Source organism: Diaporthe amygdali (assembly GCF_026229845.1).
Source record: "Diaporthe amygdali strain CAA958 chromosome Unknown NODE_32_length_550834_cov_65_698784, whole genome shotgun sequence".
Lineage (NCBI taxonomy): Eukaryota > Fungi > Ascomycota > Sordariomycetes > Diaporthales > Diaporthaceae > Diaporthe > Diaporthe amygdali.
Genome location: NW_026517052.1, coordinates 1 through 537,920, shown reverse-complemented (window position 1 = coordinate 537,920; position 537,920 = coordinate 1). Strand labels below are relative to the sequence as shown.

At 55.0% G+C, this 537,920-nt stretch overlaps 153 protein-coding genes across 153 annotated transcripts in view; 74 read left to right on the top strand and 79 right to left on the bottom strand.

Annotated features, from left to right (window-relative positions):
* J7T55_009648 (uncharacterized protein) overlaps positions 1 to 62 on the bottom strand; it is a gene marked incomplete at both ends in the record, with an annotated part of 1,790 nt that extends 1,728 nt beyond the window's left edge. The window contains one exon of the mRNA XM_053132728.1: positions 1 to 62. This exon is cut by the window's left edge and continues 97 nt beyond it. Coding sequence (XP_052989479.1) covers positions 1 to 62 — 62 coding nt within the window.
* A 510-nt stretch (positions 63 to 572) lies between these two features.
* On the top strand, positions 573 to 1,055 carry J7T55_009647 (uncharacterized protein; the record flags this gene model as incomplete). Its single annotated transcript, XM_053132726.1, has 3 exons — positions 573 to 624; positions 691 to 764; positions 831 to 1,055. 3 exons carry the CDS (start codon positions 573 to 575, stop codon positions 1,053 to 1,055), a joined length of 351 nt encoding a protein of 116 aa, XP_052989478.1.
* A 789-nt stretch (positions 1,056 to 1,844) lies between these two features.
* J7T55_009646 (uncharacterized protein) lies at positions 1,845 to 2,660 on the bottom strand (the record flags this gene model as incomplete). The annotated part of the gene is made up of 1 exon (XM_053132725.1): positions 1,845 to 2,660. One exon carries the CDS (start codon positions 2,658 to 2,660, stop codon positions 1,845 to 1,847), a length of 816 nt encoding a protein of 271 aa, XP_052989477.1.
* A 751-nt stretch (positions 2,661 to 3,411) lies between these two features.
* Positions 3,412 to 5,143, top strand: J7T55_009645 (uncharacterized protein; the record flags this gene model as incomplete). The annotated part of the gene is made up of 2 exons (XM_053132724.1): positions 3,412 to 3,922; positions 4,134 to 5,143. 2 exons carry the CDS (start codon positions 3,412 to 3,414, stop codon positions 5,141 to 5,143), a joined length of 1,521 nt encoding a protein of 506 aa, XP_052989476.1.
* Positions 5,144 to 7,516: 2,373 nt separating this feature from the next.
* Positions 7,517 to 9,457, bottom strand: J7T55_009644 (uncharacterized protein; the record flags this gene model as incomplete). The annotated part of the gene is made up of 1 exon (XM_053132723.1): positions 7,517 to 9,457. One exon carries the CDS (start codon positions 9,455 to 9,457, stop codon positions 7,517 to 7,519), a length of 1,941 nt encoding a protein of 646 aa, XP_052989475.1.
* A 6,123-nt stretch (positions 9,458 to 15,580) lies between these two features.
* Positions 15,581 to 16,909, top strand: J7T55_009643 (uncharacterized protein; the record flags this gene model as incomplete). The annotated part of the gene is made up of 3 exons (XM_053132722.1): positions 15,581 to 15,623; positions 15,929 to 15,969; positions 16,289 to 16,909. The coding sequence occupies 3 exons, from the start codon at positions 15,581 to 15,583 to the stop codon at positions 16,907 to 16,909; spliced, it is 705 nt and encodes a 234-aa protein (XP_052989474.1).
* A 2,536-nt stretch (positions 16,910 to 19,445) lies between these two features.
* Positions 19,446 to 20,357, bottom strand: J7T55_009642 (uncharacterized protein; the record flags this gene model as incomplete). The annotated part of the gene is made up of 1 exon (XM_053132721.1): positions 19,446 to 20,357. One exon carries the CDS (start codon positions 20,355 to 20,357, stop codon positions 19,446 to 19,448), a length of 912 nt encoding a protein of 303 aa, XP_052989473.1.
* A 292-nt stretch (positions 20,358 to 20,649) lies between these two features.
* On the top strand, positions 20,650 to 21,462 carry J7T55_009641 (60s ribosomal protein l23a; the record flags this gene model as incomplete). Its single annotated transcript, XM_053132720.1, has 4 exons — positions 20,650 to 20,668; positions 20,881 to 20,936; positions 21,022 to 21,314; positions 21,375 to 21,462. The coding sequence occupies 4 exons, from the start codon at positions 20,650 to 20,652 to the stop codon at positions 21,460 to 21,462; spliced, it is 456 nt and encodes a 151-aa protein (XP_052989472.1).
* Positions 21,463 to 21,858: 396 nt separating this feature from the next.
* J7T55_009640 (uncharacterized protein) lies at positions 21,859 to 22,210 on the bottom strand (the record flags this gene model as incomplete). Its single annotated transcript, XM_053132719.1, has 2 exons — positions 21,859 to 22,025; positions 22,099 to 22,210. The coding sequence occupies 2 exons, from the start codon at positions 22,208 to 22,210 to the stop codon at positions 21,859 to 21,861; spliced, it is 279 nt and encodes a 92-aa protein (XP_052989471.1).
* A 1,271-nt stretch (positions 22,211 to 23,481) lies between these two features.
* On the bottom strand, positions 23,482 to 25,303 carry J7T55_009639 (uncharacterized protein; the record flags this gene model as incomplete). The annotated part of the gene is made up of 7 exons (XM_053132718.1): positions 23,482 to 23,693; positions 23,890 to 24,156; positions 24,239 to 24,492; positions 24,556 to 24,646; positions 24,699 to 24,735; positions 24,859 to 24,975; positions 25,049 to 25,303. The coding sequence occupies 7 exons, from the start codon at positions 25,301 to 25,303 to the stop codon at positions 23,482 to 23,484; spliced, it is 1,233 nt and encodes a 410-aa protein (XP_052989470.1).
* Positions 25,304 to 27,186: 1,883 nt separating this feature from the next.
* J7T55_009638 (uncharacterized protein) lies at positions 27,187 to 27,845 on the bottom strand (the record flags this gene model as incomplete). The annotated part of the gene is made up of 2 exons (XM_053132717.1): positions 27,187 to 27,303; positions 27,375 to 27,845. 2 exons carry the CDS (start codon positions 27,843 to 27,845, stop codon positions 27,187 to 27,189), a joined length of 588 nt encoding a protein of 195 aa, XP_052989469.1.
* Positions 27,846 to 29,539: 1,694 nt separating this feature from the next.
* On the top strand, positions 29,540 to 30,436 carry J7T55_009637 (uncharacterized protein; the record flags this gene model as incomplete). Its single annotated transcript, XM_053132715.1, has 1 exon — positions 29,540 to 30,436. The coding sequence occupies one exon, from the start codon at positions 29,540 to 29,542 to the stop codon at positions 30,434 to 30,436; it is 897 nt and encodes a 298-aa protein (XP_052989468.1).
* Positions 30,437 to 31,435: 999 nt separating this feature from the next.
* Positions 31,436 to 34,197, top strand: J7T55_009636 (uncharacterized protein; the record flags this gene model as incomplete). Its single annotated transcript, XM_053132714.1, has 2 exons — positions 31,436 to 31,586; positions 31,688 to 34,197. The coding sequence occupies 2 exons, from the start codon at positions 31,436 to 31,438 to the stop codon at positions 34,195 to 34,197; spliced, it is 2,661 nt and encodes an 886-aa protein (XP_052989467.1).
* A 939-nt stretch (positions 34,198 to 35,136) lies between these two features.
* On the top strand, positions 35,137 to 36,613 carry J7T55_009635 (uncharacterized protein; the record flags this gene model as incomplete). Its single annotated transcript, XM_053132713.1, has 3 exons — positions 35,137 to 35,347; positions 35,443 to 35,461; positions 35,536 to 36,613. The coding sequence occupies 3 exons, from the start codon at positions 35,137 to 35,139 to the stop codon at positions 36,611 to 36,613; spliced, it is 1,308 nt and encodes a 435-aa protein (XP_052989466.1).
* Positions 36,614 to 41,402: 4,789 nt separating this feature from the next.
* J7T55_009634 (uncharacterized protein) lies at positions 41,403 to 43,170 on the top strand (the record flags this gene model as incomplete). Its single annotated transcript, XM_053132712.1, has 3 exons — positions 41,403 to 42,047; positions 42,117 to 42,149; positions 42,328 to 43,170. 3 exons carry the CDS (start codon positions 41,403 to 41,405, stop codon positions 43,168 to 43,170), a joined length of 1,521 nt encoding a protein of 506 aa, XP_052989465.1.
* Positions 43,171 to 45,740: 2,570 nt separating this feature from the next.
* J7T55_009633 (uncharacterized protein) lies at positions 45,741 to 47,528 on the top strand (the record flags this gene model as incomplete). The annotated part of the gene is made up of 4 exons (XM_053132711.1): positions 45,741 to 45,914; positions 45,973 to 46,047; positions 46,126 to 47,187; positions 47,241 to 47,528. The coding sequence occupies 4 exons, from the start codon at positions 45,741 to 45,743 to the stop codon at positions 47,526 to 47,528; spliced, it is 1,599 nt and encodes a 532-aa protein (XP_052989464.1).
* Positions 47,529 to 51,137: 3,609 nt separating this feature from the next.
* Positions 51,138 to 52,532, top strand: J7T55_009632 (ph domain-containing protein; the record flags this gene model as incomplete). The annotated part of the gene is made up of 2 exons (XM_053132710.1): positions 51,138 to 51,694; positions 51,824 to 52,532. 2 exons carry the CDS (start codon positions 51,138 to 51,140, stop codon positions 52,530 to 52,532), a joined length of 1,266 nt encoding a protein of 421 aa, XP_052989463.1.
* A 616-nt stretch (positions 52,533 to 53,148) lies between these two features.
* On the bottom strand, positions 53,149 to 54,006 carry J7T55_009631 (uncharacterized protein; the record flags this gene model as incomplete). The annotated part of the gene is made up of 1 exon (XM_053132709.1): positions 53,149 to 54,006. The coding sequence occupies one exon, from the start codon at positions 54,004 to 54,006 to the stop codon at positions 53,149 to 53,151; it is 858 nt and encodes a 285-aa protein (XP_052989462.1).
* Positions 54,007 to 54,385: 379 nt separating this feature from the next.
* J7T55_009630 (binding zinc ion binding protein) lies at positions 54,386 to 55,505 on the top strand (the record flags this gene model as incomplete). Its single annotated transcript, XM_053132708.1, has 2 exons — positions 54,386 to 54,395; positions 54,454 to 55,505. The coding sequence occupies 2 exons, from the start codon at positions 54,386 to 54,388 to the stop codon at positions 55,503 to 55,505; spliced, it is 1,062 nt and encodes a 353-aa protein (XP_052989461.1).
* Positions 55,506 to 55,696: 191 nt separating this feature from the next.
* On the bottom strand, positions 55,697 to 57,109 carry J7T55_009629 (uncharacterized protein; the record flags this gene model as incomplete). Its single annotated transcript, XM_053132707.1, has 2 exons — positions 55,697 to 56,644; positions 56,822 to 57,109. The coding sequence occupies 2 exons, from the start codon at positions 57,107 to 57,109 to the stop codon at positions 55,697 to 55,699; spliced, it is 1,236 nt and encodes a 411-aa protein (XP_052989460.1).
* A 1,533-nt stretch (positions 57,110 to 58,642) lies between these two features.
* J7T55_009628 (uncharacterized protein) lies at positions 58,643 to 60,317 on the bottom strand (the record flags this gene model as incomplete). The annotated part of the gene is made up of 4 exons (XM_053132706.1): positions 58,643 to 59,064; positions 59,507 to 60,025; positions 60,109 to 60,237; positions 60,299 to 60,317. 4 exons carry the CDS (start codon positions 60,315 to 60,317, stop codon positions 58,643 to 58,645), a joined length of 1,089 nt encoding a protein of 362 aa, XP_052989459.1.
* A 1,343-nt stretch (positions 60,318 to 61,660) lies between these two features.
* On the bottom strand, positions 61,661 to 65,811 carry J7T55_009627 (negative regulator of the pho system; the record flags this gene model as incomplete). Its single annotated transcript, XM_053132704.1, has 4 exons — positions 61,661 to 62,593; positions 62,663 to 62,923; positions 63,158 to 63,248; positions 63,758 to 65,811. The coding sequence occupies 4 exons, from the start codon at positions 65,809 to 65,811 to the stop codon at positions 61,661 to 61,663; spliced, it is 3,339 nt and encodes a 1,112-aa protein (XP_052989458.1).
* Positions 65,812 to 68,945: 3,134 nt separating this feature from the next.
* On the top strand, positions 68,946 to 72,555 carry J7T55_009626 (tat pathway signal sequence; the record flags this gene model as incomplete). Its single annotated transcript, XM_053132703.1, has 4 exons — positions 68,946 to 70,966; positions 71,021 to 71,135; positions 71,198 to 72,062; positions 72,113 to 72,555. The coding sequence occupies 4 exons, from the start codon at positions 68,946 to 68,948 to the stop codon at positions 72,553 to 72,555; spliced, it is 3,444 nt and encodes a 1,147-aa protein (XP_052989457.1).
* Positions 72,556 to 74,841: 2,286 nt separating this feature from the next.
* J7T55_009625 (uncharacterized protein) lies at positions 74,842 to 76,593 on the bottom strand (the record flags this gene model as incomplete). Its single annotated transcript, XM_053132702.1, has 3 exons — positions 74,842 to 75,794; positions 75,844 to 76,159; positions 76,216 to 76,593. The coding sequence occupies 3 exons, from the start codon at positions 76,591 to 76,593 to the stop codon at positions 74,842 to 74,844; spliced, it is 1,647 nt and encodes a 548-aa protein (XP_052989456.1).
* Positions 76,594 to 86,223: 9,630 nt separating this feature from the next.
* On the top strand, positions 86,224 to 86,904 carry J7T55_009624 (uncharacterized protein; the record flags this gene model as incomplete). The annotated part of the gene is made up of 1 exon (XM_053132701.1): positions 86,224 to 86,904. One exon carries the CDS (start codon positions 86,224 to 86,226, stop codon positions 86,902 to 86,904), a length of 681 nt encoding a protein of 226 aa, XP_052989455.1.
* A 2,778-nt stretch (positions 86,905 to 89,682) lies between these two features.
* Positions 89,683 to 90,981, bottom strand: J7T55_009623 (uncharacterized protein; the record flags this gene model as incomplete). The annotated part of the gene is made up of 4 exons (XM_053132700.1): positions 89,683 to 90,548; positions 90,675 to 90,790; positions 90,858 to 90,917; positions 90,968 to 90,981. The coding sequence occupies 4 exons, from the start codon at positions 90,979 to 90,981 to the stop codon at positions 89,683 to 89,685; spliced, it is 1,056 nt and encodes a 351-aa protein (XP_052989454.1).
* Positions 90,982 to 91,572: 591 nt separating this feature from the next.
* Positions 91,573 to 92,763, top strand: J7T55_009622 (uncharacterized protein; the record flags this gene model as incomplete). Its single annotated transcript, XM_053132699.1, has 2 exons — positions 91,573 to 92,192; positions 92,259 to 92,763. 2 exons carry the CDS (start codon positions 91,573 to 91,575, stop codon positions 92,761 to 92,763), a joined length of 1,125 nt encoding a protein of 374 aa, XP_052989453.1.
* Positions 92,764 to 93,819: 1,056 nt separating this feature from the next.
* Positions 93,820 to 94,994, bottom strand: J7T55_009621 (uncharacterized protein; the record flags this gene model as incomplete). The annotated part of the gene is made up of 2 exons (XM_053132698.1): positions 93,820 to 94,419; positions 94,494 to 94,994. 2 exons carry the CDS (start codon positions 94,992 to 94,994, stop codon positions 93,820 to 93,822), a joined length of 1,101 nt encoding a protein of 366 aa, XP_052989452.1.
* A 4,541-nt stretch (positions 94,995 to 99,535) lies between these two features.
* On the bottom strand, positions 99,536 to 103,709 carry J7T55_009620 (leptomycin b resistance protein pmd1; the record flags this gene model as incomplete). Its single annotated transcript, XM_053132697.1, has 2 exons — positions 99,536 to 101,766; positions 101,849 to 103,709. 2 exons carry the CDS (start codon positions 103,707 to 103,709, stop codon positions 99,536 to 99,538), a joined length of 4,092 nt encoding a protein of 1,363 aa, XP_052989451.1.
* A 3,010-nt stretch (positions 103,710 to 106,719) lies between these two features.
* J7T55_009619 (uncharacterized protein) lies at positions 106,720 to 108,090 on the top strand (the record flags this gene model as incomplete). Its single annotated transcript, XM_053132696.1, has 4 exons — positions 106,720 to 106,818; positions 106,921 to 107,139; positions 107,232 to 107,934; positions 107,987 to 108,090. 4 exons carry the CDS (start codon positions 106,720 to 106,722, stop codon positions 108,088 to 108,090), a joined length of 1,125 nt encoding a protein of 374 aa, XP_052989450.1.
* Positions 108,091 to 108,409: 319 nt separating this feature from the next.
* J7T55_009618 (uncharacterized protein) lies at positions 108,410 to 111,051 on the bottom strand (the record flags this gene model as incomplete). The annotated part of the gene is made up of 5 exons (XM_053132695.1): positions 108,410 to 108,586; positions 108,641 to 110,256; positions 110,315 to 110,375; positions 110,429 to 110,572; positions 110,920 to 111,051. The coding sequence occupies 5 exons, from the start codon at positions 111,049 to 111,051 to the stop codon at positions 108,410 to 108,412; spliced, it is 2,130 nt and encodes a 709-aa protein (XP_052989449.1).
* A 598-nt stretch (positions 111,052 to 111,649) lies between these two features.
* On the top strand, positions 111,650 to 113,833 carry J7T55_009617 (uncharacterized protein; the record flags this gene model as incomplete). The annotated part of the gene is made up of 1 exon (XM_053132693.1): positions 111,650 to 113,833. The coding sequence occupies one exon, from the start codon at positions 111,650 to 111,652 to the stop codon at positions 113,831 to 113,833; it is 2,184 nt and encodes a 727-aa protein (XP_052989448.1).
* A 752-nt stretch (positions 113,834 to 114,585) lies between these two features.
* Positions 114,586 to 116,269, bottom strand: J7T55_009616 (uncharacterized protein; the record flags this gene model as incomplete). The annotated part of the gene is made up of 7 exons (XM_053132692.1): positions 114,586 to 114,714; positions 114,770 to 115,264; positions 115,323 to 115,658; positions 115,726 to 115,805; positions 115,863 to 115,935; positions 116,043 to 116,090; positions 116,252 to 116,269. 7 exons carry the CDS (start codon positions 116,267 to 116,269, stop codon positions 114,586 to 114,588), a joined length of 1,179 nt encoding a protein of 392 aa, XP_052989447.1.
* Positions 116,270 to 118,704: 2,435 nt separating this feature from the next.
* J7T55_009614 (uncharacterized protein) lies at positions 118,705 to 119,546 on the top strand (the record flags this gene model as incomplete). The annotated part of the gene is made up of 4 exons (XM_053132691.1): positions 118,705 to 118,946; positions 119,124 to 119,245; positions 119,381 to 119,453; positions 119,513 to 119,546. The coding sequence occupies 4 exons, from the start codon at positions 118,705 to 118,707 to the stop codon at positions 119,544 to 119,546; spliced, it is 471 nt and encodes a 156-aa protein (XP_052989446.1).
* A 4,994-nt stretch (positions 119,547 to 124,540) lies between these two features.
* On the bottom strand, positions 124,541 to 127,892 carry J7T55_009613 (glycosyl hydrolase family 35; the record flags this gene model as incomplete). The annotated part of the gene is made up of 6 exons (XM_053132690.1): positions 124,541 to 126,274; positions 126,401 to 126,527; positions 126,583 to 126,696; positions 126,782 to 126,914; positions 126,979 to 127,430; positions 127,534 to 127,892. 6 exons carry the CDS (start codon positions 127,890 to 127,892, stop codon positions 124,541 to 124,543), a joined length of 2,919 nt encoding a protein of 972 aa, XP_052989445.1.
* A 2,620-nt stretch (positions 127,893 to 130,512) lies between these two features.
* Positions 130,513 to 131,614, bottom strand: J7T55_009612 (uncharacterized protein; the record flags this gene model as incomplete). Its single annotated transcript, XM_053132689.1, has 4 exons — positions 130,513 to 131,276; positions 131,337 to 131,384; positions 131,460 to 131,526; positions 131,588 to 131,614. 4 exons carry the CDS (start codon positions 131,612 to 131,614, stop codon positions 130,513 to 130,515), a joined length of 906 nt encoding a protein of 301 aa, XP_052989444.1.
* A 4,001-nt stretch (positions 131,615 to 135,615) lies between these two features.
* On the top strand, positions 135,616 to 138,490 carry J7T55_009611 (uncharacterized protein; the record flags this gene model as incomplete). Its single annotated transcript, XM_053132688.1, has 3 exons — positions 135,616 to 136,003; positions 136,080 to 137,668; positions 137,720 to 138,490. 3 exons carry the CDS (start codon positions 135,616 to 135,618, stop codon positions 138,488 to 138,490), a joined length of 2,748 nt encoding a protein of 915 aa, XP_052989443.1.
* Positions 138,491 to 140,137: 1,647 nt separating this feature from the next.
* Positions 140,138 to 142,427, top strand: J7T55_009610 (cetoacetateligase; the record flags this gene model as incomplete). The annotated part of the gene is made up of 3 exons (XM_053132687.1): positions 140,138 to 141,723; positions 141,810 to 141,874; positions 141,991 to 142,427. 3 exons carry the CDS (start codon positions 140,138 to 140,140, stop codon positions 142,425 to 142,427), a joined length of 2,088 nt encoding a protein of 695 aa, XP_052989442.1.
* A 334-nt stretch (positions 142,428 to 142,761) lies between these two features.
* J7T55_009609 (sodium hydrogen exchanger 3) lies at positions 142,762 to 144,854 on the bottom strand (the record flags this gene model as incomplete). Its single annotated transcript, XM_053132686.1, has 2 exons — positions 142,762 to 144,569; positions 144,638 to 144,854. 2 exons carry the CDS (start codon positions 144,852 to 144,854, stop codon positions 142,762 to 142,764), a joined length of 2,025 nt encoding a protein of 674 aa, XP_052989441.1.
* A 1,768-nt stretch (positions 144,855 to 146,622) lies between these two features.
* On the top strand, positions 146,623 to 148,778 carry J7T55_009608 (sucrose transporter; the record flags this gene model as incomplete). Its single annotated transcript, XM_053132685.1, has 2 exons — positions 146,623 to 147,304; positions 147,376 to 148,778. The coding sequence occupies 2 exons, from the start codon at positions 146,623 to 146,625 to the stop codon at positions 148,776 to 148,778; spliced, it is 2,085 nt and encodes a 694-aa protein (XP_052989440.1).
* Positions 148,779 to 150,475: 1,697 nt separating this feature from the next.
* On the top strand, positions 150,476 to 151,585 carry J7T55_009607 (uncharacterized protein; the record flags this gene model as incomplete). The annotated part of the gene is made up of 4 exons (XM_053132682.1): positions 150,476 to 150,537; positions 150,707 to 150,753; positions 150,849 to 151,297; positions 151,358 to 151,585. The coding sequence occupies 4 exons, from the start codon at positions 150,476 to 150,478 to the stop codon at positions 151,583 to 151,585; spliced, it is 786 nt and encodes a 261-aa protein (XP_052989439.1).
* Positions 151,586 to 151,898: 313 nt separating this feature from the next.
* J7T55_009606 (uncharacterized protein) lies at positions 151,899 to 153,448 on the bottom strand (the record flags this gene model as incomplete). Its single annotated transcript, XM_053132681.1, has 3 exons — positions 151,899 to 152,091; positions 152,185 to 152,380; positions 152,668 to 153,448. 3 exons carry the CDS (start codon positions 153,446 to 153,448, stop codon positions 151,899 to 151,901), a joined length of 1,170 nt encoding a protein of 389 aa, XP_052989438.1.
* Positions 153,449 to 154,759: 1,311 nt separating this feature from the next.
* J7T55_009605 (uncharacterized protein) lies at positions 154,760 to 156,242 on the bottom strand (the record flags this gene model as incomplete). The annotated part of the gene is made up of 2 exons (XM_053132680.1): positions 154,760 to 156,175; positions 156,234 to 156,242. The coding sequence occupies 2 exons, from the start codon at positions 156,240 to 156,242 to the stop codon at positions 154,760 to 154,762; spliced, it is 1,425 nt and encodes a 474-aa protein (XP_052989437.1).
* An 8,073-nt stretch (positions 156,243 to 164,315) lies between these two features.
* On the top strand, positions 164,316 to 166,922 carry J7T55_009604 (uncharacterized protein; the record flags this gene model as incomplete). The annotated part of the gene is made up of 4 exons (XM_053132679.1): positions 164,316 to 165,260; positions 165,369 to 166,365; positions 166,423 to 166,811; positions 166,875 to 166,922. 4 exons carry the CDS (start codon positions 164,316 to 164,318, stop codon positions 166,920 to 166,922), a joined length of 2,379 nt encoding a protein of 792 aa, XP_052989436.1.
* Positions 166,923 to 168,443: 1,521 nt separating this feature from the next.
* On the top strand, positions 168,444 to 170,210 carry J7T55_009603 (trna-dihydrouridine synthase 1; the record flags this gene model as incomplete). The annotated part of the gene is made up of 1 exon (XM_053132678.1): positions 168,444 to 170,210. One exon carries the CDS (start codon positions 168,444 to 168,446, stop codon positions 170,208 to 170,210), a length of 1,767 nt encoding a protein of 588 aa, XP_052989435.1.
* An 806-nt stretch (positions 170,211 to 171,016) lies between these two features.
* On the bottom strand, positions 171,017 to 173,025 carry J7T55_009602 (uncharacterized protein; the record flags this gene model as incomplete). The annotated part of the gene is made up of 6 exons (XM_053132677.1): positions 171,017 to 171,276; positions 171,371 to 171,560; positions 171,646 to 172,474; positions 172,591 to 172,652; positions 172,790 to 172,861; positions 172,939 to 173,025. 6 exons carry the CDS (start codon positions 173,023 to 173,025, stop codon positions 171,017 to 171,019), a joined length of 1,500 nt encoding a protein of 499 aa, XP_052989434.1.
* A 1,763-nt stretch (positions 173,026 to 174,788) lies between these two features.
* On the bottom strand, positions 174,789 to 176,538 carry J7T55_009601 (uncharacterized protein; the record flags this gene model as incomplete). The annotated part of the gene is made up of 4 exons (XM_053132676.1): positions 174,789 to 174,816; positions 174,899 to 175,273; positions 175,331 to 175,584; positions 175,675 to 176,538. The coding sequence occupies 4 exons, from the start codon at positions 176,536 to 176,538 to the stop codon at positions 174,789 to 174,791; spliced, it is 1,521 nt and encodes a 506-aa protein (XP_052989433.1).
* Positions 176,539 to 179,365: 2,827 nt separating this feature from the next.
* On the bottom strand, positions 179,366 to 180,515 carry J7T55_009600 (uncharacterized protein; the record flags this gene model as incomplete). Its single annotated transcript, XM_053132675.1, has 4 exons — positions 179,366 to 180,128; positions 180,191 to 180,261; positions 180,327 to 180,350; positions 180,417 to 180,515. The coding sequence occupies 4 exons, from the start codon at positions 180,513 to 180,515 to the stop codon at positions 179,366 to 179,368; spliced, it is 957 nt and encodes a 318-aa protein (XP_052989432.1).
* A 488-nt stretch (positions 180,516 to 181,003) lies between these two features.
* J7T55_009599 (uncharacterized protein) lies at positions 181,004 to 181,326 on the top strand (the record flags this gene model as incomplete). Its single annotated transcript, XM_053132674.1, has 2 exons — positions 181,004 to 181,087; positions 181,147 to 181,326. The coding sequence occupies 2 exons, from the start codon at positions 181,004 to 181,006 to the stop codon at positions 181,324 to 181,326; spliced, it is 264 nt and encodes an 87-aa protein (XP_052989431.1).
* Positions 181,327 to 181,759: 433 nt separating this feature from the next.
* J7T55_009598 (coiled-coil domain-containing protein 55) lies at positions 181,760 to 182,992 on the bottom strand (the record flags this gene model as incomplete). The annotated part of the gene is made up of 1 exon (XM_053132673.1): positions 181,760 to 182,992. The coding sequence occupies one exon, from the start codon at positions 182,990 to 182,992 to the stop codon at positions 181,760 to 181,762; it is 1,233 nt and encodes a 410-aa protein (XP_052989430.1).
* A 629-nt stretch (positions 182,993 to 183,621) lies between these two features.
* On the bottom strand, positions 183,622 to 186,840 carry J7T55_009597 (uncharacterized protein; the record flags this gene model as incomplete). Its single annotated transcript, XM_053132671.1, has 4 exons — positions 183,622 to 183,880; positions 183,951 to 184,365; positions 184,424 to 184,543; positions 185,010 to 186,840. 4 exons carry the CDS (start codon positions 186,838 to 186,840, stop codon positions 183,622 to 183,624), a joined length of 2,625 nt encoding a protein of 874 aa, XP_052989429.1.
* A 611-nt stretch (positions 186,841 to 187,451) lies between these two features.
* J7T55_009596 (uncharacterized protein) lies at positions 187,452 to 189,801 on the bottom strand (the record flags this gene model as incomplete). Its single annotated transcript, XM_053132670.1, has 4 exons — positions 187,452 to 188,818; positions 188,925 to 189,066; positions 189,146 to 189,507; positions 189,558 to 189,801. The coding sequence occupies 4 exons, from the start codon at positions 189,799 to 189,801 to the stop codon at positions 187,452 to 187,454; spliced, it is 2,115 nt and encodes a 704-aa protein (XP_052989428.1).
* A 1,664-nt stretch (positions 189,802 to 191,465) lies between these two features.
* J7T55_009595 (uncharacterized protein) lies at positions 191,466 to 192,972 on the top strand (the record flags this gene model as incomplete). Its single annotated transcript, XM_053132669.1, has 3 exons — positions 191,466 to 191,559; positions 191,624 to 192,676; positions 192,746 to 192,972. The coding sequence occupies 3 exons, from the start codon at positions 191,466 to 191,468 to the stop codon at positions 192,970 to 192,972; spliced, it is 1,374 nt and encodes a 457-aa protein (XP_052989427.1).
* Positions 192,973 to 193,380: 408 nt separating this feature from the next.
* Positions 193,381 to 194,957, bottom strand: J7T55_009594 (uncharacterized protein; the record flags this gene model as incomplete). Its single annotated transcript, XM_053132668.1, has 3 exons — positions 193,381 to 193,571; positions 193,736 to 194,704; positions 194,768 to 194,957. The coding sequence occupies 3 exons, from the start codon at positions 194,955 to 194,957 to the stop codon at positions 193,381 to 193,383; spliced, it is 1,350 nt and encodes a 449-aa protein (XP_052989426.1).
* Positions 194,958 to 197,207: 2,250 nt separating this feature from the next.
* Positions 197,208 to 198,612, bottom strand: J7T55_009593 (uncharacterized protein; the record flags this gene model as incomplete). Its single annotated transcript, XM_053132667.1, has 3 exons — positions 197,208 to 197,536; positions 197,624 to 198,497; positions 198,577 to 198,612. 3 exons carry the CDS (start codon positions 198,610 to 198,612, stop codon positions 197,208 to 197,210), a joined length of 1,239 nt encoding a protein of 412 aa, XP_052989425.1.
* A 2,987-nt stretch (positions 198,613 to 201,599) lies between these two features.
* On the bottom strand, positions 201,600 to 205,689 carry J7T55_009592 (uncharacterized protein; the record flags this gene model as incomplete). Its single annotated transcript, XM_053132666.1, has 5 exons — positions 201,600 to 201,871; positions 201,924 to 204,897; positions 205,002 to 205,043; positions 205,297 to 205,378; positions 205,463 to 205,689. The coding sequence occupies 5 exons, from the start codon at positions 205,687 to 205,689 to the stop codon at positions 201,600 to 201,602; spliced, it is 3,597 nt and encodes a 1,198-aa protein (XP_052989424.1).
* Positions 205,690 to 211,139: 5,450 nt separating this feature from the next.
* J7T55_009591 (uncharacterized protein) lies at positions 211,140 to 213,215 on the top strand (the record flags this gene model as incomplete). The annotated part of the gene is made up of 1 exon (XM_053132665.1): positions 211,140 to 213,215. One exon carries the CDS (start codon positions 211,140 to 211,142, stop codon positions 213,213 to 213,215), a length of 2,076 nt encoding a protein of 691 aa, XP_052989423.1.
* Positions 213,216 to 213,839: 624 nt separating this feature from the next.
* On the bottom strand, positions 213,840 to 216,449 carry J7T55_009590 (uncharacterized protein; the record flags this gene model as incomplete). Its single annotated transcript, XM_053132664.1, has 6 exons — positions 213,840 to 215,167; positions 215,222 to 215,364; positions 215,421 to 215,926; positions 216,015 to 216,176; positions 216,241 to 216,358; positions 216,427 to 216,449. The coding sequence occupies 6 exons, from the start codon at positions 216,447 to 216,449 to the stop codon at positions 213,840 to 213,842; spliced, it is 2,280 nt and encodes a 759-aa protein (XP_052989422.1).
* Positions 216,450 to 217,272: 823 nt separating this feature from the next.
* On the top strand, positions 217,273 to 219,201 carry J7T55_009589 (uncharacterized protein; the record flags this gene model as incomplete). Its single annotated transcript, XM_053132663.1, has 1 exon — positions 217,273 to 219,201. The coding sequence occupies one exon, from the start codon at positions 217,273 to 217,275 to the stop codon at positions 219,199 to 219,201; it is 1,929 nt and encodes a 642-aa protein (XP_052989421.1).
* Positions 219,202 to 223,118: 3,917 nt separating this feature from the next.
* Positions 223,119 to 224,537, top strand: J7T55_009588 (uncharacterized protein; the record flags this gene model as incomplete). The annotated part of the gene is made up of 4 exons (XM_053132662.1): positions 223,119 to 223,527; positions 223,590 to 224,155; positions 224,221 to 224,354; positions 224,435 to 224,537. The coding sequence occupies 4 exons, from the start codon at positions 223,119 to 223,121 to the stop codon at positions 224,535 to 224,537; spliced, it is 1,212 nt and encodes a 403-aa protein (XP_052989420.1).
* Positions 224,538 to 225,899: 1,362 nt separating this feature from the next.
* J7T55_009587 (uncharacterized protein) lies at positions 225,900 to 227,326 on the top strand (the record flags this gene model as incomplete). The annotated part of the gene is made up of 3 exons (XM_053132660.1): positions 225,900 to 226,108; positions 226,200 to 227,005; positions 227,091 to 227,326. The coding sequence occupies 3 exons, from the start codon at positions 225,900 to 225,902 to the stop codon at positions 227,324 to 227,326; spliced, it is 1,251 nt and encodes a 416-aa protein (XP_052989419.1).
* Positions 227,327 to 228,305: 979 nt separating this feature from the next.
* On the bottom strand, positions 228,306 to 230,717 carry J7T55_009586 (uncharacterized protein; the record flags this gene model as incomplete). The annotated part of the gene is made up of 1 exon (XM_053132659.1): positions 228,306 to 230,717. One exon carries the CDS (start codon positions 230,715 to 230,717, stop codon positions 228,306 to 228,308), a length of 2,412 nt encoding a protein of 803 aa, XP_052989418.1.
* Positions 230,718 to 238,034: 7,317 nt separating this feature from the next.
* On the top strand, positions 238,035 to 241,801 carry J7T55_009585 (uncharacterized protein; the record flags this gene model as incomplete). The annotated part of the gene is made up of 2 exons (XM_053132658.1): positions 238,035 to 239,543; positions 239,870 to 241,801. The coding sequence occupies 2 exons, from the start codon at positions 238,035 to 238,037 to the stop codon at positions 241,799 to 241,801; spliced, it is 3,441 nt and encodes a 1,146-aa protein (XP_052989417.1).
* Positions 241,802 to 243,043: 1,242 nt separating this feature from the next.
* J7T55_009584 (uncharacterized protein) lies at positions 243,044 to 244,105 on the top strand (the record flags this gene model as incomplete). Its single annotated transcript, XM_053132657.1, has 2 exons — positions 243,044 to 243,262; positions 243,410 to 244,105. 2 exons carry the CDS (start codon positions 243,044 to 243,046, stop codon positions 244,103 to 244,105), a joined length of 915 nt encoding a protein of 304 aa, XP_052989416.1.
* A 320-nt stretch (positions 244,106 to 244,425) lies between these two features.
* J7T55_009583 (rrna-processing protein efg1) lies at positions 244,426 to 245,501 on the bottom strand (the record flags this gene model as incomplete). The annotated part of the gene is made up of 3 exons (XM_053132656.1): positions 244,426 to 244,961; positions 245,023 to 245,238; positions 245,294 to 245,501. 3 exons carry the CDS (start codon positions 245,499 to 245,501, stop codon positions 244,426 to 244,428), a joined length of 960 nt encoding a protein of 319 aa, XP_052989415.1.
* Positions 245,502 to 246,172: 671 nt separating this feature from the next.
* Positions 246,173 to 247,129, bottom strand: J7T55_009582 (rrna-processing protein efg1; the record flags this gene model as incomplete). Its single annotated transcript, XM_053132655.1, has 2 exons — positions 246,173 to 246,741; positions 246,808 to 247,129. 2 exons carry the CDS (start codon positions 247,127 to 247,129, stop codon positions 246,173 to 246,175), a joined length of 891 nt encoding a protein of 296 aa, XP_052989414.1.
* Positions 247,130 to 247,669: 540 nt separating this feature from the next.
* On the top strand, positions 247,670 to 251,059 carry J7T55_009581 (uncharacterized protein; the record flags this gene model as incomplete). The annotated part of the gene is made up of 5 exons (XM_053132654.1): positions 247,670 to 248,249; positions 248,302 to 248,620; positions 248,717 to 248,934; positions 248,992 to 249,543; positions 249,747 to 251,059. 5 exons carry the CDS (start codon positions 247,670 to 247,672, stop codon positions 251,057 to 251,059), a joined length of 2,982 nt encoding a protein of 993 aa, XP_052989413.1.
* Positions 251,060 to 252,459: 1,400 nt separating this feature from the next.
* On the bottom strand, positions 252,460 to 255,361 carry J7T55_009580 (uncharacterized protein; the record flags this gene model as incomplete). The annotated part of the gene is made up of 3 exons (XM_053132653.1): positions 252,460 to 252,673; positions 252,894 to 255,248; positions 255,336 to 255,361. The coding sequence occupies 3 exons, from the start codon at positions 255,359 to 255,361 to the stop codon at positions 252,460 to 252,462; spliced, it is 2,595 nt and encodes an 864-aa protein (XP_052989412.1).
* Positions 255,362 to 262,018: 6,657 nt separating this feature from the next.
* Positions 262,019 to 264,008, bottom strand: J7T55_009579 (uncharacterized protein; the record flags this gene model as incomplete). The annotated part of the gene is made up of 3 exons (XM_053132652.1): positions 262,019 to 262,435; positions 262,494 to 263,755; positions 263,813 to 264,008. 3 exons carry the CDS (start codon positions 264,006 to 264,008, stop codon positions 262,019 to 262,021), a joined length of 1,875 nt encoding a protein of 624 aa, XP_052989411.1.
* A 3,811-nt stretch (positions 264,009 to 267,819) lies between these two features.
* Positions 267,820 to 268,826, top strand: J7T55_009578 (uncharacterized protein; the record flags this gene model as incomplete). Its single annotated transcript, XM_053132651.1, has 3 exons — positions 267,820 to 267,844; positions 268,156 to 268,500; positions 268,621 to 268,826. 3 exons carry the CDS (start codon positions 267,820 to 267,822, stop codon positions 268,824 to 268,826), a joined length of 576 nt encoding a protein of 191 aa, XP_052989410.1.
* A 3,129-nt stretch (positions 268,827 to 271,955) lies between these two features.
* Positions 271,956 to 272,777, bottom strand: J7T55_009577 (uncharacterized protein; the record flags this gene model as incomplete). Its single annotated transcript, XM_053132649.1, has 1 exon — positions 271,956 to 272,777. One exon carries the CDS (start codon positions 272,775 to 272,777, stop codon positions 271,956 to 271,958), a length of 822 nt encoding a protein of 273 aa, XP_052989409.1.
* A 1,452-nt stretch (positions 272,778 to 274,229) lies between these two features.
* Positions 274,230 to 276,636, top strand: J7T55_009576 (uncharacterized protein; the record flags this gene model as incomplete). The annotated part of the gene is made up of 3 exons (XM_053132648.1): positions 274,230 to 274,269; positions 274,362 to 274,440; positions 274,512 to 276,636. 3 exons carry the CDS (start codon positions 274,230 to 274,232, stop codon positions 276,634 to 276,636), a joined length of 2,244 nt encoding a protein of 747 aa, XP_052989408.1.
* Positions 276,637 to 277,055: 419 nt separating this feature from the next.
* On the bottom strand, positions 277,056 to 279,174 carry J7T55_009575 (1-phosphatidylinositol-bisphosphate phosphodiesterase delta 1; the record flags this gene model as incomplete). The annotated part of the gene is made up of 2 exons (XM_053132647.1): positions 277,056 to 277,638; positions 277,700 to 279,174. The coding sequence occupies 2 exons, from the start codon at positions 279,172 to 279,174 to the stop codon at positions 277,056 to 277,058; spliced, it is 2,058 nt and encodes a 685-aa protein (XP_052989407.1).
* A 948-nt stretch (positions 279,175 to 280,122) lies between these two features.
* Positions 280,123 to 280,896, bottom strand: J7T55_009574 (uncharacterized protein; the record flags this gene model as incomplete). Its single annotated transcript, XM_053132646.1, has 1 exon — positions 280,123 to 280,896. The coding sequence occupies one exon, from the start codon at positions 280,894 to 280,896 to the stop codon at positions 280,123 to 280,125; it is 774 nt and encodes a 257-aa protein (XP_052989406.1).
* Positions 280,897 to 281,684: 788 nt separating this feature from the next.
* On the top strand, positions 281,685 to 283,252 carry J7T55_009573 (3-isopropylmalate dehydrogenase; the record flags this gene model as incomplete). The annotated part of the gene is made up of 5 exons (XM_053132645.1): positions 281,685 to 281,735; positions 281,860 to 281,880; positions 282,007 to 282,078; positions 282,210 to 282,936; positions 283,017 to 283,252. The coding sequence occupies 5 exons, from the start codon at positions 281,685 to 281,687 to the stop codon at positions 283,250 to 283,252; spliced, it is 1,107 nt and encodes a 368-aa protein (XP_052989405.1).
* Positions 283,253 to 285,524: 2,272 nt separating this feature from the next.
* J7T55_009572 (uncharacterized protein) lies at positions 285,525 to 285,936 on the bottom strand (the record flags this gene model as incomplete). Its single annotated transcript, XM_053132644.1, has 2 exons — positions 285,525 to 285,669; positions 285,794 to 285,936. The coding sequence occupies 2 exons, from the start codon at positions 285,934 to 285,936 to the stop codon at positions 285,525 to 285,527; spliced, it is 288 nt and encodes a 95-aa protein (XP_052989404.1).
* Positions 285,937 to 286,189: 253 nt separating this feature from the next.
* J7T55_009571 (uncharacterized protein) lies at positions 286,190 to 288,110 on the top strand (the record flags this gene model as incomplete). Its single annotated transcript, XM_053132643.1, has 2 exons — positions 286,190 to 286,506; positions 286,562 to 288,110. 2 exons carry the CDS (start codon positions 286,190 to 286,192, stop codon positions 288,108 to 288,110), a joined length of 1,866 nt encoding a protein of 621 aa, XP_052989403.1.
* Positions 288,111 to 288,491: 381 nt separating this feature from the next.
* Positions 288,492 to 289,701, bottom strand: J7T55_009570 (uncharacterized protein; the record flags this gene model as incomplete). The annotated part of the gene is made up of 3 exons (XM_053132642.1): positions 288,492 to 288,559; positions 288,639 to 288,752; positions 288,831 to 289,701. 3 exons carry the CDS (start codon positions 289,699 to 289,701, stop codon positions 288,492 to 288,494), a joined length of 1,053 nt encoding a protein of 350 aa, XP_052989402.1.
* A 1,284-nt stretch (positions 289,702 to 290,985) lies between these two features.
* On the top strand, positions 290,986 to 292,875 carry J7T55_009569 (uncharacterized protein; the record flags this gene model as incomplete). The annotated part of the gene is made up of 3 exons (XM_053132641.1): positions 290,986 to 291,270; positions 291,335 to 291,983; positions 292,115 to 292,875. 3 exons carry the CDS (start codon positions 290,986 to 290,988, stop codon positions 292,873 to 292,875), a joined length of 1,695 nt encoding a protein of 564 aa, XP_052989401.1.
* Positions 292,876 to 293,819: 944 nt separating this feature from the next.
* J7T55_009568 (uncharacterized protein) lies at positions 293,820 to 298,060 on the top strand (the record flags this gene model as incomplete). Its single annotated transcript, XM_053132640.1, has 4 exons — positions 293,820 to 294,226; positions 294,344 to 294,810; positions 294,940 to 295,665; positions 295,818 to 298,060. 4 exons carry the CDS (start codon positions 293,820 to 293,822, stop codon positions 298,058 to 298,060), a joined length of 3,843 nt encoding a protein of 1,280 aa, XP_052989400.1.
* Positions 298,061 to 298,439: 379 nt separating this feature from the next.
* On the bottom strand, positions 298,440 to 299,616 carry J7T55_009567 (uncharacterized protein; the record flags this gene model as incomplete). The annotated part of the gene is made up of 5 exons (XM_053132638.1): positions 298,440 to 298,732; positions 298,784 to 298,994; positions 299,117 to 299,246; positions 299,434 to 299,474; positions 299,590 to 299,616. 5 exons carry the CDS (start codon positions 299,614 to 299,616, stop codon positions 298,440 to 298,442), a joined length of 702 nt encoding a protein of 233 aa, XP_052989399.1.
* A 517-nt stretch (positions 299,617 to 300,133) lies between these two features.
* J7T55_009566 (uncharacterized protein) lies at positions 300,134 to 301,841 on the bottom strand (the record flags this gene model as incomplete). The annotated part of the gene is made up of 7 exons (XM_053132637.1): positions 300,134 to 300,567; positions 300,658 to 300,724; positions 300,776 to 300,943; positions 300,995 to 301,091; positions 301,156 to 301,308; positions 301,368 to 301,545; positions 301,703 to 301,841. 7 exons carry the CDS (start codon positions 301,839 to 301,841, stop codon positions 300,134 to 300,136), a joined length of 1,236 nt encoding a protein of 411 aa, XP_052989398.1.
* A 3,516-nt stretch (positions 301,842 to 305,357) lies between these two features.
* J7T55_009565 (protocatechuatedioxygenase beta subunit) lies at positions 305,358 to 306,505 on the bottom strand (the record flags this gene model as incomplete). The annotated part of the gene is made up of 3 exons (XM_053132636.1): positions 305,358 to 305,703; positions 305,800 to 305,867; positions 305,942 to 306,505. The coding sequence occupies 3 exons, from the start codon at positions 306,503 to 306,505 to the stop codon at positions 305,358 to 305,360; spliced, it is 978 nt and encodes a 325-aa protein (XP_052989397.1).
* Positions 306,506 to 308,252: 1,747 nt separating this feature from the next.
* J7T55_009564 (uncharacterized protein) lies at positions 308,253 to 308,933 on the bottom strand (the record flags this gene model as incomplete). Its single annotated transcript, XM_053132635.1, has 4 exons — positions 308,253 to 308,289; positions 308,341 to 308,460; positions 308,533 to 308,796; positions 308,872 to 308,933. 4 exons carry the CDS (start codon positions 308,931 to 308,933, stop codon positions 308,253 to 308,255), a joined length of 483 nt encoding a protein of 160 aa, XP_052989396.1.
* Positions 308,934 to 309,298: 365 nt separating this feature from the next.
* J7T55_009563 (uncharacterized protein) lies at positions 309,299 to 310,918 on the top strand (the record flags this gene model as incomplete). Its single annotated transcript, XM_053132634.1, has 2 exons — positions 309,299 to 309,380; positions 309,438 to 310,918. 2 exons carry the CDS (start codon positions 309,299 to 309,301, stop codon positions 310,916 to 310,918), a joined length of 1,563 nt encoding a protein of 520 aa, XP_052989395.1.
* A 715-nt stretch (positions 310,919 to 311,633) lies between these two features.
* On the bottom strand, positions 311,634 to 313,529 carry J7T55_009562 (zip zinc transporter; the record flags this gene model as incomplete). The annotated part of the gene is made up of 3 exons (XM_053132633.1): positions 311,634 to 313,100; positions 313,199 to 313,329; positions 313,466 to 313,529. The coding sequence occupies 3 exons, from the start codon at positions 313,527 to 313,529 to the stop codon at positions 311,634 to 311,636; spliced, it is 1,662 nt and encodes a 553-aa protein (XP_052989394.1).
* Positions 313,530 to 315,459: 1,930 nt separating this feature from the next.
* Positions 315,460 to 316,497, top strand: J7T55_009561 (mitochondrial nuclease; the record flags this gene model as incomplete). The annotated part of the gene is made up of 1 exon (XM_053132632.1): positions 315,460 to 316,497. The coding sequence occupies one exon, from the start codon at positions 315,460 to 315,462 to the stop codon at positions 316,495 to 316,497; it is 1,038 nt and encodes a 345-aa protein (XP_052989393.1).
* Positions 316,498 to 317,847: 1,350 nt separating this feature from the next.
* Positions 317,848 to 320,096, bottom strand: J7T55_009560 (uncharacterized protein; the record flags this gene model as incomplete). Its single annotated transcript, XM_053132631.1, has 3 exons — positions 317,848 to 319,539; positions 319,590 to 319,705; positions 320,006 to 320,096. 3 exons carry the CDS (start codon positions 320,094 to 320,096, stop codon positions 317,848 to 317,850), a joined length of 1,899 nt encoding a protein of 632 aa, XP_052989392.1.
* A 1,457-nt stretch (positions 320,097 to 321,553) lies between these two features.
* On the top strand, positions 321,554 to 323,417 carry J7T55_009559 (sterol o-acyltransferase 2; the record flags this gene model as incomplete). The annotated part of the gene is made up of 5 exons (XM_053132630.1): positions 321,554 to 321,830; positions 321,897 to 321,937; positions 322,009 to 322,837; positions 322,910 to 323,101; positions 323,200 to 323,417. 5 exons carry the CDS (start codon positions 321,554 to 321,556, stop codon positions 323,415 to 323,417), a joined length of 1,557 nt encoding a protein of 518 aa, XP_052989391.1.
* Positions 323,418 to 324,156: 739 nt separating this feature from the next.
* J7T55_009558 (uncharacterized protein) lies at positions 324,157 to 325,170 on the bottom strand (the record flags this gene model as incomplete). Its single annotated transcript, XM_053132629.1, has 1 exon — positions 324,157 to 325,170. One exon carries the CDS (start codon positions 325,168 to 325,170, stop codon positions 324,157 to 324,159), a length of 1,014 nt encoding a protein of 337 aa, XP_052989390.1.
* A 767-nt stretch (positions 325,171 to 325,937) lies between these two features.
* J7T55_009557 (uncharacterized protein) lies at positions 325,938 to 326,785 on the top strand (the record flags this gene model as incomplete). Its single annotated transcript, XM_053132627.1, has 3 exons — positions 325,938 to 326,113; positions 326,182 to 326,310; positions 326,380 to 326,785. 3 exons carry the CDS (start codon positions 325,938 to 325,940, stop codon positions 326,783 to 326,785), a joined length of 711 nt encoding a protein of 236 aa, XP_052989389.1.
* A 32-nt stretch (positions 326,786 to 326,817) lies between these two features.
* J7T55_009556 (uncharacterized protein) lies at positions 326,818 to 327,302 on the bottom strand (the record flags this gene model as incomplete). Its single annotated transcript, XM_053132626.1, has 2 exons — positions 326,818 to 326,938; positions 327,010 to 327,302. 2 exons carry the CDS (start codon positions 327,300 to 327,302, stop codon positions 326,818 to 326,820), a joined length of 414 nt encoding a protein of 137 aa, XP_052989388.1.
* A 389-nt stretch (positions 327,303 to 327,691) lies between these two features.
* J7T55_009555 (uncharacterized protein) lies at positions 327,692 to 329,761 on the top strand (the record flags this gene model as incomplete). The annotated part of the gene is made up of 1 exon (XM_053132625.1): positions 327,692 to 329,761. The coding sequence occupies one exon, from the start codon at positions 327,692 to 327,694 to the stop codon at positions 329,759 to 329,761; it is 2,070 nt and encodes a 689-aa protein (XP_052989387.1).
* A 1,208-nt stretch (positions 329,762 to 330,969) lies between these two features.
* On the top strand, positions 330,970 to 332,059 carry J7T55_009554 (uncharacterized protein; the record flags this gene model as incomplete). Its single annotated transcript, XM_053132624.1, has 3 exons — positions 330,970 to 330,993; positions 331,060 to 331,089; positions 331,157 to 332,059. 3 exons carry the CDS (start codon positions 330,970 to 330,972, stop codon positions 332,057 to 332,059), a joined length of 957 nt encoding a protein of 318 aa, XP_052989386.1.
* Positions 332,060 to 335,196: 3,137 nt separating this feature from the next.
* On the top strand, positions 335,197 to 337,910 carry J7T55_009553 (cellobiose dehydrogenase; the record flags this gene model as incomplete). The annotated part of the gene is made up of 4 exons (XM_053132623.1): positions 335,197 to 335,245; positions 335,303 to 335,481; positions 335,540 to 337,728; positions 337,886 to 337,910. 4 exons carry the CDS (start codon positions 335,197 to 335,199, stop codon positions 337,908 to 337,910), a joined length of 2,442 nt encoding a protein of 813 aa, XP_052989385.1.
* A 1,145-nt stretch (positions 337,911 to 339,055) lies between these two features.
* J7T55_009552 (translocation protein sec63) lies at positions 339,056 to 341,311 on the bottom strand (the record flags this gene model as incomplete). The annotated part of the gene is made up of 3 exons (XM_053132622.1): positions 339,056 to 339,219; positions 339,289 to 340,897; positions 340,964 to 341,311. The coding sequence occupies 3 exons, from the start codon at positions 341,309 to 341,311 to the stop codon at positions 339,056 to 339,058; spliced, it is 2,121 nt and encodes a 706-aa protein (XP_052989384.1).
* A 1,015-nt stretch (positions 341,312 to 342,326) lies between these two features.
* On the bottom strand, positions 342,327 to 344,806 carry J7T55_009551 (small glutamine-rich tetratricopeptide repeat-containing protein A; the record flags this gene model as incomplete). Its single annotated transcript, XM_053132621.1, has 4 exons — positions 342,327 to 342,601; positions 342,650 to 342,867; positions 342,925 to 344,086; positions 344,152 to 344,806. The coding sequence occupies 4 exons, from the start codon at positions 344,804 to 344,806 to the stop codon at positions 342,327 to 342,329; spliced, it is 2,310 nt and encodes a 769-aa protein (XP_052989383.1).
* Positions 344,807 to 346,931: 2,125 nt separating this feature from the next.
* On the bottom strand, positions 346,932 to 347,985 carry J7T55_009550 (uncharacterized protein; the record flags this gene model as incomplete). The annotated part of the gene is made up of 4 exons (XM_053132620.1): positions 346,932 to 347,362; positions 347,452 to 347,545; positions 347,658 to 347,846; positions 347,983 to 347,985. The coding sequence occupies 4 exons, from the start codon at positions 347,983 to 347,985 to the stop codon at positions 346,932 to 346,934; spliced, it is 717 nt and encodes a 238-aa protein (XP_052989382.1).
* Positions 347,986 to 349,986: 2,001 nt separating this feature from the next.
* J7T55_009549 (spindle pole body interacting protein) lies at positions 349,987 to 352,681 on the top strand (the record flags this gene model as incomplete). Its single annotated transcript, XM_053132619.1, has 3 exons — positions 349,987 to 350,862; positions 350,919 to 352,196; positions 352,271 to 352,681. 3 exons carry the CDS (start codon positions 349,987 to 349,989, stop codon positions 352,679 to 352,681), a joined length of 2,565 nt encoding a protein of 854 aa, XP_052989381.1.
* Positions 352,682 to 353,103: 422 nt separating this feature from the next.
* J7T55_009548 (uncharacterized protein) lies at positions 353,104 to 353,979 on the bottom strand (the record flags this gene model as incomplete). Its single annotated transcript, XM_053132618.1, has 1 exon — positions 353,104 to 353,979. The coding sequence occupies one exon, from the start codon at positions 353,977 to 353,979 to the stop codon at positions 353,104 to 353,106; it is 876 nt and encodes a 291-aa protein (XP_052989380.1).
* Positions 353,980 to 354,594: 615 nt separating this feature from the next.
* J7T55_009547 (uncharacterized protein) lies at positions 354,595 to 355,063 on the bottom strand (the record flags this gene model as incomplete). The annotated part of the gene is made up of 2 exons (XM_053132616.1): positions 354,595 to 354,897; positions 354,980 to 355,063. 2 exons carry the CDS (start codon positions 355,061 to 355,063, stop codon positions 354,595 to 354,597), a joined length of 387 nt encoding a protein of 128 aa, XP_052989379.1.
* A 1,579-nt stretch (positions 355,064 to 356,642) lies between these two features.
* Positions 356,643 to 357,589, bottom strand: J7T55_009546 (uncharacterized protein; the record flags this gene model as incomplete). Its single annotated transcript, XM_053132615.1, has 2 exons — positions 356,643 to 356,818; positions 356,875 to 357,589. The coding sequence occupies 2 exons, from the start codon at positions 357,587 to 357,589 to the stop codon at positions 356,643 to 356,645; spliced, it is 891 nt and encodes a 296-aa protein (XP_052989378.1).
* Positions 357,590 to 358,772: 1,183 nt separating this feature from the next.
* Positions 358,773 to 360,878, top strand: J7T55_009545 (uncharacterized protein; the record flags this gene model as incomplete). Its single annotated transcript, XM_053132614.1, has 2 exons — positions 358,773 to 359,553; positions 359,611 to 360,878. The coding sequence occupies 2 exons, from the start codon at positions 358,773 to 358,775 to the stop codon at positions 360,876 to 360,878; spliced, it is 2,049 nt and encodes a 682-aa protein (XP_052989377.1).
* A 1,102-nt stretch (positions 360,879 to 361,980) lies between these two features.
* J7T55_009544 (uncharacterized protein) lies at positions 361,981 to 364,352 on the bottom strand (the record flags this gene model as incomplete). The annotated part of the gene is made up of 2 exons (XM_053132613.1): positions 361,981 to 364,044; positions 364,113 to 364,352. 2 exons carry the CDS (start codon positions 364,350 to 364,352, stop codon positions 361,981 to 361,983), a joined length of 2,304 nt encoding a protein of 767 aa, XP_052989376.1.
* Positions 364,353 to 365,849: 1,497 nt separating this feature from the next.
* J7T55_009543 (uncharacterized protein) lies at positions 365,850 to 366,506 on the top strand (the record flags this gene model as incomplete). The annotated part of the gene is made up of 3 exons (XM_053132612.1): positions 365,850 to 365,908; positions 365,961 to 366,234; positions 366,294 to 366,506. 3 exons carry the CDS (start codon positions 365,850 to 365,852, stop codon positions 366,504 to 366,506), a joined length of 546 nt encoding a protein of 181 aa, XP_052989375.1.
* Positions 366,507 to 367,474: 968 nt separating this feature from the next.
* Positions 367,475 to 372,261, top strand: J7T55_009542 (uncharacterized protein; the record flags this gene model as incomplete). The annotated part of the gene is made up of 3 exons (XM_053132611.1): positions 367,475 to 367,613; positions 367,718 to 371,802; positions 371,860 to 372,261. 3 exons carry the CDS (start codon positions 367,475 to 367,477, stop codon positions 372,259 to 372,261), a joined length of 4,626 nt encoding a protein of 1,541 aa, XP_052989374.1.
* Positions 372,262 to 372,926: 665 nt separating this feature from the next.
* On the bottom strand, positions 372,927 to 373,508 carry J7T55_009541 (mediator of rna polymerase ii transcription subunit 10; the record flags this gene model as incomplete). Its single annotated transcript, XM_053132610.1, has 2 exons — positions 372,927 to 373,408; positions 373,469 to 373,508. The coding sequence occupies 2 exons, from the start codon at positions 373,506 to 373,508 to the stop codon at positions 372,927 to 372,929; spliced, it is 522 nt and encodes a 173-aa protein (XP_052989373.1).
* A 755-nt stretch (positions 373,509 to 374,263) lies between these two features.
* Positions 374,264 to 377,239, top strand: J7T55_009540 (uncharacterized protein; the record flags this gene model as incomplete). The annotated part of the gene is made up of 4 exons (XM_053132609.1): positions 374,264 to 375,442; positions 375,522 to 375,811; positions 375,996 to 376,226; positions 376,279 to 377,239. 4 exons carry the CDS (start codon positions 374,264 to 374,266, stop codon positions 377,237 to 377,239), a joined length of 2,661 nt encoding a protein of 886 aa, XP_052989372.1.
* A 427-nt stretch (positions 377,240 to 377,666) lies between these two features.
* J7T55_009539 (uncharacterized protein) lies at positions 377,667 to 379,120 on the bottom strand (the record flags this gene model as incomplete). The annotated part of the gene is made up of 2 exons (XM_053132608.1): positions 377,667 to 378,993; positions 379,056 to 379,120. The coding sequence occupies 2 exons, from the start codon at positions 379,118 to 379,120 to the stop codon at positions 377,667 to 377,669; spliced, it is 1,392 nt and encodes a 463-aa protein (XP_052989371.1).
* Positions 379,121 to 380,404: 1,284 nt separating this feature from the next.
* Positions 380,405 to 382,579, bottom strand: J7T55_009538 (uncharacterized protein; the record flags this gene model as incomplete). Its single annotated transcript, XM_053132607.1, has 2 exons — positions 380,405 to 382,483; positions 382,538 to 382,579. 2 exons carry the CDS (start codon positions 382,577 to 382,579, stop codon positions 380,405 to 380,407), a joined length of 2,121 nt encoding a protein of 706 aa, XP_052989370.1.
* Positions 382,580 to 384,371: 1,792 nt separating this feature from the next.
* Positions 384,372 to 385,388, top strand: J7T55_009537 (uncharacterized protein; the record flags this gene model as incomplete). Its single annotated transcript, XM_053132605.1, has 4 exons — positions 384,372 to 384,480; positions 384,547 to 384,753; positions 384,858 to 385,002; positions 385,082 to 385,388. 4 exons carry the CDS (start codon positions 384,372 to 384,374, stop codon positions 385,386 to 385,388), a joined length of 768 nt encoding a protein of 255 aa, XP_052989369.1.
* Positions 385,389 to 391,208: 5,820 nt separating this feature from the next.
* J7T55_009536 (uncharacterized protein) lies at positions 391,209 to 392,666 on the top strand (the record flags this gene model as incomplete). The annotated part of the gene is made up of 3 exons (XM_053132604.1): positions 391,209 to 391,394; positions 391,522 to 392,257; positions 392,347 to 392,666. 3 exons carry the CDS (start codon positions 391,209 to 391,211, stop codon positions 392,664 to 392,666), a joined length of 1,242 nt encoding a protein of 413 aa, XP_052989368.1.
* A 6,508-nt stretch (positions 392,667 to 399,174) lies between these two features.
* Positions 399,175 to 400,245, top strand: J7T55_009535 (uncharacterized protein; the record flags this gene model as incomplete). The annotated part of the gene is made up of 1 exon (XM_053132603.1): positions 399,175 to 400,245. The coding sequence occupies one exon, from the start codon at positions 399,175 to 399,177 to the stop codon at positions 400,243 to 400,245; it is 1,071 nt and encodes a 356-aa protein (XP_052989367.1).
* Positions 400,246 to 404,798: 4,553 nt separating this feature from the next.
* J7T55_009534 (ph-response transcription factor) lies at positions 404,799 to 406,707 on the top strand (the record flags this gene model as incomplete). The annotated part of the gene is made up of 3 exons (XM_053132602.1): positions 404,799 to 404,999; positions 405,227 to 405,452; positions 405,515 to 406,707. The coding sequence occupies 3 exons, from the start codon at positions 404,799 to 404,801 to the stop codon at positions 406,705 to 406,707; spliced, it is 1,620 nt and encodes a 539-aa protein (XP_052989366.1).
* Positions 406,708 to 407,284: 577 nt separating this feature from the next.
* J7T55_009533 (uncharacterized protein) lies at positions 407,285 to 409,560 on the bottom strand (the record flags this gene model as incomplete). The annotated part of the gene is made up of 6 exons (XM_053132601.1): positions 407,285 to 407,323; positions 407,380 to 408,713; positions 408,769 to 408,938; positions 408,990 to 409,168; positions 409,223 to 409,420; positions 409,477 to 409,560. The coding sequence occupies 6 exons, from the start codon at positions 409,558 to 409,560 to the stop codon at positions 407,285 to 407,287; spliced, it is 2,004 nt and encodes a 667-aa protein (XP_052989365.1).
* Positions 409,561 to 410,152: 592 nt separating this feature from the next.
* J7T55_009532 (uncharacterized protein) lies at positions 410,153 to 411,362 on the top strand (the record flags this gene model as incomplete). Its single annotated transcript, XM_053132600.1, has 4 exons — positions 410,153 to 410,512; positions 410,569 to 410,633; positions 410,683 to 410,906; positions 410,965 to 411,362. 4 exons carry the CDS (start codon positions 410,153 to 410,155, stop codon positions 411,360 to 411,362), a joined length of 1,047 nt encoding a protein of 348 aa, XP_052989364.1.
* Positions 411,363 to 412,855: 1,493 nt separating this feature from the next.
* Positions 412,856 to 413,275, top strand: J7T55_009531 (uncharacterized protein; the record flags this gene model as incomplete). Its single annotated transcript, XM_053132599.1, has 1 exon — positions 412,856 to 413,275. The coding sequence occupies one exon, from the start codon at positions 412,856 to 412,858 to the stop codon at positions 413,273 to 413,275; it is 420 nt and encodes a 139-aa protein (XP_052989363.1).
* Positions 413,276 to 413,670: 395 nt separating this feature from the next.
* On the bottom strand, positions 413,671 to 414,396 carry J7T55_009530 (uncharacterized protein; the record flags this gene model as incomplete). The annotated part of the gene is made up of 3 exons (XM_053132598.1): positions 413,671 to 414,122; positions 414,253 to 414,281; positions 414,347 to 414,396. The coding sequence occupies 3 exons, from the start codon at positions 414,394 to 414,396 to the stop codon at positions 413,671 to 413,673; spliced, it is 531 nt and encodes a 176-aa protein (XP_052989362.1).
* Positions 414,397 to 414,817: 421 nt separating this feature from the next.
* Positions 414,818 to 417,258, top strand: J7T55_009529 (uncharacterized protein; the record flags this gene model as incomplete). The annotated part of the gene is made up of 5 exons (XM_053132597.1): positions 414,818 to 415,891; positions 415,944 to 416,338; positions 416,390 to 416,601; positions 416,653 to 417,179; positions 417,238 to 417,258. The coding sequence occupies 5 exons, from the start codon at positions 414,818 to 414,820 to the stop codon at positions 417,256 to 417,258; spliced, it is 2,229 nt and encodes a 742-aa protein (XP_052989361.1).
* Positions 417,259 to 417,415: 157 nt separating this feature from the next.
* Positions 417,416 to 419,573, bottom strand: J7T55_009528 (uncharacterized protein; the record flags this gene model as incomplete). Its single annotated transcript, XM_053132596.1, has 6 exons — positions 417,416 to 417,800; positions 417,852 to 417,991; positions 418,057 to 418,177; positions 418,268 to 418,619; positions 418,679 to 419,114; positions 419,199 to 419,573. The coding sequence occupies 6 exons, from the start codon at positions 419,571 to 419,573 to the stop codon at positions 417,416 to 417,418; spliced, it is 1,809 nt and encodes a 602-aa protein (XP_052989360.1).
* A 1,921-nt stretch (positions 419,574 to 421,494) lies between these two features.
* J7T55_009527 (uncharacterized protein) lies at positions 421,495 to 423,442 on the top strand (the record flags this gene model as incomplete). Its single annotated transcript, XM_053132594.1, has 4 exons — positions 421,495 to 422,443; positions 422,499 to 422,808; positions 422,867 to 423,250; positions 423,307 to 423,442. 4 exons carry the CDS (start codon positions 421,495 to 421,497, stop codon positions 423,440 to 423,442), a joined length of 1,779 nt encoding a protein of 592 aa, XP_052989359.1.
* Positions 423,443 to 423,945: 503 nt separating this feature from the next.
* J7T55_009526 (mitochondrial import inner membrane translocase subunit TIM14) lies at positions 423,946 to 424,386 on the bottom strand (the record flags this gene model as incomplete). Its single annotated transcript, XM_053132593.1, has 3 exons — positions 423,946 to 424,087; positions 424,153 to 424,280; positions 424,336 to 424,386. 3 exons carry the CDS (start codon positions 424,384 to 424,386, stop codon positions 423,946 to 423,948), a joined length of 321 nt encoding a protein of 106 aa, XP_052989358.1.
* A 296-nt stretch (positions 424,387 to 424,682) lies between these two features.
* J7T55_009525 (ribosome biosis protein rlp24) lies at positions 424,683 to 425,553 on the top strand (the record flags this gene model as incomplete). The annotated part of the gene is made up of 4 exons (XM_053132592.1): positions 424,683 to 424,687; positions 424,757 to 424,780; positions 424,851 to 424,917; positions 424,984 to 425,553. The coding sequence occupies 4 exons, from the start codon at positions 424,683 to 424,685 to the stop codon at positions 425,551 to 425,553; spliced, it is 666 nt and encodes a 221-aa protein (XP_052989357.1).
* A 918-nt stretch (positions 425,554 to 426,471) lies between these two features.
* J7T55_009524 (uncharacterized protein) lies at positions 426,472 to 427,023 on the bottom strand (the record flags this gene model as incomplete). The annotated part of the gene is made up of 2 exons (XM_053132591.1): positions 426,472 to 426,849; positions 426,928 to 427,023. The coding sequence occupies 2 exons, from the start codon at positions 427,021 to 427,023 to the stop codon at positions 426,472 to 426,474; spliced, it is 474 nt and encodes a 157-aa protein (XP_052989356.1).
* Positions 427,024 to 432,689: 5,666 nt separating this feature from the next.
* On the top strand, positions 432,690 to 434,241 carry J7T55_009523 (uncharacterized protein; the record flags this gene model as incomplete). The annotated part of the gene is made up of 3 exons (XM_053132590.1): positions 432,690 to 432,704; positions 432,798 to 433,348; positions 433,488 to 434,241. 3 exons carry the CDS (start codon positions 432,690 to 432,692, stop codon positions 434,239 to 434,241), a joined length of 1,320 nt encoding a protein of 439 aa, XP_052989355.1.
* Positions 434,242 to 435,439: 1,198 nt separating this feature from the next.
* Positions 435,440 to 436,534, top strand: J7T55_009522 (uncharacterized protein; the record flags this gene model as incomplete). The annotated part of the gene is made up of 2 exons (XM_053132589.1): positions 435,440 to 435,799; positions 435,860 to 436,534. The coding sequence occupies 2 exons, from the start codon at positions 435,440 to 435,442 to the stop codon at positions 436,532 to 436,534; spliced, it is 1,035 nt and encodes a 344-aa protein (XP_052989354.1).
* Positions 436,535 to 437,119: 585 nt separating this feature from the next.
* Positions 437,120 to 439,504, top strand: J7T55_009521 (uncharacterized protein; the record flags this gene model as incomplete). Its single annotated transcript, XM_053132588.1, has 1 exon — positions 437,120 to 439,504. The coding sequence occupies one exon, from the start codon at positions 437,120 to 437,122 to the stop codon at positions 439,502 to 439,504; it is 2,385 nt and encodes a 794-aa protein (XP_052989353.1).
* Positions 439,505 to 440,164: 660 nt separating this feature from the next.
* On the top strand, positions 440,165 to 440,684 carry J7T55_009520 (uncharacterized protein; the record flags this gene model as incomplete). The annotated part of the gene is made up of 2 exons (XM_053132587.1): positions 440,165 to 440,342; positions 440,419 to 440,684. The coding sequence occupies 2 exons, from the start codon at positions 440,165 to 440,167 to the stop codon at positions 440,682 to 440,684; spliced, it is 444 nt and encodes a 147-aa protein (XP_052989352.1).
* A 2,154-nt stretch (positions 440,685 to 442,838) lies between these two features.
* On the top strand, positions 442,839 to 446,270 carry J7T55_009519 (uncharacterized protein; the record flags this gene model as incomplete). The annotated part of the gene is made up of 2 exons (XM_053132586.1): positions 442,839 to 442,930; positions 443,030 to 446,270. 2 exons carry the CDS (start codon positions 442,839 to 442,841, stop codon positions 446,268 to 446,270), a joined length of 3,333 nt encoding a protein of 1,110 aa, XP_052989351.1.
* A 652-nt stretch (positions 446,271 to 446,922) lies between these two features.
* J7T55_009518 (dolichyl-phosphate mannosyltransferase polypeptide 2) lies at positions 446,923 to 447,351 on the bottom strand (the record flags this gene model as incomplete). Its single annotated transcript, XM_053132585.1, has 3 exons — positions 446,923 to 447,111; positions 447,202 to 447,282; positions 447,349 to 447,351. 3 exons carry the CDS (start codon positions 447,349 to 447,351, stop codon positions 446,923 to 446,925), a joined length of 273 nt encoding a protein of 90 aa, XP_052989350.1.
* A 560-nt stretch (positions 447,352 to 447,911) lies between these two features.
* Positions 447,912 to 450,667, top strand: J7T55_009517 (uncharacterized protein; the record flags this gene model as incomplete). The annotated part of the gene is made up of 3 exons (XM_053132583.1): positions 447,912 to 450,178; positions 450,244 to 450,379; positions 450,455 to 450,667. The coding sequence occupies 3 exons, from the start codon at positions 447,912 to 447,914 to the stop codon at positions 450,665 to 450,667; spliced, it is 2,616 nt and encodes an 871-aa protein (XP_052989349.1).
* A 1,087-nt stretch (positions 450,668 to 451,754) lies between these two features.
* On the bottom strand, positions 451,755 to 453,608 carry J7T55_009516 (wd tetratricopeptide repeat domain-containing protein; the record flags this gene model as incomplete). Its single annotated transcript, XM_053132582.1, has 1 exon — positions 451,755 to 453,608. The coding sequence occupies one exon, from the start codon at positions 453,606 to 453,608 to the stop codon at positions 451,755 to 451,757; it is 1,854 nt and encodes a 617-aa protein (XP_052989348.1).
* Positions 453,609 to 457,408: 3,800 nt separating this feature from the next.
* Positions 457,409 to 458,532, bottom strand: J7T55_009515 (uncharacterized protein; the record flags this gene model as incomplete). The annotated part of the gene is made up of 3 exons (XM_053132581.1): positions 457,409 to 458,172; positions 458,241 to 458,376; positions 458,458 to 458,532. The coding sequence occupies 3 exons, from the start codon at positions 458,530 to 458,532 to the stop codon at positions 457,409 to 457,411; spliced, it is 975 nt and encodes a 324-aa protein (XP_052989347.1).
* A 2,847-nt stretch (positions 458,533 to 461,379) lies between these two features.
* Positions 461,380 to 462,180, top strand: J7T55_009514 (6-phosphogluconolactonase; the record flags this gene model as incomplete). The annotated part of the gene is made up of 1 exon (XM_053132580.1): positions 461,380 to 462,180. One exon carries the CDS (start codon positions 461,380 to 461,382, stop codon positions 462,178 to 462,180), a length of 801 nt encoding a protein of 266 aa, XP_052989346.1.
* A 1,686-nt stretch (positions 462,181 to 463,866) lies between these two features.
* Positions 463,867 to 466,056, bottom strand: J7T55_009513 (uncharacterized protein; the record flags this gene model as incomplete). Its single annotated transcript, XM_053132579.1, has 5 exons — positions 463,867 to 464,216; positions 464,347 to 464,993; positions 465,115 to 465,450; positions 465,514 to 465,572; positions 465,733 to 466,056. 5 exons carry the CDS (start codon positions 466,054 to 466,056, stop codon positions 463,867 to 463,869), a joined length of 1,716 nt encoding a protein of 571 aa, XP_052989345.1.
* Positions 466,057 to 468,550: 2,494 nt separating this feature from the next.
* J7T55_009512 (uncharacterized protein) lies at positions 468,551 to 470,566 on the top strand (the record flags this gene model as incomplete). The annotated part of the gene is made up of 1 exon (XM_053132578.1): positions 468,551 to 470,566. The coding sequence occupies one exon, from the start codon at positions 468,551 to 468,553 to the stop codon at positions 470,564 to 470,566; it is 2,016 nt and encodes a 671-aa protein (XP_052989344.1).
* A 1,019-nt stretch (positions 470,567 to 471,585) lies between these two features.
* Positions 471,586 to 472,597, bottom strand: J7T55_009511 (uncharacterized protein; the record flags this gene model as incomplete). Its single annotated transcript, XM_053132577.1, has 3 exons — positions 471,586 to 472,380; positions 472,446 to 472,472; positions 472,535 to 472,597. The coding sequence occupies 3 exons, from the start codon at positions 472,595 to 472,597 to the stop codon at positions 471,586 to 471,588; spliced, it is 885 nt and encodes a 294-aa protein (XP_052989343.1).
* Positions 472,598 to 475,641: 3,044 nt separating this feature from the next.
* On the top strand, positions 475,642 to 476,778 carry J7T55_009509 (uncharacterized protein; the record flags this gene model as incomplete). The annotated part of the gene is made up of 1 exon (XM_053132576.1): positions 475,642 to 476,778. One exon carries the CDS (start codon positions 475,642 to 475,644, stop codon positions 476,776 to 476,778), a length of 1,137 nt encoding a protein of 378 aa, XP_052989342.1.
* A 116-nt stretch (positions 476,779 to 476,894) lies between these two features.
* On the bottom strand, positions 476,895 to 478,586 carry J7T55_009508 (uncharacterized protein; the record flags this gene model as incomplete). Its single annotated transcript, XM_053132575.1, has 6 exons — positions 476,895 to 477,041; positions 477,091 to 477,701; positions 477,758 to 477,982; positions 478,040 to 478,156; positions 478,208 to 478,379; positions 478,473 to 478,586. The coding sequence occupies 6 exons, from the start codon at positions 478,584 to 478,586 to the stop codon at positions 476,895 to 476,897; spliced, it is 1,386 nt and encodes a 461-aa protein (XP_052989341.1).
* Positions 478,587 to 479,634: 1,048 nt separating this feature from the next.
* Positions 479,635 to 481,372, top strand: J7T55_009507 (uncharacterized protein; the record flags this gene model as incomplete). The annotated part of the gene is made up of 2 exons (XM_053132572.1): positions 479,635 to 479,771; positions 479,842 to 481,372. The coding sequence occupies 2 exons, from the start codon at positions 479,635 to 479,637 to the stop codon at positions 481,370 to 481,372; spliced, it is 1,668 nt and encodes a 555-aa protein (XP_052989340.1).
* A 280-nt stretch (positions 481,373 to 481,652) lies between these two features.
* On the bottom strand, positions 481,653 to 482,090 carry J7T55_009506 (uncharacterized protein; the record flags this gene model as incomplete). The annotated part of the gene is made up of 1 exon (XM_053132571.1): positions 481,653 to 482,090. One exon carries the CDS (start codon positions 482,088 to 482,090, stop codon positions 481,653 to 481,655), a length of 438 nt encoding a protein of 145 aa, XP_052989339.1.
* A 1,249-nt stretch (positions 482,091 to 483,339) lies between these two features.
* Positions 483,340 to 487,403, bottom strand: J7T55_009505 (uncharacterized protein; the record flags this gene model as incomplete). The annotated part of the gene is made up of 7 exons (XM_053132570.1): positions 483,340 to 483,863; positions 483,937 to 484,546; positions 484,682 to 485,251; positions 485,327 to 485,338; positions 485,996 to 486,733; positions 486,793 to 486,909; positions 486,981 to 487,403. The coding sequence occupies 7 exons, from the start codon at positions 487,401 to 487,403 to the stop codon at positions 483,340 to 483,342; spliced, it is 2,994 nt and encodes a 997-aa protein (XP_052989338.1).
* A 1,951-nt stretch (positions 487,404 to 489,354) lies between these two features.
* Positions 489,355 to 490,384, top strand: J7T55_009504 (uncharacterized protein; the record flags this gene model as incomplete). The annotated part of the gene is made up of 3 exons (XM_053132569.1): positions 489,355 to 489,549; positions 489,674 to 489,949; positions 490,016 to 490,384. The coding sequence occupies 3 exons, from the start codon at positions 489,355 to 489,357 to the stop codon at positions 490,382 to 490,384; spliced, it is 840 nt and encodes a 279-aa protein (XP_052989337.1).
* Positions 490,385 to 491,303: 919 nt separating this feature from the next.
* J7T55_009503 (uncharacterized protein) lies at positions 491,304 to 494,036 on the top strand (the record flags this gene model as incomplete). The annotated part of the gene is made up of 7 exons (XM_053132568.1): positions 491,304 to 491,431; positions 491,568 to 491,659; positions 491,726 to 492,802; positions 493,295 to 493,423; positions 493,485 to 493,640; positions 493,702 to 493,738; positions 493,949 to 494,036. The coding sequence occupies 7 exons, from the start codon at positions 491,304 to 491,306 to the stop codon at positions 494,034 to 494,036; spliced, it is 1,707 nt and encodes a 568-aa protein (XP_052989336.1).
* Positions 494,037 to 494,709: 673 nt separating this feature from the next.
* J7T55_009502 (EAP30/Vps36 family protein) lies at positions 494,710 to 495,546 on the bottom strand (the record flags this gene model as incomplete). The annotated part of the gene is made up of 2 exons (XM_053132567.1): positions 494,710 to 495,037; positions 495,101 to 495,546. 2 exons carry the CDS (start codon positions 495,544 to 495,546, stop codon positions 494,710 to 494,712), a joined length of 774 nt encoding a protein of 257 aa, XP_052989335.1.
* Positions 495,547 to 496,032: 486 nt separating this feature from the next.
* J7T55_009501 (40s ribosomal protein s16) lies at positions 496,033 to 496,855 on the top strand (the record flags this gene model as incomplete). The annotated part of the gene is made up of 4 exons (XM_053132566.1): positions 496,033 to 496,083; positions 496,177 to 496,266; positions 496,431 to 496,525; positions 496,660 to 496,855. 4 exons carry the CDS (start codon positions 496,033 to 496,035, stop codon positions 496,853 to 496,855), a joined length of 432 nt encoding a protein of 143 aa, XP_052989334.1.
* A 1,206-nt stretch (positions 496,856 to 498,061) lies between these two features.
* J7T55_009500 (ar2 protein) lies at positions 498,062 to 499,660 on the bottom strand (the record flags this gene model as incomplete). The annotated part of the gene is made up of 1 exon (XM_053132565.1): positions 498,062 to 499,660. One exon carries the CDS (start codon positions 499,658 to 499,660, stop codon positions 498,062 to 498,064), a length of 1,599 nt encoding a protein of 532 aa, XP_052989333.1.
* Positions 499,661 to 504,814: 5,154 nt separating this feature from the next.
* Positions 504,815 to 506,308, bottom strand: J7T55_009499 (uncharacterized protein; the record flags this gene model as incomplete). The annotated part of the gene is made up of 5 exons (XM_053132564.1): positions 504,815 to 504,840; positions 504,910 to 505,224; positions 505,407 to 505,587; positions 505,712 to 505,932; positions 506,044 to 506,308. The coding sequence occupies 5 exons, from the start codon at positions 506,306 to 506,308 to the stop codon at positions 504,815 to 504,817; spliced, it is 1,008 nt and encodes a 335-aa protein (XP_052989332.1).
* A 17,479-nt stretch (positions 506,309 to 523,787) lies between these two features.
* J7T55_009498 (uncharacterized protein) lies at positions 523,788 to 525,964 on the bottom strand (the record flags this gene model as incomplete). Its single annotated transcript, XM_053132563.1, has 10 exons — positions 523,788 to 523,832; positions 523,905 to 523,984; positions 524,084 to 524,280; positions 524,348 to 524,475; positions 524,527 to 524,586; positions 524,647 to 524,797; positions 524,849 to 525,008; positions 525,080 to 525,547; positions 525,632 to 525,813; positions 525,912 to 525,964. 10 exons carry the CDS (start codon positions 525,962 to 525,964, stop codon positions 523,788 to 523,790), a joined length of 1,524 nt encoding a protein of 507 aa, XP_052989331.1.
* A 792-nt stretch (positions 525,965 to 526,756) lies between these two features.
* Positions 526,757 to 530,982, bottom strand: J7T55_009497 (uncharacterized protein; the record flags this gene model as incomplete). Its single annotated transcript, XM_053132561.1, has 3 exons — positions 526,757 to 528,472; positions 528,521 to 529,973; positions 530,027 to 530,982. 3 exons carry the CDS (start codon positions 530,980 to 530,982, stop codon positions 526,757 to 526,759), a joined length of 4,125 nt encoding a protein of 1,374 aa, XP_052989330.1.
* Positions 530,983 to 533,093: 2,111 nt separating this feature from the next.
* Positions 533,094 to 534,115, top strand: J7T55_009496 (uncharacterized protein; the record flags this gene model as incomplete). Its single annotated transcript, XM_053132560.1, has 3 exons — positions 533,094 to 533,230; positions 533,298 to 533,944; positions 534,009 to 534,115. The coding sequence occupies 3 exons, from the start codon at positions 533,094 to 533,096 to the stop codon at positions 534,113 to 534,115; spliced, it is 891 nt and encodes a 296-aa protein (XP_052989329.1).
* A 958-nt stretch (positions 534,116 to 535,073) lies between these two features.
* Positions 535,074 to 535,725, bottom strand: J7T55_009495 (mitochondrial 54s ribosomal protein 23; the record flags this gene model as incomplete). The annotated part of the gene is made up of 2 exons (XM_053132559.1): positions 535,074 to 535,604; positions 535,705 to 535,725. The coding sequence occupies 2 exons, from the start codon at positions 535,723 to 535,725 to the stop codon at positions 535,074 to 535,076; spliced, it is 552 nt and encodes a 183-aa protein (XP_052989328.1).
* Positions 535,726 to 536,304: 579 nt separating this feature from the next.
* On the top strand, positions 536,305 to 537,578 carry J7T55_009494 (uncharacterized protein; the record flags this gene model as incomplete). Its single annotated transcript, XM_053132558.1, has 4 exons — positions 536,305 to 536,427; positions 536,477 to 536,606; positions 536,756 to 536,833; positions 537,028 to 537,578. 4 exons carry the CDS (start codon positions 536,305 to 536,307, stop codon positions 537,576 to 537,578), a joined length of 882 nt encoding a protein of 293 aa, XP_052989327.1.
* Between the last annotated feature and the right edge of the window lie 342 nt (positions 537,579 to 537,920).

Genomic DNA, 537,920 nt, shown 5'->3' with positions numbered 1-537,920 from the left:
TGCTCACCTGACCTCGTTCCCTGCGCGTCCTCCACGTACTGAGTGTCCTCCCTGTCCTCCATGCTGTAATCTAATCTATGGGGGTCGCCTCCTGCTCCTCCCTGTCCTCCTCCGCCTTCAAGCCGCTGCAGATCTGCTTACGCCCCAAGTGCTCCTCTGCCTTATCTGATTCATGCAGCTATACTACAGTGGAACTACTGGTTACTCAACCAATTTTGGTTGTTACGCGGTCTTCCGGAACATGGCAGACGTGGTGCTAGGTTTCGCATTACACGTAGGGTGGGAGGAGCTCCTCCCAGCCGGCCACGAACGGTTAGGCTTGGCATCGCATGTGGGTCCCAGCGTGAATCGCTTTGTAGATAGAGCTCCTCTGCCCTATCCATAATGACTATACTGACTGTTTCTGTGTTGATACTTAAAATGAATAGGATGAGGGGAAGACCAATGTATTTTTGACAAGCAAACCAAGTTACTCACATTGCACCGTTCTAACCTGCCTCCTATCTCTACCACATACCACATACCACATACCACATACCACCTCCACACATTCTTCCTTGTCAGACGCCAAAATGTCGCGCCAGCTTATTTCGAGCGAGAAGTTCCCACCCAAGCCGCACAACTGTGAGTGATTGCAAGAAAGCACAAATTTCATATGCCTCGGACATAGATAACTGATCAGCTTCAAAGGCCCTGCGGTCAAAGTGCCCGGTCTTGTGTTCCTCGCCGGCCAAACAGCGACGGGTGAGATTAAGCAAGCAACAGTGAGTTCTGTCATTATTTCAAACCTTTATTACTATTTGCTGATGATTGTCCGCCACTTCCCTCAGAGGACCGTCTTGCAAAATCTGAAGGAGGTTCTGGAGCTCTCGGGGTCATCTCTCGAACAGGTGGTCAAGTACAATGTCTACCTTGCAGACATGAAGGATTTCGCAGCTATGAACGAGGTCTACATTGACTTCCTCCCAAAGCCTATGCCATCACGCTCGTGCCTCCAAGCACTTCCTCCTGGTGACGGCACAGTCATCGAGATTGAGTGCATAGCACAGGTTTAAATTGCCAGAACTGCTTGCAAGTACAATGTGTGTTCTCTCTTCTTGAGAACTAGGTAAATAGATGGATTGGACCTTTAGCAAGAAGAAAGACTACATATCTTGTTCATAGGAATTTGATCCGCTATTCACAATTTGAAATGTGCGAGACACTATCATGATACCCATGAAATATATTTTCTCTCACTATCCTGGCCCCTTGTATCATTGTCTCATGCCTCAATTTCATATACCCATCTCATATACCCATCCTCCAAGTCGAAATCAAGAGAAGCTGGCCCAGTGACACTAGGCAAGGCAGCCCAAAAAGAGCCAAGGGACAGGGTACTCGGCCACACGAGGTACTCGACTGCTGAAGCAAGTCAGAGGTACATGGTCAGCTCAGCCCGCAAGTACACTTCTGGATGCGGTAGAGCTGATTGTCAATCAGGGACGCCTCACTTGTGCGTCCACCGCTCAGTCATTCACCGTCTGATGAGCCTGTCTGCAATACGGGGACGCTTGCCAGTTCAGGTAAGATACTCCTGCCTTGCTCGGAGCATACTAGGTTTGAAGGCTGGGCTTCTAATCACTCAATCGCCATTCGTCCCTTTCATTTCAACTGCTTGGAGCACCTGGGCAAGGGATTATTTCGCGTATTAGTGGCACTCTAGACACACTTTACATTGTGGTGGAGAATAGATACTAAGTACTTGTACAATTTTATGTAATTCTATTGCTTGGATGAGCTACAACGCTAACAAGGCAGGGAATAACGACCCCCGCGCAGTACTATCGAGGTAATTCAATTTGTCATGACCGAGCAACATCAAGCTCGGCCGTGTACCAGTTCTGTATCGCCTTCGTGTCACCTGTCATGGCGACGGTGTCATACTTTTGCCGTGCCTCCTTCGCCGCTGCACCGTTGTTCACCATGCGTCCAGCCCACTTGCCGTGTTTCCGCGCCGCCGCCACTATCTTGTCAATGGCAGCGACGAACTCTGGCTCGTCTCCGCGTGCAGGTGTGTAGCCAAGCAGGGACTGGGCGAGATCGTTGGGGCCAATGAAGACAAGGTCCACGCCAGGAACGGCGCAGATAGCCTCGACGTTCTCGACACCAGCGCGCGTCTCGATCTGAATCATGGTTATGATCGTCTCATTAGCCGATTTCATGTATTCCGGCGTCGTGAGGCCGTGGCCAATGGCGGGGAAGGCTGAGCCTTGTCCGCGCACGCCCTGCGGTGGGAACTTGGAGGACTGCACGATCTGGTTGGCCTCCTCGGCGTTGTTGATTTGAGGGACCATTATGCCGTGGGCTCCAGTGTCCAGGGCCCTCTTAATAATGTCGTGTGCAGGCCCGCGAATACGGATGATAGGCGATACTCCAAGGGCCGCGATCGCCGAGACGGAGTTGTGCATGGCTTCATCACCAATGTGACCATGCTCACAATCAATTATGACACCATCAAATCCACAGAGAGAGACAATCTGGGCCTGGCGGACTGAAGGAATGGCCATGAACGTCATCAGCGGGTACTTGCCAGCTCGGAGGCCATCAAGTAACTTGAGTCGAGAGTTCTGGATAGTAGTGGTTTGAGCGGTCGGCCAGACCGTTGTTTGTGCCGCCATGTTTCCACAGTTTGTAGGGGTACGATAAAGATTGGATGTGATGAAGTTATTGCAGCAAGGAATGTGATAGAGGTGAGTGTTGGAGTACGTATCAAAGTGTTCTTGTTTTCACCCCCTTTTTCGAAATGGTACGAGGCTGATTGGCAGATATCTCAAGGGATTGTAAATTGTGTTCCGGCTATTTAACTTGGTCTATTAGAGCTTAAACATTGCCTCTTGTCAAGTGTCCTCCATTCTACTGTCAAAAGCGCGCGTCTTGTGGCCCACGCATGGTCTCTGGGAGGAGCATTCAGGAGGAGCGCCGTCGTTTTTACGCGAGGCGAACACGTCCGCCAAAGCTGAGTGAGGAGGACAGGGTTGGCGGCTGCATGTGTCGGGAGGAGCTCCTCCCATATCTTGGGGGCCCACATGCGATTGACTAAACCAATGCTCGTGCCAAGATTTCAAGCGGGCTGCGGAAGATACCCCAGATTTGCTTGACAGATTAGAAGATAACGCCGAAAGCACACACCCCCAAATCCACAACAGCAATACGCTTATCGGCAAACAGCCTCGGGCAGCCCCAGGTTCCTGAGAGCCCGACCCTGGGCAGTATAGACCATGTTGCAGTTAAGACCATGAGAGCTCCTCACGCCATGAACCAGACAATCGCTGAGGAATTCTGTGACAAAGTTTCTTCCGTAGTTCTTCAGGGAAGCACGCAGAGTGTTCTTCTTCACATTTCTATTCACGGTGTCAATTTCTGAGTGCCATGGATGCGGACAAGAAGCTGCCCATCAGCGACGTTGGCGACGGCCAGTCGTGTGCTGAAGGCCAAATCGACGTCCGGGACACTGCATTCGCAGCTGGACGCAAGCCAGAGTCACTCGAAAACCTCGAGGATCATGAAATCGCCAGTCTCAACAAGAAGCTCGTCCGCAAGATCGACTTGCTCATCTTGCCGCCCATCGGTATATTGTATATTCTCAATTACATCGACCGTCAGAACCTCTCGGCGGCCAAGCTGCAAGGCATCACCGAGGACCTCAACATGACCACCGAGCAATTTGCGACGGCAATTTCAATCCTCTTTGTCGGCTACCTACCTTTCCAAATTCCGAGCAACCTCATCATCACAAAGATCTCTCGACCGGGCATGTACATTTGTGTTGCCGTCATCATTTGGGGTGCTATCTCGGCTGCTACGTCGGCGGTACACACTTATGGACAATTACTTGCTGTTCGGGCTATTCTTGGAATGGTCGAAGCGGTCTTCTTCCCTGGTGAGTGAAATCGATTTTCATCTCTGTCATCCTTCGTTATTTCTTTCTATAGCCTTGGTGTGTCCTATGTTGGTTGCCGCGAAGCTCGTCTTGGATAATTATGGATCTTGGGCGAGGCTGCGCCCGAAGGCTGGGTGTTTATGGTCCCTGCTCCACTTGTTTTGTGAAGAACAATACCTTCTAGCATTATTCGGTTTCTAATCCCACTTAGGTGCAATCTACTATTTGTCTGCCTGGTACACAAAGAAAGAGCTTGGAAAGCGACTCGCAGGTCTCTACATTGCACAGCAAGTCGGCAACGCTTTCGGTGGCCTTTTCGCCGCGGCTATCCTCCAACTCGACGGAGCCCACGGTATAGCAGGCTGGAAATGGCTCTTTATCATCGAAGGCAGTGCTACAGTCGGCATTGGTGCTATCTGCGCCTGCATCATGCCCGAGTTCCCTCACAACAGCCGTGTGCTCTCGCAGACCCAGCGTGACCTTGCAGTATGGCGGATTGAGTCTGAGGCTGGAGCAGCCGAGGGCAACGAGGACGAGGGTACGATGAGCGGATTCGTAAAAGCCCTCTCTGACCCTAAGCTGCTGCTCCTTATTTTCTGCAACCTGCTGTCTCAAGGACAGGGCTCTATTGCGAATTACTTTCCAACTCTCGTTGCTGCCCTCGGCTATTCCGGAACCATCAGCTTGCTCCTCACCGCGCCTCCTTACATTCTCGCTGGCTTTGTCTACTACGGGATCACGTTCTACTCCGACCGCAAGAATACGGTGTACCCGATAATTATCGCGTGCATCACAATTGCAACAGGCATGTACATCATCCCAATGGCTACCGAGAACGTTGGGGCGCGGTACTTCTCCATGATGATCTTGCCATTCGCATCTGTGGGCCCTCAGATTCTTCTGTACAAGACGATGAATCTTCACCTTGCAAGACCCGTCTCCAAGCGCGCGGCAGCTTCTGCCCTGATCAACGCCATTGGTGGCACATCGAACATCTGGACTTCATACTTGTATTATGCGCCACCACATTTTTACGCTGCTTTCGGTGCCCTCATGGGTTGTGCCGTGTTATTTGCAGTCACCATTACCGTCTACCGATGGCTGGTGCTTCGCGAGAACAGACGACTGGACTCGGGCGACCCGGCTGAGATTGCCAAAGCTATCAAGGGTGGTGTGACGCAGGAAATGGTCTCTCTCGGTTGGCGATACGAGATGTATTAAATTTGGTGGGAAAGAGAACAGTGTAACTACTGAGCTTCATCATCTTGTACAAATCAAGCCTGAATGCTTTCAATCGAACTCTAGCGTATTTCTGGTTGTTGCAATGTACATTTGCAATATCACTGTGCTGCATGTATCAACAAGAATTCAATCATCCAGTTGCAAAGGGTGGTCTACCTGTTGTAACAGTCTAGAAATGTTTGCGAGACACAGGAGCCTAGTTTTCGTTTTTCTTGTCCGTGAACAAGCTTCCCAGACAATTCAAGACAGCTCGAATCCGGCAATATAGCCGATCAGGCTGGCAAATGTAGTCTCCACGTGTCATTATCTTATGACCAGCACTTCTTACAAAGCAATATTCCACGCTGGCGATTCTCCCAGCCTGGGCGTGCGTGGACAATTCGGAGTCCTGAAAATTTGGAATATTTCGAATATTGATTGCATTGTTAACCACTGCTCTATATCTATTGTAAAGCTTTGTTCCATATTGACAATCCCATTATGTTTAGGACTTGATCAATCCATCCTGCTGGGCTAGTCATTGAAAGTGGGCCCTGACCAGCCAATCCATGATGATTTAGTAATTTATCTCTTGTTCAATATCTATGACTTTTGAGTGATTTTATAGTGAAGTTCTTATCATGAAACCATACGAGTGTGTGTAGATGCGCACACACTCTGAAGTTCTACGTGAGTGAAGTCTACGCCAGAGCAGCTCGTCATTATATTGAATTTGTTCTAATTGGCAGTAAACTCAAGCCAGTTATACATTGAGCCTTTGCACATTTTTGTCTTAGGAGCAGTATATTCGAACGACAATAGAAGATGAGTGTATAATATCACTGCAGCTGTTATGAACTACTCTACTGGGACTAGATCGGACTTTCGATCATTTCATGATAGTAAAGTGTTGTACGGGAGAGACGAGGGGAGGGGGGGCAAATCTCACCGTATCGGAAACATATCGCTTCGGGTCTACCTGGGTATAATTAATGAAAGATGCTATCAGATGCAATTCAAACGAATGTCCAAGTCACTGTTAGTATACTGTGTCGTAATTGTCTTGAGGCACTAAATCTTAGAACTTGGGTCATACTGCAGATACGATTGATTGGCAGCAGTTTGGATGCTCTTTGAGTGTTCTCATGCAAAAGGGTCTTGTGAAGCGACACCACACCGAGGCGCCAGCCAATGCTGCGACTTCGTTCATGGACAATCCCCCAAAAGTCGATGCCAAAGTAAACGTCGATGGCAACGACCTCAATCCCGCCACAAAGGCCCCCACCCCAGCCTGAAACCGTCAATACTACGGTACAACAAGGACGCCAACTCATCACCTGACCTCACTCACCCCCGACCAGAGCAAACAGAAAAACTCAAGACCTGGGGCATCGAGCCAATCCTCGCCAACCCGGCATCGGCATGTCCAGCCTGACCGTTGCGTCCGCCAGATGGGGATGTAATGGCACAGTGGCACAGCAGACCTGGGCGCAGTCAGTCAGTCAGTCCTGCATGGTACGCAGAGTTCAACGGACACGTCGTGTCCAGTGCAGCAGCACACTTGTGGAACTCACGCGCCCCCCAGCCCACCTCCAGACATGCTTGTAGACGTGTTACGGCATTCCTGGGTGGGACGATCAGCACAGTTCGGTCAGCCAGATGAGGGAACGCCATGGTGGATCCTGATGGGCGATTGAAGACATGTTGTAGCGTTACACATATACCGTCACAGTGGAGATGATAGCAAAGGTGTACACCGCGCTACGAGTCGGCAATGCCACGTCTTGCAAACTCGAGGCAGCAACAGGTCAGCCATCAACCAGCCTTTGTGCGAGTCTCGTGCAGTCACGTGCGAAGAATGTCATGATGGTTTTGAGTGGGTAACTTCTGGTATTGTGTGAGTGATGGTGTGGAGATATCTAATACACAGAAAGCGAGTTGGGCAAGATCGTTTTGCCTCTTCTACTCCAGTCTCCCATATAGTATGCTTGCTGGTGTTTTGAGCCGGTCTCTCTCCCGTGATTTCCAAGGTGCCTCGAGTTCGCCGCTGCGCCGCCTTTCCCATAACTGACTTGTTTTTGTGGTGTTTTCCAACCAAAACAGATGTAAAAAGAGATAAAATACCAAAACTCCCAATGCTGAGCAATATTTGAATCCTCAACCCCATACGCGATGCAGTTTACGACGAGCCTTTCCTCCCCAAGAAACGAACTAGAAATGCAACTCCCAGAGCGGCAAACACGAGGCGCGAACCCTTCGGAGATGTAAAAGAGAGAGAGAGAGAGACCCAGCAGCACACTAATCCAACCGTTAAGATGGTGGAAAGATGAGAAAAAGAGACAGTGATAACCCAACTACAAGTGGTGAAGCCGGCTACGCCGGGCTAGCACCAACCCACTCGAGGCGCTTCTCAGAGCGCCAGTTCCAATTGAAGTCTCGCCCTTTGTTCTTGCTCCAAGGACATTCTTTGACCCGTTCCCGGGGCTGATGTTTGTTGTTCATCCCGTGGCTGTGATGGTTGGCGAGCGTGAAATTATTGTGCGTGAAATTGTTGTGATGTGTTGAACCATCAACACCGAAGACCCCTTGGCCAAAGAAGTTTCCGGCCTGGTGACCAGTCTTCAAGGTGAAGTCTGGCTTGGGCATGGATTCGCGAGTGCCCGTGTATGCGCGGCGCTTCTCTCCAAGCTTGGCCCACTTGTCCATAGATCCTTGCTTCTGCTGAGGAGGCGATTGACGATGTAGGTCGTGAGACTTGACCGGACTGACATCTTGGAACAAGAAACTGTCTGGCAGGTCTCCATCCATGTCGATGGCGTCTTCAATAGAGACTCGAGGCTTAGCGTTGATGACGGACGACTTGACGTTCGGCGACAAGCCCTGCCGGGGCGTGTCGTCGTCGTCCTTGCTGTCTTCACTCCAAGTCCTGGAATTCATCCTCTTGAGAGCTCGAAGCTGGCGAGCCCGCTCCTCCTCTTGGTGCTCTTCCTCCTCTTCCTCCCAGAGGTCGCTCCAGCTCTTGGACACGGCACCCTTGTCGCCAAAGACCATGGACATAGCTGGCACATTGCGAGGCTTGGACATGGTGATTGGCAGGGAGCCAGCCATCGGCGACACCTTTGCAGCTGGCTTCAACATCTGTCTGTTGATGTTGAGAGACTGCATGGAAGTGGGAAAGCTCGAGTCCATGATGGAGGAAATGGATGGGGTCTGGGTGGAGAACCAATCGGTCGTAGCCGCAGACTTGGAGAACAAGTCTTCGGTGTAGCTCTCGTCGTCCGGGATGGCGCTCAACTGGCGGATAGGTAGCAAAGAACTGGTCGTGTGTAGTGCCTTGGCCCAAGGGAATGCACCAGTGTCTGCCATGGGACTCTGGATCGACGGCGTGCGCAGCGGCTCCCGGTTTGCCGACGCAATGTTGGCATGGGAGGAGCAGAACTCATCATCATCCTCCTCGAGGGTGGTGAAGCTCACGACACGGTTCAGCGCGCGGCGAGCTCCGACCAGTGACCTCTTGCTTGGATCCATGTTCATACACTCGACAATGACCTCGTAGGTATCCTGAGACATCGCGGGAAAGACGTCAAAAAGGGACTGCTTGTCACGGGAAAAATCCAGGAACAATGGGTCGGACTCAGTCGGGGTGGTGAAGGGGTTGCGGGAGAAGAGGATGTTGAGCAGGCAGACACCGATGGCCCAGATGTCAGCCTGGGCAGGAGAGTACCCAGCACCGGCTGAGTCGTACTGCTCCGGTGACATGTACCGATCGCTGCCCACACCAGTCTCGTACGTCCACTTATCGGTGGTGGCCAGCCCGAAGTCGCCCAGCTTCATTGATCCGTCCTTGGCGAGGAAGATGTTCTCTGGCTTGATGTCCCGGTGGTAGACACCCTTCGAGTGGATGTAGGCAACAGCGTCGACAAGCTCCAACATGAAGCGCCGGACATGTTCGGTCTCAAGGGGTCCTTGATCAACACGGATGGCCTCATAAAGATCACCTTGCTGGCAGAACTCGAGGACCAGGTACATGTGGGCATCTGTCTCGAAGGAGTGGACCAAGTTGACAATGTTGGGGTGGCCGCCGAGGTGCTGGTGGAGAGTGAGCTCCTCCGACTTGTCATCGATTGCGAACTCTAGGCCGGCATCATCGGCAGCCGCCTTCTTCGTCAGGCACTTGATAGCCACGACGTCCCCAGTGACAAGGTCTCTAGCTTTAAAAACCATGCCGAAGGATCCATGGTTGAGTGGTGAGATGGTTTCATATCGACCACCCAGGACAACGCCGCCGGTAAACTCGTCTCGCAAGCATTCCATTGCCGTCAAAAAAAGAGTATCAGAAAATTAGAAGAGATGTAAATTGCAAATTAACAAGGCCGCGTGGTGACAAAAATCTCCGGAATGCTTTTGTCGAGAGCCCTAGGCCAGTCTATGTCGATGAAGAATGATGATGTTGCCTAGCGTTTTTGGATCCACAATGAATAGTTTACCAGTTGTGTACAGCGTAACAGAGTCGAATGGGATTTGCGGCGGAAGGTGCGGTTGCCTGAAGGCGGAAAGTCGTAGGTAGGAAGGTGCAAAGGTGGCAGAAGGCGATGTACAGAACGCGAGGTGGAAAACAAAAGCAACTCCAGATTCGTTCAACTTCGGAGGCTCATCGATGGGTATTTCGGTTGGTCAAAACAAATGGAAAAACAGATAGCTTGAATGGTGCTGATTGTGTCGGTCGACAGTGCCCAGTTGAGCAGAGGCAACAAAAGGAAGGTCGTCAAATGTGCATTGAAAAGATGTATTGTTGGATAAAGAGCGACGTGGTTTGGGTAAAGTCCGTTCAGCGGTGGGGGGTAGTTTGGGCGAGTGAGTCGAGGGATGACAGTGCTGTGTCCTTAAAGATACAGCAAGGTCGTCCCGACGGCGATGAGGTGGTTTCCACGGAGGGAGGTCGTGGAGGGCGGCGGCAAGGGGTGGTGAAGATGACGAGGTCCAGACACGAGGTGTGAGTAATCGTTGAGGCACGGCACTGCCGTCAAGGAAAGCGGACCTCGGGTGCTGGGAGGACCCTGGGATTGAGTGGGTAACGGTTGAGAGAGTTGTTGGCACTTATCCAAGCACCGGTGCCAAAGAAGTCGTTATCATCCGGGGGTGGGTTTTGTACGGAACAGGCAGGCGAAGAGATGACTCTTCAAACCTTCCTCGTTCAACAGCAAACGTCCCGCTATGCTCTCCCGAAAGACGTGCGGATCACGTAGGTCGATTCGCGAGCAACGTTTGAGATGACGTGGTCCGCGGTGGAGAGGTGACCAGATTATCGCCTGGGGGTGTGGTGCACTGCGGAAACAGGCACGAGAGCGTTGGTCGAGTGTCTTCGGAGCTGATGCACAGGCAGTTGCGGTAGGCAACACAGAGCGGGCGTGCAAATGACTTCGAGACAGGTCAAGGTCGGGTCGGTGGTCGTCGAGGTCGGTGGTCCGAGGCCGAGTGTGAGAGCTGATTGCTGAACGAGTCACAGAGGGCACTTGGCGGATGAGACCGACGTCACAGTGTTCCTTGATCAGGGGGGTCGGATGGCTTGATCGATCGAGGTGATGTTTCGATGGCTATCGACTGGAACAATTGGCTTGCAAGGAGGTTGACTGGACTTTGACTTGACGTGGGAAGAGGGGGCTGTGGACGGGAAAGACGAAGGGCTGGTAGAGGGGGAATGGCGATGTGAAGTAGGGAGAGATAGGATAGAGAGAGGAGGTTGGGTGAGTCGAAACGAAGATGGCGGTGGAGGGATCAAGTGACGGGAAGAAGAAGGTAGAAGAAGATTGGTCGACCTAAGTGCTGGGTGCGCAAGTGTGAGTGTGAGTGCGAGTGAGCGAGCCGTGAGCTGCGCAGCGGAACGCCTGGGGGAGGTGTGAGGACAAGAACGAGAACGACAAGGACAAGGAACAGGGACGGGGCCAGGGCCAGGCGCCAAGGAGCAGGAAGTGTATGTATCTATGCAGCAAGAGGGAAGCCAGTGCCAGTGCCAGAGCCCAGAGGAAGAAGGGAGCGTGGGTGGGTTGGAGGGGTGTGTGTGTTGGGGGGGTGTGGGTGTGTGGGTGTACCGGTATCCAGGCGAGACGGAGGGCGTGCGCGTGTGTGTGTGGACGTTCGCCTAGCAATAGAAACCGAAGGAAACGGATGGCTCACTCCAGCAGCTTCTGGGGTGATGAAAGGAAAAGAGTCAGACCTGGAGGTGAGATTAGCAATCTCGTCTGGGGTCCGTCCTGGTAGACGGCGGCAGGGGTGGCTGCAAGCGTCAGGCCTAGGACTTATCGCGTGGTCACAGTGCCCACAGTGCGCCATGCATCCCATCTGCCGCTGTGGGCAGATCGGGCTGTGTTGCTCGGCCACGTCCTGGCCCAGTCTGCCAGTCACTGGCAATGCACAACAGCGACAACACTCCAGCAGGCGGGCTAGTCCAGCCAGTCATCCATAGTGGTTTGGCCAGTCTGCCCGTGTCTGCCAGCCTGGATGTTGACTTGGTCGATGGCACAGTGTCCCTGGGCAAGCTTGGAACACCGCCCAAGACATCGCTACTGTGCCGTGGGAGATCTGCACTGGGTGTGACCGGGCCCAGAGATGACGAGCGAGCTCGCCTTTCTTCTGTCTGGCTGGCTGGCTGGCTGTCTCTCTCTGGCTGTCTCTGGCAGGGGAGCCTGGGGGAGGGCGGTAAATTGAACTGCCATCACCATCGACAGGCGGAATAGCACGTCAGGAGCCCACGCTTGGACTGTGTGAATCCGGTAGATGAGGACCATGCAAGTACCTGGCCGCATGCGCATCGCCCTGTGGCGAGCGTTGGTATTCTTGGAAAAGCGGGCTATCAGGAAACAAGGAATGGGCCTGGGATGCTGGGACGCTGGGGGGCCGTGGGGACAGATCGGGCTAGCTCCCCTCGACGTCCAACTCCGTCCGGGCTGGCCCCTCTAGCCTCGTTGGGAGTCACACCCTTTGAGCCTGTTGACCTTGGCCTGCCTTGTTCGGGGTTGGTCAGGAGGACGCCGCAGTAGGCAGATGCACCGTGTACAAGTTGCAGCTGTCCTGCATTGGCCCTGCGTCTGCTATCGCTTTCACCGCCAGTTACCTGCTGCCCGCGTACTGCTGAGGCCACCAGAAACGGCATCGAGACCACGGCTTGGAGTATCGTCCGGACCAGATTGCGCGAGGCTGGGCCTATCTATGCTCAACCCTCGCGGCATGGCCTCCAGGTATCGCGTGCGCCCCCCGTTCTTGTCCCTGCAGATCAAGGACAGCAAAGAAGCCACGTTATCCGGATCCTCTTTGGCTTGCTCTGGCTCTCGGCTGTCTGGGGGCCTAGGGGACCAAAGATGAGAGGGAGCAATGGGGAGCTCACATCCCCCACCACTTATGCCCCCATGCAATTCCGTTTCACTTCGGTCGGCACGCCCCCCTTATTGGTTGAAGCTCAGGTACTCCTTTTCCACTGCATGCGTTCCAACCGCTTGAACATGACCACTAAGGCGGGAGCTGCTCTGTCAGCCGTCTCAGATAGAGATTGCCGATAGCAACAAGGTTGGAATTCCGTGATGATACGATTTGAGACCGCCGAACTGTCTTTCCATGCGTGTGTGTGCATGGCGGATGGATGGAATGACCATTGACCAGAGACAACAAGGCAGCACGAGTTGGCCAGGCGTTGCAACAACAAACACAGAGGGTAGTTCGCAGTACGTCACCGGCAGTCCGAGAATAATAATAACAGGTGGCTGAATTCAATCTCCATCAATGCACTTCCAGGCGCAGGAACCGCAGAAATCAATCAAACCCGGCCACGTCCCATCGTGACCTATTATGGACCCCACATCAACTCGTAACTCATCGTCAATCTCGTCATGCCAGGGCTAGCGGCAATAATGCGGACTGGGATGGAGCTCCGAAACGCTGGTCCAGGACGACCGCCCCGAAGGCGACGCTCTCAAAACGGGCACCGAGCTGGGCCTGAAGCCCCCGTTCGCTTCCAGGGGCCCAGTTAAGCTCCCGAGAGGCGCGCTTGATGATGAACTCTCCCACCCAGCGCAGAACGTCGAGCCATTCTTCGCGGCCTCGAGGTCACCAGACCCGTCAGTCCGACGAAGCTATGGCGCCACTGCGGAGCTTCACTTTGCAACACTCTGTCCTCTGCTACGTCCAAGGGATGGTGGACGGGCGGGAATTGTGTCCATTGAGCGTGATGCAGTCTTTAATCGATTCCTTTGTCTTCTGGTCGATTGCGCCGTCGTGCCGTCGATGAATCCCGGGCCGCCACATTTGCAAGAGTGAGACTGGCCCAGCGTCTAGACCCCATCCTTCAGGCCGTGTGACAGGCGCCGGAGCCGCTATCGGACGGACGCCTAGGCTCTCGCGTGCAGCTTGGCCCCATGCCATGGCAGCTTGGTTACCTCAGCTCCTGACAGGCAGGAGGCTATAGCGGCGAGCTATCAGAGCGCACCCCCCCACCAATTCACGGTCGTAACCTTTGGGTCGTAGGGGGCAAAGGAATGCAACGGCGTTATCGGTATCGCAAAAACGGATTCGTGGCATTTATCGCGATACATGCGATCTGCCTGCGCTGCGTTACTGCGTTTCAGCCGCCTGCATGTTTGAGCCTTTCTTTATGTTCTTCCGTGATTGCCAGACCACTACCGCGGCCGCTCTTGGGCTGCTCAGGAGGTCAGCCCGGCGGAGAGGTGGCAGAATATCGCAACGTGCAGGAGCTCTGCTAGACGCGTCGGGGGGAGGGAACGGCTTCATTGGCCCTTGGAAGCAGCTGCTGGGTCCTACAATGGGCCGTCTCGGGGCGTGACGAGCGAGGCAAGTCACAGCTGGCCTTGGCTGAGATTGCAACGGGTTTGACGTTCTGGCGGTCAGGGTTTGTGGTCAGGAACCCAACCCGCATTTGTTTACTACTGCTTAATTCCAGCCCATACTTTTATTATGAGACGTATACGCTGATGTATGTGACTGATCATTGGTTGTCTCGGCCGCAGGTTGACCAAGGGCGCAGGATTGAAGCGCATCGCCTGTCACACCGTACCTTGCAACCTGGGCAAATCTCGCGGGTCTGGCCACGCCCATGACGATTTCTGATGCTGTGTTTCGTACACGTTACGATGCCGAAAAGGCTTGTTGACTCGCCACGCGCTTGTCACTGTCGTGATCGTACTGTACGGCGGACAAACTTGAGTTCCGATTTGAAGTGCTGTCTAGTGCTGTACGATGTACGCTTGGATGTCTTGCCAAAGCATCGAGGTGCCTGGGTTGGCCGGGATTGGCTGACTCTGCAGCAAGCCGGAAGGCTGGTCAGGCTGGTGTTGAACCGTTACCGTGGCAGTGGCAGTGGCAGTGGCCGGGTGCCCGTTCGGTGGTGGGCAGATCTCTGCGTTGCTATCTCGCCATCTCGCCCTCGCTTCGTCTTGCTCTGCTTCAATGTAACTGCCGTGCAACCTGAAGCGGTTGGCTGGACGTGGGACTGCACGAAGCCGGCCTAGCTCCATCGATGGTTAATGCATAGACCCTTTCGCGTAAATAATACTGTACCTAGTCTTGCTCGAGTCGGTCAGTAGGGCAGAACGGTACCAAACTTCTTGACCGTTGATTGACCGTCTGTCTCCCTAGCTTGCCTACTCTGCCTGCTCGAGGTGATGATGGTGGTGGTGGTGCTGCTGTTATTGTCCAGATGCAGTCCGAGCCTGGCGATACCGTAGCGATTGAGCGTCTATACTGTGGAGACACATCTCAGGAGACGGTCAACTACAAACAGCAGTCCCCATCAGTCCCATCGGAAAATTGTCATCATCTGTGCTGTTGACGAAGAGGTTGCATATCCGTGCTCCATTTCTTTCCCTGCCCCCTACTGTACCAGCCCGCCAAGGCGTGATAGTGGGGTTGGTAGATACAGTAGATCGGCACTACCATCCCAAGCTTCCCAGGGGATGGGGTTCTGGGCTGCACTGGCCTCCTGCTGCCCTTACCGCTCGTTGGGGGCCGGCCACTTCCAGTCCGAGAAAACTGCTGTGCTGTACTTGGGAGCTCCCCTTACCCATGATGGCGCCAGGTGCTGGTGCGGCCTACAACGGCAAGGTCTCATCCTAGACACGCCCACGACACCATCACAGTCTGCAAACGTCGCGTCTGCCGCTGCACAACGACGGAAAATTTTTTTCTCTTCAAGCAACCTAGATAGCCTAGGCAATTCTACTCCCATATTTGAGCCTCCTAAGGCCTCTCTAACCAGGGAGCTTGCCTTCTCACCGCTCAGCTTACGCCCTCTCGTCGACCATTTTTTTCGGCCGACAGGCTGCTCACCTGCTGTGTTGCATCCCGTCGACACCTTAAAGGCTTTTTCCACCGCGGAAAGCGCCAGGCCAGAGCATCGACTCGTTAGCGCATCTAAAGCATTGAAACGATACCATGGCGGAACTAGCCTCCGTCAAGGTCGTCTTGCTAGACATCGGTAAGGAACAAAGAAAGAAGGAAAAAAATCAGACGAGGCACCAGCTCCTGCAGGTTCCAACGCCGGCTCCCAGTCCGGCAGTCAGGGAACTTGCATCCTACTCCCGACACCAGAAACCCGCACATCTTTACTCTTCTCGAGCTTCCTGCGGGCTCATGACTTGCTAGATGCAGTATCCCACCTCCCCTCGACCACTTTTCTCATCCAAGCTCCGTCGCCAGTCGTCAGCATCAGCGATGCGTGCCCAAATCCAGATGCAGCAGTGCATTAGCCGGGACAAATGAGCTGATGAGCATCTTTGACAGAGGGTACCGTCTGCCCAATCTCATTCGTAAAGGCTGTTCTGGTGGGCACATTGATCTTCCCTTTCTCGTCCCCAGTCGACTCCGTTTTCCTGCTCCATCTGCATGCACGCGACCTGCCCCCAAAAAACCAGGCCTATGGGATGTCACCCATCCTTTCCGTTCCCGCCTTGACGTTGGAGCAAGTGTCCCTCTTTGGACCGTTGATGGGCGGGTGCTAGTTGGCGTCACATCTTGGAGACGACAGTGCTCGTGCTCAGCAAGTGCTCCATCATCCTCTTTGTTCGCCCCGGCGACGATCTCCAGCTTGGAAGAGTGGCAGCAACGGGCGATCGTCTCACTGACGAGACCACCACTACCTAGTTCCCTTATGCCCTAGAGGCCATCCCTGAAACTTTGAAGTCGAAGTGGGACGACCCAGAATTCGTTCCCTACAGAGATGCCTTTCCAACAGAGCACAAGGCCTCGCCCGAGGCGTTCCAGGCTCATGTGCAGGACCTGATGGCTCGCGACATCAAAGTCTCGTATCTCAAGGCCCTGCAGGGATATTTGTGGGAGAGTGGCTACAAGACTGGCCAACTGAAGGCACCGCTCTTTGACGACGTCCCGCTCAAGCTCAGGGAATGGAAGCAAAGGGGCCTAGAGATCATGATCTACTCCAGCGGGTCTGTGCCAGCCCAGAAACTGCTGTTCAGATATACCAACTCTGAGCCGGCTGACCTGAACCCCCTCATCTCCGATTACTTTGACACGGTCAATGCTGGACTGAAGACGGAAGGGTCAAGTTATGCGAAGATTGCGGCCGCTCATGACCGCTACCCTCCCGGCAGCTGGCTGTTTTTGAGCGACAATGTCAAGGAGGTTGAGGCGGCAAAGGCCGCTGGCATGGGGAGCTTCGTCGTCCAAAGACCAGGGAACTCTGACCTGCCGGCGGATGTTGAGAAGCACCACAGGGTCATCAGCAGCTTCGATGCGATTTCTTGACTGGGAGCTTAGCCTGAATGAAATCTACCGAGCTTGATGGCTCCGATCGTCCTTCAGTATCCGGGACGAGGCGACTTCAACAAAGCCTTCCCTTGCAATGGATGGCACCAACTGTGTCTTTGACAAATGATGAAGGCTGTAGATAATGTCATCAGCTCTACCCTCCCTCTCCGGAATCGAAGATCTTTCCCCAAATACACACCAGTGGCATAACGTATCACTGCCTCCTGAACGCTGTCCCCCCAATACGGTGGGAAAATATGATGTCGTCACTGCACTGCAGCTCTGACAACACATATTCAGATTCTGTCTGCAAGCGCTGTGATGGGACAGTATTAGATCAGGCTTGATGTCTATACCACTAGTAAGTGTTGTGATACCCATGAAGCCAACCCCTGGAGTCTCAGCGGTACGCTGTGACTAAGCAATCGTCAACTATACGGCGTACAAGTATGTACGCCGAGCACTTGAACCTCGGTTGCCAACCATACTCGAACAACACCGATATCCCCAAACCCGTAACCCAAACTGTCAGCATCGTGCCACCGAAACGTGGCCCAGACAGACCTCAATAAATCCGCAAACGGGCGCAGAGATCGCCGACGTGTTCCAAGGCAATATCCGGGGTAAGACAAGGTGAGGTCCCTACGTTTCCAATTCTCCCCCAGCTCCCAGTTCCGGTTTCGATCGCCCGGTCACCTGGACCACCATTACTCGCCGGGCACGTCCCTGATTCGCCAATGCCCCTCATTCTCAACCGCCCCATGGGGGTCGTTCAAAGGTCAGAGCTCCCGGGCGGACCAGGGGGGATGGGATGCGTGCTCATCGTCCCATCATCGTGCGCGGATGAGGCTATCATCGCCTGACTAGGAGACGGGAGCGCTGCACTCCTCGATCACGGGCCTCAATCCCCATAATCAGTGTCGGCGACCGGCGACGGCGCTGGCTAATAGCGGGAACTGGGACCGGCGCTACATAGCACTCGGCCTCGCGCACGCGGTTCGAAAGCTGGAAGCGGACTCTGGTGGCTGCAGGAAGATCGATGCTAGAGGTGCCGGCGTGAGGAGCGGTGTCTCGTCCAGCCCATGGGGCTGCATATCTCTCCCTGCCTCTTGCAGCAGTCTGGAAAGTGTGGCTGTCTCAACTATTGACTTTTCAGACGAAAAGGTCGCGGTCAAAGGGGAATGGCAGCACCAGTTTGAGCATTGCTCTCTAGTTCTATCCTACCCAAGCGGCGTCCGTCCGCTCCGCAAGCAGCGGGAAGTATCCGCCCTGACGGTCCGCCCTGACGTCCTAACCAACCACGCTGGTGTCAGCCCGTCCCTCTGGGCGCATTCCTCCTGATGGCCTCGAGGAAACGTTTGCTAGTTAGTTCATATCGGCCACTTCCAGCTTACAGTCTCCTTGCTGCGCTCTATACTCCAAGTCGATCCTGGTGACTGCATTGTAAGCATCGCCAAATTGCTCATCAAACATCGCACATGCGCTTCACGGACTGACACCTGACGACGGATTAGACTGGCCAAGCATAGCAACTATGGCATTTCCACCCACCAGACGACCTCGCCCCACGAGTTCAGCCCAGTCCCTGGTGACGATTCCTGATGGCTTGCCGGGAACGGTAGCCTACGCGATGTCCGAAAGTTAACGTCTTCTTCACCGTGTCAACGAGGAAACGGCTGACGAGCACTTGATCGATTGCTTCGCCGGGCACCCCAGACGTGTGCCCAATTTCCATTCTGAGTGGTTGGACGTCACATCTGGAATTAGACTTCAAGTCTGTGCTGCAGTCGAGCACGTTATTTTGCCCGTCTCTGCAAAGCCCCAATGACAAGAGCTTGGTGGTCACGTCCCAGGTCTCTGGGACTGGGGGATCCAGGACTCAGTTCTCTTGGAGGCCGGCTACCCCTTTCCCTTTCCCTCGATGACATCTCATCGTACTGTGCGGACTGTACAAGACAGTGCAAAGACGGTATGAAACATTTTGGGCTTGGCCATCCGATGTGACAACTGATCTTGCTGACCGCCACAAGCAAATAACGACAAATCTTGCCAGAGTCCATTTCTCGTCTGAATGCGAAGAAGCCATGGCAGTCATGGCAGCCATGCCCGCTTCGTAAAGAAAGAAGTCTAGTCAAAGCCATGCAACATCACCCGCTGCTGGAATTGGCTCCTGCTTGACAAGTGGGCGTTCCCATCATTCAGAAGTCGAGAATGGTCAATTCCGCCGGCCTGCACGTTGCGAGGACGAGAGGGCGGAAACGCTCTGGCGGCTAGGGCGAAAGCTTCGTAGCCAAGCTTCCCGGACTGTTGGACGCGGAGAGCAAATTATGACCGAAGGTCTATTTGGGAAGGTTTGTCTCGTAATAACTTACGGCGGAGGTCTGGCCAGGGTCCGTGACGTTCCTTCAGCTCCATTCCAGGATGGTAGCGCGAACTCCATTTCATCTTATCAAGACGTAGAGGTTGTTCTACAGCTGACGCGGCTTGCAAGATATCAGAGAAACTGTGAATGCGTAGAGATGATTCCTTCCGTTCATTCCGATGATTGCTTGAGAACGATAGCGAAGTTGTTGCGTGAAGCACCCGAGCGAAGCTCTTTCTTGGTGAAGGCTGCGCCTGTCCGCAGGAGTGGGGGGCTGTCGACATGCCGCGTCCAAAGGTAGTAGACAAGTTTCTGGGTAGTCTTGGATTCCGTCACCTGGTAGCCAAGAGATGACATGATGGCATTGAGTTTGTCCCCATCCAGGTAGCGTGAGTTCGAGACGCAAGGTGCAGGCAGGACGAGAAAAAGACTTGGGAAGTGCGGTTTCAGCCCTGCATTCGTCCCGTCTCTGAAGCGTGACGGCGGGTGAAGGAAGTCGAGAGTGCGGAGAAGCATGTCACCTCTGCCACCGGCCTCAGGGACAAAATTGAGCACCAATGACAGACTGATGATATCGAATCGTTCAGAATCGTTCTTGGGTAAAGGCCGCTCCATGAAGTCCTGTTGTAGGATTCCCTCTGCCTGGCTGTTCAAGTCAATGCGGACAATGTCAAAGAAGCCACTGAGAGAGCACGCATTCGTCGTGCTCAGTGCACCCACTTCCAGCATGCGTAGACGACGTGGTGACTTGGAATTTGCCAGGGCCTGGAGCTCGGGTTCGATGGGCTTCAGCCAGTCCAGCAAGATCTTGGAGCTGTCTCCCCCACGGTCATTCCTTTGGCCTTGAAGGCTTGCCTGCTGGTACTTCTCAATACCGCCGAGCGAAGCAATTTCAGAGGCTATGGAAGCTGCTGTAGCTTCATCACCGTTCTGAGTCGCTTGCTTCCTCCTCTTCTCCAGGGTGTGGATTTGGTTGATGAGCGTCCTGGTTGCCTTCCGTGAGATGGACTTGGGCTTCTGGACAGTTGGCGGCCGGCCAGCAGCCAAGTTGAGTTTTGGCCTTTTCTTCTTATTGATGCCCATTATTGTTTTCGAGACGCTTGCAAAGAAATCAGAAAACGCCTTCCTGTATTGAATGAGACGAAGTGTTGCGGTGAAGTTCTGATGGTTAAGAGTAGAGCCGTAGTGACGAACAAGGATGGCCGCTAGGTGACCAGCCGGCCGCCAGCTGGCGCGCACCTCGGCCCACCATTTGCGTCGGCCAAACTCAAGTCCAAAACTTTTCCCAGACCTTCTCCCAACCTTGACAATCAACGACCCTTCAGATCCCCACGACCCCGAATTCAACGACGCATCCCTCCGCAGAGAATTCGAAATGGCTCCCTCTAAGACAGGTTCGACACCCTGAGATCGATTTTCTCATTCGCTCGAGATGATGTTGCCGGCGCTTCCACCCTGAGGGCGAGGTCTCCGCCGACCGCAGACGCACGACAACCTCGGATCGCACGACCCCTCCCTCAGGCGACGATGCATTCCAGCAGCAGCAGATTTTGCGAGTTCTTTCACCTCGGAAAGGGCGATTGCTGATGCCTCATTCTATTAACAGGCACCTCCAAGGGCAAGACCCAGGCCAAGAACGCCGCTAAGGCCGCCTTGAAGGGCGTAAGTAATCGACTGGCATCTCCGCTGGCAGCGCAGAGGTCAATCATATGGGGAGACACATGCTGATCAACCATCTGTATTTCAGGTTCACGCCCACAAGAAGCTCAAGGTCAGGACTTCGACTACCTTCCGCCAGCCGAAGACCCTGTCTCTGCCCCGGACTCCCAAGTTCCCCCGCAAGGCTATCCACCACGCTCCTCGTCTCGATGAGCACAAGATCATCGTCCACCCTCTCAACACCGAGAGCGCCATGAAGAAGATTGAGGAGAACAACACCCTCGTCTTCATCGTCGACGTCAAGGCCAACAAGGCTCAGATCAAGGATGCCCTGAAGAAGCTCTACGATATTGACACCGTCAAGATCAACACCCTCATCCGGTAAGATTACATCGGCCTTCGCACTCCAGGATAGAATGTAGCACTAACATGCGGTTACAGTCCTGACGGCCAGAAGAAGGCTTACGCCCGTCTGACCCCCGACGTTGATGCTCTCGACATCGCTGCCACCAAGCTGGCCCTTGTCTAATTGACTTCTGGGAAGTGGGCTATTGCAATGATTTGGGAGGGTCTACAGATACCAAAATAAAAAAACGGAGGGGATTATGGCATCTACCGGCGTCAAAGGGTTCTGAAGGGTATACCAATTGAATGAATTGACACGTCCATGTCCTCTCATGATAGTGCGCCTCTACATGCATGCTGCCAGAATGCCTGGCCCATCTAGAGAGATTCTCTACGTGCTCCGCCGTATCTTCTATAAACACAAGGCTCTTGTGGCAACACATGACCTGGATTCAAATTAAGCATCCGTCCGTGGTTCCCCAGCCGTCTCTGTGAGGTTTTCCTTGCACACCCGATATTGTATAGTGTTATTGTGTATTATCGTGGTGACTCAACGGATCTCGTTCTGTCGGTGATGTTTCTAGCCCTGGCGCATACTCTGCAGGTGCCTCACGGCCAGCATGCTGACGTCCATGAATCGATCCACGCAGTTCGTCAGGCATGCCTCCTCGCCCTTGTCCAGCTTGCCGTTCTTGAAGGCCCCAGTGACACACTTCTTGAAGCACGTTTCCGTCAGATCATGTGATTCTGCCCGCGAAGAATCAATTAGCTCGAGAGAACAATTTGCACCGGGATTGGGGCAGGAAGAGCGGTCGCATACGGGCCTGGATCCGGGTTCGCTGCTGCTCGTTCTGGATGAACTGGCGGAGATCCTGCTTGTCCTTGTCGGTGAGCCTGTCGAGATCGGCTTGGTCGATCGTGGAGGAGTCCATGGCTGCTTCGATGGTTGGTGTTGCTGCTGTGGCTTGGTTTTGCTATGTATGGGGGTCAAGGCGCTGTCGCGAAGCTTGGGGTTGGCGAAAATGAGTGACGCTCAGAATCTTTACCTCAGCTTGCGCTATCTAATCGGGTGCTTCCCGCTTAGAAAGCTTGGCCCCCCGGGACTTCACTCACCTAGACTCAGGATCGACCTCTACATTGAACCGCAAACTAAGCACATATCATATGCAAAAGTCCACTGGTTCAATGACAGTTAAGTACACTCGATGGTTTCTTCGTTGAGAGCCTCATCAATTGAGTCTATTGGCCCCGCTGGGAATTTCAGACCAAGACCGCTTCTGCAACAGAGCCCTGCGGTCATGGCCAGTGCCTTGGACCCTCTTCGTCACACTAAATTCATAGCCTGTCGGATCTTGTCTCTGGGAAAAATGTTTCGATCTCATCATCGATGACTGGATTACCCGACTTATGTGTGCTTCTCATTGAAACCACACAAAATATGGCCTGACTTTTTGGGCACGGCTCTGACCGCATCTGGGCGATACCCTCCAGATCCTGGCAGCGTATGGAAACGGTCGTCTTATACGGTAGGACAATAGTGAATTTGAGTCAAGCAAGGTTTTCCTATGTTGACTCTACGTCGCGGAATTCGGACGCTCAATACGCCCCGGTGCTTGACCAAGCATGCTAGGGAAATGCACGCAAGGTCCTCTTGCCCCCGGACCGGAATTATACTCTGAGCGGGACTCGGCCGCCTTGATATCCACCTCTTCTGTCTTGGTCTTAATTCAATTTTTCACGGGTTACTCTTGTTGTCGTGACATGCAGGTCGACTTAAACTCATCGTTAGACTGCGTGTCGGCTGTCCTAAGAAGGCACCAAAGCTGCTGTTTTGATATGACCAGACAGTTTCTCCATTCCCATGGCTTTTTCTTCTTAGAGAGCGAGCTATAGACACCCCTCTGTCATATAATCAAGGCTCATGGATCTTTCCCGTTCCAGATGAATTGAACAGGCTCTTTGAGCTATCCTCCCAGTAATTGTGCGGACTTTGCCTTCCCTCCTCTTCTTTTTAGCCGTTCTATCGCAGCTTCCGTTGATAAGATTCTTGCAATGGTGAAACAGGTTTCGAAATCACTTTTTCAGTACCCTTAATGAGTCAGATAGGCTAATGAAGTAGATACATTGAGACTGCAGCATTGTGGCTGCCCATTACCCAACTCACTTGATATAGTGTTTTCTCTTGCTTTGTCAACAAGCACGTCTATATCTGATACCTGAACTCGGGCGAACGATCTGTATACTTCTCTGGAATTACACCGACTCCTTCGATTGTAGCTTGATCCTTACCCGCCTGACGTCTGAGATAGATCCACCGCACCACCCACCATCCAAGCCATGCAAATGCCAGGCATCCCAAAGACCACGCATGACCCAGCGTAAATTTAGGGGCGGCATTGGTCTGGTAGATCTGCCCTGAAACAACGCCACCGATGTTCGTCAAGGTTAATAAGATGCCCAAGCTCGCAGCTCGTTTTCCGTCAGGAGCGCAGTTACCAGACAACCATGCACTATATTGAATGACTCAAGCTGTCAGCTAAATGTTGTTTATATCTTCTTATGCAACTAAGCGTGTGCTTGAGGGGTATTTCGTACATATTTCCTCCGGTACACAGAAAACAAGCTGTGGCGATGAGATAAGTGGCAAAGTACTGGACGGCAGGTGACACTTCACACAGAAGAATCGCATAGCCTGCAATGCCAAAAGGTGCGCAGATGATCATCGGGAGGAAACGCTTGTTGTACTTGTCTGAACGCACTGCACCCACGGCGTAGACCAGCGCACCCCAAAGGTTGACGGGGATGACTAGATACTGGGCTTGTACCAGAGAGTAGCGGAAACCTTGTCTGATGATGATGGGGAGGAACGTGCCAAAACCTGATTTGCATCGGTCAGCTCTAGTTTCCTGCCTGCTGTGCTTCCAGCGTCGAATCGTTTAGGACGTAGCCACACTACTCACCGTACAGAATAGTTACCACCGCGATCTGTATCACACCATGCACCCAACTCTTTATATCTTTAGCAGCTTCCATGATGTCTTTTTTCCCGTAGTGACCCGATCCTCCACTATAGGACGCCATTTCCTCGGCGCGTTTTCTCATGAGCAGCTTTTCCTCGGCATTCAAGAAATAGGCTGTCTCAGAGTCCCTCGGTACGAGGAAGACACAACATGCAGCCCAAGCGACTGTAATTATGCCTTCGATAATGTAGAGCCTTAGGTCTGAGGTCAGTCCTGAACTGGAGCATGGCTGGCTCTAAATGGCAGAGTAAACAAACCATCGCCACCCTGGCATATTGGCCACACCATTCATACCCAGCATGGCCCAGGCCAGCAAGCCCCCGAAGGCTCCTGAAAGAGCTGACGCGACTGTGAATTCGTCAGACTTCCCCTCACAGATGTGTCGTGCATGTTGGCTTACTAAAGAGGAACGCTATGCGGACAGCCAGCTCCTCGCGCTTGTACCAATTACAAAGAAACAAGGTCATAGCAGGGAAAAGGCAACCTTCGAAAAACCCCAAGAATATACGACACACCACAAGGGAGCCAAACGACTGAACAAAACCTGTAGAGAGGCATACTATTCCCCAGCAGAAGGTGATAGTGGGAATGACTCGGTTGAATTGGAGCTGCTTGACCAAGATGGAGGTAGGAAATTCTGCGAGGATGTAGAAAATGTAGAACACCGAAACTGCGGTCTATTGCGTTGTTAACATGCGGCATTCCGATACAATAAAATCGACCCGGGTGTATAATAAGGTGTATACATACATTCAATTCGGAACCCTTGAGGCGGATGTCCGCCGACATGCCCTGAGTCGCAGCAAATCCAATGTTGCCGCGGTCCAAATAGCTAATGAGCATCAATAACATCATGACAGGCGCGATGAAACAGTCAAGCTTGCGGATAAGTGCTTTCTCGCTCCGCCGTTCCTGGTCTGTTACGTCCTGATCACTATACTCATTGTGGACCGTTTCTGGGACTCGAAGACCAACGGCTTTTTCATCTGCGAGTCGTTCGGCCATGGTGGTTTCCGAATTGCGGTCAGTGCAGTGGTGGGAAAGATAATGAGATGTCACAAGGGAAAGAAGAGCAACCCCACCGTACGACGTCGAGAAACTTGGAACATCAATTGCTCCTACAACTTCAGGCTACCTTTGCCGACGGCTGAGGGCACCTGGGCACCTGGGCACTGCTGACTGTATACATTAGTATTGAAGATCTCCAGAGATCACTGTGATACAGGACCCCTCCTAACCAATGAGCTTCCAGTTCCCTAGTATTGGACACCGACGGGAGCTGGCTACCCCGCTTGCTGTTGTCTAAAACAACTGTGTTGTTATCCGGACACATGTATCTCCGAAGCAGGCCTAGGTATCGAGGTGTTTATGTGTATTAAAGAAAGAATCGACACCTAAAGAGGCAAGCATAGACCGCGTCGCTGGAGAGTCTGGAAAAGAAGCAATTAGAATATGGCAATGGTGGTGGTAGTTTCATGGCTGAGACATCATGACGGTGGAAATTTAATGTGACTATGCGCAGGCAAGTTGCCTATGAGCGAGGATTTGAAAGCAGTACCTTCTCTGGTTCAGAAATCCACAATAAGAGGGGGTATTATTGGGTTGACTTATTCGCTGCCGGTGATGTAATTACGAATATCTAACATCCCATTCATCTCACCGTAGCTTTGGAGCAGATCAATAACCTTTATTAAACTTTGCATTTATGGATGCCTTCATTGCTTGTACGGCGGATATATCTGGCCCACAGAATCTCCTTTCTCTCTACCACGTGCTATGCTGGGAACTCCTCACACACTACATTGCTGCTGTTGTTTTTGGTAACACTTCAGGCCTGTTGTTGGCCACGATGAAGCCCACGCGATATGAAAAATTTCAGAGGTCTTTCTTGAGCCGTCGTGCACATGACTACGCCTCTTGAAACAGGTTTTAAGCCGACGGCTTCAGAACATGGATCGATCTATACGGATCCATTGTAAGGACTCTCGCATCGTGGCTTCTCGGGGCCATCCAAGCTGCCTTTGAAAGACATTGCATAGTCCTTTTATTTTATTTTGAATTCCCATTCCTGTTCTTTTGCGGCGTTTTACAGAGTCCACGCGTTCAACACAGACGACCACAACTTGGGAATGTTCAATTTTGTATCCGCACGGCCATGGAAATCATCCGCTTCTCCCTTCACGTTCCCCGGCGAAGTTGCAGAGAGCCGGGACCTCGTGGTGGATGTCACGCGTCTCTCGCCTCCTCGTCATCGACAACGACGATTACTAAATGCGGCATTGAAGAAAATTCCAGAGAGGGACGGCACTATCGCCAGGAGGCTGAGAGTACTACAGAGGCGCTCCTATACCCACGCCTCCTACCCCTGAATGAAACAGAGTAAGGTATGTGGCGTCCTCGATGACGGTATCGCAACGTGCATGAGGTCTGCGTTCCCACATGGCGGCTGGATGAGAGACCTGGAACTTTAAAAATTTGCTTGTTGATTCAATGATTCCGCGAGCCAAGGGCGTGTCAGCTTGAGACACGGCGGCTTGGGCACAGTGAAGCGGCCCGGGCAAAAGAAATGATCTGACACGGCTGCACGGCAGAAACAAGAAGGCAGACCGTGGCGTGAGGGCCCTGGCATCTCGGCGTGACACGGCATGAACAGAGTCTGGTGAAGAGAATCATTCCCAGGGAAGACCGTGATCCCCTGTGAATCAAACATGTTTGTCTACTTATGTACTCATTGTTTTCATTATTATCCCACCCATGTTTGTCACTCCCAAATATGACACTCCTCCCAATACAGTTGGAGCTTCTGCTTAGCACAAGGCTCAGAACGAAGGCCAGCGAACCCACGAGAGCTGCCTAGGCCCCTCCTAACTGCGCACTCGCTTGCTGTCTTAGACAAAAGTGCGGGTCACGTTGACCGCCTCACACGTCGGGTTGATCGGCTCCCCCGTGGTGGCCCAAGCAAGGGCATTGTAGTAGTAGCCGGTGTATGTGTAGCACGCATACCACTTAGCAGAGTCAGCCAGGTGCCCTCACACACACATGGGAGGTTTTGGGGAAAATGAATCTTGTAACTCACCTGGTACAAAGGTTTCTGTGCTGTCGCGTTAGGGTACTGGCCAGCCACGAAGGTGCTCTCGTCGTATGACCCGGAGTAGATGAAGAGCTTGTTGTCGGCGTCGAACCCGACGTAGTCGTAGCTTACGGACGGCGTGAACCAGGGAACGGCGAGGTTGCTGTAAAGTGTCTGCGAGAACGACAGCCCGGAGCTCAGGTTGAACCCGGAGCCCTGGAGGATCCAGACGAGGGGCCCGGTGCCACTGGACGTGACGTTCAGCGTGAATGTGTTGTAATTGACCGGGGTGCCGTCCGTGCCGTCCAGGCAGAGCTGCTCTATGGCGGCGCCGGCGTGGCAGGCGCCGAGATATTGGCCGTTAATGTCGTCGTTGTCGCTCTCGAGCTTCAGCGTGAAGGGGGCAGAGGTGTTGAAATCCTGCGCCGACACGGCTGAGAGCGTGAAGGCGAGGAGGGCGGAGAGGATCAACTTCATGGTGATACGATGACGTCAAATTTCGACGATGTAAGCTGATTGAGGAGGAGGAGGACGTGGGGATGGAGAGCACAATGGGCAGAAGGGGGCAATGATTAGAGATTAATAGTAGATATGTTCTGGTGATCTGACGATGATCGACACTGCACTGAGTGGAGCGAGATTGAGAAAAGCCCTTAGCGGAGAGGAGAGGGCGGACGTTGCATTTATATGTAGACCGCCTGCGTGCAGGAATCCAGGACGATACCACACAACGTCCAGGAGAGGAAAGAGGAAGTGACGAACCTACAGGTACGATACCTACAATACGAAGCATTGCATACCTTCCGCTCCTCACATGACGAGTTGGGCGTGCGTCGTTAACCGACTCGGGCCTGTTGATTCCATGGCCAGAGGTAAGCTACCGCCAACAAAGATCGTTGACGATGAAGTCGGACAGCCCGTCTCAGACAGGTTGTTGAAAATTTTAGCGAGCCAGGCTGGCTCGCTGCTTGGTGGCGGAGACAGCACTTGTCGTCAAGCGCTCGTCCCGGGCGCGGTTAGTCTACACGACTGCATGCTCCCGTCGGTTCATGACAGAGGTCTGAGGTATGAGGTCTGAGGTCAGACCGGCTGTCTCGGTTTCGATCCCGCAGAAAAGGATGGATACGCCACGGAATAGACTGCCGGTCGGGCTTCGGTACGAGCCCGGGCACGCACACCTGTAGTTCAAAATCGCCATGTGTCAGGCAGACTGCAGAGTGCGGTCAACGCATTAGGATACGAAATGCTGTTTTAGTCCTTGACCAGCTTCTGGGTGCCGGTGAAAAAAGTAGAGCAGAAAAACTCGCGGAGGGATCGGCGAGTCTCGTGACGATCTTCAACAGGGGAAGGAAAAACGGGAGGGGTAATCACTGCTCTTGTCGCTGTGTGGTTGTTTATGGCCACATCCTTAAGTGCAGAGCACACCGCATTGGTGCGTTAAGCCAAGAGGCTTTTGACGTTCGTATTCGACTGTCAGGTGCCGTCTAGCTTGGGTTTTCTGAGCTCCCTTTCTCACTCTGGTCGGCGCTAGCATTGCAGTCGAACGAGCAGGCACCTGCCGGCAATGGAACTGCAAAAAGTACTCAGTCAGCAGTTGTGCATACTAGAGCACTTGAGAGTGGTCGTTGAAAGCCGGTAGATGTGGTGTTTCCCTTTTTGGCAATGTCAACATGACGGTGCATCCCACCCATGAGCACAGAGTGCCTAGTGAGTCGCTAGTCTCAACTCCATTCTGAATGAAGTTCAGACTGTCAGGGGATTGTAAGACTGGGTTCAGCGATGGACGCTTGGATCTCGGAGCGTTGCATACATCACTGGGCTAGGAGCCGAACTTGAGTCTATCTTCTAGACAAAATGCCAGGGCAACCGAATGAGAATCTTGCTCAGAAACCACCGCCTGCAGAGACTGCCTGACGCAGTCACAGCAGATGAAGCCACACTCAGAGTGTCGGCTGTAGTAATAATGTAGTGCGACCAGTGCCGCGCGGGGAAAGCTGGGATTAGAGCCGATATCAGATCGAGCTTCCGACTGGAAGGGAGGCGATTATCAGGACTTCACATGTCGTCCGTCTCGACCTGCCCCTGCTAAACCCTGCTGAAATGGTTCACGCCACTGACAGCGTTTCCCTCAGCTTTGCTTTCAGCCTTACTTCGATCTGCCAAAGCCCAACATGACCGACCCGCCTCCACTTCAGGCCACCTTTGTGGGGGTGAGCACGATCCTCTTCTCGGCCGGCCAGGACGCGATCCTCATCGACGGCTTCTTCACGAGGCCGTCGTACCTGCCCGTGTTCCTGGGCAAGATCCAGCCTGACGAGAAGATAGTCGCGGAAAGCCTCACGCGCCTGGGGGTCGCCGAGGCGGAGATGGAGACAGAGACGAGCCCGAAGTCAGACTCGCGGACGCTGCACGCAGTCCTGGTGGCCCATACACACTTCGACCACGCGCTCGACGCGCCGCTCGTGTGTAAGCGGACGGGGGCGAGGCTGGTGGGCTCCGAGTCGCTGCACAACCTCGGCAGGGGCCAGGGCGTGCCCGAGGGGCAGATAGTGCTCGCCAGGGACGGGGCGGTGCTGGACTACGGGGCGCTGCGGGTGAGGGTGTGGGAGGGGATCCACTCGCCCGGGGACGTGGCGCCGGGGGACATCGAGGGCCCGCTCGCGATGCCGACGCCGTTCAAGGCGCTCAAGACTGGGAGATGCTACAGCTTTCTGGTAGAGCACCGAGGACGCCGAGCATTTGTGCACCCGAGCGCCAACTACGTGAAGGACAAATTCGGCGGGGTAGGAGAGGTGGACTGGTTGTTCCTGGGGGTCGGGGTGTTGGGCAAGCAGTCGGCCGACTTCAGGGACGAGTACTGGAAGGAGGTTGTTGAGGTGCTGGGCCCGAAGCATGTGGTGCCAATCCATTGGGACAACTTCTGGAAGCCCCTGAGCACGCCGTTGTTGCCGCTCCCATGGTTCCTGGACAGGTTCTCTGTCGCAGAAGAGTGGCTTGGCGAAAAGTGCAAGGCTGCGGGCATCACGATCCATATGATGCAGGCTTGGGACGTCATGGACTGTACATAGTCAGCCCCCATGAGATGGGCCCCAATCATGAGTGGAGTATCGTCCTCGTTGGGAAAGAGCCTGAGCTGGAAGATGGACCAGCCAGCACTGAATGGCTGCTCTAACTAAGAGCGACAAAGTAATATCCGAAGACAAAAGGGAAGCTGGTGTGATAATAAGCTTCGGCCGAGTGAGTCGGCCAAAATTGGGACGGAAGACGGGAGACAGGGGTCGTGGGGAGTAGGCAGGATGCTGTTGGAGGAGCAACCAGTAGCAGTGCCGGGCAATGGTAAGTATGCCCAGGTACAAAGGTACCTGGTGCCTAGGTAGGTGCAAGGGTAGGTGTGACGGGCTGTAGTGGTGAGCTGGCCCCGGCTGGTCCCACTCTCCCAGCCTCATGTTTACTCTAGTCTGCCGACAGATGATGCGCCCTCTGCCAGTTCCTGCAGAAATCTCTGAGAATTATCTATACTTTCTTTCTGTTCTTGCTTGTCCAGCAAGACACTTGACCGGGCGACACCATTGCACGCAACACCTGATGCAGGGAACACGCCGTTGCTAAACCGCCGTAGCCCAGAGCTTGTTCCTAGCACCCCGCCGTTAGCTGCCCTGAGCTCACCACTTACACGGCCGAACAGCTTAGTCTACAGCTGCTGATGAGTTGTCTGGCCGACCACCACTACCACTACCGCTACCACTGCCACCACCAGAGCAGAATCCCATCCCGCCTGGACACCCTTCCATGCCAACTTTTCACTTTCCAATGACGAGACTGCATTCTTTGCGTTGATTGTTTCTTTCTTTCCATTCCACGCCTATCGCTTCCCTATCGCTTCTAACCTCCTTCCATTCCAACCTTATCTGGAAATCTCGAGGCGTGCATAGAGCACACACATCACTACCGCTTGCTCTGTTCCTCCACGTGGTCTCGATTCCGTCCTCACCCACGATTGAGATTGTCTCAGCAATCTCCGGCCGCTTTGCTACGCGGTCAGGCAGGCCGGTCGGCGGTCCGCCACCATGGCGCCGCTGAACGAAATGTCGGCGCCCGGCACCGCCTCCTACAACTCCGATACCATGGAGGTCGGTGACGGGACCTGGGATTTCACAAAGAACGACTTTCTCCTCCCAAACCTCGTCGGTCTCAACTTCGAGACCATGCAATACAATGGTGAGTATCGAGCGTCCCAAAACCTGCAAGTGCATCTGCAATCGCAAGTGTGAACCTTGAGAGCCAATCGCTGACACCGTCCTCCTTCCGCACCTTGATAGGCATGGGCAATCGTTTCTCGACACTCGCACAGTACCACACCCTCATCAAGGCCCACGGCATAATAGGAGCCATCGTCTTTCTCTTCATCGTCCCCATAGCCATCCTTTACGCCCGCTTCTACACCAAACGCCCAGGCTACGCGATTCGATATCACGCCTACCTCCAGATCCTTGCCGTTCTCCTGACCACCGTCGTCTTCATCCTCGGCTACTTCTCAGTCGGTCCCGAGAGGAGCCTGACAAACCCCCACCATGGCATCGGCGTCGCCATATACACCCTGATTCTCCTGCAGATCATTGGGGGACGCCTCATCAAGAACATTAGGGGCCGATCGCTGAGGGTCATGTTGCACCAGTGGTTCGGCCGGACCATTGCCTTGCTAGGCATCGCCCAGGTGCCCCTTGGCCTGACACTTTACGGCTCTCCCAAGTTCACCTTTATCCTCTTTGCAGTATGGATGGCTTTCCTGCTGCTCCTGTACTTTATCCTCGAGTACCGGGCCTACGACCGACCAGATTATGTTGTCCGCGACGGGAGGTCCGAAATTGTTCGCACAGAGCGCAAGTCTAGCGGGGGAGGTTGGCTAGGCCCGCTCGCAGCCGGCGGGGCTGCGTGGGCTCTGCTGCGTGGCCGGAAGAGGGAGCGGTCTCGAAGTAGGAGCCGCTCGCGCGCGTCCCGCGCCCACAGCCGGAGCCGAAGCCGTGCCCCAGAGGTCATCCCATCTCGACGGGCCAGCTATATCGAGGATGAGAAGTACACGGATCGGTACAGCGAGAGACCGAGGAAAAGCACCGAAGAGCACGGTGGGGGCTTCATGAACAAGTTCCTCGGCGTCGGCGCTGGATTAGGAGCCGGTGCGCTCATCGGCCGCATGATGGGCAAGAGAAAGCGTGGGGTGGAGGATGACGAGTACTCAGCTGTGGCGACAGACACGCCCAGCAGGAGACGTCATTCGAGATCTGACAGGAGGCATGGCGGCACGGTGTACAGTGATGAGAGTGAGGAGTATCACAGACATGGGCACAGGTCACCTTTACTGCCCGGTCCGGGAGGTCCTTCGGCAATGGCAGCAGCCGTGAGCGCAGCCGAGGCTCGGCCAGGCGCTCGGAGGTCATCGAGACCCATCACCCCGCCACCTTCTCATCGTCGGGGTGACCCAAGAATGGAAAGCGTGGTGGACTCGGACTACTCATCATATGTCAGCCCATCCAGACGTGAACGGGTGGGGAGCCATTCAGGCAGAGGTGCGGCAGAGAAAGGTCTCCTGGCAGGACTAGGTCTCGGCTGGTTCGCTAAGAAGATGAGAGACCGGAGAGAGCAGAAAGAGGAGGATCGTATGAGGATCGAGGAAGACGAGAGGCGCGCAGGGCACTACAGTCCAAGGTATACGGGAGATGGGTACTCGCCGCGCAGGGATTCGCATCGTGCGTCCATCCGGCCAGCTGGGCCACCCAGGAGGACGACGTCACCATCCCGATTGACAGAAGAATCGTCGCTTATCGAGCCGCGACCACTTTCGGGATACGAGTCGCATCCACCCCTGGAGCCTTTGCCCACAGGAGGCTATCGACCACCTCCAACAGCCTCAGGGCCTGCACCTCCACCGGTTGGGCAGTATGCTAATCTGGTATCAGCGCCCGCCCCAGGCGTCGTACCAGTGCCGATGGAAGGTGGGGCGCATTCTGCAACGCACTCTCGTCAGAGCATTGTCGACATGCCCCTTATGCCCTCTGACCCACATGGTGTCTTACACACAGCCAGATCGTCGGAAAGCGAGTCGTACCTGTCTCGGAGAGACAGGCGGTCCGAGAGTCGCCGCAGGGCAGGCGAAGATGCGGCAGCGGCAGCGGCCGCATCGGCTGGAATCCTCGCAGCAGAGCAGGAGGCCCAGCGCCGAGTGGAGTCAGACCGTGAAACGTCGAAAGACAGGACACCGCCAGTGAGCGTCAAGGTCAAAGTGCACGATGACAAGGACCGGAACGTGACGCTGCGCCGCCTCACCGAGCAAGAGCGTCAAGCGGCGCATCGGGCACGGAGACAACGCACAGAATCCATGAGCAGTCTTTCTGGGAGCGAGGCACCAGGGGGTTCTTCCCGCACAAGGTACAGGCGCGACACGTCCCGGCGCCGGGCGGCAGAGGAAGGGGCAGAGAGCGCGGCGGAGTCGTCACTGTCACCGCTGCCGCAGCCGACGCCTGCGTTCGCGGGCGGTAAGAGACCCAAGGACTCAGCGTACTACTCGGGCCAGCCCCTGGGGCAGGTCGGACCAGCAGGCACGACGCCAGCGGCGGGCGCGACGGTCTCAAGCCTGGGAAGCATCCAGAGCCCCGGTAGCCACGGGACCTGGAGTGGTATGAGTCCAGTTGGCCCGTCTGTGGCTGGTGGCCCGCCGCCGGCGGGGCCTAGTGAGGCGAGCGCGACTGCTTCGGCGGCTGACAGGAGAAGGAGGCGGCGGCTGGAGCGGCAGAATGCACGACCGGGGGCGAGCGGTACGGTGGACTTTACATGAGTTGAAGTACACCTTGCAACCCGGCCCAGGTCTCCCCCATTTCTCGTCTTTTGAGGCTCTGTTGTGCTCTTATCTGCATATGACAGTGCATGTGGCAGGTGGAAACGGTCCTGTCTGGCGTTCGAGGTCGCTTAAAGCGTAAGGCGATAAGGCGCAGGATGAAGAAACGATCTGATATGATCTCGTTCGGGTTGGGCCTTATTGGGTTGTTTTCTGTTCATAGTCTTCTCTCATGTCATCTTGGGGGAGTGTAAAAATGCTCGCAGATGTGGCGACAATGGTGAATAAATGTGAGGAAGGAAGAAAGCACATGATGGAATATGTGCATGTCACGAAGACAAAGATGTAATGACAGTAATACGAAGACGCGCACGACGCTACACTTTACTGCCTCTGCTAAACGAGTGCATAACGGGTAACGGATGGATGTTGGGGACTCGATGGTGAAGTTGCAGAATATAGCCTGCCGAGCCGAGAGCCGAGCAACCCTGCAGACCCCAGCACTTGGGCCCAGCAACGTGGCGTGGCGGACTGTTTGGTCCTGGCCAGGGTTGGCGTGGTCTGTCGCCTGCAGGGGCCGGTTCAATGTCGTCGTCGAGAAAGTTTCTACAGTACTCAAATCTCAGCATGTGAGGCGGGTTTCTAACCTCGACAGCAACCACTCACGCCTGTCTGTCCAGGTCTCACTTTCGTTTTCTCGCTTGGTCTCATCCGTAGTGATGCGCATCTTTTCCATTTCTCCTTGTCCCCGAGAATAGTTGTTTAATGCACACAAATCCGGGGCTATGACACGATCCTTGACGGGCCCCACACAAAGCGCGTCGATGAGGATCGGATCGAATTGTTGAGCCCCCATTCCGAATCCAAGCAAAATCCAAGTCTTCTATTGCGACTGCTGCAACCATCCCGCTGCAACTCTGCTCGTCTCTGACCTGAGCCATGGCAGCGATAGCTCATGGCCAGTACCCTCAGCGACGGCCCAATGGGCTGTGGCGTGGGTCCTCAGCCATGATCATGGGCCTCACGGGCACTCTATCCCAGGGTTTTCTCAACGGCCTCAATGATGTCCAAACCACCGGGCTGGACAATTTTGTCAAAATACTGGAGAGCCGTGAGGACCCCTTCCAGAGGCAAAGAGGTCTCATCACAGGTAAGCCAGTTCCGTTCACCCATCCCTCATCATCGTATCTTTCACCCCTACATTATCGTCCCATTCATCAACACTTTACTCACTCCACCTCACAGTCAGCAACCACATCTCAGTGTAAGTGAGATAGTCCTACCCTCACCTGAGCTTTAGCTTGGTTAAGCTTCACAACGTCTCACACGGCTGGACAGAATCGACGACCCAGTAATATGGGGCGTCCTCCCCCTCCGGATGGCATTCCAGCCCTGGAACCTCCGCTGGAGTCTCGGCGCCCACGACATCTGCTTCTCCAACAAGCTGCTGAGTACCTTCTTCACCCTCGGCCAGGTCCTCCCCACCCACCGTACCCTTCACTCCCAGCACGCCGGCCTGTTCCAGCCCACCATGACACAGGCCGTCCGACTGTTGTCCGCATACCCCTTCAAGACCACCGGCGAGCACACAGTCCTTGCGCCCGAGCAGCCAAAGACCGTCACCAGGGAGTCACTACTGCAGGACCTGCGCGACCCATTCTCCGAGGGCAGCCTCACTTTCAGCACCAACGGCCGCGACGTGCACACCGCGCCGTCGGCCTTCCTGTCCAATCGCCACGCCTGGGTGCATATCTTCCCCGAAGGCCTGGTGCACCAGCACGCACAGAGGCAGATGCGCTACTTCAAGTGGGGCGTCGCCCGCCTCATCCTCGAGGCTGAACCCATGCCCGACATGGTGCCCATGTTCATTGACGGCACCTCCGACATCATGAACGAGAATAGGACCTGGCCCAGGCCCCTCCCGCGCCCGTGGAAGAAGGTTCACGTAGCCTTCGGCGACAAGGTGGACATGGAGGCCACGTTCGGCGACCTGAGGAGGCGGTGGAAGGCGCTGGTTAAGAAGTCGATGGACGTCCGGGAAGCAGAGATCGCCGCCGCCGACAGACAGATCGAGGCCGCCGCGGGGCCCGCCAAGACGACGACAGCGTCGCCCGACTCGGGAAGGACGGGAATCGTCGCCGCAACGACGAAGAGGCCGCCGCCCGACGTGCGGCGGCCCGACGTCCTCCGCGTGGGCGAGCTCCCTGACGAGCTCAAGCGCAGCAGGGAGGCGGAGCAGATCCGGGCCGAGGTGGCGCTGCGCGTGCGCAACGAGGTGTTGAAGCTGCGCAAGAGCCTGGGCTACCCGGACGAGGACCCGGCGTGGAAGCTCGGGCTGGCTGAGACGTGGGCCAGGGACCCCCAAGACACGAAGAAGAGCCCTGTGGACGGGAGTGCTGAGAAGCCTAGCACGTAGACATTAGACATACGAAAACGCGCACACCCCCGTCTGAGACGTTCCAGGACGGAGACGGCAGAGCTTGCTTTGCCTTGGGCAGCTATGTTATTGTATACTTGGATCATTCTCCACCGGAACGGCATGAATTATTGGTTGGTTGTGCAGGAGATAGACTTTGTTTGAACATGGCATCTTGACATCGATGACTTGAGACATACATGTTGTCTTCGATCAAGCAGTATTTTACCACGTTCCTGTCAACCCAGAAAACAAGTTGAGTGTCACTGCATGTCCTGAACTGACCAGTCTGTTGTCCTTTGTGTGGTTAATGTTTGACACCTAAGCTACAATGTACAACTCCATGTAGGTGAGCTACATCTCCTCATACGCCTCCAAGTCATCGATGCAGTCTTGAGACTTGAGACTGGGTGTCTGATACCATGTCTGTGGCTTCCACCGCATATTTTCCGGGCGCCACAGCGGTTACATATTGGATCCTGAGTGGACGGCCTCGGATTGCCCGCCATTGTGCATAGGGCTCTGAATGGATTATGTCGTGGCTTACTTTCAGTCTTTCCTTCACGATACAGCTTGATCTCCTATTGGGCTTGGATATACAGAGAATATCAAGCACACGGGCAATCACCTAGTAGTAGGGAAGGGCCAGTTGGATCAAACATGGAATAATTATGGGAATGTTTTGACGGCAGCCCAGACCAATTCGTGGCACTTGGTACCAATATAGGCCAGGTTAACGGCCTGATTCATGGGATTCGAGGTAGTCCTACCATGTTCCATCAACCTATTGAGGATTCTTCAAGGATTTTTGAATCAACGCAACAGTCTCGACACGGGGCCTTTCATTAGGGAGCTTGAAGACCTCCAAGAGCGCGGCTCAAGGAATTGTAGGCTTGTGCTCTTCGACTCGTGATGGTTTCCTTGAACGCCGTTGAAGATGGTTTAACACCCTTGCACTTACACCCCAACTGCATAGCATAATGAACAAGCTGAAGCCGAGTCACAGAGGAACAACAATAGGATCATCAGACACCGTGTGTTCTGTGCGATAAGTCGACGTTGGACGACACCTCACATGGCAAGGATTCACACTAATGCTATCCGGCACTATTGGTGTGATCATGCAGCACCTTCACTCTAACGCAAGACATGCTTTCCTTTTGCTCCGGGAGTCAGCACCTCCTCCGTCAGCCCTGACCTGTTGGCGGTTGATCACCTCCCAAGACATGCATCTCGTGTTGCACGACACGAGGCCGCAAAAGACAGCTTCGTCAAACTTCAGCACTTGCCAAAGAAGCACCTGCAGAATTGACAGAACACAAAAAAATAAAAATTGTGGCGGTAGAAACGTAACGGCCCCCGGAGGGGCGGACCCCGAGAGTTTTGGCTTGCTTCTTCTTGCTGCAGCAACGGTTGAGCGTCGGCCACGCAACTGCCACGATGCCATTCCGACCCTGGTGCGCCCCGTGTAATATGAGACTATCAGGGCACATGACAAAGAAGCAGGCTCAACGTATGGGATTCTTGCGTCCGATCCTGCCCCACGAGGCTTGCGACCCGCATTCGCATAGACACTCACCGGTATGGAGCCGTCTCCGATATTGCTGCAGGAGGATTTGCCGTATCGTGCAGTCAAAGTGCCAGGAGGCACATGTGGGCCTCAGGTTGCTAGAGGGATTTCATGAGATAGAGGGAGGTCGACCACGAATGCACATTGGCGCAGAAATATTGACATAGTTCAGACCTGTGCCCTGTTGATGCTGTCTGGACGCCGGGATCCTCGACCGCGCAAGATTATTGCTGCTCAAATTAACAATGACATGGCAGGCTTCACGTGACACCAAGGCAGGAACACGCGGAGTAGTTTTCCTTACCGAAGGGCGATCTTTCTCATCCTAGGGCAGGCTGGCCCATGAAGAAATGCCCAATAACGCGATACTATGCTGTCGACCATTTACTGTGCTTGGGTTAGACTCGCTTAGAGGGGCTGACGCGCCTATGTTGCAAGGTGACACCATATGCACACGCGTGCCCTCCGATCTCGTGAGGCTTCACCGGTCAGGGAAGCAGAGAGCTGAGATGCAAGATCTGTAGGGGCCATACCATACCGCCTAGATCACACACGAGTCTGGTTTCTCGACCCAGGGAACAGATCTGACCTGTCATATACTGACCGTCAAGATGCCACCAGCGAGTGTTTCACCTACCAGCCGACCCATCGCCTCGTGTGATCAGTATCAGCCAGCACTGCGTTTTGCACATGGGTGGCTGAAGAGGCGTCACATCGTGCCGTACATCGTGGAGTTCCCAGGTCTGGAACTCTCGGGGTTCTGTGATGCCCGATGCGGTGCTCTGCCACTACCGCTTGAAGCGCGAGATATCCACTCTGCGATGGGCTTTGCAACCACGTCTGCCGACGGAGAGGCCCGTCCCCGAATGCCACGTGCTGCTCCGTCTCGCCCTTCCCTACGGCCGAGGCAAAGGGCGAGTCCATCTTAATGCGGCGGAAGGATCAACAAGGCCTCCCCACACGGGAAATGTGACTTGACTCGTCTTGACTCGGAACTGGGAGGTGATCTACAGCTGAGTTGATCGAAGCGGTCGTCTGCGTCGGCGGGAGTGCATGACACAGGTGCTGGTTTGGGAAAACAAAAAGGAAGAGATAAAGGGAAGAAGCCGCCGTTGGTCTCGTTTGCTTGCAGCGCCACATGCCTTATTGGGATTGCATCTTAAATCATGGTGAATAGACTATCGATTGATCCTGGATGCGAGCAATCGACGGGGCGAATGGTAGTATCTGAAAGAAGCAGGTGAGTGCTGCGTAGACTTCAAGTGCATACGTAGATAGGCCGCCGTGGTGATCTGGAGGGTAGCACACTTAGCAATATTCACATATATTTATATATATATTTGTGTACATCGTAGTCTACACAAGTATTGATTAGTATGTAAATGGATAGCTGTCGTACACCAGTAAAACGGTAGTCTGCATCTATGGTGCAGAGGGAAAATAGGGAGGGCCCCAAGCGGGTTGACGGTTCCAGATGTCTGACCCCAGATCCTGGATCTTGCAGTGGCAGAAGTGGGCGCCCCCTGCAGGGCAAATTTGTCGCGACCGTAGCCTTCTACAGGCACGGAATGTTTCCACGAACCCCTGTGCGCGCCGTAGTGGCACTCTGCCCCATCCTCACGCAGCTTTGGGGGGTACCGGAGACCTGGACCCTGCTCGTGCCACCTGATCTGATGGCCGGACAGGCAAGGACAGACAGATAGACGACACTCTTACAGTAAGATCGGTGTCGGTGCTGCTGCGATTTATGCAGCAGGTAGGCACATCTGTGAGTATTGTCCTTACCACACCGCACATACAGGTGCATTCCAGACTAGGCATTTAGCGGAGCATTCGTTAAGATTTGCCCTGATCCGCAGCAGCCGAGGCTGGCTCGGTGTTCCCATCCAGCTCCAATATCGGGATCGACACATGCACTGGATGCACTCTGGTCCGTCTTCAGCCTCGTCCTGCGCCCCCATGCCACCCTCCCTCTCTGATGATACACTCACTATACATGCCATGGTCAACTGGTATCTGCGTACCTCTTCACACCCCCTTACGTGACCCATTGCAACGCTGTGGTCAACGAGGCCGAGAATATTTCGTCCGTGTTCCGACCCCATTTGACTCCCGGACCGGACAGCAACGTCCATTGGCAGCTCGGGCTGGAATTGGAGTTGACGACCCACGAGAGAAGACAAGCCGGCTGTTATTAGCTATTACAAATCCTCCACCCTATTCTCGCCGTCTTGTTCCCGGAAACCCATCACCTGCCTGGACACAGGCACAGGCAGACAGGCACAAAGGGTATCAACACTCGGTCAAGAGGAGAGAGTCCATACGCGGTTTTAGTTCCATCCACCATCTCTCCTCACTGGCTAATTGGATGCATGGTTCTCTGGTACTCTCACTCAAACCACCAACCAGCCTAGTACATACACATTACCCAAGCCTCACTTCACGTGCCCACCCTCTCAGCCCCTGGCACTCTCGGCACATCATTTCACAGGATCGCTGAGTCCAGGAGCCGTACAGTGGGGAGACGAAAAAGAGGGGCCTCGGTTTGTCGCCAACGACGAACAGGTTCCCTATTAGGGCATCTGTTTCGCAGCCCTGCCGCAGGTCTTGTACCTGCGCCGCAATACATACAACACTCAAGAACGGTTTGGCTCGAGAAATTTACACTATGGTCTATTGTGGCAAGGCCTCTTTAGGATGTACCTCTTGTCGCAAGCGACGGATAAAGGTATGTCTACTTCTCATATCGTCTAACCTGGGCACATCTCGACCTGCTGTCGTCTCATACCCGCGAGACAAGCTCTGGACTCCTCGCCATCCAATATGAAAACCTCCAGAAGCCACGGAAGGTATTCCGCGAAAGCACCAGAATCAACAGCCCCTCTTCGATCACACATGCAGTTTTCTCTTTCATCCTCCGTGAATATGGTCAAGACCGTCGCCAACGTCAATGCTCGATGCGGTTCTCGCTCATGCCACGAAAGCAACGCCTAACTTAATCACGGCCTGCGTGCTCTGGCTGGTTGCGAAAGTTCCCATCATGTAGCAGGACCCTCCTTAAGACTCATCAGAGTTCCGGTCCATACCGTCTGGAAAAGCGGTCACGGAGTACCCACTTACTGACTTCGAGGCTTGTAGTGCGACAGACGCCAGCCTGAATGCACACAATGCATCCGGGTCTCCAAAGGATGTCCAGGATACCGAGACCAGCTTTCGCTGATGTTTCGGGATGAGACGGTGAAGGTTGAGAAGAGGGTACGCGCATCCTGGGGGGCCGAGGAAGGAAACCCATCGTCGTCGGCCTCGTCGTCGTCGGAGGTCGCCTCACGCCCCGGGCCGGCCAAGACCAAGAGATCTGCCTCCATAGCGTCGTCAGCAACTTCCGGGTCAATAAATGTACCAACTCCGCCGTCTTCCTTCGCCTCTACATCCCCGACCTCGCTCGACTCGCCGCACGCCAGAAGTGGGAGCTCCTCGCCGCTCGTTGCAACAAGTAGCCCTACGACGGCACTCTCGTATGGCGAGGGCCGGGAGTTGTCGAAACTTCCTCTGGCCATGACTACCGACCCAGCCGAGCTTGGTCTCTCGTTCTACGTCAAGCACTACATAATAGGTTACCCAGATGAAGTCAGGAGGGCCGAAGATCTCAGCAGTCAACAGTGGTTTCGAGGCCCTTGTTCCCAAGCCACCATGGCCGCCCTCGGCCTCGCTGGGATGGGGAACTTGCACAATGACAAGCAACTACAACATCTATCGCGAGTCAAGTATGGCGAGGCTTTGATATTTACAAATGAGGCCCTGCGTGACTCTTTAAAGAACCTAGACACAGCCATCAGAACGACCATCATGCTTGCTTTGTACCAGGTAAATAGCATCGTTTGGCATCTCCCACAGGACTCTGGTGTATGAAACACCTGCTGACAACAGCTGCAGTGTGTCCATAACACACACGAGTCACATGAGAACGTGAGAGTTCATCTCTTGGGTTGCCTGGCCCTGATCAGGTCACACATACCAATCCGTGGCGCGCCTGCGATGGGAATAAGGGGCGTGCTACAATTATGCTACTCCTTGGTCGGTGCCCCCTCGAGACAGGAATTGATATGAATCTCGACCCGGTCCGCGGCACTGACTCTCTTCATAGCTTGTACCATGCATTACAAGCGGCATGAGTATTCCAGACAACTTTTTCGACTGGATCCGGGAGAGCAGAGCCTCAGACCTGCTACCTCAAGACGAGAAGCCAGGGGCCGACCTCATCCCCATGATCGCACGGTTTGCGCAGCTCAACGCCACACTGCGCACCAGAGTATTCACCGACGGGGACGAGTCCACAGCACACATCCTACAGCAGCTTCTGGCAGTGGACGCGGACATGGACGAGTGGGAGTCGTCACAGGCGGGGAAATGGCGGTACGAGGTCCTCAGCTCGCCGGACCTGCCGCGCGAGGCCGTCTTCCGCGGCACGTACCACCGCTACTCGGACGTGTGGGCGTCGCGCATCTGGAGCCACTTCCGCTGGGCGCGGCTGCTGACCAACCAGCGCATCCTCGAGCTGGCAGAGAGCCACCCCCGGACCGCCGCGGGCGCCGTGCCGCCGGGCCCGCGGCAGGAGCGCATCCGCGAGACGGTGCGGCGGCTCGCCGTCGACGTGCTCACCTCGGTGCCCACGCACTACCGGCACCCGCGGCTGACGTGGAAGGATCTTGACCTGGTGCAGACGCACGGCGGGGCCGGCGCCGGCGTCGTTGGGATACCGCACCTCACGTTTAACCTCCGCGTCGCCGCTTGTGCGCCCGGCGTGCCGTACGAGGTTTGGCGGTGGGCGCTGGACGTCCTGGACACGGTGTGGTCCGACCTGGGGATGCTGCACGCCAAGAGCCTCGCGGACGAGCTCAGGAAACACCGGGACAAGCTGGACAGGGCCGATGCGGGAAGGAAGCTGAAGGTCGAGGAGGCCGAGAATGCCCAGGGAGAGTGCCTGTGAGGGGTTCCTGCCCCCCCCCCCTTTCCCGGGGACTGGCTTCCGCCCAGTCTGTGTATTTGTGCGTTCGTGTGTACGGAATCTTGGTTGAGAAGAGGGCTCAGGCGTCTACAAGGCTCTCAGTTATTCCGTGTGGATCTGTATTTATAGCCACGGTTTCCCGGGTAAGGGCCGGTCACACTTCAATGCGGTTTGTTTTGTTTTTTGAGCGGAGGGTACAAAATCGGCGCTTGCTCTTGTTATGGTGGCTGGCTAACTCCAGGACGACTTCTCTGCGCACGTATCGCAAAGATTGTCGTTATGAAGTATGAGCCAGGGTGACACCGAAAGGTAATGAAGGATACCCCTATAATATGTCGGCACAACCTTCCGGTAGTAACGGACTTGGTCTCGGCTGTCTAAGAGGTCGACAATTGCGAGGTGCAGCATGTTGAGGACTTTTAAACCCGATGGCTACGATGTGTTTGCTACTTGACCGACAGCCGCCTGTCTAGGTAAACATCGGAAGGCCGCAGCAGCCAAAGAAGGTCCGTGGTGAAGTAGTCATTGACCGATCTGTTAATTTTGAGAAATTGAAAATTTGGTGACGAGAGACGCATGTTCATACGTATCATAAATGAAGCGATAGTGGTATAAGGTGAGGTCTTTGGAGACAAGTAGACTAATCACTCCCACCCCCAATTCGTCCGAAAACATGATCCTTGACAGCAGACATCAAGGGATTTTCACTACATCAAGTAATCAAGTTCACGCCGGCGTGCGGGCCAGCCCGCAGCCATTGGCCAATCTGAGAGCTGAATTGACATGCCGCCGCCGTGATGGGCTGCTGGACATGTCGCATCTGCTCCGGCCGGTAGACTCGACACCGGATCAACAAGGTCAAGGCGACACGACATTGGACTGAGGGAACTTCTGAGGTCGCCTTCACATCACGGTGTTACTTGTCGAAGTACAGTCGTGTAAAATTTGGGCGCACGTTTATTGTGTGGCTGCGTGCCACGTCGAAGACCCTCGGACATTGTTGCTGGTCTCTGCCGGATCAGTATTCTGCAATGGACGGGTCCCAGCATGGGCCAGTCAGTTTGTCTGCAAGATTACGTCCAAGTCCAACTGAGAGGACAGGGCAGTACCGGAGTCGATATCGGAATGGAACCTCGCTTGTACAAGGTGGAGCTGCCGGTGCCGACGGCGGGTGGTGCATGCCAGGTGCCAGGTCGAGGAGCTCCCAGGCTCACATGAGCCTCCTAGAAAGTCGTGGATGAACCAACCATTCTCGTGAGTGCCAATATAGGACGTCAGAAAGACACAGCTGTGGTTTTCGATAGAGAGTTGGTAAGGGTTTGGGTTTAATCGATGCAGGGCAGAGGCAGATGGGCGTTGGAGTCCTGCAGCTTGTCTCTTGCCACAAGCGGCAAACGCGCCCGATATAGGTTTCACACTGTGGAGCCTCTATGTGAGGAGCGATCGAGTGTTGACTGTCGGGATCTCGGTATTCGAGAGCCACGGCTGTTGACGTAGAGGGCGCTCCAGCAAGTCCAGATGGGGAAGTAAAATAGTGGACGGGCTGGCTGGGCTTACTGTATGATACTGTCAGGACAGTCAAGTTAAGCCTGCACAGGCAGGCAGTCAGTCAGTCAGTCTCATCACTCAATTTGAATTCACTCAGCTGGCGGGTGGAAAACGTGTACTGACTGTGCTGTCGTAGAATTTAGAGTTCAGTCGTCTCATTTGGAGGAGGCCAAGATCTTCAGGTCCGTGCTGGCTGGCAGCTTCCAGGCCCGCGGGCCATCTGTTTGGGGGGGAGGTATCTCTGGCCATTCTTGCCACCAACGTATACTCGAGATGCTATCATCCCCGGATTGGAGCTGCTCTGTGAGGGGCAAACCCTGTCGACAGAGAATTGTGTGCCTGCTCTTGCTGTGTGCAGCTGCTGGGAAGTTCGAGTTCTGGGCGCTTGGGTCGTCGGATCGTCAACCTCCTCCCCGTGATTGAATAGCATTGATTTTTTTGCACCCAACTCCTCACCTCGACAAAACCATCAACGCCACTACACAACCCACATCACCACGCTGGTCACCACCTCTTCCACCCTCAAAAGGCATCCAACAGGCTCGCTCTCCGTCATCCAAACTTCTTCTCACGACCCAGATTCCCCCTTGGAACCCGACTCTGGACCCCTCCACCTCCACCCGTGTCCACCATCTCCAACCCTAATCGGCCCAAATTGTTTTGTCATCATTTCCGAAGCTAGATCAAAGGTCCAGCGCCAGCGACGAATTCACTGTTGCCGTTGCGACTGGCACTCAGCAAGCCATCAAAACACCTCCTCCTCCCCCCTCTACTCTCATAGACAGGTATGTCTACAGACCTTTGACTTCCTGCCCACCGCGCAGACCGGCCCTAAGCTAAACTCCACCTGTCCGCCCCAGTTTCTGCAGCACGGTTTCTCCCTGCCTACGCCGACATCCAGGTTTTTAGCGGCGCAGTACACACCAAGAACCAAGGGATCTCTACACACTTCTCCCAAGCGACGCATATATCCTCCTTCACACAGTCGTACCAACCAGAGCATCATGGCAACAAACGGCAACACAAACCACCAGGAGCAATGGCGGGAGTCCGGTGGCGCCCCTTCCGACGCCCCCTCCACTTCTAACGCTGACAGCACCCCATCGAAGGATGAAGTTGGCTGGTACTTTGTCCAACAATACTACACCACCCTGAGCAAGAACCCCGACAAGCTTCACGTGAGTGCCAGCACAGAGATGCCGACATCCTGATGCCATAGTGCTAACTGTCGCGCAGCTCTTCTACAACAAGCGATCCCAGTTTGTCCAAGGTCTGGAGGCTGAGCTCTCTCCCGTCGCAGTTGGCCGACAGGTAAGTACCAGCCGTTCCTGGCTTGTTATTGCTGGAATCAAGGAGGCGACGGCACACTAACTTTATTTGCTTTACCAGGCTATCTCGGAGCGCATCAAGGAGCTTGACTTCCACGACTGCAAGGTCCGAGTCTCCAACGTTGACTCCCAAGCCTCATACGACAACATCGTCATTCAGGTCATCGGTGAGATCTGCAACAAGTCGGGCGAGCCGAAGAAGTTCGTCCAGACCTTTGTGCTCGCTCAGCAACCCGCCGGATATTTCCTGCTCAACGACATCCTTCGATATGTGAACGAGGGAGAGGAGGAGGCCACCGAAGGTGCTGTCTCTGAGTCCGCCCCCGCCGTCGAGATGGAGGCTCCCCAGGAGCCCGCTGCTGTCGCCGCTGCTGCTGCTCCAACGACCGAAGCCGCACCAGAGCCCGAGAAGGCTCAGGAAGAAGAGCCTGTCCAGGCCAGTTCCACCACCCTCGACCCGGAGGTTGTTGACAAGAAGCTTGAAGAAGCCAGCTCCACGGCCAAGGATACTCCTTCTACCACCGCGGCCGAGACCCCCGTCGAGGCTGCTCCGGCCGTCGAGGAGGCTCCTAGCAAGGCTGAGGAAGCCGAGAAGAGCGCAGACCCGGAGAAGGCTGCGCAAGAGATTGCCGAAGAGGAGGCCAAGAAGCCAGAGCTTCCCAAGGACCCAAGCCCCACCCCAGCCCCGTCGCGAGCCCCGGCTCCGGAGCCAGAGAAGCCCAAGGGACCTCCCAAGCCGATGTCCTGGGCCAGCCGTGCTGCCGCCGCCGTCGGAGTCCCCGTCAAGCCCGTCGTCCCGCTCCCCAAGGCAGCACCTGCAGCGGCAGCTCCCGCCCAGCAGCGCTCTGCTGCTCCTGCTCAGCCGAAGCCCACTGCTGCTGCCCCTGCCCAAACTAGCGAGACCGCCGCTCAGTCTGCCGACAAGGATGCTAGCGAGTGGCGGACCGCTGGCGCCGACTCCAAGAGACAGAGCCGACAGCAATCTACCTCTACCCCTCCCGCTGAGAAGGAAGGCACGCTGGCGTACGTCAAGTTTGTGACAGAGAAGGTGAAGGAGGACGACCTGAGGACCGCTCTTGGCAGTTACGGCGAGATGGTCTACTTCGATATTAACCGCTCCAAGGTATGTAATACTGAGTCCGCAACGCTAATCGAAGCCTTCTGACCGTCTTCAAGAACTGTGCTTTCGTCGAGTACTCGTCCGCAGGTGGCTATCAAGCTGCCATTGGCGCCAGCCCGATCACCGTGAACGGCGAGAACATTGTTGTCGAGCCACGTCGTCCCAAGGCCGGTGCCTACGGTGGCGCCAACTACAACCAGAACCGAGGTAGTATTTCCGGACGCGGACGCGGCTTTGACGGCCAGCGATCTGGAAGCCAGGGAGGCGGACGTGGTGGCTACGCTTCCCGGGGCCGAGGCGGCGCTCCCCGAGGGCGTGGTGGCCCTCAAGCCACCAACGCGTGAAGCATTTAGACCGGCAGACGCCGTGAACCCATCGATGCCAGCATGGCGTAAGTGGGGAAGCGGCGCCAGGCCTTGTCGACAATTTCATAGAGTATTCTAGGGAGTCTTGGGAGTTCCTTTCTCGGTCGGACGGTGTACCGGTGGTTCGTGACGTCTTGCTTGCTGAACCGGCGCATTGCGATATCTGCATCCCAAGAAAAAAGTTTCTACGTGGTTTTTTTCTTGTACAGTTGACCGGGCCACAAGCGACAGGGGAATCTGGCGGACGTGGAGGAAGCAATCGCGGCTCAGATTCCTCATTCCACATTTTGCATGATCATCAGGGTGAATGGCTGTATATGTAACAAGGTGGGGACAAATATACATGATCAATGATGGGGTTGTTGAAGGCGGTAACAGGCAGGCAGGCAGGAAGGAAGGAAGGAAGGAAAATGAAGGGCGAAGCATGGCGATGGAGGCAGGAGGTGAGACTGTAATGATAAAACCGTGAGGACGTGTATACCATTTGACGGAGGAACAGACAGAGAGTCATAGCAAGCCATCAATGCCTTGGACTTGACCCCTTGAGCGGCACAATTCACGTATGGCATGTGGTCTTTCTCGAATGAAGTCTTGACCCACAGTGTGTCGGATGCTCACCGGCTCATTACGAGTGATGCATCTCGACTCAGTCTGACTCTGCGTTCCGAGCCAGGCTAAATAGTCACGTACGGGGTGTTTAGTTTTGGGCGATCCTCTTTCCTTGATCTTCACGGAGTTGTGGCAGAAATGGGCGTCTCGGATGGCAGCTCGAGAGCAATGGCAGGCATCGTTGGTCCGCTGAGAAAAACAAGTCTGAAGTTCAGGCTTACTTGCATCAAGTTACATCTGGGGGTATCGAAGACACAAAGATCTACACATTCCCAAGAATACAAGCTTAGATGCCAAGGGCATCTATTGACTCGGCGAAGGTTCTGTGATCTACGATCCATGAGCTTGATATTCTTGACAGATGAACTGTGCCTGATAATGGTGTAGGAAAGCTGGATATCTTGGTACAGCGTCAGCCCACCTCGCCAGCGGCTCAACCTGCAATAGCGCATCCAATCCTTTGACAGCCTTACCTCCCGCTGTTGTGCCGCGAGAGGCTATTATCGGCTAACGAAGAATATATTGGAAACATTTCGACATAATCGGTGCAGCGTCCGTTCACCGCTCCACTTCGAGAACACCCTCCCTGCAGAAATGCAAGTACAGTGAGCAGTTCGACGCAGCCTGAATTAGAATTAGACCAGCAGGCGGCACGGAAAAATTAGGGTACGCATGTCTCATCGACGATGTCCGTGGATCCATTTTGTTGGAACGCGTATCGTATTACGGGGCAAGGCACGGCTCAGGGCGGATCGGGCAGCCAATGCGGGCACGATAAGCCCGTCCTCCACCTTGCTCGTTCATCTTCCAGACCCGCGCCCGCCAGCTGACCATAAACTCCTTCCTAAAAAGTGTTAAAACGCCGACTCAGCGAGGTAACATGAATTTTCCAAGGAGATGTTGATTCCCATGACGATTGGACTCGCTGATCGGGCCGGCTGTAATAAAATCTGACAACCTCGCACCCTGCCTCGAAGAGCATTAGCCGGGCGGGACCCCTTGAGCGGTGCAACCCTCTGGCCGTTGTCGAAGAAACGTGGAAGAGATTATAGGCAAGCAGCCGATGGGTTCCCTGCGCGTGCTTCTTTTTTTCTTTTCTATTCCAGGCCGGGAAAAAGAAGCATTTGCCAAGGGGTCACGTCGGCGCGGCGCGGCTCACAGCTGTGCGGGCCTCGCAACCTGTTGCCCGGTTTAGCTCTAGTACAGGAGGTAGTCTCTGCATGGTTTTGGATACAGTAAGCAGGAGGCTGCCGGTCTCCTTCTTCCAGATGACTTCCAGAAGCATACGAGAATTGTTCTTTCGCCACCATGCTGACGATCTCGGGAGGGCAAGCCACCCTCGTTGAAATTGCTCGTGTGCCCAGCCAGTCAGGCAGCGGGCTTACACGGCAGTGCCCCATGAAGCACGGCTGGTCGATCAGTGATCGTCGCGGCCGCGCGAGCGTGTGAGACCTGGGATTTCTGATGATCGTTCACAATTGGTGGAGGGGAGGGGGCCACGGGGAAGGGAAGAAGCAGGACCAAAAGACGAGACAGAAGCCGGTTGGCCGCTCCGGGACAAGATCACGCAATCCCCAAACCCCGTCCCCAATACCGCGGCGCTGATATAGCTTGCGAAAGGCAGAGGGCAGCGCCGACAGGCTCCCCGCGACATTTGCCCGCCGTTAACCACCTACCGTTCCTGGCTAGGCTGCAGGTGGTCAGGAGGAGGGGGGGGCCACCAATATGGACGGGTGCTAGGCCAGAGAAGGAGGGTCGCGTCTCCATGGACCTTTATGTCTGCTGCGCTGTTGCTTCTGGTTCGTGTCGCGGCCGCTGTGATTCGGCTCTGGTCCCCGTGGGTAATTCCGTCCTTGCCGGCTTGCTCATCTCGAGGTCCAATTCTGGTCTGCTAATCAGCTTGGAGCCTCGAGACCTTGGAGTCTTGTCCCGCCCCGGGTTAATGCTCGACTTGCTGGTGCCAGAGACAGGCTATCTCGCGATAATGAAACGTAGATCATAATATAATATAGAAGAAAAGAAGAAACACCGGCCTATTGGGGTTTCTGCAGATGGTCTGCAATTTGTAATCGGGGAGGTGCCGCCCCGGGTACTCCCCCAATGTAACGTGTTAGTGAGACTATTCCCAGGTTCCTGTTTCCCAGCGGAACAGATGGACCTTGGCCCAATAGGCTAACAGTTCCAGAACTATGCACACAAGCAGCGCCCGAAAGAAAAGATCCTAGACTCAGAAAGGTGCCCTGGCAGCTAAGTAACGACAGGGGTTACAACGGACATGGGCCCGGGATTGTCACTCGCCCGCCTCCAGGCCGTCCATCCATGCATGGCATGCTTCCACACACTTTCACGCTCTCACTCACTCACACACCTCTTGAGCCCTTCTTTTCTTCCCAGTCTCCGCCTCTTCCACGTCGCCTCCCAACTCTGCCTCTTGTCTTGTCTTGTCCTGCCCTCTACTGCACCTCGCATATTCTTGGCTTCCAGCCGTTCCCCTGGAGCTAGTCGGTGACTTTCTCCCACGATCTCTTGTCCTTGTTGCAGCCAAATCTCGTGGGACTTGACCCGCATCACTTGGCTCTCGTCCATGCCATTGCCATTGCAGATTGCATTTGATTCTCATTTCTGACATATACTTTCGGAACATTCCTGGTCTTGAAGGCAGGTATCACCATAGCGCAACCCTGGCTCACTAAACAAAACATTTTGAAAGTTGGGAGACCCCAAGGCAGAAGGGGGCTCGTTCTGAGAATTATACACGTGGAGTGGCAACTTGCGGGAACAAAGGAAAGGGTAGCCTCCCCGGGTCTGATCCTCTCGAGTCAGAGGCGAACATGTAGGGTTGGAAACCGAAGAGAAGGAGTAGGAAGACCAGCCAGGCGAGCGCCATTTTGACGTTTTCGCGGCCAAGACGGAGGGAGGGAAGCGGAAGCGGCTCTGCGTCCACGTTACGGACCCAACACAGGCGACATCAACCCGGCAATGGACCCAAGTGGTCCAGACGAGGATGTCTCAGCCACATTCTTCAACCATGCGGTGGATTTGGCACCCATCGACAACCGCCCGGCAAAGGTCCGGCGGCTGTCGATGGAGGAGGACTATCTGTACGAGCAGGTCATGACCTTTGCCCAGCCGCCCAGCCCGCCGGCATATCACGTCGCCACGCATGGCACGTACGAAGGGCCGTCGCGCAAGGGCAGGGAGACCATTCTGGACGCGGGGCATTCGGCCGAGGACGAGGACGTGCTGCCGCGGTACTACTGCGACGTGCACATGGAGAACGTTTTCCAGATGAAGATGGAGATCGAGGACGCCGTCAAGAGGGCCGAGTACAGGAATTGGCGAACCATGTTCGTCGTTCTGCACGGCACGGCGCTGCACATCTACGGCTCCAAGGACAGGGGCTGGAGCTGGAGCAAGAGCAGGATGCATGGCCCGGACGTCCAGCCGGACAACCCTCCGTGGCTGAGGAAGGGCTCTCTGGAGCGCAGTTACAGCTTGCAACACGCCGACGTGGGGATTGCGGCTGATTATCACAAGTACGTTGCGTCCGACCCATTTGGCTCCAACGGACAGTAATCTGCCGGTTGGGCTGCCCAATCAGTAGTTGGCTACATTGGCCAACGTGGTAGTCCCCTGATACCAGTGAACTAACGCGTGGAACCCAGACGGCGCTATGTCATCCGTATAAGGGCAGAGACTGACCAGTTCCTCATCTCCTGCGTGGAGCTCGAGACATTTGTCAAATGGCTCGAGTGTCTCTTCGCCGCCATAGACGTGGCCGCCCCGATCGACGAGAGAGACTTCCCAAGAGACCAGAGCATACCCCGAATCCAGCGATTACGATGGCTGCGCGGACAATACTCGGCGCAGGCAACCAGCAATGGCGGCACGTTCCAACAACTGACCGAGTCACTAGTCTCGATGCCGGGGTCTGACTTCGATTCTGCCATGCCGGTAGACCCGCCCACCGACGTCGAGATGTCACCAGACGGCCCCGGGATAGACCTCACCAACGGCGCAGCAGCCATAGCCCCCTGGGACAACGCCGCCGCGCCAAACCCCCGGCAGAGTCTTGTCCCTGTGCGGCGCCTGTCGACGTCATCGTACCACAACGAGAACGTCGAGCCCGAGACGGGCAAGTGGCGGCCCCGGCACATCTGGACGTCGACGCACGACATGGTCTACGCCAAGCTCTGCTACGCCGTGCTGCTCTTCAAGAGCCCGCGCAAGTCCAACTTTGTCATCTTCAAGGGCCAGAGGTGGCACATCGACTGGTCCACGGGCCAAATGTCCAGGGTCCAGCCGCCGTCGTACGGCGAGCCCGAGTTCTGGGGCCCGTGGCAGGTCATTCATGCGGAGAACCCGCGCCTATAATACTTGCTTGCTTGCGCATTCATGCCATGGTGGCCCATGCATACTCGACCGACCAACCTCCTCCTCCGCGAGTGAGGTTATTATTTTGTCATGGTGAGAGCGAAAACGTTTGCATCTGTTGCACTTCCTGCATTGAGAGGCCATCTTTGGCCAGGCGTTCAGAAACGACCAGATGCGTTGTTATTATACCACAATATACCTCCTGTCTTGCATTTGGGGAAAATAGGGACGGCATCGGAGAGAAGAGAGAGAGAAGGGGGAAGGGAGGGTGGAGGGAGAAAGTATCATACGTTTTGAAGCGAGCATTATAGCCACACCTCAGGAAGCTTCACTCACCCAGCATTGCTGCTTCTAATAAGGAATGTTGACGTTCTGTATATAGGCTTGGTAGTCTGAAATTGGTATCATATTGCATCCTGCTATTCCTGGTGTTTTTCCACAATACGAGAAACGCCTCCCAACGCCTGGTATCTCCGTCGTAATCGTGACGCTCGTTAGAAGATGGAACTCCACAAGCAACCTGCCACGCCATGCCAATTCACGAGCCTAAGGGTCCGTGCAGTACAAACGAAACCGGCTGCCCTGCGATCATGATCGTTGCATGGGTCATAGTGCCTCACACATCCATCATCTCGGCCTCCACAGCTCGAGACTCCCTAGCTAGCTCCTCGGCCGGCACCTCGTCCAGCAGCGCCGCAGCGCCATCCACATCGGCCAGCGCCCGCTCCAGCGCGCTGAGTAGCTCATCCACCTCGGCCCGCTGCCTCTGGACCTCGCCCCAAAGGGCGACGTTCGCGGCCTGCGTGTTCTGCAGCTTGGCGTTCATCTGGCTCTGCTGGCTCGCGAGGTGCGGCGCGAGGTGCGCGGCGAGGATGGCGTCCGCAGGCAGCATGTGCGGCGGCGTAGGCTTGTTGGCGCTGTCCTTGTCGTTGTCCCCGTCGTCTCCTCCCGCCCCGGCCTTCTCCTTCCCCTTCCCCTTCCCCTTGCCCTTCCTCTTCGCCGCCGAGGCGTGCGCCCGCCGCCGCCGCTCCGCGTCCGACACCAGACCCTCCAGCTCGTTCAGCTTGGGCACCACGTTGTACCGCGCCTGCACGCGGCCGAACTCCTGGTTGCACAGGTCTGCGAACCGGTCGACCATGGCGCGCTGGACCTGGCCCAGCACGCTCGGGGCCTGCGCCGCGATCGTCGGGTAGCAGGACGCGAAGTTGTCGGGCGAGATCTTGGTCAGGGTGTGGTTCAGCGCCAGGTCGAACATCTCTTGGAAGCGCTGGGCGCGCGGCCCCGGCGTCACGGCTGTGTGGCGGGCTGGTAGGGGCGGTGAGGCCGGGGCGCCCGGTTCTGCGCCATCTGAGGATGATTGTGGTGGCGGTTGAGAGGATGGCTGCTGGGGCTGTGTGTTTTCGCTGTTCTCGTCGGCCGGTGTAGAGGTGTTCTCCTCGGCAGGAGGTTGTGACGCCTGGTCTTCCGTGGCCATGGTGTATGCAAGTGGTTGACTCTAGGCAATGGACCCTCTGCTATTACATTGCCATTGGGATGTGACCTACTGCAAGTCGCAAGATACAGTCTGGTGCGGCCTGCTTTCCGACATGCAAGAATTGAAGTGAGAGGAAATGCGATATAGAGACAGAGCGACGCGTTGACGCGTTCCATACTAAAACCGGCATTACGTAATATGCGAGTGCATGCACAGCGTCCAGGTCCTCCTGCGAAAGCCTCGAGTACCATTCTGGAGCTCCAGCTAGAATAAAGTCCAAGCACATCAATTGGTGGCGCTCATTCCACTACTCAAAAAAGAACCCATTGAATCCTTCTGGAGATTCGTTGTGCTTCTTCTCGGTGATCGCCCAGCCATCATGTCGCACAGTACGTCCACTCCCACCACCCCAGTGTCTATGTCCAACACTCTGATCTAACAACGCAGGCAAAAGGAACACTTCTCGGCCCGTCTTCACCGCGCATGAGCGGGCGATGGCCAAATCGGCCTGGAGCTCCTCATCCGCCCGCTTGAACAGGGACTCGTTCCTCCCATTCGGCTCATGCTCGCTATGCCTCGAGTCCGCCGTCGACCCCGTGGCCTGTTCCGACGGTGACATATTCTGCCGCGAATGCGCGCTGAACAACATTCTCGCACAGAAAAAGGAGATCAAGAGACTGGAGAAGGCTCGGGAACTCGAGGACAGAGAGGCTGCGGAGTCAAAGGCACGGCAGGACGAGGAGGCGCAAGCAAGAGCCGTCAAGGAGTTTGAACTGACCCAAGCCGGGTTCGACGTCGCTGGAAGCAAGGCCGGAAGTGGCTCAGAAGCCGGCTCGTCCAGAGAGACGAAGAGCGGAGAGAAGCGCAAGTTCTCGCTAGACGAGGACGAAGTGCTGCGCAACGCCGAGAATGACCGGGCGAAGGCGCGGAAAGCCATCGAGGATGAAAAGAGCGCCAAACCGTCACTCCCATCGTTCTGGGTCCCTTCAGTAACACCGACTTCAAATTCAAAAGATAAGCTACATGAAGTCAAGAAGAAGGCGAAGACAACACCCACATGCCCGTCGTCTCAGGAGAAGAGTCCCCACCCCTACTCTCTGCACACGCTCGTGACAATCAATTTCACTGAGGAAGAGTCCAAAGAGTCCAAGACCAAGACAAGGATCTGCCCGTCGTGCAAGAAGGGGCTCACGAACTCGTCGAAAGCGATGCTCGCCAAGCCATGTGGACATGTGCTTTGCAAGGCATGCGCGAATCAGTTTATGAAGCCGTCAGGCCATGATCCGCATGCTGACCCGGCAGATGCGAAGCATGCAAATGCGGTCAGGTGTTATGTTTGTGATGAAGATGTCACGGAAAAGCCGGCCAAGAAGGGGGGTGACAAGAAGGAGAAGGACAGAATACGGCCGGGAGTGGTTGAGCTCAAGAGTGACGGAACCGGGTTCTCGGCTGGTGGCACGAATGAGGTCAAGAGGAGCGGAAATGCCTTTCAATGTTAAAAAATGACAGGATCTTGTCCCTGATGAACCGGCTGTCGAGTGATTTACCGAACAAGACTTTGTAAGACTTGGCTGGCGGCATGGAGACAACTTGAACGTGGTCCTAGCATCTGTACCACCCGGTCTCAAAGCCCTGAATCGATTACTCGAGCTTTGTTTTGCTGAAAATAATTCTCAACAGCCTAGCGGAGCTATTTCGTCACAATCAATTTCTGCGTCCGCTCCAACAAGCCCGTTACAAGAGGTCCATCTTTGATCCTTGCAAACCTCTCGGCAATCTGGATATCTCCCAGCTTCTTCAGATCTTCCCTGGACCGCCGCCGAATCAGCGCCTGAGCGGTAGGCGACGCGCGAATCCTGGCAAGTATAAAGAAATATAGCTGAACAATCAACTTGTGCACAATCTCCTTCGATAACATCGTCGTCCCGTGGTTAAAGAAAGCCTTGAGCAACTCCCCACTGATACCGTCGTACAGCGCCGGCACGCCCTCGGTCCTTCCTATGTGCAGGACGGTACCAAAAATGGTGTCCTCGGCCAACCTGTGGATACGGCCCTTGAGCGCTTGGGCTCTGGTTTCCACCTTGCCGACATTCTGCTCAACCACGAGCGTATCCTCCTCTCCCGACCGGGTAGAGACCTCCTTCTCCTCCTCGAGCTCCGGCTTCGGGCTCTCCGGCGCAGAAACCTGCACTCTGGCCTTTGCAATCTGGAACGGATATGTCGCCGCAGTCGCGATGGCCTTGCTCAGCGCAGCGACCAGGAACGTGGCGCCGTTGGACTCGCCCTCACGGCCCCTATCGGCCAGCGCCTTCTTGAGCGCGTGCTGCAGGTAGAAGGTAATGCTGGGATTCAGCGTCAGCACGAGGGTGGCGCTGTATCCGGCCCAGAGCCCCAGGATCCCCCTCTCCGCCCGGATAACGTGCAGGATCTCCGCGAACGACAGGTTACGAGAGGCCTGGCTAGCGGCTTCGTCGTCTTCGGCGATCAGTGACGCGGTCTGCTTCCGCGTCACTACGTTGCCGATCGGTGTCGTGAACAGCCTCGCGCACGCGCCTGCCGCCGCGCCCACCGCCAGCTCCTCCCAGGCCAGTAGGCGCCTGCTGTTTCCTTGTGACCTCTTTGTGCGGAACCAGTTGTACTACAGCGTTCAGAATGAGCTATCAAAGTGTCGAGGAAGAAAGTTCATGTGAAAGTGATACTATCTGCCCCTGACATGTCTCATGAGTCGCGGCTTAAGAGATCTTCAAAGGTCACCTTACTTCGACATAGGCTTCAAAGGTGGCAGATGAACATCCTCGGGTGGATGAGAACTTACAAAAAGAAAGAAGAGAAAACTATCCGCCACACCCTTGAACACGTCAGACCCCAGTCCCGCGTAGAAGGCGCCCAGCCCGCCCTCGCGCTCGTAGATCCGAGATACTGCGTCCAAGATACCCGCGTACTGCTCCGAGGGCGAGATGGTGCCGTCCTTGCGCAGCTGTCGCTGGACCTTGAGCCGGGTGTTGACGAGGTCCAGCGGGTATGTGGCGGTTGTGGAGATTGCGGTGCCGGTCGCGCCGGAGATGGCGTGGCCGATGGCCGGCAGGAACTGGTCTGCTGGCATCTTGGGGCTCTTGTGTCTCAAGGAGCGTGTGTGTGTTCAATGTGTGGCCTGAGGATATTGTCAAGTCGGATCAGTGGAGCCACAGCCACGGGAAGAGCCCGGGTCAGTGAGGAAGAGGAACAGAAAGGTTACAATAAGTGTAGGGTTACTCCGCGCCTTTGAATATATAATCTGTCCAGGCGCATGCGCATGAACACCCTTGACTTTATTTCCAATTATATATGTGCAGATGGTTCTGTCAAGAAAAAGGTACCCAGGTGGACGGGCAGGTGCTCGAACGAGCACATGCAACGCGTTAGCCGTCCTATTGCCGACGTCATCCCCCGTAACTAGCCCACTGCCCCGGATTTGCACGACCACCACAGGACCACCCCTGCTTTACCCCACAGTCTCGAGAGGCTCGGGGTGCCGAATCCACTGGCTCGGGAGCCCACTGGCACCCTTGGCCCAAGAGACGGGCCCCCCTTCTGTCCTGGAGAAGCTCAGCTAGTTCGGATGCTCATGAATCTCGAATTTGAGAGCTGATCGCGACGGAGGTCTCTCGGCAATTGCGACGAGAACTCCTCCTCCCCAATCTGACGAGCTTGTGCCACGCAGGAATAAGGTTTGTCAGGGGGAGTCAGATGGAGCACGTCTAGGCCAATTCTGACAGCTGCCATATTTTTGTCATTTCGGGTCGAACCCGTATTTCATGCCATGCTGCTTCTAGCTTTGACGTAAGCTCGGGCTCCCTCCAGTATCATTCAAACATGTCCTCCAGCCCGAGGGGAGCATCCGTCTCCCCAGCTCGTCACAATGTCCTGTCGTGGGCAATAACAAGACAAAATCGAAACCTCCAACGCCTTGCGAAGTCTTTGTGTTATAGACAATATTTCTGTCTCCACCAGTTGGCAAGACCACTCATTCCAACTCCAACCGAAAATGCAATGATTATGTGCAAAGCCCAACCGTATCCTCCCTTTCCTAGAGCCCCGTCGAATCAAAGTGCCCGGCAGACAACAGATATAAAAGTATCTCTCACGTGCCTGGTGGAGAAACATACCGCAGTAGAGCACAAGTCACACCCCGAGGCTCCCGTGCCAAGCTGCCTCCACGCGAAGTGTGATGCCTTTCTCGTGCTTGTCAAGGCTCCTAGGGTGTTTTCATACATGGAGAAGTCTGAGCTCTTGCTTCTCCAACATTTCATCCTGCTGGTCCTGTGTCGCTGAACCCATGTGGAAAGCCGACAGTTATCGTCGCGTAAGTCGCAAGGGACTCGTCATCGGCAGTCTTGACGACATTAGCGCTGGGGCAGTGACGCAACATATGCTGTCTCGCGTTGTCCCTGCGTGTATACTTCTTGCCGCAGCCGGTGCACATGAATGGCCTCTTCCCTAGATGTTCGCCATCTAGATGGCGCTGTAAATGTTTTTCTTTCCTAAAGGCCTCTTGGCAGAAGTCGCAAGTGAAGTGCTCCACGGTCTTTCGGGGAGACCCAGCGACCTTACCGCCCCTTAGCCCTGGACCGTGCTCCTCCGGAGATTCCTCAGCCTTCTAAGCCGGACCACCGACGGACACTTGTCTCTGGGCCTGCATCGGCGCGAAGGTTGCACTGCCTGGCATATTTGGGACATCGTCCTCTTCCTCACCAGGAGCATCCTCTTGGTCCAAAACAGGCATAACAGGGACAGGCGGGCGATGGCCAGCGTGACCAGGCGGTAGGCGTTGAGCTCCGTAGCCACTGACTTTGAAAATATTCTTGCGCCCATTATCCGTGGCGGCTGCCAGCTGTTGTTGTAGCCGGTTCATTTGATATTCGCGCCGAATATTATTGAACACCGGTTGGGGCACAACAGGTTGCGGATTCCACTTGGCGAGAGCAGCCATGACAGCGGCCGTCTCTTCGTCACTGTCGACAGGGCCAGCGTTGGGATCATCATCTTCCTCAATCGGGGCGTTGGCATCGAGAGCAGCCTCTGGGGACGATTGTCAGCATCGAATCTTGTGGGGCAACATTCCTGGGGAAGGGCACTTACTCTGTTGACGAGCTTGATTCTTTTTCTGATATGCTGCCAAGAGCATGTCGTATGGCAAAGACCGCCCGGCAACAGCTCTTTTCGCTCCCATGCTGTGTGATTTGCATGTAAGAGATCTAGCACAAGGCTGTCCGTTTGGCAGAATCACACCACATTGACGCTCAACATCGACCGGACCTAAACAAAAGTACGTCTGGTCAGTGACTCTCTCGGGCTTGTGACGCTTATGTGAAACGGTCCTGTCGGGAGTACCATGGACGGATATGTTGGATCCATCGTTCAAGATATTGAAAGGGGAAGGGACATCATTGCCAACAGTAAGGGTAGGCTCTGCTAGCCACCCCTCTGCAGGCGAGGATGGATGCATGGTCCGCAGACTCACCTTTGGGTTTCGTCTTGGGCTTCGGCTCATCCTTCTTTTTCTTTTGTTTCGGGCCCTTGTCTGCCTCACCCTCAGCCTTCCTTTTCTTGCCCGAAGGGCCGCCTTCTCCCGTCTTCTTGCCGGCGACCTTCTTCGTTGTTTTTCCAGGAACTTTCTCTCCGTCGTCGTCATCATCGCCGCTGTCGCCGTCTGCTCCAAGCGTGATGCCTTCTTCTTCTGCCCGGCGCTCGCGCTCCTCTCTCAGCGCAGCCTCTTTTGCGCGCTCCCTGGCTTCTCGTGCGGCCTTTTTCCGGTTCGCCTTCTCCTTTTTGATCTTCAGACAGCCGTTGATGTGTTCAACAGCAGTGGTCATAAGAATGCTTTTCTTGCACCACTTGCACGATGTCAGGGCAGGGGCATCAACCATGGGATAGCCCTTGATGAAGGTCTCCCGAGGGAGTTCATCGAGTTCGTGGAACGGTTCGCTCGGTGATGGCACGGGGTTGGCCGCCGCGTTGGCGCTCGACTTGCTCTTCTTGTCTGTATGCAGACCGCAGTTAGAGAATGCGTAATGGACCGGATGATGCCTCTCATCAATCGCGGCGCCTGTGGGGTATGCTTACCTTCAAGGACATTTCCATCCTGGCTGCCGGCCTCCTTCAGCTTGGGAATCTTTTCTTTCAGCTTGAACCCTCCTAGCTTGCCCTTGCCTGTGTTCTTCTTGGATGCGACCTTGATCGTGGCCTCATCGTCTGTTCAAGTGACACGGATTAGTCGTGTCGTTGGATTCGCGACGCGGCCGCGTTGGCTCACCTTTTCGATCCTCAGCCATGGCGACTGTCTGGGGCTGCCCCCTTTACGCTCGACGAGCGCGTATCCCAGCTTCCGCCAGCGTCGCGTGCTGAATTTCGATAGACAGGGGCGGGTTTTGCCACAGCTCCGACGTCCAACGGATGCGTGGTTCGATGGCGTCTTCGAGGGATCTCCGGCTTGGACGACGTCTGCTGCCTTTGGTAACGGATATGCCTGAATCGGGGGTTCCTCAGGATGCAAGTTCAAACGAAAGGTTACCAATATCGGACTCGCAGGTTCCAAAAAGGAAGGGCCTGGACTGGCCGAAGTGGACAGCGATGAAATGTCGCGAGTCGTCCTTTCAACGATGAATCGCATGTGGTCGCGATGTTCCAAGAGTGGTTAGGATGATGTAGGTGGACCTGGGGAGAAGACCCATGCATCGGAGCCTGGACCGAGGCCCCACTACTGGGATAGCCGCATACGCACCGGTAACCGCGCATCTTATGCAACAAAAAGGAGTATTCCATTCGAAAGTATATCAGAGTGTGCTATGTAAGCCACCTTCCGTTACGGCCAAATACTACATATAAATACTAAGTCCCGTCGGAAATTCTGGGCCACTTCCTGAGTAACTGATCAGGCACTTGCTTGTTGATTCATCCAGTTGACCTGGAAGTTTCTCATTGATTTTTTGAAACTGCGCCAAACACTATGCCCTTCTTGCCCTCCACCCGCCAGGACACTCCTCCACATTCCTGCCCAAGAAATGCGTCCATGCCTGCGCTCGATAAAACACCAGGCCATCTCTCTCGGACACCCGCATCAACTGCTAGCGATTTGTCGAGCACAATCGACCAGGCATTGTGTAGGCGTCGAAGTTTGAGGGCGTGGCTTTATGGATTTTGGAAGGCCACATGGTGCACGAATGAACCAGAATCTTGCTCCGTATGCCTTTGAGGCTGATGAGGCTATTAGATGCTGAAAATTGGAGCAAAACCAGGACAGGAGTGTGAGGCAGCTGTTGCCGCCCACCGGAAGTGATCCTGCTAGAGAGCTGCGCTGCAACGGTCACTTCAGCACTTTCAAGCGCCGGATGACTCGATAATGATTACAGGGCTCAACTCGACCCTGAACCTGCGCTTATTCCCGGTTCTGAGGCCAGCACCTCAGCGATTGTGGTATTTGAACCCTTCGGACAGCTGCCACAATGACATAAATGAAAGTCTTGGTTTCGGCGGCGAGGATCGTCAAACCCTTCACCTGTTTATGGTTCGTCACGAAGGGCAAAGACCAGATCGCTGCTGATCACTTGCAACTTGCCTCCGTAGACGCCGTAAGATTTGGGTGAACTTCAAGGATATCACGATGACTTGACCCATCCTAGTAATTTTCATAGCCTTGCGATGGAACGCCCTGCGATGGCACCTGCGTATAGGCCCTAGCTTGCGCCTGTGCCTGCATCGCCCGCTGTTGTTGTTGCTGGTGCTGCTGGACGATTAGGTCGCTGAACCAGTGGTGCTGGAGGGCGTCCGCGGCACTGATCCGGAGCTCTGGCCGTAGCTGGAGCATCTTCTGCAGCAGGTCGATGCCCGCTGCGTCGATCATTGGCAGGATCTGGCGGAGATCCTGAGTAGCGTACATCTGGAAGTTTGGCTTGTATTCAGGGAACTGAGTAATTCCGGGCCATGTTCGCTCCGTCGGGGTGCCCATGATCCTGAAAATCCTGGTGATCTGATCCTCGTTGGTCGTGCCTGGGAACAAGGGTCGGCCTGTGTACATCTCTGCCATGATGCACCCAGCAGACCAGATGTCGATGCTGGTGTTGTATGTTCTGCTTCCCAAGAGAACATCGGGAGCTCGGTACCACAGCGTGACGACCTCGTTGCTGAAGGTGTTGACCGGGATTCCGAACGCTCTTGCCAGACCGAAGTCGCCCAGCTTCAGCTGTCCTTTGCTGTTGATCAGAAGGTTCTGGGGCTTGAGATCCCTGTGAAGGACCCTGTTCTTGTGGCAGAAGTCGATGCCCTTCAGCAGCTGGTACATGAAGGACTTGATGAGCATAGGCTGAAGGGCTCCCCTGTCGCCCTTGGTATCCATGTACTTCTTCAAATCGCCGTCCATATAGTCGAATACCAACATAAGCTTGTTCTCCGTGTGGATCACGTCATGTAGCCCAACAATGTTCTCGTGTTTGAGCTCCTTCATAAGCGAGATCTCGCGGATAGCCGTACTGGGTGTTCCTTCCTCGGAATCAAGGTGGATCTCCTTAAGTGCAACGAACTCGCCGGTTTGTCGGTTGCGCCCTTTGAAGACCTGTGGAAGACCATGTCAGGACATCACCTAGAAGTCGGTCGTGGCTGGCCGTCTTGTTGATGGACTTACAGTAGCATATGTTCCCTCTCCAAGCTTCTCCAACTGTTGGAAGGACGAGAGATGGCGTTTGCCGTCCATATTAGCTGTCGTTGATGACGCTCGGTCGATAGCGAGATGGGTTGCTGGCTCGGGCTGGCGTCGAGAGGTGTATCTTGGGTCGAACAGGACGCTGCCGACTGTCTCTGTCCTACGCGTGCGAGTCGGAAATACAGTCACAGGGTGCGAGCTGTCTGACGCCGTGATTGCAGCGTGGAGCGGAATCGGCAGGATCTGCTTGACCAATAGCCGATGTGACCGTTGAGATTTTGTGAGCTGTATTGATTGCAAGGTGTGTAGAAGAAACAGTGACTGAGATAGAAGGATGTGGCGGCTGTCGAAGAAGCGGGAGGGAGCTTGCTGAAGTGCGGCCTGAAGTGAGGTACATAGGCTAAGTGGGCTGAGGCTGTTGTACTCTCTCTGATACTATTCTTGGGCAGGCATCCCGGCCCAGCCCATCCCGCCCACCAGTTCCAAGCCCACCCATTTCGGGGGCCTGGCCAGCAAAGCTCTGGCCCACTTGCCGATCCCCTGCACTCCAAACAAATGTCCAACATACCTGTATTGTACCAGGTTATGAGAATCACGGTATCTCTACCTTTCACCTTTTCTGGTGAGCACGTGTTAGTGTGGCAAATATCCATACAAGTTTGTCCATGGTGACACTGGATTTTAACAACCATGACGAAATACCGCTGACGCAGGCTCCTCTCTCAAATGTCGACAAGTACTTGCCTCGAAGGCAAACCGTAGAGGGGACCAAGTGGGCGTGAGAAAGAAGTGCCCAAGAGGGTTGTCAGCTACGTCGGTGCCCGACATCATTTGCGAGAACATTTCAACATCAGGCATCACAGAAGACACAGAGGACAAACACAATCGTTGCAAATGGACTTGATCTCAGTCAATTCTGGGTATCGCATATGATGATGCCGAAGTGCCCCTTTTCCCTATGAGTCCCGAACGCCATTTCCCCAATTGCAGCCATTTTCAAGGGCTTTCCCGAGTATGCAGGATCCACTCGATGCTGAATGCTCACCAGTTACGCTCAGAGAAGGCGAAGGTGCTCACTCTTTCTTCTGATTCTCGTCGTCCTCCTTGTCGCTGGCGTACTTGGTACCCTCCTCCTTCTCCCGCATCCACCGCTCCATGAACGTGCCAGGGCCGCTTCTAGCGGGACTAGGCAGACTGGCCCGGTAGCTCTTAGCGTTGGAGGGATCGGGTCCGCTTCGTCCATTGACACTACCAACGAAGAAGGGGTGAGCGTCCTCAGACTTTGCGATCTTCTCCATCAGCTCCTGGTTCTTGACCGGCGCCATGGTGATGGGCTTGCCTCCATAGGAGCCGATGGACATCTTGTGGATGCTTCCCTGCGGCATGAGGGGCACCTTGGGAGGGACGTTGGTGGTCTTCTTGATAGCCATGCCGATGGGAGGCGAGGCCTGGATGGGAGCATTGGGCTTGAACTGGGCCTCGCGCTCATCCACTTCGTCACCGGACTCCTCGTCCGCCTTCTCGTCCTTCTCGGGCTCCTCTTCGGCCGGCTCAGGGAGATGCTTCTCTGGGGAACCGCGAGCCGAGATCGCCTTCCTGAGGGCCTCGTCGTCTTCACCAGCCTCCAGATTGAACATGTCATCCTCCTCATCCTCAGTGGGCTCGGCCCGCTTGGCAGAGACAGCCTTGGCAGAGCTGCCCTCAGGAGCACCGAGCTCCTTGTTGGTGGTTGGGGTGAACTTGCGTCCAGAACCTAGGGGTTCAGATGAGTCGCGCTGAGCAGAGACAGAGCCGGTGGCCTTGGATTCCTGTGAGTCAGTTGCCCGAAGTTTCTTCTTAAAATCCTTCTTTGAAATTATCATCAAGGGATCTTCGTCGTCCGAGGACTCGTCATCCGGGGCCTGAACGCTCTCAACCATGGTCTCAGGCTCCGCGGGACCAACGGCGTCCTCCACCTCGCTCTGGCCTCGTCCTCCGCCATCCTCGGCCTTGATATGCATGGGAAGCTGCTTTGGAGCCATGGTGTCACGCTCCTCTGCTTTCAACGATGGAGCTGTAGCTGTCTTTGTGCTGGTCTTATCTGCATGAGAAGCTGAATCTTCAGATCCAGGGTTTACGACGGTCCACGTTGTCGGGTCATCCAAGGGCGCTTTTGAGAGTGCGCGCAAAGCTTGAGACGAAGAGACCTTTCTCGGTGGGGGATCGTCCTCACCGTCAATGTCGCCTAATGTCGTGAGAGGGAGTGAGGCATCCGCGAGGGCTGCTGAGCTTTCTGAGCTGGCACTGACAGCCTCTGCGAGGGCTGCGGTGGATGCCTGAGGCGATGAAGACGGTAAGACCTCCTGACCTTGCACTTCGAATCGCACGCGACGAGTTTCTCGTGGGCTGTCGGCCACCCTAGATGAGCTAGCGGAGGAGCGTCGCAGAGCGCTTTTACGAATCCTTGTGCTGCTGGAGTCGCTTGCTACTGAGTCGATGGATGCGTCAGTCGCGCGACGCAGTGGGCTTGGCCTGGGGCGGTGATGAGGGCTGTCCGAAGTTTGAGTGCCTGCTGAGGTCGGGGCGGGTGCTGAAAGCTCAGTTTCTTCTGGGGTCTGAGAAACGTCTGAGGTCTGGGTGCCTTCTGAGGTCTGGGTGTTCCTGACGGCGAGCCTGTCGTCGATGTTGGGCGGTGGGCCCGCGCCTGGTGAGGTAGGTGGGGAGTGGATTGGGCGATCAGTGCTGTCAAGAAGTGGGAGGTATGTGGGGGTAAAAAGGCCTTGGAATTCCAATTCGCGCTCGTGAGAGCTTCGAAGAGGGTCCTTGGGCGTCCCCGAGGTGTGTGGAAGAATTGGTGGTGGGGAGCCTTTGTTGCGCCAGGGAGAATCGTGACTTTCTGTGGGTGTTTCTAAAGGCAATGTGTGGCGATGGTGGCTCGCAGGAGGGAACAGGTAAGGGTAGTTGACCAGAGACTCGGCGACGGCCTGGGAGACTCGGTAGGCAGCATCTTCCGGAACATTCTGGAGCAGGTCCCCCGAGAACCGATTGAACTCGGCAGCCATCTCGAGCCTGTATGCAGCAACGCGACCGTCCAGCTCGGCAAGCTTGGCCTGCGCGTCTGCGATGAGTTTTGCAGTATCGTCAAGCTCCATTGTGACGTGACAGCGGCGCACGCAGTGTCTTTTGAATTGGCGCCGGAAGTTGACAGCATTGACGCGCAGGTGCTCTGTAGATCACACCGGAGACTGTAAGGGCTGCCGGCTAGAGGTATATGGTGGTGGCCATGTTCGGCGGTGGTGGTGGTGGTAAGTGGTTGTCACACGGCGTCTCGGTCTGATAAGGTGAGAGGCTGGTGAAAAGTGAGGTTTTGAGCAAGGCTTAGCTCCTGGGGGTGACGGCGTCACAACGCAACTCAACGGGACTCTGCAAGTAATTTACCAGGGGGGTGTGGTCAAGCTCCGGGGCCTGGGCCTGGGCCTGACTACCTTGGAAGTGGGGAGTGCGCCGGAAACCCAATGGCACGCCACCCACCACCTCCTCCCACCACCACCACAACCCACAGCGTGCCACAGCAAGCCCAAGGAGCACAAGGAGCACAAGGGAGCCCGAGGAGAGACAACCCAAACCAAGCCCCAGCACAAGCCCAGCACAAGCTCAGCACGAGGCCAATGTGGGGGAGGCTCAAAGCTCAGAGGGCGCCTCTTGTCTCACTCACCCTTGGGCCGCTTGCAGCATGAACTAACCCCCATGGTGCTAATCTCTGGACGAGGACAAAGAAGACATCCTTGACCTGGACATGCACCTCATCTCACCCATCTCACTCGTTATCTCATCTCATCTCCTAGCACGGGCGCTCTCTGTTTTCTTATTATGTCATCTGGGCTCACGAGAACCACCTCGAGCTTAATAAAGCTGAGCCAGCGATACGGCCCAGGACACCCCGCCCCCAACTTGATTGATCATGGGCATGATACGAACCCTGGAAAAACGGAGCATCATCGGAGGCTCGGGCGATAAGGAGGCTGCTTCCGAGTCAGGAGTCAGCAATCCTCCGGCGCCGACCCTTCTGCCAGCACGTGCCCCGGGAGGCCATGGGATGAACCAAGCTGATACTGGTCATTTGACCTCGCCTGTGTCGCCGCATTCAATGCGCATTGCCCTTACACCTTACACCGACTTTCCTCATCTCGTTAGGCCCTTGCTGTCAAGCATCGTCACTTCCAGCCCCAATCAGCCAGTCTTCTGACCAGGCAGGAACTGCCGGATATGGGCGAGCAAGTGCAGCCGTGCCTAAGCGCCCGCTGCCAAGGCTGTAAGGGCGGCCCTTCTTGGATGTCGACTCAGCACCTCCTGCTTGTGGCTGATGTCCTCGACGGGCCAGTGACCACCCTGAAGGGAAACACAAGGCAGCAAGCAAGTAGTGAATAAGCTGTGTAAGGAGGTCTATCACCCTTGAGGGTATCTCCTTCAGTTGTGCACAAATTCCAAGTGGAATGCGACGGAGATGACAGCATTGCAGGATGCAGCAGCAATACTTGCTTTCCACCCCGGCCTACCTGTTAGACCAGATGTCTATTTTCCTCTGGGGCGTGTTAGCCTGGGTTTAGATGTCCTTTTTCTCCAACGCGGACGAGTCAAATCTTTCTCAAGGCATATCAGGTCAGATGTCCATTTTCTTGTTGGACTAGATGTCCATTTTCCTATTAGACTAGAAGTCCATTCTCTTCCGAGGCAACGGAATTCCTCCCATTAGGCATCAGAAGTTTCCCAGTTCAACAATCCAATAATTCTCTTGGGGCGGTCGATGTTGCGTTCCATGCGTGCAGAATGCCTGCGAATATCGCAGGAACTTTGTGCTTCAGGTCTGGAATAATGACCCGGTGTGTTGCTGCTTGTCAGAGAGCCGAGGGCAATCGGGCGTGCCATGAAGCCTTAGATGTCAAGTCACTAGACAAAGAGATATGCTGGCAATTGAGCCTCAAATGATGGCATGTTTTGGCAGGGTTTGATCGATATGTGACCATGCTTGTCGTACCTCCTATGGAATACCTCCTATGGAACAACCTCCTGTGGGATAATCCTCCTATGGGATAACCTCTGTGGGATAATTCCCTCCAGTTCGTTGTCTTTGAGCATCGTCTCCTACCTGCTAAAGATATGAAAAAAGCCACCACTGAGGCGAAGCAGAAGCAGATTTACTAGAGCAGTGGTCATATATAGATTACAAGAGCTACTGACTTGACAGGTGCCCATATGAAATATAGCTATTAATGCTTGTCTCTCAAGATCCACGCTCAGAAGCACTTGGATTCTCCACCTCTGCGCCTATATGATCTATCCAGACGAGGTCGGTCAGTAGGTAGCTTGTGCCAGGAGCAGTTTGTTTGCTTCGACAGCCTTGAAAGTCTTAGGCCTTACATCCCATTCGTGCCCTCGTCCTTACTTTGCTGCTGGTGCCTTTGACCTCGTACTCACCATCCTCTCCGTACACAGGTTTCTACGATAAGAGCCACACTTTCTACTTTTCGCAAGCTAGAAGTACCCTTCTTCTAAGTAGCCCCATTCCTCCTACTGACAACCCCCTTCCTCCTGTTGACAACCTCCTTCCTCCTGTGGACATCACCCTCCTCTCTACCAACCTTTCATCACCATTTTCACAACATATTCCTTGATATTACGCACAGCTTGAAGACAAGAGATTCTACCTGAGCTGTGGTATGATCACCAGGCTTTACATCTTGACTGTTTTCTTTCCTTCATTGCCTCTGAGGATGCACCTATCTCCCTACCTTGCGCCAAGCCATCTCACTCTACCTCTCGCACCTCACACCTCACACTCCAACTGATCAAAGCCTGGGCTCTACAAGTTGAGTACAAATTCTTCTCACACGTATCATCTGCCCATCGTTTCATCAAATTACAGTCCTCCCGGCCTTTTTTGATTTTGCGCCAAGTTTTAGGGATCCTTCACCGCAAACAGTGAGCTTCTACCAAGTGGTGATACCCAAGCCTTTCCCTTTCACAATAACTTTTCGTCCCAGTTTCAGATCCACTCCGAAGCTTTCCAAACGCTTGCCCCTTGCTCAAAGACTGACATCTTCCTCGAAAAGTCCTAAAGCCAGCTTTTGCACTTCCCCATACCAAAAACCTGCTTTCCAATTTCTGTTGCGTTCTGCCTCCTTCCTCAAAGCCTCCGTTCTTTCCAAAACCTTCATCTCTTGCTCCCATCGTCAGCTTCTCTCCAAGCCTACAGCAAAGCAAGATTTAATTTCGGACTTAGTACGCCATGAGATCCGAAGAGCCACCGTCTCTTCGAGGCACGCCGCCGGCGACTGATACTCGGCCAAAGTCTGTTCCTGCGGACACCCTCGCCACTGCGGCTGCTGAGATACCCAAAATCAAAATTCGCCTTACAATGAACGACCTTTTGACTACCACAGGCTCTAGTGCAATTCCAGGTCCTAACTCTCAAGCCAACGAACAGCAGCCGATCACAGCAAATGAAGGTTCAACTGACATTGCTGGATCAAGCGGCGAGTACACCACTGACACGACTGATGCACAAGTTGCGAAAGTTTCGACCCTGGTCAATGTAAAAGCTGAGCCAGACTTCGAAGCAACCATCTCTCAGACCATTCCTGCCGTTTCTTCGGACTCGTTTGTCAGGCAGCCTATGGACACTCCAGCCAAGAAGGAGGAAAAGACAGTCATTGATACACCTTGGTCTGATCTCCCAACAGCGCCACAACAAATCACCTTGGACAATGTGAGAAAGGCTTCAGAGACTACGGATTTGGCCAAATTGAAGTCTTGCATCGAGAGAGCCCGCCAGGTACTGGGCTTGATTCGACAGCCTTTGGCTGATTCAAAGCAGAAGGAGCAGCTGGATTGGCTCAACCGCATAGACAAGCTCAGGGCAGAGCAAAAGCTTCGCACAGTTGTGGCAGTGGCAGGTGCGACAGGTGCTGGGAAAAGCTCACTTATCAATGCTTTGCTCGACGAGGAGAAGCTTCTTCCAACTTCTGGCTTCAGGGCATGTACTGCCGTGATAACGGAAATATCCTACAACGACTCACAGGATCCCGAGAAAGCGTACAGAGCTGAAGTCGAATTCATATCTCAAGATGATTGGGATTCGGAGTTGGAGCTTCTCTATGGCGACCTCGTGGAGGACAAGAAACTCTCTGCCGCATACCTGGATACGAACGCAGAAGCCGGCATTGCCTACGCCAAAATCAGAGCCGTGTATCCAGAATTGACGCATGAACTCATCTTGAAGAGCAAGGTCGATGAGCTGGCTAAGAGGAATGCGGTGACTAACGTCTTGGGAAAAACAAAAGAGATAATTTGCAGCAATGCTCGCGACCTTTACATATCGCTTCAAAAATACCTTGACAGCAAGGACAAGAACACCAAGGGCGGCCCTCGTAAGGAGAAAGACATGGCTTTCTGGCCATTGATCAAAGTCGTGAGGGTATTCACGCGGGCCGCAGCACTCGAAACAGGAGTATGCATTGTTGATTTACCGGGAATACACGACGCAAACGCCGCCAGGTCCGCCGTTGCCAAAAAGTACATGGCTGAGTGCTCCGCTGTGTGGGTAGCTGCCCCCATCAAGAGGGCTGTCGATGACGAGGCTGCTCGAAAGCTTTTGGGAATGAGTAGTCGTCTACAGATGAAATTAGATGGCATATATTCCAGTGTCACTTTCATCTGCACTATGACAGACTCGGTGCAGCTGTCAGAGAGCGTGGAGGCTTTCGACGGGGATGGCCAAATCCAAGCCGCTTTGGCGAGAGAAGATGATCTCGAGAAGATGATCCACGCTAAGAAGGACTCCATCGAGAAACTGGAAGGGCAGCTCAATGCAAGCGACGAAGCATGGCAGGGGCTCGAAAAGGAGTTCAAGTCCTGGAAAGCTCTTCAGCGAAATCAAAAGAAGGGCCGGCAGGTATATGCGCCTCGGGTTCCTGCAAAGCGCAAGCGTACTACGAAACCTGCGACGCGCGGGCGCCGGCGAGGCGTTGTGGTGGAGGATGATTCTGACGAAGACGACACTCCGGACCAGGAGCCCCTCACAGCCGACGAGATCTCATCAAAAGTCACTGAACTCAAGGCAAAGCTTGCATCCAAAGGTGCCGAGTACGATGATATGTGTGAGAGGCTTGAAACCATGAAAAATGATCTCAAGGCTCTTGAACACGAGAAGAAGGATAATTCTGTGGAGGCAGTGCGTCTGTGCATACAGAAACGGAATTCACACGTGAAAAAGTGTGTCAGAGTTGACTTTTCCAACGGAATCAGAGAGTACGTTTCCTTTCCTCAGTCCACAAGTTCGAGCTATAGCTGACGTATGAATAGGATCGATGAAGCCGACGCTCAGGCCGATGATGAGAACTTTGATCCCTCCATCAAGCAGCGCGACTATGAAGAAGTCGGCCGTTCGTTGCCCGTTTTCTGTGTCTCGAGCAAGGCGGTATGTCCATTCCTCGACACTACCATTAAAAACTGACCTCTCGTGTACTAACTTTAGAGCAGTATCAACAACTTCGTCTACAAACGAAACGCGAGACCCGCGTTGAGGGCTTTCGAGACCTAAAGGACAGCGAGGTCCCGTCTCTACAACAGCATGCCATGAAACTACCCGAGCAAGGCCGAATTCATGTCTACCGAACGTTCCTCAACGAATTCTATGGACTTTTGGGCTCTCTTACAATTTGGGTGAACAGTAGCTTGCTTGAGCGCAATGCCCCGGTGATGAGCAAGCAAGATCAGAGCTATGAAGAGAAGTATCTTCACATGGCTGCCGAAAACCTTAAGAAAGACGTGGATGTCCTCATTTGGGCCAAGAAAGGCGAGCTTGACGATATCATACAGAGCAACTTTCTCTCCAGGTCAAATGCTGCCATCGTCAACGCAGCAAAAGAAGTGACCGATGTGGTGTCAAGGTGGACGGCAAAGAAGGACGACGGTGGTTGGGGCATTGTTTTCCAAACTTATAAGGCGATCTGCCGCCGTGATGGAGACAAGACCAAGTCCGAAAAGTCCCGTGACTTCAACGAAGATATCCTCGAGCCGTACTTGAAGAAGATTGTAGCTGGTTGGGAGCAGGCATTCGACCACTCGGTCCCGGGAACCCTCGACAATATGGTGGCGGAATTCGCAAAGAAGCTGATAGAGTTCCACAGAACTATGTCGAACCGCCCGGAGCTCGAAAAATGCAAACCGGCATCAATACGCATGCTAGGACAGAAAATTTCCCATTACGAGGCGGCCATGGAGAATGAAGTCACCAGCCTAAAGGTAGAAATCCAGAAGAAGCAACGCGCGGCTCATCGTGCCTTCCAGCCCGAGATGCAAAAGGAAATGCTTAAGGCATATAGGTTGGCTTATCAAGAACGAGGTGAAATATATTCTTTTAGACGCGATTGGTGCTTTACTGATAGATTCCAGGCACGGGATGCTTTTTGCGCATGAAAGAACACATGTCTACTCATGTCCGCAAGAATAAGAACGCAATTTATCGCAAGGCAACCAAGCGGGTCATGGACGAATTGAAGAAGATCTTCGTGGCGAGCGCCAAGGATCTGAAGAAGGCAGCTCACGACATCGTCGACAAATTTGAGTCAGACTTTCGCTTCATCATCTCCAGCTCCGAAATAGTCGAAGCTGAGGAGGTGGCCCGGGAGCACATCTGCAGTGTCTTGCACAAGGTTGATACGCAGTTCGAGGCCGTCTTGTGCAGTGAGCCGATGGAAGTCGATTCTATACAGCCTATTGAGTCAGTGCCTCAGCAGTCCTCCATCGAGAGTGAGACTGGTGTCGGCGTTGCCATGAACGAGGCAGCCGATGCTGGTTCGACGATTGAGGCTGGAGCTATGGGTACTGCGCTGTGATTCTTGCCGATCTACTAGGGAGTTCAGGGTTTCGTTCTTTTATTTTTCGTACGGTGATCACTCTTGGCTCTGGTGTTTGGCGTGAGCGGCTCATTCTGATGCCGTGAGATATGCATCCCGGAGAAAACAGAACTGGTTGGGTATTCAGGAGTGACGATTGAGACTGGGCGCATGGCCTTACACTCGAAAAACTCATGTCCTGGGCTCAAATTCGGACATTCGGTGGGTCTGTGATGGTAATGGGACCTTTGAGTTAGACTCAGCACAGCAAGAAATCGATGACTTTTTGGCACACATACCCTCATGGCGACCAGTGAAACCTGTCTTAGGTCAAACATCGTAAGAGCAGATATTGTGCTCCGTGTTGAAACGCGCTGCCTGAATTGAGGCCGTTAACTGGTGTCAAAACAGTAAATCGTATTTGTATATGCACTTGCCTGTTGTACAGCCCAATGATGTCTTCGTGCATCCATGTGGTGATTCATTTGCCTGCGCGCTCTAGCACCGCCTCGAACATGTCTTCATCTTGATCTTCCTGAACTCTAAGGCCCAGAGTCAATCAACTTATTTTTTTAATTGGTACTTCTGCCGATAGCTCGCTCATCTAATCCACCGAGCGAGGCTTGTTCTTTTCAAAATGGCATTGATGATCGGACACATACTACCCTACCCACGGCAAACATAATGCGGGATCCATAAACTTTCCAAAATCTCAGTACTTGACAACACTCGACCAGCAAGTATGGTGGTTATATGCGCCCTTCCACTTGATTGCGTCCTTCTTGTGGGTGTCAGCCTTGATGGACTACTCGAATTCAGACTTTAGAGATTGGAGCAATGGCTCAAAGTAAGTTATGACCGGACTGCCGGCCTGCCCGTGAGAGTTGGTTTGTTGTCCGGGGTGGACTTGGAGCACTGCGTGATGAACTCTGGTAAAGAACAGCCCCCTGTGGGATAACCTCCTGGTTTTATGGACTAACCCTCTATGAGATTACTTTCTACGGGATACGCTCCTATCTCCAACGAAAAGCTGCTGGGTCAAGTACTCGGTAAATCGGTGTTGAGATATGTATTATGAGGGTTCTCAGATTTGATATTTCTTCACATCAGGTAGCTCCCGATTGAGGGTCAAGGGACTTGCAGTCCTACCAGGACAAGTTTTGCATTGATAAGTGTGCGCCCAAGTGTTGATCGAGACGTAAGAAGAATTTCCTTCCGAATAAATTTCTCATTTCAGGCTCTAAGGTGAAGTAACAGTGAAAATCTCCATTATCAAATCCGGTGGGATCATTGCGCTGACGAACTGCTGCTTGAGGACCCACTACCTGAGGATAGGAATCCCTTATTTGTGACAGGTTCCTGCTCAAGCTCGTCGACTTCCAAATGGGCATCAATACCAGCCTTACTTGATTCAACTCGTGGGGTTCAATTCAGCCTCGCACCGCTTACGTGCTGGACCTGCCCGAGTGACTGCCTGACTGAAAATGATCCAAAGGGCAAAAAAGAAAGGTCAACGACCCTCCTCACGCCCTGCCACCCCTATAAGGTGCTACAGCGCGTCCCTCCTTTCGGTATTTCCTTTTTAGGAGCCTCGGGATATTTGTTGCAGTGTCTTTTCCTCACCTGCCTGTGTGTTTATTGGCGTTGCGGTGGGCACTGTGTCTGAACGTGTGGCTTATGTGTGTGGACTTACTGGGGATTGCAAGTTGCTCGCTTTGCCACCATGCCAGCTCGCCTGTCGTTGTGGAATGTGGTTTTCACTGGGATATAGCATTGGGACGAAGGTGAACCGACGCGTGAAATATGGTTGAATGTAGGGTACAGTACCTCATCCGTGTCGGCCGCCATTTCCCCCCAGCTTCTCACCGTCCACCTTTCTCGTCGGAGCTCTTGCGCAGCATGCCATGCGACTGCTGCAAGCATGATATAGTTCTCATCTCTGTAACTTACTACCTTGGCCTTGCCATATTGCCGTTAACGGCCATGTCACGCAGATTTGCTTAAAGTCTAAGACTTGATCTCGTGAGGATCAGTCGTCCTGAGCTGATCATGTCAACATCTTAATTTAAAAAGGGACCAAAGGAATCGTTGTAGGTGGGAGAAATGAGATATTGGTTTTTCGTCGCCTATGCTCCATGCAATCGAGATGTCCTCGCATCTGTGATCACATCGGAGGCAGTGCGTGAGACACTGGGTTTTCTAGTAGGCGTGGGTTGCTCCTTTCCTATGCTTTCCCTTCAAGCCACATAAACGCCGCGCTGTGATCAATGCCGTGCTACAAGCTCCTCAAAATGCTCGCCAAATCGCTCCAGCCCTGGGGGTATCATTCTCATCATCATCTCGGTTCATCCTCCTGATCCAAGCAGTCTCCTGCGCAATGGTGTCCCGCTCGATCTGCTCCATCATATCCAGCTCAGCCAGCATGCCGTGCACTTGGCTCCGGCAACCGGAAAGCAGTCTTTCCAGGCTAGAAGGCTGCTGATCCTTGTCCTGATTGTCATCAAATGCGCTGTTCTCAAGCTGTCCCAGCTGCCTACGCCACGAGTCCAGCTTCCTCGCCATCGACGACACCTCGTCCTTCCATGCTGGATCCAGCTCACTGATGAATCCGACCTCGTCGTCCTCCATGAGGGCACCAAGCCCGCCAGCGAGCCTTCGTGCCTCCACAGCTTGTCTCGTCTGGTCGACCCACTTCTCGAATTTCCTCACGACACGTGTGTACCGCCCACTCGGCTCACCAAGGCTCCAGACACCAGATAGGATAGAGTCTAGCGTCTGGATCTTGTCATCCAGCCCCTTGCTACCACTCCAGGCCTTCAGGGCAGCCAGGTTTCTCGTCTCTTCGACCTCGGCCTCCTCCCTGCTGACCTCGGCGTCCCTCCCAGCCAACTCAGCGAACCTCTGCCCCAGCCTTTGCTTCGCGCTCGCGTTCCATGAGGCAGTCACAGAATCTGCGTCGCGATGAAGCAGATGTAGCTGCAGCAGCTCAGTCTGCAGCTTGGCCGTCTCGGAGGAGATGGCAATGTTGGCCGGCAGTTTCGACGGCGAGGGAGGAGCGAGGTAGGTCGACGTCAGCGGCTTGGGCGCAAGGTTGCGGGCGGGGCTGTAGTGCTGTTGGAGGGTGTTGAAGGCGGGCTTGAGGCGGGGCGCATCGCCTGGCGCGGTGGGCTTGACGGACCTGGCCGCATTTGTGGATGAGGCCCTGCTCAGGGCCGACGCGTTGGACGATGGTGCCGATTCTTGGCGCAGATGGCTCGATCGCGCTGCCGTCGTGTTGGCACGGCCTACTGGTCTCTTGCTCGCAGCCGTCGCCGTAGTCGTGGCTGTATTGGTTGTGGAAGTCGAAGTCACCGACCCTGCTGATGGCGGTCGCGGTGGGCGCAGGACAGTCGCGGAGTTTAGGGCGGTCGCGGATGACTTTGCGCGTATATGTGTGGTTGTGCGCGGTGATTGTGTTCTTGCCGGAGAAGTTGTCGCTGCTGCCGTCGTCGGTGGTATCGTCCTCAAGGGAGAGGGCCGGTTTGGGGTGGTGGGCGAGGGCTCTGAAGAAGTTGGCCCCGATTTCGAGGTGGTGGATATCGATTTCGTTGGTGGACGGATCAACCTGCTCGTTGTTATGGGAGCCGGCCTGGTACTCTTCGAAGGTTCTGCTTGATCGACAGAAGTAGCCTGCGTCGTTGGCTTCCTGGTAGCGATGCTATCTGCCCGACCAAATATGCCTGAGGTTGGTCTGCTCTTGGTCCCTGCGGCAGCAGCTGGGATGCTGCTCGCTTTCCCCGCGGTGCCAGCGCGCGTTCGAGTCGCTATTGGAGGGCCGCCGGGGGGCTTTGGAAGCCTGCTAGGGGACGTGTTCCTTGCTGCGCCAAGCGAGGAGGTTGAGGCCGCGGCGGCAGCACCTTTGCTGATGGCGGCGCCGTTGTTGGTGTTGATGACGCTGCCCGTTTCATCCTTCTTCTGGGCCCTGTTGAGGCCGGCAGTAGGCTGCCTCAGGGACCGCGAGCGGTTGAGTGGTGCAGCCGAGGAAGAGGAAGACGACATGTCTCCTTCACAAAAAAGCCAAATGCCAAAGAGGAATGTCCGTGTCCCACCTTAGCAGCGTCCCTTGACCAGGCTCACACGTTTTGTTTTGATTTGATTCGGTCAAGTCGCACAGACGTGGTCGGCTCTGGAACAGCAACCGGGGATCGCCCCCGGGAATGCGCCGGGCTCGATTGGCCAGCCGACAGGGTACAGGGGTCCATCTCTGGTATTAGTCGCCCTCGCCCATCGCCGCATAACCAACCTTCTCACCGATGACGATATACGTGGATCTCGACGATATCTCCCACCTGTCGTCATGTTTGAATGATGCCTGGCTGGCCGGCTGGCTGACTGATAAGCATTTATGCCCGCCTCAAGCCAAACCTGCCTTGTACACGCCTTCCCAAGCTGAGGTTCATCAGTGGTCTTGAGAGTCGCGGGCTTGAACTCCAGCTTCCACAGTGACGATGCAACACATCCCAACGCCTGCTCTAATTTCGTGCTTTAATAGCTACAGGATCCTTCCTGCCTTGAAATCATAATTGCTTATCTTATCCAGCCCAAGTATGAGCCTGAACTTGTAAATAGCCTGCAATGTCAAGCACGATGGCGATATCGCTGACCTGAACTGTGTGAGTCCACTGAGGACCGCTTTCAATGGCGGACATGCATATGAAAGGACTGTTCCTTTGCAACATAAGCTGATACTGCACTTGTTTGAGCCACTCATTAGATTACTGTTTGTGGGGCAGGCTTTGGGCAGATCCTGCCCCGTCCCTTTGCGAAAGGGAAACACTGCTCGGGGTTACGATATTCAGCCGCGAACACTTCATTCGCTTTTGGTGGCGCCAGGATGTAATTGACAGTGAGCAGATGGTGGACTTGTGAAATGGCAGCTCCAAAGCTGGCACATTGTTCTGCATCATCATCTCAACAGCGCGGTCCGCACGACTGCTGTGGATAATCTACACTTCTCTCGGGCGTGCGCTTTGGAAGAAAAGTCGACTAGCCACAGAAGCTTGCTCAAAGCCTCGTCGTAATCCCACCAGAACGGTACGGTATGGCTCTAGGTCTGACGCGACATAGAGCTGACCCTGGTGCCTTCTCAGAGACACGCCGTGTCAGTGGGAACCCCCTTCTGAACATGGCGGCTTTGGAACAGATGACGCGCCACGCTTCCGTTGACAGAAGACAGGCCATGGTAAGTCGCCGGCTTCATCAGGCGATTGCTTGATGGGATTGTTTTTGTGAATGTTGACAAAATTTCGCCTATCCAAGTCGCCTTGCTTTCCCTGCATCCTTTCTGGATACTTTCAGGATCCTAGAGATCTTCTAGTGCAGCCGCTTGAGGATCTTCTGAGCGCCATCCGCTGGTGGGACTGAGTGTGGCGGTAAGCAGTAATTTTGGTAGCGAACCGCTGAGGAGGACCCGCTCACCGCGTTGTATGGACATGCATGGTCTATATCCAGGTCAGTCATTCTTGACCCTTGAAAGGGATAGGCAAGGTACATTTCGAGGAGACAAAGACAGAGAGTATATACAACATCGTTTCCGACGAATGGTCGGGCCAGGCACCAGAAAGCGGATTGTCCAGCTCCAAGTAGACCAGCGGTCTTGGATGTATCCAAAAACGGTCCTGCTTCGATTGAATCGGCTTGCGCAATAATTGATGGATCGTCGATGCTGTGGCTCAATTGGAAGCCCAAGGTTCACCGAGCCATCACCCGGTCGAGGTCGTTCTTCAGGGGGCTTGTTTTATTGGGCTCATAGAATCCACAGACTTATGCCCATATCCAGAAAACAATACGCAAATATGTATAGACTGAATATTTGCGGCTCCAATCTTGCTTCAGAATCCAATCCTTTTCGCCTTTTTTTAAGCTCCTAGGATCTTGTGGGGTGTGTGGCCCGAAACCACATGGCGGTCGATCCCCCAACCAGTTTATCGTCAGCTTGATGTCCCAGCATCGAGAAAACCCCCATCGCTTGGGGATACCTCGACTCCCCTATGCGTATTCATTGTCTTCGCACAAATAGGCTTGCGGCGTGGACTGGTATCATACTCTGCTGAAGCAGTCGAGTCGCGGACACGATGATCAATGGGAGGGCACACAGGGGCAGTGTTGATACTACGGTGTGATCCCCTGGGTCCCTCCCACGCCAGTGCCTGCACTGCTTCTAGTAGGCAGAATTTTCAGCTAGCTTAGCCTACACCTCACCTCCGCTCGGCAGAGATGACTTCACTCTTCAGCCCGGCGTCAGCTCACAAGTGCAAAACAACGTCATGGACCATAGCGACTTTTCTCGTCCTAGAAGCTGTTCGGGCGGACGAATCCAGAGAAATGACTGGCAGTCCACCCAATGCATGATGCTTTATGTGATAGCAACCTTTCGTAAGGCGTGCAAGCAACGTTGTCGACCATGTGGCAAGCTCTTGACGGGTCTGGGCTCCGTTTCAACCATCCGCAATCATGCGGTGTGTGGCTGGGAAAGGCAGCTGGACATCGGAGCCCATTTCGCTCCCACGTGCATGTGAGAACGTTAGCCCTCCTGTGTGATGCATTGCCCCAACAAAGTAGCTTGGTTGCACGGCCCGGGGCCTAATGTCTCCAAGGGTTCGTCAATTGGGACTCAACGTCGATCAGGCCATTTTCATGAGTCTGATAACGGACGAGGCCAGGTGAACCTAGGATAGGCAGGACTTGTTCCGAGCGCGGATCATGCCGCATGATCTGTGCAATCACTTAGCAAACACCGAGGTTCTTGTCACATATCGATTCTTCATGCTTGTGCAGGTGCAGTAGCCAGAACCAGTCGTGCCTCTTCTGTCTGCACAAGATCCATGGCTCGAGCGACCACTAGATCGTGTAGATCACGATGCCGGTCGGTGGAGACGCGAACAGAAAAGCGAGGACGGACTGGAAAAGGTAGCCGTATAGCTGACTGGTTGTGGTGTTCAAGCCTGTCTGGAGCCCGTGCCTCGCTTTGGGTGGAGCTAGGTGACTGCAGCCTGGGAAATCAGTAAACTAGACGGCACCCAGGGCAGAGTGAGGGAGGTGAAGGAAACAACACTTCCAGGACAAGCTACAGCTCGCAGGGATCGTTGAGACTCGCCATAGGTTGGGGGAAAGACAAGGGAAAACACATCTAGATACGGGCTTGACCTAAAGCACCTTACAGGCTTATCCCGCAATATGTGAAGTCGTCCTACATGAGGAATCCACACGGGAAGTTATCTCAAAGGAAGAGATTATGGTCAAGATGCAGGCGAGCCTCTGGAAACCCTGTGAAGCGGAGGTCAACCAAGCTCGTTATGTGCAGGTGGGAGGGACTGAGGTGCCCAATGCCTCCTGGAAACGCCTGGGCCAGCCCCTGGCGTGAACATGCGCAGCGCACGAACTATTGACGCAATTGTCACCCAGCACACATAATAGATACCAAAGGTGTCCTCGTCGTAAATGTTCGTGATTAGCCACGGAAACATCCTGAGCACCCTAAAAGGCCCCAGAGGAACATAGGCTAGCCTTGAGTGCCGCATAATAATGAGCCAGCATTGGACAGCTCTGACCTGAGGGCCAACCTTGTAATAGCTTCGGGGCAAAACTTCTTTCTGAAAGCTTTCTGTTCCGGGCCTTATTATTCTATCTTCTGAGGCTGGAATGCTGATCTCGTTTAGAGGACCAGTGGCTTCACCTTCATCACTAATGGCTGAAATTAGTGAGAAGTCATGCTGTGTGGCTTGATGGCTACACGGAGTGCTCACAACCGCGCCTTGATCTCAAACCACAGGCAGTATGTAGATGAAGCAGATCGTTGCGTTCATCTGATGCATCAGAGCCGGCTAGATTAGCGTCATTGTGTCGATCACGGTCTCGAACCAAACAATGCATAGAAGATCGTCAACTTGTAGCGCCGAAGAATGTTCTCAGAACGATGAACATCGTTTGAGACAGCGATGAGAAGGCTGAAGACCAGCTTGAGTAGCAGTTGCAACCCCAAGTACCCCTTAGACTTCCGGAAGCCGGTTCCAGAAGCAGAAATATACCCGTTCGCCATGTATCCGGTCGATGATAGGCCTAAAAGGATGAGACCTTCCACAGGTCATTGAAGTCTTGATGATGCAGTCGTGAAACTAGCTCGATAGTCTCTCAGAGGGCTCAGCGGCTCAGTTTCTGTCCATAGCTTCGTGCTCGGCCAGGCCTGGCTGGAGTATTTGCCAAGACGGCCTGGAAAGCAACATGGGTAGGAGTGGACAGCCGGGCGAGCATCGTTTTAGCCGAATTATCCTGGGCAATCCACTCTATTGCCGTCGTATTGCAAGAAAATTGTCTAGCGGAGATCGAGCGAGTTTGAAAGAGTAGAAGGTGCACGAGATATGGAGATCCGTGTTGCCTGAGTACTACTCAAAGCCAGCGACCTGGTCTGCTCGCGAGAGTCATCAGCATCTGGACATATGGAAGCTCGCATCCTTGACACTAGCTTTCCCCAGAAAGCCGCGGTCATCGTAAGCCGAAGGTGGGTGATCCGTCTAGGGAGCCAAAACCTTTCAAATCTTGGGCCAACGAGTAAACCAGATCGTGTCTTGGTATTCCGAACCAGGGGAGCGGCCTAGTGGAGACTGAAGCTCGAGGGTTGAAAGTGCCGTTTCGATTTGCCAATGATTCCTTGGGAATTTGGACGACTGGCTTGCGGAAGATCCGAACGTTTCTACATGTAAGATTCAGGAGTCCCCAGATGAACCAGGTTTCCATGCAGTCCTAGCGTTTCCAAAGAGATTGCGGCTTTTGAAAGCTTTCACAAAGATTGGTACGCATTAAGTTTCACCCACGGGCACAGCGTTGGTCGACCTGGCAGCGTGGTACGGTAATGTTTGCCCGGGCTTGGTGACCACATTGGCAACGGTTAACCCCGGCGAACTGCGTCGGCTTATGATTGGGGAAGTGTCGTCTCGGGATTCAGCTGGGACAAGGCTGGGATCCAGGAATCCGGTCGAGTGTTGTGGGTAGACCACGACTCGCAATTCTTGATGGATCTCTTCATGAGTATCGTGTGGGGAGAGGCTGGAGTGATGGTATGTCAACGGCCGTCGACAATGAGGACTGCAGTAAGTAACCTGCCAGCTGGAGAGGCCTCGTGTTGGCAAATAGGATTGGAACTGGCTTGATGAGCTGCATTCTGCAGGCGTGATGCCTCATGCAAGCCATGCAAGCATGCTTGCTCAGTGGCGGCCACAGCGGTCAGTGGATTCGAGGTACTGTCGAGGGGCGTGCCATAGTGCGTGAGTGCCACAGTAGATGGCAGTGGTAGCGAATCTCAGATCGGCCCCCTCCTACCGACCGATGTTGCGTGGGCCTGCGAGACACTGGCGACTGCAACGGTGGCTTTTGCCACCTTCTTGTCACAGTCTCGTCGAAACTGGGTTCCAAGGCTAGTAGCCATCAGATCTGGTCCTGGGCTGAAGCAGAGCCGATCGTGGTCTGAGCAGGGTGCGGGCGTTGCTGTGAGCCCGATCGATGGTGGGTAGGTGAATGCAGTAGACCTACAGCATACACATCCTGGGCTGGTGGCAGGGTGGACGGGAATCGGCCGAAGGTGGGAGGGAGGGCAAGTTGGTGGATGGCCATATGGAGTAATTCGGCCAAGTGTAAGCCGGTGGGTCCCCTCCCCCATGGCACAGCTGCTGTGGCCCAAGCTCAGGCTGGGACCCACCCCCTCCATGGTCTGCAAGCCCATGGTACAGTACGTACTGCGTTGTTGACCTGTCACTCCAGACGTCACGTCTGATTTGATACACGATTGTTCAAAACTTCAGACGGCAGACACACCCATGCGGTTAATCCTCACCTTGTCGCCCACCCTTTCCTAGGTGCAATACCCACCTCTGTCTCGCTCATATGTTATTTGGTTATAGTCATGTCTACCAGCTGTTCTGGCAGAGTATACCGGTACCGCGCGAACAGATCCACTGCATAGATCACCCCCCAGATCTGCACCGCAATGTCCTCTCAGCAAATCGCATCACTATACCTATCAAGACAAGCCCGCATGTCTGGGGCCGAATAACATTTCCTGCACCGGATGCGCTCAGCCTGCCACTTCCCTCTGTCATTTGGCCATCAGACATCTGCGTGTGTCAGCTAGACCGTCTCGAGGACCAGCGCCTGCGGCCACCCTTGCGCTTCCAGGTGCAGACGCAACCACACTGCTGCAACGCTGACAGGCCGGGCTCAGACCCAAAATTCCGGGTAACCTGAACACAACGTCCCTGGCCCTGCGCCTTGTGCGCTTCTATGGGTGACAGCGGTGTTTGCTTCCCAGTGAAGTCTCTGTCCTCCTGCCGCTTCTACCTTCCCTTCACGTCTTTCGCTCTCGACTCTCCACGGGGTTTGCAGTTTTGCCAACAGTGGTTACCGGGATGTCGACACTCATTCCACAGTCAAGGCCTGCCCACGAGTATACGGGAGCCTGCAGGCCGACCGGTCGTCCCGCATCCGCTTGTGTCCCGTGATATGCTCTGCGGTCAGGCCATCCGCGACTCGGAGGGCGAGCTGGAAGCGCTCGAAGTCTGATACGTGCAAGTTTGCCAGTGCGCAGACCGGAATGGGCCGAGGGTTGTCGCCAGCTTGTTCGCCCTGAACACTTGCCCGAAACCTGGTATCTGGGACACATTCATCCGGATGGCCGGCACATGTCATTGCCATCGCCATCGGCGAATAGACGTGACAGAAGGTGACAGCTCCATGCCACTCAGAGAGAGTCAGGTAACCAGCCGACACGTTGATCTTGTGCCCAGCACAAACCATTACATCGGATGGGATCATGAAGTCGCGCGCGCCCTATCTTCAACAGCACTGCATTTATAGCTCGACCTTACCACAATGAATATCTCATGCCAAAGGTGTATCAGCGTGCAGAAGATCTTTATGCCAAAACCTGACATTGGCAAAGGCAACCTCTCGAACGCATGCGCCATCACAGCAGTGCGTGCTGCACATTCATCACTCCCTTGGCTCTTTGTGTCAACCGGTTGTGTTCCGTGTCCGCAGACCCACGGCCGTCGAGCCCCGTGCGGACCTCGTACATGCGGATTCACAAATCAGATTCCGATGGCATCGGTGTTATTGGAGGAGACATTCGAGCCTCTACTGGCCGCTAACGAAGCTTTCTACTGGAAAGAATGGATCCCGGCCCAAGACTGGACTCTTGGCTCGAAACAGAAGCAGGACAGTATAGCAGGGATGCCCTCTGCAGCCGGACTGGCCATACTGGAATTTCCAATGAGGTATTTACGTAGGACAGCACTTCGTGAACAAGCTCAGAGCGGCGAGGGATGCAACTTGACAGCCGAGCCCCTGAGAAAGGTGGTGGGACCCGGACCGTGTGGCTTGCTTGCCTCTCGCCAACGACAGGCATGTCGCTACGACCTCACTGGTGGGTCGAAACCGATATGCTTCAAACGGCTTCGGATACTTAATGCTCTCGAAATTGCGCTGTGGCAGACAAGGAGTACTTCGAAACGTGCCGACGTGATACTAGAACTACCATCAACTACAACATTAGGAAGCAGCGAGAGACCGCAGATGCTCACGCCACGTGGCCGCAGAGCAGAAGAAGTGTTTGTCGATATGTCCCGTTGAACCAGGAGTTGTACTCGCTATAAAAAAAATCACGTGCTGGCCTTGTAAGCTGGTGGGCTAAAGAACAAAAAGTAAAGTGGTCTCCTTGACCAAGCGGGCCAGAATTTGGCCTCGCGCGGAGAGCTGCCCTCAGGATATCTTGGGGTGCTACCTGGAACCGCAGTATTCGATTTTCACTTGGCTTGGATGCAAGTCGCCGAGCTTGCTCAATCTGTCCATCAGAGAAGCGTTGGCCACTTCACACAAGCACATCCTAGTTGCCCGGTACATGGAACGCATGGAAGCTGCAGCTCTCTCTGCATGACATCCTGGTTCAGCCGATGGTACAGCGAGGAACCGGCAGACCCCCGAGGACCAACACTCCACATCAACCAGCTAACATACATACGGACAATTGACAAGAGAAAATGGGTGCAGAACGATGAGCACTGCCTTTGCGTTGTGTATGTTCAATTATATCGGGTGGTATATATCCATACACGGCACTTCATCGACTGCATCACTTATTGTATCTTCACGAATCTTCCTGCGTTCACGAGTACGCGTGGATGGGTGACCGATCGTCTATCGGCCAGCGTGACTGAGTGGTGAAGGGAGAATGTTCCTGAAAGTCCATCCAACCCAAACTTTGTTCTTGGTTGCTTCCTATAGCACACACACGGTAAGTACCGTTCCATGAAGAAACCCTCACCCTTGTATACCCGAGGTGGCCATGTCCTGCAGTCTTAGCAAACATGCATGTCAATCTTTCCCTAAAGTCGAGCCTGCAGGTCGCCAGATATCAAGGCCCTCCCCACTACTGCGCGCCTTTGCCTCGAGGCCGCCGCTTCTCCCCTTCATTCTTTCCAACGACAGCACGCCGATGTCGAACAGCTCCTGCCTAACTGGCCTTGTCTGTATCTCGTTCCACCGGTCGCACCTTACAAAGACCACTCGACCCGAAGCAACAACACGCATTGGCTCGTGATGTCTGCTCAGCTCCACCGCTCCTGCGCCTAACCGTTTGTTCTGTACTACTGTAACCACCGATCGCAGCTCGGGCTTCTCCTCGGTCAGGGCCAGGGCGGTCGTTTACGATCTGACATTTCTTCTGCTCTCCGATCTCCGAGGCTCTGCCTTGAACAGAATCCCATCGGCTGGTCGCTGCAGATTTTGAGACCGATTGTTGGAGCATTCTCGTTCAGGTCTCGTGCGAAAGCCGACAGGAGCGAAACAGAGTAGCACACTCCTGATCCCGCACGCTTCGTGTGCTACGACTGATCCAACAAGTGAGTGCACACGCATGTCTGTCTTCTGCACTCGGCTCCAATTGCTGATCTATCAGCCATTAGCTCCCCCATAAAGCCCCCTTCAAGCCCCTGAGGCCCCATGTCTTCGGTTGCCGGTACTCGGATTACACCACATGATCTCAACATCAGTATGGTGGAAACGATGACCAGCCCTTGGAACCAATGGCCTGCGTCTGGCACGCCTAAGCCAGGCTTCTATTCTGATTTCCAATCAACAAATCCTAGTGACCGACGCCTTGCTCGAATAGCAACTTCACCCAGCTTTTCTCTGGGACATCCACCACCCCAATATCCTCCTCCACCGCTCGTGCCCAGAAGGGAGTCTATGCAAAGCAGCCAGGCGAGCACCCCATCACCTCTGGAGTGGCCTTCGCCGACATTTTTACCGAGCTTCAGTTTCTCCCGTACACCCGGCACAGCACCAAGGGCTCCCCATCATGACGTCCACTGCTCCCCAACGCAGAACAATTCCTCAGGTGGTGAGAGGTCTGATCCGGTCTTTCCTAGAGGCACGAGAATACAAGAAGTGTCACATATTCCGGGAATCAGTGGGAACTATGTTCCAGCGAGTGTCCCCCGACCGATTAATCATAGCGTGCCGGTCAGCCAGGCAGAAAGCCTGCCACCAAACACGAGGCAGGCTTGGCCAACGCAAGGTTCTCAACCGCCGGGTCATTCATCCAGCGAGGCGCAGACCCCTCGGCAGCACTCGAAGAGTAGCATGACGGTGCGTTCGCTGCTGAATGACGACAGAGTGTCTTCAGACCTGAAATTCGACCTGTGTCTACGGCAGCAGCCCGCGAATGCGCGGTCATGTGGATTGGGCGACAGGGATAGACGGGTCGTGGACCCGCCGCCGATTCTACAGCTGAAGATTGATGCTCCCTGGCTTTCAAGACAAGAAATCAGCCGCAAATTGAGACAACCTTCTTATGTTGTCCACTGCTCTATATGGAGCCCGGACGGCGAGGAGGACATGTCAGGGATGCCCGACGACTATACGAGGCAGAAACGATTAATGGGCAACCTCGTCGCATCCCCCTTTGTTGGGTTTGACGAGCGTGGGGAGGAAGGCTGCTTCTTCTGCTTCCCTGACATCTCATGTCGCACCCCTGGGAGGTACAGGCTCAAATTTGTACTTGTCGTCCTGGAGTGGCCCCTGCGACCGAACGCCAAATCGATGATCAGAGCCGAGCTGCTCTCCGACGTCTTCCAAACCTTTAGCGCTAAGGAGTTCCCTGGCATGCTCGAGTCGTCCGCGCTCGCCAAGGCCTTGAAGCATCAAGGGTGCAATATACCCACCAAGAAGGGCAACGATAAGACCAGCAAGAGGGACGAAAGCGACGAGAACTCGGGCGGAGAAGACTCCCCTCGCAAGCGAGCAAGGAACGGCAGCCTGTGAGAACGCTCTGTCCTCTTCTCGCCAGCTTGAGTTGTCACTCATAGGCGGATTTTGTAGGATACGGTGCCGGCTGTGAGTGTGTTCCTGGTGGACATACTCACTGGACCTCGGCTTATTCGTTATACCTTCTGATAATCACTTCTCGAATTTTCTCGATATAATACTGGTTTCCTGGCTACTATCTGGACTGCGGCTCCGATGTGGGAGGCCAACTGAAGCCTACGAGCGCAAAGCCCCTCCCCGGGGGGGATGTGGCTTTCTGCGTGTGGATGGCGATGATTGGATGAACCGCTTGGGTCTGCCTGGGTCTGCTTGGGTCTGCTTGCGCACATGCATAAAAAGGAAGGGAAAAGAAGGCCAATGGCGTTTTCTGCATTCTGGGTACGTTGTGACTGCGAGCAGGGCGTGGTCACACGGTGAGAACGGAACAAGCTTGGTCTTGTTGCAACATTTGTCGGATAGGTCTATCCGTTATGGGCGTTGGGACTGGACTCGGGGTTGGGCGAAGGTCTAGACAATCGCATATACGTCAGGGGCGCTGGACTAGATTTTTCCCACCAGCACAAAACACGCGGGCGTTGCACGATGATGAACAGGGAAGTTTTGGACGATTCACGACCGGAGGTGCTCCACTGGGAGGTCAGCGTGTTGGTTTAGGTTCACCTAGCTATTTGGCTTCAAGGCCGAGGGTCTCTCCAAGGCCCAAAGACAATATAATACGAGGCACAGCAACCCCCTCCTATCGTTGGGTTGAAAACATTTGCCCGACTTCGTGGCCACCGAAGCCCCTTTCGGAAGTGATGGCAGGTATCACCGCAAGTGGTATTCCTTGTGCTACCATCAAGAGCACCATGAAAGCTTGAAAGGCCGGCCAAGCTCGCCCTTGAACAGTAACGCAGGCAAGGCAGAAACGCACAGGTAGGATAGGATAAAACCTTCAAGAGCCATCGACAAGGTTTAGGCTCGCTGGAAGATCTGGACGGAGATGGCCACCGCCAAGACTTATCATGAAGAGACGTCACACTTGACGGGCGATCAGACGAGACTTATTCCTCTTCGCCAGCCAAACGCCAGAACGACGCGAAAATAAATCTGACAGAAGCATCACATCCGAATTTCCCGTGAATGATAACGCGTAGTCCAGAGTCTTGTTTGTTTTGTGTGGTCGATTGTTCCCGGGGCCTGGGAACATCCAGGCCAGCGTGTGATGGGGAGTTTCGTTGAGGGATCAAGGGCCAAGTGTGGTTGTGAAACGGCCCGGCACCTTGCCGAATGACACTCCCCAGGTTCGGCCAGCCCTCTCTACTGCCATCACATGGGAAATATTCTCCGGCAAATCTGACTTTTCAGTGTCACCCCAGCCGCGTCCTTGGTTGGCGCGATATTTGGGTTACCACCCCTGGCCGCCTCGGCCTGGAGCTTCTGTTGATGCTTCTGGCCTGCACGTCACCGCCGGACCGGGTTTCCGCTGGGAGGGGCTGCAGGGAACTTGCAGAGCTTAATCCGCGCGGCTTGGACGAGATCGGACGACACCTGTGAGGGCGGGTTTTATTCCCGCGTCCATGGATGGGAAAAGGGGGGGGGGATACGAGCACGTCGAATCCCAGCCCGTTCCTTGAACTGGACCTTAAGATGGGCGCGGATGGATGTCTTCCCGCACGTGCAAGCTGCGGGTTCACCAATATGTGACCGGTTCCTACGAACGGCATGAAGCTTGGTGATGAGAAACATTTCTCTGTGGTGGAAAAGAACTATAACATGAACCTTTGGGACGAGGGACCCTGAGCTATGAGCTACCACACCATATTGAACCACGGTCGACGCGAACAACCCGCGTGCCACCCGTTCAACCGATCGACAGGCCACACACCACATCCTGGAAGAAACCGGGACTGTGCCTATCCTGCCCCAAGGACCTGTTTCTAGGTTTGTTTTTGTTACGACCCAGTAGCTCAAGCCCGGGGAGGCGGGCTTTGAATGGTTCTCTAGGTTTGCTCTGCCCTGCCCTCGTCCAGTAATCCCCGAGTGAATCAGCCTTACATCAGATGGTTTTCGGCACTGCATCGGTATGTCTGCCTTGTCTGAACTTTGTCAACTATATCGAAGCCGGTTTCCGTAGCTGTACCAGCATTGCCGCCTGTGAGAGGTGACGTGTGGGCGATATCAGCCTCGACTTTGAAGTAGGCGCCCAGAACGGGGAAGTATACGGTTGGTTCACCAGAACCACCTCAGAAAACCTTGACACCCTCTCTGCTCGATGTAGTCTAGTATCAGCAGCAGGAAGTTCCCATGGCCATTCCTCTGCGGAACAGTTTTGAGTCGGAAAATGACGGGTTAGTGACACAGAAGCGGCACCGCCGTGGAGCAGAGCCAGCTGTTACTGTACGGCATAACTAATATGGGAATATTCCAAGGAGTCATCCTCGTAGAAGAACATACGAGACTCAAGGCATATGTTGCAAGAATCCATGAATAGCTGGTTCGAGAGTTGATACTAGATGTACAGAGGTCTTGTACCTACAGCTCCCATGCTCCCAGACATCGGCTGACTGAACTGGCACCCGATCAGTGAAGTACATCCCGTGAGATTATCTTATGATATAGATGATCTGTACGACAGTGTCGATGATGGTTTCCTTTTGACGTTTCATATTTACTCCTGATTACCTGTAGGGGGGTTTGGGGTCCCCGCAATCAGTGTATCTGGACAATCGTCCATCGCACCAAACCTGATGCGCGCTTTTATCCCGTATCATGGAGGATGGCCCTGAGCACCCGCTATGCTTCTTCCTCGTCCTGAATCAACTTGAGATCTTCGCCGTCCGCGAGTCGAAACCACTCCCGGCTCATCATCTCCCGGTCCGTTCTGTCCTTCTCCCCCAGCCCTGTCTTCTCTGCCGCCATCTTCTCGAGCAACCCCAACTCGCGGCACGCCTCCTGTACACCTGATATAGCTGCCTTGAGCAGATACGTCCTTCGTTCAGGCGAGTCTTGCGGCACATCCATGAGGCATGCGAGTTGCCAGAAGCCCTGCGGGTTGTCTAGCTCAAGCGCCGCCACACGGAATAAGGCCCTGGCTTCCTTGTGGCGGTCCTGCCTCTGGAGTATTTTGCCTTGCTCCAGCGCCCAGCTGACCTCCCAGTCCCACCTCGGTGTTCGCGGCTCTGGGAGGCTCACATAATCTGGAATGGCCCCTTTCTTGATGTTGAAGCTTTGAGTATCACTGGTATGCGAAGTTGCGCCAGCTTGAGCCCCATGATCACCTTGTGCGCTGGACTTGGCCTTCAATTCCCACGCCTTTTCTGCTCTGCGAAATAAGTCCAAAGCCTGCTTTTCTTGGCTCTTAACTCCTGATTTTGCAAGAATGATACCCTGAAGAGTAAGCGCGTCGGGATCTGTGCCCTGTCGCAGAATCTTCTGAAAGCGAGCGTTTGCGTCAATGTATATTTTGGAAGAGGCCACCTTCTTCTGCATACCTAAAGGTACGCTGGAGAAGATGCGGACAAGCGATAATGTTGAAGGGTCATATCCCAGCTCCGACGCTGACCGTAGCATATGTGTGCCGAGCCTCCATCGCACGGCAGAGCTATCAGAGATGAGGAGGATTCCGATCCAGTGGAGGAGAGAGACAGGCAGATCGAAATCTAGACTTGGTCAGCCGCGTTCAGCGTATGAGAAAAGCATGCATTCGCGGCATATTTTTCAGGAAGGCCACCATAATGAAAGAAGAAAAAAGAAATGTTACTGAGCCTCATTCGGACCGTGCCTACCTTTCTCGAGTCTGGGTCGCCAGGAGCTCTCATGTTGTGTGGCTGCAGATACGTAGCGCTGAGCGGCGTCCACACACTGCAAGGGAGTAAGGTGCTGGGCACCCAGGCCTTCAATGCTTTGTGTCCAGTCCTTGATTGGTGGTACGTCAGATTGTGAGAAGATCAACCTTGGAGCCTCAGAACCTTTCGCAGATAACCTTGCTGATGCCGTTGATGAAGGAGATGGGCGGGCTGGAGGGCGGGCTGGATGGGAATTTTGTGCGAATTGCCGATTCCTTGGACTATGTACAGACTGAGGCAACAGCATATGTGGCGGATGAATGGGATTCTGATATGAAATCGTAGAACGAAAGTTGAGCAAGAGCAACAATCTCCTGGCCGGTTGGCCGGGAGTGATGAGTGAGCTCATGGGCTCATAGACTCGAATTTCGATGCGACTCGGATGTCTTCGGCGTGTTTATCGTAATTACGTACGCGACCTGTGAAAAGGATAGAGTAGGCAAAATATTTTATTTTCTGCCTCACGCGGACTTTCGGGGGCTTAGGTGTTTATGTCCACCTCAGTCTGTTCAAATCATTGAGATCCTCTCACACATGTATGAGGACTGGTAGTGGTCAGATTTGGCTGGCCGTGGACCAGACCGAGCCAGACGGATAAGGTGGGTCCAACAGGGCAGCTCTTGAGCCAATCACATATGCAGCAGCTCCACTGTTATCGATAAGGACCCTGGTAGAAAAGTTGGATGGATTTCAATCTCATCTCACCTTAACCACCCCCTCTGAAGTGAAGCACATCGACAGACCTGACAAAGGTTCACTACATGCAATCTAGCAAGACTTCAGATCGTACATATTATACATCACCTGGTGGATCAGGAGTTCTCATTTGAAGCACAAGATGGCCCCCAAGAAGGCCACAGCCAAGTCCCCAAAATCGAAATCCACTCCATCACGCCAGTCGAAGCCAGAGGTCGTCGAGCTCTCATCAGATGAGAATTCAAGTTACGACGACATACCGGACCTAGATGCGGAGGCAGCGCAGGATGAAGAGGCTGGGGATGATTCCGAGCCACAACCAGAGGCGGTGACGCCAGCAAGGAAGGGCGGCAAGCGGAAGGCAGCTGAGGAGGACGAGGATGAGAGCCCCAACGCAAAGAAGGCTAAGGTTTCTTCCGTTAAAATCTCCAAGTCCGAGTCGGGGTCGAGCGGCAAGAAGCACACCCACAGGAACGTCAAGGTCGAGATCCCCGTGTCGACGCCGGTGACGAAACCGGCCGGGAAGCACATCGTTTTCAACGACGACGACGGGCCCGCCGAGTTCTTCACGCCGCAGGAAGCCCCGGCACAAAATCTGCTGGACGTGCAACTTTCCAAGGGTGATGCTGAAGGTGATGCCAAGGTGGCCGAGGACGATGAGGAGAGTGACAGTGACGACGAGGCCCCGGAGGCCGTCTCATCGCACACAGCAGCAGCACAGGCTGCGAAGTCCGCCCAAGCGGCCACAAGAGCCGCAGAGAAGTAAGCCGAAAACATGACGGGTGGACGAGACCAGGCGGGCAATGTTTGCTAACTCAGGAGCACCAGACAATCAGAGCTTCAGAGGCGCAAGCGACAAGAGCGTGACGCGCGGCTCAAGCAGCAGGCTGAGACCCGCAAGAAGAAGCAGGGCGTCCCCGATAAGAAAGCAGCAGCAGAGGCAGCGGAGGTCTCTCCAGAGCCAGCACAAAAGACCGATGCGCCGACGCGCAAGCGACTCGACAGGCGTGCCCTCCCCGACATGCTGCCGGACGACTTCCTCGAGGCCGCCTCTGAGGATGAAGAGGACGACGAGGAAGGAGACTCAGACGACGGCAACCGGAAACCGAGGAAGGCAAAGTTCAACACTGTCGCGAAGCAGGTGGCCAAGGCCGAGTCCCGTCGGCCGCAGGACCAACGCGTGGGATCAACCGTGTACCGCGTCGTGAGGAAGCAGGATGACACGAGCCTGGCGCCGAAGCTGGGCAAGTACTCACGGCACGACAAGGAGCTGCTGCTGAGGAGGGGGAGGCCGGTGGCGAGGAAGGGTGGCTTCTTGGTGAAGCGGAGGTAAACCGGAGGTGGGGTAAAGAGAGGCCATCTTCAACCTGTTGGACTTAGGTAGCTTCGCAAAAAAAGCAAAGACATGATCTAGCCCCCAAAACAGTTTTCACTGACGCGCCATGGAGATCGCCTTTCAGGAAGATATGCGGGCCCTGGGTGGCGATGGGCCAGGAGTAAAAGCTGGATTCCTGTGAGAAGATGTAAAAGGCAGGCATGACCTCTCCGGGATTGCCGTGATACATCGACTTAATTGCGCAATTTCGTACCTAAGCAAAGTCTGGGCAGTAAGTACATTTGGAGGGAACTCCAAGGACGGCTACGATGAACTGGTGGACATGACGGAACGCAAATCAACAGCTCCAATATCTCTCACAAGGAGCCTTGACAGCGGGAAACTCCAGTCCGGAATGCCGTGGGGCCTGCAACTCCTAGGAACTAGAGCATTAATCATAAGCAGAACAGAAGGGCGGTAGACAGAAATGAGCCACAAACAGCTTTTGAGAAAACGTGTTGAAAGGAAACAGTCAAAATGTTGTGATCATGTCCAAGTTAGGTATGGCTAAGTCTGATTATCAATAAAGCATAAAGTATACATAACAATGTGACATGTCCCAGAGAACATCAATATGTCCAGAAAGAACCATCCCCAGCAACCCAGCTGGGGACGTGATGAGCAGAGCTCAGGGGTCCATTTTCCAAAACGCCGTCTCGTGACCAAGAGCCATGGTCTCCCCGAAATATATATGTCGGCCCGTCCGGTAAGCCCCATCAGACCGTCTGAAAGTTGCTAACACAAGCCCATACCCAGAGCGCAAGATTTTCTTCTTGCCCCGCGAAGCAGAGAGCCGACCCAGAATTGAAACGCCACCCAAGAAGTCGGTCATCGGCTCCACCGCCGGAGACCGAATCTGAAAGAGAATAAAATATAAACAATAACCGGCGTAGTATGAGGGGTATCAAAGCGCTTGTATATCCAATTGTAGTCGTCGAGTAAATTCCAATGTCGGGCAAATATGCCAAAATAAATGAAGTAAACGGCCGCAGCGGCCGAACTGTAGCTCCGTGATCACAGGAGCCAACTTATTGCCATGATCAAGATGGACGAGGAAAGTACCCATGACGGTCCCCGGACCAAAGCCGAAAACCCGGCGCTGGACACTATAGCCTCGGGCATTGTCGTGTTTGCGAAATTTGGCCCGCATAGGGTGTTGACCTGCTCGGCGGCCGAGTCGTACGTATTGGCAATAGGCTGCCTTCGATTTGCTGTGGCAACCTGATAAATGTCCATCGTGTCTTGGAGACACGAGGCACAAATAGGTACAGTGCCGCCCGGGAGAGTCGAGTTCAAAGGTAGGTAATAGAAATATGTCTCCGTTGGGTTTGTCTGGTTCGTTACTGCGTTCCCAAAACAGTACACGGCTGTTTTTGGATCTTTGAGGCAGGTGGCACTGTATACGACCTGGTAAGAGGTGAGACCCAGGTAGGCTTCCGTGACTGTCGGATTGCCCGCTTGGTAGTCAGCACCACAATTGCTCGAGTCAGTCAAGTTCCTAGCCACTCTTGCTAGGTAGTCGGTGCAGCGAGTAACGTTTGCCTCGCATGCATGATCGAGCACTGTCGATATGCTAACAAGCGACTTCTCAGCCTCAAAGAAGGATTGTGAGCTCTGCGTACCAAATCGTCAGCATAAAGTAGGGAGCTTGAAGGAGCAGTGGCTTGAGCGAGCAAGTGCAGCCTTACCTGAAGCATCATGGACACTGGATAACATGCTTGCAATTCGGGATCAGCAAGCATGCTTTCGAAGAAGGTCGGACAGCTGGTGGAAGTGAAGTTGCTTGATATGCCACCATCGAAGGGGCTCGGCAATGGGCTTGACGAAGTTGTAGATGTGGCAGTTGCTGACGGCGAAATTGTAATCTCAAATGTGGTGGTCACAGAGCCTCCAGCCGTAGCCCTTCGTCGAAGCTCATTCTCTGCTGGTTCCATCATTGTCCACTTTCCTTGGTCCAAGACTGGTATATGCGTGTCCAGCAGAAGAGCTTGTGCCAGATCTGGGGCCCGTGTTGGTTCCGGCAGCTCATCAATGGTAGTACGAGTCGCCAACGCGCTCGAGGCGAGCGACAACACAAGGCACAGTGCCGTGGACCATTGTATCCGTGGTCTGTAGTGAAGAGCTGTGTTTGAAGTCGACGAGTGGGCGAGAGCATCACCGCCAAAGAGAGAAATGTTGAAGGTAGCCATTGTCATATCGTGGCTGCACAACACATTTGATTCAAGTGAAACATAGTCCAGTGACACAGGTGAATCCCAGGTTTCCTCAACGAGTGACTGGTGACCAACGGAGTGGTCACGAAGGGAAGTGGGTGAAGGATCGTCGCCGGAATGCTGATCTTGGTGGTGACAAAGTGGACGATCGTCGCGCGGATTGCCGGATCAGCTCCTTTTTACCTCGTGGCGCGGGTTCGGCCCATGCCCTTTTAACGTAGCCGCAATGTAGCGATAGCACCAGAGTAGGGCCGGGAACAAAGACGGCTAGCAGGGCTGGCCAAGGTAGGAGAAAAGCGAAGGGAGGGAAGGGCTAATCTTAAGAGGCGCGGATGGTAGGGCGAGGTGGCAGTGGGACAGTATTTTATCAAGTTGACCTGCGCGGCGGGCTTGCTCCAAGGCCAGAACAGCTTAGGCGCGGACGGGTAAAATTAAGTCGGTTCCCGTAGAGCGGGAGGCCAAGCCAATGGAATGCGCCAGGGCACAAAGTCTACTTGTAGACAAAGAGAACTATGCCGCAGTGTAATCTGCACACGTAGCTGGCGTGAGAAGGTGCTGAAAAGCTAATAGTAATGACGCCGAGAAGAAGCGAGTGGTTTTCCAGCGAAGGGAAGGGCGAGGCGAGGCGAGGCGAGGTGCGGATAAACCATGCGGGGGCGTGAGAGGGCGCTTGGGAGAAGGGGCTACCCAGGTCTGACTGTGGTCTTGTCTGTGGTCTGAGATCTGACTGAGCAAAGTTTGGAATGGTGGGCAGCAGCAGCGTCGTTATCGACTTTGGACCGTTGAAAGGTCGGGAGAACCTTGACAGTAGGATCTCAGTGAGAGATAATTTTGGAGCGGCGCTGGAGGGTCGGCTACCAAAACGGGACGGCGAGCACACGACGAGGCTCGAAGAGGAAGAGGAAGACTCCTAGCCTGGCCTGGACTAGTAAGAGACACGACAAATACGGTCGGGGTCGGACCTTGCTGTTACGCGACCCAGAGCAAGTCGTATGAAAGTGGTTGACGGCCGGTGGTGGGGATGGGAGATGGGCAATCCAGAGACAAGAGGGAAACAAAACAAAAAAGAGCCAAACAAGCTCGAAGACACGAAGAGACAAGGCAGGGGAGGCAGGCGAGGCAATTAGCAAAATGACAGGAAGGGCCCTGGAAGGGAAGGTGCGTGCAGGACAGGGAAGGTAGGCAAGGTAGGCAAGGTAGGCAAGGTAGGCAAGGTAGGGAAGGTACAGGCTTCGGTTGGAATGGGCAGGCTCGTTTCTGTGATGGTGGGTGGACCTGCCCGTGTTGGAGGGACGAGTTATTGAGTGAGCGAGTGAGCGCGTGTGTATGTACACCTGGGCAGTACCACATGGTGCCCCTGGAAGAGGTGGGGGTTGATGTGACCGCCTGACCCTGGCCCTTGGCCCTGGCACTCGCCCTTCCCACACCCCCGGCCGAGCTTGGCCCTGGATGAACTACCAACAATCCGAGCCTCGAGGCCTGGGCGACCTTGGAAAGGTGGGGCCAGCAGGCCCGCAGGCCAGAGAGAGAGCTGGGATGAGATGGGATGAGAGTGCATCACAGAATTCAATAATTCGGTAAGCCATTCCCCTTCCAGAGCGCTGGTATGGGCCGGTGGGCTGAGATCCACGCAGACCGCCACATACTGTATCTAGGTACGCACTATTGTATTACATTATGTACCTGGGTAGACAGTTGAACAGTTGACCAGTTCCCAAGACGTTGCAGGAAAAAGAAACGGCCTGAGTAACGCCGTCGGCGGATGGGTGAATGGACCATGGATGGATGGCTTGAGCTGATCAGCATCAGCATCGACCGGGCGAACGACCGCCGATCTCTGCAAGAAATATGCACAGAACAAAGACTGTCGATCGTTGCTTCTAGACCTCCAAAGCCACTCCATTCCTCTGCCGAACGCTGGACCGGATGTCTGGGAAGCGAGGAAGCCCACAGCCTCCAATCCAGTGGGTGTGTGGTCTGTCTCTGGTGCGTGTTGGCTGCCCAGGCGGCCCGTCTCAAGGGCCAAGCCCACTCGCTGGCCTTCTCTTGTTTATGACAGGTGCGGTGCAGCCAGCCCATGGATAATTATAATATTAGAATAATCTCACCGCAGGATCCAGGAACCAACCCGTCACCGTCACCCACAAGGTCACCCACAAGCACTGACAGGCCCGGTCGATCGCCAGTTGACACCAACCTCATTTCGGCATGGCGAACAAACTCGGCCCCGTGTCCGGATTTTCCATTCCACTTCTCCACAGGAGAACCCTCCGGATCGACGTGCCGAGATCGTCGACCGAGGCCGGTCCATGCGAGCTTGCGTGAGCCCTGGGCCTGAGCCTGAGCCAGACCCACACGAGCTCATGTCTGGCTGGTCTGCCAGACTTGCAGTTCCTGCTGCTGCTTGCTCAGCCACATGGGTTGGGTGGGAGTGGGGTCCCCAATTACCGGGCCTGGAAATTGCTTTCTCAAGCTCTCCAGCTGTCCGAAGCTTCGCATACCCGTCGAAAAACTGACTCATCACAGCTCTGGTTTCCAGAAGAGTTTTAGACGGTGAAATAACAATGTATGTGGCCCCCTGAGCACTGCAGGCCCAGGTAATAACGGCAGGGAAGGTCGCACAGCAACTGTCTTTCTCCTCTGTGAATCTTCCAAGGCCGTCCACCCGCAGGCGCCCCCGGGCTGAGGATCATTAACAGAGGATCCAGGAAGCTCAGGAACCGCCGCCGCCCATCCTTACACCACCTCGACATTGTGCCACCGGGGCTTATGCAGCCTCAACCGGAAGTGGGCGCTTGTGCCTGGGCCTGTGCCTGGGCCTGAGCCTTTCGCTGTTTCGGTCCATGTTGCTGCTGCTTATTATTATATGGCTTGCCCTGTCAGGATTGCTCCCATCGTGCAAGCCACTTCACGCCGCCCTATTGCAGCCCTGTCTCACTTGAAGGAACACACCACGGCCTCTGGGGACATCCTTCAGATCGATAGTTCTTCCCCGGGTCTGGGCCTTGGGGGCTTTTGACAAAGCTGCTTACGTACCTATGTCTGTGAAGGTTGCAAGTCATGCGATGGGGTCGAGAGGCGTCACCACCACGAGATCAAGCCTCGCTTGTAAGTCTGGCAAACGCGACCCAACTCGTTCCAGAACGGGTGTCCTAATCTCGAGCACGAAGTCCACACGTGGTGGCTTGTGTATGCGAATCACAGGGACATCAGGCCCACGTCTGCCCAGGTGTCACTCGTCTACGAGATATTCTGATTTGCTGCCGAGCCGTCTCCGCAGGCAAGGGAGTCGATAAACACAAAAACCAACCGTGCAGCCGGACCTGCCCACCAGAGCACAATCGAGTGCTCGGGAGGAGCAATTGCCCGTCTTAAACACGAATCTCAGGCCGTCCCCCCAGAGCACCACATGCGCGTCCCGTCTCACTCTGATGCGAGACATTTGTGTACTGTTTCCTCGGAATGGACCGAGGCGCGCTCACATTCCACACGTACAAATCTTCAATAACATGACGCCGATTGCGGACGGTGAATACCTCGTTGGTAGATGGGCACTTTTCTTTTACTTACTTGTCTTCAGGCACTGCTCAAGGTTTCGTAGCAAAGGCTAAGTGCTGTGATAGTTTCACTCAGAAAGCCTCCATGGTATGAACTCCCATGATGCAAAATTTATTCGGACGACGTTTCTCTTCTCTCTTGGGAGATGGATAACCTTTCGTGAGATGACCTGCGGAACAAACTTCTTGCCCTGGGATAACTATATATAGAAGAACCTTGAGTCTTATAAGATAGACTTCAATCGGATAACCTTTCATGGGATGAACTCACAAGCTTAGAATAACTTTCTGCCAAGCTACCTCCCATGAACAACCTTTCGTGGAACGACATACGGGAAAAGCTTTTCTCCGTCTGTGATATGAACAAAGCTTCACGTACTTCTCTTGATGTGTCTTCCACCAAGTATTGGAAGAGACCTGCAATACCAGTCATGGGATAACCTCCTGTAGAGAAACCTCTTATGGGATAACCTCTTATGGGATAATATCCCATGGGACAGCCTCTTGTGGAGAAGTCTCCCTGCGGGACAAGCTCCGAATGGCTTCGGTCTTGTAGAATAACCAATAAACAGAACCATGAAGAATCTCAAAAACGGCTAGGCATCGTCATGACGAAATGCATTAAGCTATTGAATCGGGTCGACTATCTATCATCGATGTCGTCCTCTACCAAAATGAGATGAGAAATGCAATCGCTGCATATCATTCCCCAACGCCAATGTCTATGCAGATCTTTTCTGACCTGTAGCCAACCATGCCATGCAAAAATAGACAATATGCCACCGCTACAAAACCCAGCACAAACTCCCTGTTTTTGATGAGGTATGCATAAAGGCCCTGATGCAGGGCCCTGCAACACACAAACGTAAATCACATCATGCACATCGTCTTCAGAAATGCTGGAAGGCATGTCGGGAGAAGCAAAAACAACAATCCTGAGGGACGTGGATTGCTTAATGCTTAGCTCTTCTCCAAGCTCTGCAGCCGCACCAGCTCGGCGTACCTCCCGTTGGCGCGCATGAGGTCCTGGTGGTTGCCCTCCTCGACGACGACGCCCTTCTCGAACACATAGATGCAATCGGCCTTGGCGATCGTCGACAGCCTGTGGGCGACGGCGATGGTGGTGCGGCCCTTGGCGGCGCGGTCGAGCGCGGCCTGCACGACGTGCTCCGACTCCGAGTCGAGCGCCGACGTGGCCTCGTCGAGCAGCAGGATCTTGGGGTCGCGGATGAGCGCGCGCGCGATGGCCAGGCGCTGCTTCTGACCGCCCGACAGCAGCGTGCCCTTGGACCCGACCAGCGTGTTGAAGCCGTCGGGCAGCGACATGACGAACTCGTAGATGTTGGCCTCGCGGCACACCGCCTCGACCTGCGCGTCCGTGATCGTGTCCGGGTCCGTCGCGCCCAGCAGGATGTTCTCGCGGATCGTGCCCGCGTACAGCGTCGGCTCCTGGCTGACCAGCGCGATGAAGCTCCGGTAGTCGTTGACGTTCAGGGACGAGATCTCGCGCCCGTCGACGAAGATGCCGCCCGCGAGGGGGTTGTAGAAGCGCTCCAGGAGGGCGATGGTGGTGCTCTTGCCACACCCGCTGGGACCCACGAGCGCGATGTACTGACCTGGCTGGACCTGGAGGTTCAGACCCCTGAGGACAGGCACGTCGGACCGGGTGGGATACCTGAAGTGGACGTCACGGAACTCGATGGTGCCCTGAATGCTGTCCTTCTCCGTTCGGGACACCCTGTCGCCATCGTTGGACCAAGTATCGATCTGGGGCTTCCGGTCCGCGAGCTTCTTCAGCTCGCCAGTAGCGTGCTGAGCCTTGCCCATGTCCGGAGCGAATGAGAAGATGGTACCTGCAGATTGCGCACCGAAGATGACCTGTGAGAAGACTAGGAAGAACGTGAAGAGGCCGTACTCGCGCTTAGCGATGAGGGTTCCACCGTACCAGAACCCAAGAGCGAAACACAGGAACATGAACGACTGGCTGGCAGCGTACAGGGATGATGACCTCAGCACCGACTTCGTGCTGACCTTCAGCTGGCTAGCGATACTCTCGCGATACTTGGCAAGCACATCTTCCTCACGGGTCAGCGACGCGACAGTTCGAATGGCCGTGACAGCCTCGGAGGCGTAGCTGGCGGACGAGGCGTAGGCCTGTTTGGATCGAGTCTGGAACCTTGACAGCATCCAAACACGGAGGAAACCGCAGGCAAGCAGAACGGGAACCGTTGAGATACAAACGAGGGCCAGCTTCCAGCCAATGGCGAGTGCGACAACGATGCAGGTGACAAGTGTCGAGACGGTCATGAGGATGGTGCCGAGGGTAGCGCCGCTGAGCCCTGCCATGTGTGTCGTCTCCGTACTAAGGAACGAAGTGAGGGCACCAGCAGTGTTCTCGTCGCGGTCAAAGAACTCGACGTCCTGGCGAAGCATTGTTCGGAAAGCCCTGTCGCGAGCCCTGTGGATCATCCTCTCGGACCCAATGGCAAAAATGACGCCCTGAACCGCGAAACAGATGAGCATGGCCAAGCCCAGCATTAGGTACATCAAGCACCAGAAACTAGCATCCGACCTTATTCCCGGGATGGTTTGGGGTGTGACGGGCACGCTCAAGTCGGTGATGACATTAGCAAAGATGAAAGACATCGTCGGGTTACCACCGCCAGAGAGCGCGGCGAAAATGAGGCCGACAACCATGAGTTTCCACTCTTCCTTGTTGAAGGACGCAATCGTCTTGATGAGTGTCCACACGGAGTATTGTTTGTGCTCTTCGGGCTTGCGTCCTTGGAGAGCAATGCTCGAGAGAGACTTGGATGTAGCCTGACGGTTCAATCTCTGAGCGATGTTTGCATCTTCGGGATCAGCTTCAAAACCTTCACCCTCGACGGCGGTGACGGTCTCTCCATTCGATTCCTTCTTGTGAATACCATTCTCCTGCTCCGAGGATCCGTCTTCATCATCGGTCTCGTCGACCTTTGCGATTTCCTGTGCGGTAACCAGATTATAATATGCACCCTGCCTTGCAAGTAGCTCATTGTGGTTACCCTGCTCGACTATGCGCCCCTGGCTCATAACGACGATGTTATGAGCATCCCTGATAGTGGACAGACGGTGAGCAATGGCAATGGTGGTTCGTCCCTCGGCAGCCTGTTCCAGTGCCGCTTGCACAACACCCTCACTGCGAGAATCCACTGTGTGTAAAAGGTTAGCATTATTCTGAGACGAATCTAAAGGTAGGTGTTCTCAATGTCTATGAATAAATAGACAACTTACAAGCTGATGTTGCCTCATCCAGAAGCAATATCTTGGGGTCTGATACAATAGCTCGTGAGATCGCGATCCTTTGTTTTTGCCCACCCGAAAGCAGGAAGCCACGCTCGCCAACGTTCGTCTGGTATCCCTCCGGCAGGGCGGTGATAAAGTCATGAGCGTACGCCTTAACAGCAGCAGCCTCGATGAGCTCCTTCTGCTTCTCAGGGCTTTCGTGCTCATGCTTGGTGCCGACTAAGCCATGGCGAATATTCTCGTAGATGGTAGTGCCAAACAGCGTCGGCTCTTGGGACACCAAAGCGATCTGTTGACGCAGCCAACGCAGGTTGAGGGTCGATGTGTCGTGGCCATCCAGAAACACCTTTCCCTGGACCGGGGTGTAAAAGCGTTCGATCAGACCTACAATTGTTGATTTACCAGAGCCTGATGCTCCCACGAGGGCAGTCGTCTTGCCAGCGGGTATCTCGAGGGTCACGTCGTCCATGACCACGACATCGGGCCGGGATGGATAAATCATCTTGACGTTCTCGAGCCTGATGCTGCCATCCACCTTCTCGAGCTTCTCTCCCTCGGTGGAGGAGCTGTCCAGAGCGGAAGCACGGTCAATGGTATTGAAAATCTTTGCTGCGGCACCAAGGGCGGTCGTGAAAGCTTGTACATTAGGCGTGACGTTGCCCAAGGCAAATGAGCCAATCATGACGGCCATGGCGATCGTCAGGACTTTCTGCAGGGGAATGACGCCGTCAACCAAAAACCTGGAGCCCATCCAGAAGGCCAGACCATAGCTCCAGTTCATCACGAGCATGAGGAAACCAATCATGATAGCGATGGCGCTCTTGAGCCTAACACCGAAGAATTCGGCTTTGATCAGATGACCGTCATAAAGCTTGGCCAGCCTGTCTTGTGTCCCAAAGGCCACGGCGTTGCGGACGGAGCTGAGAGTCTCTTCAGCCACGGTACCCCCGAGTGCGTATGAGTTGATGTTCTTCTTGCTGTACTTGACGATGAACTGCGCGCCAGCACCCATAATACAAACAATTGCCACAACAACGGAAAAGAGGATCAGTGTCAGTTTCCAGTACATGACGAATCCGATGATGAAGGCCGCGAAGAAGGAAGCCAGGGCGGCAAGGGTCAGGGAGATCTTCTCGCTAATACCGTCCTGGATCAGGTTTGTGTCGGCTGTGATGCGGGTAACGACCTCACCAGACCCAAGATTGTCGAAGAAGCCGATGTTCTGCTTCAGGCAGCTCTCGAGATAGTGCTCACGGATCTTGCCAGCGATGTGCTCACCGGTATAGATGTATACAACGGTGGCTACGTAGGTGGTGACGAACTCGCCGATGCCCAGGTAGACGAAGATGAGGACCAGGTCTGTCATGCCACTCATGAACTCGTCGTAGGTCTTGGTGCCGTTGAAGAAGCCGGCAAAGGTCCCTTGCAAGCTACCGAAGATGACGGTCATGACGGGGAGGATGGCACCGGAGGCGATTGCGCAGATGGAGCCGATGACGAGAAGAATGAGGTCGACTCTTGTTGCGTACCGATACAGCGTGCGCAGGCCGACCTTCACATCTGGGGTCTCGACTTGTCGCCTCAGAATGGCGGCCTGCTCTGGGGCCATGCCCACGTATGGGTCGGCCTTCTTCTCATCCTGGGGTTTGATGACCTTGGAATCCAGCTTCTGGAGGTCGACACGTTCTTCACTGTCGTTCTCTAATGTCTTGTCAGATATCTTTTCCGGGTCTGATTTTGCTGTATTGCCCCTGGTCTCCGTGTCGCTCGCTGGTGTTTGGCTGCGACTGGAGGATTCATCGTTCCCAGCATTGGCATTGGGTTGATTATTGGGAGTTTTCTCAGCCATAATGGCTTGGCGTCGTGCTGAGAACCCAGCACGTAAGCTCCAGAAGCCGCAAAGTTTTTGGGTTGCGTCAAGAAAACCTCAGGTGTGTTTCGTGAGAGTAGTAGTGAAGTTGATGCGCCCGCGACAACTAGTCTGCGCCGCTGTGATTATGGAATATGCTCTACCCTGGGTCCCCTTTTCTTGAGCTAGAAACCAGTTTGGCGTACAGGGAAGGGAAGAATAGAAGTTGAGAATGAAGACGATTGACACTTGAGGCGAAGATGGAGGTTGCGCTCAATGTATTAAGAAGGAGGATGGGTACCAGGTGGGAAGCGGCAGGGAGGCGACTGGGGCGACGAAATATGTACAAGTCTCGCCCGGGAGAGGTAGCTACCGAATTGTAGCTGCACAATTTTGACTCGGGCTGGATTCAAGGACTCTTTTACTGACTTACCTGCTTGCATTGACCTGCACACGAATAAGAGAGCGACTTGGGTGGAGGTGGCAGGCTGGTCGCATCAGACTATTCACCAAACGAGTGCGGAATTCGCACTTGTTCTGTCCGAAATGTAGGCGTGCGGGATCCACCGCCCCCTGTCCCAGTCCCAGTCCCCTGCTCGCTGCCCTTCTAGAATTACTGCGGCACCTTCTGACTCCACTGCCCGACCTGGTTTCTCTCCTTAGTGCACACGTATCTCGCACTCGTATCTTAGTAGTCGAGGCCGATGACTCTTTGCCGGTCCCATCAGTCAGCAGCTGAGGCCTGAGGGAGTAAGAGACTGTCCGCATGTATTCATAATGAATACTTCCTGTGAGATCGCCTCGCAGATCGGTGTATATTTCCCTCCTACAACCTCCTCCTTCTACAGGATAAGCTCATATGGGATGGCATCCCGTGGGTTAGCCCGATTGGGCAATCTACTTCCGAATAGCCTCTGTTGACTGTACCAGTAGAATGACCTCCTTCCCATTGGGTATCGCAGGATGATCTCCCAAGCCGTTGTCCTACTGAATGGCTTCTCACGCAAGTTGTTTCTCCTCCTTCTCTCGTAAGTTGGCCTGGCCACTGGTGTGCAAGTCTGAGATCGCTCGGTCTCCACTTGTCGTCTTCCTTTTCTCGCATTCGCGATGGCGGGGTAGTAACTTTATCCCCTCGTTATCGCAAAATTCAAGGAGGGATCTACGGTGTGGCCGTGAATAGTCGGTGGACGGAATGGGGAGGATTAGTGTCTTGACTGCAGAATACGCTAATCGTCACCCGGGGGACTCAGCGGCAGGACGGCGGCCGTTTCTGGCTCGCCGTTGGCTGTCCATGGTCACGGCTTTCGGATGTCGCGTGGCGGGTCCCGGAAGCCAAACGGATTCAATCTCATCTCCGATGCTGCTGGTACGGATAAGAATATCGACTGCTGCGTGTCAAGATACCGTGGCTGGAATGAATCAGGATGATTACGATCGCTGCCCCCGGCACGATGACTGCGTTATAGTAATCAGATACTCTCCATTGGACACACGGCAATGTTGTGTACGGTCGTCTTCATGTTCGTCGTCGTCGTGGCACCAAGGCTAGCCCTCAGAGTCAGGTCATCATCCCTTTACGCGTACTACAGTACAGTGACTCTGCACTGACCGTGTGTTTGGACAGGCAAAGGTCCCCACGTTGACGCCCGTGAAAAGCCCCACAAGCCTGCAGCATCCTGGCCAGCAGCCCACGCAATAGTACATAGCCTAACGTAATATCTCGAGCCGGGGCAGCAAAAGTCCAATAGGGCATGGGGCGTAGTCGGAATTCGGACGCCCCCTAGCTCGCCCAACTCCGTAGGCCCCAACCTTGAAATTGCCTCCTTAAAACACTGGCGAGTACTTTCTCGGGGTGTCGATAGAGACCGACAATGCTTACGAGCAGCACTAGACATGTTTCAACAATGGACGGTGAATGACTTACTGCCGGGACTGCGCAGGATGGGCTATGCTTACAACTTGGTCGCGGAAGTCCAAGCCTCGACCGACAGTTCGGATATCAGAGACATAAGATGATTCATATGTGCGTACTAAGATGGTAAGACGGGCATCGCCAGCTCCGGTCCTGGGGTTTGCTGTTTGACAGCCACCTTTGAGAGAGGCAGTGTGTTCGCTAGTTACCTGATGACCAGTCCAAGGAGACCACTAGCAATCCAGAAGAGGGCTGTTGAGTTGTGCACTCAGCCGTCGGGAGAGTCGTCGTCGTTGATGAATCTTATTGTCACAAAGCGAAAGTTTGAACATGAGGCTCATGACACAGCTGTCCAACGGGCGCTTCTTAATTGGCACAAGATTCTGCCTGAACTTTGTCAGAACCATCCTTACTTTATCCCTGCACGTGCCGTTTAGGCGTATTGGGACATATGACAACCATGCCTCCGGTGCCAGAACATACGGGACTAATATTCAGAGTGTAGGCACGGAGGTAGATAAATTTTGCTACAGTCTGGAAGACGTTCTCTGTGATTCCAACCTGAGTGTACTCAGTCCCTCTTAGTTCGAAGCGAAAATAGCGTCAAACTATCACCATGTAGTGTCCTAGGTTCTGTGACTTCGCAAGGAGCTGTCCAGGTTCCGCCAAGAGGTGAATGGTTCGGATGGAAATAAGTCGGGTGGCGGAAGGGAATATTTGCGCCTCAGAAAAGAGCTGTCCTTACATAAACGTGCTTGCTATTCACTGGCGAGCTGTGAAAGTGGCGCGCTGCAGCCAAGCAAGGGTCCCCCACATACGTCACACTCACACGCCTGGAGCTTTTTCAGCCTCGTCACTGCTCAGGAGGCGTTCGTCCGGATTCCAGCCTGCGCAGAAGAGCGAAAAGAAACGAAATCTGTCCTTTTCGGTCCAAGTGATTCTTGAATTTAGCCAGGACAGATGGGTCCAGTGTTGTGTCTTTGAATATTCCCCTGTTTTCGACGACAGAACTGTACGAGTGAACTTGGGGGAGTCATTGGATCGAGCATACCTTCAGCTCAACCCTCAATCACGACAACGCGGCTTAAGTATCCCGCCATGAACGCTCCTCTCAGCACCCTCTTGGCGGGCCTCGCCCTACTGGCTGTCTCGGCAGAGGCCAAAGGCAAGCCTCGCGATGCCATTCTGCTCTCTCAGGTAAGTTGTCCAGGTCCAGCTTCCCTGCTCTGCTACACCCACACGCATGTTGGCCAGACAGCACATTTTCACCATGACCAACTACTCACACCTCCCCTCCAGGTCGAATCTCTCACCCTCCGCGCCGACAGGGAGACCACCCACCGCCGCGCCCCCGCCGTCCCGCAGCTCAAGTGCGTGTCCTCCCGCGCCATCTGCTCAAAGTACAAGATCGACACGATGCGCTGCGAGAACAAGGGCTCCGGCTACGACAGCGAGGACATCCAGTGGAGCTGTTCCGCCTCGCTCCCAACCGAGCTAAAGCTCGGTTCCACCGACGTGGTGCGTGCGACCTCTAACCTCCTGGGGGCACAGGCTCCTATCGGGAAGCCTAACCCATGATCCAAGGATCCGTGAACTGACTAAGGAGACAGATCTGCGAAGGGTACTCCTCGCCAGACGACCCGTACGTCCTAAAGGGCAGCTGTGGCGTGGAGTACCGCATGGCCCTGACGCGCGAGGGCGAGGAGAAGTGGCCCGATCTGGGCGGCGGCGGGTCGGACTGGCGAGGAGACGGCAGCGGGGCCGGCCTGACGGGCTACATTTTTTGGGTCATATTCTTTGCCGTCCTGGCGTTCATCATCTACAACGGCTTCATCAACGCCAGGGGCAACAACGGAGACGGGCGCCGACCAATACGGAACAACGGTGGCAACTTCTGGGGAGGAGGGGGAGGAGGGGGAGGAGGAGGTGGCGGCGGCGGTGGCGATTTTGGGAACGACGACCCACCGCCGCCTTACCCGGGCACGAACAACAATAACTACAGGAGCAAGCCCAGGTCCTCGGGAGGAAGCAGTACACAGCGTGGAAGTACTGCACAGCAGGGTTGGCGGCCGGATTTCTGGAGCGCAGCCGGAGGTGCTGCAGCGGGTGCAGCAGCGGCGTACGGCGCGGGAAGGATGGGTAGGAACAACGACACTCGCCGGAATGGAGCGGGTTACGGGGGAAGCAATTATGGAAGCACTTGGGGCAGTGGAGGAGCGGGCCCGTCGAGGTCCGGCTCGTCAGGGTCGAGTAGCGGTTCCGGCGTGAGCAGTTCTCGTCACGAAAGCACGGGTTTCGGCTCGACCAGTCGACGTTAGGTCACTCATGCATGTCGTCAATGAGCTTCACAAGTTGTCATTACCAGAGCTGGGCATCCTGACCGTCGGTGCCTGGATGCGTAATGTCACGGGCTCAAAATCGAGACACAGATCTACAGCGACCATGTTTAAGAGTGCCGACGTGAGGTGACCTTATCAATTAGTCTATGTGCAAATGCATGGCGACATGCAAACCGCGAGGGCCTGAGAGCATCTAGCAGGATCTCGCCGTCCGATATCCATCTACGTACCCTGAACAGTAGGTTTCCGACTCAGAACGCCTCGTCGTTCCTGCTCCGCCTGATTCCTCCTGGATTCCTCCTGGGTATTGTCTCCTTCTGTACAACAGGGCCCCTCAATCCAAACAACGCGCGTTACTCGAGCTGGTCTCAAATGTACAGCGAAACCTCGAATCAGAAAGCCACAGCAAAGTCCGTGGAGTATCCATGCGAACGCCATTCTCTTCTTGCTCAGGTCAGGTAGATAGGCACGATATCTGGCCGGTCATATGGCTTGCTGCAGTTCGGGCATTTTCTCATCCGATTAGTGAGACGTGCCTCCGCACATTCTTTGCAGAAGATGTGGTTGCAGGTCCTGAGCATGGAGTTCTTGGGGTTCAGTTGGCAGATTGAACATAGAGCAATTTGCTTGAACACAGGTTAGTTATTGATCCAGTAAAACATTAAACGGCGTTCACTTACTCTGAGATCGTTAAGCTCGCTCGAGGACTTGCCGAAGGCCTTCTTTTTCCATGTCTCTAGGTCCTTCTCAGCATGCTCCAGTCGCACCTTGAGCCTCTCAGCCTCGGTCTCGTGGCTGTTCGCCTTTTCTTTCTCCGCGACTGCCACCACATCCTTGGCTTTGACCAAATTCTGTAGCTCTGTGATTTGCGACTTAACGCTGTCGGACCGTCGGATGGCATCGGCGCTCGAAATCTTGAGACCACGACTCTCCTCAAGAATGGCCACATTAGACTGCTTCAGATCCGTGAGTTGCTTCTCCAGATTGCTGATCAGTGTGCGCGCCTGTGTATCGTGTTCCTTGAGTGCCGCAATGATTTCGGAGCTCTTGCCGTTCTGCTGCCGAAGGGTCCTGATCTCGTTGTTGCGTATATCCGCATCTTTGCGAGCCGCAAAATATTTTTGATCGGCCTTGCTCTTCTCCTGTATGAGAACCGCCATCCGCTCCTCCACCAAATGCTGGTCCATGACCTTCTTTTTGGAAATGCCCATGGAACGCTTGTATGCCTTCTCCATAGATGGCAGTTCCTGATTGATCGACTGGAAATCCTTCTCCAACTTCAAAAATCTCTCTCGCAGCTCCTCCGCGGTGATCGAATCGAGGTCGGGGCGAGTATCGGACGCGGGCGCATCCGAGCTCGGGCGAAGTCGTTCAAGCTCCATTTCCAGTGCTGCAATCCGGTCCTCCTTGGCGCCAACTAATTCCTTGATATTCTCTAGGGATGTTCGTTCCTGCTCCTGCTGGGCCTGACGGATGCCCTTGTCAGCCAGAAGTTCGTCTCTCTGCGATCGAACACGAGTGAGATCTGTTTCCCTGATCTGAATCTGCTCCTCAAGATCTGCCGTAACGTTCTGTGCCTCGCGTTCTAGCTGACTTCGGAAAGACGTCCTTTCAGCCTGCAATTTCTCAGCCTCAAGGCGAAGCTGCTTGTTGGTGGCCTCCAGATCGTTGACTCGTTTGATGAGATCCTCGTTCTGAGATTTGAAAGCTTTGAAGACGTCCGTTCGCACGAACTCTTCATCCGTAACGCTCTCGCGTTTAATTTTCAATGTTGAGTTCTCATCCTTCAGGGCCTTGATCTCGGAAATTGCTGATTCCAACTGCTCCTTTTGCTTAGCCAACGCAGCGACAGCCTCCTGGTATTTCATGTGCAAGTTTTCGTCATGACCGTTGCTGTCACCATTGTCGTCGCCGTTTTCTGCCGCGGCGGGGGCGCTCCGACTTGTCGAAGAAGCAAGAGCCTGCTGCTCCAGCTTCTGAACTTGTGCACTCTTGGCGCGATCTAATTTCTTCTCGGCTTTGACAACGCGCAGCATGGCCGCATCAAGGTTTGCTGAAAGCTCTTCCTTCTTATGGGCGAGGCTTTCCAACTGCACCTTGTACTCCTTCTGCTCGGCCAAAAGAGACTTGATCTTGGACTCCATTTCAGCAATCTCGGGCTTAACGTCGCCCCGATGTGTGGCCAGCCGATTGAAAAGAGTTTCGAGTATTGACTTGATTGCCTTGCCGTTCTCAGCCAGGTGTTTCTGGAAAAGCTGGCCATCTTGGGAGCCCAATCCGATCGACGGTGACAAATCTGCGAGACATTCCAGTTACGAGGGCCGTGGAGGATGGAGTGAAGTATGTAAGCTTACCGTGAGTTTCGAATTTGTCCGTAAATGTGCCTTCGGCGACCAGCTCAACCTCTTGCAACAGCTTCAATATGTCAGCTAAGCCCAAAACATGCGGGGCTCGAACGCGCATCTTACCTGAAGCCACCACGCATCGATGGTTCTCAAATGTGCGTCATAGTATTCATACTGCTTCCCAAGCTCCTCGAGACGGGCCTCTAGTTGTGTTTTCTCTCTCTTGTACTCGAGCATCTGGCGATATATTGCATCTTTTTGAAATGCCTGAGAACCCAACAGTCAGCATGTATCCCTTCGAAAACGTCGAGCGGATGGGTAGTGTAACGACCATTCAGGATGGAGTGGGAGAGGATGCCAGCGGATGGTTGAAGGGCATTTGAGAACCTGAGCGCTCGGCATGCTGCAGCCAGCAAGCCATGCATTAGCACTGAACGAGTGGGCAATTCCTCACGGTATGTTGAACCCTGAGAGACAGACACCGAGATATCAGAGCCTCCGACCCTGTTTGTGGTGTTGTGCTGTGTGTTTGAAGAGGGTTTGCTTTGACCACGATGATGCGGGGAGGGCGTTGGTGTTGTTGTGATGGATGAACAGAGACCAACATCACTCACCTCAATCCAAGCCTCGTCCTTCATGTCGAGGGCGTCATCACGAGACTTGCTGCTGCCATTGACCTGATGGCGTTTGCTGGGAGGAGCAAGGTCATCGGCAGTGCTGATGGCAGGTCTCTTCCTGTCCTCCATCTTGACGAGGGGAGAAGGGAGAATGGCCGAGGGAGAAGTGGCAACAGGCATGAGAGACGTCGGTGAGCAGGCTGCAGGCTAAAGAAGGGCGCGCTGCTGAAAATCAGGTGTTTAGTGATGATGAAGAAGGCATGGACTCCAGATGGATCCTAGAGCCAGGTATTGCCCTGGGTCGAGCAGTGGTTGTGATGGTCATCAAAGGGAGCGTGGATGAGCAGGTGGTGGTAGTGCAAGGGTGGAAGTTGAGGACATTGATTAAAGATGGAGTTTTCACGAGTCACCAAGCGCCAGTAGTCCCATCTGTTGCAGGTGCAGAGCCGTGTCGGAATGGCGCTAGGGGAAGAGGGGGGCTAGTACCAATCGAGGGCGAGCTTACCGCATCCCACTAAAAGTTACTGTCAGTCTATCACCGCCGTCCACTTGCATTTCTCGATCTCAATCTGCACTGCCGACTTCGAGACTTCCGCGACCTCTGCCGACTTGGCTTCCACGGTGCTCTACCTCTTCGAGTACCTGTCTGACTGCAATGACGAGGCAGCCACCCGGAACAAGCGCACAGAGAAGCCTGCACGACGGAGGCTAAAAACAGGATCGCGGGATGAGTTCGATGCTGAAGAAAGGCGCGGGTGCCTTCAAGCCCAAGGCACCGATCGCGAGGAGACGACCTGCCCCTGCCACGACCGCACCGGCCGTAAATGCTGTTGCTGCTACGGACACACCGACGGGAACGTCACCTGCTCAGGAAACTGGTCCTGATGCCCTTCGCGACGCTGCCAGTTCACCTACTATCGTCGAGTCAAGACTTGAGCCGCCGAGCCAACCCACTTTGTCGAACACATTGTCCGAGATACCCTCACCATCTAGCGAGCCGCCTGCTAGTACGACGCGCACCCGAAGAACTAGGAGCCCTGAAGCCAGACGCGACGCAGCCGCGACGAAGGGTCCTCTTGTAGCCGAGGCCCGGGCTTCTGCTATCCCCACCACCGGCGACAATACGCACCCCGCTGCCAGCGACACGTCCCATCCGGAGCCTTTGACTCGGCCGGGCACGATCTCTTCGGCCACCCCCAGACAGCCGGATGACGACACTGCTCCTACACAAGAGTCGGTGGAAGCCTCAAGGCCCACTACTGCGCAAGGAGACACAGCGACGGCGACGAAGCCCAAGACCACCCCCCGCAAAGGAGGCCCTTCCGCGCTCAAGCCAGCTCGATCCACACCCGCAAAGAAGGCCAAATCTGCCGCCGAGCTCACCGTGCCATCTCCTGTACCCACTCCAGACGTCGGTTTGACACCATCTGCAAGCACATCGGCGGCACCATCCGTTGACAACGGCGAAGGGTCCTCGACGACCTCCACGGCCAAGACCAGAAAACCAGCGGCAAGGCAATCTAGGAAACGAAAAGCAACTGCTGCAACAGCAGAGAGCGAGGCAGATACTGGCACAGAGACCGTGGGTCCGCCCAAAAAGAAGAGAGCGCCACGGAAAAAGAAAGCTGTTACAAATGGCGAGGAAAGTGCAACCCAAGCGAGCGATGCCGAGAACGGCGAAGCTGTGGCACCCAAGAAGAGGGCGCCAAGGAAAAAGAAGATAGCAGGCCCGGTTGGCAACGCTGAGGATGGGGATGGAGAAAATGGACCGACTCCTACCGAGACTGAAGGAGAAGAGACGGAGAGGACCAAAAAGGCCCGACGGCAGCGATCCGTGACGCCCGAGGATGCTGAGCAGCAAAAGGTCGACCATGAGCAGATGGTCATGAGCGAGCTGACCAGAGACCTGAGGATAGGCGCCAAGTTCAGCAAGTACGACGAGCTGCGCGAGAGGATCCGGAAGAAGCGCGCCCACCAGCGGCTCATCAAGCTGGGCAAGCTACCGCCAGGCGAGGAGATGCCGGACGAGACCACATCAGAGTCTGGGACGCCAGCTTCCGACAGCGCCAAGAAGCCCGCGCCGGCGCTGCCACGGCTGATAGTAGAGGAGGCGCCCGGTGACTCGGTCCCACAGCTCGAAATAGTGGATGGGCACATCCGGATCAACGAGGCTTCTATGCAGTATGATAGGCACGCGGCCGCAGACCAGGCGCGTGGCGTGGTGCTCGAGCAGGAGGAAGACGACTTCACAACACCAGTGACGCAGCGGACGTACATGAGGCGGCAGCCGCAAGGCAACTTCTGGACGGACGCCGAGACGATCAAGTTCTACCACGGGCTGCGCATGTTCGGCACGGACTTCAACATGATCTCCAAGATGTTCGGCGGCGCCAAGAACCGCCGGCAAGTCAAGCTCAAGTTCAACCGCGAGGAGAGGGCCAACCCCGTCGCCGTCAACAGGTGCATCATCGGAGAGAAGGACGTCCCGATGGACCTTGAGGCCGTCGATGGCGCCGACGCGCTTGAGGACTCCAAGGCCATCACCGACGAGCTGGCCCGCCTCAAGGCGGAGCAGGAGGCCGAGACGCGGAGGCAGGAGGAGGAGGAGGCCGCCTCGAACCGCAGGAAGAAGGACGAGCTCTTCGGCAGGAAGAAGGGCGACAAGGCCTCCCGCGGACTCGACGAGCAGCAGCAGCACATCGACAACGTCGGCAACGACCCTTTCGGCGGTGCGAACAACCCCGCGGGCGGTGCGGACCTGCACGCTGGCGCCCAGTACGGGGTCGGCACCGACCCAGACGTCATCGACGAGACGGACCTGCCCTCTGCCGCGCCCACTCGGGGCAGGACGCGCGGAGCGGGCAGAGGCCGCAAGGCGACGCAGGTGTTTGCGGGCGGCATCGGTGGCTGAGTGGACAAGCCTCGTTTGGCCTTGGATTCTTTTTCCTTTGTTTCATGGCGTACATGCGTGCATACAACGCGGACTGTTTGATACCCCGCTTTCTCGTCACTTCTCTTTGGTTGGCGTCGATCAAAAAGGCTTGCGTTTGTTTGTTGTTGAGACATGGGGTCGGCGCGGATGGTTGGCACACGTCAATGTTTATTACTATGCAAGAACGGGCTTAGAGCCTCAGGGCGTGGGAAAAGGTGACCGATAGTCATCAAGTATCGTACTTTTACATCTGTATTAAGGCTTGCTAAGCCTTTAGACATAAGGGATTAACTGCCCCGGAATTCAAATGATCTGAGTCTTCCGTTATTTTATTTCCGCCGACTACCAAAAATTCCTTGATCATAGCTTCCCTCATCCGTGCCGCATGTCTGTCGACTGCTTCATGCGTGCGGGACTGTCCCACATGGTGTACTAACGATTCGAGGGCGTTGAGCAAATCATCGAAGACTTGCATTCTGTAGTGGTCACTGCAAACAAGCAGTCGCGTCGGTGGCAACATGTATTGGGGTCGTTCCCATCATCACCAGACTGCTTCTCCCGTCTTCTAGAGAGTTCTGTCTCCCAAACGGCAACTTGGGGGCCCAGTTGCTGATCCTCTCCTACCAGCTCGCAAAGCTTCCAAAGTCATAGGCACCCAGATAACCCCAGCTTATTGCCTCATTCAAAGAGCCGATCCCGGGTCGTGCAGTTCGCCAAACCATTTTGGCCGCTTACTGAGCATTAGGGGGCTCCTCATCGTCAGGCTGGTCAAACAGAAAGTTGGCAGCGAGCTCCTCGTTCTTGTCACAGGCGAAGTAGGCCTGGATGGCCTGGTCGCGGTCGAAGCCCAGGCGGCAAAGCTGTCTCCTGTTAGCACGGACTGTAAAGATAGAGGGAAATACGCAGAATACGCACTCGCTCAATGGCGTCCCGCTCCTCCTCAGTCACGGCAATAGCCTGAGCTCCAGGAGGCAAGGGAGCATCGTCATCACCGTCCTCACCCAACAAGCTGAGGAATTGATCGGGGTGCTGGGAGATCAAGTGGGCGAGCTGGGGGTTGCTAGCGCCCAGTTGTTGCAGGATAGGCTCTAGCATCTGAGGTTGCTGTTGGACAACTTGGCGAAGCTGCTGGAACTGAGGGTTGTGTCGCAAGAAATCCAAGTTGCCGAGTCCTTGCCCGCCAGCGGCAGCGGCGGCGGCAGCAGCGGCGGCTCCCACTCCAGCACCCGCACCAGCCCCGCGAGCACCAGCTCCACCAGGACCACCACGTCCCTGTTGTGCGGCTAGGTCGAACAAATTCACGCTGTCATCACCACCTCCAGCAGCCGGTGCTGCGGCAGGGGCAGAGGGCGCGGCAGGCTGTGCGGGTTGTGCGGGCTGCTGCTCTTGCTGTAGGTTCTCCGGAATTCCCTGATATCACGTCAGCCACATGTATTTACTACTTGGTCGCCGCAATTGTTATGCTCACCGTCAAAAGGTACTCGACAGCGCGATCTGGGTTGTTAAAAGCGGCGCGCATGGCGGCATCGATTTGGGATCGCTCAAAGCCCATCGCCTCCATGTTCGCAATGGCTTCGGCACGCTGACCGCCCAAAGCCAAGGCGTTGGGATCGTTGTAGGAGGCCTCAGAGCTCCGTGCCGCAGGAGTGGGCGTCGCGGGAGCGGCTGCAGCGGGGGCTGAACTCGTGGCGGCCGGGGCGGCCGGTGGCGCTGGTGTGGAAGATTGAGCAGCCGGAGCGGGAGTCGCGGGGACGTTGGAAGAAGAAGAAGAAGCTGCGGCAGCGGGCTTGGGCTCAGCTTTGGGCTGTGGTTTATTAGCGACCCGGCATGGCAAGAGTGTGTGGCAAAAGTTGACGATTGGTGGATTTTACCTTGTTCACAACGCAGACGACAAACCCCTTCTCCTCGATCTTGTAAGACTCAACGGTATCCTCATCCTTCAATATCTTGCCTAGCGCTTGGTCAGCTAGGTCCTTGCGCCAGAGATGCTGAATCAGATTTCACAAACCGGCGTGGATCAACTTCTGCAGCTTGGGCTCCCATCCCTTCTCCTCCGAGATCTTTTGCTTGACAGAAGAGATCTAGACAATTCAAAAGTCAGTTTCGCTCGAGCTCGTCCGTATCGACATGAGGGTAGCCATGGCCGCAGAGGCGGAGGAGGCGACCCGGAGGAAGAGGGCGGGCATACCAGGTCAGAGGGCTCGCATTCGATGACGAACTTCTGCTGCTTCAAGTCCTAATGTGGAGGCAACGGTATTAGCGCAAATTGCCTGCAGAAACTCTGTAATTGGATCGAGACGAGGAGATGGTTGAGGTTGCGGCGTGCCGATTCGCAAGGCAAGGCACAGCAAAGCAAAGCGCAAAGCTAGAGCTCCCAGCGCTTGGGATCTGACGCACCTTGAAAGTGACCTTCATGGTGGGCAAGAGTAGTGCAGGTGTAGACTGCTCTCTCTGGAGGGTGTGCGGTGATGTCTGGTGATGAAAGAAGGCCCAGAAATGCAGGTCGTACTGGGCGGGCGAGAGTTCAAGGTTGGGAAGGGGAGGTGGATGGACGGATGATGTCGAGGTCAAGGTTGAGGTCGAGTTGGGGTCCGTCCAAGTCGACAGCCGTCAGTCACTGATATGCTGTGGGTGGGGCTTGGCTGAGCAATGTGAGTGAGGGAGGCAGCGCCGGCGGCTGGCAGCAAAGGTTAGCCAGTGTGGGGCAGGCTAGCGCGGCTCATGGATGCCTTGAGGTCTGCCTAAGGTATGGGATCTAGGTTACCAGGTATCCGCCACCCTACAAGCTCTACCTGGCCACTGAGGGGAGTACAATTAGACATAGACCAGCTATCAAAACCAAAAGTGTCTGGCCATGCTCTGCTGTTTCCAAAGCTGCTGGTCCCAAGTTTTCGTCCCAATATAGTCTTTTATTCAAGCTTGCCAAAGTCCTACCCCTGCTGTTGCCTTGCCCCGCCTTGGAGAGCAGCTTTTGCCGGTGTTATTAGCAATATTAGCAGGGTCGCATGATATGGGTGTGTACACCAAACGTTCCTATCTTCAATTGTTGATAATTGTTTGTTTTTTGCTCTTCTAGCTTGTCACAGCAGCTGAGCCTCAAGCTCCTGACTGCTTCAATCGCCAGGGATAGTGATCACATCTACTCGTCACACTCCTCTCCCACCCTCTCTCTCCTCTCCCCTTCCACCCACCCACACACACTCTCCCTGTCCTCTCTCCCCCTTCTCTCCCCTGCCTCCTCTGCGCCGCCCAAGCTCCTCCAGACATTGTCTCGTCTGAAAGGTGTATAAACGCCTCGCTAAAAGAAGTTGAAAGGAAATATGGTATCAAGATGTTTTGTATATCCCACCACCTCCCAAGGTTCCCCAGCCAGGCAGACCCTTCAGCCTGCCCCAAAAACCCATATGTACTCTTTTTTGCTTTCCCACTCCCCTGTCGGTGGGCCCAAAACTACACCGGGGCCGTCTAAAGAGCCAGCCCATTGAAACATTATGTTAAGGAAAGTTGTGTCAGTAAGACACGTAATGATAGGTGCCGGAAATTACAGCAGTCAGGGCGGGTGGGTTTACCACCCGACACCTTCAAGAGCTGCCAGCCCCGGTCCGGACGGGCCCTCCCTGCTCTGCGTCTTCCGAGTCTGGTACGTGTGCAGGCTCGTACTTGATCCGGCGTTGAGGATGTAATCAGGGATAGGCGGCGTGACGTTCCTCTCTGGCGCCTCGCCCGCGTCTCCGGAGTCCTCTGACTTGCTTCCATCGCTGGCCATGCTGAAGCTCTTGTTCGCCTCGCCGAAGGTGTCAAACGAGCCCGTTCTCGTCAGCGGGCTTGAGGCCACAGGCAAGCTGTCGCTTCGCATTCGGCTCAAGCTTCGGATAGATTGCCGGTCGGAAATGAGGAAGCCGGCTTGTGGTGCTGCTATTACCACCGTGCCAGGACTCGCCAGGGGTGGCGGAGTTGGTGAGTCCGAGCGGAATAGCGGGTGAATGTGCGACTCGCTAGCCGAAGCCTGTTGAGTAAAGGCACGCTGTGGCGGCTGCGGGGGTTGAGTACGCGTGGATGCTGGGCTGAAGCTGCGGCTGCGTCTCCTGAGGCGAGGAGGCTCGAGATCCAGTGGGGTCCCGGGGCTCGGGCTCCGACTGGTGGTGGGACTGGCCGGAATAGTCTCCAGGAATCGGCCAGGTGTGGCAGGCGACGACGATTCAAGCACCGTCTGTCTGTTCTGTGGGTCCACAGACGAAGTATCCCACGAGTCGAAACTCTCTCCAAGCCCTCGTTCCCCGGAGCCGATGGATGTAATTGATTCAAGGGATGGAGCTCGGCGGCTGCGTTGGCTGCGTTGGCTTCTTTGACTGCGGAGGCTCCGGCTGCTAGACAACAAGCGGGTCTTTGACGAGATCGGGCGCACGACGTTTGTTAACGACGAGGCCACTGACGAGATTGTTCCGGTGGCGGAGAACCCGCCGCTGGACGATGGAGGGCTCTTGGAATCGATGGACACATTTCGGGTGGCGGGCTCGGCCGGGCTCGTGCTGCTATATGGCACGGTCTTCACCCGGGTCGTAGGTGAACGCCGGCCAATTTCCAACATGCTGGGCGAGTCTGAGGGATGGTCCTCTTGCGAGCGATCGTTGACAAAGCGAACTACCAGGAAAAGTAGCTGCGCGACGAAAGATAACACCAGCAGTGCGGCGGCTCCACCGAGGAATCCCAGTGTGTTGTTTCCGAGTACTTTACTGCCGGACAGGCAGATGAGTGTTGCGACTGTCAGAGCAGCTGCGACAACGCAAAGAACGACACAGGAACCAAACCACAACCCGTTGACTGTTCTTGAGGTGTTCTTCTTGTTAGAGATGATGAGAATCCACGACAATAGGGCCAGCACCGCCGACTCTAGTACGGACGATATTATTGCCGTGATTCGGGTTGACGATGTGGGGTTCGAACGAGGCAATGCGAGGATGATCTGGAGGATCAACAAGATCAACGAGGCTGTCACAGCGACAGCCCCAAGCACGGCTGAGGCTAATGGGCGAGACATGCTCATAACGTTGATCTTGGTTCTGAATTCATACGTCAGAAATGACGAATTTTTGTGCGTACCAGGGTCTGAGACAGTCTGGTGGTGCCCGGGCTGTGAGACACACGCGACGGGCCGAGGTGGCGAGTTGGCGAGAACGAGTGTGGTGATCCGTAGATCCTGCCGCAAAATAGGTAAACGAGTGGACGAAGGTCGATCGGCCTCACAGAAGCCAAAACCAAACAAAGCCAGGCGGAGCCCCGAGAACAAGAGCCCAGCTTGTTCTTATTATTCCGTCAGCGAGAGCTGCGCCCCTAAGTTCCAGAATAGGACCAAGATCGTCCCCCTGAAGATCGTCCCCTCGGCGCCGGTGGGTAAGGGTGCGCCGTGGGTGCCGAAGGAAACAGGTCGGAAATGAATTTGGTGGAGCCGGCGAGCCGGGATGCCAAAGGGCAGGCGCGAGACCAACGCACGCCGACCAGGTTCTAGAAACTGACCAGGCAGTTCAGTGGACCTGCTATTGTGGGACGTCGAGATTGGCGATGACGGCACCGAAGCGAAGAAGCGGGAGGATGTTGGCAGGTGTGTGTAATATTTTTCCGGCGTTTGATCAACGTGACGAGATGGTGTGGATATGGCAGCCGAGCCGAGTTCATCACCGGTTTCTCGGACTAACAGTGAATAAAACCTCTCCAGAGCGTAAGAAATAGGTCGAGGTCGACTCCGTTCAAAGATGTTCCCTCAACTGGGTGGGGTGAGGCCACCAAGGAGTGAGTGAGGATCGAATCAAACTCAACAAAGAGACGGGTACTGGTGCAAAGAAGTAGCACAGGCCCAAGATGAAAGATATGTATGGGATGAGTAGGAAACAAGGTTCTCGCCTCAGGGTGAACCGGGTCTCGACAATGGGCCGCGTGAGAGTCCGCGTCTCTGAGGTCGCAGGACCAGACCAAAAGTTCGGGACGGAAGGGGTTTTGGTAGAACCGCACACTATTTGCAAGGAATCCAAAGAGGAGAGGAGCCAAAACAAAGTTGTGAGGAGATGACGAGGGGGTGAGATGGGGACTGTATATGGGTCTTCGCGGGAGCTGGGCTCTGGATGCCGGGTTGGCCCAGTGCAACGGCAGCACCGGGGAAGGACGCGTTCTGTCGCGTGTGGATCAGGGATCCAGCTGAAAATGTCCGTTCTTTGTTGTGCAGCAACGACAAGGGTCCCGGTGGGGCAGCCGAGCCTTCCAGGGCTAGGCAAGTCGGGTGGGCCTGGGTTTCGCGTGGTGGCTGTCGCCAAGCATGTGGGAATTCTCCGTATTGGCCCGTTGCTGCTCGCTCTCATCAGAGTCAGACAGAGACTTGCTTCTCCTTTGCCTGACCAATCTCGCCCTCCTTCGCGTCGAGAATTTATAAAACCCCGCCTGAGGCCCAATATAGATGATGATATAGTGTCCCTGAGCAGGCCTGCGGTGCCGACTCCGTCGACGTTGGTGCTCCAGAATATGGTGGATATCAAAAGTCCTGCGTTGGAAGCGATATTGTTGGTTGCACAATGATCCTCCTGAGGGAGGGGGGCAGCAAAGTACAATAGCAGCGACCGAGTGTGGACGTCCCGGCCCTTGAAAATGGATGGAGGTGGCCGAGAGCCAAAGAGCTTTCACCAGCTTTATTGCTGAGCCTGTCTGTCAATCTTGTCTTCCTTGATTGTTCTTGACGCATGGTGACCCTTGACCTGGGAAGAGGTACCCTGACAAGCCATCGCGTGCGACCCTCGCATGTGGTGCGATATTAGGAGCACAGGAGCAGTGGAACTGTGCATCGCCTGCCAGTGAACGATGGCAACTGAGAAGATTTGAGGAGGCTCCAGGGCAGGCGAGCAGACCGCTCGTCCCCTGCACAACAAGGTACGGTGCTGCAAAGTGGACTGACTTGGATGACCGCGCGGTATGTGACCTTGGAGTTTAGCTTTACGGCAACCTTTTTCTTGTGCAGTTCGCACATTCTGGTTCACCTCGGTGTCTGGGAGACCCATGTGACAGTAGCGTGTTAAGACCCGATGTTATTGACGATGCCGTTGTTTTCAGGTCGCTAAACAGGAGAGGGAAGCTGTTCGCCCCCGGGGTTTAGTAAACAAATGCATTGACGCAAACGACGGCCAGCCCAATCAGCGATGCTGTTGTTGTGTCTTAGCACGGCCGGCAAACCGAAAACGACACTGGTCGAAGCGAATTGCTCTTTGAGACTGCCGTATGCTATGCGAGGCATGTCTCTGTGCATGCGCAGACCGGCGTTGTGGTGACAAGTTACAAGCACGGCATCTTGCTCGAGGCAGATTGCTCGGTTGTCTGGCATCGTGATCTATCTCGATGCATGGCACCTAGCCATATGCAGGTACAGCCGCCCTCTGTGCGTGCCCGCTTCACTTCACCTCACTGTTGTTGGGCCAGTTGGGCTGGGTTGCTGTGGGCGGGAAAAAGTCTTCCAACCTCAATCCATGCTCGAGGTAGCACTCCACCCTGGCTGGCCTTGTTTCAACGCTTCTCGACTAGGAGCGTCAACCAGGTGCGGATCTGTCCCCGGCGGCCAAAGCTCTGGGGCACGCTGGAGAGCACTGACGAGAGCCAGTGGACACAGAGCTTCTGGCAATTTTTGCGTCGTCGGGCGCAATCAGCAGCGCAATTGACTCTGTGTTGTCTGGCCCTGGGGCTCGCAAGCCTTGTCCGGCCAGGAGATTCGTCTGCACAGGCCCGAGATTTCACTATAAGGGCTCGTCCGGCCAGGGGGCCCCAGCATGGTCATTCATGCAAGCCGGACACGCGAGATTTGTTGCAGGCACTCAATTTAGTGATGTTGAACGATCGATGACTAAAGAGAAGGTGACCGATTTGGATTGGTGCCCCCACCTGTCATTTGTCAAGTCGTTGGATCTGTGGGAGTGCTTCGGTAATCTTGACCTCCCCCCACGGGATCCGGGAGACGAGGATCCTTTCTCGTTACAGCCTCTCAGTGCCGTCCGTCGCGTGCACAGGCGGAAAGACAATTACCGCGTCAAAACGTGGTTTCTGGGGCTCGGCATCCTTCAATGGCCCAGGCGAAGTCATGGTAATGTCGGTCGCCGCGGGTCCATGACAATTGTGCCTGAGCCTGCGCCTGAGAGGAGCGAGGGGTTACAACATATTTCGGCCGGGCCTGCCCGAGGAAACATCGTGTAGATACAAGACAGGCGATCTACCACCTCGGGCTGAACCTCAGGAGCTCGAGAAATTGTAGGAGGTAGGGTTATCTGCTCGAGTCCTCAGAGCTGTCATTTCGACGGCTCTTGGCTGGTCACTGGCCGTTCCTTTGTGAAGCGAGTGAACCTTGTCCCTGAGCGTGCCATGAGGCTAAGAAAGTTTCCCCGTTCTAGGCCCAAACGGCTGGCAGGGAACAATCAATTGACAACTGAACCGGTTTATGGTTAAGTCAGTGCTAATATATGTCATTTCCACACCCTGTGGGTGGTTGTGAGGGTTTCGCCAGCCCCTGACACCGGTTTCCCAGGCACACCAGCTCCGTCATCAGGGAACGCAGGCAGGCACACATTGGCACCAGGGACAGCGCTGCGCGACGTGTTGTGCCCATTGGCTGCCTGAGCGGTGCTCTCGCTTGGGAAGACTGCACTGGCCAAGTTGGGCCTGGTGCCGGACTGCCAGTGCTCTTTAGGTTCAACTCCTGCTCTTGCGAGGCGGGGCAGCTTCTGCACTGGGCCGGGATCAAGGACTTGCGGCGATTGGAATGTCGTCAGCAATGGAGCTGCCGGGCCGGAAGGCAGTCGGAACTGACTCTGGATCGTGAGGCGGGCTGGCGGGACGCAACGGCTCCCTCGTGGGACCCAGTTGTGCCAGCACGGTATCCATCCCCAGTGTGCCTGTGAGCGTGCTGGCGTGCCAACCACGGCGTGCACACACAGATTGATTAGAATACGAAGAGCTGTGACTGCTGTGCTGTACAGGCTCCACTCCCGCCTGGCGTGGCCTCGCCGTCTGCACCGTCGTAGAGAATCTGAAGGGTTGGGCAAGAGTACTGCGCTCTACCGAATGGAGATTTGATGTCATAGTGACAAGAGTGGACTGTCAAGGCGGGTGAGGTGAACCTTGATAGATGAGCCAGCCGGATGGCCCCCTCGATCTCAGCGAGTCAGCGAACCGTTTTCGTTCTCGTACCTGCATGACAGGGCGGAGGGAGGGGGGAGGCGGAGAGGTGGAGAGACAAGCTGCAGGTACACCACGATGCGGTACGGTATATGCATGTGTACCGTGGTACCAGAATGCATACATGCACATATCTGCATGTGCTGCGTAATGTATGTGCGCATCTTCTGTGCAGTCCGTTGCACCGCAGGATTGTGGTGAGGCGACATGGAGGGACGAAAGCTGGGGCTGACTCAACAAAGTTGTCGGCTCGATCAAGTAGTGGCAACATCGCCGGTCGCCATCTCAACCGCCTGCCTCTGACACGATCCACAGCCGGTTCTCCGGGTAGACGCTGTAGTGAGCTGCCGTTGAGATGCGGGAATTAAGTCCGGCATATACCGAACGAACAATGCCTTGTTTTTAGCGGTTCGTATACATACATAGTACACTGTCTGTGGGCTCTATACTGTGAGGCCTGACACTGTAAATACATCATAATATCTGAATTGTGTCATTTTACTGGCGGGGCTGGCTGCATGCAGGTCAACTTTTTTTTTTCCTCTTCCCCTCACAATGCACCTTCTGCGGGAATTTTCTTTGCTTGTCTTGATTTCCAGGACCTGTTCTCATCTCAACTTCAGGCTTCGAGTAAAAAGCTGATGACGCGGGGCCTGCTGCAGATGCACTGCACTGCATATGCAGAATCACTGCAGAATGTGTCAAAAGTATGGTTGGGAAAAGGCTCAGTCTTGTCCGGCACCCCGCTCCAATCAACCATGACAGGATTGGCCCACACCATGATTAGCAGTCCAGTATTGAATGATGTACTCGAGCCTATCCGACTTTCCCAAAACTCAATGCTTCAAGCTGGACGGGATGTACCCAGCCAAGTCACGCAGCAGCTGCATTGATTGGCAACCATAACAGCCATCCATGCCCTGCTGGTCTGCTTGCTCTTCTTAGCTGACACTCCTCTCTCTGATACTGGGCACTTGCTGTGTGATAAGCCGTGGATTATCTCGTGGGCAGTCGGGTGAGACGTTCTCCTTCAGGAGACTCTGTGGGATAACCTGCTATGCGATGACCTGCTATGGGACAACCTGTCATGGATTGACTTGTTGGGGAATAATTTCCTATGGGATAACCTCCTTGGAATAACCTGTGGGATAGCCTCATCCCGTGGAATAACCTACTGTGGGATAACCTCCTCCTACTGTGGGATAACCTACTGTGGGATAACCTCCTGTGGATCAACCTACTATGGATTAACCTCCTGTGGATTAACCTCCTGTAGAATAAGCTTCAATAGTAGTAGGATAACCTCCTGTGGGAGTCGCGCCGATTGTCGGTTTCTTACTGATATTCCGACCCCAATGTATGGTACATCGTATAATACTGTGACTGATTGATTGGCTTTCGCACTTTTGCAGCAATTCCAAGTACCAGATTATGTGTATTTTCCAAGCCCCAAAGGCTGTTTGTTATATACAGTGCCTCATGTGTTACTCATACATACTCACTCCTGTCCGCCCACCCGGGCTGCAACGCACTCCAATCCCTCGAGAACCCATAGTCTGTCTGGTACAGACCGTAGTTGACGAGCTTGACTTCATCGAGGCGCGCGCCATCGTCTGTCTGTGCCCAGATGCTGACCGCGATGGTGTTGGACCCCTGGTTGTTGATGATGCCAGGCGGCACGGGGAACACAGTCTGTGGGCCGATATGAGGCTCATATTTGCCGTATTGGTATCCGTTTATCCAGAACATAACCCTCGCGACAGTCCCGGCAGGCGAGGAGAAAGACAAGCCGAGGGGTGCGTCAAGGTCGTCCTCGATGTCCAATGTGAAGTTAGAGATGTAGAAGCGAATACCTGAGGTGCTTAGCCCATCGAACGGCGTCGAGGCATCCCACCCGCCGAGTGAGGGGGGGTATGACGACACAGGCGAGAAGCCTGGCAGATGCCAGCCTAGTCGCTCGCCGTATAGGCCGCCTTCATTCATCGGCCCACGGACGGCATCAATGTTTGCGCTGCCACCAGCGTTGCCCTGGATCTTCCAGAGTGTGAAACCGGTGTCGGTAGTCGTCGTGCCTGGCAGCAGCTGCGCGCCGAGGATGCCTCTTGGATTTTCGACACCCTTGGCGGTCGATGTCTGGTCGTGTCCGTGGTAGTCTACAACGACTGTCAAGACGTTGGTACCGTTGCTCTTCTGGAGCGCGGACAGCGGAAGGTCGAGGACTTGAGTCGTGGTTGTGAGCGAGGCATTGCCCGGGTCGCCGCCGATAAGGATGCCGTTCAGCCAGGCGTTCCAGCCAAAAGCTAGGCCACCACTCGCACTAATGTTTACGGATGTGAAGTTGGACCCTAAGAAGTAGCCACGGTATAGCTTCGCGCCGGGATAATACCCGTAGTCAGATGAGAAGAGGACGGGAAGCGTGTACGGCTTGATGGGGGATTGGGTGGAGGTCTTGTTGCAGATGGCCCAGGCGGAATCATCAAAGTCGGCTTGCGCTTCTGGAAGAGAGTCCGCCGAGGTCCACGAGTCCAGAGAAGGCAGTGATACTGAGCGTGCTTCTGTGCCTGGGATATCTGCAGTATATGTACCATAGGCCGTCTGGCTTGTGCTAAGCTCTTGACCGTTCCAAACGATACTCGTGATAGGGGTTGCACCGACAAAAGCCTCCAACGTCGTTGCCACATCGTTGTCGCCCGATATGTGAAGGGCGCCATCGCTAATCGATGCGCTTCTGACGAGGTATGGTCCTAGGACGAACGCCTTCTGGCCGGGGGAGCGGTATACCTCGGGGATTGTTGATGGTGCCCAGAACGTCCATGCGGTTGGTTGGTCCAGGAGATATACCAGTACGTTGTTAGAGAACTTAACAAAGGTTGCCCCTGAACCTTGGACGTACGTGAAAGTCTGACCGCCTGTTGTGCTGTTGGAAGAGCTGAGAGCAGAGCTCCCGTGCACATCGTAAGTGAGGCCTGGCTCGCCCTTGAAGGCGAATTGGCCAGTCTGTCCCTCCTTGAGGTAGAATACTATAGCGTCGGCGTCTTCAAATGTGGCCCAGGTTGCGACATCAGCCGAGGAATATAGCAGGGTATGGCCACCGAAGGCATAATCTGTGACAAAGATACGGCTCTGTCTGCCAAGCAACGAGAGATTTGGCACAGTGACTGCTCCGGAGCTCGTGTTCAATGTAGCCGAAAACGTCACATTCGCAGTAGATTGTGTACTGCTCTGCTGAGCAACAGTGAAAGTGGCACCAGTGTCTGGATTCCCCAGAACCCAAGTAAAAATAGAGCTTGATGATACCTGTTTCGGATCAGTCCCGTGTCGAGTGCTTAGAGACCAAACTGCACTTACTTGATATCCAGTTCCATTGCCCACCATTTCCGTCTTAAGAAGATCTGGAGAGGAGCTTGCGAAAAGGTTCACCAGCTTCGTCTGGAACAGCTTGTCCCATTGTTGGCGAGTCTCCCGGAGCGGAGCACTGTGGTATTTGGATTAATACGCAGTATACCAATATAGAAAGTGGATATACTGACCTGTAGTCGTAACTAGTATATACGACTGGTGCCGCTGAATGCCCCCAATTCGTGCCACCATATGTCATGTAGAAGTTCTGTAGCGTAACCCTTTGGCCAATGTTATTCTTATAGCTACAAAAGGCTGTTAGCGACATAAATTGCCTTGGACAGGCCTGATTGAGCAGACGTGAGGGTCTACAGGTTGCTTCGAACATACTAGACATCTGGGAAGGCTGGGTCGTGCTCAGAAGTACATGTGTCGTAGAAGGAGCCACTCCCCCAAGCGCTGAACCATCCTCCTTGGAATTCTGGCATATACTCGGGCTGGGTATAGCTGTAATTCTGGAACCCTGACGAAACAGTTAGCCTTAACCCTCTGGTGGTAAAGAAGAAGGCCGTTATCTTTCAGCTTACATTGGTAGTATGTCCGCACGACCTTGAATCCGGTTAAGGGATTTGTGCAAGATTGACCTCCGGGATAACTGTCGAGGCCATAGACATTGACAGCCCCTCCAACATCCTGATAGTCCGTGCTCCATGATTGGCCCCTCATACCCTTCTCATTATGTGTGAAAGGGACGACAATGCCGGCGTCGCGGAAAGCTGTCTTGAGCTGTTCCATGTATATGACCAAGGTATTATCCGCCGAATGGACTGACTCCGTGAGTTCATTCTCGACCTGGTTGAGGATCACGGGACCACCGTTGGTGATTTGGTTGGCCGCGATTATTGACCCAATCTTCTGCAGCCAGGGAGTCCAAGCCTGATGGTAGGCCTCATCGCTTGTCCTTAGGTTACCCATACTGCCGTCAGAGCCCCACAGAGCCAAACCGCCTCCATTTGTCTCAGCATTACAGTAAGGTCTTCTGCATGTTAGTTACATATTATGGGGCTCGGCTTGAAGGTTTCTGGGAGGCTCTTGGAGGTATGGAGATGGTGGCATCGCAGCAGGTGCAGTATCGTACTTACCCGGCACGGGCAATGACCCAGAGGCCTGCTTCCTTTGCGTAATCAAATAGCTGTTGGATATCCTTCCCTGGGCTTTCGAAGTCGAAGACTCCCTTGGAAGGAGAGTGGTAAGACCAGAAGAAGTATATGCTCACGGTGTTGAAACCGTTTGCCTTGAATCGGTGAAAGATGTCCAGCCAGAGCTCCGGCACGGGCAACCGCTGGTAATGGAACTCCGCAGAGTTGATAAATGCTCTTGTACCGTTGACTGAGAGACTGTAGGAGTCCCAGGACACAAGATCCGTCAGACCATCGTCGGTGGAAACAACGCTAGATACCCAACCCAAAAGGGTGGTGATGAAGAGGAGCGGCCGCATCATGCCCACCAGACTCCGCGATCAAAGCGGTTGTTGGCGTAGACGACAGATGGATATGCCTGGACGGTAGGCACTCTGAGCTGGTCGCAACCTCAAGAAGAGGCGCACCATTGTATATAACCATAAAGACATGGCCAAATGGTGCAATCTTTAATTACCATGACAGAGTCTGATGATCAGCATGATGGTTCCTCAGTTACATCGCCTCTCGGAGGAGTTACCGAGGACGCGGTATTCCCAGCAATCAAGAGCCAAGCATGCTCGCTTTTTTGTGGCCCTGGCATGTCTAACATGAGCCCAGCAGCCTTTTCGGGGTTGGGTCAACTAGGCTCCTGGAAGAAAATGGGGAAATAACGATTAAGCGAGCCAAATTACACTCTTGATGGAGGCGTCTCGATGCATTGTTACGCCGAATGCGCGGATGGTCAGGCGTGGAAACGGTCGGTCGCCGCTGGGCCGAGCCGTCGAGGAGGGGACGTTGCAGGGATCCCGAAGCTTCGTCACGGCGCTTATTCAATGCCTATGAAAGTGAGGAATCAAAGCTTATTCACGCAAAGGCGCTCGCCCATCCTGTGGCGTCTGAGGAGTGTTTTGGAATATTTGAAAACTCGTTCCTGAAAGCTACTACCCAATAGAACATTGAAGGTCATTCCGTAGGTTATCCCAAGAGGTTCTTCACCCGCAGAAACTGCACATGAAGCGTCCCTGCAAGAAGTTATCCCACAAAAGGGTATCCCATAGAAGAGTGTCCTGCAGATGAGGATCCCACAGGAGGTTATCTTATACAAAGCTATCCCACATGAGATTATCTCATAAAAAAATCCCCCATAGGAAGTTACCATAAACGAGTTTATCCCAAAACAGATTACCTTGAGGAGGTTATCCCATAGGAGGTTATCCCATAGCAGGTTATCCCGTGTGGGGTTATCCCACAGCAGCTTGTTCCACAGGAGATTGTCCCACAGCGGGTTATCCTATAAGAGGCTATCCAACAGGAGGTCATCTATACGGAAACGGTCTAGGGCCGAAGGGAGCGTTTGTAAATATCCTGCGACAGCTATCTCCGTCGAAGATGCCAACGGGCGGGAGTTGGGGAGGAAGCAGGGCCGGGACAGACACGTCCCAGTTTGCGATAAAGCGGACTCGTCTATGAGTCTTTTTAACTCATGCCTTTTGGGAGCAGGCAGCATTTACGTACTGTTCCTTAATCCAGCATGAGGGCTAGACATTGCCGATGGTGCCATGCACTTGCACAGAACACCCTCCTCAGATCCTAGTGCAGCCAAAGACACATGTAATGCCCGAGTATTGCAAAGTTCGCAAGCGAACAACAACTCGAAAATCAAAGGAATTTTCATACGAGTACTGCACATGTGACACTACTAGTATGGAATGAGCCGTCCTTGAGTCCCATTCGCTGCATGCGACCACACCATCCTTATGCCCGACAACGAACGGCTGGCGAATCGCCTCACTGGAAGTGCTGCTGACCGCGAAACAAGGCCTTTTTAGTCTCCGGGCCTATCACGACACTTCCTGACAGGCCACAAAAGGGTCCTTCTCACTAAAGTCAACACTTGATGGGTATACTTTGTCTCGGCTTGAGAATTAGCAGAGCAAGCGCCGGCGAACATTGGACTCATCGTGACATGTCTGTGCAGGCGAGGACTGGATTCCCGCTCTGCCATATTCTCCAGTTCACACACTCTTGTCGGTGGACACACATACGTAGGAGCTGGTCGGCCATTTCCGTGAGGTTCTGTCATTCTTGTGCAAGTCTTGAGAAGCCCGACCGTAATTCCCGTTCTTATCGAAACAACAGCTTTGCGTGGCCCTGAGTCCTGCCCCTGGCAAGCCTGGATACCAGAAAGACCGGTGCTGCCTGTAGGTCCCGTCCCATTCCTCGGAATGTTCTGTGTTGCAGAAACGCACAAAATCATACAAGTGCCCACCCGCCGAGTCCATGCGCCAAAATGGAAACAACACCCGTTCAACACCTCCAACCCATGTTCAGATACAGAAACTCCACTTTGCCCATGTTGAATCCCCGTCCCCGCCCTGAAATGACAACTGCAAATGCGACAACGATTGTCTGCCTCCAAGTGACCTATCTTGCTCCAATAGTCATGACTCCAAGAATGCAAATAATTGCTGCACACTAGTACAGCCTTTCGTATGTCCCCCCCTCCCCTTCAAACACACTAGATTGAAGCCGACCCGGCGGCTCAATGAAAGCACGCCCACTCTCAGGTGGTGAGTGGAGAAAGACTGAAGCCGTTTCCAGAATTGAAGGAGTCCAAAGAGACAGAGCAACTCCAAGGGTATATAGTCTAAGTCGATAGGAAGAGTGAAGACAGTACGATATGAGGACCTCGGAGATATGTGCTGGCAATTCCAGCCACAAAGCTGTGGGGACAAGGTAGGCGGTCGATCGCGGGAAGTCGAGAAGGAACCTTCCAAGTTCTGAGGATGATCTCAAGGAAGAACCGTACGCAGTCCTTTGCCAACCTGGCAACAGTCGGTCACGGCCTCTTCGTATTCCTGTGTCATATCCCTGCCAACAGTGCCCGAGTGGCGCTGCAATCGGAATCCATGTCGGGACCACAGCCACATATCCCACGGACTATGCTGAGTTCGTCACTGGCGGCGGGTCGCGTACTGCAGGTCCCACCACGGATGTGGAAGGCCCATCGTGTGGCTCTCTCGTCGGGTCTGGGGTGACAAGGTTGCCGATTGACGGTGATTTCTCCGATTTCGCTTGTTCTATGTAGGGTCTGGGAAGGACGCGTGCCATCTCTCCAGCAGCCCCGATGCTTCCTCCACCTGTAGACCTCGAATCTGCGGGCCGCGTGGCAGTGTGATATGCTGTCCTCGAACTTGCATGACCAGCGACTGGTGTGCCTGTAGCTGGCGATATTGCTGGCTTCGGGCTGATGGGAACTGGCGTGCTCGTCGGGTAATTAACGGAATTTGCTCGGGCTTGCGCTTCTTTCTCCGCCTTGGAGGGTCTGCCTCGCTTCCGCACGGTGGGATTCGACTGAAAGACACCGTAGCCATTAGAAGGAGATTTAGACTGAAAAACACCGTATCCCTCCACTGCCGGCTGTTTGGGATCCGAGGAAGGTCGCGGCTGAATAGCGCGCGAGGTTGCGACGGGCTGGTGAAGCTGGGGCAACTGCGGCTGAGTCTGAGCTGGAGGCTGCGGCTGAGGAAGGGGAGGAGGCTGTCGCGGTTGATATTGTATGGGAGTCATTGAAGCCACTCGTTTGGGTACGTGTTCGCTGAAGTCGCTCACAGACTTTCTCTTCAGATTTGGCAGACTGGGTAGTTGTAATTCTCTATCCAGCAGTTGCGATGCCGCGCGCATGCACTGGTGCATGTTTCGACCTGTGGCAGAGATGGTCAGGGTCAAATACCACGACTAGGATTCAAAACCGACCTGCTCACCTCCAGGTAGTTGCATTGCAAACCAGTCAGCTTGCAGGTTGTACGTTTCTGGCGGTCGACGTTATTAGCATTGTCGCACATCAAGAACAAAGCTGAGAGCTAGATCAGGAGGGGCGGACTCACTGATAAACTCGACAAGCTGACCAGTCTCAACCTGGCTGGCCTTGATGTATTCTGCGAGCACAAAGCGCTGCTCAAAACAATATTAGACACGGCGGCAGGGCAGGGGACCGGGACTCAGGAGGGTGTACCTTCTCGTCCTCAGTGAAGGCATCCATCATGCAAAACCTATGTGTGAACACAACGAACGAGCGACATTTCAGGTGAAAGGAGAGACGGTGGGGTTGAGGCCCGCAGTGGGAGAAGGGTGTCGATATCACAGGCAGAAGTGCAAGGCAGCTCCCTCAGAGAAGGCGAAAGACGTTGGCCGGCAGGCGAAGGGGCACAGAGAGAAGAAGGAACCGGCACGACATGTAATTGCCGTAATGCCCCCAAAACGAGGCCGCCGAATAAGAACGAGTGATTGGCGAGGGGCTTGAGAAACGAAGTCGACTAGAGAGAATGCGCCCCCTGGGTCAGTGGGACAGGTAGGCGCGAGCAGGCGAGCAAGCGCGCGTCTGATGAGGGTGCTGTCGGAGGAGAGTTGAGAGGCCTAGAGAAACGGCTGCAGTGACCTGGGCAAATGCAGAAGCATGAGCCGAGATTTGGTTACACAGAGTTGCGGTTGGACCCCTGCTTGCTACCTGCGCCTGGCTGGCCCCAGGTCGTAGAAAAAAAGCTTTCCTAGGTCTTCCTGGCGCTGTGGTCCGTCCGCCTCCGGGAGCAAAGTAGTGCTGTCCTGGTCGGTTCTGTGCCGTACGATGCCGTGCCGTGTCCCGTGGTCCGCGGGGCCGTGGTCTGTGGTCGAGGTCCAGTCGTCGATGTCGAAGATATGGCGGCCGGACAAGGTTAGAGAGACACGGGCGAGGCTGACCTGATATGTCTCTTTTGCTGGGTACCTGGCTCTTATGGCTGGCCGGAAAGGCAAAAGGCAGCAGCAGAAGCAGCGAGGCGTAGGCAATCACCCTGCAATGCAGGGGGGAGACACAGCATGCGCCCTGCCTGAGCACCGTGACTACCCAGGGTAGTAGAGAAAGTCCAGTGCAGATGGAATGAATGTCTACTTGCGAGCCTAGGCCCAGGCCAGTCGGGTGGGATCCAGTCGGTCGCTCGCTCGCTCGCTTGGTTGATGGTTCACTGAAGTGACTCAGTTCCACGGGGTGGTTGGGAGGCCGCTCAGGAGCAGCTGTGATTGATTGATTGATTGCCTGCTCGTAAATCGAAGGAGTGAGAAATATGCCCACGGGCCGTGTGAAATGAGATGTGGGCTGGGGGTGGATGTTCCAATATTTGGTCGGTGCAAGGATCGCGAGTGATTATCCTCGACTTCGACTTCGCCGGTGTGAATCTCGAATGTTGCACAATTTGTCCAACGAAGATATGAGCTGGGGTGTTCATAATTCGAGGACGCCCAATTCCAGTTTGGGCAATTTCCCCAAATCCAGAAGGAAGGAAACGAAACGAGACGAGCCACGACGCTCGGTCCAGCCTTTTCCTTGCTTCGCGTGACGGAGATAAAAAACAGCGGCCAGGGTGTGTCGGTGGTCGAGGCTGAGATCGTCGCCCCAGTTTCCAGTCCCTTCTTCTCTCGTCCCTCCCTCGCCATCCACATCAGCACAATATGCGCCGCCTCTGCCTGTCATCTTTTTCCCCAGAATCTCACTCATGCCATGACACGATATCCACTCGCATCGGAACTGAGATCGAAACCGAAATCGGGACCAGGCATGCAGCTAGCACCCGGCCCTGCTGCAGGAGATCTAATGCGGTATCAGGGCTCGAGATGCTAGACAGGTCTCTCTCTGTGTGTGTCTCTGCTTTGGCTGCACGCACGTCGCATCCGTGCTGGCATCGCATCACTGACTGCAGATTGTTGCGCCCCGCAGGCCAATGGGCTCTGTCCCAGCCCACCCGCGGGGGCACCTGATACCCCCTTCACCAGCACTCACCGTCTGTCTGGCTGGCCTTTGCGGTGCCCCGTGTTAGCTGAAAGTCATCACACATTCAGTGCTCACCAGCGGCACTAAAAGTCTCCAGAATGACGAACCAAGCTGGGCGTCATCTTGGACGTTGCCCTCCCTGGGAATGGCAACTCACGAGATAGGCGTGCGGCCGACGCCTTACAAGCGACTTGCGGTCCAATCAGACTTTCGTCCTCAGACAAGGCCGTCTTTCGTAAGCCAGGCCCGGTGGGACAGGATTTCTCTCTGCCACCGCGCTGCAGCATCTCAGTGGTTGTCCGTCACAGACGGCGCACACCAATGAGAGCCGTCAGGCTGGCCGTCGATGATCATGGCTGCTTGAGCACAAGCCAGCAGTTCTTGTGGTAGGACTGAGCCGCATGCATGGCTCGACTGCGAACAAAGAAGTTGACTCTGCACTCTGCACTCTGCAAATGAACTGCTGCTTGCCTGGGCCCGGTCGATGTGGGAACACACCAGGTTGATATCTTTTATCCTTGATGCTCACCGCTCCGTGCTCCCGACCAAGGTTCTCCACCCTATATCCGACCGGTCAACCTGTCTGCACAATGCGTTGGCATTGTAGCCGGCCACGACAGAAGCTTCCGTTCTACTATCTCATCCGGCGCTTCAGCCGACCTACCGTCTCTGCGTGCAGTTGCGTGTGGCCATCCTCCAGCCGCCACGTCAGTAGACTTGCTTTTCCCCGCCAGGAAGCTGGCAAACACTATCTCTCAGCAGACACTCTCGATGGTAACAAACACGGCACGCTATGTTCTTGCTGCTACCATCACTGGTCACGAGCACCGCTAGTCTGCATCATTGCGCAGACTTCTCCACGATGGATGAATGAACGACTTCACTGAATCATCAGGTCAGTCTCCAAGGTATTTCCATTGTTAAGCCTGTGGCCATGCCTCTGCCACCAGCAGATCCCTCGAGGGCAGGGTGGATGTCTGTCTGCGAAGCAAACAACCCACAGTAATACCATGCACAATCATAACATCATAGTGGCCTGAAAATTGCTATACTACACGTATCTGCTGCTACAGCAAGCCTTCGGACTGAGCTATGTGCGATTGAGAGGGGACGGTCTTGGTCTAATGTGATTCTAGTGTTCCTTTGAATGGAGACACTCAAGGAAGGCCACCAGTCACCTCGCAAGTGCTCCTTGACTGACAGCCAACAAGGTACGAAGGTCTGATATACTAGACCTGGGTCATGCTATTATTATGCTCTGTGTACTCCGGATTTCAAAACAAAAACAGAGCTTCACCACTCTGGTGCCCTATCCATTTGCTGTCGATGACTGATTCTAATTCAGCCAGGTCGGGGTGTTGCGCTGGAGTTGTGTGATTGATAAGCTTTGTCCCTGGCGACAAGGGACACTGCTTGAATCTTCATTTGGTATAAGAACTTGATGTTTGTGTGAAGCTATTCACAACACATTCAATACAAGAATACAAGCATCATGAGGCCATCAACCAAGAGCAAATTGAGATGCGCTCCTGGATTGCGGGCTACCCCAATCTCCTGGTACTGACCCCCCCTCCCCGCTCATCCACGCCCCTCCGCACTTTTTTCCGCGCTATCGGGCAGTCGGGGCGGCACACTTAAGTCCGGCAGGCACTGATTGGGGCCCTGCTGCAACATCGACGAGTGAATGCAGGGATCCGTCAATGCTTTAGGACTGGTGATCTTCTGCGACTTGCGCCAGTAAGAGCCGACCTGAACCTTTCCACCATCCAGACCCGCACTCTTTGCGACCAACAGACCAAAACCCAGGTTGCGATTGTAATCATCCGCCACGGCATACACACAGAGAATTGAATTTCAGAACTCGGAAACAGTCGCAGACAACGGGTTCTGAAGCCAGGACCTGCCATGTCGAAGATACTGGGCCACCAAGTCCGATAGCGAACCCTGCCGTCTCGTCTCTGGTCTCTCTGGTCTCTGCTTAGCCTCGACCATTCCCTTTCCTCTCCCACTTCCCCGTCTGCGGTTCGCCTTTGCAATTCGCCTTCGGCCTCCGGTCCTGCTCCTGCTCCAGCATTCTTTTCTCTGCATCGCACGTACGCGTACACGTCTATGGACCGCGCCAGCATTCACCGACTCGCCCTTGCACCCTCGCGCCCGTCCCCTTGCCACATTAATCCACGTCTGAGTCGCAACCACGTACTGCCACTGTAGGACTCTTAGAGCTCGCCCGAGCAGACAGGATGGACGCGGAGGATCGCAAGGCAGATGCGTCTCCAGCCGTCAAGATGGAGGACGGTCTGAGGGAGAACATGTCGGCTTTCAAGACGAGGCGCAGTGCTTCTACCTCCCCCAACGAGTCGAAGCCCTCGAGATCCTCGAGTCTGTCGCCAGGAGCAAAGGCAGACAACGAGAGCACCTCGACACCCGAAAACGATCCTGCGCCCAAACTCTCGAGAAAACATTCCTCCAAAGCCGTCACTCGTACACCGCCCCTGTTCAGCCACCTTCCAGATGTCACAGAAGAGTCCATGGCGGCCTTTCAGGTCATCCCCGACTGCCTGTACGGGGCGAAACACATGGGGTCGTCAGAACATGATGCGTTGGATTGTGATTGCGCCGAAGAATGGCGTAAGTTCCCCCTCATCAAGCCTGCACTGTCGTCGACCTCATTCATTAGGCCTTTGTTTTTGACCTCTGTGAACAGACAATGGCCAGAACCACGCCTGTGGTGAAGACTCTGACTGCATCAATCGAGCGACCAAGATGGAGTGTGTTGATGGCGACTGCAACTGCGGCTCCGGCTGCCAGAATCAGCGCTTCCAGCGCAAACAATTTGCACGTGTTTCTGTCATCAAGACTGAGAAGAAGGGCTTCGGCCTCAGGGCCGATGTCGACCTGCAGCCCAATGATTTCGTGTTCGAGTACATTGGTGAAGTCATCAACGAGCCTACTTTCCGACGAAGAATGATGCAGTATGATCAAGAAGGTATCAAGCATTTCTATTTCATGTCGCTGACGAGGACTGAATTTGTCGACGCCACCAAAAAGGGCAACCTGGGGCGGTTCTGCAATCACTCCTGCAACCCAAACTGCTACGTGGACAAGTGGGTGGTTGGTGAAAAATTGCGCATGGGCATTTTCACCGGCCGTGCAGTCAAGGCCGGCGAAGAACTGGTCTTCAACTACAACGTGGACCGCTACGGCGCTGACCCGCAGCCCTGCTACTGTGGTGAGCCAAATTGCACAGGGTTCATTGGCGGCAAGACCCAGACAGAGCGTGCCACCAAATTGCCCCTTGCGACCATTGAGGCGCTGGGTATCGACGATGGCGACAGCTGGGATACCACTGTCGCGAAGAAACCCCGCAAAAAGAAGCCCACCGAGGACGAGGAAGAGTACGTCAATAGCGTGCAGCTTCGTGGCCTCGATGAGAGCGGTGTCACTAAGGTCATGGCCGCCCTGATGCAGTGCAAGGAAAAATGGATTGCCGTCAAATTGCTACAGCGCATTCAGAACGCCGACGATGACCGGGTTCGCAACAGGGTTGTGCAGATGCACGGCTACCAGATCCTCAAAACGACGCTCAACGCCTTCAGAGATGACAACAACATTGTTCTACAGATTCTCGACATACTTTACAAGTTTCCACGGTTGACGAGGAATAAGATTGCCGATTCCAACATTGAGGCAGTGGTTGAGAGTCTCACCCCATCGGAACATGAGGAGGTGGCGGCCGAATCGAAGCGCCTACTGGAAGAGTGGAGCAAATTGGAGACGGCTTACCGGATTCCTCGAAGGAAATTTGACCCCGCCGCCCAGCCCGCCAACTCTTTCGAGGAACGCCGAAAGCACGACCACAAGGAAGAGACACAGTCGAAGCCGGTCATCGCGCCTGGAGTAGTAATTCCAAAGGGCCCGAAGAGCAACATCCCACAGCGAAATGCAGCATACTTTGCTCCGCGGCCGCGACGGGTATTCCCAACCGGCAATGCTCTGCCACAAGGTTGGTTTATGGCCAAAGACGCGGAGGGGAAGGTGTATTACTACTCCCAAGGCGGGACCGTGACCTGGCAACGCCCAACTGTGCCGGCCCAGGCGGCCAAGGTGCCTTCGAAGAAGCAACAACACGATCAGGCGGTCATGGATATCATTGAGAACCTCAGCAAGGAGCCTACGCCTAAGCCCTCTGCCTCACTAACCCCACAGCGACAGAGCACTCCCGTCCCAGATGTCAAGAAGGAAAAGTGGCGTTCTCTGCCGGTCGAAAAGCAGATGAAGATCTATGAGAACACGGTACGTCTATCACTTCGCCGCCCTGACCCTGTCAACTGACATGCAGTCAAGCTCTTCCCACACATCAAGCCTGTCGTGGATAGGTTCCGCCACAAGTTACCCAAAGAGGAACTTAAGAGGTTCGCCAAAGACGTCAGCAAGAAGCTGGTGGCTTCAGACTACAAGAACAAACGCGTAGAAGACCCTACCAGTATCACTGAGAAACAGGAGAAGAAGATCCGCAAATTCGTGAAAGAATTCTTCGACCGTGCAGTACAAAAGTACCACGAGCTCGAAAAGCGGAAGAAGGCAGAACGTGCAGCGGGACCGAGCCACGAAAAGACGAAGGAGCCGAATAGCGAAGCCATCGCATCTGTGGAAACGCCAGGCACCACCGAGCCTGCTGGTGACGAACTCCCTGTCCTTAGTGACGCCGAAGACGGCGCAACAGGTTCTCCGGAGCGCAAGCGAAAGCGAGACGAAGATGATCTCCTAGATGCTAGTCTCACTCCTGATGAGCCACCGTCGGTGAAGCGTCTGAAGGACGATGACACGATGGAGGATTCAAGCCCGCCGCCGCCGCCGCCACCCCCAGAGGAGGCGATGGATGTTGACATGACCCCGACTCAGGTAGCAGAACTCTCATGCGAGCAGGAACAAGCTCAACGGCTTGCCGACGAAGCTGAGCAGGATAGGCTCCGCCAGGAACAGGACCTGCAGCGTGAAAATGAGGAAGCAGAGAAGTGGTTTGAGATGGAACAGAAGAGCCAGCAAGTGGCCGCGACTAACGGAGTCTTGTCTGAGGGCGCCAGCGTGAATGGGACATCGCCAACCGCAGAGTGAGGCGATGGCTCCCATGAGGAGGCCATGAAGCGTGAAAATGAGGGGTTGAAGCAACAGGTTTTGGAGCAGTAATGACAGCTGGTGGGTCCACCCGTGGTGAGGGTTGGACAACAAGGAGGATAGCACACGTGCAAACAAAAGAGAGAGAGCTGCCCACTTGCTTTCCCCCCGGTTGGTGCTAGATACGTCTATCCTGAGATATTCAGGGACACCAGTCAAGAGGGGCTGTACGATCGCAATCTCATTTCTTGCAGCAGCATTATTAGGCTCGCTTGGTGTTTATCACGGAAGGGCTGTTCGGATCCGACGCTATTGTATATACGCCGGTGTCATTGTGCAAGAAGAAACGCGGATGGTCAGTGTTCACGGACCAGGGCAGGGCTGGCAGGGCGGCCAAGGTGTGGACAAATTCTCGAGGGTTGAGGGAGCAGCCGCCTGTTCTACGGAGTTATAATGGAAAGTCATGATACCAGCGCATCTGCATTTGGAGACGGCGTGCCTCAAGGGGATTTTGCACTTTTGGAACCGGCGTTTTCGGGGGGTTGTGAAGGTCACCACCCCCCTTTTGGACTCGGGGCGGGATCAACAGCACTGGGCGGGCGCCAGGGTCGCGTGGAAACAGAAGGCCGATCGAGGATGCTGGCGCACAGGCACTGCACACTGCGCGGCACATACAGCCAGGCTTTCGAAGGGTGCATCGGGGAGGCTCTCAAGCAGCTCCGCTCCTGCTAATGACTGCATCAACCTGCTGTACCCCGAGGGGGCCAGCCCAGCTTGCAGTCGGGATGAAGATGAGGGCGAAGGGACTGGGAGGGGGGGTCTGGGAAAGGAGTCTGCGCGACGCCTCCTGGCCTTGCAGGGGGACCCCCCCCTTCCATCTTCCCCGAGGCAATCATGCCTCTTTCAAGCTCTTGGGGAAAGCCCAACAAAATAGATCAATTACAGATCACATTCTACATGTTGATTCCCACCTGCCTTCATGGAGATTATTGGGCAGTATGTCTGACCCTTGACAGCCTTTGAGAGCATTGTGTACGCAGATTGTAGATGCCAGAATTAGTGTGACTGCCCACATTTACTTCCTATACTAGATAGAACATCTGTGTGAAGAGCGTCCGATGGGATAGTCTGCAAGGCATTGCAGAAGCAACAACAATATCTGACGAGGTCTCCCATTGTCCTCTTCTGCAATCTTCAATTACCCACGCGAGCTTAGAGGTCCCAGCTCAATTAGACATGACCTATTTTATGTGAGGTTCTTATTTCATGAGTGTCCTGTCCGGATGGGATAAGAACCCATCCAGCTGCTGCCCACCCTCTTACCAGAGTGGGTTGGTCCCCAACAGCACAACTCGGTCGTATAGCGACATGATCTCCGAATTGCTCCTTCAGTTTTCAGTCTCTTCCGAGGCTCCTTTTTTTATTGCAATGAAAGGGATGTCAGCTACGGTGTGAGACGGGTATCGTCGGCGGCTCGGACAACCTCAATCCCAGAATGTCCACCCCCACCGGGAGGGTCCGGGCTCCACGGACTATCTCTCAACTCACCTCGTCCATTCACCTTTATGAACCCCCATCTTACCTCGCCTGCTATCCTCCTCTTCCACCACCTGGTGCCCTATTCAGTCTAGGTCTCCAGACTCCGGCATGACAGACTCCCCAAACGAATATGTAGATCCGGAGGGGGGTGCTCCCATTCTGTGGAAACACCCCAGCCCCTTCGACACACAGCTCGCCCGGTTCATGCGCCATGTCAGCCGCAAGTATGAGATCAAGCTGGAGACATACCCCATGCTGTACCAGTGGTCGATCGACAACACCGCCGAGTTCTGGGGGGAGGCGTGGGAGTTCTGCGGCGTCACCTGCTCTCACCCGTACGATGCCGTGCTGCCGGGCGGCGGTGGGGCGGCCATGTTCCCCCGGCCGGACTTCTTCTCGGGCGCGCGCCTCAACTTTGCCGAGAACTTGCTCTTCCCGGCCAACGTGGACGTGGACGCCTCCGGGGTTGCCGTCATCACCGCTACGGAGAGATCCGGCGACGTCGTCGAGACCTCGTGGGCGGAGCTGAGGGAAGCCGTTCGCCGCTGCGCCAACGCGCTACGGGCCGCGGGGCTGAAGCAGGGCGATGTCGTGGCGGGCTACGTGTCCAACCATGTTCAGGCATTAGTTGCTATGCTGGCCGCTGCATCAATCGGGGCCGTCTGGTCGGGAATCAGCCCCGACAACGGCGTCTCGGCCGTGCTTGACCGGCTGGCGCAGCTCGGGCCGAAGGTGCTGTTCGCGGACGACGGGATGGTCTACAACGGCAAGGAGTGGTCGAGCACGGCAAAGACGTCGGAGATAGTGTCGGAGCTCACCAAGAAGGGGCTCGAGCTGGTCATAGTTATCAGAAATCTCCCGGACGGGGACCTCGGGCTCGAGGACCTGAGGGGCAAGGTCGCGAGGGTGGAGGAGTACGAGAGCTTCCTCGGCAGCTCATCAGACGATCAACTCCGTTTCGAGCAGCTGCCGCCCTCACACCCTCTGTATATCCTCTTCTCCTCGGGAACGACCGGCTTGCCCAAGGCTATCATTCATACCGCCGCTGGGACACTCATACAGCACAAGAAGGAGCACTTCCTTCACTGCTCCGTTTCGCCGGCGTCCCGGATGCTCTACTACACCACCACGAGCTGGATGATGTGGCACTGGAGTGTCTCCGCCCTGGCGGTTGGTGCCTCCCTCGTCCTGTACTCGGGCTCGCCCTTCAGGCCCCACGGGTACTCCTCAATACCAAAGCTCCTCTCTGAGCTGCGGGTCACACACTTTGGCACAAGCGCCGCATACCTGGTAGCCCTGGAGGCCAACAACGTCCGCCCCGTCGACGACCCATCTCTGGACCTCAGCCACCTCGAGGCCATCTACTCGACCGCGTCGCCCCTGCCCCCCTCGACCTTCAGCTTCGTCTACGAGGCCTTCCCCAAGACGATCAACCTGGGCTCCATCACCGGCGGCACCGACATCATCTCGCTGTTCGGCGCCCCTTGCCCGCTGGTGCCCGTCCGCGTGGGCGAGATCCAGTGCGCCGGGCTGGGGATGGCCATCAAGGTTGTGGACAGCACCTCCGCGGCCGACGATCCCAGGCCTGTGGACCCTCCCGATGCGCCTGGGGATCTGGTCTGCGTGAAGCCGTTCCCGTGCCAGCCGTTGACGTTTTACGGGGAGAATGGTAACGAGAAGTACCGTTCTGCCTAGTAAGTCTTCTCCTGGCTGTTTTCGCACCCAGATACCACTTTGCCTGTCCACATCAAACCTATACTCACAAGCTAACAATTCCCAGCTTTGAACGCTTTCCAGGAATATGGCATCACGGTGATTTTATCCAAATCACCTCAACCGGCGGCCGTGAGTACATCAATCTTCTCAGCACCGTGCCATTTTACTATCATGCCCCTTGTACCACCTAAACCTATCACTCCGTATCCCGTCGCCAAAACTCTAACACACTTCGCCTCCCAAAGTGAAAATGCTCGGAAGGAGCGACGGCGTCCTCAAGCCCGCAGGCGTCCGCTTCGGCTCGGCCGAGATCTACAACATCCTGACCAAGTTCTTCGCGGCCGAGGTCGAGGACTCGGTGTGCGTGGGCCGGCGGCGGCCGGACGTCGACAAGGACGAGACGGTCTGCCTCTTCGTCGTGATGGCGCCGGGCAAGGCCTTCGCGAAGGGCGACACGGACGCGCGGATCCGCGCCGTCATCAAGGCCCAGCTCAGCCCGCGCCACGTCCCCGCCGTCGTCGAGGAGTGCGGCCCCGCGGGTGTCCCCAAGACGGGCAATGGCAAGAAGATCGAGGTCGCTGTCAAGCAGATCCTCTCCGGTATGGAGGTTAAGACGAATGCCAGTGTTGCGAATCCGGAGGCGTTGGAGTGGTTCAGGAGGTGGGCCGAGGAGCACCCTTGATCAACGTACCTCTGTTTCCGTTGGGCGAGGAAAAACAAAGAAATAAAGGGGAGAGGCGTTGGTCACTCACATTGCAAAAACGAGGTGCGGTAAAATCGGAAGCAGGGTCATCGGTGGCTTAGATTCTGTTGATATTCACTGTCTAGATGCTAGATGCCTTGGGGTCTATTATGCCCAAGCATACAGTACATCGCGTCGCACCTACAACCAGGGCATTGCGCGCGCACCTACACATGCCAGTTCCCTCCCAAAACCATCCCAAATTGGACACCTGAACGCCGCAGATGCTCTAATATAACATTTACTCAAGAAGTTTGAAAAGTCTACTCAATGTCTAGCCGCTCGGCCCCGCGCCTCCATTGCCACTCCCTCTTCCTCGGCTGTCGTCGAGCAACAGATGCGGCTTGATGTAGTCCTCATCCAGCTGCCTGAAGAGAGCCGAGGGATCTTCCGAGGTAAGTAGCTGCTTAATAGCGCCTGCTGCTGATTTGGCCCCTTCGGTCAAGGTGGCGGCTCTCTCCCGTGTCCCCGAGAGCACCGGCTGAGAGGCTGCTGAGCTCTCACCAGGTGGAACGCTGGTCGGTGGTACAGGGCTCGCCCGTCGTTTCGGAGCGGCAGGCGGCAGGTCGGAGATATCGACGTCGCTGCCCAAGTCAGAGTCTGTGACGCTGGCAGAGTTACTGCCGAGCAGGTCAGACTGTTCAGGGTCGGGGAAGTTGGCTCTAGAGCCCTTCCGGCTTATACTCGCTGGCCGGTCGAATCCATGCGGGCTTCGGTGGCCTGACGACCAGCTGTGAGGATCACTGCTACCGTTGCGCCTCCCGTTAGAGTTGCCATCCACCCGACCTAAAGACAAGGTCGAATTCGTCCGTCGCGGTATATATCCAATCCCTGTGCCCGAGCGCTTATAGTAGCTGCCTCCACCGATAGCTTCGATATCGAACTCATCATCCGAGTCGATCTCTTCCACCACACCCGTGCGGATATTCAAGATTTCCAGCATTCGAGCCGTTGTGCCTCCGAAGATGATCACCGTCAACACCACCACCACCAAGACTGTTGCCTTCAGTGCAAATCTGTCATTTCCAGTGATGAGCGCCGCCAAAGCCACACCTACGGCACCTCGAAGTCCAGCCCAAAATAGCATTGCCTGATAGTTGTAGGGCAATTCATCTGGCTGGTCCATGATTCCTCGGCGCTGGGCCTTGTAGCGGATGAACCAATTGATGGCTCGTGATAAGGGAAATACCGCAACCCATCTCGCAGCGCACACAGCCAAGACGGTGACAATGGTGAGCAAAGGCTTGTACTCAAGATCCTCTCCGGTGAAAAGTGAGAGGCCTAGGTAAATAAAAATAAAGTTTTCTGACAACTGCGCAAGGACCTGGAACAGGTACTTGGTTGTAAGCTGGGTTCTCCGGGACATGTTGAAGTAGGCATAGTGCTTGAGAGTGATGCCGCAGAAGAGCAAAGAGACGATGCCTGACATCTTGATGGCCTGAGAGAAGAAATAGGTCGAATAGGCGATCAAGACTATCAGACAGCTCTCAATCTTGGGGAATCTCCGGACATATGTGTATTTCAGACACAGCGCAGCACCGATTCCGACAGCAACGCCGATAGCCAAGCTGCCGAAGAAGTCGAACAGGAAAGTGCCGATACCATAAAAGAGGCTTGCCAGCCCGGACATCTCCTTGTCACCGTTCTTTGCCTTTTGAGCGGCCTCGAAGATGACGATCGCAATGGCGTCGTTGAGAATGGCCTCGCCAAATATGATGGTGTATAGCTTGGGATCGACCTTGTAGGAGGTGAAGATGGCGAGAATGGTGACAGGGTCCGTAGCAGATAGTGTTGCGCCGACCGCGATTGCATCCGTCCAACCCATGTTTAGGCCATCGAGGGGGACCCGTGTGTACAGCCATAGAATAACGCCGATGGTGAAGGCGGAGAGGAAGGTGCCGGCGAACGCAAATGTCAGGATCGTACCAATGTTCCGGAAGAAGTTGGCTTGGTGTAGTTCGTAACCTGACGAGAGGATGATGGGGGGCAGCAGCAGGTTGAAGAAGATCTGGTAGTCGAAGCTGACGAGGTTCTGTAGGTTCTCACCACCGGCGACCCGAAGTGTCAACCCAACAACCATGCCTGGCGGGTGTCAGTAACAGCTCTAAGGTGTATGGAAGGCCAGGGAGTGGGGGAGGCCGAGGACGAACCAGCAAAGATGGAGGCGACAGTCTCGTGGATGGCAGTGACCTTCCTCTGCTGGAGGAAGTAGCTGGTGAACAGAGCTACTATGAGCAGCACGATGAGGATGAAGAGGGCCCACGAGGCGTAGATCTCCTTCTGGGATGCGTCCTCGCCGTCCGGGTCGGCATCTTCAGAGGCGCGCCGAGCAATGTCGGCGGCGTGGCCGAGGACGTCGGCCAGCATGGTCGCGATCCAGCCGGCGCCGGCGGGGTCAGATCAGAGAGAGGGGGTGTCGACGGAGTGAGTGGGAATGGGTGTGACCAAGAAGTATCTCATGGGTGGCGGCACAAGGGTGGCGGGCGCCGCATTCGATGCTGTTGTCGTGAGGTTGAAGACGAGGGAGGGGTGGGAGCTGAAGCTTTGGTTAGGCTGAAGCTGTGCGTGGTTGAGGTCGAGCTCTCGCGAAGGGATCGGATACTGCAGGCTAGGCGTTCACCAGGAAGTGCCAAGACGTGTATCGCAGTATCGCAGTATCGCACTTGTTAGTGTCGTGGGGCCCGATGTGATGCGATGGACGCCCAGATGGTCTAGAAGGGTTGGCAGTACATGTATATCAAGCTGCCTATTCTGGGACGGAATTAGGCCAATGCCACTTGTACTTCTGGCCTCTCTCGGTCCTATCCGAAGTTTAGAGGAAGGGAGACCAAGGACAGGCCCAGATCCAGGTTGATTCGTTGGTGCTACGCAGCAGGTTACGTCGATAGTGTCCAAGTGGGGGCTCGGTGACCAGGTTAACAAGGGATACGTAATGCTTCACGTGATGTTATATGGGCCAGTTTTAATAAGATCTGGAGCTTGCTGTTGCTGTTTAACATTGCGCAGTACCGTCAAATACCTGGGTACTTGCTGTACACAGTATTGAAACTGATGGAGAGTCTTCATTCAAGAGGATCGTTCGTGTTCACCTGCGGCTCACAGACATTGCGTTCACAAATGGAGCGACTGTTTTGACTGACTGAGAAGTGCTTCAGCAAGATCTTGCACAGATGATACCAGTCACATTCAACTCGACACCTGACCAAATGATGGTATCACCCATGCATCCTGTCAGCCTGTTTACGATATGCTATTCTGGACTGCAAAGACGGAGTGCCTGTTGTTGAGCACAGACTATTACGTACAAAGTATGCGGTGCAACAACTGAGTGAACATTTGAGGAAGGGTTTGTGGAGACCTGTCGAGATAGGTATGTAGATAGGTAGGGAATGCAGAAGATAGAATCCTGGGGTAAACAGGGACGATTCTGGAATGGACTGCCGACTGCTTAGAGCTCTGGCCGGCCCGTTTTGAGTGGGGAATGGAGGACGGCGGACGGAGTATGGAGCATGGAGCATGGAGTATGGAGTACTTTGGTACACGACGAAAGACACTACCCGGAGTACCTGCAGGCTGGGTGCAGCATCGCGTGGCCGCTCCCAGGTGGGCTGTGACGTCTGCCGCTTGGTGTCAGCCAGCCAGAACACGCCTCACCAGCTTCTAATTATGTCCGTCTGCTGAACGTCTCTCACCTCCCTACTGGCCATCCCATCTGTCGTGCCTGACACCTCGCAGCATTGGACCCTTGAAGTCTCGTGGCATCCTCTGACTTGGCCTGCTTGGTCGCATGATGGCCCGCCATCCCGAACTGAACCTAATCCGCAGCGCAACCTTAACCTCGAGCAGTCAGTTCCGTCTTGCCCTTCTACATTGAACCTCATCTCGTCCTTGGACAACCACCTATACTCCAATCCCCCCTTTCATGGATATCATATAGTACCTACCCTGAACTTGATCTTCCTTCTTCCATTGCCTCGCGGTAGCACATCCAGTTGGCGTGCCGATATTGTCGTCCATTCATTTTCACTCGTTCGGCGGCACAACCGGAAACGCGCATTCGCAAACCGCGAGCACTCCGGTACTCCAGCCACAGTTGAGCCCGACAACCCGGACTGTTCCACACTCCTTGTCACGCATGACTTCGCCATTTGCCGAGTCTTCGACTAAAGGTCGCCCCTCCGCCGAGGTCGACGGTCCTAACACCTCATCCACGAGCAGTCAAGGGCCCACAACCCCCACCCGTAGTAGCTCCTCCCTCGACGGCCCCGACCGCGAAGACAATCCCGGCGGTGTCAACGAACAATCGCCCCTCCTTTCCCCGGAGCCCGACGGGAGCGATCGGGGCAGTGAACGGCATGGCTTTCTTGAGCGACACGCCTCGGCGCAGGAGCCCGACGAGTTTCAGTCTACAAAGAGCCTCTGGTACTTGCTGGTCCTGACCATCAGTATAGGCGGACTGCAGATTGCGTGGTCTGTTGAGCTCTCAAATGGCTCTCCCTACCTGATGTCGCTTGGCCTGAGCAAGTCGCTCATGGCACTGGTCTGGATCGCTGGGCCGCTTTCCGGCACCCTGGTACAACCGTACGTAGGCATGCTGAGCGACAACTGCAGGGTGCCCTGGGGGAAGCGGAAGCCCTTTATGCTCGGCGGGGCTGCCGCCACAATCGTCTCTCTCATGATCCTGTCCTGGACCAAGGATATTGTCGGCGGTTTCTTGAGCCTCTTTGGGGCTGATCCGACGTCTCAGGGCGTCAAGGTAACCACCATAGTAGTTGCGGTGATATGGGTCTACATCCTTGACTTTGCTATCAACACAGGTGGGTGGGAACCTTATGTGCTACTGCTACTGTCGACGACCTGTCAGTGTCACTAATTCGATACTCGTTAGTCCAAGCTGCAATCAGGGCCTTCATCGTGGACTGCTGCCCGGCTCACCAGCAGGAAGCTGCCAACTCAATGGCAAGTAGGTTGACGGGGATTGGAAATATTATTGGCTACATCGCGGGATACGTCAATTTGCCCCAGATCACATGGTGGCTGGGCAACACCCAGTTCAAGGACCTCTGTGCCATAGCGAGCATCGCTCTAGGATCAACAGTGTTGATGAGCTGTTTGCTCATCAAAGAGAGGAATCCGCAGCTCGAAGAACCTAAGACAGCGAACCGCAAGCAAACTGGTGTGTTCTCGTTCTTCATCAGCCTCTTCGCATCCATGAAGAGGCTGCCGCCGCAGATCAAGAAGGTCTGTGTTGTCCAGTTTTGCGCATGGATCGGCTTCTTCCCCATGCTATTCTACACATCGTCCTACATTGGCGAGATATATGTCCAGCCATTTCTCGAAGAAAACCCGAACATGACGCCCGAAGAGATTGACGAGCTGTATGAGAAGGCAACAAGAGTTGGGACGTTTGCGCTGCTGATTTTCTCAATCACCAGCTTGCTCACAAATGTCTTTCTACCTTTCTTCATCGCACCAACATATGACAGCCAGCCCATAGGAGAAGCCCCGGGCGAGGGCCCGGTCACCTCTTTCCGGGATCGCGGTGAAGAGAAGAAGGCTTGGACAGATCGCTTAATTATCCCTGGCTTGACGCTCCGCCGCGCTTGGCTGCTCTCACAGCTGCTCTTCATGGGCAGCATGCTCTGCGCGGTCCTTGTCCGGACAGTACCGGCAGCTACAGTGCTCGTTGGCCTGGTTGGCATCACCTGGGCACTGACGCTCTGGGCACCGTGGGCAATCATCAGTGCAGAGATCAGCCGAAGGGATGCGCTCCTCCGCCAGAAAAGAAGAGCTTTCTCGCCACCGGGAGCCGCGGGCTCATCCTCCAATGCGGCTTCCGGCTTTGACGGTTACACTTCCGACCAAGACCACAAACTAGACGGGTCCGAAGGCGAGCCCGACCAGGCAGGCGTTATACTAGGCATCCACAACATGGCCATTGCTGCGCCGCAGATCATCGCCACGGTCGGCTCGAGCCTCATCTTCAAAATATTCCAGAAGCCTAGAGGGACACCCGGCGACCACTCGATCGCCATCGTGATGGCTATAGGCGGTGTCGCGGTGGGGGCCTCGGCGTGGTTCATTCATCTGATTAAGGACGAGCCAGCCAGTCTACCTGCAGATGACGCGGCATCGGACGCGGAAGAGGGCAGTATGTCTTCGCCGGGTTCACCAAGCGCCGATCGCGCGCCTTACGACAGGGTGCGCAGTACCGAGCAGCTGCCAAGGGCTAGCCTGGAAAGAGCGACGTTGATGAGGAACAAGAGCTTCTCCGGGATGGATTATGCTTAGGTTGCTGGTCAAGGCTGTTTCTCTACCAAGAGCAAGCGCGGTGGCGTGGCTGGAGCGACTGATTTCGGCGTTTTACTTCAAAGTGTATCATCATATGGCCATAGAGTTCACTGAATTTTCTGGGGGTTGGTCGGTGCTCGTAGAAGAAGCCGCTTTTGGATTGTCATACGGTGTTTGGATAGGTTTTCTGTTTCGATTATCAATACTGATACTGCAGAATTAGATGCATTCTATAGTCTCTTCGAAAGACAAAGAATGGACAGAGCAGAGGCGCGCAATTTGTGTACCACAAGAGCAAGTTCTACCCAGTGATACAAAAGCTACACAAGAACACCAAACACTAGTTATACCCGGCTTACAGAAGACAACAACCGCATGCAGCGACGTGTTGATGACAGCACCGCCTAGGTGCTACTGAGTCTCGTGCTTGTCTGTTACACCGCTGCAAGCATCGCCACATTAACGTCTGATTGCTTGGTGTCTATCCATCTAACCATGTGCCATCCACATCTTGCTCCGCTGCCTCACGGGTCGTTGTGTGAAGCGCCTCTTACTCCGCTACACCCGCGCACAGAGTTCGGCCTCTCCACAGGTTGCGGACGGCGTCAATGTTGCGCTACGAGACCATTGCCTGCCAGCCAGCTGCGTCTCCCAGAAAAGCTCCAAGCTGCTGCGCAATACAGATCTACACTGTCGTCATCCCTGGGCTTGCGTGTTTCTATCTATTCTTCGGAAGCTGCGCAGTTTGCGCCGACCCCTGACGGCTACAAACCGGTGTATTTATCCTTTGCACTTCACATCACGTACTGCCCTGGTGTGGATTTTTGTTACACGACTTTCGTTCTGGCCAAATTTGAGGAGCAATTGAGTTTCGTCTTCGAATACAGCTTGTAGAGGTCCTCAAGATTTTGACAAATGCCCACAAGGTTAAAGGAATGCTCAAGATATCTACACAGGCACGGGAGCTCACCGTCTTTCACTTTGCATGTTACCTCATAGAATTTGAGACCCACCAACTGGTTAGCTCAAAAGATGGTAAGCGGAATTACGCGAGACGCATACTTCTGTCATACACCGTCTGGGTTGTGTGCTTGTTCATGGGTGGAAATTACGGGTGCCAGGCGTAAGCACGCCAGCAGGCGTCGAATATAGAATGTTTTCTTGGCTGGAAACTTTGTTTCACATTTAGACATAACACCGTAGAAGAGCTGATTCAGGATAATTGCTTTCCAAGTCCCGGTGCCGAAGTCGTAGCGGGAACGGTACTTCGGCCCCCTGGCCTGAGGCTAAAAGACCACACCCGCCGGTGAGGTCCGACTTACACCAGGGGTGTCCCACTTTGAAGATCCCTATGCAGATCCCTACACAACGGAACGTCCACTCCGCAGGACATTCTGCATTCTGGTTCGGAGCTGGGGTGTCGAATTACGAAGCTCTTGAGGGCCAAATTGAGAAGTGCTGCTTCAGGTTCCGCATCGTCACGTCGCTGACCAGCACGCTTTCCGGGCAGTTATTTTGGGTCATGCCCCCTATTCGATCCGGCGCGGCGGAACGGGCAGCCAGTCCAATCCTAGAACAATCATCTGAGGTGATGTTGACTCGCTGATCATGCTCAAATAAATTGCTGAGCGTCCCTCAAAGCATACGATCTTTCCTTAGACGCTGTTAGACAACATTGATTCTCGCCAACCGTCAAGATGCAACTCACCAGCTTCCTCCTCGCTAGTCTTGTTTCCGTCTCCCAGGCCGCGGTCATCTGGTAAGTTTCTCTTGTGGCATTGTCCGATATAGTATATTTCAATGTACCCCAAGCATGGTATGAATGTATTGGTCTATACGATTAAAGCGTATGGACCTTTATATAGCACAGTTCTCGGATAAGCTGAGATATGCCACAAGACATGATGATATACTGACATTATAGACAGGGACGGCAGATTTAACGACTTTACGAGTGCTAGCGACCTGAACAACTGTGAGCTACCTTCAATAACTCCAATACCCTGACCTGGGCACGTTCAGTGCTGGAACACGACTATACAGATCATTGCTTGTACTAATCTCAAACAGGGTCATGGAGCAACCAGGTCGGGCCATACCAGTACTACATCCACGGCTCCGAAACCGTGGATAAGTACATAGAACTCTCACCCGACTACGTCAACCCGGCCGACACCTCGTCCAAGCAAGGGGCCAAGTTCACGCTCGACAGCACGGCGTACTGGAACGGCCAGACCATGCGGCGCATCGAGCTCATCCCCCAGACCAGCGCAGCCATAAATCAGGGCAAGGTGTGGTATCACTTTACCATCTCGCGCAAGGACACGAACGCGCCCAGTGTGTACAGGGAACACCAGATCAACTTCTTTGAGAGCCACTTCACCGAGCTCAAGTCGGGCTGGATCAGCGGCGAGAGCGGCACCAGCAACCCCAAGCTGCAGTGGATGGTCAGCCAGCAGAGCAAGTGGAGCGTGGACGAGTGGCAGCCTGATGTCTTCTACAACTTTGCCTACGAGATCGTGAGTCGCCAAATTTTCCTGATATAGTGATTGTCTCCTGGACTGACACTGCCGCTATAGGATTTCTCGGCCAATACGGTTGGGCTCTGGCATTCTACCGGGGCGGCTGACCTGACCCAGGTGGTCGCACCAGTGTCGGCTTCGACTTCATCGAACGGGGCTGACTGGCACCTTGGCGTTCTTGAGCTGCCTCGTGATGGATACTCTGACGCCAATGAGGACTTTTACTTCTCTGGCGTCTACATAGAGTCTGGCTCTATCACCAAGACCGTTGCAGGCCCAGCTTAGAAGATGTGAGGAGGCTTTGACGATCTAAGACCCCTGCGGTCGAGACCTCAGGGGATTCGGAACATATTGTACATATCACACTCCCGAATGTATTTAACAAAATAGGGTTTGAGTATTTGAACACTTGCATGACTATCCCAATCCACATTATTGCGATGTCGTAGCCGATCAACTTAGGACATTACCGCACTAATGACTGCCCGTCAAAACATTGAAATAATCCAGCGCCTTGGCAAGCATGAATTACACCCTCTTCGTCACCCCTCTAGGACGCTGTGCCCAGTTGTTCTCGAGGTCAAAGAGTGAGCCCAGCTTAGGCAAGTCGCATCCGTCGACCATCTGGTCGAAGGGGAGTCACAGCTGGGCCGGTAGTAAATGCAGGAATGGTCGACACCTGCACATGGCGCTCTATAGTCTTGGTACACGGGCCTATGGTCGTGAAAACCTCGCCTGGTGTACCGAGGCCGGCCGAATTGGTACCCGAAATGCCATCCCAGCGCATACAGCTACAAGCAAATATCAGCACAGTTGCTCCCCGACATCTTATTCGACCGGGGAGGATGCGGGTGAAACGAGGGTTGGTAAGTAGGGACACTCACTATGAGGTGCCATCGCTGGAGCACCAGGAATCGTCGCAATGGACACTGCTTGTACCCGAGGGCTCGATCAATGTCAACGTAAATGGTGCTGTTATCGACGGCGTGAAGTCGACGCGCGTGAATGGCGGGAAGCCAGTTGTAGGCTCCCAGGTAGCCTCCTCGGAGCTCGAGGGGACGGGCACTGACAGGTGTGTGCCTGAGTGGGGTGGGATAATCTGCGTATTCTCAAGTTAAGAAGTGTATCGAACCCCAGAAATATAATATGACAGCGCTGAGGCAAGCGGGAGCGTGTATCAGTGCCTCTCCCAAGAATACACCGCCCAGGAAGATGTCGTCCACAACTGGGGTCAGGCATACGTACGAAGGTAACAGTACTCGATTCTGGTGCGCTGAATCCAGGTGTGAGCGTCCAAACGGTTGAGGGACGCGGAAAATGCTCAGTAGTCCAGGCCCAGGTAGGGGAAAACTCAGAAAAGGACGAACTGGGGACTGGCTCGGAAGAGGATGGAGGAGGGAGTGGCTCAGAAGATGATGCCGAAGAAAGTGGCTTGGAAGACGTGACAGGTGCTGGTGGTGCTTCAGAGGATGAGGGAGAAATTGAAGCAGACTCGGCGGATGTGGCAGGAGAAGTTAGTGCTGGTTCTGAAGAAGCAGTCGAGTTGATCGGCGGAGCTCCTGACACCGTTGAGGAGGCCGAGGGAGACTGAGAGGCTGATGTGCTTGAGTTGCCTAGCGGCGGGGCCTCTAGAGAGCTCGTTGGGGAACTTGTAGCGGGAGCTGAGGACGGCGGCGTCTGTGGTGAGCCCATCGGGGGATTGGTGAGGGTGGCTGAAGAAGACGATGCCTCCGTCGTCCCTTCTGGATTATCAGGATCCCTGGTGACTGTGACCCAGTCTGTTTCGGATACGGTACTCCTCTTCGCTAAAGCCAATGGGACACCTGGTATGGTAGTTGTCGTATAGACGACGTGAGGGATGTGGGTGACGGTTGTGGTGGTGAATGTCGTGCTTGTAGTGCTGAACAGATCTGTCTTGACAATGTCCCAGGTCGAGTACCCGGGGGTGGTGTAGATATTCGCGACCAATACGATGGTACTGATGGCGTACATCTCCCACGGATAGAGCGATAATGTTTCCCAAACAGTGGTGGTTTGCTTCCTGTCGACAGGATCAAAGTCATCATCATCACCGCCTCTTCCGCCCCATAATCTAGCCAATGCTGCTGGAGCTATCGCTATCGCGGCAAGGAGGAAATTGAGCTTCATGGTGGTTAAAAGGTGCTGGACAGGCTGTGCTATTTGTGAGATGAAATTAGCATCGCGATGAGACGTAAGCTGGGTTACTTCACATTAGTGCTGAAAGGAAAGGAGAGCTCAGACAGAATTTTGGTATTCGAAGGGATGATGCTATTTCTGCCTGCTCTGGAATAAGACGAGGCCAGTTGAAGTAATGAATCTCGACGCAGGGACTACCAGTCAGGTAAAGAGCCAAGATAACAGGACATAAAGGGTTTTGAAGTGCCTTCGGATTGCCTTTTTAATCTCCCAAGCTGGAAGTCCGTTCTTGCTGCTCCATCTGTCTATATTGTTCCTCCCAACCGAAGGCTGAATTCACTTCATCCCGTACATGTGCCGACTGTTGTGAACTTCAGGCCCACGAATTCGGATGATCTGGCTCGTGGTGGGTGTTGTTTGATAGCACACAGCGGGAATATGCAAGTTCCCTTTCCCAGGGCACACAAAAGCCTTCACTTTGAGATCGGGGAACACATCCACCGCAGATTGACATATGCAGGGCCTTATTTTCCGGAGGTGGAGCTTATCCCGGAGTGCCATAATTCTCCGATGACATGAGCAGTCGGGGGCCTCTCTATAAGTATCCTTATCATGCCATATCGATTTCCCACCTTACTTCAGACAGGTCGCGGTTGAAGACCGTCAACAACGAGTTCATGAGGACAGCAAGTGCCACCAGCAATGTCTCGGACTGGAGGCTGTTCTTCCAGATTTACATCAGATCCATCCCTCGAGTCTGACGCGGAAGACCAAGACATACACAAGATAACATTTATCTCCGTATGTGACCATCTTGGTGTGATGAGATGGCTGATCGGTAGTTCCTGTAAGAGGTCTCGTTCGTAGCTTCATGGCGACACCATCTTCCAAATAATATCACTCGTGACTCGCGGCCAATAATTCAGAACTGATCGCAGTGATGACAGGTTGTCCGTTCGCGAAGCCGACGTATGCCATGTACCAGGTCCAACGTATACTCGAGCTGGGAACACTCGTGTAAGGTGATGAACGTTGAACATCAATCATGTAAGTGACAGAAAGACCATTCAGGCTCGTCTTTCGATGACAACATTGGTTTGACCACCAGTCACCAGATTGGTCTGATCGCGACCGCGCTGGATCGATCCCGCTGGCCCGCGGACGGAGATGAGAATCACAGATGTGGCCGTACTTCGGGAGAGTTGTGGCCTACCTAGGGTGGTTCCACATGACCAGAATGAAAGACTGACTGTGCATGTAGACGGGCCAAATAAGTACTGCATAGCTAGCTTCCTGCAGACTCTACACTGGCGTCCCACCCCCTGGATCGTCATCGTCAGCCTCCATGAAGGAGTGAACGCCGGTAATTGCGTTAGGCCTCGGGTACGTTTCGGTAGATGCCGCAGCGTATTGTTGGCTGTATCTTCCAGCCGCCGAGAGAACCCACATTTTCAGCGGCAGGTCAACGAAATCATATGCGATTCGGAGGGCGTACGCAATCCTGTATGGACCCATTATGCCCCGTCCAACGTGTTCGGTCGCCCGAAGTATGTTCCTGGCGAGCTCCTGATTGTCCTCATCGTATGGCCGTTCTTCTTCAACTTCGTAACATTGGTTCAAAGCCTCCTGGAGGATCAGCATTGTTGCCCAGTAGCCGACTTCCACCGACCCAATCCACGGGCTCGAGAACATGAGGACGGTCATGAAAGGGGAAGTTGGGTCCGCAGAAGGCACCTCCACGGGCTGTGTTATTCCGCCCCCAGAGACTGCTCTCTCGTGCCAGACACGGTACTCGGAACGCAGCGAGCCCGCCTGTTCCAAGAGCAGTTTGACTCGAGCGGGATCTGGCGTGATACCGTGTCGCCTCTCTTCTCGAATGCTGTAACCCCAGCTTAATATCAGTGGGATCTTGGCCAGCAAGATATAGTAACCATCCTGGAATCTAACAAAAGGCGGCTTCGGGACACGCGTAGTGTCCCAAATATCCTGAGAACCCTCTTCTTTATTCATGGCGAAGTCAGACAGCCTTGACGAGAGGTTCTGCCACTTGGGTTGGTTGAGAAAGCAGTCCTCGCCGGCAAAGAGACATCGCACGATGATGATGGGGCGGAAACAGCTCAGCGAAGCCCTCTCAAAGGGCGTAGAGAAGGACTTGGGCCCGCGTGCCTGGATGAGCTTGGACACGCCGACGGCGTGCATCATCCAGCTCAGGGGGTTTGAGGTGCCTGCGAACAGCTCGAATAGGCAGCATAACATCGTAGCAGCCAGGGTCTCGGCCGACTTCCAGGCGACGGGGTGGTTGAGAGCTTTTTGGAGGCCGGCCAGGGACCGGCCGTAGACGTCGCGGCTCCTGCTGAGCTGAGCCTGGTCCCCCTTGGCCTTGCCTATCATCTGTAGCAGGTATGCGGACATGGCCGTGTCAAGCGTCTGGAACCTTCCCAGGTAGCTGATGAGCGAGGAGAACCAAGGGGCACTGTACACGATCTCCTCACGTGAGCAGACGTGGAAGAGCTCGCCGATTACACTGTGTATGAAAGGTACAGTTGATACACGCAGTGACTCGGGGATCTGGTTGTTCAGAGATCCAGCACTCCCAGCAGCTTGACCCCAGGCTTGTAATGGTGACTCTTGGGCCGTCGAAGGTACATTGGTGACAATCGAGCTCGAAGCTGAGCTTGAAGAGAAGTCTAGCTGAGTCTCATTGCCCTTGTGCTGGTCCTGGCCTCTTGGACGGATAGCGTGCTTTACAGACACGAACTTGTGACCTTTGCCATACCCTGGGCATTCTGCACGATATTTGATGCAATTCCCACAAGCTATCGACAACGGTCAGCATCGAGAATGTCTCCACGCTGCAGAAAGGGGTATATGGATTGCAGGGACCCTACATGGGCGGTTCTGATCGCATTTCACTCTCCTCTTGACGCAGAGCGCGCACCCCTTGCTGCGAGGCACACCGACCATCGCTGTTGATCTACCGACGAGTGTCTACACCCAGAAGACAACATGTCGTATGTTCCAACTTTTGTTTGTGTTCTTGATTAATCACGGCCCCATCCTGTGTCAGCAAGAGCGGGTAACACGTCACAAGGCTGAAGTGCTGAGCCACCCAAAGGAGATAGCCAGCGCCTTTCCCATTGGGTCTCGCCGTGGAGAGGGCTGAACTAGCTAGTGCTTGACACTCTGCCATGCCCCCCAATTGTGGTTTGAAGGATGCAAATTACGAAGGAATCCAACGGCTCTCATCATTTCCGCTCCCGCAGCATCCGGAAAGTCGAAGAGGTCGGTCTCGAAGCTGGGGTGCAGAACCCGAGCCGGGCCGACACTACGAACACACACAATAAAGCGAGAAGACAGCCCGCCAATTTAGGTTGGATGGCATATAATCATCATATGCAGTACCTGTCCGGACATGTGCATGACGTGCCGTCTTCTTGTGGCCGAAACATGCCTACAGCGTAGATAACCCGTCCCGATGACCTGCAGGCTGAAACGCTCATGTGGATGGAAACAACAGATCAAGATGCGGATGTTTTTTTCGCTTTTCTGATACGATAACGAAATCCTCGTATTCCAACCCGTTGGCCCGGGATAGTGTCCCCCATTCAACAACGGGCGCCTCCAGGGCTGGCTGCGGATTGGACGGCGTCGGAAGCTCGGCCGCACCTCGAGGGGAGTAGCTGCATTCCACATACGCAAGCCGCTCGTTGCATCCTACCATACATGCAGCTTTAGTCGTGGCTAGGGCATCAAGAGGGTTTGGTGTGTGCGTCTACCCGGTAACCAGCCTCCAGGACCGTCGGTCGGTCTGGCCCTCTCTGGTCCCAAGCGTACGGTACGGCGGAGATATGGTGAATACTAAGTGGACTACAGCCAGTTGCGTGGACCTTGCTGAAGCGCTTTGGCAAGAAGCCGTGTCTCGGTATAGAGCGCCGGCAGACTTTTTTTTCTGGCCGCTGCTGGCTGCGCGGTGCTCATCACAGGTGTCACTGCGCCAGGCAGGATAAACACTCGCTGGTAAATGACATTACGACGGCACATCTCCACCGTATGCAGCACCGGCAGACATCCACTGCATGTGTCCTGCGACAGTCACGGATCGACGTCAGCCGCGCATTTCACGCTGGGCGACACAGAGGACAGTACCAATCGGACAGGCCTGGCTGTGCGACCGGCGATGTCGGCGCAACTACCGAGCAACACACGTCGAGACACACAGCCACCGCCCTTTGGTTGCAACGTTTTCATGGGCGTGGTCGCGGTCTCAGATCGGTTGTTGACTCCTGTCAGCCACTCCTGTGGCGGTCAACCACTGGCATCGTCGCGTGTGGTGACACAGATCTCGCGTAGCTCCGCGAAGAAGGAAAGCAGTTGAGAGGAAATGGGGGGAAGGGTGATTGTTCCGGACCTGGCGATCCTCAGGCTGAGTGGTGATCGCCGCCAGGGCCAAAAAAAAAAGGGCTGCACGGGTGCGTAAGCTAGTGAGACGGACCTGAAGATCATCTGAGCGAGAGCCACTGCTGGGACAGCAAAGCTGACGACGAGGGCTGTTAAACCTTCCCTTCTGGCACACGCCTACACGCTTGTCGCTGAGGCGGTAGGACAACGATACCCCCCCTCGACGCTGGTCCAATACACGTGTCGATGGTGCGACGGTGCGGACGTGGGGTGACGACGCCCAAATATGCCCGACTGGCTGCAGGGTGGTGATCTCTCATCCCTCGTCAGACGTCCAAGTCTCAGTCGTGCATCGAGAACTTGCAGACCGGAGGAGGGGTGGCTGGCTGGTTGTGATGGTGGGGTCGAGGCTTAATGGGCAGGTAGGGGGCCCAACTGCGGAAGCGAGCAGTCGTGTAACCCCTCAGGTGCAGCTGGTTGCCCTGGGCCATGTTCCGAGTGTTCGCGTCGGATGGCAGCATTATAGGGCAGAGGGTTCCGTTGGACAGGCACAATTACTCGGCCAAGAACCAGCTGCAACTGTCGTGTCTCTGGGGGTGGGGATGTCCATTTGTATAACAAGGGGACTGACTGTACACAGTAGTGTGAGATTGCAATTGGCCCTTGTTGAGAAGTTGCCTACTTCCACGGGAGTATGTGCAGGATGAAGGGTGAGAAAGTGTAGGCCCGGTAAGCCGTCGCCGACTGTTCGGGATAGGAGGACCCGATAGCGCAGAGACGACTGGGGCTTTTCCTCCGTCCGATGTCCGGCAGAGCACGGCCGAGCCGGCACCCTGCTAAGGCTTCGTGCCAGAGAAGACGTGCAGCTCCTTGGACCCGCTAGACCACCTGGACTTGCAGGCTGCGACCGGATATGCAATGCAGATGAAGCTCTGACCGAGCGTCACGACCAGATGCCGCGGCCTATCAGGCGGCGGCAACATCTTGGAACAAATCTGTGTCCGTGTGTGGCCCTCGACAAGAGTCGGTGACAGATGCAATGTCAAAGAGGCTCGTTGATAGGCCGCCATGTGCCGACATTACAACATGATGTTGCTGTGTCGTCGGCGACCTCGTCAGGAGCAAGGGAGGCTGGCCGCCTCGAGGGATCCGAGGTCGACCCCGCGCTGCGAATTCCCAATCTCGGCTCCTCATTGCTCAATTAATGACACCTCTAGGGTTGCATGCAGGTGATGAGTATGACGCGAAGGAAGTTGGCCGCGGCTCAGTCCAACGGCGCTTCAGCCTGGGCATGAGACGAGATGACAGACAGCAGAGCTGCGGCCGATTTCATTTTCGTCCTCATTTTAAACCTTCCCTTGGGGGTCGGTCTCGGCTCGGGGCACACCCTCTCCGGCCAGAGCCAGACCTTGCTGCTTCCTGAACCTGGGGAAGATTCTGGCTTGGATTAGACTTTGGTCCAACGCCGTGGACGTGGACCACTTGCCCATCTCAGCCAAGTGCTTGAGAGTTGTGTGAGCAGGCTGATATGTGCGGTGTGGAAGCATGCCTCCGTGGTCTTGGGAGGCATCGTTTGAGACTGAAATTTGGGTATCCCAGGCCATATTGGCACTGCTGTATAGCACTATAAATTAAACAATGGCGTTTTAGCAGGCCAGCAGCGATAGCCTTGCCGGTCTGGCTCGCAGCTTGTGCACGGAGGACTGAGATCTCAGATCGACCCGCTCCCCCTTCCCTCAGGTCCCTTAGCCGGGGCGGGAAGCGGAATGATCGGGGGGTTTCGGCTCCATTCCAGGCGAGATTGATGGCGAAGGATACGTTTGAAATGCAATTGTGCCCGCCCTGCTCGCCTTGGTCCTTGGACGGGCCGTGTGCCAGGCAAGCGAGCAACGGGGCCACAGGGACGCTGGAACAATAAAGAGACGGCAATGGCGGTTGTGGTCGCAAAAACAAGCAGCAGCAACCCTGATGGCCGAAAGTTAATTTGATACTGATTGGCATTTCCAGTATCGTGATTGTCATTTCTCCATCCCAACATAGTCTGTTTGAGGTCTTGGTCCTTTCATATGTACAACGTGTCGGCTCGCAATTTCGTGCGATAACAAGCATTCAAGCGTTGTGTGATAAAGCGATGGGAAGCCATGTGCTGTCAGGGCTGTGTGCCTGGTGTGTAGGTGTATGCAGTCAAAGTAGCCTGTCTGGCTGTCTGGGTAGACCCAGATAGGTACTCTACTAATTAATGCCCCCTTCCAAAAGGGCCGTGGGTGATAAAGGCGGGTATACTGTGCCCATTACCACTCTACCTAGTTCTACCATAGTACGCATGTATCTATTGCCTGGCACGCCTGGCTGCCTGTTTGGAAAATCTTACGATGGCGAGGGGGACCCCTGGCTGCTAAATCCAGACCATTTGCCTAGGTAGATTTGGTTTGATTGACTTGACGCGGCGCGCGACGCGGGAGGACTGATGGACTGGGTCTGTGGGGATGAACAGGCGGCGGGTAGACAGTGAACAGTGAACAGTGGACAGTGGGAGGAACTTGGAAGAGGGAGGCAAGACTCCTCTATTGCGAGGCTGCGGGCAATATTCAAAACATGCCGTAAACTGTGGTACCAGCCCGGCGGTGCTCGCATACGATCGATCATCGATGTGTGTGGCCCTCCCAGTCTCTAGCCTGGTCTCCAGTCTCGAAGGGTCCAGTTGTCTATTGTCAGGTGTCGAGTGTCGTCATGTAGCCCCGGACCCAGGCCAGAACTTGGAGGCCAGCCTCGTTTCCTCGTGTGCTCTTGACCTCGAAATAGACCCATCACATCCAGGCTTGTTTTTCTTCTTTTTGATTTTGCTGCTCACCGACTGCCACCTGCCACCTGCACGTCTGGCAAAATAGGGGCGGCTCAACTCAGATGACAGGACAGAGGGCCACTTTACTCCATACCACCAGGCTGTGGGGAATTATTTGCCTGCGATAATGATCAGATTGCTAGATTGCCTACCAATACGAGCCTCCCTGCCCGCACCCTGACGGCGCGGGCCCCCTTTCCATAGCCAGGATCCCTGCACAGATCACCGGAATGCAAACAGGAAGTTGGCAGACGGGCAAGATACCGCCGCTCGTCGAGTTTTGACGTGCGCGCATTGTCACAAGCCCGCAAGCCTCACCACCTCTCATTTGCCACCCCGCCCGCACTGGACTGCTGCGAGGCTCACGACTTGCGGGTCTCCGGAGCGATGATCTGAGGGGTGGAGAGGAGTCATGAGGGTGCAGGTCGCAGGTTGCTTTGGCCCGTCTTGTCACCCCCGTTTGGGGAGCGGTAAGTGGATGAGGCCGAGGGAGAACCGCCCGGAGACGAGGCGCCGCCGAGGTCAGGGTCTCATCAGTACTGTCGATAGCGGCGGGCAGGGACACGAAGGGGGGAGGGACTCATTACGCAGACCATCAATTCAGGCAGGTGAATCTCCGGCTCCGCGTCCGCTGCCGGAAAGCGGTCAGATCGCTGTGCCGTAGACCTAGTGCTAGAGGGTGGTGTGTATGTGTGTGTGTGCGTACGTAGATACTGGCTACTGCTGGTGAGGGTTTTATCGCCAGCGACTGAGAAGGTGGATTGAGGACGATCAAGCGGGGTCACCAGAAGAGAGGCTGTCGCCAACCTCGCCTCGCCTCGCCTCGTTTCGTCTGCCCGGGCGGCCATCCTCTTTCACACTGGGCAGAAAGTGTAGACCACAGTCACAACCCGACGGAACAGAGGCGAGGCCAAGCTCGCAGGCTCGTCAAGGAAGGCTTGAGACCGTGGACGAGCCTGGCCTGGTCACGGCCGCGTCAAACAGAGACAAAAGGGCAGCGAAGCGTGCTGTCTTGTACTCTGCTGGGTTGCGTACGCGGTGGTATGGTGCTCAGTACTAATTACTTGCTGCTGGGTATTGTACTGTGGTAACGGAGGAGTGCATGTCGAGCTTGCAGGGACAGCCTTGCTTAGCGCGGACGGATTCAATGCCACCAGGCAGAGTACCCAATGACAGCGGGCGTTCAATCTCCCATTTGCCCCCCCATGCCCCCATACCCCCATCCCATCCGTCTTGGATCGCATCCATCAACACCCGCGAACTTGTTGTCGCAGGCCGGCGTGTGTGTGTGTGTGTGAGTGTGCGTGGGTGTTAGTGTTGCGGTCCCTTTGGGAAAGGAACCCTTGGTGGGTGTGTTGCCCCTTTTTGGACTGTGTTGCATTCTGGACACACAATGTTGTCTTGTCTGGTCGTGCTGCCCCGTGATGGAGACGAGAGAGAAAGATGGATGTGTTCGTGCGTACGTGCGTCCAGACACGAATTACATAGGCAGATACGTAGATAGATGTGTACCAATTGGCCTCAATTGGGTAGACGACGTAAAATACTGTAGATACAGTATTCGAGTCAACCATCCCTGGGCAGACAAGATCGCGGCAAAGCACAAAAAAAAAGGGACAGACCACGCAATGCAATGCACAACATGCTCCAAGAAACATGCCACGGTCGGCCGGATTCCCACTGTCACAAATTGGGGTTGCTCATCAATTTACAGTTGCTTTAGCTGATTTTGGAGTAGCATCTGCCTCGCAGGCGTGAGCGCTAGGCCCCCCTGGGGCCCCTGGAAGGGGAAAAAAAGACTGGACGATGGGCTTTGGACTGGACGCGAGAAACGGAGGGAAGGAAAAGAGGTGCAGGAGTGCAGAGTGCAGAGTGCAAATGTGGAGCAGGGTCCCTGGGCCCCTGGGCCCCTTCCCAAGTCCAGTCCAGTCCTGGGTTACGGCTGCTGGTAGTAGGTACGGGGTTGCTGTGCTGCTGTGGGCAGGAATCCGTACTGTTACCCCCATCCCAGACGCTCCCAGACTGAGATGACAGAGCATCTCTCGGTTTGGTTGGCTCAACGAAAAGGGTTGCTCTGCGTCGGGCCCCAGTTTGCCCATGCACGCGTTCCTGCTGTTGCCCCTGTTCCTTGCACCTGCTCGTCTTTTCCATGCAGATTTGTTGCTGCTGCTACTGCTTGTAGCTTGTAGCTTTCCTGGGGGGGCGCTCTTTCTCGTTCTGGTCCTGGTCTTGGTCTTCCCTCTCAGGGCGCCTGGCCTTCTTTTCTCCCCTCGCCGACCTCCTTCCACCCATTCCACCTCGTCCTGTACAACACGATACGGCACGACACGACAGGACACTGTCAAGACACCACCCTCGTCCCGTCTTCTTCCTTGTTGTACTCCCTTCTCTTCATCACCGCCTCTTTTGTCTTTAGCCCTTCTCTATCTACTCCTTGTTTTTCTTTTCTTGTGTCTTTCTCCGGTCCAACCTCCGCTCGGCCCATTATTGTTTCTAGAGACCCGAGTCGTCCAAAGCTGTCGCTCCTCCTCACCACCACCCCTTGCTTGGCTCCGACTGGCAACACCAACACAGCATCACGACCGCGAACCACCACGGCCGCCTACAACACAACAAAGCCACAATCGGCTCTACTACCGATTCCAATCCAGCCCGCCTGCTACCTCCAGCTCCTGGCACTGTCCCGGCTGCAATCCAGTACGATTCGCTCAGGAGGCAACTTCCTTTTTGTCTGAGTCGTCTTTGTGTGTTTTACAGCATCGCTTGCATTGTCTTCACCACGCCCGCCGCGAGCCCGTCACGTCCATCTGCCTGGCCCGTTTGTGTCCCGCCTCGCATATCTTCCAACCAAGCGTGCATATCGCTCCAGTGTGCCCCCTCAAACCGCCCGAGCGGAACAACGAAAACTACAGCCAATCCCACAGCCACGACCCGTTTCCTTCGTGTACAGCCTTGTCAAGCCCACGACGCTTCTGATCCCAAAAGCGGCTCCTCATGTCCCTGCTCTAGCAGCCAACCACCACCGGGTACAGCCTGGGACTCTTGATCCGACATTCAATTGTCCAGCCTTACCTGTGTAGAGAGGTCCTCTTCTGATCTCGTAACCTTCCAGCGAGTTCACGGTGACAGTGAGCTTCAGTCGAAGGTCATCTACCTCCTTGTGCCCAATCGGCCGCAGGCGTCCATCACCACCGCTGCCCCCGACTGTCGTTTGCAATTTCCTATCCTCGCGCTATTTGCTTCCCGTTTTACCCATCTTGGGGGACACCTCCACTCTCGGCGTCAACGAATTGGCAAGTCCCCGGCCCTTGAATCGAACACATCAGCCCACTGCTCGCCTCCACGTGTCCCTCGATTTGACGATACGCATGCTCTGTTTAGGCCTGTCAGGAACTTTGAGGCTAACAAACCGGGTTGCAGAAAGTTTGCTTTCGAGCCTGCTTCGGGCGGGAAAAGGTCTCCCCCTGATAGACCTTCTCTACCTTGATCGAAAGCTTTCGATACGAATCTCAGAATCGAATTTTCGACAAGACAATGGCCGCGTTGGTTCAAGCATACCCTCAGCAAACTAGTACCGTTTCAATGCTTCAGACAAGGACCGGATCGAATTCGAGCATGATGCCCCCTCAATCTCAGACGAACCAGCAATACGCCGGTGCTCAACAACAGAGGAACAATTACCACGGAGTGGCTGGAGGTGTCACTGGTCCGGTGGCCTATAGAGGAGCTTCTGCCCCCATCCAACCATACTCCTTCACGGCTACCCCGAGCCTCAGCCCAAACGGACAGTGGCAGCACTATTCGGCCTATCGGGCATCGTCTTCTCCTTCCATCCCGACAATGCAGAGCTTCGATCCAGCTAATGGCACGGCGCGGTCACGGCACGGCGCGAACGCCTCTATGCCCAACTTGCCCAACTCGGCGTTGAACATCGCCTCGGTTGGGTCTCGTGACGACTCCGTGCTGTCTGTCCCGGGCACGAGAAGAGTCAGTCCTGGCCCTCGGCCACAGTCTGCTTTTCTCCCCAACTCCACAAACCAGTTACCGTCGGTGTCAACGACACCCGCAAAAAGCCAACCCGACCGATATCGACGAAACGCGGCTCAACGAGCGCCGGAATCAGGGGCGTCACAGGGCTCAGCAACTCCATCAGGCTCGGGTATGGCAGCTGTGAGCCATCTGTACAGCCAGCCAAGCCCCAACAAGGAACGGCGGCCTAGCCCATCAAGTTTGACCAGGCCGAGCAGTTTCTACGCGAAGGTACCAGGCTCCGTGGATGATATGCAACTCGGAAGACATCAAGAGGATTCCAGAAGGTTTCGCCGGCGCAGCATGCCCGCTTTGGATACTACTGATCTGCCCATGCCCAAATCCCTGCAACCAACGGATCTCAAGCGATCAGAAGACACATCTGCGGACCGCTCAGCAGCCAAAGGTGGCAACGATAAAGATCAAATTAAGACTGCCAGGCTGGTGACCATCAGCAGCCCGGTGGCGGGCGCGAAGAACGGTAGCTCTGATAGTCTCGTCTCGAGCCGGAGCAGTAATTCTCGACCATCTTCGGTGAGTGTCTCCATCTGATCCCACCCCCTGAAACACACGATCCAATCACAGTGCCTATGCAGGGCCAGACCCTTTAAGTTTCCACATGCTGACGACTTATGTATCCAGTCTGCCCACCGTAACAACGTTCCAACCCCAACCGGGAACCCCGCCCAGCTTTCTGAGCCCACAGATCAAACGTCTACCAATCCAGACTCTCCTAGGCTTGTCAACATCCCACCCAGGAGCTCATCTTCCGATGCCGCCAAACGGCTTGCCAATCCATCGCCGCTATCAAAGCCGGTGACGATGGACACTGAGAAGGGGTCCAAGGGATCGAAGGAACCTGCGGCTGCCACCGCCAGGCCCGAGTCTAAGACTGGTTCTGCCGAGCCTTCGTCAAGCACTGGTTATGACAGTCCTGCCGTCAAGCAATTGGCTGCCATTAACCAGAAAGGAGGCAAGTTGAAGAGCAAGACCTCAAGACTTCGCCGGGCCTTGTCTTTTGGAAGTGCTGCCGAGCTCAGGCGAGCTGGGGCTGCGGATGGGAGCAAGGAGAATGGCGGATCCTCGGAGGCGACGACTTCGCAACAGAACCAACCTGCTGGGGAGCTCGATGCAGAGCAGGCCCGTATCGCTGAACTGCAAGAGGCCGCGGGAATTGGCAACAATATCTACGCTGGCTCAAGGCTGTTCTCAGGCTCCACTGATAACCTTTCTATCTCCTCCACGGCCTCCTCGGCCTCGATTATGATCCGAAAGATGGGTCGTGGGATGAAGAAAGGCGGACGCTCCCTGGCTGGCTTGTTCCGGCCGAAGTCCATCGTCGGTGTACCCACTGCGGAGGTCCCAGAAGCGAGCCAGGCTGCCGTGTCCATGGTGACAGTTGAGGCGGAGAGGGAACGCGTCAACGTCAACCCCGACCCAAATCCAAATAACGGTGGCGGCACCGGTTTTCCGCGACTGGAACGGAACTCCATGGATGTTAGCAACGCAGCCGACGGGTTGACGCCGGAGCGAGCTGGAAGTTCGGGAACAGACAACTCCAACTCGCGAAAGAGCATCGTTGGTGGTGACAGGGAGCGAGCTGAGGTGCTGGCGGCAGTACGAAAAGGCATCCTGAAACGTAGGTCTCTCCCCGTGCCCGCCTGTATGGTTGCAACCAATGCTAATGAGAAATTAGACTCCAACGGCTCTTCTAGCCCTTCGCCCCGAGTCGAGAGAGGTCCCCTCTTCGATTTGCCCGCGGTCCCTCACGTCGCTGACTCTCCAAACTCGAGTGCTCCTAGCACCCCCAACGACGAAGCGAACCACAATCGGAGCGGGTCTGTCACAATTGGCAGCGAGGACTATTTCATGACAGCCCTGCGGCTCCGTCATGAGACCCGAAGCGCCCCCGGCACACCGCAAGGTGGGCAGAGTAAACGCAACGCGACGTTCAGCCCTCGGATCGTCTTCCATGACACGTGGCCAAGCCAGGAGTACGACCGTCGCTCCGAGATTGCAACGTGCAACCGCCTCACACCCATGCTGGCGCAGCAGATCAAAGAGGAGCTCAACAACTTTAAGATGGTAGGTTGCGGCCGCTCTAGTAACATCGGGTGTCATGTGACCACGCACTAACGCGAGATGCAGGAGATGGAAGTGCATGAGAGCTCCAAGATCTACACGCATTTCTTCTGACAATGATAGTTTCCGATGGAATGTTTACCTGCTGGTCATTCGTGGCGAGCAGGCACCCAAACTCCATCGTGTATTGGCAATTTTTTTCAACGGCGTTTCGGGACAAGCATCCAAGTAAGGTGTCAAGGCGTTAATCTTGGAACCAAGGTCTGCGACAACCCGCAGACGATTCGACACACAAGGACAGCACACTTAATCTCGAAAGGGCCACATGTCGGCCATATACCGCCCCACCTCTCCGACGGGTTGGTTGCATGAGGGAGGCAAAGCGAGACCGGCAATGGAGGCGAAACCCGTTTGGCTTCAGGTCTACAAAGCCGATGGACGAGGAGGAAGGAAGTTGGGGGGGGGGGCCATCAAGGGCCACGGAGGCATCAGACATATTAATTACTGGGAGGGCCTCTGAGAGGTGACTACTACTGCTTCTTGATTCGGGCCATATTGCATCATCTGTTTTGTTTTGTTTTGTTTTCCCCCTGTCTATCTTTTGCGCGCACATGGACCGAAATGTGGGAGAAGAGCGATTCGTGCGAAAAAGTCACAAGCATTAAAGGAAAGGTTGTGTTAGCAGACGAAGGCAAGCGGGATTTTCGGTTGAGGTCTCATTACATTTCCTACCACTCAGCGGAGCCTAGATAGACCGAAGCAAATCAGGGAGCACCATCTCAAGCCAGGCACTTCTCTCTGTACAGTACGAGACGGTGAGGAATCATTCAAGACATGGCGGCGTGAGATTGAAAGGCCAGCTGGACGACGATAATAACAGTAGATTGATGGCTGACCACCTCGCATACTTGGCAGCATGATGACCAACGAATTTCACATGTAAAGCAGAGTGAGCGAGCTAATCTGAGAGATAGTTTGCCTTGGGATGTTTAACATGCATGACATGAGTTTCAAAGTAATTGAGTGCAGACATGGGGAAACTTTGGGCTTATGCAGGATGTTGTGGTTTGTGATGCAGCAACATGGACGAGGCTGTGGTCGAGGAAACATTGTTTTTCAACCGAGTTACAGAGTCAAGCCTGCTTGGTTCCGAGGTAACAATGTGTGTGGTAGGAAGGGTGTTGGGGGAACATGCATAAGATACGATGTAGACTACATAGTCTATCTACCATTTGTGTGGTTCTCAACGGCTGCTAGGTAGTCTGCGCTTTGAATTTGGTAGCCTACCAGAGTGCCAGAGTCCGAGGGACATCGAGGTACTTGCTTGCTTGACCTTTATCCCTGTCGATCCGAACGGTCCCCGCCGGGCAGGCACTCGCAAGGCTGAAGAGGCGCCGGACTAACAAAAAAAAAAAAGTTGGTCATTTTTTCTGGAACTGTCTTGAGTCGGCTCAGCTTCATACTGACAATCTTTAACGTTATATTTACGAGCACAAGTGCACGCCTTCCAAGTCCACCGCTCTCCTACCCAGTCTGGCGGTCTTCGCTGGGCAACTTGGGCCGCGGGTGCCTGCGTTCCCAAGACCCTTCTTCAGATCCTTTGCGACTGCGTTTGCGACGACAAAGGCGGCGACGATGGCTGAGGCGATAGCTGCCGCCGTAGACCCGGCGGCACGGCCGGCCAAGCTGCATGGCCGCGCATTCTACGATAGTATTGGGAGCCCCAAGTACATCGTGGCCCCGATGGTGGACCAGTCCGAGTTTGCCTGGAGGATGCTGTCGCGATCCTTCCTCCCCGAGTCCGAAAGGCCCAACATCCTCGCCTACTCTCCCATGCTCCACGCCCGCCTCTTCACCGACGGCCAGAAGTACCGCCTCTCTCACTTCCAGCCCACGCGTTCGTCAAAGTCGCACATCACCTCCCAGCCACCGGCAGACGCCACCGCCGGCAGCGACCTCTCCGACGACCAGCCGTACCTCGACGGGAACCCGGCCATCGATCGGCCCCTCTTCGTACAATTCTGCGCCAACGACCCTCAGGCCCTCCTCAGCGCAGCGAAGCTCGTCGCCCCACACTGCGACGCCGTGGACCTCAACCTCGGCTGCCCTCAGGGCATCGCACGCAAGGGCCACTACGGCGCGTTCCTGCAGGAGGACCAGGAGCTCATCCACAACATGGTCAAGACGCTACATGAGAACCTGCCCATACCCGTGACCGCAAAGATACGCATCCTGGAGACCAAAGAGGCGACGCTGGCGTACGCGAAGAACGTCCTGAGCGCGGGGGCCAGCATCCTGACGGTGCACGGCCGGAGGAGGGAGCAGAAGGGCCACTTGACGGGCATCGCGGACTGGGAATATATCAGGTACCTGAGGGAGAACCTGCCGCCCGAGACGGTCATCTTCGCCAACGGCAACGTCCTGCAGCACGGCGACCTCCAGCGGTGCCTGGACGCCACGGGCGCCGACGGCGTCATGTCCGCCGAGGGCAACCTGAGCGACCCGGCCCTGTTCGCGCCGCCGCCAGGGCCGGGGGCGGAGACGAGGGAGTACTGGCGCGGCAGGGACGGGAGCGGCGGGTGGCGGGTCGACGCGATCATGCGGCGGTACCTGGACATCATGCACCAGTACGTGCTGGAGCAGGAGCCGCCGGCGAGGCGGCCGCTGTTCGTGCCCGGGGACGACGAGGCCTGGCTCAGGGAGCAGCGGGAGGCGGGCGACGGCGAGGATGCGCAGGAGCCCGCGAGGAAGAAGCGGAGGAAGGACGGGGGCGGCAAGCCCGGCGCCAAGATCACGTCCATCACCGCCGGGCCCAACTTCGTCGGCATGCAGCCGCACCTGTTCCACCTGCTCCGGCACTTTGTTACGCGCCACCACGACGTGCGGGACGCGCTGGCCAAGTCAAGGCTCGGCGACATCTCGGTCCACGAGGGCATCCTGGCCATGGTCGAGAGGAAGGTCGCCGAGGGACTGCTCGAGTACGAGAGAACAGGCGGCAAGAGCGTCGAGGACGACGGGCGGAATGGCGCCTACGAGAAGGGCTCGCGGGCCGAGGCCGGGGCGGACGGAAAAAACGAGACTGAGGCAGACGCTGAGGTCGTCGACGACCCGGACAGCTCGATAGCCACGGTTAAGAGGTGCAAGCGGCCGTGGTGGATCGCCCAGCCCATCGTGCGGCCCCTGCCGGCCGAGGCCCTGGCGAAGGGCGCGATATCTCTGGGTAAAAAGGACAAGCGCAACCTCGGCGAGGACGCCAGGAAGAAAGCGGACGCGGAGGTGCACACTGCTGCTGCTGCTGCCGCCCCTGCCATCAAGATGGGCGAGAATGGCACTGCCGCCCAGGCGGCAGAGTCCCTGGCGAAGACTACGGACTACCCCGACAGCACTTTGGTTTCTGGATAAGTACATTCGGAATTTGATACCCTGGATCGAGATCGGACGTCGCGAGGCTTCAATCGGCAGGACGTCCAGAAACGGATCGGCCTCCTGCTTCGATACGGAATGTGCCAGCAAAAGACAGTCGGGGACCACAATGCTCAGTGCTGAAACTACAGCCGCACGTGGGCATCCATTGAACCTGCTGCAGCTCACAATCCGAGTCGCTCATGATGCGATCAATACATGGATCGACATTGGGATTGTTTACCGAATAAATGCTGATATGGCCTCTAAACCTGTGAGACGAGGCGAGGGCGGACGAGTCGGGCTGCGATCATGTAAGAAATGGTCCTAGCAGGACAATAATGTTCCAAGTCGACTCCAAGATCCATCTATTCAAGCGCCTATCCTCCTATTGGCGGCAAAAGACGAGACTTGATGAGCTACACCGTTGGCAGCTCAGTGATGGATACATTGGCCGCCTAGAATAAATACATCAGCACAGAGCGGCTAGGTCGGAGACAATCTATGCATCATGTTGATGATGGGTATTATACATCTCAAGAGGCCCCATTTTTGCAACAAGCAACAATACAATGTTCAACGGTCATAACTTCGTGAATCATTCTCTGGTGCTCATGATAGTCATCACCTCGTTCAGCCCAAGTATTTGTATATGAACCTTGAGTGCTCTTAAATATCCGCTGAAGACAGGCATGCTTTTGCTTGCAGTCAAATCAACAATTTTCCCCAAAAAGGAAATCTTTCCTTTTCCTGTTTGCGGGCCGGTGAAGTTGTGAGTGTCCCTGCCTCACCCCGCTTCACTCGGCTCATTCCACCTTCTCGGGCGCGTGCGTCCACGTCCGGACCTTGCTCATGGTCCGCTGGCGCATCGTCTTCATGATGTTCTTCTCCATGTGCTCGATGTTGGCCTCGAGGTCGTCGTCCTCCTTGGCGTAGCGCGCCTCGCGCGACCGGTCCCAGATCCACCATATGATCACGATGAAGAGCGTGATGGGGATCGCCACCGCCCAGTATATCCAGAACGTCGGCGCCACCACGGGCCCGTTGTCGTTGCCGTCCGTGAGGCCTGTTGTTTACTCCACGTGTCAGGGTTTTCCCTCGCTCCCTAGGAATCTACATGGTGGATGGGTGGGGGAGTGAGTGTTTGTTGTCGGACTCACCGTTTTGGAAGTTGAAGAATGTCATGCTGAATATGGAGGCGAGCAGCGTCGCGGGCAGGAAGATGGATCCCAGCAAGGAGATGGTCTTCATCGACGTGCTGTCCCGCTTGCTCGCGTATGCCAGCCGCCGCTGGTCACCTGCCATCTGCAGGTTAAGTTTGGACTCCTTCTGGGCGATAATGTTGTAAAGCTGCCCAAATGGTAGCTGTTAGTCTCCCTTTTCGCAACCTGGGGGCTGAATCTGTCTGATTGCTCAAAGAAAAGGGAGTGCTTACCGCGCTCCGCTGGATAGCCAGCCTCTCAAGCGTAGTGTGGACATAGTGTTCTGTGCCTTTTAACTTGTTGTAATAAAATTCCAGCCTGCTGAGCATGCTCATCTGCTGTTTCTTCAGGCTTCTGAAGCCGTAAATGTCCTCGGCCCCGGATCCAGGCAGCACCTTTGCGGTCCGCTCCTCGGGCAGCGTCTTCAGGAACTTGTCCATGCCGTCCTTCATGGCGTTGATGATCTCCTGGTAGGCCTGAGGCCGCTTCCACAGGACCTGGGAGTGGCACTCGACGAGGTCGCGGTTGATCTGGTCGAGGTCCATGACGTCGGCCTTGACGTAGCCCTCCTCCTCCTGGATCTCGTTGCGCATGCTGACGGCGTGCTCGAGGCGGCGCAGCCAGTCGCGGGCGTCGCGCTGCTTCGAGTCGGTCTTGGGGCTCAGGTCGTGCGACAGGATGACGACGGGCAGCAGGAAGGGGTGCGCCACGTGCGCGGCGCACTCCTTGAGGTGCTCGATGCTCTCGGTCATGTCGCTCGAGTCGGTGCCCTTGACGTAGCCCGTGGTGACCCCCGTGCGGAAGTGGTGCGACAGCATCAGCTCCCACCCGCGCGTCTTGCCCTTCTTGCGCACGTCCGACTTGCGCATGATGATCTGCAGGTACGGGTCCTCGTCGTCCTCGCTGTCGCAGGAGCACCAGAAGAACGGCCCCACCACGGCGGTGCCCTCGATGGCGCGGTACGGCAGGTGGAGCGACCGGACCATGTTCTCGTACTCGGACCCCGTGAAGGATATCACATGTGGCGCAAAGGTCTCGGGGTGTTTGACTTTGAGCTGGAGGCTAGAGGCGGTGGCGCGTGTGAGTGAGTGAGTGAGTGAGGTAAGAGACATATTTGTCTTGGGCAGGGGGTTCTTTGCGCCCGGAAGACTGATATGAGAGGAATGGTGCAGACATACACTATTCTGCAGCCATTGATAAGCTTCACTCCCTCCTTGACCTTGGGCGGCGCGAATGCGCCCTATTCGAGTGAGATAGCATGTCAGCACTGAATTGTGTGAGATGAGAGTTTCGGGACGAGGAAGACAAGAGTGCGCCGTCTCGTGGGCCTTCCCCAATGGAGCAGAAGAATAGACGCTGACGCCATGTCATGTGTACCTTTCGTTTTAAAAAGTTGTCAAACTCATCCATCGTCAATGGGTGTTGCTCGACGGTGTTATAAGATGGGTCCTGAATATGGTCAGCCGAGACTCTCGAGAAAGCCCCCCTGTGAGTGTGCCAAGTTTGTTTGTGAGACAGAGACATACCGAGTAGTTGAAGATCTCCAGGTAGCTCGTGTCCTCGCTGACATTCCTGCACGCCCTGACATGGTTCTTGAAGAAGTAGTCGTCCATCTTGACGAGGTTTAATCATTCCAGGGTGTCCCCGTGAGTTCCTCCCGACGTTGGTGTCTCTATGCGAGCCGTTCCGCCTGCTAGTCCCGCCGCTCTTGATTCTATCTCACATAGGCCGTTGAGTCGAGGGGGCTGTTCATGCATGGTAGATGCTCGAAGTTGACCCTGGCCCCTAGCGTCGCATGCTGTATGTATATGTATGTAGAGTCAAGAAAATGAAGTATGCTAGGCTTGAACCTTTATCCCATCAATTCTTTTGGTATAAAACTAGCTAGAGGGAGGCAAATGCAAAATGGGTAAGGTGAGGGAAAAACAGAAAATGTCGGTCAAGGAAGTCTGCGACCAGAGACCGGCCATGCACGTTCGTTTTCTCACACGGCCAAAGTATCTGCGGCCGTCTGCATGTCAGTCCTGTCCGCACATGAATGTGTGTGTGTGTGAGTGAGAAGGGGAAAGCAAGGAAAAAATTAAGCCGCAAGGCTGCATGTACCGTGCGTGTAACAGGTCTAGATCTGGGAAAAAGAGAGGCAGCCAGACAAGAGTCGTCTGTTCTCCAATTTCCAGCCAGGTGTCAAATCTCCCATTCGCTGGATCCCGTCATCAAACCAAGCCGCGATGTATCGATTCATGAGGAGCCCGAAAATCAATCAATCCCGGTGGCGGGGATCTCCTATTGGGGTCGGAACGGGGGTGGCATCGGGGCATCTACGTATCTGTGCGGGGCTTTGCATCGTCCCCTTACCTTACGAGAGAGAGACAGAGAGAGAGCCTCCAAATCCTCGGGGCACACTCATACCTCCACTCACCCACCCAATGCTGTCCCGTAGCTGGAGAGAAGAGAGAGAGGAGCAACAAAGCTCTCCTCTTGCCCCAGCTAGCTCTTGGGCCTGGCCGGCCGTTGGGCCAATGCCCACACCTCACCCTTGCTGGCCCTTGCTGGTGAGCTGTATAGCTCCCGACAGAGAACGAGCTAGACCGTCCACAGTGGGGCCTACACACCTAGGTACTGGACCCCTGTTCCCCCTAAGGGTGCTTTGGGTGCTCTGATGCTCTGATGCTCTGGTACACTTGAAGTGCTTGCATATTCCCCAATTCGAATAGTATACACAGTGCACACCTAGAATACATGTACAAATCCAAATGCTGCCCATCATCGCAGTCATAAGTCCAGGGTCCAGAATGATCAGGTCGTGGCATGACTGAGGTGACATTGTTCTGCTACGCATTATCACCTGGCATGCTCTCGAGAACCAACTATTCTTCATCGTTTCCTCTCTCTCTCTTTCTCTTCTCACCATCGCCCCTTGTCTTCGTACTGATGCTTGTAGGTCTGTTGCTTCATGGTTCATCATAGGTAGTGATACTTGTAGCCATGCTTCTCTCTCGTCCCCTCTTGTTGTTTGTCCTACCACCCCCCCCCCCCGTCTTGACAGCGTCTTCCAGAACGTGTCCATGCTTGAACCCAAAAGCAACCAGGGCAGGACCTGCTTTTCCGTTTCCAAATTACACGACACTCGATACACCCAGCGGCGCGGTTGCGAACACACACACATCCCGCGCCTTCAAAATTGACATGGACCACCCCAAAGCCATGTGTTTGCCAGCTGCGCCGCACAACGCCGGGTTTTCTTTTGCACAGGCGCGACTATTAGTGAAAATTGACACTCATGACGCAGCCTGCAGTAGCTCGCCATCAATCCGACTTTTCTCGATCGTGGGTCTCGGCATGTTCTGTGCTCGCTACCGACGCATATTCTCGAGTTCTAAAAGTCGCCGAACATATGCCCGTAACTGCATTCACCGTCAGCACGCCTGTCACATCCTTGCACCGACCGCCTGAGAAAGAAAGTGGAAAGGTGGAGGGGAAACTCACTCATCATGACCTCCTTGGCCATAACGCTCAGGGTCCTCGGGGTACCTGTCGAATTGGCTGGCATCGCCCGCGCCCGCTTTGACAGGAGGCGTATATGGTGCATCGATATCCTTCCTCGCGAGCCGGTCCCATGTGACTTCGGCGAACCACGCGTGTTGTTTTACATCCTTGGGCCCACCGTACAGGTTGCCCAGCCTCTTCGTCAGGTCGGCTGTGATAAGTCTCTCTAGCAGATCCTGGGCGTCCGGGTTGATATAGGCCGGGTACTTTACTTTCCCGCGAAGGATGTTCTCGTAGATCTTCATTGGTGAGCCGCTATCCCAAAACGGCGTGTATCCACACAGCATTTCGTATATCAGAATTCCTAATGACCACCTGGATCCACCTGTTAGCACCAATCGACCTTTAAAAGAGAAGAGACGGGCCACGCACCAGTCCACCGACTTGTTGTAGCCTTTGTTGGACACCACTTCAGGCGCGAGGTAGTCAGGGGTACCGCATAGCGTCCACGTCTTGTCCGGAACCCGTTTGGCAAAGCCAAAGTCCGTGATCTTGAGGTGGCCATGCCGGTCAAGCAGCAGGTTCTCTGGTTTCAGATCGCGGTAGATGATATGTTTCTCGTGTAGGTATTCGAGCGCAAGGGTGACTTCGGCGGCATAGAATTTGGCGACAGGGTTGGGGAAGCGCTAATGAGCAGGGTGTCAGCGGAAAAGTATCCCCAGTCCGTTCATTATTCCCTGGGCGTGGGCCCTGGCTAGTTAAAGAGACAGACGTACGCCGGATTTCCTCAGCAACGAGAACAGCTCACCACCCTCGACGAAGTCCATCACCATGTACAGATTCTTCGAGTCCTGGAACGTGCCCCAGAGTGTGATCAGGAATGGATGCTTGACCTCGCCCAGCATCTTCCGCTCGTCGTTCGTGTGTTCGACCTGCTTCATCTTGACAACCTGTGCCTTCTTCAGCACCTTGACGGCGTAGAAGCGCGAGTTGTGCTTCGACTGTACGAGGTGTACCCTGCCGAAACTACCGGTTCCAAGGGTCCGTAGTATGTCGAAGTCGACGAGCGAGTATTTCCCTTTGGTCTGTCTCGACTGCTGCTGCTGTTGCTGCTGCGCCGCCGCGGCCTGTTGCGCCTGCAGTGCTTGGGCCGGGTTTTGCTGTTGTTGAGACATGGCGCCTGATGCTTGCGCGCCGGTTGCAGATTGGCCGTTCGCGGGCGGCTGGGGAAACCGGCCGTGGTTCAGCGACTGCGATTGCCCTTGCCCCGGGAGTGCTTGAGGTGCTTGTTGGGTGCCGTCATGCTGCGGGGGGTTGATGAGGTTGGCGATACTCGGTAGGTTCTGCGGGTCGGTTCCCGGCGACGGGGAATGGGCCGGAGGTGTGACACTGTACGGGGCAGCAAGGTGAGCAGTGGCGGGATTCATGGCCACCTTCGCGCCCTCAGATAACGGCCTGGGCGCCGGTGCGACCTTCTGCTGCGGTTCGGCGGACTGTGCTGACGGCGAGGTAGGAAGGGTAGAGTTGTCGAAGCTTCTTGCCGTGGTGGTGGGGGTGATTGGACTCGTGGGCTGACTGGCTGTGGAAGAAGGATCGGCCTCCCTTGTCCGCTTCTTCTTGAGGAAACCGAGGCTAGGCATGAAGGCGAATGCGATTCGGAAGCACAGGAGGTGCAGACGGCCCCAAGAATGGGCAGGAAAAGGGGTGGGCACGGAGGCACGGCGGGGTGCAGGGACGAGCAGGCTCGGGAAGCGGAAGCAACAGCGTCCCCTGGTCGTGCCCAGGTCGGCCGCAGGTGGGAGGGAGGTGGTGGCTTGTGATGAACCTTGAAAGGCAGGAGGAGGGTGTGGACCCCAGCTGATCTGAGGCTGCTTGGAGCGGCTCGTTGGTTGACTGATTGATGCAAAGCCAAATCACAGACAAGGAATCTCTAGGATGGCTGATTTGAGCCCTTGAAAGTCAGCAATCTGGGCTGTCTGATCTTGTCTTTCTCCCTCCTGCCAGCGCCGGCCACCCGAGTACAGGCTTGGCAGAAAGCGGCAAAGGAAAGTTTGGCAGCGGATGCCAGAAGCAGGGAATGTCTAGGCTGGGCCTTCTGTCTTGCCTGCTTCCTGTCTGAAGCAAGGAGAAGTAGCGATGCTGTGCCAGGGTTGGACAGATGCTGCCAGGTGCACAAGGTTAATCCAATACACAGGCAGAGCTTGCCACTGCTTCAGGTGCTGCAGGCCTGTGCCACAAAGAAAGCGAGCCAGTTTCTAAGGTCCGTACCTGTGTAGGATAATAAAGGTTGGCCGGAACGACTACCCGCAGGTCATTGAGGGTTTTGGAGGTGAGGGTGGATGGGTTTCCGGGTTGCTTGCTTTCCTCTCTCTCCTCAGGCAAGTCTGGCGCTCCTCGAGGCCGGAAGGGATGCAGACAGATTGCCCCTCCCTTGCTGACCAAGGTGGGTTGACCAAGGTAGGTGGATTCGCTGCTGGCCGGCTGGGTTGGCTGGCCGGCGGGTGGGCTTTTGGGCACGAACCTGGCGCGGCTTTCTGTGAGAAGGCTGAGGCCGTGTTGAGGCTGGGTACGGTACGCTGGTGCTGCTGGCGGTTGTGGTGGTGCTGGATCTGGGGGATCGCTGAGGCTGCTCGAGTCAATTGTCGCTAAATCAGGACATCCCAACGGATGCTCGAGTCGAGGCTTGGGCAGTCAGGAGTCAATTCGAAAACGCCGCGCAGGTCTGACCGACGAGACTGGACGAGCTGGTGAGCCAGGGTCCCAGGTGCCGTGGGGATGCTGAGCTCGAGCTGTGGAGAGTGGGAGTGGAGCGCACACGTCTAGGAGGGGTTTGTAGCGCTGCGCATGGGCAGGGGGACCTCAAATCTCGCAAGAGTAGAATTGCGCACAGCAGAAGAGGGTGGGATAGAAAAGCTTGGATTGGTGCAACAGCCGTCGCGAGCTGGATTGGCGCCCACAAACAGGGTGGTTGACACTCAGGGTAGCGACCGATTGACTTCTGGGGTATCGTATAATCCGTGTAGTATAGTTCAGCACGGTGTGGTGCAGTACGATGCTGTGTAGTTATAATATGGCACCGTATAGTATAGTGTAGTATAATGCAGCAGGGTGTTTTGATGATGCTGCAAGGAAGCTGTAGGATCGGGCGAGCCAAATGAACCGGGGGAGCTGTTTTACGGCGCAAGAAGAGGTTGAAGCTGGAGCTGGGGCTGGAGCTGGGAGGGGAGGAGGAAGGAAGGGATGATGAGAGAAGCAAGGGCCAGAGTCAAAGGGTTAGCCGCGGGGCTGCTCAAAGAAGAGCGACGGACGGATGGACGACCTCGACAGCACAACAGGCACAGCTCAACAGAGCTCAGCACAACCCAGGAACTGGACTGGACTGGACTGGACTTTGACTTGACTTGACTTGAACTGGGGCTGGGCCGGGCTGGGCTAGAGACAGGGCTGGAATGGGGGATCTGGACGACGACCACTGTGTCTCTCTGGCCTCTCTGGGCCAACTGGTCACCGTCCCGTCGCGGATCCTAGACATTCTCTTCATCCCTTGTTTGGCAGTGGCGCCAGCGGGCAGTAGTAGGTAAAGCCTGTGTGCCTGAGCCCGACCATGTCACCCCAGCCGCAGCTGTTAGCAACCATGCTCTAACCTCTCGAGCCTCAAGTGGCCAGGAGATCTCGAGCTATCTCTGGCCTCACGGCTCGATGGGGTCAGGAGGCAGCGGTCGATTGGCGGGCAGGGGTCGTTTGATCAACAGGTGTGGACAAAAAGAACTTCCGAGCCCACAAAAGCTAGCAATCGCCGCCGTCTGCCCGTACACGGCGAGACCAGTCGGCGCAGCTGCGGGTTGGCGCGCACGGTGCGATTGTGGGAGTGTGGGAGCTGAAGAGACAGGTTTGAAGCTGTGGACAGGACCAACAGTCCTTCCTGCCCAAGGCCTGTCCCGCCAGCTCGTCCTCATAGGATTGGAATGCAGATGTAATAAAAAAGCAAAAGTCTGGGGATCGCTAAGAATGGGCTCCATAGACCTGTCTCTCACTCCAACTAATCTGAGATCTACCCGTTCTGCCGTCCCGCCGCACCCGAAATGCAAACGCTGCGCTGCCGAGGCCGCTTATCTTATCGCCCGACGAGAGCAACTAGACTACCTCGACTAGCCAGTCCCGAGGTCTGCCGTACCGTGGCTGAGATATGGCACATGCATAATAATGTACAAACGGGCAGCCAGGCCTGCACAGGCTAGGTCATGGCTTCACTCCAGCACATGCTTGTCTGTCTGTTCCAATACACCGGCAACATGGGCCAGCAACAATGGAGTGTTATATACTTTTCGCTTTCAGATACCTCCTGAACTCCCAGGAACCGAGCAAATGACCAAATCTGCCTACTTCTTCTCATGGACACGTACGTAGGTAATGCCAACATCAGTGACTGCAACCCGTCACCTCAACCCCTCTCCAGCTGCCATCCCCTTAGAATCTGCTCTTCCGCAGGCTGTTGGCCCTCCATGCAGTATAACCAACATATGCTCCGCCAGCCACCAGTCCAAATATGATGATCTTCATGAAGAACCATGTCCAGCTGCTCCCCTGCTTCCTCTTCGGCCCGCCACCCTTGCCCTTCCTGCGGTTGCTCCCGGGAGTAGACGACGGGTTCGAAGCATACAGGTTCTTGGCGCTAATCGACACAATGTCGTGGTTGTCGCTCAGCTCGCCCGTCTCAGAACTAAAGCCCAGGTACGCGACATTGGGCAGGGACGGTGGCTCGTTGGTCTCGAAGCACAGCACCCAGTCATCCTCGTTCTTGTACTGCAGTTCCAGCTTCAGCTGCTTGTCCTGGAAGTAGACGAGGCGGAACTTGGTCGGAACGTTGGCGTGTCTAATGCCCCTGGCTGAGCACCCTGCAAACTCCTGGAGCTTTCCGTCCGTGTTCTTGTCATACGAAGTCTTGCCGTCGCCCACCATTGCCATCACGTACGGGAAAACGGTGCCGGGCCTGTTGTTCTTGTACGTGTCGAAGAAGATGCCGAGGCCCTCAAAGTTGTCGACGCTGCCGAACACGGGGCCCATTTGCGCCCGCTGTTTCGTGAGCCACATAGCAAATCCATCGCCGAAGAGCTGGTTCTTGCCGTGAATCTTGAATTCGACCTCGATCTCCCAGTTTGTTGCTGTCAAGGGTACTTTGGACCACAGGTGGCCCATCTGGGAGGGACGGTCGGAGGTCAGGCGGATATACCTAGGCTGGTCGTCAGAAGCAAGTTCAAGCCTTCGCTTGGCAGTATGTGGCGCAATACTCACGCATCGGTCCTCACAACTGCATCACCGCCAAAGTCGTACCAACGACTTTGCATGTCGGAGTCTAGATAGGGCTGAGGGATCGACCAAGTTAGTCCACTGGTTGTCGCGTGATACTGCGGCGTATGGGATCTCGCACCTGTTGCAGAGTATGTGTCCGCAGCTATATGAAGCATTATCAGCATTTAGATTCTAGAATTCCCAGTGCACAAGGGTGGGAGAACCGTACCGCGATGCTCTTGATGGTGTTCCCGTCATCATCTGTCCTGACTGCTCCCCAAGCGAGTGTCGCCAGCCCCAAGGCTGACAAGCACGCGCTGAACCACATGGTAGAAGAAAGGCACTGCCAGAAGAGATGGAAGAGAAACTGGGGAAAGAGAGCACAGAATTGGGTTGTCGCGCAAGGAAATGCGGGCAGTGGCCGCTCGCTTGGTGGTTATGTGGTCGGCTGGTAAAGTCCAGGTCAGACGTGAATCCGACGTTGGTGCGCTCGCTCCTCCAATGTTGCAGCTTGAATCGCTAGCTGGCCTCTTTTTCTGCAGGCATGGGCTATCGAATCTGGGGTCCGGGAACAGCTGCCTGCCGTTTGAGCGGCGCCCAGCTGCCCAGGTGGGAGCGAGAGCTATACCCCTGCAGTAAAGTTAAAGACAGGGGCCCCCAGAGATAGCCGAAGCCGAGACGAACGGCGCCGCACCGCCACAGCTCTAATGGATTTTCTCGAAGGCCGATGCCATCATTGATCTCCTGCGACAGCCTTGCAAATAATCAACACTTTCTCTCTTTGCGCTTTGCCAATTGAAGCCCATAAGACCCACCATGGACTCCAGTACGATCAAGGAGACAGTCATGCGCCAGGTCCAGCTCGAGTCCAACACCTCGAACGCCAGAATGCTCATCGAGGTGCGCCTCTGCCCCACGGAACTCTCAACTTCACCTTGCGCCGCTAACACCACAGGCAGAAAATGAACGAGACCTGCTTCGAGAAGTGCCTCCCAAAGCCTGGATCATCTGTTTCGAGCGGCGAGCAAACATGCTTCACGTCATGCATGGAGGTGAGAAGCGAACTCCCGGGCACCGACCTGATGCTCCCACCAAGGGGCTGGCAGGTTGGATCACACAATTCCACGCACACTTATTGACGGGCGGCCATAGAAATACATGAGTGCATGGAACAGAGTAAATGCTGCGTACATTCAAAGGATACGACAAGAACAGTCGGGATTATAGGAGAGATGCCAGAATCGAATTGGAACCGGTTGGGAGGAGGGGGAAGGGAGGGCGAGGCTCGGAATCATAAGCAGACACGACAGCTCGCAGGGTTTCCAGAAATCCGCGAATCGATTGCTGTAGGCCCCTGAAGGCCTGATGGGAGTGGGTGGCTATATACTAGGTTGGATCGATTCAAAAGCCCAGGAGAGGTATCGTCTCTCGAGAGAATACGGGAGTGTACCATATAAGCACCAAGAGGACTCAGCGCGGCTTGTAAAGTGGCATGCTGCGTGATATAGACATTAAATAAGATCTCAACACTTCAAACTCCTTTCTTTATTTCGGGGTATCATTCTCGTTCATCTATGGTCCGTCCTGCTGGCCATTCTTCTTGGCCTCCTCCGCAGCCCTCTTACGGGCAAGGTATCTCTCTTTGGCACTCGATATATCTGCGTTAGTCTTCCTGGACTTTGTCTCCTGTTCAACCTTCTTCCTCTCCTCTTCTTCCTCCTCGCGGGCCCTCTTGAGTGATTCCTCCAACTGCGCCTCGAGCATGCGGGTCTGCCTGTCGCGCATGGCCTGCTTGCCCCCGGAGGCAAAGTGCCCCTTCGAGTGATCGCGGGATCTTGAGTCTGATGACGAGCGGCCCTGGTCCTTGGGCGCCTCTGTCTTCTTCTTTGCGCCGAGATTGAGACCACCCTGGAGCAGTTGGCGCTTGTCGACGACTTCTCCGTCCTCGTTGACCATAACCGCGCCCCCTTTCTCGTTGATCTCGCGCGCCACGTCTTTCTCTGTCCTGTCCTCCTCATTCCCTTCGTCTTCTACTTTGGGAATCCCACCCGGTACCGCCGATTTAGAAACCATCTTTTCCATGTCCGCTCTGAGTTGATCCTCGCGTTCGAGAAGCTCCTTGTGGAAACCCGTCATACCGCCAAACTTGTTTTTCTTTCTCTCTTCCTCTTCCCTCCTCTTCTCCTCCTCCTGGGCTATCCTGTCTTCCTCCTGCTTCCGCTTGTACGCCTCTGTGACGAACTTCTCCTTGTCTGCGAATTCATCGCCCTCGGCCTCCCTCTCCCTCTGAATCTTTTTGAGCTCTGCGATTGAACGATCCCTTTCTCGTTGCTCGGCCGCCTTGGTTACGTCTGACATGTACCGCGATTTGCGTTGCGCAGTCTCTTTCTTGATCTCAGCCTCGCGCTGCTTCTTCGCGGCTTGGATGACATCGTGTGCAGCATCGTAGTCGTAAACTGAGGGATCGAGAGCCTCGGCCGCTTCAGCATATTTCTTGGAGGTCAGCGCAGAGGAGAGATCGCCAAACTGCCGGCTGGAATCGACTTTCGATTTGAGCTTCGGCGGCTCCTGTGGTATTCTGCCTTTCTTGTGTTTGGATGATGCTGCATCATCTGCGGTACTTGTCGTCGCCGGTGCGAAGCCGTCGAGCTCTGTGATGGTCTCTTCATTCTTTGACGCATTTTGGGCTTCGTCGTCGGAGTCGTCGCCGCCGCCGAACGCTGCCTTTCGCGGAGGAGGGCGGGACTTGGCTGGCCCTGTCTTTTTGCCCAAATTGAGCCCGAAGGATAAACCGGGCTTGCTCATGGCGACTTTGTGGAAATAGTGTAAATTTGAAGACTGAGAGCTTGCAGGTGGAAAAGCGATGCGCACGCCTGCGTTTTGGAGAAGCAATGAGCGCACCAGCCACGATTTCCCCACACACGAGGCCCATGTCAATCCATCCCATGCTTGCCCCCTTGTGCAGCTTGCAGCTGCCCCACACAATCGGGTAGACTATGAGTTGACCAGCACGTATTTTCCTACTGGCTGACCTGCTATGGCATGTCTTCGTGTGGGATAATCTCCCATGAGATGGCCTCCTATGGAATGACCTCCTACGGGATAATCACCTGCGGGATGGTATACTCTCTGGGATGAGTTCCTATCTCAGGGGATGATTTGCTGTAAAACAAATCTCTACATGATAGTGTTGTTTTATATGGTGCGAAATAATCTGTACAATAAACTAAGTATGGGTCTTTGGATCGCTTCCTACACAGTACATACCTAGGTAGCTGTAAGTATTGGGGTGTGTGCAGCCTCCTCCGCTTACACCTGGCATTCGCAATTGTCAATTCTGAGATGACAAGTGAATTTCCGCCGTCCGATTTAATTTCACTAAAACCTGGCTACAGACTTGCACTTTCTTCTTATAATTCATCTCGGAACAGTATTCAAATATACTTTAGCAAGAACTCAGCGACCTGCTTATAACCCCTCTCATACTCCCTCGCGTTCTTCTCGTCAGACAAATTGGCACGAGCTCCCATCCAGCCGTGGAACATGGGACGAGCATATGTCTCGACGTGGCCCTCCTTACCAGGCTTCGAAAGGATCTCCCTCAGCTCAGCAACTGCCTCGGCCGGCTCATCAGGAGAGGCAAGGCAGATGTGAGGGACAGTCAAAGCCGCGCCGTCGGCAGGGTCGAGAGCGCTGTAAGAAGGAGTCCATGTCAGCATCATCCCTCACAAAGAGAAGAGTATATGCCCAAGCAGAGACTCACCCAGGATGCGCCGTCCAACTGGCATTGAACTTCCTGCCCGCGCCCTCGTTGCCGGGACCACACGCCAGCACAGAGATCTTGCCTCCCCAACACAGTCCGCCGACAACCACGTGGGGCTCTACGCTGGGATACTTCTCCCCGATCTCCTTGCGCACCTCCAGGAGCTTCCCGACCGCAATCCCGGCGTTCCCATGGCCGGCCCTGAAGTCGGCGAACAGCTTCTGCTTCTCCGGGGTGTCTGGGGGCATCCACTCGGGCTTGACATAGTATCCCTCGAGGAGGTCCGGGAGGAACACCAGGCAGTCCCCGATGTGCTCCGCCAGGCGGTCGGCGCCCTGGATGGTCTGGTTGGCGAATCCAAAGACATCGTAAATGTCGATGACAGCTCTGGTGGCGTTCGCCGGGCCAGTCACGTCTGTCGAGCTTGTGAGACTTCTGTGTTGCGGGTTTGGGGCGAGGAAGCCATGACTTACAGGTCTTCAACCCGGCGATTGTCTCATACTTTCCCTTCTCGGTATATTCCGCGGAGACAGGGGGTAGTTCCATGCACGCCTTGCAAGACATCTTGAAATTTGTGCTGCTCTTTGTAGATTCTGTGAAAGAGAAGAAAGACAATTTGAGTCAATGAGATTCTTGCAAGTCAACAAAGCTGGCAATTGCTCCAATGCGCCAAATGAGGGTGATACTCGAACTATATCTATGAGACCCAGGGCATAAGCCTAACCGTTGCAACTGCCGAAGAAGGCACCGGTGCGCCGGTGCAGGTCGGACTTTATCACCCGCCTCCTTAAATCCGGGCCCGTCTCCCGATGTTGGCAGAGTATCGGAGCCGAAAACGCCTAGGTTCACGATGGTGGAAGTGTTCATCGAGCAGCGAGTCCGAATACGGGACAGAAACCGACTCTTACATTCCGTTGGCCCAACCGTCGCGACCCAGAGAAGAGATAGGAAAACCCGGACTAATCAACGCCGCCACGCCAATACAATGCTGTGCCGTATATTCCATCGTACATCCTCGCGGTAAGTATGTCTACAATAACGCCTGACCCATGAACATACTCTCCTTGACCTCCGCAACCACATCCCTTCTGTCGTCCTTGCCGACAATCACAATACCCCTGCCGCCGCGCGTGCCCTTCCTGCCCACTCTGCCCAGCCGGTGAATAAAATCAATAGTTGTGTGCGGCACATCATACAAGACCACGTGCCTCACGCCCAGGGTGTCGATACCCCTGGACGCCAAGTCCGTCGCCACAATGACCTTGGTGTTCTGCAGATGCCTCTTGCCCTTCACGGGGCTGGACTTCTCAACGTCGTCTAGCTGCCTCTTGATGGGCACCGGCGACGTGAACGTGGCCAGCATCTCGCTTTGGCGCTGCTCGGGGGTGTCGCGGTGCAGGGCGACGGCGTCGACGCCCTTTGAGACGAGGAAGTCGGCCACCTCCTGCGTCTTCTCCCGCTCGTTGACAAAAACCATGATGCGCTTCACGTCCACCTCACCCGGTACCAAGCCCTCATGCATCGAGGCGCCCTTGCCGATCGACCAGATCGCATCCGCGCATGCGAGATTCTTGTTGTTGCGGTAAGGGTCCTTGCTCGCGTCAATCACGCCCAGTTGCACACGCCTCGGGATGGCGTGGAGATTCGGCGTCGCGATGCGGTTCATCTTGGGAAACGTCTTGGCAAGGTAGTGGTCCAGCCTCTTTGGGATCGTAGCGGAGCACATGATCAGCTGCTTGAGAGACGGCATGGCTCGATCCATAATGCTCGTCGTTACGGAGCTGAAACTCCGGTCGAGCAGGGAGTCGGCCTCGTCGACGACCAGATGCGATACCCGCGACAGGACGTTGGGGTCCGACTCTGCGATAGATGCTAGGAGGTGAGGTGTGGCGACAACCACATCTAACCCCTCGTGCCTGTAGATCCGGCGCTCAATAACCTTGGCGTCGAAGTTGGCTGATATCTTTTCCACCTTGAATTTGACCGAGTGTGACAGCTTCTTGGCCACCGCGCCCACCTGATCAACGAGTTCGGCGGTGGGCACCAATATTATGATGCGCGGCCGGGCTGTAGTAGGATGCGGCTCCATTAAGGACTTGCCCTTGTACCTCGGATCAGCCCGCAGGGCCTTCTCTTCCTCGAATCGCTTGTTGTATGCCGCAATATCCTGGTCCTCCGCCTCAGCGATCTTCATAGCATTGACAGAGGGAAGCAGATAAGCCAGCGTCTTGCCCGACCCCGTCTCAGCGGCCAGCAAGAATTCCTGTCTTGCTTCGCTAACGATAGGCTTTGTCTTCGTACGCCTAGGCGCACCAATGCGTTGACCCAGAAGAGCCGGAATCGCGAGCCTCTGTACCGGCGTGGGCTGTATCTCGGCCTTTTCACTGAACATGTCCTTCAGGACCCCCTCCTTGATCGCCGGCAGCAGGTCAAACTGGTCGAAGCTTTCCACCTCTTTCATCCGGTCTTTCAGATTCATTCTCTGTCCGTAGCTGAAGGATGTCAGCGCCCGCTGCATCCGCAACGCCTTGAATCTGGGCTTGTCTTCTTTGCCGCCTCGTTCTTTGCCATCTTTTTCGTCCTTGTCTCGGTTGCGCGCCTGCGCTATCCGCCGCATGGGGTCGATGTTTGCGACTGTCCTGTTCATGCCCGAGAAGGGGCCATCGACTGCTCTCCGCCGGGGTTTTCTGTCTCCGTCGTCAGTTTTGCGGCGCGTGACGCTGTCGGAAAGCACCATTCGTGAGGGCGTGGAGCGCTTTTGCCTGTAGCTCGAGGCGAATCGGAAGCTGGCCCACGGCTGGGGGAATGCATTTCGAATCGCTGGCCTCCTCGATTCGAGGGCACACCGACAAAGCGGACATAACGTGTCCGATAGAGTCTTCCCAAACATGACTGACAATATTGGCTACGAGCTCTGGGCGCAGCAATCGAAAAGATGGAGGACGAGCTCGAACTAGATCTACTTTCTGGAAATTTTTGGTCAGGGAAGCATCCCTGCTGCAGATCCAACGGCATGGAATCAGGGTTCCCCATGCGGGAGTGTGGACCAGGCTAGGTCAACACCATTAACATCCATCACCATCACATTCAATGCAACAATTTGGGCACCGAGAGGCAGGCCTTTCTTGCATCTCAAAAAGGAAAGGAAAAAACATCGTATTCACCGCTATCATCATACATGCCAAAATGTTCATACTACCATGCTTGACGCCCACAACTGCAGACACGTATGCATCCGAGCGCATGAGAAAACGCAACCGGTCCTTCCAATATGGGGCAGCTCCCTTCCTCACTCCAAAGTATTTGTTAAAAAGTGAGATGTGAATTACCAGACTCATTCTTCTCTTCGCAACAATCGCCATGCATCATCTCTGAGATCTACACCCTTCACATTCAATATCCAAGCGGCTCCAATTGCAACCAGGGCCACGCCGGTTGCGATGAGTCTAAGACGAACAACATCAATGGGAGTGTCTTGTCTGGCTGTCAGGGGGTGGCTTCTTACGTAGTCTTGCGCCTGCCTCCACACAGCCTACTGACGAAACCACCAACCCAATCGACAAAGATCAGCCTGAAAAAGGCCGAGAACCAGTTCCCATTCTTGGCCGCCTCCCATTCATTGTCCGGGATAGGAGCTGGCGTGCCGGACCTATCTCTGGAGGGGGACTGATGGGCAGATCGCTTCTTCAACGAGGAAGGCTGGTTACCCTCAATCGCAGAAGATGTGGCAGCCGGCTCGCTTCGAGAACCAGTCTCATCCTGACTGTCGCTTGGAGCGGGAGTCTCAATATCTTTGTGCCCGTTCTCAGTGGATGACGCGGCTGTCTCAATGTCTTTGTGCCCATTCTCGGTGGACGACGGGGCTGTCTCAACATCCTCATGGCCGCTCTCGGTGGATGATGGCACTGGTTCAATATCCTTGTGCCCATTTTCAGTAGATGACGGACCTTGATCAAGCTCTTCTTGAGGCGCTATGTCCTCAGCTTTGGACACAACGATCTTCGGGCTTGGTGGTACGGGCAAAGTCGGCTCCGGCTCCGCCACTGGAGCTGAGTCTTCAACCGGTATGGCGGTGTTTGGAGCAGGTTCATTCGGACTTCCCGGCTCCTGGAGCTTCGGGGTCGCCGCTCTCTCCGGCGTCAAATAACCGGACTGTCCATTTTCCATGCTCTTATCCTTTTCCTTATCATCTCTCATCACGACAGCCTCATCCTCGACACTAACTGGAGAGATGAGCTCATTGCTGGCTTTGGCCGATGGACTTGGAACCGTCACCACCGGCCGTGAGGTAGGAACTTCCAGAGGAACATCACCCTCGGCGTTTCTCGCCACCTTGATGGCCTCATCGGCAGTTTGGGCTTGCTCGACGATCGGCGCGATTTCTTCGGCTGTTGTAGCCTCATCGGCAGTTTGGGTTTGCTCGACGATCGGCGCGATTTCTTCGGCTGTTGTAGCCTCGGCCTCATCATCTTCAGCTATAGAACCGAGAGACACAACCGAGAGAGAACGCTCGCTCTTAGCCTCTTGGGGTTGTGACAACGGCAGAGACAAGTGCTGTGATCCCTTAGAGGACACTGGACTCGATTCTGGAGAGTGGTGTTCTCCATCGCCCGTGCTTGCACTCTTTGATCGGAAGACAGGAGATGGCGGAACGCCCGCGTTCAACGTTTCATTCGCGTTGAGGCCGGTTTCCACCTTTCTGACAGCAGCCATTATCTCGCTTCTTGACGAAGGGAACTGCTCGAGTGTCGGATCTTCAAAGTCATCCTTGTCTTGGCCACGGATGTTTCCATTCACAATCTCGGCTCGTCCGTCGTCGTCTGGTACTCCAGGGATCTCATCTTCTTCATAAAGACCCGCACACTCGTCTACAATGTGTTAGTGTCCCATCGTGAGGCTATAACCAGACTCCAGGAGAAATCCTCAAAGTCAAGTACTTATCGGGGTAAGCAACAAAGCTTAGCTTATACGTACGGGCAAATAAGGGCGCTGGCTCCGGCTCGTGCTCCGGCTCGTTACTATACCCAGCGACATCAAGGTTCTCGTTCCGAAGGTCCTCTTTGACGTCCGCAATTGTCTCGTGTGCGGGTATGGCTGTCTCGGTGTGCTCTTCGGCCTGACGAGATTATTAGCTCCAAGGTCCGGAGGCTAGGAAGAACAAATCTCACTGGTTGATCAGGTTGAAGGTCGCTTACCAAGTCATTATCGAGATCTTTGGCGGTGTCAGCGACCTCGGCGGCCGTATTAGCAGCCTCTTGAGCCGCAGCAGGGGCAGTCGCATCTATGGCTTCGGGCTCCGGTGTGGGCGGGTCGACCAAGGCAGCTGACTCCGCTACTTCTGCGGCAGTTCTCGCATACTCGGGAGTGCTAGTTCCCGATCGATCGACCTTCTCGGCCTCCTTGAGAGCCTCGAGTCTTGCAACAGGCTGCGGATGTTGGATATGGTTGGCACCGGACTCTTCGGTTTTCTCCGTAGCTTGAACTGGCTCCTCCAACTTAGTCTCTTCCGCAGACGGAGCTTCGATGAAGTTGTTTCTGTTGCCCGCATCGTCGGTCACTGTGTGCCGTTAGCCAAGGGTAAGAAGACAGTGGTGTCGAGTAAAATACCAGTAGGTGCGCTCTCATCAAGAACCCACCAGTCCCCAGGGCCGACACGGAACTTGTATTGAATCTTTGAGTCGGGCTCGACGTCGAACTTCTTGGAGAAGGTAATTTTTCCATCCTCATCGGTGGTATAATCCATCTCCTGAGGCACCCATTGTGGGTTGGAGAAAGAGCCGGCAACGAAGAGTGGAGGCTGGGTTTGAGGTGCTTGGTAAACGATAGTGATAGGAACTTTCTTTTCCGCCATGATGCAGACGCTCAATTGAATGGCAGTGCGGTTCTCGAGGTCATACAACGGGGAGAAGCTCTTGCGTTGATGGCGTGGTTCGTGGTGGTGCTTCAAAGGACAAGGTCGGGCGGAGGGCTAATACCACACAGCATGGGCAACAGGGGGCTGGTTGATAGCTTGGAGTCTGCCAATATTCACTGTCAATCGACCTGAGGGACAATGCAGAGATGAATGACGAGTGTTTTGATGGAAGACAAATGATGGCAGGGCAAGAAAGATGTTTCTGGGAAGTTTTTGCGCGTTGGGAGTGCTAGAATTCTAGGGGAGGGAGGTGGGTGTGGGCAGTGGCTTGATCAGCTTGTTTGGCAGACGCATGAGCTACGCCCCGAGCTTGTTTCCCACCTTGGACTTGGTTTGCGGGGCAGCTTTCTGGGGACTGCATGGGGTCGAAAAGTGGCTTTCGACTTTTGATTTATGGAGCTGCGTGACAAGTACTGCGTGGTACTCGGTACTCAGTAAGCTCGACCCGGGTGTAACTTGCCAGAGAACGCCTGGCGGCTAGAGATGACAATGGAGATGGTTGAAGGATAGAGAGAGCTCGAGCTCGAGCTTGACTACCAATGGAGCTTTTGTTCACACCCACCGGTCCAATGACGGGGGAAACGGTTGAGACCAATGTGGGCTGAGGCCTGCAGTCTGTTGGAATCGAATCCTGCGGCTAGTGCTGCGTGCATGTAATGTGTTCGGCCAGCGGCAGGATTCTTTCGTTGTACCTATTTAGGGATCCAATTTCCAGCCAGCCAGCATAGCAATTGAGCCACTGGAATCTTGGTCGTGCGTAGGCCCTGCTTGTCTGTCACACTCACGCTCATCGACATCGCAAGGTTCCATGTCACAATTACATCGTATGGCGGCGGCTGGCGCTGCGTACGCTGCCGCTACTGGTCAGCCGTTTGCGGGCAACTCAATGGCTAAGATGCAGCTACTCAGATGCACGCCCCCCGCCTCACCAACCCAGGTTTCATGAAGTTGTTGAGACATTGCATTGATGTCACTGTCAGAAATAGCTTGTGAGCTCCCTAGTAGGTGACTATAAAACAAGCGTCGCTCAGTTGGAATTTCGCACAGAAGATAATCTATTGTCAATTGTTGCAAACACGCTTTTATGGACCAGCACCTGAGAATCACATGTTAGAGAGAGGCCCAAGCTCCACGTCCCGTCGTGGTCAGCACATGAGCGTTCGTGCCTTTATTATGGAGCGAACATCACCCTGCTCTAAGAGCGAGGTTCAGAACACAGCTCTTCTGAGGGCATCGTGATTCCCATTCCAGAAATCACTGAACATTTTTCAATGTAACTTTGCAACCAGGTACAGAGGTACCTGAGCAGGTACGCAGATGGGGACGAAATGTGTTGTTCGGTGGAGTCAACATGGCTACGTCACCTCGCGAGCAGGGGTGTCGATAACGATAAGACAGGGGTCTTGTTGACTTTCCCTCCCAGAGACTGGAGTGGACCACTTTTTTTTTCAACCTTGTGCTGTAAGCAAGCCACGCTCCAAATCGACATTCCCTCAGCCTCGTCGCATTCCCCCCACCATTCCAACACGAGTCTCCTGCCCGTCTTGTTGACTCCTGCCCCAGACCCTCAATTCTAATTCCGAGCGCTGCAGACTCTCGAAATGTCGCTTCCGCCTGAAATCATCCAGGTCAAGCGCTTGGTAAAGAAGCGCAAGGCCACCGATGACGACGATGACGGCGTTGTTGATTTCCTTCGTTCGTAATATCCATCGCATCTTCTGCATTGCTGTCAGCTTCATCGTACTGACTGTCGCAAAAGGTGTCGATGGCGACAGGAAGCGTGCACGTGGCAACGACTACATTTACCAGAGAAGGACCGACGGTCCGCCCGATATTGAGAGCAGCACCGGTCGCAAGCCACCCAGTGGTCTCCTACCCGTGATCCACGCGTCCAAGCCCGGCGACGAGAATCATAATGTCAAAAAGTCCAACCATGCACAAGAATCCAAACCCGTCGCAACGCCGAGACCCCTTCCAACATCACAAGACGAAGCACCCGCAGCGCCTTCAACCCAAACAGGGGCACACAGCGTGTCCAAACTTAAGGCCGCTACTGAGCCTCGCAAATTTCATATGTCTCGGGCATCACTTGTCCCCTCACCCCTCTTCAGCCCAGGCGTGACCACGGGAAAGAGATCCCGGTATAAGACCCCGACAACTGTCTTCGTGGAGCGCGGTCACAAGAGGACGAGGACGGAGGATGTACAGATGCACGATGCGGACAACTTCCAGACAGCCAAGAGCCATGGGAATGATGACACGCATGCGAGAAAACAAAAGCTACCCGGCGCCGACCGAAAGGGAGCAGAAGGCAAGCATGCCCAAACGGTAAAGAGACAGGTTCCAGAGTCGCTCCGGAAGGAACAGGATTCCGATATGGACGAGATCACGCGAAGCATGAATGAATTTGTCCTGCAACAGATTGGTGAAAATCTGGCAAAGATTGAGGAACGCGACCGGAAGGTAAAAGCAGCAGCGGCGAAGAGGGCGTCGTCAGTCACGTCACCACAGTCGTCCAAGTTCAGGCCCAAGGCACCCTCGAAGCGTTACGCAGAGCGCCATCCGGAGGTCGCAACTGCGCAAACGAACACTACGTCAGCTATGCCACACCAAGATGAGTACGAGAGCCTCAGTGAAGATGAATATGTCATCGAGACCTACGTACGTGTTGCAGCCGAAAGTTTGGGCAAAGACCTAGCCGCAGAGAAAGTCGGCTTGCTTGTCTTCGACAATGAGCCTGATGTGGATTTCTTTTACGGAGAGGAGGGTGACAGCGACGATGAATGGCCTGAGGACGACGAAGATGAAAATGGTAAGCCCGCGACACGCTCTTGACCTAGCTCGCATCGTAGACGATTCACCTTTACTAACAATCGTGCAGCGGAGGACTACTACGCTGCCGACTATCCCGATGAGGAGGTCGACTCAGAGGACGAGTACAACCGTGCTGCGTACCAGTATCGCACCGGTAATGCGTCTGACCTGGAAGAGTTTGACGAGCGAGAGGATGGCATCATTCTTGACTACGGCGTAGAGAGAGATGGGGAGCCCGACTCTTCCCTTGCGCGCTTCGGTGCTCGACCGCCTGGCGCATTTAGGGGCTCTTGATTGAAAGAGGCGTCGAAGAAGGCTAGGCCACAAATTTTGCTCAACTGCCCTCGGCCAGAAAGGCTACAGCGCTCTTGACATGCAGGGGCCTCCTGCGAACATATCCATTGGTTCAAGTTCGGTTGATTTGTACATACATGTACACTTACAGCTAATTTGCTGACCGGCTCTGACCGCAGAGCCATTATGAATACTTAGAATACCCATGCCGCCGTTGTTTGAATTCGACTTTTAAAACCAATTGTCACCATCCTCCGCGTCAAACTTGGCAGTGCCCCACCCTTCCCATTATGCGCACGAACATACCAGCCTTTCTATAGCAATAGCGAAGTGAAAGGGTTCGAAACAGCCCAGCCGTCTTCGTACCGAACAGGATTTGCAGGCAGATTGCCTACAGGGGGAAACGTATCAGTCCTTCTCCGCAGAAAGCAGCGCGCAAGCGTTCATCAGCTCCGGCAGCGCCTCATCTTCCTCGCCCTTCACCTTCGAGGTCTTGCTCTTGGCGTTGGGCGGGTTTGTGTGCTTGACCCTCTCCTCCTCGTTGTCGGGCGTCCATTGTGGCACGCCCCTTTCCCTTCTCTGCTCAGCGCGGATCTCGCCTGTTTGCACAATGATGTTAGCCATGAATTGCTTTTCTAGGTGCGCGCTATGGGTTGTTCCTCGAGTGAGGAGGGAGCCGCGTGGCTCGGATGTCCGATACTGGCTAAGTCCCTGACTCAAAATTGAGGGTGAGGGGAGGGTATAAGAAAAAAGCAGCACTTACAATATCTCTTGGCGCGCGCGTACACCTCGGCCTGTCTGCCTTGCGGCACGAAGTGCTTGACAAACTCGTCCCAGTGGTAGATGACCTCCTCGGGGTACCGGTCGACCATGCCCCTGGGCCTCGCCTCGCCGTCCGCCTTCGCCTTGCCCCTGCCGCCGCACCCTTTCCTCCTGTCCTCCCTCCCCTCGCGGCACTTGGACGGCTCCGTCAGCTCCCAGGACCGGCCGCCGTGCTCCACGAAGCGCAGGCCGCTCCCGTCGGGCGTCAGCGCCGGCATGACGTCGTTGAGCCGGTAGTAGAAGCCGTTGATGCCCGCCACCTCGCGGTTCTCCTCGATCTCGGGCTTGTAGCCCTCGCGGTACAGCACCGGCAGCAGGTCCACGCGCTTCCGGTTGATCGCCTTCCACCCCCACCCGCAGTCCTCCTTGTGCCACAGGATGAAGAGCTTCACCGATCTGGAGTACCGAAGATTGAAGTGGGGCTTCTTCTGCTGCTTGCCCTTGTGTATTGGGCTGGGGTCGCCGCCGGAAATGCCGCCGCAACGGCGTCCTCTGTCAGGCGCGGCGGTCGAGTATGGTGACTGGCGGGAGGATGGCCTCCGTGATCGAACTGGCTCCAATTGCCTCTTATGTGTTGCTTCCATGCATTTGAGCTGGTCCTGAAGATCTCTCAGGCTAAGCTCGATTTTGAGGTGGCCTTGTGGTGCAATGCTGTGGTGGGCCTCGGGAGTTCTTGGGACAAACCCGGGAGGCGGACTGGCCGTCGACGGACGTGACAGCTCTGGCACACTGGTGAAGCTTCCCTCCCATGAGGCCTCGGAGCCAGTGCTTGGCCTCCTGAAGCTAGGCTGAGCTCTGGGGGCGTCAAACCCATAGCTACGTGGCAAGTCCCCGTCCGCAATGGCGAACAGAGTTTGTATGGACGGAATGCCGTATGGTTTCGGTTCACTGGAAACCGAGTGGGAGTGCCCTGGAGTTGGGTCAGTACAAGACTGCGAGTACACATGAGAGGCGCTTGATGCACTGTACATACCGAATATGTGCTCCTGGAAATTAGGAGTTGAGGGAGAACCAGTAGGAGTGTAGACTCCCGGCTCTTTAAGGCAGACAGCGGCGTCTGCAAGCCCCTCAAGTCGATGACGGTCCTGCTGGATCTGGCTGAGGGAAGGTAACATCCTGTCCGGCTCGTGCCGCAAGAAGGGACTGGCTTGCAGTTGGATCATGGTGGAGAAAATTCAAGAGGAATACTCTGAAAATCACCCAGACAATAGAGACAGATTTTGAGGAACAAGGGATAAGTGGAAACTGAGATGTGACCGGGAACGAGATCTTCAGAGTGTCGCTATCTATATGTATTAAGATCTGGGGAACCGAGCTTCGCGTATCTCCAGTGTTGATCTGGAGATCCTGTCACATCTGATAGATCTGGGATATTCCACCAGGCCGCAGAACAGAGCGATCGCCCAGTGGCTCTGTGAGCTGCAAGATGAGGTGCTCCATCCCTGCGTAACTGGCCGCCATGGGTCCTTGCGTAATGGGCCATGGAGCTGTGCTAAGATGCACTTTACGTCTGAGTGCGAGTACATCTCGCGTAACAGCGGTGGTACATAAAGCCATGGCAAGCGGTTGAGGGACTTCGCGGTGCTGGTTTGTGCACCAGTGTCGCTTATGACATGACCGGAGGAAAATAAACGTCCCCTAAGCTAGTATGGAACCAGCTAATGCTGCCAGACAATCTGCTAGCCCTCAACGGTCTGGAACTGTTTGGCGAATCGAGGCAGAAGTATCTCGTTCATCAAATCTGCAGGCAAGGGGTACACTTCGCCGACGTTGGTCTTGGGGTCATGGTGCGTCGCACCAAATCTTCACGGAGAGTTCCAGTCTGTAGCGATCCTCCTCTGCCGTGTCGTCCTCATGACGAGATTTCAATCTTCGCCTTCTGTAGGGCTTCCCCGATTAGGAAAGGTATAATGTCCCATCTGAATAAATCACCAGGGTTCAAGCCTCCTCGACGAGCACAGGACTGCTCAACTCTATGGTTGAGGGACCACTGGGCACTTGGTTACACAAAGTTTCGCGGCACAGATATTGCTTCGAGAGGCTCGCATCACTGACTGAAGATCAAAGAGCCAGTATTCGGCCCGTGGGAATCTTCGCTGCGCCACACTAGTTCACGCTTCCCATGTCTGATGCTCCTGGCAAGGACAGGAAAGCACAGCTTCATGTCAAGGATACTGGTCTTTGCTCGCCGCGAAACCGGTTGATAAAATACTTCCAGGCCGCTATTTAGCTTGTTGGCTAAGACCAAGGTTAGCTCTCCGTGTCGGGGCCGTGTTCTTTAGAACCCGAACAAAAAGGCAAAAAGGAAGCTCAAGCTAATTTTGGCTGGCATCTGCCAACGCCATGACAGCTCTGACAGCCCCTGACAGCCGCCAGGTTGGCTGTGATTGGCCCGCTAGAACGTCTCTTTTCTCTGAGGTCTGGACCGCGAGATCGTGGGGGTGGGTTCCCAGTTTGACACAACAGCACTCATCTCCTCATATGGCTAGGCCAGTACTGTGTTGGGGTAGTGTCATTGGTTGCCCTCGTCTTCAACAGCGAGTAATCGAGGATCTCTGCCAAATACTTTTGTTGGCGCGACTCCAACATCGCAGGTGATCCGACCCTGAGAATTTCTGCATTTCCGGAGTTGACTACTGTCCAGGTAATTTCTGAAGGAGGGTCAGTGATGCGCATCTCGCCCGCCTTTCCCATTCATTGTAAGTGAGGGTTGTTGTCGCGCGTGAGGCAAACCTTCTTGAACCAGATGTTGCTTATCTCTTGTACCACGGTTCGCACCGGGGGCAGGAAATCGTCTCCTAACAGTGCCGATCGTCTCATGCCCCGAATTTTCTCCCATAATTGATTGCCATGATCGGTCCAATACGCAGATGATGTTACGGGCCGATCTGTCATCCCGAGGCAAATCATCCTCTGGGGCAGATTCCGTGCTTCTGTGGTGCTGCTGAGTTGTCCTGATTGCTTTTCCTTTTTTCCCCCTTGTCTCTCAGACGCAGATCAACAAGCCTAATCTACGGTACGTAGCGAAGAGCGGCCGGCAATTAGAGAAATTCTAGGGTACAAGAGCGCCACTGATGCCTCCGGACAGATTTCCGAGAGACGTACAATTGCTTTATTTAACCGCAAGGGAGCAGGCCATGTGCAATTCCGAAGGCTCACAGCTACTCGTCTGGTGGTCGACAGGTCTGCGGCCTGCGGAAAAAGAGGCCGGTGTCTCAGTGCTTATGGTAACCTGCATGTTGTCCTGGTGATCCTTACAGACATCCTGGCAGAGGCGTTCTCACTGCCCCACATCGCAACGGCAGGCTTGTGGCCAAAACGTCGTGCCGATCTCAAGGTTGATTCCGTCGGCCAAGCACTGAGATGCACAATTTGCGTTGCACAGCCGGCCAGCCCAGCAAGATGCGGGAGCCTCATCTCTCGACGCCGGCCCAAACACCGGGACCGACACAGCGTGCAGTGGTCTCCAGACCAGGCCCAAAGACGTGTCTCAGCATTTGCATGGGACTAGTGAAATGTCGAATGATGCGCCCTGTGCCTGTGCGTATGCTCCTGTAACGAGAAGAAGCAAGTCTGTCCTGGAGCTGCCTGCCAGACACGCCAGAGTGCCTGGTGACGGCTTTCAGACACGGCTTGTCTTCACAATCTTGGGTCCCGTCTTTGCCCCTCGACAACGACCCCCAGTTCCACTCCTGCATCTTTCTGGCTAGTGCTGGTGAAAGATTCATCTCCAGAAAAGCGCCTGGGGTCGTCAGCAGATGAATCAACACACGGCATCCTGTGTGAGGACGAAGGCATGCAATGGTCACTTACCATCCCCTCTCCTCACCTCCCGAGAGAAAGCTGCAGTCGCCATTCACTTCGCAAAGCCACCCGCCCCCGACTCCTTTCCCGTCCTTCCAATCCACGATTGCTGGAGAAGGATCGGCCAGGAAGTTACTACAATCATCAGGGCTTGCAGTAGTTTGCGGAGCTGGTGTGTGAACAGTTCCAAGCGTGCCGACAGGAGGCATGGTAGAGACTTTGCTCGTGGCGTTGGCTGTTGCATCTGGACGTCTCCTGAACACAGATAAGCCACAGGTAAAGGCCCGGAAGTCCTCGACCTCAACGTCTTCCGGCATGCTCCCGGTGAGGACTCGGCCCAGAGCAATGACAGTTGCCGCGTGCGAGCAGAGCAGGACAGCCCGCACGCCTGCCTCGTCACATTGCTTGATGAGTGCGTCCATGGTCAAAGCAACACGGTCGTGTAGCTGGGCAATGGACTCGCCCGTCCTCGAGGGTGCCACAGCCGGTTCGTAGGATCGATCAAAGGCCGGGAACAGCTCCGCAAGTCTGTCACGGCTAGCAGAGGTGGGGTGCTCGAACGATGCAGAGCCATACCACTCAGCTAGGCCGGCCTCGCCTAGAATGGCGGGCTTCGTCGCAGCATCAGAACTGGCAGACTGTGCCCATAACCCGACGAAGGGCTCGACCGTCTGTAGACAGCGGTAGTATGGACTGGAGTATACCCGCTCGACAGGCGGTTCGACGCTCATCAGATGGGCAGCCAGCTCATGGGCCTGCTCAACGCCATGTGATGTCAAGGCTGGGTCCGTGGCGATGCCGGTTGGTGACTTGAGGTAGGACGAGTAGTTCCCGGAACCGTCCACAAGCCAATTGGACCTGAACTGCAGGATCGTTGCAGCGAGGTCAGCCGGGTCCCGCTACGGTTGGAGCAGAAGCATCTGCGTATGACAACCACCGGCTGGCGCTGTTGGAGGCGTATGGAGATATCTCACTTACGCCATGTCGAGTCACGTAGATTACCTCGAGTGACATTTTCGGGCAGAGGTGCCTATGCTATGCGAGTTTGGGAACACTGGCGGTGTGGTGGTTTGCAAGATGGATACGGCCTGGACTTTGAGATCTCAATTCGAGCCAGCAAAAAGGGTGTATCTTGGTGAGTATCACCGTATCCAGAAGAGATGTTCCAAGTTAACGATTGCGAAAGTGTCAGGGAGGAGTGAGGAAGAGGTCGAGTTACCTAGGCTCCGATAACCGAGCCGAGGAAAGTCAGGTAGACTACCGTACCTGTGGGGTAACCAATCGCCCGCATCAACATCATGTGGTGCACCATTGCTGTGGCTGAATGGGGAGTGTTCGCATGCACCCTGCCCTGCTCCTGCCCTGCAGGCATGCGCGGAACAAGCTCCCTTTGGCTTCGACGCCCCCAGGCCTATCCGGAAGGATTCCGCCCATGTATCAAACAACAACAACATATCTCGTGCAGCGAGTGCTGTGCATGCTGCCCGCTCCAGCATCACCTTTGCACCTGCAGGCCGACAGGTTTGGCAATGTTCCAGCCCGTAACATGCTTTTCCCCAGGCAGCCTCTCCCAGACTTTCTGCTATGCCTCCAAGACTCGTCTCCTCGTTCGCCAGGACAGATTCTCACCGAGTTCATCGAGTGTCACGGGCACGACGCCCTCCGAACACGCCGACAAGGGTCACTTCGTCTGTTCATTCTTGCGAGTCTTTGTGATCGATTGAGACATCCTGTGGCTGCAGCTCCGATCGTGCAAGGTGTATTGCTTGACCGGTCACTCCGCCATCGACCAACCGCTACGTGCGAAGCACCCTCGTTTCTGCAGCTCAACACGCCCGGTTTCCTGCTGCCAAGAGAGAAGAGTGGCGCAGGCGGCGGTCTTTGAAGACTTGCCCATCCACGATCCAGATCATGCGCATCAAGACTCTTCTGGTATGAATTAATATCGGGGCCAATGCTCGCCGACATCGTGAGGCCGATGGAGATTCCTGCATGTTCGGGCGGTTTGCATTTGCCACCGGTAAGCTGCCGCAATGGTGCTTCCGGGCTTTCAGACCGAGTCCACGGGCACAAGCACACGGACTCCGCAAAAGAAATTATGCTTCATCGTGGAAATCACAAGTCGGCGCCACTGCAAGTGATCAGTAGTCTGCAGAGCTTACTAAGGCCACCTCAAGTATCACCATGCAAAAGCCACCACAAGACTAACTTACGATTTCAATGCGAGAGGAGTATGTCTGCCAGATGGAAGAGACGAGTCAGGTTATTTTGAACGGTTCTAATCCAGCAGGTATGCTAGAGCGTCTAGCCCAGGTTTCGCACACCCGTTCCGCGACTCCACCCACGATAATCCGGCCTCCACACCCACACAAACGCCCCATATAATAACACAACGCCGCCTCGATTCTTCATCAAGCAATCAAATCAACAGCGCCAGTGGTTTAGCGGTAAAATCCATCGTTGCCATCGATGGGCCCCCGGTTCGACTCCGGGCTGGCGCAGTAACTGATCACGACAGCCTCCAGAGCCTCTTCTGGAGGACGTCGCTTTTTGCGCGGCTTGGCTCAAGGCGAGAGATGTCATGGAGCATCTTCTATGCCACTCAGGTCTGTATTGGCAGAGCTTTTGCGGCTTGCGCGGCCGTTGGAAGTCGATGACTCTAGTTCTATCCATATTGCTGCCCCTGATCTTTACACAAGACCAGATAAATATACGTAGCACCAGGTCCTTAAAGTAATTTCTTATAGACGTAGCAACTTCTTATTGGGCGAGCAGAAGCAAAACCATCACAATTTCACCACCTCGTTGAGATGTGAGGGAACCGTAGAGTATGAGCAATAGAATAACCTTATAGCACACTTGTTGTGTGGCAGCCATTGCTAATATCAGACGCGAATAGAGATTTATGGCTCACCATGGGACGAGTAGAGTGATCAAATCCCTTGAACAAGGTCCCACGAGCGGCAATACTACCTAGGTAGAGGAGTCCATGTTGTGGTGCCAGTTCCAAGTAAAAAATGTAAGCCAGATTCGTCAAAAGAGGCCGGCCAGCAAGACTTTCTTCGCGTCCAGGCCACATGGTCATCACCACCCCATAGCAGTTCAAGACAAAAGAGACATGGCTGCGACGGCAGGATGCGAGACCAAGGCGGCCTGAATCTTAGGTTTTGGGCCAGGGAAGTCAAGATTATGATCGGGAGTTGCGACAAAATCCAGCCGTGCTTTCCAGTAATTAGAAGAAAGATAACCTCACCTCCCCGTGCTATTCTGCCACTCAGTCAGGCGGCGGGTTTCGAGCACGCCACAAGGTACTCACCTGGACGCCGCAAACCAGAGCGGCTCAGTTGCCTCGCTGCTGTTCGAAGCCACCTGCCTTCAGAATCACACCGCAGGTAGCATCATAAGACATGTAGTACGTTTGAGAACTCCACCCTCACGGAGCACGGAGAACTGCGAAATGCGAACTCATAGCAGAAGCCACTGCTCATGTTTTGTATTTGTCAAATGTATAGATGTGTTCGAGCCGCTCACGTCGCAGATCAGGCTGTCTTCCACGCGGTCATCCGGCCCTTTCTCCCCAGTGAGCCCGCGTGCGCCCCTTCCCCCCACCCCAGGTATCAATCATTCCCTCCCAATTCATCGGTCTTCGTAAGGATCATAATCGCTGTCGAAGTGCTGTTCTCGTCTTGTCTACTTCCCGGCAGCCCATTGTGTGATCCGTTGCAAGGCTTCGGCAACATATGCCCCACCCAATCTTCACTGTTTGTTCGGATGCTGTTCTGATAAACCTTCTTTTCATTCGCGTCTGCACAAAAGGCGCCCGTTTCTGAAGTACGTGAGGCACAGCTCTCCTGAGGAAACCAGACCTTGCCTCGAAGCCAGTTCCCGCAGGGCCCTTTATATCTTTTTTTTTGATAGTTGTTTGTACGACACCGCCCTCAGGTAGTTGTCATGGTAGGCTCTTGAGAAACTTCTTCTCTGCGCGCGTCAGCTGTCGAGCTTCAGTCATCCCCGACTTGGCACCACGGGTGCTCCAGAACCTGGTTGATATCGTATCTTTGCTCGACATCACGATCTAGCATGTGGCGGATGAGGTCGATACTCTCATCGCTGATGGTGTACGGCACACGCAGGTCGCGATCCATGATCTCGTCGATACTGTAGAACGGATTTTCCTTATAGATGATGGTGTAGAGCAAGATGCCGAGCGCCCATACGTCCTGCTCCTTGCCATTGTAAGGTTTGCCGGCAAGGACTTCCGGTGCGGCGTAGTCTATTGAAGGTTGGTTAGGTGCGCTTAGAAGCTGTACGAGGCGTAAACATACCTATTGTCCCCACGAACACGTCGAAGGGGCCACTCTTGATGTACGCCGCACTGCCAAAGTCAATGAGCTTGATGTGGCCTTCTCCGTCCAGCACGACGTTCTCGTCCTTGATGTCACGGTGAACAACTTTCGCTTTGATGTGTAGGTGGTGAACCGCCCGCGCGACCTGGACGAAGATGCTTCGGCACTCGTCTTCCTCCATGTTTGTTCGAAGCTCGATGTAGTCAAATAGGTCCATCCCAGGCAGCCCGTGAGGCCCCATTTCAATGTAGTAATTGACTTCATCCTCGAAGAAATCCTCCATCTCAACAATATTGGGATGTCGGAGGCCCTCTTTTCGCAAGTAATTCAGAACATGTATCTCCAAGGGCACGGTGCCAAGCTTCCGGTCCCGGGTCCACGTGTCGACGAGGATCCGCTTCTTTGTGACGTACTTGAGCACTACCTTCTTTCCGCTGTCTTTGTATCTGGCTAGTTTAACCTGGCCATAGGCGCCCTGACCCATCTCTTCAAGTATAGCAAAGTCATCAATGGACTTCTTGTGGGATGACTCTACGGCCTTGGGTGCCGGTGGTTTCTCTTGCTTCCCCTCATCCTCTGCCTTGTCTGGTGCTTTTGTACCGGTGAGCTTTGCGGCGGCGTTTAGTGCAGCCTCTTTGATCGACTTTGTGAACATCGATGCTGGTCTCGACTCTTTCTTGGGCTCATCAGAGTCAGAAAGTTGCAGCTCCGCAGGTGTCGGGGCAGGAGTTTGGCCTGGGCTGGGCTGTCGGAGTGGAGTTGCCGTTCCTGAAAGCAGAGGAGACCCGGCGCCCAAATTTGACCTGGTGGCATGAATGTGCCGGGAGTAGGTGATCCACAAGGCGAACACCATTTCGGTTTGCGTGACGGGGAATTCGTCCTCAGTGATCGCGGATTCCTCGTCGCTTGTTTCCGTCAGAGTTCCCTCGTGCAACATGGTCTGTTTCTCGCTCTTGACAACCCTCATCTGAACATCAACCTTCAGCTCTGTACCATCGCGATGCTTGGCGGGGAGGCCTTCCGGCCGCAGGAAGCTGTTTGTAGCGTCCGCCCGACCTTCCCGCAGCCCGAGAAAGGCATATGCTTTTCGGAAACTATGCTCAGGAACAACGATACCATCAACAAGATGGAGACCGTCTTGCTCAGTCAAGATTCGCAAGACCTTGTCAAAACCTGGCAGGAGAGACTTGATGTCCATGCCGTTTGGTTGCTCATGGCCAAAAAGTGCGCTACAGAAGACCGAGTTGGTACTTTTAACCGTCAGAGACCCTGGGTCCACAACGATGATGCCTGCGATGTGGGGGAAGCTCGAGATGCGCAACTCCGTCTTTCCTGGCACTTGATTTATCGTTGCCGGAATGTTTATCCTGTCACAGTTGCGACAGGTGTAGTACTTCCGTCTTGCGATCTGCGCGTAGTCGATCGCCCCGTATCTAGGGTCAATTCCTTGACGCGGAATACGAGGGACCAGCTTGCCGATATCTAGGCCTGGCTGTAGGCTGTCATCACCCCAAATAGAAAGCAGCTCTCCTGTGAGGTTGGTAACGACGCCTTCCTCGTCCAGCGTGACGTAAGCGACATCTTCGTGGATTTCTTCGAGGACCCATATCAGCCCCATTCTCTTTTCCTTGACCCAGAGACTTGCCGATCCGGTGGCCCCGTTGCGTTTCTGGATAGGCACAACGTCTCCACAGAGAAGCACTCCTCTAGACTTGTTGCTCTTGTGTTTCGAATGGCCCCCACCACTCACCTTGGGAGGGCGCCAGTCGCCACTGTGAAAGGTCTCGGGTCTTTTCACAGGGCTCAGTCGCGGTGTCTGTGATCTTGAGCTTGGCTTGCTCAGTAACCTGGCTGTTATGCCACCACCTCGCGCTCCTAGCAGATTGGACGACACCTTCGGCTTCGGTGCTGGCTGTGCGATCTCAGTCTCCGACTCAGCTCCAGCGTCGCTCTCGAATTCGCCATGTTTTAATTTGTTCTCAAGCCAGCCCCTGCGCTCTTTCTGTACAATCTCCAGTATGCTGGTGGTTTTAAAATCAGACTTTCGAAATCCGTAGACCAAGCAAGCCAGGTCATTTGCGGCAAGTATCGTCCATGGAGGCTTAGCTTCAGTGGTAAATATCGCTTGTGCGGCAGGGACCCATCTGCTGGAATGGCCATGCACCGAAGAGCCCCTCGTGCCGGGTGTATGTAGTGATGGGCCGAAGGACTGGGACGATCTTGGAGAAAGAACAGTGTCAGGATTCCCTGGCTGCCCTGCGGAGAATGGCTGGGCCATGGCATCCATAAGCTTTTGCTGCATCGACGCGTGAACGGTGTCAGTGAATGTTCGCTTTAGGACGCTTGGCCTCCTGGACTCTGGGGGCGAAGTCTTCTGAGTCGTTCCGCTCTCGTTTGTTGGCGTTCGGGATGAGTTTTCAGAAGAGTCTCCGTCCCCCGGTGCTGGCGACAGTGAAGCTTTGCGAGATATCTGACGTACGTCTGAGGCTGTAGTCTTCTCTGTGTCCTCCTGCACACGGGTAGGAAGGCTGGAAGGCTGGCTTTCCGCTGGAGGCACTGCAAGGTCCTCGACAGGCTCTGGGCTTTCGGTCCTGGGGATGAAGTTCTTTTCAAACATATTTTCACCTGACAAGTCTGCCGGTCCTGTGAGAGGGCCTAGAGGGTGAGATGGGTCGTTGACGCCCATCAGCTGTGCCTTTGCCAAAAGTTCCAACATATTTTGTGTTTCAACGTCCCCAGTCACCCGTGCCTGCACGCTGGCCAGAGCTGAGTTGGAGGTGGCGGAACGGCCAATTCGATCCTTCATGAATTCGATAGAACGTCTCAATACATTTTGGCGGTTATGTATAAACTCCTCAGACTGGTGGGCGAAGGAGAAGGAATGGAGGGACTCGCTAGGGAAGCGTTCCAAGTCGTCGATGAAGGCGGGCGACGACGGCCCAGAGGCCAGAGGCTGCAACATAGTCATCGAGGTAGATCGCGAGAGACTCAAAGACGGGCTTCGCGAGGTAGGATTGGAAGGCCCGATTGTGCCGTTTCTACTGGGTTGGGACTGACGTATTCGGCGGAGCCCTGATAGTCCCAGTCCATGGTCGTGGTCTGTCATAATGGGTGATCTAGAGACCTCGACAGATTAGCTGATGAGGAATGGATGCCCCAGAAAAAGTAACGGTAATGACAGTATGTGGGGAGAACTGTGAGGCGAAGTCATAGTGAATGCATGGCGGAGTTGACAGAGACAGAGCACATGGTTATGGGGTGGGTCAGCAAGCGAGTTGCAGGATCCAGATTGTCCCAGTCTTACGAACTGGTACAGAATGAACAGCGTGACAACGCCTTTCTAGGTGCCTACTTGGCCGTGGCAGTAAGCGGTGTTAAGGAGGTTGGGGCGACCTGACCCTTCTACCACTTGACCAAGGCACGCGCACATGTCACTTTGCCGCGAGGCTTGGTGTTTAGGGTCGGGGGAGGAGGCGGAAGCCCCGAGGGGCCCAGGAACTGGGACAGCTTGAGCTCACCTTGCGAGAATGTCATATTCAGAAGCAGCTGGGCCAGCATCGAACGACATGCGTACTCGAGCTTTTTCGGAATTGTCTGGGACCGCGAGGGCCAGATTCGAGAGGCTCCTGTTCTTTTGCATCTGCAAGGGCGGTGAGAGCTGGTCCTTATTTCTGCCTCGATCTTCCCCGCTGAGACCTTGGATGTCGGCGCCTGGGAAGAAGGCCACTGGCGTCAGCGTCCACATCTCACAAGAATGCAGTGTCCCGGCAGCGTCGCATCAATCACTACTGGACCGAACCCACCTTGATCATGCCTCTGCTCTTGTATTCTAGGCATCGTAGGTACGCGGCACAGTCGAAGCTGGAGGAGGGACTCGGAAGTGGCTTCGGTTCGAGGAAAAGGCCGTGGTTGTCGCAATGTCTGTCAAATGGAGCCTCGGCGGATCGACTGAGCAAGACCCGCGAAAGAAGGCCCGGGAGAACAAGTGCTACCAGGGTGAATGCGTCCGCGTAAGTCCTGAGGAAGCTGGCATCTGGGGCCAATTCAAGGCTCGGGGTGACAGTCAAGCGCGAAAAGGGTCGAATTCATAAGAGGCCAGCAGACTGGACACGGGTGGGCTCGTCGTTCAAGATGGGTCGCAAATGCGGGCTTCCGGCTCTGGGAGAAAGGCGTCTGGCGTGTGGTTGGAGGAGGTAGTGACGATTCTTGACTCCTTCACGATGGCAACACCGTAAAACTGAACACTCGCGAAAAGGAAACAAGTCAATGCCAGTCTAATGGGTATCTCGATTGCTGCATTGAGGCAGGCATGCAAGCAAAGGAAGGTCGTTCGGACAATCCTGTAACAAATCTGCTCTATCTCTAGATCGGTCTGGGCTGGGGTGAGGATGGGTGCGAGGGAGTGTTGGCGTGGTGTTGCGGCACTCGGGGCGTTGAACAGCCGATGTCTAGTGTCGAGGCCGTGTACAGATAGGTCTAAGCCGTGGGGGAGGCGCCGGGTTGAAATTCGCGGGAGGCCGTGGAAAAGGGAGAAGACAGGTGATGGGCGAACTGGGGGGGCGGTCACGGCAGTTTGGAGTCGTATGTGAGGTATGAGCGAGGGTTTTGGGGAGGCTCGGTCCTTGGACGAACCTTCGCACCTTGGGAGGATGTAGACTAGAGCCTACCTAGGTAGATGCGTGCGTACACGTACAGTGCAACAAACCTTGGAGCAAATGCAGGTGGGAAACTTTATTTTAAGTCGCCAACAATCAGCCGTGGAATCCTCGGCCGCCAGTACTTTTAGTCTATGAGCAGCTTGTTGAGGAGACACACTAAAAGCTTTGCAGTCCCGCGTCGCCTGGTCGCATACCGTACTGTCCGCCTAGGTAGTGTGTATTGTGGCAGGTAGTCTAGCAGGAGCTCGAGTCCTTACCTGGGCAGGTCCTTTGGAGCTTCTGGAACTTTGCCCTCCGACGAATACAGTATGAGGACGGTGCCGTTACTGGGACGGGGGCCCAGCAGACGGACAGCGAGCCCGTCATCCCCCAGGCCCCCGGGGCCAGCAACTCGGAAACCAGGCAACCCAACGGCTGTCCTTCTTCAGACATCCAGACCGTTTCAGGGAGGGCCTTGGGAGCAGGAGACCACCCATCCGATACTATATCTGTTGGACATGCTCTCCATACTCACGAGGATAATAAAATCAAGAAATGAGGGACAGATCAAGGCTCTCGTCGCCCTTCCTCCTTACTCGCGACCAGAGTTACAACAGCGGTACGCACAGTGCCATTTGCACGTGAAAAAACGAGACAGACCGACAGGTGCAGTGCGTCCGATGTCAGGCAAAGGGCCCCTCGACAGGTGCCAAGACCCTGGACTTGTTTCCCTGCCGCAGCCACTTGACCTTGCAGGACAACGTCGATCTTATCGCCGTCGGTTCCTACCTAGCTCCGTTCTGCTGAAGATCAAGCTGCGCCGGCTGGTCTGAGCAGGCAGCCCGGGCCTATCAGTCATCCAGCACTGTCGCCATTGCTCAGAACGTCCTTCTCGACGTGGAAATTGCTCAGTCACCGCGTCTGTATCTGTCTGGATTTTCCACACCACGTGCGAGCCTGGGCATTTGGGTATTTGACTGCATATGCTCGAAGCATCAAACGCCAATGGCCCGACGGCGAGTGTACTCTTGACGTCCGCTCGCCACACACTCCAGAACTCTGTCAATCAATCAACCACCCTCGTCGTGGCGATTTGTGAGCCGGAGTGCCTGTACATGATCTCCCACGAGCTCATGATCTTCTGTGATCATCCCACGAGCTGCCTCGTGATCGAGGTCGAGTGCTGCATCTCCGGCGCCGGAAAGAGTATGAAGTAAAACAGACGCCTGCTAGGTGCGTGTCCGGTGCTGTCTCTTGCTTGCACAAGCTCAAGAGATAGTAGGAGTGTGTGCTTTGCCGAGATTTAACGATCTAAGACATGCTGTCAAGGGGCCAGACCAATCTAAAGCGTTGCCTTTGTAGCTCAGCACTGGGCGTTGAGCAAAGCGCGTACCTAGATAGTGAGGTCTCGATAGATAAGAACTGAGACAGCATGCTCTATCATGGAGGGGAGCGACGGTCATGAGAGACAATCTCTGCCTGTGCGCAGCTCCCTCTGCAGATCCTGACACCTGGATGCGTAATCCTGTCAGCAGATGCTGCTCTACGGAAGCAATCAAGCCTTACACCAGGCAAGATCTTCGAGGTAAATGCGTATTGGTGCTGACGGCTGACTAGGGGATGTAGAACAGAAGGGGCGTACACGGGTCAGCCACCCTGCGGCCGATGCTGGACATCCGGGGAGGAGATCTGCCGGCGGATGCGGAGGCCATTCTCGTCGCAGCTCGGCTCCGTGTCGGAAGCAGGTCAGAAAATGTCCTATTTATCCTCATAACGTATTCTCGGAAACAGGCACGACTGGCTGTCTTCTCATACAATGACATTATGCTGGCAAGGAGCATCAGTGTTTCTCAGGGCCTCACAGAGGAACAACACGGCATCGATCCCCACGGGCTTAAGAGTAGTATTTATGAAAGCATATTGACAACTACTGTACAGCTTTGTTAAAAATAGGTAGTATTGATGGTTCACTGAGATCATTTAGTATTTCCAGATATTAAAGGAACGAAAGTTCGAAAGAGCCTTTCGATATCCAGGAATTTACAGTATTATTGCCTACGGCCAGTATCCCCCGTCTCATTACCCCACCACACACACAACACTCCTCCAGCAACTGACCCCACCTATGTGTTGAATGGCGGCGGATCGCGGCCCCTCCAAGACCCCACTGTACCCCGCAGTGTGGCAGCGGGCCAGTTTCTCTCTTTGAGCCGGATTCCCCGACGTCCTTGGCCCAGAGCCTCGGGTAGGATGTAGTCTGGCCGTTAGCCAGTCTGCCCCCCAAGGAAGACGCAACCAACGGCCCGAATCGAGCAATGTGCTATGCAGCATAGCTGGGCTTGGCCAGCAGACTACATGGTCTAGTAGCGCCTGGTGCAATTGCATGGAGCAGGCGTTACCACGAGTCAGAGCCTCTGCTACAATCCTATGCGATAGAACTCTTCTGTCATGTTCCCGAGGCTCACGATCAATCATGCCCGGGCACCAAGGGTTGTCAGAGTATGCACGGGCTGATGTGCACAATAGTCCAGAGTGAGGCGAGACATATGCCTGGGAAGGCGGATCGTCCCGGCCACGCTGGCGTTGCTCTACCCAGGAGCTGCCGTCCAGAAAATGCCTCTCCGTCTATGCCCTGACACCCGCTCGGGCTAGATGCAGGGAAGCTCCAGGGCATTGTGCGAGTGTTCGTGCTCGGGCACGCGATCTTTCTGTGCGTCTGCTCGGGGCTCCCCAGCTCACAGGGCCAGCCGAACCGCCCCGCCTATGCAGCGCTGCATGATGCTCGAGTTGGCCATGAATGTCTGCATACACAGCTCTCTTCATGCCGCTGGATCAGATAAGGGAGATACCCTGATCAGGGCTGTACAGGTGGCAGCCGTCTTGGGTTCGCGATATGCAGCGGCCAATGAGACGGCAGCAGAGGGTCTCCCCTTTGTGGTCACGGACGACGTCTTGCAAGGCCACGGTGCCACACGAGGTGATCATCTGCAGCTGCGCATGAGATGCATTCGTGCGGGAAGAGGCATGCAGACCTTTGGGTAGAGTGAGACCGGTGGGCTGGATACGGCGGCAGCAGCCCCTCCCGCAAGGTTGTCCACCCTCTTGTCTGCCCTGCTCCTGGCCTTCTTGCTCCTGCTCCTCGTGCCCGCGTGCTCAAGTCGGGCCAGGCGATCGAAATAGCCGTAGATAGGTGGAGGGTGACTACGCCAACCCGCGCTACTGCACGGGCAGCTCTGGCGTCTCCCGGCCACTGCGAGAATGGGCTAGAGAAAGGAGAGCCCGGACGCTATCGTTACTGGCAACAGACATGATAGAGGAGGCAGTTGGAGGACAGCCTGGGTACCTAGGCACTAGGTAAGCTGGTGTGCTGGTATGCTTCTGGTGTGCCGCTGGTGTGCTGCTGGTGTGCTGGCTGGGCCAGGGAAGCATGCAGGGGTGGACAGACTAAGACACCCAGGAGGATGGGGGCCATCCATGGATGCCATGCAGCCAGCAACTTTGGCGCAGGACCCTTCTTTTTTAAACTTGTCGGGCGTCTCCTGTTAACTTTTCCCACCCTGCCCTCGAGCTGACTCGATTCCACATCTTGATCACTACCTCGTCATCATTGACTTTATCGAATCGTCGTGACCGTCTACTCCAGATCCCAATACAACCAACTGCTTGACAAGAGCCAGACAGAGGCAGACCAGGCCGGGGCAAGCTTCCAGCCGCAGTACAACGAGGTAAGAAGCGGACTGTCAAGTGCTCACTGATGACCCCGGTGTAACCCCACCCTCCTTACACCAGAATGCCATGTCTTATCAGCCCGAAATCCCATGCGTGGAACCCAGACTCGGCCGCGCGATTTGTATATCTATTCCTCGCTGACACCCCTTCAACAGCCTTGCAATTTCTTGCGTCTTTTCTGTCCAAAATTTTCGGGCTTTTCAACTGCCTCGATCTTCCTGCGAGTAACTGGCAGCTTGGGCAAACAAACTCAAGAGGAGAATCAGCACGCACGGGTCCAGCCAGTCGCCTACTTAGTCCCCTCCACCACCCCCGCCTTTTGATCGGCAACGAGCAAGCTGGTCGAGCTCTCTCCAAACTCCTTTGTTCCCAAAGATCAAGGGCAACACTGCCTGCAGAATCAGGTCTTCGCAGCAAGCGACCCGTTTGGTAGCTTCAGCTCTTATCTCTAGAGTCTCCGTCCCACGAGTACCAGACCCACGCCGACTCCGGCTAATCCGCCTGGCAATGGCAGATTAATTCGAGCAACGAGTTCACTCGCCAAGCGCTGTCTGGGCCGCTCTGCATTTTGTCGCCTCACCCCATTTGATCCCATCTTGTCTCTGAATGAGACCACGCAGTGGCGGTGTTGAGCTTACAGTGACCCCACCCCGCGTATCCGGGTCAGCTCTCGGCCCTGGCAGACTGGGCCTCCAGACGAAATAGGAGAAACTCGCCACTTGCTGGTGATTTCTCTGAGGCTCCGCCAATCAAGTCCATAGATTCAAGGGTCTTTTTTCAACCTCGCCAAACCACGTCCCCGGATTGTGTGCGATAGTTCGACGGCAGAATGGGTGAATCACTGGCTGCCGCGGCCATGGCGGTCCAGTCGATCGATGCCGAGGAAATAGACGTATTCACCAACGACCCGGCCGTTTTGGATGCGCCCGCTATTATTGAGCCGGAGTCTGTGCCCAAGAAGAAGGGAAATCGCCAAAGGCTGCTTCGAGGACTTCAGCGCATGTCCTCGTCGCCGTCCCTAGCCCGCCCCGGCCGCGCGCGAGCCTCCACGAGCCCATATCATGGCCCAGGAAGCTTTTCATGTGTGAGCCTGGCGACGAATCCCTCGCCATTCGGCCAGCCGAGCTCTGGATATTTTTCTGCGTCTTCGCATGGCGGGCTATCGACTGCCCCTACGTCTACGCCCGGCACCCCGGCTCATGATTGCCAACGTGACGGTGTTGAGCATGTCCTCGCGACGCGAAGAGTCACAACTCTCGATATGGCTGCCTCCTCGACCCTGACTGTTCCGCTACCAGCGGATTTGAGACCGAAGCGGGCCGTCTTCAATATATGGCAGCATCTCCCCCGTGAGATCAAGATTCAGGTACTGGCTTTCTTACAGCCTAGAGACCTCGTCCTCGCCTCGGCTGTAAACAGGGAGTTCCATGATCTTTGCCATGACGGCCAGCTGTGGACTTCATTTGACGCTTCCGAGTTCTACCAGGACATACCAGCCGAGTCTCTGGCCAAAATTATTGTTGCTGCTGGACCTTTTATTAAGGACCTCAATTTGAGAGGATGTGTCCAGGTGGAGCACTATAAGAGAGCAGAGACTATTGTCAAAGCTTGCAGAAACCTCATCAATGCAACCCTGGAAGGATGCCGGAATCTGCAGCGGACGACCCTTCACAGCTTGGTGAGAAGCAACGACAAATTGGCCCATCTCAATCTCACTGGGCTCACTGCCGTGACGAACACGACTTGCAAGCTCATTGCTCAGTCCTGCCCGTCTCTAGAACTCCTTAACGTCTCTTGGTGCAAACACATGGACGCTGAGGGCATCAAGATAGTGGTGGAAGCCTGTCCTAAGCTGAAGGACTTGCGAGCCGGTGAGGTAAAGGGTTTCGACGACTCGAGTGTTGCATCGGCCATCTTCAAGACGAACAGATTGGAGCGACTGATCCTGAGTGGATGCAACGATCTTGACGATGTGAGCCTTCAAATCATGGTCCATGGAGCCAACCCCCCAATCGACATCTTGACAGATCGACCTATTGTGCCTCCTCGCAAGCTTCGTCACCTCGACCTCAGCCGATGCAAAGCCTTAACCTCGCGTGGTGTGCAGGCGCTCGGCCACTACGTCCCAGACCTTGAGGGACTGTCAGTCGCCCATTGCACCAGTCTTACTGACGCGGCTCTTGAGCCAATCCTGGCTACTACCCCTCGACTGACACACTTGGATCTGGAAGACTGCCGAGGTATCTCCAATCACCTGCTGTCCGAGCATCTGGCCAAGTCTCCCTGTGCGGCAAACCTCGAGCATCTCTGCATCAGCTCCTGCGAGAACCTTGGCGACACCGGCATGCTTCCCGTAGTCCGCAACTGCAAGAGCTTACAGTCGGCGTACCTTGATAACACCCGTGTCTCCGACCTCGTCCTCGCCGAGGCCGCAGCCATGGTCCGCCGGCGCTCAAAGAGAACCAACGACCGTACGCATCGGCCGCAGATTGGCCTCAGCATGGTCGTCTACGACTGCCAGCACGTCACCTGGACTGGAGTAAGGGAGGTCTTATGCCGCAATGCAGAGATTAAGAACCCGCTCAACGAGAATGGCGAGAGGCACCAGACCTACCCGACCGAGATCATCGCCCTCAAGGCATTTTACGGATGGCAGATGACCATCGATGAGCAGACGAAGCGAGTCCTACGTGGTGACCTGGCGGCTGCGAACAGGCTCGAGCGCAAGTGGGCGGAATACATGCAGGCAAACGAAGAGGCGGGCGTCGTGGGTGCCGGTGGCAGGAGGAGGCGGAGACGGGCCAGAGAGGCCCAGATGGCGCATGATGAAGAGGAGGGTGGTGTGGGCGGAGGACCCGGTGGAGGAAGGAGGAGGGCCAGGACGGCGGCTTGCGTCGTGATGTAAGCCGGCTTTCGATGGAATTGGAAGCCCAGAACATTTTATCTCAGCTTCAAGCGGACGCAAGACGCAGGAGATCGTCTTGGCTGTAACCCGTGTGCTAGACTCGGGGATGGCTGGTACATAAACGACATCATTTCCTTATCAATCACAATACGCATCTGGGCGGGGAGTATTTGGAACGGCACAGGATGGGACAGTAGCTTATGGGCATTGCTTTTGGCCATCTCATTATTTTTTTTTCAGACTCACGTGTCAACGTCTCTCATCGAAAGTTCATACGCCACAGGCGCGGAACCCCAAGCTAGACTCCCCAGACTTAAGACTGATTTCGTAGCAATGTTCTTATGTGCATCTATTCATATCACACTCTAATTCTACCGGAAAGTATATGACTAGTTAAGTGAACATAGCTGCCGTGACGCGACGCAAGTGATGTCCTGAAAACCCGGCATGGTGCTCAACGAGCCATGCATTACACCTCCGTTGCCGCTACCGTTTCCCAGGCCGCAAGGGCGGCTGGAAGTCACGGTGGCCGTCTCGCTGAGGGAAATGACATATGAGAAAAGGGGGAAAAAAGAAACGGTAGTGAACCAAGAAACCATCTAAACATCCCTCACTTTCTAGCTTTCAGCCCTCCGTCAAAGCCCCCCCGAACAGGTCCTCGTACTTGCCCCTGGCCTTGCTGGGCCTGCGCAGCGGCTCCAGACCAAAGATGTCCTCGGAGGTGAAGGCCTTGGTGGCGGCGGCGGCGCCGGACTGGTCGGTGACCTCGCCGAAGAGGAAGGCGTTGCGGTCGCGGCTGACGCTGACGCGCGGGCTCTTGCGGCTGCTGTGGGGGTGCTGTGCGGCGGTGGCGCTCGACGGCAGCGACGAGGGCGAGTACGAGGAGGAGGCGGCCGAGGGGCTCTGGTCCGGCTCGAGCATCAAGGCGAAGGATGACTGCGCCATCGTCGACCTCGTCGGCACGGCGGTCGGCCGGAGGAGGGCTGGCGGCGGCGCCGGCTGCGTGGGTGACAGAGGTGACGAGTGCTCCACGCCTTCCATCGTTGCCTCTGTCTTGGGTGTGCCTGGTACCTCGGGGTCGACCATCATCTCGTCGGCTGCGACCATCAGGCTTGGCGAGGCCTCGTTGTTGATGTTGCCCGCTGCTGGGCTGAGATCTTCTGCTACTGCGGGAACGGGCAGGGGGTCATCTACCACTATTTGTGGAGGTGCCCTGTCGTCCTCCCGAGGCTCATCTTGTGGTAGCTCGAGCGATGGGTTTTCCAAATAGACCTTGACGAGCTGTGCCTTAGCCGCAGCCAGTTCAACGCCTTCAAGAGTCTTCTCCCTGTCGCTCTCGAGTTTTGATGCGGACACTTCTTTGAGTCCCGTGATTGCTTCGTCCAACAAAAGAGCCAACTGCTTATTCCTCTGCTCTAGCTCTGCTATCGTCCTTCTCAAATCATCTACCGGTGAGATTAAGGTACCATTCGCCAAATTATTGTGCCTTGGCGTATTCGAACGGGAGCGGCTGTGATCTGCAGTTTTGCTTCTTGCCTCCTGGAAGTCTTGCATGTTCTTCCGGATTTCTCCCATAGCGTCGCGTACGGCTTGGTTGATACCTAGCTTCTCGCCACGCTCTATAACGTTCTTGGCGGCGCCTTGAAATAGGGCTTCCACGCCTCGCTGCTGGATGAAGCGTGCAGGGGATCTGAGAGGGGATCGGGTGCTGCGAGTTCGGTCCCTGAGCGACAAGCCCTGGAATTGCGCCTCGGGTGTTGAGGGGCTTTGCTCAGATATTGGCGTGGGCGTCTTGCCTGTGTACTTCATGATGATAGAAGAGCCTCCAGCAGCGTTGTAATGGTCTTGTAGGTATAGGGCATCGTCGACAAATGTATGAGGGCCGTGGGGTGGCTCAGGGGCGGGATACTTCAGTAGCAGCTGAAGTGCAACTGTATAGTCCGCCTCGAGCACTGGTGTATTTTAGTATGTAATGCATAATGAGATTTGGAGCATTGGTGACTTACATGTCCATCTTATCCTCAAAAGAACGGCAACACATATGAGGTCTATAAGGTCTAGAGTCGGATCGAAGGCAAAGATGGTATCCCAGAGCACGAGGAGTTGCTCGAACGGGAACTCTCTTCCAAACAAAAGCCGGATCCATCGTCTGCACGAATGGAAGATCAGTCCTCAAATTCAGCATCAGAGGTAGATGAGACTCACATTAGAAAGATCTGAGGCAGAATCTCAATATTCTGCAGATGCTTGGCGAGTTCAGGGTCGATTCTCATGAGCGCAACTTCGTGGATCATCCTGCTCTTCTCAACGATTGCACTTTGTTCACCAGACACTGAACTGCCGGCGTCCACGCTGACTTCGTAGAATGGCTTCGTGTGCTTCATGAGGTTGGAGAATAGAGCGAAGGTGTCGTGCTCAATGAAGTAGGAATCCAGCATCTCGACCATGTTGGGGTCTGCTATGGCATCACCGATGTTCTTACGATCGATTGCATCTCCATCCACCACATAGAGGAGAGGGGCCAAGAGCTCATGCATTCCCTGACGGTAGCCGCCCTGGTCTGAGTTCAGCTTGACCCAGATGAACAGAATGTCCAATATAAGCGTTTGCGTGCTCTCTTGGTGGTAGAAGGGCTCGTCTGGTAGACGCTGAACATCTTGCAATATCTCGGCACGGATGGCCTCATCGTGCCGAACGGCAGTCCATGGTGACTATGGCTCGAGTTAGTAAGACCATGACCATTTGTAGGTTATGGGAGGAAAAAGATGGCCTGAAGGGGCCTCTGGAGGGGGCACCTACGTCAGGATCATCTGCAAGGGGGTCCAAAGACAGCTCGTTGAGGAGCTCTGGATGCTTGATGTACTTCAGGTGGTGTTCCCGGAGGGAGCTATATGAGTTTCTGTTTTCAAGCAGGACATGGGACCAGTTGGCGGGATCCACGTCCTGGAAGAGCAGAAAAGCCTAGGCGGCTGTCAGTAACACTGTGTCTCTGATGAGAATATATTGACCAACTCGCTCAGCTCACCTTCCAACAGACGGATCGGCAGCCAGACACGCATGGGCTACCAGGTCCGTTGAACTTGACGGCTCTCTGCAAGTCAGCGAAACTGGAGCACTGTTTAAGCGTCTCGTCCCATCTCGTCCTACAGCGGTCGTTGTTAGCGCCGATGTGGTTGTGGGTTTGGGTTGATCTCGCCCGGTGCAGACGTACTTGGATTCATCCAGGGGTCTCATTGCGATGACGATGTTTGGTCAGGCGGCAGAGGGGGTGTAGATAGTTAAGAAGACGGCTTGCACATGTGGAAAGGGCTCTGGACGGATATGGCAACTTATGAAGTATCAAGTCCCCAAAGCTATCTCGTCGAGAGCCGTGCCATCTGCCAGTGCATGGATTCCAGGTCGAGCGAGTGTTTTCTTCATGACCAGAATTCTCCAGTAATCAAGCAACGCATGGCGTCGACAGCGATGCGGCTGCAGATCGACACACCAGCCGCAGCCAGTGGGACAAATGCTGGCACGGGCTGCAGGTGTCAGGTTTTGGGCCACTGGGTGGGCTGACCAGGCCCAATCAAGGGCCAAGGGCGGAGGGATGCTCTCACTGACCCCGGTCGGTCGGTTCCCCCACCGTAGGCCAGACTCCAGCCAGACTCCAGGAGGCTGTGATCCTGGTTGCGCACCAGCACCGACTCGGCATGGCCCAGCTGCCCAGTCACTGCTGACCCTTTTTCGCGAGCTGCACACCAGTGTTCCTGCGTCCAACATCCACAACCACTCCTTCGCTCGCCTCCTACACGAACCTCTAACCCGCATAAATTGTTGGCGTCCGCTGCCAGGGGGAATATGACTCTTTGTGCTACCCTGCCTCTCTTCTCCCTCGACCCACGGTAGCCTTCTCTTCTTCGGCCCAGCCTGCCCAGCTCCCTCCCTTCCTTGGTGCAACTTCCTCGAGACGCATCGCACCACCCCCTGACGCCGCACTCGACATCAGTCGCCGAGCTTGCAACACCGAAGCTCATGCCTCCACCGACTCCCACTGTACAGGGTGCGACCTTTAATCATGTCTGCCGACCTCTTTGCTGAGTTTGGCAGCTTCAACTCGGGGACTCCGCAACAGTCCACCCAGAAGCCAGCCTTGTCCACACCCGCCGATCCCTTCGCCTTCTTGTCGAGCCCTACGTCGCATACCGCCTCACCCCAATCCTTCCAGCCACCGTCACAACCATGGTCCACGGTACAGAATCGCCAGAGCGCCAACGCCGGCTGGGCGAGCTTCGGCACGTCCAGCCCAGCACAGATAGCAACCCAACCTCCCAAGCCGGAGGCTGCGGACGACGATGAGGGATGGGGTGATTTTGAGGAGGCGCCCTCAGCGACAGCTACGCAACCGCCGGTCTCGATACCTTTCAGCGCTCCGCCCGTCACCACTGCCGGACATGCGACTGCCTCGAACCTGCCGCCGATGAGGGCTCGAATCACTCGGGTCGATACATTTGACCTGATGGCAAACAAACTGGTACCTACAGCGGGCGGGAAGGAGAAGTCTGAGTCGCAGCAAGCTCGCCCATCATTCGGTGCGACAGCCACAAGTTCGTCGAGCTTGTGGTCATCGCCCCAAACAACGTATCAAGCAGCAGAGCCGGCTTCGAAGCCCCCGGTAAACAAGGTCAAGCCGAAAGACAATAACGCGGACGTCCTCTTCGATGCTGACGATTTCGACGGAGAAGCACCGGACGACGACGACGACGATGATTTTGGCGATTTCGAGACTGGCTTTGAGGAGAGCAGAACAACGGTCAAAGTGCCGACCCCTGCCCAACCAGCAATAGCAGATCTCATGTCTCTCGATTTTGGGCCACCTTCTTCCCAGCCAGCACCCGCGCTCAAATCAGGACCTACACACAGTCGGAAAGAACCACCAACACAGCTTCTGTCTACACTGAATATTGGTGGCCCACCGCACTCCCCCACATCGCTGTACCCACAGCCCCCCAAATCTCCGGCTTTCTCGGATAGGAACCCCTTCCCAGGTCTCTCTGTCACTACGCCGGTATCTGGCTCGTTCCCTCCGGAATTGAAGGACGACGTGAAGAAGTCACCAGACCCCATGACTGCGTGGCCAGATGGTGAGTCCGCCACGGAAAAGGATGACTGGGACGCATTCGCCGACTTCCCACCTGATGCTTCTAGTGCCACGCCAGGAGGCGAAGGACCTTCGGCTGTCTCCTCCAGCTGGGACTGGAATGCCGTGGAGCCGTCCCAGGTGAATCGCAAACCGTCTGCGCCAAAAGTCACTCCGCGCAAGTCCTCGGCTTCGGAAAGCATCGGCCCACCGCCGACAAACATCCCTCCCCCGTCCATCCTCCTGTCAATTTTTACTGAGCTGCTGGAAGAAGCGGAGACCAAGCTTTACAAGCCTACCGCCAACCAACCGGCAGTCGTAAAAACGCGGATATATGCGGACCCTGGGACTCTGGCGTTCCTCAGGGGCTACATCGTTCTCGCCACTGTTGCCGCACGTATCCTGGTCGGTCGCAGACTGCGGTGGAATCGTGACAAATTTCTCTCACAGGGCATGTCCATCTCTGCTGCTGGGTCCAAGGGCGGCATGAAACTGGCTGGCGTAGACAAGGCCCAAACCACTCGAGAGAATCGTGAAGCCGCGGATGTAATTGGCCTGTGGCGCGACTACGTGGGAAAACTCAAGACTGCAGTAGCACAGGCCAATATCGGCATGCAAAAACAACCTGTGAAGATGGAGCCGCTCAAGGTTCCTGAGATCAATGATCACATGGCCGTCACCACCGCAAAGATGGTGCCCACGGCGCCGAAAGCGTGTGTTATATGCGGGCTCAAACGAGAGGAGCGAGTCAAGGGCGTGGACACTGAGGTGGAAGATAGCTTTGGCGAGTGGTGGGTCGAGCACTGGGGCCATAGGACGTGCCGAAACTTTTGGCTGGGTAACGAGGAGAAACTACGGTCTCGATGAGCTCAAGTAGTGCTGTGGCTCGAGCCGAGTTGACCCTCTTGAAGAAGGGCTGTCGGCTCATGAGCATAGCATGGCGTTCAGGGGTTGTTGAACAACATATAACACGATTTGCTCTGGCTTATTGTACAATACTTGACCACATCTGTATATAGATAAACATGTGGTGTTTTCACAGGAACTGAATTCAAAAAGATTCGTCCGCTTCTAGTCCTTTGACACAACAGCCCATCTCGAGGTCAAAGTATATAGTTATCATTCCATGTAGCTTTCCGCGCCTGGCTGTCTGAGCGGGGCCGAAGGCTTAATATCAATAGTGTTGTACCTCGGTAGCTACGATGCTACGCCGTTACAAATCCCACGCGTGCTCGCAAGCCTGGGCATCTCGTCTTTGGCTGGGCGCCTTGGTGGCTGCATGAGGCGTGCAGCCGCCATGTGAACGAGCCTGTTCACCCCCACATTGACGCTGGAGAAGATCAACAAAATGGGGGAAGTTGGCAATGGTAGCAAGCTACTAGAGCAATGGGTTGGAATGTGTGCACAGTTTCGCTCTTCACAGGTAACCCTGCCTGGCGACTGCCTCGGTCGCCCTCCTGCGAGGAGGCTGAGAATGATCTACACGGCGCCAAGTACCGGACTGGGGTGATGTAATCCCTTGGCTGGCCGTTTAACATGCAACCGTGCAGATCCGGATGAACGGAGTGTTGTGGGTTGTTATGCTCACTACATAGTCGATCACAGATCTACGACGGCAGTATTACATACTAGAACGAATTCACATTGACAATGAAGCTTCCGAGTAATACATTGGATAGTTACTAAAGCTTTGTCTCACCACACTACAACGCTATAAAGATTCAGTAACGCACTCACTACTGGACATGAACGTACATTACGTTTTCTATAAAGGTCACTAGAAGAGGGAGCGGGGTTCTACAATTGTCTTGTGGATCAAAATATTATGTGAAGCTTATACTGTTGCTGTAGTTGGAGAAGGCCCTGAAGATCTTGAAAGCCTGGAGCGGAAGTCATCGTGTACACCTCGAAGATATAATACAGGCTGTTGCTTTGATTGAGTTCTGAGGGCTAATCCAATGTGATCATTCTCGCCTGAACCCTGGTATTGGGGTTCGTGGCCGTCCAGAGATTTCTCGGAGTCAATGACCTACCAAGGTACTCCAGCACAAAAATCTTGCTGAAATGGAGATTCTGACTTGTTTCTTGAGTCAGCTCTAGCTCAATGCTTCCTCAAGTACATGTATGTGGCTTTCGGTGACTAGAGTATGTTCTGTCAGGTCCAATGTGCATGTTGAGACCTGGTTGAGACTTGAACCTGATAGATTTACCTGAGTCTTAGATTTCAGTCATAACGAATTTACTCCGAGGCGCCCTGGGGCGATTACTCCTTACTCGTGCCCTCCTCATTTTAGAGCGGCTATGTTTCGACGTTACACTCACTGCGAATTTTGGGCGTGAACTGTTGTGGAGAGCCACCGTATGCCTAGGTAGATACTGTCTTCATCCACGCCTATCATGCTCCACACCACACCTTCACCTTACCTGATTGATCAATCTGTAGCAAAAGTAGCCTTCGTGAGGAATGCGTGCACAGAATAGGCATATAACAGGTACTTGGGGGATTGCAAAAACACCTCTAGGAGCACTTGACTACATTCCCTCTACTCACTACGATGGCACAAAGATATCGCAGTATCTTGATAGACCTGTCGTTATTGTTGTTATTATTTTTAGTGTGCCATGTGCTTTGCGTCTCGGTGTGCCCTGATATGACAGTGCTTAACGAGACTCGGGGGGGTCCTGGAAAGTTTGGCCCCCAAGCGGGGCTCATCAGATCAGGGTTCCAAGCTGTGTAAGATGATTGGCGAGGACCCATATGAAGTGCCGGGCAGGCCTGGTTCCTCTTGCCCTCGTCGCTCTCCCATCCAAGCTCCGTGCATATTATCATGCGACCATCAATGCAGCCCTGGATCTTGACGGACGACGCGTCTATCTAAACGCACAGCTTTTCACGACCACTTTGAAGATGCCTGTGCTTGTGCTTGTGCTTGTGCCTGGGCCTATGCCTAGGAGCCGAGGCCTCCGGACTTGGCGTTGACCATGGCACTGTCGTATTAATGTTCGTTGTTCTTGTATGCTCTGGCGAATGCGTTATTGGGCAGATGCTTTGGAGTCTTCAACAAGCCATTTTCGCCATCTCAACTGCTTGGGCGTAGTAGAGAGTCTCCCAGGACAGAGGGGAACCACCGGTCAAGCTTGCCCAGCCTAGCTGGTCGCTTCTCCCTGACGAAAACCATCCAATCGACAGCTTGAGGGTGAGAGGAACTGCCTCGAATAAAGAAGGCACGCAAGATTACAAGAACCGAAGGCGCGCGGTAGTCCACAGCAGCAATGGTCGGTCCCGTCGTTTCCTTGATGGGACACAAAGGTGTAAAACGGTGGTTGGCAGAGTTGAGAACTGTGGATCCCATGAGCCTTTTATACGAGCTGCGGTCCTGTGCAGCAGAGTCAGACAGCCAGTGACGCCGTCAAAGAAGCAACTGCTACGAAGTAACCCTAGCCGGGCACGTAAATCAGTGGCTTGCAGAGAACGTTGGCAGAAGCTTGGAAAGTCTGACAGTCGCATTGCTACGGTCGGAGTATTGAGCTATCGTCGATCAGAGGGTTCGCATCTCGTTGACCCCTTCCCAATCAAGGTGATGGGCCCAGGTCGGGAGCAGCAGCCGACGGACGGTTTTTTTGTGCGCAAAGTCCAAGATACTCGGCATCCCAGGCGATCTGCTGGCACGCTCAAGTAGAGGGTACACTTTTCCTTTGTGCCCCACCGCAACTGCCATCCCACATCCCTACCGTTCCATGCCCATACAGACCACACCACAGTCCGCACCTGCATAACGTGCACGCATAGGTCTGTCTCTTTTTTTGCACTTACCCTGACCTCCCCTCCTCTTTCTCTCCCGTCTTCTTGTCGCGTCGAAGCAATCCTCATCCCAGCCTGCTTTTGTCTCTCTCCTCCTCTCCTCCTCTCTACTTCTCCCTTCCCCCAGCTCAGCTTCCATCACCCTCTCCCGCCACGTTCACCCCGAAATCCACCCCGTCGTCTCTTCTCGTCTCGACGACCGCCGCTCTCCATCACCCCCCTCCCTTCGCCTTAATACGCGATCGCCGTCCCCACCTAAACCTCGGATTCACCCTCCTCTCCTTCGACCGCCGCATTCACCACTGTCCAGGCCTCCACTTTTGCCATCGCCTCGACCCTTGTCGTGCCCGGATCCAGGACCTCTGAGCATCCTCCCAACCTCTGCTCTCCGACCCTTAGTAGCAACAGCAGCGCAGCGGCAGCAAGCAGCAAAGCAGTGTGACAGTGCCTTATCGCTGCTATCTTCCCCGCTCAGTAGGGACCATCGCCGTGTGTTCACTCGCGCCCGCGAAAACCACCACCACCACCCCAAACGATTTTGCCCCGCCGCAAATCCTTACTTGCACGTTACGTACCTTAACGTAGGTCACCCTGCCCCGCCAATCACCATCATAGCTCCAGTCCCTGTCCCTGGAGGGAAGCTTTCTCTGCAAATGCACCCACCCACACTCACTGCCTCCCCAATCTCCTCCAAGCGCACAGATGACCAAGACTCGACTCGAGCTTTCCCTTTGACCACCAACCTTGATTTCTCCCTTGCGCCAGTTCAATCAGGCACTTTCTGTTTCTTCCCAAGCAACCCCCACGACTTTGTTTTCCGAGCGCAAGGCTCAAAAGCTAACACGATCTGCACCACCAGCTCTGAGCCGTGCTAGACTCTCCATCGTGCGACCGCCACTTGAATCCAGTCACCACTGAATTGGTTCGCGCCCAGCCCCACCTACACCACACCACCAAACACATCGACCAAACCAACCCTACCATGTCTGCCAACCAAGACTCCCTCTCTCCCAATGGAGATGACCTTGCTGTCGGCCTGGACCGCGTCAAGCTCGACGACGGCGAGCCGAGACTCGGACCTGACGGAGAACCCGCACCTCGGACCGACGAGGAGTATGCTCAAGCTCAACTAACCCTGCGCGCTATCGTGTCCTCCAAAGAGGCGGGTGTCATCATCGGAAAGGGTGGCAAGAACGTCGCAGAGCTTCGTGACGAGACTGGAGTCAAGGCTGGAGTAAGCAAGGTCGTGCAAGGCGTTCACGACCGTGTCCTCACCATCACTGGTGGATGCGACGCCATCTCTAAGGCATACATGGTTGTCGCCCGCGCACTGTTGGAAGGAGCACCTTCCATGGGCATGGGCGGCGTCCTCTCGGGCAACGGAACGCATCGTATGCAACCCCCTCCTCGTTTCGACTTTGCGCCAGGCGTGACTAACATTCCGGTCGCGCAGCTATCAAGCTCCTGATCTCCCACAACCAGATGGGCACCATCATCGGCCGCCAAGGGCTCAAGATCAAGCACATTCAGGACGTTTCAGGCGTGCGCATGGTCGCACAGAAAGAAATGCTGCCACAGTCGACTGAGAGAATCGTGGAGGTGCAGGGAACACCTGAAGGCATCCAGAGGGCTACCTGGGAGATCTGCAAGTGCCTGGTGGATGATTGGGAACGCGGTGCGGGTACCGTGCTGTACAACCCCGCTGTGCGAACCGCCCCGGCGAGCGCCATCGGCGGCCCAAGTGCCTATGCCAGTGGGCGAGGAGAATATGCTACCCCGTCCCGCGCCATCCGAACCGGCAACGGCGCCGACTTCAGCAATGGCGCGTCACCCCGCAGCTTCAATCGCCCCAACGCTGAGCTCGGTCGAGGTCCACCGACGCATGATGAGAACGGCGAGGAGATCCAGACTCAGAACATCAGCATTCCAGCTGACATGGTTGGCTGTATCATTGGCCGTGCTGGTAGCAAGATCAGCGAGATTCGCAAGACCTCTGGTGCGCGCATCTCAATCGCAAAAGTGAGTGGACTGCAGAACATACGACGCGTGACCCTTTTGTAGGTTGTATAACTAACAGAACAAAGGCACCTCATGATGACACTGGCGAGCGCATGTTCACCATCATGGGAAGCGCCAAGGCCAATGAGACAGCTCTGTTCCTGCTCTACGAGAACTTGGAGGCTGAGAAGGTGCGCCGTAGCCAAGCTCCTCCTCTAGAGTAGGGGCGTCGGCTGGCTGGCGCTCGGGAGGGTCCTTGACGGAGGTTAATGTTGAGGTACTCGTACACTTCACTCCTAGGGATCTCATAATTATGGTCGGGTTTGGCCACCTCACGCTCAAAATGATTGGGGCTTCTCCAGATCTGACTTGCCGCAAGGCTGAAATTTTGGGCGGGGAGTGAGGAGCCAGGGCAAAATGATGTTACGACAATTGGTCTTTTTTTTTCCCACCGAAAAGCATTTGGCTTTTTTTCTTTCAAATTCTTGGAACTGGTTTCACTCCTTACCTATGCTACGTATTGTTTTAGGACGGGGCTGGAGGAGGCTACGACGGCAAACCTGGGTCCTGGCTGAGAGCGGCCGCAGGAGACATTCGCATGAATGGACCAAGACGGACTACTCCCTCCCACAGACCACACACCCCTTGACACCCACTCACCCAGGCCCGATCGCACTGGAGTTATTTCCTAGCATGGCCTACATCACATCCAGAATCGATGTCTCCATGGACCGACGAGAAGCGCCATAATCTCGTTTTTGACGACACGACACGACAGGACGGCCCTCCAGGATTCGACTTGTGTCGAGATGTGCAGTTTTGGCCGTCAGAGCAGATCAGATACCCCTTTCTCCCTAGGACTCGAGCCATTTTTCGGGTCTTTATGTTATTCTTCCCCCGTTTCTCTCGACACATGAACTGTCGCCTCGGCACCTATCATCAAAGAATCCAGGCCTTTGGCCAGGCTCAATCACTATCCCAACGACATAATCTCGCAGCAACCCGAAATTTCCGCTCTTCCCCAGTTTTACTCGCTGCTCTCAAGGCTTTTGACCTTTTTCTACGACAACCGATGAAGCAGTCCCACGACTCGTTACACTGATGGCTCTCACGGAGCGAGGAAAAATGGATGAGAATATCTAGCGCAGATGACAGAACCATAATGACAAGGCTCGCGAACCAAACAGAGGTATTGCCTGTTCAAAGTGATCTGACATGGTGGCGCACCGTGATGAAGCCTCAAAATATAGTGCAGCACAGTACAGTACATGCATATGCCACCTGGAGAGACTGGGCGACATGTTACCTTGCACCCCACGTGGTGTGCCTGGAGCTTGCTGGTCGCGGGCCCGGGAGGACCCTGAGGAGCACCGCGGTGGGGAGAGGCCCCACCTGAGCTCAACGTGCATGCTTATCGATAAGTTAATCTCGGGAACTCGTCTCGTTGTCGCATATGAATGAGCCTTGAATCTCCAAGTCAATTGAAGCCAGCTTGTCAGCTTCGTAAACTCGTCGTGTCTTCTTCTCTTTGCGACCGGGCCAACCCCCCGTCCAGTATCTTTCCTTTCCTTAGCTCTCCAAACCCACGCTCACTATTGCCACCTACACATTTCTAAATCAGCAACATTCGTTCCCTTGGAGGGCTGTTGAGTGGCTGTCTTGCTTGCGCTCGCAGTCCCGTTTCTCGGGCCGAGTATCGAAGTGCTCACTCACCAATTACTATTTCACCAAGTCGCCGAAGAACTTGGCGCATACTGCTGCAAACATGGCCAGGTCCAAGCAAGCGATGCCAGTGCAAAGGGCGACGTCCTCCGAATACATCAGCAAACATGACAGATTTCCCAAGGACACTGCAGACGTGGCTGCCAGGGCCAAAACAGGCATTGCGAAGGTTGTGGCAGCGGCGCCCCGAGAAGACTCGGGCTCCGGGATGTTTCAGTTACTGATCTGTGTAGGAGGCATCTACGCTTCTTTGTGAGTTGTGCGACACCAGGATTGTCTTGATATCGGTTGTTGTAGATGAGAAACGACTCAGTACTGACCTGGCCCTGCTCCCGAATTGTAGTATCAGCTGGGCATGGCTCCAAGAGGGCGTCACAACGACGCCCTACACCAACAACGATGGCTCGACCGAGATGTGGAAGTTCCCCGTCTTCCTCCTAACCGTCCAGTCGATCCTTTCCTCCATCACCGGATCGCTGTACCTCTGGTGGTCCACACCTCGCGGCCAGCCCGTCCCGCCCATCATCCCCACGAACCGTATGCTCCCAGCGCTGATCCTGGTCGCCTTCACGCAGGCGCTGGCCGCGCCCTTCGGCATGGCCTCGCTCGCGCACGTCAACTACATCACCTTCACGCTCGCCAAGTCGTGCAAGCTGCTGCCCGTCATGTTCCTCCACGTCACGCTGTTCCGGCGGCGCTACCCGCTGCAGAAGTACCTGATCGTGGCGGCCGTGACGGCCGGCGTGGCCGTCTTCACGCTGCACTCGGGGAGCAAGAAGCACAAGTCCGGCGGCGCCGGCCCGACGCACAGCGGGCAGACGGCCTGGGGCATGCTGCTGCTCAGCATCAACCTGCTCTTCGACGGGCTCACCAACAGCACCCAGGACTACATCGTCTCCGAGTTCAAGCCCTACCGCGGCCCGCAGATGATGTGCGCCAACAACATGATGAGCTCCGCCCTGTCGGGCGCGTACCTCCTGCTCAGCCCGTACCTCGTCCGCACGGCCCTGGGCGAGTGGTTCGGCATGGCCGACGTGGCCGGCGGCGGCGAGCTGTACGCCGCGCTGGGCTTCCTGGCGCGGCACCCGGGGGCCTGGTGGCATGTGCTGGGCTTTGGCCTCTGCGGCGCCGTCGGGCAGGTCTTCATCTGTAGGTTTTCCGGCTCCCCTTTTTTGATCTGCAAATTACCGCTCCCCGGTCTCCTGCTGACCCATTCTTCTTCCTCACGAAATAGTCTACACCGTCGCCAACTTTGGCTCCGTCACCCTCGTCACCGTGACCGTCACCCGCAAGATGCTCACCATGATCCTGTCTGTCGTGTACTACGGCCACAGCTTGAACCACAAGCAGTGGATGGGCGTCGCGCTCGTGTTTGGGGGCATCGGCTTCGAGGCGTACCTGAAGAGGTCGGCCGAGTCGAAGAAGGCCGCTGAGAGGGCCGCGAAGGCAAGGGAGGAGAAGGCGCAATGAACAATGACACCTGGGGTTTCTGGGAAATGAAACAGGGATCGGTGGCGGCGGCAGCTGTTCAAAGTAGAATTCGTAGAAACCATAGAATTCATCCCACAATACAACACATCCAGAACAATTTACGTTTAATGCATCACTGTGTCTGACGCTTATCACGCCGTTTGGTAAATCACTGGATCGCACACATGAAGTCTTTTGGAATGTTCATAATATTTTTGTGCACACCGTAGTATGACTTTCGTTTCTTAGACTACCCTCAGAGTGTCCTTCACTCTTGGGCTGACCCTCCACAGCTTTCCGAGGTATCTCCTCCATACTTTGCTTCCTCATCATGTGGTTCGTAAGTCTCGCGTCTCGTCCTTCCCTTTCCATCATAAGTAAACCGAGCAGCGCTCAGTCTCATGATATCTTCCCCCTTTTCCCCGTCCTGATCCATCTTATGCTTGGGGAATCATGATTTGAACAAAGCAAGATACAGAACAGGTAGGAAACCAGAATGATGAAAGCTTTTCCTCATCATACGCCCTTCACACCCTTGAAACCGGACAGCCCTACCGCCTATAACAAAAAAACAACCCCTCGAGCGAGCTGTATTGTGATGATAGCTTTGGCCTCCCCAAATGTTGCCCAAAAGCATTCGGTACGTCTTTCAGAAGTGAACTCATGATGGCTCCCTTCTAGATTATACATTTCCATTTAAGAAATAAGGTGACCTTTCTGGCCACTGAGCGATCGGTATCCTCAAAAAGGAAGAGGAACATTCGACAAAGGAAAGTAGATTTGATTCAATGAAAGCTCCTTGGGGATGCTTGGAAAATTCGACTCCGGGGGTTGACAGTAAATTTCATGTGCCCAAACTCCGATTTGATGCGTGCGGTTTGTGACGAGCTATTATCAACGCGTTTTGCAAGTCATGTCGAGCAATATTGCGCATTCGGAAGTCGATGCTTTTTGTATGTGGTCGAACGGATCATCGGGTCTATATGTAATCGTCAATGGACCTGATAATTGGGGCCTCGCCTTTGGTAGGTGGGCTTCTAGGATCCGAGACTTGTCGAGGTCGTCCAAAGTGATTGAACGTATCTCGTGGGAAAGTAGACTCCCGTGGCGAAAATAAGGCGTCCTCTGGCGCTGGGCGTGCGGAGAAAAGTTGCTCGTTGGGGGTTGGAGGCACTTCCACGAAACGCATGCCGGTGAACTCAGCGAAGGAATTGTGAACCGGGTTGTTTGTTATGATCTCAGCTCGCGGTGACATTAGAGCCGCGCTCTCGGGCAGTGTGTTCACTACCTGGACTTCCCGTTCCGCCTTGGCGGGAGGGTCAGCACTTCCGGGTCTCGAAGGTGAACCAAAGTTCAGGGGAGTGAATCCAAGGCTACGGTTCTCGCCGAACCGGTGAGCCCCAAATCCAGGTGATAGTGGGGCCTTCGGAAGTACATCTGGCTGGAACGATCCAAACCCTGGGGACGGTGGGGGTTTCGGGAAATATCCCGAGTGATTCGACGATTTGTTTCCGCACACGGTTTCTTCTCGAATCGCCGGAGGCGTTTGAAACATTTGCGAGGGACTGAAGCGCCCAAATCTACCAGGATCAGCCTCATCCTCCTTCTCCATCCATGAGAAACTCGACGGTGCTGATGACGGACCGGGCGAGATTGTGAGTTGGTCCGGTGTAGAATTCCCGCGGGCGCGCAATGGCGAATTGCCCGGACTTGCGCTCTTTGCTGCGCTATCATCGTCTGGCAGAGGTGCTGTTCTCGGTTCCTTTGGCACATCGATGGCGTCCACGGATAGCGTCAAACGGTGCTTAGATGGGCTCCGACCACTTCTTGGCTTGTAGGCCGAATTCGGTGACAGCTTCCTCTTCGAGACCTCCTTCTGGAAATCCTGTAGGCAGTACATTAACCGCATATTGGGGCTGATCCACTTGCTCTTGGTCTGCGCCGCGTAATAAGCATCGTTCACACTCATTTCCGGGTTCTGGTAGATACCGTAGGCAATGATCAGACTGGCCGAGCGACTGGCTCCCTGTTGACAGTGCACCAAGACCTTCTTGCCGGCAAGTGTCTTTCTCTCGATTGTCTCGCAAAGAAACATCAAATCTGATCCAATGTCCGTGTTGTGGTCCCACGGTATGTGTATGTATTCCGGTTCCTTGGGAGTGAACTGCGCCTTTGGCGTGGTCGGGGTCATGTCGTCAGGTATGAACTCAAATGCAGTCGCAAAACTCGAGCTGGTCACAGCAGTGTCCGGAATTGGCGATGTATCCCCCATGGACTCATCTGTGTCAGTGGCCTTGAAGGTGAAAGGATTGGGAACTTCGCGAGCGACATTAATGATAACGTCGAATTTGGAAGCCTCCTCGGCAGTTGGCTCCATGTAGAGGTAAACTTCGCTTCCATAAATGGCAACGGGCCCATCGGGGTACCCTGGCGACTTCTGGTCCTCGTTGCTCTCCTTCTCATGATAAGGCTCAAAATCAAACGCAGTGCGGTTGGCCATTTGGCTCCTGATAGGCGAGTCCTCCTCCAAAATCGCGTCGTCCACATCGTTGGGTGAGGGTAGTTTACCAGGTCTGAGGAAGGATGAAAGACCAGACTCGTTGCGTTCAAAGACGGTCGGAAACGTCATGCCACCGGCAGGACCAAAAGTAGACGACTTGAGCCCACTCAGCATGTGTGGGGATGATGTAGAATGTTTCAGCGCTCTTCTCTGTGCGAGCGCAGGTATCGAGGGGCTTTGTGGAACTTCGAGGGTCGAGCGGCCAGCCAAGTCATCTGAGTTTGTTTTTAAGCTGAGCTGGCTTGGCTTTCTCTTCATGGCCGGGATTGTAGGCTTTATGAAAGACGGGGAAGATGGCTCAGACATCAGCGACGATGAGGCAGCCGAGGCCGCAAAAGGCGGCTGTATGGAGAGACCCTTCATGTTCCTTGGTCGACGCGGCGCAGGTGAGGTCATGGGGCGTATCAGATGATTCCTAGGTTCGGAAACAGCCAGGGTCGCCATGGACGGCAAGCCCCCAAAGTTGGTCGACGGGAATGCATTCAAGGGGACCAAGTTGACAGGAGAATCCGGCGACGAAGAAGGAGACGGGTCGGAGAGCGACGAGGAATCTGTGCATGACACAGTCGTCGTCGGAGACGAGTCCGCAGACTCAGATGTTTGAGTCGACGTACTGTCCCGATGCTGATGATTCGGTGGGATAGCTGGTGGTTGGAGTAGTTGTGAAGGGTCGGAAGGCAATTGTGGATTGCATTTTGATTCGATCCCCATCATTTTGGGATCGACGACCGTGACGGTGTCCTGATCTTGCATGGCCTGGTCTAGGTCGAACACTGACATGAAGGATGGTATCTGATCCTCGTATAATCGACGAGCCGACGTTGTATACATGGTCGTCTGACAGGCTGCAATGCTTGCTTGGGCAGTAGAGATGGGCGATGCTCGTTGACGAAGTGGGTTGTTTTTGTTTGGTTGCTTCAGGCAGACCTCCTCTTGACCCCTTGGAACAACCCAATACCGTTCGTGTCGCGCAGTCGCGGGTTACCACCGAGTGGTTGTCGCTGTGCAGCCGGGCCGCCTGTTGGAAAGGGCAACAGGCCGGGGGAAATTAGTGAAAGTTGTCGACGGAACAGGTCGGTAAACGGGACAGCGCTGCTGTATCCTGTGTTACACGACACCTGAGAAGCCCTCCTCTTTAGATGAACGAGTTGGCCTTGACCTTCGTTACGACCAGGCTTTCTCCACCGGATTGGTCTTGGAAAGGATGGGGGAGGGGCCCAGGTACCGGATGTCGGGAACCGGTGAAGGCGCAGTAGGGGAGAAGGATTCGTTGAAGTGGGCGTTGTTTGTTTTATTTATGGGATGCGCTGGGAACAATAGGGCTAAGCGGCGGAAAGGAATGGGAAGAAAATGTTGGAGATGCAGAAAAAGATGGAGCAAGAGACAAAGATGTCACCACATGTTTGGATCTATTTAGACCGCAACTCCAAAAGAACAATGATGATGGTAGGTGGTGAAGAGTGTGGTGTCGAAGGAGGAGATGAGACGAGAGACAGGTTGGTGGGCCGGGTCGGGACGAAATATCGTGAGGTCGAAGGCCTGGTAGGCTGTCTTTGTTGTCCTTGATGGCGATTCCCTCTATTCTTGGCCGCTCTTGACTCGACTCGACTCAGCTCAGCTCAACTCGACTCTTCTGCACAGCACCGCGCGGGAAAAGGGAGGCAGTCTGTTTTTGTGTTGCTGGCAGCGCTGAATCGCCGGGAGGATTAATTGGGATGGGGGAAATGGAGAGAAGAGAACGAGGTGACGAGGTCGAAAAGAGGCGTAGAATTGGCTCGACTGGGGGCCCTGGGAGGGGAAGCCAGCGACAACCAGGATGCGGAGGAAAAGGGTAAAAAGAGTCGCAGCAGGGGGGTCACCGGATTCACAGTATACAGTATGAATTCCAAGGTTGCCTGGGGATTGGATTGGGAATGGGACTGGGCACTGGGCAGAGGGCGAGGGAGAGAAAGAGGACCCTTGTTGTGTGCCTTGCTCGGCTTCCAGGCTTGGGTCCAAGGATCTGGCCTAGTCGCTCTGATTGCAGCGGCGGCGTTATTGTCGAGGACTGGACTGGGCTAAAGGCAAAGGCTGAACCGACGGCGAGACCCCAGGGCTCGTACTTGGTGGCATACACGGGCGCCAGATGCTCGAGTCGAGACGGGGAACGAGCGAGAAGAGGAAAGTTGGAAGAGGGTATAGTGCCGGTCGGTCTCAGGCGGGCTCCCAAGTTTAGCTGCCGTTGTGGTGCGTTGCTTGGTGCGGTGCGGTTCGTTCGTTGGTTCGTTCGTCGAGAGCGAGCGAGCAAGCAGAGGCAGAGCGTGGACACACACACGGAGGAGGGGGGTGGGAGGGAGCAACGCAGGCGCCCAAGTCCACTTTCAAGCGCGGAGTCCAGTAGCCCTCCAGCCACTGATGTGCGAGACGGCAGGAGGGGGCAGGGGTCGCTGGGCAGGGCAGGGGCCCAGAGGTGCCCTTTTCTCGGAGAACAATGGGGACGGCCAGGGAAGCTGCGTCTGGTAGCATGGTGGGTCCCTCCCTCCCAGCCAATGACCAGTGCCGCGACTGCAGGCGTTAGCCGCTACGGTGCATCTAAAAATAGGCGGGCGTTTCAGTCAACGAGCCAATGGGGAAGGGGTGACTTTGTCGGCCAAATCCAGCAACATGTACGAAGTACTCATGTATCCTTGTACCCATGTACCAATCCTCCTCTGCGCTGCTGCACACGCGCTCACATATACATACATACGCACACAGTACTCCGAATTAGTCTACGGTCCTCGGGAGTAATGAGCTGTGGTACTTGGTAATTTTAGACTCGCAGTGATCTTCACCTGTCCCAGGACAAGAGAACAAGAAGAGGGAGCAAAAAAAGAAAAGAAAGGGCCCGAACACGCTCTCCACAATCCACCGCCTGCGAGTCAATGGGAATGATTCCCTCCTCGACGGTAGCGAAGGGCCTACTGTGTGTTGTCCTGTCGCCTGTGTTGTGTTGTGTGCTGATCGCCTCCGGGCGAGTTTCAACTTCCGCCCTTGGTTAGCATCGTCACAGCACAGTACTTCACTGTACATACAGTGCCAGTCTACTACTGCACCGCATTCTGCCCCAACACACCCCCCCAGGCATACCAGCCAGTCAGCCACCCAGCCCTGCAAATCCCCAGCTGTCCAGTCCCACTTTGTTGTTGCAACCCGAGCATGCGGCACATGCAGCTTGCATCGCCTCAACCAAAGACGCCAGTGGCCAATGGTCAGCCGAGGGCCGCTGGCTTTGTATCGCAATCCTCCATCTCATCAGCCTGCCAGCCTGCCTGCTAGGCCTACTCTGCTCGGTACGAAAAGGAATGTTGGCCTTGATCAATAGAGCAGAGCAGTTCAAAGGCCCGGCTGTCCCGTGGGAATGGAACCTCGCCGCTCAGCTTGGGCAGCCTGCCCTTCACCGCTCCCGCACTCACCTCGGTCCAGGCCCCATTGTATCCCACGGCTGTGCTCCCCATCTCAGGCTCGTCTAACCTTCAGCCTCATCCTCCGTCGGGCGTCTAACACGGAGAGCGTAACCGAGCAACAGGGGAAACGAAACACGGCGGGCGGCGGGCGGGAAAACAACAGCAGACAAGCTGTGGCCGTGTTTGCCCACTCGGTGTGTCTGGACGAATCGAGCCTGGATGGCCCTGCTGACTGCTGACTTGCCGTCACGGGTGACTCTCTAACAACCGAGATCTTCAGACGACATCTTTTCCTGGACCCACCAACTCCCAAACATTCACCGACAGAGGGATCAAAGCTCGGCTTCGGAGTTGTGCATAGCTTTCCAGCTTGCTCGTTCGTTGTCGTCTGTCGCGCCGTCTTATTACTCCCAGACACGGGCACCCAAACAGCCAGACCCGACGGCAAGAGCCAGCGCCCTCACGGACTCTCAGGGTTATTTCGATCAGCTGTCGCTATATTTGCTCAGTGGGCACTGTGAAATGCTAGTCGATTGCCGAGCACAGTCCGATCATGGGGACATTGCCACTGTCCTGACTGCTTGTTTTCTGATACGACAACTTGAAACGAAGGGGCTTGGAGGGACCACAACGGAAAAGAAACTCCCAATTTGGCACCGCAAAAATCTTGCTGGGGTCTTCAAATCTTTGACTCGCAATTCATGAGCCGAGGTTTTCGCGTCTGATTGATGACGACAGGAAGTTCACAACACCACGAACGCTTGGATTGCCAAATATTTACTTTCTTTTCGAGACCTTATGGCCAGGCTTACTCCTTGCTGCAAGAATGAGGCCGCGCCTCAACCGCGCTTGTTGGACCAATTTTGTTCACGGTGGCGGCTACGGGAACCCCGACATGTGATGAGGCTGAGGTGTCTGCTGCGTACCCAATGACGGGGCTCTGTGGGGACGGAGTAGTATTTGGATATTTTGAGCCTCATCGTTCATGCCAACGACGAGGTCGCGTGCCCGCTCATTTTGAGCTCGCGATAGTTACTCTTCCTTTATCGTATCTAAGAATAGTCGGCATTGAGTCTTGATCACAAGCGGCTCAAAAACGCGGCCTCTGTCCGGATGATTGCCACCTCGTCAGCCAGAAAAGGTCCGACGGTATGGCCAGTAATCATCTGTCGGACGACTCAGGAGTTGAGTTGAAAGCTGGCGGCCAGAGGCTGGGTGGTAGCTTACGCAGTTAGCGCAGGGTTGCTAGAACGCCAAGGTCGCTTGTTTGTTTAGGTGCAGGCTTGGTAGAGCATCGTGACGATGATGCGACAGTAATTGCACCATACTTGTGCTGGGCGTGCCGAGGTGGTTGATGTTTGCTCAACTGGATACATCGCGTGGTCTATGGCCTGACAGAAGCATTTCGCATTCACAGCACTGTATACCGCTCTTGGATTCCCCGAGGCGGAATCTGAAGTGACAGAAAGCCTCCTCGGTCACATTTCTATCCTTCTAGATGCGCCGGACAGAGCTGATCTCCAGACTACCGGGACAACTCTCGGCGCATTTGCATTTTAAGCTCTTACCTGACCCATCCGCACAGCTGATCCGTAAGGTCGACAAACATACGCAATATTACCGGCATGTTGCAGTTTTGAATATGCAGAAGGCTCCACGACGAGACCTCGCGACAACAGGTCGGTCTGATCACACAAGGTTCGTCGATCTCACATGGGCAGGCCCGCGGACTCTTGCATAGAGAGCGCACAGTCCATCCTGCGTCCATACCTGGTTTCTTTGGGGATTGAGATGTTTCGAGCTAAGGCAGCGACGAACCTTAAAGGGACGTCGAAGCAAGATCGGGATTCCGGGGCCCGAGGGGGACAGGAAGAAGGTTGCAGGAAAGCTATATTGACCGTTCTCAACCCTCCCAAGGTTCATCTGAAGTTGCGGGGAGTAGGCTGCACGGCCAGTGTCACTATCGCCGACTCCAGGCTGACACGGCGGGGAAAGGCAAGCGAGCGAAGCTAAGCTGGCGAACACCCCTTGCTGGAACCATTGACGCCGTCCACGAGCCGGCAGTTAGGGCCCGGCACTGGTGCCGCGGAAACGTCGAGTAGGCCCGAGTTCGGCGCCTTGAAATCGGGTCCGGTAGGATGCCCTCGACTGGCCCATGGCTGATAGGAAGGCTTGGGAGAGGGACGCAGGAGCTCGATTGGGCAAGCCATGGTGTGGGTCTCTTCACATGGGAATTTGCCTGGTTCAGTTCACAAGAACTGCCAGGTTCTTGGCCTGGAGAACAAAGGAAACCCAGGGAGAACTAACCCTGAATCTAAACGGTCAGAGCGGAAAGGGAACGACAGCCTGGGCATGAGGGGTGCGGATGTTCCTAATCAAACCAAGCCAAATCAAGCTCGTTGGGTCGTTGAGGCCTGTCCGAGCTGCGCTATGTTCGCTCTGGTCACCGCAATATCTGGTCGCTTTGGATAATCAAATACCAAAGCAGCAGTGACTGTCACTGTCCTGACGTACAGGAGGATCCACAACCTGTCGCGACATGTCGTGCCCACCCACCATGCTCCAGCCGTCCGTCCAGTCAGGGCCGGTGGAGGCAGGCCTTTCAGAGCGGCCACCCTGCCCTGCCGCCTGCCCATCACACCTCATCATGCGCGTAATTTAGCCAGATGACCATCCCCGATGCAACTCAAAAGGGGGAGGTGCCGGGAGGGGGCCCTAGCGTCTACTTCGATGCACAAAGCCGACAAGAGGTCAGCGTCCTAAGCCCGTTGCGGCGACAGAGGCTGCTGGAGGTTCTGGCCGTTGGGGGTCGACAGTTGGCAGCATCCTGCCAACCAGCCAGTCAGGCGCCGTCGATGAAGATCTAATGCTGGGCGGGCACGCTCACGCTCACGCTCACGCTCACGCCACCGTCTGCCGGGTTTCAGGTTCCTCCTCTGATGGGGGGCCACCCGCTCGAATTGCGTCTGAGAGCTCGGAGACTTCTTTTTTGATTTGCGGGACTAAACAAGTGACCCGTGTGATGACCGGCCTTGTTGATGGTTGATCCCAGCTGTTGGTGAAGTTTGATTACAGGGACGGAGGTCAATCTTTTTCCAGCCAAAGTCTTCTCTCACTGAAAATGAAAATTCCCCTTCGAGATTGCGTATGACAAAATGAGAGACGTGCTCGGCTCCGCAACGAGCCAAGACATGCAAATTCGTCTTCCAGAAGACAAAAAGATCAGAAGAATCAGGCCCAATCTACAGACCCATAGCAGAATGCGTATGCGAGGCTCTGGGGCAGTTTTGATGGGGTCCTGCATCTTGCTTGCGACATCGAGACGTGGAACCTTATAATCAGGGTTACCCTTCGCCGATCCGGTGTAGCATCCCAGATCACGACGTCTGTCAGCCTTTTGCCATGGACGGTACAGAGTTTCTGGGTTTGCTATAGGCCTGTGTACTGCACTGTGATTGGGATTGACGGCCCACAGTCAAGTCAGCGCGGGTTACCATCGTCACGTCCCAAAGGAATTGATTGTCCCCGGGCTCGTGGAAGTCTGCAAATTGCAGTCTGGAAATTTCCCGTGGCACGGGCACGCATTGCTCGTGGTCGGATAGGCCCGCAGCCAGTCAGGATGCAGATGGTGGCACACTTGTTCTCCGCTTCCTGTCCGGTCCAGGGCTCTTGCTGGCACCGGTCGGCGGGATCCTGGCCAGATTTGCTCGTGAACAGACTCTGCAGGTTCTGGCGAGGCGTGTGATGAAGCTTCCACCCTGCCGGCGGCGGTGGCGGCAGGGACAGCAGCAGCAGCAGCCGGATGAGCAGGAGGAGGAGCAAGAGCAAGAGCAAGAGTAAAGCACATCGACAGTTTCGTGCAGCTTGCACCGTACATGTGCATTGCGCTCCATCAAGGTCCAAGTCAAGTCCATGTCCCAGGTCGCCGTCGACCGTCTCGGATCGCACAATCTCTTACCTTTTCCTGTTTGTCCCTTCTCGTTGCTCCCTCGTGTACTAGGTGTGTTAATCACCGTGCAAACGTATTCACAATTTCTCCTGCCGACCCATCTGTCGCGCAAAGACCTCCAGCAATCTGCTCCCGTCAAAACCTTGCTGCGAATCTACAGCGTTTCCTAATCTAAAGTGTGGTCTGCGGGGCACATACGCGCACACATACAAGCTTCAGACACACATGCACACCACATACAAACACCCAGTAGTACCCCTACCGTTCCTGCCCAAGGAACTGTCAAATTTAACCCAGATCGTCTCGACGGCGATTGCGACTTCGACCACTGTCTTCCCTCACCCCCTATTCGACCAATTGATCGGACGACCCGAGTCACCAGTAACGGGAGTCGCTGCTGCTGCTGCTTCGAGTGGCTTTCACGAAAGCTTGATGTAGCACCGCATAGTGACTGACAGACTGACATTGACATTGACACTGTCTTAATCCCTCCCCCCCCCCCCCGGCAGGGACATCAGACATCGGACATCAGACTCAGACACAGTCAGACCCAGGCTCAAAGACCCCAGACTCGCCCAACAGCTACGACAGGGTCTCGGGAACTATCGTCGCTCTTCTGGAATTAATCAATGCTACCAGCGAGAATCGAGCCACCGCCGCCAGGGTAGACTGGGGAAGACGCAAGGGACCAGCCGATGGGACCCTGATCATAATAAGGAGACGGGACAGGCATTCTGGAACAAAGAAAAGCAGAGGGCAGTTCGTGTGCAGGCCATGGCTTCCTCGTCAACGACCGTGGAGGTGTTTGAAGACGTTGGGTCCAGCGACAGGACCGACCAGGAGCTCGAGCTTGAGCTCCAACTCGAAACCGAAACTGCGGCCCCAGCCGCACCAAGTGCTGACCTCCACAGCGCCGCCAATCCTGTCGCTCCTGCGCCCGCGCCCGCGCCCGCGCCCGCGCCCGCGCAGCCCAGCGACAGCGACAGCGACAGCGACAGCGACGGCCACGGCCACGGCGACAACGAGGACGAGCACGAGGGCGAGCACGACGAGCAGCCTCACGACAGCCCCCGCCAGGGTGAGCAATCAACCGTAGACACTCACAAGCAGCCACCACCATCCGGGTCTTCTGCAGTGCATGCACACCGCGTCAATCACAATTCGTCCAAATTGCCTGCTTTCCGTCTCAGCGACCGCACCAGGGCCTCGCTGCCTCTTCCCGGTTTGCTACAGCGGGACAGCAAGCAACATCCCCCCTCATCTGCAGGGTTGTTACAGTCCCCACAGCACCAAGACGACCGCCGCAAGACCACAAATCCAGCGCTAGAAGCAGAAAATAGGCCTACTAGCAGTGCTACTGCTGACGATACTACCGATGCACAACATCACCACCACCACCACCACCACAACAACAACCACCTGCATCAACCCGTGCCCGTGTCTGCGTCCGAACCCTATCCTCCTTCTGACCAGCAATCCTCACCCGGCACGCCCCATTCACCCGCGACCTCGAGACAAAAACACAGCCCGGCACGATCACGGGCTAGCACCTACCAGACTGCCTCACCCTCCACCCCTTTCACCCCAACTGCCGCCAAGCGACCCGCTTCATTTCCAGTTGACAAGAGTCCTGGTGACGCCCTCGCTTCTCAATCGCCCACCGACGAATCCCCCTCCTTTTGGACGCCAGCAACGCGACCGCGCTCGCAGTCCATTAACGTCACTCCCATATCCAACAACGCCACCTCCCCGCCCACAAAACAACAGTCACAAGGCGTGCACACACCCGAGACTCCGTCAAAGGAGTGGGCTCACGATCAGCGAGCCCTCTTATCGCCTGCGGTAGTCAACGGCGACAATCTCCATGACAGCCAAGCTGAACGGCGGAGAACATCTACTTCACGACCACCAGTGTCATACAAACCACCGCAATCCTCATCAACCCCCGGTCGCCCTGTCATCCCTCCTATCCGCTCATTTCGCTCGTCAGGCTCGCGCAAGAGCCTCCAGCTCGACATGAATCATTCTTACCACCGCTCCTATGATGGTGGCCACGACTTTAGAGACTCCAACCATAGGGACCAGTCGCTGCGGGCGCTCGAAGGACGCAATAGCGGCGACTGGCCACGAGAGTCGGCCCCAGATGCGGACGATGAAGTCACGGCGACCATCGAAAGCGAGAACACTGCCGACATCTTCATGAGAATCGCACATGAAGACCCCTCATCATCCTCCCGACCAAAGAATGACGGTCGCGACGAGGATGATCGCGGCAGCACAGTGGTGAGTACTCATTTTTTTTCTCTCTCTGTGTTCATTGCCTCGACAATTCCAAGCTCGTGACGCTCCCAGTGTTGAACCTCCGTATCCACAAGTGGCCCAATTGTGGGATGAAGGGCGATGCCCGGGCCCCTGAATGAGGAGTACCTGCATGTTACGAGTCGTTGTGGAGACGGCCATCCTCAACATACCAATCGTGCTGCGGATCCATCCTTACCCATCCCGACGGTCATCACCCTTTATCTTTCTCCTGGGCAACGTGTTGCACAATCGGTTCAACATTCAGTGGCGCATGTCTCGAATTCTGCATGGAGGCTAACCAGTCCCAGTCTCGGGTCGCGCGAAACGGGCGACAACGGCCGCTTTCTACTGTAATCCCTTCATCATTCCAGAACACTACGTCCCCACCTCGGGTTTCACGGCGCCTCTCGGACCAGCAAGACAGGGCGTCCCGCATGAGGCGAACGACGGAGGATCAGTCGGTACAGCGCACCGAGAGGGAAGCGCCCTACCGAGGCAACACCACCGAGAGGCCTTCTCTAAGTCTCGATTCCACCCGAGCTCGGTCTACAGTATCGTCCCTGAGACCGTCGCCGATAACCCCTCGGACATACGGTGGCCTCGACAATACCGTTGAAGGCAGCTCCATATTTGCTCGGCGACCGGCGACTTCTGAGCATTCTCGGACGTCCTCTCACAGGCAGCCCAGCGGTCTCTCCAAATCATTCCAATCCTCTCCTCTTGTCCCAAAGAGTAGCGAGTCTCAACATCCAGGGGCGCCCCACCATGATGCGTCCGAGTCATCAAACTCAACCGCTGCGCCTTCGACAGTCTGGGATGAGCTCGATGAGCTAAAGTCCCGTATTCACCGGCTAGAGTTGACCGGAAAGCTGCCGAGGACATCAGGCGCCGCCATGTCGAGAGCTTCTGAAGAAAGGCCTCCTACGGCGGGGACTGGCGCGACTACGGTGTCTGGCTCGCCAAAGCGCGCCGAGGCGACCGGGGTTGCAAAGACGGAAATTCTGAGCATCACCTCCTCGCACCGGGATTCGCAGCCAATCTTGAAATCAGCCCTCTCCAAGACAAAGCCATTCGTGACTTCTGACGTTTATAGCGCTGTTGAGGCGGCCACTAACGATGCGATGTCACTGTCCCAGATGATGGGCATTGTCGGGCAGCCAGGGCCAATTTCAAGTGGTGCAAGCACTATCGGGGGAAGCGGCCAAGCTACTGTTACAGACAGGCTATTACGGAAGAAGGTAGACAGCATGTGTCGGAATCTTACCGAGTTGTGCCTTGCCTTGACAGAAGAGGGCAGCCAGCGCAAGGCCGCACCCCAGCAATCAAAGCCGGAAACTCGAGAAAAAGCACGGCCAAAGGAGCAGCAACAGCAACAGGAGCAGCTTATTAGTCCACCGCCCATCAAGGTCTTTACTGGTGCACCGCGGCGGGACACTTCTCAACCCGATGAGCCTGTTCCGAGTGTTGAGAATAGCATCAGCCCTCGCGCAACTAGGTTGGAGAAGCGGGCCACTTTCAATTTCACTACGCCATCTGTCCCAAGCCCTAGGTACGCACCGAGTGCTTTGGGTGGGGAAGCCACAACACCTGGACGGAAGTCCTCTCTTGTTGTGGCCCGAACACGCCGGGGTGTCACAGAGGATCCCGATGACCAAGGCAGGAAGACGTCGCTCCTTCGGACCAGGCGGGCGGGCACTGATGAGCCCGAAGAAGGACGCAAGACCTCTTTGCTCCTGCCTCCGCGTCGTGTAACCACGATCGCCCGCGGCAGCAATATTGATGATGAGCCAGAATCCCGGTTCAGAGCGCCATCTAGGGCTATCACGGAAGTTTCCGGCCTGAGGGTCGATGTACCTCCACGAGATCAAGACCTAACGCGAGGCTCTTTTCAGATGCAAGAACCGACATCCGCCAGCTCGGCCTTGCCTCGGCGCCGTTTGATCACATCGAACCTGCCGTCTGCAAGTGTTGCATCATCTCGTTACGCGACCCCTACAACACCCAGCTCCCGTCGGTTTTTGGGTGCTGATCGGTTCGCACAGGATAGGGGGGACAGATTCGACAGGGCAGACAGCAACACTGTCGCAGAAAGACTGGCCGAAGAGCGAGGACAGCGACAGTACTCGCTTGGTCAGTCGAATGGTTCAGTGGTTGGCCGCGACACTAGCATCAACCGCAAACGACACAGTGGGATTCCCAGCATCTCTGGGACTGCCTCCAATTTTGGTGGTTACAGATAATTGCGACAGACGTTGCACATGTACGACGGCTGGCATGATGATTCACGACACAGTAACGTGTTCAACTGTACAAAAGCGTCTTTTACTGCATTGAGAAGCATTTCTGCAAGAAGCCGAGATTCACGCATGCATCGCTGGTGTTTATCGATTTCCATTTCTTATTTGTTGTTCTCGAGGTGGTTTTCAGCATTTCCAGATGGCGCCCACAAGGCGTCGTCGTGTTCATATTAGGGGCTGGGTGTGGGCTTTTCCTTTCGCGGCGAGCGCACGCTCTGCACATATTGCGGTGCTTCGCTGCAGTTGAAGTTACAGAAACACATGACAAAGAAATTTCCTTTGTCAAGAAATGACGTCTGTACGACTGAGGAAGAACCAACGGAGATTCTGCATGAGATGGACTCCCACCAATTGCAGATATTTGCGAGGAGTTTGGGCGCGCAGAGCGCAATATCGATACCCGCCGGCACTAAAAGGAGAGGACGGCCTTTTAGATGTATATACTAGTCTCTTGCTATCTGTATGAGGCAGTTGCTATTAATGTATTATATGCATGCACATCATGACTTTGCCTGACAATGAGTGAGTGAGTTCGGGAAATGTGGGTGTGCCGTCGCCTCGGACTCGTCTTCGCCAGTGAGACCTCGCAACTCCTCTACATCTGCGTAAAATAGAAAACAGAGTAGGAACTTCATAGAAAGTTGTTCTCACCAAGGGACCTATCTTTTAGGGGACAAAGTGGTCGCGGCGCGACCAACCTGCAGGCAGGCAGTCTAGTTTACAGTGCAGCCTGATCAGACACAGTTGAGTCAGGCCGAGACAGCCTATGCTGTTGTTGGTGGCTGAGGCTTGTAGTAAGCATTTTCCGCGGCAGGAAACTCAACTCTTTCAACCTCCTGAAAATGAAAGAAAACAAAAATATGACAGGGGGTAAAAGACAAGTAAATAAAAACGAGCTGTCAGACACAAATTGACACAGCTTCGGATTCAATCTTAACCTTGATGAGCGTGCTTCCGCCTTGGTGGGTCAGTTCCAAGGTCATCATCGATCCAGCAGCCGCAAGGCTGTCGCGACACCCGTTCTGCGCAGTGTGTCGATACTCAAGACAAGCACCACAACATTCATTTTTGTCGCCTGCCAATTCTTCGCAAGGCCACACCAAGCAGCAAAGAAGCTTCTCTCGGGATCCGCCTGCTGCCAAACGGAGGTACTCGACTGAACCAAAAGCCACAATCCTCAAGACCATGGAGGCGGACGAGCTAGCTGCCAAGTTCGAAGACAAGCCCGCTGCGCGGGCCGGCGGCAAGGGGGGTCGGAAAGGGGCTGGCGGTGGCAGGCCCGGTGATGGGGGCAAGCAGAGGGAGAAGCAGGTCTCGATGGCGCTGTCGAGGCTGCTGCGGCACCAGGCCCTCAACGCGGGGATCAAGCTGGACAAGGAGGGGTATGCGCCTTTGGATCGGGTGGTGAGTGATGCTCTCGCGAGACTTGCCTTGAATTTTTTTATATGTTGGGTGATGGGCCATGGCCTCATATCCCTTGATTCATCAGCAGACATCTTGCTGTGGACTTCGGTCCTCGTCCGCACCCCGTGGCTAACAAGCTCACCACAGCTCCAATGGGGCGCCCTCCGCACCCTCAACGTGACCGTGCAAGAGGTCATCCAGGTGTGCGCCGACAACGAGAAGCAGCGCTTCTCCATGAAGCCGGCAGACGCGGACACGTCCAGCCCAGCCGGCGCCGCCGCGGACACCGACCCGGCGCACTGGGTCATCCGCGCCAACCAGGGCCACAGCATCAAGCTGGAGTCGGAGGCGCTGCTGAAGCCCATCACGCTCGAGGCGGGCAACGTGCCGCCCGCCGTCGTGCACGGCACCTACTTTGCCTTCTGGCCGCGCATCATCGAGTCGGGCGGCCTGCGGCGCATGGGCCGCAACCACGTGCACTGCTCCACGGGCCTGCCCGACGACGAGCAGGGCGTCATCTCCGGCATGCGCAGGGACGCCGAGGTCCTGGTATACGTCGATGTGGCGCGCAGCCTTGCGGATGGGGCCATGACGTGGTGGATCAGCGACAATGGCGTCGTGCTCACCGAGGGTGTTGGGGAGGAGGGGGTGGTGCCGGCGAAATACTTCAAGGAGGTCTCTGGGCGAAAGGAGGACGTTGGTACGTTATGGAAGGACGGTGAATGGGTCGCGGATCTGCCTGAGGACTTGAAGAGCCGGCCGCCTCCTGCTAAGGGTGGTAGGGGCAGAGGAGGCGGACGGGGTGGGAAGGGTGGTGGAAGAGGTCGAGGGAAGGGCGCGTGAAGACGTGATGTGGTGGCATTCCGCACGGCACACAAGGCGTGAGGCTATTGGAGAGAAGTTATGTCTCTTTGTCTGCTTTTGCACTGCTCTGCCTGGTTGGCATTCTGTCTATGCTAGCCACCCGGTCTGCAGTTGTGTATGTGACCCTTTCATAATTCATCATGCACACTGTTGCACCTAGTCGTGCGGCCTGATAAGTCGTGATATAAGACCCTCTTGAGGACTTTTACCGCATCCCAAAAAAACGTAGAATCATATTCCAATGATTATTCACCGAGCAATCAGCCACTGGACCACGGCATGCTGGCTTGTCAAGTAGCCTACAGCCCGTCAAACCCACGCTGCGAGCCAGTCACCTTTGAAAGCATCTCATACTTCTCCGTCCTCTCTCTATGCATAACCAGTAGGTGCTCCAGTACCAGCTCGGCGATTTCCTGCCTCGCGCCGTCCTTCCCAGCCACACCAGTGACTTTCCCCAGGTCTTCGGGGAACTCATCGCTGTCTTCGCCAAAGTCCGGATAGCCGTCAAAGATGTAGTTCGCGCGGGGATCCGAGTTGGTGAGGCGGTAGGTCGGCGCTCTCAGTTTCATGCTGTGACAGAGGGTCGTGACACGCTGCGTGGCGGGCAGGCTGTTGTCGTCCACGTCCACGGCGCCGTTCGTCCCCTTGGTCTTGCGCTTCGGGGGCGGCGAGAGGACGCCGTTAGTGCCGTCATTCGGCCGCTTTGCTGATTGGCTCGCCTGGATTGGGAGAGGACGGGGGAAAGGAAGTTGTTGCTTGGGGGAAGTGACATCTTGGAGGTTAGAAGGCATGAGTGACTGCGTGATCAGCCAGTCAATGGCGCACTTCGCGGCATCTGCAAATGCGTCGAGACATCAGGCACCAGTTCTATCATGTCAGGGGACGGAACCGCATACATTGCTTGGCGTCCTTCTTCTTCCCAAAAGGCGGGCAGCCAGTCTCGTCAAAGCCGAAGCCCGCAGCTGGGAATCTCTTGATGGCGGGCTCGTGGGCAAGAGACTCGCTGAGCTCGACCGTGCAAGTCCACTGGGGAGGCCCCTCTGCGCTTCTCTCACTGTGCATCCCCTCCGCGAACGTGATCTTCTTGCCCGTAGGATTAGCCTGTCGATATCCTTGTCAACATTGTTAGCATGTTCTCGCTTTACGGGAGGGTCAATGGATACTGACGACATAGCAGGCTGACATAGTCCACCTGCCCTATTTCTGGGAGCGGTGATTTTGCGCGGAAGCTGTCGAGGAATACCCGCTGGGCGTCGGTCAGATGGGCGGGTGCCTGATTCGTGAGCTCGTAAGCCTCCTGCTCAGCAACCCAGGCCTTGACCTCCTGGTACAAGGGGTTTGGAAAGGGTGGGTCGTTTCCGTTGGGAAGCGTCATGATCCGTTTTGAGGAGCGTTGCCAGAATCTCAAAGATCTAAGTAAGCCTTTGTATCTTAGAAGCAGGTGTCCGACCATGAACACAACATGGTCGGACAAGTAAGGCCTCCCTGGCGAGGAGCTCGTGGTTTATATTTGGCCAACAAGTTGCTCGGGTGAGGCCATGCACAAGGCTGAAAGGGGGTTGGTCGACCGTGGAGGCGTGGTCGGTAGGCCTCCCGCAGGGCGGACTGCGTTGGGCGGGGTACTGGCTGCAAGACAGCGAGACTTGCATTCAAGCTTGCATTCCTCGCATCTGGATTCTGGCTGTTCCACATGTCAACTCTTCCTTCCAATGAGGACCACTGGGTCGAAGAGAGATTCGGGAGAAGGGGCGTTGAGTGAGGTGGTGGGATCCGGGAGCAACTTTTATGTACTTCGCAAGTAGCATTTCCCTTCAGTCGATCTCTTCCTCAGCCACAAGATAGATCAGCACATATCACTAAATTATTTCCATTCAAGGCCATACATAGAATTCTAGTCTGAATGAAATTTTTGACAGTGCTAGGTTTCTACAAGGAAGGAATTGAAGCCTTCTGAGTGACTACTATGTACATTTTCGGGGGGGGGGGGGTATCATGCCGAACTGCTCTTGGTGCAGGAAGCAAACTCGAACGCCGAAAGATGCTGAATTAAGCAAAGAAACCGAGCCCATTGTCGTCGCTGCCAGAAGGCTCCTTTTTATTGAAGATACCCTTGGCGCGTCTTTGCCGGCGATTGCCCTCCGCGCTGGGTACTCCTCCTGAGCTCTTCTTCGACCCTTCTGCCTTGGGTATGGGGGTAGAATCGACGCCAGAACTGGGTTTCGAGGGCTTCGGCTTCGCTGACCTATCTTTCGTTGGCTTTAATTTGGGTTTCTCCAGCTGGTGCTCCTGCGACTTCTCCGGCCGGCGCTCCTGCAGCTGCTCCAGCGCAGCCTGGCCGTTCCTCATTGCCTCCTCGACGACTTTCCACATGGTTGGCCGCTCAGAGTGCAAGGCTCGCATCGCGGCTGGCTGGCCATCTGCCTCCTCATCCTTTGAATTTTCGTGCGCACTGTATAGACTCTCATATTTTTCCAGGAACGGAAAGTATCTGGTGTAGTGGTAGTCAACATCCGCTATGTGCAGATCAGCCTCGATGCGGGCTCTCTCCTCCGGGTCGGTGGCCTCATCGGCCTGTTTCTTCAGCTTCTTGCGCAGTCTTTCCGCCTTTTTCCTCTCTGAAATGGCGTGTGTGTTAGCTTGTGATATTCTTGTTGAGTTTTGGAGCCACAACAGATACGCACCAAAGAACCGGACCCCGTGATACTTGGAGATCATCTCCTGGCGCTTCTTCTTGTGCGATATTTCGTCGATTTGCCTCTTGCACTGTGCAAGCTCTCGCTCGAGTTTTTGTTTGACATCCGCAGGGAGATCATCGCCCTTGGCAAAGCGCCGCTCGATGTTCCTCGCGCGCCTCTTGACCTCGTGCAGGGAAGCGCCTAGCTGGGTCGTGTTGCCATGAGTGGCCGGCTTGTGACTCTGGAAGTGTTGTTTCGTTCTCTTGTTGGGTGCATTGTGTCGCGATGACGCGCCTTCAACGTCGGAATGGGGACGTTTGGAGCCCATGCTGACGGTGTAACAGAATGTGGTGACGGTGGTGGTGGTGTAGTGAAGGAGTCGGTGCGCCCTCAAGGTCGTGAATAGGATCGTCCGGCTCTGGAAAGTTTTCAATGGAGACGGGATTGACTTGGGGACCTCTGGGGTCCTTATCTTATCAGAATGGGGCATGCATCCGCCCTGTCCTCTAATCCCTGCAATGTGGGTAGGGGTTGTTGGAGTCGACCAGTGCTGGAGCTACTAGACTATGTCTCTTTGCTGCAGACGGGCTCACTCTCTAATTGCAGTGTACTTGCATTTGCACACAAACTTGCTGGCCTTGATTCTCCCCAGTCGAATGCCCTCGGGCTGGTTGCCCTTGGAAAGAACAATGCCCAATGAGCCAGCACACGCACACATGGACAGATCTTGAAGACCAAAGTGGGTGCGCGTCCAATCCCAAGCTCACGTGAGCTACAGTACTCACGGCGGAACGCGTCTCGATCTCGCCGCCGTCCATGGTGAAAGAAGAATATTCATCCACGTTTAAGGCCGTTCGAATTCGCAGTGATGGACCGTCCTGAGCCAGGACTGCTGAAGTGGTCGCCCAATGCGAGCCGTGACTCTTTTCTCCATCTCAATCTGCAACACAGGGTCGTCCAGCTCTATGAGCCCACGGGCCACGCGCACCGCGGGCGCTTCGACTATAGGAAGGTCTCAAAACACGATGATGTGCCGCCCTTGACCACTTATGACTGGTCGCCCTCAACACCCGGCTTGGTTGCCGTTGGCACATCCACCGGTATCGTCAACTTGCTGAGGGTCGACGACAGCTCTAATGCATACATGGAACTGGGCCTTAAGGTAGCCCGAACCTGCTTGGCAGTTGCTTTCAACACCACCGGCTTGCTTGCTGTCGGACTGGACAGAGTACGGAATGACCAGTGCCTGCATATATGGGATGTCAATCGCCTTTCCACCATTCACGCCTCCGGGTCGGGGTTTTCTGCCAGCACAGAGCCCTTCAGGGACCCCTGGAAGCGACTCGAGCACAATGCTTCCATCTCCAGCATCAAATTCTTCGAGGACAACCCCCAAACTTTGGTCGTCGGAATCAAGGGCTCTGGCCTACGACTCCATGATCTTCGAGGTTCTGCATCTCTTGCCTCACATTGCAGGACATTTGCTGATTCATAGCACAGAAGGGAATGAGGCGGTTGTTACTTTCCAGACCAAGAACAATAACAACCTCGCTATCGACTACGCAGACCAGAACTATTTTGCTTCCTCGGCTCTGGACTCACCAGGGGTCATGATATGGGATCGAAGAGCACTCAGCCGCAACGTAGCCACTCCGTCATACCTGGATGCCGTGGACACGGACGATATGCCCTTCGGCGGCGCCCTGAAACTCGATAGGGCCGTGGACATGGAGAGTGATCCCCAGGCCAGGGCCGACAGGAATTCTTTCATTCGAAAACTGGCCTACTGCCGCGATCATAGGGGCATGTTAGCTGTATTGTCTCGTTTAGGCCAGTTAAAAGTATTTTCTACCCGACCGTCAGAGTACCTGTCGACAGATGCGGAATCAGACAGTCCCCAGTTGCTACAAGTTAGAAAGTCAAACGAGATGGACAACTTCTATTCGGAAGTCGACCGGAAGAATGAACGCATCGTCTCGTTCGACTGGCTCACCATGCCATCCGCTGCATTGCGGCCGAGACTCCTGGTGCTCCGGGCAAATGGTGCATTCGAGATACTCGAGGTACCGTCTTTTACTAGGACATACCCATACAAGTTAACCCCGTGGCAGGCACCATATAGGGGTATAGCAGGTATACCGAATTTTACCTACCAGCAGATTCAACGCGAGTTGCTAATCAAGGTAACAGAGGGAAGTTCATATCATAGCATCATGAAGTTCGATACTAGTCAAACCATCGATACATTAGGGCCCTTCTTTGTGGAAAATGCGCTTTCCGAAATCCCTATCTTTGGCAAAGAAAAGGCTGATGTTGGTGCCATAGCTGAGGAAGCCCTGAGGACCTACGCTCCGGAAGATGACCTATTGTTGGATGAAGCAGCAAGCAAAGTCCCTCTTCCCGAGGCTTTTGTCCGCTCCAAAACTATTGCAGAGAAGCTACAGTCATTGAGGGCATATATTCAGAGTATTACCAGCTCAAATGAATCTGACTCTGACAAACAATTGAAGAAGCTGAGCGGGATCTCGTTGGATCCGTCGTCGAGTTCCTCCAATCGTTCGCTTCACGAGAGTCTTCTCAAATCTACGGTGGAGCTCACTGGCTTCCCGAAAGCCGCTCAAGTCATTTTGGATCATGTCATGCTCTTGAGAGCGAAGGAGAAATATCTCTTCGACTGTCGTGTCAATCGTGCTGTCGTCGCCGACGACCCTTGGCTTAAGGGCGTTTGGGGCTGGATTGGAGGTAAAATTGCTTGCGCTGTCTCTTGTCGTCTCTACAATCGCTGACTCCCGCCAGGTGCCGAGGAAGCCTGCGATGACAGTGGGATGATGTCTCATCCCTTAGACCTCAGTTTTCTGGGTGTCAATACAATCTGGACGAATAATCTCGGTGGGTCAATTGTCAGCCTGCAAGTGGCAGCAGCGAACATGACTGACACAACGCAGGTGAAAGACCGAGTTCAAGAATCATCGAGGGCGCACCTCATGTTGGCACAACAGTTTGGCAGCGTTGCATAAATGGAATATGCAAACGACGTGGTTTGCACAGCTACGACGGTGTCGATACCAAGAAACCTTATCACCGTCAATTAATGTTGGACATCTGTCTGTGGGGAGCGTCTGCCGTCTCGGAAGACACTGTGGATATAAGTGGTAAGAGCATTGAGAAAGCGTCCTTCTGGTATACCAGGATGACTGCACACGCTCTTTTCAGGGGTGACTCTGAGGGAGCAGTGCGGATTCTCAAGGACGCCAGCAAGGCACATCCCGAGCTTCTTTTTGTCTCTCTTGCTCTTCAACTTGTTAGCAAGGGAAATCGGGATATGGCAGCTGAGCAATTGGATTTCGACGAGGCCGTCGCTGCGAAGACTGACCCCTACCTTCGCGCAATTTCGTCCTACATTGCAACTGGGGACTGGGCGACCATAGCGAACCAGAGATCTCTTCCCCTGCGCGACCGCACATTCGTGGCTGTGCGCAACTTTGGCGATGATCGACTGACTCAATGGCTCGCCGCCGAGGTCGAGGAGGCCATTAGTGAAGGAGACATCGAGGGTATTGTACTGACGGGTATCACGGAGAAGATGGTCGATATTCTGGCCAAGTACGTCGAGAAATTCCACGACATACAGACGGCCACGCTGATAATGTCGTTCTGCGCGCCCCGCTACATCGATGACCACCGGTGCACGGCATGGCGCAATGCGTACCGCGCATACCTGCAGCGCCACAAGGCCTTTTATCAGCGCACCAAGTTCGAGGTTGAGAGCACCAAGCGCAGCAAGCGAGACGGACGCCCTACGATCAAGGCACCCTCGCGGCAGATCGCGCTACGCTGCGTCTATTGCGACGCCGAGACTTCGCTCCTGCGCGCCTCGCCGGCGGCGCCCCTCACCGGTGGACCGGCATCCGGAACGATCCCGGGGCCGTTCCACAACGGCAGGGGCGTTGTTCCCAACCCGTACACTGAGAAGATGGCGACGCCTGGGATTGCTTGTCCCAACTGCAAGAGGCACCTGCCGCGGTGTGTCGTCTGCCTCGAGGTGGTGGGGATCCCTAGGTCGGACACCCCGGCGGCGGCAGTAGAACCGGAGGTGACCAAGTTGGCCTCACGGTTCCCTACCTTCTGTCTCAAGTGCGAGCATGTCCTCCATTTGGATCACGCGAGGCAATGGTTCGCTCGGCACAATGAGTGTCCTGTCCCTGAGTGCCGGTGTCGGTGTAATTTCAGAGCGAACCCGGAGTTGAATTACCGTTGATATTGCTCATGGTCCGAGATGGCACATTCAAGTAGATCCTAATTCAACTTGCCGAATGTAAGCATACTGGTCCGGGGTGTTGGGTGTTGAAGCCAAGTGCTGGCGCTTCAGGTCAAGACACAGTCTCATAAATGTGGATGGCAATAAACTGCAGTGTTGATAACGTTGCGCTAGTTTTTTGGTGGTTTTCTTTTCAGGGCGACACATACACGGGCGGTATGAGTGAAATTGTTTCGCCGCTGCCATGTCTGAAGGTACTTGAGACTGTCTCGCAAGTCGAACTGTAACTAGAAATATCCGTAAAGTCTGCTCCTCTTGCCGCCCAAGAATGACATGATCTCTGATCTCTTTTGACGTCAACGAAGTTATCTTGCCGGCCTCCGCAGTGGGTTCGTCCTTGAATTACGAAAGCTACTCCCAGTAGTGTAAGACGGGTGAACACCTTTGTCTCTCCTGCTAATGTGATTCAAAATGATGTAGCTTTGACATTCGGATGTAGAGAATCACAGTGCTGGGTGAGACATGGAATCCTGGGGGCTTACCCTATGACTAAATCACGATGTACTCGAACACATATGCACTGGTAAAGATTCGTCTGGGTAACACGAATGACCCACAAGTGGACGGAACTATCCGGTATAGATATCATCGCTTCTCGACTCCACGTCGACTTGTGTTTCAAGAGCCAAGAGTCTACGAGAATTCATTCGCTGTGGAGCACCGCTGAGGCTCACCAGCATCCCACCCCCGGCATTACCATAGGACGCGGACTACTGGTGGCGGCGTGATGCCTTGTCAACATAAGACCCTGCAGGAAAGATGAGTGCGTTGCTGACATCTTGCTTGGACGATATTTTGCAAATCTCATAAAGGGATACGACCTTGCCTACGGTACATAAAAAAAAGGGCCGCAAGTCGCCTGCACAAACTCGAAGTCTAATCCTTGAGGCCACCGCTCCAGAATGCTCACTCGAGCATCACCAGCAGCCCGTGCCCAGTACGTCACTGCCAGACATATCGATCGAACCCCGACGCTATGAATAACGTATATTCTAGACGAGCGCCTTGTTTCCACCCAGTGTTCTCGTCGGAGATATCTTTACTAGCGGTACGTGCTGGTCGCGGAAATGTCTGAACTGAGTTCACTTGATAGCAATAATGACAACGCGCAGGCTGAATGTACGTACATTGTATGTTCTTTGCTTACTACGTTTTGGCGTTTCCTAATCCTCATCCTATCTAGGGGGGAAACGGGGTATCTCGATTTTCCCTTTATGACATTTGCCTCCCAGCCCAGCGCGTATAAAATATGTGTAACCGACCACGCCCGGCTGATGCACGCGCACGTATGCGTGCCTTTCAATTACGTCCCAACAGCCGGGCCCCGCCCTCTCTCTGCCTCAGCGGAACGAACGGAACGACTTATGCGCCAGGGGCGACGACGCAGAAGCGGCAGTCATCCCGCCGTCGCTCTGATTCCTGCCGGTGTACCTCATCCTCCCGCCTCGCATGTTCGGCGTGTTGGCACAGAAGGCGCAGATGTAGACGTGAGGGACGTCCTGCGGCGTCGGCATGTCCACGCAGCGGCCGTGCAGCATGTGTTCACACGAGTCACTGCGAAACGAGGCAAGCACGGGCATGTTAGCAGGTTGGAACTTGAATGGTTGCGCGCATGCGGTTGCTCGAGTAATGGTGGGAGATGAAGATCAAGAGAAAAGCAGGAGGGCAAAGCAAGACAAGAAAAAAAATGCAGACGTGAAAGCTTGCCTCTGAATGTGATGGAGAGGGCTGGGCACGAAAAGGAGATGCAGCTGGACGGGGGCATTTAACGTACCACTTGATTAGATGCAGCAGCCCATCGACCTCAGCCTCAGGCCGGTTGCACACACACCGCACTTGTCCCTGGTTCTGATTGTGCGTCGGCGACGGCGTTGCTGAGATAGTCGATGAGCTACTCCGCTGGCCTGGTGTGAACCGCTGCCGATGTCCGCTGCTTCCTCCGCTGCCTGTCGGCGGTGCTTGGGTCGGGATGCTCAGTCGCTTGCCACTATCACCTGCTTGCATTACCTTCCTCAACTCTGCTGCAGCGTCTCCTAGGCTGCCACCAGTAGACGGCCGCGGTGGTGGTGCTTCTTGTTGGTCAACGTCCATCTGGTCCACAAAGCTGGAAGCTAGATCATTTCGAGGGTTTCGGCGGAATGAAGTGGAGAAAGAACTTCGCTCGCTGACAGAGCGCTGTCGCCGATTCTGCGACATGTTGCTTACGGCAGTAGGTGGTCTTGACATCGAGGAACCTGAGCTTCTGGGGGGCTCGGGAAAATTAAAAGACGTGTTGCGACTGGGTATGATTATGGGCTCATCGTCTGATGAAGAGGATATTTCGTCATCATCACCGCCGTCCTTGACCGGGAATCCTGCCCAGGAGTTGCGTTGACTAGTTTGCTGGTTCCTGCTTGGAAGGACAGGCTCGAGAACTGGCTCGAGAACTGGCTCGAGGTCATCCTCGTCATCAGCCACTGTCTCGGTACGTGCGCGCCCGTCCTCGTCGATGACGAACTTGACAGACGCCAATTTGGCACTTCTCTGGCGAGCTCTAACCGTGTTTTCAGGGATCGAAGTGAGGCTGGACAGCCGATGGTGGTGCGACGACTTCACGGGCGATCTTCTCCCGCCGGATCGTACACCTCGCGGTTGCGTCGAGATGTTGGTTTGACTGGCAACTGTAGGCGGCAAGCTAGACTGATGTACAGTCATAGGCGCAGGAGCCAGCGTGGGCAACAGAGGGCGGCCGATACCCAGAGTGCGCTTGCCAGCTCTAGAACTCTCGCTGAAACTACGCGACAAGCCCGGTTTCGCAGCTGAGCCCTTCGCAGGAGAAATGATCGCGGGGACGCGGGCCGCTTGATTGTGCTGACCTTGAGCTCCCGTGCTTTTCGACCGACGAATATCGTTTGCTGGCGCAGGAGCATTTGGCTCATTAGACCCGAAGTTGACGAGCGGTGCTGAGGATGAGGGTCGTTGTGGTGGAGGCTCCATTGACATCGACAAGGACGACTGCTGGCTGAATAGCAGGCCAGGATCAACACCTCCCGGACTAGTGCTGAATGGGTCATCCATAGACATTTGGAAGGAACCGAAAGAGTAATTCTGACCGGGAGAGGCTTGGCCGAGCTTCGGACTTGACATATTCGCGGTCTTCGGCGCAAGAGGGCGCTCACGCCTGGTCGACTGATTTTGCTGGACGGTCTGGACGTTGGACTGCTGCTGCTGCTGCGGCTGCTGCTCAGCTAGGTTGGTTTGCTGGAACACTGAATTGGCCCTCCCCCAATCCAGCGAGTTCACAGGATGATGAGACTGCGATGTCTGAAACATCTCTGCGCTAGCAGCCGAGATGTCTACGTCTATGGCCATCCCGGTTGTGTCCATATCCATCCCCCAGAATGGCCTCGGCCCAGTGATTGGCGGGGCGGTGGCCGGGCCCATGGGGTAGCCAAAGACATCCTCCGGACTCCCTGTCACAAATGCTGTGTTAAGCTGAGGATGCTGGGTTGGGGGCGCATTCGAGAAGTCCGGCTGCGCAAAGTTCTGATGCTGCATGATGTCGGTTTGAAGCTTGGGCGCGATCTTGCGTCCGCCCCGGGAGGACGGAGGAGGGGTGGCAGTCTGGCCCGGCTGGAAAGATGCGTCCCTGCCCGAGGCTCCCGACAAGCTGCTCGTCCGGTACTTCTTGGCCGACCTCTGGCCCTGCTGCTGGGAGGCTGCTGGCGTGGCGCTCGTGTCGGTCGAGGCGTTGTGTGTGAGTGTTAGGGGATCAGGCGAGGAAGGGAGACGCCGCGCAGGGTCGACCGGCGGGAGATTCTGGGGATTATTTGAGAAGTGGTTGGCATGGGTCGCGATCTCGAGGGCCACCCCTTCAGCCGACAGCGGTCGTTTCTTTCCCGTTGATGGGGCCACAGGACTCAGCGGCGCAAATTCCGGATGGAATGCGCTTGAGGACGCTCTCAGGTTTCCAGGCGTGGAATTGAAGACGGAATAATCCTCAGCAAAACGAGGGGTCCAGCCGGTCGCCTCGTCGAAACGACCTGAGTTCTGCTTGGGCGTCTCAAGCAGAGGACTCGAGAAAGCAGCCGTTGTGGCCGAAGTAGGTGTCCGTTGTGGAGTTGGCGGCCGAGCGTTTGGATCACCAAAGCTAGGGGAGAAGTGGTCAGCATCTGCGGGGGTCGCAATGCGTGCCTAGCACGGGAGCGGCGTTGGGCGATAAGATGCGCAACCATACCTGGGTGCCTGATCGTCGCCACTCATAGCAGCTTTGACTCTTGTGTTTAGCTGCCCTGTCCCTTCCGCAGGACATCACCAGATCGTGGTGATAAGACGAGGTGTTCTGTGGTCTTGTGTGCAGGACTTGGTGGTGGCATTCGTTCTGCCTAATGCCCCGATATGCCGACAAACGGCGAGGGTATATGCGGATGGATGCTTTCCGACCCGGCGGTTGAGGTGTGGCTGGTAGCTCGCAGTACCGGTATTGGTGGATGGACGTGGGTGCCAACGTTTCAGACAGAGGATGTGTTGTAGACTTGCGTATCATTCATTGCTCATTAGTGAGATCGTTAAAAGTCGTCGTGAAGGGGGGAGAACCGAGAGGTGGTCATTAGGCGTGGCAGGACATCTAGATGCTTCAGTGAAGCTGGGCCCAGGAGGTCAGGTCAGTTGGTGGAATAAGTCATGGTCTCGGAGGCAGTCATAAAAAAGGGATCAAAAAAGAAAATTGCACAGTAATTGAGATTGAGGGACTAGAATTTTGTCGAGACGGAGAACGCGAGAATAGGTCATACAGTAAGGAAACCGTCGTCATGAGAAAGTCGTTTGTCAGAAGAATCCAAAACCGACCGGTATTGCCCTTCCAACAGGCAGCTCCAGATGCCTACGACCAATCCCGGGGCTGGACGGGCAGGGCAAGCGGGATCGCTAATGGAGTTTTGGCTCAGATTCCGGCAGGTAAATTTTTGGTGGAGTCTGTGAGCCGGATATCTCAAACTGTGCTGTGCCGTGCAGAGCTGTGCGGTTGCTGTGCAGTAGGTGGGTACTCTTGGTCCAGGCCAGCTTCACGCTGATCATAAGCGCCCGTGTCGACGGTTTGTCTCTAGCATGCCAATAAAACTTCGAAGCAGCCCTATCTCCTGGCCTTGAGGCTCTTGACCCGTATGACAATGGTGCACGAGACCTGGCGCAGCGGATGGAAGTGTAACGAGCTGCGTAGGCAGTACGGCGGGTGAGATGGAGAGTGACAACGTTCTGCAAGGTACCTGAGCTGCGCACGATGCACCCTTCCGGGTTGTGGAGGCGGCTAAATCAAACGATCGTGCGGCTGCAGACAAAAAAAGAAAAGGATTAAACAGATGAACACAAAAAAAAAAAACTACGAGCGAACTCGCATAGAGTAACTCCTCACGAGAGATGAGTGTCTAGAGCCAGCAGCCGGTACAGATCCTGAGCAGGGGCAAAGAGACGCAGGCACCACCAGGTAAGGCAGGTCTACTTCAGTTGTCGCAGGCTAGACCAGCATTCGAGCAAGTGGCCGTTCGTCCCTTGACACCGGCGGAATCCTAGGCGGCAATGGAATGGATCTGACGAGCCATGTATTGATTGCATGCCGGACTAAAGCCAGCCACTGCCTGGCATAAAAGGACCGACAAATTGGAGGCCTGGTACTAGCAAGTCTGGACTCGCTACCTTGTCGCAGTAGTCTATAGAATCAATCGTCTTTGGGACTCTCCAACGTCGACAGCTTAGCTACGGTAGCTAACAGCGAGTGGGCCGGTGTCTCGAGCTGTCGTTGCACCGTCCCGTCCTGTGCCTGGCGGGACCCGTTGAAATCCAGGCAGAGCTCGCGTGAGCTGTATGCGTGTGGATCAGCCAGCCTAAAGCGGAGCACTTGATCGCTACCAAGAGCCTACCATGGTAGTCGCAACAGCGGCAATTGCTACCTGTCCAGGACAAACGATTCAGGAGCCTCTGAACAACGCGGGGCCGGTGCAAGCTTGAACTCCTGCCAGTCCAAATCAGCGACCGCGAAAAGCACAGCTTGGTCTTGCAGGCGACAGGGAGTGAGTCAGAATTGAGAACGCTGTACTGTGTAAGCGGTGGTGGGGCTCGCCTATGCCATGGTGTTCCGTCCAACGACGAGGCTGGGCTCTCCACAGCTCTGCCTGCTTGGTATAGCAGCTTGTTTGATCATTTCAGCTGCTGGTCTGCAAGCTGAATGGTGCTGAGAGAGGCTCCATACGGCTACGAAAGAGGCGCGATGGTGATATCCGGTCCGGCGAGCCTCAATCGGTGGTAACCATAGTGTAACCTTGAACCAACAATTGACATGGCAGCACTGCCTCAGCTCCAAGGCTCGCAGACCCTGACTAGAGGCGCTCTTGGGATCTTAAGGTCTCAGCCTACAATAATACTATGGGCCGTAGTTGACGACTTATGCTTCTCAGGTTCCAACGAATCACTGTGGAAAGGACAAGTAGCCGCCGAGGATGCTAATGCCAGGGGCAGGAGCTGGGTCACGGCCAGGATAACTCCGACTCTAGAGCTCCTTGTGAATAAATCGCATGATGCGACAGAAATAGGCGACTTGCTATCGCGTATGGGCTTCCAACATAGAGTCCAACACATCCTGATTAGCTGGCAAGCTCTGCTCAAACTGAGCCAGTAATCCGGATCAGGGGCTCGCATGCAGTGGGCTGGTATGATGTCCAGCAGCAGTTGACGCCGTGCCGTCTCGTCTCGTCCGAGCAGTGTGGCACGGGCCGGTTGAAGCTCGAATGATGGTGGGCGGAGAAGGAAGGCATTGAGTCTGTCAGCTCTGAGATTTGTCTGCATCCTGCGTGCCTGCAGCCTGCAAGCCTCTTCGTAGCTGGGCTGGCTGGACAATGTCGGCGCAGTCCAGTCAGCCAGTAAGCGGCCAAAATGCCTACATAGGGCAGGCGAGACGAAATGAGCGGCTGCATGTTCCTGCGTCACAGTAAGGACGCCAGCGACGCTACGAGATGCACGTCCGGCGGCCGACAGAGGTGCTTTTTGCTCGCGCGACTAGCAGGCTCCGTCTCTCCCTCTGAGCAGCAGATGGAGAGGCCCTCAGGCTCCACTCCCTCGCAGCAGTGCTTAAGTGCTTGCATATGCAGACCAGCGCGATTGGAGGACCATGACGTGTGAGCTGCAGTTGGCTGGAATGGCTCCATCGCGCTCGCTCTCGCCCGGTGGCCCAGGGCGGGCTCGCAACTGGTGCTGGTCGAGATGAAATGGCTTCGGGGTCTCGGAGCAGAGGCTGAGCAGTTCTTAGCGCCAAGTGCAAAGCCATTCATTAATGACCATGGAGTGGACCATGGAGTGGCAGCAGAAGGAGGAGGTTCGAAAGCGTGAACATGAAGTGGGAGAAATAATCTGGCCAAAAGCCGAAGGCCAAAATACAGAGCGGGCGCGTGCCTGGTTGCTGATTGGTCACCAGCTCTTGGGAACGCGCATTGAGTTACCCCTCTGTGCTTTCCTCTGTGCCCTCGCTGCTGTCTAATCCATCAAACAGCATCAACCTCTTTCTTCAACTACTCCGGCAGAAGCCAGTGTGACCTGAGGCGGCTTCTCGATCCCAAATCGCATCGTACCGGACATGCACCTTTTGTGAGTACCGGCTGCGCACAGAATCAGCCAAGGAAAGGAAGGACAGGGAAGATCACAGCCGACCCTCCCCCCTCCCCCCTCCCCCCTCGTCGCTGGAAACTGGCCGCCAGCATGTGCTTCCGAGGATGCACCCTCCATGCCGACGCAACACATTTCCCGAACGAGTTCGTCGAGCAACCTCAAGAGGTGACTCACCCCAAGAACGCGCCAGCTCACCACTAGAACGTGTCTGCTGGGGTCTTGTTTTAAGCCGGATCAGGAACCATCGTCCTTCGCTCTCTGCGGAAACGTCATGAACAAGGCCCCGCATGAATTTGGGAGATGAGATATGAGACGGCCGAGTTGTCTTACTGGGGGCTTCCCGATCCCAGGAATGCCACGTTTCCGACCTCATGTCTGGCAATCAGGAGACGAGTACACCAGCCAGGCGCCAGGCCAGCGCAGCAAGCAAGTAGCAAGCAGTAGTGGCTCGCCCGCCCTTGACCCAGCGCACGCATCGCAAAAGGCAAACGCACAAGCACACCCACACCCACACCCACACAGCAACACGCGCACACACACACACACACACCGAGTAGCAAGTGGCATTTTGTTGGGCAGAGTGTGATTTGACCTCGTGTGCGGCTCGTTTTCGCTGAGGTCGCTCGCTCGCTCCCTCCCCAAGATTTTCGTGATCGGGAATTCCTACCGCCGAACATCCAGCGCGCGCCCTGTTTCCCTCCTGCCGAGCTTCATCCTCAACACCACCCGCAGCGATCAGACCCCCCCGGGCCCAGCTCCTCTTGGGTGCGGCTAGTCCCAACGCCTGTCAAGTTTTAGCACGCCCGCAGAGCTGCGGCGAGCTGTCAGACCCCGAGACATTTCCACCATCGCGTGCAGACGTCACCTCCCGGGCAGATCTGCCCAATCGTCACTGCTCCCATTCTTTCTTGCAAGTTCGCCCTGTGTTCGTCTTGTTCGATCAGCCTCTAGTGAGCTGCGTTGCGATCTATGCCGACGGGCCCTGTCTGCTCATGCACCTCCCGAGATCAGAACCCGGAACATGGGCTCGCTGGTGGGGACATGGGGCTTTTTCTATTTCCCGGATTTCGGTAGATCGACACCGATGCCACATTCATCACCTCGGGGGTCTTGAGCTTGACTGACAGCCCCTTCTGCCCCCTCTGCCCCTCTTCTGACCACGTCTTCTGGTTGCAGCCTCGTCTAGCGGCTGTCAAATGGGCTCCTTGACCCGGCCACTGTGGGTCTTGGGATCACGGAGAATTAGCAAGAATACGATTGGCATTCCGTCTCATCCAGGGTGCCCTTACGTACTCTCATACGTCCCTACAGGGGGCTCCGAAAGACTGGGGTATGCGGACAAGGCACAAGCCTTGCCTGTGCACTTTGGATGGATCGCTCTAGGGCTGAAGATTGGCCCAAGAGGCTCCGTGGAGCAGCCCCTTCCGAGGCACGAACCGGTAATGAGATCTGAGCTGATGTACGGTCGAACATCTTGGTTACGGATCACCCACGCACGGCAGTTTTACAACTGCGCTTCGTAGTGAGATCAGACGGGTGGGAGTGAGAAAGAAGCCAGCTGCCACGGCATTGAGTCAATTCCTATAGTGCTGATTTGTTTGATAAGCCGGAAGGCGAAGCCTGGGGAGCCGGGTCGGGTTTCTCCTTCAGCCTTTCTCGGATCCTCCGACCCCACCTCCTGCCACCGGGCTGGCCTTGCCTCGTTCTCCGCCGAGACAGCCGGAGGGGGGAGGGGGGACGTGCCAGCCTCGCTGGCAAGATCCCATGCTTCAACCCCCCCCATCCCCTCCCTATCCTGTCACCCAAACGCCAAAGATCCGAGATAACCCCAGGCAGGCTCTGGCACACAGGATGAGCCCTGTGGGAGGGATGTTCTAGGTCGCCGGCAGTGGAAGCTAGAAAAGGCTGGTCAGAGTTCCGCCGAACCTTCTTTTGGGTCGCACGCCTGCACTCGTCATCGGGGCACAGGCTCGTCTTCGGTGTCGGTCCGGTATCACATTCACGATGGGTTGGGATCAAAACTTGGCTGGCTGCTGGCGATGATTGTCCGCCTCGGACCGAAGCCCCTCGTGTAGGCGGGGGTTGACGCTCCATTGGCCTTGGGAGCCCTTGCTACACATTCGATAGTAGATAGTCAATATTAACTTGAACTCTCTATGGGTCGTTCTACCGTAGGCACTGCGGAGACGCTGCCATGCGGGCCGTGGCCGATTTGGGCACACCGGTGTCTGGATCAGTAACACGAAGGCGTTGCAAAGTCTTGATCGGCACTTGTTCATTCACTCAAAGTAGTAGTATGTTGCAAACGAATTTTTATCAACTGAGCTCGCCTAACTGATTGAATGTCCATTGGCGCATGATAGACCCTCCCTGCCAGTCCAACCATCAGAGATGGTTGTGGGTATCCTCCTCTTTTTGGGTGATCCAAAGAAAAACAGACCAAACATCGCCGTTTTGCGCCTCGCTTCCTGCCTCCCGTTTCCCTCCTGGGCAGGCAAGACTTGGTTGGGTAACAACTATCTAGTATTAGACTGACTACCTAAGGGGGAAGGAAAGTTGACAGAGAAAATGCGTGAATAAACTGAGAACTGAGAGAATAGTCATGAAAGAGTGAAAGAAGATGAATGAAGAAGATATCAGCATCGGAGAAAAGACGAAGAGGAAGAAAAGAGTGAATGAACGCTGTGAGGCAAGGGATGAGAGGTTTTGTTGCCGTGATATCCTTTCTCCCGTGACCCCCATTTTTCGTCAACCTGAAGCATCATGTCATGCTAAATCATCAACAACCGTAAGAGACAGACTTGAGGACCTCGTGTTTGCGCAAACAATGTTGTGCGGGACAAGGAAAAAGGAGAGAGAACAAGGATGGTATTTCACCCTGATGACTCGAGTGGTGCTTGAGTTGTCCAAAGACATCGAGCAGTAGGTATCCAAGATTGCCTTTGCCGCCGGGTTTTGTTTGTGTGTTGGATAAGAAAATAGAAAACAAGAACCAGAAATCGCAACCCAACCCAACCCGTAATGCCAGTCTATGGTATCCCGTGAATCCCGGTGTCTCCCCATCACTTCGTGAACTATGTGCGATAAAAGAAAAAGATGATTCGATGACTCTAGAAGTGTGTGCGCGTGTGGAAGGGAACGGTCTCATAGCACGTTTCTTTCGTGCAGCTTAATTGTCGCCAGTCTTCCCTCTGATAGTGAGTGACATCAATAAGTGAGGAAAGTGGTTGTCGTGCTTTGAGAAGCGAACCCGTGTTGCTTGATGGTTCAAATCATATTGGTGATGCCATCCATGGGCGAGGCCGAGTTTCGCTGATGGCCAGGGGCGGACACTTGGATCTGCATGTGCGCAGGAACGGGTGGTGGGACCATTGGCTGCTGATACTGATGTTGGTAGCTGTGACGCTGCTCCGCTGGCTGCTGCTGATGGTGTTGTTGTTGATGTTGTTGTTGTTGCTGCTGCTGCTGGTGTTGTTGTTGCGGATGAGAAGTGATTTGCGCATGGTTTGGGGTATTCGAGATTGCCATAGAGACCGCTGTCTGCTGTGGCGTCACCGGCGTATCTTGTTGCATCTTCTGTCCCGGCTCGACTTTGGGCTTAGCCATTGTGGAAGCGGCCAATTTTTGATGGCTGCTCTCTCTGCGGCGTTTGGGAGCATCCTTGATCTTGGGATGGGTGTGGCACTGGGAGAATCAGTAAGTGAACGACGATTAAACTCATTATTTGCATTTGCAGTCTCACCTTGTAAGCGTGTCGGAACCATGTTGTACCCTTCTTCTTGCTGCTGACCAGTGCTATCCAGTCGTTGCAGCTACCGCAGAGACCTTCCCAAACATCAGGGTTGCCGTCCATGCGTCTCGTCTCCTGGGGCTCATTGAAAGGCTGGCCAGTGGCGGCGCTGATTCCGTGAGTGAAGCTCTTGTCGTACCAGAATGCTGAGTTCTTCAGTACTAGCCAACGTCCAGGCTTGCAAATGCCGCACCAGCCCTCGCGCTTGTTGCCGTGGCCGCGCACCCACTTGGGCGTGTACAAATCACCATCAAACCGTAGCTCCTGCTCATGCGGTACCAAATCTGGATCCGACGGGTTCATGTCCTCGGGGGGCGGTGGGATTTGTTCCTCGTGCAGCGACGCGAACAAATCTGGCGGGTCCGAAAGATCCGTGTAGTGGCCGTGGAGCGAGTGAGGGTCAGCATTGCTTTGGAGCATGCGGAAAAGACCGTGAGAGAGCAATGGTGGCGGATTTTCAAAATGGTGCGCATCAGGATGGAAGCCTTGAGAGGGCAGTTGAGAGGGCAACAGCATGCTGTTGCGTTGGAATGCGGCTGGATGAGCTTGGCCCATGAAGAACTGCTGTTGTTGGGTCGCTTGCAGGTTGCCAAAGCTCAAAGGCATCTGGCTGGTCTGAACCGTAGGTGATGAGTGTCTGGACGACATGCGCGGGCCAAACGGTTCTGGACCGTGTTGGTACACGAAGGGCGATGGCCGTCGATTTGGCATTGTTCCGTAGGAACCAGTCGACCAACGCTTATTGCTCCGAGAGTTGTCGACGCTGTATGGCGCGGATCGCATTCCAGGTCGAGGGGATGGCGAGGCGCGGCCTCGGCTCTGTGTCCTCACAAGTTCGGATCGGCTCTGAGGTGTCATGCGCGGCGAGGCCACTGGTGAGAGTTGCGTAGAAGACATCATGGAGTTCCTGTTCGAAGGTGGAGGGTATTCAGAGCTAAATGAGGGAGCATCGGAAAGAGCTGCTGAGAAGTCCTCGTAAGATGTCATGTCTGACAGCCCACCGGACGTGGACATGGTGAACGACGAGCCTGACATACGTCGAGGATTCAAACCGTTATCGAAGTTCATGGCGTCACCTTCTAGAGGCTGTCCGGGGTAGCGCAGGTCGAGGATTGGGACAGCTTCGTCAGTGGTGTAAGCTTGACCGATGCTCATGTCGGTGTCGATGCCATGCATCTCCAAGTTGTCCTCCACGGGCTTTTGCATCCAGTGACCTGCCCTTGCGGTCAGCTTCGGTAAATGGCTGACGACAAAAACGTTTCCTGACTTACCGTTCTCTAAAGTCGTTGGCGGGTAGAACTCCTGGTGTACTGAGATTGGTCTCGATGAGACGGTGTCGCTAGGCGTGTTTTGCTGTTGCTGCTGGTGCATTGGCAGAGTCGACGAGTCCCAAGCTGGTAGGCCGTGATAGCTCTCGTCGACGCAATACGAAAAGCCTTCGTGAATAGTTGCTGGTCGCGGTCGCATGCCTGTTGAGCTTGGTGTAGTCCAAACTCCCTGCGGCGTAGTCGCCATGGCCTCAGTCTTCACTGGCATCTCACTTCCGGTCATGTTCATCATGTGGCTAGACCGTGCAGTGGAAGGAATATCTCTCCGGTAGTTGTTGTTTAGGTGAAAGGCGAATGAGGGTGAGGGTATCTGGTGCCTTCTGTGATGAAAGTTGTGTAAGCTAGAAACTCTCTGGACAACTAATATGAGGCGGCGTACAGTTGTGCCTGACTCGAATCCATGGCTGCAGTGTTCCTTGCAAGGGGACGCCAGTATATAAGTGTCTATTAAGAATGGCCAGCAGCTGGGTGAAATCCCATGTCATGTTAGCATGAATGAACAGACGGAAGAGCCAAACTAAGAGAGGGGATGAGTAGCCGGGGGGTTCCACATTGCCAACGTGTCGGCGATTGTATCATCATATATCCTCAGGCGATCTTTGTAACTTACTTGGTAATATAGGCAGGCCAGGGACAGGGCAAGAGAATAATGTCCGATATGGCCCAAAGGTCCGCGTTGGTGCTTGGATGTCGCCTCTGAAGAGCTGTCAGGGTAAGGGGTGCTGGGTGGTTAAAGTAAGGAACGCGTAGATCTTGGGGATCGGATATCGGTCGAGATCTCGAGTCAAGCAACCTCTGTGTGTGAAACAATGGGAAAAGATTGCAGAGTCTCGCGTCGACGGCCGGTGGCTGTTGGCCAGTGTTATTGCTTGCGGGGTGGACAGGGTTAAAGGAGTGTGTTGAATTGTATAAAGTACAACTCGTTGACGACGTGACGGACGGGCACAGGTAGCGCGCGAGGAAGAGGGCCAGCTCTTGCTATATTATAGAGCAGCGGTTGATAGCGGAGAGGGCGCTATAGGTAGGCTGAGAAAGCAGGAAAAGGAGTGACTGGGCGGCGGGCTGGGAAAAAAGTCCTGGAGGGACAGTGGGCACGAACGGGGGGAAGATGGGCAGAGAAAGGCCAGATGGAGGGGCAGTGCACGAGGACCCCAGCAGTATAAAAGAATGTACCGTAGCATCAAGAGGCATCAACCCTGGATAGTCCAATAGTCTGGTAAGGACAGGTTCGGAACGTCGGTAGGTGGTGAGCCGGAATCCCTGATACAAGCCTGCCCTGTCGTCCGTGAAGTCGAGAGAGGGTGGGCAGTAAGAGATCTGCTTGGCCTCGCTCAAATGAGCAAGTCTGGCAAGGATTCAACTTTAAACAGAGTTGACAGGGTTGCATCTGGACCTCGATGATGTGTGGGAACTGGACTCTAGCGTTGCCTCTCAGTGGGGAGCAGAGAGGGCCGACGAGCCAGGGACGGTCCCCGTAGATTCTTATTTTGGACGTAGGGAGCAAGGGTCCACAGGGTACCTCGTCAAGTCTGCCCACGGACTTTGCAACAAGGTCGCGGCTTGCGAGAAGAGCAAGGGCGAGAGCGACCATGGCACACGAGGGACGTGGGGATATTGAACAAGAGAGGAAAGGGAGGCCAGGCCACCAGACAGCGAATACCCAAGACCAAGGCCGTCACTAACGACCTTACAACCGGTTTTTGGTACCATGGGCGGCACCGTGCAGTGCACACCCGTCGGTTGTCCTGAGGAGGAGATAGGGGCGAACATTGATCGGGAGCAGAGCGGAATGACTGTTTATCCTCTGCATCGAGGGTCTAATTATTCATCCTGTCCGTCCGTCTGTCCATCCGTCTATTCAGCCCTGAGCCCTTGGTAGTGGAGCAGCAAGGCTTGTGGTTGTGGAAGGGGGGGTCGATGGATACCGACGAGGGGGGCGCTTGTCTCACTTCTCATACCCACATCAGATGGAAGTTCGGCAACTACCACTGATCGGTGGGAGAAGATTGTGCAAAGTTGCTTAGACTGGGCTAGACTGGGCTGGGGAGATTGAGCAACGGTCAGGTCGGTGGTTTCAGCCGCAACGAGACGCTGGCGAAGCTGTGGCCCACGGAGAACTCCACGATGCCGTCATACTTGGTGACGTGGTGAGGGTGACGAGCGCCAAATCAACCTCGTAAAAGAAAGCTCGATCTAGACAAAGGCTATTTGGCACAATTTGGCATCAGGGCGACGACGGGCTGCACTGGACAGGCAATGGGGGTATGAGTCTTGAGGACCCAGACCCAACCATCGTGCCCTCGCCGCGAATCGTGAAATCTAGCGGTAGCGTCTGAAGTAAAGGGCAATGGTGGTATCAACAGTACATGTAGATGTTGTGGTAGATTCCCTCGGTAGACATGTGCCAGGCGCCTCGAGCAAGGATGAGTCCTGTTGGCCAGGAATCTTGACTCCGATATGATGGACGGGCGGACCAGTAGATCATGGCCGTCATACGCTGGGCCTCTGATGATTTGATATCAAGCTAAAGAGAAGACGAGGCACCAGGAATTTTGCGATTGGGCGACGCCGAATGACACGGAGGCTGTATTGTCAGCCAGCCCTTTCTGGTTCTGGGGCCTATGGAACCTCTTGGGGGGGGGACAAGGAGCCGCAATTGCACAGCAAAAATAGAGAAGCGCCCAGGCAGATACGTAAGCCCACCCGCCGTCTGTGCTGGTCGGGGCGGGCGGTGTTGGGGAGGATTGCGAGTGGACCGGTAGATCTGGGGAGAAATAGACTTAGCCGTCCGAAGCTGGTAAGCTGGTGCGTCGACCACCTGGGAGGTGACGGGCGGTGGTGAGGCTGGGTTTGAGGTCATGTTGAATCCGGCAAGGTGCCGAGAGACATCAGACAGAAGCGATGATTTGAGGACATGGAGTGGAGGGAATCTGGAACACGGCTTTTTAGCGCAGACTTGACAGCCCGATCCAGGGCAGTAATCGATTCGTCCGAGGCCAGCCTGGCTCTTCGGGTGAGTGTTTCGTTGGGCCTTGTTAGTCGAGTAATGTAATTGCAATATATTCAACAGAAGGAGGCATCGCAATTGCACCGCACCGCACCATCCTCAGAGTGCGAGGGGGGTGAGTCTGCACCAGCCAGGACACACCCGACGAGAGCAGAGCACGGGCTGATCGAGTGTTGGAGAGTAGCTGACGTGACCTGGCATTGCCCGACCTGACATGACTTGACAGGAAACAAGACAGAGAGGGTATATGGGAGGAGGGCGGGTATAGTTGGCGGGCGTGCAGCTGGCGATGTTTTGGCGGAGCGGAACATGTGTCGTTGGAAAGGCACCAGAGGGAGGGCAGGCTAGAGTTTGAGGTTCATTCTGAGTGGATGAGGCGGGCTCGTTGGATTGGCCAGATGCGCCCTGCAGACACGGAAGGAAGCAAGGCAAGGGGTCCTTCCTTCCTCTTGGTGCAGTCTGCTGCAGCTGCTGCAGTCTGCTGGGGTCTGGCTGCCTGGGTGGGCAGGTGGGGCGCCTGGGCATCCGATGGGGACATCTGGGCCAGTCAGATCCCGGGGGCAGGTACCTATGTACCTTTGTACCACCGGCAGACCTACATCGTACAGAGTGCCTGGGTAGGGTAGCACCCACGATCACCACCACGACCACCATCAACTCGACCAACGGACGATGCTGCACACCACACCCATATCACATGTACGTCCGTCCTGGACTGAAGTCTATAGTGAGACGGATGGACCGAACAGATCGCATTTCACCTGTGGTTTGGGGCTCTAAGAGCGTTGTTCTGCCGCCCGGGTTTCGTTCCCAACAAGCCACTCGAAACTCGAAACCAGCTCTGGTCGGGATTTGCCCTGAATAATGAAGGGCTACAAAGTACGTGCGGGCAGCAGAGTACTGTACTCTGCCCACTTAGTCTGCTGCACAGTCCTGACCCAGCATGAGGACAACGCGTACTACTGTGGGTGAGTTGTCTGGTTGTCCACTGTAAGTGTGCAGCACTCAGCCAACATGGACTGAGGTACCCGGGTAAAGACCCGTGGTTTACCCCAAGCGGCGTAGCGTGTCTAGATTAGATGGACGCGAGGGAGGCTCACTGGCTCAGTAGACAGTCTCAGGGGTCGAGCTGTTTCAAGTCCTGTGTCAGAGCCTCGGACCCATGCAAATCAGACGCGGCCCACCACCCACATGCAGTACACGCTGCAGTAGCTTGCCCGCACCTGTTTCTGTCTGCAGCCTCTCCCGACTCGTCCCATTCAGTCTGACTACGTATCAGTCATCAGTCATCAGCAACCCACCATCCACCATCACCCTACTCCGGCAGAACTCAAGTCGCTGTCGCTGTCGCCGCGGCTGGGCGCTCGAGCTTGGTGCTTAGACTCGCTCTTGGACCTGGACTGGGACTGGGACCTGGACTGGGACCTGGACTGGGACTTGGGCAGACTCAAGATTGGCACTGCCAACGCGAGCCACCTTTCTGTCAAAGTGCACTCAATCTCAATCCGAATCCACCTGGAACATCAGCTTCGTCGGCTGTCGCCGCCCAATCGCGACCACCCAGCCTTCATAGCCTTCACAGCCATCACGGGCCATCACAGGTCATCACGGCTCGGCTTGACTTGTACTGCTTCTACCCAACCTTTGTCAACCCTGCCTCCTCCCCCCTGCACACCCTGACAGCACTGCACGTCGTCCGCCCAAATAGACTTCTTTAGGGTCCCAGCCTGACTGACATGTACAGCGGTCCTGCCGCACCTTTGCCCGTCTGGGCCTTCCTCCTTCATCGCCAGTTTGGGCCCTGTCACAGTCTGCAAAAGTGATACGATGACAGCGCCTGGTGAATCAGATCCCCTGGAGATCCAATCGGTACCCGGTAACGGCTTCGGGCCTTCACCTCACCTCTGTCCTCCTCCTACTCCTACTGCTCCTGCGCCCGTGCTGTTCTGAGGCTGTCGGACGGTCGGACTGCGGCAGATCAAATCGTCTCGGGATCTGCCTTGTCTACTGGCTCCTCTTGGCACGTTTGACCTCGCCGAGGCCACCTGAGCGGGTTTGAAAAGTCTCGTGAGGCCGGACACGTACATCACCGCCCTCCAGCGCCATGGCAAGCCTTGATTCCAAGCCCTCGCCCATTCGGAGGGTCTCTTGCTATCCACCATCGCTCTTCTCGGTACGAGTAGCAAGAGCACCGCACAACTCTGTGTCAACCCGTCTGCTCGATCGATCCAGCTACTGAGCAGGCTTACGAGCTTATACAGGGGTGTAAGTGCCATCATCCTGACGTGAAATCAAGCCGGCTAGCTCGTTCATCAATACTGAAGCCTGGATTCGATGCCGCGGACAGACTTTTACTTGTCGAGGCGAGCCAGAACCCAACGTGCCGATCTCTCCAGTCCGTTGCCTCCTGACCCAGGCAAAGACCACAGGCGACATTCCTTAACAGCCATGAATATGAGCACTAGGCCGCCAACACCGTAGAATGGTGGTCGCTGTTTGTGAGCCTGTATGTCACTAGGTGCCGACCTCCCCTCGTGCTCCAGCACAGGCGTGCACATGGGTACCCCTTCTTGTCGGCCCTTCAACCGCCGACAACACAGCAATATTGACATGACTTATAGCCCAATATGGGCAGGGGCCCCCTCGATCAGTCCATTCATGCGCTCTTCGTAACTCCACTGAGGGCTGAAAAGTTTCCAAGGCCTCTGGCCAGTCAAGCGTCAACACCAGCGGGTTCAGTACCGAATCCGAACACCTCACCACCACTGATCCCCGAATTAAGACATGCCGTGGCACTCACCACGAACCATAAAGACCCTTTTGTCGGCGCCTCCATGAGACCCGCTGTGCCTGAGGCTATGGGATGTACCTGCATCCAACGCATTCCAGTTCGTCAGTCGACGGCCGCGAAACCGTGTGCCTCGGATGTGTGGGTGTGGGACCTGTGCTGTACTCGAGCCTCTTTGGGTTGCGAGCTCAGGCCGAGTCCATACCGAAGACGTCAACGTTAGTATCAGGTCCTCTTTATCGTGGGGTCATGTTCCGAGCAATGTTTTCGGCCTGTGTAGCCCAGTAATCAGCTACCGCTTGTCCGGGAAGAGCTTGCGGGCGCCCGCTGACGTCTGCAACGTCCGGGCGTTGGGCGCGCCCCCAACCCGTCATCGCATCTTTCGCAAGCCACCCGCGACCTGGACGGCGCCGTCTCCTATTCTGAAGCAGTCGGGCGAAGTTTCCCGCCCAATAGACTAGCAGCCCAGCAGCCCTAGAAACCAGGATCTCTCTGTGAGACTGGGCCGTTGGCGTTTCGATTTGCTCACCTTACCCAACCAGCCGAGAGCCCAGTGCTTCCATGGCACCTTCGAAGATTTGTTCTTTCTGTGGGTCCGCGGACCATCGACACCCATCCACCTTCCTCCGGAGGGTCCGTAACAGGGGCCGGCGTGTTTCCCTCCAAGGGCTGTCTACCAGAGATTGGCGACCTTTCGCATGACAAACCCGGCTGCATTGGGAAGCTGGCCGGGATCGCTCGTTAGCAGCCGTCGGCGCCGCGGTCTATACTTCGACTCTTATGGAGATCACCGGGTGTCCAATAGTGACGCGATGCGGCCCTACGTTGCTAGCTGGGCACATTTCGCAATTCCCCTTGCCCACCACAACCCCTCCCCCACACCTACAATCAAGGTGAGTGAGGCCGCCGGTTTCTTGTCCGCCAGCCTAGCTCCCAGCCCTGCCGCGCCGTGCAAAGTGGCTCACACCACGGCGTGTCAGGCTACGGCCTTCGCGTGTAAGCCGGAGGACTTCATTGGACAGTCTCGCGCATACTGACGAGTCCTATCGATCCACCGCGTAGAGTGACCCTGGCGCAAATGTGAGCCACGGGCTGCTGCAACGGCAGCATTATCTCACCCTTTTTCTCTGCTCCTGCTCTTGTTGTCTGTCGACTGACTTGCAGCCATCTTTACGTTCTTGTACCTCGTATCCAACCGGAGCCCATCCTGGTTGAGCACTGTTTGCGAAGTGCCGTCCTCTCGTCAAGTCTCCCCCCCGAAACTTTTTCTCTCTCGTCCGCTCATCCACTCGTCCGCTTAGGTTCAAACTCTGGGGTGAAAACAAAAACTTTCCAAAGACCCCCTGAAAGTAAATCCACTGCGCCTCTCCCATGGCGACGTTTTTCCAAGATCGACGGGTTGGATCCCCATTATCGGTAACAACTAACAACCCGCACTATCTTGCTCAGGCGGGTCGTTTGATGTGTGGACACAGCCTCACTTCATCCCGCGCTGTGCGCAAAGTAGCCAGCCCTCCCACCCATCATCCGTTTTTGGTTTTATCCCCCCTCCACTGCCCGCCTTGCAAGGCCAGTCCCGTAGTATTGTAGTAGTGACGCCAATTAAATTGGAACCAGACGAAGGGATCGACCTGCATGCACAAGGTCTACACAGTACATTAATCTCCCGCGGGTTTGCTGTAAATAGAATCGCGCCAGAAAAGGCAAGACGGCGGCAGAAACTTTTTTTCCCTCTCCTGTCTATTCGGGTTGCAACCTACTCTATTTACTTGTCAAAACTTACGCATGCCAGGACCGATGACGGAACTGCCGGGCTCATTGCGTGGACTTTCTGTTTAATCCCCGGCTTTGGGCGCCCTCCCCTCCTTCCCCTGGGGGGTGGCTTGGCTCTTTTGTGTATACAGCAACACCTAGACTCCTAGACTGTCCGAGTATACCCTCCAGCCGTCCGAGGGTGCCGAGCCTCTGTTCCACGGGGTTACCGCGACCCAGACAAGAAGGGAAGGTGGCTTGATAATTAACTCGCGGACACCTAGCTCAACAGGTAAAGTCATCGAGATGATTCAGGAGGAGGCTGAGGCCTGATAGAGACGCGCGCGCGCAGCGTGCGATGACAACCCGCTTCTCTGCTGTTACGGGCTACGGTTGGATATGATACACCGGTACACCGGGCAACGTCCTCTTCCGTCATCGATGACCACTCCAAACCCCCCACCCCTTTGCTGAATGTTCACAACCACGCAAAACCGGACCCGGTCTTGCCCCCTTGATGCCCCTGGGGGACAACCTCGTCACCCCTTATTGATCCTCTTCCACACCTCGGTCTCGGCATCAGCCAGCTTCTCCCCGGCCGTCGCCACCATCTTCTTCGCGGAGCTCCAGATGCCCTCCCCGTCCGCCCCGTCGCCGCCGCCGCCGCCGAGGCTCCCAAAGCTGACCCTCCTGTCCCGCTCTTCTGCCTCCAGCGCGTCCTGCCTGGCCCGCTGGAACCTGTCCATCTCGCCCGCGTGCACGTTCTGCTGGTAGCCCGGCGGGTGCTCCAGTGGTGAGGGGTGGATGGTGGGCGGGGCCGCCGCGAAGGTTGTCGACGTGCCGCGCTGCGCCGCTGGAGCTGCCGCTGACGAGGTGGAGGACCCCATAGGCGGGGGGATGGCCATCTGAGGTGGGTAGGGCACAGCTTGCGGCTGCTGCTGCTGCTGCTGCTGTGGGGCCGCGGTTGTCTCCCCGGCCCTAGGCGGGGGTGGGATTGTGGATGTTGCTGTGACTCTGGGTGGTGGGCCGCCTGCTCCCGGCGGCACTGGAACTGCCCCGGGCTGGGGCGGCGGTGGGCCCTGACTTCCTGGGAGTGGTTGAGTTGGAGTCGGCTGGATTGGTGAGTAATGTCTCTGCGCAGCGCCTGTCGGGGCCGGGATGGCTGGAGAAGCTCCTGGCTGCGCTGCTGGGTATCCTGGGATCGCAGCTGGGGGCACAGCATTCGCGGCTGCTGTGGTGGTCGAAGGGCTCGAGTCAGGAGCTGCGTTCTGGGCCTTCTCTGCTGCCGATGTCTGGGGAGAGGCCGCAGCAGCTTTGGCCGCGTTGATGGGGCTGTGGGCGTAGATGGGAATTGGCGGCATTTTCGCTGGAGGACAAGAGGAGGTAAGTTTCGGCAGCTGACTTGTTTGCTGAACGCTGGGTGATTTGGTGAGCTTGTGAGCTAATAGACTGTCTGTCTGTCTGCCCGTCCTGAGCTGCTTGGTGAAGGTGTTCGTGTGGGTGGCTGTTTGTCGTCTTGCAGCTCTTGAAGCTCCTGCAGCCCTCTTTATCCTGAGCACAAGGATGGATGTTCAATCATAAGGCAGAATGGAAAAACACTGTTGGTCACTGGGACTCTGGAGAAGTAATGCTTGCTGAATGGTGGTGCAGAGTGAATATGTGTTCAGTTCCCCAGGCACCGCATTGTTTCTAATCGCCGCAAGCAGAATACGTCATAGTGTCAGGTGACCCCATCCCAAGTCCGTAGGGAGACTGGAACACCATCAGAATCAGGTTGTCTACTTGCAAAAGAAAGAATTATTGACAGGCGATTGGAATCACTAACGTAACCTGATGAGATCTGGGCCTACTGTGGAACTGACATTGTGGGGAAATGTCCAGCAGGAAGTTTATCTCGCTCGAGGCAGCTTGTGTAACTAGAAGTCTTGGTAGTATCCACATTGCTTTGTGCCATGTCACTTGAACTCTGTCTTTATTTGACTTCTTTGACATGCATCTCTGGCATTACTCATTATAGCCTGGCAAGTCTTGTAGGACTGTTTGCAGAATGTTGGCTCAGGGTCTACAGTATGACCTGGTTTGCTCCCTGCTGCTTGCGCAGTTCCCTTGTGCTTCAATATGACTATCTTCAAGTTCATCCACCTTTAGAGCTCAAGACATAGAGGACAGGATAATGATCGTCTCTGGGACTGAAGTCTACTGACATATAGAATCCTAAGATGTAAAACAAATGTATATAAAGCTCTGACACCATTTAAACCTGGAGCCGGGCTCATCTGCCTCTAGGTGATAGAGACAGAGCGGGCAGATCTGGTTGTGAGCTTCTTGATCCTCAAGCCCCAATCATCAATACATGGAGAAATTCCTCTGAAATCATGGTCCTGACTCCGAAATTTTCATTGATACAAGATAGAGGCGCCTCTATGATTTAAAGGAAATCAGAGTAAAAAAATCATGACTGTGCAAGCTGAGGAAGACTCACCGATACTCACAGGTTGATTTCGCCAGTCGCACGGAAAGCGGCACGGGCCAGCTCTGTGAGTTCAACTGGCGCTAAACCGGAAATGGACGAGGCGCTCTGGCTGAACGGCAGCACTGTCTCTACAAGTGAATCTCGACCGGGGGTCTGTCGTTGTGCGCGATGCTGCAGGCGGCGCAATTGGAGCTCTGGGCCGCGGACCGCCAGGGCAACTGGAGTTTTTCGAGATGTAATCAGCCCTTCGTCTCTCCAACCCCCACAACCTCAGCTTCGTTGTCAACTCCATTCCCATCGCCACCCTCATCGGCATCCAACCAGCCATACACAGTCCACGATGGTTGGAAAAGTCAGCGAGCGCGTCCTCGCGCGGGAGGGTAAGCAACTTTGGGCCTGCGCCGCGATGATGGATCATTGCATGCGGGTAGCCCTTTGAAGGGAACATTACGGCCCAGCTGACACAACGCAGGTCTCGAGCGAACCGACAATGGCATGAAGCAGAGCAGCTGGCCGGATGTCGTCCCCATCAATCAAAAGAACTACTACACGTGAGTTCATCCACACCTCCTCACCCATCCACCCGTCTACGGACACATGCTGATGCCATCTTTCCCTTCAGCGAGTATATGAAGCGTGACACACAAATCCTACCACTGCGACTTCAATTCGATGCGAATCTGGACAGAATTGCGCAAAATGCCAAGGACAGAGATCGCGAGCGCGCGTTGAATCCCAAGGGGGAGGTTCCGCTGGGGTTGCCTGAAGAGGACGAATATGAAGCCCAGGCCGAAGACGGCAGTGTACCCGGCAAGAATGCCTCGGATCCCTCACGAATCATCATCATCCACCCTGGCAGTCAAAATCTCCGGATAGGCTTTGCAAGCGACGCATTACCCAAGACGATACCCATGACGCTGGCAACACGGTTTCCCCAGACCGAGGCCGAGCAGTACGAGGCGCTCCCCCGGCGACAATTCGAGGCCAAGACTACCGACGAGCAGTATGGAGAGGAATGGTCAAAGAAGTACAACAAGATGTGCAGCGACTTGAAGATCGATATGCGCGCGAACAAGCGAAAAGTCCTGCCAAACTCTAAAGAGCTGGTGGTTAATTACAACCGGCGGGCCGACCCCGAGGTCATTCCTGTTCACAATGATCCTTTGCAGGTCGAGTGGACTGATGTCAAGTCATTGGAGGATCCCAATTCCGTGGCATCTTGCTTCATTGGTAACGAAGCCCTAAGGGTCCCTGATGATTCCAACCCAAAGTTCAAGTTATGGTGGCCATTACAACAGGGTTGGCTGAACGAGGACGACTACACCGCGGCAGAGCACTTGTACGACGATTTTGAAACTCTCCTTGATAAGGCGATCCGACAAGAGCTTGGCTTGACAAAAAACAGCTCCTGGAAACACTACAGTTGCGTCTTTATTATCCCCGACTTATACGACAAGAAGTACGTCGAACAGGCACTGCGGTCGTGTATGAACTGGTTCGAATTCTCAAAGACATGTTTCATACAAGAGAGCATGGCAGCAACATTCGGGGCTGGTTACACACAGGCATGTGTCGTTGATGTTGGCGCGCAGAAGACCTCGATCACCTGTGTCGAAGACGGGCTTTGTATCGAGGACTCGCGTGTCAACTTGAAGTATGGCGGATATGATGTGACGGAGACGTTCATCAAGATGATGCTCTACGACAACTTTCCTTATGCAGATATCAACCTCCGAAGGCGTTACGACTTCTTGCTGGCAGAGGAACTGAAGATCAAGCACTGCACCATGACCCAAGCGGATATCTCTGTGCAACTCTTCCAATTTCACCTGCGCGCTCCCAACCAGCCAACCCGCAAGTATCAGTTCAAGACATACGATGAGGTAATCCTGGCACCCATGGGTTTCTACGACCCAGAAATGTTTGACAATTCGACGAAGCTTCGTGGACGAAGGAAACTCATCGACCGCTCCTACAACGCCTATGATGTGGAAGTGCCAGATGATCCTTTCTCGGCAGCACAGCTGGCTATTCTGTCTTTGAACAAGCCTTCAATAAACCAATTACCGAGTGCTGCCCCTCCAGGAGCGGAATTCTCCACGCCGATGAAGGAGAAGCCCAATCCATTCAACCACCTCACTCGCGATGGGACCCCGCAGGCTTCCAACGCCCCTTCACCAGCACCCGAGGGTGCAAGCACGCCCGTTCCTCCTCCGTTTGTGTTCGGCAAGGACAACACCAACGGGAACGGTAGCCCATCGCGGAATGGCGGCACACCAGTGCCCCAGACCAACGGCGCCTCTGCTCAGAACAATGTCTCCCAGCCTCCACCCGGCATATTCGTAGAGCGAGAGGAGAACCCGCTCAAGAAAATGGCCGAGGAGCGGGACGAAGTGCTGCCGGTCGTCCCACTTGACATTGCCATCCTGACCTCGATCCAGAACGCGGGCAAGACGGACGACAAGAAGGTCCGCGACCTCCTGGGCTCGATCATGGTTATCGGCGGCGGCGCCAAGGTCCCGCACTTCACCACCTACCTCGAGGAAAAGCTTCGCGCCCGGCGGCCGGATATCGCCGACAGGATCTTGGTGTCGCGCAGCGCGAGAGACATGGACGAGCAGGTGGTGGTGTGGAAGGGCGGCAGCGTCTTCGGCAAACTGTCGATGAACGACTCGTGGATCACGCCATTCGAGTATGAGAGGCTCGGCCCGAGGGTGCTGCACCACAAGGTCCTCTGGGCTTGGTAGACACTGGGCTTTATGGCCTCATCTCAACATGTGGTGTAGTATTGAGGAATCGGGCACTGCAGAGCGGCACTTTGCGCGCCGTCGATGGGAGTGGAGAGTGTAACGATGTGAAAGCATTTGGAGTTCGGTGTCATTCTGGGAGGATGGTTTTAAGGTAGACGAGGAAACGACGGTAAAGTAAGACACAACATGTTCCTCAAATGGGCTCAGCAAGTCTTTCAGAGAACCACTTCTTGTCAAGTTGCGCTGGTAGTGCGGCCAAGCAGGACAAGACAAAAATACAGATATTGAAAGTTTGACAGCCTTTAAACTCTAGGCCTTGCTAATGTGACAAGAATGCGAGGACCCGTCGATGCCTGACGCCGATCGCTAACGTGAGATAAACTGCTTGAGGGAAAGCACGCAAGATTCGAGGTCACTCAATACACCTTCTTCGTGACTTTCACAAGCAGGACGCCATCCGTCTCCTGGCCGTTTGCATCCAACAGATGCACGAACCGGTAGCCGGTCCTCAGCCGGTCCAGCCTCACGCACGCCCAGGACGCGAGGTCGTCGCGCCGGAAGGACTCGTCGTCCCTGATGATGAAGCGCACGAAGCTCAGCTCCTCCACCACGCCGGGGATGCCCTTGAGCTCGAGGCTCTCGCCCTTGAAGTCGGGCTCGCATGTGCCCTTGATGGTCTTGCTGCGCGCCTTGTACTGGCCCTCCTTTTCCTCGTCGGGCGAGGCGCCCAGCCGCTTGGCGGCCTCCTCGCTGCTCCCGTGGCGCTCGCCGTTCTCCTCGACGTGCAGCTCCAGCTTGACGTAGGGGTTGAAGGACTTCTCGGACGTCTCGTCCAGCGGCAGCGGCAGGTTCTGCCCGGCGAAGAGCTTGACCTCCAGGTCCAGCGTGCGGTGGGTGACGACGGGCTGCGGCTCCTCGGGCTGGCCGGGCTTGGAGCAGCGGTAGCCCTCGGGTTTGAGGACATACCCGCCTGTGCCTGCGAACATCCCCTCGTTTAGCCTGCGAGGCGGAGTCAGTAAATCGCTTGTTCGCACTGCCGAGATGATGGAAATTCACTTACATCATGCCTTCGTCCCAATTTTGCCAGTTCAGCGCCACGATCTGGATACCCTTCCTCCAGAAGCCCGCCGGGTCCAAGTTCGAGGAGCCAATTCTGAGTCCTGATGGGTACGCTCGCATCATATATTTGCGATTGTGTTCAAACAGCTGCTTCGCTTCTTTCTCATGAAGCTCTGCCACCGCCTTCTCAGCCAAGGAGAACACGTGCGTCGGCATGCTCGCCTCGGGCTGCGTGAGGGATTTGAACGACACGCCACGTGTGTAAATGCCCAGATTACTCAGCGGATGGATGATCTTGGAAGGCTTCTTCTTCTTCTTCTTAGCGGCGGCCTCGGGGTCGACGGGACCCGCATCCTCGTCTGATATAGCAGCCGTGTCTGTCCCTGGAGGCGCGTACTTCACCTTGACGAGGATCTTGCGGCGGAAGTCGCCTGGTGGGGGCAGGACGTCGGAGTCCTTGTCTGGAGGCGGGACTAGCAGACCCTCCCAGACCTGTTCCATGATCTGGACCATGATCTCTTGCTGCTGGGCTCCCGCGTGGACCTCAAGTGACACAATGAGAGGGAGATCCGTCACCGCAAAGGCGTGGTCCCTGATCGCCATGCACACATCACGGAACGAGACTTCCTTTGTGAGAGTGTAGCCGTGCAAGACCCGCGGTTCGGTGGCTGCCACTGGTAGGGAGGGCACTTTTTGGAGCGGACCAGATGGTGTTGATTTCTCATCTCCTCCGGCCGCTGGCTTGGCTTCCTTTTCTGCTGGCAGTGACGCCGCGGCACCAGCCTTGTGCTCCGTCTTCTTGTCGACATATTTGTCGAGTTTCTTCCCCAGAGACGTCTTCTCCAACTTTGATAACAATGACTTGGGTAGCTTCTTCTTGGCCTTCTCCACCTTCTCTTTCCGTTTGGCGTAGAGGTCTGCTTTCTTAGGATCGTCGTCCTCAAGGTCGCTGCTTGAGTACTCCGAGTCCGTGTCGTCGCCATCCCAGACATCGATTTCAACGCAACGGCATCCCCTCAGCAGGACATTCTTGAAGGCGTCCGTGCTTGACTCGCTATAGAGTTGGTTTCCAGTGAGATAGGTGTTGTGGCTAGAGCTGATGAAGTAGCTGGATAGGGGGTAGGTGAGATCTTGGTCACTTGTTTTGCATGGCCTGATCATGTTGCTAGCGTCCGAGGTCATGTAGTGCAAGAAGTCGTTGAAGTCTAACTGCTCCTTGGCCGCCAGGTCAGCGGGCAGCCCCTCGTGGCTGGAGTCAGGATCGCCTGCTTGGGTGCAGCGAATGAATGTGGCGGCCTGCGCCGTGTGCCATGATTTGTTCTCGTCGGCATGGCAGTTGAAGACATTGGTGAGGTAGCGTAAGATGGGTCCGCTGACTGTCTTGATGTGACCGTGGTGTTCTTCGCCGCTTATGCCACCGCCGGCCTGGTGCACGGCGTCTTTGGGCGGGGGAGCTTGAGAGGCCTCCTCTGTCATTTTGGATCGTGGAGTTCAAACCGTCCTCTCACAGATGGGGGAATGCGAGAGAGAGCTCTCGAGAAATGACCGCAGAGGCAAGTGTCCACGGGTTGAAAGAGACTCATGTCATTAAAGAACACCTCACCGCTAGAAATAGGCCAGGAGGCTTGGCCGGTCGCTTTGATGAAGTCGAGCCCTGAGAAGTGGGTTCGCTTCGAATGACCGTGTCGTAAGTGACCAGGGAGCTGGTACGAGATGATGAGCTTGCCATACAAAACCCTCTGCGTGTCACTGCTCGTATGCCCGGGTGGGTCTCAGGCCAGCCGGTGACATAGACATGGGCGCACCAGAGAGGACCAGGTGTGTGTCTATTCAGATCGGCTCACGTATCATGGAATCTCGCGGTATTATGCCGGGACAAAGACCACGAGAAACCAGGCAATGCAAGTCCAAGTCAAGGATATGCATGTGGCGTCACTTGAGTGACAAGACGTCAGTCAGACAGACAGAAACATAGACACACACACATGCAGGTGCCAAGGCGTCCAGCTGTGCAGCTGTGTAGCTTGCGCACCGGTTCCACCTGGGCACCCCTGGGGCGGCAGCTGCGAATCGTACATGCAGCCCTGGAGCTACCCCACAGGTGGGAGGGTCCAGGTCCAGCTGGGGGGCCGGTTTCAGGGCCCCTGTCCCGCCAGGCCGGATCGTGTGTTGGTTTCCAAGATTGCCCACTAGGTGGACTTCATCTGCCAGTACTCAGGTCTGCCGTGGAGCTTTCCCCGCACCGTTCCTTGCCTGCGAGGTGCCAAGTTTACTAGACTCCAACTCTTCCAGAACACTTGACTTGACTGCAGCAGCACACCCTCGCAAGCTCATATGCTCCCTCCAGGACTTGAACGCTGATCGATTCTCGACGAGCTGCGCGCGATGTGGTCTAACGTACTGTACATTGGTCGTCGAAATGACCTAGATCAACCCACGGACTTGCTCCATCCTCTTTGCCACCATGTCAAAAAGCCACTCGCCAGTATATTCATCCCACGGCGCAGTAGCTTCATCAGATATCTCCCAGAGTGACGCTTCGTTCATAAACCCATCTAGTGTCTCTTCCACGTGGACCTTGGTGCGCGGCTTCCCATGGACTAGTTCTGCCTTGCCTGTCTCCAGGTCGGCCAAAGCCAGTGGCTTCGACAAGTCGAGCGTATCAGTGTTGCCAAACACGAAGAACAGATGCCGCAGTGCCGTCATCTCGGTAACGAAATATGCCAACATGCCCGCATCCTCGTCCGCGAGAATACGCGAGCTGAAGGCAAGATTCGCGATCTCTCGGCAGAATGCCTTCTTGCCGTCCTGGAGCTTCCCGAGGTACTCGTCGTCCTGGGCTGTCCGGACAGCTGTGACGAAGCTGTCGAAATGCTGGTGCGGCACAAAGAAGATATCCGTCTCTGGTCGGTACGGGCGGCAGGGCACGTTGATGCCTTTGAAGGTGTCCTCCCTGAACGATAGATTGCTTTTGGCGTACTCGCGAGACTCGCGGCACAAGTGCATGATTGTCGGGAAAGCGACGATGACCTCGCGCTCCACCTCCCAGTCTGAGTCGGCGTGATTGCCCTCACCATGTTCATCAAGTCCAAAGTCCTCCGGGTCAAAGAAGTATATGCCCTGCATATCTGCATTAGACAGAGACGCGGCCCAGATTTGGGATCGCATCTCCACAGGCAAGTCTTTGAAGTTGACCATTTCGCAGCTTCCAACTTTTCAGACTTTGTGAGAGGTTCGATTGATGAGATTGGCCAGGGAAAAGTAAGTGGTTTGCTTAGAGATTTGTTCTGAATCGTCGAGGGAAAAAATAACGAGTTGCTCGCGAGACGCGTGATGGGTCAACTTTATCTGTCGCGTCGACTGGGCCTCTGGGAGACAGGGATCGACAGTTCCGACTGCTACTCCACGTTTTATCAATTTGCACATGGGGACGGACATGCACGCAAGCGAGCTCTCTGTAAGGAACGAAGACCCATCACCGTTACGTATCTATTTGTCTCTATTCAGGCTGTTTCACTCTGAATCCGAAATTGAGGCTTCTGAGAATAATGGCAGTCTAATGAATCCGGAGCTGGGGCCCGGCACCGCATTTCAGGTCGGAATCGGAGGGGTTCGGCCTCGGCGGCGCCAATCGTCATACCCGCCCGGCTTACAACGGCCGTTTTGGCGGCCTATCTAGATAGATGAGCGAGAATAAAGGTAAATAGATTTTCAGAATACATCAGTTGTCCCTCAGCTGGTCTTTTCTCAAAGGAACAGAAAGAATCACTTCTTGACCATATTGTCAAGAGAAAAGTGGAAGTGGCCCGACACTGACCTTTTCGGCCCCGATCTCGGAAGGTGGGGCTCCTCTTCAAAGTGCAAAGCACAGAAAGCATCGAGGGGCACACTTTCCTCGTCGATCAACCTCACCAGCAACTCCAACCACTTGATCCTCCCCCCTCCTCTTCGCAACTATCTCACAAACACCTCCCCTCATATTCAATATGGCAACCCATAACATTGTTGTGCTCGGTGGTGACCACTGTGGTCCTGAGGTGAGTGTTCAATGGCTTGCTGCAGTCTGTTCATCGCGGGGTGTTCGGCCTGGCAATAAGCTATTTAAACTCTCGGGTGAGGTCATGAAGATGGGATCATGCTGACAGAACTCTTGAACCACAGGTTGTCGGCGAGGCAGTCAAGGTATGCAATCATACGGAATTTGGGCGGCCTCTGGCTTGCATGCCACCGTCGTCTAGCTTCAACTCGAGCTCCCGCCAAACTGGACTCGATTCAACTAGGTGACCAATCGCACTGACGACTTCACAGGTTCTGAAGACGGTCGAGTCTCTGAGTCCCTCAGCTGGCAAGTTCAACCTCCAAGAGCATTTGTTTGGTGGTGTAAGTGTCTTCCTCGCCCCGGGTACAGCTTGGTGATGCCGTCATGGTCGTCACACCCCAGCGACGGGACAGACCTGCTGGTGTACCGAGCCATGGACTACGGTGAAGTGACACAGCTGACTCACCTTCAGGCCTCCATCAACGCTCACGGCACTCCTCTCACTGAGGAGACCCTCAATGCCGCAAAATCAGCCAACGCTGTCCTCTTGGGCGCCATTGGAGGTCCCGAATGGGGTCCCTCCTCCCCCGTCCGCCCAGAACAGGGTATCCTCCAGCTGCGCAAGGAGCTCGGCACCTATGGCAACCTGCGACCCTGCAGCTTCGCCTCCGACTCTCTGGTTGACAGGTCTCCGCTTAAGGCAGATGTCTGCCGGGGGACCGACTTTGTCGTCGTTCGTGAGCTGACCGGAGGTATCTACTTTGGCGATCGCAAGGAGGACGACGGTTCCGGGTTCGCCATGGACACGGAGCCCTACAGCAAGGCCGAGATCGAGCGGATTGCTCGTCTGTCTGCTCACCTGGCTCTGGCACAGGACCCTCCTGCCAAGGTCTGGAGTCTGGACAAGGCCAACGTCCTGGCCACCAGCCGGCTGTGGAGGAAGACCGTCACGGAGCTGTTCAAGAACGAGTTCCCTCAGCTCCAGCTCGAGCACCAGTTGATCGACTCGGCCGCCATGTTGATGGTGAAGAGCCCGCGTACACTGAACGGTATCGTCATGACGAGCAACCTGTTCGGTGACATCATCAGCGACGAGGCCAGTGTTATCCCCGGCAGCATTGGTCTGCTGCCCAGTGCTAGTCTTGGCGGTCTGCCAGACGGCAAGAGCAAGTGCAACGGAATCTACGAGCCTATTCATGGTAAGAATGCACATTCTCGACACCATGACGAGTGGTTCATCGAATCTTTCAAGACATCCCAAGCTAACACATCATCTTAGGTTCGGCACCCGACATCTCAGGAAAGGGTATTGTCAACCCTGTCGGCACCATCCTGTCGATTGCCATGATGCTCAGGTATTCCCTCGGCCTGCCCAAAGAGGCGAATGCTGTTGAGCAGGCAGTCAAGAACGCCATCGACAATGGCGTTGTGACCAAGGACCTTGGCGGTAGTGCCAGCACCAAGGAAATGGGTGACGCCGTTATTGCGGAGCTGGAGAAAGTCCTGAAGAACTAAGGGACTAAGGAGACCGTCTTCGCAGTCCAAATGGCGTGGAAGTGCCATTTATTCGAGAATAGACAAAAGCCAATGCGTTATTTTCTTGCAAAAGGTCTTGATTTGCCTCGAGGTAGCATGCTATACTGAGTTCGCTTCGCGTTGACCTGGTGGTTCGTGGGGGTATCTGCAGATTTGAACTCGCCAGCTTCATAGGTGAGACATGTTTCGAAAAGCACGAAAAGTCTATGGACAAAGGTTACAAGGTTTGAAAAACTTATGTGTCTGCGTTGCGATGCTGAGCCGGAAACAAGCCTAAATGGCGTTGCAAAGCAAGAGAGAAAAGAAAAGCTCTGAACATGGTATCTTCGGGCATCTCACCACTTGAGACCTGCCGAGATTCTCAGCCACTATACCAAATGGATGAAAAACCATGCCGAGGTGATATGCGTCAAGTCGACCACCAACGTAATGTTCAATTAGCTGAGCAAGACCAAGCAGCAGTGCAGGTGTGGTGATCATCACTATGCTTCTAATGTGACCACAGTGCGGTGGGGTGGAGAGGCGGCCAAGATGTGTACGTCTCATGGGTTCCCACGTGGATGATGCGAAGACCCATCATGCAGAATGCTTACTTTGCAGTAACAGTATTTGGATTGAAGACATCAGTGGGCCATTGTATCTGGAAAACTTACATCTCTACTGAAAACCGAATTTGTCTCGCTCACTCCACTCACATCATGCCGCCTTGTTCTAGAAGGCCAACCGCCTCTCACGATTGTTGTTCAAGTTCTTTCGCGATTGCAGCTGAGAATACCCACTAATAAAGGTCCTCGAATGGACCCAAGGGTTTGCAACCCGTCAACCCTGACTAGACTATGGATTGCATGTCTCTATGAATGATGAGTAAAATCTGTCGTCGAGCCTCACACACCCCATCGGTCTCATCGCTTCCAAGAACATTAGAACGCGGAACCTCGGCTGAAAATTCTCAGTGCCAGATTGCTCACAAACACGAGGCCTTGGTCATCCATGGTCAACTGACCAAGAGGCCCAGGCGCAAACTGGGTACCTGGGACGCGCTCAGTGGAGTTTGTCCACGGGGCGTTCGGCTTGACCTCGGGCCCTCGATCCCCATGCACGGAATCCTGTTCTGTATTTACTTACAGTGGCTAACAATCACAGCATTCTCGGCATATTGCCCCATTCAGATGGCAAGGACGGTGTAGACAGTGTGTTGCGACAATGACCCGGTATGTTCCCTAAGTACGTCCTTTAGAATGTTTTGTTCTGTAATACTAAAGAGTTCGGGATGGCAGATAAGCCCTGAAGGATGCTTGTCCGTGGAAGACCAAGCGACAAATATTTGTTAAGCTTCGAGTAAGCTCCAGTTCCTTGTTCCGCGGACATATTCCGTAAACCTCTGAGAAGTGCTCGATCCCACGGGTCAGTCTAACATATCAAAGCACGCAAACGCCTTTTGACCCATACTGTCGAGGGATTCTGTGGGCACCCACGGCCAAGCATCTTAGTAGGCGACCGGCTGGACTCGGAGGATGCGCCTTTACCCGGTTGCCACAACCTCAGAGGTGATCATGCTTCCCGAACAAGGGCTCAAAGGAGTAACTAGAGTGAGGCATTAGCATTCATCGGTGGTGATGACTGAGTGGGGCAGCAGGATTCGACCAGAAGCGCCATGCTGAGACAGGGGCGACCTCCGGAGTGCGTGGGTTCTGCAGGCAGTCTCGGCTAAACAGTTTGAGTAAGCTGGAATATCGTTGGTGGAGGTGTCAAAAGGCTCGAAGACGTCTCTCCTTCATGTTGCATTAATGGCAGAGTCAAAGTACTTGTTATCCGCAGCAGGGTCTCCGGCTCCGAAACTTGAGGTTTTGTGGTATCGAGCCTTCCGCTCCGAGCAATGAGGAACAGGCATTGTATTGCTGCTGCTCACGATGACTTGGACCAAAAACCTGCCCTCTGTATTCCATGGTACCACGCTCAAAAAACTCGTCCACAGAACGATGGGAATTCCCGGGCGATCGGAACATACACCACACCACGCGGCCGAAAGCACTTGAGCCTGGACTGCAACTCAGTGCTCAATACAAGCCTCGGACGGCAATCTGGACCGCCTTGGCATTGTCAAATTTTTCAAGAGGATAGCGACTTGCGAGTGACTTACATGTGCTGAAACCTAGTAGAACAATGCCATAGATCACAGACCTGGACTGCTGACTGCATGCGTGCCGGGTGAGAAGGGTTCGGAGAGCTTCCCGGCTCCAGCAGGGAGAGCCTAGTCCTCAGAGTCCTCGGCCCATCTGATAAGATTAGATGATCTGATAGCCCGGTCCTTGGCCAATACGTCTTGGCCGCCAAGTCCATCGACGCCGAATTCTTCCTCACACGCCCCCGCTGATCGGAGGACGTGCTCCAGGGTTCTTCGCAATTGCATTACCACATCGATCACTTTCTCGGCCAGAACATGTGCCCATGGTCCACATCGTGCATCCTGCAAAAGAGTCTGCCTAGACTTAGCTGCAGCATGTGGGTTCGATCACATACAGCCCGAGCATGGACTTGCCTTGAAGCAGTCGCCCCACGGAGACCACCGCCCATCGACCGGGTCCCGCACCAGAACCACTCTCTTGGGACTTCTGTTGGACAATCTCTAGTCCAGAGGGGCCTGTTTGCGCGTGGTCTATCATCTTGCCCAACCACAGAGCCTCTCTGGTTGCATGGCTTGAATCCTTCTGTCGGATTTTCTACCTCTAGTTGGAGGTATCTCCTCCCCGAATCGCACCGCAGCTCGGAACTGTGTGTAGTATGGTTGCTTAGCATAGTAAGTTTCGTTGGCAGGTCTGTATAAGAGACCAGTGGTCTTTTCCTTCCTGTCGAGGCGAGTGCTCGACCCTCCTTCCGTATCTTCTCCTTGAATCACACTACCGCTTGTCCGACATCATGAAGTTCCGCGGTGGCATACTTGGATTCAGGTCCAGCGGCAAAACGCCCGTCGTCGAAGAGACTGCTCATAGCACTGGCAAAGATGCCGAAGCTGGCCTCAAGACCACCGCCGCAGCCAACGTGAACAGCCCCGACGCGCCTGTTTCTCCTGACCGTGGCTGGACGCTCGACGAAAAGACCCAAGACCCGGCGGAGCGCGGATCACCCTCCTCGGAAGAAGATGAACCTATCAAGCAACTGCAGTATGGTGTGCAGCTTGCCGAGGCCACACTCAAGGTGTGGACGAGGAAAGACTTGGTCACGGCCTACGCTCTGTAAGTTCCATTCGTACACACATACGCGGACCGACAACAACTAATACGTGCAAAGCATCTGGCTGGTCAACTTTGTATCGGTGTTCACGTCGGGTGTCGCCGGCACTTTTACCGTATACGTAACATCAGACTTTTCGGCTCACTCCCTGACAGCAACAACGACCATTCTCTCCTCTCTAATGGCAGGACTGATCAAACTGCCATATGCCAAGTTCATCGACAACTTCGGCCGGCCACAGGGCTTCTGTCTTGCCGTGGGCTCAATGACGATCGGTCTTGCGATGATGGCTGCATGTCGGAATGTCGAGACGTATTGCGCGGCTCAGGTCTTCTACGCGATGGGCTACAACTGCATCGACTTCACCCTCGTCATCTTTGTCGTCGACACCTCCCAGCTCAAGAACAGGGCTCTGATGATTTCGTACATCGCCACGCCTTGGCTGATTACCACCTGGATCTATGGACCCGCGTCCCAGAAGATGCTGGAGACAATCGGCTTCCGGTGGGGCTTTGGCATCTGGGCTATTATCTTCCCGATCGTGTGCTCGCCGCTCGCCGCCCTCTTCTGGATCAACGCCCGCAAGGCTGAGAAGGCTGGCCTGGTTCAGGTTCCGCCCCACGGCCGTGGGTTTGTCGACAACCTACTCTACTACGGCAAGGAATTTGATTTCATCGGCCTCCTCACGCTGGCCACAGGCCTTGCACTATTCCTGCTTTCCTTTTCTCTGTACGCAAAGCAACCGGACACTTGGCGCTCGCCCTTGATTATTTGTTTCCTGATCTTCGGAGGTCTGCTCGTGATAGCCTTCGTCCTCTGGGAAAAGTACCTCGCACCAGTCACCTTTATCCCATGGACGCTGCTAAAGAATCGGACCGTCATCTTCACCTTCACAATGATGGCAAGTCTGTACTGCGCCTGGTATATTTGGGACTCTTACTTTTATTCGATGAACATTGTCGTCTTCAACCAGAGCATCACAAACGCGACGTATATAAACAACATCTACACCGTTGGCTCAACATTCTGGGCAATCGTGATGGGCATCATCATTCGCTACAACGGACGTCTCAAGTGGCAATCAGTGTACTTTGGCGTCCCGATAACAATCCTCGGAGTGTCTCTCATGATCCACTTCCGCCAGCCCGGCACCAACATCGGCTACATCGTCATGTGCCAGATTTTCGTGGCTCTTGGTGGCGGCACGCTGGTTATGTGCGAACAGTTGACCGTGCAGGCTGTCTCGAAGCACCAGAACATCCCAGCTCTTCTCGCGACAGAGGGTCTGGTCGCCAGTGTAGGTGGCGCCATCGGCCTGTCAATTTCAAGCGCCATGTGGCAGGGCATTTTCCCAAAGAACCTGGCAAAGTACCTGCCGGCAGATGCTCAGGCCAACTTGACTGAGATTTACGGCTCGATTGTCGTGCAGTCTTCGTACCCCCTGGGATCCCCGACCAGGGACGCCATCAACAGGTCCTACGGTGACACGCAGAAGCTTATGTTGATCGCGGCCACTTGCCTATACTCAATCTCCTGGTTTTCGACCTTCTTCTGGGAGAACGTCAATGTGAAGAACATGCCGAAGCTTGAGGGTTTGTTGATCTAGGCCCTGCATCAAATGACCACGATCTACAAACTGATGTGGTGGTTTTGCTCGCGGTTCATCATGTGAGAAGGGGGCCATGTGGTTGTACGGCTGCAGGAAGGGAGGAAAGTACAAACGTAGTAATTGATAATGTTACCTTGATCTGCCTCAAAATCCCCAATCGACAGCTGTGCGCATGCTCATATCTCCCATCGCTCAAGACTCAGACATGTGACTGGGCCTATGACAACAGTCCTTTTGAGTGGAACAACGCGGCGAGGCCCGGAACTTTGAGAAAACTATCTCTCGCTTCATTCGGGATCTGCTGATACGCCTATCGCCAAAATCCAGATGCTCAATGCAGGTCTATATGGAACGCCCTACTCAAATCAAAAGGCTTAACTAAACGACTCGAATCTGGCTCAGCACTACGCTCAGGCTCAACTCCCTTATTCCTAGCTTTTGCATGGCTAGCAAAGAAGAGATCAAGTATTCGCACTTCCTCTGCATCCTCAGGCCTCTCCTCATCAACGACCCGGTCTAATTTACCGTTATCAAATGCAATGCCATGCCAAAGCAAAACACCGAGGGCATGGGCGGCCTCAACCTTCCTCCTGAAATTTCCCAACCCTTGGTTAACTCTCAGCTCGGGTATTTCAGCCTCTAAACATAGCCAGAAAGATTCTCGCAGCTCTTTTGCCTCAGGGTAGTAACTAAAGCGCCCATCTCGATCAAGCTCACCCAACAAGGCCTCAACGCCGTAAAACCCGATACCGAATGGGAGATACTCCGCCTCAGCCCAATCCAGAAAGCCAGTCAAGACTACCTCTCCTAATGACGCAGCTTGTGTGTTCCGGACCATTATGTTAGCCGGGACAACATCTCCATGCGTCAGAACCCATGGGAGGGACTCGATATCGTCCAAGCGCTCCAAGACATTTTCCACGGCTGGCTGAAATCGATGGGGAAGATGGGCCCGCATCTCCTGCACTCGCCAGCTGATGGAACCGCCTATCCGGCCGCTGAGACTCGAGATTGTAGGGTCTGATGCCGAACGTGAGGATTGCCAACCAATGACGATGAAATTGGCGAACTGCCTAATTACATCTTCTCGCTGACATCGCAACTCAGCTAATGGCGGAGAAGACTGCGTCCAAGAGGCTCGCAGCTCGGCCACGGACAGGCCCGGTATCCTCGCCATGGAGTAGACGTGAAGTGATACATGGGAATAGCAGCCATCGTCGATCACGACTGCCTCATCCATAAGCTTATCATACGGCAGCTCCGAAAAGTCGTCGAGTGAACATGATCTGGGAACATCGATAATGCTGAGTAATTTCGTATGCGGTGCAAGGCCCCCGTAAATGCTTTGAGCAGCAGTCGTCAACTTGATGTTGAGTTGGTGGACCGTTGGCCTGAATTGAACAATAATGTCTTGTCCAATACAGAGCGTATAAGAGCAGTAACCCTGAGGATTCGATTCCTGAATGTATTCATTTGGGAACACCCCGCGGGCCAGAGCCCAGCATCTTGACCGAGTGTCTCGGGGCAATCCGCAACGCTCGAAGAATGCGCTCACATCTTTCTCCACAGAAGATTGACATCGGGCCATGTTTACGGAGAGATCATCTGTACAGATTTGTGCAGGAGAGAAAACACACAAAGTCGAATACAGCTGAGATGAACCAAGATGGGGACTGGAAGTGGAGGTCGAGATCAGTCCTTGTGGTCTGCTGCACCAGGTGATCTCATGCAACCCCCACGTTTGGTTGGCACACCCACCATTACGTCCTATCCTGGAGGTTGGAGAGCATCACTCGCGACTCATCCGTCTTACCACATTAGGTGAATCCCGCATCATTCCTTGGCTACGCGGCCAATCAAGTTTTGAAGCACCTCAGTTTGAAAGTTGGCCTCGATTCAGCAGTCACTGCACCTAGGCATTTTGTATGATTATTTTAAAGCCAGTTTTCAAAATTGGAAATGGAATGGTAGAATGCTTGAATGGTAAAATACTCGATTAGTCAGGCCGACAACATTTCCTCCCGTTGAAGAAAAGAGGACGAAGACGATCTCACTTTCGGACAATATGCCAGCTGACATTTGACCACCGTTCCCGCACTATTGAACTTTCCTTCGCACGAACGGAAGCTGAATTATTCTGCGGGATTCAGGAGAAAGCAGTAACCCCACTCTTAAGGCCAATTCATTGCAATCCTCTGGAAGGTGGACTTCTTTTTCCTGATGCAGCTCGAACAACGCAACAATAGCGGCTTGAAGCCAAGGACCCCCTATAGTTGATGCCAAACGTCCTTGACGATTTCAATAATCGACATTCACGTGGAGAGTATGTGTAAGGAACCAGAAAATAGCGGTGGTTGCTCCTGCTTCGAGATAGAACCTTCTCTCAGCCCATAGTTAGTGGCTCTCTGCCCTTCCAACCACACGATTAAGATTGGGGGAATAATGAGACCATGGATCCAAATGTGTCCAAGTAGCTCTGTGGCTCTTCCAACGACTTGTTATGTCTAAACTTTCATTCAAGGAAGAGAACACATCATCGCAACATGTCCGCCTGTTGCGGTGGATAGCAGGGAAATTTCAGGAAGTGAAAACCAGTGAGTCGTGGTTTCGTTGATCAAATCATCAGTGCCTTCTTTCCAATTTGTTTTCTTGGGCTAAGACGACATGTTAGCTCTTGCTGTGGTCGTTCTGGGCTACACAGCAATGTTTTGCGTCGTTTCTCAATTGTTGCTCGTGACAAATACAACCACTAGAGAACAATCAGGACCACGGTATCTTCTGAAGATCCATGTTGCATTAATAGCAGTCCCTATCATCTCTACAATTTCCTAGATATCGTCCATTATTTGCCAACTCAAGCAAGTTTTCCACAATGAGTTCCGGAAGACGCCAGAGCAGTGCGACCGGTGCTCCTCCCCCAGCTAACCAGAAGAAACGACTTATCGTCTGCTGCGATGGCACCTGGATGAACTCGGACAAAGGATGGGAAAAGGGCAAGCCTCAACCTCCATCCAATGTCACTCGTCTGGCCCGGTCCTTCAACCGTGGCTGCTCGGATGGCTCAGTTCAGGTCATCAACTACCAATCTGGCGTTGGAACCGGGAGCACGATGGCGGACGCCTTTTCTGGCGGCGCGTTCGGCAATGGCGTTGCAGAGGTGAGTTTACTTTCCGGCAGCTGATTCTCTTGTTCTCTCTGTCTCGGCTGAAATTAGCACATAGCACATTCGTGAAAGCTACTCATTCATATGCGGCAACTACGTTGATGGCGACGAAATCATCCTTATCGGCTTCTCTCGTGGCGCCTTCACCGCTCGAAGCATCGCTGGCATGATTGGAAGTCTCGGCCTCCTTACCCGCGAAGGCATGGAGTACTTCTTCCCCATTTTCAAAGACATGCAGAATTGGCAGACCAAGAATTACAAGGATCTTTATCCAGGTGTTCCTTTTGACAACAAACCCAGGGGGGAGCACGCGGCGGAAGATTACCGGCACCTGCTTATCGAAAATGGTCTCACACGAGTTTTTGAAGGTGGCGGCACTGGCAAGCTCATCACAATCAAGGCAGTTGCAGTCTTCGATACCGTGGGCAGTCTCGGAGTTCCCTCAATCGCATGGATGAAGAAGCTCGGGATTGATCACACAACCTCTGAGCTTCGGTTCTACGACACAAAATTATCGGATCGCATTGAGAATGCTTTCCATGCATTAGCCCTGGATGAGCCGAGGCCGCCTTTCAGTCCTTCGGTCTGGGAGCGCCCTGCTTCCAACAAGGGTGTCACCAACTTGAAGCAGGTCTGGTTCCCAGGCAATCATGGCAACGTTGGTGGAGGTTGGCCCGACCAGGGTATCGCAAATATGACCATGGCCTGTAAGCAGCTTCCCGTCGTCCCATCTGGCACAAAAGATTCTCCACAGAAAGGGAAATGCCGAGTTATCGACGGCTCCAATGTGTTTTCTTATAGCACTATCTGTTTGACGATTACTGACTGCCTTGCTCAGGGATGATGGATCAGCTCGTCAGTATGGGCGTCGAGTTTGACAACGGTTCTCTCCGTCGGCTTCTACAAGACACGGAGAGATATTACCGCGACCATCCCTCAGCAGCCGCGCTTCCAACCAAAGAACCACCCAAGGCAAAGGGAAAACCCCCGAAAATCATCGCAATGGCCACTAGCGTCGTACCCGATAGCCTCAAGGCAAAAGCCTCACAAGCCACAAAAGTGCTGCCTACAACCTATTTCAAATGGGCTGTTGATCCCATTCTTGAAGGCAATCACCCTGTGCGACCATGGGCCACGGGCGCCATTCTCCGAGCTCATAGTCCAATGTACACACTCGCGGGAACCATCACCCGCTCTCCTGGCATGTACCATAAGCTCAACGCCTACAATGGCAAAGAGTTGCCCGAATATCTAGAGGATACATGCGAGCAGATCCACCCTTCGGCGCGCATCCGCCTTGCTATCAAAGGTCTTGGTTACGACGACAAGAAGCAATGGAATGCGTCCGCCCTCAGCGACTCTGGCTGGGAGCTTGCCAAGAAGACGAACGGGGATTGGGTCTGGGTGTACGAGGGCAAGGAGGACCTACCCAAGAAGGTGCTTGAGGAGTCAGAACTGGGAAATTACGAGAAGAAGATGCTGGAGCTGGCGGGTGGATATCCGCACATTGTGGAGTTTGTTGACAATATGTCATTGGAAGACTTTCAACAGATCACGAGCAGGAAGACCTCTGTGGCGCCGAGATTGATCGAGGCCTGAACGGCTGAAGGACGCAAATTCCTAGGACACTTTTGTTCATGATTACTTAGTTAGATTGCTACCACTTCGGTGAACATTTTACATTGTGTAGACTCTTCTTCGCGCATTGGATACCCGTTCGCTTTACCTATAGAGCTTCCTAGTAAATATACAGATTCTCTACGATGTCTCACTTCTTGCGACTGCGAGTAATTATCACAGACTTCTGGAATAAAGTCTTATAGTACAATCCGTGAGTACTGATGTATCAGGACATGGGAAATGCCTCAACACCATGCGAAAGATATTCGCAATGAGTGACACTATATACTAACTTTTAGGCGGTAGCAAAAGTATATTAACTGTGGGTCTGTCGACAATCGTGAATTAAGCCCCATCCACCATATTTGATTGGCAGCCCTGCACACTCTACCTCATAGCTTAATGCAGTCAGCATGCACTCAAGCGCTGCTCCTGGCGTGTGTCAGCTGGGTTAGGCAAGCAACACATAGCCCGATTGATGCTTGTAGTGAAATATGCAGATGCCACAAAGGAAGATCCGTTTCAAGTGAAATCCTTGCAAGCTTAAAGTCTCGTATTGTTGTATTTTGAGCCTCGGAGTCAAGCAATTGGCCAGTACTCCCCGTCCACTTAATCCCAGAAATGCAACAGTAGGCACTATAGCTGCCTGGCCTTTCAGCTAGAGAAGCAATATTAAGCATATGATTCCCCTAGCATGAAGGTGGCGTCCCTCACCGAATGCGTTTGGATGGTTCCAAGCTGTGCTGGCCAGCTGAAGTCTCGAACGTGGGGGTGGCTTGGGCGCGTGTCACGGAAGGATCCCAACCACCAGCATTGAAATACTGATTCTCGCCCCACTGAGGTAAATCTAGCTCTACATCCATATTCTGACAGCCCGTCACAGCTGGCGCGCAGCATAATTTTCTACTCTCAACACCCTCAAGATGACGGACCGCCAAGGCAATGGTCTTTGTCTCCTCTGCCTCGACGGCGGAGGCGTCCGTGGCCTGTCATCGCTCTACATACTCAAATACCTGATGGAAGCAATTAACCCCGAGCATCCCCCTAGGCCATGCGATGTGTTCGATATGATCGGAGGCACTTCAACTGGAGGACTAATCGCACTGATGCTTGGTCGCCTCGAGATGAGCGTAGATGATTGTATAAAAGTGTACAGTTCCATGTCAACAAATATTTTCCAGAAGACAGGCCATCGTTTCAGTATCAAAGGAAAATCTCGAGGTCGATTTAACCACACTGCCATCGAGATGGCAGTGAAAGACATTTTGCGGCAAAAGGGATTGCCAGATGACACTCTATTATATGATACAGACGTGGCTGCTTGCAAGACGTGAGTAAGACCTGTCTGAAGTTGAGTTTCCAGGAATTATACTGACATGGGATTTGAGGGGCACAGATTTGTATGCGCGACCAGCAAACAGACTGGCAGGACCGTGATTCTTCCCAGCTACCGATCAAAACGTGGTGGAGATCTCCTGGCAGTCACCAAGATTTGGCAGGCTGCACGAGCCACTTCAGCGGCGACCACCTTCTTCGAGCCCATCGAGTTCGGTGACGAAGAGTTCGTGGATGGCGCGACTGGGGCGAACAATCCCATCTCAGAGCTTTGGAGCGAAGCCACCGAATGTTTGGGGAATAAGGATGGGCCTTGCCACTTGGAAGACGAAGTCCGATGCGTGATTTCGATAGGCACAGGCGTCCCTTCCTTGACTCCCTTTGGCGACAACCTGATCCAGCTTGGAAAAAGTCTGATTAAGATATGCACGGATACGGAGGCGAAGGCTGATGATTTCGCACGTCACCATCCTCAGTTACGCAGGCAAGGGCAATACTTTCGATTCAACGTTGATCATGGCTTGGAGGCGGTGGGCTTGGAAGAAACTCAAAAAGTTAAGGAGATCATCAGCGCAACCCGTTTGTATCTTAATTCCACACGGATCGCAGACGCAGTCGAGGATTGTTGCAGGCACCTAGGGCTTAAGCAGCGTCAGTAGTAAGAAGTCCCTAATAGCACTATTATGACCATCGGCTAATGACGATTAGAGCTCGGGGCAAATTATGATACTGCACAGAGCCTCGCTGACGATCGTTGGCTGAGGAACTACATTCGTCAGACTGAACAACTTGACAAAAAGTTCAATGTTTCTCCGTCATCAGAAACCCTAGCTTGGTTCACTAATACGATGCCTTATAAGAAGTGGTTGCTGAATGCAGGATGCATTTATTACCCTTTCTCAGTCGATACTCACACAGGCTATGGCAACTGGCTTGTGAACGCCATGCCTGCCTCTTGGGTGACTTTTCCACCCCCGGAGCTCAATTCCCAAATCATAATGACATACGTCAACTGTCAAGGAATCGTGGACTGCAGCAGCGCGGACGTGATCAGAAGTGTTGTCTCCCAGGTGATGACTTTCACTTATGACTCGAAGACGGAATGGTTTAATGCAATGGCCCAAGTAAGCCGGCGGGAAAGGCGTCTCCTCGCGCGAGACATCAAACAAGCTACCCTGTTGCAACTGCTGGATGTCCTCAACTTCATGGTTGAATTTCACAGATCGTCTGGGTCGGCAGCATTGCTTTGCATAGTGGACAAAGTGCACTGCCTGAAAGGAGACCAAGTTCGAGAGGAATTCGTCCAGCTTCGTGTCAACTTACAGCGTATGGGAACCCATCTCCTTGTCACCGGCGAGCCCAGATTGAGCTCCACGGGGCAGGGATGGGGAGCCAGCGATTTCGCCTGCGTGGATGAGAAAACTGAATACCGAGGTATGTGCAAGCCATTCATTTCAGAGTCTGGAAATCTGAGCCTCATATTATTTTTGACCAACCTCCCTGTCTCACCACCCAATTTTCATCCATCAATCCCTTTTAGAATGTCACTTTGTGAGGGGTGCTTATGCTGACTATCTGCTGTGCAGAGTGCCTTGAGGCTCTGAAGTTCGACAACATGTTCACGCGAAGAAACCATGTCTCTGCGGCCATTACGGGCACAAACAGATGGTTCCTGACACACCAGGAGTTTCTGTCGTGGAGAAAGCTCTCGTCTGGCCTTCTCTGGATTCAGGGCAAGCCAGGTTCAGGAAAATCGGTGCTGGCGAAATCGATACTGGCATCGGAGACGGTGACTGCTCCATCTTCCGACCGACCTCTCGTTGCCAGTTGGTTCTATAGCAAACGCGGTGGTGCAGATGGCATGTCACATTCCTCGATGATGCGGTCCATCGCGTACCAGTTGCTGGATCTCTGTCCACATTTGTTCCCAGCATTCGCGCTGGCATACCGCCAACAAGGGATGTCTTGGGATGCGTTCGCTAGCCTGTTGACGCCCCAAAAAGAAAAAGCTAACCCGAGGATAATCTGTCTCTTGGATGGCCTTGACGAAAGCGAGGGCCGAGATGATGTGATTGGAAAGAGGATCCTACAATCTCTCGCAGATCTATCGGAAAAGCCTGGGTCCCGCCTCAGAGTGCTTGTGTTGAGCCGCCCTTATAGCACCATCCATAACGTTTATGGTACTTACGATATCCTCTTGGAAGCAGAGAACCAAAGTGACATCGAGAAAATAATCGTTGAGGGGGTCAAATCTCTGGCACACGATATGTCGCGATCACACGAAAGCAACTACAGCTCCTTTGCCCTTCGGCGTCGAGCAAAACTCGAGGGCGAGAACCCGAGCGACGTGGCTGCCTTGAGCAACGAGGAAATACATGCCGAGATGGACGCCATCCATGATTACCTAGCCAAGAATGCTCGAGGTGTGACTCTCTGGGTTACCCTTTGCATCAATCAAATTAGTCGCCTCCTAAGCAGAGGGCCTTTCACCTGGGCGTCGATCCGCTACGCGTTGTTGGAACTACCGCTGGAACTGGATCAGATGTACGCGACAATAATTGGAGATTTAAATTCCGAGTGCGAAACAGAACATCGGAAGATGGCCAGGAAGGTGCTTGCCTGGGTGATAACAGCGAGTACCAAGCGTCCTCTTCTCATTCGAGAAATGCTAGATGCGATTTCGATACCAGAAGACACGATTACGACAACCGGAGATTCTGACCCAATCCAATCCAACCGACCCATCTTCACTTCGTGTGAAGTCTTTTGTCGGTCGATCAATGAGATATGCGGGCCACTAATAGAGTTTGTCAACCCCTCAGAGGCAGGGTCGTTTCAATACAATCGACAGAGCAGAGTTACAATGGGCTCGGTTGTTCAGCTTGTCCACCAGACAGCGAAAGACTTTCTGGAGACCGGCCTTGGAACTTCATACAGCTTCGAACCCGGCGAGGCCTCACGGATGGTCAACCACCAAGCAAGCCTTTATCTGAACCTTGCCATTCCACTCAAGTCGGCGGCATATGCCCCATTCCTGACCGACATTACGGACGACTGGAAGCTGTCTGTTCTGAAGACTCTTGAGTACCTCAACGACAAGACCCTGCTCTCATTCGTCCTATCTCACTGTGTCTTCGACAAGCACTACAATATGATAGCAGAATTATCTGATAGGAAGCGATGGCGAATGTCCGCATTCTACCAGCACATGGTCTACGGTGATGTGGAGGGTGAGGGTGTGGTGGATGAAACTGTAGTAGGCCTATTATTCCGATTGGGGTGCAATTTGGGTCTGGACATTGCAGTGGAGAATTTGCTGCACCTCACCTCACTTCGTCCGGGATGGTGGAAGACTCATCTGGATGTAGTCCGGACAGCAACTCGCTTCTCAGCAGAAGGAGTCGCGGATGACCTCAACTACATACTGACTCGGCGGCGAGACGAGCTCAACGGGCCGACAGGAGAGTATGGGATGCTGGGCCCGGTGCGGCATTCGCGTTCAGCCTACAGCCGTGAATACTCCCGTGGATCGTCTGTCATTTCTGATCTTACTTATGCGAGGTCACCAGGGCGTCCAGAGTCAGTGAGAGACTCGCGGCATTCGCTTCCCGGGAACACACAAAGATACAGTCGGAACCATGAAGTGATAGCACTGCCTCGCAACAAGGACTTGGACCAGGTCAGGAGGGCAATTAGCCGTGTCATTCTCTATCTTTCCGGAAACAGTCAGCCGCTGGAGTTGAACCGCGGGAGCGAGACGAGTGCTATATTCCAGCCCCGCCCCTCGCGCATTTCGCAGCTTCACAATCGTTTCACCCGGATTCAATAGACTTGACGAAAGTGGAAGCGGTGTTATATAGTTTGAGACGATTGAAACTCCTTGTACCTATCATCGTAGCAAACCCGAAGTAATTTTCCACGTGTGCGGTGATTTGTGATTGACATCTGGACTATATAGAAATTTGCTACAGACATTTTCAATCGAAAATGTATGATACAAAATCCAATAACTGGTCCTTCGAGCTCGGATTATTTGTTACATGAATGGATGCTTTTTGACTAATAGACATTTCTTACGACAGGCCAAGTCCTGATTCAGCGCAGGCTATCACGAGAAACTCGAGCACTCATAGTAGCACTAGGTTACGTTAGAGAAAACTTGTAGCGAACAGCGCCAGCATTTCTCATCGCGATGATAATCCTCCCAATTAGCCGCTGGCCTCAAAGCACACACAATAGTAATTGTTGGACAGGCAAACGGCGCGTCCTAGCCTCTGGCGGGAACGAGCTTTGGAGGAGCGGGCTGCCGTCAAGGTCCTCTTGGCGCGTTGCGTGAGAACAGACCCGCCGCTCCTCGTGCTCGAGCGGCCTTTGACTTTTTCGTAATGGCGGGCAAGTTTCGCGGTGAAGTGCGACGTCACATCGCGCGAGAGAGAGCGAGAGGCAGACCCGAGTCTCCGGGCCCAGCCCCCGCTTCGCTCGGCCCTGCGGCCCCACATCGCTGCATGGGTGTGGATGGAAGTGTGTGTGCTAGGATGTCAACACCAAGGACGACACCCCTTGGGAATACGAAGAGCGACCTCCTTCCACCCCTCTTCTTCCTTTTCGAAGCCAATTCCTAGCGGTATAAGCTTGTAGCCAGTGTGGTGCCTGAGATGCTGAGGTCTCCATCGACCCAGGTTGTAGCCTGAAGTCGAGAAGCTTCGTTCATCTGACCACTGTTGGGATGAAAACAAGTCCAGGTTCCCAGAGTGACGTGAGATCTGCGGCAGGGATCAGTAAGTGGTGGGTCCCAGCATCGATTGGGCCCGGCGGATCTTGGGGCTCGCTTAGAGGACAAAACCTTGTTCTGCACTCCAGCCAACGTGCCAACCTGCCAACTCACCGTTCCCCTGTCGACAGGCCTTCCCCAGAGTAGATCCACCGCGGCAGCAACGGCACGAGGCCCAGCTCTACCCTGCCTCTTCTCATGCGTCTTCACCGGCGGCATATTCGGCCTGGTGATGTTGCCCAGCCTAGGGCAGACAGGAATACGAGGAGCAGTCACGCGCTTGGGCCGGCCATGATGCCACTCACCTTGCCCACGTCAACTTCCTGGGCTGTCCCCTCCCGCCTACTGTCAGGTACAGGCCCACCAGCGCAACTCTGACAGCTCATCGGCGATGTAGGCCGAGCTTGGTTTCCTCGGCCTGCTGCCCCTACAGCAGACAGCAGATCGACAGCTCCAGCTCCAGCTCCAGCTGCTGGCTTGTACACAGTACCATGGTTCCTTGCTGCTTTCTATTCATAGAATGAGTCAAGGAACTCGAGCGACTCGCCCTTAGCTCGCCCACCGTCTTGGGAGGCTCCAGGCTGGACCATGAAGCTCAGAGTCGGGAAGCCCATTTCTGTCATGGTGTGTTGAATCCTGTTGAGGTACTATTAGTCTGTGCGCTCGTTCGATCTTTCACAGGTTTCTCGTGGCACCGGGATCTCGATGTCTATATCGTTGGTATTAATCAATACTACTGCGTAGTAGAGGTCTAACCAGAGCTCATTCATTACCGCCGAGCGTTTTCCCACGGCGTTGCCCTGCCGCCCCTCCTTTGACCCCTCCTACCTGTTGACCTTTCCACACCGCACCTCTGTGCTGTCAAACAGAAAAAAGAATAAGGTAATTTGCCTTTCCGCCAATGCTTGCATCCCATTAGCTACCTCCCATCCCTTGCCGAAAAAAAAGTCCCAAATTCGCCGCCTTTTTAAAGTCCCAGGGTATACCGCTTCGTGATATCGTGAAGGAATGTGAGAGGCCGTGAACTCATGAATAACCGTCATGGCCGACCTGTATGCTATGCGCCCCTGAAAATCGAAGGAATGTAGAGAATTGTAAAAATTAAAAAGACTTCCACGCCCATGGCCGCGCTTAGACGAGCGCCACAAGACCAACGAAGCCAGCCAACAAGGCCGCGGCCGGGCCGCTCTGCGAGTTCGCACCAGCTGTCACCACCGGTGCAGAGGTGGCCGCCGTTGTTGCTGTCACCACGTTGGAAGTGGTGGCAGTCGTCGGCACCTGGACCGTGGTCGGCTGCAGCGACCTGGTCGAGTAGACTGTGCCATTCTGGGTCACGAGGTACGTGGTATACTGTGAGATGGTCTGCGCAGAACCCACGGTGGTCTCGATGGTCACTTCTTGATGCTTTGTCTCGGTCACGGCGATGACAGCCGTGGTCGTGTGCACCTGGGTCACTGAAATATACTTGGTTCCAGTCTGTGTTACGACGGTGGTGGAACCCTCGATGATAGTCGTGTAAGAGTACTCTGGGTGAGTAGTTGTCACATACACATCCGTAGTCTCGTCTTTTTTGAATGGTCAAGTTAGTTGCGTTTCGTTCTCAAAGGCAAGACCTAGTTCAACGAGTTGCTGGCACCGGCCGGGGGATTGCTTACAAGCAGTAGTCAGAGAAGTAGTATAAGCTGTCTCCTTGATGGTTGTTGGCACTTGTGTGACGATAGTCTGCTGGAATTAGCGGTGGAATTTGATACAGAGTTAGCAGTAGAATCCTACCTGGGTGCTGGTCTTGACAGTTGTGTAGGTACTGCCTCCCTTTGTGACGGTTTCCGTGTAAGGGCAAAGCGAAGTGAGAGTGGTGTAATCAGTAACTTCCGCTGTCTTGGTCTTGTCTGGCAACTGTGTCGTTTCATAGACCTTGGTAGGGACCTGAGTCACGATAGTCTATTTGGAGTCAGCCAATTTCCAAAGCCCGTTGCTTCGCGAAAATCTTACCGAAGTAGAAGTCCATGTGACCTCGTAGGTGCTACCACCCTCCGTCTTGGTCTCTGTGACAGGGCAGTAGGAAGTGATGGTTGTGTAGTCCACGACACTACAAGTTCCGGAGTCAGCTGTGAAATCGCCCTAGATCAAGGACGATCGTAGAGGCTACTTACCCTGTTGTTTCGTAACTGGTGGGTCCTGGTACTGTCTCATAGTAGGTTGTGGGCACAATCGTCTTGACGACCGAGGTAGTCTCATAAGTCTTTGTGTAGGTCGTTCCGGGGCCAGTGACTGTCTCCGTAACAGGGCAAACGGTAGTGTAGGTGCTTCCCAACTGTCAGACAATGCTCCAAATTGACTAAGTCGGGTAGGACACAAGGCTTACATTTCAACATCAGTAGTGGTGGTATATTCGGTTGGACCAGGAACAGTGACCGTGGCGCCGCCGCCGCCGCATTCTCCTCCAGGGCAGCTTGTGATAGTCTGTGTGGAGGTGGTCCAGTATGTGTACTCATGGGTAGTGCCACCAGCAGTAGTTGTTGCTGTGACAGGGCAAACAGTGGCTGCGGCTCCGAGTCAGTATATGGCGTGTCTGAGTAAAACTTCGCTCGAGAATTGGATAGGATTGCCCGAGAATGTGGAGGGATGGTGAGCCCGGCCAGGCCATTGGGCCAAGTAGTAAATAACGAGACAGGCAATGAACAGTTGTGTCACACTTACTCGTAGTGTAAACGACTTCAGTCGTAGAACCACCATGACCCCAGTCACCGCCGCCACCACCACCACCACCCCCTCCGCGGGCAAGTAGTTCTTCGGCGATTGTTGGGGCCACCAAGGCAAGCAGTGTGAAGGCCTTCATGTTTGCGGTTGTTGTGAACAACAGAGCAGGCTGATCCAGTGAACGTATTGTAGTGCGACGAGGCTGTCAACGAAGGGAATCTGGCAACGATGAGCGATTGGGCTGGGTAGTGAAGGTATAAGTAACCTGAGCGAGAGGGTTACAAAATCCTGAGGCAACGAGCAGGCTGATGGACCAAAGGCAGTGTGAGGAGGAGGGGGGAAAAGAGGAGGCTGAAGGACCGGTAACGGGCAACTGGCGACTTATATGGTACTATCATGGGAGGACTGCATGCGCCGTCTCGAGAGAAGGCGTTGATGCGATGACATCGCAGGATCTGGGATCCTGATTTGCCGCAGCGCCTCGGCTGCATGGCCCTACGGCGTTCTCTCGCCATCCCGACAGAACAGGGAATGCACGACTGTGAGTCGAGCACGCGGTGGTACGGCACAGACATCGCAGTGTCGAGCTTCCAAGCTGGCGTGGGCCCCAAAGGAGGTTGGGGTTGGTCGACCGCGGCCACGTCGGCCTGGCAGAGAATAGCTCAAGCCAGATCCTGAGCTCATGCACACTGGCCGATCCTGGGCCGATCTCAGGTAAGCTTGAATTCCATCCTGTCAGTCTCGAGTAGGATCCATGACCAACAGGATCATCCTCCGAGCGCATGGCTCCTGGACCGCTTGAAAGAATGGACCTCTTTCGGTTGCTGCAGTCTGCTGTGAATAATACACATGGCTGGTGCTCAAGTGAAGCTCTCACACCCCGTCAGCCGCCATGCAGCGCGGTGACGAATAGGAGGGTAGCACGCCTGGGTTGCCCAGGTATCCTTGGTTGGAGGGAGGGGTGGACATCCTTGTTTTCGATGGCTTCGAGGCTGAAGCTACTCAGAACCCGAGCGCAGCTATATGACGACAAGCCTGGTGATAGAAGACGACTTAATCTATTTTCTGCCGAACAATCCAGTTATGGTGTCTTACCCGACTCTCACCAAACGCGCTGACATGGATTGTCCCCCCGCCGCTGTCTGTATGGCCCAAGCTCGACTGCTCAGGGAGTCATTGCAGATACGAGAAGCCGCAGGCAGAACGTCTATGGTGGGACCCTTCTTCAACAGCCCGCTAAGGCTATGGCATCGAGCTTGTCTAAGACTACGACCTCGTCCTGTCTTGCAGGCACGTTTCTGCTGGCGCGCTGATCTAACTGCAAGAACAATGTCACTGTGATCTCCGTCCGCAGCGGCGAGATGCTGCGGCGGAAGCGTTGAAATGTCAACATATTAAGTGAGGAATCATGTGTAAACAATGCTGATCCACCGTGGTGCAGGGCCCGTTGCTGTGATTCGCACCTTCGAAACAGCGGAACTAACGCCGACCAACGGATGCGATCTTAGTCTTGGGCCAAGCTGCCGGCTCTTGACAGTTGATAACTTGCAGAGGATTTGCAAAAGCAAGAAGTTGAGTTTTCCCAAGCTCGTGTTGAGCAGGACTAGCTGCAGTTTAGCAAAGCTGCACAGATCCCCCCAGGTACGGATTGTTGAGTTGGGCACCTAGGACCCCAAGAGCTCCAAGTTTTGTTAGAGGATACTTGGGCAGTAACGTCGCTCTATCACCGTCGCACGAGAGCGTTGAAGGCTTGGAAAGACAGCGTAGTCGTTGCCGGCTACACTCGGACAACAATGTCATTTTGCAGCCCGCCGAGCGCTTTGTGTTGTTTCCCGGGGGGCCGTTGTGCCACCACATTGCTCCATTGAGGTGCAGATGCCAAGCCGATGCATGGGTTGTGGAGGCGGGGCTTACAAGTGAGATCCTCGAGGAATCGGGAGACCAGGCGACCAGGCGACCACCTCAGTGAGACCAGATCCGCGACCCAGTCCTCGGTCCTTCCCGGTGTATATAGATTCTCCAGGGCCGTGAAGGTGTCGTCGCACCCCCAAGAATAGCAAGGAAACTGAGCCAAAGGACAAAGCGAGACAAACGGGATCGGTGTGATGTGAGGTGTGGTATCCCACAACGCCAGGCTCCAGCTGCTATCGGTTTGTCTTTGCGAGAAGATACATGGTAGGCTCTGATGTCTGCCTCGTTGCTGAAGGTTGGCTTGGGTAAGGCAAGGCAAAATGTGTCGATCAAATTGGAGACATGATCGACGGGGAAGAAGTTGGCGTCCAGCTGTTGGCCAGGTTCTCAAGCTATACATGCAGGGCGGGTGTTACGGCATATTTTGGGCCGTTTACAAGACGTAAAATCCCCCGAATTCAGAGCTGTTGTGTGTCTGTCATACCGGAAAAGCTGCTGGTCGTGGGTCGGAAAGTCGCGGGGGATGCGTGAACAGCTCACTCGACGCCGCGTGATTCCAAGGTAAACATCGTGGCGGATTACATCCGAAAAACCCTCTCGCCTCGGATGCGGGGAGGCCTTAGTTTGATACGAGGTGTCCATATATTGTGGGCTGGTAGACATCGGTCGCATGTTCGCCTAGAACTGATTTGTTCTCGAGCCTAGTCGTCCAACAATTAGAGCTTTGCAATATGCTTGCTCCACCTCCACTCGGCCATGCCGTCCTCGGTGAAGGACAGCCAAGCGTTGCCCGATGGCCGCGAAGCAACGTTCCACAGCGACCGAACGATACCCCTGTGTGTGTACTACAGAGAGGAATTGCAAGTCAGGCGGGGAGACTTGGGAAGCGAGACACTTCTCAGCGCCTGGTGCGTCTGCTCTGCGGGAAGGTAAGGCGGGCTGACTGTAGCCATGCATCGATCGTCCGATGTGTGAAGAGGTCGCTCGGGAGGCGGGCGACAGGATGGGCCGGCAGACTACCGAATCGAGTAAACAGAGGTGCATACGAGCCCAGGCGCGAGAGAGAGAGAAGACCATGTCCAAAATAGTATGACTGTGTCAGGAACAGGGAAAGAAGGCTCTTGGGGGCCTTCTTGGAAGTGCCGTCAGATTTGGCGTGCCCAGAATGCAGCTGCTGGCTGGCACTGCATGTTTGCCTTGGGTGGCTGGCAAGGCTGTCCCTGTCAGCTCGCCCGCCCCTGCCCCTGCCCCTGTCAGCCCATCTAGGTGCAGCCCCAGATGCACGACAGGGACACCACGAGCCACACCTTATTCCTTCCTGTCCAATTATGGCTCTGGCCGCCACTCCACCAGCCCCGCTGTTTCTGATCTCAGCTCACAGCCCCTCCTCAGCACCTTCCTCGCCATATTCCGTCCCATCAGCTGTCGTCCAACCTCAGCATGCAGGCTTCACCGGTCCAAGTGCACGGCGACCTACCCTCGATGTCGCTGCCAGCCGCGCAGATGCTCGCCGACGCACGAGTATGGTCATCTGCTCTAGCGAACTATCGCCACACGTACGGTCTGGTCTCCCCGTCAACCTCACATCAATGGCCACCATGAATCTTGGCTTGCTGAGTGGCCGTGGTCGCAGAAAGTTCTACTCCACGTCTTCAGGCTGCGAAAATTTGTGCATTTGAAATTTTGCTATCACTGCATGCAATATCTGTCCCGAGTTTCTCTCTACCTCAAACCCTCGCATGTCTCAGATTTTGGAATCCTGAATGTCCCTCCTCATCCTCTGCTGCGTTGATGTATCAACTCCGATCGTGATATACCCTACCACACCATTCTCAATGTTCTCACCATCAAGCGGCACGATCTGGAGGTTGGGATCAAAGCCGTTGGCGATCTCGGCAGCGAAGATACTGTCAATGTCGTTGGTCGTCCGGTTGATCGTTGTGTGGCTTGCGTATGGCTCAAGCGCCATAAGCTGTGCGCTTATTGTCTCGTTGATGAACACCTGGCCTGTGGATACGGTCGTCGACGATGCGACGGTACCGTTGGCTCGGATGGACCAATCTGTGTGCACTTGAACATGGATGTGGATGCTAATCAACCCGTGAATCAGCGACACGTCAAACAAAATGCATCTCAAGTCTGGATGTGGGATCTTCAGGTTTACTCAGGGATTGGGGACTACTAACGTTCGTTCAACATAGAAACCCGGGACTATACCCGTGAACTCGACAATACCATTGCTGTCAGTGGGCCACTAGAGCGCGGAGTTAGCAAAATTGGATGACTGTCGTCGGGGTCAATGCAAGGTAGTGGGACTCTTCGACTTACATGAGCGCGCAGGAAGGTCGTGTCGTCCGTGTGCAGATCATCGCCAATAGTCGCGTTCAACTGCTCCAAGAGCTCCTCGAACGGTGTGTCGGGATTCTGCTTGGTGAACGAGCTGTAGGAACCCGTGGCGTTGCAATACCAAATGTCGACGAGGACGTCGTCAAGTGGCTCACACGTCTCAACGTCCATGACACCAATGTCAAGGAGCAAGGGCACTCCGGGCTGGTCCTCCCGCATGTCCTGTCGCAAGGTCTGCGACTGTGGCCAAATATAAGGGCCAGTGGTAACCTCTTCGGTGAGGATGCATGTTTCGTTTTGGAGGACATCGTAATACGGTGCCTCGGTGGTGATGGAGACTGTGGTGTTTCCGTCCCTTTCAGCAAGATGCTTCTCGTTCCGCTTGGCCCATCGCTTCTTGTTCATCGCAGCGACGGAGGATGCGCATCTCTTGGAAAGATCGAACTTGCGAGCCTGCAGCTCGGGGCTGGTCTCATGGTGAGGGTGAGCCACAGCGAACCCCGAGAGCAGGGCCACGCTGGCGGCGATGGTAGTGAATGTGCGCATGGTGGATATCAGCGAGTGTATAGACTGGTCTTGCCTGGATTTTTAAACGAGTGGCTTCCCGAGACGATGCTGGCATTCAAACTATCATGAATACTTTGGAGAATCCGTCCTCACATTCTTTTATAATCCCCATCACGACAAGATCCAATGCCCCCTTTATCGTCACTTTTCTCCACGACACGGCCTGGAGCTGATCGAAGTACGCGTCAGGACGTCTCATTGCACTGTCACCTTCCCGATAGCCCTGCTGGGCTCGACAAAGATAGGAGAAGTACAGTGGTTTGCCAATAGGGAGCCATGTAATGCAAATGTTTTCTGGATCCATATCAAATTGCCCTATGTGCGTAGTGGGAAAGACCCACAATATCCTATCCCCGGTTCTCAACTGCCCACATCCCGCGTGCGGGAGCCCCAACGCGCCAGGGAGGCTCAAGATCTAACTATCCGCGATTTGACAGGTGAGGCAAGATATCCCGTCGGTGTCCACATATTTTATGGTGGTTATTCGTCCTTTTTCTTCGCAAGCCGGATGTGGCACAGCCCCCCTGAAATCTCTCTCGCCCTCCTTCGAAGGAAACGGGGACCAATTTTTGGACTGGATTGCGCATCGTGTTCCACTGTCGATGGACTGCTTACGGATGTGGTTGAATCCATTGGACGGACCGGAGCCGATACCAAGACTTAAGAGACTGGGATCGCCAACTGCTGACGAGTCCCTCGGGCTGTGTGAATCATGCATGTTTATAACCGTCGTGTCACGGGCATTTTATTCGGGACGAACTGGATCGTCGCCCAGGTTCGGAATCTGTTTATAACTGCCCGTCCCCTGTGGCTACGCAACGCTGGCCGTGTACGATGCACGAACTCGACTCGCTCGCGCACGTCATCGGGCCTCCTGGAAGCCGCCACCCCTGCGAAGATCACGGGTGTCACACAGAGCCGGCAACCTACATAGAACTGCACAGTCCGGGCCGCCATGGGTCGATTCACACTCGGTTGGGATACCGGACGTAGGACGGCAGAAAATGGCGTCGCCTTAATAAGCCTATGCTGGAACACCGGGGGAGATACCTTGGTTGCACTTGATGGATGATTAAGACCTCATAAGCTAGCCCTCAGAATTTGTCTTGATTTTTGCATTTAATAAAGCAGCTACTGATGTAGAGAGGGGGGCAAAGCCATACTACTGACTGGGTAGGACGACTTGCAGGTGGTGCAGGTGGCTCCAGATATAACTATATTTCCAGGTTCGCCTCGAGTTACCCTGCCAGATCCTTGGTTTGGTACGGTTCTCGTGTTATTTGACAAGACGGCTTCTCCGACTTCAGGTTGTCTGCCGTGGGCCCCAAGGCCGTAGTGCTAGAGCAAACACCCCAGGGGCTTGCTTGAGCGTGACTCGACTGATGGGGACGCGTCGGCCGCAGTCATGGAACTTGGAAGACCGGGCGATTTCAGACTGCACAAAGGGACTGCCCGAAAACAAGCCTTGATTGAGCAATGGTGCCAAACCAATAGCGTGTCGCAGATTGATGTGCGAAGAGGTGGGATTCGTAAAGCCTTGGCATTTCAGATCGCTATTCCATGTAGAGATCCTATCCTCAGCAGGTTCACGAGCCAGTTTTTGTCTCCTTTTTCAAACCTGAACGCCTTCGCTAATGCAGAATACAAGCCCTAAGACAGCTGGTCCTCGGTGGGCTTGCTTCGACCGGGGGTTTCACCATGATTAATCTTGCTTAGATATGCTCGCTCACTGCAGCAGCTCCTCGCAGGTCCAGTCCTCGTAGCTACAAAGGTCAGCGAGGAGGGAAAGCCAGTAAGGAGGCGGGGCGACCTACTATCCATCGGGCATGTATCGCCGAACAATCAAGGGAACCTTCTTCTCGCGCAGCTCCTTGATAGCTATCTGCAGAGGATCGGTCTCTCCCTCGAGATCGACGAGAACAGGAGCGTTCATGCTGTGCTAATGTCAACCTTCTCGTCCTTGCAAAATGCGCCGCCCAGGGCCGGTCCACAGCGCACGCCCATACCTGATCTGCAGAGCCCGAGTGCCCAGAATACGAGCCTTCTCGTACTTAGTCATGTAGGGCGTGGTGGTTCGCTGGTCGGTGGGGATCTTCTTGTCCTTGTGCGACCTCAAGTTGTCCTTCGCAGCGGCTGCAGGGTCCCCCGAAGGGACGATGTTGTCGGCATCCTCGTCGGCCGCGCCGTTTGCGCCAGGCTCGGCCTCTTCTTGCGGCTCAGGAGAGTAGTACTCCTCCTGCGGGTCGTCGTCGTCGTAGTAGGGCTCCTCGCTGTGGGAAGAAAAGGACTGGCTTAGTGCTTTGTTCCGCGAAGCGCGCAACAGCGCGACCCAAGTCAAGACTTACCCTCCCCCTGCGCCTCCAACCTCATTGCCGAAGTCGTCTTCACCGCCGCCGTAGTCAGACATGATTCTCGATGTGTACTCGGGGTCTTGGGCGAGTGCCGAGTCGGGGTTGTGTGTGAGTGGATGAGTTGGTGTTGGTCCTTTGTGATGGCTGCGACGGGAGTGAGAAACGGGTGGCTTTGCGACGAAGCAGGCAATCGCAGAAAACTTTAGCTGTAGCGAAAGGCTGAAATTCACAGGGATCCTCTGCGTCCGCCCCACCAATCAAAAGCGAATACTGTCGTTCGAGGGCCCACAACAGCTAGCATCTTATCACCCAAGGCTGCGGAAAAAAAGTTCGAGGAACTGCACTTGACGATCGGCCTTCTCTCAATTCGTCTTGCTCCATCATCTTGTCTCCTGCATGCTGCCCAGCTGCGTCCGTCAAAATGAAGCGCGAGGCGGATGACGAGGCATATGAGGGCCCAGCAAAGAGACAATTGATTGATTTAGGCATCGAAATCAGCACAGGTAAATGAAACCCCTTGATCCCAACCGGCTAACACTTCTTTGCTAACCAAATTGCAGCCGAGGAGAGCGTCTCTCAGATCGGTAACGACGATGCAACTAGTCTTCACACACCATCGGAAGCCCAGACTCCACCGACAGTTGTGAGCGCGACGTCCAGAGCCTCCAAGAGGCGCAACTATCCCTCGGAACAAAAGACAAGCAAATGCACCTGGCCGGGCTGCCCCAAGACCTTCAACCGGCCTGCACGCCTCCTGGCCCATTTCCGCTCTCACACCAATGAGCGTCCCTATAAATGCACGTATGTGGGCTGTGACAAAGACTACACCGAGAGCAAGCACCTGAAGCTGCACCTGCTCTCCCACACCAAGGAGGCCAAATACGTTTGCGAGACGTGCGACAAGGCCTTCGCGACGGGCACCAGGCTTCGCCGCCACCAGGCGGTCCACGAGGGCCAGGAGCGGTTTCGATGCAGGGACTACCCGCCATGCGACCAGTCATTCCGGAAGCACCAGACGCTGCAGCGGCACGTCCTCAAGGAGCACCTGGGCAAGAAGGCGTTCCCGTGCACGCACGAGGGCTGCGGCGCGTCGTACGACACGGCAAACTCGCTGCGGAGCCACCGTGACAGGGACCACGGCGAGATCCGGTTCTGGTGCGGCGAGTGCTGTGAGCAGGCGGCGCAGAACCCGGGCGACGAGACCAAGAAGCCCGTGGGCTTCACGACGCAGTTCCTGCTCGACGCGCACATGCGCCAGGACCACGTCAACTGCATCTTCTGCGACGTCCGGTTCGCCGGCCACTACCTGCTGGAGCAGCACATGGAGATGTACCATTCGGGCCTGTCCGTCGAGGACCGCAAGACTGTCGAGTGCACGTTCCCCGGCTGTGCCAAGAAGTTCACCAAGAAGGCCAACATGAACAGCCACTACCGCACCGCGCACGAGGGCAAGCGCTTCGTCTGCGGCAAGGTCAACACGTTCGACGTGCCCGGGCTCGAGGACTGGAACTGGACCGAGGAGGGCTGCGGCGAGGGCTTCGTCGACAAGGCAAAGATGTCGCAGCACGTCCTCTACGTGCACCTGGGCAGGCCCCGGCCGGCGACCGGCGCGGGCTCGACCCACACGGCCAAGGCCGCGGGCGCCGGGCGGAGCTTCCTTAATGAGATCTCCGGCGTCGCGAACCACGAGCGCCGCCAGATCGTCTGCACCGTGCCCGAGTGCGCTGTCCGCTTCATCCGGTACGCCGACCTCCACAACCACGTCCAGGCCCAGCACCCCGAGCACGCCGACGAGGTCGGGCTGCTGGGGGCTTCCGAGGTTCCGCGTCTGCAGGACGGGGAGGTCATCTGGGGCGGCGACGGTGGTGCTGAGATGGCTGCGCTCGATGAGCCGCAGTTCACAGACTGGGGACTGGTCGATGACGCTGGCCCTGAGGCCGATGCGCAGGAGACGGCCAACTGGGACCGGGAGGAGGCGAACTTGATGCAGCTGATCGATCTGGACGCTGCCGCCATCGACCCCAATCTTCTCCCGGCTTGATGGGTGGGGTGAATGCAGGACGTTGTCGCGGAGGAATGATATTTGCTTTTTGCTTTCTCGATGGATTTGAGCTTATAGAGATACCCATTTTGATTTGACCAAGGCGCAGTACCGGTCCGGAAAACCGATGTTCATCTACACAAGAGGAGAAAAGTACGTCCGATGACCACAGCAGAATAGCTGCGAAAATATCTTGCGAGGTCAATGAGATACTCACTCATGGTGGAAAGAGTAGTAATTGAAATCGAACTCTTTTGAAGGCACCAAAACAATGCTTTGATTCATGTAATGTTGGTGCAAGTCATACGGTGAAGACATACGGCATAACGTCCTAATTCAGCCCTTTCCCCAGCCCAATTTTGGTATCACTTTATGATAGTAGCCGCAATGATGAGTTCGCCTTGACCGATGTGTGTACCCTGCATTTGGACCATCACTGCCAGAGACCAATTGTAAAGAATATTCCATGCCCCGAAACCAGAACGCACCAAAGCACCAAATGATAAGCACGCCATGAACCAGAATCCCACCGCAGTGCCCATTTCCATCTACCTTTTGCACCATGCAAGCGCACTGATGTTCTTCCATGCAGCTGTCTTTAATCAATGCATTGATCTTCCATCGTTAGCCTTCTTTTGTTCTTTGCAATCTCCCCTGTGTTTCAAAAACCATTTTCTTATTTAGATGTATGACATCCGCGAACCAGCACTGCCCATCAGTGATGACCAGCAATGGCATTGCTCACTCCCAAGAGCACCATGCCCAAGAACGCAAACGCAATGCTCAGGTTCCGATTGTGGTTTAGACTCAAGCTCTCGACAAAGAGCTGCAACGCGACGCTCGCCATGATGCCGGCCGTCGCAGCGAACAGGATCGCGTAGGCGGTGTTGTCGATCCCGACCTCCCCACCCGAGCCAAAGAACCTGAATAGCAACCAGGCTATGCCAGCACCTATGGGCTGGCTGAAGCCGCCCAGAAGACTGGACCAAGCTATTGCTTTCAGGCGCGAGCCCAGGGCCATGTACAGGGGCAGGGCCATGGCAAAACCCTCGGCAATGTTGTGCACGAAGAGGGCCATGAAGACATTGAAGCCGAGTTGAGGGTTGGCGTGGTTGGTGGCGTAGGTGATGAAGCCCTCTGGGAACTTGTGCAGCGCGATAGCGATGACCGTCTGCAGGCCGATGGACAGGAACGCATTGGCTGGAACGTGATGGTGATGAGCCGCACCGTCTTGGGCTTCCAAGTCGGTGCTTGCCTCGGACAGCTGATCGTGGTCGTAGTCGTCGTCATCCGGATGTTGATGGTGGTGGCTGTGGTGGTGATGATGATCATGATTCTCGGTCTCGACCGCTGGCTCACGCGACTGGGTACGACTGGCTCGGTGCAATGGACTGAGAGGTGAGGCGGCCCCTGAATCAACCTCGCTGCCCTCCTCAGATACCCTTTCAAACAGTGGTGCTGTAGGTTGGAAGATGCTTGTATTCATCCGTGATGCGGAGCGTGAGTTCTGTCGTGAGATTGCGGACCTCGAGCTGATGTGCTTGAAACACTCCTGTCCGCAGGGATCACTATAGCCAAAGCAAGGGCCATTGACGTCGCATGTTCTCTTGGTGTCCTTGACGAAGGACATGACACGGTCGCGCATATCAATAAAAGATGGACGACGGGCTACGCTGGCCAGGTCTTGTTGGCGCACGCTGTCAGTGACCGCTGACAGACCATTTTGCTGAGGGTCAGCACGAGGTCGCCCGTTAGCCTGCAATTTGTTTGCAGGGGGGAGAAGCGGCGTGGACTCGGAGACGTGTGCATGACCATGGGAATCGCCGTGGGCGTGGGAATGAGAGTGGCCATTTTCGTGCAGCTTGGTGACGGTCGTTATCCGTCTCCCCTGGGACGACAGCCGCGTCCTGGCCCTACCAATCCGTGACGGCTGGCGACTTGCACCGTGGGCATGGTCATGCTTCGCGTGGTCTTCGTCTTCGTCGGCGTCGTCATGGGTGTGATCGCAATCAACCACATGCGAGGGCATAATGCGATGAAGCAGCCTCGACAGGCCCTGTATTCCCAGGAAGCCGGCGACGAAACAACCCATCATGATTAAGCCGGCATCCATGGAGTCGAACTTGTCCTTGCGCAAGTACTCCTCAGACTCAGGTAGCATACTATGCAGGGCCGAGAATATCTGCGCGAGGGGAAGGGTCAGCTAGGCTGGACAGGCCGATAACATTGCTTGAGACGACCATGATAGGCACATGCAGCTCGGTGGGGTGCTTGACATACCATGACGCCAAAACTCAAGCTGAGTGAGCATGCTAAGAATGAATTGCTATCCTGTATGCGGAAGTCTTGCTTGCCCGGCAGGTAGCGAATCACCAAGTCGACGCATATCACACAGGCGCCCATAACGCAGGCTGTTGAGAGAAGCACTGTTAGTCATGACCTGTCTCCATGTTCCAATCTCGTATTGCGTTTCCTGATCACGGCGCCAGACAATGCACAGCGTTGTGCTAGGAGGGCAGTGGTTGAGACAGGAATGTGGTCACTCACCTATGCCGCTCACGATGCACATGATCCACCCGCGGGTGTCATTGCTCACAGCTGCCACCTCCATGATCGGCTGTCAGAGCCCTACGGCCCTCTGGCTGACACCTCCGTCGTGCTAATTAGATCTGGTGCCTGCAGTAGTTGATGGATACGCATGCAGTGGGTGGGTGAGAGGCACAAAGACAAAGGGCCAGTATGGGCGGGTGTGGTGTTTTGATTCCCAACGACTTGGACCGGCTTGGAGAAGAGCGAATGATTATTGACGGTTTGTTTTCCCGTTGGAAATCGGGCAGCAGGGGTGGTGTAGTGCCACTTGCTGTCGAGTTGGATCTTGGAAGGCGCGTTCCTATCTTCTTGTCGTCTTGTCTGTCTCCAGCTTACTGTCCTGTGTCCTGTGTCCTGTGTCCTGTGTCGTTTGGTGTCCAATTTACCCGGATGCGACTGACACAAAGGGCTTGTAGGGGCGGCACAAAGGTGACGCAGATGGATCGGGGAGCTTCCGCAAAGAACCAAAGATACACGGGGCCTGAGGGGAAAGGATACGATATAGCAGGATGGCGCAAAGTGAAGTAGAGATCTTATTGTGGATCAGAAACAGGTCGACGAAGACGGCCTCGGGGGGGGCGGCTGGGTCAGGTACAGAAGGAAGCAGATGTGTATCGTGGGCAGGCCAGCAGGCTAAAGGCCATGGGCCATTCACTGTCCTGGCGATGTCATACTGAGAAAAGCAGAGGGCGTGGGGCGTGCGAGTGCCAGTGCCGGGTGGGCGCGGGTCGGCCGTCACTCTGGGCCCTGCGACCCAAGGTCGCCCCTGACAAATAGCAAGCCGCCTTTTCTCAGCACAGCACTGTCTGCTGCAGGTGCTGAGCGAGAACCTTGATGGCCGTCGCAGCCCACGCAGCCCACGACTGCCAGGTCAGTGCGCGCCCCCAGGAGATCCCTTGCGACAGGGCCCAAGCCAAGTCATGGGCTGGCTGGCTGGCCTACCCCCGCCCTGCCCTTTCCCTCGTGGGCTATGGAACAAGGCGCAACAGCCGCCGCACGAGGCGGACAGCTGACGATATGAGACTACCGTTATCTAATTTCAGTCTTGTTGTCTCGTCGAGTCCTCAGCTGCACAACTGGATTGTAGTCTACATAGACTACATGCACACAGCCTACACTCTACAGTCGCACTCGATGATGGCGGCCACGGTTGACTGCAGACTGCAGACTGCAGCACGGCTGCACGCAAGAGTCAGCCCCGCCCAGACCTGTGTCCCTTTCATCAGGGTTCTCTCTTGGTGACACTGCTTTATGCCCCATCTCCTACTGCCCTCCCTCTTCTGCAGCGAGCATCGGAAAGACAGAAAGACAGAAAGACAAACAGACCGACAGACGTTCTCGGTCGTGGGGTCTTGGGGCCCTTTTGAATACAGTCAGACAGTCACTCGGTCACAGCAACCCTAGGTCAAGCAGTCGGCCAAGCAGGTCGGTCAAGCAGGTCAAGCGACAGTAGTCACCGACCGGCGGCAGCAATCAGATGAGAGGGACGCACTGCTGGGCTCTGCTAGTACACACCTGCCCAGGTGTGAGTCCCCTTCTCACGCGGCAGATTGACCACTATCTGCATGCACTAACCCGGTATGGCAGTAGGCCTTGACTTTCCCCAAGCTGCATCCCTGCCACGACCCCCACGGTCACGACACGGCGCCCGCGACACGACACGACCCGTGCTGGATTCTGCCATGTGCGTAGCACAGCGCGAAAAAAGGTTGACGAAAATTCTCCAGCCCCGTCCCTTTCAACCCGCCTGTCACCGACCCAACCAAAAGCAACACACGCCCTCAGCTCAGCCTGACCCCACGAGGCTACCTAGGCCCCATCGTTCAGCCGCGTGAACGAGGCCTGTTGCTCGCCTCGTCCTCGCCTGACCTAGTCATCTCCCTCCATCGTCTGGGTGCCCGTATAAATCCCATTCAACGCCCGTCGTCCTCAAGCGACGCCAGCCCGCCACCATGTCTAAAGCCACATTCGCAATAATCGCAGCTGTGAGCGCTGGAACTGGCGCCGCCGTCACCGCAGCTATGTTGCGATCAGACAAGAAAGACTCTCCTCCCAGAACCGTCACCACCACAACCACGACCGTATCCACCGCCGCAACACCCGCCAAGCCTCCCGTGCCAGTCTCAGCACAGCAGGTCTTCTCATCACAACCCACTACCCTCGGCGCTCCAGTCAACCCCGCCGGCCTCTTCGAATATGGCTTTCCCGGCCCCATCTCCGACCTCGCCACCCGCTCCGCCCTCATCTCCTCCTACGACCGCCGCCTTCGCAACCCTCACTGGGTCGTCGAGCACATAACCCCGGCCTCCCTCGCCATGCGCGAGGGCGATCGCAAGCACAGCGTCTTCGCCGAGGACGACTCGGTCCCGGACAAGTTCCGCGCCAAGCTCAAGGATTACTTTCGCTCCGGCTTCGACCGCGGCCACCAGGTGCCCGCCGCCGACTGCAAGTGGAGCCAGCGCGCCATGGACGACACCTTCTACCTGTCCAACATGTGCCCCCAGGTCGGTGAGGGCTTCAACCGCGACTACTGGGCCCACTTCGAGGACTTCTGCCGCCGCCTGACCGACCGCTACCCCAGCGTGCGTATCGTCACGGGCCCGCTGTACCTGCCGCGCCGGGACCCGGCCGACGGCAAGTGGTACGTCAAGTACGAGATGATCGGCAACCCGCCCAACGTCGCCGTGCCCACCCACTTCTACAAAGTCATCTTCGCCGAGGACGGCACCCCCTCCGGCAGCGTGGCCCTTGGAGCCTTCGTCCTGCCCAACGCCCCCATCCCCAACCAGAAGCCCATCACCGACTTCGAGGTGCCACTCGAAGCCGTCGAGCGCGCCAGCGGCCTCGAGTTCGCCGCCAAGCTGCCCGCCTCCCGCAGGAAGCGCCTGTGCGCCGAGCAGACCTGTGCCCTCGTCATCCGGGAGTACGCCGAGAGGCAGAAGGCATTTGGCAAGGAGGGGCCCAAGGCTGTCGCGGCCCCAAGGAGCTAATCAAGGAAACACAAACGAACACGGCGTATTTTTTTTATATTCAAGGGCATAGTGTGTCCAGAGGTGTAAGACTAAGGAATGAAGGGAACATGACCCCCCCTGTGGCTGATGACATGGTTGCATTTTCGAGCGAGGCATTCATCATCTCATTTTCATACTCGTGGCGGCATTGCGTGGGCATACATGCATTTTGGGTGCTCGGATCCCGACTTCTGACCTCGGCAACATAATATCTGCCCAGGTCCTCTCATCTTCGACAAATGCTTCAAGCTGGAGGGAAGAAGGCTTCACAGATTGACGTCGCAAGAGCCATGATATTAGCGCAGACATTTTCAAGGAGGCGCCACACGCTTCTCCGTCAGCTAGGAAGCCAGTCACAACCGTAGATAGGCTTAGATAGTCAATGACAGTCTGTGTCAAACCCCATCGTCCGGTCGAATTATGGTCCAGTTCCTCTCCCAAGCCCAACAGAAGGGAGAAGGATCAAGTCACTGAGGGCATATGAATCATTTGAAGTAGTTCTGGAAGAATGGTATCACAAGTGCTCCATTTACTGTACATGATCACATAGCATTCCCGATTGTACACCGGGGCTAACTCGAGCCCCCAGGTGTCCGAGACGCCGCGGAGTGATGACTCGTTCCATGTGCCATGGTGGCTGTACTCATGCTGGTCTTCCGTATCCTGTGCAACCTCATTCTTTGGCCCTACTTCTGGGCTCTACTAGGAGGTGTCAAGACCGCAACTTGCCCATCTGAGCCTGAATGTAAGCGCGTACGAACCGCTCCAGGCATGATATAGCCATTTTGTTGCGGAAGAACCAGTTTCTGCGTGCCTCGTCCTCCAACCAAGGCCCTCCCTCCATCAATTTCCTCTTCTCGGTCGAAATCGTCGCCCATTCTCAAGACGAACTGGCCATAATCCTTTCAAAGGGAACATTCACCGCTCTTTCCTGCTGTCCTTAAGGCAGTAGCTGGGACGGTCTCTTGTCGCATCCATGGAGCTGAAATGGGTGGCCGAAACGCGAGGCTGAGCAAGACCCAAGTGAGTTGAATCATCATGATAGGCATTATCCTTGCATGGACGGTTGAACGCACTCGGTCAACAAGCGCGATGTGAATGACCAAGCAGAACAAATCTGGTTGCCCGACATTCGAAATTGATTCAGAGCCACCGCCCACGGTTGCCACGACGCTCACCGTATGGTAAATTCCGTGTGCTTTCCAGAATTCCTGTCGAGGCAAACAGCCGTTATCTGAGCGACTGTATACGAGGCAGATTAGTCCCCCTGGTGTGCTCTGTTTGCTCGTTCCACGGATGTTGCCGCTGCTTCCTCGTTCTTTTACCTCCTTAGTGCGCACGAGTATAGTTGCCCCTCTTCTGTTCCATCTTCAGACTCTCCTCCTGACTTGGTAATGGTGCTCGTCTTCTAATCGATGCATTTGCGGAATCAAGGCCGGCGCCTGAGTCTCGCTCTATGCTATAGCCATCCATACCGGGAATCGGTGGAGGTACGAATCCAGGAGGGAGTTGCGAGGTAGGTGGAGGAGGAATCAGGCCCGGGGGCAGTAAGCCAGGGGGTGGAGGCGCCATCGCGCTGCCAGGAGGCGGCGGCAGAGGTATTCCGGCCTTTTTCATCATCTCTGCAATCTGCGCAAGATCGGGTGGGTTGTTCGGGTCCATGCCAGGGAGTGGCGGTGGAGGCACGCCGTTCAGGCCAGGGGGAGGTATCGGGAATGGAAGGTTTGGTGGCGGTCCACCGCCAACACCGGGAATAATCGGTGGAGGGGGAACATAAGATCCACTGCCAGGCAATGGCAAACCGGGAATTCCAATGCCAGGGAAAGCGGACGCTGATTTGAGGGGCATCTTCTGGTCTTCCAGCCCGTCCATCTCGTCCTCGGCCTCTTGAGCTTCCTCCTCCTGTCTCTGTCTTCGGTTCTTTGATCCAACGAACGTTCCATGTGCCATAGCCGCCGCTTCACCAACGTGATATTGGTCTTTCAGGTAATCAACATCGCCAGGTCTCGCTCGCGTCCAGAATCGCGTGAGACGGTCGTTAGAGCCCGATGCTAGAATGTGACCCAGAGGGTGCCAATCCAGTGACCAGATAGCCATATCATGCGCAAAAGGAACCTTGTGAGCTGGGTAGATTGTTTGAGCGGGCGCAGTCTCCTTGTCAGGAGCGTCATAGACGGCAACAGAGGTTGATGTCCCCTCTGGAGTATTTGGCTCGTCCAAGAGATAATGGAAAAGGGATCCGTCTCCGCCGCCGGTGCTGAGAAGATTGGGATGGACAGGGTGCCAGGTGAGCGTGGACACATCTTTGTCGTGTCCCCGGATCAGGCAGATGTCTCGCATCATTCGCAAGTCAAAAATACGTGCAGTCTGGTCTCGGCCCGCAGTCGCCAGGCATAAACCGATAACGCGCTCGAACATGACTTTCGTGACTGTGTTCTTGTGACCATGCAGAGTCGTGAGGCAACGACCATTGCGCGGGTCCCACAGCTTGACCAGATGGTCTTTGGAGCCGGAAACGACGAGGCCCTTGTTGGGATGCCAGTCGCAAGTCTTAGCATCCCATCCGTGGCCAGTCAAAGTCGTATCCTCACGGCCAGCAGCGAAGTCAAAAATCTTCAGAGTCGAATCGTCTGAGGCAGTGATGAACTTGGTGTCGGTAGGGGCGATGGCGAGGTCCCTGATAGCGTCATGGTGACCACGAATGCTCTCGACGTTGTTGAAGTTGGGTTGCCAGTACTTGATAACACCATCATGGTCGGCTGAGATCAGCCAGTCGTCGCTGTGGGAGTACTCGAGGGCGCGGATGGCGGAGTCGTGGGCCTGCATGATGGTCTCGAAATTGAAGGCTGTGCCGTTCCACAAGGTGAATTCTCCACTGCTTGAGGCCGTCAAGAGACGGCGACCCTCTGGTGTCCATCGGACCACATTCACGGGGTGCTTAACCTTGTTGAGAGACTGATGAACCCAGCGACCAGGTATGGAATCTGCCGCGTTAGTGGGTCTGGCGGCTGGCGGCAGCATCTGCAGGATCTAGTCAGCGTGGGTTCAAGAAAGATTGAAGGACGACTGACATCAATCAAGTAGCTAGGGCTTGGGCGCTCAACTTCGCCTCGGTATGAGCCCTTGTACTTTGGCTGGCGATGGCGCATCCAGTGGGTGACAGTCGCGCCATAGTCCGTTACGGGCCCTGCGCATGAAGATAATCAGCAACAATTCGATAAGGTAGACGCGGTAAAAACAATACTGGGCCGGTCCTCCTGGAAAAACTCCATGTAGGTCCTCATTGAGGTGGGAGCCATGATCCAGCTTAATTACCGCGAATGGTGGGATGGGCGCATGTGGAAATGGTGGTTGCGAGGCAGTGTTTTGGCACAAAGAGGTTAGATAGCGAGGGGCATTGAGGTGGTTCCCAGGCCAATTCGACGTCGCTTTTGGGCGCTGAACAAACAATTCAAAAGACGCAAACAGGAACTCAACTCAAACTTACGCCTGCCCTTGGCCTTCATGAAGACATCGTAGCCTCCTTCCTCGCCCCCTCTGGCTCCCTTGTCGAAGTCCCTCCGAGGGGCGTAAGCCATACTGGCTCAGAACCCATGCAGTGTCGGACGTAGACAGGATATTCAAACGGCTGAAACGATGCAGTTTCCAACGTAAAAAACGAAATGAGCAGACAGTCAGTTGAAACGATGAGTTGAGAAGGTGAAGTGTGTCGATGTTGATGCTGGGATGTTGAATGAAAGTGGATCGCTAGAGTCTGTACGGCAAGTAGCCTGGCCTAGCTGTGTACAGAGTAGTCTACGAGTACGACGAGCGAGGAAGTGCACGGGCCATCTTTGCAGGTTGTCTCTGTCTGCCTGTCTGCTCACGACGTCGGCCATTTTCGGCCCGATGTCACCCAGTGGGAAGTGGGAGGAGGAGCCTCTTCTTCAGCAGGCTTACGCTGCACCATCCCTGCCCGCTACCGACTGTGTCCATGGATCGACAACTGGAGGCTCTGCTTGCTGCCATGGAGTGGACCACGTCGACTGAGAGCGGATGGACATGGTTGACCGTGGCTGCTCAGGCTGGGGATGAACACGTTACCCCGGAGAGTACAGCAGGTCGCCATCACAATAACAGACAAAGCTTCATCCTGCCACGTAGAAGGACAGTACCGTGGTTGAGGGCATAGACTATATACTATTCGACTTGCTCTGAGCTGTGTTGCTCGTGGCTGCCAGCATCGGGATATGACGGCATTAGACTGCGACTAAAGCCCATGTCCACTGTTAATTCGCCGTTATGTGCAGACTAGTTAGGACCCAGGTAGGCCTATGTACTTGGGTTGAATCTGTCTACAGCCAGCCAACCAGCACACAACCGCTTTGACTTGACAGGCACATGCTGGTGCAATGCAGAAGGCAGATGCAGATGCAGATGATGCAGGCGTAGACGCAGGTTTTAGTGGTCAATCCATCCTTGAATTGTTGAGCTCTGAAGCTGCATTAGCAGGACAACCCCGAGTCTAAATCCACTGGGCTGCTGCTGCTCCGCCTGTCCGCCCGTACTGCCCCCTTCCGATATGATAATACCGCGGGTGGCACCATTCCAAGCCCGAGGTGCTCGAATATCTGCAGCTTGATTGTGTAGATCTCACTTGGCCCAACATTCCCGCTTCCATTTAATCATCTGCACATCACACATTCGCTGAAGACATCAAACCTCTCGACTCTTCTTCTCCAAGGAGTCGCGACCAGATTTGTATACAGTACAGCGCCCCGTATCTTCTCATCTGCCAATTACCCCTTCAGCGCTCAGACCACGAGCCAGCAGATTAATCTCCAGCACATGCGAGGGGGCCACCAACAGCGGTAGCGAGCAGGGTAACAACAAAGGAAATCACTCTCCGTCGCGACTACACTTAAACGCAGTCAGGCCACAATTCGGTGCTGCGTCGTGCCCAATTGACCTCGACTTGCGACCTGTCGCATATATAGCCGTCTTATCTGCCTGTAGTATCGTCAACGGGGCCAATTGAGGCTCTCATGCCATCGCCATGGATGCAGCGATGTCGAGTGGCGTAGAAGCCACCGCCAGAATCGTCCAACGGGCCACCCCCAAACCTCCAACGGCGCCACCAGGGAGCCACACAGACACCAATGGCAGCTCCAACAACTCAAGAGGGGACACCAGGGAGCTTAAGAAGGCCCTTCTCAGGAAGTATCGCCATACGGTAGCCGTGCATAAGGAGACGAGGCCTTCAACCTTGAGCCACGATGCCACTCAGACGCCGAGCTTTATCGGGTTTAGAAACCTCGGGCTCATCGTCCTCAGTAAGTTGGCGTCTCACCGACCAGCCTGCACCCTGCCGTGAACAGCAACACTGACACGTCCAACAGTCGCGGGCAACTTTCGGTTGTTGATCGAGAACATACAGAAGGTTTGTCCCCCAGTCGTCCTACTCATCCCCAGCCGAGATGGATCTGCCGGCAGACGCTGACGCCGACATAGTACGGGGTGCTCATCTGCATCAGGTGTCATGATTTCCGCAGGCAGGACTACCAGGTTGGCCTCGTGCTCTACACCCTGGTGCCCTGCTGCCTCCTGGTCGCGTACCTGATCGAGCTCTTCGCGGCGTACGAGGCACGCACCTCCCGTCTACGGGCCTTCAACCGTGAGAAGAAGGACGGGAGCTCGTCACCGACCCTGGAGGAGCAGGCTCGCTTCCGGACGACCTGGTACATCATCATGGCCCTGCACTTCGCCAACATCTCCGCCGCTCTGGTCGTGACCTCGCTCGTGGTCTACTACTACGTGAACCACCCACTCATTGGAACCCTAGTCGAGATGCATGCCATCATCGTCTGGCTCAAGACGGCCTCCTACGCGCTGACGAATAGGGACTTCAGGCACGCGTACCTGCACCCCCAGACCGGCGAGCTCGAGGCCATCCCCGAGCTGTACAAGTCGTGCACGTATCCAGAGAACATCACTTTTGGTAATCTGTGTTACTTCTGGTGGGCCCCCACGCTCGTTTATCAGCCCGTCTACCCTCGGACGGACAAGATTCGGTGGTTATTTGTGCTTAAGCGTTCGGCAGAGGTGGTAGCCTTGTGTGTTGCGATGTGGTTACTGAGCGCACAGTACGCAGCCCCTACGCTTCAGAACTCACTGAAGGCGCTAGAAGACTGGGATGTGGCTGCAATGTTGGAGAGGACTCTAAAACTGTCGACCATTTCCCTCGTGATATGGCTGGCGGGTTTTTTCGCCTTGTTTCAATCCTTCCTGAATGCGCTGGCAGAAGTCACGAGATTTGGTGATCGATCATTCTATGACGACTGTGAGTTCATCTTTTATCAAGCGAAGAAGAATCCCGTAAAATGAGATCAGGACACTAACTGCCTCTCAAAAGGGTGGAATAGCGACAGCCTGGGAACGTACTGGCGGACCTGGAACAAGCCGGTGACGAGCTACTTCAGGAGGCACGTCTTCCAGCCGCTCATGGGGAGGGGATGGCCGTACAATTTTGCTGCGATAGTGGTCTTTACGATATCGGCCTTTCTGCATGAACTGGCTGTCGGAATCCCCACTCACAATATCATCGGTCAGTCCAAAACAACTACACTCGTCTTCCCTGCCTCTTTCTTCGTCTTTTACTGCCTTATACAATCTTTCGGCCGCTGACTTTTGACCCCATCACAGGCGTTGCCTTCGTGGGAATGCTGTTTCAGCTTCCTCTTATTGCGCTAACCAGGCAATTCGAGAAGGCTGAGTCGCCTACCAAGAAGATGATCGGAAACTGTATATTCTGGGTCACTTTCACGACATTTGGGCAGCCCTTTGCCGCCCTGTGCTATTTCTATGCTTGGCAGATCAAGTACGGGAGCATCAGCGAGAAGTGGAATCATAACAGGGCATAGACCCTACGCGGTTCTGGCTCTTTCACGCCGTCCTGTAAAAAGCGCCCGGATATGTCAACCTGCATTTGAGTTTGACCATATTCTGAACAGCGTGTGCTTTTAGGCTATATGAATTCGAAAAAAAAAACCAATCACAATGTGCAATCGCGCTTTATTCTGTTCTCAAATATCTGTGATAAAGCTTGTAGGACTGCTCTGGATGGTCACAGATTCGAATCGATCCACATAAACTTTTCAAACAACGGCGAAAGCCATACCTGCTACAACCTGAGCGATTAGATGGAAATATTCAGAAAATCTCCGAGGACTGAAGGAGAGCACGTTAAGAGGTCCCTCGTCAGCCGAAAGCGGGCGAGAGCGAAAAACTTCATTAGTCCCTATCAAACGTCCTACTTATCCACCGCCTGCCAATTTACTTACTCCTTGGATCGGCAATGGCAGCAAGTGCATATAACTCCGCTACCTGGTCATCACAACTGTCCCATGTGTCATGCTCGGCGACGGCATCAAATTTGCCTTTTGTTACAATACTCAATTCATAAAGCTCGTGACTAGTATGATTACATATTGACATATGTGCATTGTATACCTGCCCTCCTTCACCGAGAGGAGCAAGCTATTTCCCTCCTCTGCAGATTTGAGCTTGACGCTGTCCATCTTGAACTGAGGTTGCCCGCAGTCAAGCTCTCTAATCAGTTGCTCATCCCAACCGTTGTCACCCACACTCGAGTCTCCCATCTCAGGGCACGAAAGGAATCTTGGTCCCCGTCTTCTTCTTGTAGTCAACGTACTCGTCGCCGAAGAACTTGACCAAGAAGACCTCCTCGTGCCTGATCCTCGTGGAGAAGAACCGCCACAGCACGGCGGCATACGCAAAGAAGCATAAGACGTTGCCCATGGCCAGCTGCGTCCCCAGGCCCCACCAGAAGAAGCCAAAGTAGCTCGGGTGCCGCAGGGTCCCGTAGATGCCGGTGGTGATGAGGATGTGCTCGCGCTTCTGCGTCTGCTGGACAATGTGGTTGAAGCTGGGCCCAGCCTGGACCATGGCCGCGCTGCGGACGACCTGGCCGACGGCGACGAGGGAGATGCCGAGGAGCATGAGCAGGGGGCCGGCGCCGAAGGGCGCCCACGACCGGCCCGGGAAGAAGACGTTGGTGATGAGGCACTCGACGGACGCGGCCGAGTGGGCGATGGCGTAGGCGGGCCAGTTGGCGGTCAGCAGGAACGAGGAGACGTCGGCCTCGCGGGTGTTGTAGGCGGCCGTGGTCCAGAACTCGAGGAAGTGGAACGTCGCCAGCGAGGCCAGGAAGAAGGGCAGGCGCCACAGCGGGCTGGACGTCACGACGACGACGAAGCCGGTGCCGATGACGCCCACGGCCAGCGCGATGCCCAGGCAAAAGGCGCGCAGGGCGATGCCTGCCAGGCTCTTGGGCTGGCCGGGGAAGTAGGGTTTGTCTGGGCTGTATGCCTCAAAGTGTGACTGAGAGGTCGGGCTGAGGATTGGTAGGGTGTCAGTGTCGGGCGGCAGCACTAGAGTCGGGGGTGGAGAGCGTGAGGTGGCCGAGCTGGAAGAGCACGAGGCCTGTGTGTCAAGCAGGGCGATGTGTGCCAGCGATCGGCGCCTGGCACGGCTGGTGCTGTCCCGGCCAGGGGAGCGAGAAGAACTCTTCTCGCCGCCATCCTCGTGTGGTCTTGGGGATCCTTTCGGCGGAGGTGAGAGAGAAATGGTGGATGTGGACGTGGTGTAGGTCATGTTGGGTGGTGGTGAAGACGAGGGTCAGTTCGCGGCCAGGGGCACATGTAATATGTCGCGTGAGTCCCACGAGGAGGGCAAGGGATAGGCAAGGCGAGGAGCGGAAAGCATGCGGATTATGAGACATGAATGTCTTACCTTTGTCGCCCTCTGGAGTCAGGGCTAGCCATACCCTCATCAAAGACTCACAGCCTGTGAGTGAAGGTGATTCAATGAAATAGAGGGCTCCGTGCGGTTGCTAGGTCGGCCTGGTGGACAAAGAGAGCAAACCAAACGGCCGTGTCGTCGGTCCAGCTTCAATCCGATGGCTAGTACAGGCCCTCTCCGCCCTCCGTGCAGCCCTTGCAGCACGTGCCCTATATGCCACCCGATGCTTGGGCACAATCCAATGTGTCAAAGGTGCCAGAATATTGTTCTCCGTACTTTTGCTTGAGATAAATCCAGGGGTGAATATAGACCGCACAGGGGTGAGCACGCGTCAAACCCGTGTGAGTTAAGCAGATCGCGGATGACATCTGGCCGCAACCGGTCCCGAAGCGCCGGGGTGGGCGCGGTACGGCAGGGATGTGGGAGGGCGGGGGTCAGGTAGGCAGCAACTGTATTAATGTACAGTACCTAGGGACCATATATCAACCCAATTAACAAACGTACACCTATTCTTGGAATACGAGGATACAACCTCGATGCGAGTAGTTGTTCTCTAGAAGCGTCCGGCTGACTGACTGACTCTCTTCTACTAAACATACTCAGCTCTATTATCCAGAACCATGGCAGCACCAAAGGTCGACCCGGTGGAGAATCGTCGCCGTATGGAAGCTGGAGAGCTCTACTACTGCTTCACTCCCGAATTGACGGCAGACAGGAAGCGGGCCAGCCTGGCTTACCGCCGATTCAACAAAGCAGAGGATGTCTCCCGGCGAGAGGGGCTTGAGCTTCTCAAAGAGTACATACATCCACCTTTCCACTTCCGAATTCCCTAATGCCTCTTGCATGCTGATTTGGTGGCGACAGCCTTATCGTCGACAAAACCCCCTTGCCGCCCAGGCATCCCAATATGACCGATGAAGAAGATGAAGCCCAGCTCGATGATTATCCTATGGTATTTCCTCCAATAAAAGTGGATTATGGGTACAACGTCAAGTATGTTTTGAACACGGCCTGCTCACACTGGTTAGTTTGTGCTGCGAGTACTTAAATTGTATGCGGCAGGCTGGAAAAGAACGTCATGATCAACTGCAACAGCACCTTCATCGATACTTGCGAGATTTCCTTTGGGGCACGCACCATGACCGGTCCTAACTGCAGCTTCTTCAGTGGAACTCACCCTCTAGATCCGGTCCTGCGGAACGGCACCCGAGGACCGGAGAGCGGCAAACCCATCAGAATCGGCGAGGACTGCTGGTTCGGAGGGAATTGCATCGTTCTCCCCGGGGTGACTATCGGCAATGGAGTGACGGTTGGTGCCGGTAGTGTTGTGACCAAAGATGTCCCGGCGTACCACTGTGTTGCAGGTAACCCGGCAAGGATCATCAGGAAGATCGAGGTCTCTGGTCTAGAGCCTAGCAAGACCGAGGGCACCGAAGTCCTAGTCGGAGAGGAAGCCTCAGTGGTTTAGACTGCAGTACCGAGAGCAAGCGCTCGTAGCCTTCATAGACCTCCGGAGTAGGAGAAAGAAGATACGACCAACACGAAAACGTTGGCCCAGCCCCAGATAAATGGTATCCACGTCGTCATATACCACCCAGCGGCTCTGTAAATGGCACCGACCCTATTTCCCAACATTGATTCGTCAGCATGTAGCCGTGATAGATTGATACACGACAAGAGTAAATCACTGACATCGCACCAGTGACGCTTCCCGCAACCAACGCCTCAACGGCTGCAATGGCCGAGTAAATGATCGGTACCGTCCACAGATACTTCCAATTTGTCTTTTTCTTGCCAATCTGCACGATGAGTGCGATACCGATAGCAGCCCAGTGGAAGCAGGCGTACATCACGAAGGTCCATATCAACGTGAAGCGCCACATGTCGCCGAGATGGTAGAGGACATAGCGGTCCTCAAGGGGCGGCCAGAAGAGAGACGGCCATCGTGGAGTGTGGTAGTCGGCCGGTGGAAACTGCTCGTCCATGTTCGGACCGGGAATGCTGCTTTCGTTTAGCTTTTTGGTGAAGAATTTGAGTATAGGCAGGTCTCTCACGGTCGGTCCGCCATGGGTTGGTGGTGTACAATCAGCTGATGCGTGCCTGTAGTGGTGATGGACAGGGATGGTCTCCTGTGCCGGTCGCGTTGCTGTTGTGGTACAGTAGGTGAGGTCAGAGCTCCCTGGCCGCTGTGCCGAGGTCCAGCAAGGACGCTCCCCAAGACTCAGGCGCAAGCCGGCCGATCAACTTTCCACTTCCACATGCGATGGCACAACCCATTCCTGCCAACACCGACTCTCTTGATTGTACATTGCTGTGCATATCTTGAATCCAACACTCTGATGCTCTAATCAACGCCAGCAAGATCCCGTCCGCGATGCCGGCCGACCGCCTTCTCAACCAGGTCCTTGGCCTATATCAGACCGTCCACGACGACGCCCAAACAGACCGCATCTTTGGCACCACTCTGTCCCTTCTCACCGAGCTGTCAAATCCTCTCAACTTGTCGCTGCTGACTTCCCAATTTCTCACCGCGCCTGCGATATGGTACCAACAACATGGGCCCGATCCACTGCGAACCACTTGTCTGCGCGTCCTAGGCGTGTACAACACCGCGGCCATCCACGTACATCGCAACGAGCTCGAGAATGAAGACAGGAGGCGCGCTGGACTGCCTATCACTGGGGGCGGCCTGAAGAGCGAGGCGTGGGCTAGAGCGGTGGTCAAGGGAGCCGATGAGAAATCGAGCCGGTGGCAGCACTTACTCGTGCTGGCGGGAATACTGATGGGCTTTGAGGGAAACGAGAGGCACGGCTTGTCTAGGAGCATGGTCGGTACACTGGAGCAAGCCGTTGCCACAGCTGCAAATCTTGCGCTGCGAACACTGTCAAGAGAACCTCCGCTGGCTGCTGCGGCCGTCGTACTCGCACTCAATTACGCCTTTCCCCTCATGTCGGATGGCGCAAGGGCATCAGTGGACTGCGATGCGCTGCTTCCTGTGGCAGTACAAGCCCTGGTTGGAGATCACGGGTACCAAGGTGGCATGTTCCTGGACTCCATCGACCATGATGTCGGGCAGGCGGGCCAGAAGCTAGACTGGCCGGAGGCGTCTATGTCCTTCGCAGCCATCCGCCAGCTCTCCTCGAGGCCATTGGTGGAGACCGCAGGACCGCTCTCGAAATTGATAGCCTTCGCTGTTGAGCATGCGAGAGATCATCGCTTGACTCTGCAGGCCCAGGATGAGCTCGTCAATTTTACGGCCAGGCTGCTTGAGCAATGGCGTCGCATCAAGCTGTCTAGCATCGACCAGGCTGACGAAGGTGCATGTCTAAAGGAAAACAGCTTGGAAGTCACCTGGCCGGCTCTATGGCGCCTACTTACTTCTGTTCTCTTTGCGGTCGTAGCCATTCTGCGGGCCGTGACAGCTAGGAGTCTACTCGATCCTCATTTGAGAAACGATGCAATGGCACCTCTTATCGCGGCGAAAACATTACACATATACAGGAATCTGTATTTCGTTTCGTCACGGGGAAACGACAGTTTCCAAGTCTACGCGTTCTGTTATAACACCTGCATCGACATTCTAGCAAGGTACCGGGAGCCGGCCACGGCATTTCTGAGAGACACAATACCGCCAAATACGGGCACCATACCCACGCATGCCTTGGACAAGGTATTGGACCTCTTTTACCTCAATACGGCGGAACACCTGCCACTTAATCTTACACCAGAGGCTTGTGAGGCCCTAATTATCCAGCCGGCGAGCATCTATCTGTCGCATTCGATGCCACTATCCAGGAGAATGGTCGAGCTCTTTGAAGCGGCGCACTCGGCAACTCTTTCTGTCCTGTCATGCCCCCAGAACGGTCCCATAGCTGTGAAAATGGCACCTTTTTACGCAGAGACACTCCTAGTGGCCTTCCCATCCCACATCTCGCCGCGGCAATTCAGGCTGGCTTTCAGTACCCTTATGCAGATATTGTCTCCGCCATTTCCGGTGTCTGCTACAAATCCAGAACTTGCCGAGACGCTGCTGGAAATGGTTCGCTTCAGAATACCCACGGCTGGTCAAAGTTATCTTGCCCCCGCTCCTGGCCAAGACCAGACGGGACAGGAACCGACATCTGAACAAAGCGCCCTGGTACTCACCTTGATAGATGCCCTGCCCTTCCTACCCTTGCCAATCGTGGAGGATTGGATGACAATCGTCGGCACCACTCTGCATGAGATCCCTGACGCCTCAATGAGGGAGTCCACGAAGCAGAGGCTCTGGGAGGTCCTGGGTTCCGGCGAGATGGATGTTGAGAGGGCGGCAATCGGCGTCGCCTGGTGGGGTACAAAGGGAGGCCGTGAATTAGTTCTCTTCGGTCCGACTCAGCAGAGAGGACAAGACAGCTTCTTGATGAGCGGTGCAATTGTTGATGACAAGGGAGCTAGCAGACTATGATATCCGGAGGCAACCGACCGAATGAACTTCGTTGGCAGGAAGCTTTCAAAGACCTGGCTATGTTACATCGAAGTTTATTCATCGGCCAAGTCCCCGAAAGAGCCTCAACCCTCTTAATTAGCTTTCCGGTCCCAAATAGAGGCCTCACATGCCGGGTTGCCATATGTTGGTGGCTCTGCGTCATTGGACAAACCGGGGGGCAAGCGACTCGGTGCAATATCTTAATCGGGTGGCTTCCAGCCAGCTTGGAGCTGAACCGCACCCTATCTCCAATTCAGGTCCAGGTGCGCGGTCGCGTCACAGTCACTCTAGCTCTACATACAAAACCGTCATTCCTAAACAGCAACAAAGGCGCCGTTGACGAAATCAGGTACTGGAGGCGGGGTAAACTGCTAGTAGACGAAATCGTTACACACACGACGCCAACAACGCGCCACTAGCGCTGGTGATGGAGGCCGCTCCAGAGCTGTGACAGAAACTTGGCAAGGCCGTAGCTTGAGCAGGGGTAGCTAGCTCGCCCGGCCTCATCTGAGCTGAGCTGCCCCGCGATGGGAGAGACCCCAAGCCGCTCGCAGAATATGCTCAATGCATCATCTCGATCGGTCATGTTGCGAATGACGCCATGTCTCCTTCCCCCCTTCGTGTGGCTGTTACGAAACATTGTGTCGCGATGAGATGCTCTTAGGTCTTGGGGCCAGGCCAATTGCGTCCCTCCAGCTTGCCAAACGCGATGTGACTTGGAAGAGCTCCAGGGCCACATCAGGTTGACGTCGACTGCCCAGTCCTGTTTTGTCTGATTCTAGACCTGCTTTGTACATGTGTACATGATGGAATGAGCCTGAGATCCAAATCAGGATTCAGACTTGGGAACAATCGGGTGACCGGTCAGCTACCAAATCAAACGGCGGCCTCCTCCTCGTGGCTCTGGTGCCAGACTATTGTCGGCAGGGTAGGTCTAGACATGGACTGGAGCTCCCTCGCCAGCTTTCCCTGGTTTCAGCCGTCACTCGTAGCGCTCTACTTGCTCGGTGACGTAGGGAATTGATATCCATCCTCCCGTGCTCAGTGACATGGAGGAACAAGTCTTTGGCCATCTATATAAGCCCGAACCCCTTCGGCTCAGACCTCGAGGTCTCAAAGCGCCTTGAACTTCAGTTTACATTCAGGTCTTCTACCACTAGCAAAAATACACAAACACAACTCTCATCATGTCTTACAACGACAACGACAACGTGAGGACCTCTTTCACCCTTCATTCGTACATACTTCTGTAGTACGCGTGCTAACCTGTGAAAAAGTCCAACTACGGCGGCAACGACTCGGGCCTCGTAAGAGCTCACCCTCTCCTACTTCTCACCCTCCATTCACATGACATGGTCTGACAAACTGGAGCAGGGCTCTGAGCGCCGAGGACAAGATTCTTACGGCAGCGGCAACAACGACTCCTCCTACGGAGACAGCCAGCGCACCGGTGGCACGTACGGCGGCGACTCCCTCACCTCCGGGGGGAGGAATGACAGCGGCCTCGGCGGTTCCACCGGGTCCGACTCGTACGGAACCGGACGCAACACCGGCTCTGACTCCTACGGCTCAGGTGGAGACGGCCTGGGCAGCTCTGGGCGCACCGGCGGGCTGGGCTCCGACTCGTACGGCTCGGGTGGTAACAACGACACCTTTGGCTCGTCTGGCCGTAACACCGACAGTGGCTTTGGCTCCAGCCGCAGGGACGATGACAACCTAGGCAGCTCCGGTCGCACTGGAGGCATCGGGTCTGACTCTTATGGCTCAGGCGGAGACACCCTTGGCAGCTCCGGCCGTACTGGTGGCCTCGGTTCCGACTCTTACGGTTCGGGCGGTAACACCGACAGCGGTTTCGGCTCCAGCCGCCGGGACGACGACAACCTCGGCAGCTCGGGCCGCACTGGAGGCATCGGGTCTGACTCTTATGGCTCGGGCGGAGATACCCTTGGCAGCTCCGGCCGCACCGGCGGCCTGGGTTCCGACTCTTACGGCTCTGGACGTGATGATACACTCGGCTCATCCGGCCGCAACACCGACAGCGGGTTTGGAGGCAGCTCGGACACCACTGGCCTGGGCTCCTCCGACACATACGGCAGCAGCGGGAACCAGAGCACATCTCACGGGCGCGACAATGACGAGTACGGCAGCGGCGGCAGCAGCGGCAAGAAGGACTCTACATTTGGAAAGATCCTGGAGAAGGCTGGTGATGTCCTGAACAACGAGAAGCTGGAGAACAAGGGACGCGAGAAGCGGGAGGGTGCTTCAAACGATTATTAGATAGTGTTTGCCGCACGGTTGTCTTGACATCAAGCAGGCCGTGAAGCGACGTAATATTTCCTGAATAATTAATGACTCTTATGTAATGTCTGCGATCCGTTTGCTCTAACTTCTTTTATGTCGGGAGGTGAATGCATAAAAATTCTATGCCTCCTTTACTGTCAGCTACCAGTAGACATGTCGGGCAGTTGGTGAGGCGTATGTACGTCATGAGACGTTGATCGGCACGCCAGGTTCCAACTCACTTACTCGGCTTACCCCATTGAGATGGTTACTCTCATTTTAAATAATTCAGGTTAACAGTCGTGTAGATGCATTGGGAAGGAGAATTTTGGCTATAGCTGCTGAAGGGGCGGTGTATCCTAATGCACCAATCTGCTTACTAACAAGATGTATAGGAAAGCATTGGGAACCACATCACAACACATGTAGAGTACCTGTTGATTGTTATAACGGCTTTGATACATGCTCTATTCGCGAATGTTGTTTAGATAAAGTGTTTAGTTACTCAGGACAACATCAAAGGCATAGGCAGAAATAAAGCCGGAGAGGCAACATGCCAGCACCTATAGTGGGGTGGCTGAGGACTAGGAAGACAACATAATACCTGGTTGCATTATTTCTGCTGCAATGGGTTATATGTGAGTCTCTGTAGTAACACTCTCTTAATCCTGTGGCCTATACTATTGCTTAGGTGCCATGTCTGTGGCACCACATATGAGCCACACCACCAAGCTCAGATCATCACACCACAACAACACACTTTCAGCAACCAAAATAGATTCAAAATGAGAATCAAAAGAGTCGACCATGACGCGAGTCGAACGCGCAATCTTCAGAGAGGATGATTTCAACCGAAATCTGACGCCTTAGCCATTAGGCCACACGGCCGATGTTGAAAACAGGGGTTTGTGGGGACATCACATAACTGACTCGGCGACGGGGCTCACTAGCGAAAAGTCTAAGCGAAACGGCTCCGAGATGCGGGCCAGCCGGCACTTACAGCTTCTGGGATGGCCCTGCTACTCAAAAGTAAGTACCGTACTGTATGAAAAGAGATCAGAGAACAGACAATATATATATCACATCACCTATCAGGCTGTCCCATGACAAACAGGGTCTGTTAAAAGGTTATTCCACAGGAAGTTGTTCTACAGGGGGTTGTCCTATAGAAGTCTTTCGCAAGGGACGTTATCCCACAGGAGATGATCCTCAGGTTACCCTGTGAGAAATAATCCCAAAGAACGTGTCCCACAGGAAGTTACTCCACAAAACGTTATCCCACAGGAGGTTATACCACAGGAGGTTATACCATAGGAGGTTATCCCACAGAAGGTTATCCCACAGGACGTTGACCTGAAGGAGAAATATGCGGGTTGGTCAAGTCATACCGGACATTCGACACCTTTTCGAGCCGTAGACAGTCATGCTCCGAATCTGTATTCCCTAATATGGCATCTGTGATGATGCCATCGGGAAGATTCACCTTGGAAGACGAAGGAACAGGTATAATAGGAATGCCAGCGTGCCGGATCCCGGTGGGCGGAGTTCCTCGCATGCAAGCGTCCATCCGGATGACGGGCCGGGCTAACACCTCCTCTAGAGACCACTACGACATGATCTTGCGCGCAGCGTGGTAGCAAAGATTTCTTGCACAGATCATTTGACAGATTTCCGGAAGTGATGAGGTGCTACCGGCGGTACCTGGTCACATACGCAGTCACCAACCGTGCTGCCACCGGCGGTGATCTGATTGGTGGCACTCTTGCATCTCGACCTTCCTTTACTTTTAACGCGGCACGGAATCACAATCGACCACCATTTTGAGACAGTCAACAACAGGCCATCAACGCTGCCGAACATATCGAAGCGCCACGTGCGATCGCCCATTACTAAACACAATCGAGCTTGAAGTCTGCACATGGTTGTTACCCGCGTGGCAAGGCGCAAACGGTCGGCTTGCAGGACGCTTCTTTGGACGACACGTTGTGGCATCCGTGATCCGTCCAAGTGCCGAGCTTTATCCTCCTTGAGTCCATCCAGGGATGATCGACCCGGCCGTCCGTCCTTGGCTCTCGACTTCCACGAACACGGTCCAACGGCGGCGACTTTCCCTGGTCCCTGGGCGATGTGAAATGGGCATCAAGTGATTCGACCAGAAGCGCGCTCAGCACATGACATGTTCCTGATTCATCAAAGTACAACGCTGAAGCTTGGATGACCAATGTGGGCCCTTACCGCGTTTGGCAATATCGCGGACCATATGTCCGCGACAAAAGAAGGTGATGAAGGGGTGACGGGCGGTCTCGGCGGTCGACGACTTCAGCCGGTTGCCAAGCCTCCATCCCTGGCCCTGGCCACCAACCTATCTGCCACAGTAGGCGTATCTCAGTCTATCTCTCTGCATAGTACCTGCGTATGAGCTTCACGACGCCACATCCCCCTGCACCAACCTCATCTATGTCCACGAACCAAAGGTCAGGCCCTCCGCATGCTGGGCACGCGCGTCACAGACCATAATGAGCATTAAAAAAGTAAAATTTGACCAACAGTGGACAGCGGATCCAGGGCCGCCTGCCGGTCTCAACGCATGACAGGTGCGGTGGCTCGACGCGCTTGAGCTGCCACTCATATCAACTCTCGCCTGCCCTCAGCCGTGGCGACAATGAGGGCCCAGAACCACGGAACGAGAGCTTTCAAGCCTCGGCAGGCGGCTGTATGGCTTGTTGCCTCCGTGGGATTTAATATATTTCATGTCCTTTTTCTCCTAGCGCCCTGAGGTTGCCTGTGTCATGCGTTACATCTCATATTGATTTTACGCACAAATTGAGATGCGGACGGGGGCGTCCGTCGTACCAGCCTACCGGGCAAATTCCCATCTCGTAGGCAACCCCCCATCGGTTCATCCGTATGCACCGGATGGGGCCTAGAGGTGCATCTATGAGTGGAATCCATGGTTTACATGCTTCTTGGTCTGGTCAGGGGCCAGATATCCGGGGGTGCTTATCAGAGCAGGGCAATTCATATTAAATCTCCATGCCGGCAGCAAACCACCACAATACGTAGAAGACTCTCTTCAACTCGTGGCGATATTGTCAAAGAGGGCCTGGCGTCCGACTCTTGCATTCACAGGCACCATGGGGATCTTCAGTCGTCTTTCCCTCTTGGCCCTGGCCGCAGTGCCATGTAAGTGATTGTCCCGCAACTGGTGGCTTGCCTTCAGGAAATGCTGATTTCAGACAGTTCTTGAGACAGCATGGGCACAGTCGGCGACTGCGGTTGTATACACGGACCCAGCAACGGGAATAGTCTTCGATACGTGGACGGTCCCTCAGGCGTCCACGAACGGCACATGGACCTTCGGTACCGCCCTCCCTTCTGATGCACTCACGAAGGATGCTACAGAGTTCATTGGTTACCTAGTATGTGCATCCCAGGCGAGACGTTCTGAGTTTGTTTCCTAACGCGAATCGTTCACAGCAATGTGCTTCCCCAAATCCGACCGTCCAAGGATGGTGTGGTGTATCCTTTGGAGGCTCCATGACGAACTCCTTGCTGCTTACCGTGTGGCCCAACAGCGGCCAGATATTGACCTCGTTCCGCTATGCGACAGGCTACGTGATGCCTGATGTCTACACTGGAAATGCTACGTTGACGCAGATATCGTCCACCATCAACTCTACGCACTACACTTTGATCTTCCGCTGCCAGAACTGTCTAGCATGGGATCAAGGTGGTGCGACCGGCAGCGTCTCTACCAGCTCCAAGTTCTGGCTCCTCGGATGGGCGCAGGCCAACCCAGCTCCCGGCAACCCAACGTGCCCCAACCAGATCACGCTCGCACAGCATGACAATGGACAGAGTCTTTTCCCTGCCACCTTGGACACCAACGCTGCCAATCCGTCGTATACCTCCTGGGCTGCTCTAGCCACCAAGACTGTGACTGGCAGCTGTGGAGGCACCACTACTACTGCGACAACCACATCCGTGCCAACGGCGACGACTGTCCCTGGCGTTCCCGTTCCGACGGCAACATACGACTACATCGTTGTTGGAGCCGGAGCCGGCGGCATTCCCATCGCGGACAAGCTCAGCGAATCCGGCAAGAGCGTCCTCCTCATCGAAAAGGGCCCGCCATCCTCAGGCCGGTGGGGTGGTACCATGAAGCCATCGTGGCTCAGCAGCACCAACTTGACGCGCTTCGACGTTCCAGGTCTTTGCAACGAGATCTGGGTCGACTCGGCTGGCATTGCCTGCTCGGACACGGACCAGATGGCCGGCTGCATCCTCGGTGGCGGTACAGCTATCAACGCCGGCCTTTGGTGGAAGCCTAATACGATTGACTGGGACTACAACTTCCCTACTGGTTGGAAGTCAACAGATATGACCGCGGCAACCAACCGAGTCTTCTCGAGGATCCCAGGGACAGACCATCCTTCGATGGACGGGCAACTATACCTGCAGCAGGGCTTCGACGTGATTTCGAGCGGACTGAAGTCGGCAGGGTGGGCTTCTGTCACAGCGAACAACGTGCCGAATCAGAAGAACCGCACCTATGCGCACACACCTTACATGTTCAGCAATGGCGAGCGAGGTGGCCCCATGGCGACATATCTGGTGACCGCCAACGCCAGGAAGAACTTCAAGCTCTGGACAGGGACATCAGTCAAGCGGGTTATCCGTTCCGGCGGTCACATCACCGGCATTGAAGTCGAGCCATTCCTCAGCGGCGGCTATGCTGGTGTCGTCAACATCACGAGCATCACAGGTCGCGTTATCCTGTCCGCAGGCACGTTCGGCAGTGCGAAGCTGCTCATGAGAAGCGGCATCGGCCCTGCCGACCAGCTCGCCGTGGTGCAGGAGTCAGTCGACGGCCCGACCATGGTTGGCAACCAGTCGTGGATCAACCTCCCCGTCGGCTACAACCTCGAGGACCACACCAACACGGACACCGTCGTCGAGCACCCGAACGTGACGTTTTATGACTTCTACGAAGCGTTTGACACGCCGATCGCGAGCGACAAGGACTCGTACCTCAACAAGCGATCAGGCATCCTGGCCCAGGCGGCACCAAACATCGGCCCCATGTTCTGGGACGAGATCGTCGGCGCCGACGGCATCACGCGGCAGCTGCAGTGGACGGCGCGCGTGGAGGGCAGCGACGGCACGCCCAACGGCAAGGCCATGACCATGTCTCAGTACCTGGGCCGGGGCGCGGTGTCGAGGGGCCGGACGACCATCACGTCGGGGCTGAGCATGGTGGTGTCGACGTTGCCGTACCTGAACGACAAGAACGACGTGGCCGCCGTGATCCAGGGCATCAAGAACCTGCAGGCGGCGCTCAAGTCCGTCTCCAACCTGACGTGGACGTACCCGGACCCTAGCACCAGCGTCGAGGACTTTGTCAACAACATGGTCGTGTCGTACAGCAACCGGCGGTCGAACCACTGGATCGGCAGCGCCAAGCTCGGGACTGACGACGGCCGGAACGGCGGCACGGCCGTCGTCGACGTCAACACCAAGGTCTACGGCACCGACAACCTCTTTGTCGTGGACGCGAGTATCTTCCCGGGCCACGTCACCACCAACCCGTCCGCGTACATCGTGACGGCGGCGGAGAAGGCATCGGAGAAGATCATTGCCCTGGCCGCGAACAAGGCACAGGCCAGGTACGCGCAGTGCGGTGGGCAGCAGTGGACGGGCAGCTTTACCTGCGCGGCACCATACACCTGCCAGTGGCAGAATGCTTATTACTCCCAGGTACGTGTCACCTCTCAAAAATCCCTTCCTCGAACTTCAATAGTTGAGCTAACAATTGGACCATAGTGCCTTTGAGACTGAACTGGGGTAAAGCAAGATATCGTGGCCTTTGTTGCGTTCTATCTGTATATATTCATCACCAGAATACATAACTTCGCGTACATACTTTCTAGATACACCCTGAACTCCCAGTTCCCTACATGATTCTCGCTGAACGTGTTTCGTTCTTATGATGGCCCTAAGCCTTCGATTTACTGACGAGATTCGAACCTCTCCTGACCGCGCAGTTCAACCAAGGTATACCATGGAAATCATAGACTTCTGCCAAGGTTACACGTTATTTCTTTCCTTGTTTGGCTCTGTCTGCATATATGTTTAGTAATATGTCAGTGAAAAATATTGGTGACTATTACGGGATGGATCTCAGAGCAGTCATATTACTGTTGTCCTCTAGAATTGGCTGTAGACCTTGTAACTTGCCGTAGCAGCCAATCACATTACACGCTGCCTCAGTTCCCACAGACGAGACCCATCGCGTCCTCATGGAGATCTGACAATGACCATACCATCCTGTGCAGTTTCGGCAGACCGCGGGCCCTCATATTATTTGATCAATGCTATACACTCCTTTTTGGATTTCAGGCGGGCAACACAGGCTCAGGAGCCTGTTGCTCCCAGACCTGTCGGCTCTTTCGCGCCGGACCAGGCCAAAAGGCAGCACCAAAAAAGCTTAGCCTGGGTAGAGCAAGACTTGTGCCATATACATCACCATCATTTGTTCGTAACCATTTGTGTTGTGGTTCTCCCCTGTGAAGAGCTCACTGTGGCGGACAAGATTACGTAGAACTCTGGCACCAGAAGACAAAGACCTCTCGAGCTGCTGTGGAGGCCAACTGAAAATGACACGGTCCACAAATTATACAGTAAGATGACACACAGTGGCAAAGAAATAATTACTATCCAGCCCAAGTTTGGAGTAACGAAGTGTATGCACCGCACTTCTCGCGGAAATACTAAGCAGGTATAGAAGAACATCAATCCCTAAGCCCCCAAACGCCGTCTGCAAAGCATCCTTGCTGAACCATCCTATAAACTCTGGCGTCTTTTCTTGTTGTGACCATTGGGAAGGATATACATTTCAACTACCTAGGATGGTCTTCCTGGGAAGGGAACTGAGGGCAAAGTGCCCAGAATATCGGACTGATGCGAGCCCTCATGTATCTCTAATGCTATGCCTCACTTCTCGTCCTCCGGCTCCGTATCTGTATTAGTCGCGCTTGTGTCGTCCTCCTCTTCCTCCGTACCGCTCTCCTCATCAGAGTCGTCATCTTCAGGCTTCTTCTTCCGAGGTGGCGGTGGTGCGCCGCCCTTGGCCGCGTTCATTATGCCAGCGAGAGAATCTATTCACTTTGTTAGATGTCGTATTTTCAAATGGACACACTGGGTTTCCCCAGATGGGGAAGACTTACCCTCTTCCGGCTCACTGATATCGTCCTCAGCCGCCATGGCCGCAGCCTTGCTCGCCTCTTCCACTACGAGAGTCACCTCCATCTTGGTGTCAAAGCCCACGTAGCTATCACATACCACGTGCATGACGAACGTGTAGTGACCCGCCTGTGGTGGCGCTGCAAACTGTGCCTTGAGAGTGACCATGTTGAACGTGGGCGTCTTTCCGTCCTCCTCGAATACGGGAGCGTCAAATTGCGTGAAAGTGAAGGGAGGCACCGCCATCTTCCCTTGCTTCGAGTCTGAGAGGAAGACATGCCACCGAGGAGAGTGCTCGCGACCAAAGTACGGTGAGAATGCCAGAGATGGCAGAATTGGCTTGTCCTCACCTGCAACAGGCACTGGTTTTCCGTCGGCTCCCTTGATGGTCCTCTTCTTCTTCCCAAGAATAGCATCCAGGTCATCTTCCGCCGGGTCGACATCGATAAGATCAAGCTCATTAACCTCGGGAACATTCTCAGAGCCGGGAGGGATGATGCGGCCCTTCACAACCAGGGTGACAAGAGAAGATGGAATGATGAAGCGCTCGCCGGTGACCTTGAAGAAAGCCTTTGCGACACGTAGATAGGGTAGTTGCTTGGCGACGCCGACTGCAGACTTGTATTGCTCCTCTGTGAGAAGGCCCTTGCCCACCGAAAGTTCTCTTCGCTTCGAATCTGGTTGGTCCATGAACTTTTGCAGGGTTGTAGGCACCTTCGAGTCGCCATCCACGGCCTTGGCGACAGCGGGCGTGAAATAAGGCAGTTGCAGGAGAGGAGAGGCCACAGGCGACAGGGCTTGGATGAGCCGTTGGCTTGCGTGGAAGGAGGCAAGAATTGGGGCAGTGAATCCGAATGCTATCGCGATCGCCGTGTATGACTTGACGAGCGACTCGGCAATGGGCGCAACCTCAAACTTTTGCTTCTCCAAAGTAGCGTCATCCAACTCGATGCGGCCCAGGAAAGCCCACAGCAGTGCCAACGTCTTCCGCCGTACTCCATTGTCAAGGTCCTCCAGCGTCTCCTTCTCCTTGGGTGAGAGGCCGGCCGCAGAGATTTGTCCTTCGCCTGAGGCCAGGATGCGCGATTCAATCTTCGAGAGTCCAGTGTCGGCCTTGTCCCCCTTGAGAACAGTAGTGAATTCCTTTCCAGTGCTCAGCGCAGTGATGACGCCACCAACGTCGACGTCGTTCTTGTACTCCTTGAACAGGCTGTTGGCGCTCTCCATGAGGATACCCTCCTTGGATCGCCGTTGAGTGCCGTACCACCAGGATCCAACGTAGTAAGGAAGCATGACGCCGAACAGTAAGAAGTAGACCAACACGACATACTTGCCGTTGCCTTCCGTCACCATCAGCTTTGGCAGGGCAATACCGATGCTCATGCTCTGCCTTCCGTCCGGGTGGCCATACTGGATATAGTTGTTGCGCACCTCCTCGTCCGTCAGCGCCTGGTATGCCTTGGAGATTTCGACGTAAGCATCGTTCAGTGACTCAATTGTCTCGTTCTTGGCCGGGTCGGGCTTGATCTTGTCGGGGTGGAACTTCAGGGACAGTTTCTTGTAGGTGGACTTGATCATTTTCTCGGTAGCGGACTATAGACGTGGTTAGTTGTCATGGGGGACCCTAAAGGAGCAAATTCATGCCGAGCCAATGCTCACCTCAGAGATTCCCAGAATATCATACGGATTCCAAACTCTCTGCACTGCAGGCGTTTCGACAAAGTGGATGAGGTACAAGGTGTACGCCATTACGGCCCACCCCAAAAGCACAAATACCGTCAGGCCCACGCGCCTGCTTTGCCTCCGATCCTTGGCCCGCTGTGCAGCGACGAGGTCGGCATGTTTGGGCTTGTAGTCTGTTTGGACCCTGGGGAACAGCTTCGAAGGATCATTTATAGATCCCTTGAGGAGAAAATATGTGGCTGGAACAGTTGTGATGGCCGTGACCGTGAACGCAAAGAACGGCCAGAGGGACCCATTTTCGTCGTAACTGTAATCTGAACTCATCGCGACGTCGAGGGCATGTGGTTAAAGAGCTGGTTTTGCGCCGGTGAGGTGAGGACGAAACGAGAGTTCGCGAAAGAGGTCCGGAGCGGCTGGTGGACAGCGGCGGGGGGATGAAAGGAATGGAGTTGTGAACGGCACAAGAAAGACACCACAGACTGGTGAAAGGAACAGACGTAAGATAACAGGTGAAAGGAAAGCGACACGGCGTCTGCGGCCTGATGTGTTGTCGCTGATGAGTGTGGACGAGGTGTAGTAAGAGGGCGGGAGTTCGATGTGAAGCTTGCGAGCGACGAGGAAATGGTGTCCTACAAAAAGAGAGCAGGGATGTTGGCAGTGATGCCGCTTAGAGGCCGCGCTAAAATGCTAAGGCCACCTTGTGCAAAGCGGACCTTTGGCTCAGCTCTGGGGGCAAACAAAGTAGCCCCACCGACTCAAGGAACCCTGACTATATAGTCTAATATGACCCAACTTATAATTTTGATCCAATAAGTAGATATGTATGTTCGAGAATATTCATCGAGAAAGCCATACCCAGACCAAGCTAGGATGGGGATTTTATCCCACCACCACTATTATTTCAACCCATGATTATATTCTAGATTATCAATCACGGAAACCCATGCCTGACCAAGCTAAGGGAAGGTCATCCCAATGTCACGACTCCATGCGCCCGTGGCAGTTTGTCCCACTGTCAAGACTCGATGTGCACACATCAGGTTACCCCGCGGAGCTGCACAAGCGTTTGAACACGATCCGGCATTGCGCCTAGCGAGAACTACCTTGTCTATCTGTATATAGTTTGTCCGTACACACATAGTAAAACAGGTTCATGATTAGATGGGGGCGTTATGGCACAAGGCATGTGTTCGCCTTTATCCATCAGTCCCTCCCACTCCTTTTTCCAACGCCCGGGCACCGTGAGCGATGCGCAAATGGAATTAGCAAGGCCATCTATCCCAGGTTCCGACCCACTGTGCTCAGATTTGTCCGGCAACATGCCTTGGTCTTCGTCTCTCTATCGTCGTGTGAAAATCCCTGTCGTCATAATGCACATGTATGCCATGCCCGCGACTACCACCAGCAATCCCACAACCTGCAGAGGAAGAAGAACGATGGCCGCAAGGAACACGACACCAACCTGGCGCATCTGTTCCAGTCGCTTGTCATGTGCAGCAGCAGAGGCCTCGGCTTCGGCCTGCCACCATGATGCCTTTTCATACCCACTATCCGGCCCTGCCTGCGTGTCGTCCTCGGAGTAGTCTCCATTGCTCAAAGACTCGTTTTCGTCGTCTTCCTCGTCCGATTGTCAGGAGAACTGGAATCCGCCAGGGAAACCACGTGCTCGGCCGCCGCTGCCGCCGTTGGCGAAGTGGAAGCCGCCGCCTCCAGGGAACCCGCCACCCCCGAAGCCTCCGCCGCCACCACCAAAGCCACCTTGCTGGCCCATCATGCTGAAGAGAATGTCCGGGTCGATGCCCATACCGCCGGCGCCGCCACCGCCGCCGAACATATCGGACATGTCCAGGTCGTCACCAGCATCGTACCGAGCTCGCTTTCTGCAGCACTGTTAGCATCAAGTAACCAGCATCGAAGGGTTCCTGTTAATGACTTACTGAGGATCGCTCAAGGTCTCATAGGCTTCGCTGATGTCCTTGAACTTCGCCTCTGCCTCTTCATTGCCTGGGTTCTTGTCTGGGTGGTACTGAATGGCCAGCTTTCGGTAGGCCTTCTTGATTTGGTTGTCGTCAGCATCCTTGGACACACCCAGAATCTTGTAATGATCCTTGCGTTGGCTCTTCTTGAGTTCGATCTCGGCCTTCCGTGCCTCCTTCTGAATGGAAGGGTCTGAGGGATCAGCCTCTGCAAGGGCCTTCCATTCCCGCACCGCGTCCTCCCATTTCTCAGCGCCACCCAAAGCATTTGCTTTGGTCTTACGGGCTTTGGTGTAGCTAGGATCCAGACTCAGAGCCTTGTCACAGTCTGCGATTGCGTCGTCGTACTTCTTGAGCTGCTGGTAACACAGGGCGCGGTTCTGCAGGATTTTGGCGTTGGTCGCCTTGTTCGCAGGGTCCACCTCAAGAGCCATGGTGTACTTGTCAATCGCGGCTTGCCATTGACGACCCTTGTACGCAGCGTTTCCATCCTCTTTCGCCTTGTGCAGATTCCTGACGATCTTGAGCCATTTGATGGCGTCTCGGAAGTCAGGATCGCAGCTGATGGCCATTTGGAGGACTTTGATAGCCTTGTCATTGTCTCCTTGCCCGTACAGCCCACGAGCTCGCAGAACTAGGGCCTCGGGATCTTGGCTGTTGTTCCTCAGCAAGTTAGTAGCAACATTCTGAGCCTCCCCGAGTGAGTTGACACCGCCCATCTTAAGGTAAGCTTCTCCTCGCATCAGCTGCCACTTGCGCGGCTTCCGAGCCCCAGGGCCCAGCAGCCTCTCGGCCATGTCAAGGGCATGGAGTACTAAAGACGGACCCTTGCCCTCTTCTAACCCTTGCTGGGCGGATTGTATATATTGCAGCATCTCCTTTGCCTGCGCCATGTCCTTAGCAGACGGGGGTGGCCGGATGCGCTGGAAGGTAACCATTGCTTCGTCTGGTTGTCCCAAGTTGGTATAGATTCGGGCTAGACGGAGCAAGATCTTGGGGTTGTTGAAGTCCAGGTCAACAGCTCGCTTGCAGTCCTCAAGAGCGGATTCATATCTGCTGTCAGCCATGTACGCGGCAGCCCGATTGCCCAGGTACGTTGGTGAGTCCGGTTGCAGTTCCACGGCTGGATTTTAATTCTTTGTTAGTACACTGAGGCGTCTCAAAATACCCGGAGATGATCCAACGAACCTTTGGAGTACTCCTCAATGGCCCGCCTGTAGTTCCTCTCCTTGAAAAACTTGTTGCCCAAGTTCTTGAAAACTTCAGCCTCATCCGCCGGGGTGGGCGGGGGGCTGTTGGGATCGGTCGTGTGCGGGGGAGGAGCAGGTGCATCCTCTTTCTTGGGAGAAGACGACCCATTGGTAGCAGGAGGAGTCTGCTCGCCGCTCTGCTCGGCTGCAGGCGGTGATTCTTGCCGTGGAGGAGAGGACGGGGTCGGGGCGCTACTAGGAGGATCAATGTCCATCCTGTCGACCGACTCGCGTGCACTCATGGCTGACAGCCTCGAGAGCCTCTTGATCTCCTCTGGTGGGAGATTGAGAGGATGTGTGTTGGTGTCGGCCTTCTTCTTCCGGTTTAAAGAAGAGGACTTGCCCAGGTCGGACGAGGCTCTGGAAAAGTGCCGGGAACTGCTGGGGCGGTGTTTCGCCTCGCCGGAGGGACTGGTAGGCGTCGCCGGCGAAGCGGGTCGGGCGGACCTTTTGGTGGGCGACGACGATGCGGACTTGGAGGGTGACTTTGTGGGCGAGGATGAGTCGGAATGGAAGTAATCTGCGTCCAGGACGTGGTCGTCGTGGTCGTCAGGGTGGGGTTTCTTGGTTGACTTCTTCCCGAAGAACTTCATTGAATGAGCCAAGCAGGAAAGATAAGCCGAGCTCTATGACTTTTTTCTGGCTGACGGCTCCCTAGTTCCTGGTCCTGCGTACTGGGACAGTACTAGTGCAGGTCACAGCGGCGAGGGAAAAAAAAAGTTCTGGATTGGGGTGTCCCGTCCTGTCCTGTCCTGCCGCTGCCGCAAGAGACTATGCCCACAATGCGATTTGCAAGGTCAAGCTGGGTAACCTAGACTTCCGAATGTTGCATAAACAGATATCGGGTGTCCCGACGAAACGTGGGGCTTTCCTTCTTGTTGTCCTCTGGCTGGCCGCCTTGGATGGTGGGCTTGCTGCAGTGGAGTAGCAGCTCCAGTCGTTTATTTTGGATACTGTCGCTCAGGTATGTGCTGTTGCGCGCACAAGTGTGGCAGACAAGACAGCGTTTGCAGCGAGTAGTATTTTCAAGAAGTATGCGTGTATGAGAGTGTGGTTGGAGGGGGAGATTGCAGATTTCGGATTGCACGGCGCTGAACTCTATCGAGGACAAGCAGGGCGCAATCAACTCTGAAGCTGTCTGCCTTCTCTCTTGTCTCTGCTCTAGCTGTGTGGGAACTCGCAATACTAGCCGAGCGTTTATGCAGGTACCTGGGGACTTGGTCGAAGAGGACGGTTCGAGGCGTATCTGTAGGTAGGAAGAGTCGAGGCTCAAAGGCAAGAGTTTTGGCGCAGAGGACGAGGACCGTACAGGAGGAGGCAGAGCATGAATATGAGAGGGTTGTAGGTTTGTGTGAAAGATTTGGACAGGGCTGCCGGGAGATTTATCAGCTTTCTTGCATGTCAACGAACCGAATACAGCTGGCCTTGTGCCTTGCAGTGGAGGAGGGCCAGAAGACGAGACAAGAAGGTCGAGGGCCTCGGGATCGATGAACCAGCCCAGCCCAGTACAGACACAGCACAGTACAGCACAGCAGAGCAGCAGCAGCACACACCAGCAACACAGTCTCGACACGCGCCCCTCTGCCTAACAGCAAGAGCAGGTAGGTACGTTATACGGTATGGTGCTCCGGCCCCTGGCAGAGACAGGCAGCATCCATTGGCCTCTTGACCGCATCCTGCATTCTACGGTTCATATGCCGCCCAATTGAACCAAGTGTGCCCCCTCTGCAGGGCCTCCGCAACCATTCAGGACAGGTCAACACACGTCAATCGCCGGCCGTTCAACCACCTGGATTTCCAGCCGCGCCCAATCGCCGTACATGTCAACAGACACGGACCCGCTATTTGGGGGGAATTTGCCGTTGCTGTAGATATACAAGGGGGCCAGACATGCTCAGACCCGATGCGCCCAGCGCGAGGCCAGAGACAAGCGATCCATCAATCTCCTCTCTCTCTCGCGTGGTGGTCACATCTCCCATCTCCCAAACCCTTGCAAACGGCCGTCCAATATCGCAACCGCGGGCTGGGGAGGCGGGAACAGCCCGTCCGGCACAGGCACCCGAGTCGCAGGGTGGGTGGGGGAGATGGAGGGCCCTGGAGGACCCTGGAACAGAGTGACAGCTGCGTATCCGCATACGACGTACGGGAAATCACCCTAACCGAGGTATCGCCATAAGCGTAACATTGCCTCACGTCACCGGTTGATGGATTCTCGAACCTTCGATGCTGCCGCCGGTCCATGCGAAAACCAGTGGCTGGCTTTCTGCCGGCTCACTTGGGGCCACCCACTGCTCGTAATTTCTACCTGTCAGCAAGGACTAGGCTGGCTCCGACTTGCGGATGCTCCAGGTCGCCGTCCTTATCACACCGTTGATTTATTATTGCTGGCTAAGGTGTAATTAAAAGCTGCGGTGCGATGACGCAACGTCGCCGTTTTCTCCATCCTGCATCAGAGATCATCACTAACGTGGTGCTTGGCAACGTTCAACGCCTTCATGTACACCCTGTGATTATCGCAATTGAGCGACTATTGCCGTCCGAAACGTTATAGATACATCTTCTTAGGCAGATAGCTCATGTCGCGGGTCGTGATAATATGCACCTGCCGCCCGTTCTCAACAGAGGGATCCAGTAGGTCTCCCCTATATGATCGCTACGATGACAGGCGAAAGTTGCCCAAGTCCCCATAAGCCGTGCATCATCAATCATCACACATTATCACTCCTGGGCCTCCTCTTCCTCAGCCGCTCCAGCATTCCCATGTCCTCCACTGGCGATGGAGTTTACAAAGTCCTGGTACCGGAATACTTCTCCCCTCTTCCCAAAGCCTCCTGCCCCTCCACCTTTCACCTTGCCGCCGAACGCTCTCTTTCCAGAGAACCCGCTCAGGACCTGGTCGACTTCCGCGGCCGTCAGTGGCCTTTCTCCTGCCTCCGGTGCGGTATGTAGCAGCGCGTCGCGGAGCTCTGCCAGGTCTATCTGGCCGCTGTCATCATCGTCGAAGGCGGAAAACGCTGAGACAAGCTCGGCGCTGGGAGAAAGGGGTGCAAGGCTGCTAGCCACGTTGTTGAGGAAAGTTGCAAGCGTGATGGTCTGTGGACCGGAAGGGGGAAAGAAGCGGGACACGTCTGTCGCGCTCGACGGGAGGCCTGTGCAGCCGTGTATCCACTCGTCAGTACATCATAATATAGTGTAGCCTTTTCCTTGTGAGCCTTGTGGGTGTTGCTGGTGGACTTACCAAGCTGGTTCAACATATCGGCGACGTCCTCCCTGTTCACGGCGCCGTCACTGTCTCGGTCCAGAATCTGGAAGCCTTCCCTCAAAGTGCGCACCTGTGCAGGTTGCAATTTGGACAAAGCATTGCCATGGCCAGTGATGGATGTAGAAGATGCAGTCGTGACCGGCGCTGGCCGCTGTGCACGCGATGCACGCGGTGATCCAAACATCTCCGGTGATGACTGCTGTGAGGGCGCCTGTCCTCTCGGTGTAAGACTTTCTGTGGTTCCTGTCGGAGTCGACGCGGCGAATCTCGAAGAGCCGTTTAGTTGGCCTGCTTTGGTCGGTGATGCTGACGGTGTTGACTGGCGTAGTGGCGATGGCGACCCAGGAGATTCGGGCCGTCGAAAGGGAGAGCTACGGGGAGAATTGAAGCCTCCGCCCAAAGAGGAAGACTTGAGATGCCCAGCCGGTAGTGCCTAGCCATGCTGTGAGTATACTGTACACACGGGAAAGCCCAAGTGGAGAAGACTCCGTCATGGTCTGCACGCACCATGATGCGGAGCACTGCAGGTAGTGCCGTTGCTGGGTCTGGCGTTGGGTATCGATAACAATCAACAACGTCGGCGTGCGACTCCAGATAGCGATCAGGGAATCAATTGTGGACCAAAACCTGAAAATCCGAGCCCCGTGTTATATTGTCTGGCGATGGCGTCGAAAGAAGTCAATGTGAGCTTGATCGTTCGTTATGCTGTTCGGAAGCAGCATCAGTTGGTGATCACGCCTGGACTCGGAAGCCTAGATGATGGAATCGCCCCAGGCGGCTCAACGCGAAAAAGACAGTCAACAAACTCACCCAGCAACGGCGGGGCTAGCAAGCGCCTCAAGAGCAGGGTATCCCTGTCTGCTGATGGAGATCTCGGGGCAGGGCGTGCAGCGTCTGCAGCGTCTGCAGCGCCCTCCCACACCTCGGCGCAGGATTGGCCCTTCCAAATGCCTCTTCCCTCGGGAGCTGTCTCAAAGAGAACCCGCACGGATCGCTATCCAGACAATGCACTGCCCGACAGGGGCGGTAGGCGTGGAGGCGCTGCCCGGAATGGAAAGGCTTGTTTTGGGGGCCGCTGGATTTATCACCGGAACGGGCAGCTCTTGCAAGACCTACCTGACAGTCATCCCCAACCCCTGTCAGGGGGAAGGACGCCTCGATAGGGGTCCATCAAGCCATCAACGTTCCATCCCCCTGCGAAAGAGAGAAAGAGAGAGAGCGGGGAGAGACAGAGAGCAAGATAAAGAGCGGGTTTTGAAACACAAGGGAAAGCGCCTCCAAATGTGAATGCGCTGAATTGCATCCACATTTAATACCTGTACTGTTGGTTTAAAGACCTGTTTGTGTATGGACTCCTTGGAGTGGGTGAGAGGTACCCAGTGCAGCCAGGTAGGTGTGGTCTCTACCTTGGGTCGCTGTGCTGTGTACAATCAGGAGGAGGAGGTGTGTGGGAATCAGAATCCTCCCAAACCATCTTTTCCTCCCACTTTCCCATCCATCTACTTCTCTCCCGTTATCCGGTTCCTCTAGTAGTCTGCCCTCCTTCTGCTGTAGCAGATCATGTCTCAGTCCGTCCATTCCCTACGCATTGACTCGGCTTGACTTAAAAGGCGAGGCCAGTGCTTGCCCATGCCACGCCGTGCCATACAGCAGTAGTCTACCGACCGGCCTGCACCACCCACCTACCTACCCACCTATCACCACCTCTTTCATCGCAGCCCAATCCGGACCCTGGCTCAACGACTTTGATGTCAACGTCCGGGCCTCATCTTAACTCTAACCAGTGCTCACGGCCTCCATTGTCCAATTGCGTCGGCTCCTCATCCCGTGCGACTCAACTGATCGAAGATCGTCTGAACCCCTCCTGAGGAAGCCATCAACCGACCACAAGACCCCCCCTTTCCTGCCCTTCCTTTCTCGACACCGAATCGCATTCCACGACACATCCGGCAAGCCCCAAATTACCTGGGCAGAATCACAGTATTGCACTTTGGACCGAAACCCGGCGTCCGTGCCGTCCATCTGAAGGGCGTAACGGCGGTACATGACCAGGCCTCTTTTGTCCTCCGAAACACTTTCGGTTACGTTCCGCCAACGTTGTTGCGCAAACCTCCTGCTGTGCGACTCCAACCATATAGCCTTTCCTGTCAAGCCAGCAACACCTCGGGATGCGCATTGCTGGCGCGGTAACCCAAGATCCACTGGCGCCCTCATTCCGAACACATCAGAATACTTTACCCATTCAGCCTGCTGTTTCCGACGCTTCACGGAACCATAAGACGAAACGAAACGACGTCGGCAGTGTAAACCCTCGTGCCAACCGAACTCCACGGCTACGCCGCCAAACTCTGTATTCACAGCCGTTGACACCTTCAACCTAGCTCGGGCACTCACCTCAACATCATCAGGCTACGCCCATGACCGAACGTCCCTACATCAGCCTCGACGGTACTTCGAATACGCGCAACGCCGATTGACCAGGCGCGGGCGGCTGTCACCAAGTCAGGGATCATGGCATCGGCGCAAACAGCACTGCCTTACCAAACGCAGAAGTCAGGCCTCAATAATGGAAGCTCATCGACGGCTGTGCACACGCGAAGAACATCATTATCATCGTTTCCGCCATCGTCGCGTTCCGAGTCGCAGATGTCACATCACTCGAGGCCATCGCGGTCGCCAATCCCCCCAGGGCCTGGCGCCGGAGGCGTGGTTTCAGAGACGGATCGCACCTCGAACCCCAGCTCCAAGTCCAAGACACCATCCACAGGCACCGGTGTGTCGTCTCAGCACTCGTCACTTTCCGGCAACGGCGTCATTCCTATGCCGCGCTACAACTCTGACGCACATCCCAAGCAGAGAATGAAATCCCAATACCCGCGGGGCTCCAGCGAGAACCATGTCGAGTATATATTGGTCGCTTCTTTCGATATAGATAGGGGGCCGATCATGGAGCATCAGTATCCTATGGCTATCACTGGTGACGAACACATGCTGGCAGAGCTGATGTTACCGGATGGCGCCCACATGCGGAACCAGGACTGGACGATATTTTTCCTCCACAAGGACACAAGCCAGGAAGAGGAAGATGAGGAGAGAGAAGCGCGAAGACGGAGAAGGAGAAGGAGAAGAAACAAGGCCGCGGGCATAATTGACGAGGAAACAGACGAGGATGATAATGAAGCTGAGGCAGAAGCAGAGGACGACGACGACGACGACGAATTCGATGATGACGACTCTACCGATAGTGAGCCTGAAGGCGGTGAGGGCCCACCCCTGGTCTACGTACTGAATTTGGTGAACACGAAACAAGACAAATCCGTGAAGAGAGGAGCTATAGTGAAGGCGATGGCCATCTGCACAAGGCATCCTTTCTTGCATATATACAAGGTTCGTCATGCTCTACCCATACAGAAACAGCAGAAACTGACCCATAATCATCGCAGCCGCTATTACTGTTAGCTCTGGAGGAATATTTCAAATCCCCGGTGCCCGAAACTCTGGCCATGCTTTATGACTCTGTTAACGCGATGGACTTGTCGTTGATGCCCAAACTCAGCTTCCTCGAAAGGCAACTACTACAGTCAAGTGAGAACAAGGACCTCTTCGTCGAGAAATTCGAACGTATGGTTCAACAGCGGATCGAGCATGATCGGGAAGGAGACAGCTCAGACCAACCTGTTGACCCTGGCCACGAGCGACCTAAACGGCCGGAGATACAGCGAGCCGGGACCAAAGCTTTCCTCGAGGGGAAGGCCATGTACTCCGTGCCCAGGGATACTCACGAGTTTGAAAGCAAGGTCATGTACAAAGGCATCCCCATTCCGATCAAGGTGCCGGTAGCCGTCATGCCCGAGTCCGTGGGTGACTTCTCTCTGATCAAGTTGATCCAAAACTTCTCTGATCCCCATGGGAAATCACCACAACCATTTCTGCCACATGCGCATCTCACCACGAACGGACCTACCACACATCCAATTATCGTCCTGGCCAATGCCCTTTTGACGCAGAAGAGAATCATTTTCCTTGGCCACAACATGCCGTCAGGCGAAGTTGCCGAGGCCGTGCTGGCGGCCTGTGCCCTTGCCTCGGGTGGTATGCTGAGGGGTTTCACACGCCATGCATTCCCCTATACAGATCTGACGAAAATCGACGACCTTCTTAAGGTTCCTGGCTTTATCGCGGGTGTCACAAATCCAACATTCGAGCACCACCCGGAGTGGTGGGACCTCCTGTGCGATTTGCCAAAGGGTCGCATGACCATCAGCAGCAAGATCGAGCCTGCGGCAGCAACGGAGGGTATGGTGTACTTCCAACAGCAGAATCCTTCCTATGCAGGGCTCGTCAATATTTCCAGCTCCAACTCTTCCTCCAGCACGGACTTGACTGGAGATCAGGCGTTCATGACCGATGTTCTCAAGAGCATAGCCGCCCGCCACGGCGAGAGAGTTGTCAGGGCGAAGTGGAGGGACTGGGTCGTCAAATTTACCCGGGTCGCTGCTGCGTTTGAGGAGAGCGTTTATGGAGCGAGTGCACTGTACATTGGGGGTGACGAAGGCGCAGATGGCGGCGCGGTAATCGCGCCCAGTTCCGGCGCAAATGGCATCCTCAGTGGGCATGGGTACGTCTGGCCGGACGAGCCATCGAAGCACAAGGAGCTGGCGGGAAATGTTACGAGGATCGAGGGGTGGAGGAATACCAGGAGTTATTACAGTTACATCCAGGTGAGTTTCGAGATTGAGGGATGGATCTAGCCTTTCTGGGAGACTTGGGAAACGAAAATGCTGACATCGAATAGGACATGGCCAAGATGTACACCATCAAACCGCTCAAAGGGCTTGACTTACACCACCTCCACGACCGGCTACGGATGCAGCGCATGACACAATCGCAGACTCGCGAGATTTATCTTGGCTTCTCAAAGTACGTTCGCAGCTATGAAGAAATCTGTCTGCTGCTTTCTGTGGCGCCAGAGTCGCATGCAGGCCTGTTCTACCTTGCGTTGGGCCTGTTCCACAAGGAGAGGGATGTTCGAATCAAGGTCGCGGAGTTGCTGGACAGAATCGGCGAGCATGGAGCGGGCCAGCACTGGTGGAAGGGGATGAGCCGATTCGAAAAGCTGGCTTACATGCGAATCAAGAGGGAACTGGAAGTCGAATCGAGGGCAAAGACTGGCGGCGCCAGTCCGGTGGAGCAAAGGTTGAGTTAATGCTTGCTTGCGGATGTTGCCATGATACCCACTGTCGCTTGTGTGGCTCTCGTTACTTGCTTTTGTCATCATCATCACCACACCACCACACCACCACATCACATTACACGATCGATGGGGTCCGAAAAAAGTTGTCAGGTCCGTGGCTAGGACCTTGCGAATTGCATCTACTTGGGAGGCAGTGGCTTTTCTGAGATTTTGCGAGTATCGTATCTAGACCATCTCGGGTGTCTTTCGAACTTTGTCCATATTTCTGATTGTTTATGTATATATACCACGCTCGTTCCCAGCGTTGCATCTCACATAACCTGATTTTATTGCCGCTAGGCATCCAGATATCATGCATTCTCTGACCTGATTCACTGACTTCCCCGGATAACCCATCCCAAATTCCTACGCAAGCCCGAACAACCGACCTATCTCTACGCACCCAAGAACTTAGCCGCATGAGCAACGTGCTCGTCACTGAAGCTCGCCATGAAGAAGTACGAGTGGTCGTAGCCGTCCTGGTACCGCAGCGTCAGGCCGCCGAGGCCGGCGTCCTTGACGGCCTTCTCGAGGTTCTCGGGCAGCAGCTGCTTCTGCTTGTAGAAGTTGTCGCCGGTGCCGACGTCGACGAGCATGTTGAGCGGGGCCTTGGCGTCCCACTTCTTGACGAGCTCGGTGGCGTCGTGCCTCGCCCACTCGGCCTTGCTGTCGGCGCCCAGGTAGCCCGAGAACGCCTTCTGGCCCCAGGGGCACTCGGTCGGGTTCGCGATGGGCGCGAACGCCGACACGGACCTGTACTTGCCCGGGTTCTTGAGGTACAGCGTCAGGGCGCCGTGGCCGCCCATCGAGTGGCCGGCGATGGAGACGCGGGACGCGTCCAGGCGCGGGCCGAACTCGTCGCTGCCGAAGAGCGCGTCGGGGAGCTCCTTGGTCAGGTACGTCTCCATGCGGTAGTTCTTGTCGAAGGGCGCCTGCGTGGCGTCGATGTAGAAGGACGCCGCCTCGCCAAAGTCCCACGAGTCCTTCTCGCCCGGCAGGTCCAGCCCGCGCGGCGACGTGTCAGGGTACAGCACCGCGATGCCGTGCTGGCTGGCGCCGTGCTGGAAGAAGCCCTTCTCGGTGCAGTTGTCCGGCGTGCAGGTCAGGCCCGACAGCCAGATCAGCACGGGCACCTTCTTGTTCTGCTTGACGGCGGCGGGCGGCAGGTAGAGGTTGAGGTTCATGGGCGTGCCGGTGGTGGTGGACTTGTGCGAGAGCTTGAGCAGGGTGCCCCCGAAGGAGGCGATTGTGGCTTTTGTCTCGAATGCCATCTTGGTGCTGTTGTTTGTGGCTGTTGAGGATGATGCAGTGAAGTGTCGTGCGAGCTGTGAGAGTCTAGAGGCAAAAGTTGACGATGTCGGGGAATGCTGGACGTTTAGATATCTCATTAGACTTGGATTGCGATTACGAGATGAGGTTGGCTTGATTATATTGGTATCATGAACGGCCAGACGCTCCAAAACCACTACTTATCTGAGTGGCCCCATGGGTTTTATTTTCCCCTCCCCTCATGTCTCCTCTAGCCAAGCCAAGCAGGACTCCTCTTCGCCGAAGATTACCATTTGGCTCCAAAAATGCGCCTCCACGATGCCGAACAAACTCCATGATGCGCCCCCCAACCCGAGAACCTTGGGCCCCAAAAGACAGCTCCTCTACCCCGCCATTCCATGACAGGACAGTGCACCAGCCCCACCTTTGCTTGTGAAATCGAGACGTCATGCGCGACAAGGGGGAGCTAGCTCTGCCTCTTATCCCTGCGCCCTGTTGCATGTGCTACCCCTGCTCAAAGATAGGTACCCGTGCCGCTACGGGCCAGGTGCCGGCAGAATCCCAAAAGCCTTCCCCATTCCACCGACAAGTCTCGAGTCCATCCAAGCGCGACTGGCTCATGAGGAAGCTCTACCGGCATTGCACTCAAACGACGAGATGAGATGGTCCCATCCGCTCAGCGCAGTCAGGTTGAACTTCTCGGGGGTGTCGTACGAGATCGCGCCGGGCGAGCAACCCGTGGGCGACGTGCAGATTCCGCCGCATGCCATCAGGTAAGGGAAGCAGTGGAAGTCGTCGTCGTCGGGCGCAAACGTCGCCGCGTTGTTGGAGAACTGGCTGGTCATGTTGTGGCAGCTATCGAGCTCGTAGACCTGGTAGGAGCAGTCGCCAGTCGCGTTGGCGCCGTTGCAGATGAGGACCTGAGCCGCGAAGGCAACGTCAGTTAGGCCTGCATTGGTACATCATAGATGCTCTGCCATCAAGAGCCGGAGGTTTACCTACACCACCCATCTGCCGCTTCTCGACCGGCTTGGCCGCCGATATGGCCGCGATGGTGAGGATAATGAGGCAAGCAAAGAACTTCATCCTCACTGTTGGCTAAGAATTTGGTCTTGGAGAGAAGTGCTGATGCTGTTGACTACTGAAATGTAGAATGAAGGAGACGAAGACAGTTTATAACTGCTAGAGTGAGGGCAGAAGAAGATTTGGGTTTCTGTGCGCTGTGTTTGAGACCGCAGTTCTGGAAACCAAGGACAACAACGTCGGTTTTAAACCATGCTCAACCCCAAACTCACGTTTCTTTTTTCACTGCATCACACTGAGTGAATGAGTGACCGAGAGCAGTGACTGTCTGACGATCCCAACTCTACGCAAAACCCCGTCCGTGGGTTCCGCAGTCACCGGACAAGGTGGAACGATTGCCAAATCGGAATGAGCGGGCATCTTCCCAAAGCTTAAAGAAAGACGTAATATACAGCTGTATAGTCTGATCTTTCTAGTACCCACTTGAGTTGTACCTCTCACGGCGACGATCACTTCATATGCTGAATCACCTTATTACGAAGGCTTCAAAAAGCTATGCGACTCATCAACGTTTGAAGAAATACCGATCGTGTGAGAGGCTATCGAGTCAGATTCTACCTAGTAGAAGTACAGGTATGTTTGCATCGCTCCCAGAAAACAACATAATGGTCGCTGTTAGCACTGCAATTACACGGAACCACAACCAGCCACCAGAGGAGCAAACCCGTGGAGACACTGGAGCAGGCAGACGTCATGAAGCAGCGGACGATCATGTCGCTTCCCTATTGAACGTGCCATGCATGCATGCATCCAGATTTGCTGACCGCCCCTGGATTATTACCCATTGGTTCGGCTCCGTGCTCACGGCATGCTAAGTGAAGAGTTCCTGATGGGTGAGCCACTCATGTTACTGTGCGACGGCCGTGAGTGACACCCAGACATTTATGTACAATGTCTGGCTGCAACCCGGAGCGACGTTAGCCTGAGCCTGGGTCTCGGTACGCATTCAGGGACACTGGCGCGGAAGTGGTGCTCGGTCAGATCCACCGAAAATGAATGCTATGTCTTTCTTAGACGACCTCTGCAATTGCCCCCGTCTGTATTGTCAGGGTGGTAGTTTGAGCCGGCCAGTGGGCTGACATCTAGAAATATATGACCTGCTCGCAATCCTGAGCCTGGGCGAGCCAGAACGTAGATCGTATTCTAGGGAGGGGATACATCACGTTGTACACTCGCGCGACTTGTCGGCAGAAAACATAGGCACAAGGGGTAGCCAATTATCTTGAAGGATATCTTGTATACAAACAAGTCTTTCTGAATCTAGGCATGAGCAAGTAGTAGTATAAGGCTTGGAGCCATTCCAGTGTCAACGCGCCGTCTAAGGATGCGTCTATCGCGGGTATCAAATGCCGCCGGCTTGTCTCTCGTCTTCAATTGTTAAGCCTCCTGCGGCAGTGCAAGTCTTGCACATGGAGAACAACGTGCTTGCACAATTCGAACGTTCTCATCGTTTGCTCATCTCCGAAGACCCTTCCTACTCCAGGCTGACTGCCTGGTTCTCCAGCTAGATGACACACTTCAGCAGCGATGTGGCACTGTCTGAGCTGGGGGTCGATGCGCATAATACGGGTTGATCCGCCGCTCATTGCTTCAAGTCAACCCCACTGGCCTTGACAGTTGACGCCGCGATGGGGGCCTCGTGGCCACGAGTCGTGTACGTGAGATTGATGATTTCCTTGAGCATCACTTCCCGAGTCTTGTTGCACAGCTCATCCACGTCCGCCGAAGTAAGACCTGCTGTAGGAATTGGGTCCAGAACTGCCGCTTTTGTTAGTCCTACCCATGCGCGCACATCCGAAGAGGGCCGAACTCACCTTTGCAAGGGATCTTGCCAGACCTGAAGACCATGTCCTTGATGTACAGCAAGTCGCTGTAGTTGGCCGCGACAACGGGCACGATGGGCACTTGGGCCTGGATGGCAAGATGGAAAGCGCCCTTCTTGAAGGGCAGCAGCATGGGCTCCTTGGCATAGCTCCTGGTGCCCTCGGGGAACATGTATACGCTCTGCCTCAAGGTCTTCATCTGCTCTGCCGCGCCACTCATGGCCGCGCGCGCGTCCTTGCTGTTCTTGCGGTCGATAAAGACCGAGCCGCTCAGGGTCATGAACCACCCCAGGAAGGGCAGTTTCTTCAAGCTGGACTTCGCCGTCACGCTGCAGTACTTTGGGAACATGCAGCCCAGCATGAGTACGTCGAGCTCTGTCTGGTGGTTGCCGACGAAAACGGCGGGTCTAGTCTTGTTGAGGTGGCCCTTGGGGTCGATAATTTCGAAGGTGACGCCGGTGGTGGCAGCCATGGTCCACTTGAATAGGCGGCCGGTGGTCCATTGCGCGATCTGGCGGTGGCCGACGCAGCTGAGTGCGATCGATACGATGGCGCCGTAGGCGGCGCTTATGAGCAGGCAGATGTAGGAGGCTAGACAGCGCGCTATAAAGCCAGCTTTGGACGACATGAGCGAGAGTAGGTAGAAGAAGGCCGTCAGAGCGGTATAACCTCCCAGGAAATACCCCAGGTAGGTCGAGAAGGACATGATCGACAGTCGTCTGGGAGGTAGAGTTGGGGGTTGAGGCGACGGGACTGTGTTAAAGAATGGTCAGCAAGCAGAAGATGCTGGGCCACGGGCATTCCTAGTTTTATCTCGGAAGTCGGGGAGCATGTGAGAAGCAGACACAAACATACATAGCTTGGTTCTCAGCTACCTATGACAGTCGGTTCTCGGCGAGGGCATGCGATGCGGTTATAGAGGGAACCCCAAGTTGCGACCATCAACGGGGCGAAGGGACTGGAAGCTGGCGCAACCCAAGAGCAGACGCTCGAGATGGGATTCTTTGGCGGCACGAGGTCTGGCGGCGCTGTCGCAGCAAGTGATCGGAAGGTGGATTGCAGCGTCCAGGATTTAAAAAAGAGGGCGTGCACAGTCTGGGGAAGAAGAAGCTGGAAATTCATATTCGCCAGCCGGCATCAAGTGAGCCTGGGCCTAGAGGGCCGCGGGTGGGCGAGAAAGGCGGTGGGTGGGCAGCGTGACCCCACCAAAATTTGTCCGGCAGGGTGCTGGTCTGCTGGTCCTAAGATGACAGGTTGCCGAGGCGCGCGTGCCTTGCTAAAAGTACCTGCTAGTGCTGCCGGTTTGTTGAGCCACGCCCCTGTAGCCTTCCCGCGTGGCCACTAAACCTTACCGAGGCAGTCCAGTTCTGCCAGTCTGCTGCTAGCGCAGGCCCAACTTCAGGCCAACTGCTGAGCTTCCAGGCCTGGTCGAAACATTATCGTGCTATGCACTCGATGGATGCGCTTTCCAGCCCCAGCCAGCATGGTAAGGGCAAACAGGTCAGATCGTGAGAGAAACTTGAAGTAAATGAATCTATCTTGCGTATTATTCAAGAAAACTAAAGGAACAAGAGCCAGCTTCTCGTGCATAGTGCTCTGGCGTCGCGAGGAGTTGGGACGCATCGGGGCCGGGTCGGCCGCCTCTATAACACGTGATAGGCCAATGCCAGCAGCTGTCTGAACCTTATCTGGACGTCGAGTCGAGTCTGGGTGCCTGCTGCCCGGTTGCGTAACTCGACTGACAACAGGTGGCGCGACGGCAGACCAGTATCCAACATCTCCAGCACGGCGCCCCTTGCTAGATTTGATGGCTGTTCTCATCACGCATCCTTCAAAGATGACCCGTTCGACGTAAGAGCCGCCCACTCTTCGAAGCCTGCGATGCCAACATGGCCAACATGGCCAACCGACGGGGTATGCCGTCACTCCCTGCCGCGCCCTCATCGCGAACCATCCCCGGCTCGCTGCTGCCAGAGCTGCCACCCATCTCTGCCCTGTTCCTCATCGATTTCGACGTCAAAGCCGGATACACGATAATATGGAAGGAGGCTGTTCCGGGCCTGGAGCTGGAAGGCGTCGTCGAGTACAAGAGTCTTCCCTCAGGCTTGCACACCGTACCCGACGACCTGATATATTTTGTCCACGAGGACGGCTACGCAGGACTCAGCGCATTCATCAACGCCCCCACCGATGAGGAGGAGTCCCGCCACGCGCGCATGATCGCTGTCGGCGTGCTGGTGCCCCTGAGCTATGGACGGCTTGGCAGGGCGTGGAGGCACGCCCAGGGACTAAAGGACATGGCCGTCAAGCTTGCCGCCGACCGCAAACAGACGCAAATGCTGGTGGAGTACTGGGAGAAGTGCGGGACGCGGGATACCAGCGGGCAGCCACCAGCACCCTTCACGGACTCGCCCCTGAATTCGCCCGCCCTGAGCTTTGTGAAACGCCCAAGTCCCACCGGAGACCGTCATGCGAGGAACAGGTCGGCGTCAGAGGGAGCTGCATTGCTGCCGCCGGGACACAGGCTTTCACCTTTCCACCCGGCTTGGAGCCTGAACAGGTTGCTGGATACCTTCGGGCCCTTGATCTTCCCCATCCAGAGGGCAGCATTGCTGCGCAAGCGCATATTGATATCGACTCATGCCCCTGTACACGAGGCCTGTAATTTTGGTACGTCTGTGCTCTAGACTCAAGAACCCGACTGTCGATGTGCTGACCATCTTCAAGTATATGACATTTCTATCCTTGCCAACATACCCCATTCTGTATCTGACATTCTTGACCCATCCGCCCCGTCTCAGAGGCTGCGACCGCTGTTCACCATCGGCGTGCACGATATACCATTTCTCGTGGCAGACAGCGCAACCAAACGGCCCGGCCCCGCTCCTGAGCAACAACCGGGTATTTTAGGCGACTCCAGCTCTGGCTGGATCGCATGTACAACCGACAGCATTCTAGCGATGAAGGAGGACCTTTGGGATGTGCTGATCACCATGCCTCCACCGCATACAGTGAATGCCAAGGAGAAAGTCTGGCCGACAGTAGAGCTTCGCAAAGGGGCCGCTATGAAGGCCACTCAGCGTGACTTGAGACGCTTCCGAACCCTGAAGGTAGGGCTCAGGCGCCTCGCAGCGACCTCGACCGCCATTGAGGAGGAGGAAGAGGGTCCAAACAACAGCACCGAACCACAGCGACCGGGTTCTCTGTCTCACAGGCGGTCCCGCATGTCTATTTCTAGTATCAAGACGACCAACTTCATCCCCGACGGCGAGGACGCGCATGTACTCGCCGATGCGTCGGATAAGATTGTCGAGCCGATGACGTGGGCCGCCCTCGCCTACAGCGGCTTCATGTGGTGGGCCAGCGCCGGCGAGCAGCGCCGCTCCGACGAGGCAGAGGAGCAGGCCTACGACAACTCCCTCATAGCAGACCTCCTGCCGGCGCCGTCGATGCACCCGCCGCGGGAGTCATCAGGCCAGCGGAGGCCGAGTGGCAGTTTCAACGTCACCGCGGTCCAGGAAGGAGGAGGCCTGGGTGACTCGGTGACGTCTCTGACGGCGCGAAGGACGCCCACGGCGGACGGGCCATCGTCATTGGGCGCCGAGGACGCCGAGGAGGAGAGGGCCAGGACGGAGCTGGCCATTATCACTTACTTTCACCGGCTGACGAGCGGAATTCTCTCGACACTTGCGGAAGTAGTCGAGGCCACGGAGGAGTACGACGATACGGACATATCGCAGCCGCAAACCGACGACGGTCGAGAAGGGGGCGAGGGCCAGTCAAATCCCTTGCTGCAGGGGGCCACTAGGAGCGACAGCGAGGATGTTTCCAGGCCGCCGGTCCGCGTTGACAGTGATGCCCTGGCCGCCATGGGCTTGGACGTATGGAGCAACGCAGACGCTGAGTTCGTCAGCCAGGTACTCGACAGGTATTTCAGCCGCGAGGCGAGGGTCGAGGGTAAGGGCGTGGAGTTGTGCGGCTTGAGGGTCTGCTAATGCCGTAGGGTGATGGTGCTTTCATATAGTTCTAATCTCGCCACTGTATATTACGGCCAGACACTCAATGCATTCTATACCGAGGATATGACCTACTGAATGTTCCTAAGGTTAGTCGAGATGACGGCGGTGAAAACAGCAGGGAAGCAAGGTTTTGAAGGCTGCGCCACCCGTTCTTGTGTATCTGAGGGCACCCCAACTGATTGTCGGAGACGCTGAAAGTGGTGGTACATGTTGAAGATTCAAAAGTAAGCCAAGCAAACCATCTCGAGGTTGGGCTTGATTATTCACTAGAAGAGTATGACTTGTACCCCTTGCCAAGCAAAATACAGACACAATGTAGACGAAGCAAGCAATATTCCTGCTCATTCATGCAGCTATCTACTCCTAACTATCAGGAATCAGACAGGTGGTCTACCACCATCATTATCTGCCTATTCACAAGTGGGCAACATTCTTGAATAATGTGCCAGTTACTCTTTCCCTTCATTGTACCAGAATTGAAAACTTTTGTGCGTCTTGTTCCATGCCACACCGTCCGCCAGTGGCACGAGCCAAAAGGCTAGGAGCATACCTCAGATCCAAGAGGATGATGTCAATGTGTTGAAATGCGCTTGGCCAACTGACAGAGTTGATCACAAGAGCCAGATCGAAACATACCTCAGAAATTTGGGATGTGTAGAACTTGCCGGCACCATTTTCCAGCAATTCTTTCTTTTTCCCGGACACCGTCCTTTTTTTTGTAATTTCCTCAACAATCATATCAACACACCAATGAGCGTTCCACCATGTTTTCCGTTCCCCTGAATCTAGGCCATTGTCGGTTTCTTGCTTTCACAAGCGCTCGCCTCATTCGTGGTGGCTCCAAAGCACCTCATCGTCAACGCTGAGATGCGTCAAAACCCAGAATCACCAATGCAGTGACTGCAAAGGGTAGTGGTCGCTAATGGAAATACCTTGGTCGAGCCTGAGGTGCTGGTCTGTGTCGTCGGTACATATGGGCAAGCGCCTGTGCCAGAATGGTCCTCTGCAAAACAATATGCTTCTCCTGATGGTAGACAATGTCTTGAGCCAGGCAGCCAGGGTCCGCGTCTCTTCTGCATCAATTGAACTCGCGGATGTCGCCAGGTCCACTACAATCATGCTGCCAGACAGTGTTGTCAAACCATCCTCCCTTCATGCCGTATTTGACCTTGCGAGTAAGGTCCGTTGTGTTGACATAGAGAAAGTTCATTTCCTGAAGCAGCCCCTTGCACCAACTAAAGTCTGGATCGCCTTTGAAAGAGGCCATCTCCACAAAGACGCGCGCATAGTCCCGCATGTTGTAGCCAGCGTCGGCACAGGCTTTGGAGCCATTGAGGTTGTACCACTTGTACCAGTCTACGTTGTGCATAAATTTCGAGCAGCATCGTAAGAGCCTGTGCAGGATGCAGCGGCCGATCCCAAGGCGGCGGCTTGAGTGTTCGACAAAGAAGTGGACTTTTCCGTTGAAACGACCAACGCTGGTGTGAAAGTTGCCCGCCAGTCCTGGCGTCAGCAGTGTGATCAAACCAAAACCCAGAATCTTGACGGAAGATGGCTGATTCAATGGCGCTGCTGTGCCATCTACATGAGGGCTTGTCTGCCCCGATTGTTTGTAGGGGCCGCGGGTACGAACAGGCTTGGACTCTTTTCTGCGGGAGGTGGAGTCTTTTGGCGCTGCCCCTTTCACTGCGACAATAAATGGTGTTCCAGTTGCTTCACAATCCGAGAACATGCGTTGGATGTCTCGAAGAGTCAAAGGTTGGGCATCCAACGCCTGATGGCCGTGCTCCACTTCCCAATTGTATATGTCGAGGATCTGAGGTAGATCATCCCGCTCGACAGGTCGGAGGAAGCAGAGAATGCGAGGCTCTCGTTGGTCCTGACGCTGGGGCTCACCAAATGCAGTGGTTGTCTGGTCAGGTGGCTGTTCGGTTCCAAGAGACGAGCGTCCGAGATGGCTGGGAGGATCCTGCTGCGTGGGTGGGATAGTGACACGCTTATATTTGCCATCCAGGTAACGCTCACTCCGCTTTGCTTCCATCTCTTCCCGATGCGCCATACGCTTTCGCAACTTTTCGGCTTCCATGATCACTTTGACTTCAGCCGTGCCCGACATGCGGCGAGCTAGCTCTTCTGGAGTGCTAGAGTCCTGCGAATTGACTGTAGTCTGCGGGTAGTCAACAGGCGACACCAGAGCGCCGGTCTGTGGGTCGATATCACACTCCCAGTGTGTCTCAACCTCTGGATCCAGGAAGTAAGCCAGAGGTGGAGGAGTGAAACGAAGGCTTTCAACCCAGTCACTGCAATACTGAGGCAGCCAGCCTTTCTTGAAGGAATCCTCAGACCCGTCATCATCGCTTTCGGGGATGCTGTGGTAATCCTTCCAGGCGTGCTTGTTAACCCATCCTGTGCCATCACCCTTGATCACGATGTCCATTTCATCAGCGATGCTTCCGCGGACGTCTTTCAAGACAGGTTTGAGGGAATCAGTATTATCACTGCTATCGAACTTGACAGACATGCTTGAAGACGGGAGTGAGTGAGAGTCGTGATTTGACGGGTTGCTGGGTTGCCACATCTTCTTGTTGATCTTGGGATCGCGATGATCTGTCTGGTATGTCTGTTGGGTTGTCTTCTCTGCTTGAGCTCTGCGGCCGTCTTGGGCAGTGTGGTTGATTGCGAGCCAAGCGTCACGGGGAGACTCAACCCTAGACCTTCTCTTTGCATCAAGATTCATCTTCTGCGACACAACCTTCTGCAGGGCAGGATGCATGTATTTGAGAGATCTGCGGAAAGGTGCATGATGTGCTGAATCTTGGTGAGCTGGAGGAGGGGAAATGGCCTCCTCCGACGCCACGCTCGAGAGAGGCTCGCGATGACCAGCGCTGGAAGAAGAAACATTAGCCACGGTTGAGGGTGGCTCGTAATGGCCAGCGCTGGAGGAAGGCACATTTCGGTCAAATACCACCATCCGCCGGTCACGCAGATCCTCTTCCCAGGTCGGTAGCTGGACAGAGGGCGCAGGAGTAACTTGCGAGGCCACTTGCGAAGCCATCTGCGAAGCCGCGACATTTTGCGAGGACCAACTTCTCTCGTGTGGCTGGCTATCAGAAGCCAGTGCGGAAGGTGGGGTGTTAGGTCCCTGTAAAAAGTTAGTGTTTTCTCGCAACTCAACGATTATGCAAAAGGGGGCAGGAGCAAAGTACTTACAGTAGTTCTGGGGGTACGATCGGGCGTATGCTCACCCGTGCTCTCCTGCTGCTTCAAGAGATGGGGTGGTAGACCGCCTTGGACATGCGGGTGCGTGCTCTTGCTGGTCTTTTGAGACTTCGGTGCAGTGTTCTCTAGGTATTTCTGAAAGAGCTTGGTGCTTTCATCAATGCTGTTGATGGCTTGAGCACGCTGGTGTGCATTGGGAGGACCCCAAGCATGACTGCCAGTATCCACCATCCTGTATGACCGAGAAGTTACACAGTCTGCGATGGATCAAAGGTCAGATACAGGTGCGTTTGGGGCAAGGGCCTCAGTTGCAATGGAGGCGATGATTCGACTCACCTTGGTATGTTTTGTTGCACTTCCTCGCGAGCCCGGAGCGTGACACCTCTGTGTGAAGGCGCGGACCAATCGAGATGATCCCTTTTTACGCTGTTAGCAGGGCGAACAAATGAATGGAGGATACCAAGGTCATGGGAATGATAGTTATGATACAGTGACAATGTCGCATGAAGCCCAGGTGTAGGAAGAGGTTCGGTCTTAGCTGCTTACCTTGAGAAAGAAGTGAGGGCGGAGAGAGAGGTTGCCTGAAAAGCAGAAACCTACAAACGTACAGATCGATGTGTTCAGCGAGGATGAAGGTTGCTTCTGAAAGCAACGAGACGCGATCCACGAAGACCAGACTTGTTCTGGAAGGACAGACGTGATCTGAAAGGGAAAAATTCAGGATTGCAAGGCGACCTTGGATTTCAAGGAAACAGGGAAGCTTATGGCTTTGCAAGCTACCAAAAGAAGGAAGTGTGCAAAGTGCAAGTGGGCGGTAGGTGAGGGAGAGGTGTGCTCAGGAGTAGCTCCTTCCTTGGTCAGGGGACGAAAGTTGAAGGAGTGGCGGGGGAAAAGTGCAGACCTGGATGGGAAGCTTGATCTTGAACCTGCTACCTTGGTTCATATCAAGTCCAGGTGCTTAGACAGATGGCAGCCCTTGAAATTTCAGTACTTGGAAGATTGCAAGTGGTGCAGTGATCCCCAGTATCCGACAAAGCACAAAAAACAGTCTGGCCAAGATGAAGTGCCCTCGTGCCTCAATCGAAATCATCACTAAAGTGCTGCTCCTAACACCTTTCCCCATGCAGACAGACAGATGTGTTCACAGTATTCAAAGATTATGAAGTTTTCCTCAACACATAGTGTAGCGTTTGACTTGAGCAGGAGTGTTCTTCCTACCAAGCAGCCAACAACTCCTAGGAATCTTTAGCCTCGTGAGACCCATTTACATCTTTCCATTTGCCGTCGATAGTCTTGCTTATCAATCCTCATGTGCTGTAATAGCCTTCATCATCGCTCATGAGCCACCTGGCCTAAGGGCTCTGCATCCACCAAGTGCCTTTGTTTGCCTTCAATCATGATACTGACCAATACCCTTTCGTAAACGGACTCGGAAAGATGAGGGAAGAAAAAATGCTTTCTGGTTGGCAATGAAGTCATACATCCAAGCCTATAAGATCCGATACACTCATACCAGCTGGCCTACAAGAACAAAATTCACACGTCGTCGTTTTGTTTTCATCGCAGCCGCTTGAGGTCGGGGAAAAGGGGGCGGCGATTAGGTAATCCTACCGCCGAAGCTCTGTGAACTCATCCACTAGGAAGCTGAAAGTCTCGAAATTCCAAGGTTACGAGAAACGAACCCGTGATGCTGAGGAACACCCTCGCGTCGCGCAACGTCAAGGAAAAATGCTTTCCATACTGAGGAAAGCAAGGTTGAAGGACAAGGAGCTGAGGGTCCTGATGCTGTGAGTACCCGCTCGCAGGGGCAACGTTCAAAGGTTCTAACACTTCAGGCAGAGGACTAGATAATGCGGGCAAGACGACCATAGTCAAGAGGATCATGGGAGAGGACGTGAACACGGTCAGCCCAACTCTAGGCTTCATCATCAAGACCATCGACTACGAGGGGTACAAGTTGAACATATGGGACGTCGGAGGCCAGAAGACGCTCCGATCATACTGGAGAAATTACTTCGAGAAGACAGACGCCCTCATCTGGGTGGTTGATGCGACAGACAGGTTGAGGATCGAGGACTGCAGAGCGGAACTGCATGGGTTGCTGCAGGAGGAGGTGTGTCGCCTTTCCCTTGCAGTCAAGAAAACGGAGCCAAGCTGACTCGAGGGGCACAGAGATTATCTGGAGCGTCTCTGCTGGTGTTTGCCAACAAGACTGACGTTCAGGGGTGCATGACAGGAGAGGAGATGGAGGAGGCCTTGAGGCTGAGGCATATCCAGACGCACCAGTGGAGGATATTGCGGTGTAGCGCCATGACTGGGGAGAACCTCAAGGAGGGCTTAGCGTGGGTCGTCGAGGACGCAAAGGCGAGGCTATTTCTCTATTGATGTGTGGATATGCCGAAGGAAGACTGCCGACGATCACCGCCCCTAAGGACATGGGACGCGATGGCCGTGGGCTGAGAACCTGACAGCAGCAGAATGCATAGCTAGTCTCGTTGGCGCGTGCCGTCCCCATCCTTTGGGAGCAGCACACTATATTTGCAACGTGGCCACTGCTTTTGCAGCTTTCTGCAGCTTTTGCTGTACCACCCGAGAGAGAGAAGGTTTCATCCTACCACAGTATTTTGTGCAGCTGACTCTGCAGGTATCTACCATGCAGATACCTGGGTAGATCGAAACCTTCCGACAGGACTCGCTGGATGGACGGACGAAACAACCGTCCCAATTTGTTTGGAACCGGTTGCAGGCCGTCTTAGCGCGTCATTGGGCGGGCCCTGGGCTGCTGGCTGGTGGGGGGTTGCTCTGGGAAATAGTGGGAATAAGCCCACTTGCATGCTGCCCGACCTGTCGGCCTGCCCAGCGATTGACTGTGCTTTTTTGGTGGTATTGTTGTTGTTGTTGTTGAACCCTGTAGTCGCAGAGGCTTTGCGCAGACTGCTGTAAGTGTGCGCTGCAGTGCCGCAATCCGTCACCTCCAACATCCTGGAAACTGCGCCCAGTCGACGCCTGTTGGGTTCCTGGTTGGCCTGGTTGGGCAGCCTGCAAGAGGAACAGCACGCCACCTCGGCCTCGCTCTGGCACGCTAATGTAGGTCCCGGACCATTCTCTTCTTGCACATAAGACATTTATGACTTGGAATAAACCTTGAAGCCTTCCCTACACAAGCCCACTGCCATGTACATGTGCTAGTCGTCAAGGATACACAACGGTCAACTCCCTTGTTTACAGTTCGTCTGAGCGCAGCCAACGGCAAAGTCCAGCTCGCGTTTTCGTGTCTGTCCGTGTCGTGCCAATGTCGCCGGCAGCCAATCGAGCATTAGCCCTCCAACGAACCCCACGATCCCTTCCCAACAATGTCAGACGAGGTTTCCAACTTTTTGCGATCAGTAGAGGAATTGAACCACGGACGACACGAGGAAGAAGAGGCGCGCTCTAGGGAGCTTGAAGAGAAGCTGCTGCAGCAGAGAAAGGAGCGCCAGGCCCGCCGTGAAGGTAAGCCACGTCGAGCTGACATGACTTGAGCGTTGACTTGCCTCGAGCTGAGCTGAGCTGAGCCGCTGCTGGACCATTGTTGACGTTTGTTCTCGGATGTCTAGAGCGTGCTCGGTCCATCTCCCCGCAAAAGTCATCACCGGCCAACACCCCACCGCCATCTGCGCGACACAGGGACTCGACACCTCAGCCGGTAGAGGTATCATCTCCCATCCCAGATCTCTCTGCGAAACTACAGAATCAAATTGGTGCTGCTCCGCCGTTGTCTGCCGACGCGATGGATCTGCCCTCACCGCGCTCTGTCTCTCCCACGAAGGAGACTGTTCTCGACCTCGAACCCAACCGATCTAGTGCCGCATACAACTCACCGCCATCTAGTGGCGTGCCGGCGAGAACACCTACTTTATCGTGGCAGCGACGACCGCAGTCGCAAGGACCAGATCGCCCTAGGTCTCGTCCACTGTCTATGGTCGCGGCTGAGAATGCCGCTGCCCGATCAAACACACCTCCTGCGGAGGCCGTTTCTCCCAGCCAGACCCCTTCTCGCGACCAGATCTCACAAGCCTTGGCTTCCAAAGACCCTGCCTGGTTCCGTCAGACCGCTGACCGCGGTGCGACTTCTGCTGCATACCGCAGAAATCAGGTCGAGGACGACGACACCGTCGATGTAGCCTCTTCTCGCTCCCAACTGCCTGGCATGTCGCAAACAACTTCTACCGAGACCGAGAAGGACCCAGTCCGAGAGCGCCCACTTTCACAGGCTAGCTTGGGCCGGCTTGGCTCTCCATTGCTCACAACAGATGCGCTGAAGCTGGGCCCGCCTGCGGATATCCAGACAGCCAGGGATGGAAGCTCGTCAGGCCAGACCTCGCCAACGCGACCAGCGTCTCCAACAAAGGGCATGGGTGGCTTCGTCCAGAGTGCCATGATGAAGCGAACGGACAGTGTCAAGAGATGGAGCGTCACAACTCCGGGTCTGCAGCGTGGCAACACCTCTGCGAACCGAAATAGTATGGACGGTAAGAATGGTGCCACTAGCCCAGGGCCAGAGCCTACCTCGCGGCCTGTGAGCAGATCCAGGGACAGCACTTCAAGGCCGACCTCTAGTCATGCCAAGGATTTGGCCGCTGCAGCTGCTGATGCCATTTCCCCTGAGGACAATCCATCCGAGCCTTCCAAGCTTGAGCCTCCAGTTGACGATACACCGCCAACAAGTCCCTCAAAGACTATGGACCCAAGAAGGTGGAGTCCAACAAAAGGTTCCTGGCTCGACGCAGCTTTGAATAAGCCCGAGTCACCAAAGCCGAAGCCTGCAGCGCCCCCAAGCAACCAGCCCGCATGGATGGTGGAATTGAACAGGGCGAAGGCCGAGAGAGCCAAGAATTCTAGTGTTGATCTCGGCCGAGCTGGCTCTACCGTTAAGAAGCACGAGGTCAAGACTGGTGGCCTAGTACGGCCAGCACCGATGGGCACGGCTGTGAAGCCCCCCAGTCTAACAGGTCCTATGTCGCCAAGCCTAGGAGGTGACAAACCGTTGACACCGGGTCTTCGCAGCGGTGTGACGAGGAGTGATAGTATCACAAGGATTAGTCCCGCCAGCGAAAAGCCTGGTATCGGCACTGAAGAGCTAGGCCGGCGGAACTCCGCCATCAGCCCTATTGCCAAGGACAAACCAGAGACGCCCCCTCAGAGTAACTTCCGAGCTGGTTTACGACCTAGGGGTACCACAATCGGCAAAGACAGTGGCGATAGGGAACCAGTGAATGAGCTAGCGAATGTGTTCGGTCAGCTGCGGAAGACGAAGACGCAGAATTACGTTGCTCCAGATGTGTTGAAGGACAACATCACGAAAGGCAAAAGCGCTTTGAACGTGACTGGTGGACCAAGACCCTACGAAAAGAAAGATGAGTTCAAGGATGCAATCTTGAAGAAAAAGGCAGACTTCAAACAAGCCAAAGAGGAAGGCCGTGGTATTGCAACCAACCAAAAGTCACCAGAGGAAAAGGCGATTCCCGAGGGGCTGGCGAGACGAGCTACGATCACCCGTTCCGGCTCTTCTCCACATGGATTTCACTCACGGGATCCTTCGACTGCAAAATCCCCGTCGGAGTCGTCCGCGAGACCTTTCGAGTCGTCAAGATCAAGTGTGATCTCGGTGACCTCGCCTCGGGAAACCAACGTAGACACAGCTCCAGTCAAGGCCGAAAACAAGGAAGCAATGCCGTCACCAAGCAGGCCGGAGGTAAGCACACCTGGTCGACTCCAGAACAAATTCGGTGACAGTGGCAAAACCTTAGCGAATCGATTCAACCCAGCCTTAGCCGGACTGCTAGCTCGTGGACCTCCCGGGATGGGCGGCGCAGGACCAAATGTCCCCGGCGCTTCCTCAGGACCGAGTGCCTCCTCTGGGAGCGAGCCGGGACCAGGACCTAAGCTGGAACACATGACCAAGGGACGCGCCCGCGGCCCACGCAGAAAAGCCCCGACGTCGGCAAGCAAGCCGGTGGGAGCTGATGACCCGGAAACAGCAGCCACACCAGAGACAGTAATCACTCCAAACGTAGCACCCACCCCAGAGACAACAAAGACCCCGGAGGCGACGACCATTCCGGACGCTGCTCCCCAGAGGACAGTGCCTCTGGAGAGAGCAGTCACACCTGCGACCCCGTCTCCACCAACGCTGGTGCAGGAGCCAGAGCCAGAGGCAACCGCATCGCAAAAGTCGTCCATCAAATCCCCTGTTGTTTCGCCGACCAGCACACGGGATAGCGGCGTGATATCGTTGGTGGACTCATCGAAGAGGAAACTTGCGGAGCAGAGACCTGTGTCTGCAGGCACGAGAATTGCATTGGTGGACTCATCGCAGCCACGAGTCACCAGCCCTCCTTCTCCCAGGAAAATCCAGGAGCAGGTTTCTGCTCTTTCATCAAAATCCCAGGTGATTGAGGAGAAGAAGGAAGATGCCCCACCGCCATCTCCACGGAAGCTTGACGTGAAGAGAATGTCCAGGTTCTTGGATGAGGCTGGGCCGCAGTCGCCCAAAAATGAGCCGGAGCCAATCCGTTCGCCCTCCTCGCCGAAGAAGACCTTTGGAAGCCCAGCATCCCCACGAAAATTGCCTTTTGAACCTGAGAAAGGCGACTCGCAATCAGCTTTTCCCGTGAGCAATGGAGCACCTTTGTTTAATGGATCCGCTTCGCCCAAAAAGACTCAGCCCCAAGTCGACAAGCCCGTGCCAGAGCCTTTAACTCTGCGTCCGAGATCGCCCACCAAGACCCACGCAACGCGAGATCTGCCTTCGCGTTCAAGCACACCCGCTCATGCCTCTCCCTTGGCGACACCCACAAGGTCCCCATCGAAGAGTGCGGGTGATGTGTCTTCTATGATCCATGGTTTCTTTGGCAATGAACGGCCGAAACGGAACTACCAGGTCGATGCAGCTGAGATCCTCATGAATCGGCCCAAAGGCGGTTCTAGAGTACAAACACACAAAGCACAACTCTTTCAAGTCACGGAACAGGGCAAGAAAATCCCTGTTCCAAGTCATTATGAGCGCATATTGTTCGAGCGCGAGATGTACATCTGCTCTCACACCTTCACTGATGAGTCACGAAAGAGGATATCCGAAGTGTATTTCTGGGTTGGTGACGAGGTTGCGCCATCTGCGGTCGAGGATGCTCAGATTTTTGTAAACAGGGAAGCAAAGTCAATGGGTGGTACCTTGATCAAGATGCGTCAGGGCAAGGAGACGGCCGAATTTATCCAAGCCCTCGGCGGCATTGTCATCACACGGCGCGGCTCAAGCAACAAGTACGATTCGCTTGCGTCGAACATACTTTGTGGTCGGCAGTACATGGGCCAGATTGTCTTTGACGAGGTGGACTTCAATTCGTCCATTCTCTGCTCCGGTTTCCCCTATCTGATCACTCAGCAAGGAAAATGCTACTTGTGGAAAGGCAAGGGCGCTGGAGTCGACGAGCTGAGCTGCGCAAGGCTGATAGGCATGGACCTCGCGCTGATGGGCGAGTTAATTGAGATGGATGAAGGTCAGGAGCCGGACACATTTTGGGATTTTTTCGGTGGCGACCGGAAGACGGGATTGAACTCTGCGGATCACTGGAGGCTGAAGCCGAGTTATGAGAAATACTGCGGAAGGCTATTCTGCTCGGATTCAGCCGCTCAAAAGCAGGTACGTTACCGCGATCTCGCCGTTGCTTTATGAATACTTTGTGCTGACAAGCCCCAGATCACCGAGATCAATCCTTTCAGCCAACTTGACCTTTCCTCGGACCGAATTTACGTCCTCGACGCGTTCTTCGAGATGTATGTTATAGTCGGACGCGAGTCACAAGCTCAATATGGCTCCTTCCGCAATGCCCTCGACTTTGCTCAAGAATATGCCATCCTCGCCGCTGGTATGGAAGATCGGCCATTCGTACCCGTCTCAACAATCGTCATGGAGGGAATACCACGGGACCTGAGGAGCGTCTTCCGCAAGTGGAGGGATGACTTGAGTCCAACGAAGATGCTGCCGCCGTCGTCTGGCGGTGGAAGTGCAGGCGGACATCGATCGCCTCTGAAGAGGGCCAGAAGTCTGAGGATCCTGCCGCTGACGCAAGCGTTGCAGGTGTTGGGCAACTCGGAGTAGGAGTCTGAGAGTAGTAGTGTGGATGGCAGAGAGCACACGCAGGCGAGAGTCGGTACTATTATTATGGCGAGTCTGCGATCAGCTCGCCCTGTAGATTTCTGTACACATTGTGGTCAGGCCAGAGTTCTCATAGACGGCCGCTCGGACTCATCGCCGTCGGGCCTCCGTGCCCCTGGGTGGAGGCAGCGTGTTCATTGTGGATTTTGAGAGTGCTGCTTATATACCTATTTGTATTTCGGGCTGCGTATGATGTACAAGCAGGGAAAGTAAATGAAGGAGCAAATTACTGTGCTTGCAGAAATTGTGTTTGTTCACCATAACGTGCGGCGTTGGTACCATCGTCCACCATACAGTACAGCCCATCAGGCCCCTCGTTCAGTGTCTCCTTGTAGATGCCACTTGCGGAGTGTCGAGGCGCTACCGTACAGACTTGGGTACCACATCAACTCTATGCGGAAAGAAATCTGGGTATCATTTTTCGGTCAATTGACCGAAGCCACTATAAAACTCCGTAAATGCCATTAGTCCGTCCTGTTCTGATTCTCGTCCAAGTCGAGGTTTCCTACGCCATCATAGTCCCCAGCAAGTTCCGGTTCCGGACCTGATTGGACAACCTCGTGCACCAACGGCTCACATCTTCAAGCCATCCCGAATCAGAAAACCCCTCACTGCCCGGCTTCCTCCTTGAGCGGCCACTCACCGCCCGTCCCCTTGACGACCTGCGCGACGTCGTCCCGCAGCTCGGGCAGGGCCTCGCCCATCTCGCGGGCCAGGACGTCGCGGAAGGAGGCGAAGGCGTGCATCTTGCCGCGCATGAGCTGGTTCTGGCGGCGCACGAGCTCGACGAACTCGCGCGTGTAGATGTCCGGGTTGCGGCCGCCCTCGACGTACTGGATCAGCTCGTAGGGCAGCGAGGGCAGGTTCTCGGGGGCCGCCGGGTGCGTGGCCACCCGGTGGATGGCCTGCAGGGCCGACGACAGCTGCGTCAGCTGGCTGGCGAGCACGTCGCGCGTGGGCGGCGCGTTGCTGGCGGCGCGCAGGGGCGTGCCGTTGCCGTTGGAGCTGGCGGCCGGGGCGGTGTGCGAGTCGTAGTTGGGGACTTGGATCATGATCTCGTACAGGATCTGGATCACGTCCTTGAGCTGGCCTGGGGTAAAGGTTAGCTGGGTGTCTGGAGTTTGCGGTGCAGTATTGAAAGGTCACTCACGCTCGACAGTATTGTGGTCTGGGTATTCCAGTGGCGCCATGGTTTCGACTTTGTGTTGCGACGGACTGCTGTATTCTTGGGAGTCTTGAGAATAGGGACTTTGTGTGAAGCGTCCGCGGGTAGAGGGAGCTTGGAAATGGATTGACAGATGATTTTAAGCGGTCAGAAGGCCACGAGAGCTACAGGAAACGATGCGACCGCGACGTCAGAGCCAGTTTAGGTTAAAGTCGACGTTGAAGTTGACGTTGAAGTCAGAGGAGGCTGAAAGCCAGAATCCGGGGTTGCTTGGCAGGGGTGGGTCATGCAGGGAGCTTGGGCCCGTGCCGTGAAAATGGGCGGCCGTTGTCACTGCTTGCTGACTGCTCAATTTTGTAACGGCAGACACCACATTGCAACTCCTGCGAACTATCGGATAATCATACGAAGATACAATTCATGTAAATCCAAGAGGCCTTTGTCTTTTCTCTGCTCGTGATTACTAGAAATGGAGTAGATACGACGTCTCTGTAATGTTGCCTTCAAAGTGGGCCTGTTTCTTTCCAAGTATTGCTTTCGCCTTTTTTTCTGCAAAGGACTTCTGGAAGAAACTGTTTTGATTCAACAGGGCCACTCCCCTGGGAGTCACTTAATAAGTAACTTTCAAGGGTTTGAGTGTACTTGTCTGGCAATGCTCAGGGTCACATTTGCAGTACGTTTGAATTGACGCGTCGATCTGTGCTTTTGACGCGTCTTTAACTCTTTCTCGCCTCTGTCCCTGACTCAGCGGAGCTTCAGCATGGTCCATACCTGTCCAGAATGTCATACGGCATGAGCGTCTACGGACGCTTTTCGAGCTCTAATATTGGGGAGGGACTGAGCCCCGCCTGTCTTGCCTGGAAGAAAGAGCTCCATCAAGACCTCGAGTCTATCCACGCTGTTGGAGACTTCGCCGTCCACAATATTCATCAGCAATTCGTCAACCCCGGGCTTGAAGTTGCTGGTTGCCCCATTCCGCTGCCTCTGATCCCGTTGCTTGCCGACCAGATCAAAGCTGTCGCGAGCTTAGCTTCCTGCAGAAGCGGTGACGATACGGTGGTGGACAACTTCAGCCGACTCACTTGGGAGCTCAATCATGACCAATTTCGCGCGGCCAACCCTGCGTGGCCGGCATTCTTGGAAACAATTAAGCAGGGTGCATCTCAAAGTCTTGGTTTGGACGCGTCCGATATAAACGTTGAGCTAGACAAACTTCTCCTGTACGAGAAAGGCTATTCTTGCAGGCGCCATGAGGACTCAGACAGGACGCCAGGGGTTGTTGGACGTCTCATCCTATGCCTACCCTCCGAGCACGCAGGAGGGCAGGTTCACCTCACCTACGCCGGAAAGGAGCATGTGTTTGCCACCGCCCTCTTTTCAGAGTTCGATCTCTCGTCCCTTGCTTGGTATTCTGATGCCACACATGAGGTCAAGGAGATTACTGCAGGGCACCGCCTGGAACTCACCTACAAGATAATTCAAATGTCAGGCTTCGAGAAGTCAGCCGAATTCTTTATCAAGCAGCAGGCGCAGCTCAAGGAGAAGATTGCCAGGTGGCCTGGAGACTTGAACAAGCTTGTGCATTTCCTGGAACACAGGTATTCGCAAAGGAGTTTGTCTTCACGCAATTTGAAAGGACGCGATTGGGCGGTCTATGAGGTGTTGTCAACTGTGTGCTCCGCGGCTGGTATTTACGTCCTCTTTGGCAACATCACGAAGAAAGAGTGTGATCAAGATTCTGACTCAGAGTATTATCGCGATGATGGCGAGGGAATGGGCATCTATCTGGACTATTTGTGCACTGCCGAGGGAAAGAAAATTGCCTCGGGCGTCAAGATGTCTGAGCAACACATCCTGGTAGCCGATCCTTACACCAACCGCTCAGCTGACAGCGAAAGTGAGGGCGAGGATCAGACCGAAGAGGATGGCACTCCAGGCACACTGAAATACCACAATTCCGTAAGTTTCAGTGGCCATGTTTCGGTTACTTTGTTATGTCACTTATTTATCGGGCAGTTGCTAAGAAATTTCTCCATAGGCTGTTGTTCTCATCCCAAGGAACAGGATACACGAGCTATTGGGCTTTGGTGTCGATATATGGGCCACGTTGGCACTTTTCGCCAATGATCAGAAGAGGAACCCCAGAGATGCAAGTATTCCAGTTGATATGCTGAAGCTCATGGATAAGATTCTCGACTTCGGCCTTCCGCCTGCGGGAACGATGCGCCCCAAGACACCCGGAGTTCCTGCACAGATACTCACGGGCCTTGCTGTCATGAGGAATGCGTGGAATCTCAAGGACATCCCACTATACCGCAAAGCTATCCGGTATTGTACTGTAGGCGGCAGCATTCCACCAGAGCTACCAAAGCGGATTGCCACACTTATAAACCAATCATCAACGCCACAAGAAGTGGATTGGAACACATGGTCTGAGATACCCCATTCACATTGTTATGGAATCAGCTCGCTTTGATCGTTGACTGCTTTCTGACATCGAAACAACTCCTAGTCTCGGTGGCCTCCTAGATCTTCCCTTCGATTTGACCCGCATCTTCGCCGCTCTCAACGACTTTGAGAAAGCCCTTGAGAAGGAGGATTTTCAAATCTGCTTTCGTATCTGGGTAGCGCCAGTGAAGCGCACCAAGTTCGAGTCACAGGTGCATTTAAACGTGCATGACCATGATTTCATCGAAGAGCTAGCACACTCTCTGTGGCATGACCACGTCTGGGTTGAGCAAAAGTGAGTATATGCGAAAGAATGACTTGCAACTTGACGCTGACTCTTCCTGCAGGCTCATACCTAAGTTAGAAATCTGTGAAGATAGAGCGCTTGTGAGCAAAATCATCAAGACTCTAGCCGACAAGGACAAGCGTGGCACGCTGCCTGGCTCTGAAGAAGCGGCAAGGAGGGTTTTGAACACGCAGCTACAGCGGCTGTGTCTCGGTCCTATCAACTTGATGTCGCTTCAAGACCAACAAGCCGCCAACGAAGTAGACAGGTTCATCGAACTTGTCGGCGTTTGCCTCGCATCTGGCTTCACAGACGAGGCCCTCAACTTAACGCAAAACATAAAGCCGAACCCGCGTCAGCAGCAACTTGAGCGCCACCATGGGCCGGTTCACTTTATGAACCAGCCAAATCTCGCCCTCAAGCTCGTGCGCAGACTGGGCGACCTGCTGGAACTGCACAAGGCGCCGTTCATGGAGTCCCTGCGGAACGTCTTTGAGGACCTGCTCCGCAACTACGCGCTATCTCCGTTTCCAGTCTACCCGACTCGCTCGGTTGGCTGGGCACACCGGCCGAGGGGTTGCAACGCAGCCTGCGGAGCTTGCAGGGACCTGGACCTGTTCCTCACTGACCCGCAGCAGCAGGTAGGCCGGTTCTGGCTCCTCAAGAAGGCCCGGGATCACGTGGAAATGCGCTTGCCACGGGGCTTCTTCAGGCTTACGGTGGATCCCGGAAGCAAGCCGCACGCCCTCCTCGTCTATAAGATCTCACAAGACGGCGAGTTCCGCGAGGCTGTGGTCGCGTGGGAGAGGAGCGCCGGTTTCCTGCAGAACTCGACAAAAGACCTGCGAAAGGAGCATTTCCGGAAGATCCTGGGCGATGATCTTTACAGGGAGTTGGTCTTACTCGAGGGCCCTCCGGGCTCGAGTATTTCTGGCAATCCCGCTCAGAGCACTGGTGGGGTGAAGCGGGAGGCCGAAGATGAATTGTTGCCTCCTCCTAGGTCTAGGCCGTGGATGATGTGAAAGCAGTATATCTTAATAACAAACAGACGTCCCGTGACTGCACTCAGATGGCAAATATTACCGCTGTACAGTCTGCCCAGAGGCTCATCCAGGAAGTCTGAGTCTGGCCATAATGCTATCTATGCCTATCTCTCCAATCTCTGTCATCTAGAAATGTAGAATATATCCAAGCGTTCTCGTTACCATCACTCGCAGCAAGCAGAATTCTGTTACTTATATATCGAGATGAAGCATTGATTCATTGCAGATGTTGCAAGTCAGCAAATTCCGGGTGGTTACCTACTTCTGAAGAGCAAGCTTACTCCTGTATGGTAGAGCGTGACGGTTGAGAACCAAGTCCTGTTCACTAGCATTGTGGATAATTTTATAGCATTAATTAACGTTCAAAGATACTAATTACTGATTACTTCAAGGTGACCAAAAGCCATCACGAGAAACCAAACACCCTCTTCAGTTGGTCTTGGAAGGTCATCACACGGCCAGGACGCCTATCTCCTGCAAACTCGACCGCACCGTCTCCTCCACCATGGGGATTGCCCTGTGACGCATGTTCATAATGTTTTGTATGGGTCTTTCCGCTGCGCAGTCCATCAGCAGACTTAGATCCATGGACGAGATCAATAGAAGACTGGCCTCCAAGAGATCTCAACGCGGTTTTGGCTGGTGATCTCGCAGCGCCACCAGCATAGCGTTTTACGAATGGGGTGGTCACGGACATGTGTCTATCTTGGAGGCTCGAGGGAAGTAACGTCGACGACCTGTCTTGACTGGACTGGGAAACGTGGCGATCCAGATATTCTGAAGACTCTGACGGAGACTTGGCGTGCTCAACGGAAGCTGATGTGACTGTGGGTGGAGAAGTGGTTTTAGGGGGGCTAATGAAGCGAACGTGCCTGCCAGGTGAGAGGCGATCTGTTTGCAATCTCGAGGACGGGCGCTGGCCTGGTTTCTCGTCGATGAAGGTGAATGGGCGTGACATCTGGACGGCTTTGAACGCAGGTGTAGAAGGGAAATTCGTAGAGTTGAGAATGGTGCTCGACCTCGAAGGGCTAACATTCCGCTTCGGAAACGCGAAGTCTTCAGGTTGTGTGGACCGTTCCTCCGGTGCTAATGGTACTGCTGATCTTACAGGAATCGTGTGAGCCGGAACTGGAGGAGGTGAAGTGGACATTTTGGTGCCGGACTCTATATCAGAGTCTGCGACGCTGGAGTCAGGAGGTGAGAAATAGTCGTCGAGAACCGAGCTTGGACGCTCCGTACAGTCCATTTCATCTGGCCTCTGACTGGGTAGATATTGCATCCATCTAGGGATGGGCTTTGTCTCGCTCCGACGAAAGGCTGGCTCCCCGAGAGGGTCATGCATGGAGACATATATCGGCGAGGGAGTTCGGAACCCATCCTGGCGGTTCGAATCAACTGGAGACTGAAAGGTGCCGACCGGATTATTATGCTCTGATAGTTGATTTGGGGAGCTTCGTGTGTCGTATCGCTCGTCACGAGTTGTTCGGCCCATGCCTTCCTCCCACCGTCTCCTCGATAGGCCTCCATCAAATCGATCGATCCTGCGAAGAGCCATCGGAATCAGATGATCATCGTCCGTTTTCTCCCGAGAGACCTCTTGCACACATTGCCCGCAAAGCGGTATGTCATCAATCTCTCTCCCCTTGCTCCTGTCCATGCCACTTGATAGGCCCGGCTCAGTAAATTCTACATCTTCAAAAAGGTCTCCCACACGCGGGCCCTCGACAACCCTCCTGTCCCCGCAGAGTAAGCAGCCATAGCAGCTCCGATGCCAAAAGCACCACCCAAGGCTCACGCACTCATCTCCACGGAATACAACCTCGCCGCACACCTAGCAGACCGCGAGGTCCAGTAGAGCATTGTAGCACGGCTCGCAGGCCAGACGGGCGTGGGTTCCGACCACTTTTGGTTTGCTCTGAGATTCGGTGGAACTAGACCGCTGAGGGCGCCAGCAGAACGTGCAAATGAATGTCTCCGGCCTACCCGGGGAGGAGACACGTCGAGATGGGTAAGAGACGGCGCGGTTGTGAGTATTGACTACCGCGGGCTGATTAAGGTGTCCATCCCGACCAAAATGGTCAGTGTGTGATGGCAGGTCAGACATATTCAGGATAGAGGGTCGGATGTAGGAGACTTTTCGTGGATATTAAACGAATGAACTTAGATTTATCAGCGACTGAGAGAATTTGAACTGATTGATGTATGATGTTGGAGCGCGAATCTTGCTGCGTTGCTTAGGGACCCAGGGAGCAGCATGGGTGACACTCATTAGAGACGTTGGGAAAAGTGCCAAAGTAGATTATGAGGGGCTCCTTCCGACATATGGCAATTAGTACACAGAAAAGGTAGCGACGGCGGACCGATTTCTAAGGAGGCCAGAGTGAGGTCAATATCTAGGTATCGAACCTGTAGGCACTTAGAAACGTCGACTGCTTTCGAAGTAGGATATGTGAAGGTTGAACACCGTCCTGGACAACGATTAGGTCAATTTGACGCATTCAGTCACAAATCTGACAACAGCCCTCTTATGTAGAATCTCATCTATGCATTCATGCAATCTGGTCCTGCCTGTCCATATTGCTACATCTCCTTTGAAAAAAGAAGACCAAAACAAGTATAACGCCGCAAGTCCTCAGTATGCTCCTTATGACAACCCCTTTTCCTAATCAACTCGAAACTCCGTCGTAAAGCACTCCGTAAGACAGACGATGACTGTAGTGTACAAGGTGCCCTAAGCAACATCCATAGCTGAAGCTACCAGCCGCATCGCGTAACACAAAGACCCGCGGCTTTGAGCAGGCAGAAAGACTCAACCATAGCAAATGGTGAAACCGTTCAGGGTTCTTGTCTGCGGGTCTCAGCCAAGACTATCCATCAGCTTAGATACTTTGGGCTCTCATCATTCCCCCACTCATGAACAATGTGTATCTTGGTGCCTTATGTCCAGAAGACGAAAATCCAGTCTTGCGCAAATGCAGGCGGCGCTCGTATGCATACCTTGAATGCAGAAATGTACAATGCGAAGTACGATAAGCATTGAGCCACGGTTACGTTCGTCCGGGACCAGAAGCGGCAGCCGTAGCCATCAGCTGCTGTAGCGTCCGTGATATGTTTCATCCATAATATCTCTGCCTGTTCCCTGCCTTACTTGCGCTGCTTTGGAGTCGCTAGGTAGGCGAGCCGGCTCATGCTGATTCCAGCGACCTTGCGACCACCGGGTGTAGTGGCTGGGGCTCTCGGCTTGATTGTAGACCTAGCAGGCGTCTTCATCAGATTCTTGCTTGGGCTTCTGACACGTGGCTTCTGCGCCGACGCAAGTCTGGGTGCGACAAGAGCCTCGCCCTCTGGAACACGAGCAGCCTTCATCTTCTTCGCCGCGCGTTCAGCAGCCTCCCTGTCCGCCTCCTCCTCATCGTCCTCGACACGGAGGCGTTTCCTAGCACCCACGCCGTGTGGGAAAGCCTTGACGTCGAAGGGACTCTGGTGGTGGTAGGGCGGCATATTCTCCTTGCCCTTCGGGGCAGCCGTGATGGGCACGTCGGTGGATGGAAATGCACCGGGTATGGCTGGCATGATAGAAGGACGGACCTGGCGCACACTGGATTGTCCGGAGTTGGCACCGAAACCCTTAGGGGAGGAACTGCCAAATCGGATAGTGTGGTCACTGCGGAAGGTGAAGGTGCCGGGAACCGACGGTGGAGCTCGATCTGAATCCTCGGACATTTCATCGTCCATCGAGGAGATGGACTTGGTCTCGGTCGGGGGCTCGGGCAGTGGTCGGAAGCCCGACAGATCGGGGTACGAAACATGGTCAGCCGTGGCGTTGCTCATCACAGAATCGAGAGACGGGTAGTTGACCAGATTGTTGGCCGTCTTCGAGCGAGGAATACCCGACTTGACAGGAGACGGAGAGTTCTGCGCCAAAGCAGCATGCTTGGGTGCAGGGGTGAAGTGACCAGACCTGAAGCTGTTCTTGCCCGGAGTAGTCTGAGGAGCGGGAGGGAGTTCAGTTTGGGCGCGCACAGGAGCGGGTGTCTTGGACATTCCCGCAGTAGGCTTGGGAATACCAGGTCCGCGTGCGGAGCCAATGCTCTTGTGCTTGGCAAACATGGATTTGACCTTATCAAATCGACTCGGGCTTCGCAGCTTGGCTGGTGCTTCCTCCTTTGCCTCACTCGTCGAGCCCAAATCTCCGACGGTTGCAGACTTCTTTAAACCTGTCAAAGTAATCTTTGACGGGGACCTGAGCAACGACCGAGATGTTGTTGGAGTCTTAATCGAAGCTGCCCGTGCAAGGGATGCTTGGGTGGGCGACATGATGTTCGCGACAGCAGACTTGGAAAGCAAAATGCCACGAGGGCCTTTGCCAGGAGTCCTTGGACGAGGGATGTTGCTGTTATCCCACGAGATCGGCCGGTTCGTAGAGGCATCATCGTGAGCACCCTGCTTGGTACGCTTTGCTGGAGATTCTGGATCACAAGTAGGTGTGTGAACCTTCTTGGACGACTTGGATGTCGGGAGCTTGGCGGGAGTGTTGACACCTGGGGTTTCGCTATCGTCGATGTTTGCTTTCGACTGGGAGCGCTTAATGCCCTTCTTGGGTGCTGCGCCAGGGGTGGATTTGCTGGCTCGAAAAGCAGAGGGATGGTTCTCGATAGAATCCATCTTCTTGAAGTCAGCCATATGGACGGCAGAGTAGCGGCCAGCCTTGCCCTTGGGCCGGGCGATCTTGCGCGCGTTGACCTGTTCTTCCTCCACGCGTTCCTGCTCACGCTTAGCTGCGAGCTCGGCCTTGATCTTCGCGGCCTCTTCGCGGATGTCGTTCATCATACGCTTGGCCTCTGGGCCAAGAGCGGCGTCAGTTGCGCTCGGGATGGCGTGTTGCAAAGTGAATGGCGAGGAGGGGGCGTTAGTCTTGGAGGGCGTGGACTGCAGAGCGCCAACACCAATCTTATTGGAGGCTTTGGGCTTGATGTCAGTGAAGCCCAGCCGTAGGGCAGATGACGGTGCTGCCATGGTGGGGTGAACTTTGCTGGGGTGCATCTCGGACATTGGCGGCTTCATGAGGGACTTCGTGGAAGGAGTTCGGGGGTTGATGGCCGGGGAGGACATGATGGCGTTGAGACTCTGGGTGGGCTCGTCGACAGGACTCTCCTCGCGTTCGACGACTGATTCGAGGGGTGCGGAAGGCGGTGCGATGGGTTCGGCCTGCAACGCGCGTGGCTGGTGTGAGCGGTGGCGAGACTTGTTGCGGAGAAGTAGTGTTTGTTTACTTACCCTTGTAGCACTGGCCAGGCGGGCAGATCGACGTCTAGCCATGATTGATGATGGCGGTGCTGGAGGTTGTCACCAGGCGGAACAGATAAGCTTGATGGTCTCGGGAGCAATGGGCGCTGTCTCAGAAGGAACAATTGCAAGGTTGCAGGCTTGGGAATGGGAGATTGTGTGGGGGATGAAATTGAGGGTGATGTAGACTACGGTGTAGTCTAGACGCGGTTTTGACGGTTGCTGGGTGGAGCCACCTCCCCAAGTCAACAAATAATCAGGTGGTCCAAGCTCCCTGCTCGTCCGCAGCGTTCAGGTTCAGGGGTCCTTGGTCGGCGCGAGCCGATTTGCCCTTGCGGATCGACGGCGTGACATATGCACAACCGGTACAACCTCCCTTTCTATGATCGCCAGCATTGTTCATCAGTTCCTGAGTCCGCCTGGCTAGCTTCCGAGGTACACTTGTATCTTGGTGTCTCAGCCCACGTATGTCCTGATGCTCTAGCGACGAGAGATCATCAGCACCAGGAAGGACTTTCCTTAGTAGGGTCTTACGTCTTGGGAGCAGATTTAGGCCACTCGCATCAGCCATGCGACATGGCACAAGAAGAACCTGTCGACACCCAGATATGAACGAAGCTGGCGTCATGCCGCGGGATCGCAATATCGCAGGACTGCAGGACGGCCGTAGCATATGAATGTTCGACAACGCTGCCATACCTGGGGGCATCGCGGGCGAAACTATCTCCCCGGCCACGTCCCGAGCAGATATGACAGAGATGCCAGGAGAGCTCACGCCATTTATGCCAGCAGGTGGAACACGGACGAGGATGCGGCTCAAGAGCTGAGACGGCTTGGTAAGCTTGCACAGCCAGCTCTACGTCACGTAACGTCGTCGCATTCGAGCTGGCTGCATCCATCGTCGATATATTTCCGTCTACTTCGGAAATACGCAGCAGCGCCTACTTTTTGCGCCTCGCGATTAGAACTTTTCAGCGTCACCTGTGTGCTCGGATATCCCGGGCTGTTTGGAACAGTCCAACTGAACAAGGACGCCGTCATCCACTTGTTTGAGATGTCACCACCTTGTTTCGGCCAAGGTGCACATCCAAAACACCAGGAGCCCGACATAGCCCCGGCGCCCCGTTGCGGCGCCCACTCACCGGAGGCTTCGTGCGGCTAACGGCACCCAAGTGCCTCTAGGCGAGTTTTTATGCTTGTGCCAATCAACGACGGGACGAAATGATCGGACGGCAGAGCAGCCACTGAAGATCGGCTCAGTGGGCAGAGCTCTGTAAGGCTCTGCTCTTGGCATCTGGTCTTTGCCGGGAAATGGGGGGCCTGCCAAGAGCCTCACCCGTCAGAAATGGGAATAACTTCAAACTGTACGCGAATGCCTGTTCAAGCGTACGCCCCCTTCAAGCAAATGGGCGCCCTGGACCGAGATACTCTCGGCGCCGAGTTTGTCATGATGCGCAAGCGACAGCATGACTATGGCAAAACCACGGTACATCACATCACACCCCACCGGGGCAGACAAGATTGACAAGTACCCTGGGAAGTTTGTCAGCACGTCTCGAGGCTCATAGGGTGCCTTGATCAGATATCAGGCGAGGGACCACGCCCCGAATGCAGGTTTGGATGAGTCCCATCTCTGCTCTCTGTCCCTACTCTTCGTCCTAATTGTGTCTGTCATTTTCAAAGACAGCGTTGCTGTGGAACAGCATCTTCCTTTCTCTCAGTCCTTGGCTCATATCTCGTCGTTGAACGACTCCTTAGATTTTTAATTCACCCGACCAAGACTTTTCATAAGCGGTCTATCATTTATACGCTCGTGCAACCGAAAATGTTGGTCATCGGGATCATCGGTCTGCTAGGGGCTGCTGTCAACGCCTTGCCACAGACCGAAGTCATTCACACGGATGCTGTCTCTAGATCCGGGAGGAGGTTCATCAGTTAGTGCTTGGACTGCTTAAGGACTGATTAGACCTGGGCATTGTATTGACAACTTACCTGTGTAGTTCGCCGCAATGTCTACCCGAAAGTCAAGAGGGCCAATCAGATTATACCGGTCGTAGTCGGAGGGCCGCAGGATACATATGTGCCCAACGTTGTTACTGCAGCGGTCGGCGATGTTGTCCAATTTCAATTCAGTAATGGCAACCATACTGTCACTCAGAGCGCAGCGGATCAGGGATGCACTCCTCTGCAGGCCACAGTACCTACTGGTACGTTTAAGCCTGGCCCTTTTTCGATGCCACATTCAATCCTTCCGATGACATTTCAGAATCTGTCAAGCGTTGTTTTGGAACACAAATTAACATAACCCTAGCCGTACACTCCGGCCATATCCCATTCCAGGACGGGCAGCAGGACGTCGGCACTTTCAACCTCGTCGTTGCGAACACCGATCCCATGTTCCTTTACTGCGCAACCGGGCCTCACTGCCAGGAAGGACAAGTTATGGTCATTAATCCGTGAGTAATCTCCGCCCTTTGTTCGGCAACTACAAGAAGTCTTCCACTATCAGACGATCATGACTGACACCTTTCGCAGACAAACTGTGAACCAGGTTGTGGACTATGCCAAAGTGAGCCAGGCCACCACCCAAAGTACTGATGGCACTACTGTCGTGGGAGGCGCTGTCGGCAAAATCGCCCTGGGTAACGCTGCCTTCGTGCCTGCACCTGCTCAGCAAGGAGGAGCACCTCCTGGGGCAGCGCCAGCGGCCGCTCCGGCAGCAGCCCCAGCAGCAGCCCCTCCAGCTGAGGCAGCAGCTCCGGCGGCATCGCCTCCTCCAGCAGAAGCAGCTCCCCCGGCACAGGCAGCTCCGGCAGAAGCAGCTCCAGCCACACCAGCCTAAGTTGCGTGCGGCGGCGAGTACAAGAGCGTGGCCAGCTGTCTCGTTGGGATTTAGATGTCTTCGCGGCTTGGGCACTCTCAATCAGCAGTGGGCAACCACAGCCGAGTTAGCCGTCACGTTATCGACGGGTCGTGTTTTGTGAGGTCCACAAGAGTCACCCAGCGGTCCGCGTCTGGCAGTTGTGTGTTATTCGTTGTACATACATACATTTTATGTCGCATCTGAGTCCTTTAGGCCCCTTGCCGCTTTTTGTACAGGCTGGCCCTGATTTGGAACGCTCTGACACATTTGATGGATAGCTTCTGAATAGATAGTATATAATCTAAGATTTGGTTAACCGAGTGTGCTCTGTCAAAGCTAAGCTGCATTATGAGAATATCAGATAACAGGCTGGGAATGTATGTCACATTGTCAGTCCAATCTACCGCACCGAGGAACAGAGCTGTATTCAGAAATGACAAAGGGACCAAGTGTTCGGAATATGTTTCTGCCCAGATATTCTCTTACGATCTCCAGTTGCACGGATTTACGGCGTTTTCTTCAGCATAATACTCGATTAATATAGATGTCTCTCTTTCTCACTTTGCATGCCTATTCGGGTAACTAAGAAGTGCAAGGAGGCGTTGATCCGCAGTGACATTGGTCGATGATCCTACCCAAGATTGCAGGCCGCTCTTGAAGATAGCGCCGCTAGAAGCATTCTAGAAGGTGGCATTTCGGCTAGCCTCTTTCTTGTGAGGATGCCATTGCTCAACCGATCCTAATGTGCATTCGCCACAGCAATTGGCGTCCCTTAGTGCATGATGTCTTGTTATCAGATCTATCTCCTTGATATCGAGTCCCAGGCATTATTGGGGCTAGACACGGCATATGGAAGCGCAGGCTGGCCAGGATGGAGCGATAACATTTCACGATGAGACGAAATGGGTTCTGCAGGATGATGGCATCATGATGCGCGAGCACGACCTGGTGCATTCAAGAGTGCGGCGCCAATCACAGCTTGAATGCACCGCGCAGCATCTCCTGGCACCTGCGATTCTGTCACTCGGGTAGATTACCGCCTCGTTTGCAGCACGCAGGCCAGACACGCAGGCGGGCAGGCAGGCTACTGCAGCGTATGGCGACACTGCAGGACGGCTGCATCAGAAGCGACACGTGGGATTTCGCGCAGGACCTCGATCGTCGACAGGCCGGGCCCCATCGAGGCCGACAGCGACTCCATTTCGCTTCGTCGAAGATATCTACTACATATACCACCAGCAGAGAAGTTGACCTGGCTCTGGGGAGGTTCAAAGAAGCTCGAGATCCAGAAACGTGGGCCGTCGGGTGCCCATTGGCTGCGGATAGAGATGCCTTCTCGAGGCAATTAGGCGAGAGCCTAGCCTCGATTTTCCCCACACACCTGGCTGGCCTTGCTCTCTTGGTGGGCATTGGTGGCCCTGGGCCTCCGAGGAGATGCAGACTTTGACCAACTGCACGTCTGCTACAACCGTGTCAACGGGCTTTGCTCTGGCCATCCGTCCCAGCCAGCCCAGCCGGCATCCAGCCCCCTTAGACCAATTCAGTCACCGAGCAGATGCGGGCATTGACTGTCTGGTCAGACAGGATTGCATGGCTTTCGCCTTTCGCGGGGGCGCTTAAGGGCGGCAGATGCAGGTTCTCCTCCCCCTCTTGCGTCCTGCCCAGCTGCCCAACTTGCCCTCGCCAGCGCGGGGCCACGACGACGAGCTCGTGCTCTCGTGCTCGTGCTCGCTGTCCCCGACTGCAGGATGGGACCCACCACGGCCGTCCTCGTACCTGTGCGCCAGTCTCCTGACCTTCTAGCTCTTATTCTTACACAGCACTTGCCTACTCGTCTGCGGCCTCTCTCACTCATCCGCTATTGTTCCTTGAGGTGGTGCAGTGGCGGCGGGCAACCAGCTGCAACCCCAGGGGACAGGACAGCACTCACAGCTGAAACCCGATCCAGCAAGACGGTAGCCCAAGACTCTAGTCCGCAGAAGCTAGACTTTTCGATCCATCCATCGTGACGTTTAGGATCGGCGCCTTAACGCACTCCTGTCACCTCTTGCGTTCCCAGTGGGTGTAGTCAACTCGCAGGCGGTCGTGATGGTGGTGAGGACGGCAGCCTCGACATGGGCTTCGGGTGGTTCAGGGTGATATCCTCCAAGAAGCTGATTGACCGATTGACAGATTGACGGATCGTGGAGCGAGGGCTGCCGGAGGAATCCAAGCGATCTACACCCACCAGAGCTCAGAATTTTCCGCAACGCCATGCCTAACTGCCAAATAACCACAGGGATGGTTGCTGGATCTTGGTAGAAGGTGGCCAGTATTGACTGAGTGAGGCCCGGGATACTTGCACCACAAGTACTCTTCCTTGTTAGTACAGACCCCGCCTGCGACTCCCGGCCGCCTGGGCAAGGAAGGGGCCGTGAAATCTGAAATGCAGATCACACTGGACTGGGTCTCTCCCTCGCAAACCAGCCCAAGACGGCTGGACGGATGCATTCCCAGCCTCGTCTGGTCTCGAAGCAGCCTGGTGATCTTGGGGAATGCATCGCCAGCACAATGAAAAGGGCTGGTGGTGGTTTCTGCCTTGACCCCTCAGTCTGTGTGGTGCACACAGAGCGTCTGCAATGTATCCGCAGCGGAGAGCAAAGCTTCGAACACCTCGGTAAAGCACATTGTTCACACCATGATGCCGATATCGCTTACTGGCACAGACCCATCCAGGGATCTGGAACACGCCAGTGCAATCTGAGATTGACGACATTCGACATTGAAAGACGAACAGCAAAACTCTCAAAAAATCGTGACCGTAGCGAGTCAAGCACGGCATTATTCTCTCTTTGTGTTCGTTGGTACGATGACGGCGTCAAGATAGAGGCACGGTGGCCGAGGGGAGCAACATGTCTTTTGTTTACACTCCAGGATCCGGCTGCGAAGACGGTCCTCTGATCACTTCCTACCGGGGATCTCCGACTTACACAGTGTTCTTTCTCACACACATGTAACCTGCCATTCATTCCAAAGTCTCCAACCAGTAAGCATCAGCTTCATCATCGTGCATTTGCTGCTACAAGAAGCACGCGGGACGCATATAAGACTCAAGGCGAGTCAAGCACAAGGTAAGTAAGATGCAGTCGCTGGCTTACACAGATGGTCTCGAGACCAAGCGACGTCCTCCCTGCTGTCTGGCCTGCTCGGGCCGAGTGTCTCCTTGAACTGGGCGTGACGCGACTCGCGCACATCATCAATGTCGAAAGTCGAGAATCGGAGCGGGGATTTGAATGAGATGACAGATCTTGGCAACTCCAGTCAACCGGGAGATCGGTCACTGGAACGTGGCTTCATTTGGTGGTCCGACACCTCTCTCATCAGACAGACTGGTGATGATTTCGCTGCCTCGCCATCATCTTCCCCTTGAGCCAGCCACGAGGGTCAGACGCCGCAATGGCGCAGCACAGTCATACCAAAAGAGCCCACAGCCCCATCTCAGCACGAGCAAGGCCCTTGGCAGTCACTGTCACCGTAGCGTCTCGATCTTTGCGCCGAGGGGCCATGGCAGGGCGGAGAGGAGTGAGCTGAGTCTCAAAATGGATCCTCAGCTCAGGGGTGCAGGAAGGCTCCAACTTTGAACCTTGTTCCTGCTGGAGGACACTAATGGCCTGCATGCAGTGTGTCGTAGTCTTTTGGTGCTACTGATGTTTATATTGTCCATCGACAGAGCTCAATAACCCACGGGTGCACATATGTTGAGGCATATCGGTTTCCAAGGCAGCATTGTAAATCCGTGTGAGGACGGCGCTCCTCATCGGAAAGCCTTTGCGCAGAAGGCCCGGTTTCGCGCACCAAGCTTTAGGTGGGACTTCCTTACCGCAAGCTATACCTGGGTGCGCGAGGCCACGATGATAGAAAGGAGGTACAAACTTGAACCGACACGTCCGGCTCTCGGTCGACTTCCGCACCCTTATTCGTCCAACAGCAGGCCCCTGAGTGCTATAGCAGCAAGGCAGTATGGTTGGTGTGTCGGAGCGGTGCGCTTTGTCCAGGTGCGGCATCCAAGTGATGTCAACCTTGCAGGTCTGCAGGAATAGGGAGAGGGCAGCTTTCTAGGGAGCAGGAGACTTGCGCTCCAAGTACCGCCATTCTCATGACTAAAATACCCGCTCACCCCAAAATTTGCGACGGCTCCGCTCGACTTCCTCGTCCTGGAAGCCTTCTGTCTGCCTGCTTGGATGTTTCGTTCTGCCTCGACAAATTTTTCCATTGCGCTGTGTCTTCTGGACATCTCGTCACCGTGGCATCTCAGTTGCCCCAAGCCGTCGGATATCCATGGGAACCGTCACATCCAGACCTTAGAGAGCGCTGCAACCTTTGGGTGTTCTCAACGACCAGCTTCGAGACCCGACCCCAAAGTCTAACGCAATCTCCTGCAGCTCCTAGGTCCGGTCGAGCCAACGGTTCATTGACTGCCAAGTCAGGATCCCAGGTCAGCTGTTGCAGAGGCGGGACTGATCAACCACCGCCTGTCCTGTCCAGTCGTGTCCGGCCCTGTCCTGTGCTGCTGTTAGACCGATCATCATCAACACGACGACGGTCGAGGCTGGTCTCTTCCAGGCTGCGTGGAGAGCTCCAATTCGAGGGCAATTTCCAGAGTTGGAGGGGCGGGAAAAGGCCGTTGTTTCTGCGACCACTCGAAAGCAGCCCCGAGCGTGCGTGTGTCCATTGACCAGCTTCCCGAGGAGGGTCGAGGGCACATCGACTACCGGTATCGAACTGACCCCTCCTAGAACTTCCGGAGAGGGTGCTCAACGCGACTTTTATACCTGCCACACCTTTCTCGACTCAGGGTTTGTGGACCATTGCACCATTGCAAAAACCGATTCGCGTTACCTAAAGACAGGCCCACAGCGGACCAGTCGACGTAGACAAGGCTCATCACGCGCAGTGAGGGGCCCTCGTCGCACGCTAGAGGTCGGCTGCCAGGACGAGCAAGGTCAAGGTCAAAGACCGCCGCCGTGAGCCAGACCAGGGCAGGGCATAGCGGAGCAGAGCTTGGTCGGCCCAGGCGCCACGGCACGGGTCCGTGGTTGATTTCCCCCACTACAAGTGTTGCGACGTTCCATTTCAATTACGTATAAACCCTCGCCCTTCTGCCTTTTCTTTACACACACAAACTCTACGACCTGTCACCGTCATTTCCCTTATCTCTGGGCTGCCCAAAGTTGAGCTCGACAATCTGTCAAACGCTGCCCCGCGACCACGCTTTGATCCTGCAGCCGTCTGATCTCCCTGTATCCCCGGTAAGGACCAGCCTATCCTGGATGTCAATCAGGCACGAGTGCCACCAAAAAGGTCCCAGACTGCCGGATCTGCAGCTGCCCTACGACGAGGCCCGGAGCCCTGATTGGCGCCACCCCCAGATTGCTCTGAAACTTCCCCGGACATATCGCTGATCGGGCATTTCTTACCCCAGCTTTGGATATCTACCTACAGTACTCCGTACACTACACCGCCAGCCCTATCTCTACCGGCACCCTCTAAGGTTGTAGAGATAGATAACGGCCTGCCGTGTTAGGCTGTGCCCAGTGGACTATCGCCTGTCAGCCCACCTCGTACCGGGCTGTCGGTAGACAGGCCTCGAGGCTCCTCTCGCCCCGGCTCGGCAGAACTTTAGCAGTTGCAATTACCAAACTGCTATCGCCGCCTCGCTTACCGGGCCCAGTCACGTCGTCGGTGGCCGCTATCTCCTTTGTGAGGACTGAGGCGTTTGCCGTCCCTTTGCGGCAATCGTCTCCACTACCAGCCAGGGGCATGGCAACAGACAAGCCTTCTGATGATAATAAGAAAGAACCTATCAAACAGGATAGTGAAGAGTCCCCATTGGGTTCGAGCCCTGATGGAGACGGCGACGGAGAGCCGGCAGATTCGGGCGAGCAGGGCCAGGCCCTCCCCACCCCGGAGGGCCAGGCGCCCAAGCGGAAGGGAGGTCGAAAGCCGGTATGTCAACATTTCGTGGCTTTATCAATTTTGTCGGGGTGTTTTCGAATCGTCCCTTGGGAGGTGTTATGTCTGAATGGGCCGTGCTTGGATTTGTATTCGTGGCGAAGAGCTAACAGTGCTCTAGATTTACGCGACCACAGAGGAGAGGAAGCAACGAAACCGCCAGGCTCAGGCAGCTTTCCGGGAGCGGCGGACCGAGTACATCAAGCAGCTTGAGCAGACCATCAGTGTCCAGGAGCAGACACTGGCGAATCTGAATGCAGCCCACCGTACCGCCGCGGACGAATGTCTCATGCTGAGATATAAGAACTCCCTGCTTGAGCGCATACTCCTCGAAAAAGGCATTGATGTGCAAGCTGAGCTTCAGGCCAAGCATGGCAGCCCCAATTTTGGCCCAACTCACATGCCTCAGAACATAATTCAGCCGCCGCCAATATCGAGAACGTTACTGAATAGACACCACTCTCGGAGGTCTACCTCCAGCATCGCACCGAAGCTTGAGCCTGGTTACAGCACACTACCTCCGATACATGGGGGCAATCCCCCAGCGGGATCTCCTAAATCTCGGCCGACGCCTTCGTCGCATGCGGCATCTCCTACGACGACCGAGGGTTTTGGAAATTCACCGGCGTCATCTGAGAACGTCGGCCCTGGAGGCATGCGGCCTGGGATGCCGTCCGCCGGAATGAAGCAGCCAATGGGCCAAATGCCAGGCCCATCACGAATGATGCCGCCCATGCAAGGAGGCCTTGGTCAACACTCCGGACAAGGGTCACATGCAGGCAGGATGGCGGCGCCGAATGTTAGCAATGCGCCGTTCTACCAGACACCCGCGTACCAAAATCATATTGAGCAACTCGGTAAGTTGGCAACTTTCTGGCTTCAGCTTATTCCTTTCTTCCTTGTTTCGTCGAACTCTGTGGTTTCACAAGTGCTAACAGAGCCGTAGAGCAAGAATACGATGCCGCAGCTGATATGATGGACGAGGGTGGCGAGGCACCAGAAACGCCCTCCGGACCGGGTCCCTATCCCGGTGCTGGCTATGCCGCCGCCGCCGCTGCTGCTGCTGCTCAACAGCACCAAGCTATGAGCCCAACGACGACAGGGCCAATGGAGCCGAATGCCGCAACAGGGCATCCACAGGGGCATCAGCATGGACTTTCAATGACGCAACTGCTAGACCCTTCGATGGATTGGGACCCCTTCGGCTTGAGTGCCAGCATGGCTTTCCCGTCATCATTCTCCTTCGACACGAGCAACATGAGATGAGTCAAGTAATGCATCTGTGGGAACAATAATGGCGCATCGTTCAACATGCCCGAGGCGTCAGGACCAGTTGTGTCTAGCGTCCACATACCTCTTGAACAGAGAGAGAGCGATTGACAGAAGTCCACGTAAGGACGGGAGCTGAAGCAAGACAGAATCCTTCGAAATTTGACCAGGAGTGGTTGGTGCGACGAGATACGGCAAACTGCCTCGATGGCGTCGTCAATTTGTATGACATTTTAAAAACATCATTGGGCGGACAAAAAAAGTTTTTGTTTTACTTCGATACCCCCGGGAAACGCGCTGCATATAACGGTGGGACGGTTCATCTTCACATATCAAAGTTACGACCACGAAGGAACTCACGGGACTCCCAATTTACAATTTTGAGTCCACGGCCCAGCGCTCACGTGGTCCGATCGCGACTGTGGCACTCGAAAATACGGAGCAGACGGCGAATTCCTCCGCGTCGTCGTGACGGTCACCTTCGGGCGGCGTCATCTTGTGTACACTGTATATACTAAAACTTACTTCACCGCATTGGAAGGCGTGAGCCCAGAAGGGAAGGCTTTTTCTTGGGACCGAGGCGGGTCAAATTGTCCTGTCAAGTGGAACTGCAGAGGTCTGGGGGTTAAGGGTGCACCAAAAGTATCTGTTTAAAGCGACTTTTTCGTGTCAATTACTCAACACAGATCTCTAAGACTTTTTAGACGCTGTGCATTTGTGTAATGTCAGATAGTAGCAACTTCGAGGCCATTCGGTTGGCTCGGAGAGGAGCGAAATACTCGTGCATTAGACCTGAAGGCTGTTTGCTACATTTTTTCCAAGTGACAATTGGCTAAGCAATTCGCGTGCGTTGGAAGCTTTACTCAGGTCACCTAAAACTAGACTTGCCTTCGCGGACCAAGACTACTGCAGACGATGTCGCGCGTTCACGTCCCCCTGACGCCGCTCAAGTCCGATGAAGGCTCCAGCTGTTTCCTACTCTTGGTAGCGCATCTTCGTGTGGCAAAAATGCAAGGGGGATATGCTATCATCCGTTTCCAACAAGATTCTGCGGGATTACTGTGATAACCTTGAAGTGTTCACTGTTGTAACAGTCCCTTTCAGTCAAGAAAAAAATGAAATGAATTCATAATCATGGAAAGGCGTGCGACAAGACTCTGGGACAGTCAATCCTTATGCCATGGTGTTAATCTGATCATAAGCGCCACATTCTGCCACAACAAGCAGTCTGTTTAAGTCTCACCCATTCTTGACACTCGCCCGAGCCCAGCGTGCGGGTCAATTTTAATCCCAGGTGCTGCGATCATGATGCGGATCGGTCTTTCATAGAAGGAAGGTTAGTCTTCGTATTCTTCATGTGCCTCAGTCGGCGGACGGGTCCTAAAGTATGAGATCGCACGGAACGGTAAGGAGAAGGCTTGCTGCCGGTCACTACAAGCTCGAATTTGAAGATGAGAATAAGATAGCGTCTTCCTGTCTTACCCACCTCCCAGCCTCCCAGCCACCGCTCGAGTTGAAGTTGTCGGGGATCCTGACGTTGGCTGAATCACGGTATGTCAATCCAGGATTGCTTGCGGACTCAGTACTACCATCAAGATCATTCCACGGTCTCGCATATGGCCATGTCCCATTGGCAATCGCCTTTAAGAGGTCGTGCTCTGGTGGGGTATAGAAGAGGCGTGGCCGACAGGTACTTCTTTGGAAATTCGCGCCCAAGCATAAAATCAGCAGTCTTGAAGCAAGTGAAGTCCTACCAAAACTGAGCTCGATGTCAATCTTGGTCCTTGTAAAATTGACCAACTCGGCTTGATTGACGGATCTCTCGATCGGTGCCTCTGGAGAGTACTAGAACTGTTGGCTTATCATTCAGCAGCGAGCAAAGACGCCGAGAAGTTTCTTGTTACGAAATGGCTCGGTAGATTTACTTAAATGGCATCAATGTATGTAAAGGCTATTGAACAAGCATCGTACACGTCATGGATGGGGCCGAAGTGTGACGAAAGCAGGTGCTGTTCTAAGGCTTGAGGCCGCCCAGAAGACCGGAAGAGACAGATCCTCTGCTTAATGAACATTTCTTGAGTAGAATGCAGTTTTGATTGTATGCGGAGCCTAGCTTCAATTTGACGACGAGGTTGAAAATCTAAGAAGACAGAACCACATAATACTTTTTGGGGGACCTGGGGAAGTGTTTTTCGATCCACGATTATCCCATGAGGATTGGTCATTTTGGGCTAACTTTCTTGTTAATACGTTACTTTGTGCCAGATTCTTGGTTGTGTTCGCTAAAGCAAACTCCCGGAATTTGGTAGAATGTCTCGTCTTTGCGTGCCCTTGATATATTCACTTGCCACGAAGAAGTTGGGGCTCGGAGTCTGTCTCAACATCGACTTCTATTTGTCTGACAGAATCTGAGCCCAACAGTATGTCGAAGAGAATTGCTCTTTTAGGAATTTCAAGAAGTAAAGGCCGGCACTGTCTTCTCTGTTTAAGACACATTACCGCGCCTCCCCCCCCCACGCGATGGCAACATCCAGCCATGCTATTCATGTGTGGTGAGAGAGGATGGCGTATGAAATACAATATGAATAGCGTCTCGGCTTATAGACAGGCCCAACTTTCAAAAACTTCGCATACCTAGTATGAAGGGGCGACTTAGTTGATCACTAACCTCATCGCCAACCTTGGATTGAGTCACCCATACTTGATAAATTTAAGTACATATACTTAATTATCATTTAAACAGAGCCATAAGCAACCTCAAAAGCCCGACTAAGACCATCTCGCTAACGTGGATGCTATAAGTGACTACACGCTATTATGGGGTAGTGTACACCGGATCTGCCGCGGCCAGGCGACCGCGAAGATATCCATCGAGATCATCTGTGCATGCCCCCTCTGGACGTCCGGATACAGGCGCACCCTGGATCTCGTCACGGGGCGAGAAGGCGTCTCGAGCCTCGATTTAGAGAAGGACAAGGTCTTTGTACTCGAGAAGAACCCGCACCGGATTGTGTGGCTAAGACACAGAGCTTTGTTGAAATACTTTAGATTGAGTTTGATTGAATCGTGGAGGTCTCAAGGCACTACGAAGCTGAAAGTTCAGTAGAAGGCGCAGCCTAGAATGAAAGGCTTCGTGATATCCACATTACTATATGATGACTATGAGTGGACAAGACAAAGATACGCACACTACAAGCTAAACGTGTTATCATGTCTCACGAAAACAATGATTGCCTCGATTGCCTGATGCCTACCAGTCCTGTAAGTGTGCCCAATTCCAGCATCTTTCCACCCAAACAGAGTCTTAAACTGGGGCACACTGTACTGTACTGATTGGCCTATCCGAACGCTACTCGGTTCCACGGAGATCAGGGTTTCTTCCTTTTCTCACAGAGTCAATTCGACCACATCGTAGCGCCATACTTTTACTGAGAATTTTGTGATTTACATTTTGTGTGACACGTCAAGACAGCAGCACAGCATTACTCGATGTTCACCCCCACGAGATTGACTGTTTGGCCCTGGGCACTTGTCTTGTCTTGTCTCGCCTCACCTCTCGTCACCGCAGCATCACGAAACGTGGGGTGATGGGCGTTGATAACTTGCCCGCTGCACGCGCACAAACTCAAAATACCGGAGCGATGAGAGAGTTATCATACAGCGCTGTGGAATTCCCCCTCAATCTGCGATGGAACCACATAATCAGGGAAGTCTGGGGCCACGAGGAGGGAGAGGTACGAGGTGGGTACATGAGCCGTGTGCGATCGATGGCCCATCTTGGGCTGTAAGTGAGGCCAATCAGAGGCGGCGGCGGGTCCAACGTGATAAGAAGGTGGTGTGGGAGAGGGCGGAGGGTGGTGGCAGTGGGTGGGTGGTGGTGGGCTCAACAAAGTCGGGGCTAGGCAATCAGACAATCTGGAGGAGACTCGGCTAAGACAGGCACACGATGTCAGTTGACGTTGTGCACGCGCGCAATCGTTTGGCTGGCGACGGACAAAGTGGCCACTCCGTTCGGCCTGGAAGAAACGTGGTCCAGACACGTCCCGGGTTGACAGTGAAACAGGCACTTGAGATTAGGTACTATGGGCAGGACGGGCGGTCTCTCGGATTGAGGGATGAGTCGAGTCGCGTCGAGTCGACTCGACCCATGCTGGGCCGACTGTGTCCCATGCTCTCATAGCAGCAACCTGGCTTGGCGCCCTATAAGCCATAACTCTTATCTTCCTCTAGTCCAAACGACGTGTGCCCAGCTAATGACCCAGTGACCATGCAGCAGACTGAGCAAGCCATGGCGGGCTCGCGAGAGTCGCCGTGTTTCGGCGTGGACTCGCAACCCGGGAGCATGGCGCCGATCCAAGCGAGAACTAGCAGAAGGCAGCTGAAGGAGGATAAAGACACTCCGGCCGCGCGATCCGATGGGGGGGGGGCCCTCTCCAACTCGAGGTGGGTGACGTGGAGAGGAGAGCGACAAATAATGCACAACCAAGGCCAAGGCGCCTCGAGTCTTGACGCAGTCTGCATCGAGCACGCGGGGATGACCCCAGGCCTGGTGCCGGCGCTGGTGACGGTGCTGCAGCATGACAGACCCAGCAGAGGCCGTCTCAGCAAATGATCACCACGCCTGCTGGGCACATCTCCCGATGACAGGCGAAATGTTGCAGAAGAAAAAGTAACTGTCGGACAGTTGTCTGTCGCCCATCCACACAGATGCCAGATCTCACGTCCCATCCATCCCACCACGCGAGAGACAGGGAGCTGCAGAGACAACGGCTTGGCCGATCAATGACGGAAGCGGTAACGGAAATGCCGTTCAGCGAGGGTGGTCATCTTCATCAACCCGTGTCCATCAGGCACCGCATCAGCCCTGCTGCGCTACCGAGATCAGAGTAATCACAGCGCCTGAGTGAGCGACGCTCACCTTCTGAGAGACAAGTGATTAGTGCATACCTCGATTCTTGCTCGCATTACACCGTGACAATGGGTTTCACTTTGTGTGAAGTACCGACGGACTTCGAAACTCCCGAGGTCTTTGGATTCTCAGACCCCGAGGGCATACACCAGCACCGGAACAGGAACCCATCGTCAAACAGGCGACTTATACAGTAGGCTGCTGCTATCTGTCACCAGACACGCCCGCTCCCATTCCTCGTCCCCACTGCAGCCGGGGACAAGCCGGGGAAGGGGGCAAGTGGATTCCATCAGCTCCTCTCTGCCTCTGTGTTTGCTCCCCCGTTCCCCATCAGCGACCCGGGTAATAGGCGTCAGAGAAGTCGGTGACCGGGCTGATTGTCTGATTGTGTGGGTGCTGCTTGCTTCGATGTGGATCATCGTGGCCCCCATTATCGGGAACCTTCATCCATCAGGGCAGCAAACCCTAGACAGCGAGCACAAACAAGTCATTGGTTTTTTATTTTTGAACTTGAATTTAAATCAGCCAGTCCGTGAGCGACTGTCATGTCTCGCAAAAAACACACAGCCCGCGGGCCTTCTTGATGACCGAGATGCCAGAATGTTCGGCGTCTCTGCGACCGGGAGAGGAGGGGGGCAAGACAGCAAGAAGGAAGAAGAGATTACTAGAGCCACACCCAATGCCTTACGCAGTACTCTGAAATAGCCCACGGGAACATTTGAGTGAGCATGGCCGCAGTTTCGCTGGCCGTATGCGACCGTGGCCTGCCTCTGCTAAAATGGGATGCGTTCAGACTGTGGCCTATTATTACGTGCAGCACCTACTGTGGTATCTCCCTGCCCCCCCCTGGTCGGACGGAATGTATCGGCAGGGATCTCAGGTACTTCCGGGATACATGTGGCATCTTGGTTCCCTGCCATTACCGGCGTTGCCTTGCCTGATGAGCGACGAGCCCAGCAAAGCCCAGCGCCAGCGCCAGAGCCAGAGCCAGAGCGCCATGGCCATCCGGGAAGAGAACACCACTCGCTCTCACACGCACACAACGGCAAGTAGCAACCACCCTCTCACGCACACCCTGCCGCAAAGGGGGTAGCCTGGCAGCCCTGGGTGTTATTATCATCTATCTATCAGCCATGGCCAGGATTCGCGCCCTCCCTCCTCCTATCCTCTCCATCAACAACCACAACACGGAATCAACAAAGCAATTTTGCACAAGAGAGTGTCATTTCCTGTCACAGTGAAATAATCGCGTCAGCCTTGCCAGCTTGCCCACTCAGCCAGCCCTCTGATCCCCAATCGTTCTTTGTCTGAACCACCGGGTCATTGATATCAACTGCCACCAAAAGCCGCATTTGCTCTGACATCAGGTAAGTGACTCACCCACCCACTCTCTCTCGCTCGCTCACCAGCACATTGTCTACTGTCTTCTCGTCTTCGCCTCCGTCTCCTCTCCTTCCCTTTTCTTCCAAACTTCCTTCTGCATTTGCACTCGCAAATGACATCGTCGACTACACCCGCCTCGCCTCCTTCTTGACTGACCATCACGTCATCGTCGCGCAGGCATCTTGTCCCAGACGCAAATACACCTTCTCCGAAATGGCAACCATGGCATCTGCTGCTCGCGATTTTCAAGCGACCTCTGGCCGAGACAACTTAACTGCTGTAGCGGCCCAGAGTGTCCCTGTGACACGATCTCACCCTCTCCCCCTCCCCACCCCTCCGAACTCCATATCTCCCGGCTTGCGACCGCACGGCTTGCGCGCCCAGTTCCTCAGGGCCAAGCTCGAGTCCGACGTGCCCGACCTGGACCTGCACGCCGGCCAGGGCGACAACAGCGCCCAGTTTGATACTGGCGCCCACGGAAACCACGGCTCGACCCAGCACGACCCGGTCGGCGCCATCACGCCAGCTCTGCTGTCCAAGCACCATCTGCCGGACATCCTGTTGAACCACGGCCCGCTTGCGATCCGCCACATCATGGGATACCTGACCACGTCGGTCCCCGGCTTTGCAGGCATACCACCAGCCAAGGCGCGACGGCTTGTAGTAGGAGCACTGGAAGGACGAGGAAGTGGCCGCGAGGGCGGCGGTTTGGACGGTGACGTGGAATTCGAAAAGGTCGGTTGGGGTCGCTGGGACGCACGGCGCAAGGGTCAATCTCGGCGCGACTCGCAGGCTATGCATGACGCGTCTTCGTCGTACATGTCCTCGCCGTGCCTGTCAGCCATCCCCATAGCAGGCGGAGCGGCGTGGAGCAACGAGCGGACGCGTCCGGCTGCGTCGAGCCCGGAAGAATCCCTTGCCTTCTCCCACGACGACCGTGGGTTTTATATACACGATAACGATGCGGACAACATGTCCATGGATGGCCCCGCCTCTGCGTCATGCTCCGAGGCACCGGACGACGACATTGAGATGAACGACGACGACCCCGAGGACGTGACCGACGAGGAGGACTGGGCTGCCATCGGAGCCGCAGGCCTGCGCGCCCAGTCCTATTCCAGGTCGGCTCAGCCTGGGACCTTCCCTTCTCGTTTCCACAGCACGTCGTCCGGAATGGCTCGGGCACCTCAGTTGAACAACATCGACTTCGCTGCACTGGCAGCAACCTCTGACGCGCAGGAGCGAGAGGCTATCGAGGCCCTAATCCGTCTCGGTTCTGTATAAATTGTTTTTAATTGCATGGCAGCGGCGTTTCATTTCGGTTTGGCATTTTCGCGGCTGGGCGAACTGGTCGGCTTCGTATCGGAATTGGCTGGGCGCGGCCTCAAGTGCCAGTATACTCTGATCGGGGCGGCGACCTCTGCATCATCAATACTCTTTTGGCGTTTTCTTGTTGGGCCCCACGGGAGGAATGCACACATCACCACTTTATCGGACACATGGACACCTTTCTTTGGTACGGACGAACATACCTTTTCACGGTCTTGACCTGGCAACTTGTTTTCATGCCACCAAGATCATTTATACCCGACGAAAAACGAGGCTTTTTCTCGTCATATATCACTCGAAGCCTCCGACTGCAAGTCTTCAGAGTCGACTTTATTTGGGGGCGCACCACTGCAGTGGCTTGCCTCACTGAAGGCACGTTGGCTGAGCTTCGGTAGCCTCAACCCAAAACAGGGCGGATACCAATTTTTTTATCGCTCTTGATATTTGCTGTTCTCTGGAAGACTTCAACACGTCCCTCAACGAGACAGATCACATCATGCTGTCACAACAGCTATACTAGGAGCGTTGCTGGATCGATGGATGCTGAGCAGCGCGAGCGGCAAGCCTGACAATGAGAAGAAAGGTGCCAAGTTGATTGGAGAGGCACCAGTCTAATTGATGGAGATGAGAGAGGAGGGAAAGAGAGAGACAGGGGGAGATAGGGATTGACACATCGTCACGACATCAATTGGATGCGTGTGTACCGTGCAATTGATATTCAGAGGATGAAGGACAGAAACCAAAAACAGTAAAACAACTTTTTTTTTGGGCGATGGTGGATTGGTAGTTTCGGAAAAGTCTATGGAGATTTTTTCTCGCTAGGCTGAAAATGGAACTCTTGATCGCTGCCTTCCATGTGACGTTCTCCTGCACCTTTGACTGTGGATTCCCTCGTGTCATGCGGGTCCCCTTCTGCGCTTCAGATCTTGCATGCGATCTCGCGACGTGCTTGCATCTACGTCAAGCCCCAGGGATCCCCAAACTTCAACCTGGGGCCGCCCAGGCGATGCAGGAGGGCGGGACGTGATCCCCACATGCAAGTTAGGTTGTCTGATGGCATATTTGGGAGGTTGTCCTACATATCTGGGAGGTTGTCCTACATATCTGGGAGGCTATCCTACTGCTGCGTATCCCACTAATGCATATTCCGATGGAGTTCAAACCACCGGCGGCTCGTCCACATGAAGTTTCGAGGCGGAGGAGACGTGCCTCATCGTTGGCGTTGGAGTTCTCCTCATACCTTAGGACATTCACATTGGTCCGTCACAGTAGAAGAATTCACATTCACCGACCCCAGGTGCTACCATAAGCGTAGAATGCCGCAGCACCAGTCCACAGATGGAAAAGGAGTCATTGTAACGGCTAGATGGCATTGATTCGGTCACCGACCGTCATGGTCCAACTTTCTTGCGCGAAACCTGCAGCAGTCATCTCCTTCCATGTGCACCATGTACAGATTCAAGTCCGAAACGAAGAGGAGCAGACTCAACCTGTTCTCTGAGGAACTTTTTGAATCAAAAGAAAGCGCAAAGGAGTAACCAACCAGCTCGCTGGCCCCGTACCGCACTGAATCACGGCCTTGCAGTGTGCCACAAAGAAGGTCCTTGTCCGAGTGGGTAAGGGCGTGAACAAGTGAGGAGAGTAGAAGAAGAAAATCGAAGCCGTTCCCACCGACGCAGTGCCAAGACCTGTCAGCCAGACTCTTGTCTCACGCTTGGCTGCCTTTGCACGCAAACTCTTAGGCCCAGGGAAAAAAAAAAACAAGGGACTGACTGCTCGCGGCGCTGGTTCTGGGCAAAAATGCTCGTCCCGCGAGGTTCCGCCCGGCGCGCCAAGAGTGGGACGAGAATTCCTCAGAAGCCATCGAAACTATCGAGTGAGTAAACACTCGGCGCAGTGGATGGCAGTCGTGCCATGCATCTGCTCCTATCTCACACGTGTGGCTTTTGGAAGGTGTAGTTTATACCAGTTTTGGTGATGCTTGGGGAAGCTGATGTGGGAGCAAGCTGCAGCCAGCTACTAATGAGATGCACGAGAGAAACCGTGCCCAACTCACCCAGGCTCTAATAATTATGACAGAGGCAGGTGCCATTGGACATGTACTCTGGCGATTCTCTGAGTATGGAGATGATCACAATGGTACAGCAGCGACCAAGCCGTTGAGATAACCGTAGCTATTTCCAACCCGTTAGGGCAGAGGCACTTCGCCAATCAGTGTCTCATCACTTCGAAACAGGCACTCGGTTCTCAAAATAGATTCGCGATTCTGCATCCACACAGCTTGAAACCTCCTCATCAAGTCGGTCGCCGCGCGCGGTCACTGAAACACCGTCACCCGGGATCCCGAAATTCTAGGCACTTGTCAATCCAGCATCGTGAACTGCACCACCGTTAGAAGTTACACTTCTGATAAACTTCACGCTATGCACAGCCACTAGCATTCCGCGTGGTGAAGGCCAGGTGAATAAGCATGAGAGTTCCTGCCAGCCACACGTCAACTGATTTCAAGGAACCAAGGATACACAAGTAGCCAATTCTCGTGCTCAGAGAACCATCCAGGACCTCAGCCTGGTAGTGGCGAATCGATTTCGGGCGGTGCGGTAAGCTGGGCCAACGCTGCTGGCACTGCCTCTTTGCTGGCAAAGGAAAACTCAACGTCATTCGAGATTCTAAGCCATCTGGACGCGTAGCGAAGAAATTCTCTTTCTTGCTGATGGAATTACGCCTCGCTCTGTCTGCTTCACTGAAGTCGACGGGTTGGTTGAACACCCCGGTATTCCGTTCAATTTCCAATGCGACTCGTAGTGGCAGAAGAGAAGCGCAAACGGACAATTACCTGTGCCGAATCATAGTTTCCGGGTGATTGCCTTCATGCAATTCTGGCCCTGCATCCACGGATATTGCAAAACGGAGTGCAGGCGTGTTCTTGCAACAACCGTTCATGCGGCAGTGATGACAACCGGCTTTTGTCGCCTGCCCAGCTCGGGACGAGATGAACAATGGATCCCTCGCCCCCATCGACCCATTTCTGCGGTTTCTGGGCACCGTATCCCCGCCCACGTTTCCGCTGGGAGGCCAAGAGCCCTCGACACAACTGTTCCGCCAGCCAAGAAGGACGCTGCCCGTCCTAGCTCGAAAGGAGAGGATGGTGGTTGCAAGAGTTGCGTGACCGCCGAGAAACCGATTGTAGCGTAAAGGCCAGATGCCCAGTCTCCCTCCAAACCCCTGGCGCGCCCCTGGGAAGTGCTTCAGTATTCTCTGGGCAAGAGGCTAGCATTGCAATGCCCAGAGTCCTCGGACGTGAGGCAGTGCCTAATCAGCAGACACTGGCTTCGCTTGGCAATTCCGCTCCGGCCAATTCTTGGCTTATTGCCAATTGTCTGGGCAAACTTGGCCGCTATCGTCAAATCAAGGCGGCTGTCTCAAAGGAGATATCTGTATCCCAAGCATCCTTCGCATGGATGGAAGGAAGAATAGGGCAGGTCGGGGTGCATGAATGTCGATGATCGACCTATAATTACGAAATAAACCATGACCGGTCGGCAACAGTGAGGTTGGAAGCGTTGAGACACGAGAGCGAGTAATGTGACTGACTTCACCAGGCCACTTACTTTCTGCCCGGCGGCACCTGGCTGTCCGAGCCGTTGGTAGCCAGTGCAGCCAGCCAGTCTCGTCTCAGTGCATCCTCCTGAGCATGCTCCCTTTCAGCAGACCATTTCCCCCTTCTTTTTGATTCCAACCGTTGCACTGATGATGTCGAACTAGACCCTCCTTTCCTCGGTCGGGCTCGAGTGAAGACGTCAGGCGAGTCTGATGAACGGTCGGACCCAGGGTGTTGGAACAGGATCAGAGAGCAACTCGCTGCGACAAAGGGGCCACAAAACAGCGCAAGTGTGCTCTGTCGCCTGGAGCAATCTTGGCAAACGCCTAGCGTCTTGGCGAGGTCTTGGCAGGTCATGGCATGCTGCTAAGGAGTACATAGTGTTCCTGGGCCCGTGGCAGTGCTTTTGGGTTGCAAACGGCCTTGTCGGGCGTGGGGGATCTCGAGGCAGCGAGGTCGCGCGCTATCAGCACGACAATGGCTTCGGGCGGGCAGCCAATAGGCAAGGGGTAGCGGGCGTTCCCCTCCAAAGTGAGACTGGCGGAATAGCTTGGCAAACCTTTTCGTCGTGCGAGGAGAATAAGAAAGAGAGGATGTGCGCCCCTCTCCTTTTCTGGTCCCGGGCGGATCTCTTCTTCAATTCTTCGAAAGGTCAAGAGGTCAAGAGAAATCGCCAGTCCAGATATTTTCTTGGACATTCCTGCCACAAGTCCATCTCTTATCGATTGACCCGCGGCTGTCAACCCCACGTTTTTTTTTAGTGTGGAGAAGACTACAAGACCTAGCTCTTGGCAACCAATCAGTGCCAAGACCAGCATCCAACCTTGCTGAGCTGCGAGCTTGCTCCTGGCCTGACCAGTCCTCGCCCTGTCGGAACACGGCACACACACATACTGTTACAGTAAACATGTCCTCCACTCAAGACAACACAAGCGAACAGTCGCAGAGCCCCAACGCGGGTTCCGGCTCTGACGGCAACACCCCAGCATCCACTACTGCTGCATCCACCTCGTCGGCTTCCAATGCCTCCAACGCCAACGCAGATGAGAGCCTTGTCTGCCGATGGAATGCGTGCAACCAGCGTTTCAACACTGCTGAGACCCTCTACGTGAGTAAAAGAACCTGAAATAGTCTTGACAGGGTGGTCCCTACGATCCAATCTTTTATTGGACCCTTTTATGGGATAACCTCGTTATGAGATTATACTCCGGGGATGATCTCCTGTCGCGACTTGTAAAGTTAGTTATTCAGCCTAGCTAACCAGTCAAATAGGACCACATTTGTGAGAGACATGTTGGCAGGAAGAGCACCAACAACCTCAACTTGACTTGCCAGTGGAATTCGTGCCGGACCACAACGGTCAAGCGCGACCACATCACCTCTCACATCCGTGTTCACGTTCCCCTCAAGCCACACAAGTGTGACTTCTGCGGAAAGTCCTTCAAGCGTCCTCAGGATCTGAAGAAGCACGTCAAGACCCATGCCGACGACAGCGTCCTGATCAGGTCCCCCCAGGATCAGCATGGCGGCATGAACGCGTCCTATGGTCGTCCGGGAAAAGGTACAGTCGCCCCATCTCTGTTTCTCGTCGGATAAAATCGCGAGGCTAATCCGCCTCTTTAGCTCCGTCCAGCTTCTATGATCACAACGGCCATCAAATGCGTACTAACTCCGCCGCCTTTGGTCAGCCACCCCCGCATAGTTACTATGCTCACGGGGCTCCTCAGGCCTATGGCCCTCTTGGATACTACGGACAGCCTATGCCAAACCACCGTGCTGAGCCCCTTGGCTACGGTGCGGCAGCGTATGACCGCAGGCGCGGCTACGATGATCTCAATGATTTCTTTGGACACGCCAAGCGGAGGAGCCTTGACCCAGCCAACTATGCCCACGTCGGAAGGTCGCTGATGCCTCTCCACGGAGCCCTGTCTGTTCACACTGGCGGACTCGGTACCCAGTACATGACTGCTGCACCCGCTCTTCCGGCCATTGGTGGTGGCCACTCCGCACACAGCGCCATGGACCAGCACTACTACCTGCCACCCATGCCCAACCTGCGCACCAAGGGTGACCTCGAGCAGATCGACCAGATCCTGGAGCAGATGCAGAGCACCGTGTACGAGAACAGCGGCTCTCCCCCCAGCAGCCACTACCCATCCTCGTTCGACCTGCGCCACCAGTCCCCTGTCGCCAGGCCACAACCAGGTAGCGACCACTACGCGGTCTCTGCCGCGCAGCAAATGCCCTCGCCCCTGAGTGCCGTGTCCTCCACGACCGGAAACACACCAGCCCACACTCCCCCATCGAGCTCCCTCTCGTACACATCAGGCCACTCCCCAGTATCCTCCTCTGGCATGTCTCCTGGTGCTCGTCACGGCTCTTCTGCTTCTGTTGCATACCCTTCATTACCAGCCACCACCTCCTTCGGTTCTTCAACCATCAGCACTCTTGGTTCAACCTTTGGCGGCAACGACCAGCGCAGATTGTCCGGTGGCATGCTCCAGCGCGCCAGCGGCTCTCGCCGTGCGTCAGATGACTCGGACGTCGCTACCACGCCCAAGGCCGAGGCCATGTCTCCCGCCTCGACGTCAGACGACAGTGATATCAACGGCGAGCCTGAGCCATACGAGAGCTGGCTGCAGAACGTCCGTGTCATCGAGTTCCTCCGTGAGGCCATCCGTGACCGGCTTAAGCACGGACAGTACTCTGACAGCGAGGATGGCGATGACGACATGATCGATCCTTCCCTGCAGGAGGCTGACAAGGCCCCTGAGAAGTCTCTGTACCCTACCCTGCCTATGGACGTTGACGAGTGAGCGGGCTCTTTTCTACCCTTTTCATTATCTTTTCTTTTGGGAACTTGGCTCGGGTCCGGCTGCATCGTCAATGGTTAGCTACGATTAATTGCTGTTATGACCACCGTTTCGTGCGTTCAATCAGTACATAGTGTAAATGAATATGAAAAGTCGCTTTGCACTTATGAAACATGCTGTCTCAATCCCATCAGATACTGGTCGAATGCTGTGAAGAACATAATTGTGGCCATGCTCTCTTTCGACAGAACAGCTCTCTGTATGACATCGACCCGTGGCGTTCTATTACAGTTGAAGCTACGCCCTGAATATGATATGATCACATTGCCTGCAGGCTATGCTCGGTCAAGCACTGGGTTCGAGCATTGTATGATACCAGCTTGTCCCATCCCTACAAAATCAAACTACTCTGCTCCTACGATGTCAGCCGTCTATTCTGCTAGTGAAGGGCATTGCTGCATAACATACCTTATTCAGGGCTGAGCCACATCACTGCGTGCTGAGGGTGGATCGGACAGATCTTCTTTTCCGGGTTACTTTGTTTGCACCAGGAACAGCCACCATTCGTAGAACCGCATGCTCAGCCAGCGGCGCCCTGGAACATGTACCGCCTACAAGCCTGTAGAAATGCCGGGTTAGCGTCACGATCGCGCGGTGATTCACCAAGCCACTCACAGCTTTGAGCACATCCAGCTGCTCCGCCGACTGGTCAAAGACCGCCCGGTACTGCTGTAGATTGTCCCGCAGGAAGTCCTCCTTGGTGGTCCTGCCCTCGCAGATCGCCTTCATCTTGATCTCCATCTCCTTGCGCAGGAATGGCTTGCCGAGGCTCGTCTCGAAGTTCATCCTATCGAAACCCTCGATGAGAGCCACGCCGAGCTGTGTCGGTATGAAGACCTTCACGGATCTGCCGCCCCCTCCGCCCCGCGCGGCTCCGCCTCGACCTCCCCGGCCACCGCGGCTGCCTCGTCCACCTCGGCCGCCCCGTCCGCCTCGTCCTCCTCTTGTGGATGGAGCTTCTTCCTCGTTTTCTCCGTCGCCCGCTGCCGGCTGTGCTCGATCCACGGCCTGGACGTACTCTCGCACCTGGATCTTCTCAATATGCTCTGCCATTGTCGCATCTGTGCCAATGCCGTTTGCATCCATGAGAGACAGGAGATCGGCTTCAGTCAGGTATCCTGGTGGCGTCGTCTTGCCTTCGGTCATCATTGCCTCTGTAGGCTCGAACACTTCTCCCAAGGTAAAGTTTGGCAGCTCGGCGGTATTCGTCCAGTTTTCGTAGGGGTATACGTCTAGATAGTTGCGTTCCAAGACGATGACTCCGTGGGCATGGAAGCCCTCGTCCCCGTACAGTATGTCCACATCCGTAGCGGTGCCTTTTGCATCTTCGGAGCAACACGCAAGGAATCGACGGACCACAAACTCGTAGAGAGTCTTCTCTTGATCGCTCAAAATGGAAGGAGCTGCGTAAGTAATAGGGTGGATTGGAGGATGAGCCTTGTCATTGTGGCGGCCATTCCTCGGCTGTTGAAAGGAATTGTCAACCAGGTCCTGGGCGAATTGTCCCCAGCGGTTGTCCTGCGTTTGCTTCCGGACAAGTTCCCGGAGATTCATGCCTTTATCGAACTGGTCCGTCTCTGTTCTCGGGTAGCTGATGAAGCCCTTGTTGTACAGGCTCTCGGCCACAGTGAGGGCTTGTTGACCCGTCATTCGCAGGAAACGGGTTGCCATTTTCTGCAGCTCGACAGTAGTCAGGGGCAAAGGCTTCCACTTCTTGGTAGGTTTCTCCTGGACCTTGACGACCTTCGCTTTCTTTGCGCTCAGACACCTTTCGTAGAGAATCGTGACCGCAGCCCTGTCAAAGAGACGGTGGCGCTCCCAGTTGAAAGTCACGCTGAGACCGTCCTTTTTGTGTGTCACCTTGATACCCCAAAACTTTTCTGGCACAAAGTTCTGTACCTTGAAGTATCGATCTACGACGAAGCCCAGAGTAGGAAATTGACAAGACCCTGGAAGATTTAGTAGTGAACCAGAAGAAGAAAAGAATATTGAGTCGAGACGTACCGTAACTGATCATGGAGTTTTGAATGGGCCCACCAAGCGAGCGTAGACTGTTGGTGAGGAATCGAGTAAAGGCGTAACCAGTCCGTAAATCCGACTCGATTCTAGCCTGGACAGCATCCACTTGCCTCTGATCGAGATCCCTCAAACGGCGAGCCGCGTTGAGAATATGACTGGAGACGTCAGTATCCATTTCCGCTGGAAGGGTATACTGGTCGACTCACGCCCTTTCAATGTTGCTGAACTGAGCTCGTTTGACTTCAATTTGGGGATTGCCTTTCTTGGCTGCATCGCGAATTTCACCTCCGATGTGCTCCCCTTCCCGATCACAATCCGTCCAAATAAACAGGGCTCTGCAGTACTTAGCTTGCTCTTCGATATTCTTGGCGACATCACCCTTGTCCTAAGGACATTCAGTGCCACGCTTCACAAATGCATCGGCATTGGCGGTACTTACATTTGAAACAAAAGTGGTAATTGGAGCACCAAACAACGTGACGGGAGGTGGGTAGTTCCAGTTCTTGTAGCCAGAATCGAAGTCTGTGCTTGTGAGATGCCCAGTGACGGCGGTCATAGTCACGTTGCAGTTGCCCCATGGTGGGCCAAAATCGAAGTCAAAACAGTAGTTCTTGATATATTTGTTCCGAGTGTTGCGCTTGATCCAGAAATATCAGCACCGCAAGTCCCTCTGAGGTTTGCTAACAGACTCACTGTTTGGAGTTGGCCTCCCGAAAGATGGCCTGCCACGGCTTTGGATATGGACGGCTTCTCCGCCACACACAATATTCTGGGCATTTTTGACCGAGCGGTGCTGATACAGCGGTGGCGGTGCAGCAAATTTGCACTGAGAAGGACGATTGGGCAACGTTTGGACCAGCTGCTATAAGACAGCATGTTGCGTGGGCCCGTGTCTCTCAAAACGCGTCCGCATCTGAGCGATCGTGGCTTTATCAGCGCAAGAAGCTGTCAACATGACCGCTAGCTCTGAATACGCGTCGAGACGGGTCAAAGATGTCAGATATGATATTGGCCGGCCGAATTGATCGTCCAGGTCTGGGAAACGGGCACGAAGGAAACCTTCACGATTTCACGGGTGTTGCATAAACTTGATGCACTGCACCTCGGCTTGCAATTAACGAGGCGCTGCCTCCCCAAGGAGCTACTGATTGGGCGGTCCGTGCCTTGTTGCTGCCCCATGGCCCCGGACGAGCCGCTGATCCCATCATGACGCGCATATCCGAAACATTGCTTCTGGCAGCTCTATTTGTTACCCTCGACGACTTTTGAAATTCGAATACATATTGGCGTCTGTCGAGGACCTCTTTTCAACTCATCTTTAGACCAATTGATTTTATTAGACTCCTTCTACTCAATTGCATTGCACAGTATGGCAGTTCCCGCTCTGCTCAAGTTTCCAGACACTGTCGACTGGTCAAGGACAGTCGAGCCGTACATCCCTCAGCTTTATGAGCTGCCATCAAAGCTCCTGGGCGTCTTGCAGTCTCGGCAGAATGTACTCGACCTCTATCTTGAGACAAATCCACTCATTTCAGGTCTTGGTCTTTCCATCTTGTTCGGTGCCATCTTCTTGGTTGTCGCAGAAATCAACAAGAACTACTCCCAGGTCGACAGGTGTTGGAGCTTACTGCCAACTTTCTACATCGCCCATTTTGACCTTTGGGCTCGGCTTTCCGGGATCAGCTCCCAAAGAATAGATCTCATTCTCTTATTTAGCACATTGTGGAGTGTAAGATATCGCCCTCGCCCCTCCCTGAGCGGATCATGATGCTGACCGTGCCACAGATCCGTCTCACCTTTAATTACTGGCGCAGAGGAGGCTATCAGATTGGGTCTGAAGACTATAGATGGTACGTAAACCTAGACCCCCAGTCTATAACCATTCTCACATGGCCCTAGGGAGATCGTCCAGAGCAAGGTGCCAGCATGGGCTTTCACGATTTTGAACATAACCTTCATTTCCTTCATCCAAAGCGTTCTGCTGTTTGCTCTAGCAGCGCCTACCTACCCAATCCTGTTGAGCATACAGTTCCAGCCTGAGATAGCTTTGTCGGACATTGCCTTTTTGATCTTCGAAGTCGGACTTGTTACAACAGAATGGTTTGCGGATCAGCAACAGTGGGGTAAGTCAAGACCAGTACGGCAGACATCTACCAAAGCTTAGCTACTGACTCAGAACAGATTTCCAGAATGCCAAGAGGGAGTATCAAACTACTGGGAAGGTGCCACAGGGCTTCGCAGCAAATGACCTGAATCGAGGCTTTAATACTTCCGGTCTCTGGGCGTGGAGCAGGCACCCAAACTTCGCCGTTGAGCAGACTATCTGGCTCACGCTGGGCGTCTGGAGTACCTTTACAGCAGAAGTGCCGTATGCTTGGACTTTGGTACCTGGTTTCAGCCTTGTCCTCCTCTTCCAAGGGTCGACATGGCTCACGGAGCTGATCACAGCTGGCAAATACCCCGAATACAAGGAGTACCAACGGCAGGTTGGCATGTTCGCGCCAAATCTCCTCGGGTTTGGCCCTTACAACCCGCCTCCACCCCGGACCAGCGCCTTGAAGGAGAAGAAGCAGAAGTAAAGAAATGGCTGGGAAGGCCATGTCCGATTCGAGAAGAGTCGGAGCCTTCTCGAGGGTTGGGGTGACACAGACGGGTCTGATGATGTTGCGAAGAACTGCAAAGGTGGTGAACGTCTCACAGCATCGGATAATGCAGATCCATATTGGTTCTTTGACGCCAATGATATGTGGTAGACTCGACCTTACGATAATAGAATGTGCCACCAGTTCATCTTCGCGCAAACTCGCAGCACAGAGATCCCAGGTGTTTGTGTATCCCTCGGAGTTATCTATCCGCGGTGATGCTACACAACCCCCTTTGTACGACTTGGGCAACCATACGAGGCGAAATGCTTACGGGCAAGAATACATTCTCCGTTCCTGTCTTGCGAGGCACGAAGCATTGAACCGAATTTTCCATGGCTGTATGCACAAGTCTGATTTAGGGGGACGGCTTATACGGCAATCGTCCCGGAGTTTGGGTCAGTTCCAGCAATTTTAAGCCGCTGTGGGTCCCGCGGTGATCTTAAGCCAGCAAATGGTCTAGACAATCTTTTCTCGTCGATTTGAGTGATCTTTTCAAATTAGCAAGTCCCGACTGCAGTAAGCACGCGACTGTTGATCGCGAGCCTCTTTGGACGCCACTTGCAAGAATATCCGCGTCATGCGCTGTACACTAGTTTTCCGGGGATGAGTTTCCCGCGGAGGTAGTCCCAGTAGCACAATGAACACCACTGCACAGTCCCCCCTCCCATGACTCTTGTGCTCCAATACAATTGCCCGATTGCAGTGATGTTTTGAACGGCAACGGCGGAAGGCGGACATGCCGATGGGATTTCCTAGCCGCCGGGGCACATACGAATTAATCTAGCTCCTAATCTTCGGGCTCGTTGCCGTCCATTCTCACGGGCCTCAGATGTCAATATGTCATTTCGCCTGCCCCCAGTGCTGGTGGTTGCAGTCCCCACACGGCAGGGCCCGCCCTAACTGCCACACCTGCATTATTCAAGTCCCGGTCCGTGACCGTTTGAACTCGTTTCTAGAACCTCTACGATTCACGACTGCCGTTACAGATGCGCGCTCTAGCTCCAGTCGCACTGCTCTAGCGCCCAGCACGATCTCGACGTCATTCGATTACCGCAAAGGGCTCACGGCATCACGCTTGTGATGTTTTACCCGACAGCGTGCATAGTTACTGGGCTTATTCGTGTGTCGATCAAATACTCGCCCCACATAGATCTCGGGTCCACTGCATATCCCAAGGGTCCTCGTGGCACCTGGACCGCGGAAATTATTAGGCAGGGGGGTCGGCAGGACCCTGAGATCTTGAGGGCATCGCCGGAAGTGCTGACTATTAATAATAGACTGCCCTGCCCTCCGGGACTTCCAAAAATGTCTTTACTAACATCTCGCCTGTCCGTCACTTCAAGCAACAAGTTTTGTGTTTTAGAGTTCCTTTGACTGCCTTCAAGATTCCTTAGCAAAACACACATTCCAAAAACCACAAAGACAAGATGGGCAACTACGTTTCCACCGCCGAAGTCCCCCAATCCTCAGCCTCCGAATCAATGGACCTCATGAGGGCCTCAAGGTCCCGGCGAAGCTCTGTGGCTTCAGGAACATCATCTGTCGACAGCTCCAGCAGTGCTGAACGAGCTCTCCTTTCATCCACGGCAGCAACCCCTTCTTCGCCTTCCGAGCTTGATCCACTCTCGCGGTCCTTCCCCAAACCCACCGAGGACGTCAACCTAGATGAGATGCTTGCCAGAAAGCCTCTGAAGTGGACCCTTGGCCACTATGTCAAGGAGGTACCCACGCGCGAACCTTCCAAGCCAGCCGAGGACAAAGACCGACTTGCGCGGGACATGGAAGCAAAGAAGAAGGAAATGCTTGCCGCTAAGGAGGAGATGCTCAGGCTCTCTGCTGGCAAATAAGGGCTTGGAGTGAGATCCGCCCGGGACGGTTGTCGAATTACCTGCTCGGATTCCAAGACTTCGGCAGACCGCAACACCTTTTTGTCTTGTGTTAGGTTGGACGAGCGGGGAAAGCTATACGTGGGTTACATTGCGAGGCGTTGGGCGTTTAAGGTACCTGACTTGAGGAGTTGTCACGCCGTGTTGAAGGCGATCCTTTCCTGGGAGTGCATGTTGGTTGACTTCCGGTGTTGTTGGAAAGCTTGCTTTTGCGATATACCAAGTCAATTCATTTTTTGTAGCCTGATTAAAGACGTTCATTCTTGCGACACGCGCCTTTCTTCTGTACATACGCAACCGGTGCTGCACAACAGTGTCATTGTCTCTCCACATACCCTCAGTCAGAGTGGGGCCTCTCAGTGAATCCTCCCGGCCAGGGTGAAACCGTACACCACCGAGGCCGCGAAGTTAACCACATTAAGCAATGAGGAGATACCGTGAAGCGTGCCGAACTTCTTGTTCAAGGCAGTCATCTCCTGGCTATGCGGCTTTGGGTCCCAGCTTCTCTTGCCATCCTTCTCTTCCTGCTTTCTTCTCTCCACTATGCAAGCCTTTGATGCTGGCAAGAGTACAACCCAATTGGCGAGCCCAGTGATGAAGACGGTGGCAAGGGGAAGAAGGGTTCCCCATCTGTTGGCTGGATCAAATAGTCCCTGCACGCCGCCAGCGGGCCCAAATGGTCTCCCAGGTAAGGTCACCGCAAGGACGACTGGTAATGTGGTCTGCAAGCCGAAGTACCATGGAAAAGTCCTCGTTTGAAGATCTGAGAACTGAAGAATGGGGAGTGTCTTGAATTGAATGATGGTCCCTACACAAGTCTTGTCCATCGCTTATCAGGAAACTGCAATGTCACAGGGAAGGTATCGTAGCTCACATTAACTGAATTAGCTAGTTAGCAGACATGGGTAAGTTTATTGTCAGCAAAAGTATGTACTTACAGACGGTTGTCCCGAACAGAGACCCATATCTATTTGCTTTCTCAGCATTCTGCTTGCCGATTAAGTGGAGAAACACCAGCGGCAGGTAACTCACGCCAGGATATGGTACGGGGCTCCCGTGAAAATGATTGATCTTTCCGACATTTCGATAGACTATGTATGTTGAGGTTGATTGTTTTTATCGACAGACGACAGGAAAAAGTTGTCTCGCGTTTCGGAGGAGGGGGAAGTCGATTGTCTGAAGTGGTCTGTCAATGACGCCTCGGTAAAACCCAAGAGCAGACAGTGGGTCGAACAGCTGCACAGCCAAGATGCCTGCTTATCGATAAAAGCTCCTGGAAGGCAGGGACGTAAGGAGCCCACATGCCTGCGCGTTGGCAGGGGTCCAAAGTGTCAGTGGGCCCAACGCGCTCGCTGCCTGGAATCGACGTGACCTGGAACAAAAAGGACGTCAATAAATCCAAGAGCTTCCGTCGTCTTTGAGGGCGGTCGGGGGCTTCTTTCTGGTTCGTCACCGCACGTTCGTTTTTCAATCAATGCACCCAGAGCTCTCAAATTCACCATCATGGCCGACAAGGAGGCATTCGTCTACATTGTCGACGTCGGGTCGACCATGTCGAATTGCAACAATGGCCGGACCGAGTCTGATCTGGATTTCAGCATGCGCTACGTCTGGGACAAGATCACTACCACGGCCCAGGCATCGCGAAAGACTTGGAATGTGGGTGTCATTGGCTTGCGAACGGATGAGACCCGGAATGATTACCAAGATGGCGACGGCTACAACAACATCTCAGTCTTGAAGAAACTCGGTCCAATCGTGCTCTCACAGTTGAAGGAGCTGACAAATCTCATCAAACCGAGCAACACGGAGTTTGGCGATGCCATGTCTGCTATCATTGTCGCCGCCGAGATGATCGGAGAGTTGACCAAAAAGCTCAAGTACACTCGACGGATATATCTTGTCACCGACGGCCAGGGCCCCATTGATGGCGATGATGTTGAACAGATTTCCAGCCGCCTCAATGAGCTCGACATCGAGCTTGTTGTGTTAGGCGTTGACTTTGACGATCCCGAGTTTGGCTTCAAGGAGGAAGACAAGCCACAGTTAAAAGTCACAAATGAGACCATTCTCAAGTCCTTGGTGGACAAGTGCAACAATGGAACATTCGGCACACTTGCTGAGGCTGTGGAGGAGCTTGAAATGCCAAGGGTGAAGCCTGTCAGGCTGGTCAAGAGCTACGACGGGCCCCTTACTCTGGGGAATCCTCAACAATTCCCGAGCGCAACAAGCATTAATGTTGAACGATGGCCAGTGACCAAAGTCAATCGACCCGCTGCCGCTACCACGGTCACAGTGAAATCAGAGTCCGCAACACAATCAACACATACCATAGACGACGAGATGGATGGAGTGGAATACGATGACCCGCATTTCAATTCAGTGAAGCAGCACCGGACCTACAAGGTCAACGATCCCAGTGCTCCTGGTGGTAAAAGAGACGTTGAATTCGAAGAACTCAACAAGGGATATTCTTATGGAAGCACGGCGGTGTTGATCCCTGACTTCGACTGGACTCTTACCAGCCTCGAAGCCGCGAAGGATTTCTCTATCATGGGCTTCGTGAACATGAACAAGGTGCGTTAAATTAATTGAGACTACTGAGGCTCACATTCTTAACACGCCACAGGTCGAGCCATTTCTCACCTTGGGTGAGACCTCCGTTACAGTTGCCCGGCCTTTCGACGAGGAATCTAAACTCGCCCTCTCCGCACTCATCCATGCCCTTTATGAATCGGAGACCTATGCCATTGCAAGACTCGTTCCGAAGGACAACAAGGACCCTGTCATTCTACTGATGCGGCCAAGCATCGAACCCGACTTTGAGTGTTTGTACGACGCGCCTCTACCTTTCGCCGAAGATATACGGTCTTATCGTTTCCCGCCGTTGGACAAGGTCGTCACAGTTACTGGAAAGGTGCTCACAGAGCATCCTCGCCTACTTCCTGATGACAGGCTTAACCAGGCGATGAGTGATTATGTTGATGCCATGGACATCTCGGAATTCGACCACGACGGAGAAGGGTGAGTTTTCCAACCTATATCTCTTGTTTGGGGGCTAAACAAAGGTTGCAGAAATCCGACTGAGTTTGCAGCACTTCAAGATCTGTATTCGCCAATTATCCATCGTGTCAATCAGGCCGTTCGAGCTCGAGCTGTGGCTCCAGACGGAGACGTCGCCGGCATCCCTGACATTTTGAAAAAATATTCAAGGCCTCCTGAGAAGTTGGTCAAGGAAGCCGAGCCACAAATCGATGCGCTGAGAAAGGTGGCCGATCTGAAGAAAGGTATGACCCGCACTATGCAACAATGAGAGACGTTTACTCATGTTTTTACAGTGCCTCCAAAGGCGCAGAGCAAGTACAACAAAGGTGTACCGAAACCTGAAAGTGGTCGTCCCATTGAAAGTCTTGGTAATATTCACGACACGCTCGAAGCCGGTAAAAAGCGGATAGCCGAGTTGAAGAAGGGGAAATCATTGATCGACAAGGACAACTCTATCCCGACGTTCAAGCAATTGATTCGGCAATTAAATGAGGCTGAAGATGATGCTGGCGTCGAGCACGCGACCAAAGCCATGGGTGGTGTCGTGCAATCCTTAATTAGGGAGAGCATGGGAGACAAGAATTATCAACGCGCCATTGAGAATATTGGAACGCTAAGACAGGCCTGTATCGACCTCGAAGTCCCTGAACTTTACAACGACTTCTTGAGAGATCTGAAGCAGAAGATCCTGTCAAACGCGCTCGGTGAGAAGCGCGAGGACATGTGGAACGAGCTCCGCATAACTGCTCGCGGAAGTCTTGGACTCATCACCGAGAGCCAATCAGAAGTATCCAACATTACAGAAGACCAGGCTAAGCAGGTGAGAACCAAATGGAATTCTAGATCTCGCGAGCAAGCTAACGTATCGTGTTCCGCAGTTTTGGTGGGCTGGCAAGTAAACCTGTGGCAGACAATCACTCATGCAAGCAGCAAGAGATGTGGGATAGGAGAAGTCAGAGCAGGACTTGTACTTGACACTCCTGAGGTAGAGATACAAGGCTTTTGAAGACCTCATCGCCCTCAATAAACGAGTGTCTTTACAGGCGACTTCGCATATCAAAAGTTCAATGGCAGGCGCTTCTCCGCGTCAAGCCCGTTATTATCCGCGCGGCCACTGTTGCTATCCCTCGAGTCGACTTCAGCCACGCCCTCGACGATCGAGTACTTGCCTTGCGTCGGATTGCTCTGGTCAAACGCGCTCGGTAAGATAAAAATGTCTTCATCGTGGTGGTCCACTCCTTCCCCTAGACCTCTCGGCGGAGAGATGAAGCTTAAGAGAGGATAGACCACCAAAGCGACCACGAATCCAATGATAAACCCAAGCCGCGAGATTTTCATTGCGTTATTGGGCTCCCCATCAATGTTTGCGCAGCTCATGATGTAGCCGGGGAGCGCGGGTGCGATAGCCACGGCAAATGCCACGAACGCACGCCAGTTGAACCTGTACGGGGATCAGACTTGTGCTTTGAGAAAGACGCCAGAGATCACTCACCCGTTCCAGTACCAATATATGCTCTCCTCATTTCCGATGTACAGGTCCCTCATCTTGATCAGGCGCTTTCTAACGATCCAGAAATCCGCCACTAGAATACCTGAGATGGGACCATAAAACGTCCCAAAGCCTGAAAGGACCTGTGTAGACAAAACGTTAGAGTCCCATAGGCAAACTTCTCACAATAGGAGAATAGCCCACTTACCTGAATGAAGGTGGCCGCAGTCGTTGTTATTTGCCAAGGGTTGGTACATATACCCAAGCAAGCAATGATGTAGCTGCATCGTCGGATCGTGAGCCACTTTGGGCTAAAACTTGCCATGTCCCTGCCGATACACACAAGATCTTGTCAGTAGAGTTCGATTCTCATGTGCCAAAGGAATCAGGATAAAAAAACAGGCCAGAACCAGACATACATAGCAGCAGCAACGCTATTCAAAATCATGTTGACAGTAACCTGCGCCAACGCCAAAGCCGCTGAGGCAAAGAAAACCGCAGCTCGAGATCTTGCAGAGTTGTTGTAGTGCGATTGAATCTGCCGCAATAGGAGGAACGGCTGCCAGTACGCTTCTCCGAGCACATTGCTTGAAGCCGAGGTCACCAGAATTCCGAGAGCAAATGCAGCATAGATGAAAACGGGGCAGGCGACGGCTTGTGCGATCATGGATCTGCGGTTGTCGCTAGCAAAGCGACACCAAGCTGATCCACCCATAGTCACAACCGCTGTATTTCCCAAGACCGCGGTAGCACCGTATACGGAAGCCCATCCTAGACAGTGTCAATTCATGCTCAGAATGTGGCATGTCTCTTTGGAAACGGCGTCTTACCCATAGAACCTGCCAACACCGAAGGAGGTTTATAATCGCTCGCGAAGTATTGGCCACCACCGCCTGCTGTGTGGGTCGACCAAATTACAAGACCTATGATCACCATCGTGAAACCGACGAAGGAAACATGGAACGGACGATGCAGCTTCTCGGGTGGGAGCCACATAACCCCCAGGAAGACGAAGTGGTAGATAATGAAGCCAATAAAGTCTTTCAGCTCCATCGTACCATTCGCGAGGGGGTGTTCCCAATTCGCCCAACGAATTGACCACGTTCCGATCATCGTCGACATGGCTTGAGCTCCCCACCAGGCCTCAATGCCGTCCCAGACGATGGCCGGCATCACTCGGAAGAAGACTGCAAACCAGCTTCCGCGCATGCCCCAGGCTAGTCGACAGACTACGGTGTAAGTGATGTGATGGCTACCGCCAGGCCACTGTTGGAGGGTTATTGTCAATACGACAGGTCTCCAGGGGAGAGGAGGGCCATTCGATATAATCTGGCCTCGGCCAACACTTACACCGCACAGTATGCACATGATGACCAGCACAATGGGGCTGAGAATACCTGCAGCAAGTGCCTGCTTGGCACTCAAGCCGTAAGCGATGAGGGCAGAGCCTGTATTGTAATTATAAATAGCAAAACCTAGATACATTCGATTTAAGTATGAGTGATTCGTGGGCACGGTCAGATAGCATCTTGGAAAGAATGGCTTGCCTCCAGTCGCCCAGTACACAACGTACTTCCATCCGTTCCAAGTCCGCCTTGAGCTATCCATCGGAATAAGGTCGGCGTTGACCCATTGGGTAATAGCGTAGGTGTTGCCCTTCGGAGGTGGTACCTCAAGACTCCTGATGAACCGTCTGGTGGCAGAGCCTTCCGTGGCGAAGTCCATGTTTCCTGACGTGTCGCTGTTTAGCGGTGGGATTTCGAAACTGGTGAGTATGTTGACAAGGAAAGCAACAGTCGGTGACGGAAACGACGTTGCAGCCGCATGGTCCAAGTATTATACAGGCCATTAGCGGAAAGTTGCTACCCAGCGTTGCATACTTATCTGCGTCCCAAGATATCGGGTTGCTTTCTGAAGCCCTTGCCGGGCCGGGGGTGATATCATGGTTCGACTTCGAACCACAATCTGCGAAGTTTCGTATCAAACTTCTACGTCGATGATCTTCCATTGGGCCGCAGATAAGGAACAAGCCTTCTGCCTAGGAAATCTCCATCTCCAGGTTTATTGGCAGATACGCATGGTTCGCAGCCCAGGGACGCGGGGTTGGATGACAGATGCATGGGCATCGATCATAGAGATCAGGGTAACCCTGCAATGCGACAATAAACGTCGGGATATATTCAACTATCCAAATGTCTGGGCAGTGATAAGCTGTGGGATAGTCTGATAGACTAGACGATCTACTGGAAGACTCACCTATCAAAGTTGTCTCATGCTTCTCTGTCCAATCATCGGATCGCACAGACTCCCGACGTTGATGTTGAGCTGGGGAGATTGACAAGCCGTCGCTTATGGATTAGGCAAATGCAACCGAGCTCCTATCAGGCGTCAGCATTCATTGATCAAAGGAGAGCAAGGATTGTGTCGGCCCCCTGATGTATTGGATATCTTTAATCTTCAAACCTTGTCTTTTGCTTGAGATGAGCTTCATACGTTTACTTGCTTCTGGGTGCCACGATGCCGCGGGATAATCTCTATTTAAGTGGATCCTCTGCTGTACGCAGACGATCACAAGGGAAGACTGAATTGCCCAACTTACATTGTCAAACCCAGAAAAGTTCTTGCAGCCTCGAAACATCGAGTACGGACCTCATATATCATGGGGCTGATGGAATGCCGGAATGCCAGAATGCCTACCTGGCTCTGTTGGAATATCAAGTCGAGTTCAATGTCGACGAACCGTCTGGGACCACTATCAGCCTCTGTGAGCGAAGTTGCTCTGTCTACGAGGAGAGCTTTATTGCCCAAAATTGACTGCCCGGAAGCATCTCGGGAGAGAAATGGGCATTCTGGTACAAAATAGTAGGCACTGCCTACGAGTGTAGCAGCAGCCTTTTCGTAGCTGGTGAGAAATCTGCTAGCTGAGCAAGTCGAGAAAGATGGATTCCAAGCCAGCTACATGCTGTGTTGCTTGCTTGGACCTTTGTGCCTGCCAACTTGGTGGGGGAAGGGGGGAGCACGTAAAAAATCGACCGCAAACCAGGCATCCATCTCGCTTTCTTTGGTCATACTGGTCCATATGGTTTGCTTCCTCAGTCTTGGACTTCCAGCCCTTCACGACTCTAACAGGCTCTTATTTGAGGATCAGCCTTCCAGAATCCTGCCTTGATCGACCAGATTGCGCCTGAAGGTGGGAGTTCCCATCTGATGATACCGTTGTCCTTGGACAGTTTGCCAGATCTCTAACGAGTCTACTGAGCAGGGGAAAGGAAGAGAAAGAGAGAAAAAAAACGAGAGTCGATTTCCCAGACCTGAACACCTACAGACCAGGTAAGAGCAAACCACTCAAGTCCTCGCTTACTGTGGCCAAACCCCCCAAACATTCCTCGCACCTGAATAAAGAATTGATCCAAAGCCCAAACTCGACTCACAGGTACTCACGCATCGTCTCCTGAGAGATCCTTTCCACTTGCTCGGTCTGTTCCTGACATCCATTGTCGCCTAACTGGCCGAAGTTGCTTCCCAATCACGTACCAGCAATCGGCGATCCTGTTCTTGCCCAAATCAAAGCTTCTTCCTATTCCATATCCACACAGGGGTTTTTGCTTCCGAAATGGGATCGAAGGCAATAGAGAATCTTTCAAGAATGTTTGGGGACCAGAACATCTGGGAGCCACCTTCCCCATCCCCCAAGACCCCTGAACCACCTCGTGCACCACATCGTGGCAGTGGTCTTCGTACCAGGAAAAACAACCGGAAGCCCAAGGTTGTAGACCATCAGGACTCCAGCTCCTCGGACGAATACTCAGAGTTGAAGACAAGGTACTGCGCAAACGAAGATCTGCCTGATCCGAGTGCAAATTGCAACGGACGAGGTGTCAAGGACGTCACCTTCACCACCGCTAGCGGGCCTGCTACTTTCTCCGAGTCCGAGCAGGATGCGACCGCCTTACATGACTATGGCCTCAGCGAGAGGGACAAGGCTCCGAAAGGGGAGGCATTCGTTGCGTGGCAGTTCCTCATACGCTACTCTGAGATGTACGTGGGCAAGGGCAACAGGCCCAGGGTTGCGCCATATTTCGAGGAGACGGCCTTGTTTGAGAACCAGCAGTGGGACTTCTTCTATCTCTTCGAGCCCGACGAGAGGGTAGAAGATCCAGTCCTTCTCGTGCCAACCCGGCAATTAAACGCACTTCTCCACAGGATCAACAAACAGCTCAAGATCAACCTGACCGTTCCTGGTGGCGGAAACGAGACCAAGTTCTATCTGCGTTTCGGCGTTTTGGACACACCAGTCCCTCGCTACCTCGGTCGCACAGACGGTTCCGCTTCGTACAAGAAGCTCCTCAGCAGCACGCCGCAGCCCGAGGCAGAAGACGACCTCACGGGACTGACTCAGATTCAGCGCGATGAGTTTGCGGAGATCGTCAAGAAGACCAAGGAGAGTTGGCAGGGGAGTGGCAAAGGCAGGGCCAAGTCGAAGAGGAAGGCGGAGAAGCGTTTCGACGATCGAAAGCAATGGGGACGAACCACCAAACGCCTTCAGCGCTATCTGGGCTTGCGCAACAAGGCGTCTCCTATCAAGAGCTATCGAGGTACGATTTAATTTGTCTTGTCTGCCTTAGGAATAGGCTAACTTGTTGTTGATAGTGTTCACTGGGCAAGAGCAACTGCCCTTCAAGGAGTGCACGCTCGATGTCGGTGCCCCAGCCCCTTTCGACCAAGAGGGACATGTTGTTTTTGTTTGCTTCGATATCGAGACCTATGAGAAGACCCCCGGCCTTGTCACCGAGCTGGGTTTTGCCATCCTCGACACACAAAAACTCGTCGATGTTTCACCAGGTGCTGGGGCCAGGAACTGGTTCGATTTGATCCAGGGCCGCCACATTCGTATCAAGGAGTACTCCTACATGAGAAACACAGAATATGTTGACGGCTGCCCGGACAGCTTCATGTTTGGGTAAGGACGAAACTCCGCACCCATCCCTTGACAATGCCTTCAGCTAAAAACTCGTCAGAAACTCGGAGTTCGTACCTTTGACCGAGGTCCTTGGGGTAGTTGAGGACATCATGTCCCCGAAGTTGGACTCCGGAGAGCTGAGAAAGGTGGTCGTCGTCGGCCACGACGTCAAACAAGACATCCAGCACCTGAACACCCTCGACTTCGACGTTCATGCAATGGAGAACCTCTTGGAAGTCATCGACAATCAGAGTCTGCATCAACACCGAAGCAAGTTCTATAATGGCCAGTCTCTCTGCGCCATTTTGGCGGGCCTCGATATTTCATACCGATTTCTGCACAATGCGGGCAATGATGCAGTGTACACACTGCAGTCTCTCCTCTGCCTCGCTGTTCTCAAACGACAGGAGAGCCTGGTCAGAGCACTGAAGAAACAAGAATCGTACGTTTTGAGACCATTGTTTCGTGTATATCGCAACAACTGACAGAGTGCCCCAGACTTGTGACCACGGACCAGAGACCCGAACCCGAGCCCGACGCGGAAGCAGGCTGGAGCACAGGAGGCGAGGACACTGACGGCGGTTATCCTAGTGCCGCGAATCCGGGCGCAACGAGCACATACAATCAACTCTGATGTTTGTGGCCGTTATGCTCGCTGAGAGTCTTTCTTCAGAAATTGTCATCACTCAGCTCGAGGACCAGGAGAGCTCAGCAGGCGGCTCTGGTCAGGGATCATGGTAAATCAGCGCTGGCACAGCAGTGGAAACGACAACATGCTTCGATGCGCACATAATGGAAATTGGGATCTTATCGAGACCCCAAAGTTCAACCCAACATCTTTGTCGATAGTTGGACACTTTGGGCTGTGGAAGCATGCACAAAGGTGTGGTATGGCAGTTTGAGAAGTGTAGAGCAGAGAACATACGATTCTCCCCATGCCTGACTGCTGAGGCACGAGATAGACCTAGCGATGAGCTATTTTTTGACCACACCCAAGGGCCCCCTCTCCGTTCCCCGTGAGATCGAACCGTAAACGCCGTTGCTATGTGTCGCCGTAGTTTATACACCATCCGAAATATACAAGAGAAGGCTGACAGGAGCCTCCTCATCCTTAGCGCCTGAAAGAGATCATTCCCGTCATGTCGAACTCTTCTCTAGAAACTCCTTCGCCTCATTCACTTTCGTTGCCAGGTATGGACTGCCGCCTCGATCCGGGTGGTTGAGCAACATCAGTGTTCGGTGGGCCTTTCGGACCTTCTCTTTGGTGACGGCACGCTCGCTGTAGGAGTCGGTCAGCCGTTGTCTCCTGTGGATGCGCATTTCCTGGGGTGAATGGGAACTCACTTCAGAGAGAGAATCAAGCTCGCTTCCTTCTTGCTCATGCGCGGCTCGAAGCCGCCCTTGTAAAAGGCCTGGCCCATCGCGCCAACGCCACCGCGAGACCTGCGCCATGCGATCGTTGCGGCGCGACCCTGTGACATCGCTCATCAGTGAATGCGCAGGAGCCGGAAGAGGTGGGGGACATACGAAGAATGCTGCGGCAGCGATGCCGGTTCCCCACGCAAGTACTGATGCCATTTTGGTTGTTGATGGAGGGAGAGATCTGTTCTGCGGCAAGATGTCATGCTAGGAGAGAAATCCCGTCCGCAAGTACTTTTTCAACGAACCGACCGACCGACCGGCGGACCTTGGGCTTGGCTGGCCTGCCGCTGTGGCAACCCCTGCACAGAACCCACTTTAACGCCTTATCGGGGTCTTATCAGATTCTCCCCCGTCAAAATTTAGAGAAACTTTTGGGGATCGATTTCTGTAAATGCGTCCGTCTCTGAATCTTGTAGCATATCACAACAGGAGACTGTGTTTGGTCGTCCAAGATGCGGTATGCAACCCTCCTGCACCATGCTATCTTCTTCATACCTGAGCCATACTGACATTTACTGATTTACAGTATCGAAACCTGTTACTTCTGCAGGTTAGTATCTTGATCAACCTTCCGCTAAGGCGTGAATGCCCGCGATAGCATCAGCTAATCCTTCCCCCAGCCGGCCGGCGTACCCTTCCAAGGGTATCACCTTTGTCAGGAATGATGCCAAAGTCTTTCGATTCTGCGTACGTCTCCCGCGTCTCCTACAAGGAACCAAAGATCCCACCCCGGCTCACATCTCACCATGACAGCGGTCAAAATGCCACAAGAACTTCAAGATGAAGCGTAACCCCCGCAAGCTGAAGTGGACCAAGGCCTTCCGGAAGGCCGCCGGGAAGGAAATGACAGTCGACTCGACCCTCGTCTTCGGCGCACGGCGCAACGTCCCCGTCAAATACGACCGCGAGCTGGTGCAGAAGACGCTCAAGGCGATGGACCGCATCGGCGAGATCAGGAGGAGGCGTGAGCGCGTCTTCTACAAGCAGCGCATGGCCGGCAAGCGGGCACAGGAGCTCCGCGAGGCGCGCAAGCTGGTCTCGACCCACGAGCACCTGCTGCCCGTCATGCGGGCCAGCGAGCGCAAGAGGCTCGAGCAGGAGGGCGTCGTCGTCGACGAGGCCACCATCAGGGCGCAGAAGAAGAAGCGCACGGCCAAGGCGTTCGGCGGCGAGGTCAGGAGGAAGAGGCTCACGGTCGACGGCGATGTGGTGGAGGAGGTGGTCGAGCAAGTCATGGTCGACGAGGACGCTGGGGACGACGACGACCTCGACGACGACGACAACGACGACGGCGACGAGGACGATGACATGGACATGGACTGAATGTTCTGACAAGGACGAACGGCGGCATCGTGCTAATGGCATGGCGGAGTTCTGGGCGTTTATGGGGAAAAGCAAGGAATTTCATTGCTGGGCTTCACTCACAAGATTCCCTAGATTTATTGGGAGAAGCCATGAAACGGGACAGCACATATTCTCGGTACGAGCCTGGTATATCAAAATTAGAGGTGCTCAAGAGCAACGAGGCAACTGGTCGTACCAGAAGGCCGTCTGCCTAATTCCATGGTCTAAACAGTTCGTTGGGAACAGTATTTCTATGCCCAAGCCAAAATTGAATCCTGCATCGAGCACAGTCTCTGCAATGGCCTGCCCTGCAGGTTCCTGATCCGCTCGATTGCCCACCAGGACCTCACCTGGATGATGTGCTTGCACGATCTTTTGCAAACATGTGCTGGCCCAACAAACTGCTCGCCCGTCAAAGCCTAGTCTGATCGAATATAAGACGACGTTGCGAAAGAAGTGCTCAACTGTAAAGCTCTCTTGGAGCCTCAACGGAGTCCTCATGTCCCAGCTCCTAAGCCTCTCAGTCACGAGACACTTGGAGGCGTGTGAAGGCCTTGCACTGGTAGCGAGTCCAACAGATCTGTTCTCATTGGCAAAGCCAAACCCCTTATTACGAAAGATCAATGCTGGCCACAAGCGTAACATCAAATATTAAGTCCGCAGCATCAGGGACCTCGTTTTCACCCCAACAGGCACGCGATGACTCAGAACCCGTCGGGTAACCCATATATGGGCAGTCCCAGTCAGGCTCGCGACAGCCGCCGATCGAGTAGGAGGGGACTTCACATGAAGTGATGAAGCCTCTATATTTCTGTCAAGCAACACCCGGTTCACTGCGAGCCTAGTAGCTCGAAGAACACAAGGCTGCCTGACGCGACTAGCCAAGAGCAGCGAGACTCACTCCATGTCTCTGTCGTGCTGGTGATATGTCTTTGGCGGGGGCGGCAGGCTGGAGTTGATATCCTCCTTGACCTTGTCCGCAATCTCCTGCTGCTTTGTGACCTCCTCGGAGTCATCCGCTGGGGCATCCTCCGTCCAGTTCCCAGCGCCGCCTCGGGAGCTGAAGCCTGTCCTCGGCTTGCCCGCCTGAGATGCACTGACGGCAGCTTTGGTCCTCTCGACGACATCCTGCCTGTCCTGCGACTCGGCGATGGTTGGTGGCTCAGTGTAGTTTCCTGAGCCTCCCCTACCGACCCTCACATATTGAGGCGGATGAGCGGCCGCGGCTTCTGCTATTGGTGCCGCTGTAGCCTCAGACTTCTGCGACTCTGGATCCTGTAGTGGTGATGTCAGGACGAGCTGCGGGACAGACAAAGCAATCACACCAAATAAAGTCGCGCAGAGATGACTGACATGAGCGTGTTGCGCCCGTTCTGCCTCCTGAATTTCCTTCTCAGGGATGAAATTACCCGCGCCGCCGCGGCCAATGCGTCTAAATACGTCCGACATATTGCGGTCTTTGTTTTATGACTGTAACTATAGCAAATGGGGGAAATGACTGTGGACCGCTTCGCGATTTCGACGCAGACAGGCTGAGATTGAGTAAGAGACCCGTACTGCACGGCAAGGCTCCCGGATCGCATTGATGCCTAGGTAGGGACCGCTCGACGCCAGTGCCGTTCGATACTCCAAGTGTTGGGAAGCCCCGCTAACCCCTGATGATCTGTGCCTTGTGCCTACTGGAGGCCGCCTGGCCCCCCTGGCACCCGAGTGGTGGTGATTGTGCTCAGTGGGCCTGAAAGCGGGCGCGATGGCAGTCTTGAGTGGGAAATGAGAAACACTTGCCTGTCGCTGTGTCTCATCTCACTCTCTGTGCTCTCTGTGCGTGTACGCGACGATTACTCTGCCACTATGGCCCCAGTGCCTATGCACACACAGCTTCACAGCTTCGCAGCTCGCTACCTCATGCCAAGTGCCTAGCTTGAGGCCGACATCGGCTCCAAGCGAAGAGGGGACGCCGTCGAGTGCTCTGCTTTCAAGCAGCAGTGCCGTATCCCGCCATTACGGGAACCCATGGCGAATGATTCAGTGCCAGTGAATGAAAAAAAGGGCCAACCGCAGGCGGGTTCGCAGGCGGGCAGACGGGGCGCCGCGGCCCTGACTACAGGGCGAGCCGTTGCTCAGCTTTGGGTCTGTTAACATTCCTAAATGCTCTGTGCACCCATAACCGAGTGCCTGGCCACTAACCAGCCTGTAGTCCGGTCTTGGGGTCTGGAGAGATCAAGGCAATGTACCTCAGTGGTCCTTCGGTACTCGCCTGCTGGGCGGGTAAGGCTGTGCTGATCCTCATCCTCCCCCTCTATTTTAAGGCCGTCGGGAATGTCCACGCATTGGTGCACTATGCCCAAGTGGTATGCTGTGGTAATACCTCGTCGCTGAGAACGGCAATAAACAGTTACTCCTGTGCCGTCCGTTACCTTGGGGGCCGCCGCGCAACTCCTTTCTCCATCCGGTCGATACGTATACGGGCGATGTCCATGGTTATTACGAGCTCCCATTATTAGCAGCAGCTCTCCAATGCAAATCCGGCTGTCTCGGACACGGCATTTGGGGGACTGCTGATCATGAAACGTCGACGGATAACAGCGGGCACCGTCTTCCCACTTGTCAATGGAAAACACATGCTCCGTGCCGCTGGGTGGCTGTCAATCCTGGCTAGCTGGGTAGAGCTGAGTGCCACGCAATCCTGCCCAGCTGAGCTGCTAGGCCTCTCTAGTGGTGTACTGTATGTATCGTGTGGCAGCACCACCACGGTGATGGCAACAGGAGAATTGTTGGCAGCAATTCAGCAAATAATTACATGGGCTTCCCCAACTGCGGTCCCAAGCCTGGCCATCTGGCTGCAAGGGTCGAACACCGCTACCTCAGCAGAAGGATTTCGTCTCGCACAGTACAAAGTGCAGCAACGAGCCCCCGCCCGCAAGAGTTGCGGGCTGGGCGGGTCAGCTGCCGCCATCATTGGGACGTCATCCGCTGGGTGGCCGGTGGCCTTCTGAGGCGGATCTCACAGGACCTGACAGCTAATCCACTTGGTGCGGGCATCGTGAAAAGTCCCAGGCGTCCGCTTTTCTGCAAGGACTCCACGCTGGCCAGGTGCCAGGTGCCACGAGTGCCTCGTTTACCCCAGCTGTGGCGACGGGTATCGTGAACCTTGCGAGAGGGACCGAGAGGGACGTCATCGTGCGATTGGGCCCGGCGCCAGGCGTGCAGAGGAGCACCAGCCACACAGCATCCGGCTAGCTGCATCGTAGAGACTGAAGAGTCCGGTGCTTGGCCCAGAAGCAAAACAGAAACTGACATATCGGGTGTTTCCAAGCCCTCGCGCTGGGGCAAGCAAGGCCAGTAGGGCACTGTAGCGAAACAACGCACCTTCATCGCACGGGAGAAACGGTGGCTACGCTGGCACCATATTGGCAATGCGGTCTGATTAGCGTTGGTTCAACTCCTTTTTGGGTTCCCCACTAGACTGCAACGCGTTCCGCACGGTCGGCGAGACGCCTTCACAAGGGCTGACTATTGTCTGATTATGTGGCGCAAACAGATGTCCATCAGTTGGGTTTCTCGTCAGCCTTTGGCGACTCACATAGACTACATGTACCAGGTGGTCATCCTGCCATGCCCTTCTACAAGCACCCCAGGATGCCCGTCCAAGCTGTCTTTTCCCAATGGGGCCGGAAACGCTGGCGATCCGCTGGTCGGGACGACAGTCCAGGCCACCTCTTGTGTACCTGGTCCTTGAAACCGGCAAGTCCAGACCTCGACTTTATTAGAGTACCTACGTAGGCGGGCGCTGTTATTCTCCGGATGGTGTGACAAAGGAGGGGTGGGTTGAGGCAGTTGGGAACCTGACCTCAAGGGATCAGCGTTGAGCCTACACCACAACGGTCTTGGGAGAACAGGCGCCTACGCACTGGATATTGCCTCACTTCTTTGTTAGACTGCCTGTCCAGACGCCGTAGCAATGGTGAATATTCGTATACGGATAGTACGCCCCCGCCGAGCAACTCCTCACTTCACTCGCAGCGCTAGAGGCCAAACCGGCAGGTGTGCTGGGTCAGAAGCTGCGATTGGCCGTCATAAAGATTGAGGTTATAGAATCCGGCCTCCAGTTCAATCGAAACGGGCCTCCAAACACGAGGCCTATTGGTCGAGATGCCCATGGCCAGGCTGACCGGAAAGCAATTCATTTGGCGGGTTGTTTGATTGTCAGGCACAGAACTCAATGCAGTCTCATCGAGGAGGGGAAACCGGCTGTCGGGGCCGTTTCATACCAACTTGACACAAGTGGACCTAGACCACAGATCATCGATGCCGTCTTTGTGGGCTTGCGGAGAAAGAAAACCGGTCTGGCACGTTTTGGGAGCTCCATGGAAGAAGACGAAGCTTCCTTCACGAGACCAGACTAGACGCACAGTGACGAACGCATCGAGACTGGCTTGGAATCTAACACGATCCTCCGGGAGGCCAGTCGAGATACATGCTAGCTGCCAAGCGATCTTCGACTCCTTTCGTGCCGACCATCACCCGGCATAAAACTAATCCGTCCGGTGAAAGAGCCTGAGCATTGCACTGTCGAACTTCTAACTACCCAAAGAGTTCTCGCCTGAAGCTGGGGACACAGCAAGAGCGGGCGCCGTCATTCGACGCGCGAGATCGGGAACAGCAGCCAAACATTGTGCTGTCATTTGCTGGAGCACAGGTGCTACTTGGTAGCTCTTCATGCATGACTTCGCTAAGATGCTTGTCTACCGAGGCCGAGTCTGTCGAGAAATCTTGTCTGGTTCTGATCCTGATGGGACCTGGACTCGCCCCTCGCAGACAAGCCCTCAACTTCTTGACCTGTGGCTCAGAGAAGCTGTCGTGCATATGACTACCTCTTGCCCCTTCCATACATTCGAGACTGGCATGGCTTCGACAGTGACACTGCTGAATCCCACCTCACGAGCTTCTCTCAAGCACCAAAGCACCCCTCCCCCGCTCCTCATCCTGTCGATCCACCCCACTCACGATACACCATCGGCCCACTAGGCCTGCAGGTGACTGCTGTGTGCAGCACTATGTACCCTGTAGGATAGAGCTGTCACCCTTGTACCCATTCTTGGGGGAAGGGGGAGGGATGGTGGACAGAGAGTGCCCAGTCGCGCCTGTCCAAAACCATACTGTGGACAACTCTAGGCATGTAAATGTGCACGGTGTGTGTGCGGCAATCATCGCGAGAACCAAGCGCACAAAGCTGCCGGCGGGGGGATTTGTTCGCACAGTCAGTCAAGCGGCGCTCACAGTGCAGCAAAGCGGACAAGAGACCTGCTCGAGCTCTCCCTGGCTGCAGCTGCTCGTCTCCCCTGCCCTACCCATGCTGCCATGGGCGTGTGTGGTGGTATCGAGATGGTGGTACCGGGCATGGTATCTCGCTGCAGCAGGCTAGGAACAGGAGGTGGTGTGGTCGACCAGAGCACAGCGCCCAGGTGACCCGCGAGCAGATTGCCTGGAATGAGTTGGCAGGACCACCAACATGATTCAGTGTATCGGATTCTCTAATGCCCAATGAGTCTGCCGAAGACACGGCGCGAACGAGGCAGGCCCGTCGGAGCGCCCCCTGACCGTTCTATTCTGCTTAGAGCGGGCTGGCTGGCGGTAGCAGCAAATTGTCGAATGTCACACGTTCCTCGTCTGTCGCCTGGGCCTGATCCGCCAGGTCATCCATCTTATTAATGACTTTTGGCAGTGTCCGTCAAGGTACAAGGTACTGCGCCGTGCGCGGACAGGCGCGCTGGCGGGGTGGGTATCACGGTACGAGGGTGTCTGGTGTCTATCAGGAGTTGCGAGCTCCAGACCCTCGCTCCAAGGTTACCCCCTTTTACGGACACACCCCACCCAACCTCAATGATCTGCTGGGCGTCTCATGAGCTCGCAGGTGTCGGGATGATTGGAAGGTGCGTGACTGACTGCACAGCCAGCTTGCGCGCCTGCCTTACAGTAACAGTACCCAGGTAGGCAGCATGTCTCCATGTTCCTATGCTGGCAGTCTGGATGGAGGTCTGGCAGTCTGGCAGTCTGGCCAGCCTGGGTGGGCAATGCGTCTCGTCTCCTTGTCATCCACGTCCGCAAGGTCCCAAATTATTTTTTTGCTCCTTCGCCATTGCTGTAGGATCGGCAACTTTTTTCCTTCTTCTCTCTATTCTCTGTCTCTCCCAAATCCAAAAACATACAGTACACTCCTTGCCCCCCTATCGTTGCTGTTGGTACCGCTTTGCTACTTACGTTCGGACTATCTGCTTCTGCCTCAGATCCCACTCACTCCCTCGCCCGGTCGTGACCAAGGTCCAAACAACCCTGCTATCTCGGCTGCATCAAGCGTTACCTAAAGCGCAGGGAAACGAAAGTTTATCTATACATCCTGACTGTACATTCCAAGGTTCTCCAGGTAGCAGCCGCTTGGGACCCCCCAACTCGTCTCAAACGGTGCCCGTCTCGAGCCCACAAAGCCGTTCTAGCTCAGCTCACAGCTCCTCGCTCTATCTCTCTCTCCTCTCAGGATCCGGCTCCGCTTTCTGGTGCCTTCTATTCCTCCCAAGCTTGCCTGTCGATAGCCCGTTCGGTAGCGCTTATTCACGAGCCCACCCCCCTCGATCCGTCTCTTCCAACTTCTCAGGCATCCGATCCCTCATCTTTGTTCCCTGGGCCGGGTTTTGGAGAGAAGCAAGCTCCGCGAACCAGGAGGTACCCTTTTCTTGGAAGCACTGTACAACTTGTCACCTGGACACTTTTTTGCACCAAGCCACACGTTCCGAAGCAGCACCGACCAAGCAGGGGGAGAAAAAAAAGGGATCGCCAAAAACAAAAATTCCCAGCACTGCACTGCACCCTCTCACTTGCCTCGACTTTTTCCCGATCCGCGATCGATTTGTTACCCACCACGCTGAGCTGTCTTCAACTTTCCCCCAAAAATATTCCCGCAGCCACGCCACCAGCCAACACAACAAAACAAATCACGCCAGGACCACTCAATTAGCCACTTGCTGTTGCCGCTTGCTCAACAATTGGTACCAGACTCTTACAAAGGGATCACGACTTTTTATGTGGCATTCTCGGGACTGAGATCGGCAACATCGGCAATGGCCTCTTCCAAGGTAGATCAACATCAATTGCAGATAATAATGCCTGCTAGCTCCGAAAGCTGCCCCAGTTCACCAGCGCTGATCTCCGTGTTCATCAAAATCTAGGACATCGTACAAACCTCGAGACCATTGACTCACCGGCCATCGCTCTCCTCCAACTCCCTCACGGGCACGAACAATACACGACAATCTCACTCACGCACGAACTCGCACACGGTTCTCACGGGGCCGCTCAATACTGCACACCGCGTAGCACGCCGCAAGAGCGTCACAAGCAGCAACGCAAACATCGTCGCCGCTGCGGCTGCTGCTGCCGCAATCGGGGACATGAACACCAAGGTTCCGTCTCTGCCCATCAACATCGGCGCCCGGCGGATGTCCAAGTCCGGCACTGGCGGTCTGGCCTCTCCACCGGCCAGCATGCCCGCACACAAGTTTCTGAACATGGAGGTCAAGCCGGAACATCAGGACAGCGCCATTGACGACCAGGAAACTGCGTCTCCCGAAGAAGGGGACGCTTTGCAGAACGATCGCGTTCGTAGGGCTAGCGACGGCCAGCCTCAAGCCAAGGAAGGCCGGAGGTTCAACCGACCTGAACTGCGCTGCGAACACTGCGGGAAGGGATACAAGCATAGCAGTTGCCTGACCAAGCATTTGTTTGTGCCCCTGTCTTCTCCCTCTCCCACTCCTGCAACGATCCTCCCCCTGGCCGCGCACGGCGGGCCAATTGCCGGGACCATCCTCTGCCGTTGAGATGCAAGGAGGACAAAGTTTGTTGACTCGTTCTTTCCTCAGGTGGGAACACACGCCGGAATGGTCTTATACTTCCAAGCTCCTTATATCCAAGCACCAACAGGTTCAGCTCCTGGAGGCTGCTTCTGTTCTAGTTGCCATGAATGACCAGCCGCCCAGCCCTCCGGACTCTGCGCGTGAGACATCGCCATCTGTTTCTGGTGGGTCATCTGAGCAGGTCGATGGTCGCAGCTCTGCAAATACCACGCCGCCGCCCCATATGGACGGTCTGCACGCGACAGATGTGGCGAAGTATCAGTTCTCCCCCACCTCCCCATTTGGCGGCGACAACTTCCGAAGCGGGATCTCTCGGTCGCTGTACGCAGCCCCTTCGGAGAGCTCGTACGCAACAAGCGTGCCATTCGGCTCAGGGTTCGGCCATCAGTACTTGGAACCGAGTCCTCCGCCTTCTGGTTTGAGCGTCTCCGGAGAGGCAAACAACCTGGCCAGCAGGGTTGCCATGTTGAGCTGCAGTTATAACAGCAACAATGGCTCCCAGGCCGGCCAGCTGCATGACGGCGTGCCTGCAGTCCCTCCCATCCCGGCACATTTCCTGGGGCAGGCCTCCCTGGGGCAATCTCCATTCCTCAGCAGCTTCCCCAACCAGGCACCAGAGAGCTTCACTCGTGGTGACAGGCGTCGGGGCAGCGAAGATGTGAAGATGGAGTATGGTGACAATGATGACGATGCTCGGTCCCGGGCCCGCAGCGACGAATATGATGTTAACGACGGCTTCTTTGGCCGGATGGAGGAATGACCTTCAGCCGGAATAGCTGAGTCTTCTTCGTTTGCATTTGATGTGCCACGGTCTGCTGTTCGGGAATCAACTGGGATGGAGTCAGGCAGGGGTGGAGTTCTGGCCGGTATCGTTGTCGTTCTCCTTTGTATCACCTATATAAGCAATATTCGTGGACGCTTCGCTCCGCCGCGGCGGCCCTCAGCACCGAAGAGTTGGGAGACCTCGTGGACGACTCAACGGAGTTGCAACGAGGCATAACTCAACGAGGTTAAAGTGAGGGCCAGCCTGTGAGAGCGTCGAGCCGGAGGTCCCCTGTTAGTAACAAACAAATGGAATAGTCCATTGCCAAGCAAATCGGACCTCAATACCAATCAACATGATGTACCATTGAAGTGCGAGGATGTGTCGCTGAACTTTAGAAGTAGTGGGAGACAACAACCACGTTGTGGACAGGTCGCGAATCAGTCTCGCAGCCTTTTCCCGAGACACAGATGGGAGGAAGCAGACGATTTATAAGAAAAGGGAAAAGAAAGGAAAGTAAGGAGAGCAGAATGGAGAGGGAAAACTCAGGGTCCTTCTGCAGAATCTTCGCCCAGAAATTCTCCGCGCAATGGAACCTTTCCGTTTTGATGAGCTGTGGATACTTCGTGAGTTCAAGTCATGCGCCGTGACAAACGGAGAATGCCTGCCGCTAACATGACCGGAGAACGAGGGCAAGACCAAGCATCGATCACGCAGGCCCTCTCTAGGGAAAGTTCTCGATGAAAAGGAATCACAAAGAGATTGAAATGGCGCCGTGATTTGTAGAATTGGTTGGAGAGAGTTGTTGTGCAGAATTCATCAGCACAGGCAGGTGGCTGGCAGGCTAGCATAGCAGGCTAGCAGTGGAAGCTTCCGTACCTAGAGCTGCAGCTGTGTGCCTTACTGAGATCATAGTGGGGCAGTAGTTGGTTTCCCCTCGCAACGTGCGGCACCCCTGTCAAATTGCACTAGGTTTTTGAGCCGCAGAGCTCAGAGAAGCTCTCGAGAATTGTTACCTGGCTTTTTCCCTTTCGCACAACGCTTCTTGAATAACGTCCACCGAGACCTGACATCTCATCTTAAGCTCCGGCTCAGCGGAAGCCTGAGTTCTGCCCTGTTAACCTCCACAGTACCGCGCGATATCGCCGTCCTGTGGGTACCAACGACACCTGTTTACCCACCAAGCGCATGCGCAATGTCTTCGTCTAAGCAGGTTGATGCCGTCGACACGGATGCGGGAGAGGGATCGAGCTCCTCTCTCGCCGTGGCTAAGCCCGAGAGCACCGCCGCGCCGGCTGAGCGCAGGTCTACGTTGCCCCCGGTGCTGCAGTTCCCGCTCGTGGCCATCCTGAGCTTCTCTATCTCTTCGCTAGGCTACTCCTTCATCAACGAGTTCACCCAAGGAGAGCTGGCAACTATCATGCGCACGCTGGAAACGCCGCGCGAACTGGGTATTATGACGGCCTGGAGGTTGACAGAGCTGGCGCTGGGATGGTTCGCGAACTTCGATTCGATTGATCTCGCGGCGCTGAATCTGCTTTCGCACAGCCCCACTGTGAGTTTGCGCGAATCGGCCTGTCGGCATCACAAGACCTGAGACTAATCGGCGCGACAGTTCTACCTCATGGCTGCGTTCTACAATCTGAGCACAAAGACTGCGATCGCAGGCCTCACTGTGGACGTAATCGCCAGCTTCGTCCCCTTCCTGCTACTGCGCCCGCTTTCTGCCGCACACAAATCCTCGTCCTCGACGCCCAACCGCGAGATCATCGCCGACAAGCCAATCCAGGTCCTCAGCACGCTCCTCGCGAGCTTCATATACAGCGTGGTCCTTTTCCTCTCCTACAAGACCTTCCTGCCCGGCATCCTGGTCCTGTACTTCATCGGTATCCCCACCGTCGAGCCTCTCCACAGCGCCACGAGCATCTATGTATCACCACTCGCAACGACCCTGGCTCTAGCTTCTGGTATCGCCGCGCGTAGCTTCATCTTCACACCGTTGGCTGCGACGGGGCGCACGGAGGCAGACGAGAAGGCCGCGCAATTTGACCCAGTAAATGCTAGCTTGGGTGAGACGTTGTGGTGGAATATCTGGGGATACACAACACAGACCAAGGTTGGTGTTGCTAGGACAATAGTTCTCATGGTTGTCACCGGTATCAACACAACCCTCCAGGGTACACTCACCATCAGTGGAGTCGAGGCCACCGGTGCGGCAGTGTATGCATCTATCTGGGTCGTTGCTGCCTTCTTCACGGGCGTCGGCTTGGGGGCCGTGGGAGAGGTGTAAAATCGAGCAAGAAAAGTGTGTGTGTAAATTCTTGAGGGGGAAAGGCGTTGAGAAGACTTCGATGAAAGGCATGCGAAGAGAGAGAATTGGGCCAGCTTTCATTTTGAGCCATGTAAAAAGTGAAGACCAGCTGACATAGATCACCCGGGAGCATAGCGCAGGAAGCCTTCACATTTGTGAAGATCGCAGTCTCTTCGTCTAAAATAAATTTAAATGGGCATTTGCTTCTGACCCTTGGACCTGACTTCTGATCTAATGAATTCTGGCTCAGTGTAGAAGAAGCTACAAAGCTTAATAGATGCATTTACCTGGTTAGTGCATAGAGATCTGCGTTAAGTCCATGACCGGTTCTGCTTACATAATCAGCGTTGCTTTCCACACTTCACATGTCGATCAAGCTCCCAGTCACGCTGGTTTGGCGCGACTGCCAACAGACAAGGAGAAGCTGGAGCCTCATCGCAAACGCAATGCGCCATCAGCTTTCTGAGCTCATAGTCAGCTCAACGTGACCCAAAGATATGCCAAAGAATCACACGTTATCGATAGTCCACATCACGGTTTTTGAGGAAGATTCAGACGCCCAAAATGAGCGCCGTCGAAGCTGGTGTCGCGGAGATCGAAGAGGAGGAATCACTATCCCCTCGACAGAAGGCGCCCTCCATTCACGAAGCCATTGAGTCACTCGACTCCATCAACAATGGCAACCTTGGAGTTCTCGATGGGCGCGCCGACCCCGATGCGCAAGCGACCGTCACCGACTTCCTGGAGTTTACGGAACACCTGCCTGCCGATGTCATGCGCTCGCTCACCCTGATCGGCACGCTCGACCAACATCACTCGAGCGCGTCGCTCAAGCTCCACGAACTCACAAAGCTGTGGGGCCAGCTCCCAAGCTTGCCACCCGAAGAGAAGCCGCAGCCCGTGCAGCTGAGGAGCAACATATCGGATGAGCTGAACCGTGTGATGACGTCGCGCGTCTACTCGCACGCCGAGGCTGTGCGGATGGCAGAGAATGTGAACAGACACGTCAACAGGCTGACGTTGATACATGCGAAGCTGCGTAATATGCTAGAAAAATACCCCACCGATGATATGCAAAAGAGCCCGGTCGCGAGAAACAGGTCACCACTGGTCACCCGCGGAACGAAACGCCAGCCCACTGGTGCCGACCGTGGTCGCAGACCCCGCGGCCCTAGGATAACCGTTCCTGGCGATGTTCTTGCACCTTACGATGTTGGCTACGATACGAACAGCGACGAGAGTGATAGTAGTGAGGATGAGGATGAAGAGGAGGAACTCGCTGTCTCTCGGCGGACACCAGCGGCACGCGGAGGTAGCCAGAAACCACGGGGCGGCAGGAAGGCGCCTGAAAAGGCACCCAAGACCCCGAAACCGAAAACTCAAAAGGCTTCGCAAGCGCAAACCACCGGCGCTGCAAATACGCCCGCTGGACTCCCCACCCGCTCTGCGCCTGTGGTTCCCCCGCCGGAGAATGTAGTCGTTGGCAGTGAGGATGCCCCATGGTTGCAGCTGACACCATGGGAGCTTTCAAAACTTAGGAAGCGAATGAAGAAGAATTCTTCGTGGGTGCCTAGCGAGACTATGATTCACAAAGAGCTTAAAACTCTCGGTCGTGGCTATGACGGTTGGGCTACGGCAAAGAAGCAGGCCGAGGATGAGGGCCGGCCATTCGAGACGACACTCCCTCAACCAATTGTCGATGATGCGACAGGTTCCGAGCACCTTCCCATGGGGGCCGTCACTCTGGACTCCGCGATTGCTGCTGAGGATAGGAACCTCACCAACCGTGGCCACGAACTGAACAAGGCCAAGAAGATCAAGAAAGATCGCATGTCTGATATTGCGGCTAAAGAGGCCGAGGAGTCGGCAAGGAGATTCGCTCTCATGGCCAGGAACTTCCAGGTCTCCTTCCAACAACCGCAGTCTTCTGACCAAACTCCAGTGAAGGCCGCAAGCAAGAGATCACAGAGCAAGAAACGCAAGAGGGATTCTGTCACAGAGGCCGACGCTGAGAAGCCAGACACGGCAAGCTTGAAACGGTCAAAGACGGAGACACCAGTCCCAATTCCACCGCATATCAACATGCCTCGCTCCCAGCAGACGTCTGTCCCGCCTTCCCAGTTGACACCCGGCGGCTCGCAGACTTTGCAATCGACAACTCCTGTTCCCATTCCCTTACCACCGGGCCAGGAGCAATCAATCATCACGGTTGGAACTAAGTCTACGGCTGTGTCACCTGCTCCTAGTGCTGATGCGAGTACAACGACGACAATTGTGCCGACGAAGGCGCCAGCAGATGACGGTCCTCAGTCTCCTATCAAATCCACAACCCCCATTGTGCCTCCTGGAAGGGAGACGCGAGCCAGAGAAGCCAAGAATCAAGCCAAAGAGAAGGCCGCTGGACTACCTCCCATCAAGACGTCAGGCTCGCGCGGGAATACCCCGTCGGTAACGACCCCTGGACAGGATTCATCATCACGCCGACCCTCATCACGCGGCCAGCAACAAGGACAGGATACTGGCCAGCCGGCGGGCCTGGCGGCAGATAGACCCCGCCGCGCCAGCACGGCGAGGAACACACCCGCTCCGGAGCAGATGTCATCGGTGAGACAGCCCAGCAAGAGGACTAAGAGACCTGCGCCGGGCATCATCAGCCGGACAAACTCGGGCGGTAACAGCGCTATAACGAAGCGCAAAGCAGCGCCGAAGAAGTCGAAGCGCGGTGGTGCACGGAAGAAGGATGAACGTGGTGCTGGTCAAGCGTCTGCCGAAGCGGAGGCGGAGGTCGAGGTGGATGAGGATGGGAATGTCATCGACCCACACGAGCAGAGGTATTGTGTTTGCAACCGCGTTAGTTTTGGGACCATGGTGTTGTGCGAGAACGTTGATGTAAGTTGCATTCCTCCTCTCACATTGCTGATCTCGAGGAGAGGCAAGAGCATGAGCTAACGATGAACAACAGTGCCCATATGAGTGGTTCCATCTCGAGTGTCTTGGCCTGAAGACAGAAAAAAATCTGCCTAAGTTGTGGTACTGTCCAGAGTGCCGGGTTTCGCTTGGGATGGACGGGGAGAGCCGCGAGGGAAGCAAGAGAACGACGAAACGCTAGAAACGTGACAAGTTAAAGCTCCCAAACATTCATCTTGGCTCCCCTATTCACTGAGGAGGGGTACACGTTAATGCTTCCGCTTTGACAGAAGATCCGGGGCGCGCTATCAATGGCTCATGGTGGAGGAAACTCGAAGATGGCAGGAATTACTGAGGATTTTTGCACGAGTGACTCTTTGGTCCAGTCTTGGAATTGGAGGCCATTAGTATGGTGGTAGCTGACGAGGGCGATGGTGCGTGTTACATCGCAAAGGTCGAATGACTATTCGAAGCTTGCACCAGGGAATATGCAATCGTGAATTACACTCTTTCGTAGTCTGGTTCAGATGTGACTTCATTGCGGACCCACTGCAACTCGTCGGGTAGGGCCCTCCACTACAAGCGCATCGGGCCGTGCCCTGCTATGTTAACAACGGCGGAGGACCTCGATCACTCGCTACAAAACGCCTCTTAGATATCAACAATCCAAAGTTCCAGAGACACAGTCAAGTTTCACCCAAAATGTCGAACTACAACCCCGCGTATCCGAACAACGTGCAGGTCGACGCCGGCGTCAAGGAGTTCATCACGAAGTTCTACGGGGTGTCGGACACGCCGGGCAAGAACCAGGAGTGGCTCGACTTCTTCCACGACGATGCGACGCTCGTGATGGCGTTGCAGGAGGCGACTGGCAAGACGGGTGCGCTCCAAACAACCGCCCCGACCCGTTATGGGACGGAGAAACCGCTTTGCTGACACTTTTCCCGGGGGAACAGACATCCTGAAGGTGCGCGAGGGCATGTGGGAGAAGGTCCAGGCGCGGAAGCACACGGTGTTCCAGGTGTTCCCGGCGTCCTTTGGCGAGGGCAGGGGCAGCGACGACGAGGTCGAGCTGATGCTGTACGGGAACGTCGTCTACAGGTTGAAGGCGAGCCCGGACGGGGAGGACAAGGTGGACTGGGCTGGGCGCGCGAGGCTGACGAGGGCGCCTGGAGGAGGGGAGTGGAAGTTTGCATATTATCGCGTGTACCTGCAGAGGTGATGGTCCGACCGATCAACCGAAATAGGACAGCTCTGGACAACAAGGTGCTTGATTGCATATGTGCCAGGCCCTTTCGACAGCACCTTGGACCATCAATGGACGTGTTGGCCACCTAGGTACCTTGTTACAAATGCCCCCATTCCAAGGTTGCTAGTGTGGCCATGACTAGTAATTTGGTTATCCTCGTGCTGGTATCAATGGTCTTGAGTGGCTCTTATCGACCCTGATTACATACCACGGTACATATACTATCTACGTATGTGGCAGTCTATTTATTCCCCCACCATGCAGCCATGCCGGATTCGATCGCCCTCCAAAGCCCCCAAAGCAGGGGGGAAACGCGTCAGGCGGGGATCCGGAAGCAGTGTGACCACGGCAGGCGCCAGAAGCGCCCACCATTGCCCCTCCAAGCGTGTACGATGACGGTGTACCAGGTGGTCCCTCTCGAATGGCATCATACGGCGACAGAGGTGAACAGCCAACAACAAGGCATGATTATCAACCACGCTGTGCACGGGCTGGCCTCTCTCGCTCACACCGTCGGTATGCAATGCTGTGCCATGTAGGCTAGACTACGTACAGCAGCAGCAGCAGCAGAGAAAGAGAAAGAGGCTCATTGATCATCGGCCAGCACATACACACGCCAGGGCGGTCACACCCCAAATCCCCGTTCACCTCCCCCAGGGTTCGGGCCCCGAACTACCGAGTCCAGCCAGGCCTTGGGACGACGGTCAGCTGAGCAGGTAGACTACCTAGGTACCTAGGCTACAAGGAGGCAACTAGACAAGTCTGGAACTCAAGCCAAACCCCCTCTTGGGCTGAGGGGACGGCGGGACGGAGGGAGGGACAGAGGGAGAAAGCTGGACGCGAACTGAGCTTCAGCCGCTGCAGCATGACCTCGGCCGGCTGGAGGGGCAGCTACCACAGTAGACCCAGCTGTTGGGGTCCACAGTCCGTAATGTGCCTCTTGTCCAGAAGGAGAAACGGTCTCCTAACCGTCTACAGCACTATCGAGCAGGAGGCCAGACTGTTTCCGTCCACGGGCAACCGTGCAGCCAGATAACAGATAAAGGGCACCTGGGTAGTCTACATACGTAACATACCTTCCTACCTAGGTGGGAAATAAGGCAATGGGCAATGGGCATCTGAGATGACGCCTGTGGGGCTTCTGTCTCCACGAGATACCCCTGCCCGCGTGCCTGATCCCTGCCCCTGAACTGACTGTCACCCCGCCCCTCGTCGGTGTTGCAGCAGCCCCTCCAAGACAATGCCCATGCCCAGGCCCATGCCCATGCCCATGACCCCTGGCCGGTGATGACTGGCCGCCTGGGGTAGCCGGCACCGGTGCGAGACGAGGAGGCCTGGGGTCACCGCATCCTATCTACAACTCCAACTCCAGCCTGCCCTCCGTGACCTGCTCGTCCGTCTGTCCGTCTGCCCCTCCGCCCATTATCAACCCAAACCTGGTCTGTTATTCTCCATATCCTACGAGATTCGCGTTCTGCTTGTTGTTCACGATACCTATACTGCCCGTCTGCGAGTCACCCAGAGCTCCTGACGCATACCTGCCCTTCCTGTTCCTATTTCAGTTCCTGTTCCTGTTGCTGTTCTGTGCCTGAGACCTTGCTTGTACCTACTTATCTTCCATCCCTGGCCACCCAGACTCTTTGCTTCCTCCTTGCCTCACCTAGGCGTTTTAGACCTTTGACGACGGCAACGGCCATCCTACACAGCTAATACAACACGTCAGCTGGCTGTCCTCTGCCTCTGACTTTCACTCCTTTGTTTGCCACACTCCTGCTGCCAACTCGAGACTTGGGACACAGGCCTGGTCATTGTTCTAAATCAGTCACTCCTGTCTGTTTCTGCCCATCAGATATCACCCCTCCTACGCTCTCTCGTCATCGCGCCCCGTGACCACCTACTCAGCCCTGGCACGCGCTCATCTTTGTTGCTGGTCACCAGAAGCCTCCGCCCACATCGTGGTCGAGTTGCGAAGGTTCCCGGCTCTTGTCCAGAGCAGGAAACTGCTCTAGGTCTTGAAGGCCATTCGGATGCCCGGTTCGTCCCCCTCGGGCCCTCTTCACCTTTCATCCATCAACTCGTCTTCGTCGACTCTACAGCTGTACGAGCACCGTGGGCGGAGCTGATACCATGAAAGGTGCAAAGAAGGACAAGAAAAATGGAAAAGACAACGGCGGGGGCGTCGTCGCCGCGGTGACCAAGCACGCCGCCGGCAAGTTCGCGTTAGTCTGCCCCTCCACTTGCGGGCCCCTCTCTGGCAACCGTCTGCCCTGACGAAGGTCTCCCTGTGCCTCCTGCTAACGTATTGCAAGTGGTGACAGTCCCAACAAGGAGCCCACATCAGACTCTTCGTCGTCCCCAGTCCAGTCTCCAGACCTGAAACCTGCCAGCATACCTTCAAGTGGAAACACTGCACCCTCGCCGCTTTTGGACGCCGTCTCCGCCACGTCGTATACGACAAACACCACCAGGAGCACGACCGAATGGACAAAAGGGGTGTCGGGCCTGGCGGGCTCACCCGGGAACCTGATAAACCTCATGGGAGAATCACCGCCCACCGCGCCCTCTTCCTACGAGGATACACGTGGATGGTCTTCACCCCGTCCGATTTACAACGGCCAACCCGTATCTGCTTCACCCCCCGTTCAAGGCAGAAGGCCGCACAGTTTTCAAATGGACCAACATTATGCCCCATCAGAGGCGTACGCTCCGTCCGTTGCCTCATTCAGACGAAGCTCCATGCACTCTCAGACTGCCTACGCACGGGGCCCCAACAACCCGCCGCTTCCACATCAGCACCAACCCCATTTCTATGGCGCACCCGAGATAGACTTGGACTTTGGACAAGCAACTGGAATGAAGGCTGGTGAAAGGGGATATGCGTTCGGTTTCGACACATTACCAAGATTCCAGGGCACCAGCGCTCGGGGCAAAGACACAGTCGTGCTGACGGGCTATGAGGGTGGTCTCGAAGTACACTCGGCCACGAAAAACGGTGTCGAGCCTGTCGCCAGCCTGAAAGGGCTACGAGGAGGTGTGTTCTTTGCCAAGATCCTGCCTTGGACTCTGGCTGGCGAGGCATCGGACCCAAGCCCCCTAGTGGCTGTCGTTGTGCATGGGCCCGTGCTGCCACACAGCAATCCCGAAGTTAAAGTCGACGGCAATTATGCTAGTGGACAAGATCGCTCTGGGGCTGCTTCACCGGCAGGAACCGACCTAGGTCAAAAAGATGGTCTGGGCATGAGGACTGCTTCTGTCGACTTCTACCAGACCAGCGTGGATGTCTACTCGTTGAAGGACAGCAGGCGTGTCGCAACTCTGCTCGAAGGTCCAAGAATTCCTTTGAAAGTGCCCATCACGAGTCCGATTTTCCAAGCACCACTCCCCAGTGGGGCACTAAGGATCCTCGCCGATGGTGGAAACATTGTGATTGCTTCTGGTCAGACTGGTGAGAGCTGGATCTACCGTCAAGCGACCATCCCACACGAGCCAGGTGTCGAGTTCAGGTGCGTGGGTAAATTGTGGACGACCATTCAGCAGCCTCTGGTAGACCCAACACAAGAAACCGAGCGATCGCGGGCGAACGTGCAGCGTCAAGCACCGAGGGCCCCCATTATTGCCTTGAAGGGGAGATGGATCGCGTATTGCCCAGCTGCTCCGTCGTCCCAGGTGTCACTGCGAGCGACTGTACCAGTGCCAGTGCAAGGTAAAGCGCCAGGCCTTCTATCATTGACACCGCCTCAGCTGCCCAGTGTCGTTTCGGATGTCGACCTGCCAGCTGCCGACAGCATCATGAACAAACTCATGCGAGAAACCACGCAAGAAGTGATTCAAGGTGCGAAGTGGATTGGCGAGAAAGGGCTGCAAGCTTTCAGTAATTACTGGAGTAAATCCGCGATGCCTTCCCAGCAGGCTCGCTCGCCACCCGCCGCGCAGCCTTGGAACCCGCCCTACGCTCGAGCAGATCCGCCCCAGTTCCCACCGACCCACGGCACTGCGGCCCCAGCGGTCACAAAAGAGCCGGGTCTCGTATCGATTGTAGATGTTGAGACATCGCTGGCCTCGTCCTCGATACATCCAGCCACAACATTCGCAACATCAGGCTGCAGTTACCTTTCGTTTGCTCCCAATGGACTCTCGCTCTTCACAGCGAGCCCAAAGGGCGATGTGCAAATTGTATGGGATCTGATGCGCATCCAATACACGAAGTCTTCTCCGCTGCATACCTCGGCTGTACCAAGCTTTTCAAGCGGTCCTCGGGTGCGACAAATTGCTAGATTCTCGAGGATGACCGTAGCCCGCATCGTCGACGTATCATGGATGAAACCCTGCGGCGACTGCATAGCCATGGTCACAGAAAGGGGCACAGTCCATATCCTGGAGATGCCCGACAGTGCATTTGTTTGGCCACCTCCACGCCGGAGAATTCCCGCACAAGAGACGACTGCGAATGTCTCCGAGGGTGGCAGTTCTGCTGTGTCTATTGCCACCGGCGCATTCAACTCTGCTTGGGACGCTGCTCGCCCGCTGATCGACCGATCTCGCCGCAGCAGCTCGAATGCGCCCCAAACAGCCGGCTCAAAGATTGTTGGGCACGCCAACTACGGTGGCAAGATAATTGCTGCTGGCATTAGTCACTCGCTTGGAAAGACCGGAAGCGCGATCAATCAGTTCCGCCACAGCGGCGACAACCGTATATCGCTTCCGCTGAGCTCAAACGCCCCTGGTCCTTCATGTGTCATACTAGTTGCAAATGGTAAGGACCACTCGTTGTTCGTTCTCGGGGACGGGCTGGTGCGAACCTTCCCCCAGCGCCCGCGTAAGGTGCGGACTGCCGACGGAAGGCAGAATGCCACTCGGTTCAGGAGATACAAAGACTTCAAGCTCCCGACGCTGCCCGATGATCTAATTTGTCCTGCCGTCAAGCGCTTGGTCGATCCTGACGAGTATCTGGACCTCATGGACAGGGATGGTGATGGAGTCAACACGATGGTGCTTAATGCTCGGCCCAAGGTCCCGCGACGCAATGTCAGCGCAGACTCATCGATACCGCAGGCAGAAATCGAGTCCTCTGCGCCTTATCAGCCCTTCCATACCGACAGGCGTGTGGCACTCTACGAATATACCGTCGAGCAGGGAGCAAGCGCGCCTACTTCGCAGCTACCCACAGCTTCGATCCTTCTAGCCGACACTAATCAGGACAACAAAGCAGCTCGTCCTTCACCCCGGCGCAAGCAGAAACCAGCTGCGAAGGAGCCGGCGGACAGCCTGGGAGGGGCGTGGGCCTTTGGACAAGCGATCACTGCGAATAGGATCGACAGTGGCCGCCGCCACAGTAGGGAGGAAGAAGCGTTCGCCATGTCGACAGACGATGTTCGTGCGCTGCCACAGTCGGCTATGGAACGGTCTGTGATGCGCCAGCAGCGTGTCGACGACGAGGAACAGATCGTGATAACCACCAGGCGCCGGAGAGGCGGGGGCCGCCACGGAGACCTCGATGACGAGGACGGATTCTTCGAGGACGACTGCGAGGTTCTTGACTTTGCGGACCAGAGGGTCTGAAAACGGCCCAGCCCTTGTTTGACGAGATTCGCCGAGGTGGGCATCTTGAAGTCCTGATGCACACGTGAAAGGGGGGTTTTTGTTTGTTCATTGCGAGTTTAGGGCAATTCATCATTGCCCTGTCACTCCGTGACTCTGAGCTTACTTTTGAGCTTATTGTTTCTTCTGCTTGATTTGCGGTGGTTCTGGGTTGGGTTGGGCTCTTCGGGACACGGCACACATCAGGTAGATAGAGAGACATCGCCACTTGGCAGATAACAACCAAAATCAGTAAAATAAAAAAAGACCTTTGCGCAAATCCACGCGTATAGATCATATCATTGGGAGACTTTCTGATATTATAGGTATGTGCTGTTCACTTTGGTGATGGTTGAGAAGGTGTTTCTCGCTTTCATGGCTCCAGACTGCACAACGCTGGTCATCGTCCAATTCTTGCGATCACATGCGTCCGTAGCCTTCGATGCAGGTCATGGCGGAAATACATTCGCATCTTTGAAATCCTCGTGTCGGGTTTCCGACCAGACAGGGCAAAATCCTCCTCTGCCAGATGCTCTCCATACATTGACGACGCCTCATTGCCCAGCTTGCTGCCCACTCAGCACGCAGCATCTGATGTTCCAAATAGTTGGGGTGGTGTCCAGTTCTCCGGGGTTTACGTCTTCTTCTTCGCGGCGGCGGCCTTGGCCTTGGCGGCCTTCTTCTTGTTGCTCCGGATCATGACGACGCCGAGGAAGGAGCCTACGACGGCGGAAGCGAGGAGGATGAGGATGACAGGGATCCGGACGGCCCAGACGCGAGGGGGGAAGAAGTTCTGGAGGGGGTGGTCCGAGTCGACGAAGGGCTGGGAGGGGGTCGCTGTGTTAGCTATGCGCTCGAGCTGTCGAGTTTCAAGGGGATGGAGGGATTTAGTAAGTTCGGGGCGCAAACGTACCATAAACAAGGTCCAGAAGGTGTAGTAGAGGAAGACGACCGTGGCGGCCACAAGCATGGCGATGCCCACGACTTTGTCAAGCTGCGCACGTGGAGAGAGAACGGGTTAGCACATGCCAGGCTTGGAGGGCGCATCTGATGGACGAACCATTGTAGAAAATCCCGTATGATTGAAGTGGAATAGATCGGGGTGGTGAAGGAGCGTATAGAAAGGGAATGTCGAGGCTCAAAGGCACGCCTTTCTCACAGTGGTGGAAAGTAAGTAGGGAGGTTGAATTGCCCCCGGCGGTTGCTCCAGGAAGTCGAGGCACTAGGACTCGAAATTGGAGCCACGATGCAATGTCGCGCCGGCTGAACGTGCAGGAGCTCTGGCCCCCCCCCCCCCTGTCCAGCCTGTCAGCCTATGTGTCGCCCCGTCCCAGCGCCTGGAGCTGCTGCTTGCACGCACAGACCAGCCTACGCCCCCAGAAATTTGTTACCGTGCCATTAGACTGAGACCAACCACAGCCTGAACTTTGCACAACTACAAACATTCACCCAAGCTCGTCTCGTTCTTGTTGCTCTGCCGGCATCAAGAAGCGTCCATTCTTGGATGCTCGCAGCCCAGAACAACAGTGGTGATTACAACTGCGAGGCTTTCAGAAGGACGTCACCGAGAGACCCAGCTCCCACGAAGCCCCTTCAGAAAGAAGGAGGGCTTGCTGCCTTGGAATGGCGACCGAAACAGCATCGGTCGTGAGCGACCGCCATCTCGACGAGCGCTCCCCCAACCGCGTACCTCGATCGCCCCCGCGAAGGCGCCACGAAGACCACGGAGACGACGGCAGAGACGACGGCAGAGAGAGAGGGCGCGACCGTGACCATGACCAACCGCGGCGCAAAGGCGGCGACAGCTACCGGCCGGACCGGCCCAGGGCGCGAGAGCTGCCCAGGCGCGAGCGCACGCCGCCCCCCGTCCCGACCGAGGAGCAGAAGCAGGCCGCCGCCAAGGCAGAGTACGACCGCCTGATCAACGCGCGCTCAGGGGGCACCTACATCCCGCCCGCGAGGCTGCGCGCCCTGCAGGCCCAGATCACGGACAAGACGACCAAGGAGTGGCAGCGGATGGCGTGGGAGGCGCTCAAGAAGTCGATCAACGGCCTGATCAACAAGGCCAACAGCCCCAACCTGAAGCTGATCGTGCCGGAGCTGTTCAACGAGAACCTGGTCCGGGGCAGGGGCCTGTTTTGCCAGAGCATCATGAAGGCCCAGGCGGCATCTCTCCCCTTCACTCCCATCTACGCGGCGATGGTCGCCATCGTGAACACCAAGCTCCCCGCGGTCGGCGAGCTGCTGGTCAAGAGGCTGGTGCTGCGGTTCCGGAAGGCGTTTCGCAGGAACGACAAGGCGGTCTGCCTGTCGAGCACGGCATTCCTTGCGCATCTCACCAACTTCCAGGTCGTTTCTGAAAACTTGGTTGCGCAAATGCTCATTCTGTTGTTGCACAAGCCATCCGATGATAGTGTGGAGATTGCGGTCAACCTGACGAGGGAGGTTGGACAGTTCTTGGAGGAGATGAACGCCTCTATTGCCAGGGTTCTGTTTGACCAGTTCCGCAACATTCTGCATGATAGCGCCATCGAAAAACGAGTGCAATATCAGATCGAGGTCCTGTTCCAGCAGAGGAAGGACAAGTTCAAAGACAATCCGTCCGTCAAGGAAGAGCTCGACTTGGTGGAGGAAGAGGATCAAATCACGCACAACATTGACTTACAAGGAGAGCTCGATGGCCAGGACAGTCTGAACATCTTCAAATACGATCCTGAATACGAGCAGCACGAGGAGGAGTACAAGAAGCTAAAAGCCGAGATTTTGGGCGAAGGGAGCGATGATGAAGACGACAGTGACGACGAAGACGAGTCATCAGAGAGCGAAGATGAGGAGCAGAAGGCCGTCGAGATCAAGGACCAGAGTAATGCTGACCTGGTCAACTTGCGAAGAACGATTTACTTGACCCTGATGTCCTCTGCAGACTACGAGGAATCGGTTCATAAGCTCCTCCGAATCCAGATACCTATGGGCTTGGAGAAGGAAATACCGGAGATGGTAGTCGAATGCTGCAGTCAGGAGAAGACGTACACAAAATTCTACGGTGGTATTGCGGAGCGACTGGCCAAGATCAACAGGATGTGGAATGAGTTGTTCGAGGCTGCTTTCGCCGACTATTACGAGAAGATTCACCGGTACGACAGCAACAAGCTACGGAACATCGCCAGGCTCTTCGGGCATATGTTCGGCTCAGATGCTATCGGCTGGCATTGCTTGTCAATTATCCACCTCAATCAGGAGGAGACGACCTCGGCATCGCGTATCTTCATCAAGATCCTGTTTCAAGAGATTTCGGAGGAGATTGGCTTGAAGAAATTACAAGCCCGTTGCAGAGACCCGCTCCTTCAGCCGAGCCTCGAGAGCCTCTTCCCACGAGGCGAGGAACGGCGCAACATCCTCTTCGCCATCAACTACTTCACTTCCATCGGCATGGGTGCACTCACAGAGGACATGCGAGAGTATCTTCAGAGTCTGCCGCCGCCTGCACTTCCTGCGCCGATCAAGGCAGACGAATCAGACTCGGACTCGGCGTCCAGCTATTCATCTTACACGGGCTCCTCCTATTCTCGATCCCGCTCGCGCTCGCGCACGCCTCCCCGGCGGGCCATCGACCGCCGCCGTTCATACTCTCGAAGTGTGACGCCGCCCCGTCGCAACAACAGGGAGAGATCATACAGCCGAGATCGCAGCTTGACTAGGTCCATCTCAACCAGTCGCTCCCGTTCACCACCCCCCCGTCGAGATGTTCGGGATGGTGATCGCGGCCGTTCGATCACTCGCTCCCCGCCAGCCAGGGGTGCGCCAGCCAGGGACCGCTCGTACAGCCGCTCATCGCGATCCTACTCCTCAGGTAGCTCGCGCTCCCCGCCACCGAGGCGTGCCGCCCGACGGTCCGTGTCTGACTCTCGCTCTCCTCCACCGCGCAGAGCTGCACAGCGCTCGTTGTCCAGATCAGCATCCCCACCACCCGCGCGGCGTCCGGCGAACCGCTCGCTGCCTGGCTCACGCTCCCCGCCACCCCGGAGCCGTGCACCAGCGCGATCCATCTCCCGATCACCCACGCCACCTCCACGACGTCGCCCCGCGCCCAGGTCACCCTCACGGTCGCGCTCTCCGCCTCCAGCACGACGTGCAGGAGACAGCTACCGGTCACGGTCTTATAGTAGGAGTCCATCCCGGACGCGGTCTCCACCGCGACGAGGAGGAGCAGCCGCGACGCGCCAGACTCGGTCCCCATCGAGATCGGCGTCACCTCCGCGGCGCCGGGCGAGGAGGAACAGCTCGTCCGACGTGAGTGCCGCGCCAAGGGGCGAGCGGAAGAGGCGGAACAGCAGCTCAAGCGTAGAGAGCGGGCCGCGAAGGAAGTACCGCAGGGGTAGCTGAGAGCAGATTGCACAAAGGGAAGCATGGCAGATTTAATTAGGAACGTGTGGACTGGAGGTTCAAAACGCCAGAGAGTCGCTGCTTGTCGAACGAGGGACAAACACACAGCGAGTTGTGCATACCACTAAGTAAAGGCTAGGGCGCAGGAACCACAGACTGGCAATCAAAATTAATGGTTTAAGAGAAGCGTAAATCATACTCGACGTCCCGCTCTTCAATGTGCATGCATACGTGCTTCCAAACATTTCCTTAATTACCGGTCATTGATTCCGCCCTCTGCTTACGGACGTGCTCATGCTGTAATTTGCGTATGAGACGCTGCTCATCACGAGTTTTGAGTGTGCTCGTGCCAGAAAACGTTGGACGCACTAGGTGAGGGAGGGAGGAGCAGTGTGCTTCAAAAACAAATGGTGTCATTGCCTCGTCGAATGACAACCGATTCGAGAGAGAGGCCGGGCTGGCCTATAGCTGATTGAGCAGTCTCTTCCGCCTTGGTTTGCTAATCTAGGTGGGTGGATGCACATTAACAAGCGCTGGTCTGACGCTCTTCAGCTCTCTTCAGCAGTGGGATGTCTCATGCCAAACAGAGAAGACTGACTGACTGACTGGTAACGGGCGGAAGCGCCCTCGGGAACACCTTGTTGGGGGTGGAATTTTTTTTTGGTCTTTTGGTTTCGTTGATTTTCACCCAACCCTCGACCTCACCTCCGGAAGGACGGACGAGGCACTATCTCATACTCCTTCATGTTTGATGCCTCCGTGTGTATCCCGAGTCGCAGCTGAATTTGGGGCTTTGTTTATTCATAATTCCTCGAAACTTCAGCCCTATCCTCCCAAGCTGGTCAGACCCTCGTATGCTGCTGAACCATGTGGTGATATAATTTTTTTGTCTTCGGCTTGGCAATTGTTTGGAGTGATTTTCCTCTCAAGCGCCTCTGTTTCATTAGATGTAGCCGCACACCAGGTGTCCAACTTCGCCATTGATATGTGTCGTGGTATCATACCCAGTTTCTCGTATATCATACCACACCATAGATGCCGCTGAAAATGGTTGTAGATGTTCCCGCCCGAGGGATTGCGTGTTCAACCCCGCGAGGATCCGTCAATGCCTGCCATTATGACGTCCTCTCTTTTGTGATGGACCGCCCAGTCCATTGGCTCTGGGGTAGAACCGTCTACTCCGTCCACTCCGGACACTCCATTCACCTCGTTCGCTCGGTGTGGCGCGGCACCGTCGACTCCATTCGTTGCAGTTCCGCCGTGTGCAATTTCGTCCCTGCATCTCTTGCACATGCACCAGCCACCAAGACTTCCCTCGGCCCATTCCCGTCTCTTATGAACAGGCAAGTCGATGTCGCAGTAGTGATTTAGAATCTCTTCGCCGGCTTTGATGCCACCCGGCTGATTGCCCACAACCTTGCGTTCTCGTGCCCAGAGCTTCATCCTGCCACCCCATTCCCACGTCACGTTCGGGTTGCAGTCGTGGTTCGCAAGGCACCAGAAAGGGTGTACGGCCGCGACATCGGGCCGTCCATCTCGAGTGCTCTGTCTCGCCGATGCCGTGCCGCGGAACTTGGCGAAGCAGGTGTTCAGGACCCACAAATCGTATTGGGGGAGAGTCTGGTAGATGTCGATGTCCATCTTCTCGAGAATATGCAGCGGCGTCTCGACGTTGTACTTGAAAGAGAAGGGTAGGGTCCAATCCGGCGGTGGTCCGGCATTAGGCGAGATAGAAATTGCGTTGGTGTGAGGAGGAATGAAGTCGCCCCAGATGTACTTGATGTTCTTTAATTGTAGTGGGTGAACCTCCTGATGTGCCGACATAGCAAGGAGCCGAGCTAGAAGAAGGAGGTGCAGTGATGCGCTAGACTCTGCAGCGTCGGGGTCTTTGGCGATAGCATCGACATCCTTCTCACAAACGGCTGGGTGGTAGAGCTCCTGCGCTTTGTCATGGCAGAATTGGTCACAGAAGACCGTGTCGTAGCACTCGTCGCAGCTGACAGGCCCACCTTCAGCGCTCAAGGGAGGCAATTCAGTACCACAGGCGTCACACAACTGGTCCTTGAGCCTGTTGTTGGCCGTCAAGAGCGAGTATTCATTGAGCACGGTTTCTCCGGGAGCGATATCCTCCTTTGCAAATACGCCCAGCTGGTTGCAAGTAGGAATGATCTCATAGTCGTCGGTGTTGCTTGCTGAGTCGAGAAGGACGGGAAGCTCGGAAACCCGCACCTCGCACTTCGGTGCCATGCTCGCGAGCTCTTGGTTCAGAAACGACAAAGACTTGGCAGAGAACCGATCTGGCTCGTGAGTATTCCATGGATAGACCTCTCTTCGCACATGACCCCACTCGGGTAGTCGACCAACATCGACATCTTGAGTCTGGAGCCTGCGGCGAGCCACAGTCAAGATGTGGCTTTTGGTATTCAGCAGTTCCTGGTTGTTTGGCGATGCTGCGAGGCCGCGTTCACAGTAAGTCTGGGCACTGCTCAAGCAGCCACAAAGCAGCAGGCTGAGGGATATGATCTGGTAGCATCGCACAGATGCTACGGCGGCGATCTCCTGGTAGAATTCTGGGCCTTGAGGGCCGTGGCCGTTGACCATGCCGCCGGACCCTTGCCGGAGGGCGCCATGGTTCAGGACCTCGGGAAGAGCGGAGGGAGAGGACAAGTAGGGCTGGAGAGCATGAACAGCCTGGTCATGGTACTCGAAGCCTTCGTTTCGGACCTCGTCGGTCAGGAGCAAGGCGCGATAGGCATCGCCGGCGGCGAGGTCCGGGTAGCCAAGGTTGGAGTAGACGACCGCTCGTTGGAGGTAGCGGATCAGGTCATAAGGTGACTCGGCAAGAAGATCGGTCAGCTGCTCTCGGCGGTCCAAAAGGACAGAATATTCGGCGTCTTCGTCAGTGGTGTAGGAATTTGTGTTCTCGTCAGATTCCATGGTGGGGGGACTTTGCAGGGGTGTTGGAAGGGCCAGAGCGTGTCCAGACAGCTCGCATCGCGTCCTCAGCAGACAGGCGGGAGCGGCATGGACGAGGAGATTTAGGGCTGGTTATGCTCAGCAGACGGCGACAAGCTGGAGGCGAGGTTTTTGGCTTTTAGATGTATGCTCTGGGAGTGAGTCTGCGCGTGGGGCCGGCTAGGCCTTCCGGAATTGGGACAAGCAGATACGGCGAAGACACTCTAGGGACGTCAGTCAAGGTTGGCGAGGGCAAAACAAGGCCGCAATGAAGTTGTATTGTACGTACCCTCCGACTGTGTGGGTGGATAGGCAGGTTCGTGTCCAAGAGCAGGGTGCGGTAGGGCAGGAGAGGGCGGGGCAAAGGTAAGGGACTGGCCCCTGGTGGGATGTGGATGATGTGGGATGTGAGGGATATGGAGAGAAATTTTGGACCGGGCAGCAAGCACCGGGGTCGAAGAGGGTAGCGTTGGCCGACGCAGCACTCGAGTAAGTTTATATAAAAATAAGAAGGGTTCGCGAGGGTGGCAAAAGTCTGGGGAGAAGGTGGACCAGGAACACCGATGATCCAAGCGACGTGAGAGGCACTGCTGTTTATCATGAAAGGTGTGTACCAGATTTAAAGATTGAGAATTTTGAGTGGGTTGGCTTAGCTGGAAGGAGGAGGCAGCCCCTGGACGACGTCGATTTGAGTTGTCGTGAGCAGACCAAAGCACACCAGAACACACCAGAGCAGAAGGGTACAGAGGTACATGCACAGGCACAGGACAGGCGCAGGCGCAGGTGCAGGTGCAGGTGCAGGGGGAAAGCTGCTGGTCTGGCAGTCTGTCGGGCAGTCTGTCGGGCAGTCTGTCGGGCAGTCTGTCGGGCACGGTCTGGTGAGGTACCGCATGTACTGGGCTGGGCTGTACTGGGCTGGGCCAGGGGAGGGAGTTGGTCCTCTGATCTACCGAGTGCAGGACTTTTACAGCAGATACCCACCTACTTGTAGGTGCCTCCCGTAGTACAGGACCGTAGGTGGTAATTTAAGTGCCTAGAGAGGTATCTAGTGGGTGAAGGCGAAACGGCCTGAACGGGTGCAGGGCCCCCACTAATCTCAATGTCAATGTCCAATAATGGGCCATAGCAATGGCTTCATCCAAGGGCACGAGAACGATCTGGCGATGAGGCTACGCAAGGCATCGAGGCGTCATCGGGGGATCGAGAGAGGCGCTCTTGTCTGATAAGCACCCAGGGTCGTGTGGTCTCAAAAACAAAGTCAGGCGCTGGGGGGAGGAGAGGGGGGAGCAAGCTGGAGCTGGGTTCCAAGGTTGTCATTGCCTGCGCAATAGGGCGCTGGAGCTCGAAATGTTGGTCGGGGAAACGAATGGGGAAGCAGGTGACGGGTAGGGCAGGGCGCCCAGATGGGTCCAAATCCCGTCAACTGGGCGTCACCTTGCATATTCAGTCGACATTCGACGTCGTCGTCGTCGACGTCCTTCTCTGGGCTTCTTCAGTCAATAATTTTCCCACATACATCTCCAACATCTCATCTGTCATCTCGCATAACTCATCTTCCAACTCCCGTCTCCCGTCTCCCGCATCCCGCAGCCCATCTTCGATTTCCCGGCCACGGCCAAGGCCACTGCACAGTCCGACCTGCAGCTCCTTGTACGAACTTACTTACATACATACATATATACGTGCATACACAGGTTCTCACACACACACACACACACACATAACCCATACCCATGCCTTGGCCTTGGTACATATGCACCCCAACTATGTTCCATCCTGGCCGTTGTGCATGAACAAACATGTTCCACTCTACACTACCTAGCTCTGGCGGATGGATCTTCACTGTCACTCTCACACTTACCCGCACCCGCACGCACGAGGCTTGCGGCATCAAAAGAATGGTCTCAGCCGCTAGTCCCTGGGCCAGAACAGTCTGGGCCCTAGGTTACCGTGCTGGAGGAGACGACGTTCCATCCCAGCCAACCCTGGCAGGGAGTGCGAGGCTATACCGAGGCAGCTAAACCACGCCAGCCCCCAGGGATCAAGATTAGCCGCACGTAGGCGGTACTGTAGTCTGTGCTGTCTGTCCAGCCAGCCAGTCGGTGTGCTCAGCGCAGTAATTAGTCAGTGGTAGTCAGTGGTAGTCCAGCTGGCGCGCTCCGTGTGCTGTGTGTGGCATGATGATCTCCCCTCCCGGCAAGCCGGCACTGACAACGAGCTGCTCACGCGCCAGTCCAGTCAGTCACACAGACGGACACACGGAAGACATGCGCACAAACCCAAGACAGGCTGGTGGGATGGAAATGAATTGGTGCCAAGTCACAACCCCGCCAGTTTCGCAAGGACCCTTGAACAGGGAAACTCCCAATTGGGAGGGGTCGAGAGGACCCTGGATTCGGGACAAACTTTTTAAGGGTCCTCCTTCCAAGGTTCTGCTGATCCCCGGTGCAACCAGCGCATTGGTTGCGTAGCGTCGCGCTGCGTTTGTGCTGCATTGCGCCGCGGTGCTCATAAGCATATGCGCTGCAGCAGTTGTTGTCGTCCTCGCCGTCGTCGTCGGGGTAGTTGTCGTGCGACCGTCCATCTTGCTGCGGGCGGGTGCTTCAGGCTGGGTCAGATCACGATCCACGGAGGAAGCTCACCCAGCGCCGTTGTCATTGTCGGGTTCATCGGGCATCGCCATGTTTCGTGAGGCAGGGGAACGGAGTCACATGTCATGTCATATCATGGCATGGCGTGGCATGGCAGAGGGTATGCCGCCCGACCGTGTCAGGGCATTGCACGGGACTGTACGGGACTGTACTGTACATGCAGAGATGATGTGCGTCTCCTGTCTCTGTCCCTCTTGTCTCCTGTCTTTGTCCTGCTTGGCGGGACCAGGAGCCCCTGCACCTGCAAACTCCACGCCTCATCATCGGCACCAGGAGCACCCTCCGACGCTCGTCCTTGGAAAACTTTACCACCCAGGGTCCAGCTATGACGTCGTTGTGGAATGCCATGCTCAGGATACGTGCCGACCTCGTGCAACACACAATGCTTCTTCTGCATGCACGCATCGCACACATCGCACCGCACGCATTGCATCGCACACGTCGCACGCATCGATCACCGCCAGCGTCATCTTGCTCGGAACTTGAGCATCAGAGCATCGCCTGGGGATCGAATGAGTCAATGCAAGGCAACGCGAGGCAACGCGAGGCATCGCAAGTCATCGCAAAGGCATCGCAGAGCAGGCCAAGGTAGGTCAAGGCAGGGCAGGGCAGGAGAGGACAGAAAAGGACAGGACAGGACAAGACAGGGCAAAGAAAAGCAAAAAGATTGGGGGCCACCGGCTACTGTGCCCGTCCTGTCTAACATGCACTCCGGAGCCTCCACAGAATTTGCCACCGCGGTCCTCGATGCCGGCGCTTCGGGGCGGATGCACAAACCTATGCGCCTACGGATCCGCTCCATGCCTTGATGCCCGACGGGGTGTGATGCCTGCCATGCGGACGCACAACTAAACGCGATGTGATGCGGTGATTTATGTCTGTCTTTCTTTCTTGCAAGCTCCGACATTTCTTGGCCCGGGATCTCCGCATCACCATGCGCACCTGCTTCTCAAGGGCCATCCCGTCTCGTGTGATGCGAACAGCTCAGAAGCTGTCAAGGCTTGATTGACAGGCAACCGCAGCCGACGTCCGCTGGAACTCTCTAGAAACTCTGTTGCCACTGCCCAATGGGATCTCAGCAACAGCGCCAGCGCCAGCTCGTTGCAGCGCCTTGCAGGCGTCTTCCTGCGCCTAGTGATCTCCCTGGGCCAGATCACTCAGCTTGTCCACGTAGTATGCCGGCACGGCGACCGCGCCCTCTGCCTCCCAGTCCGCCTTCTTGCTGACGCCAGTCAGCACCGCCAGCGTCCCGCCCAGCTTGCCCTCGATGCCGAACTTGATGTCCGTGTCCAGTCGATCCCCGATCATGCACGTCCGGGCCCTGTCCAGGTGGAACTTGCCTTCCACGGCGTCCATCATCGCCTGGCTGGGCTTGCCCAGCGCCAGCGGCTGCTGCTTGGTCATGTTGGACAGGGGCACGAGCACTGACCCCGCCCCGGGGAAGAAGCTGTGGTTCATGGGCAGAGTGCTGTCGGTGTTGGTGGCCAGGAACCGGGCGCCACGCGCGAGGTACTGGTACGCCGTGGCCAGCTTGAGGTAGTTGACGTGGAAGTCCAGCCCCGCCAGCACCACGCCGACGTCCGGGTCCAGCAGCGACCCGTCGGCGAGCCCCGCGAAGTCGGCCTCGGTGATGTCGCGCCGGAACGTAGGGTCCGTGCCGCCCACAAAGGACACGCCCTCGGATCGCAGCTCCGTCTCGATGCCCGCCTCGCCGAGCACGAAGACCTTGTTCTTGGGCGCCGGCAGGGCCAGGATCCGGCTGATGTAGATGGCGGCCGAGTAGGCCGAACCGAAGACGTCATCTACGGACCCTGGGATTCCCTTGGACTCGAACTTCTTGAGGTACTCGGCACGCGACTTTGTGGAGTTGTTCGTCACGAAGACGGTTCGCTTACCTGCGGCATGCGTTAGCCTTGTAAGAGCCCAGGCGGCGGTGAGGGGATGTGATTAATAAAAACCAGACCTTTTGATCGCAGCAGCTGTATTGTCTCAGCGATGCCAGCGAACAAGTGATCACCCGACCAAAGAACTCCTGTACGCGCCTCGTCAGTGACTTGGCCCGCATCGAAACCCTCGATATTGAGGCTCACCGTCGCAGTCTAGCAGGAAAGTCTGGACTCATGGTAAGCATGCATTTAGACCCTGAAACTAGGGTCCTTGGAGGACAACAAATGACGCACATCAAATTTGTCGAGGAACTCGTTGATGGCGGTCCCATCGCCGGTGAGGTATTTGGGGGCTTGAGAGGGAGCCATGCTTAAATAAAGAGATCTAAGTCTATGTTTACAAGGAACGTCGCGTCTTGGACTGTCTGTCTATGTATGGAATGTTCTGGGTTGAAACGAGTCGTGGCCGGGTTCACGAATTTCGTCCTCCAGGAAGACGCTAACAATATTGTGTGGTCGTTCGATTCCATGGGCTGACAAAAACATCCAACGACCAGCGACCAGCGACCAAGTTTTGTTCTACTCCTTGTTCATGCGACACGATGATCCAAACTTGAGCGATCTGGTCTGATTCACAGTCTGTACTACATCGCAAGGGCATCGATCTGCGCAACTGCAATGTGGAAGTTTCTGGAGCATCCTCCAAGAAATGTGCTGCTTGCTATCACAAAGACCTCCAAGGCAAGTGAGTAGTGGTGGCAAGAAGCGTTAGCCTCCTCCAAAGCTCGTGGACTGTAGAGTAGACCACACTCAGACCCCCACGCAAACCACAGCAAAGCAACACGACCGTGCAGATCCCACGATTTGCAAATGCAACTTCGGCACGAACACGTCCTCTGGTCGGCCAGGCATACAGGCATACAGGCATACGAAACTCAAAACACCCGCCCAGGCCTGATTCGAGCCGGACCGGCCCACCGGGAACCGGGGCAGTTGTGCGACACCGATGCCACCGTTCCCACTGCCGCGTCAAAAAGAGCTCGGGCACTATCCGGCGGCCCAGGGAGGGTCAACGGGGCCACCCTGGCACGCACGATGACGACATGGCAACCCCACTGCGGACGGGAAACGAAAAGTTGAGGGCCACGATGACGAAGATCACGATGCTTGCAGTCCTATTCCTGCCTGTTACTCCGAGGAGATGATTACTATTCATTTACCTTCATTTCCCTAGGATCTGGACCGTCTGGGCCAGGCCTGATGTGCGTCGGGCATCCCGCCAGTCCCCGATGCTAATGTGTGGCGTCGGCTGGCTGCTCCAGCCTTGTCGCCAAAAACCAGTGCGCATTATCGACATCTAACGAATCTTCCATGCATCTGGCTCAGCCAGTCGGGCGAATCAGCTGGGGTGGTCAAACACCCTCCTTGTCGTTGGGCTGCGGTGTAAATGGATCATCTACGTGCTGGCTTACTCATGTCCACGGCGAATGCCATCAAGCCAGCGAGCCACTGAGATCATCCACATCTCGCCGCGCAGCGGGCCCTTGGGCCTTGGGGGAGGACAGGGAGGGAGCTCATCAACACACCTATGAAGGCTCTTGACAAGCATCCAGCGCATCGAAGCCCAGCTCAGCCTGGACAAGCAGGTGGAGATGCCGCAGGAGCTGTCTCATCGAAATGCAACCCGTACCTTACATGCCAGCAGTCAAAGAAAATAAACTTTCGAGATCTGCTATAATCTTCACGGCACAACGTCACACTTACATCAGTCCTCGCCCTGGGGCGCGAAGGGCATTGATCTCGAGCCCAATCCCCATTTAAACTGCTACTGCAAAGGCAAGAATTGCTAGACAGGCCTGGAACAGACATCCTAGGCTGCGAGCCCTTCATGAAGGGAGCCAAGAGCGCTTGATGTGGGTCGGTGCACCCCAAAGGGTAGCCGTTGCTTAGTGAGGCGATGACGGGCAGGGAGCTCCCGCGAAGGTCTCGAAAGTGAGAGGGGTTTGCTACAGAAAGAGGATTCACACCCGATTCGTGCAAACTTTTGTGCCAGCTGTTACGGTTCCTGGTTACACTTTATGCCTCTTATCATAACAACACTGCATGCCATCTGGCCTGTGTCAGCAGTAGGACAAATGCAGGGGCAGACTGATTGCTCAAAATTCAGGTAGCAAGTAACCACCAGCTCGTAACAGACGGCAATAACCACAAGGAATCCACCCATCTCACCTTCGCCCTCACCTTCACCGTCACCTTGACCGCACCCGATTAGGCCAGCTGGACCAACCAGGAACCAGGTTCCTGCTTGGCCCTGGCGGCGGTAACTCGAGCCGAAGTCCTTCTGACCTGTCGACTTTGTTTGATACTGACGGCGAACATTCGTTATCGTCGCCAGACTATTGTTGCTGCTCGCAGGAGAGCTGTCATTTTCTCCTAGTTATCAAGCTTGCCATTTAACCGCTGTTGACTCTTCCTCCCAAAGGTCATCATTAGCCGAGCTGAATAGAAATACTGTGGCTGCCTCTCATCTCATGGGGACACTCCTAGGTTGACGCCGTGGTCTGGGAGTAGATAGATAGAACAAATAAAAAGAAGCAAGCAGAAAATCGTCGAAAAGTTCTTGTGGCATATCGGGACCCTTTACCCACAAGCCTGCCTCCCTGCTCCCCTGCTTGCCCTGTAGCCGCAAGCTCTCGCGCCGGTTGCATTGGCGCCTTATCGATAGCGCCGCAACCTGGAAATTTAGCAGGAGGGGACCTTCCCATACCTACCAGCTACCCCTCTGCCCCTCTGTACTCTGCCCCTCCACTGCTGCACCAGGCGGAACTCAACTGAACTCGAATAGCTCGGGTGGAATCAAACGGACGCTTCGCCGTCTTTTCGTCACCGTCTTCCCACTGAGGGCCACCGAGGGAAACTTTTCCCCTGTCCACTGTTTGCTCTCTTATCTTGATCCACACCATAGCACAAGGGACCGTCATATCCTCTCACCTGTGCCTCCTGCAGCTTGACTACTCCCGCACAATCTTGCACAACATCTTTCCCCACGGCCAAATCGCGCAACGGTCCTCCCCCACGGCCAGGTCCATCATCGTCCGAATCTTGGTCTGATACTCATCCAGCACGCCAACCTCAGAGTCAAAGTCCACTCACTAGACAGCCTCTCAACCTTATTTCCGAGGCCAGGACTTACGTCTGGAGAACACATCAGTCACAATGGGTAACCACGGGCAAGCCAACCTCTACCCTTTCCCCGACGTCCCTGCGCTCGCCACGGCCCTGCGCGCATACGTGATCCAGTGCCAAAATGCAGGAATTACCCGCCACAACTCCTTCAAGCTCGCCGTATCAGGCGGCTCCCTTCCCAAGACCCTAGCCCAGGCTCTTCTAAGCCCCGCCTCCGGGCCTGAGGACACCATCAAGTGGGACAAGTGGGAGATTTTCTTCGCCGATGAGCGTATCGTGCCCCTGGACCATGAGGACTCCAACTACGGCCTGCTGAAGAAGGAGCTGCTCGACAAGATCCCCGCGGACCAGGGCAAGCCCATCGTCCACTCCATCAACACGGGCCTGCTGTCCAAGGAGAGCCTCGAGGTGGCCGACGACTACGAGCAGGTGCTCGTCAGCTCCTTCGCCAGCCGCGACAGCGTGCGTCTGCCCATCTTCGACCTGCTGCTCCTCGGCTGCGGTCCCGACGGCCACACCTGCTCGCTGTTCCCCGGCCACGAGCTCCTGCGCGAGGCCACCGCCTGGGTCGCCCCCATCGAGGACAGCCCCAAGCCTCCGCCAAAGCGGATCACCCTGACCCTGCCCGTCGTGACCCACGCGGTCCGCGTCGCCTTCGTGGCCACGGGCGGCGGCAAGAAAGGAATCATGAAGCAGATCTTCGAGGACGGCGCCGCCTCCGGCCTCCCCTGTGCCCTGGTCAACGAGCAGACGGGCGACCGGTGCAGCTGGTTCGTTGACGAGGCGGCCGTGGAGGGTGTCGCATATCCAAAGCGTGGCTTCAACCTCTAGGCGAGGGGGAAGGAGGCATGGGACCGCGCCTTTGCGTTCAATGGCGACGGGAAAAGCCCTCACCCGGCACGGGCGAGGTTTAGGAGCCTGAGTTATGGCTCAGACGGTCTTTGATCCCACCACGGCGTGGTCACGATAGATCCGGATACCTGACGATATGAGAGTTGGGGCTGCATGGCATCGTTTTTTGCCCACATTGCTTGGTTGGAAACCTCAAAAAGAAGATCATAGAAAGGGAAACGGCTGCTGACGGAGGGCTTTTTTCAATTCTTCGGGGCGCCTTGCGTTATGTCGTTTCACACAAACACGCCCACGCACCAACACACACACACACACACACACACACACGTTTTCTTGCACACGCAACTTACTTTTGCTGGTTCCTCGTTCGAGTCCTTTTCCAGCCTTTTTGATATCCCAGATATCCTCCCCCCGCTAGCACACAGTTTATGAAGGTCATCACGAAGAATACGGATTAGATAACGAAGAAAGCCGCATGCGACGACAAGACAGGCACACGTCGTTCGGGGAGACTGCAGCACTGGCGGGATGGAACACGTCTGCACGTTGCAAGCCTTCGGCCCCAGGGGATGTTGTAGATACCAAAATGACAGCCATGTGGAATGCAGCTTGATGAATATGTGCCAGTCTTGTTCCCACACTGGCCTCTTGACCACACCAAGGCCTCGGACTTGTGGAGTCCGCCCGGCGGATGCTATGGGTGTACTTCATGTCTAGGTAGTGGACGTATCCTGCCGACACGCGCTGCCCCTGGAGTGTCTGCTCAACTAGTCGACAATATGCACAACGTGACCTTCAGCTTCGCCAAAGGATGCCACGGCTTCTTCATCGCGGACTCCATTCTGGAGAACAGTATCTCACTAACTTGGTCTCCCAGTACAATCAACACATATGTCAATCGCTGGAAAGCAGCAGCTGAAATTGCGCCAGGACATTGTGTCCGTGACTCAGTGGCGCAAATTTGCTAATCTATGGCCGGAATCAAGAATGATTGATCTAGTAGCTCCTCGTCATCCAGACATTCGCGCCCCAAGATCAACCAAGTATTTCCACAAGATAAGTTGCCAGACGGACCTGAGAGAACGAAGCAGATCATAGCAATGCCGTCCACGTCTTCACACTTATTCGGATCATGGAACGGCCATTGTACACGGGAGAACACGGGAGAACAAAATGCCTCCGGACGGCAATGCCTGACCCGATGGTCTCCATTCCGAGATGTTACGGCCCGGGCAGGGGGAAAGAGTCTGAAGGACGGGGCCGGGGTAGAAAGGTCGGTCGTTATGATACTGACGCGACAGTCGCAAATATATACTAATTAGTGATAGTGACGTCTTATGTTGACAGCCCCTTTGGCAAGCGTGAATGCGCCGCCCTAGAGCCAATTTCAACGCATATATCGTCAGGGGCTTTTTGGTTCTTGTAGTTTGGACGGGAGGTGAAGGCGCATGAAAGATGGGACGGGAGCAGTCTACAACCTTGACTGCTTTGAGCTGGAAAGCTAATACAGTAGCCTATATTGATAATGTCGTTTGACCGTCTATTCATGTGGTAGCTCGATTGGTTGCTTCGAACAGAAACTTATGTAGAAAATTAATCTTCCCAAAATGTCTAAAGAAGTCCTTGTGCGTGTAGCTGTCTAATTACAACCCAGTAAGCTCTCTACTAACCCAGCTTCTTCTCCTTGATAAAGAAGGCAGAAATAAAAGACAGGGCCGTTGGTACGGCCTGGAATCCAAAAACACTCATGGTGGCTATTTGGTAACAACGACGCACAATGACAGCCGTACCCGGCGGCAGCTGCGCAATATAGTCCAGGCTCTCACGGACGCGCTCCTCTATCTCCCACGCGTCCTGGCCGCTGCCGAGCTGCTCTGCAAGCTGGGATCGAAGGACCTGCTGCAAGATCGCGGAGGCGACGCTGACGCCAATGGCCGACCCGAGAGAGCGGAAGAGATAGCTGCAGGCGATGACAACTGCTGCGTCTTCCTTGGCGGCGTTGGAGATGAGTGCTACTAAGGTGGTAGTGATACCTGTCAGGCGAGATACATTTAGTCAAGTCTGTTCGTACGGATAGGAAGAGTCTAGATTGGCCACAGCGGCAGGGAAAGAGAGAGGACAGAAATGGACTCGGGGAGCAGGTACCTGTTCCAGCACCCAGGGCTTGCATCGCCAGCGCAATCGATGTACCAACTTCAGACTTGAACCAGGGCCCGGAGAACAAGACCATGGGCACGATGCTGAACAAAAGCAAGCCCCAGCCGGCGGCATTAATCCAGAAAAAGCGGCCGGTCCGCCGCATTACAAATCCAGCGCCCAACGACGCGCTGACACCGAATATGGAAGCCGGCATCAGTAGCAGCCCGGCGTGGACAGTTGAAACGCCATCCACTGCTTGGTACAACAGAGGCAAGAAAAACAAGACGGGCATCTGTCCAAGCACGCCGAAAAAGTTGCACAAATATGCCGCGAAAAGGGACCGCTCGAAGATAATGTGCCCCGGAGCAAAAGGGTGTGACGCCACCCGAACTTCAACAAAAATGAAGATGGCGAACAAGGCCGGGGAGACAGCGAGCGGTACGATGGTCTGCGTCTTGCCCCAGCCCTCATTGCTGCCGTTGTCGAGGCCGAGCAGGAGGCAGAGCACAGCCGAGACGAGGAAGAAGGCGCCGAGGAAGTCGACCCGGGCGAGCTTCTCCCTCCAGTGAGAGTCGTCTCTCTTGGGGAGGTGGAGCACAAGGTAGACGGTAATGAAAGCGAGCATGACGACGGGCACCTGCCCGATGAAAGACCTGTGACTATCATGTCAGTTCGTCTCCATGGCATCACAACTCTCTGCTACCCAGCCACTCTTGTCTCCCCAGCTCCATTCACACCGATTTCATTTAGAGGATTAACAAGAACATCACTCACCACCGCCACCCCAACGAGTCAGCGAGCAGGCCGCCCAAGGGCGCTCCCGTAGCTGTCCCTGCACCGAATATGATGTTCATATACCCCTGCCAGACGCCGCGCTCTCGCAAGGGCACGATGTCAGTCAGCAGGATGGAGACGACGGCGTTCATGCCGCCGCCGCCGATGCCAGCCACGGCCCGGGAGATGATCAGCTGGGTGATGTCCTGCGCCAGGCCGCAGCCCAGGCAGCCCAGGCCAAACACGACATAGGCGAACAGTAGACACTCTTTCCTACCGAAGATATCAGAGAGCTTGCCGTACAGAGGCTGGCAGCTCGTGAGGGTGAGGAAGTATCTTCGTATGCGGTCAGTGCAATGCAACTTGAAGTTAGAGACACGGCTTAAGCTGAGGACTCACGCTGTGGCAATCCAGCTGGTAGAGTTGAGGGCCTTCAGGTCGCTCCCAATCTTGGCATACTGCAATATGTCTCCGTCAGTCTATTTGCTGATGGATTCGAAGAGGAAGAACCGAGGAAGCGGAGGATTTGAGACTATCTCTATGTCACCCCTTAACAACCCCAACCTGCCCCTGGAGTATATGGAAGAGGCCTTGACACCTGCGAGGGCTATCGCTTACAGTCGCCACGGCGAGAAGCTGGTCGAGGGCACACAAGAAGATGCCAATGCCTATTGCAGGCAACAAGATGTGCAGCCTCTTGGCCATCTCGGGGATGCCCTCCCGTGTGACCTCGTCGCCACCATTCTCGGCCGGAATGGGCTCACGGCCTCGTGCATTCGCCGCAACGGCCGTGTTCGAGGAGCTTTGTGTCAACGAGTCGGCAATGGTACCGTTGCCTCCTGCTCCGGCATGGGCGCCGTTGGCTTCATTCGGAGGATCCGGGCGCAGGAGCGGACTCGCTTCTGTTGCCTCGTGATTTTGCCGTCCCTTATCTACGGCCATGTTGCATACAGTTCGAAGTTGTAAGCCCAAGAAGATGGCCAGAAAGGCTGAGAGGTCGCGATCTCAGCACTGAGATCGAGTCCAGTGATTTCGTCATCCGGACTTATCGGCGGGAACTTGCCGCAGCCGGCCGATTGCGGGGACGCCAGTGTCTCCGGCCGGGATCGTCGACCGGCTCATCATCAGATTGCCGGCACCTCTCCCGTGCCTACATCCTCCTTGTTCGTCGGAACCCTGATACTGTTTCCGACGAGTTTACTAACGGTAAACAACAGTAACGAACGTGGGGATGTCAGGAGGTGTACCACCCGGCAGGTTTGATACCAGTTGAGATGGGCAGTAGAGTTCCGGTCTTGGGTGACCAGAGACTAATGACACAAACCAGTCACAGTCATGTCATGCTTCGGCTGATTCCCATGGGGCCTCACGGGTTCCTGGCTTGATACCCGTACATGAGATGGACCTTGGACAAACATTTTGTGGCCGAGGGGACAGATGGTTGCACACCATGAGGATGGGCTGGGCATCCATTCCTCTGCTCCTCTGGCTGTTGAGATACATGGATACAGTACAGTACTCTGTCCCGTGCTGACCTGCCACGACGACGGCCGCGGGGTCTCGCGTCAACATGTCAATCACGCCACTCAGCCCACACGAGGCTGCGTGTGCCCAGGTGGCCTTTAGTCACACATCATAATCATATATCTGCTGCAGCCTACCGGTCCCTCGTCAAGATGGCATCGCGCGATATTACAGCCAAGTATTTATATCTTCGGTTGGACGCAGGTACACATCACATTGCAACGGCGCCCCCAAGAAGCTCGGGAGGATCCAAGATTCGCAAGTGCGCAATCAATCGCCGGCCTCCCCCCATACTTAGTCTCCGCACGGCCAATGAAGCGGTTGGCATTCATCTCAAATCTCTCTGTCTGCACCTCTCTGTTCCTGAAGCCCCCTGCATTCCTGCTGCCATCCCACCTTGCTGCATCCAACCGACGACACCAGACGAACCATCCTTGAATCTTGGCCCTTCTCGTCAGCACAAACATGAAAAGGTTTGTCTTCGGAGATGGAAAGAGGGGAACGAACGGGTCTGCAATTTTATGCCGCTTCATGGCAAGCTCGTCAAGCTGATTTATTTACCTGAACTCTGAGCACTCGCTCGGATCACACATCCGTCATGGCAATGTCATTGCACTTGCTACGGTGATGGGCACACTTGGTATCCAATATGCGCCCGCAGGACCGCAGCAATCAAAACAGTCCGAGGACAAGGCCGACCAAGATCCTGCTGCGGGCTGCCTCAGGAACCTGGTACTTCTGAAGAGCTCGCTTCTCGAGGGATGTTCCCGGACCGACGACATGGAACGCACATGAGCTGGGCATGCTACAGGCCACAGGCCACAGCGCCACCGATGGTGTCCAACGCAGACCGACAGCGAGCATCTTTTTGACAGACGCTCTGTGGTGGTGGGCAGCGCGGAGGGTATATGGTTGGTCAGCACTGTTGACGCCTCAGGGAGGGAGCTGTCTATTTTCTGACAGGCCCCTGTTGATCAGTTGTGGCTGAGAAGCTGTCTTTTTCTCCCCCCTTCTTCCTGGACCAGGCACGTTTCTCGTCGTGTGACACCAACCTTGTCCTGGAGATTCGACCATCATGCCAGTCGGAGGCCGGGACACAAACTCGCAATGTCCTGTGGCACAGCATCTGCAATAATCCCCGGCACATCCGCGCTGTCCATGTGAAAGGATCCTCTGTCCATGTCCAACTCTCAACCCTTGGCAGCCAATCCAGCCTGCTGTCACTATTGCAGTCCTTTATCGATAAACTCGGCGAATTACTGGCCGCCGGACAGATGAAGGCCTGTTGCAAGGGGTCGTTCCAGGATCCCCAAGCTCCTTAGCTCCACAGGAACTAGCGGTTGTTTCAGAAATCCAGGGACGATTTCCTCACACAGACTTCAGTTTTCGAGTACCGTTGGCCACCCAGCGGCCAGCGCACCGCGCTGCAGTGTGTTCGCGGTTCGCGAAGATCACAAAGGGTAAAGCTGGGACTGGGATCGCCAAGGGCTCTCGGAAAACTCGCCAGCCCTCCGGCGTCATAATAACAAGCTCAGGTCCGGCTCTGGGTGTCTGACTGCGGCATCCCTCGTCCAAAAATATACTTGCAACACCAGCAGGCGGGTCTTGCTTGCAGTCGTCCACTCGTCCCCAAGGCTACAACGGCACAAACCTTGGTAACTCCCGGGATCGCATGCTTGCTCGCTGGTCGAGACCTGCCGTGCACCACTGGGCAGTTCCGGTCCCCCCTGGCCCTACTTCTTTCTCTGTTACGTCTGCTTGAATCACGGGCAATAACTGCGCCCTGACAAGCATAACGCTGCGTATTAGCCCGACCCTGTGCCACGACTTGCTCCGGCCACTGAAAAGCCTTCTGATCCTAAATTGGGTTCTCAACGTTTGCAGGAAAAGGGGCCATTGCGCAACATATATGATGGAGACCTCGTCCTTCGCGCCCTCCAAGCCTTGGGCTACTTCGCGCTACACAAAGGCTCTTCCGGATCCACCACCACCGTCTGCCAACAATACCAAGGCTACTGTTGTGTTGCCCATTAGGAAGGACTCCCTGGCCTCATCTCGTCCACCACTGCCTCCCAAGGACACCGCCGCGAATACATCGTCAACCATGGCGACCAAGCTGTTAGAGTCGCCACTACCTCCACTTCCAGGCTTGACAAGGATGAATAGCCCACCTGCTGTTATAAGGAGGAAGCCTGTGGGTAACGGGACTGGCGGGAAGAATGTTCAGAGCCCACCGCATCCACAACCAGCCCAAGGTGGCAATGTGTCTCCCGTCGAGTCCCTGTCAAGTATATTCTCAGCCTACGGAACAGAGGACTCTTCGGCCACTCGGCATTCAGAGGACACAACAGCTACGGGATATTCTTTCACGGAACCATCACCTCCAAACCCCAAGGTTCTGCCCAAGGATACTCTTGGAGGAGGAAGCACGAAACTGGACCTAGTGTCGCCCTTATACTTGCCAACTCCAGTTTCTTCGGAGATGAAAACAAATGCCCCACATCCTCAGCACGGTGCCGGTCTAGAAAAGCACACAGACAGTCGCCCTCCTACACCACCTACAAAGGAAATTCAAAGGCCCATGACTCCCAAAAGCTCCAAGGCCCTTCCCTCTGCGCCATCTGAGCAGAAACCCACCACCTCCTCGTCCATGGCTGACCAATCACCCTCACAGCCACAACTTTGGCGCAGGAGATCTCTGAAATCAGACAAGCCCTTGACTGTCCCCCAGCTCAAACTCACCTCTTCACACGGCTCGACAGCAGCTTCAACACAAGAAGCTGGGATTTTGCAACAGGACATTTCTTCTCTTCCAAGGCCTCGGCCTCCTTTTGCTGGATCCGCTTTGGACTCACCCATCCTGAAGGGCTTTCAATCTTTCCCGGGCCGCAACATCCGGCCATCACCTTCCAACAAGTCTTTGCCCAGAAACCCTCGACCAGAGATTATGGTTAACACAAAGCCTAAAGAAGACCTAGATGGCTTCTCTCAGTACGCCCAGGAAGTCGAGGAGGGCTACAAAGCATCTGAGGCCGGCCCAGCCTTGTCGCCACACATCCAACGCCCACCAACACCAGAATACGATCATGATGAGTCCCCTGTGGATGCGCATGTCCCAACTATGAGATCCCCGACGTCGCCCGCGTCACCTGTTACGCCTCCAACTGAGGGTAGGCCCCTCAGCATTATCCCAGAGGATATCATTCGCAGCAATGCTGCCCCTGCCCCGGCTGCTCCTCCACCGTTGGGCCCACTGCCCTCGCTCCCGCCAAGAAGTTCATCCCGCGGCCCACCACCTCCCGGAAGTGCTTCCGGCCGTCTGGGTCTGCCGCGGTCTCCCGCACCTCCAGGTCGGTCCTCACCAGGCGCTGCCTCACCGGCTTCCATCTCTCCAGCCGCTGCCTCTCCAGCAGCTACCTCTCCAGCAGCGCCTGCCCCAGTCGCGCAAATGGCAGCCTCTCTATCCCCGAGTCACGTCAAGTCAACTAGCTCCGCCTCCGTCCCTTCCATCTCCATCAGCGATGACGGCGACGCCTCAACCATCAAGGCAGTCAACTCTCCCAAGCCGGCGCAGACCCAACCTGAAATCAAGCAGCTCGCTCCCCCCAACGCCGAGGAATCCGGCCCCATCGTGCCAGCCTCGCCCGGTGAGGCCAATTACTTCCCTGCTGCCGAGTACTCGAGGCTTTTCTTCCCGGGAGATGTTATTCCTGCACCACCCGTCAAGGCGAGCCAGCTCGATTGCTTCACCAGCCATTCCCGCTTCGTCTCCAGCAAGAACGAGCAGCACCCGATCGCCTGCATGACTTGCAAGGTCGAGGACAACAGCGCGCGGTTCTGCTGCTCTCACTGCACGGTGCGAATCTGTGGTGGATGCCGTGACGCGTTGGTCGCGAACGGGCGGGACCTGAGCAAAATTCTCGCTTGAGAGGTCGAGCACTCACAAGACTCTGATCTTACTCACGGACTACGCCATTCATTCTGTTCGCACTGAACGCGCGAACGCCTCTTCTATGTTTTCTTCACGTGGGATTCTTATTTATAGTCACCACGAATTTCTTCCATTCTGAAGACTAGACCTTGAAGGTACATAGGGGGTTGTGCGCTAGACGTACGGGACGGGGACAACAGGAAAAAGAAAAAGAAAAGATCTTGCATGAGGACAGGTGGCGTTTCTCTCGATTTCCAAGGATACCAAAGACAACACTCTTCTTCTCATTGCTTCTCACAACCCGCACTGTCGCTTCTTAGTGTTCAGGATTTGCAGGGTGGAGAAAGCATCCTCTTTGTTATAACGCAGAAAATGACATTAGCTTGGGATGGAATACAGAACAATCACCGGATGGGGGTTGCAGACTAGAATTGATAGCAATGAATAGCTGAGGAACAATAGAAGAAAATTTCTTATATCTTTTTGTGCCTGATTAAGGCACCCTGCAAGTTAGTGAATGTATCATGGTCTACTTCCATGTGTCTTGTGAACTCAACATTTCACCGATACCAGGGTGAAGTTGTCTTCTCTCATCAAATCTTTTGTCTTCCCATAGCTGGGGCTCAAGATCATGGGTATCTATATTGAACACAAGCACAAAATGCTACCCCAGACCCAGCCGAGGCACCTGCAACGCCTGCCCAAAAGAAATATGCCCTACTATGGTTGTGATGAGAAATGGTGGAGGGAAAGCGCGCTCATCCTCCCATCAGAGCGCGCTTGGTCCTCCAAGGCAACCTCCTCCGTCCCCCCTCCTCCCTCTTGTACACACACTCTCTCGTACACACTCTCGTACACACCCTCCTCAATAGACCAACTTCGTCCTTTGTCCCAGCACCAGTGCGTGGGCAGAACCTGAGAGCTATTGCTCAACGCACAGAAACGAACACTAACGGGCTTCTCTGTCTCGTGACTTGTTTTTTTCTTTTTTAATTTTCTTCGCAAAAGGCTGCCGTTCATAAAGTCTTCTCAATCCGGGCGGGGGACGCTGGCAGCTCGAATATCCTCGACGGCACACCCAGCTCCCCGGGGCCCTTACTGCTAGTCAAATTGATCGTCCTGGGTCGCTTCCTATCCTTGTCCCCCTTCTCGCCCTTCTCATCCAAGCTGTCAAAGGTCCCAGCACGCTGCACGGCCATTTTCAGCTCCTCGAGCGACTGTTGCATTGCTGCTTTCTCCCGCTCAAGCTCGTCCCAATGCGACTGGTCCATCTTGCGCCTCCGCACCACGGTGAAGAAGTACAGCAGGATCCCGCCGACCAGCCCGACCGCCCCTCCGCCCACCACGATCCCAGTGATGGCGGCGGCGTTCAGCGTCTGGCCCTGCGTCTGGTTGTTGCCCCCCATGCCGTTTTCCGGTACGACCTGCGCGGCGGTGGCGGTGTCCGTGGGTAGCGCAGCTATCACCTCCGCGGACGCCGTCGCCGTGTTGACCCGGCGTGCTGTGCTCGTGGGCTTCGATGATGTGCCGGACTCTGACGACGACCCCGACGACGGCGACGCCACGACCGCCGCCGCCGTGGTCGTGGCTGCAACGGTCGTTTGTGCCCGCGACGTCGACGACGCTGTTGCCGACGCGCACATTGCGGTCAACGCGGAAGAGAGGTTGGACAGGTCGGCGAGGCTACACTGAGCGAGGAAACATGGTCCGCCGGCGAGACCGATCCCAGCGAAATTGGGGACTGTACATTGACATGCGAGGTCCTGCGAATTGCAGGGACTGAGGCGGACCGCATCCGCATAACAGCCCTCCTAGAGATGTCTGTCAGCCGCCAGGCCACGCATGTACCATTTAAAATTATGATGGGGTTGCTTACAGCACATGTTGGTTCGTTGGCGAAGAGCTTCACGCATGGTCAAGTCAGCCTTGGAGTCTATCCAGGTGTTGATGGCTTGGTGGGCTCACCTGCTGGGCCAGGGTCACATGCACCAGGCTCGCAGCCCATAAGCCCCTCACAAGGCCGTACATGATTAATTTGGCCCCGGATTAGGTTCTGTCAGGCAGTTATGTGACGACTAGATGAGGCTGACCAGCCAGCCTTACCCGACTCACCGACAGCAGAAGGAGGAAACGGCACCCATGGTGCCACGAGCTGCAGGCGCACACCTCTCTTTAAGAAAGAAATGTCGTGCTCAGAGCCTCCGGCGCCCATAGACGCAAGACCTCAAACACACAAACCTCAGATGACGTTGGCGCAGCGCTGTCATTCGCGATACTACTGCAACCTGTCGGCGATGCTACTCCAACCTATCGGCGAATTCATCCCAGAGGTCGACGTTGAGTCTGTGGCGACAAGTAACTTTCGGCTACACGTTTCAAAACACATGGGCTCAATCGCACATAAGCTCATGGACTGTTTGATCTACCGCTGGGGAACTCATGCCCTCCCTGTTGGGTCTAGCCTTCCGGGCCTTCGCATCGCAATACTATATGCCGTATTCGGACTTCCGAAACAGGAAGTGCATTCGCGCATGTGAAATGGGTCAAACGCATGGTGCTTCGTAGGGTCGTCCTTCTGCAGAGCACTGTTGCGATGGAAGGTATATGGCATCCAAGTGCCGTGCGCAACCACCCACCACCTCAGACATCGTCTGATCTCCACTATGCAAAGCAAGCCCTTGGCGCCCACAGCACCCGCACCCGCGGGGGACCGTCCCGCCCCATTGTTTATCAATCTCGTTTGCCGTCTACGCTCATTGCGTCGTTTCAAGAACGGCCTTGACCATCGCATTCCCGATCTTGGTCGCCTCTGTGAACCGAGGCTCGAAGAAGCGCTGCGTCACCTTAAACCTCTCCATCCAGGTCTCGAAGTGGCCGAGGAACACGCACTCGGCCCAACCGCGCGCGGCAAATGTGAACTCGAGGTCGTCGGACCTGAAGGTGTTGTCCTCGACCGCAATGCGCAGCGCATCGTCCAGGCGCTCCGGGTGGCGGAACAGATTTTCGGTGACGCCAAGCCACAGGCGGAACAGCGGCGTTGAGCAGATCATGTGGTCGTACGGCACGATGCCCAGGGCGCTCCAGCAGTCTACCATGGCCAGGAGGCTGAGGTGATTGTTGGGCAGCGCCTTGCCCTCCTCGGGCTTCTTGCCCAGACTGAAGCGGTCGAGCAGGTTGTCCTGAAGCAGCGGCGTCGTCGGCCACTTGGTGCCGTCCTCCTTGCCGAACACCTTCTCCTTGGCCGCGTACACCCGCCGCCGCAGCTCGTCGTGTTGGCCCTCCAGCATCAGCTTGTACAGCTCCGTCGTGCTGCGCGCATACTGCGTGATCTGCTTCCGCGCCTCCGGGTTCAGGATCGCCAGCCCCGCGTACACGTGCCAGTTCTGCGAGTAGATGCGCAGCGTCAGGTTGATCTTTGCGTTCTCGATCCCGCCCACGTAACGCGCACCCTCCCACGGGAACTGCTGCATTGCGTGCCACGCCTTGCCCATCGAAAGAAAAGCCACGTGCGTCACAGCCTGCGTGTCGGCGGTGATGCGGTCGTGTTCGCGTGCGGAGAGGTAGACGTGCTTGGAGTTGAGGCACCGAAGGACTGCTTCGACCCTGGCAAAGGCCTCGTCAGAGGCGCGGTGCTTGATGAGGACCTACCGGCTTGTTAGCAAATGAGTGTGTCCCCGCAACGTGACGTAGCCGAGCAGACTGACCAGAGGTTGGCCCCTTGGATCGACGTTAGGACCGTGTAGGGAATGGCACGAGACGATGTCGACATCGGGAGGTAGATGCTCTTCAAATGCCTCAATCTCAGGTGCCTTACAGGACGTCTGGCCACCTACGATGGCGTTTAACTTCGTCGCTGCGACACAATTTGGTAAGTCAAGACTTCTTCATGCCGTAGTTCTGTTTGAGGTGAGCGCACAAGGGCCATATTCTTTTACGACATTGCCGAGCACGGCGGCTTCTACACTGTAGAGGATGTAGTCACTCGTTCGGGAGACAAGGTGGCCGTTTTGAAGGATTTGTACATTATTCTAAAACAGCCGAGTCTCAGCATGCTGCCTCTACTAGGTTATGCTGAGGTACGTGGGACGTGATGCAAGACCGTACATTGTCGGCAAACTCCTCTCGCAAGCCCTCGAAATTGTCCGCTCTGTCACACGCCTTGATTCTGCCTCATACAGAACCTGTTAGCATGACCATGAACGGTTCTGGAAAAGCTATCAAGTGCCTATATCTTGAGCGAGGTCAGCTGTGTTCCTGACCAACATAGATGAACAGACATGGGATGTGTGTATGTGCTTCAGACAAGTTTTAAAGGTAGCTGAGAATTTTCATCATGGAAAGCCCGCCAACCGAGATGGTCAACGGGCGATACTCTAGCCAAATGCACTCAAGTCATCATTGGAGAGGGAGGGAATATGTTGCAGTGTGGAAGGAAGTTGCTGAAGAAGTCACTTACCAGATCGACAAGGGGTTGCCATCGTCTCTGACGTGAGACCAAGAGAAAGATGAATCAGAGCGGGCGATTACCTCCAGCCAGCGGCAGCCAGTCGCCGGGCATACATCTTGCCCATATCGCCCATGCCAATGATACCGACGGTGAAGCCCTCCATTCCCTCAGGCACCTGAGACTCTTGCGATGAGGCCGCCATCTTTGCAGATCAACCGACAACTGAGAGTAGCACAGAGCCCACAAGAAACAGATCACATTCTAGCAGCTCTGGCGCTCTCGTGGACAGCTCGTTACTTCCCGTCACGAGGAAGGTGTTGAGCTGCTGCTGTGTGTTGTTGACGAAGGTCGCGTGGTGTGAAAGTTTTCAAGGTGAGAAAGATCGAGTCGAGTTTTCTTATCAGAATTTACGGGCCGGAGGAAAGCTTCAGCGAGCTCCGTGGCTTGGGCTAGACCGTTTTTGGGTGGGACCCGCCCGAGTGGGACCTACCTTGCCCAGGCCCAAGCTCTCAAGCTGTACTATGTAAGCTCACTCTTAGCTACGCTAGGCTCACCCCCTTCTATCAGAGCTCAGGCAGCTCATGTCACTCATTTACTTGGTCACCCAGTGAGTTTTCGAGCCGCAATGTCTGCGTCCAACAAGATACCCATCGTCTACGCCTTGGGTTCTAATGGCTCTGGCCAGTTGGGCATCGGCCACGACCAAGACGTCTCTATACCACGTCAAGTCGTCTTCAGCCCGGACCACGAGCCCACCACATCCGTTGTCCAAGTCGCGGCGGGCGGCAACCACACCCTCCTGCTCACCTCGGGCGGCCAGCTCTATGGGGCCGGCGACGCATCCACCGGCGCCTGCGGGCCCTCCTCCACGGAGCCAGCAGCCAAGGCCGGACAGCATGTGGCGCACGGCGTCGACCTGCCGAAGACCGAGGACGGGACGACCGCGCCAGTGAGGCTCATAGCCGCGACCTGGGAGGCGTCAGTCATCGTACAGGAGGACGGCCACGGCAGGAGGACGGCCGTCTCGTCCTTCGGCGCCGGCATGAAGGGCGAGCTGGGCCAGGGGCAGTTCGTCGTGCGCACGCCCTCCGTCTCGCGCATCAGGGACTTCCCGCCCCAGGACACCGAGGTCGTCGACCTGGCCGCCTGCATGGGCCACGTGGTGGCGGTTCTCAGCAACGGCGACGTCTACGGGTGGGGCAACGGCCGCAAGGGCCAGCTGGGCACTGCCGTCGAGGGCGTGGCTAACGAGCCGCGCAAGGTCGAGGGCGTTGGCTTCAAAGTCTCGCGGGCGGTTTGCGGTCGGGAGTTCACGTGCCTCTTTGGTCCTTCGGAGAGCGGTGAATTACTTGTGCTAGGTGCCGACAAGGCAGGTGTCAAGTCCGCGGCGCCGACAACTGCTCTGGGCTGGAAAGATGTTGGTGCCAGCTGGGGCGGTGTCTATTTGCTCAAGCAAGACGGCTCCCTAGTGAATTGGGGGCGGAACGATCACGGCCAATTAGCGCCGCCCCAACTGCCCAAATTGGACCGCATCAGTATAGGCAGTGAGCACGCGGTTGTCATTACGGAAGACGGAGACGTGCTGGCCTGGGGCTGGGGTGAGCATGGAAACTGCGGTCCAAAGGTCGACAACGGAGATGTCAAGGGACGGTGGAACACAATTGCTTCAAAAAAGTACATTCCACCTGGGGCTGAAATCTTGGGTATCGGTGCGGGCTGCGCAACTAGCTGGATAAGCATCCTGATTCCAAGCCAACCTTGAGTCCTTTCCTCCCTTGAACGCAAGTGTCCTAGCTTGGGTTAGTTTCCACATAACCAAGGACGCCCACACTTGAAGCAAGCGTACATATCGCACAGCAACACCTAGCCAAATTTGCGTCACCAGTCTCCAAAGAGGCCAAATTTGCGGACGTCGGACACCCTTTGCGTCGGCTCCACGAATGGTGGCAAGGGCCCTCCAGAGTCGATCGGCGGGTTGCTTTGGGTGTTGCTGGAGTGGTCGCTGATCCGCATGGTCGATGGATTCTATGAGATCGTCAACAATTGCCCCGCAGAACATCCCTGGTACACTTACCGGCTCATTGCTGGCATCCCACTCTAGTCGAGGGTTCTCGCCCTCTTCATCGTCGTCTGGATTGACAGGTGCCCACATTTCATCGTCGTCTGGCTGTGGTAGGAACAGCGATTCGGATTTGAGGGTGGACTGTGGTTGGACTAGAGGTGCTCGGATATCGAATTGCGACGAGCGCGGGGCAGTTGATCTCCGTGCCGGTGGTGGCATTCTGGCTTGCTGGTCTTGCTGCTCCCTCGGAGGAGCAGGGGTTGGTTGCCGCGAGTCGTTGTTGGCACCAGTAGTGGGCGTGTTGGGTGCAGCATTCAGAGCTGGTCTGGCAGTCTTTGCGGCGGCTTTGCTTTGGCCCTTCTTTTGCACTGCTGTGCTCTTCTCGTCCACCGTCATCAGCACGAACTCGCAGAGGATGCCATCGCGGCCGTACGAAATCTTCATTGGCCGGCCGGGTCTTGAGTATGTGGCATTGAGGTCACTACTTGTCCAGTTCGCATGCTGAAGAATAGCACGGAAATCTCTGAAACTGATGATGATGTGAAGCTTCTCTGCCACCTCGATATCGTCGAACTCGTCCATTTCCACCGCGATCGAGGTATGGAGTGGTTTCTTCAACACAGCTGAAGCCTTGTTAGGGTCTGGGAAAATCCGAGGCCACCAGCGAGGGCATGCTTACCTTCGTTGTTCACACTGACCTGCTTCTCCGTGAAACATGTAAAGTTGACGACGTTCTCGCCGTCGGTGTTGATGTCGAGAAGGTCGATGCCAGGCCCAAAATGCTCCATCAGCGAACGCAAAGTCCGCGAGTTGATAGTCCAGTGGTTGATAGCCTCACTCTTGTCGAACTTTGCATGGACAGGAGCCTTAGCTTCGAATGACAGCCGATGAGTCGCAGTAATTCCTGTTCAAGTCTTCAGAATTATGGACCACGTCAAGACCAATTAGAGACTGGACGCACCATTTCTGCAGAAGATCTTTGCGATGAAGCGGCTTTTCTTTCCGGGGCCATCATCGATAGCTACATCACATCTTTCGATAGTTGTCACATTGTCGCGATCTCTGGTAGGATCACCGCCTGTGCGGGTCCGAAAGACCGAGAGCAGTGCCTGTAAATGATGTTTAGTACATCTGGTAGCTTGGCGGAGTAGTCCTAAACCTGCCTTGATGTAAAGTGAGCAGAAAAATCTCTCGCGATACTGTGCGTTTCCCTCGAAATGAAAGCGTGAGAAGAACCTGTTGGCGGCGAAGGTGAAGGAGACGTAGGCAGATTTGGTGAGATTCAGTGCAGTGAGAATCAGCTATTCGGATCGAGGTCCTGTGTCAGCAGGCTGGCGACACTACAAGAGTGTGTACGGTCCTCGAGAGAGTGCTGGAGAGAGAGCGGGGCACACCTTGTCCTTCTTGACCTCAAGCGACACATCGTCACTGAACTTATGAATGCAGACCAGGGCGTCATTGAAGGCGCCCACGCCGTCCTCGCTCAGAGTGAAGGTGACGAGAGCCATGCCAACTCGGGTGTGCAGCCTGTGGGTTCGGTCGCCAGAGAAGTATCGCCGACACACGACGACGCCTCTCAACCAGCAAGCATCGCCTTTCGTGCTTGCTCTGAAGTCTAGGGGTGTTGACGCTGAGACAAATGAGAGTGTCGATGACGATGGCAACGACGATGTCGGCCGTCGTTATTGTCTACAGTCGTCCCCACGAAGCTGGAAGGACTGAGCCCGTGGACTTCGCGCCTGCCAAGATTTGTAGGTCGGGGCCACTGATCTTTTCGAGCCTCAATTCGTCGAAGTCTCATCAAGAGCTCTGGATTGAGAGGATCCTCAGGCGTGTTCGATGCCGGCGAGCACCTGGGCACTTTCTATGATATTCTGGGAGCTATCTCACAAACCATAGCCATTGATGTCTTGAATGGTGGTCGGTTTATAGTGGTTCTCGACGCGCTGACGCGCCGACGCCCTAGGAGCCCTTTATAGGCTGCAGGGGTCCCCAGGCTCCGTGCAGGTCAGGTACTTCAGTATCAGAGAAGATCCGACTACGTCTAGGCATTTCTTCTTTGGCATCTTTGGGCAATTATCCTACGAATATTATAGGTGATCGCAAGGGGTGCCTGCTATCTTTAAATAAGTGTTTGTCTAGTCCAGCGGTCAAATTGTGCCAGCATTTAGGATCCCTGCGAGCTGTAGCTGTGGCTGCATAACTGCTGAAGCTCAGCTATGACCCGGGTTCCCAGTCCCCCTGCCCAGTGACATCAATACTCGCCGATTGGCAGAGCGTGCATTTGGAGTCAGCATTCCACCTCAACTCTAGTCTTTCGCTCTGCTATTGTCGCATCTAATGTGTATCTTGACGCGTTTTGCTTCGATTAGTGAGCACATTTCATCAATTCCGAAATCAGGTCGAAAATAGCGCCCCCATGAATGATCCCCTGAGGTGTTTTGAACGAAAGTGCCAGGCGTGAATACGCGTGCACCTCACGTTACAATACTCCCGTACTCCCCTGTGGACCCCCGGATGCGTGCGGTACTGTACCACCAAACACTCACATCCAGAATGGCCCGCGAAGTCCCACAAGAGATCTGGTGGCTCGTATGTCAGGACTTGAAGCTACAGCAAGACTTCAGAAGCCTCTACCGATGCGCTCTCATAAATCGAAGCTGGGCCAGTCTTGCCCTGCCTCTCTTGTATAGGTGAGGCCCACCCCTGTCTCTATCTCTATTGTACGTGCTCGAGCAGGCCCAGTACTGACATAGCACGCAGCATACACGACTCCTCAAGTGTGGCCTCAGATGACGCAGGCACAACAGATACCGGCAGATGGGCGGGCATGTGGCGCTCAATTATCTTGTCCAGTCTTGGCGTGACTGCTTACCCGTACTGCCTCTGGATTAGGTCGCTGGGACTGAGTGACCTCGAACAGCTCCTGGTGGGCATCGCCCGAGACAGGAAATGGAGGACCCTTTTCTTCAAAGGCCCCATGAAGACGTTCGAGATCATCAGTGGATCTACCAAAACACGTCAAGGCAGACCAGTCCTTGAGTGGCAGAAGATCATCGAGCAAGTCGGTAACAAGATCACCCAGTTTGCAGAGGAGGCCGCCGAGAAACAAAACAAATCCGTACAGCTGGTCAGCCTTGAGGGTGCAAATCTGCCGACTTCTCTACTTTCCGTCTGGGTTTCAAGGTTGTCGACTTTGACCACGCTTTCCATCCGAGACGGCTCTGTCTTGACAGCAGAGGTCGCTGATTCGATCCATCGCAACTGTCCTTTCTTCAAGGATCTGACCTGTTTCAATATAAAAGGACCTACGGTGGACAAAAACATGTCTGAATTTTTCCGAGGACTCAGGGAGAACTCGCTTGAGAGTTTCAAGGTTCACAGCTCCAACGAGATCGGATATGATGCTCTAGATGGACTCATGCAACACTCACGCTCACTTCGATTGCTCGATCTCTCGAGTCTCCAAAACACCGGTCTGGCGGCTCTCGATACTTTGAGCCGATGCCAGTACCTGGAAGGCCTTAGCATTGAAGCTAGCACGCCTTCGCTGCCAAGTACTTGGGCTGTCAGTGGCGAGGATCCTCTCCCCAAGGTTGCTGCTTGGTTGAAGGAGTGCAAATCCTTGAGGCGACTTGTCATTTCGAATCTCGCGGGTGCGAGCAAGCTTCTTTCCGATATCCTGGTGTCACCTGACCTTCGTCTCAGCGATTTGGGACTGAGCTTGATTGACGATGAGGAAGCGTTTTATACCGCTTTGGGCAACCAGACCGCTCTTGAGAGCCTGTCTCTACGATCGAACGCAGAAATTGTCGATCCAAACAAGGCGCGGCACGACAAGTTCATTGATTCTATCTGCGCATGCACAAGACTTAAAGACCTCGACATAATGCAGAAGGTTGGAGGCATTGACCAGGTTCAACTAACTATGGAAGATCTCGTGCTTATCCAGAATTCGCTTCCTCATCTTGAAGAGCTCAGCTTTGACGGCGAATATCTAACGGATGCCCTCTTTGAGCCACTTGCACGAATGGAGCGTCTGACCCAAGTATCCATAAACGGATCATCCATCTTTACATTCGCCGGCATAAAGGCTTTCATCGAGGCGCTCACGATGAGTGGTACGCATAAGGGTTTCCGATTGTATGTCATGAACCAATACGGCGAGGCCGAGATTTCAGAACGGCATCAAGAACAGCTCGCCGCACTTATGGCAGTAGGACTCAACGGTGCCTTTGATCTGGCCTACTGGAGAAACCCATCAGAGGACGACATGTCAGATTTGTCCGATTAAGATAATACCACACTGTTTCTCAGAGTTTAGTATGGTGAGTCTCGAAAAGCTCCGTGATGGTTTTGAAAGATTAAAGTGACGAATTTATTCAGATTCCTTGCATCAAAGGTCGGCCTGCGGTGTGGGTATACAAGACTAGAATGCGCTCGCAAGAGAAAAGACAGGGCAAGACAAGATCCCGTGAAACCGACTTGAATCTGTGATAGCTGTATCCATGCGGTGTGGATTTTCAGTACAAGATATTCGCACAAAGTCGCCGGGCTCTCCTCGCATTTGCTGTTCACACATTGCGCCAGCCGATGCCCAACCTCTCATTGCCAGCCCCATACTTCGCGTCCGGCATCCCCATCACCATCGGCCTGCCATCACTACCAAACCCGCGGCCCACAATCTGGCCTCTCTCATCCCCAGGGATGTAAGCAGGCAGAAAACCCCCGGCCTCCTCACCAAAGTACCTGAGCCCCGCAGCTACCTGGTACGCGTTGTTCCGGCACTCCCACCCGCAGTAGTCGTCCGAGTACAAGATGTAGATATTGTCCGGGCCCGGGTCGCAGTCGTCTGCCATATCGAAGGGTACCTTGTCTATGTTCTCCGGCTCCCACGCCTCGGGCTCGGTGATGCGCATCAGCTGCGCAAGGACGTTGTTGCAGGAGGCGTAGGAGAGGAGCGTCGGTGGTGGGTGGCCACAGACGGGGATGATCTGGACGTAGATGCACATCGGGAGGGGACTTTCGGTTGCTGGATTTGCTGGAGTGGTTAGGCTCGCTTGGTCGGCCGTGAAGTATCACTGGCCTTGTTAGAGATTGACGCAGGCCCCCCGCTTGATAGCGAGAGTCCTCTCTTCGAATCCGGCCAGTAGAATTTCAGTGAGAGCGTGTTATTCCGGGTCCCAAAGCTATGCAAGATATGATCGGTAGCAGGGGCTTAGGCCGCTTCGATATTTGGTGTTCTTCAAGGTTGACACACGTTGCAGCAAGATAGCTGAGTTCTTCACAGGAGGCGACACCATATAACAACTCCAAACATGACAAGAGCCTCCTCATTAGACCATTTCGCGCAGCTTCTGGTTTTCATGACCAGTTGGGAGACTGGTATTGGGCGGATTCCCGAGAAGAACCCACCGTATGGGGCAGTTTCCAGAGTGTTTCCACAATCCTCAAACCATCATTGTAGCAACTTTCCGCCTGTCAACAGATTCTGTTCAAGTGTTTGTTGTTCAATTTGCAACTATTAGAAGGCCGAGAAACAGCGGCATGCTGAGGTGTCTCAGGATAGATAGCAAGCATGCTCGGGAGACACCGCAACATCTCCTATGATGAGACGACCTTCTGAGAGGAGAGACTCGGTTTTCCAGCGGTGGGGGAAAGGGAGGCTAGATATGCTATAAGCAATCATAGGTGGGTGGGCCATGTCAGCAGATGCTCATGGTACCGGAGCCAGGTGGCGACAAGTCAAGCGAGAAGACTTCAGACGGCAAACTTCAAGAGACAAACTATTGGCATGCTCAAGGCTTGGGGGGGGGGGGTGACGGTTTCTTGCTACACCCGCGACAGCTGGAGAAGGAGGGTTGAGAAGGTAGGAGAGTATTAGAACAAACTCATCACCAATACCGGACAGGTCCTGCAAGCTGTGGTGAAGTACCACGGGATGTTCCAGCGCTCCGTCTTTGTGTCACCAAGTGGAACTGCTTTGAGCCTCATCTCCCCAGACCCTGATGACCATGTGCGGGTGTTACACAAAGTTTGGGGCACAACCCGTTGACTCAGAAAATAAGGGGTATCTGATTATTGGTGCTCAACCAAAGATGACGATTCGAAATGAATACAGACGGGCATCTTCCGTCGTCCGGCACTATGCAATAAACCTGAGAATGTGTACCCCACGCATGCTGGCTCCTCAATGCGTTTATGCATAAGAGATAGAAAAGAAACCCGGATGATCCAAAAAAGATACAGTTCCCACCGCATTTAATCAATCCACTCCATCTGCGGCTTCTCGGCCTCATACCCCATGCGGACCATCTCATCGTCCGTTGAGACTGCCAGGGACTGGCCCCACTCCATCTTCTCCCTCAGCTGTTCTGTGATCTTGTCGGTGTCGACATCGAGATAGTTCCTCAGGAACTGACCCACTTGCGTATTCTCAACGTTGCCGTGAAGATCCTCTGCTAAACGCCCGCCGGAGCTGTAAATATTCACGTCGACGGCGGAATGACCGTGAGTCGACCATCCGATTCTTGCACGCTGGCTGATCATTCTCGAAAAGGTGAAAATCGCGTGCTCTGGATCAGATGCCAGCTCCTTGAGCTCAAAGTCGCGGGCATCAGCAATGCCAAGACCTGGGATTACGAGCTTGGTATTGATCCAGTCCTCCAAATTCTCGAGTGCGGCGGGCTCCGATTTGATCGAGTTGATGTGTTCGTGCAGCTTGTGGGCTAGGTACTGAGCAGATGCGTTGGCCTTTGCCAGCACGGTTGGGTACCAGTTATACACTGGCAATTCAGCGGTTGGTGATTCTGCAATACGTTAGATAGATGCTTGAAGCGTTTGTCAGTTGGTACTTACGCCAGGCTGTTGCTAGGCCACCAGTTTCGTGATCACTGGTAGCCACAAGCAGACCTTCGGTCTTGCTATTCTCGAGAAAATCCAGGACGATCTTGAAGGTCTTGTCGTACTCAAGCACCTCCCTGACATGTGAAGCTGGGTCATTTATGTGTGCCGCATGATCAATCCGACTGCCCTCGATCATCAAGAAGAAGCCCTTGTCGCTGTTCTCAGTGGCCTTTGTAAGGGCCTTCAAGGCCGTCGTTGCCATCTCACTCAGGCTTGGATAGATATCCGCCATGTTCTTGCGGTCAATTTCAAAGGGCACATCGGTGCTAGCGAACAAGCCCAGGACCGGTAAAGACGCATTCTCACCGACCTGGAGGCTGTCAAAGCCTGCACGGTCGTCGAAGTATGTCCACCCATGCTTCTTCTGGGCTATGCCCGCCACATCCACATCGTCTAGTCGACAACTTCCGTCGGTCGAGTTAGGAAGGAAGTGGCAACGTCCTCCGCCGAGCATTAAGTCCACAACTCTCCCGAGTGCGCCCTCGCCGATTTCCTGCAGAGCAATCTCGTTCTCTTTTTCTCTGACGTCGACATGGCTGGCGAAACAAGCAGGCGTCGCGTCCTGTGACTTGTCAGTAGCAATTCGCAATCCCATTAACAAGGGACAAGACGTAATTGGCAGTGACGGCCAAGTCTAAAGAATCACAGGCATAATCGACACGCAGAAAAGACACAAGCTCGATCCAAGCGTACTTACAGTAATATCGGTTGTAACCACTAGTCCCGTGTGGTAGCCATCCTTTTTCGCTGCCTCAAGAACGGAACCACAAGGCGAGGAGTCCGGCAGCATTGAGATGGCCCCATTGTAGCTCTTCTTGCCACAAGAAAAAGCTGTTGCCCCTGCCGCCGAGTCCGTGACCAGTTTGTTGCTCGACCGTGTCCGACTCGTGCCCCAGAAGTGCTTGTCCAGCGTCAGAGTGTCGTCGTAGTCGAGGCCCTCCACCAGCTGCCTATAAGACCTCGTCAGGGACAGAGATGCGGGTCCCATACCATCCGACACCATGAATATCAAGTTCCGCTTGCCGGGAGGTTTCGAGAACTGGCCGGTCTGCTGGTTGTGTTGGAACCATACTGCCAGGACGATGATTATCGCGGTGGCTAACAAAGCCCAGACGAAGAGGACGACCTCGCGGATGCGGTATGCCCATGGCTGACGGTCTGGTGAGGAGCCACGGACCAGGCTGTCTTCTTCCTCGGCGCGGCGGTCGGACTGCGCTGAGTCTACCGATCGGCGTGGGTCAGCGAGAAGGGGAGTCCTATCAGAAGCCTAATCGACGGATTGATTGTTTAGCAACTGCTCATGGGAATCCTGTTGTCATGCTGGCTGGAGCAGTTCACTTACCATTGCTCCGTTCTGTTTGCTGACACAAAATATGGAGACAGCTCCCCCGTGCTTGGAAGCAGAAGGAATCGCGCTTCCAGGGTCGCTGTCCGTGACGGATGGGCGTTGCTTTAAGCTGCTGAGACACCCTGGGCGTGATAAGGATGGTGGGGCTGTCACTGAGACGTCATGTGGGCCCTTTTAGTCAACCAATCACTGTAAGATGACCATACTGCGTAAGCCTTTAACACACCAACGTCCCATACTGCTGCACCGCTTTAGCAGCCTAGGCTGCCTACCCCAGATTTGCTCCAGCTAATCACAGTTGCAGACAATATCCAGGGTCTCGGCCATAATATTTTGGCATTGTCCTTTCTATCAACTCCTCTTCAGAGAGGCTCATCATGCCATCATTAAATGTAGCGCACACAGGGGGTGAATACTCCGTAACAGTCCGTGCTACCACTCAGAGCGACGCTCCTGCAAAGACCTTTAACTCTAACTCGAGCGAGTCAAGTAATCCTGTCACGAGCTCTTCTGTGTTACCTAGCCAAGGCACACAATCAGCTGAGCAGCACCTGTGACTATTCTTCTCCTCTGCCGCCCCGTACCAATCGTAACCTTGAGCAGGAGGAGGGGGCTGATAGGTTTCAACCGCCTCGATGCTTTGGGAAAACAACCCTAGCTTACACACTCCCTGGCAGCCATTTGCGGACATGGTGATGCCACCTGCTTCTCTCCAGGAGCCGCATCCTGCGCCGTCGTATTGTCCTGAGAAACCTCCACGGAAGATCCATCAGTGTAGAGCTCCAGAAGATCCTCACTGCTGTCGGCCATGTTGAGAAAAGTGTTGGAAGGAGTCAATGGTGCATCAGTAAACGTGGCCAAGCTGGTCTCGTCCTCGTCCTTGACATCTGGCTCGACATGCTCCTCAGCCTTGTTTCCCTCGCTCTGAACCGGCTGGGCAACTTGGTCCTTGTTCTCGGTGGCCTTGCGCAGGCCGATGGTGCGCATGATATTGGCATCAGCGATTGGGCGGCCGTGCTTGCGGAAGCCAAAGCCCACAGCGGCAGTGGGTGGGATGTCACCCTTGAGGACGCCATCCAGATCAAGGAAAGACACCTCTTCCCCCATCATGCCTCTACCACATGCAGGGCATAAGGTCTGCTTGCACTCCTGCACTTCGCTCTTCAGGAAAGGCCTGTCGTAGGCAGCCAGGCCAAGGAAGCCCCAACGGTCAGTGATTGCCTGTTCGTTGACGTGCTCCCGCTGCTGCAGGAGCTTGGCGAGCTGGGGCGCCGAAAGCGACTCGATCTGCTCGGGGCGAAGTTCTTGAAGCAGGCTCAGCTTGTCTGAGCGTGCAGCGGGTCCTCTGTCTGGCCGCTTGAGTTGGTGGCTGAACATCTCTCCGATCTCGTCGAAATGCTCCTGTTGAACAGTTAGCGGTTGTACTAAATGCGGCGAGGAAACTTTTGTCCAGTGCTTACAGTACTTCCATCCCGAATGGACTCGTACAGGCGAGTCTCCGTATCGTGGCAGCAGCGGTAGAACCAACCAAAGTCTGAAGCTCCACCGCACTTGTCGCATCGCAAAGTGTTATCATACTGGTGTTTTGTTAGCGACTGATGGGTCTAAAGAGGGTTGTGCTGACGAGGATGCATGAGTTCCAACTCACCACGCGCGTCTTGCTGAGTGAATGGCAGTTTTCCAGGTGTGTTCCGCCAGGACGACGAGATGGAGGCGAACGCCGCGAACCAAACGCCTTTTCTCGAGGAACAACTGGTGTGAAACCCGGCGGAGGATGCAGTCCAGGAGGAGGCACTTCAGGGGGTTTGGACAAGCCTGGCGGAGGGGGTAAGCCAGGAGGGAGTGCACAACCAGGAGGAAGAGCAGCCTGCAAGTGGTCGTCTGGAGTCTCGCCGGTGGGTGCCGTGTTGGTTGTCGCTGGGCTAGATGATCCAGTAGGCGTGGAAGCCATCTTGCGGGCTAAGCGAGCGGCGTTTTGACCGAGTTTGCGCATACGTGACGGATTGTAATTGGGATGTGGTTCAGCTGCCATAGACTGGACAGCTTTCTGAGGGGGGTGGGAGTGCTCCATGTTTGCCGAATCCTTGGAACGAGTGCGTGTGTGTAGTGAATGTTTGGGATGGGTCGCCGTGGTGGTATGGCGGCATGTCACTGGAGTGAACGACAACTTGGGAGGTCAGACGCCGCATTCAGAGGGCACTTGGAAATGATCCAGAATTCTGAACTCTTTCCTACCATCAAAGGAGCATCCAACTAGGTTCTCTAGCCCAGCAGAACCCATAGAATGCAGTCTATGAAATGAGTACAACAGTGAGCTTCATTCATAAATTGTTGACCTCGGATCGCAAGGCATCGACCCCGTCTTTTGTAGATCTCTTTTGTAGAGCCTGCTCTCAGGCAGGCGATGTCTGTCATCTTTACAGACTTTCCAATGAAAGACCCTCCATATTTTGAAAGGACGGCGACAGGTCGGCTCTGCAGGAAACCATGAAGGCGTCATCAAGCATGCGTCAAGATCATCCTTGTTCTACTGTGTTCGTTCTCCTGTGAGCCTCTATTTGCTATGTTTGGGATGACACTGCTAGAAATGCCCTATTTCCAGCTGACGAGCTCACTCGCTTGGAGTTTCTGCAGCAATTTCTTTCAGGCTTCCCAGGAGGGCGTGCGCAGTCAACCTAGTACCGCTAGGACAAAACTGTCATGGCTCTCCGGATCTATTCTCCTGTTCAAGTGAACTCGAACAGATTATGGACAGCTTTTATGATAGCTAGATGTGTAGTATTTAGAGATTGGCAATCAAAAAGTCAGACAGCTGTCCCCTCACTCAACTACAGCATGAGTCTAAACATCAAGTAAAACGGTGTTATGACAGTGGATAAACCTGACCTGAGGATCTCTCTGAGTGTAGACTCCATGAGCATGTCACATCAAGGAGTTGTGGAACAGAGAGCAATGCCTTGATCAAGAATCTCACATCATGAGAACACACAGCTAAAGGGCCACCAGTCCAGCCGTTATGTCCCCAGCCCGCGCGCCGGAAAAACAGAGAGATGTGACCGATTCGAAGCTGGACGATGAAGCTCAGAGCCAGTCCGCTTCTGCCGGGTCCTGACAGACCAGTTCGGGTGCTTCGGGTCACATTTGAACGTCATTAGATACGCCTTAGAAATCCCATTCTGGGTCCCGAATTTGCAGCGATGAATACTCTTTCGCAAGTCTCTCGTAGTGACTATGCTAACAAATGGTGGAATGCATGTTCGAAAGCTAATCGATCCACAATCACTCTGACCCTTATAAAAAGTATGGGCAAGATTTCATTCTGGTAGAAGTGATGAGCTTCTAAAGGCCCGAGGTTGGAAAACGATGACCTCGGGCAAGAGTTGAGCCGGATCAATTGGCGAGATGCGCGTCTGATAGTGGAACACTTGCAGGTGCGTATGAGACAGCAGTAACGTGAGACAAACCCATGTCTCGCACTAACAGGCTGCACAGAGCTTCATCCGTCGAGTAGGTTTGTTGATGCAAGCAGGACCAGAAAGGCTAGACCAGTTGGCGATCCCTGGCGCGTTCTCAAGCTGCACCCATGCATGAAGCCCCAATTGTACCTGAACACGGGGTAAAAGACCAACCTCCCCGATTCCGTCTCTCCCAATTGATCTCCCGCCTCCCCCTCTCAGGCTCGAAGACTAGACGACGTTGCTTCACCTCTTGATTTGATAAAGAATCAGGACTTGCTGCAGACCGTCTTTGCTCGTAAGTAAAACAGACTCCTCTCCTGCACTGAGACCCTCAAGGGCTGGAGGAGCTCCCGTTGCCCCGGTCAGTCTAGCGAGAAGGCGGAGACATGCATGTAAACAATGAGCTCGGTTCCCACTTTATCGTCCAACGACCAGCCTCCTCCCCAACGTCGCGGCTGGCAACCATCTGCACAAAATCGCACTCCAACCAGCTGACCATCCGTGCTCCCTCCAGGTCTCGTCCTTCCACAGTCCTGTGACGGTTTAGTATAACCCACCGCGACCATGTCAGTCAAGTTCGAGCGAGATACGTACAAGCAGACCGAGGGCGTCGCCGGCCCCGCCGTCTCTGCTGCGGCCGAGCTCCTCGGGAGGGATGGTCCCATTCCCGGCACAACCGGCAAGCACCCTATATCCGAGGCGGTTGGGACAGCCCTTACCGGTGGCAAGCAGATGGCGGGCACCAAGGGCTATCTGATGGTACGTCACCACTACGGGCTCGTGAGCCGCGCGCTGCCCTACTACGAAGTGACGCTTGTGAACACACAAGCCACGACAACTACCTGTTGCAGATGCATCGGCTAACATGGGACCCAATGCGCAGGCCTACATCAAGCAGCTTGAGGAGAACCCAATGCGGACCAAGATGCTGACCGCCGGCACACTCGCCGGCGCTCAGGAGGTGATTGCCTCATGGCTGGCAAAGGACCGTAACAAGAATGGCCACTACTTCACGTCGCGTGTGCCGAAGATGGCCGCATACGGCGCCCTTGTCAGTGCGCCGCTTGGCTCGCTGCTGATCTGGGTCTTGCAGAAGGTCTTCAAAGGTCGCACAAGCCTGCGAGCCAAGATCTTGCAGATTCTCTTCAGCAATCTGATCGTACGTGTTTCTATGCGTCATCCTCAGTGTACATGTAGAGTTGTTGATGGCTGACAACGTTCTAAGATTGCGCCTATCCAAAACGCTGTTTACCTGAGCGCCATGGCCATCATTGCTGGCGCCAGGACGTACCACCAGGTGCGGGCCACGGTCAGGGTCGGTTTCTGGAAGGTCATGCGTGTCAGCTGGATCACATCGCCCATTTGCTTGGCCTTTGCGCAGAAGTTCCTGCCCGAGAACACCTGGGTGCCCTTCTTCAACCTGGTCTCGTTCATCATCGGCACCTACATCAACACCGTGACCAAGAAGAAGAGGCTGGCCGCCTTGCGCAAGAAGCACTTTGGTGATGACCGCAGGGGCCCGGGCTCAGCTGTTGGACCTCCACCATCCGACTACAAGGGCGAATACTCGATCGGCCCGAACCCTCCGTACTAGGTCAGGCTTGCATGACTAAAATGTGCACGAGAATCGAGGGCTGCGAACAAGATTGGTTCAGTTAATCGGGACGCAAGGAGTCGCCTTCCTAGCCATAGGCGTGCAGGGAGAGGGTAGAAATGAGAGGCCGCTCGAGACAGTGGTACATGGCTATATTTGAATGAGACATGTCCTTTGGATACCGAAGATGGGAGCTGGCAATGAAGTGAGGAAAATGTTACGATGAAACGAGCAAGGTCGGCTTCGGTTACGCAAAGGGCTGGCTGGAATGTATAATTCAGGGTCTTCACATGATGCCTCGCAGTATATGTATTTTGTCAAACGAGTAGATTATTGTCCTTGACTGCTTTATAATGAGTATGATTGTCTACGCAGCACCTTTGCCACAGGACGTGACGAATGGGGAGGAGCCAGGCAGACCCTTAAGGCAGATTCACCAGTGCGACCAAGCTAGGCTGTTTGCGCAGGCGGTTACTATGGCGGCAGCTGCCTGGGGCTCGGCCGGCTTCTCAGCTCCTCCACCCGCAACTGACTCCGTTTTGCCTGCTTACCTAAACCTAAACCAGCGCGACCCACTTCAGCCAGACCGCCCAGACCGCCCCAGGACCCCTTCCCTTGTCTGGGCGATGGGTTTTTCTTGCCGTCCGTTATCAGGCAAAAACCCAAATTTTTTTAACGCTGCAAATCTTCGTCTGGACATCTTCCTCTCCCTCAACCATCTCTCCCTCTTCACACCACCTCTTTTTCATCACCAAGACCAGATAATCTCCATCTGGCTTTCACTCTCTGTGCTATCTTATCACAGAGATCTTTTGTGCAACAGTATTGATTGATTACCAACCTGCAGACAAACCCTAATCCGGCGAACCCCAGAACCTTGACCGAGACGAAGTCAACCACAACAACCACCAACAGCACGATGTCTTACGGTGGAGGTTACGGCTCCCGCGGCGGCGGCGGCGGCGGTTACTCCAACGGCTACGATCGTAGCGACCGTGGTGGCGGCAGCTACGGCGGCGGCGGCGGTGGTGGTGGTGGCTACGGAGGGTAAGTTTCCATTGTCTCCAGCCTTCATCGATGAACTATCTCTTCGCCGCATCACTTTGCTACAGCGGACATCATCGTCAACGATATCACTGTGTGTAAACACATCTTAATAAACGAGACACTGACTTGTTCACAGCGGTGGCTATGGTGGTGGTGGCGGCGGCTACGGCGGAGGCGGTGGTGACCGCATGTCTAACCTTGGAGCTGGATTGCAGAAGCAAAATTGGGGTGAGTTTGATTCTGAAGTACCTTTTCGCTCTGTTTTCACATTGTCATACTAACTGATCGACAAAGACCCCAGCACCTTGCCCAAATTCGAGAAGTCATTCTACAAAGAGCACCCCGACGTTTCCACCAGGTCCGATGCCGAGGTTGAGAAGTTCCGACGCGATCACTCCATCGCGATCTTCGGTACAGAGGTTCCTAGACCCGTCGAGACTTTCGACGAGGCGGGATTCCCTCGTTATGTCATGGACGAGGTCAAGGCTCAAGGCTTCCCTGCTCCTACCGCTATCCAGTCGCAAGGCTGGCCAATGGCTCTTTCGGGACGCGATGTTGTCGGTATCGCTGAGACGGGCTCCGGAAAGACACTTACTTATTGTCTTCCTTCCATCGTCCACATCAATGCCCAACCTCTCTTGGCACCAGGCGACGGCCCCATCGTGCTCGTCCTCGCCCCTACCCGAGAACTGGCCGTCCAGATTCAGCAGGAGATTACCAAGTTCGGCAAGTCTTCTCGCATTCGCAACACTTGTGTATACGGTGGTGTTCCCAAGGGCCCTCAGATCCGTGATCTGTCCCGAGGTGTAGAGGTCTGCATTGCTACCCCCGGTCGTCTCATCGATATGCTGGAAGCTGGCAAGACAAACCTCCGCCGTGTCACCTACCTCGTGCTCGACGAAGCAGACCGCATGTTGGACATGGGTTTCGAGCCTCAAATTCGCAAGATTATTGGTCAGATCCGCCCAGACCGTCAGACTCTCATGTGGTCCGCTACGTGGCCCAAGGAGGTCCGCAACCTTGCCAAGGATTTCCTACACGACTTCATCCAGGTCAACATTGGCTCCATGGACCTTGCTGCCAACCACCGCATCACCCAGATCGTCGAGGTTTGCAACGAGTCAGAGAAGCGTGACAAGATGATCAGGCACATGGAGAAGATCATGGACGACAAGAACAACAAGATCCTTATTTTCACCGGAACCAAGCGTGTTGCCGACGAGATTACCCGATTCCTCCGTCAAGATGGCTGGCCTGCGCTGTCCATTCACGGTGACAAGCAGCAGAACGAGCGTGACTGGGTCTTGGACCAGTTCAAGACAGGAAAGAGCCCCATCATGGTGGCCACCGATGTGGCTTCCCGTGGTATCGGTATGTATAAATCGACTCCCCCACCCCCTCCCCATCCCCTTCCTCTCACATCCCCAAAGCAGCTTCCAGCATCGCTACTTGACGTGCTTTACTCTGGTGTATAGGGGCTCTCTTGATTGCGCAAATTGCCAGACCTTGCAAGTGTCTTTTTGGTCTCTGAGAGAGGAGTCTTGGGTTCACGATTGTAGCAGAACTCGGACTGAAATGTGCTACACTCGTGCTTCTTCTCTTGTACCTGTCCAGTTGCCCTGGTACAAGCGTAGAGCTGGCATTTCTTGACCTCGATCAAGCTGTCTCCAAGATTCCCAAGGCCCGAGGACCTGGAGCAATGGACTTTCCAATCGGCAATGATGTTCGCAAGGGATAGCCCTCCTGCCAAGGAGAAAGACCACTGAGAAAAGCATGAACATACTTAGATGTCACATGCCATCTGTCCATGCTGGGACGTTGCTATACCACTCACCTGCCGCCTGCTAACCATACTTATTTAAGATGTTCGCAACATTACTCACGTGTTGAACTATGATTATCCCAACAACTCGGAGGATTACATCCACCGTATTGGTCGTACTGGCCGTGCTGGACAGATGGGAACTGCCATCACCTTCTTCACCACTGACAGTGAGTACTTGACCCATGATTTTTCTTTGCTCGTGTATAGTCTTTGCTAACCCAACTGTAGACTCCAAGCAGGCACGTGATCTCGTTAATGTCCTCCAGGAGGCTAAGCAGCAGATCGATCCCCGTCTGGCTGAGATGACCAGGTACGGTGGCGGTGGTGGTGGCCGTTTTGGTGGATACCGAGGCCGTGGTGGATACCGAGGTGGCGGCGATAGAGGTAAGCATCTGTCTCACAACGCAAGAAAGACACAGTAACGAAATTCTGACACGCCGAACAGGAGGCGCCAACGCTATGCCACTCAACAACCGTCGTTGGTAAACTGCCACAGTGGAAAAGGACCGCTCTAAGACCTTAATCCCCAGACGCGGCCATTTACATCCAGTTGTGACGTGATTCGCTTATTTTACAAGGAGACACCTCGGCTTCGGCACATTACGGCGTTTTTTTCGTAGATTGGTTTCGGTGGGGGTTTCTAGAGGCTGGCATTATTTCCCTTTGCTGACATTGACATGGTGTTCATCCAGTCACGGCTTCATGTTAGAGTATCTGCTAAAGTGCCTCAAGACATCAGATTTCATGAGGCAATTCCCACTGGAGGGAATGCCAACTTGAGGACGGTGGAAATAGTTCCGTCCGGGGAGGCACGGCATGAAAAGTTTTTTAAAGTGTTTATTTGGAATGCTGCGGTTGACTGTCTGAGCTCCAAGGCCACAGCGACCGCATCACTTTATGTGCGGTAGATTACCAATGCCACAAGAAAATGCAAGGAAGTGCACAAGATTCGCTATGAGGCCGAGGCCTATTTGTTTATCCGTACACAAGTGAACCATGCTGTTAGTGCAATCAGGCTCCGAGGCAGCCGATTAAATTGCTCCGGGCTTCATCTTTACCTCGCGCTTCTGTTGCCCATCTGTTCATGTTGTAGCTTGCCAGATCGCTTGGGAAGATGAGTTCAGAGACTGAGTGAAGACCCGCCGCAAAGAATACTCACTGGGCTGCCGTGGTGTTTCCTCACCAGGTAGTATTCTGCCGCGCCGTTACGCAGGGAGTGAATTGCCCTTGGCTTGGAAGACAGCAGTCCTCACGTGGCACCGTAATAGTGGTGTATCGCCTGCATCCGAAAGCGTGAGCCGTGGCAGTAGGCTTGATCGGATTTCCCATCTTGGTGATCTCTGGTAACTTCAGAGACGGGGCCTGAGGATCTTGAAGACCACGTGGTCTGCTTTCGGCCGCGCAGGAGAGATACTCGACAGCATCGGGTGTGGGCTCAATCATCTCAGCCTAATCACTCAGGGGCAAAGATTTCCTGCGCTTCGATCATGAAGCCAGGGCTCCAGTACTCCCACTCATCGGCCTGCTTATCGATCCACAGCATGCCCTCGCCCAGTAGATCATCCAGCGCAGTTCCGGCTCGAGCTCGCGTCCAGTGGAGATTCGCCATCAGCATGGAGACGCTGATGTATCCGAGCACCTGGACCGCCTCGAGGACTGCGCTCTGATCTGTGTTCAACTCCTTTGGAACCGAGCGGATGTACGGCTTGCTGCCGACTTTAATCACAGAGAATGACGAGCCCAATGGCTTGAGAGTACCAACAGCTCGTAGGATGTCATCCCTTTTCACTCATCAGCCTCTTGATCCGTTTCCAGTAAGACAAGGGCTCGACAGCGGGACTTACTCCGTGACCTCCTGTGAGCCCTCCATACGACCCCTCATGATCCTCTCCTTGACCTTGCGCACCTCGATGAGCCCGCCGTTCTCACTCCTCGTCTCCCCGCAGACCTCGACCACGCGGACGGCAAGCTCGAAGTAGAAGTCGTTCACGGAGCGGCCCAGCAGCTGCGACCAGATCGAGCCCCCCGACGCGCCGCTGTTGCTGCTCGCCAGGGGGTCCACCCCGATGGCGGCGCACATGCGCGCGAACTGAGCGCGGAAGCTGGGGCTCGACCGGATGTCCTTGGCGTGGGTCTGCGCGAACTGCTGCAGGAGCGACCTGAAGACGGACAGCTGTGTCTCCAGGGCCTGGGCGTTGGCGGACCGGAGGGTGTTGCCGTGGCTGGCGTATTGGGCAGAGGTTATCCGGCTTCGGTCGAAGGCCGCCAGGCCGACTCCTTTTCGTGACATCTTTGTCGGTCTAAATAAGGTCCAGTATAGTCTTTGGCAAGTGAGTATCTTATGCGAGGTACAACTAGGTTGGAGAGCGGCACTCGCTTTCCTTGGCTCTCAGGGACTCAAGTGATGGTAGATGTGTCAAAATTACCTCGAACAACGTAATTATTTCGTAATGACTGTCTATAGCCAGGCCTCATATATCGTTGCGAGTGCAGTCTCAGGCCTTTTCAGAATTATTTCATTCTGTCATCGTCGACGTTGTCGTCGTTGTCGTCGGTTTCTTGGGTTTCCAAGAGTCGCGGCCGATAAGATAAGGTCACGTGTGGGAGGGATGCTAGTCCATATCTGGAAAGGTCAATTTCTTGGGATTTGCCCACAATCGCCCAGTCCCCAGCAGCGAAAAATCATCTTCCGCCTATTCAACCCATCGCACCGAAACGAGCCTCGTCGACGACATTCCTCCCTCAACCACTGACAATCCCAGCCAACACCGCAACAATGGCGTCGACCCAGTCAGTTCAGTGCTTCGGCAAGAAGCGAAATGCGACAGTTCGTCTCCCACGGCCCTGCCCCACCGAACGCGAATGCGACAATCAATAGAAAGGAATTACAGAAGTGCTGACTGTGGTTGGAAATTCTTAGGCTGTCGCCCACGCCAAGACCGGAAAGGGTCTGATCAAGGTCAACGGCCGCCCTCTCCAGCTCGTTGAGCCTGCCATTCTCCGAACCAAGGTACGAACTCGAGCGAAACGAGGTCCCTCTGGAAGAAGCCCCACTTTGGAGGAGGAGTGTAAAGGGAGATGCGAATCGTGGGCAAGAGGAGGACGATGAATCCACAGCCACGATGGGATCTCAGTGCAGATGCAGAATGGAGGGCTGACAGTCTATTTATCCAGGTCTACGAGCCCCTCCTGGTTGTTGGCCTCGACAAGTTCGCCGGCCTCGACATCCGTGTCCGTGTTTCCGGCGGTGGTCACACTTCTCAGGTCTAGTACGTCGCCTCGCCTCGGGATTGCGACGATGTTCTGTTTCCGCCAGTCCCGGTCCCGGTCCCGGCCTGGATAGCAGACATCGTCGCAAACCCGGATCTGCTGCGGGTCTTCAGGAATGCTGACATGTGAACAGCGCCATCCGACAAGCAATCTCCAAGGCCCTGATCGCCTACAACCAGAAGTTCGTCGATGAGCACACCAAGAACCTGCTCAAGCAGGCTCTCACCCAGTTCGACCGTACCCTCCTTGTTGCCGACAACCGCCGTTGCGAGCCCAAGAAGTTCGGTGGTCCAGGTGCCCGCGCCAGATTCCAGAAGTCCTACCGTTAAAGTGTTGGAAAAACTTGGGATGGCGTGGAGGATCAGTGCTGCTGCAATGCTGGTGGTGCTGGTCTGGGGAGGTTGACGATAGAGAGGCGGCAACAGGAAATCCTCGTGGCGTTGACGAAGACAATGCTTACCGGCTCGGAGGGATTGCCGTTGGTCTTTTCAGTTTTCGTGCGGATCAGGAGTCATGTCAAGGATCAACACGGAATCAAAAGGGAAAATTATTTCTCAGGTTTGCATTTGCATGGCAAGAGCCCCACCGGGCTGCAGTAAAGGGATACGGCAAATGAACGAACAATCAACAATTCCAGCGTGTGGCTTTGACTATGATGGTCGTGTGGATGTGCTCTGGTTCTCAAGAACAAGACAGATGCGTGCCTTGACCTTTCCGCAGTTGCGCACCCCTACCAGCTCCGCGAATGCCAAAAGGTTCGAAATCGTGCTGTTTATTTTGGACAATGAGAGTCGAATCACCAGAGGTCTTCCAAGCTTCGTTCCGCCCACGATGTGTCCACTACTCTTGCCCTCGAACTGGCCGTACCAAGCTTGCCTTTGGCGAGTGTCATGCTTGACATGCGACTTAGATCTTCGCTCTACAGACCTGGTGTCCAGAAATCCGTCGAGAAGTTTTCGAGACCCAGGAGAGAAAATTCTCTTGTGTCAGATATGGCTGAGGTTCAGACTGGGCAAGAAGTTGGACGTGTATTCCTTTCTGTTCGCCGACTAATCCCACTGCCCACAGCCCCTTCAATCCCTATCGTCAAAGACCACCAGCCCGTCGAGCGAGATTCAAGGTATATCGTGAAGTGGCAGGACACAAATACCAATGTGACACCGAACATTCCGTTACTTCTGTGACATGCAATCCTCCATCCATTTGATGGAAATATGCGTATATTCATGCCACTCCTGGGAAGTCACTCCTTGAATACATCTACCTCTGGCACTCGTTGAGCTGCTTGTATTAAGTACGACCTGATGCAATGATGCTCGCAATTAATAAATGTTCTCTTTCGAATGCTGCCTGCTCAAGCGTCCAAAACTGCAATATGCCCTGTAGCACCAACTCAATGCCCATTAAAATGACCCGGTCCCTGAATCAACGCTTGTGACGGCCTCCCGCTGCTATACTGGATGTCAAGATTCCCGCCCGTATGCATCAGACAAAAGGACGCAGCCATAGAACACTCGTGACTCGCAATGAGGCATCTAATTGAATGAAACCAGCCCAACTTCCCGACCATTAGCATCCAAATCAACAATAACAGGCCGGTAGTCATCATCATCATCGTCATCATCATTATCGTCACGGCCCAAATTGCCTCTCTCCTCACCAGAGCCCTTCTTGCCCTCCCCGACGCCATCCGCCCTCAGGTCCCACCCAAACCTCCAGAACCAAGCCTCCAGCTCCCCAAACGCCTGGCCCACGTCCGCCTGCTCGGCCGTCGCGCGGTCCCGCGGCAGGCCCAGCAGTATCTCGTCCAGCCTGCGCTTGTACAGCGCCAGCGCGCCGCGGAGCTTGCGCCTGTTGCCGGGGATGATGTCCAGCACGCTCGTGCCCTGGGCGCCGCCCTCGGGTCCGGCGTCGCCGCCGCTTTCCCCACCGGCGATGTACCTCTCGTCGTAGACCATCTGCGCGTGGAGGGTGCGGACGAGGGCGGCGGCAAGGCGCGGCCGCGCGACGGCGAGCCCGTGCGCGCGCAGCACCACCCTGAGCACCAGGTGCCACCACTGGTCGACGCACGACAGGTTCGACAGGTGCAGCCCCGCGAGAAAAGTGAGCTGCAGCTCGCCCAGCACGTCGTCCTCGGCGGCGGCCGCGCCGGGCGCGTCGAGCAGGCGCAGGATGTCGTCCGTCGTGTCGGGGGGCCCACTGCGCGCTTGGTCCGGGCCCACTCCTCCTGCGGCGCCGACGAGGGCGAGGTCGACGTCGCCCTCTGGGAAGAGGAAATGCAGCTCCCTCGGCCCGACGACCGCCTTGTACAGCTGTGTTGCCTGCGGGAAGCCGGCCTCGCCCTGCGCGCTGTCCGAGGTGTCCACCAGCCACTCGCCCGCGCCCTTCTTCCCCGTGACCCTGCCGAGGAGCCCCTCGCTGATGCCCGAGGTCAGCTGGCGCCAGAGGCGCAGCTCGTCCTCGCTGCCTGCCCCTCCGGCCGCCGCTGCTGTCGTGCCACTCCCGTGGTTGAAGGAGACGAGCTGTGGGTACAGGCTGGCCACGTTGTCCCTGTGGTCGCGGAGCTCGAACTGGCTCGCGGGCTGGGCTAGCACCTCGTTGTACTTGTCCCACTGCTTGACGCGCACCTGGCCCCTGTCCTGCGTGATGAACCAGTACCCGCAGCGGGACATGGCGTTCGGCTCCGACACCCAGACGAAGTGAGGGCCCGGAGGGATGTCGCGGATGCCCTTGAACCCTGAAGAGCCGATGCTGATGGCCCTGGCGTCGCAGCCCACAATTGAGTTCGGAGGGAGGTCGAGGATGAGAAAGACGTCCCCTTCGAGGGACGCCGACTCTTCGCCAGGGCTGTCTTCTAGCGGAGGCATCTCAGAGACGTCGGCCTGTGGCCGCGCTTCTGCTTGCCGCAGCCTGGGAGAATCCATGACCTGATGGATCCTGAGCGACCCCAAGGGAAAGGTACCAGTGACGGGGACTGACTGGTGTGAGTTAAGGGACGCCTTGCTTGAGGACTGCGCCGAGTCGGGTCGCTTTGGTGTCGCCTTGGGGATGGGGATTGGTGGAGGTCGTTCGCCGTCCGTTGAGACCGGTTGCAGGTTTTCCTGACTCGGAGGGCCTAGACTTATTGACTCCATTGTTGACGGTCGTGTTGGATGACTGGCAGAGTCACGAGAAAGCAAGGGTAAAACAAAAACCGTTTACAATTGCTGTAATCAAGATGCACGCATGGACTCTCTCGGCCTCTGAACAACAAGATTCAGCGACAGAAAGGCGAGAGATGGCCGGGAACGATTGTGGTTTCAAGCGAAGGCGGACGACGCTGCCGTTCTTTGTGTTTAAAGAAGAGGCATTTTGTCCTGAGAGATTGGGATCCTTTGCTGGGATTTCCAAGAGATGCGGCTGATGCGCGTTGAAACGCAGAGATAAAGGGCAAAGGAGGTCGGCGGCATCGAAACGTGCTGCCGTGGGAAAACAGGTTGTAAGGAGCCGACGTCATGTCTCAGCCTTCGTCGTGAGCTTGGGTGCGACGCTCGTATCACTTCTAGATCTTGTCCAACCATTAATGCTCTTAATCTCTACCCATGCAATTCCACTCTCAATCCCCCTTTTCCAGTTCAACGTCTCATCAACTTCGATCTTATGCTCTGCAATTAGTAGAGCTTATCGAGAAACTGAATTGTTGGATAAACTATGCCATTTGCCGATGTCAATACGCGGAAAGCAGAGAGAGAAGCTTTACCATAAGTTGGACGCAGGTTCTAGCTCCGCGTTGACATCGACGCCTGTCCCTGACAACAATCAGAGCCGTGCTGCTTCTTAGCATCTCAGACAGTGTTCATGATTTCGGTTATGCGTGTCAGTTATAGTGCTGTGACCGGCGTCAGTCGAAATGTAGCATCAGGGTCCGCGGCAGGGGTCGGCGGCGAGGACGGATCAAGCAGCGGCTTGAGCTTGTGCTCTGAGCTCGACCACGATGGTAGGAGGAACGGAGTCTGGTTCATCGATCAAGGTTGAGATAAGGTTCTCTCCGGCGCAAGCATGCGTGCAGTGGTAGCACCGAGCCAGGATCTGGGCAAAGAATCTCTAGTCCCTAGAGATATACACATGCGTATGACCTAGAACCCGGCTAGTAATAACAGCACTGGTGCGGTGGTGAGTGGGTTCTGCAACCATTCATGCACTATCCTGCTTCCCGATGGACTTCGTTTCTGGTGTGCTAGCCCGAGGGACCAGCCGGCCCAACGTCGACCGGACCAGCCGGGGCTCAGCTCGACCCGACTCGGCACGGAGCGAGCAGAGTTCTATGCTTCTTTCGGCCGACTATGTTTCCCAGGGGGATCCGCACACTATACATCCCCCCCTCCCTCCATCGACCCATCCCCCGGCGTCGATCATCGGCCGGCGGCCATGGTGAGTGACTCGTCGTTTTTTCCCTCTGAACCATGCTAGACTACTGTACTTTCAAGGGTTCCCCACAACGGCGACGACAGGAAGAAGATTAGGGGGAAAGGGGACCACCCGGGCCGCTCGAATAGCGGCCAAGTGCGCCATGCCTCTGGGAAATTTGAGGGCAGTGTTTATTCCCACATCTTGTGTGCCCGCGTCTCTATTCTGCGCAGACCACCGGCTCAGCAAAGAGAAAAGAGGGAAAAGAGGACACAGGTGCTGATCTGCCTAAATTGGTTCACCGTCATCGACAGCCCGGAATGAGAACCCTTGGTCTTGCAGTTCGGTTCGGTTCGGTTGAGTCGAGTCAAGTCAAGTCGAATTGAGTTGGCACGATTGAACGCGAGCTGCAGTACACGCATGGGCGCAGAAACGAGAATATGCGCAGGGCGACAGCAGCAGCAGCAGGCCCGCAGGTGTGTCCCCCTCCCCCAGTGTCACCTGTGTGGTAGGGGAACAGTCGGGAAAGAGGCGGTGCGCCAATGTGCGATGTCGGGTCGGATTGTGGACCCGTATGCCTTGGCCCGGTCATGCGTGCTCACTCGTTGCTGCCAACGTCGATCGATAAATGACTGGCGGGTGACGGAATTATTGAGTATCTCTTTGGGTCGCGAAGGGTGGCCACCGGGGAGGGGACCCGCAGATATGACGGACGGGTGGCTCGGATCAGTGTTGCTGCGAGCCTGGCTCGTGTATCGTTGCATCGCTTTAACCCGCAGTGTGTGAGAGTGTGTTGTGTGTATGTGTGTGTATATATATAAATCAATATATATGTATGTATGTATGTATGTCCGGATGTATATAGATTTACATGTAGGGCACATAGGCATATATCTCTACATTCGTGCATATAAACGTCCATACGCACGTGTGTAGTCTGAAAACACCATGGCGTGAATGCCGGCGTTGCGACTCCCCGCCCGATCCCAAGCCCAGGACCCCGGAACGCCGTCGGCTTGACGGCTCGGTCGCGTGGTGACGGACACCCGGCATGGTCACATCGCCCGCCTCCCAAGCTTCGTCCGGTCTATGAGCCTAACTTAACCTTAGGCAGGACGAGTTCGTTTGGTTTCGCTCGCTGGCTCACCCGCTCCCGAATGAGACCGTCCCCGGGAAGGCCAGTAAAGCTTCACGGTGCCACTCTCACGCCACTTTAGTGCTCGTGCTATTAAGAGTAGGGTGGGGAATTATTATCGCGTGGGGAGATCGTGGTTGGGATGGGGGGTTGGATGGCGGCGATTTTGGGTTTTGCCCCAAGACCGAAACCTCCAGGGGAGGGGAAAGATGAAGGGCAAATGGACCGGGATCGTGGGCCCACGGCCGTCACAAGAACGGCCATACAAGGTCAAGGGTTTGCAGACATTAGACTTTCTCGCGTATCTGCCTGAACCCAAGAGATCCCGACAGCGCGTCACCCTAAAACCGGCCGTGTGAACTTACTCGTGTGTATAAGTGTGAGTGGGTGTCAATTCGTTGGCGCAGCGGCTGCCGATGGAGACCCACGGACCGAGCTGTCAGAGGATCGAGGGCGAAAGCGTAAAAAGGTAAGATGTAAAAATAAGCAAATGTAAGCAGGAAACAATACCCGGCGATAATAGAACGACTGGATGAGAATATGACAGCAAAACACCCCATTCGGCTTGCCGACCCGGGGGGCAAGATCCGGCGCCGGTAAGCTGCAGCAACAGCGCCAACAGCACGATGGCAGGCCCGCCATCCCTGATGCTCGAGCTCTCTCGAGTGTCCGATTGACTGACTGGCTCACTGACTGACTGACTGACGGATTGATTGATTGATTGACGGACTGATTGATGGATTGTCGAATGTCAGGATGGCCTGCCAGCCTTTTGGCACGAGAACACAGCAAAAAGCTAAAAGATGACGTGCGTTAGCCTTGTGTTGCCCCAGGGCCCAGAAACACAGAACACAGACACAGACAGGAGGGAGAGAGACACACCACCACCCCTCGGACCAGCATCATGACATCTGATCGACCTGTCGTCGACATAAGCTTGGCTCAGCCAGGCCCCCAACTGTGCATGGGGCATGGACATGGGGCATGGGCATGGCATGGCATGACATGGCATGACAGCCCAGCGCAGTACAGTACCTCGAGGGTGGGCTGGTAGCTGAAGCCCACACCCAGAGGTCTCTCCCCCCCGGGGTTGCACAGCATCAGTCTTGGGTGCGGTCCCCAACAACGAGGACGCACCCGCCCCTCTCGATGAGACAGAAACCCACATGGCGGGCGAACCTGTCGGCCCTGATCTGCTGCCACGACCAACGCCACGACCACACCTCGTCCTGGCCCTGTCCTGGCCCTGTCCTACATGCACCGTGCGCGTCAGAGCAGCAACAGAAGATGGAGGATGGTCTCGGAGAAATAGGAGGCGGATGGATGGGAGAAGATGACGAGCCGTGGAAAATCTGCACAGCCAGCCAACCAGGTTGTTGGGGAAGGGCGGGAGATGAATGATCCCCTCCCCCCTTCACTGCCTCACTCGAAACCCAAAGCACCCCCGAATGACACCATCCGAGCTTCTTCCCCTTGCCTCGCGACAGCCGGGAAACCGAATACGGAAGGGAGGCCCGGTTGGATGGAGGGGTGGGTAAGAGAGACGGGTGGCGCAGCTTGGGAAGCTCACAGTCAATCAGTCAATCAATTTAATAAATCAATCAGTGTTGGGAAGGATTCAAAAAACGCGACAGGACATGGACGAGCCAGAGAGGGCGTAAAGCATAATTCCCGAGGGTGTGTAGCACAAAGTTTCTAGCGTTGGCCCCCCCCCCTTGACCCCGGCCGCCATGCAGGACAACCTGCCTGCTGCTGCTGGCCCTGGGGCCTGGGCGTATATCTCTATGCATGTACTGTACATGGCACCTAGTCCAGGTATCTCTCTGGTCTACTGTACCGATGCGCTACTTGCTCCCTGGTACCGCATGTACACCTCTCTGGCTTCATTCAGGTCACCCAGACTCAACTCCATGTCAACCACCAACACCAAAGCTCCAACCAGCACGCTGTCACCACCTGCATCTTCGTGCCTTGCGCTCTCCGTTCCCCTTGCTGAATGCCGTTCCTGAAAGTTCACCAGCGTGAAACCCACAAGCCCGTCATACTCAGCTCAGCCCTACGGCACGCACAAAGGGCTCACACTCCCTTGCTGTCCTCGTCCGGATGGCTCTCGTGCGCTTCGCCTCAGCAAATTCAATTCGAGTGATGTTACATTGCTGTATCGGTCTGTCTTAGCTGTTGCCTCGCGCCTCCCCACGTTGTCGTTGGGACTCTGTGCGCCTGTCCTGCCACATCTCTCGATCCATCGGCTCGGCGCCTGCGGATTCTGCGCGCTCAGTCGACCGATAAACACCAAGCTCCTCAAACCATCAATGCCCTTCCTCAACTTCTGGCCGACCAGGTACGTGTACTGCCATGGCCTTCCCAACCGTGTATTCCTTCTGCTCTGTGTTTTCTTTTTTCAAATACGTAATTCCCCCCATGTTCATAACTCTACTGCAACGAAACGACGGGCCAACAAAGACCCATGGGGCACCACTCCACCGACATTATCCATACTGCCATGCTGCCATGCCGCCATGTGTTCCTGGATCTGGACCGGATCACCATCTCTCAACAATCAACAAGTACATGGGTAGAACCCATCAGTCTTGATGACCTGGGGGCACCCTCATCCTGTCTAGGTGCTCGTGGCGAGCGTCACCAGGGTGAAGCGCTAACGGTGTCTGACGATGTCGCTGCATTAGGTCTCCGAACTTCACAATCGTAAATGAGTTTGGGCTACCGCTGTGGATCAGCCGGTCGTCAATGAAAGGGGCCAGCAGAATCAGTGGTTAGACTGACCACCATTCGCTGTAAAAGCAAAAAAGTCAGCACGCACAAGGGGGCAATACAACTACGCTTCCGCGGGGGCATACGCACGTTGACCATAGACCTGTTGGTGAGACTGCTGGTAAGGCGACGTCGGGTTATAGCCGCCAGCAGCGATGTAATTGCTGCTGTAGTCGGCAGGGAGTGACACGGACGGCGGGGCCGGATACTGTGTCGGTTGATATCCAATGGGCGGCAGACGAGCGCCTCCATAAGCTTGAGTGGGCTGCTGGCCGTCGTGCCCACCCTGAGGGTCATTCTGCGCCTGGGCTTGCGCCGTCCGTTGCTGCTCCTCCTCGCGAGCCTTGCGCTCTGCCTCTTCGGCCTTCTTGCGCGCCTTCCATTCCTTGCGGATTTCCTTAAACTCTGCGTAAAGAAACAAATGTGTCAGCACAGCCAACTGCCATTTACACCAAATCAACCAGGTCGATGATGGTCGAGGCCAACTAGAGAACTGGTCTAGCGGTCCGCGGCTACAGATCAAAGTGTAGCCATCAGGGCAGCCAGTAAGGCATGCCGGAGTTGAGGAGAATTCAGTTGATACATACCTTCGGGGATTCGTTTCTGACCGTGTGATTGCATGGTAACGTGAGCATTCAGGTGGTTAAGTGTGCCGTATGCCTTCTCGCAGCCGTTCCATCCACACTTGTACATTCGTTCAATCTCCTCATAACGTCTTCTGGGTCGCTTGTGCTGCTGTGCGCCAGGAATAGGCACGAAGCTGTAGACCTAAAAGGGATATGTTAGCTTCGTACTTAGAAAACCCGCATTTTCCGCCAGCCCCAGAAAAAGCAATGACAGTGACAAAATCGACAGCTGCGGCAAACGGGAGCGGAGACGCGACGCGACCTACCTGATTCGGTCTGGTGGAGGCACTGGTCGGAGTCTGTGGGAAGACGTGATGACCCGGCGTAATGGGCGCGCCGGGTTGTCCGTACCCAGTCCAATCTGGTCGTGGCTGCGCGTAGACATTGTGGTGCCCGTACCCATGAGCCATGTCTTGTGGAGGCTGACCGTAAGGGCTCTGTGGTGGGTACGCGTACTGCGTAGGGCTCGGAGCTGCTATGCTAGGGTCTATGGGTACATCATTGTCAGATTTGATTTGCTGGTGGTCTGGCTGGGGATTTTGATGGTTGCGTCCATCTTGCAAAGGCATGGACGGACTTGTGGGTGTTTGCGCCATACTGGAGCCACCAACACCTGATGGGTGGTATGCGCGCTGGAGATGATGCTCTGGAAAAGACCCTGACCGCGCCGAGGCAGGGTAACCACTATACTCGGACGTGGGAGTAGCCGTGGTGGAGTAGCCACTGGGGCGCACCTCGGACTGCGACGTGTACTGCTGAGCAGACGACGGATCTGATAATGAAGCTTCAGACCGCGAGTCGCCAAAGTTGCTAGGATATGGCGAAGGCAAACCTGAGTAATCGGCGGCGGCGCTTCGTTCCATAAGCGGTATGCAAGCAGTGGTCGACGTGGAAGACTGGTTGTTTGTGTTGACAAAAGACCGACTCTGGTCGTTGTGCGGCCGAGAAGGTCGATTGGTGTCAAGTGGCGGCGCGGAGCGTGGGTCAAGACAACTTCGTGCTGCAGCTGCTGGGTATAAGGCGGGTTGGTGGTATAATGTTTTGCGATGATATGCAGTGCAGGATCAAAGTTGGCCTGGCCTTGTGCTGGTTGGTGTGTAATATGTAATCTCTAGCGAGAGAGCGAGTGTGCGCGCTAGAGGCAAGAGCGGCCGGGGCAGTCTTTTAAGGTTGGATGATGTCGTCCGTTCGAATCCCAGTCCAATCGACTTTGAAATCTCGCACCAAAAAGGGACCCCAGGACTAAGCACCTTGAACGTACTCGGTACTCCGTCCGTAGTGCGAGGAAGAAGGCGTGGTGGAGCCTCCAGAGATAGCGCGAGCACGACACTATTTTAGTGCAGTGCAAGTAAGGAAGGCTGGGCCTAGGTCTGGGACTGGGTCCGGGTCCGGGCCTGATGCTCGTGCGGATGTCTGTCTCTCACACGTCTCTCTGCGTCTGTCTGTCGACTGTCTGCCTGTCTGTCTGACTGACTGTCCTTGCACTGTTCCGGCTATGTGTACCCCGTGCTCTGGATTGATTTTCCCCGGAGTTGGTAGAGATGACGACGACTAAAATAGCGTGTTGCTGGGGGGTATGGGGTGTGAGGGCCAGGGCGGATTGTTGAATTGCCAGGAGATGAGATCGTCAGTCCGAGTCCGTCCTGACAGGCGTCGTGTCTTGTCGTGTCTTGTGTTGATCTGTGGTTGGAAGGATCAACAAGACCACCCACAAAGTGACCAAGTCAAGCGAGTGGTATTTTCTGGCGAGGATTATGATGTGCTGGGGTTTCCGCAACCAGCAGCAAATGCTTATTACTGAGATGATGGATGGCTCCAGTCCTCGTGGCAGTGACGAGGTATGAGAGATCTAGAGCGAGCCTAAGTTGACTTGCAGCTCCCCCTAAGTCGTGTCGGGTGCCGTCAAACGAAGGGCTACCCGGGTTAGGTTGGTTGGTATTTTTGAAGGAGGGATGATCGGATGGGTTAGCGTGGCCAGGTGGGCAGCGACGCGATTTTATACTGGGGGGGTTACAAGGTCTCGAGGGTCGAGGGTCGAGGGTCGAGACCGGATTGATGGGACAAGGTAGCAACCCAGCAGATAGAGGTGGCCAGTCCAAGGATTTGAAATTGTTTGATTGTGAGGTGAGAGTGAGTGAGGGTAAGATGAGGGGTGACCTGAAAAAGGGTGCGGGTGCAGCAGCAGGTGAAATCCCAGGGGTGGAGAAGAAAAAAGTCGCGAGGCAAAGGCGGAAGGAAGGGGCCTGCCTGGGAGGTGAGCGTGAGAGTGAGAGTAAGAGGGACCAAGAGTGGGAGAGAGAGAGGAGAGAGAGCAGCAGCAGCAGCAGCAGCAGCAGCAGCAGCTTCCCAGCTCCCGACTGCCTGGCTGCGGTGAATGGATGGATGGATGGAAGTCACTTCAGCGATGAAAATACCGCCTCTCAGTTCGTAATAGAGTTCCAACCCTGGTCCCCCCCAGCCGGTCGGTCGGTTGGGTCTGGACCACCACCCACGGGTCCAAATTGTCCAATGTACTGTGTAGAGAGAACGAGAGAGCGCGCGAGGGTAAGACGGGCCTGGCGGCAGAGCGAGTACCTGAGTAGGATGCACAATGCAGAATGCAGACTGCAGCCAGTACCTGTGCTTTGGCGTTGCTGCACCTTGGGGACGTAGATCACGATGTGGCTGCCCGATGATCCCCAAGCCCCTCGAGGTTGTACTGTGGTGGTCCTCGCGGTCGCCGAGATGCACCTTCTGTTGGCAAACCTCCAGGTCCGGGCTGGGCGCTGGCTGGTTGTCTCTTTTCCTTGCTCTTTCGCTGCTGGTCTTCACCGTTTGCTCCACGTACAGAAAGCAGTAGCAGTAGCAGTAGCAGCAGTAGCACCACCAACAACAACAACAACAACAGCAGCAGCAGCTTGTGCGTATCGTCGATACCCTTGCAAGGTGGTGAGGCTGCTTGCTGCTGGGGCCTAGTACAGTAGCGTGCGTAGCGCGCGCGGATGATTGTGGACGGGCGCCCTCGACAAGACAAGAAAGGACAAGAACAGTCAGCGGGCGACTGAGCTGCTGTGCTGTGGGCAGAAAGATTTTAGGTTGGTAGGTGGATCGGATGGGGGGCGAGGAAGACGAAGCTTGGGAGGAAACGGAAAGGTCACTGCTGGGAAGACAGACAGAGAGTACCGACCCTACCCAGACTAAAGGTAGGTCGACGGATGGATTGACTTGAGTGATTGACTGACTGACTGCCTACTGCGGCGGCGGCGGCGGCGGCGTCCAGGAGTGGCCCGTGCGCTCGAGTTGCGCGTGTAAACCGAATTTTTGTGCACGGAGGAAAGAGGCAAGGAAGTAAGGAAGTGGGGTACTGCCTCATTCGACAGTTCGAGCGGAGGAAGGCGGGCTGAGACCTTTCCAACACCCACCTCACCAGCTTTTCAAACAGACCTGACGGACGGGGGTGCTGAATGCTTGCTCACTCTCGCAGTCCAGCACTCACTTCACCCAAGGCACTTCCAGCAGTCCAATTCACTGCACAGGAATAGGCACTGTCACTGTCACTGTCACTTCTACCTCCCCTTGTCCTGCTCCTTCTCCTCCTGCCCACCACTACCACCAACATCACCCATAACCCACCACCCACCACCCACCATCCGGGCCTGCCCAGGCCACCCTGCCACCTCTCTCCTCCGAGCAGAAAAGCACTGGCTGATGAGTGGAGACGCACTGGGCTAGCATGCTTTGGGCACCCATGCTCGGCCTCTTGGAAAGGAAGAACCCGTCTGCCAGCTGATCTGTCAACGCGACTTGGTCTTGGGCCTGCCACCCACTCACCAGCTATGGGCATGCATCCGGTGCTAAGTACCTGGGTACTATGTACAGTACAGTATGGAGAGAGCTGTCTGTGTCTGTCCGCCCTCCAGCCCCGCCAGCCAGCAACCGGCCAGGCGGAAACTTGAAAATGGGACCTGACTATGCAATGCACATCCCACAGCTACAGTACAGAACTATCCTGCCGATGTACATTAAATCTTGTCTCAATTTGCCTGCCAAGAGGGTACGTCCTCCTGCCGAGCCGGTCCCAAAGTCGCCTCGCCGGTTCCGGATCAATTCTCTCTCTTGACTCGCACTTTGGCCACCCAGACGGCAAGATGACACGGCCACCTTCTCGTGCCTCCCATCGCTGTGCTGTGAGTGACTGGCCACTAGCTGTATGGGTATTGTTGTAGAGGGTGGGATGGTGCCCCGTGGCAGAGGGGCCACTTTTCTCCCTACAGCTGGACAAAATGGACCAGTCTCAAAGCTCCCACGCGTGGTGGGTGTGGTCGACGTGTGGCTTGACGAAACTTTCTCAAGGCAGCCCAGCGCGCACGCCCGCTCGCCATTGCCTGGGATCTCCCGGCATGTCTACTGTGGATGCCGATTCGGGCTCTGGGCAGCTGAATTGCATGTCTCCGATGCGTCGACACACAGACCCTGGTCCTTGCGCTCATCTCTCAGCTAAATGTGTACTCTACCTGCATGCTTCCTGCAGAAGGGGTCAGTAGCTGCGATTCTTGCCCTTGGGAAGTCTTGGGGTGGGAGAGGGAGAGGCAGGAGTGATGCGGTCATGTCGACGCACTTGTTGAAAAGCACCAGGCATTCTGAGCAGTAGGGAGGGTGGCGTTGAGAAAGAGCGAGAGAATCTCTGCCCCAGGTGCTGGGATGCCAGGAGTAAGCGCAGAGGGCAAATGCCTTTTAACTGGTTGGAGCCGAAGCAATGCCACCCTGAGAATCTCGATGTTACACCGCGCAGTACATGGTAAACTCGTCAGTGGCCCGAAGGACTTCGGATAGCTCGAGCAGCCAAGGTTGACATGGTTGGCTGAAGCAGCGCCCTTCCCAGAGTATATTCCATCGGCGACTATTTTCCCCATCGTGTTTCGCCCTCGAACTGCTCCAGATTGCGAGAACTGGCTGCTCAGCTGGGCTACCGCTGTGATCGAGGACTGTTCTGGCCACCACCGGGACACCCCTCCTTCATTGGGTTCTGAGCATATACGCATCATGCCATTCAACCGCCAGTCATGGGATTTAAAAAACAAAATACCGTACGATATCAGGATGCAAAGACCAGCTCTGCGAAAAGCTATGCAATCGTATATGCATGTATGAAGATTGGCGAAGATGGGGGAGGCTCATCAGAGATGGCGTACCCTCCCTCGAGGCCGAAGAGGCAGAGACAGTGTGAGACTCGCGGTCAATAGGCACATTAGACACTGTGACGATATTACCCTATCCTGGAAGATCTTCAATCTGTATTCTGACGCTAACCTCAGAAAGTTGGTGGGCACCAATAAGTGTGGGCCCGTACTTTTGGGGAGAATGGCTGGGCCCATCCTTTGGGCATGGCATTCCAGATGCATTGCTGCAGGAAGGATGTGACGGCACCAGGGTCAGGAGCAAATCGCTGGAAGCCTGGTGAAGGTGAAGCTTTGTTGATCCCAGCACAGACTATGGGTCCGCGTCGACGGGAACAATTCTCCAGGCCAGCACCGCGATCCATCCTCGCCGTAGCTTGAAAGCCTGGCGCGGGCAGTGGCTGGGCCTTGCAGGTTCTGGTTCGGAAACGGAGTCTTCTTTTCCTTCACCGTGGGCTCAGCCCATTGCAGGTCTCTTTTGATGTTTTTTGGGAAGTCAACACCGGGAAATTGGCAACCAGAAGCGGCCGAGGGCTTATGAGACGGATTTGCATGCCGATCTTGCCGTCCCTGGTCTACTCAGCCAGGTCTGATCAAGGATGTCTCTACAGCTGATCTATCAGCTTATTATGCACGAGTCTGTGTAAGCCAACATGTCGTCGTCAAACAGCAGACGCATGGAGAAGGGGCCCCTGGCAGACTGTCACCCGTCGTGATTTTTGACACAGAAGCACAGGGTAGAGCATACTGTTTGCTGAAAAGTGTAAGAAATAGCCGAAAGATAGCCACGAACTGTGTTTAAGAGTGCCGCTTCGGCTCCGGCGACCCGCGGCGTCGGGGACGAAATTGACAAGCATGAGAATGCTGGAGGAGAGTGGGCCTGAGGCAAAATGACTCAAGAAAGCTGGCTGGGATCAGCACCATAACCTCCGCTGCCCAAGTCAGAGTGGGAATTGTTTGCTGGTGCCCATGACTCCGCATAGATATGTTGAAATCACAGCTGAGATCCTTCAGCAACAGCCCCGCAGGTGATTTGTCGAATGAAACACGCTCTATCGTACACACAAAAAAAATGGAACAAGCATGGCGAGGATCAAGGCCAGGGACACGGGTTCGAGTTGATGAGCCGCGCTGTTGCCTGGGAAGCACAAGGACGTGGGCATCGCGCAACCCGCCGAGGCCTAGCAGCTCGGTCCTTATTCCCTGCGGATGAATGGGCTTTCAGCCGTGACGGAGCGGTGTGACAGGACTCGATATGTGGTATAATAAAACTCAGCTGGCGGCGTGTGGGCCGAGGCAATGGCCCGGTCCCAGAGACCTGGGTTTTCGGGCCTTGATGGACCGGTGCTGAGGCTGTTCTGCACAGTAGACGAGATGCCGAGGACGTGATTTTAGAGTTTCTCGGTAAAGGGTAGTTTCGTAGATCTGGCGCGCTTGCTGTGACTTGTGGGTTCCAGAGAACGGGAAGAGGAGGGATGGAGTTGGGCTGGGTTGGGTTGGGTTGGGACCAAGCGGTGGCCTGGTCATCTGGCAGTCTGGGGGCAGCATTTCAGCCTCGTCCAGCGCTAGGGACTCGGAGTGGAAGCGACGTTTAGACTCTTAGCGTGCCAGAGCCGCATTAGTGTTGGCTAGCATGCTGAATCGTGGCCTTGTCAACGTCAGACAAATGGAGCATGGAGTCGAGATTAGATTGACCATGTAGATCGATGCCAGAGGACAAATGCCTGAAGGAGGTGGCCCAGCAAGGGAATGGCAATCTGAGAATCGCATCCTGTGCGTCTGAAGCACGTGTCAGCCTCCCATCCAGCCAACGGCGTCTGGTTCACCTTGATACGCTTTCTGTCTCTTCCCCACTGCTAGATCCGCAGACAGACATTCAGAAGGGCGGTCCGGGATACACCTGTGCAATCGGAAATGGGATGAATGGAAACCGCCACCGTCGACTTGGAGTCTAAGTCTCGTCGAGAGACGCAGGGAGGCTCAATTGTTGGTCTTGAGATTGTCATGGATGTCTCGGAACGAGGTTGTGCTGCATTTTGGTGGGTATGGATCGATGGATCCAATTTCCAAACCAGATTCCTGTTTTTTTTTTTTACATGACAATATGTGTGTGTGTATGTGTGTATTGCATCATACCGAGGCCTGACTGGATTGCAACAATCACACCACGATGGGGGTGAGCGCAGGAGAGTGAACACTGAGGATGGGTTTTATTTACAATGCTGGGTGTTCGCGTTGGAACCAGAACCAGAGAGGTATGAGCCCTCGAATGTTGCTCCGAGCGACTCGAGCGCTATGATTTCTTGGCAACGACGAGTGGTGATTTGTGACTGCCAACTGACTACCTGCCTATTCCAATGTACCCAAGCTACCCAGGTACGTATGCATCTTCTTGGGCCAGCTAGGAGGGCACGCGCCATCAGATACGTACGGTCGGCAAGGTACGCATGAGGTACACTGATGAACATGACCAAGAGATGTTTTCTGCGCGCACTCGGGACCGATATACATCAATTGATTGAGACTGTGTCAGATACTGCGATGGTCGACAGTTAATGACTGGTCATTTCGTCTTTTCTTTACTTTTTTTCTCTGGGTTGTTTCTTTTTCATTTTCTTCCCTGTGTCCCTTGCCTGATCACCGCCAAGCTTTTGGCGCATTCCAACAATCCATGTTCGATGATCAATCAATCAATCAATCGGCCGTCAATCATGAGCTCCTCTCTGATCGTCCGACCAGCAGGGCGAGTCAGGGCCATCAAGATCACAACGACAAAAAGAAACAACATCTGTTTGTCCGGCTGGCTGGCTGGCTGGCTGGCTGGCTGTATTGTCTCAGCAAAACGTGACTCAAGACTGCTTGCTAGAGCCTAGTCCTCCCGATGCTTCCCTGTGGCAGTAGCCTCAAGCAAGGCATGGAACCCAACCCAACCCACCTGGGCGAGCGGGCTGTTCCTGGACTGCCGGTGCCGTCTCCCACTAAATTAGCCAGCACCCTAAAGAACCTGGTGAGCGGCGTCAAGGAAGCCTTTGCGCAGTAGGGCCGTTGTCAGATCTCTCGCCGACCCAGACTGTCGGGTTCGACTAAAAAAGCGTATCTGCTAACGCGATGCCATGCCATGCTCCATCTGTGCTATGCGAATGCTATGCCAGGCTAAACTTTGCCCTGGCATCGGTCCATCTTCTAGACGCCAACTCGCCTATTTCTTGCAACATCGTGGGCACACTCGACAGGAGTCGGGCAAGAGGGGTGGCGACATCCCGAAATGGGCAATGTCCCTGGCCAGCAAACCGTTGGCGTACGCTGCAACGTCCTCCCGAAGTCCTGAAGCACAGCCGCTGCACGAGTTGCCGTCACTGGGCCGCGAATTGCCAGAACCGCCAGAAGGACGAGGGATTCGCCTCCTCCTTCTCCTCCTCCTCCTTGCTGTTGGTGGCCCCATTGGGACCACAATAACGGGAATCTCGTGCCGACAGTGGCCTATTCCGAGCCTTCCGCCTCTGCTCCTGTACCTACGCCAATCTTATTGTCGACATTCTCGCGAGCGGGCCCGGGACCGCCTGAGCACCCCGTTCACTGTGGACCTTCCGTGCAGCATGTCGTATCCAAATCATGTGTACTGTGGTACTGCGTACTATGTACGTACGGGAGCACGCCGCTCTTGCAGGTTGCAGGCTTGAGAACACGTCCGTGCGTGTCGAGGCAGTCAACAGTCACAATTCTGTGAGGGGCGGATGTGCCCTACCCGGACGTTCCCGCCTCTTGTGCGAGGACCCAAATCGAACCCGCCGCAGGAGCTTTGACAGAGCCACAAGTCACATAGACTGGCTAAGCGGGCACTGGGAAAGCACCTCCAGAGGAATCAGGCGGACATCACGCTGTGTATCCCGACGCCTGCAACCGCCAAAGGGAGCTCACGTGGCGTTACCCACTGATGTGCAGAAGGTCTCCCTTGCTAGCCTGGCCTCCATGCGGTACATGCGGTGCGGTGCATAACATGGAGTTAGCGCTCGGCCTGACGAGCCGTCTGGGTGTCGGTGTCACCATGTAACCAAGAGAGAACGTGGAAGAGAATCGTCTCGGGGAACAATGCGCCTCTATTGTCTACCCTCTCACTCGCCTCACAATCACCGATTGCGGTACTTTGTCTGAGCAGCCAGGAGCAGCGCGGATTGACGATGTCTGACAATGGCGGCGCGGAAGCCAATTCGGCCAGGCCGCTCACTGATTGGCGAGGGGCCCCGTTGCGAGGTGCCACCGCACACGAAAGGTGTAGTCTGACCGCTCAGCCGGAGGGAAAGCGACTGAGGCCTCGACCAAAGCAGAGCACCGACTCTACCGCACCACCTGCAGACCTTGGCCCGTCACATCTCACTTGCACTGCACTACGCTCTTTGGGTGCATACACGTACTGTACAGTACAATGCAATGGAGGGCCAACCCACCTCACCTCCGTCTTCTCCTTGACCACGTTTCCTTCCCGCGGTCTTCCTCCTCGTCCGCGTCCGCCCCTGGCCCCGACTGGCGAGTGAGAAGCGGTCCTCGTTTGTTCACCTCGGGCAAAACTGCATGGATCTGACGCAGGTTGCTATGCCAGCCAATACTAAGCCCGGCCTGTGGTCATACGGACCAGCAGATGACACCGTCTCTGGCGCAACTCTCTCATTGCGCAATTTCAGGCCCATGCCTTTGCATGCCAGGTTCCCAGTATCAGTCGCATCGAAAATCGATCCTGATGAAGCATCCATCTCGAGCCCACGCGGTTCGCCCATACTCCGACGGAGGCTATTGGGCCATCCCTGATTAGTCTAGTTCCAATTTTAACCCATGGCTGGCGCGAGACTAGGATCTGGAACCGAATTTCCAGAAAATTGCTCCAGATCACACAGTTCTGGGGCATACAGCTCGCTGGCGCGAAAAGAAAGGATAACGACGGCATTGGTCTCTGTGCGCCACACCGCAACACACCATTGCCAGCGAGCTGATCAAGGGCCACGCGAGTGCATCTTGTCACCCAGCTCTCCATGAGACTCGATGGTCAAACGATTGTAACTCGCAAGATACCTCGGAAAATGTCCTGCGCAAGACAATGATCCTATCACATGCCTGTCCAGGTGACAGCCGTGCTCATTCGGCACGCTGCACGCCTCACACCGTGATGTTCAGTCAGTCCTCCTTCAGAAGCGGGGATGGCATCCCCGTCTGCAGCATCCGCCACACGTCGCGATAAGAACTTGGTCATCCATAAGCGCACACCGAGCCGAGGCTTTGGGCTATCAATTATACTTTGCAAGGATTGTGGCACAGACCCTTGACCAACACAACTCCCGCCCAGTTGGTAATTCCTGCTGGAACAGCTGAAATTCGACGTGGCCCTTCTGAGCTGCCTAATGTGTCCTTCTCTTTAGCCGTGCGGAATTGTGCAGGACCATGGCATCTCATGCAGGCAAGCATCGTCACCCCCAAACACGAAAGGATGCAGGACATGGGCTGGACTGGGCTATGTCACGGGGTGGGTGTTTTCCATGATCACCGGCAGTGATTCTGGGGCCCATCTTTGCGGTGAACGCAAAACGACGTCCGATCAGTTGCAGCCTTCGGAAGTCGACCGTACCGCCGGTACTGAGGACACAGCTTTTCAACCAACAACTGCGTTCCAGGGGAGACACGAGCGGACGCACATGGCAGGGTACCATGATTGAGCTCATGTTCCTTCTGCTGTCCTGGCTGTCGCGTACATAGTGGGCAATCGGCAAGCATGTATACGATCGGTCGGCCCAGGCTCTCAGCAAGTAACTCGTGTACCATGTCAGCTACAATGCACACAGTGCGCCTCCACGAGTTGAAGCTAAGCAGCAACTAAGTCTGATCAGGCAGTAGGCAAGCCCCCTCTGAATGATTTGCACAGGGTTAAGATCTTGAGAGTTTTAGCAGCCCTCCCATACACCTGGGATTTCCTGGCTTGCATTGGTTTCTTTCCCAGGTGGATCTGCCAATAAAGCCCTCAGCCTCTTCAAATGTGCCGCACTCCCCCGCACTACAACACGATCATCCTTCTCAAATCGACGCGGCGGCCTAGTCTACTATGGCTAGTCATTCCCGCGGCTTTGGTACCGAACAGACCACCTTTGGGGTCGGGACTCGGGACAGCAAGAGAGAGGTTGGCGTCTGACGGCCGATTCCCAAGCCAAGCTTTCTGAATTATCACCAGGCAGGAATAGCCTCAGATTTGAGACCAACTCATATACCCCGAACCACGTTTGAACACTACAGCAGCACAACGCATCACCACGCACACACGTGACTCCAGAGTAATTTTGTACAACAACAGCGTCAGCAAGGGTGGACTCGGTCCGGTTCAACCCTGGAGGCACAGAGCTGGGATAGTCAATCTTTCTGCCTGATGACCACGCAGATACCCCGGTCGCGGCTCTGCATTGGAGCGCATCTTGCGAAGAAAAGGCAGTAGCAGCTCAATTCTTGCACTTTGAAAAGCGCCTGCAATTCGTGTGCCAATTTGCATTTGTCACTGTCGTACGCCGCGCCAATGAGAACCAAGATGACTGCAGTACGGACCCCCGCTGATCAATGATGCACCGAACGGCAAATGGTTCGGCTCTGCTCATCCGCGCCGTGAAGTTGCCGGCGGCCAGCCAGTTGTTGCCCAAATCGATATGAGACCAAGATGATTGTGATAGACACACCTAATGTCGTCGACCAAGCTTTGCGGCTCTCTCGAGTACAGCCTCCTATCACCGTAAGCCAAAACTCCGACTATGTGCCCTCAGTCCTCACGCGCTGATGAATGACAACCAGAAATGCCCAATGACCCTATGGCAGTTGTTTGCATTTGACAGAGGTTCACTCTCGAACGAAGCACTTTCCACAATGCATTACGAGGGGTCCTTTGTGCTGGGTCTACTCGGATAGGATCCAAGTTCTACTATGGACCGTGTCTACGTCTTGTGGTCTGCAAGCTCAACCTGCTCTGCACCTTCGCAGCGCTGTAGCCATTGGGTCTGCTTTCTATGTGGCAGACAATGCATAGTGGGTGTGGGTTTGGTTCGTTGATTGTCTTCCTCGTATTGTGCACTCGGTGTTCTTCCGTCATTGGGTCGTCTTTGCTTTGGCGAGATGAAGCAAGGAGACCTGGGAAAGGTCACTCATCGATCTGCCAGATTGCTGGACCGAGCTGGCTCGCGTGCCTATGAGAGCGCGCTAGTTTGGTAAGTAGTCTCGCAGTACCGTTCTTTGCGATGTTCATCGGGGTGTATCCTGTCTCTACAGTCTTTGACAACGTAACTTGTGCGAATTCCTCCCATGCTTCGGTGGCGCATTCTACATGTTTACTCATCGAAGGCCTTGTGAAACCAGCTCCCGCGGCAGCTCTGGCAAAAAGATCCATGGAGATGCCCACTCGAAGACGGGAATAGCTTTCCAACTCCTGGCGTTATACTGCGCCGGTGATAGCGGCATCTTCTCAAACATCCGAACTTCGCGCTCAGAAAAACCTGAGATCATCAGCCTCCTGAGGCAGTGCTCAGGCATCACCGCGGACAGCAACGTCACAGATCACTTCTGAACGGGCTTCCACTTCCGGCTTACTTGGTAAGAGAGCGGTACAGAGAGGTGTGTTCGAGAACGCATCTTTCATCGCCGACATGGGGTTGCGTGCTCATCGAAGCTGCCGAGGGCATTGGCCCTAGACATGTCAATGCCGTCTTTGGGATCCCAGAAGCCTCGACAAGTCAGAGCTGGTTCCAGGCAGACCGCATTCAGCGAGGCCTAACACCGTCAACTGATCAAGAGTCACCGATGGCTGAAGCTCCGCTAGCATCTGGAGCCAGACCTGGTGAAGAAGTCTCCAGCCGACGCCCTACTCCCGGTCCCGACGGGGACGACTAGCCTGTGGCCAGCCGGACAGGGCGAGATCATCGCGCTTTTTTGGTTCCCGCGACCGAGTTGAAGAAGGGATTGTGAAGTGGTTTTGGCCCGGACCAGACTACGGGGCGCTGGCTGAGGTTTCCTGCGATGATGCCCACTCACTCGGAATTTCAGGTTTGCAGAATAGTAGGAGAGATGACAAAACCTGCCCTTAGTCGGCTGGTGAGGGCTGTCCTAGGCAAGCAGCAGTTTGCTGCCGAGCATTGACGCTTGAAATGGGTGAACCTTCCACGGTAGACAGGCGGGGCGATCGCGGCAGAAGTGAAATCTCGTGAGCTCATGACGGCACAACTCTGGCAAAAGTTGTCAACGCTGACATGGCGTTTCATGCCTCCAGGGACTATGCATGCCTCAATGTTCAGTTCTCATCGGCATCAGAAGAGAAGGGAGGCAACTTGCCAAGCTAGATTGTCGAGTACAAGGAGCGCGGAGATGCACAGCCCGTTCCTAATACTGATTCCTGGCCAGAGCGACCGCCTTACAAATTCCCAGGACGGCATCTTGGGCCTGAACCCATGTGTTAATCTCTCGGCTTGAGGATCTCCGCTTAGAACGAGCTATGACTGCGCTCTCCGTGCGTGCTCTGGTAGATCTTTCCTGTGTCTGGACCTGTGAGCCTGGCTACGCGACTAGCGCGCTGGCGTCCGTGCCATGCTCATTTTGGGACCTACAAGCCTCGAGCAAGCTAACAGGAAGAGCATACCACATGCCAGATCAAGCGTTCATCCGGATTGAGGCCGAGCGAGGTTTCCCCTTCCGGCGGCGACTTGTTGTCCCCCATCGAGCTGTAACAATTCAGTAATCACACAGTGCTGGCTACGAACGTCCCTGTATCGCCGGCCTCTTTGTCCTCGCATCCGTCCCACAACATTCTGATCAAGCCATGTACGTCACGACTTGGCCTGAGACCCAGCCTCATTGGTTGTCCGTTTCGAGGATGATGTACATTTTTGCCGGGAACAACTCACTTCATTTCGTGAGAACGGGCAGGACCTGCGAGACAACGAGCCGGGCCACCCATGCGGGTGCGGCGTTCCAGTGTGGCATTATCATTCCTGGATCGACATCGGGCTGCGCCCTGTTGGAAACCCGTGCCTCTTCGCGCTCCGGGCTGAATAATTCATGCATCCGAGGTCCACTCTGCCATCATCCGCTCGCAGGTGGCTCGGCCAAAGAGAAGCAGTGGTGTTTTTAAGGTTTTGCTAAAATCTGGGTCGCAGGACGCTGGATCCGTTCTGTGCTTTGGACATTGCGTGGCTAGGCGCTTCCTGGAAGTCGATCCTCGGTTAGAGGGACGTTTGCGCCGCGGGAGCTCATATTGCTGGCCCCACGCGCAGTTACATTACGCATTGGAGGGTGCGAGCGGATGGTCAGAGGTGGAGAGGCAGAGGGGATATCTGCTCTCTGTCCACTCGAGGGCAGGCCCAGCCGGCCAAGCGCGCCGAGCTTGCCCCGAAGGAATCTGGGCTGTCTCTTCCCTATGGTGTACAAGGTCTCATCTGTTGAATCTTGACAGGTTGCTAGCCCCCATTTCACTTCGCACGACAGCTTAACCTTGTGGCAAGCTTGACTACCAGCACCACGCCAGATCTTCGAACCATCACATCGCTCCCGTCAACTTAGACTTTGGTCCTAATTAGGGCAGGGCTGAAGGCTTCACTGCTAATAGGAGCCGTCGAAGGGAAGAGAAGGGACGGTCGTCTTGACCATACCACTCAGGCTTTTGGTCCTCGGCCCACGGGGTCATCTGCCGAGTCTACAGCAAGCTTCCGCGGCCACCGCTCCATTTTACAGTATGGACGGTGCAGAAAGCGGGTAGACCGCCCCTTCGACGGTCTGATGTCAAACTCCAAGAGCTGAATCTACCAGAGTCCCCCGGCGGGGACACGTAAGGGTCAGTGACGGGACTCTCGGCATAGCGGAAAGATGCAATTCCCCCCTTGCCCATGTGTTGCTCGCACAATTACCCCCACTGAAGCAAGAAGCACTGAGCAGGTGTCGAGGACGCTGCTCTAGCGGGGCCTGCGCCCGGATCTAGCCCCAATACCGACGTGGACATTGCGCTGCGACGACATGTTTTTGGAAGCAGATCGAACCTAATCTTGACGCTTTGCCTAGCGCAGTCGAAGACCCGCCCGGTTCCATCTTTTGTAATTCGGATAGGCTTGTGTCCCCTCGTGATGAGTTCATGAGTGTCCTGCCAGTATCCCAAAGGAGAACTCTGGCAGGACACTGACCCGCTTGAGCCCCTTATGGACAGTCATTGCGCGAACAGTCATGTGTTTGGTCCGTCTTGAGACTCGCGGCATACGTGCGTTGCTCCTGACGCTTGTCCTTTTGTGTCCAGCAAAGCCTCGTAACATGGCCGACGTACAGAGTACTTGCCCTCCCGCTAGCTTGCGCTTAGGCTTTCGACGGCTTCGGCACCAGAGGCCGCTGCCATCTAAAATTCACGGGGTGCTGGAAAGAGAGAGCGAGGCTGGGTGTCAAGTTTAGCTCTTTGACTGAAGAATGGTTCGTGGACGGGCCTCCTGTCAGTGATGCGTTTGGCGGATGCTCGATGGAACGTAACCTTGCGAGCGACGAAAGTTGGGGTGAACAAGTCCCTGCCTGAAGGCCCCATCCGGGGCCTGGGAGCCTCTTTTGCTCGTCTCGGGAGGCAACCAGGGGAGTTGTGCAGGCCTTGCGCGGGAACAAGTTAGCCGCACGAATTGTGTAGTGAAGTTGTGCTGGTGGAGCCCGGTGTCCCTGGGTGAGCCGGAGGCCGTTCTGACCTTGGCTCGGAAAGACGCCCTAGAGTTGTTCTACCGTCGGTGACAGTAGAGCTTCGCAACGAGCCAAGCCGTAGTTCAGCTTGAAACAATGTCGCCTAGCAGGCGTTGGCGGTAGATCTTGGGCAGAAAGCCCCCCCACGAGACTGTCCTCGACCGGCGCTCCTGGCGGGTTGGCCTTGCGTTTTCAGCGGCGCGTTCTCGGGAGCACCAGGTCCATCGTGACACTTGATATAGCATTTCAAGCCGTCTCTCACCACCCGGGACAGCAACTCGTGGCAGAGTTGTCGGCGTTGAGGCAGGGCCAACGTCTGCCCAACGCAGAACCGTCACTGAACCTACGTGAGAGAGTCCGCGCAGACCGTCGACCGCTTTTGAGCGTTCCTGGCCGCCGTCTTGATGCCCCAGGCCGGCTCACTTCACCTCGGGGAGGACACCTTGCCCATCTCAGACTGGTGATGGTCGCCCGGCACATCTCACGGCCCCACTGGGGGAGTTCGTCCCCGGCCGACAGGGGCTCCCGAGCAGCTTTCGCCTGACAAGAGGCGAAGCCGCTACGTAGATTATCACGAACTTAAAATGACCTGATTCTGGCGCGCGTATAGATCTGACAGCTGGCGAAAGTAATTCAAGCATACACTCCACCCTACGTCGCGCCCTTGAAGCAGCCGTTGAACTCTGTCGATCTTTCTCGAGAGACAGAGAGCGCTGGCGCCTCGCTCTGCCTCTGCCGTGCCACTACACTAAAGCTGGTTTGGCAGCTCCCTGAGGCTAAGCAGGATGCTCACCGTGGTCGCGAACACTCGTACGCAGGTTCCGTCCCATCATATTCTCAGGGCTACGCGCGTTAGAAAGCTGTCATCATATTCGGCCGAAACTCCTCCTTAAGACAGCCCTTTGTTTTGAGCCCAATGTTTGGCCGATCTCGCCGACAGCGACCTGAGGCAGGCGCCCGTCTCGAATTAGAGCTCCTACTTCAGGGCAGTCTCGTGTTGCTAGCGCTCTCAGGAGGCATTTCGAGGTTCATCGCAAGCCCTGCATAGCCGCAACGCCTCTAACCCGCCATGAGTTTTTTTTTCTTCGTGAAAGGTTCTTTTGTGCTTCTATACTTGGCAACAAAACAGCGCGCCTTGTATGAAGTCCACAAGTAGGGCAGTCGAGTCAGCCCAAACTTCAGCCAACGCTTTAGGCTGCCTGTCAGCTACGCTGGCGCCAGCGACCCCTGCCTCTGTCGTTCAACAGAGGTCTTGAGACGCCTCAATAGGGCTCTCCTCGGCTGGTTCACAGCGGCATAGCGTCTACCTGTTGACGGCTTGTTCGCAGTTTCTTCGGAAGCTAACACTTGGAGTTTGAGATGGCATGGAACCCTGTTGAATCAAAGGAAGGACCGCATGGAAAATAGAACTCGGCGTAATCGGGGCTTCCAGTGTAGATCTGGCGTGTAGCACAAGGAAGGCCTTGAGCGTTGAGGCGCGAGCTGATCTCTTTCACAGCCTGTCCGTCGACAATATCAACGTACATGATAGGAACGGACAGAATTACCAAGTATGGGAACCACTCCAGGGACCAGAGCCGCCCCTAGTCTGACTTCCGGCCGACATACTTCACGACGTTGTGCCACAAGTGGACACAGCCGACTTGACAAGTGAGCTCCCGTGGATTAGGCAGCGTTCCCATCCCCTTGCAAACTGCACACTAAGTGTGGAATCGCCTGATCGAAACTCACGTTTATATTGATCTCATGTAACGTTAGCGAGAACCATAGAGCCCCGCCTTGTATAAGTGGGCCATATCTCCTTCCAATGACGACGTGATGCCTGTCAACAATGAGGAAGATCATCATTAGACCCGTGTTGCCCTTGAAAGCCTACAGCGAGCCGTAGAGAGGAGTAGAGGGCCAAGAGAACTAACTGTGTGGGTCCCGGCAACGCCCACAACACGCTGCCACGATGCTTTTTGTCACTGGACTGAGACGCTCGGAGACATACATGAGAAAGGAAAAAGCACGGAGGCCACGCCACGAGCGTCGAATCTCCCTTGAGATGCGCGTGTGACCTGGATTTGATAGACAAAGATGTTTTCGTAGTAGAGAACACCAACAAGACCAACAGCCCAGGCCAGGTCGAGGAGTGGTACGACAACAAGGAACATGGGCAAGCAGGATGCAGACTCGCAGTTGGATATAGGAGCACAGCGTGTTTCCCTGGAAGCAGGCTACCTTCCCCATCTCTTCATGTCACATCGCATAGCTTCGGATCTCGAGCCGTCAGGGTTCGTCAGAGCAGCCAGTTCGTGATACTGTATTGGTTTCCTTGTATGAACTTTGTGCCACCGAGAATATTTTTCTCGTGGAGTGGGGAAGATTGTTCGGGTATTCCGCCGAGGGCTCAAGGTTGCCTTCGGGTGCTCTAAATTTATGTCCATGTATGTACGACATCGATCGATCTACATGATCGCTCGAACATACCTACCTAGTCTTGACTGTGTGGGAACATCTCCCAGAAGCCAATTTCCATCTTTTACACAAATTAGCAACGACGTTGGCTTCGGATCAAGCGTGATGTCGATCTGTCATAAAACAAACTCACCTTGGTAGCATGAACGAATATCTTGACTAGTTCTTCGATACGAGAAGGTGACTGTAGAACGGCGTTCCTCTCGAGGAGTTCTTCACACGAAGCACGCACACAGGTTAGACATCGCTTCGTCTTCTTCTCCCACAGGGAGAGCTGTCACAGGGAGAGCTGTCACAGGAGGGCTGACTCACCTGAACCCGTCTTCACAGCTTGCACGTAATCATCCGCAACATAGTTCTCGATCCAGTTCCAGTAGTGGTTTCCTTGCCTGACAGACTTTGAGTCTCCATGTAGCATTTTTGCCAGGGCGCCGTAGCCCAGGAGGCATGGGGCGAGTGCGATTTGCAGACCCAGCCAGTCTTGGGATTGTCCGATGTCCAAGACGTATCTTGGGTAAGTAGGACCACGGTTAGAGAATCTCTTTTGACTACATAAAAGAGCCGGACGCGACATACCTGGTGTAGGCCGTGCAAGCTTGTTTCTCCTCGGTCGCCTCCATCTCATCCCGAGAGACACCAAAGCCCTCGCAATATGTCAAGTGCAGGGCTGTCTCCCTGTCTATGTGCCCAACGATGGCGGCGGCCTGCTCGACTCATTAGCGCTGCAACGGTCATCGGGATTAGAATTGACGCACGGCAGAGATGTCCCTCATATTCTTAGCCTTGTAGCCTGCAAGGGCGTTTGCGCGAGCAAACTGTATCTGTGTGTCGAGTCAGCTTCTTGTGCGTATCCACAGAGTGCAGAAAGCCCTAACCAAGTAAAGGTAATCCTGAATAAGATAGCCTTTGAAGGACTCCAGGGGCAGCGTTCCATTCCCCATCGCCATAACGAACGGGTGGTTTATGAATTGATGCCAGACAGGGGCCACATCCGGGCGGTCCAGCATCCATTCAACAAAGCGGCCTCTGGTACTTGGTCAGCATGTCGTCCAAACGAGTTGGGAACTTGGCACTCACGGGGAGAATGGCAGCGAGTAGGTCGAGTGGAAGTGGTTAAGGGGGCCATTGCCACTGCCTAAGCCAGGCGCAGTCTGAATGCCAGACTGGATATACCTACACGCAGCCTTGACGGCCTGCGGGACCGGTATGCCTTTGGCAAGGTTGGATGCAATCGCAGCTGTAGACCGACCCAGTCAGCGTCCTTTCGTAGTTATCCGTGTAGCTCGAAGGAAGAAGATAAGATCTCACAAGCCAGAGAGCAACCCGTGCCATGCGTGTTCCGGCTCGTCTGAAAGTCCGTCTCTATCCTGACGCACCCTTCCCTCCCGCACAGCACATCGACCACAATCTCCCTCTCCGCGTCCGTCTTGGCGACGGCGTAGTCCCTCCTGAGCGGGCAGTGCCCGCCCTTGACGAGCACCCACTCGGACCCGAGCGAGTGCAGAGCGCGCGCCACGGCCTCGAGGTCCGCGACGCCGTCCAGCTCGACGGGCGCGTGGCCCGCGTCGGCCAGCAGCAGGCGCGCCTCGGGGATGTTGGGCGTGACGATGATGGCGCGCGGGAACAGGCGCTCGCGCAGAGCGCGCAGCGCCTCGGAGGGCAGCAGCTCGGCGCCCGTGGTGGCGACCATGACGGGGTCGATGACCAGCCTGCCGAAGTCGCGGCCCTCGAGCGCCTCGGCGACGGCCCGTATCGTCTCTGTCGAGGCGAGCATGCCTTTTGGGGCGCCGGGGTCACATATTAGCAACGGGGTCAAGAACAGTTTCCTCTGTTGAAAGGTTCATGTGGTGTCACACACACCGGTCTTGACGACGTCTACTCCGATGTCATCGAAGCAGGCGTCGATCTGCCTCCTCAGGAACGCGGGCGGCACCTGGTGGATGTCGTAGACGCCGAGGGTGTTCTGGGCCGTCAGGGCAGTGGTGGCCGTCATGGCGTAGCAGCCATGAGCGGCGATGACCTTCTGGTCTGCCTCGAGGCCGCTAGAAATTGCGTGTGAAATGTGAGCCTTGGCTGGCCGGCCCCGGATGCGGATGCGGATGCGGATGAGCTCCGGGTTTGGGGTGGTGCGAGGACTTACGCTCCTCCGGAGCAGTCGGAGCCGGCGATGACCAGCAGTCGGCCCTGGGCCATCTTGGCGGGCAGCGAGGTTCTGAAAAGGCGCCTGAGGAGAGCGAGAAAACTTTGACTGGTTGGACGTCGATGTCATGCGATACTCTGCTTCCCAGTCACACCGAAGGCGGGGCGAAGATAGTAGGCCGTGGCCAAGACAGAAACCTAGGATCCTGGAGTCCATCACGTAATCGCCCCATCATAATGTGTCGAGTCGTGACTTCAAGGACGCAGCGCTTGAGGGTGATAGGCGTCACAAACTTAGCATCTCGTTCAAACGGGGAGGGGAAGTTCATGGTCTGGTGTCAGGGAGCCAGCCGTGCAGCCCCAAATAAGATTTCCCTGCCTTTGCTGAGTCTACCCTGTTTGCTGCCATACTCCTAAATGCTCCCTCAACCCCCTTTCTATGCTTGCACGAAACAGACCAACAAGAAAAACAAAGACACACAGCCCCAAATCACGCCAAACGTTTTCCCTTGATTCGCACGCTCCTCCTGGCCCTAGAAGATGAGCCCAAATCAAGTATGGTGGTAGTGGTACAGTCCAGATATGGGGTATTCAAACGCCTTCCGCCTCTCCGTTTTCAGGCCCGCGGGCTTGCCAGCCAATCGCACCAGATGCAGAACCGTAACCTCGGGCCCAAGTATTGTACAAAATGTCAAACATCGCTGCCTCCTCCCCGACTGTCTCTCCGCATTTTGTCCTTTTGCTGTGAACTCAATGGGGCCACCAAACCTTTTGCGTTGGTAGCAGAAGTGGCCTGGGGGCTCCAACTCAGCCGAGTCACTGCTGCCCCTTGGAATTCATGTGCGCCTATTCAGCTTCAGAGTCCAAGCCGCCCGCCTCGGCATCTTCTTCGTTGTCCCTCGCCGGAGTGCCGGTGTCCGACTCCTGAGCCGGCAGCCCAGTAGGATCGTCTAGCTCCTCGCTCTCACCATCTTCGTCAAAGACGACCTGCCGTAGCACGCTGCGCTCGAACAGTTCAAGCATGCGGCGTGCATTCAATCTGTAGTGATGCATCTCCATGAGAGCCACAACGCGCCGGAACAGTCGCGCGTCGGAGAACCCCGGTGGTTTCTTCTGCTCCTTGAGCTGCACGAGCTCGGTCCGGGCCTTCCCAAAGCGTACTGTGTTGCTGAGGTCGATGAAGAGCTCGAGTATCTTGTGGTTGAGTGGGTCTGGGTCCAGTTCTATGTGCTCGTCGTCATCGAAAGCGCCAGTGTTCGCGTACCCGTATTCGGATGTGGGCGGGCCCATGACCTCCATCAACGAGTCTGACCGTGGCCGAGATGGCAAGACCGGCGGTTTTGCGCTCTTTTCAGTTCTCTGCGTCTCGGGCAAGACTATGGCGCCGGCCGTCTCATGCTGCCAGGGCTGCAGAGAGAAAAACTTCGACAAGTCGCTGGGGACGCAGAACCCGGTAGAGTTCCCTAATGAATTTGTGTTTGCGTCCCAACCTAGCTCTGACAGCATCTCGAGCCCATGGACAGACCTTGATATCAAGCCAATAACAAAGAACGCGGTCCCTCGCATGCTCATGACCTCGTGGTCCTCGGCGATGCGTACGATGTGTGGGACCACATCGCAGCTTTCGAGAAACGGCGCGCCACGTTCCATGGATCCCACATTGCCCACAGCCCACATGCAACCTTTGACCTTGATCATTATCTCAGCGTCGTCAGCTTCAAGTCCATGCTCTTTAATCGTAGACGCAAACTCAGCGAAGTGACCTTTGTCTTGCAGCAACCTGCAACCCTCCTCGGTGCGTGTGAGTTCGCGGTAGAAGTGTGGCGGAACGTGCGGATCCGCCTCCGTGTCTGGTTCCTCACCAAGCAAGCTCAGGCGATTCGCGGGCTCATCCTGACCATCAGCAAAGGCGCGAGCAAGACTGGCCTCGACGGTGTTGACGTAGGTGTCGTTACGACCAAGGAACCAGTCATCCATTTCGTTACTGATGTAGTCCAGGCCGTCCAAGTAATGATAGCCAATTGACGTGGATAAGAATCGTAGAAGCAAGGGAGCACCGATTTCCCCAAGGTGATCCAGGCCCGGTTTGCACTCAACGATCATTTCCAGATAGTTCCTGGTATTGCATGCCTTCTCGAGTGTTTTGATCGCGGTAGCGCTGACTTCAACTTCCGGGTCGTAGAGCTGTGTCACAAGAGCCCTGATGGCCCACTTCATATCGCCAGTCAGGTTGGCCTTGGGATCGTTGGCATGCTTCCCGAGGATGTTGGTGGCATACATCCGGATCTCTTTGGTATTGCTGGTCATAGCCTTCTGGAGTAGGACCTGAGGATGGTGTTGAATATTGTAGTCAAAATGCGAGAGCATCATCTTGATCAGATCGGGGCGCCGCTGGCCGTCAAGGATGGAGAATATCATGTTGAACATCCTCCACCGATTCATCATCTCCAAGCCTCTGATGTCCGCGGTTAAAACACCAAGCATAGCAACGTACCCTCCACTAAGCGTGTCCATAAGTCTGTCTCTGGAGAAGAGGGGTACACGAGCTGTCAAGCCACTTTTCTGCAATGGAATCAGTCACTGTAAAGGCTTGGTTTCTGGAATACTCACAGGATCACATTGAGCCAGGCATTCAGCGAGCTGTCTCAGGACCTTATTGTCGACCAGGTAGGCCCTGCCCTGTGGAGTTTGGAGAAGAGCCTGCATCAGAGCGCAACCGGCCCGTACATACTTTTGCGTATTTCGTGTGTTCTTCATGTCTGAGAATCGGTACTTGAATGGCCGGTAAAACCCCATCACTCTCTTCATCCATTTGGATGCTTTGATGGCGTCTTCCACCCTCTTGTTGATTGTCAAAGGCCCCTCGATGACCTTGAGTATGATGTCCCAATTCCACTTGAGGTAGTTGCTGCTGCTTAATACGTAAGAGTCCACCAGCAACTGCCGAAAGGTGCCTTCGTCGACGCTAACAACGGGAGCAGCTCTGGTCTGCTCTTCTTCTAACCCTGGATTTGAAATCTGATGTGACGCGAGCCCGGCAGCAGTGAAAACAGACGGGGAAGACCGGTAGAGCGTACGACTGACACTGCTGATCTGATAAACCAGACTCGTGGCGACGAAGTGCGACTTCTCATTGAAACGGACGGCAGCTGAGAACAGTCCCGGTAGGAACTGCAGCTCGCTGCTCCATGACGGAGGCAGTAAACGGCTTGAGAGCCTCAAGACCTCACCTAACAGTAATGTCGACTTGCGCTTCAGCGTCTCATCTTCCGCATCTCGGGCGAGATTAAGAAGGGTCGGTACAAGATCCGACCTGATCAGTGAAGCCAGAAGCAGCGCAGTGTAGTGATCCACGAAATTCTGTTCTCCCCCATCGTCCTCGATATAAGCCTGTGTGCCTTTAGGTGCCGTGGTATTCATCGCTGTGACCCTCCCGTAGGTTGTAAGCCTTCTGCCGGCCAAGAAAGGTGTTGCCCATGCTGGGGATTTGATCCGCAGCAACGAGTAGAGAAGGTCGATGACGGTGTCCCTAGCTTGCGGGTTGGGAATCACCAAGCTTGATATTAGCGACCTGATCGCTCTGGAATTGTACATGGACAGGTACATGAGACCCGACCATGTCTTCAGCGCCGAAGAAATCGCCCTGGAATTGTGTTTCAGGATGGTTTCGTTGGTTATGAAGACATCGGTGAAGACGTTGAATATCACCTCCACATCGTAGCCTGGTCGCAGATACTTGCGCCTCTGAGGACTATCCAGCAGGAACAGAAATGCTGAGATCAGACTCTGTGGGGCCTTGTAAGAGCCTTCTGTCAAGGCATCGCATAGAATGCCCATGGCACCAGAGGCAAGAGCCAGTTGGGGATCTCGAACAAGGATTTCAGCCAGTGTCTCCAGACATATCGGCCGCAGTCTATCCTCATTATGTTCTGCAATAGAGACAACTGTTCTGACGACAGCCCTTGACAGCTCCCGAATACCGTCTTTGATGTCCAAGAAGGCCCGTACAAACTTTAATGCTTGCTCCCTCTCCAGGTCGGCCTTTCTGTCTTTGATCAAGGACCTACAGAACATCAGTCTCTATAAGCTTTTGGTTGTGTTCCTTGGGTCACTTACGAGATAACTATGTAATCAGTGTTGAGGGTGCGAATCTTCTTAAGAGAGATCCTGTCTGACATGGCATAACGGGTCATCCGGTAGCCTGCAGCAACGACCTCCCGGCTGTCACTGACGAGCATCATTTGCACCCTGAGGCCAAAGATAGACCAGACCAGGTCATACTTCAACATCGGATACTGCTTGAAGAGGTCGACAAGGCTGTTGGCCTTGGCCACGTAATACTCGGGCGTCAGGCCAGTTGCCTCTAGGGCTTGTAGGAGCTCGCCAAGCTGGTATGTAGGGTCCATGGTTTCTTCGATGTCCGAACCAGCGCCACTCCTCGATGCGCTTTGAGGCGAACGTATCCCTCTGGGAGGGAAGAACTCCTCAGGGGCTCGGATGGGTGTGGTAGGAGCCGCCTTGGCCTGCTGGAGCTCCTCGATGCGCAGCTTGAGGTTCCTGATGCGAGCATAGGAGGCGTTCAGCTCGGCTTCGACCTTTGCCTTCTGCTCTTTGACCTGTTTTGGCTTTTTGTTATTCAAGGCCTCCAGCATGTTCTCGCTGCCCTCCTTGATCTTGTTCTCCCTGGCGAGATCGTCGCGCAGATCGGTAAGGAGCTTGTCCTTCGCTGGGCTGTCGCCCGCCTCGTCCAGCGTCCCCAGGTTGTTGTAGACGTCCATTCTTGAGCCTGCGCGTGACTGCCCCATCTGGCTCCTCAAATCGGAGCTGAAGCTGCCGGGACCAGCCATGGAGGAAGGGTTAAGGCTGGAGCCCCTGGGGCCGAAGCTGACGGCCGAAGTGGACATGTTCCGCACCGACGCAGGGCCGTTGGCAGCAGAAGGGAGCTGGAGGTTTCCGCCATCGTTAAGGTCAAGACTGGGTCGGGGACCGGAGATGGTGCTCGACGATTGCGGACTGAAGGGCTTCTCCTTCTGAGTCGGGGTCTGGGTGGGCGTCACCGACGAGCCCAGCATGGTCGGTGGCCCGTCCATTCGTCCTCCTCAGGGGGCGATCGCTGTCGCCCCAGCATTCGTGGTCGTCTATGCCATCCAACAAACTATATTGTTTCCGGGATTTCTGTGGGTGGCTTGTTTGGTATTGGAGTTGGGCTGGATCGGTCCCCGGGTTCGTTTCGTGTCGGCGGGCGGGAGATAGGAGGGGAGACGATTGATTGTTGAGGGCACTGAGCAATAGAAGACCAGGAAATGTGGTGGAACGTTGCTCAGATAGCCTCGTAGATGACGCAGAAGCAATTGGCCAACTAGTGGTCTAGATCGTCGCACATATGATGGGCAGTGTCGTGTGCAGTCCAGTATGGCTGGTTGTCGATGGCCGGCGACTGTTCCCAATGCGACAGTGGGAGACTACTCTACGGGCGGAGCATTGACAGCTGCCAGCCCGACAAGCCTGGGCAGGCTCATTTGGGGTGGGGTAGGTACGGTACTGTACGCCCGGCGGTACAGTATGTATGCCCTGCGGCCAGGGGATAGGCAACCCCTGTTGCCGGTGGACGGACCGACCTAGACCATTCCCAGCTGGTGGAAGAAGGCTGGCTGGCTGGCTGGATGGTGGTTTGGCCTACATGCAGCAACTCTAGAGTCTCTATGGCGAAGCGCTCCGTCACGCAACCACCACTCAACCTCCTACAAATGTTATTTTCGCCAAGTCATATATGAGCATGTGAGCAGTACAATCTATGCATGCATACAACGGACCGTGCAAGAGATCCGGTACTCCAGTGAAGAAGTACTTGGCTCATGCCTCTGGCTCTATGGCTTCTTAGATTCTCCGGGTGGAAGACACACCGACCTCACTCACTCATTGCCACGAACTTGCATTACGTGCCCTTGACGTCTGCCAGGTTCTCACGGTTGCTCTCTTCTATTGTAGACCTATTTATTGCATTACAATGCCTGCTTGCCAAATGGCCCGATGCAGACTTGAAACATGCAAGATCTCTTTGTCATTGCTTCTTGCACATGTTATATCCTACATATCTTGGGCCAACCAGACACGCTCATGACCCAGGGCATAGTCGTACGATGCAGCAGCATCTGGTATCTGAGGCTGACATCCATCTGACCACGTCCATCCTCCGTCGTGCTGTCTCCCCGCGATCTGCAATCTGCCAATCTACAAACTACAGTTGACATGCCATGGGGTGCCTAGCCCTGTCTCGTGTAACTGAATGTCGTTCTGACAAGGAAACAAGCATGAGAAGCTGACCCCAAAACCACCCCTGTTGCAGAAGGCCGGCCTAGTCAACGGGAAGATCTAAGACAAATGAGATAGACGAAGACTGTCCCAACGGCCTAGACTCCCTCCTGGTGCGACCAGGAGATGGTACGCCTTCGGCAGACAGAGAGGGCGAGAAAGAGAAACAGAACGGCGAAGGCGAAAGACGAAGCACATGGCCGTCGCGGAAGCGTGGCACGATGGGTCCAAGTGACAAGTCATTCAGCACAGGTTGAACGGACCGGCTCATCAGGAAGAGCCCCAAAGCTCAAAAGCCCCACGCTTCCCACGCCTCGGCGGCTTCCGCCCGGCGCTGGCGCTGGCGACCGTCCGCTGTGGGGCTCCGGACCGTGGAGCTGGGAGTCTTGACGCCTTTAGTCGTGAGGCCTGCCCCCGGCTCGGCAGTGTAATTGCATGCATCTGGCCATTCTGCTGATAGTCGGTGCTTTCTCGGTTGGTTGGTTGGTCAGTTGGTCATTCGCTTGTGTCTGGGCCACTACTGAGAAACATCTGCTCCAGGCAATATATAAATACTTAGTCCACCTCTCCCCTCTCACCCACTCTGAACACTTGAATACCTCCAATACTCGCTTCTCACTCTGCTCTCTGACAAGTCTCTTGCTGTCGCTGCCAAACCCAAACTTGACTCAGAATAGCATTGTGCGAAGACTTGTATGAGTGTAGCATCCCGGTAGTCATCCCGAGTGACGATCGTTCTCCCAGTCTGTGGCATAAGCAACCTGGTGAACTCGAGAGCATACAACTACTCATTGCGTGCCCTGCATTGCCCTGCCCTGCCCTTTTCTTTCTCTTATCACGAGCCACTTCTCAACCCGGCAAATCTCACAGAATGCCCAGACTCGCTTCAGCCAGATACGGGAAGGACAATGTCCGCGTCTACAAGGTCCACAGGGACGAGGCAACCGGAGTCCAGACTGTCACGGAGATGACGGTGACCTGCCTGCTCGAAGGACAGATTGAGACATCGTAAGAGACCTGTCAATCATCCTCCCGTGCTCAGACTGATTGCCGCAGACTAACACCCCATTTTCAGATATACAGAGGCCGATAACAGCGTCGTCGTGGCCACAGATTCCATGAAGAACACCATCTACATTAAGGCAAAAGAGCACCCCGTCAACCCGCCTGAGCTATTCGCCTCCATCCTCGGCCAACACTTCCTGGACACCTACTCGCACATCACCACGGCACACATCAAAGTTGTCGTGCACCGCTGGACACGCATGCTCGTCGACGGGAAGCCCCACCCGCACTCCTTCTACCGCGACGGCCAGGAGACCCGCAACGTCGAGGCCGCCGTGTCCCGGGCCGACGGCATCAGCCTCAAGAGCGGCATCGTCGGGCTGACGGTGCTGAAGAGCACGGGGTCCGCCTTCCACGGCTTCGTGCGCGACGAGTACACCACGCTCGGCGAGACGTGGGACCGCATCCTCTCGACCGACGTCGACTCCAGCTGGACGTGGAAGGCCTTCCCCGGCGTCGAGGCGGTGCGCGAGGCCACGCCCAAGTTCGACGCCGCGTGGGAAGCCGCCAGGGCTATCACCATGAAGACGTTCGCCGAGGACGAGAGCCCCAGCGTCCAGAACACCATGTACAAGATGTGTGAGCAGATCCTCGAGGCCGTGCCCGAGACGACACTCACCAGCTACTCACTGCCTAACAAGCACTACTTCGAGATTGGTAAGTCATTCGCTTCCCTGGCATTTCAAGGTAATGCAGGAACTGACAAGATTTTTCCTCGCAGACCTGAGCTGGCACAAGGGGCTCAAGAACACCGGCAAGGACGCCGAGGTCTACGCGCCCCAATCTGGGCCCAACGGTCTTATCAAGTGCGAGGTTGCTCGATCCTAATCCCCGGGTATGAACATTTATGTCTCGATGAATTTATGAGGACTGGAATTTGTGAAGACCAATATAATCTATTAGACAGCCATTTGGGTAAATCACTGGTACAATGAGGCTTGCTTTGCTGGCAACATATCCATTCTCAAGAATCCGTTGTTCATTGTTCAAGGATCCATTGCATAAGACAGGTCTGGTTAATTTTGGGTACATAGATGGCTCAACTCATCTCCTGGAATAGCATTTGCATTTGCATACTCGCATTTATGCTTTTGGTGTTGTTTTCACGATCTGTGCCCGTTCAGTATTGCACAAAATCTAATTACATCAACGTCCCTTCTCGAGCCTCATTCGATACTCATTCGATCTTGATAACATCCAATCTCCACCCAGCGCAGGGTTACACGTCCTTGAACCCACCACGGCCGTCTCCTGAGGTTCATGTCTCCAACGGGACGTTGCACTGCGGCTGTGTCACTTTCCGCATTCCGGTTTTCTCGCAGCACAGGGTACCACACGCTCTAGACAGCAAGCCGACCGTTCTAGATGCCCAACATGGCCGGAATGCTGCGAATGAGATATCTATCACAATTCCGCAAAGAAACCTACAAATTCCCAGTAAGGGTGCAGCCGTCCATCGACCGTAGTTGTGCTGGAAATTTGGACATGCGAAGATTCCTCGCTCTGCCGGCATCTCTGCGGCCGTCAAGTAGAAGCGTGCCTGGAGCCTTTCCTGTACACAATCGCAGGGTCGGCCAATATTGACGGGCTAACACCCAAGACGCACCATCATAGTCTTCTCTGACCTAGAGACAGGCACTTGTAGATGTTCTTGATATGTTTCATTCCTCTCAGTTTGCACATGTTTGGTACACATCCGAGCAATATACTCTTGCCCGACCACGACTTCTCCACGAGGATCGCCCATCACCTCGTTCTCCCCCCCCTCCCCCCCTTTTCAAGACTTTCATATCCTCGCAGCACCAGCCTCTCTTATCTTCTCAGCCACCTGCGCCCAGCCCTCGCTCCCGACGACCTTGCCTCCAAACCGCGCCAGGTTCTCGTGGTACGGGTGCGCCTCGCCCTCGAAGGCCTTGAGGCGCGCCAGCCTCTTCTTGCGCAGCCTGTTCTTGGGCAGCATGCCGCTGACGGCCTTGCGCAGGACCTCGCTGCCGCCGAACTTCTCCATGAGCACGTCCATGGTGACCTCCTGGAGGGAGCCGGGGCGCGTGTTGTGCCGGTAGTAGCTCTTGCGCCACTTCTTGTTGCCCGTCGTGTACAGCGCCGCGCAGTTGGTCACCACCACGTAGTCGCCGCAGTCGGTCGAGGGGTCGAAGATGGGCTTGTGCTTGCCCATCAGCAGGGTCGCGATCCGCGACGCCAGCCGGCCCAGCGAGGGCGGCGTCACGGCCTCCGGGGGCGACTTGATCGTGCTGAGGGTCGGGTGCGGCGTCGAGGCGGAGATGTTGTGCCATACTCGGGAGTAGGCGAGTCGGGTCTGCCGGGAACGTCAGTCACAGATCCCGCCGGGGAAGGGTCGTCGCGAACGCCGTGGTCTGCGGCTCGCCAACGTGGGAAGGGGGGGGGGATCGACTCACGAGACCGACTGTCTGCGACATGTTGAAGGTTTACGAGGAGCTGCGTCCCCTCATCCACCGGCGATTTGGGATACAGCACAGTACCTCCGATTCAATTGGATCTGCCGGGTCGGGTCGTCCACGTATCGTCTGTCGCCTCTAGTATTGCATCGCTCGCTAAATTGTCGTGAAAGCCAAGCAAGAGCAGAGCTGCGGATCCAAAAATTGGAAGGACGCTTATCTAATCGGTGGATGGCCCGAACTCGCCAGAGAGACAGGGGTGTTCCGTCCTGTCGGTCCCACCTGAAAGCCCACCGAGCGGCGGAGCCCCGGACCTGGGGGGATTTCAAAGCAATACGCAGCACATAATGGACCGATGACAACTGAGGAGGTGGGCTGGCATGATATGAGCCTATTAAGTGCATAGTCTCTTTCCACCTTCTCTTCCTGCTGTATCTGCTCTCTGCAGTTTAAATGAGCAAGTCTCTCAGCTACTTGCGCGGTATCTCTGGCATTGCTCTCCTCGGCTCAGCAGGCGCATATTACGCTCACCAGTGGCGACAATCAGCCAACCCTTCCACAAACTCCTCTCAAAAACACAGCGCATCGGGGAACTCGAAAATGACGGTGGATCAGAAGTTTGAGGTTCGTCATGTCTCCCACTGGGTCTCAAGTCCAACCTGGGCACGGTCTCCATACCGGACAATGGAGGCCTATAATCTCACCAAGAGGCGCCGCTACAAGGTCATCCAGGAGGTCAAGTGTGGCTAATGAAACGTGCCGCGACCAACAGACCCTTTTCGCGGTGCCTATGACCTGCGAAGGCTGCGTCAAGGATGTTTCAGACTCGCTCTACAAGGTCGATGGCATTTCCAAGGTTGAAGCAAATTTGAAGGAACAGATGGTCAGAGTTGAAGGCACAGGTAAGGGCTCGACAGGCCACGGTGTTTCGTTTTGATCCTCGCGATGCGCTGGTTACAATGTGTCTTGGGGGGTGGGTTGGCATGGAACATCGGGTGATTGGCGTGAACGCATCCCTTGATCCGTTGCTGATGTTGGCATGATATCACAGCACCACCATCAGCTATTGTCGCGACGATCGAGGCGACTGGTAGGGATGCGATCCTGAGAGGGTCGGGAACATCAAACAGTGAGTTGCCATCCCACCGGATGATCACGTGTTGTTTATGCTCTCCAAATCACCCATGCATATATGGTGTTTGCAAACCATACGACAAAAAGCTTATCTCGTCCGTGTGCGGTCCTTGGAATGGCAATAGCACAATCATGTTGTGGCTGGGTGCATAGGCTGACCCCTGGCTTCACTCCTGTCATCATTTCCAGGCTCGGCAGTCAGCATACTTGAGACATACGCCCAGCTCAAGGAGGAGCGAGACCAGGTGCCCGACCATCAGAAGAACAGAGAAGTGAGAGGCCTCGCGCGTATGGTCGAGGTGTCCAAGACGGTGACGCTTGTGGACCTGACAATACGCGGCGTCGAGCCGGGTACCTATCGGGCCACCATCCGCGAATATGGCAACCTGGCGGAAGGCGCATCCTCAACAGGGCCAGTCTGGAAGGGTGACCTTGCCGGTCAGTCGGATCAGAAGAGCCAAGTGAGAGGAGAGCTTGGTAATGTGGAAATTGGGCCAGGCGGTCGGGGCAGCATATTCCTCGACCGGCCATTCCAGGTATGGGAGGTTATAGGGCATGCTTTTGTCGTGTCTCGCCAAGGTGAGACAGATGGCAAACCGCTGGAGAACGACGACAACACTGTTGTTGGTGTGATTGCGCGGAGTGCTGGAATGTGGGACAACGACAAAACTGTATGCTCTTGCACCGGCAAGACGCTGTGGGAGGAGAGAAAGGACGAGGTCAGGAACGGCATGCTGTGAACATGAGAGCTTCTAGCATCGTGGGAGCCCCAGTTGCACGCTATGTCAAGCGCATTTTGAAGAGCATCTGTCATCAGTCGTCGTTAGATCGCCTTGGTGTTCGGCCTTGTTGGAGGGAGTCGGTATAAGTGGCAAGGATATATGGATATCATTTTTGCCAAGCCTATAATTCCTCTGTGGTCTGCGGGACTGATGGGACGAAATGCTTGATACTGGAGCCGGTATGTCTACTGAGAAGACAGCAGTACCAATAGCTGTCAGAATTCAGCACAGCACAGCACAGCACAGCACAGCACAGCACAGCACAGCACAGCACAGCACAGCACAGCACAGCACAGCACA